Source organism: Eumetopias jubatus, unplaced genomic scaffold (genome assembly GCF_037043125.1).
Source record: "Eumetopias jubatus isolate StellerSeaLion01/CBP00866 unplaced genomic scaffold, mEumJub1_p1.0 scaffold_4, whole genome shotgun sequence".
Taxonomy (NCBI): domain Eukaryota; kingdom Metazoa; phylum Chordata; class Mammalia; order Carnivora; family Otariidae; genus Eumetopias; species Eumetopias jubatus.
In genome coordinates this window covers 175,620,205-176,196,920 of record NW_028274810.1, presented here as the reverse complement: position 1 = coordinate 176,196,920, position 576,716 = coordinate 175,620,205, and the positions used below count along the sequence as shown (strand labels likewise).

General features: G+C 38.9%; 3 protein-coding genes across 6 annotated transcripts; 1 reads left to right on the top strand and 2 right to left on the bottom strand.

Annotated features, from left to right (window-relative positions):
• Positions 1 to 208,400: 208,400 nt before the first annotated feature.
• NKAIN3 (sodium/potassium transporting ATPase interacting 3) lies at positions 208,401 to 475,512 on the top strand. The gene is made up of 6 exons (XM_088022887.1): positions 208,401 to 208,493; positions 208,546 to 208,683; positions 216,315 to 216,395; positions 343,214 to 343,411; positions 449,885 to 449,945; positions 475,439 to 475,512. The coding sequence occupies exons 1-6, from the start codon at positions 208,401 to 208,403 to the stop codon at positions 475,510 to 475,512; spliced, it is 645 nt and encodes a 214-aa protein (XP_087879013.1).
• Positions 475,513 to 521,312: 45,800 nt separating this feature from the next.
• Positions 521,313 to 542,314, bottom strand: GGH (gamma-glutamyl hydrolase). 2 transcript variants are annotated; one of them, XM_028108720.2, is made up of 9 exons: positions 542,109 to 542,314; positions 538,886 to 539,000; positions 534,704 to 534,754; positions 531,644 to 531,728; positions 528,965 to 529,106; positions 526,843 to 526,949; positions 526,672 to 526,762; positions 523,510 to 523,647; positions 521,313 to 521,728 (listed from the first exon to the last, which is right to left on the bottom strand). In XM_028108720.2, the coding sequence occupies exons 1-9, from the start codon at positions 542,215 to 542,217 to the stop codon at positions 521,607 to 521,609; spliced, it is 960 nt and encodes a 319-aa protein (XP_027964521.1). In that variant the 5' UTR covers positions 542,218 to 542,314; the 3' UTR covers positions 521,313 to 521,606. The 2 variants fall into 2 exon arrangements, with proteins under 2 accessions (XP_027964521.1, XP_087878951.1); XM_088022825.1 differs by lacking the exon at positions 542,109 to 542,314 and adding an exon at positions 539,148 to 539,270.
• Positions 542,315 to 560,024: 17,710 nt separating this feature from the next.
• On the bottom strand, positions 560,025 to 576,320 carry TTPA (alpha tocopherol transfer protein). Of its 3 annotated transcripts, XM_028111295.2 has the most exons (5): positions 576,117 to 576,320; positions 569,434 to 569,587; positions 564,122 to 564,315; positions 562,417 to 562,527; positions 560,025 to 560,198 (listed from the first exon to the last, which is right to left on the bottom strand). In XM_028111295.2, exons 1-5 carry the CDS (start codon positions 576,318 to 576,320, stop codon positions 560,025 to 560,027), a joined length of 837 nt encoding a protein of 278 aa, XP_027967096.1. The 3 variants fall into 3 exon arrangements, with proteins under 3 accessions (XP_027967096.1, XP_087879263.1, XP_087879264.1); XM_088023137.1 differs by lacking the exons at positions 564,122 to 564,315; positions 569,434 to 569,587; XM_088023138.1 differs by lacking the exons at positions 562,417 to 562,527; positions 564,122 to 564,315; positions 569,434 to 569,587.
• Positions 576,321 to 576,716: the final 396 nt, after the last annotated feature.

Sequence of the window (576,716 nt, the reverse complement as noted above, 5' to 3'; positions counted from 1 at the left end):
CCCCAAGCAGACTTCTCACTGAGCATAGAGCCTGACATGGGGCTCAATCCCAGGACCCCGAGATCATGACCTGAGCCAAAACCAAGAGTCAACACTTAACCAAATAAGCCACCCAGGCGTCCTGCAATGGGACTTTTAAAAAAATACTTTATTCCAGTATGGAGTGTTGGAGCAAGCTTCTCTCCTTTAGAGAGGCAAGGAGTTGAGATAGCTGAAATTAGAGTGGGAGATGGATTCAGCAAAGTTAAAGCCTAGGTTTGGGCAAAAACCTAACCAGACAGATAAAGATTAGAATTGCACATGGGTGGTAGAGAAGACAGACTGCAATTCGTTCAACTGGTAGATATCTGGATACATTTAGTGGATAAAGGTGGTTCTAAATATAAAATCTAGGTACAGTTGAGGAAAAGAGAAAATTCTAAGAAAGGTGTGATTAGGAAGCAGAGGTTGAAATTTGGTGTCTGCATGAACACTACAGCTAAATATGTGATTGGCATAGCCCTGGGTCCCACCAGGATCAAACACACACACAAAAACTAGTTGAGGTCTATCTAGGAAGAGGAAGCAGGTCAGGCTTAGTTACCAGGCTATTGAAGTCCCTGCAATTCATGGGAGCCTGAAAAGAATGTGGTCTCTAAGGCCATTTCCATCTAGAAGATGACTAACTGTTCAACCTGTCTCAGTATCAAAGAGTGAACCTAGGTGTATCAGGACCCTCTCCAGGTGAATCCCTGTCCCACGCCTACCTCCCATTTCTCCCAGCATCTAAAGACATACTTACTGTCAACCTCCTTACAGCTTTGAGAGTCGAAGTTGTGTTCTGGCAAGGCCTGCACTTCTTTTGACAAATTAATATTTACATTTCATTCAATGTGGTCCAAAACATGTTGGAACTCTTTTTGGAGTTTGGAACTCTTGTGGGCATGTAAAATGGGACAGCTGCTTTGGAAAACAATATGACAGTTCCTCAAAAAAAACATAAACTTGGAATTGGCATAGAGCAGTTGCACTTCTGGGAGTATACCAAAAAAAATGAAAAGTGAGATCTTAAGGTTCGTATGTTCATAGCAGCATTCTTCACAATAGCCCAAAGAGGGGAAAAACCCAAATGTCCACTGACAGATGAACAGATGAACAAAATTGTGGCATATCCGTACAGTGGAATACTGTGAAATAGTCCTTTAAAAAATGAAGTCCTGACACATGCTATAATAAGGATGAACCTTGAAAACGTTGTGTTAGATGAAACAACCCAGACACAAAAGGACAAATACTATATGACTTGACTGACATGAGGTACTTAGAGTAGTCACATTCATAGATATAAAAGTAGAATGGGGGTAACCACAGGCTGGGAGGAGAGAAGGGAATGTGAAATTATTATTTAATGGGTCCAGAGTTTCAGTTTGGGAAGATGAAAAAGTTCTGGAGATAGACAGTGATGATATTTGCACAGCAGTGTGAAATACTTAATGCCATTGAACTGTATGCTTAAAAATGGTTCAAGTGGTACATTTTATGTATTTGATTTTTTAAAATATTTTATTTATTTTTTAGTGTTTGGAGCAGTTTTTAGATTTACAACAAAATTGAGGGGGGAGTATAAAGATTTTCCATATACCCCCTACCCCCCACACGTTATCATATTATCATGGTGCATTTTTTTTTTTACTAAGGATAAATCTACATTGACACATCATCATCACCCAAGGTCAGTAGTTTACCTTAGGGTTCACTCTTGATGTAGTACATTCTATGGGTTTGGACAAATGTACAATGACATACATTCATTATTATAATGTCATATAGAGTATTTATACCCTAAAAGTCCACTGTGCTCTGCCTATTCATCTCTTCCTCCCTACCACAGGAACCACTGATCTTTTTGTTGTCTCCATAGTTTTGCCTTTTGCAGATAGTCATAGCGTTGGAATCATACAGCATGTAGCCTTATCAGATTGCATTCTTTCACTTAGTAATATGCACTTAAGGTTCCTTCATGTCTTTTCATGGTTTGATAACTCATTTCTTTTTAGCAATGAATATGGAATATGTCATGTATATTTTAATCATCATAAAAATATCAAAATATGTTGCCTTAGAGAATAATGAGCTCTTCATCACTGACAGTGATCAAGCAGAGGCAGGATATATAGAGATAGAGACAGATTTAGATACAGAGATAAAGTTTTGTGTTTTTTTTTTTTGAGAAATATCTTACAGCTACAGAGACCGGAGGTACAGTCCTGGCCCAGTTACTTACTAGCTGTATGGCTTTGAACAAGTTATAATTTCTTGCTCCTCAGGCATCTGATTTATAAAATATATAGTTCCTAAATTGAAGAGATAGATGTTAGATCAACCAAGTAATATGATAAATATGAAATTGCCCAGAACAATCCATTATGTGGTTTACCAAATGCCCATTAAATGTTAGTTTCTGTTGGGCTAATGTACTGAAAAGTTCCCTACAACTCTTCAGAATTTATGATTCTAGGAGGAAGTAGCTTTAACAAAAAGTGATGATATTTTTATTTTGAGATACTGTGTGGGTATCCTGGACAACCATGGAGGAAACAGCGTTGCAGAAGTCATGTTCCAAGATGGAGACAGAGATTTTCCTCCTGGGCTGGATCAGTAAGTTATGGTTGAAAAATAGGAATGAAGCTGGTGGGTTGCTCAAAGACCAGGGAGATGGATTGAGACCAAAGAGTCAGCTAAGAACTGGAGAGAGGACATATTAGAAGAGAGAATTATGCTACTGGAACAAGTCAGGCTTCTTATTAGAGCAGGGATGTTTAGGGAAGTCAGGTAAGGGTGGGGCTGGATGCTGAGATGCTTCTACGGTGAGCCTCCTTGCTGCTGAGCTTTGGCCTGTGTTTCATATCTCCTTTCCTGTGCAGTGAGCACCCACTCCTCTCAGTGCTCTGATCAAAATCTCTAAAGCCTTTCCAACAATTCCTGATAGAAATGGCAGTTCCCTTCTGCATCCTACACACATTTCTCTCATAATACATATATCATTTTATTCACTTATGCTTTGTAGGGAGAGGCAGTGTTTTCTCTGTCTCCCCAGAAGTTATGGAGTAAGCAAATTAAATAACAAAGATGTGCAGACAAGGAGGCTAAAAAATGGACGAGCCAGGCAGATGCTCTGGAGGATCCTTCAAGGGAAAAGAATTAAGCTGAACATCATCTTCTTAAATGGCTTTACCCCTCCCGGCATTGAAGATAACTGACATTCGATCTAGATCTTGAAGAATCAGATAGAAAGCAGTTGCTTTTCTCACTTGACATGACTTTATCTCACATAGTCTGAACATTATCTGGACTCCCAACCACCACGAGGACATTGCATGTTACCATTCCAGTTTCTGGTGGGCACACGTTCTCCCTTCTGCTCTGTAGACGCCGCAGGACCACCAAGACACCTTGGGGTATGAACCCCACTTTCCTTCCTAGCCAGTGGCTCCCATAGTACAGGCACCACATTAATGATTGTGGAGTGAATGAGTTAATGATAAGAATCTCAAGAATTAACCCCTTACGTGGGCTCACTGCATCATAATTATTCTAGCTTCAGGGACCCAGATTTCTCATTCTCGGTCCGGGCAGATAGATGGATGGCTTGGGAATCTGTACCAGTCGGAAGAACAACAGTCTATCTGCTTTCTTATTAACTGATCAACAATTAAATCAGATCATCAGCCCAATCCCTGAATGTAGTATAGTTTGTGACTTTAAGATCAAAACCTACAAAGCCTCAGGTTGCAGCCCAGGACCAGGTAGGCCTGTGGCATCAGTGTAAATAAGACATGTGACAGGGGTTAGTTGTGCCTTGGTATAGATCCTTAGGTGAACCTTGGCCTCCTTTACACAAGGAAAAAAGAGTAGTCAACCCTGGGACAGGGTTAGTTTAATAGTTTCTATGTGCATTCTTACTAAGAAGTATTAGCCCAGGGATTTTAATGCAATTAGAATTTAAATTCCAGTTTCTTGCAAGAAATGACTTTTCATTAAAACTGTGATCTGAAATGGTTTCAGAAATACCCTGGCCACCAAAGCATATATTTGATGCATAGCCTGGATTCCCCTCAGTTAACATACTTGTATTTATTCATTCAATATTCATGTATTCATTCATTCAGTGATTATTCAAAAAAAATTTAAATTATGAATGGTATATTGTGTTTTCTAAGGAAATTAAGGCTATAAGATGTATCACTAGATAACAGACTCCTCTATTTTATTGGACACTTTATGAAGGCAGTAATTTTGTTTTATTAATTTTTATATCATAATATCTTTTATAGTTCCTGGCACATAGTAGGAATTCAATAAATACGTTTTAATGACTGAATAAATTTCCTACTTTTATAGGGACATTTTATCAAGCATGAGTGAATACTTTTTCTTACCAAAAGTGAAGAGTGACAATTTTTCATGGTTAATATCATTGGAATTGAAATAGCCACAAAGACAAAATTTAAATATAAAATAGACCAACTGATTTAAGATTTCAAAGGTATGTTGTTAATAGACTATAATGTTAAAGCTATAATTCAATGGCTTCTTAAGGAAGTGAGTGTGTATGAGGGATTTGAGAGGAGATTGATTACAGCTCAGTCAGAGATGTTTAAGAGCTGAGGTTTTAACTGAATAGACCAGATTTTGTTTTGAAAAGTAAATGCAAAGCATTCAGGTCATTGTTTTTGTTTTTTAGGAAAGAGAAAACATGTATAACTGAAAGCATTAGACACATGGAATTCTTTTGGAAAGCACTTCTAAGAATTATTAAACAATAAAAACACAAAAACCTAAGAACCATTTTTGCCAAGAATATTTGTATTCCTAATATCAATTATATGTATTCATCGAGCTGCAAAAAGAACTAAAGATCATCTAGCCCAGGCTGGTTTCTTTTGAGACAAGTAATGGAGGGAATGTAGGGAATTTCATGAAATGCAAAGGATCTGAGATTTCAGAGTATTTGCAATTTAGCAAATTAGTTTGTCACAGTTCCATGGATGCCAGTGGAAGACCCAAGACTCCTGGGTCAGAGGTGAAAGGCAGTTTATGACACACAGGAATGACAGTAGCCAATCTGTCTTTATCTGTGTTCCCAATCCCTCAGCCCCAGGACCCACAGGGGAGCATAGAAAAGGCCATCTGACACATTCACATGTAGTGGGTTGTATTAAGAGCCCTGAGCTTAAGGGCTCTGAATCTTTTCAAGAGGGTAGAAAGCATGTCTTCCCTTCCCTCTGCAAGAAGATTTATCTTTGTTATCCTGGGGAGTAAATATGCCTGCCCTTTCTCTGGATGGAAACACTGTCTTTATCTTCCAAGACTATTTGCTATCCAAACATCTTTGAAAACACAGCCCACAGTAAAGGGCAGTCGATGCCTCACTGCCAAGATATGCACAAATGTGAGAGATCCATGAAGATTTGTCTCCCGACAGAGGTGAGCCCCTTGCAGAAGGCCACACAGCTGTCTTCAAGCCTCCTTTCACACCACCCTACTATTTCCCCATAAACACCCAAGTCACAACAGCATTTTTAGAACATATAGCTTTTTATTTTCTGGAAGCCTTGCTGTTCCCAATTTCAGAAGCAAACTTCGAAATCTTCATGACAAGATTTAGAGAGTCCATACTGGATATGTCAATTCCTGATTCCACATTGCTTTACTACGTCCTGCCCTTTAAGGTCAATATTAGCTTCCCAATTTCAGTTTTGATAGGATTTGATCAGGTATATCTTGAGTCAATGGAAACAGTGGTGGTAGTAAAGGATGGGACAGCACCCAAATGTCAAGTAAGCCTGAACAGAAGGCAGCTCATCATAAAAGATGATTCTCCCACTTTCTGAGTAAGAAGAACTAATATTTTTGTCCAGTCTAAATGTGTAACTCTTGGAGATGTAGGTGAAAGTCTATGGCTTATTTATAATACTTGAATTAAAATTTTAATTACTTGTATATACTTCAAATCACATATGCAATTATATGGTATATTAGTTAAAGGCTTTTTCTCACATATCCTGAAACAACATCATTTACATTCTTTGCATGCATCTTCAACATTTAGAGCCGTTTGGGATTACCTAATGTAAGTTTTTAGTACTGTCATTTCCACATTCATGTAAGTCCTTTAAAATTCAATAGTTTTTGTTTTTTTATGATGTCACTATAAGATTTATCTTAAATCATAAATATATTAGGTAAGATTTTTTTTCCATCTATGTTGTAGGTATGTCATGATCTCTAAAATGTAAGAAAGTAATCTACCCCTTTTCAAACCAATATTTTGAAACTTTTGAGTGCAGTCATTTCCAACATTGGCAGGTATGAGGACATAACCCTGAGCATTAATCCTACGTCCAGGTTATATTTCTTGCATCTCCCCACTTCTATCAATTCATTCACCTGAGCTCCAGAAACAACTCAAATAGAATGGTTGAGAGCATTTCAGACTAATGTAGTTTCTTCAAAAGACGGTTTGTTATGACGTGCCCTGAGCCATGAGAGATTTTCTAAGAACTTGAATGTAGGAAAAATTCCACTTTACTGAGAGTTGATTTGAGGGATGGGGGGGAAATCCTTACCTTATTATACATGTGGTATTAGTTTATTTTAGTTGAGTAATTTACAATTCTGATCCTATTTTTCTTACCATTAAAATAAGAAAAACTGTGTATACTGCTTATGTCTTAGCATTGTTAGGAGTGTTGGGTCAAGTAATGTGAAAGAACTTTACAAACCATAATTTCCATGTGTTTGTGTATTGGCTTATGATGTTGTTCTGTGTCATTCTTGTCTTGATTGTTGCCATCCATGTTCACCTAGTCACTTAACTTCAAATTTGGGAGTCACTTTGGATCTACTCCCTTATCAAACTAATCGCCAACTCCTGCTAAAATTTTTCTCTTGGATATATGCTAGTCTTTCTACTTCTCTTTGCATAACTACTACTGGCCTTGTTCTGACCTTGTTCATCTTGTCTTGACAGGCTTCATGATCACCTGGCATTCTTTTTCTCCCAGCGATCAGAGTCACCTGTCTTAAATGCAAATCAAACCATGTCAGTCTTAAGATTAAAATGTCTAAATGTCTCCCATTTGCCTAAACATACCTAATGTGCATTTTTTGATACCAAATTCTATAAAGAAATGTTCTCTTAAAAAAAAACATTTTAGGGGCACCTGGGTGGCTCAGTCGGTTAAGCGTCTGCCTTCGGCTCAGGTCATGATCCCAGGGTCCTGGGATCGAAGCCCTTGCTTCTCCCTCTGCCTGCCGTTCCTTCCTGCTTGTGCCCTCTCTCTCTCTCTCTCTCTCAAATAAATAAATAAAATCTTAAGAAAATTTTATAGTGAAAAAGAAAATTAGAAATTCTGTAGAGTATATTCAAAACTTATTGTTGACAAATGCTCATTTACATATTAAAGGCTCTTCAAAGTCCTGGAATAAAGAGATTTTTTTTTCTTTTCCCAAATAGTATTATATACCCAAATTATTGAATAATCAGATTCTTTTGTTTGGCAAAACATCTGTTATTGCTCTAAGGAAGGCGCATAGGACAATGCACGCCTATAAATAAAGCCCACACTCCTACTAAACTGGTCCAGGGCCTGCACTGCTCTCTCCAACCTCCCTTCTCAACTCATCTGTGTTGTTTCCCTTGACCCTCAAACTCTAGTCACTGTCAGCAGAGTTTACAAGAAAAAGAGGGTTTGATTTCCTTGGAAATTGAGGTATATTCTACTTTCTTAAAGTCAAACAAGTTGTATTATTTTAGTTCTACCGTATCTTTATAATTGTTCTTAGATGATAATATATCACCTAGTCTTTTTCTTTGAAATAGATGTCATCAGGCTATTCGTTTTTTTTAGATAGCACATATATTTCAAAGGACTCATTGAACACTAGGTTTCTTATTTGGGTTGATATTTTAAGAGCAAACCTATTGGAATACCTTACTGATTCACACTATGGAAATAATGGACAGGGGCACCTGGGTGGTTCAGTCGGTTAAGTGTCTGCCTTTGGCTCAGGTCGTGATCCCAGGGTCCTGGGATTGAGCCCCGCATCGGGCTCCCTGCTTAGCCGGGAGCCTGCTTCTCCCTCTCCCTCTCCCTGCCACTCTGCCTACTTGTGATTCCTCTCTGTCTCTCTATGTCAAATACAAAATTAAAATCTTAAAAAAAATAATGGACAAAAAACAAGCATACAGAGTATCAACTTCTCAAGCCTAAGTGTTGTTCATATCTCAGGTACACATAGGGAGAAAAGGCTGGGATTGTGTAACTGATGGTTTCACCAAGAAGTACATAAATTTTTAAGATTGAGAGTTGAAGCTAATTAATGGTCTTGGACTCTTTTTTTTTTAATACTCAAAGGACCTGAAGTTAGTAGTTTGATAATTATGCTGTTCTTCATTTTCCGACAGAAATTAGACATGATTAGGAAAGCTGAAGTACTGGGCAGGTCAATTGCGCATCATTATTAGAGCCATTTAATGCATTTTAATGGTGGTTGATAAGGTACAAAATGCTACGTAAGCCAAAAGAAGAAGTTTTATTCCATTATATGTTAAGTGTAGATATAAATGAGCTCATATTTGCATTTTTATGCATTAGTTCAAAAAATTAAACATTTCCTCTCAGATATGAGTCATAGAATATGTAATTTGTGAGAGATGAAGCCAGCACCTCTCCACACAGATGCACCTCAAATCTGCACATACAAATTGTCCTTCGCGGGAATTAAGGAAAAGATGTCTTCAGCACTTGGGTTGCTGAAGAGTCATGCTTTAAGTTATAAGGTCTATTGGTTGAGTAAATAGTTCATTCCATTTTTAGTCTCATATTATTAATAAACATAAAACAATAACTTACATGTTATTTTCTTATTTACATCAGGCTTACAGATTTCACTGATTTATATAGGTAAGAAAACAAACAAAAACAAGCAAAAACTATAGTGCAAATACATCTTGCACTAAGAAAGATTCCACTTTCGGGGCACCTGGGTGGCTCCGTTGGTTAAGCATCTGCCTTCGGCTCAGGTCATGATCCTGGGGTCCTGGGATTGAGCCCTGTGTCGGGCACATGGCTCAGCGAGGATTCTGTTTCTCCCTCTCTGCCCCTCCCCCTCCCGCTCATACTCTCGCTCTCTTGCTCTCTCTCAAACAAATAAATAAGAAAATCTTTAAAAAAAAGAAAGATTCCACTTTCTTAGCCATGCTTTTAAAGCTTTTTACTAATTCCCATGTACGTTAGGTAATAGTCTTACATTTAAAAATTAATTTTCTTAAAGAACTAAGTGTTGGAATCTGAAGTGATCAATAAATATCATCCTTTCTGTTGGTCTAGTTTGGAAATGAGACATAAGCACAAGCAGATGAAGATAAAAATATCACTTTTTGTTTTTAACTGATAAGGTGGAGCTTATAGATTTTATCTGTTGGTAAGTTCAGTGGACGTACTAACATTTCATGATCTCCAAGCTAGACCATGGACCACTGCATCAGAGGGGAGATTAGAGTCTACAGAGCAGAGACACTGATCCAGGATTTCTGCCTCTCTTTGGCCCAAGGGAGGAGGACAGAGACCAAATTCCCCATGCTTCACCAGCTGAGAGGACCAGTTGCCGTCATGTACCAACTGGCTGTTCCACAACTGCAGAACTGAGGGGAATAATAAAGATGAGACAAGAGCCAGAACAAGGCTTCTCTCAGAAACCAGAAGAGTGGCAGCCAGTATCTGCTTATAAACTCTCACTAATACTCCTGATATGGGTAACACGTGATTTTTGGTAGGTGCACACATACTTCATTCTTTTCTCTAAAGATGCCCTTTTGTCTTGCGGGAAGCCATGGGGAGCCCAAGTATGCCTCCATTCTGTCTCCTGTGTGAACGGTAAATGGAGCTTGTTTGAGAAGACCGAGCTTGAGTCCAGAGCTATTGCAATATAAACGGCAAAGGAGGAACAGTCCTGGTGTCAAGCTCTTTAATCAGGAGCATCGGCTGTGACATCTCTCTGACCCATGTCGCTACTCTGCCTGCCACATCAGAAGACTCACCTGAGCATAATGCAGCCTCACTGCGCTTGTCCTGGAGCTCTTTCCAGATTTCACACCCTGCAGTGACCCCGGGGGAGGGCTTCCAGGGAGAGGCAGTGGTGTCTGTCTGGATTATGGAAAATTGCAGAACAAGGTCTGGAGCTGGTCTCTGTAGCCAGAGCACATAACCCTCATAAGAATTCTCTTCTCAGTAGTGTAATGTAATTGTTTGTTATCCCTAATAAACTAAATGCAATTCTAGAAAGTGAAATCTGTAACTTGTGGTTATTTATTAAGTTGTAAAGGAAATTATAACTAATGCCATTTATTAGAAAGGATTTTTAGTATTTAGTTTGATTTCAATGGCATTTTTAGTAAATGAATTTCTTTTTTTTTTAAAGATTTTGTTTACTTATTTGAGACAGAGAGAATGAGAGAGAGAGAGAGAGAGAGCACATGAGAGGGAGGATGGTCAGAGGGAGAAGGAGACTCCCTGCCGAGCAGGGAGCCTGATGCGGGACTCGATCCAGGGATTCCAGGATCATGACCTGATCCGAAGACAGTTGCTTAACCAACTGAGCCACCCAGGTGCCCTAAATGAATTTCTTTTTATGTGACTTGGTCTTAAGTTTGTGGCCCATTTGCTCTTCTCTGCCTTTCGTGTTCATATCTGAATTACTACATGATTTATTTGGCTGTTTACTTTTTTACTATTGGTCTTTTCTTCCCTCCACTAGCATAGCAAGCATCGTGAAAGAAGTGCTTGGCAATAGTAGGAACTCCTTAAATATTTGTGCAATGACTAAATGAATGACTGAAGTTAAAAAGTTATTTATCTAACCTCCAGTGGCCCATTTTCTTTCTTGCTGTAGCTTTAAACAGAGAATAACTGTTAATAACTCAGTTTTTTTAGGGAGTTGAGACAAGTGAATTAGTGAAAATCCTTGCAGGTCCATGATTTTGTTAAATGTTGTACTTAATGACTCATATTCTTAATACAAGTACGTGCTTAATGATTCATATGCTTAATATAAGTATGTACTTATTTATTTTTAATTGATGTAAAGTGAAGTGAGCAGTGAAGAGTTAAGTGTTTAAAAATAAAATTTCCTCTGCCATTCACAGCAGTTACAAGAATGAACAATCTTGTGCCTGTTTCTGCATCTAGACTTTGTATGTGTGGTTTCTTCTTCCCATAGTGCTCACTTCCTCCCCTTTCCCCTTGTGAAATCCCATTCTTTCTTTAGGTCTCAGCTTCCATGTCTCTTCCTCTAAGAGGCATTTCTAGGCCCTCCAAGATGAACTGTACTACCTGCTCTGGTCACCTTCATAAGGCACTGTAACTTATTCTTCTGGTCTGTTTCCCCCAACTAGACTCTATACACTTGACCCTTGAGCAGCACAAGGGTTAGGGGTACCAACCCCTCCCCACCCCGCAGTCTAAAATCCACATGTAACTCTTGATTCCCCCAAAACTTAACTACTAAGAGACTACTGTTTACAGGAAGCCTTACCAAAACCAGAACCAGTTGACTAACACATATTTTGTGTTATATGTATTATATACTGTATTCTTACAATAAAGTAAGCTAGAGAAAAGAAAATGTTATTAAGAAAATCATAAGAGAAATACATTTACAGTATTGTATAGTAAAAAATCCACGTGTAAGTGGACCCATGTGGCTCAAACCTGTGTTATTCAAGGATCACCTGGAGTTCTTGATGGTTGAGATTCTCTCTAGCACCTGGGGTAGCATCTGATATAGCAACGAATTTCAATAAATATTGAGTGAGTGAGTGAGTGAATGAATGAATGAGCACCAACAGCTAAGTAAGTAGGTGTGCTATTAGAATTACTCTCAAATAGGGGTGCCTGGGTGGCTCCGTCGGTTAAGCGTCTGCCTTTGGCTCATGTCATGATCCCAGCCAGGGTCCTAGGATGGAGCCCCGAGTCAGGCTCCCTGTTCAGTGGTGGAGTCTACTTCTCCCTCACCCTCTCCCTCTGCCCCTCCTACTCATTCTCTCTCTCTCTCTCAAATAAATAAATAAAATCTTTTAAAAAAAGAATTACTCTCAAGTCATAGGAAATGAATTTGGAAAACAGAATAGAAGCGAGGGGCAGGAATCAGAGGGACGAGCTCAGGCCGTTCATCAGAACTCAAATGATCACAATGGTTTCTGGCTTTTAAAGAATTGGACCTGGATCTATCAGCTCATGCCAGCTAATTTCCAGTCTTCTATGTCAATTCCAGAAGCAAGGGAGAACGCACTATAGCACCAGGAAGAATGAGCCCAGATAACACTTGGTGAGGAAACCGCAGCTGCTGGCCCTGTGTGTCACAGGCAGGGATAGTTTCCCATTGGGTACAGCAACCCATAAAGCAGGAGAAACTGCAGAACAGAAATCATACAGTATAAAAAAAAAAAAAAACCTGAGGACATCATAAGGTCGAGTGAGATGAAGGAATAGTGTGGGAGGACAGGAAAGAAAGAGTGTGAATGAAAATATGTAGCGAGGGTAGTAAATCTCTGAAAGAAACAGTAATAACTGAGCTCTGTTCTACAGACAGAAGTGCCCTGTAGCTCATGCTTAGTGATACTGTTCCCATTCTTCTCTTGTGCTTCCCTCTGTGCACACTTAGGGCATCTTCCAGGACTTTTGATTCTCTTGGCAATGAATCAGCATGATGATGGCCAGGGTCTTATCATTGGAGATCCTTTTCTGGAATATCTTCTAGCTTTGTCGTCCACAGTTCAGATTTCATCTTGCCTGAGCCCTTCCACTGGGAACAGTGGGTGCCTACCTAACTGTCTGGAGCCGGGCACTTTCAGTCTTCCTGGACTTCGATGTTGTCCTTGTAGTTGTTCTTCTTGAGGAGTCGGGTGAAGCCATAGTACAGCCCCATTGAATGAACGTGGCATCAGCCAATGTGACAGTATCTTCTAAAACGATACTCAAATGTTAATGATTATTATTGGCGTAGATAAAAAAAATTATTCGAAAAATTACAATACGAAGCTGTATGTTTCAAGTGTCTTAAATTATCAGAGGAAAGAGATATCATTTCTACCTGGAATGATCACATCAAAATGCCAGGGATTAGAGGAAAATAATTTTGTGTCTGTCCCACAAGCTAACCCCTGAGCAAGCCAACATTTATCATAAATTCTGTTGGTGAATCTACTATCTCAATAACTAGTTCTTTTTGAAAGAGTTTCTTTTTCCAGTAGAAGAAATGAATTGCTAGTCTGAAATGAGAAAGGAGTTTAATCCGTTCTTAATGTCTTTATTTTTCAATACAGATTAGAAATAGTAAAAAAAAAAACCTATGTAGAATGATGCAGTGTAACATAATAATGGGGAATGGTTACCCAGAGGATATTTCTCATTTGATTTTCCTTCTCTGTCTAGAGGTTTATGTGACTTTAAAATTTTCCACGTAGCCTTTTCCTTAAAACCCACTGGAGTATAAGGAAAAGTGAATGTTTATTAGGCATGTTAATGAGTGAATGAATAGTTTTCTATATGTGCTCTGTTGTAGTTCCATTAAATGAAAACACTAAAACAAATTAGCCATTTCTTAATGTGTATATTAATAGATTCAAACTTATTAACATACCAAAAGTCAATTAGCAAATTGAGGCTTAGAAGCAATGCCTTAAAGGTGATTGTAAAACTTTTTAAAGTTTTTTCCCCCCAAATCATTCAACTTCTCTAACTTGGAAAGTTCATGAAACTATAGAATGTGATCATGAAGAATTTAGCACAGTGCTCTTTTTTACTAAAACTGTTGGCCTACATCCAGCTCCTTGTAATTTTAGACATTGAATTGAATCCGGAGTTTAGATTTTATTTATTTTTCAGGGTAGGAGATTAGTTGATAGACTTCAACATTTTCATACAGTCGTTTCTCTCCTCCATGAAATTTCAAAATCATTACAGGTTATTTTTCCCTTCTATTCTTCCCATTCTGATCAATTTTGTTACCTATGGGGTATTTCAATTCCATAGTTCACTTAAGCTTTTCTTGCTTCGATCAATTAAAATATACATGTGTTAAACATCTTTATTTGCAGAGGCGTTATCCAAGCTGTTCTTCAAGATGAATCAGTAGAGCTTAAAGGTGGCTTGTTAAAAGATCAACCCCAGCAGGGACTGATTTATATAACTCTTTAAAGATATCAGAAGATGAAGAATCGAAAGAGACAGCATCTAAAAATTGGAATCTAGATACCTTGGTTTTCAAACCACTTTGCTTCTTTTTATAATTGAGAAAGTTGTTTAAATTAAAAAGATTTGGTCTTTTATAGGGCATTATTATTTTGATATATTTCAAGCATGCAGAAAAATATAGAGAAAAAAAAACCCGAACACCTGCGTATCTCTTGCCAGTCCCGTTCTCTCCTGTCCTCCGCATTGCAACATTTAGTGTTTATTTTTCCCCATAATCTTTTTATACTTTATATTTATGGGCCTATAAACAGTATGGTATTGTTTTGCATATTTAAGCTTTATTTAAATATTAGTACATAAAATTTAAATATGAGCAGTATCACACTATTATTGCTTTTTCTGCTGAACCTAATGTTTTTGAGATTTATCCATATTGATACATGCAGCTCTAGTTCACTTATTTTAATTTCTTTACAGTGTATTATACAGAAGAGTGGACATTTATGTTGTTTCCAGTTTTATTATTATAAACTCTGGCACAATGAACATATATATACACATTTATATTTATATACATATACATATATATATATTGAATCTGTCTTTATATATATGTGTGTGTGCATATACGCACAATGAGCCTGTAAATGTGTATACATATACATCTGTGTATGTATCGCCTATCCACATGCTACAAGAGTTTCTCAAAGCTTATAGGAGTGAAATGGATAAAGCATAGCCTAAGCACAAATCTTCAGCTTTATCAAGTCCCAGTGTTGCAATCTGCATTCCTCCCTGCAGGATACCAGAGTGCATATTGCTCTGCTATCTCAATGCTTTCTGACCATAAGTTTTTGCTTATCTTTTGAGTATGAAGTGATATCTCATTGACCTGATTGGCATTTATCTCAGTAGTGTGAGCTTGAGCATTTGAAAATTTGCTTTATATGTTTTTCAAAAATATTCAGTGAAAGTGAACTCATTAAAAAATTGGAAAAAGAAAATTCAGGAAGAAAAAGATTGCCTATAGTTCCATTATTTATGGATAACTACTACTTACATTTTCTATTTTAATATATCTCCTCACTATCTCATTTCTTTTTGAATATTGTTATAGTTACAACTATACATCATATATTGATTTTAAACAGAATTAATTCATGTTCTAGATGGAAGATAAGTTAGAAAATATTTGTTTCTGGATGAATTATTAGTCTGCACCATAAAAAATGACATATGCCATTCAGTAGGTTTCAGATATGCCAAAAAAATGTTCCTCAAGTACTGTGACAATGTTGATTACTGTAACAACTTGGCTTTTATGAAAGGAAGAAAAGAATATTTTGATTAGTAATTCTAGCTCCATGTTCAGTATTGTTACTTAAGGAATATTACCAAGAATGGAATAATGAACACCATCTATTGTATGAAATAATCATTAAAATTGCAAAACATTCTGTTTGAACTATGGGCATGAATGCAGTTTAAGAAACTCATTTCCTGTGACTGGAAGTGCAACAGATCCAGAAGAAAAGCTGCAGGAACGTTGCAAAGTCCAATGGTCCCCTGCACAAAACACTATGGAATTTTTTCCTTTGAGATTTAAACCCGGTGAAGATGGGTTCGCCAGTCGTCTTATCTGAGCCCTGAGTTGTAAATGTGTTTCTGTTCAAGACTGTAGTAAGTCTTTTTTGTTTGTTTTGTTTTAAACTTTGTATTTAAGACAGTACAACTTTTCTATTTTATTTAGTTTTAGTTTTTTTTTTCAACAGCTTTGTTAAGATATAATTCACATATCAAAGATATGATTTGGTATATATAACTCAGTGGTTTTTAGTATATTCACGAAGCTGAGCTATCATCATCTCTATATAGTTTCAAAACGTTTTTATCACCCCAAAAGAAACCCTATACCCGTTAGCAGTCACTCTCTGTTGCTCCTTCCCCAGCACCTTGCAACCACTAATCCACTTTCTTCTTTTTTTTTTTTTTTTTAACATATAATGTATTATTTGTTTCAGAGGTACAGGTCTGTGATTCAACAGTCTTGCACAATTCACAGCACTCACCATAGCACATACCCTCCCCAGTGTCATCACCCAGCCACCCCATCTCTCCCACCCCCCACCACTCCAGCAACCCTCAGTTTGTTTCCTGAGATTAAGAGTCTCTTTCGGTTTGTCCCCCTCTCTGGTTTTGTCTTGTTTCATTTTTTCCTCTCTTCCCCTATGATTCTCTGCCTTGTTTCTCAATTTCCACATATGAGTGAGGTCATATGATAATTGTCTTTCTCTGCTTGACTTATTTTGCTTAGCATAATACCCTCTAGTAGAGATGTGGTGTATACACACACACACACACACACACACACACACATACACACAGGAATATTATGCAGCCATCAAAAAATGAAATCTTGCCATTTGCAACGACATGGATGGAACTAGAAGACTGTAGTAAATCTTAAAGAACATTTATAAACATGAATACATAAATGTGTTATGTCCTGAGCCTTAGCATAACTTGGTTTTAACCCTTCTGTTGCTTTCATACACCAGTAACAGGGGGGTTGACATCTCACTAAGCCATCTATTCACAAAGTTCTGTCAATATTATGCTTCCGTCCTTTTGAATTTTAATGTCCCAGGAAAGCCAAACCAAGGCAGCATATTTCATGTTGTTGTGATTTTGAGGATAGCCTGTTTCCTTATTTCTCTCTCTCTTTCCTTGTCTGTCTCTCTCCTGTTCTCCCATCCCTCCTCTTCCCTTTGTCTTTCTCCTTCTTCTTCTTCTTCTTCTTCTTATCTCAGTAGTGTGAGCTTGAGCATTTTCTTTGTCCTTTCAAGATACATGTATGTCACTACATATCTGTCACTTTCTGTTTTTTTTGGCTGGAATGAAATTTGTGATTATATGCAGAGTAAGAACTTTAAGGAAATTTCTTGAATCAAAGACTTGGTTCCATTTTCTTTTAGTATGACTTTTTTTTATTGGATTTGTCTTTTTATTATAAAAGTCCTTTATATATTCTGATTACAAGATCTTCGATGGACATTCTATTTCAGTTATTGCTTCTTCCTCAGGGAAAACTACAATCCGTAGGTTAGAGAACTGTTTTCTGCTCTCCATACTTCTGGTGGTTTTCTTGTTTTAATATGTGTACTTTTTCTTCCGAATTCTGGGAGAACTTTCCATGTGCTCCAGTTTTTTTAGTGTATTTTCTGAAATGTAAATTTCTGCCCTCCAATGTGGATTTTAATTCTGGTTTTGCATTTTGTAGTAATTTTAATACACTTGAATTCATTTCTTATTTCGTATGTCTCCATTTTATTGCATGCTGTTGTTTTTAACTTCAGCCTATTTTGCTTTCTGTGCACTAGTGAGAATGGTAAAGAAGTTTCTAAAATTTACTCCTGATAACTATGGTAAATTATTTTCGGTGATTTACCTCTCCTTCATTTCTTGTAGACTAGGCTGTCTTTCCCTTCTTTGACAAGGGCTTATCAAAATGTCATTGCTTTTCTGTTTTGCTTTTTTTCCCTATTTTCTAGTATTTAATGATAGAAACATGTGTCAGAATATAACTTAGTCCTGGTTTATTCAATCAACATAAAATGCCTTTTATTCTGATTAGATTTTCTGGGATTGAGAAAAACAATATTGATTAGCTGGAAATTATAACAAGGAACTTAAGAATGCTGTAGATATGCATGTGAGTCTTTGCCTCTATGTGTATGAGTGTTTGCTTAAAAAGGCAAAAAAAAAAGTGTATTTTAGGTTAGACGCAGATATATACTTTAAATAATATTTAGTCATATACAGAAGATGTTAATTTTTACTACTGTTTCTCTAAAAAGACACAAAATGCTATAAATAGATGCATCTTGATTTCTCTTAGTGATGTTCTTTTTTAAAGAGGGTTAGTTCATTATTTTCTCTGAACTTTGTACTAATAGATTTCCTGTTTATGTTGCAAACAAATACATGATTTTCTGCTTGAAGGAGAAAGCTGTCAGCTGAATGAATACCTTTATACATTTTTTGTGCTTGTGGATATTCACATCACACATTTTGTGTTAAAATTAAGTAGTTAGAGCAATAGATGTTATTTAATCAGGGGTATACTTTCTTATAGTTTTGATATAATTTGAGTTTTATATGCTTGTTTATATTCTGGCTTCATCCTGAAATATTGTTTTTGATTCTTTATTTTTAATGTTTCCAGGTTGTTTTGCAAAGATGGCAACCAATTACAATCTAATAAAATCACAACTATGAAGTATTTACAAAAAAAGCAGAACATACATAAAGGCAGAGATGGATCACCTTGGGTAACACTCTGTCAAGTAGGAGCTATAGTTAATATTTTATTAAACCCAATTTGCATGAAGACATTTATTTTTAAAACAATAGCTAGCATTTACTTTCATTATGGCACAATGGAAAATTTTCAATAGTAAGGGAAGACTGGGGGAATTCTTGTCCTATCTCCTTTCTGTGAAAGAAATAAATTGCAGGTGTTTGCCTACATATAAAGGTAAAATCAAACATCTTCCCATTTACCAATGCCTGATTTTTTAAGGATGCAGTAATAGGTTCAAACAGGTTCTGTTATCGGAAACTCAAACACACTCTGTTATGAGTATGCATTTATTTGAAGAAAAATAGGCTTTAAATGTGGAAGTGGGGTAAGCTTTGAAAGAAGTGATGCTACCTTCAGGTTCACAGTAAGAGAACGAAATCTGAGCTATATCAGAAGATTTAAAAAAATTCAGAGATAAGTATAATCTCAAGGCCAGAGCCTCTAAAAGGGAGCATAGTTTAAGAGGGATTCAAAAACCTAAAAATGGAAAACTTGACCATATAACCTTAAATCTTCTTAATGAAAAGAAAAGGAGACCTATAAAATTATAAAATACCCTTCAATTTTGGAATGGATAAATAAATGGTGGTATGTCCACAAAATGAAATACTGTTCAGCTTTATATATAAAGGAATGAACTACAGATATGCACGAAATGGGCAAATCTCAAATACACTATGCTAAATAAAAGAAACTGGACTACATATTATATCATTCTATTTATAAAATATTCTGGAAGAAGCAAGGCTACAGGAAAAGTCATTGCCAGGGACTAGAGAGATTTTATTACAAAGGAGCAAGAGGAATTTTGTGGGGGTAATGGAGATGTTCTATATCTAGATTATGGCAGAAATTAGATCATTTTCTGCATTTAACACTATTTGCAGAACTGTCCACCAAAATGGTTACATTTTACTATTATGGTAATTATGCCTTACATTTAAAAATGGGAAATATGTGGCTTCAAAGGGTATTCAAATTAACAAAATGGCCAATAAAAATGAATATATCAGTTTGTATTTGTAGTCTAGGTATAAAAATAAATATTGAGTTAAGAGCATGTGTATGTGTGTGTGTGTGTGTGTGTGTGTGTGTGTGTGTGTAATCATTTCCAAAAGTCATTCCTAATAACACTGAGTATGTTCTAAGCCTTAAATTTCCTTTTACTTTTAGTCTGTCTATAAACCCTGGAAGGACAGATCTACAGAATCTAATCAGTGATTGTAAGAAAGAGATGATCTAGTATTAGAAACTAAAGTAGACTTTACTGGCATGAGGCTTCTGAGAAGGACAATTGACCGGGCACTGATAGAATTTAGTTTTGACATGACCCAGTTGGGAAATTCTGGTGGAAGGTGGAATACATGAAAAGAAAGGCTCTAAATCTCAGAAAGCATGAATGCTGCATTCCCAGCTGTGCTGTGTTGCCTGTGATATGCCTCCAAATCCTCTTGCCTTTCCATGGTGGTTTAGTTGTAGCTTGATTTGAGTATAAATAAGAAATAAGGCTTTCTGGATGATCCAAACAATTTTTACCAATGTGGTTAAAATACAAAAAAGTCATGGTCCTATACTATATGATGGTGCTGTTTCTTTACTTCTGGTGGACTGTTGGTACCTATTAGACCTAAGAAATCATGGCTGCTATCCTAAGCATTTGAAAACACAGTTCTGCTTCTAAACACGCTGAAAGTAAGCAAAAATTTAATAAAATATATATTATATTTTCTCCTCCCCCCCACCATATTTGTGCACATAATATTTTTTCTCACAAATCTTTCAATAAGCAGGCTACTCATCTATTGCTTGAAAATGTGTCTTTCATGTAAATTTCAACTGATTTATGAGTTTCTGAGTAAGTACTGAATTATTTTTGTTTGTGATGTGTGACCTGAAAGTCCTGTTGGACTTTCCAATGAGACCATTGAGTAATGCTGAAGACTAACTAAAATGGGGTAGAGTGTTTCATTGCATTTTTATCTTTACTTTGATGACTTCCCTCCACTTTCTTCACAATTAAAAGTCAAAATAGCCAAAATTCTGATGCAGAAGGATAAAATGATAACTATGACCTCTTCTATCTCTGCCTTTCATTGTCCTTCACCTTTTGATCTTAAAGTATACCTTTTAGCAATTCTCTTTCCCACTTGTTGAAGGAATTTTAAAAAATTATACTTTCTATTATTGATTTTTTTTAGGAAAATAAACATACTTGCTGTTAGGGCAAGCAAATTCTGGAAAGTAATTTAGGAAAATATTTTTTAAAAATTGTAGAATTCGTACATTTCCTTTGACTCAAAAATTCTGCTTCTAGATAATTAGTTTAAGAAAATAACTCTGGGTTTTTCTAAAATATCACTAGAAAAAAAGTCAGTATGGAGCTATTTGTGATAATTACATGCCAATCGTGTGAGGTGGTGTGCTTTATTTCAAATATTATCCCTTTTTGGTCCAGATAAATAGAGGTTACTCTAAAAGGCTGTAGAATTGTAGATGAATTTTGAAAAATAAAAAAGTCTTATGTTGAATTTTCTATCATGAAGTAGATAAAATATGGATTAGAAAATTCTTCTGGCCAGATTTACTTTTAAGATTTCTATTTTGAAATTCTCCTATCTTTATTTTAAAAAGTCAATATGATTTCATAAGAGTTACTAGAGTAACTATCAGAAATCTCACCTACTTAGCAATGTTTTTGGACCCTTTATTTTCATTCAGAAGACAAAGATTATACTAATCTATTTCGCTTCCATGCCTTATTGCATTCTGCCAGTTTGAAAATTTGGAACCCTTCTAAACCAAGACTTTTGGATAAGTTACTTCAGACTTTCAGTTTAGTTCCCAGGAAGAACCTATACAGTGGGAATAATGGATCATTTGATGTAAAGTTGCAAGGCAAGCAAAGCAAATCAAGAACTTACTTAAATGAAGATGTAGGTTACATACACTTTATTGCCCTGAGGAAATGAGTTGTCATTAATTTCAGCAGTCCATCGACAAAGGCACTTTCTTATCACAAAGGTGTTCATTGTCACTTCAATAAGTTGTAGACTTGACTCCCAATGCCCTCTGTAGAAATTATACTTCTTGACCTCAGAAAGCCACCCAGCTTATAATACAATACCTACTCACAATGAGAATGGTATCAGTGGCTTCTTTGGAAGAAAACCATTTTGGCTAGTGCTATTCACTAAAAATTCCATAGAATTATTTCATGACTAGACCACAGATTTCTACAGAGTCTGAGTCTTAATTCATTAGTATCGACAATCACAGTCTAACTCTGGTAAGCCTAAATTGTTAAAATTATGCCTTGGTTTCCCCAGGAGCAATGCAGTCCCTCAGGTGCCTGAGAATTCAGGAGTCCAGACCAAGAAGGATTGTTTGGCAGCTTTAGCAAAATGAGTGTTTTCCCCCTAGGCGGGTTGCTGCTAGTTTTCAGGTATGAGTTTGAACCATGAAATGAGGGCTTCTTAGTGGCAAACTGCACATCGATGCAATGGTTTGACTTCAGAGCTTCACAGTTTCTGCTAGCAAAGGAAGTCCTGGCAAATGACCCAAACCTAGAGCTGGGGCTGGGGAGTGGGTTTGGAGGGTTGAAAGGCATCTGGCAAAGCCCCAGTCTGTGGAACCTCAAGCAAATGCGTTGTTAAAATTAGAAGTTTTAACCTAACTCTAGTCGGCAATGTTACAGCATATTACATATGAAGACAGTGTGTAATGGCGTGGATGACAATGCTATAGCATCTCCCTGTTCCATTTATTTGGTGAAGCAGACCATTTGAACATGAACTTCAGGAAAAACCAATCACAGCTAAAACCCATGTGTGCATAAAGAGAGCTACCCAGTCTTGCGACAACATTTACACAATGTTGTTGGTTTTTTGTTTTTTGTGTTTTTATTGAGATTTTATTTATTTATTTGTCAGAGAGAGAGAGAGAGAGAAAGCACAAGCAGGGGGGAGGAGCAGAGGAAGAAGCAGGCTCCCTGCTGAGCAAGGATTCCAGGATTCCAGGACCCTGGGATCATGACCTGAGCCAAAGGCAGATGCTTTTTTTTTTTTTTTAAAGATTTTATTTATTTATTTATTTGTCAGAGCGAGAGGGAGAGAGAGAGAGGGAGAGAGAGAGAGAATGTACAAGTAGGAAGAGTGGCAGGCAGAGGGAGAAGCAGCCTCCCTGCTGAGCAGGGAGCCCGATGCAGGACTCGATCCCAGGACCCTGGGATCATGACCTGAGCCGATGGCAGACACTTAACGACTGAGCCACCCAGGTGCCCCAAAGGCAGATGCTTAACCGACTGAGCCACCCAGGCGCCCCTACACAATGTTTGTTTCCTTCATTTGTGGGTTTGTTAATCCTTTGAGTATTCTATTTTCAGTATTTCCCATGTGTGAATGCTCTGTTCTCCCCTACCCCAAATTAAATAATCCCTGCTCCTTTAATTGAGATGCACTATTTGCAACAAATTGATGATTCTCAACGTTGAAAATCAAAGTCAATCTTGTACCTTTTGAATTAACCAGACAGGCTTTTTCACCCACCAGCTGCTTGATCTTCAGCCAGTGTATTTCAGCTCAGACATTTGAATTTGTCACCTATAAAATGGGAGCAATATGATCAGGCCTTTGTTCCTCATGCAATGTGAAGATCAGTTATGTCAGGTCTATGAACTCTGTGAAGTAGTGTGCAAAGGCTAAGTGTTAACGTTGACAAGCACGTCCTTTGAAAACACGTTTGAAACCCATAGCTGGCATACCCTGGAAGTGAGCGAATGTGAACCCCACCCCATGACAGTGGTTCCAGGTGGCGTGCCATGGCGAGAGCTCAGATTGGAGAGTCGGAGCCCGTTGTCCAGGCTCCTCAGTCGATGTGAGCCCACAAGTCATTTATTCCGGCAATGAGCTTCAGCCGGTTATTGATTCATAAGAGCACAATCTTGCTATATTTAGGACTGTCAAGTGTCAATCCTACCTCCCCAATTTACTGATTAGAGAGACTGGGATTTCATAAGCAAGGTGTATTCAGAACACATCCTACTGCCTGGAGAGGCTACTTGGGATAAAGGCCAAGCAGGTACAGAAAGAGTCTTAGTGTTCAAGTGGGTAACTCACATGCACTCTTAAAATTCCAATTGGGAAAAAAAAATCTATTTGACAACAATAATTTCTCAGGATTTTTTTGGACAAAACTTCAGTCCATTTTTGTGGTTGCTGCTTTTTGTGTCATTTTTGTCTGTAGCAGCTTTGGCCCATTCTTTCTGTGACCTCATGTTTGCTAAAGTCCATGCATGAAGTTCTTACTTGATATTGGGCACTACGTTAGGTGCTGGGAACACAGCAAAGGAGAGAAGAGACATGATCTCTGCCACTAATGAAAATCACTCAGATAAAATACAAAATGTAGAACTGCCACTGTTGAGAGCTATGAAGGCACAGTGTGTCGGGCCATGAGGACTTCCTATCAAAGAGAAAGTCACTACAAGAGCCCGCAACTTTTCTCACTTTTACTCGGGGATCTAAGTGTTCCATATTCATGGACGCTCTGCACGTGACATACTATGAGGCAATGACAACTAACAACTAACCTCTAACATGGAATTTAGAAAATGTTCATCTCTGCAGAAAAAAGGCCTTTCCTGATGTCCTAAACGCTTTAGCCTCTTTTTTTTTTTAAGATTTTATTTATTTATTTGACAGAGAGAGAGAGCACAGAAGCAGGGGGAGCAGTAGAGGGAGAGGGAGAAACAGGCTCTCCATTGAGCAGGGAGCCCAATGCGGGGCTCGATCCCAGGACCCTGGGATCATGACCCAAGCTGAAGGCAGACGCTTAACCAACTGAGCCACCCAGGTGCCCCTCTTTAGCTTCTTTTATTACCTTCGCCCTGAATGTATCCTCTTCATGGTGACCCCCGAAGGGTCTAAGCCCAAACTGCATCTCCACCTGCTCTGCCCCTGGCTTGTCACACCTTGTTTCCATCTCTAGTCCACTAGCATCCCCGGGGGAACTGAAATCCCCTCCCTTTGAAAATCAGTTTTCTAAATAGAGACTCCCGAGTGATACATTCCTCTCTTCAGGGGCCTACCATTGTCTGAGACACCCTGCATCTCGGCCCATCTGTGACACTCCCGTGACATTTTCCCTGTGGACGATCTAGATGCAGACTCATGTTTTCACATGTAAACCTGCGATAACTGCCTCTAAGTCTTGCTCCTGGACTCAGATGTCCCGCCTACGGAATTGTTGGAAGGGTCCTGACATCCCCTACACTGTCGTGTGGCCCTATGAATCCAGACCTGGTTGTGACAGTTACTTCCTGAAGGAGGGATGAGTGCAACCAGTTCATAGTCAGGAGTGGTTTGGATAGCCACCTTATAGGAGGGGTGTGACACTTGTGTTCATCCTTAACAACAGACTGAATTGAAATGGGCAGAGAAAAAAGAAAAAGGATGAAGGCCTTTTCTGGTTGAAAAAATCATGGGAGCATAAGTGTCAAGGGGAAAATGCCCAAGTTGTACTGGAAAACAGTGAATAAACTCGTGGGACCTGTTTGGTTCTCAACACATTTACTGCATGCCAACCCTGTGCTAAGAACTCCCGTGAGATGTTGGGAATTAGAAGGTGACTAAGAATCTCTGTTCTTGGGGCGCCTGGGTGGCTCAGTGGTTAAGCGTCTGCCTTGGGCTCAGGTCATGATCCCGGGGTCCTGGGGATCGAGCCCCGCATCGGGTTCCCTGCTCCGCGGGAAGCCTGCTTCTCCCTCTCCCACGCCCCCTGCTTGTGTTCCCTCTCTCGCTGTTTTCTCTCTCTGTCAAATAAGTAAATAAAATCTTTAAAAGAAAAAAAAAGATTCTCTGTTCTTCAGAAGCTGACAGGGAAGTCAGGCATTCTATCTGAAAGGAGAAACGGGATCCTACTAAGGTGTTTCAAAGGCTGAAATATGTTCAGACCCCATTCTTTCTGTAAAAATACATTTCAAAAGTGGCTCTGGATAATTTAAATAAATAATATAAAACATTTTTTCTCTAGATGTTGGTGAATTTATATCTAATTTTACTGTCTTATCTCGAATGGGGTCTGTGGAAGATACTTGCTTGAGTCACAATAGCTACTTTTATGCTTAATTACTTTATGTATATATATTTTTTCTCTATAGAGCGTGAAATAACCCAGTAGGAAGACCTATATTTTATGCAGATGAAGCATTCTAAACTTTTTTCATGAAGTTCTGTCATTAGAAAACTTTAATATATAAGCATAAGTTTTGATGAGGAGGTTAATGTAATGGAAAATTAACAATAGAATAAAAACACATTTTACTACCTAATTAGCATTTAATTAGGACTGAATTTTCATTTCTACTATTAAAAAATGTTAATTGCCAAGAACATGTATGCTCCTTCTTTTTAAAAAATCCTTTTCTTTGTCTCTCTCTCTCTCATATCCCCATATGCGAATACATAATTTCACACATGTAAACACATTTTTCTCTTTATTCTTCCTTCAAAATAAACCTCCCAAGTTCCCTTATTTAGGCATTTAACAATTATTACAGACTTATTTTTCTTTTAAATGCTTCGTTTCTCAGAACAATTTTCGGTAAAACCGCAATTTCTTTTAAAAATTTTGTTTGATTGTTAAACACATTGTAGTTCTAATTTTTAATGGACTCTGTACATTTACGAGATCAGAAAAGAGAAGGCTGAAAATGGCGCTTATTTTCAAGTCATGAAGGGTGTTAATATGCTACTCTTTATTACTGCCTTTATAGATTAGAAAATACCAAGAGGTAGACTCTGTAACATGGGTAGAGACTACCTGAATTTCTTTTGGCACAGATTCTCCCCTAGGAACTCTTAACATAGGTATCTCCTCAAGCTGGCATTTTCACTGTGTATATGAGGATAATGAGCCTCAGGCAGGCTCATCAGTGTAGAGCCGGGACTTGAATCTGCATAGACCTCCCTCCATTCTATCTTACCATCTGAGGGAATTAACTGTATTTAGGAAAAATTTTCCTGGCAGCTAAGGTATTAAGTAGTAAAATGGGTTGGTAAAGGAGTTTGGCAACTAGTATATCCATATGATTTAAAAACATGATAAAATGTTTTTGTTTGAAATGGCTTACATAGCTTCTGCCTGAAGAATGAGAAATAGACAACATAGCCTTTAATATGAGCGAGGATGTCATGAGAAGATTTTTAAATGAGTACATACTTTGCACTTTCAAAGGGTAAATGCACTCACTCTCATGCCTCAGGAGGATAACCAGGACTACACTTGTCTCTCGACTTTCTCTTTTGCAGTAAGTCTAGTTGTTTCTATTCCTCCTGGCTACCACTTTCATATAATGAGCTTTTCATCTTTTTCTCCTCTGAGATAACAATGGGAGTTATGGGCCAAAGCATTCCAGGTATATCAACATCTTCTGGCTTATCAAGACAATCCAGCAGGTGGATTGTTGCCAGCACGTGTCATCAGCACCCAAGGCCCTAACGCCCCCATTGCTGAGCATGTGCCTGTGTCAAGGCTTTGAGGGAGGGGACAGTGAGCAGGGCTGAGCAGCCCCGTGCTGGTCTCAGGGAAGCCTTGTCACAAGAAACAGGTAGGAAAGGCAGTCTAAAATCTGTGAGATAAGCAAGCTCCCATTTTCAACCCCTGAGTTTCCAAACTTGAGTAATTTCTGTTTAACATTCAAGTGAGATAAAGTGAGAGCAAAACAAAGGAAAAGCTCCCTCAATTATTTTAAAATATTATAAAAGCCTAGGATTTCACAATCTACAGCTGCTACTAAAAATGTGGGCACTTAAAGCAGATCACAATAGGTGAGCTCAATCAAACGTTCGTGTGTGAAATATAAGCTCGGTTGTAAGCCATTTTGAAGAACTATAATGCCAATAAAGAGCAAATGGTAATGGATTTTTTTTTTTTTTCCTGTGAGGCACAGATGGGGACTTTATAATTTACTTCTTGTGGGGCCTATTGAAAAAAATCCCATTGTGATCTACTTTTGCGTATCCCTGTTTTTAAAAATATCAATTACTTGGTTTTGCAATTAAAACATAAATTAACTATGCTTTATTCCATATTATTTTTTCTAGAATCGTAAAGGTGAAGTACTATTTCCATACTTATCGAAGACCCTTTATTACTTCTGAATGTTTGGAACTTTAATTAGTTTGTTTTTTCTTCCCCTTGGCGTTGATAATTTTTCCTGTAGTCAAAATTTTTTACCTACTTCTTTATATGAGGACCTTTAAGAATACCAAGAATCAGTTTTCCTCCCCATTCACCAAGAATTTTTTATGTTGCCAATCAAATTCAAGTTAAAATTTTACTCTTTGCCTAAAGCTTCAAGCATACATGAAACCACTTGATAGGAGGCTGCCCTTTAACTATTTCCTTTACTACCCACGGGAGTCAAACGTTTAATCCTTTGGGTTAAAAAGTGCTCTTTCATTAGGATGGTGCTTTCTTTAAATTAAAGGGGGGAAATTTCATAAATTATATAAACCATGGAAATGAGGTTATGTTTAGCAATGTGAAGGTATGTCATTTCCCTTGACTCGCCCCAAAGGAGGTAAAATGGCCAGTTATGTAAAACGATGGATAAAACGGATTCACTCTAGTCTAAGACTCTGATAGATGGGATAGGGAGACTTTGGTCTGCAGCCAGGACTAGTGCCCAGTTCTTCTGACTCCTAGCTTAGTGCTCTTTCCAGTGTATGATAGCTGGTTTAATATTAATATCAATATATACATATTCATGAGTTCTCATCTACACGTGAACATAGAATTTTTACCCATCTGCATATGCAGGTTGACCTTTCTCTCTTCTTCCTTCTGGTTTAACTCCATCCATCCTAAGCTAAGAAGTTGTTTGTTAGGGAGGACAAGGGAGCCTGTGACCACTCTTTGCCCCCAACAGTGAAGGATTGCTATCTATCTCTTGGGACTGCACTCCATTCAGATGTGAGCTAGCACCTTGTTTAGTATTTTGAGCATGAATCATCCAAAGATTAAGTGATTTTTGGTGATTTTTTTGATTCTAAGGATTTGATATAGACAAGGAAACCAAAATAATATAAATAGCTTTCACTAAAAAAAGTCACAGATACAGCGACTCCAGAATACCACGAGGCTTTAGGGCTTAGAGCCTACAGATTCCAAAGGATGACCGAGTCAGAGGTAACAAGCAGAGTTACAGTGGGACCTCCTAAATCGAGGATAAATGAAAGATCTATAACATATCTTTGTAGTTTGTTGTAAGAGATCGTTTAGATAGTATAATTGCAATTACTACATAGAACATCTGTTTAACAGTGTTTTGTATAAAGGAGGTACCTAATATATAGATGCTGAATTCATTCATCTTGGAAGCCTCCGTTTGTTGAAAGTCTCAGTAACCATGGGATGCAAGGATCTTTTAGGAGGCATATATGACACAACATAAATTAGGAATCAGAGCTTTGAGAACCTTATCAGTTTCCTAGAGTAGAGGCATAAATTTTCTCCAAATAGTGTCCCCCGCCAATGTAGATTGTCATTTTCATCATCATCATCATCATTATCATGAGCATCTATACCATCATCCTTTTCTTTTATTGAGCACTTTGTACCAAGCTTTCTACAGACATTATCTCATTTAAATCTCAACCATAATTCTGGAGCATATGACTTGCCTCATTTCACAGATGAGGATATCGAAGCATAAGATGGGTATTATTATTTCCGTTTTACATATTATATAAGCTGAGGCTCAGAGACATTATGGTATGTACTTAAGTCACTCAGATAGTAAAGAACAGAGCCAGAATCCAAATACCCAGGTCCTTCTTAAGTTCAACTCCCATCAATTCTGTACAATTTCACAGTTAACATGGAGAAAGAGAATTGTTAAATTTTTGTTTTAGTTTGCATGCATAAAATCCACTTGTTTTTGTTATAATTCTGTGAATTGTGACAAATGCATAGTGTCATACAACTACAACCACAATCAATATACAGAATAGTTCCATTATCCCTCCAGATTCCCTGTGCTATTCCTTTGTAGTCAAACCCTCTCCTCCTAACCTCTGGAAACTAATGATAGGTTCTCTGTCTTTATACCTTTACCTTATCCAGAATGATATATAAATGGAATCTCCAATATACAGCCTTTTTGGTCTGGCTTCTTTCACTTAGCATAATGCATTTGAGATTCACACAGTTTGCTGTGTGTCTCAACATGGATAAAATGGATTTGTACATCTACCATAGTTTATTTATCCATTCAGTAGTTCGGGATGGCCTCATCCTAGGACTAGTGGTCACCAGCCTATCGGCTACTGAGCCTCAGTTCTCATCAACATGATCTCTTTCTACATTAGCTTGGGTTCATTCACATGGAGGCCTCCGTGTTCCAAATCTGTGGCTGGAATAAGGCCCGTGCACTGGCCCTTCCTTTCTCTTGCCTGCATAAGCATTTTCCCATCTTCTGCTGACATCTAATTTGCTACTCTTCTGTGGACCAAAGAAAAGTCACTTGGCCAAGCCCCACGGTTGCGGTGTGGAGAAAGAGACCACTTTTTGAAGGAATATGTGACAGTCACATTTCAAGTTGCCTGAAATCAGGTAACTTGCTTATTACTCACTGCAAATTTCAGTTGACTCATCTTGAAAGTAGTTAGAATAATACCCACTTCATAGGATTGTTTGAAAAATTCAAGTTAATTTATTTTTTATTTTAAATGGAAAGCTCCTAATAAAGCCCCACCACTGATAATCAGTAGGTGTGATTATCCCTGGGTTATCTGGCAAGGTTATTGTTAGGCAAAAACCACTAGGATGTAAAGGACATGATCTTTCCCAACAAGGAATGCTAGTTTCTGATTGTTTCAGCACCTCAGGGTGTTATGTTACATTAGTTATTTGATTTATGTCTAATTTTTAAAAGAAGTAAATATGAATAATAAAAATAAATGAATGAATTTATAATATGATAACTCTTGCTTTCTGACTTAATGTGGCTATTGGGGAGCAAGTTAAAAGCAAAGCTTATTTTGTATATTAAGATACACAGTATAATTGCAATGGCTGATATGGTAAGGCCACACAATATAGCTGAAAGCCTGTGGGATGGTCTTAGAAGACCAGAGTTTAAACACCAGCTCTGCCATTTACTGAGTTGCCTCATGAGAGTTACTTAAACTTGGTGAGTCTCAGTTCTTTCATATGTAAAATGTGACTTTTAAAACTCATGTCATTCACTTCACATATTATTGTGAGGATCAAGTGAAATAGTCCACTTGGAAACTCCAAATCAATACATGAGAGAAACAGAGGTAGTAAACCACGCATCCCATGTATATGAGAACAGATTCACATCTCAAGATTTGGGATACACACGAAAGGTCATACTGCTTATAGTAACGTTTTCTATTAATTGATATGATCATCTTTACAGCTGGTCACAAGTCCCCACCTAGGCCAGGCCAGGCCAGGCTGGTAGCATAACTGAACTAAGTGGAAAACAACAGAAATGGTAGATTCTGTAGTAAACGGTGGAGCTCTTGTCCCATCGAACAGGCAATCATTGACCACTATTTATTTACTTCTAGATGAATGTTGCCACATAGTCCCCTGGGTGGCATAGTATAAGGGCCCATGTGATTTTTCAATAAAGTTGGTATACTACATTTATTCAATTTTTTACTGAGGTAAATATCCCGAACATGGAGCTGATCAAATAAAAGTATGCTTATGGTGGATTCACCATGCAGGCTGCCATTTACGACCTCTGATTGAGTACATCACTGTCAGCTTAGTTCTGCAGTCTTTTTTTTTTCTTAGATTTTTAAAAATAATTTTTTATTGTTATGTTAATCACCATACATTACATCATTAGTTTTTGATGTGTTCCATTATTCATTGTTTGTGCATAACACCCAGTGCTCCACGCAGAATGTGCCCTCTTTAATACCCATCACCAGGCTAACCCATCCCCCCACCCCCTCCCCTCTAGAACCCTCAGTTTGTTTTTCAGAGTCCATCGTCTCTAATGGTTCGTCTCCCCCTCCGACTTACTCCCCTTCATTCTTCCCCTCCTGTTATCTTCTTCTTTTTCTTTTTTCTTAACATATATTGCATTATTTGTTTCAGAAGTACAGATCTGTGATTCAACAGTCTTGCACAATTCACAGCGCTCACCATAGCACATACCCTCCCCAATGTCTATCACCCAGCCACCCCATCCCTCCCACACCCCCACCACTCCAGCAAACCTCAGTTTGTTTCCTGAGATTAAGAATTCCTCATATCAGTGAGGTCATGTGATACATGTCTTTCTCTCATTGACTTATTTCACTCAGCATAACACCCTCCAGTTCCATCCACGTCGTTGCAAATGGCAAGATCTCATTCCTTTTGATGGCTGCATAATATTCCATTGTGTATATATACATACCACATCTTCTTTATCCATTCATCTGTCGATGGACATCTTGGCTCTTTCCACAGTTTGGCTATTGTGGACATTGCTGCTATAAACAATGGGGTGCACGTACCCCTTTGGATCCCTACATTTGTATCTTTGTGGTAAATACCCAGTAGTGCAATTGCTGGATCGTATGGTAGCTCTATTTTCAACTGTTTGAGGAACCTCCATACTGTTTTCCAGAGTGGTTCTGCAGTCTTTATTAAAGCTACTGTGTGAAACGATTCATTCTTACCTTCAACAATTTGGTGCTTACATTCAGAAAGAGCCCTTTATTTTATGGAGGACACACATGAATAAATGGATCGTATTTGCTCATTCTCATCTTTGTTCCTCTTAAGGAGGATCTTACTCCGCTTAGGAGGAGGAAAGTGCAAAAGCCTGGCTGTTGTGATCATACTCCTCCCATTTGGCACATGTCTTGGTACTGTGATAGCACTTTGGGAAAGTCACTTAACTACCATCTTTATTTATATAATGAAGGCATTGAACTAGATTAGATCTGCAGTAATTCTCACCTCTAATATCCTATGTGTCTATAGTGAGACTGATAGTAATTATAATATTAAACATACTGTTCAATGTGCTTTTCTGTCTTATCTTGAGAAAAGAGAAATAGTAACTCTACTAATAGCATCTTGTTGCACACGAAAAGATTTCTCTTTTATATAAATAAAGCAAATATTTTCCAAAAGTCATCCCACAGGCCATGGTGTTTTTAGCCTGGGCAAATTTAACTCATATACCTTGTTAGTTAATGATACTGTGGGATATCAGAGTAAATTATTACCTAATGCCATAGAATACTGACTTTTAAAAATATTTAATGCTTTCTCCAAATGTTTGTTTGTCAATAGTTATATAGACTTTAATTTACTAATTTGGCACCATAACAATATATGATACTAGATTCCTGTGAATCAACATTTATATTACAAATGTTCTTGTGAAGGATGAAATGCCTCAGTTTTTATAAATGTCTATTTTAGGACCCCCAAAAAAGTCTTCTTTTTCAGGTTAATAATTTATATTGATTATCTCTTACATATAAAGCCTGTTAGATTGCCTTGTCTTTGTTAATTTATAAATATAGCCACTTTCAATTTAATAGTTGATCATTATATGTGGGGCATAAATTTATTTCATAATTTTGGGAAAAAAAATCCAAGAAAAACATTTGTTTTGTCTTAATTGGTCATTGCTTATTCAGGCCCAACAAAATAATATATGGCCACAAACAAACTTAGGTAGTTGGAGAAAATCTTCAAGCGTTAAGTGGACTAAATGCAGTTCATACCCAATTAGCTACTTTTATCAAAGCTTGGCCACTAGATTGCACACCAAGTTCTACCTCAGGCACTTTACATAATCATCAAGGTTGCATTATCTTAATTAAAAAAAAAAGACACCAGAGCTTAGTGAGATTGTCCAACTTTCCCAATTACCTTGTCTCCAAATTGGGGTTTATTATTTTTTTAATAATTTTTTTTACTATGTTATGTTAGTCATCATACAGTACATCATTAGTTCTTGATGTAGTGTTCCATGATTCATTATTTGCGTATAATACCCAGTGCTCCATGCAATACGTGCCCTCCTTAATACTCAACCAGGCTAACCCATCCCCCCACCCCCCTCCCCTCTGGAACCCTCAGTTTGATTCCCAGAGTCCATAGTCTCTCATGGTTTCTTTCCCCTCTGATTTTACCCCCTTCATTTTTCCTTTCCTTCTCCTAATGTCCTCCACGCTATTCCTTATGTTTCACAGATAAGTGAAACCATATGAGAATTGACTTTCTCTGCTTGACTTATTTCACTTAGCGTAATCTCCTCCAGTCTCATCCATGTTGATGTAAAAGTTGGGTATTCATCTTTTCTGATGGCTGAGTAATATTCCATTGTATATATGGACCACATCTTCTTTATCCATTCATCTGTTGAAGGGCATCTCAACTCTTTCCACAGTTTGGCTATTGCGGACATTGCCGCTATGAACATTGGGGTGCGTATGGCCCTTCTTTTCACTACATCTGTATCTTTGGGGTAAATACCCAGTAGTGCAATTGCTGGACCATAGGGTAGCTCTTTTAAGCCAGCTCTGACTGCTGGTAGGTCTCTAGGCTGGGTGCTGTTGGGCATAAGGTGTGCTGTCCCTTTCCAGACAGTAGTCCTTGCTGTTGTAACAAAATGTCTAGCTGACCAAACACTGTGGTCAAGCAGGAAACTGGGTTATCAGCTTTCTTAATGGGCCAGACTCATAACCCCCAAAATACAGACCTCTCTGGTGAAACTGCACAGAAAACTAGAGCAGGCCCTCCAGGTATCAGCTCGTCTTGGCCTCATCTGCTTACCCACAGGTAGAGAAACTGGGAAGGACTGACACCCTGCCTGAAAGTATTTCAGGAGAGGGAGAGGGATGGGGGTAACAGAGGGCAGGGAGAATTGTTCTATGGAAACTGGAAACAGCCCCTCTGCCCCCCACTGGCACATATTTCATCCACAGAAGAATGAGATCCAGAATATCACCACATACAAGAATCCTGCACTTTAACACCTTGATTCCACCGGATAGAGAAACATGGCCCAGAGATTACAGGCTCTCAACCCACATGGATTCCTTTTCCTGTGGACAAGAGAAAGGGAGAGAAGTAAAGGTAGAAATGGCCTCCCCCAGCACTTCCATATTAAGGCCAAGGTGGAAATTAGGAGGCCCGGCAATAATATTCCTCTTCAGCCATTCCAGGGCAGGTCTCAGGCATGTGTGCTTGGGAATTCTCTCGGCTGCCCTCTCTTTAGGGTACAGAAAGGGTTTGATGTCACTGAATAATTATCTCGTTCCTCTTCCCAATATCTTATATTACCCAAATTTGCAGGAAATGGAAACTCTGGGTATATTTGTATAGGATATCTGGATGTAGAAATAGGTACAGGTGGGTATCCAGGAGAGCTGATGCTAAGCAGAGTAACTCTTTATTAGGTGGCTTCCTAATGCAGTTTCATAGTTGAGGGTAATGCAATTAAGTTTCTGCACCATTTTAGTATCATTTATTGTGCAGTAATAGTAATGATTTATCTTAGATAATGTAATTTTTTTAAAGATTTTATTTACTTATTTGACGCAGAGAGAGCTAGCGAGAGAGAGAGAGAGAGAGAGAGCCCACGCTGGGGGAGCAGAAAACAGAGGCAGAGGGAGAAGCAGACTCCCCGCTGAGTAGGGAGCCTGACGCGGGGCTCGATCCCAGGACCCTGGGATCATGAGCTGAACCAAAGGCAGACGCTCAACCAACTGAGCCACCCAGGTGCCCCTAGATAATGTTATTTTGCCTAATTTTCTGTTACTCTTGTTGTTTGTTTGAGGATAGTGAAATTCAGTTCAGTCTAAAGAGAGCCTGATTTCCCTTTCCAGCCTCTGTGGGGGTCAACTTCCAGTCAGTACTGGCAGCAACAGTTGCCTGTGTGGATGTGTCTACCTTTTCCGCTTGGCACCCTGGGAACTTCCCTGGGCGGCTCTGCGGAGTCCACATCTCTGTCACAATCTTACTGGTCAAAGGGGTGACTTTATTTAACACAGCCCTTTAGAATGGTCTTAAATGAAATGGCAGTAATTTGGTTGATGGAAATAAAGGCCAAATTCAGGGTGTAAAATAAGGGATAACATTACATAAAAAGAAAACATTACATAAAAAGAGTATGTGTTAAGATTATCCCTGGTGTTAGGTAAGAGATGGGAGAAGGAAGACAAGGACCAACAGCCTTTAATATGCAGAAAAGTAATTTGGACACAGTTGAAATGGAATAAAACAAGAACGTTAGGAAATCCTGTGGGTAAGAAGTGAAATGCATATAAGTGTGACTTCAAAATAGATTTTAGTGAAAATACAGCAACAGGAAAAATTAGAGCAAGTGCCAATCTTTGAAATATACCTTGCAGATTACAATAGGAAATAGGAAATACGGGGTTAGATTTTTAAAATGTATTATTTAATGCGATATGAAGATGAGTGTGTGTGTTTCTTAGATTCATTAGGGAAGAATATATAGTATCAAAAACATCACAAACATTTTCTCATGTTTTATAGAGTGAAATTGTTATATGGCTCATTCTGTCCCAATTGAGGTCATTTTTGTTTGGCACATTAATCTCTGACCCTTTCCTAGTAACAACAACCACAACAAAACATCCACTAGACAACTTGATAAAGTTCTACTTAAAGCCCTACAAATGTAGTTAGTAGAAAAAAAATTAAGATTGATAAAATACCAGAGCTGCCAAGTATTTCAACATTCTAATAAAATAAGCTTGTGAGAAAATTCTCAGGACAGGTCCACACTTCTGAAAATTGTTATTACCGAATATTTCCACTCTGTGTAGTAGATAAGCTTGTTGACAATTACATGATTCCAGAGCAATTCAGAACTCAATAAACATGTAACATGGAGAAATAAGTTTATTGCAAATTTGTAAAGAGCATTTTGCTAAGTATAACTTTTTAAAAATATGTATAATTAGATGGATATTTTTGTAGTGGAGTGAAGCTCACTTTTAGAGCTAGTTTGCAAGTTTAAGGAATAGAATTTAGATAAGTTTTACTATTAATTATAATGGGAAGTTGAAACGTTTGAGTTGTTTGGGGAAACTCTAGCTACATAAACTTCAAAAGTTATCTTGCTTTCTTGGCCACTTCATTATGCAAAGAAAAGCACAAATGTATTATATTCATTGAACCATTAAATGGGAGTCCAGCAAGCCATTAAAATTAATAAGTCATCCAGGAACAGAATAGATATAGCAGCAGGGAAAAAAAAAGCAAAAACCAGGAACAACCACGTTGATTTGCTGTCAAAGTATTGCATCTATTTGGTAAGCTGAACAGAGAAGTGACTATTTTTGGTAATTGTCTTTCCATTTCCATCATCATATTTCATAGGTGGTGTCATCTTTAAAAGCAGCAGATTAGATTTAAATAAAAAATTCTAACTACTCTTTTCAGAAATACTAAAAATAAAATGTATGACCTGGAGATAAGAAAACTCAATTTCATATTCTGCACAGTCTCCTGAACTAAATAGCAGCACAAATCTTCACATTGACAATGTGCAGAAGTGTTGGTTTATTGGCATAAAAGGTTAAGTAAAAGGTTAAGAAAGGTAATTGCAGTGCAGGATCCTATATTCTGTTTCAGTAGAATCTATGTTCATAGTTCATAGAAAATGTAAATTAAGCATCATTAGCTAGGAAGTGACACCAGGGTAATACACACACGATTTTCTTGAAGGAACCAATGTGTTTTTATTTATAATATCATTTGATATTCCATCATTGGTGTTTGAGGAAATTCTTTGCTTCATTGGAAATTCTTTCTTTATGGCATCATTTGGTCCTATGAATACTTTTTGGATAAGAAAAGCATCTTTGTAAATTAGATGTTACTATTTTTGGTAATTATCTTTCCATTTTTAAAATAATGATTAGGAATTCAAGGAATCAAACTTTACTAGTATCATAGAGGCTTGTAAAAAATTTATAAAACTTACCAGTTACAGAAGGTCACAGAAACATTAACACTTATCTAAATAATGCATATATGCCACCATCACAAACTAGACAGGCAACATCAAAATAAGACCTTAGTGTTTGTGGGAAAGCATAAACATGCAAACACATACACATGCACACAGTAACACATCCTAACAACAGAATAGTCTTTAATTTCGTATATTTTTATAATATAGTGTAAAACCACTAAAGTATATAGAAGTTAAGGAATATTACTCCAGAAGGCTGAAAATTACCAATAAAATACATTGGTAATATTCTTTTTTTTTAAAGATTTTATTTATTTATCTGACAGAGAGAGACAGACGGAGAGAGCACAAGCAGAGGGAGAGGGAGAAGCAGGCTGCCTGCTGAGCAGGGAGCCTGGTGTGGGGCTCGATTCCAAGACCCTGGGATCATGACCTGAGCCGAAGGCAGACGCTTAACCCACTGAGCCACCCAGGTGCCCTATTGGTAATATTCTGCCAAAATTTACTCCTTATTTACTATGGATGAAAAGATCCATGTTTCAGATTTTATGAAAATTATAGACTAATCTGTAATCTAGGAGCGGTGATAAAGAATTCATAAACTAGTGATAAAGACAATATATATGTTAAAGTCACAGATTCAAGTGGCCAGGAATGCAACAGTACTTTCTGCAAATGTTAAACTTCAGAATCCAGGTCCCTCTTCCCTCTGATGTGGACAATTTGATCTAATTGGATAAAACTGGCAAATTCAGCATTTTTTGATTAATTCAAAGTTTAAATTCAACCAGTTCTGTGTTCTCAACCCACCCCCATTCCTCCATCTAATGGCATCTAGATTCCAGCATGGAGGCTTGGGACTGTGGCTCATGGCCTTCGGGCAGAAGGACATCTGGTCTGTGGTCATCCACCATCCTCTGTTGACATTCAGCATGGTATCTTGGAGCTGCTAGTCTTTGCTAACTGACCCTGTCTTCACTGGGTCATCCACTGCTGGAGACAGCTCACGTTTCTATTAGAATGATGCTTTACTACTCCGTTTCTGGAGTCTTTCCTAGGACGCTTACTGTTTTAGTCTTCACCCAGAAACCAAACAGAGGTCTCATCGCCAATCAGACACCTCTTCTCCAAAAGGAGAATCTACACAGGACTTCTTTAATTCTCCTTCCCATCCCACACTTGGACTTCTCCTAGAGGACTGGTAAGATACGAGATCCCTTCTCAGAAACCTCTGTCATTAACTAAACCTCTTGTCTGCCTATGCTCACTGCCTGCTTGTATCAGTTACCCACTGCTGTGTAACAAACCACTGCAAATTAGTGGCTTAAAACAACCCATTTATTCGTCCATGAATAAGCAAGCTAAGCCTGTTTTCTGCTGGTCTTACTGAGGTCATTGAAGTGACTGTGGTCATCTGGAGCCTCAAGTCAGGCTGGTGGAGCCAAGGTAAATTTACCCACACATCTGGTGCCTCAGTTAGGATGGCTGGAACAGCTGAGAGGCCCAGCTGGACCTCTCTTTATACAGATTCCCTAGCCAGTAGCTCAACTGCTTTCAACGGCCACTCAGGGTCCAAATGAGTAAAAGCTGAAGCTGCCAGGCTATCTACACGCAACTTGTAGCCATCTTGGTCAAAGCAAACATAAAACTAGCTCAGATTCAGAGGAAGGGAAACAGCATCCACTTCCTCATGTGAGGATAGAAAAAATTAATACAGACTATCCACGCCACTGCTGGCCGAATTTTACCTCTGAGCAGGGAAGGAGGTTCTTCGGTCAGCATGAATTCTCTCACCTACTCTTAAGTCCTTCATGTTCTTAATATTTTGGAGATTCAGAAAAGCCTGAACATTTATTTGCTATGGGCCTTGAGGCTTAGGACAAGAATTAATATATGGTTGCATTTGCATTCTCTCTTTCTCTGAGGAACTATGTCTCAGCTCCTGGGTCTCACTTGAATAGTGGTCAGGCCATGGGAATGGGATGGGACATTTTTTATAAACAAATGTAAATAACTTATCAGTTAATATTTTACATACCCCTACACATACATATTTTTGTTTCATTTCTTTAAGATGTGGCACATCTTTTGTTTTCCTGTTCTTAGTAAAATGCTTACTTTTAAAAAAGATACATTATTGAAACATTGCTAAAATTTCACTTGTCACTCTGAGATTCACATTTGAAACTTCAGATTATAAGAGAAGTTGAAATGTATCAAGATGTCCCCTTTGGAGAGGATTATTCTGTTATTCCAGGGGTAGATCTCTGGTTCCCAGAAGGCCCACTCAGATTTGCTCAGCCCCACCTTCATGGTGGTGCTCACTGGGAGCTTCATTTGGAGGGAATAGTCTGAAGAAGCCTGAGGCAGGAGGTACTGTATCTGAATAAAATCACAGGGACCCCTAATTTCATTCCTCTCCATATTTAGAGTACGAACATTTTGAATTGAGCAGCTAACACGGACACTTAAACACATAATCTGAAAGATCACCACAGATTAAGCTAATTTATCTGCTGCTGTCTCCTTTCTGTCCAATGGGAGAGAATGATTGGAGCTAACCGTGTATATAGTAGAGACCTAACAATGTGTGGTGTGATAAGGAGAGAAAATACACTTCTACTGAAAAAGATAAGACTCTATGGAGTAGAGTCTTACTCTATGGAGTAAGTCTGTACTGCCCAAAATAGCAGCCACTAGCCTTGTGTGGCTATTGAATAGTTGAAATTTGACTAGTGAGACTGAGGGACTGAATTTTTAATTTTAGTGGATCTTAATTATCTTAAATTTCAATTTAAAAACAATCAGATAAAATATTTTTCCATCAATCATAACTTTACTGTTTTTAATAGAGCTATATTCTCTAAAGAGTGAAAATTTACTATCCAAATTGAGATAAAACACATATCAGATTTCAGAGACTTAATATGAAAAAAGAATGGAAACAATCGCATTAACAATTTCTATATCGATTACATGTTGAAATGATAATATATTGAGTTAAGTAAAATATATTATTAAAATTAATTTTACCTATTTCTTTTTACTTTTTTAATGTCCTACGAGGAAATTTAAAATTACTATGTGGCTCACATTGTATTTCTGTTGAACTGCACTGGAGCAGACTCTTCAAGTTAAAACTCCAACATGATTTATGTGTCCTGGATATAAACTATTATTTAAAAATAGAGATCTCACTTTTTGTTTTATTGTCCTAAGTGCATAAATTTTATTTTGATTTATGGTATTAACAACAATTTATTGACAACCTACTTTGTATTAAGTCCTTTATGAAGTGTCTGGAATGTGTTGTCCTTATGAGGTAGATTTTATGATCCCAATTTTACATATGAGGAAACTGAAGGTCATAGACTTCAAGAGAGATTTCATTTCAGTCAGAGGTAGAATACAGATTCAAACTTGGGTCTGACTCCAGAATTTGCCAGATTTGCTTTTCTTGGTTACAATTCTTCGTTTGTGCATTTAATGCAGTATTCATTAGATACTCCAGAGGGGACAGATAATGCAGAGGTGCTGAGGCTACAATGGGTGTACTGAGTTGGAAAAAGAGAAAGAATGCCCGTGGCTGAAGAGTTTTGTGCAAAGAGAAATGAGGTTGGCAGGGACTCAACTGCATAAGGTCAAGGTTGCATTTGATTCTAAATGACCCCAGTCCTTGAGAGTCATTGACTAGAGGAGTGACATAATCTGATACTCATTTTAAAGGACTACTCTGGCCTGTTTGTAAAGAATCCATGTAAAGGGTCAATATAGGAGTCAGAAAGGCCGCTGTCATTGTCAGGAGTGAAATGAGGACTTGAAGACTACTAAAGAATAGTTGAGGAATATGTTCTCGAAGTAAAATTAATGGAATCTGCTAATGAGAGGTATTAAACGAATTTATATTGTTTTTTTCCCAAGTGTCTTGCTGGGAATTTAACTCCTGGATTTATTGCATTGAGCATTTCAACATCTATTTTTAAAGGCTAAATGGTATATAGCACACGGAATTAAGGAGAATACATGAGAAATACAGGAATGTGTCAGATGCTTTGTCATGAAATCTCAACAAAATGGAAAAAAAAAAAAAACTGCTAGGAATCTGGGCTGGATCTGGGATAAAGACATGGAGTCCAAAGATGTACCATCAGTCATTCGCTATTATTATTGTTGTTGTTGTTATTTAGCACTGTGCTAAGAATAGAAATGCAACAAACAAAAAAATGGAAAGAGTTCCTTACTCTTGTGGCACATCTAGTATGCATTTTGGAGTTAGTGAATTCCATATGTGGTGCACATAGTGCTGTGATGAGGCTCTGTTGGATTTTGTATTTTCTTATCTACCTGTTGAGATGAGGCCGTGGATGATGGTGGGTAAGAATCCTCTAGTGTCATCCTGCAGGCCAGTATTCTCTTCTGGTTTAAGAGTTCTTCAGTTAGTCCTCTGCCTGCTGAGAGCGATGAAAATGATTCTGGGCCAGTGTAACATCACCAGTTCACCCAGTAAATTCTTTCATTTACTCAGTCAATAAATGAATTAGTATTTTTTATTTAAGAGTGTTATTCCATTGTATAGATATAGCAGTTTGTTTCTCTGCTCACCACTTGATGGACATTTGGGTTGTTTCCTGTTTGAAGCTATTTGAGATATTCTTTGGCACGTTCTAGAAGAATCATCTTAAAACTCCCAGCTCATGAATAGCATTTCTATTATGAGTGGCATCCTTTACCATCTTCAAGATTTTAGAATTTCACAAGGATGCCACTGGCCTTGTTGCTCTGAAGATACTGATCCTTACTACCATCTTGACATGTAATTAGAGTAGAAAATAAATTTTATCATCCCATCTGTGCCTTTAAGTACCTATGTTCTTTAAAAAAAACAACCCAGAGCTTCTAAAATTCATACTTTGTTGTTTTGCAGAGCGAGGATATGATAGTATCAGAGTTATTTTGTTTAAATTAAACAAACATTTCTATCATGAAGTATGTAGTTCTTTTTCCTCAGGAGCACAAACTACTCTATGAGCAATAACTCATTTAGATCTTCAAATTCTGTGGAGGGTTGTAGGTGATAAGTAGTATATCCAATTTACAGGGAGGACAATTGATATAGAGTGATGTGGAAAATTGCTCTGAGTCACTGAGCACAGCTCTAATGGAACTCAGAATGGAATCAGGGTCTCTCGACTCCCAATTAGTTCTCTATACACTAGATCACACTACCTGCACCCTCAGTCCTTGGCAAATAGATGATAAATTTTATATAAAGGTAACTCTCAGTTACCTACAGTTATCTACAGATCCTGGTTTACAGTCATGTCGTTGATCTCTAGCCGGTTATGGGGTGTCTGCCAGCATCCTTCAGGTCGGCGGTCTCATTGCAACTGTGCAGAGGCAGGAAGAAAGGCAAATAGGAAGACAGTAATGGAAGCAGAAGGATCTTGCATGTGGGAAACACATAACCTAGAAAGTTTGGGGACGCAGAATAATGGTTGCCGAGTTGGATGGTGAGGATTATACTGCCCTTGATTTGTGCAGATGGATGCAAATTGAAATGACATTCCATCCTTATATATCACTTCCCGCATATCCATGGAAATTAAGTAAACATAAGGGCAAATCTAGACCACCGCATGAGCGAGGAGCCGTTGAAGCTAGAGATTTTAGGGTTCTTCACAGTTCCTGCCCTTTCGATGCACAGGTAGATTTCATGTGAACTGTCGAATCTCTGATACCACGGAAATGACAGACCTGTAGGTATATGATAGTCATGTAAAGATTTCCAGACAGGAATGGTGGACAATTAAAACAGATATGTCACAAAATTCAAAAGGAAGATTATTTCAAATTCTTAAATTGGACCTAAGTAGTAATTTGGTCATGGTGCCTTGGAGAAATAAACTGAAGTATGGTCACGATTAGCAGAACGAACTATTACTATGTTGTTTTATTTACTATTATGTTTATTTTGATTTCTCAGTGATTTCTAATGCATCTTCTTGAAGATCAGGGTTGGTTGTGCAGTTTAATATTAGAAATCATAGCCCTATTTTATATGGGATAAAGCTACTCTTCCTATTGCCTGGAGATATTTAAACTCCTTTTTTCAGAAGATGAACTTATGAAGCATATATTCATTTTTGAAATTTATTTAGACAAGTGATGATTGTATAAAAAGGGGGAATGGAAAATATGGTAAGTCTTTAAGAAGATATAAATGATGTATGTGATCTCTGAAAGGGGCTTCCTGTAAGATTCTGCTTGACTGGGAAGGTGTGTGTCTCGTGAATTGCTGTATTCCAGCACCTAGTACAGTGCTCTGTCCATAGACAGCTCTCAATCAGTATCTGCTGATGGTCTAAATCCAATTTCAGTGACTTGCCGAATGCAAAGGACGTGAAGAACTGGAGAAAGTAAACATAAGCGTATCATTTAAGGTGTTTCAAATACAGAGGAATAAGAACTGTCTTATAGATATGAGAGCTTTTTTAGCATTGTCAGAAGCTGAGAAAAAGGTTCTAATATAGCAGAGCCAGTGGATGGTGTAGGAGAGAGGGGAATAATATATAGGATAAGATTCCTGGACACATAGGAGGGGATGGGACCCCAAAGGTTAGTCTCAGATGAGACTACCTCACCTGAGGTTAGTCTCAAATGAGAGGAGCAAGATTCCTTCTGTTCATTCAGAAGTGAGGGGGAAAGGGTGCTCATAATTAAGGCTGGGCAGTTGAGAGAGGTCCTCTGTGGTGGATGCTATCTTTTCTACAGATTAGCTCTTCTGTGGAGAGTGACTGAAAGTATTACCCGTGGAGATGTGGAGAAAGCATGGATAAGAAGAGCCTGCGTTCCTGGTGGCACAGTCACCGAGCTCTGGGTGCTCTGGCGGCCATTGAAGCAGGAGGGCCCAGGGATGGAAAAGGAGATCATGGTTCACTTCATCAAGTGGGTCATTCCACAGTCCCTGAAATCACCTAGATGGTGGCAGGGCTTGGGTGGAGACAAAGTCTAAGGACTAGTAGTAGAGTCTTCAGTAAATGAGGGAAATGACAGGGAAGTAGACAACAAAGACAAGGAGAGTGGCATTAGCCATGTGGCCTAAACTGAATGCAGACTCAAACAAGTTAAATAGTCAGACAAGATCAGATCGTGAGCCAACAAAAACTCTAACAACTGTGACAAATCTGGCTTTATATTTTCTTGATTATAAATACTTATCTTTTTAGTCAGTTTCTCCTTGATTAAGGGCAAGTACATGAGAAAAAAATCCCACAGGAATGTTTCTAATTGAGCAATAGTTTGCTTTCAAATCAGAAAGGGAATCGAAGCTAGAGTTACTTGCACAAATCTAAAATAAGGATTTTTCAAAAGTGTAGATTGATTAATGTAAGCACCAACTGCATTCCTGTTTATGTGCCTTTTATAGTAAAATAAATTATTGTACACACACACCCTGAATGTTGTACCAGAATCTAAAGCTTTTGGGGAAATGCAATTGTAAATATTAATATTAAAAATTATTTTGGTTACTCTCTCTTTAATAACCCCATGATATTATCTTTATAAATATAGCTTTAGGTTGGCTGTTTCTTTTTCAATTATTAGGGAAGTAAACGAAGAAAAAAATTATAGATATTTTCCGTATTTTCAAATGTGATTTAATTAATCTTCACGGTTGCTAAACCAGAAATAGATTGATCACTTCAAAGTTTACAAATGTGCTAGGTCAGTATATTCAACTAAAGTTTTATAAGGAGTCCCAGAAATACCTGCATTCCAGTGAACTTAACTTCTTCAATCCTTGGAGAACCATATTTGCATTTTTGCATTGCTAATTTTGGTAATGTGAAAATATTTTGCATTGATAAGGACTTTTATTAATGCAAAACAGACTTCTGCCCTAGTTTTACAGGGCTTTAATATTAATAACAATATGCCTGAGATTATGCCACATTTCAATGTCAGTAAAATTGGTGGGTGGAACAAAATGTGAATAAATTATTCACAGACAAACGCGAGCAGTCTTGTTTTTCAAAAGCCGGTCACTGGGGAATCACAGTATAGGTGAGAGCAAACACACTGAATAGGATGCACCGCAAATGGAAAAGGGTATGCAAGTTCATTTTGCAAGTAGTGCACATTGCTAAATTATATGTGAGCATCATTAATATGGTGTCAGTTTCAATATTAAATCTCACAGACGTTTAAATAAATAAATTACAGGGGCGCCTGGCTGGCTCAGTCGGTTAAGCATCTGCTTTCGGCTCAGGTCATAATCCCGGGGTCCTGGGATCAAACCCCACATTGAGCCCCACATCGGGCTCTGTGCTCAGTGGGGAGCCTGCTTCTCCCACTCACTCTGCCTGCCACTCTGCCTACTTGTGCTCTCTCTGTCTCTCTATGTGAAATAAATAAATAAAGTCTTTAAAAAATAAGTAAATAAGTAAATTACAGAGAGTAAAGTCTAACAGCTAGACATCAATTTTATCCCACTCTGTTCTGTTCAGTAAATATTCAGTGCCTACCTGTGTGCCAGGCACTGTGCAAAGGGCTGATGGCACAATCAAGGGCCAGCCCCAGCTGCCAGCTACAGCTGGAAGAGCTTACAGGTGACTTCTACTCCCTAACATGGGGACACATTGTAGTTCAGTCAGTTGGGCTCACAAAACTGAATGTGAAAAAAAGAATCATGTTATTTAGTAAATATACTTGTAAAGATGAGCAACATGATTATAAACACTTTCCAAAAAATGTGAGTTATCTGGATCTATTTTACAGATTCTCAAATCTTAGTTTTGATTTTATTTTGAAATAACCATGATCTCCGTAACTGATATGCCTATGCCCACAGCACCTTGTACATAGCAGGACTTCCTTAAGTACTTTTAAAAGAAGCAGGGGAAAATTTGCCACTCGGGGCTGTGCTACAGAGAGTGCCTGCTACGCCAAGGCTGGGGCCCAGGTACCTTCAGCCTCCTATCTCTACTTCCTCCACCAAGCAGACTTCCTTCCAGCCCCGCAGCCCCCTGGCAGGGCAGAGTGAAGAACTGAGGAATATGTGGCTTGAGGTCTCCATTTGTCCTCAGCCTACACCTCCCCATGTGCGTATACATTAAACAGGTTAACAAAGAAAAAAAAAAAAAGCAGGGGGAAAAAAAGTGAAGAATGGACAAACGTTATATATTTATATTCTAAAATATTCATTTCAGAGAAATATGTGTTTAATGCAAAGAGAAGACAAAGTAAAAATATCTAAGAGTAAAAATTCCCAAGAATAAAGTATAACTCCTGAAAATTCTGAAGGAATGAATGGTCTGACAGAATCATGCCGATGTTCTTTCCTGAAATATGGGTTAGCATGTCTGAATTACATTCCCCCAGAACAAAAGAGGAAAAATAATACTGAGCCCTTTCTATAAAGGCAAAATATAAAAATTGGGACTAATTTATAACTGAAATCGTCCAACCAGCAAAAAAAAAAAAAAAAAAAATGTGCTTCTGGGCTTTGTGAAAAGACTTTAAAGAAAAAAAATATATGTAAGGAAAGATTTACATTTGACTCCCCACTTACCTCTCCAACTAGCATTGCATGACTATATCATTCATTCAGGGAGTGACATACTGTGAGTTTGACCATACAATTCTGCACGTTTCCCATTCAGCACTAAGCCTCCCTACCCTTAACCCACAGCATCACTCCATGAGGTTACATTTTTTATTTCTGTTAAAATGTAGTTAAAAATGTAGGTTAGGTGCAAATGGCTGAATTCAGGTTCCAAGTTTTTGTCTCTAATATGATATTATCACTTCTCAAATTAAAACACATCTAGAGCTCTCCATTTCCTCATGAGAAAGTCCACACTCTTCATGAGACTTATGCAGCCCTGGGGGAATCTACCCTCTAGCCTCAAATCTGGTTCCTCTGTCCCCAAGATGGCCATATTTCTGCTCCTCTTACAGTGTTCCAACAGACTCAGTTTCCTCTTAACTCTGGGCCTTGGTGTTTTATAGTCCATGTTCCTGGAAAACTTTTTCCTACACTCTCCACCTAGCTGACTCCTCCCTGCTCCTCACATTTCACTTTACACTTTACTTCTTTAGGGAGAAAAAAAGTAGATCCTGAGATTTGAGGCCAGATATTGTGTAATTATACTTACTTCTGAATTCCCATCTGCTAACACTATTACTGGCCTGAATTACTTATTCATTCATTCATTTACTTACCCATTCAATGGTTATATATTGAACATCTCCGAAAAGCTACTCATTGCTGTAGGCATGGGGAATACAATAATAAATTAAAGTCCCTTCCTCCGGGATGTAGTAAGGAACAGTCAAGACAAGATAATTTCTGAGAGTGGTAAATGCTATCAAGAAATAAATCAAGAAGGGGCTAAGATACTCACAGGCTTTAATTCGAGCTGCTACTTAAATAATGTAAAGGAGATAGCTATGTGATTGCTCTGAAGATAGGGCATTCTAGTAAGCGGTGATAGCATGTGCAAAGGCCCTGAGATACATGAGTTAAGCATAGTCAAGGGTAAAAGCCAGCCAGAGTCACTGGAGCAGAGTGACAAAACTGTGGAATGACAGGTCATGAGGTCAGAGAATGGGCAGGAGATAGTTCAAGTGGGATGTTACAGATCATGGCAGTATGTTGATTTCATGTGAATTGCTTTTGGAGACCCTGGGAGAATTTTGAGCATGATCTGATTTTTGCATTAATAAAATCACTCTTGTTGTTACTTAGAGAATGAAAAATAGGGATATGAAAGCAGAAACAGAGAAGCTGGGAAGAGGGCTATTATAGCAGTCCAGGCAAGACAGATGGTGTGGCTTTGACTAGGGTTTGCAATGAGAAATGACTGGATTCAGGATCTCTGGGGAGATAGAGTTGGCAAGACTTTCAAATAGATTGAACGTGAAAGTGATAGAAAAAGGGACTTTACAAACACTTTGATTGAATTTTGTTGTTTAAATTAAAGAATCATGCATAAGGAAAAGCTTGGTTTTTAGAAGCCTGAAAAGATGTTTCAATTGTAGGAATTATGTGCACAGTAATTATAAGGGAAATGTTAATACCTGAAACTTCCAAATACACATTACATAAGTTTCTCCTAAAACTTACTAGTGTAAGGCTCTGCCTGTGGGACTGTCTCCACAATTGTCATTGGCCAAACAGTGTTTATTAGTGTTTATTAAGGACCAAGACTCAAATTTCCTGCCTAAGTTTTAACCTGTCTGTTATTAGTTTTGTAAATTGATGCTTAGAACATCTCTTTGCCTCTTTCCTGATCTATAAAATGGAGGTAATAGTAGAAACTTTCTCCATATATTACTGTGGGAAACACAGGAGTTCATATATGTAAATCACTTAGAAACCTGGCATATAATTAGCACTCAATAGTGTTTATTATTTTATTATTATCTACCTTGGACAGAACTCTGGTGACCTGTAGGGATAACACTATTTTTTTTCTACTTGAAGATTAATATCTGTACTTCTTATAAAATGTTGGTACCATAAGAGCTAGTTGCATTACCATTCTTTTATACCAAGTCCTGTCTCCTATTTCATTGGGAACTTTCCTGCATAGCTTCATTCCCTCCCCTCCTTAACATGGAAATATGTTAAAGAATGGAGGATGGAGTGGGTTGAAAGGAGTCCTTGAATGGAGTGGGTTGAAAGAGCAGCTTCAGAGTGACTCACATACATGCCTTTGGGAAGACAGAAGCTCTGTGGAACCCCTCGAAGATTAGGGTCATGAAGGAGCCAAACAGCGACATGGACGAGCCTTCACTTTGCTTGCAGCAAATACCGCAGTGAAAAGTAGAGGATGGATTCTTTGACCCTGTTGGTATCACAAGCCATGCGGTCCAGTTTCAGAGAAGTGCCCATGGTGAAAATTACACAGCCCGCCGCGAAAAGAGAATGACAAATAACCAGTATTTCTTTTATGTTTTCCTTTTTTTTTTTCTCATCTGAGTTCCTCTTACCTGATACCTCACATCTCTCTTCTTAACCCCTTACTCCCCTAAAATACCCTCTTCCCTTATTCAGTTCTCCATTTTTTTCTTGTTCTTTATTCCCTCACTCTTTCTTCTTGCTTCTGAACACAACTTCAAAAGAATAATTCCAACAGTGGTTGGGACTTTTCTCAGACGTTGGAAAAGGAGAAGAAACTAAAGCCATGTTTGTCTTTAGTGGACAAGAAGAGGGACTGGCAAGGAAAAAAAGACATACATTTAGTCATTATTTACTGTTTCCATAACCTGTATCACTCCACAACTCAGTGGCTTAAAACCACACACACTTATTATCTCAGAACGTGGGTCAGGAATCTTTCCCAAGATGCCACCCTGGGCTAAGGTCCCATCTGAAGGCTTACAGAGGATCTGCTTCCATGCTCGTGAGGTTGTTGGCAGAGTATCAATTCCTCAGAGGCTGTTGGGAGCAGGGACTTGGTTCCTAGTTGGCTGTTGCCTTGAGGCCATCCTCAGATTCTCGTCACGTGAGCCTCCCAAACATGGCACTTGCTTCATCAAGGCAAGCAAGGAAAAGAGTCCGCTAAGAAGAGAGAAGTCAAAATCACCAAAGTGATTTCCCATCCCTTTTGCCCTAACCTGTTGGTTAGGAGCAAGTCACTAGGCTAGACTGTAGTCAAGGGTAGGGGGTTACACAAAGGTGTGACTGTAGGAGGCTGGAATTTGGGGAGCCATTTGAGAGTCTGCCTGCCACAATTAGTAAGTTTTATTTGGTCACAGAAGTATAAGAATTTTACAGCCTTTTTCCTTTCTCTTTCCTAAAGTTACTCTCTAACCTTAGTTTTGGCTCTTTTTGTTTAGTGTGTGTGGTATATGTGTCATTGTGGCCTCAGTTTCCTTTCTCTGGCCCGATTGTCTACTGATTTTTCCCACCCTCAGGTTAATTATAATTAGCTCCTGGCTGCTTCCGGCCTTCATTTGAATAGTCCCTACTGGTTGAAGTAGTCATATAGATCAGATTACATATGTGTGTGTGTATACATATATATTTAGACAGACATATATATATATATTTGTCAAAAACATGCTAATAAAATAATACATTTTCACTCTTATTACAACTCTTTTACTCTTTCATCTGTTCTTCTAAATTATGGAACACCCAACTTTACCTTCCATGTATTCTGGCCACCCCATTTCTGTGCCATTTCTCCTGTTTTTTTTCCCCAGCTATAACCTCTTGCCTTTTCTCTCTGCCTTAATCTTGCTCATGTTTTAAGTCTAAATTCACATGTTCTTGATGAGTCTTTGTCTCTTTATAAGCTCAGTAATTTCTCCCTTATCTTAACTAACAAAATATTATAATTTATAATTTATACAAAGTTATCACTTGACTGTAAATTATTTTGAACCAGTATCCAATTGTTTGAAATTTATGAGTCTCCTTTCTCTAATAAGTTCTTTGATCAATATTGCTCACTGCAGTATAACCAAGGATGATTTATATTAGTCACCACTAAAGTTTAATGCAATATTGTTCCAGAGTCTTTCTTAGGGAAGTCATGCCTTACACTTAGTCTCTATCCTCAATGCCTAAAATTTGGCCGAATACATACAAGGTATTCAGTAACTGCTTATTGACCTGATAGGGTCAACTGTTAAATATTTAAGGCATGTAAATATTTTCATTGAATATATTTTCAACATCTTAAAATGTAGAAGGCTATACCATACTAGAATTAGTAATGTATAAACCATATGCAAACCCGTAAGAGGGACCCTACATAAATTTTAGAAACACATAAAATTTATATGATGCCTGAGATTTTTTCCAAACACAGGAAAATAAAATTGTAAGTTGTTCATGATAAAAGCTAAATATTTCCTTAAAACAAAAGGGAAAATAGGATGCTTTGGTCACTCTCACTTTAAAATAATAGTAATTTATATTCTAAGACTGTTGTTCCCTAGTTTCTGTGCTCTAAACTTTGCTCAAACACTGGCCCTGTGTTAGAGCTTGTAATTATAATGTTGAAGTATTATATTTAAAAATATCATATTTGTACACATTTTTAAGATTTAAAAACATTTTTAATGAATTTCCACTGATTTAGACAAAGATCTTTGAGCACAATAAATATTTAAGAATTTTATTCTTCCTACTATGTGTTCTTTAACTCTACATCTGAAAAGGGGTATTGTATTTTTCCTAAATTTGCATGTAATCATGCAAACAAAATAGACCACTTTATTGTTCCATGTGTATTTTTCTGGGAAAAGGTCAATGAAAAATATTCATTTAGAGTAAGTCTCAAGTGGTGATGCAAATATTTTTAGTTGTCAGTAAGACACAGTTTCCTTTATCATAATTTAGTTAACCACATTGCTGATGTTGTCATCACTATCGTCGTACATTCAGGCTATTATAACAAAAATATCACAAACTAAGTAGCTTATAAAAAACAGAAATTTATTTCTTACAGTTCTGGAGATTGGAAGTCCAAGATCAAGGTGCTGAAAGATTTGGTGTCTGGTGAGAGCCCATTTCCTATTTCATAGACGGCACCTTTTCTTTGTGTCTTCAGATACTGGAAAGGGCTAGGGAGCTCTGTGGGGTCTCTTTTATAAGAGCACTAATCCCAATCGTGAGGACTCCACCCTTCAATACTTAAGCACCTCCCATAAGCCCCACCTTCTAACACTATCATTTTGGGGGTTGGATTTCAACATGTGAATTTTGGGAGACATAAATATTCAGACCATACCATTGACTAAGTTCAAATGTTTGTAATAAACTAGATATATGAAGATGAAACATTTACAATAGTTCTATGTAGGATTCCATTGGAAAGGTTTTTAAATATTGCTTTTTACTGATTTTCAAAATAGTACATGGTTGTAGAAAAAAGGAAATAATAGGAGATATTAATATAGAAGAAATAAAAGGCACAGGTAATATCACCACTCAGAGATAATTAATTAATATTTTCATATAGTCATCCCTTTTTCTATGCGTGTATATATATGTTTTATATATAAATATAAATTTTAGATATTTATGTGTGCCTTTTTCTTACTTCCAAAAAACATGGGATCATAGAGATGGGGTTGGTTTTTTTTATTAACTTAACACTGCATTGAATTTATTGTCTGACAACAGTTTTCAAAAATATAATGTGTAGTGGCTATATTATAGTCTATCATATATTTATCTACCATAAATTTTGATGTATCATAGTTCATGTACCATGTTTTATGGTTCATAATTTAGGTACCATATTTATCATACTATTTATGATGCCATATATATATCATATGTACCATAGTTTATTATCGTTTTTAGATATTTTGATTATTTCCCATTTTTTTTAAGATAATGAAACTTTGAACATAGCTCTGGGTATTCATTACATTATTCATCACAATAGATTTCCCCAGTGGAACCACAGTCTCCTAAGACTCTTGGTAAACACTTTCAAAAAACCTTTTTAAAGACTGTACAAGTGTATATGTGTGTCTGGGGCCAATAAGGATATTTGTGCATTTATGTTAATAGCAACTTCTGGAGTTGTAAAGTGCAGAACTCACACAATTAAACTTTGACTACTCCTGCCAGCAAAATATGAGTATATACATCTCACTTACTATCACTAATATAAATGTAATCACTTTTAAAAACAGTGACACTACAAAAGATGCAAAAACACTGAGCATAAGTTAAGGTTCAATTGCGTTTAGCAGAGACTTCCAAAAAAAAATGCAGTGTAAAGAAGGTAGAAGTTGGTTTTTAGTCTTACTCAAAGGTCTAGGGGTAGGCAGAGGGGGCCCATATCTGGTAGTTGGGTTCTTCATCACAATGTTTTCCAAAGACTTGCTGTTGTAATTATGTTTCCCCACCACAGCACTTTGCTGCCATCCATTTGGTCTAAGACAGTACATCACCACACCCACCGTGTTCCAAAAAGCATGATGGAGGAAAGTGAAAAAAAGAAAGAGGAGCGAGAACTTTCTCCTTCCCTTCAAGGATACAGTGCAGAGTTTGCTTATAAAACTTCTGTACATAGCCTATTTATCAGCACTGAGCCACCTGGCCAAACCTGCTAGAGAAATTGGAAAATACACTGTGTACTTTGGCCTGTTCTAGACCCAGCTGGAAACAAGGACTAATTGAGAAAAAAGAGAAGAACACTTTTGAAGGATGGTCTTACTGTGCCATACAAGGCATCTTAAATTTACAATGTGTTTGATTGCACTGGAGGTTGACATCTTTTTGTACATTTACACACTTTTGTGAATTACACATTAGTGCCCTCTGCTAATTTTTCCATTGGATTCGTTTTTTGGTAAGATTTTTGTTAAATTATTATTATTTATCACTTTCATTTCTTCAAGTATTTTTATAATGTTTTTGATTTATCGGAGTCTTACGGGTTATATGGTCAAAACCCACAATGACAATTTTATTGCTCTTGTAGTTAGGAAGTTTTCCCACGCCTCAGGATTATATTCATCGGTATTTTACTTTAGAATTTCAAAAGTTAACTTTCACTTGTAATTCTCTTTTTATCTGCAGAGGTTTTTTTTTTTTTGTTAAAGATTTTATTTATTTATTCATGAGAGACAGAGAGAGAGAGAGAGAGAGAGAGAGAGAGAGAGAAGCAGAGGGAGAAACAGGCCCCCAAGGCGCAGGGAGCCCGATGCGGGACTCGATCCCAGGACCCCGGGATCATGACCTGAGCCGAAGGCAGACGCTTAACCATCTGAGCCACCCAGGCGCCCTATCTGCAGAGGTTTTTGTTTGTTGACGTTTTGGTTTTGGTTTTTGAAAATTCTAAGAAGAGAACTATTCAACTTGAGGCTTGTTTTTTATGAATAATTAGTGGTTTTCCTTACTAATTTTAAAAATAATTTATTTGACATTATATTGATGATATTATAAAATGTGTTATGTTCTTCTGCAGTCTAGCATCTCTTTAAGGATTGTCAGTTCTATTTTGTTGTCCTCTCCTGGACTGATTTTCAGCCAGGATATGAGTCACTATCAAATATTTTGCCTATGACTCTTTTTCTTTAGTTTTTACTTGAGTCTCACACTCTGGTTTTTCTATCTTAATGGAATAATAAATATTTATTTGGTAATTGACACTTCAAACATTTTCTTAGCTTTTCTTACTTATTTGTTCTCTTAGATCTGTGTGCTCAAATTTTAAACAGCTAATTTGCTTTTGTTTGGGATTGTATTAAAATGTTAAGCAAACTGGAGAGGGGTTGGTTGATTTTGTAATATTCTACCCTTTTATTTATAAGCATGAGTCTATATTCTATTCAAATATTCTTTAGTGTCTTATTGAAATCTTGTAGTTTTTTAAATGTACATCAAGCAGATTTCTTTTACAGTAATTTTTAATATTTTACATTTTTTATTACGATGGGGAATCAAATATTTTTCTAATATAACTCTAGCAAGAAATGCTACTGGGTATTAGACATCCATCTTTTACATGACACTTTACTGAATCATCATCTTGATTGAAATAGTTTCTCAATCGTTTTGATTACACATTCTGTCTTTTCCCTTAATAAAACTTCATCTGTTGTTTGTTATATGCCTTCAAACATTGGCCAGAACTTCCAAAAAACAGGACTAATATCTATCTTCCAAATATCTATCTTCCAAATTTTGTTCCTAATTTGAATGGGAATCCCTCTAAAATTTCACAGATTTCTGGGTATGGAGGGGAATATATCCTCAAAGTTATGATTTGGTAGATCTGATATGTATACAAAGGTGGTGAAAAGGAACTAGATTATGTAGACATAAAAAAAATCCATTGGATGGATCACAACCAAAATTAATAAACCTTGACAGTTTTCAAGAGAATTACATTTTGACAATACAAAGGCAAGAAAAATGAGAAGTTCTGGTAAGCTGTATTATGGATTAATGATGTATTTAACATTTGGAATTAGAGTTTACTAGGTGCCTATGTTGCAGTGATATATATATATATCAGTTATATATATGTATATATATATACTTCAAAACTAGGAAAAATGGTATGGAAAAAATTTCTTATGTTTAAATTAGTATATGTTATAATAAAGTTGATTTGAATGATCATTTTGTTATTACTTCTAAAAATTATTCATACAAAGATTTAAAATACCAAATAAACGTAAAAATGCCTAGGACTATCTTTCCTGGTTATACTGAGACTTAAATAAGCTCTGAAATATTTCCATCATTTGCCATTTAAACTGAGGAATGGGGAGGGTGGGAGAAAATGCGGAGAAAAATTATTCAGTGATACTGTTCTTATGATACTTTATTCCAAGGTGTAATCATTTCTTAACAAAGTGTGTGGCACAGTTATTAGCAACGATTCCACTGCTCATGGCAGGAACTCTGAAGATTTGATAAGAGCAGTCAAGGAAACATGAACAATGATTCTACTCTTCTAGCGATTTTCAGCAAACTGGATTCAATTAAGCACAATCAATACCTCTTCCACTGGTCTTACAAAGCCTTCAGAGGATGTGAACATGCCTAAAAAGAACTGTATTTCATGAAAGCCTCTATTGTTCCTTTTGGCTGAGGACCTTAGCCAGCAGTCAGTATTTAGCTACAATGTATGAAATGTTACCTGCTTTCAGTTAAAGATAACATGAAATATTAGGGAATGTTAGGAAACAAGTTATGTGCAGGTATTACTTTAGCATTAAGGACTCGTGTTAAATACTATCAGAGTGGAAATTTGGACACTAAGAAGGACATTTACCCAGAAGACTTGCAGGTCAACGATGCAGAGTATAGTGTCTATATGTAGTGTCATTAGGACCAAGTGTTTGGAACCTCACAGATTTGGGGTTGAATCTTAGGCAAATATCTCACCTGTCTAAATCCCAGTTTACTCATCTGTGAATTAGGAATTATTTAGAAATATTATCTGTTTCTGCCTCTTTAGCTCGTGAAACTTGAGATGATAGGTTGTCCGCGTGTGCGCGCGCGCTCGCGCGCGCGCGTGTGTGTGTGTGTGTGTGTGTGTGACAGAGACAGATATCAGAAAAGTCTGGGTCATAGTAACACTAAATACGTGATGTTTCCTCATCATTATCACCAACATCATCATGATCAACTTTGTACAGAGTCATGAAGTTGCCAGGCAATTTTTATTTTGTAATGTAGTGATTAACGATACATAAAAAGCTAATACAATATTCTAATATTAACTCTACCTAGAGTCTACTCTTCCAAAACCTTTCAATTTTTATTATAGGCTATATCGCAGATGATTTCAAGCCTCAGTTTTGCTGTGAGGCATTTGTGGGTGTTTATGTATATTCCTCAAGGACATTTTGATTATAGTCTATAAATTATGGAAACTCCCTTCTTCCTTTTGCTGCTACAAATGGTTCAGTATAATATGTCATTAAGGATTCATACCCAAGAGGAGATGAGACTCCTTCCCTCCATCCCATTGCTACCACATCTCAGGCCTTGACCTTAGGACAGGGCTTTAGCTTTTCTAGGAGAATTCTGGGACCCACAAGGCCTCCCGCTTGCTCCTCACCCTCCAGAAAACTGCAGTTCTCGCCCACCAGGAATCCACTAGTAATAGTAAGCCACTGCTGTCTTCTCTCTCCTTCAAAAAAGTCAAGGATTGCTTCTCTCTGGTTTTATGAGTGTGAGGGGGTCCTTCAGTGCTTTCTCATGTGTCACCATCTGCTTCCACTGCCTTGTCTTTCCCTTTCTTTTCTCCTCAAAGGGTAGTTTACTCATTATCTCTAGATGGTCCTCCAGTAGGCCTCCCTTTGGACATATTCCTTTTATAAGAATTGTCAACTTTGTCTTTCCATAAAGCAGAGCCTGACAAAGAGGGCTGGTGGCTGGTATTGTATGAGGGAATACGATCCAGAAAGAATGAATGAAGAAGAGGGAGAATGAAGGAGGGAAGGAGGGAAAGGAGTAGGGGATCTGTCTTTATTTAAAATTCTTATATTTTGCTCATCGCCGAGTTTTTAATTAATTTTGAGTTTTTAAAAAATTTACTTAAAAATGTTCTCTATGTTCAGTACTGAGATTTTGAGGTCCTCTTAAATTTTTCATCCAAAGCAAGTGCTTCACCCAGCTTGCCCAGTTCTAGCTCTGTCTGTGACATGAGTTATCAAGCTGGCTGCCAACAAGTGAAACTGACTGATCCAGGAACTTTGTTCCTCAAGGTGTATTGACAGAATTTGGGGGCCTTCCGGCAGTGGGGAGGAAGTGGGAAGAATGTCAGTTATCTTCCATTTCTGTTGCTTTAGATTTTATTTCATGGGTGTTATCTCCTTTGCACTCCCAGGGTATGCATGTGTGAGCATGAGAGGTGAGAGGCACCTACATGGGCAGAAGAGGAGGCACTGCATGGTTAGGCCTGCATGAAGCTGGTCAGAGGTCGTACAAGTTGAAACGGGGAGCAGATGAGGTAGAGAAGATGTGAACATGTGACTAAGAGGAGGAGTCTGACATGAGCTACCCCTGGCACTCTTCAGCTACTTCAGTGCCCTCCACTGGATGTGGCTGCCGTAATAAAATGAGCAAAAGCAAATGGCCCTCGCTTCTTCCCAGAGAGAGAAAGAATCAGTTCGGTCAGGTCACAGGATGTGCTTTAAGATGGTAGCCAGCTGCACTCTCTGAAAACCTTAATGCAAGTGGGGTAGTGAAATCAGCCAGAGTCTCTGTTTCTGTAGCTCAGAAAGCTTGAAGTTGTGATTGGTATTTATTGCCTCCTTTCTCCACCACACATTCTAGATTTCCCTCATTTTTGCACTCTTTGGCTGGTCCAGGTGACTTGCCTGGTAGGGTGACCTAAATCTTTATTTCAGAGCTGTCTAAGTCTCCTTTCTTTCGCTCCTACTTTTCCTTCGGTATTTTGGGGTAATGGTCACCACATTTTCTAATTTACTCTCAACACTGGTCATAGAAGTACCAAGAGATGTCCTGTGGGATCCCTTGGGTATCAGACTTACTCCTCCCTCACCCCACTGTGTAGCCACAACCCTGACTTTTCATGGTAATCATGAATCTTAACCTTTACCAGTGCAGCAGCTCCTTTATTTGCTTGTGGATCCGCTGGGATGAGGAGCACCATGTGAATCAGGGAGGTTGTGACTCCAAGTTCAGTGGTACCTTAATATGTTCCTTAGCAGAAGCATTTCCCTACTGGGATTTAGGATCTCTAACCCTGCATAGCCTAAAGCTGCAGGGATGGGAAGCATATATTCTACAAGTGGGTCGTGGCGAGTGATAGTAAAAAAAAGGGCCAATTCTACTCTATCCCATGGCTTCAGGACCCAAGTAGTCGAGCTCATGGGGACACGGGAGTATGTATCAGCAATCAGTTCAGTGAATGGCCCATGTCCTGGAGGTCAGCACTTCGACCCCACAAGGTATTGGTTATAAGCTTGTACTTTGAGACTTCATCAGGCCATCTCAGTAGTCATGTTTATAAGCTGACTGCTTCTGGGTGACTCTGTACATGAATCCAATGTATGTGTCATGATTGGTACACTTCCTTTTTTCTTAAGATAGGTGCCTTTACGTGAGGCAATGCTATGTGCAGTACCACATCGACAGTTCACGTACCTATTTGGAAAGTCACGCTTCCAGAGGCTCTACGGCCAGGGAGGAAATATGGAAGAGTTATTACTTTGGGGAAGGACAAGTCTTCATTCTCAAGGGTGGAAGACGTCTGATGTAACTGACTTGCTGATAAAGGCCAGATGGTATTCCCAAGTAATGATGTCAGAGAGAGGACTCAGGGTAAGAGTTTGCTGCTATTAAGTTTGGGCATTCGGCACTGGTAGTCTAGATCAGTCTTCGAGAGAGAGAGAGAGTCTGTGCTATTACATTTATTCATGCCCTTTATCTCTGTCATCAGGGCCATTCTGCCCATGGTACCATTATACCTGGTATAATCCTGAGATAATCAAGAAGAAATTCTGGGTGGCATTTATAGGATGAATCCTCCTGCTTGTTTAGAGCTTCCACATTGGTAGACACTTTCCAAAGGGCATCGATATGTGATGCAAAATTTGAAGTGAGTTGTACTCATGCCCATGGATCCAACTGCAGATTACCTCCTCAGATATCCATCCCTGGTTTTCTAGTCTTGCTCCTTTGGGGCTCATGACCAACCAGCCAGGACATTTGCTACCTTCCCAAGGAGTACATGCATATCTATAATTAAAGACACTTCTAGTTGCATATGAAGTAGATGGCTAGTTCTGTAATCCACAAACATGTCACCTGAAAGCGTTTCCCTTCCTTAGTACATTTTTAGGGCAAAACTTGAGTGGAGCTGTAATGTATCAACAGTCAGCTTTGAGCTGGCACCAGTATATCAAATATGAGCCAGGCCAGAATTCTTTCCTCCTCCATCATTTGGTGGTAGGGAATCTTACATGAGACCAGAAGTGTGAGTGGAGGGAGAGATCTTGGTACTTAAAGTCGGTAACATGAAGTTCGGGTTACCTTATTCATATTTACTCATGCTCTCTGGACCTGCGGAGGTCCAGTCCCAGATATGTATGCCTTCCATCAAGTGATGGGCTACTGCGATGTCCACCTGAACTCATGCCTCAGCAGATACGATTACACCCAACTTCTCAGGGTAGTTCCATTTGCATAGGTGATTTGTGTTCTAAAGCCAGACATTCATTTAAAAAATATAATAGGTATTTCCATGTTACACATTTTAATGTTTAAGTATTAGAGTAATAAAGCCTAGGTTTGAAAAATATTTTTTTTTTTGTAAAAATTGCTCATTTCCTTTTGAAGCTATTGGCCTTAAGCATATCAATAATAAAGGAGATAGAGAAGTGGTATACAATTTGGAGTTTATTTAGCCTTTAAAAAATAAGTGTGTGGAGTTTTACAAGTTTAGGCTTCATGAAACTGTCAGAAACTACCCAAATCACCATTCAGCTGGGTATCTTTTGGATTAGTAAGTTTGAAGATTTACATCAATGAAGATTACCCCACTGTTTACATTAACAGTAAACCAAATTTTAAGAGGAAAAATATTGTCTGCACAGTTTATAAAAACAGGCTAAAATAGGAATTAGGTCACTTTCCGGATGTCTTTAAATACATAACCATAAATTAGTTTTTTAAAAATATTTCAGTGGATTTTATTACAGAATGATCCTTAAAATTTTACTAAGATAGGATTTTGTTAATGTCTGCTTTTTATTCCACCGAGTTCAGAGATTAGACAGCCATGCTACTTAGGAATAACATGAACATCAAAAGGCAGGCCTTCTTTATCACGTCATCAGACGACCGTGTCGGGTCTTAAACACAGCCAACAGTCCTTTCAACACGGTCAGGCATCCATCTTAGCCCCTGTGGCTGAAAAAGCCCAGCACCCAGGGTTAGGGGTTGCAAACCAGAACAGCCAGGTGCCTAGAAGGACAGTTCCCACCAGGAGATGGATCTTTTTCTCCGGTCCTCAGCCCCACTCCTCCAGCGGCCTGGTCCTAAGCAGAGAGTGTCAAATTTCTCGTGCCTTTTGGTACTAAACTCTGACTGCAGCCCTCCGCCAGGCAGGTGTTGCAAGTGGGAGAGAGAAACAACGATGCTGTGAGATCAACTCCCCACAATCCCTTCAGCTCCACTTCAGCTGGGTAGTTAGGGAGCAAAATGTCTTTTAGAGAGTTTATCCAAAGTTTACTCCTCTTGATAGTTCCTGAGAATGCCTGTTTCCCCATGCCCTCAGTGACTTAGCATTCCTGAATTGGGAGTCTAACTGTGTATGTCCTGGGTGGTGCAGGAAGAGACTCTAACCCCCATGGCTTTGCTCTTTGGGGAAGTAGCCTCTTTGAAGAACACCACACAGCATTTACCTGGGGTGGAGTTTATTTTTCTCTATCCAGTGAAAAGGCTGCAGGAGAATCTGGCTCTCAGCGGGAGTCCATCTCTCTCTCTGCACCTGCCTAGCAATGAGAAGCTGCTCTCCACAGCAAACCAGGCTGCAGTTCCTCACCATTTGGGAGCAAATGTGTTTTGAATGCTTACAGCATGCTTTATATTTATATAATGTAATCCTTATAAGAACTCCCAGACAGAGCTCCTATTGTACCACTTTTATATATGGAAAAACTGAGATACAGACTAATTGAATAAAGTGTGGCTATGAAGTCTTCTAGTTGGGATATGGGGAAGCTGGGAGACAAACAAACCTGTAGAACTCTAACTCGTCACTACTACACGGAGTAGTGCAAACAGGGCCTGAATTTAGGTCTGTTGTTACAGCCGAGGTTTTAGAGGTATTGCTATTTAGGTAGGCCAGAAGTATGATGAGCTCTTTATTCCAGTCTTACAGATAACACTCAGATAACAAACATAACAAAGAACTAGAGAAAACTAAGATACGTTGTGTTATTTTGTTTGGGGGTGAAATGTCATGCAGTAAATTACATATTTTGTTTACATTGATTGTTGAATGAAATGCATCATTAAAAATCTAAAGGAGCAAGATTTTTTAAATGTTCTGTTATTGTAAGAATTATTTCTCATCTGTGGTGTCTTTCCTCGCAAAACAGTGTGGTTTGAATGAGCAATACTTTAATTGATTTTTAAGATTATGAGTCTTTCCCTTTGTAAGGACCACTGCATACTGTGGCAAAATTGGAATGCGAAAAGCATTCTGAATGCCAGGTCAAGCAAATGAGGTCCCTAGTGACTGTGAGAAGAATTTAAGAACAAAATTTCAGCTTTCCAGGTTTGCTTGACACTTTGCTGAAGGCTTAAGTTTTTAACTTGGTTTTGAGGATCCTACTGGGGTGACTTAGAAAATCACAAATGGCAAACACATGCACATGCCCCATCACTCCCATCTTGCATTCACGTAAGGCATTACTAGTGAATCACATACTCTTTCTCATTGAAACTGAATGTTATCTCAGACATTTTTCAACATGGGGCTTGAGGCAGCACTGGACAGTCGACTGGAGTTAGTAGTGTTAACTTTTTAGTGTTAGTGGTGTTAACTTTATTTTCTATCTCTGACATAGACATCTCTACCACAGCTACACATAAGGCTACAAAGGAACTATTGATTTCTTACTTGTTATGTTTTTTATGTATTGTGTTAGACAATGGAAATAGAACAGTTAAAAAATTAAGATCATTTTTTTCTTCAGAGTAGACAAACTTGTCATAAGAGACCAATCACTATCCATTCATCTGTTGATGGATAAAGCAGATGTGGCACATATATATGTATAATACACACACACACACACACACACACACACACACACACACACTGGAATATTATGCAGCCATCAAAAAATGAAATCTTGCCATTTGCAATGATGTGGATGGAACTAGCGGGTATCATACTAAGTGAAATAAGTCAGAGAAAGACAATTATCGTATGATCTCACTCATGTGTGGAATTTAAGAAACAAAACAGAGGCTCATAGGGGAAGAGAGGAAAAAATAAAACAAGAAAACCAGAGAGGGAGGCAAACCATAAGAGACTCTTACTCATAGGAAACAAACTGAGGGTTGCTGGAGGTTGGGGGGAGGTGGGGTGGGGAGGGATGGGGTAACCGGGTGATGGACATTAAGAAGGGCACATGATGTAATGAGCACTGTGTATTATATAAGACTGATGAATCACAGGCTTGTACCTCTGAAACCAGTAATATATTATCTGTTAATTAACTGAATTTAAATAAAAAATATTAAAAAAAAAGGAAACCAATTACTAAATCTCAATGACTTCATCAAATAAAAATTTGTCACTTGTGCAAAGCCCGTTGCAGGTATTACTGATTGGGTGGCTCCATGGGGGGGCTGTCGCCCAAAGAATGTTGCAAGACACCCTGCTCCTTCTAACCTGCGTCTCTACCATCTCCAAGTGTGCTGAGATGAGAATATGAGAGCGTGTAAGCTATTTAACCACGGCGGCCTGGAAGTGACACCAATCATGTATATTCACATCCATTAGCCAGAAAAAGTCACATGGCCTCAACTAAATGCAGAAACTAGAAAATTTATTACTGACTGGACTTCTTCTTCCGAAGAGAAAGTGTGGAAGGACTGCCTGAATGTTTTAGTGGTCAGCTAGTTACCTTGGGGAAAAGTAAGCATGGTACTTTACTCATGGAATTTTCTGGTTAACGTAAGCTTTATTCCCCATCTGTGCTGTCTCAAGTTCTTCATTTCCACCAGCATATGTGTCCTTTTAGAACTCTAAGATCATTTATATATTTATATAACATAGCATTCATATTTAAATTAAATCATATTAAATATAGATATAGATGTAATACATGTATGTGTGTGTGTGTATATATATATATAGTGTGTCTAAATTCAAAGCTACCCATCTTTCTTACATTAACATGAACCTGTATTCCTCCCTATCATTGGTATTCTTATTCTTCACAGCTTTACCGTCACAGAGCTGTCTTTGGCACTTTAAGATTTTTTTTTTTTTTTTTATTTAACAGAGCTAGAGAGAGAGCACAAGTAGGCAGAGCGGCAGACAGAGGGAGAGGAAGAAGCAGGCTCTCCACCGAGCAGAGAGCCCAATGCGGGGCTCGATCCCAGGACCCTGGGATCACGACCTGAGCTGAAGGCAGCCGCTTAACCGACTGAGCCACCCAGGCGCCCCTGTCTTTGGCACTTTATACTCTCCGTTACTTAACCAGGTCTATCCAATTTAGAAATAATATTAAGATTATTTTTCGGCAGTGATTTTTTTTAATACTTTTTCTCAATTCCCCCAATACTGTATCAGTTTGAAATTAGCATTGCCTTTCTCAAGAGGTAGTTCTATTTCCATCCAAATCACATACTTTTTACTGCTGGCAAATTTAGCTCCCCATGACTTTTTCTTTTCTTTATTTTTTTTAAGATATTATTTATTTATTTATTTGACAGAGAGACAGAGAGCACAGGTAGGCAGAGGGGCAGGCAGAGGGAGAGGGAGAAGCAGATGCCCCGTTGAGCAGGGAGCCCGATGCGGGGCTCGATCCCAGGACCCTGGGATCATGACCTGAGCCGAAGGCAGTCACTTAACCGACTGAGCCACCCAGGCGCCCCTCCCCATGACTTTTTCTAACGTATGATTTTTATACTGAAATTTCCATATTTATACTAAAGTTTCCTTTTTCAGTAAATACTGACACCTTCTCATCTTGTCAGGACATGCAGGGGCATGAAGCATTCCCTATCACTCTATCTAGGTGAACACTGGCTTTGTGGGAGTAGTTCTCTAGCTGTTGTCTCTTATCTTCTCTGCTTTTGAATAGAAGCCACACCTTCTGCTTCCTCCATGTGAATTTTGAGGGCTAAAGCAGAGGGTTCCCTATATATTCTTTAACTCGTTCTCCCAGGAAGGGAAGAATTACTCTAGACTGCACTGTTAAATATGGTAAGTATGAGTCCCATGTGGCTATTGAACAGTTTAAATGTGGCTGGTCTGAATTAAGATGAGATCTGAGTTTCAAATTCAGATGAGATTTCAAAGACTGAGAACAAAAAGATAACAAAATATTTCTTTTAAAATTTGTGTTTATTTTTGGTGTTGAATTAATATTTTGGATATACTGGATTAAGTAAAGTATATGATTAAAATTAATTCCATGTATTTAAAAAAAATTTTTAGTGTATCTCAAGGGAAAATTTGAATTTTACATGCAACTTACACAATATGTCCTTTGGACAGCACTGCGCTAGACAGTCTCTTTTGAAAATATGAGTGAATGAATTTGGTTACGTAGACTTTGTGGTTAAATAATGGTCATGCTGGGGCACCTGGGTGGCTCAGTTGGTTGAATCACTGCCTTCTGCTCAGGTCATGATCCTGGAGTCTGCTTCTCCCTCTGAGCCTCCCCCCCACCTCATGCTCTCTCTCTCTCTGTCTCATTCTCTCTCTCTCTCTCTCAAATAAATAAATAAAATCTTAAAAAAGAAATAATGGTCATGCTATATGCAGTTTAAAAAGACTGATGCTGTAAGTCTGCTATTGATTTGGTTTGGAGTCAGTGGATAAGATACATTCTATGTTTTCCACTTTTTGTTGTTTTTCCTGATAAGTTGAATCATGAAAACAAACCTTTAAATATTCTGAGAATGTAATTTGGCTTGAAAAGTCATTTGAAAAGGAATGATGAATGAATGCACCAATTGGTCTTAAAAGGTATTCTGGCTTTCTTCAAAATTACAAGTCTTGGCATTCAGTGTGACCTTGAGTGTCAAAGACATGCTTCCTTGAGTAGGTTGTTGTGTTCTAGTGTTGCAACCTCAACAATACATATCGACAATATAGATCTGTTTTACCTACACCACATTATTTGAAAATCTACTGTTATACTATATGGTGACATAGACTTTAGGTACGCAGAGGTTTTACTTTTGTGAAAAATTAGGATATTTGTCAGAATAGAAAATAGCAATTAACATCTCATCTGCTTTGACTGATTGATTGATTGATTGATTCTAACAGTCACAAGTCTTTCACATTCTCCCCAAATTTACTTACATTATTATGAGAGGTCATCAAGACCATTTAATCACTAGGTTGAGAATGTCGGGTCAATATCAGCTCAAGTCTCTGAGGTCTAAAATGAAAGTCTGGTCCATGTTGAGAGGATAATGATGGAACAGTGAATCTGCAGTGACTTCATTACCCCAGTTTCCATTTTCATGAGGATAAAAGGCATTTATGAAAAATTTGATTTGATCATGGATATTTGTTAAGAAGTCCTTGTTAATTTCTTGAAGGGAATCTTCAAGAACTCCACCAATCAGTGAGCTGAGCTGTAATTTTTTAAAAAGCTAATTATTTCAGAATATGAATTTAGAGTAAGAATCCACTTCTTGGATGGTCAATGTAATCTTAAAGTGAAGGGGTGTGAAAAATCAGTAGTGGCAATAGTCATTGCCATGGTGACAGACACCTTTAACTGTAAGGTGACCTTTTGCATATGGCAATATTACCTTTTAAAAACACATTTCCTTTGCAATACAACACTTCTGATTCGCTAGTTCCTCTTAAGAGAGTTTGTGTACTCTGGTACTTTTCCCAAACTTGCTCTATCTTCTTGATTCTTTGTTTATGGTTAATTAATTAAGAGCTTTAGTAAAACAGCCTCGAGTGAATATTTCATAGAGACGTTCCATAAAAGAAATACTGAAGACGTTTCTGACTTCAGTTTTCCAGTTTGTTTGTTTGTTGTTTTGCTCTGTTCCTTATTAAATGTATCCTTGTTAAGATGTTATTTCAGAAGATGGTGACTTTGGTAAGAAAAAAAATGTAATCTGCCCATGTCAGTTAGCTTGACCACCATGTAGATAAGGTGGGAGCATGGGTAATAAAAATCATATGGGAACCTCAGAAAGCACCTGTAGGTGATAAAGATGCTCTCAAGCTTGAGACCTTTCATAAGGTAGTGTGTGTAGAGATGATTTGCACCCTTGTGCTTGATGGGAGCTACTGGTAGTGTTGCTATCAGTCAACAAAGGGAGGTCAAGATGGCCATTTAGCCTGGCTATTTATTAATCCTGGGAAGCTGTAAATATACACTTTTGATATTATCTGCAAGTGAGCTTATTTTTATGTCAAAATTATTAAAATAATGAATGTAAGTTCAAACATACTATATTTTTTGGAAATCTAGTGGGTTGGGTTTTTTTTTTTTTTGGCATTGAAACAAAATGTTCCAAAATGCTCAAACACTGGAAATATCCTAGATCTCTCCAGATTTCTACAAGGTTCTGCTATCATCTAGTGGAAGAGTAGCTGAAAGACACTGTGACTGGTGGGAAAAAGCCTCTGAGGCGATAATGTGGTCTCAGATCCCTGCTCTAGTAGTTGCTGGCTGGGACAGCTTCAGTGTCCTCACCTAAGGTATAGATAATACTTTAAAGAATTTTTTGAAGAAGAATTGAGGTAATGTGTATTGTGATACTGATAATTACCAGGTACAAAAAAATCATTAGCTAAGAATGTCATTAATAACAGAGATGACTTATCAGTATTTTTTTCTATGCACAGAGAGTGTCTCTGTGTGCAGAGCTTGATGCCTTTGGTTCTGACTCCTAGAATTATGTTTTCTGTGTCTTTTCTCAGAAGAAGCCATTTATTGCTAACATTGGGCCCATTGATAGGTACATTGAAAATGTATCTTTGATACATTTTCAATGGGTACGTCAGTGTACCCATTGACGTCTATCAATGGGCCCAATGCCATCTTTGTTTATGAATACACTGCTGGGGAGTGGAAGACATTGATGTTCCATGTGCGCATGACTATCACGTCCAGTACACTCCAGTCTGTATGCTACAGCTGCACTGGAAGCTGCATCTATTTTTTTTTTAAGATTTTAAAAAATATTTATTTGAGAAAGAGAAAGAGAGCAGGGGAAGGGGCAGAGGGGGAGGGAGAGGAACAAGCAGACTTTGCGCAGAGCACAGAGCCTGACATGGGGCTTGATCTCAAGACCCTGAGCTCGTGACCTGAGCCAAAACCCAGAATCAGAAGCTTCACCAAATGATCCACCCAAGGGCCGTGCATCTATTCTTAGTATGTCCTTAAAAGAAGCCAAAATAGAAACTTTGCATTTAAGAGTAGGTATTTTTCTGAAATAAGAGGGTAGATTAAAGAAACTGTCTTAAATTAGAAATATGATAGGGCTGTAAATGTATTATGAAAATCAACCCCTAGCGGTGAAACACATACAATAGAGTTATGAGTTAGTTCCTTCCTCTGTGGTACAACCAGCAAGAATGTATGGCGATGGAAGCCTCTGCATAGTGGGGAACTTCTATTAGGAAAGGAGCAGCCAGGAAAGAATCACGGAAGGAATGGAAGTCCACGTGGCGACTGAATAATTGGTAGGGTCTCTGTAGACCCTGAAGAGGGAAGCAAGCGCCACAGACATATGGTACAAAATGAGTACCAGTGGAAAGAATCTGGCTTCCTGAGGAATGGCATAGCAATATGATTTAGGATAAAATTTATATTAGAAAAATAGGGAGATAGTGCATTCTTAACGTTTTACAAATATGTCTGACTTTGAATTTTATATTAATGTTACTGGGAAATCATTTTTCCTTTCATTAGGTGAGTTTTCTTATGTCTCATCCAAAGACAGTCTGAATCAGAGATTCCTGGGGTTCCTGGTTGGGTTACTTTAATTCTACCCATTTATCAGGCTGTATTCTTTGAAAACTAATTCTCTAAATGTATTTAACAAAGATCATAAAGAACTAACATGCACCTGATGGGTTTTTCACTTGTATGTCCACTTTTTGAGTTAACTCTAGCTTGCATTCAAAATAAACATATTAATAGCATTTTCTTTGTCAGCTTTATTCTTTTATTTGCCCAGAGCTCTGGTTGAGCTGATTTATGTTAAATTGACTAAGATAAGTGACCCACAATAAGCCAATATTGTATTTGTAATTGTGAATTCAGAGAGGTGAATGTGGGAAACAATAATAATTTCAGGTATCTTTTAACAATTAGATTAAACTATCACAAAATGAAACAAATAGTATCTTTGTATTTGTTCTCACCCAAGGCTTGTATCTGAAAAGCGTTATTGCTGTAGTAATTGATTTTCTTGTATTCTAAAATAACAAAGGATTTTTTAAATGTTTTCAGGTAACCTTAAAAAAAAAGGTGATTTATTTTCTGCTAAGTCTTGTTAGGAATTGATGGTAACAAGGACTGTAAAAGTGCCGTGGAGAATGCTTAATTATCTGCTTGAGATGCTCTAAGAACAACCAAAAGAAAGGCATATAAAAAGTTAATTAACTTGCTCTAAGAACTATATCCACCCAATTAAACTGTAACTGACATATAGTTATCCCATGTCATAACCTTTTAGATATTTAAGTATGTGAGAGAAAATCTTTTTTAGCAAAAGAAATAAAATAAGTAATAGGAATCGAGAACCAAACAGTTGACTACAGGGGTTTAACCTCCAAGAGCTTCTAATTTGATCATTTCACTTTATAGCCTCCTCAATTTGCTCGTCCTTAAAAGATAGCCAAAACACTCAAAATAATCCACAGACATGCACAAAGAAGATCTCTGATGTTGTAAAAATACTAAGGGAAAATGGGCTCATTATGATGGCTCTTCACAAGCCTGAAATCATCAGAGATGAAAAATCCATGCAGAAGTGGTTTTATTTAATTTCCTAGCTGAGTATTGCCTTTCCAGTCAAGGAAAAACTTAGCCTAAGTGCTCTTTTATCACTTGGAGGAACTTCAAGAGATGGGGAAATTATTTCCTTACAAATAGACAATCATTTTAATGAACTACTTCTACGTTAGAAGAGAAGACTGTAGAATGGTCTAGATTTGTGACCCAGAAAAACCCTCTGTGATATTGATGTGACTTAAGGGCTCATGCATAAAATTAATCTGTGACAGAATTAGCACGATATTTGACATCTGTCATAATATTGCATATTATATTTTTCAATGCTGTCTCTGATCTTTCTTAAGGGCCCTGTCAAGGGAAATCACCTATCTGAAGCATAACACATTATCTAACAGAGAATGCATCCCGTTTTAAGCCCTTTAGCCTGTACCATGTGAACTGAATTTTGAATATAGATTTAATATTTGCTCCAAACATTTGCTTATCTCTCAACCTGAGCATGCAGTAGTGAGTCGAAGAACTAGAGGTTGTTTTGTCCCTTGGAATCTGACTTGTCATTTAGAAGATGGCCATGAATTTTACACTACCCCGTTCCTCTTGATCCCCAAACAATTCTTAATATTTGATCAGCACTCAGCCTTGTCCATTACACCTGAGCACTGGTGTCTCTTCCCGCGACTTGGTCCATTCAGAACCAGCGAAATGAATCTGTCTTATTCCAAGCAGATGACAGCTCACTAACCACTCAGAGTGGTTTGTTGCCCTCTCAATGCCAAATGGGGTCATCCTTCATTAATTACTTTGACAAAGCGTTTTATATTTGTGAAAGTTTAATAAATGTCGTGGCCCTTTAAAAGTAATTTAACTATCTTGGCATTTCTTTCTTTTTTTAATTCCCCCTGTCCCTCCCTCCCTCCCTTCCTCCTTTCCTCCCTTCCTCCCTTCCTTCCTTCCTAAAGTAAGCTGCCGTCCCAATGTGGGGCTTGAACTCACAACCCTAAGATCAAGAGTTGCATGCTCTACCAACTAGGCCAGCCAGGTGCCCCTGACATTACTTTATTCAAATAAAATTTTAATGGTTTCAGTTCAATACAACTGAAAATGTAGTGTCATTATAGGACATTTCCTGCTAAATTTCAAATCACAAATTTGTGGGCCATCTCTGAGCAGAAGCATCAGTTTCTTCTAAAATATTCAGTTTACCATTCAGGTTATTGACAGTCTCTTGGTAGGAGGTAAGGAACCAGAATGATCAACTCATAGAATTTGGTTAAGAAAGAGAAAAAAAAAACAAAAAACAAAAAACAGGGGGCCTGGGTGGCTCAGTCAGTTAAGCGGCTGCCTTTGGCCCAGGTCATGATCTCCAGGTCCTCCGATCAAGCCCCATAGCAGGCTTCCTGCTCAGCAGGGAGTCTGCTTCTCTCTCTCTCTCTCTCTCTCTCTCCCCCACTGTCCCTCCCCACTGCTCATTCTCTCTCTCTCACTCTCTCTCAAATAAATAAATGAAATATTTTTTTAAAAAAGACAGAGGAGAAAAACAATGGGTTTACCAGTCTGGTAGGGTATATTGCTAACGGGGGAGGCTATGCATGTGTGGGGACAAGGGGTAGAGGAGAGATCTCTGTACCTTCCTCTCAATTTTGCTGCCTTAAAAAATAAAGGCTTAAAATGCAAATGACAGTATTTACAGATATTGGTAAAATAAAAATACAGTCTTGCATATTCATCTCTTAAGAATTATAATTTGCAAAATTATAGCAAATACTGTCTTCACAGATTTGGTAACTTTATCTGCATTTTATAGTGATTTCTTAAGCCCTATGTCCAATGAATCCATTCTTAAAAGCTCTCAGAAATGGGAATGTAGATATCTATTATACTTTTCTTTATAAGATGATGGGGATTTTTTCTTTAACCAAGTCCCAAACTTGGGGATTATTTAGATTTCATTGACATTCAGTTTAATTAATTGAATTAAGTGGTCTAAAAGGAGTCGGAAATTTCCTTGGCTGAAATATCTACAGCTTCTCCCTTCTGTGGTTTTTGAAACTAAGTCTTTAATGAATATGAAAGTCAAGCAAAGGCACGGAATCTGACCTTTCAGATCTTGTCAGCCTTTTTTGCATTTGATTTCCAGCCTATAGTCCATTTGTCCAGCATATTTTTATGGAGCACCCACCAAGTGGGAGAGTCTTTGCTGAGTCCCGGTGGTACAGGTACAAGCAAGACAGGTGCACTCTCCATCCTCATGGAGCTTATAGTCTGTGTGGGCTTCCTGTTGAGCACACCAAGGCGGATAGGACAAGAGCTAGTGAAGGAAATAAACATAAAATCCACAATCACAGCCTGGGATAAGTGCTCCAATTGAGATTTGTATTGACATTATAGAAGAAGAGCTCTACCCTTGGGTGGGGGGCGGCGGGAGGGAGACAGAGAGAGAGAGAGAGAGAGAGAGCACAATGAAACAAGGAAGAGAGTGATGGGCAAAATGTGGGATGAGAGTTCAAAAGATGGGGGCTTTACTCCTATTGGGAGCAATCGGGGAACAATTCCTGTGTGCAGTGACACAGGAGGTAGCTAGGAATATGGCTACATGCTTTTCAGCCCTGCATAGGTCCTGCTGGGTAGCAGGGGTGTTCTGCTTTATCAGAACCAGGGCTATGTTAAGATAAAGACCCAGTGATGTCTAATTTGAGACTAAGGAAGGGCCACGTCTTTTCCCCCAACTCTCTGCTCCTATGCCTGATACAGGTAATGAAAGAAATTACATCATAATCAAGCCATTTCTTCCTATAAAGACTTCAAACTCTACCTAAAAGGAAATACCACTGGATTTGGGCAAAGATTTTTTTAAATGTCTTTTGAAAAGCATGAGTTCTGGATATGTTTTGTGATGAAAAGGGCTTCATGATGATTAAACTTGGAAAGCATTCAGTCTGCAGACCTCTTTTGAAAATCAACTATACCCATGTGTATTAAGGAGCTTAGAAATCCTGTGGTTAGAAAATAAACAAGCTGGCCTTGAACACCTCTCTCTTCCCTGAGTTTTCACAGAACCTCTGTTGACACTGAAGGAGCTTTGAGATACGTCAGTCATTCTTTCATATCATGATATGCTCCCTTTCCCAATAGCAGACATTAGCCAGGAGAGGGCTGGAAGACACTGAGCTCTGAGCAAGGGATGGAAAGATGAAGTATGGGGACAGGGAGGAGGAAGGGGGGAGAGGAAAAGAAGATGAAAATAAAGTGGGGATTTTTGATAAATTGACAAATTTCCAGTCATCACTAACACCTCTAGCTGCTGAGATAAGACAGTTCAGGCTCTGAAATTCTACCGTAGGGTTTGCTCGGGTTTTTTGTGCCCTACCTTTGGCTACGGGAAGTGTGAAGACTTTATTGGACCTCAGGGTTAGGATTTTAGGGGGTTAAAGGCAATTCCTCCTGGGGGCCTAATAATCAGTTCGTGATTCACAGCAACATCGGATTCTGACAACTGAAGGTTATAGACACAACGAAATCTCTCCCAACACAGCTTCCGCTATGTGTACCCTCACCAAATCCACCTGCTGACAGAGTTACAATGTGAGGGGCATGGGGATTGGATTGCTGGGCAAACGGATCACATATAAAATAAAAATAGCCAACTTCAGTAGATGTATAAAGTAAAAGAAATAGTTGTAATCCTTACAAACTCCCACTGAAAAGGAGTTGTTGCTAAGAATAATTATGCTAATTTTTAATTAGTTGTGTCCCTGTATTTAAGTATATATAAGTGGCCCAAAGATAAAGCTCACCTCTTTTCACCTCCTTAAACTTATTAGAAATTAATAGGTATTGTTATTAAAGATTACAAAATAATATATGTCCATTAGAAATGTAGAAAGTGTTAAAAAATATTTAAAATATAAAAACCGCCTCTCATGATAAATAATGATATTTTGATGTTCATCATTTTAGGAATTTTTTTCTAAGATGTACATCTAAGCAAGTATAAGGTTTTAAAACTTCATATCATACTACCAAAACTGTTTTGTAATCCTTTTCCATTGAAAATGTAATGACAGGGGGTGCCTGGGTGGCTCAGGCTCAGTTAAGTGTCCAACTCTTGATTTCCTGTCGGGTCATGATCTTCCTGTCAGGGTCAGGAGATCAAGTCCCCAGCCTGGCTCTGCGCTGAGTGGGAGCCTGCTTGAGATTCACTTTCTACCTTTCCCTCTACCCCTCCCCACTCGCACTCACTTTCTCTCTCAATAAATAAATAAATAAATAAATAAATACATAAAATGTTTTTTAAAAAGTGTAATGACAGTACTTTCCCTAGTCATTGAGTATTGTACACAGTATGCCTTTATATGAACATACTGTAATTCTTTAACATATATAATCCTCTCTTTTATTCCCAATGTTTTAATCTCATAAAGATACACTGAAATAAATCTTCTTAGATGTAAATCTTTTCACTGGCCTTCGATTTTTTTGTTTTGTTTTGTTTTCTGTCAAAATAAATTCCCAAAGGGGAATTGTTGGGTCAATGTATATGAACATGTAAAAACTATAATGTAACAGATTGTTAAATTGCCCTTCGGATATTATGTATCTCACCGTCCACCAGAGGGTTTATGAAAGGGTCAGTATCTCCCCATCCTCCCTCATAAATGAAGATTGTAAAGTGTCAAAAAGAGTTCTGTTAAAGTCTCTTTTCATTCATATTTTACCTCGGGTCTTACTAGCTGTATTCTAATTAAGGCAGTCAGGTGAAGTTTCTCCTGTTCCTGAGTGGAGTTGAATTCAGAGCTAAGAATTGTACAGTAAAGGTATTTCCTGAGAAGAGTCTAAACTGTGCAGACATCTTTTATTTATTTAAGTAGTATTTAATATGGATATTTTGAATGAGGCAGAATAAAGCCATTACATTCTTTCTTGTCAGATTAAGTGGTTATAAAACAGCTGTGAGCACCAGCTTAATGAATGTAGAAATTCTGCTTAACTATTGATAGATTCCAATCCTCATCGTTTTTGTTATTAGCTGTTAAATGCACAATCATGCAATTATATTAACACGTAGAAATTGGAGACACTCTTCTTTTTCAGATATCCTAGTTTTGTCCGCTTAATTAGAAGTTATCACATGTTGATCAATTTCCTAAAATAACAATGATACAAATGTCAAAAAGCTTTCCATAGAAATAATACAGAATCAGAAATCTACCTTGTAGACTGAATGGTGACGGCACAAGCTACTGAACAGATGCCATTTGCCTTGGCAGTTTGCATTTAATCATGCTTCTCAAATGTAGCAGGCTTTGCACAGACAGAATTAAGGAATTAAGATCCCTGCAAAGTGAAAAATAAAACAACAATGTAATTTTGATGTGTGAGATACACCAAAAGGGGGGGGGTGCGTATTAAAATGAATTAGTAATTACATTTCAATCTAAATAACATGTGCCAAAGTAAATGAAAGATTGTTTTAGATTCTTCAATATACTGTTTTCCTAATCATTTTAATTTTCATTTCATGAGGTTAAAATAGAGGTAAATGAGTTAGAAAGGAGAGATGTATGATTACAGATTGCTATTATGGGGTGTGAAATTTGCAAGATTATTAGTATGGGCAGGAGTAGAATAGCTTTCTTTCAGCATAGAGGGGCTGAAAGCATATGAAAAACCATGAGGCCATTAATGACCTATAGTATCACTCAGAATAACCACTGGAACAAGAAAATAAGTACAATTTTCCTTAAAGAATCATCATAAAACGTCTCCTGAGTAGAAACAGAACTCTAACCCTCTTAGTTAAAGGAAGAAAAATTAAATTTACTTTGCAAAATAAGCTCTCACAGGCTTAAAAAATATACACAGATAGCAGAATATTGAGATATTTTATTTATACACAGTCTCCACTTTACATGTGAATGTGGGCATCCTGAAGTGTTGACTGATGACTAGGCAGTGTTTTTCTGTCACTTCTAGCAATGACTTAAAATGACTTCTAGACGCTACAGGGTAAGAACTCCTTTTCTCCTGTGCAAGGAAGAGTCTATGAAACTCTTAAGTTATGGAAGCCACTGAGAGCAGTAAAGACAACATTTGGGAAGAAGTCCTCAGTCATGCTTAGAAACTGTGAACTCGGGGCACCTGGGTGGCTCAGTCGTTAAGCGTCTGCCTTCCGCTCAGGTCATGATCCCAGGGTCCTGGGATCGAGCCTCGCATCAGGCTTCCTGCTCCGCAGGAAGCCTGCTTCTCCCTCTCCCACTCCCTCTGCTTGTGTTCCCTCTCTCGCTGTGTCTCTCTCTGTCAAACAAATAAATAAAATTAAAAAAAAAAAAAGAAACTGTGAACTTAGAAATGTCTCATGGCAAAAGTAATTGCCACAGTGAATATTTATATACATGCAGATAAAAATATCATGGTCCATCTTCCTGATGGAATTAATATAGGCATTTCAATTTGAGATTAAGGAGAATTTATGATGGCTTGGGCAAGTGCTACGAAAGGGGTAAATTGTCAACTATGTAAAAGCCTAAACATAATTGTAAAAACTACATATGTCAAAAAAGGCTGGAAGAAAATACAGCAGAGGTTTAACATGACTTATTCTTCTGTGCACGGATCTTGGGTGATACTTTTTTATCTTCCCACGTTTCCAATTTTCCAAATTTTCTGTAATGAACATACTAATTATTTTTATAATTTTATAATGCACCCTCATTTGAAAAGGTCTCGTGGATCCCATGAGCAGGGGTGTGGTAGACAGAGTATAGTTATCACTGCCTCCTGCCTCCCACCCTTCCTTCGAGCCCCTTTTTATGTGCTTCTTTTGACAAGTTTCACGTTTCCCTTGTATTTCTTTCCACAGGTCACGGTCCCATCCTCATCTGGAGGAAAATAATACAATTAATTTTTGTTCCTTCTTTCTTTAGCTGTCCTTTGTGTGGGGAATCAGTGCACTCAAATGAGATGCAAGCTGTGTTCCCAAATAGAGTGACATTTACATTTACACCCAGTTGCAGTTGCTGTGCGCCCCCCTTCCCCCCTTTTGTGGCTTATGGGTGCACCGGTGAGTCTCTTAGCTCGCAGACCAGTCTGTGACCCAGAATCACCTTGGACCCCCTACCATATTGTCTCTCTCCTCAAGTCCCCCTTTTCAAAGATTCCCTTGAGGCCAGTGTCAGGAGCAGCCACCATGAAAATGCCACTCTCTGTGCTTAGCAGTGCCAGTATCCCCAGAGTTGCTGATCCCCGGGTGTCAGAGCGATGCTGGTGTTGGGGAGGGAAAAAGGCCAGTGTAGCCGAAGCATAGAAGCAGTCAGGGGTGTGGCACAAAGTAGGGTAAAGAGGGAGGCAAGCCAGTCATGCAGGACCTTCCAGGCCAAGTTAAGTAAGGATGTTGGGCTTTATTCAAGGGTCGCTAGGTAGTAGCTCTTGCAAGATTTTAAGCAGGGGAGAGTGATGTATCTGATGTGAAAAGTAAATGATGACTCTGGCTATAGTCCATACTTGCGCAGCAGGGGTGGGGCCGGGTTGCACCCGGGTTAGCACCTGCGTCCTATGCGTTATGACATGTGGACGCTTCCCACAACTTCCAAGAAGGCTCTATGAAGCACAGCTTGCAAATCACAATTTGAAAGGGAGGCATCCCATGTTAGGAGGCTGGTAGGACAATTAACAATGCAGCTCCAGCTTCTCCATTGGTATAATTTTGATCCTGGCTAGGCCATGCTTTCACTTCTTAAAAAGATCAAACTGAGCAGGTATTTGAGCCTGGAAGCAAGAAAGCAAATTAAAAATACCAGCATCATTTTGGCTAACGAATAGATTTCCTTCAAGTGTCTCCGCACTTCAGCACTCATCCTGAATAAAAAAAAAAAAAAAAAAAACAAAAAAAACGTATCCAGCACACAGATTGCTCCCCCTCGAGTTACTCTGGGTGTCAGACTTGGCAGTCTTTCTACTCCATGCAATCTGATGCAGACTCATTAACATTTGTACTTAGCCACATGGATTCAAATGCTGAGTGTTCAGAACATTTGCAGGCAGATGTTATCAAAGATGTTCTCTTTTCACAGTTTCCTCTGTTCATTTGCATTGAACAACCATTGCCACCAAACAGGAGGTGCAGTCTACAGAGAAGCGTTTTTTGTTTGTTTGTTTGCTGCTAAGTTATGAGCATGTGCTTGTGTTGGGGAAGCATTTTACTTTGCTGCTTTGGATGAACTATTGTTCCAATCCAGGTCTATTGTTGTTTTTGTTATTTTGCTTACTCTGTTGGGAAGCAGGTATTATTAATAGGGGGGAAAGGCTTTTTTGCTTACATTTGGATGATGATTTTAATAGAAAGATGTTCCGGACCCACTTTTTCAGCGAATTCTGCCTTTCTCTTTGTAGTCGGGATTGGGTGCTCTGCCTTTTCTAAAATATGCGTTTTGTTTACTCCTTTCGGCCGTTCCAAGGTCAGGGCAGTTCTTGAATTAGGAAAACATCTTTATCTGTAATATTGATTTGTCAGTCTTCTTAGTTACCTTCCATCCTGAACACTGAAAGGACCCAGAAGAGAAATACCAAGGACAGAATCCAACCCAAACTAAACGTGTCCTTCAGGTGTGAATTTTATGACTTCTTTGGTCTTGTTCAGAAATTAATGTCAATCAAAAGATCCTTGTTCAACCTCCACTGGGGATGAAAAGCTGGTCAAGATTCAGAGCAAATGTGCAGCTGACAAGGCATCATTTTTCAGTGGATGCGGGTAGGAATCCGTTTAGCCAATATATTGACAAGTGTGTCACTTTTGCGCAGTCTTAGAAAATAAGGGTCCCTCCTGTTGTCCTAAGCCACAGTCTAACTCTGCTTGTCATTCAGTCCTTTCCCATCTCCTTTCATTGCCCTTAGGTCTCCTTCATCTTCATACTGACTAGTTTCATTTTTCCACTGGCTGGTTACCTTGCCGCCTGTGTACACGTTCATGCTTGCTCCCTGGCTCTTCAGTAAATTTCTCATGGCTACACTGTCTCTCCTTTCTTTTTTTCATCAAGAGAGAGCTAAGGACTGTGCAATAAAGATGGCAATGACTTATCTTCACCCTCAGACATTTTTTACTCCCTTGACATGCAGTGTTCCAGAAAGATTAATCTGGCCGTGGGGTGCCACAGGCAGTTTTGTGGCTATTGCAAGAGTATGTTAAGTGTGAGGCAATAACTGTTTGCACAAAACTTCAGTCTTGAATATCCTGACTTATTTCAGAACTTCCATGACTTTCGCACATTTTGCTCTCTAAATCATCCTTAATGCTGAACTATGTCCTCTTGTGCTCGTCCATTCTGAAGGCTTCATCTGGATCTGGTGATAATTAGTCAACACACTAAGTTTGGTTTATCTGTTTTCTGTTCTGTTTCTATTTTGTTTTTACCTTTTGTTCTCATTAGATAAGTCACTTCCCCCAAGTCCTCATTATATATGTGTTTAATGAGAGTTAATATATTTACGGGGCACCTGGGTGGCTCAGTCCGTTAAGCCTCTGCCTTTAGCTCCGGTCATGGTCCTGGAGTCCCAGCATGAGCCCCACATCGGGCTCCCTGCTCAGCGGGGAGTCTGCTTCTCCCTCTCCCTCTACTCCTCCCCTGCTCATGCTCACTCTGTCTCTCAAATAAATAAAATATTTTTTTATAAAAAGAGTTAATATGTTTACAGTGTTGTCTATTAGTGAACAGAGTATAAGTCTCCATTTATTTGGATCTTTTATATCTGTCAGTAGGGTTAATAAGTAAAGTTTTAAAATAAAAAATTTTCTCTATAATGTGTTATGCATTCATTATACTACAATTGCAGTAATTCCTAGATATTTTGTCCTTTTGCTAGTTTGAATAATATCTTGCTTTCTATTTTATTTTCTATATGGTTATTCCTGGTGTAGAAGAATTTTTTAAAGTTGATCTCATATCCAACAACTTTCCAGAACTGTCTCATTATTTTTAAGAATTTATCTGTTAATTCTATTGGATTTTCCTTGTAAAAGAACATATATTGGTCAATAATGACTATTTTATCTCTTTTTTTTCCAGTCCTTATAACCTTTTTATTTTATCTTATTTCACTTTTTTGGACCTTCAGTACTATGTAGAAAAAAATAACATAAAGTAAAATAAAATAAAATAAAATAAAACTGATAAGGAACATCTTTGCCTCATTTCCTCTTTTAAAAAATATACACCACTGCTGTATATTTATGAAAATTGTTAGGGGAGTGAATCTTAAGAGTTTCCATCATAAGAAAACAATTTTCTTCCTCTCTTTCTTTTTTCTTTCTTTCTTTTTTTTTTTTTTTGTATATAAGATGATGGATGGTAACTAAACTCGTGGTAATTTTTTCCTGATATATAAGTCAAGTCATTATGCTGTACACTGTAAACTTATATAGTACTTTCTATCAATGTTATGTCAATAAAACTGGGGAAATAATGTACCAAAGGTAGTCCATTATGTTTGTGTTGGTTTTTGGTACACTGCCTTTTTCAAGTTAAGGAATTTCCCTTTAATTTTACTTTTCTCAGAATTTTATTTTGATACTGAATTTCATCAAATGCTTTTTATCTAAGAAAATCCTGTATTTTTTCCGATTAATTCATTAGTTTGATGAATTGATGGATATTCTGACAGTAAAACATGCTTGTGTCCCTAAATTAAATCCTACTCATACATAATGTGTTATTTTTGTTAAATTGATGTAGAGGAGCTAATTTATTTAATTTGGATTTTTTTTCACACTTGAGAAATGTCCATACAAATTCTTTTTTTCTTCATTATCCAGTTTGTATTATTTGTCCCTTGAAAGTTCAGTAGAATTCTTTGTAAAATTGTCTGAGCCTTGGATCTTTTTTGGTGGAAAGATAATGTTTAATTCATATTTCAATTTTTCAATAGTCATTTTCATATTCATTAGACACCAGTGTTACCAGTTTTGGCATTTGGTATTTTCCTAGAAATATATCTTTTTAAAAAAAGATTTTTATAGTTATTGGCATATGGAGGAAGGTCATATTATTTTAAGCTTTTATATCTGGAAGTATTTCTTTTCTTCATTTGTTTACTTAGATCTTTTCACCTCCTATCTACATTTGAAAAAAAGTAGTAACAAATTTGTCTAACTTAGTATTTTCAAAAAATCAGTTTTGTTTGTTCATCTCTTTGAATTGTTTGTGTTTCTTGGTTACTAATTGCTGACTTTAATTTTATTTTCTTTTTATTTCTTTGGCTTTATTGTCTTTTCCTCTTCTTGTTTCTTATTTCATGTGTTTTCATTTCCTTTTGTTTTCCGATAAATCCACTTAAAACTGCAATTTTTCTGTGCCCCTTGTTAGGGGCAAATGTGTCCCACATTTGTCGTTGTGTGGTTTTTTTGTCATTTAGCTTTAAACTATTTCTAATTTCCCATACTATTACCATTTTAGCTTGTTTACTTAGTCATAAGTCTTAGTTATGGATATACAGTTTTTGGTTTCTTTTTTATTGATTTCTAATTCCTATGACTAGTGAATATAATATGTATGATATCAATTCCTTGAAATTTACTGAGGTTTCCTTTGAGAGTTATTTCACCATTGACTTTTGTGTGTGTTCCATTCATACTTAAAATGTTTATTCTGGTTGGTATAAAATTATGTATGTGTCTGTTAATTTAAGCTTATGAGTCATCTTATTCAAGAGTTGTAGACGTTTTCTTATTCTTTTATCTTTATCTATCAGTTTCTGAAAGAGTTGTCCTCAGAATCTCAATCACAGTTGTTCATTAATTTATTTTTCTATAGATGTGATAATTGATGCAGTTTTATGTCAATATAGACAAATACATACATATTTATGATATTAGGACCTTTTCACCTGTGATTTTTTCTGGATATATATATTGTCCTTCATTGTTGCTTTTGATTTACTTTTTGTCTTAAATTCCATTTTGTTAGTTATTTTAATTACCGCTACAATTGTCAATTAGTTCATACTATTTTCTTACTTTATCATTTTCCATCTCTCCTCCCTTTATTTTTAAGTCTTTTTGCATCTTTTTGTCACTAATGTGTAACTCTTACAGGTAATATTGTTAAATCAATTTTTTTAAGCATCCTATCAAAGAGTCACTATTTTTTTAAAGATTTTATTTATTTATTTGACACAGAGAGAGAGAACAAGCAGGGGGAGGGGGAGAGGGAGAAGGAGAAGCAGGCTTCCCGCTGAGCAGGGAGCCCAATGCAGGCTCGATCCCAGGACGCTGGGATCATGACCTGAGGAAAAGGCAGACGCCCAACTGACTGAGCCACCCAGGGACCCCCAGAGAGTCACTATTAAACAGTTTTATCCATTTATATTTATTTTAATTTTAGTCATGTTATAATTTATTTCTATTATATCAGATTTTTCTATTACATACAAAATAATTTTCCTTTCTTTGAAGTGGTAGAATTTCTTAGTTGTAGAAATTATATATTTGCTTTTTACTTTTTGTTAATTAGACCTAATGTAATGTATTTATGGTTCTTTTACCGTACCAGTATCTTGCATATATCATTATGTACATCTTCCCTCTGGAAGAGATATGTATCCTGAGACACTGCCTTTCCTCTATTGACCCTCTTTTCCCAACTATCACCCTTTATCACCATGTTGCATATCATCTACAACAGCACTGTACAACAGAACTTTCTGTGATGATGGAAACATTCTATAACTGTGCTATCCCATACAGTAGCCACTAGCCACATGTCTGTTGAACACTCAAAGTATGGCTACTATGACTGGGGGAGGAACTGAATTTTTAATTTAATTTAATTTAAATATCCAAATGTGGCCAATGGCTCCTGTGTTGGATAATATAGTTTAAATAAATTGTTTTTGGATATTTATGGATATAATTTTCTTCCTTGGTAGGTGGAGCAAATCTTTATTTAGACCATGGTAAACTTTATTTATTCATTCATCCTTATTTTCCATATTTTTTAGTACCTTTATGAATTTTTTTCTCTTCTTGTTGGTTTACCTTCTTTAAGAATGCTTTAAAGAGTATTTTGCTGTGGAAGAAATTCTCAGGCGTAGTATACTTGAGAATGACTAATTTTAACCCTGTAAATTTTAGGCTGATGCTTTCTTCAATGCTTTAAATATAATTTGTATATTTCTTGTCTACATTATTGCTATTTTGTAGTACAATGTCAATTTGAGTTATTTTTTCTTTTTGTTGGAGTGTTCTCCCTGGAAGCTTTTAGAATTTTCTCTTTGTCTGTGGTATTCTTTAAATTTACTATAATATGACTTGTCTGGATTATTTTCTTACCTAATCTGTCTTCTGTGAGCCATTTTGAGGTTTTATATCTTTCTTTAATTTTGGAAAATTGCTGATTATTAATTAATATGTTTAAATATATTGTCTCCCCTCCATTATTTTTTTCTTATTTTCCGACTATTTTTTATAGTGTAGACATATGTATTTTCTCCTCCATAGCCCTTCTTTTCTTTCCATCTCTTTGACCTCCTGATGCTTTCTACTGTAATTCCATCACCTAACCATTTTCAGCTGTGTTCCTTTGCCATCCAGCTTATCAAGTTAGGTCTTTATTTTGATTATTATATTTTCACACCTGTTATCTTCAGTTAGTTCCTCCTTTAAACTATTTATTTTTACCTCTTGTTTTTATTATCCTCCCTTATATCTTTGAGGATACTTCTTATGCTTATTAAAAATTATTTTGTCTCTCCTCTACTATTTCTGTTTCCTCTTATGAAGGTTTTCTTACTTATTCATGTTTGCAGTTTACAGAGATATTTTTTTCATCAGGCACTATTTGATAGGTATTGGGATAAGGTTTTTAATACACACAACAAAACTACAAAATAAATATTAAAAGTATTCCTATTCTACCCATTAGGAAACTCTGCATCAAAAGATTGAGTAGCTTGTTCACATTCATGCAACTAAATGAGTAATGGAACAAGGATTAGAATACTCGCATTCAGGGGCACCTGGGTGGCTCAGTCGTTAAGCGTCTGCCTTCGGCTCAGGTCACGGTCCCAGGGTCCTGGGATCTAGTCCCACATCGGGCTCCCTGCTCCGCGGGAGGCCTGCTTCTCCCTCTCCCACTCCCCCTGCTTGTGTTCCCTCTCTTGCTGTGTCTCTCTCTGTCAGATAAATAAATAAAATCTTAAAAAAAAAGAACACTCGCATTCTGACTCTACTAACACCCTTATACTGTATTATTAACCACTATAATATATTCAGAGGGATAAAGTGGATATATTCTCTCAATAACCATAAATATATAATAAAAGGAATAAGAAAGAGGGTTACTCAGGGCTTATACCTAATGATTGAGTCATTTGGAATATTTGGAGCTTGAGTTGTTATTTTTCATGAAGACTGGGTATGGAATTATCAAGTGATAAAGGAAATAGAGTTAATAATATTTGATTTCTAGCACTATGCCAAGCATTACTTTAAGCATTTTACATATATCCTCAGAAGTAAATGATGTTATTATATCCACCTTTGTTATATACAAACAAACAAACAAACAAAATTGAGCCCCAGAGAGGTTAAAGAAGTTGTCCAAGGCCACAAAGTAAATGCTAGGGCTGAGATTTGAACTTGGAACGTCTGGTTCTTGAGTGCATTCTCCTATTGTTGCTTTACTTGTTCTATTATACAATTACACAGAGCTGAGAAGAGGCCGTAGCAGTTGGGGAGGTACCAAGGAATCAGGGAATGAAACAGAGGAGGCAAATTAAGAATAAAGGCTAGGGTTAGTGGCAGTCCCATTTTATACTGGCTTTCCCAGTCTTTGGCCTCTGCAGTCCTTTCTCTAGTCTTCCACATGGTTTCCCCTTACCCCAGTAAAAATCTACCCTCAAAATGGGAACTGAAACAACCATTCATACTGAAGCGTGGGGTCTGGCGAGTTAGCTATTTCTTCTGAGTCTAATGGTAAGAGACTACAATAGAGGAAAATTATAGACTCCAGAGTATTTCTGGCCTATAGATAGTTGTGCTTGATAAGCAAGAAACTGAAAACCATAGATTACAATGTACCTTTAAAGAGATGAGTACAGGAAATTTTGTGACAGCAATTCAGAGTGGCAAGAAGTTGATGAGGTGTTACAATAGCAATTGGTAACTTACAGGCAGTAGCAACTAAATATCCTGAAAAGGTTTTCTGTTCTGGTCTGAGTTAAAATGCTCATATGTGTTCGTTATGGCTGCTGATTTTCAGATTTGACCTTAAGTCAAAGAAGTTTAAGTGAAACTAACAAAATGCTTTTGATAGTCGCTGAGTCAGCTGACAAAAGTTTATCTAAAATGGTCGTAGAGTCTTTCTTAATAATAGCATAAAGAAGAGATCTTAGGCATATGATTATGGCACGTGAGATGCAGCTAGTATTGTCAAAATTCCTTGTGTGGCATCAAGATCTTGACACATGGCTAACTTTTACTGGTTTTCCATAAAAACAATAAATTATTAAAACATATGTCAAAATTAATTAATAAGACTTGTATTATTTTCTTTCTTTTTTCTTTTTTTAAATTGAAGTATAATTGACATACAATATTCTGTTGGTTTCAGGTGTACATGATAGTGATTCGATATTTTTAGACATTACAAAATGATCCCCATGATAAATCTAGTTACCATCTGTCACCATACAAAATTATCACTATATTACTGACTGCATTCCCCATGATGTACTTATTTATTTTATAACTGGAAGTTTGTACCTCTAATCCCCTTCACCCACATTTAATACATACCTTTTTTTTAATTGTGGTAAAATGTACCTAATATAAAATTTACCATTTTAGGCATTTTTAAATGTACACTTTGGTGGCATTAAATACACTCACATTATTGTTCAACCACTATCAACTTCCAGAAGTTTTTTGTCATCCCGAATTGAAGCTCTGTACCCTGTAAACAGTAACTCTCTATCCACCCCCCCAGCTCCTAGTAACCTCTACTCTACAATCAATACTTGTGAATTTGATTATTCTAGGTAATCTGGTTTATTCACTTAGCCTAATGTCTTTAAGGTCCATCCATGTTGTCGCATGTGTTGGAATTTTCTTCCTTTTTAAGGCCAAATAATATTCTATTGTATGAATATACATATATATATATATATATATATATATATATATATATATATACAGCCTTTTGTTTATCCATTCATCTGTTGACTTGGGTTGTTTCTACCTTTTGCCTATTGTTAGTAATGCTACTATAAACCTCAGTGTGAAAGGCTTTCTTTTTATGCATATGATTTGGATATCTAAAAAATATATCTTTTGGCGTTAGTGCAAATTGACAAGACATGAAAATAATGCTTTGTGTTACTAAGGTGCCATTCCTGGTAAGATTTTTGAAGTATTTTGTGAGTATCAATTATAGTTAAGATGACTATATAATTTATCATTCAAACCAGGATGACAACCGAAAATAGTATGATTAATATTACCCAGAGAAAATAGGCATTAATCAGGACTGCCTCAAGCAAACCAGGCCATGTAGTCCTCTCATCTTTTGAGAGGTAGTTGAATAGAATCTTTAGTTTCTATTACCAGTGGCTGGTAATATGAAATGGAATTATTTTGCTTAATCTCATTGGAAAGTGAGGTCTATTAGGAAGTATGGTTAGTAATGTTAAACCATTAAGATTCTATTTAGTGAAATAAAGTCTAATTCATCTATTTCCTTTGAGTTAACCACTTATAAATTCTTTGTTATTTGAGGAAGTGGTAATTATTAATAGAGTTGACATCAAACAGATATGTCTAGGTGTCTGTTGTTTTCCACTGCTAGCACTTTTGTCAATAGTCAACCCAAATACTCTCCATGAGAAAGGAATAACTGGACACAATATAAAATAATTTTGTGCTTTTGTTTTTTCTCATTCTCTGACATGGATACAGCCAACTGATGCACATAATAAAAGTCTAATAATTATTTCTAAAAGCAATGAATAATGTCTGTCTCTCATGATTTCTTCCTCCATTCATCAGAAGCAGAAATTCAGACATTCCAGTGATCCATTGATCCTTGTAGCCAATTTGGTTTCCCCCCTTTAAATGTCCAGGGTATAGGGAGGGAATCCTGATTATATCTATATGATGAGTCTTCCAAGTCAAATGGAAATAAGATAATCAAATCCAGCCATCTTTAATTCTTTGGTAGAATTACTGTGGGTTAATACTATTTGTTGGAGGGATGGAAAGTATTAGGTGTTATTTTTCCTAATGAAAGGAAATAATCTTGATAAGTTAACATAAGGGTAAAACCTAGATTTCTCAAAATTTTTAATTTCAGAATCTAATTAAGACATGAAGTTTTATAAATTTTATTTCGTATAGAAACCATTATTGGATAAAGATAGGAGAAAGTTGTGAATTGCTTTTTTTAATCTATTAATAAGTGGATAAACATAATTAATAAATTGCTTATTATATATGATAGTTATTATATATAAAACAATATAACTATCTTTTCTCTGTGACATGCCACATTTACATCTAGGGTGAGTTTTTTTAATAAAATTTTTTTCACAAAAACAAAGGACACCCTATAGTCAAGTTCTGCTAAGTCGCTCATATTTCAAGATGATCTCTAAATAACATTATTTTTAGAAAACCAGTTTAAGCAGCTTTCCAAGTATTACTCAAGTAAATATTTGCGTATCATGGTTATTTTATATTGGGACATACATAATATTATTAACTTTCTTAGAAGTTTTTATTTTATAAATACTTCAAGTTATTGTTTGACCTAATCTCCAAATTATTCCTTTTTTATGAAAATTAATTGAGATATTTAATGGTGCAAACCATAATTTCATCTGAATATAAATGAATGCACATGTTTCCAATGAGTTATCTGTTATCACAAATAGCAACAAGGACCTTAGAGTTATGTTAGAAAACTGTATAGCTGGAATTGAACTCTGCAGTCTCACTTGCTCTCAAGAGAACATCAACCTTCGCAAATCAGTGTCACAAACTCCAAAAGACCAGGGGGGGAGGAGCGAGGGGTGTGCAGAGTGGTAAACACAGGGGCCAGTACACAGGTGATGGACAGAAATACAGCTCTCAAGGAAAGCAAAATCAGATGCTTTATTACAGCTAAGGACAAGGAAGAGCATACGGCTTTCAAAAACTGACTTTTCTGCCAGTCCCATACAAGTCTTAGCAAAGAGATGTGCGGCAAGTCAACTGACTTAAAAGGACATTTTCAGGACATCTACATTTTCAGATCATTTCACCTACAAACGGTAGACATTTTCCTTTGAGGTTCAGCAGTGGAGTTAGCGTAGTCCAGAAGCTCAACGTTGGATTTGCAAATACAGTTTATTTTACAGAAATTCCGCATTATGAACAGCAAGCACCTCCCATCCTTCTCCTCCCCCCTCCCCACCGAGTCTGGCTGGGTGCAGACCATTCTCTGCAGAGAGGGAGCAGTGATGTGGCCCTGCTGCTTTGGAGGGAGAGTCAAGAGCCCACCAAGAAAGAGGACGTGGATGAGGATGGCACAAAGGAATGGTAGAACAGGGCTGGCTCCATTGAACTGGTCCCGTGCTGGCTGTGTATGTGCCGGGCAGGCAGGGCGTGGTGCAGGCAGGTGGGCTTTGATGGTAAGGTTATAGGGGGATCATTTGGTAGAGGCACTGTTTCGGGTCCACTAATTTGCAGCACATTCTTGTCTAGTTCCTTCCGTCCTAGTGCCAATTCTGCCAGGAAGTCATCTTCATCCAACTCTTCTCTAAATCCTCCAGGTTTTGAAATAGCTGTGAAATCTCCTCTGCAGGTTCCTGCTGGTCAGCAATGCCCTGCATTAACTCTTCAACTTTATCAATGTCTGTGTTGTCATAGGCAGCCTTCGTTGGCCTTAGCGGAATAGTCCATGTTCTTGAGCACCCCAGTGTCACTCCTGACGCTCTCCAGGGTCTCTCCCTGAAATTCAATGGGTGTAGTGTGCCCTTGATCTCCGCCAGCTGCTTTTCACACCTCTTCTCGTGCTCCAGCACCCAAAGGGCTGCATGCTTGTTTTTGGCACTGTGTTTCTTGGCAGCGATCGGCTCCCCCTGAGTCTTTATCTCTAGGAGTTCCTGCTTACTTAGCCCAAATTATCCCTTTTTAAATAAGTTGTCCTATGGATTCATGAGGCTTTATTGATAAAGGACAAATATGTATGTAAAAGCTTTCCTCACTTGTTCATACACTCAAAGCATTTTTGGAAATTATGTAGTGAACTCACTCTGTATGTCTCTGTCTCTCTGTCTCTGTCTCTCTCTGTCTCTTTCTCCATATATATTTTTTTTCATATTGCTTACTTATTTATATATATAATGTGTTATATATAATGTAATATGTACATTTTCTCAATTTCTAAAATTTCTCAATTTCTAAATCAAACTTAAGGCTACCAAAAGCCATTTATGTAACACAGATAGGATGACAATTTGACTATTGAGAAAGACAGTTGAAGAGAATAGAACAGTTTTTAAAACTCAACTTGTAAGTAAGTGACTGAGTTGTGAAATGATCCAGCCCTTCGTGCATATACTAAAATGAGATTATTTTTCTCAAAACTGGTGATGGTCTTTGAAGTCAATTTAATAAATATAAAATTATCAAAGATGAACTGGCCCTAAAATTTGATGTATAAAAACAAACAAACAAAACCAGATTGTCATCTAAAATAAAATATCATTTAACTTTCTTTGCCTGAGTTACCAGATACTATTTTGGAAAATCAAAGCTAGTGGGGATCATGTATTCACTGACAGCCTATATACTAGAATTTTGTAAAGTTTACCTATAATGATTTCCATTTTGCAGATGAGAAGCTGGTTCAGAGAGGTTCAATAACTTACTCAAGGTCAGGGTCTCTTAAGTGGGGGAGGCAGAACTTGATCGTTGTTGGTTTGACCTTCGCACTCATAGTGTTTGCTCTACCTCATAGTGTCTACTTAGAAGGATGGGAAAAGTTCTTTAAGAAGCCCAAACTTAAAAAAAAAAGTTTCTGTCCAAGATTTTGAGGCAGCATGGTATGCTGGGAAAGGAACAAAACAAAACACATGATCACAGGAATCAGAAGAGCTTGTCTAACTTGAGTTTTGCTGATTATTAGCAGGATCGATGACTTTCCCTCTCTGAACATGAGCACTTACGAATAGTACTGTTTGTCCAGCCTCCCTAGGTGAATCTCATATAAGAAAGCATCAGATAAGAAAATGTCCAATTATAGCATTTTCAAAATTATGAGGACTTTCAAAGGTAAGGAGCTAGTGGATCTTATTGTAAATAGAACTTACAGCAGCACTCTAAAAAATGAATGATTGTTGGTATCTTCCTTACCATGACCTATTTCATCATGGAACAAAATGTCTAGTAGGTCATATCTGAGCTCTCAATGGCGATGGATCATGACCATCTCAATATAGAGTATTTAGGCTTTGTGAAAGATCTTATCAATTTTTTTTTACTTTATTAAAAGTCCACAGTTCCTCATCTGAAATGCTTAGGGTGAGATGTGTTTCAGAATTCAGAACTTTTCAGGTTTTAGAAGTGTGACACATAGACTATAAATTTTGTAAAACCCTGAGACAGAACTCCATAATTAACACGTTAGTGTTTCCGCAGAGTAATATGCCAGAATTCTCGCAAGTTGGATAAAGGCTGTAAATAGTTTTCTTGCTAGGTCAGGTCGGGTTGTGCTGCCAAATGAAGGAGTGCTAAAATCATGAAAAACTTCATTTTCAGATTTCAGATATGTGGATGATGAATTAAAAGCCTATACTAATGTTTACTTTTAGAATTATAAAAACAATACCAATATATTTTAGAAGTTTTAGAAAATGAAAAAAGAAGGCAGAGGGGTGCCTGGCTGGCTCAATAGGTAGAGCATGTGGCTCTTGACCTCGGGGTTGTGAGTTTGAGCCCCACGTTGGGTGTAGAGATTACTTAAAAATGTTTTAAGAAATCTTAAAAAAAAAAGAAAATGCAGAAAATTAAAGAAAAAGCCACTCACAATTGAAAGTCCTCTATTTGCCCATCTCTATCCTTTTACACAACTAAAATTGTACAATACATGTCATGGTATAGTTCACTTTATTCTTTTAATATGGATATTTTTAAGGGTATTTTTATTTTTTTATTTTTTTAAAGATTTTATTTATTCATTTGAGAGAGAGAATGAGAGAGAGAGAGTACATGAGAGGGGGGAAGGTCAGAGGGAGAAGCAGACTCCCTGCTGAGCAGGGAGCCCGATGCAGGACTCGATCCCAGGACCCCAGGATCATGACCTGAGCCGAAGGCAGCTGCTCAACCAACTGAGCCACCCAGGCGCCCCCAGGGTATTTTTTAAAACAAACAGAAAAACGGAAGAGAAAGGACAGCAGAGCTAGAAGAAGCGGCTCTGCAAGTCAATGACAGAACATGTAGGAGGCGATTGTTGTACGAATCCCGGAGTTCTTTGTGAAGAAGAGCCATTGAACTAGAGTCTAGATCGATTTTTAATGTCATAAGGTATATGATACAGTATGGATTTTTTTAAATGCACGGAAAATCTTCAAACTCCATTTAAAGCATCTTTCCAGCTTGCTTTCTCTCTTTGGTTCTGTTGCCAAGGAGAACACAGTTCCTAGTTGGAGCATACAGTGTCTTATCAATGTCTGTTGAAGAAGCAAAGGTTATCTTAGGATTTTCAAACTATGTGATCTTTTTTCTTTTATAGGGTTTCTATTTGCTAACTCAAATGTTTACCATGAGAAAATGTCTACAGTGTGATCTTTGGAAGGAACTCTGAATATTTAAAGCACACCAGAAATCTCGAATGCTTTTCTTATCTGGGGTTGGACAGCTTCATTTAAGTGAAAAAACAACTGGCCTTTGGAAGGAGGACTTAAAAAGTTCCGGGATCCACTAGTCTGCATACTTTTCCAGGATTGCACAGTATTGTGTTTACAAATACTTTTTTTGTGATTCTAAGTGAATGAAACAAGCCTAAGTTGAGAAACCAGGCTTCCTCTATCTATAGTCTATTAAATGTGTCAGACTTCTAGAACATCAACCCACTGTATTTCTCTCTATATCTGTATTTGACTGGACGCATTAACAAATGGGGAAGGCATAAAATATTTAGAACCCATGAAGCACTCAGGACTGTCAAAGTGATCTATTTCACATACATGGCTGTATGCTGGGGCTTTTAGGTAAGATTTGTCCATTTATGTCAAATATAGCTACAGTTGGTGTTTTCTCCGATTTCATTGAGTTCTATCATAAAGCTAACAATAAACTTTGAAATGCCATTAAGTTCTGGGTTTTTTTCCCCCCCTTTCTTTTCCAGTCTTTGGGTCATGTGTACATGATCGAGAGAGGTAGAATTCTGTCTTCAGAATGAGTGAGTTTTAAGTATGGAAATACTGAGAGGTATGTTTATAGTTTAGAAAGAGAACAGTTCCCAAGCGTCCCCCATTTACTCCCTTTACTTCTTGATGAGTTTATGCCTTATTGAATTGTCAGAAAAAACTTGTCTTTATTGAAATTTAATAAGCCACATTAAAACAGTACATGACATAGACCACAAGGAAAGCTACCACATGTGGTCCTTCCCTACTGGGTTTGTGATCTGTCAGTAGTGGATATAAGTGAGTCTTAGCGAGAAGATAAATGTGTATCCACAATATCTCAAACCAGAGCCTCAGAGAAAAGCAAAATGATATATTTTTAATTTCAATAGTTCTTTGTACTGAGGTTACTAGTGAGTTTTAATGCCCATTTATTGTTGCCTGTACCTTGGAGGGGGGTGGTAATTATAATGTGCATTTGATGACTGATTTGCTATTCTCAATCTTTATTTCAATCATTTCTTGCCATCACCTTGCCGTCTTTTGTTAATTCATGCAGAATGTTGTAACCTTACAGATCAAAAACTGAGGATAAAAACTTACTCTCGTGTGTCAATTTGTACTTTAAGAATTCCAGTCATTCTGCAAAGTCACTGTCTTCATCAATCAGATAACCAGGTTTTAGTGTTATTAGAGATAGCATTACAATTTTTAGTTTGAACAGAGATCTTTTTGCTGCTCTAATGGTTGAGTGAGCTAATGAAAGTTCTAGCATGCCTTCACTGTTAGCTAGAACCTTATTTAAGGACTGGTAAGAACACAAGAAAAAAAAAACCATCTAGATGTGTTAACATCATCTGAATGATGTTTGAAGGGAATGATGTTTGAATTAACCTGAATCCTAATCTCCAACATTTAAAGCAAATAAATGGCTACTTATTTTTAATATGGTGTTAACATCTACATTGTTTTAGAAGTGTTCAGTAATGTGAACCAAGGATGATGCTTGGTGTCAGAGGATAGGTAAGGTAGGCAAGTAGGACACAGACAAAAAGTATGGCTTTCTCAGACCCAGAAGAATTTACGGGAACAAGTGCTGGCATCCTGCCCCAGTTACTTCTCAAACATCTTAAATATTCTACAACAGGCTAATAGTTGCCTTAGGACTGCTCCCCCAAAGCAAATGCCACTTAATCAATACAATGATAATAATTATAACACACACACACACACACACACACACACACACACATATGTGTGTGTGTGTTAGGGGCTTGCTATGCACAGGCATTGCATTACACACTTTTTTTTTATGTTCAAATAGCCAACATATAGTACATCATTAGTTTTTGATGTAGTGTTCAATGACTCATTGGTTGCATATAACACCCAGTGCTCATCACAACACGTGCCCTCCTTAATACCCATCATCCTGTTACCTCATTCCCCTAACCCCCTCCCCTCTGAAACCCTCAGTACACACTTTAAATAATGACTAATCCCACCTTTAAAACAACCCAACGAGGGGATGCTGTTATTATCCTCACTTTACCAGCGAAGAACTGAGGCTCAGAAAGGTTGAGTTAGCCTGTCTAGGTCACACAGCAAGTGAACTGCAGAGCCAGGAGATGGAACCCAGGCAGTGTGGCTCCAGAGTCTTGGCTACTCATCTCTGCCATGTTCTCTTTTCATATATCTACAACATAGCTCAGGATCAGAAACTAGAACCTTGAATCCCCGCAGAAGAAATTTTGATCCAATTCTTAAATAATTAAAGTTATTTGGAAGAAGGTCATATTATTTTGGTGTGATAATACTTTGAAAGCATGTCACTACAACCATGTATAAGAGTAAGGAGGAGATGATTAATTAATTTGTTAATTTAAGTTCTTTAAATTAGTTCGATTACATTTGTTTGAAGAAGAAGCAGCTGTCATTCATGGTTCTGGTTACAGTACTTTTAAAGCAGCATATATGTATCATAAAATACAATTAACTAAAAATCAAGTGCTCACCATTGGATGTGCTCATCCTCACCTCTCCTTTGAAAACAGTCCCAGATGCTGAAAAAAATCCAGTGGCCATTCCAACATGAATATCACAGAGAGCAATGTGATGAGCCTCAGAGGATTCCCCAAATCAATCTGTAACGATTTAGATAGTTATCCAAATCATGCATAATATATGATCATGGATTTATAGATTAGGTAGATAGATAGACAATTTATGTAGGAATAGGCTCCAGTTCTCCGAAGTACATGTTTTCTTATGAGATTTTTTAGAAGACAAGCAAACTGAAATTTGCCGTGTATTTTCTAAGTAACATGTACATTGCTACTCTCTGAAGGAAACAAATATTTCTAAACAGTATTTGAAAAAGACATTGAGTTCTCTGTATTTTCCTCACCAATCTCATCCTGAGCACATTATTTACACACACACACACACACACACACACACACACACACACTCACTCTCATATACATTTCAAGACCCAGAATAACATTAGCAATTCCCTTTTTCTCCAAAGTGGTAGGTATTAGATATTTCAACTGGCCTTTGACCCTAGGTCACCACTTGTATCTGATAATTTACAAAGAAAGGTAAAAACAATTAAAGTTCTCTCTTCAAAGGGCTTCATTTTAAGCTTCAGATGCCAAAATAATTGCCACGATTAGCAAAACCTTTGAATGTAAAGAATGCTCTTTTTTTCCTAACTTGTGATATAATTTAAAAGAAAAAAAGTATTTGATTCTTTACAGTAAAAACAAACAAACAAAAAACACTTAAGGGTAGGCAGGAAGTTAAGTAGAAGTTACTGAGTTCGCAAAACAAAAATTGGTTTCAAACAAATGTCAAAGTGATGCATGATAAAACCCCAAAATCCTTGTCATCCCTGTCATCCATTTTTCTGCACTGACTATTACTCTTAGTTCTAAGAGTAATAGAACTATTAAGCTATTCCATTAAGCTATCCAACTAATAAAGCTATTCCAAATAGCAGTTAACTTAGCTAGCTGGACAACTCATCCAGAATATGCAAAGGGGTAGTAAACACCAGGTGAGTAATCTGTTTCTAGATTCATGCTGTTTCGTAGATATTTGATTGGAAGATCTATGCTAAAATCTGCCATAAAAACATTTTATAGAATCATAAGAACTGATTGTTCCAAATAGTGGAAATAGATAACATCATTTGTAGTCAAGTTTCTTGAGACTTTTAAAAATCTGTTATTTTTTAATCTTTTGGTTAGTCTCCTAATTATCAAAGGGTTTCTTTTCTATACATTATGGAGTTGGTGATAGGAAATTAATCTAAGCTTAATTAAGCAGTATTCAGATTCATTGGACATTAAAGCTAGAAGCAACCTACAAAGCTTCAGAATTGACATCTCAATTGCTAGGCAAAATATCTGAGACCAGAAGAACTAAAGCAGCCTGAAGATTACACACTTAGTTTAGTAGAACACTACCTATTAATCAGCAAACTACTTTTTGCTTACCTATTTATTTTCTAGGATACCTTGATTAGCAGTTAAGAACTCTGAAGACCACAACATGATCCACTCATTACAGTAATGCAACTCATTCACCATACTCAGGAAAATACAGCACAAAAACACAAAAGGGGACATCCATGTCCCAGAAGGATGAAGTTGGAAGAAATTATGGGCGATGTCCACAGGGAATATGATTACACATTCAGTAATCTTTATATTGATTTAAAATTGCTAGCTTGTTAGCAGGAAATAGTTTAACTTGAGGATTTCCTTTTCACTGTTCTTCATTGTTTTTAACATATGGAGAATTATAAGAAATGGAAGGGATCAAACTTCTTTCTACCTATATGAGGACCCTGTTCCTGATATGCACATTGGTCATCTGAACAGGGCACTTAACTAATTGAACTAGGTGGATTCCTCTGGAAGTTTTCCTCAGGATAGTTTATACTTTTACCTGGAGAAGGATGGTATAATTCTAGAAGGCAGCAGTTACTGTGAACTGTATGCATAAATTTTGATTTATCTCAGCTTTAGTATGACTGTTTTCCATTCTGCTGTGTGATTTCTGAGTTATTTCAATCTTGGCCAAATTAAAAGAATCATAAGTTGGATCAAGATAATAAATCATCCTAATGTACATTGCCTTCACTGAAACAATTCTTGGAGTTTTACATAAAGATCAAGGCACTCCCTTTTTTTAAGATTTTATTTATTTATTTGAGAGAGAGAGAGAGAGAGAGAGAGAGAGCATGGGATGGGGGAGGGGCAGAGAAAGAGGGAGAGGGAGAAGCAGACTTCCCACTGAGCAGGGAACCGACTCCAGTGCTGGATCCCAGGACTCCAGAATCATGACCTGAACCGAAGACAGATGCTTATCTGATTGAGCCTCCCAGGCACCCCGCAAGGCACTACTTTTAAAGGATTGAATAGTATCCATGACCTTCTGCTTTGTAACACACATCACATTTTTAATTAACCGGTTTAAAACATTTGCCTTTCTTAGTAGACTTTAAGCTCCACAAGTGCAGGTACTATGTTGTTCTGTCCATTAGCATATCCTTAATACCTGGCATGTGGTATGTACTCAATTAATATATATTAAATGAATAAAGATGGCAACCAAAATCATGAAAGTTGAGGAAACCATGCACATGGGAAATGTTTGAATTGGGATTGTTTTTTTGTTTTGTTTTGTTTATTTAAATTCATTTAATTAACACATAGTGTGTTATTAGTTTCAGAGGTAGGGTTCAGTGATTCATCAGTTGCATATAACACCCAGTGCTCACCACATCATGTGCCCTCCTTAATACCCATCACCCAGCTATACCATCCCCCCACCTACCTCCCCTCCAGCAACCCTGTTTGTTTCCCATAGTTAAGACTCTTATGGTTTGTCCCTCTCTGATTTCCTCTTATTTTATTTTTCCCTTCCTTCCCCTATGATCCTCTGCCTTGTTTCTTAAATTTCACACATGAGTGAAATCATATGATATTTGTCTTTCTCAGATTAACTTATTTTGCTTAGTATAATACCCCCTAGTTCCATCCATGTCATTGCAAATGGTAAGATTTCATTTTTGATGGCTGAGTAATATTCCATCACACACACACACACACACACACACACACACACACACACACACACCCCACATCTTCTTTATCCATTTATCTGTCGACAGACATCTAGGCTCTTTCTATAGTTTGGCTATTGTGAACATTGCTACTATAAACATTGGGGTGCAGGTGCCCCCTCAGATCACTGTGTTTGTATCCTTTGGGTAAATACCTAGTAGTGCAATTGTTGGGTCATAGGGTAGTTCTATTTTTACCTTTTTGAGGAACCTCCATACTGTTTTCCAGAGTAGCTGCACCAGCTTGCATTCCCACCAGCAGTGTAGGAGGGTTCCCCTTTCTCTGCATCCCCACCAACATTTGTTTCCTGACTTGTTAATTTTAGCCATTCTGACCAGTGTGAGGTGGTATCTCATTGAGGTTTTGATTTGGATTTCCAAATCATTGACCATTTGTATGTCTTCTTTGGAGAAAGGTCTTTTCGTGTCTTCTGCCCATTTCTTGATGGATTTTTTGTTTTTTGGCTGTTGAGTTTGGTAAGTTCTTTATAGATCTTGAATACTAGCCCTTTATCTGATAAGACATTTGCAAATATCTTCTCCCACTCTGTCGGTTGTCTTTTGGTTTTGTCAACTGTTTCCTTTGCTGTGCAAAAGCTTTTTATCTTGATGAAATCCCAATAGTTCATTTTTGCTTTTGTTTCCCTTGCCTTTGGTCACGTGTCTAGCAAGAAGTTGCTGTGGCCAAGGTCGAAGAGGTTGCTGCCTGTGTTATCCTCTTGGATTTTGATGGATTCCTGTCTCACATTTGGGTCTTTCATCAATTTTGAGTTTATTTTTGTGTATGGTGTAAGAAAATGGTCCAGTTTCATTTTTCTACATGTGGCTGTCCAGTTTTCCCAACACCATTTGTTGAAGAAACTGTCTTTTTTCCATTGGATATTCTTTCCTACTTTGTTGAAGATTGGGATCGTTTATGGAGATAAGACTATGTTAGAGATAAGAAAGTCATCTTCAAATATTTGGAAGGTCCTTAAATAGAACAGATATTTTTTAAATTTTGTATTACTTAGGGGATAACATGGAGTTCTGGTGCTACTAATAAATGTTTTGGTTCAGGAGGACTTAAAATTAAAATAGAACATTCACACATGGACAGAGAGAGCTATCTTGCAAAGTATCAAGTTCTTTGCCACTAGTATTTTCCAAGATGAGATAATCCACTTGCAGTGATGGGTGATAGAACAGACTCTTTCAACCTGGTGTCAGGTAGACATGCTGACTTCTAAATAATCCTCTCCATCTATGATCGTGTGGACTTTTTGGGGGGATAGGGTGGTTCATGTGATTCTTTTTTGTTTGACTTCAGCTTTATTGAGATATATGATTGTATGGCATTAATGTGATTGAGCACACAATGATTTCCACTTGTGGTTTGTAACTCTTATTTTTCTTCTTTTCAAGACATTTCTTAATTTCATTTGAAAATCTATTTTCCCATTTTTCTAGCTGTGAGTTCTTTTTTCTAGGTTGATAATGACTGATAAAAAAAATTCAGTAAGTCATGATTTAAGCACAGTTTACCATTGATTCAAATTTACACCAATAGTTCTTACTGTATTAAATTAGGCATATGTGGATATAATTAGAAACCATTTGAGTCTGTCATATATCATAAATTACTTTTTCTTACCATAGCCATTAGCACCTGCTTATACTCATTTTTTTTTTCAAGGAGGATTTATTCAAGTCTTTTTCAAGTGGATAAAATAGGCATGTATCCAAATTAGCTAAGCCACTACACTGTAATAGGCTCACTATTGATCACCTACAGATTTCTTGTCTCTTTTGTTTGGATTGTGTCTACAGGTAGGTCCCAGAGGGGAATGGTTAGTGTATTAGTCTAGTTTTATCTGGTCTTCAAATGCTCTAGTTTTACATGAAACAAAAATAACAGCACTACAATAGACAACTCAAAGCATATCTTCATCTTCCTGTCTGAGTATTTGCAAGCCTGACTCTGTCAAGATTAATCTCTCCGTGTTATTCAGCTGCTTAGTTGAGGCCGCTGCTTCTGAAAGAGCCACGTCTTAAATTCAGCCATTTGACTGGATTATTTCCTCCTAATGCTATCTCTACAAAGACTTACCTGCTAAACCTACGGAGTAAGAAAAATTATAGAGAGGGTATGTGTGTAAGTGTACATGTTAAATGGATTATTGTTTATAAAAAAGGAATGAAGCATTTTAAAAATACAAACATGTCAAAACACCTGCCCACAGAAAGGAGACTGGAGAGTGATGTGTGGTTGGGCTTGGAAGTTATTGACCCAACTCTTTGATGGTGTGAATAATGGCTGTTGATAATTTAGCTCCAGATCCTGAATCAGCTAGCACTATGAAAGACAGGAAGGGAGCATGTCCTGCTGGTCATCTTGATTTGGAAAAGCAGCTGAGACAGATGGTTTTCCAAGTCTTTGCCTTTGTTGAACAATATGCATTTGTCAGATGGAAGTTATTCTATTTTTTTTAAAGATTTTATTTATTTATTTGAGAGAGAGAGAATGAGAGAGAGAGAACACGAGAGGGAAGAGGGTCAGAGGGAGAAGCAGACTCCCCGCCGAGCAGGGAGCCTGATGTGGGACTCGATCCCGGGACTCCAGGATCATGACCTGAGCCGAAGGCAGTCGCTTAACCAACTGAGCCACCCAGGCGCCCCTAGATGGGAGGTCTTCTAAAACATTGACCAGCCATTTGACAACTAGCTTCTTCCCAGAGCATATGTACTCCATATGCCCGCTTTGCAAACCTTGGTTCATAACATTTTCTTTTCACAGAATGACCTTTCTCATATCACAGGGTACTCAAAACATTCTAGTCATCCCCACTGTTTAAAGGCTGCTTCTTCCAGCTACAGATGTTCTCAAAGTTCCCACTGAATTTTGTAGGCTCAACTGGTATAGCATTTCTCATATTTGGTCTCTTATGAAATCTTGTTTGCTCTTCCTTTCTGTCTCCTTTTACATTTTGAGCTCCTTAAACAGAGGGCTGGCATTTCTATTCAGTTTGTTATTTCTACTCAGAGCTAATAAATGTTTCTGTGTAGGAAGAAACAACAAAATGTGCAATGAAAGTAAGTTTGGTCTATTAAAACTGAGTTTAATAGAATCCAGCAATTTTTTAATCTATTTTAGGCACAGTACAAGGCTTATTAGCAACTAGCATTGATGTTACCTTGGTAAATGTTTAAAAACAATGTAATTCATCTTGCAATGCATAGCTACTTAGCAGAAATACAAAAATCCCTAGTATGTTCTACATTAGATTATTGTATATCTTCTGTCATAGAAGTTAGCAGACATATCCTAAAATGCACCAAGGGTCTGCTGAATACAGATTTGGTATTAAAACTCAGCCCTTGAACTGAATTTTGTGGTATTTAAAAACTATGGAAAACTATATTAACTCTTGGCAATTTGCTCATTTTCCTTGCCCTGAAAGCTGAATCTTTGTCACTCACTGCTTTCCTTTTATATATAATCTTTCCCGTGCCTGTGTGTATTTGTAGACATATATCTCCATATTCCAGGACAAAAAGCAAGACACTAACAATGGGAAACTGAGTGAGGGATTTACAGGAACTCTCTATCCTATCTTTGCAACCCTCCTGTACACCTTCAGTTATTCCAAAATTAAGTTTGTTAAAAAATAAGTAAGTGAAAGGTGCAGAGTTTAGAAGGTATTCTCAAATTAAAACTCAGAAAACTGGGGCATCGATCAATTTCTTTTAGATCATGAAGTCAGCAGAATTACTCTTGATAATAGCATATTTTATCAAATAATTATTAATGTATCATCCCTCTAGGTGTAAGTATACATGTATGTGTGTGTGTTTGGATTCACATAGAAGCAAGTTAAAAAGAGCACAATTAATATTATTTGATTTATAAAAGAACATTTTAAAAAAATCAGTTAATATGTGGGCCTTTATTTTATCTTGCATTTTTTCAGCAACATTCTAAAGCTTGTTAGAAGTGTAATGCTGAAGAGCATGTCTTAAATTCTAGTTAGAATATTCCATGTGAAGATGTTCACAGATATATCCTAAAGGTGTTATTTTAAATCTTCTGATATAAGAAAAATACCCCAATGATGAGTCAGGAGGATCTTCACGTACAACTATTTTTGAAAGCAAAATTGTTATTATCAACTAAACTTTCCAGTTATTCCTTGCTGACACTGAAAAGCATCAGAGGTGGAATCTTTCTTGATATCAATGATATTTCACATGCCTAAATATATAATATAGTTATTTATACCTTAAAATAAGGATATACTGTGAATGATCTATCATTAAGCTATTTAATAGTGCAACTTACAATTTGTTTGCAAAAACACCTGGCACTATAATTCATATGTGAACATGGAATGGATATTTCAACATACTGGATTTAGCATGTAGGAGGAATTTCTGTTTTCTAATGCAGGTTCCTAAATGGCTTTCTGCCTATTTGGAAAACATTTTAAAGTACAATACAGTGTTTTTGACTATAAAATGGAAAGTATCAATTCACAGCTTTCTTTTTTTAGAATATTCAACTCAAACATTTTTATAGACTAAATGGATTGCTTAAGTCAATAGTATCCAGAATTCTAAGTTTACAACATCTTTCTTAAATTGCCATTATCATATGCATTGCAAGTAATATACCATCATCAGATTTATACTCTAATTATAAGTTGCAAATGTGTAATTACTAGAATTTAACCTATCCAAATTGATGTAATTCAACCTAATTATCCTGGCTACATAAATGCATGCTAATCAGCAAGAAAATACTTAAATAAAACAAGAATGCTAACACAACAACAACTACAGAATAAACAAACTTTTTAAGAAGGAGAAAAAAATCAGGAACTAATTACATCTCCAACAATAAATCATAAATGCATACTATCTTAAAGTCTTTTTCCTAAAATAAAATAAAATAAAATACAGTCTTTTTCCTGTTCATTTCGACTTAGATGTGGCCAGAATTGTTCCAGTGTGTGTTTTGAACTCTATCCACATTGACAGTTATTCCTGTATTCATGTGTCCATTCAATAAGCCATCTGATCTTATTTATTTAGTAAACATTTATGCTGAGCTTGTTATGAACTGGACAGTGTGGTGGTGTCAGAGAAACAGAAACAGTCCCTGTCCCGAATCTAGTTAAGTTGCTTGCTTAAATAACACTAACTCAAAGAAAAAAAGACACCATCATTTTAAAAGGTTAGTAAAATCCTGCATTTGTTTGCTTTACTCCCTCAATGACTCCCCGTGGGGCTTAAATACAAATCCAAATTTTAACCATAGCCTTTAAGACCCTATGTGACCTAGCTCTGACCTCTCCCTTCTGTTGTCTTCTTGCTCTCCAGTTCTACCATGCAGTAGCCACAGGGAATGCATTTTGATTCCTAAAAGGTGCCCAACACATTCCTGCCTCAGGGCCTTTGCACTTGCTCTTGCTACTTCTGTCTGGAAAGCTGGCTCTTGCTTCCTCACTTCCCTAGGCCCCATAAGACAGAAATTCTAGGCATTGCTTTATTCACATTACTTTCAGGATTTCTTAGAAACTGTATCAAAACAAAGAGATCATATATGTCCCTAGAAAAGAAAAGAAAATATTCCTGAGGATTTTATAACAAAGAAATCACAGGCATGATCAGCAACCTTATGAGAACAAAGATACACACACTCTAAACTCCTGTTACCAGTTTAATAATCTTGAAACACCTTGTAAATCAGTGCTTCTTTTTGTTCAGTGTATATAATAAGTGCTTGTAAATACCTGACACAAAAGTACAATTGTCTCTGTCATAAATTTACCTGAAGTTAATATGGAAGCACATAAAGCAGTAAAGCATGAGCCATTTCATTAAGTATTATTTTTATGTTGAGGATTTACAAGACTGAGGGAAGCTGATCTGGGTGGTCCAGATCTCTCTTAAAAAACTGCTAAAGTAGGTTGTGGTCATCTTCTTTGTCTCTCTGTGACTTTCTTTACATCAGGGAGAGTCACCGTGATGCTCAAATATTATGTCTCATCCACTGAAAAAATTTTCTTATTTTTGAGCTTACTCAACATTTTTCCCATTTTTTTTTTTAACATGGCCAGTGGATTCACCACAAGTACTTAGTGTATGCCCCGAGTCTTAACGTCTATGAACAATAGTCATGTGACTTCAAGAAAGATCATTTGAAAAATGAATATATTTAGTATTTGATATTTTGTCTAAATGTATTTTGTGTAACAATGTTAATTGAATAGAAATGAGGATCATGAAAAGAGTAGGGGAACACATTAACCAAGAGGGGTATGAGAGCTGGCTCAGAGATTTTAAGAGAAAGGTGGTTTGGCCTCATTAGGCCTCAGTTTTCTCATGTAAATACTAAAGGATTAATCTAGATCAGGGGAAAGCAAGTAGGTCCTCTCTTTGTGCCAAATGAAATCGGTTCGAAGAAGCTGCTGCACTGTATTAAGATGCGTCTTGAGGCCATATATGGGCTCACTGGGCAAGAATGCAGTTTACTCCTTGAGGTTGGCCAGGGACACAGAATTCAGAAATGGTGCAGCTGTGCCGTGTATTGGCAATTCCTGGACAGGGTGAGAGTTTTCAGTGTTTCTTTTTAAGTTTCTTCACTGTGTTTGCACAGTTTTTCACTATGTGGAAAACCATTTGCCAAAAGTAAAAAATAATCTAAATCCACTATTTATCCACACTGATTTCTATTTTGTTCTGCTTCAGTTTCCAGAAATTTATAATAAATATATGGCCACTACTCCCCTTTTCTTATGTCCTTAAAAGTTCTTAGTTCCTCTGAATGTCCTATCTATGCCTCTGGAGAAGCCTTCCTATAGCAATTTCCACCACCAAGAATGAATTGTCAACTCTTGACTTGTTTCCTCTGTCTTTGCCAGCTTCTCAAGATTGGATCAACTAATTCTATGTAAGGCAGCCCTAATCCCAACATCTAGTACAGGATCTGTTGGGTTTCTACCTTCCTCCTAATAATCAAACTTATTCTCATCCAACCCAGTGTTCTGTTACTTTTCCTCAAGCCCTGAAGGCCTAGAGCTTCATCCCTTCTCCAACCTCTTTGTTTTCTAAAATATGCTAGTGATTCCACCTTAGACTTCACATCCCTGAGCCTGGAATCCCATCCCAAACCAGTACCAATGGCTAGAGCCTGTATCATGCCCTCTTATTTTTTTTATCAACCTTATTTCGCAGGGATAGATTCTAATCTTCAATAATCATGGTCATAATAGAAATCATGTTATCAGCAAGTACTATAGAAGCAATGCCTGGATTATCTCATCCTTAAAAACAATGTATTTATTTTACAAATGGGAAATCAGAGGCTTAGGGAAGTTAGTAACTTGCTTAAAGTCACAAAGCAGATGAATCATGGAGGTGAATAGGAATCAAATGGCTTGGATTCAGAAACTGAACTCTGAGCTCCTGCTTTTTGTTCCTCTGGAATTACTAATCTACTGCTCCTGCTGGATTGGTCACAGGTAGGGTGGGTACATAGGGAAGACCTGCCTTCTCGGGACTGGTGCCCAATAAGACCTCTCCAGTGGGAGCCTTCCCCTCACATCCCTTTTAGCTATTTTTAGGACTCTGTTATGAAATAAATGTGAAATAAATGGAGTTTTGCTTGGTACTGGGGACATATAACAAACAAATCAAGCACAGTCCCTTCCATCCATCTAAGCATCTGGCAGAGGAAAGAACCGTTAATCCATAATTTTACAAAGAATTGCTTCCTTAGTGTTGTGGTAAGCTCGCTAAGGAAGATTGCCGTAAAAAACAAAAACAAACAAACAAACCAAAAACCTACAAAAGGACGCCCTGACCTATTCTGGGAGGTCAGAGAATTGCTGCTTGGCCTCACCAACTCAGGTGGATGGCTCAGTACTTACTGTCTGGCTCACACATGACTTTCCTTCCTGGCTCAACCACAGCAAAGTTCCTTTAGCAGAATTCCAGCTCTGAGCGGCCCAGCTCCCAGCATGCTTTGCAACTCTCTCAGTTCTCAGCAGCCTCATCTCCACTAACAGAGGTTTTACTAAATATATTAACATATTTCAAGCTACCTCTGCTCTGCTGAAATACTGAGCAATATTGTTTTATTGATTGGGTACCTACTGACGGTAGCAATATGCACACATGCATTATTCTCATACCACTATAGCTTCAATAGTCTGGAGGTAATACTGAAAGTAATTTACTGTCATCTATATACGGTGGTTTGAATGCTGTGGTAGTTAGAGCTGCCAATTTGGAAATTCTGGCCTGCATACAAATTAGTTATCTAAAGTCTTTTCAGAACTAACTTGATAAAATCAGATAGCAGGAAAGACCATGTCTCTGAAAAGCATCACTGATCTGATTGCCATACACAAATAGAGGGATGGGAACAATTTTTTTTAAGAATGAAACATAGACGTATCTGCCTTTATCCTGAGTTTTCAGTGGAGTCAATGACAGGGACTGAATGGGAGTTTGCTAACATGATGACTTAATTTAGTGCCAAAATTCTGCATCTTTCCGCTACCTGCATTGCAGGGTTCAGCACATGAACTGAAGACAGACCAGAGGTTTAGATGAAGAAAATACTGAAACATTTGTTGTGTTTTTTTGCACCAGTGTTAACACGAAGAATCTTTATGTACTCAGTCATTCAATATTTTATATTATCGAAGGATCAATAGTAAAAAGAAGCAAATGGAAACCTGCTATTGTAAAAACTCACTTCATATTCATTGCTTTCCTTGGCCTAAATGCATTTTTTTAAAAAGGACTTAAGTTCTATAAATATGTGTAGATCTTGTTGATCCATTTTAACTGCTGGATAACATTTTTTGGATTCCGTTACACAAATCACATTTCTGTAAACATTGCACAAGAGAGGAACAATTACGTTGTTTTCATTTTTTGTTTTACTAGCATCCAATGATTCAGTGAAAATTCTTAGACATAGCTCCTTGAGTGAGCTCATCTAATTTCTGTAGGATAGACACCCATAAAAAGTGGGAGAAAAACAAATTGCAAAAAGATATGTGCAGCTGGATTCCAATTATATAAATCTTTAGAACTCACAAACATACTGCTTATGGGTGAATTTATTCATATTACAGAAGTTCAGAAACATGTGTGGAAATGATCCATACCAACTTCAGGGGAGAAGGCTTCTAGGGAGGAAGGGGTAAGGGATACAAGTAACATTTTAGCAAGATCTGTAACATATTTCTTTAAAAAAATGATCTGGAAGAAATTGCAATATGTTAACATCTGTTCAATCTTGCTGAGATAATTATGTAGATATTGTATTTTTCTTATACTTTTAAATATGCTTGCAATGTTTTGTAAGTTCTATGAAACATTGCAGGCTATTATTTAGAAAAGGGAAAATGGGGGGCGTACCATAAAAGCATTAGAACTATTGGTAAAAAATCCTGTATGCCTATACTCAGCTGTGTCCTGTGGGAGGAGGTACATATGAGTTGGAAAACCAGATATGAAAGATGATCAAAGCCCCACATCGCAGAAGGATTCACATGGCTTTCAACCTAATAGCGCTTTGTACCTTAACTCACTTAGGGTGAGGGCTGGAACAAGGGGAAGCGCCCAGAAATCTTGAGTGTTCAGGGAGCTGACTCACACGTGACCCGATAAGGACCATTCAGCCTCCTTCCTGGGATGAGGTGGACTCAGTTATAGGCAGGACTCAGCCTCTGAGTGGGAAGGAAGTTACAGAGCCCTTTAATTCTACATGAAATCAGAACCGAGTCAGGGATTAGTTATAAAGAAAACTGGAGTTGAGTCCACAAGACAGGCACATCTGTGTGGTTGAGACTGTGTGGTAAGGTGGGAAGCCAGTGTGGTTGGAGTCAGCCCACCTGACTTTGAATCATAGACAAGATATGAAAGCTTTCTGAGACTCAGTTTCTTTACCTCGAAGGTAGGAGTTAACCCTACCCTGGATGATATTCTTATCAGAGTCAAATGAAATAACACGTGAAATTTCTTGGCACATTAAAAAATATCTTTTCCTCTCTGCCAATAAGGTGAGTGTAATTGAGGGTAAAATAGGAAGGAGATAAAGAAAAGCAGCCAGAAGACTTCCGCTGATCTCATCTGAAGTGCCCGTGTAGGAGGGATCTAAGAAAAAAATCCCGTCCCTGCTGCCCCTTTCTCAGACCAGAGAGTAGGGCTGGGGTGAAGTGCTAGACTGTACAGTGACTGAAAACAGTTGCAAATTAGTAACAAGAGTACTTATTAGATTACGTGTGCGTTCCTCACATCGGTTGGGACGCAGCAGTCCGTTGATTCAGTTCCATGTTAGGGGTAGCTTGGCTGTTCTGACCATGATGCTCAGCACTGAGCATCCTTGTTCATGTTCTGACCGCTGGTCAGAGGAGAGGAAAGGTACTCCAGGAGGACGTGTCCGTCTCTTCTGGGAGAGCTGCACCAACTCACAGTCACTGCTTCTGTCCCTGTGCTCTGTAAAGCAGTCTGACGCTTTAAAACATGCATCCCGATATAAGTTTCAAGTGGATGATTTTGAAATCCAGTAAGAATCTTTAATACAGGCATTCTCTGTCTGCTACCACTCCTGCTCTCTGCTGCTTTTTAATTCTCCTTTTATTCAAATTAAATACCTTACAGTCATTCAGAAACTGTGCCTTATGTTGCTGCATCTTCCCACTGTCAGAGCAGTTAATTAGCTCTTGGCAGGTCTGAGATTCTGAAGAGCTTGCAAGATGATTTGTAATTGTGCACTGAAGTACAGCAAGTCGCTTCAAATAAACATGGTTAAAAGTCTATTGTTAGGCATTTGTCAATTTCTACACCATCTAGATTTTCATTTCTTTTCGCAAAAATAGAAAGTCTTATTTGTTTCACATTCCTGGAGGTAGAGCGATCATCATTTCTTATACCCGAACAAAGGAAGAGTGTAAAACCTAAGGAAAAACATAAAAAGGAAAATGGGATCTTATTGAAGCAAAAAGCCCTATAAAATCTGAAAAGGGCTTTGCTATGGAAGACCTATACCATAAAATTGATTCTTATTGCTACTGTTACCTTTAAAGAGGTAAAAAATGAGAGACTTACAGAGAGTCTTTCTTATTCATCTTTGCCAGCAAAATAGAGTCCATTCTTCTTAGATTGGCATTCAGAATCCTTGGGGGTTTTGAACTTGACATATTTCTCTGGTCATTTCTCCTATGACTTACCTGCATACACGTTATGTGGTAATTTTTGAACATCTCAGTCCCGCCTTAAGAGCCTGACTGAATTTTTACTTGCTTCTAGAGACTTCTTTCCCTACTAGTGGCCCCTCCCTCTTAGGGACAAATTTAGGAAAAATACAGGATGAATTTCAGATAAATGAGGAGTATTTTTCAAAATAACTGTATCCCATGTAATATTTGGAATGTACTTTAACTAAAAATGTATTCCTTGCATATCTGAAATTGAAGTTTGACTGGATGTGCTATATTGTATCTGGCAACCCTAATTCCTACTCTGAACTCTTGGGAGATTAATCGTCTTTATCATTCACTTATCAGTGACATTTCCAGCTAGTTCTGTTGTATGTCTTCAGGCGGGTCTTTAGCCCCTAAGAAGCAGAGAGGAGTTCTACTTCCAGTTTGGATACAGAAGGATGTGCAAGGTCTTCCATTCATGTGGTAAAAATCCGAAATTCCCAGGCAATGTACAAACAAAAACAACCCTCGTTTTTCCTAAATATCTTGAGGAGTTGTGGGTTACAAATAAATGTTAAAGAAAACACTAGAGGGAGAAGTGGATGGAGGTGAGGCCAATTTCTAAGCTATGATCAGAGAGCTTGGAGGAGACCACCAGCTAAGGAAGGACTGTCTTCACTCCGACTAGCAGAAACCAGCACATGCGGGGCAAATCTGTATTTGAATCTCACGCCGCCCCAAACACAAAGCTAATGCTCTTTGTCTAGTAATTCCCTCTTTGGAATTGCACTGAGTAAGCAGAAGCTGGAAGCTGGGGTGGAAAATGGAAAATGACCTTACAGCCAGAAAACAAGACCAATACCTACAGAGGAATAATAATAAATATGACAGTATAAGAAATAATGGAGACAAAAAGAAAATAGAACAAAACCTTTGAAGTGTGAAAATGCAAAACTAAATACTCTCAACCTAGTGTTCTGCACACGGTAAAAATATATTTTAAAAATTCTGGCTAAATAAAAATATTGTCAGGTAAACAAAAGATGAGAGAAATGGTTGCTGACAGATTCACACTATCAGAAATGCTAAAGAGAGTTTTTCAGTCTGAAGGGAGATGGTGCCAGATGGAAATTCAGATCTACAATAAAAAAGAAACTTGATAAGGATTTTTTTTAAAAGGGGTGAATATAAAAGATTGTTTTCTATCTTAAATTTTTAAAAATTCAGTTAAAATGTCTAATTACATTGGATATACATTGTATGTGAATAATATTAATTCAGGGTTGATCATGGTAAATTAAGAGTGCCTATTAAAATTCCTAGAGCAACTGCTATAAAAATAATAAAAAGAGGAATAGCTAAAAAGCCAGTAGAGAAGATATGAAAACATACTTGTTTATATCACTCCCCTTCAGGAAAAAAAAAATACAAAATGGAAAGAAGGAACAAAGAATAGGAAGGACCAAAAAGAGAAGGGAGATCATGTGTCCCTCTGGAGTTCTCTTTGTCATAAAGTACTTTAATTATTCAGAGTGAGTGAAAAAACCATGACACTTCCAGCTCAGAGAAACGATCCATTCCAACCCTGTTCTTTGTGAGCCCTGTGTGTCTGTGGTCATTTTTGCTCATGACTTTTTCAACACTGTTATTGAGATCCAACTTATATGCCCTATAGCTCACCCATTTAAAGAATACAATTTAATATTTTTGGTATATTTATAGAGTTTTGCAACCATTACCATAACCTAATTTAAAAATATTTCATCATGCCCAGAGTAAGCTTGTCTGCATCAGCCCTTTTCTTCTATTTTCTCTGTTTGTTTAAATTTGGAGTTGTGGGATCCTCTGAGTTCACTGAAACCAAATGCCTGCTGGTAGCCTCGAATGTCTGTGTGTGTAACAACGCCCACAGGTGATTTTAGACAACACCCGAGTTTGACAACCGTTAACAGTAATCCTGCTCTTTTCTCACCAAATCCATTTCATTTTGCCTCTTTGTGAAATCTAAGAAGTTCACAAAGATCTTGTTCTTCAATAGTGAGCATAGTCTCATTGAAATGAACAGTACATCTGAGGTTCTGACACAGCTCAGCTCCCAAGGCACACCTTACACTGCTTTGTTTGCGATGGGCTCCCCAGGGTGGTGCAGTCTATGGCCTTGAAAACTCACATTGATTTAAAATGTAACATTTTCGCTAAAGGATATGAACAAACATTTTAACTAGTTAATATAAAGCGTAGGTGGTTAAGAACAAGGGCTGTGGGGTGTGACTTGGTCAAACGTGGCTTACTATATTTGTGAACTTGAGCAAGTTTCTCAAACTCATGAACCACATGTCCCCTCTCCGAAACAACACGTTTTTCATTAACACGTTTTTCATGAGGTTGTGATGAGAATAAAATGAAACAAAAGAAGTCGATTACTTGGAAAAATACCTGGCATGTGGTAAATACCCACTAGATGTTAATTATTGCCATCATTATAGTTTATGACTAATAGTTCACTTTAGGATTATACTGGGACCAGTTTGAAGCATTTCAGTGCTCTCTTCCGTGGTCAAGTAAGAGGCTTAGAATTTTATAACCGTGGCACTTATTTTATAGGATTGTTGTCACCGGGGAATACATATCTGAGACAGAGAGCCAAATGGCATGGTAATAAAGTGTTCATCTTATTCAGATAGAATTTAGAAAAGTGGAGAGTACAGATTTTTAAAACTACTACTGTGGAAGCATAGACTACAACCATGTTTTGTTTGCTATTTAAAGGATTGTTAGAAGCCTGTGATGTTGTACAGTTAGTATCTGTTTGTTTCTATGGTAATTCAAAAGCCTTTGTACCCTCCTCCACATACACCTTTTTGGGGTTATTTATTGACTTCTATCTGTTTGTCCCTGTCTCTTGTTTCATAAATAAGTTCCTGATTTTCTCTGACATTCTAAAGTGGTCACAGGAATTTTAAAATTAATTGCTACATCAAGACAAGGGGAAACAGGAGGAGAGGGAGTATGCTGTGACTTTAGGATGGAAAGAAATGCGGTTTGACTGCAAACACAGAGGCAGCCTTGATTGGGGAAAACAAAGAAAAACTACAAGGGGCGCCTGGGTGGCTCAGATGGTTGGGCGTCTGCCTCCGGCTCGGGTCGTGGTCTTGGGGTCCTGGGATCGAGTCCCGCATCGGGCTCCCTGCTAGGCGGGGAGCCTGCTTCTCTCTCTGCCTCTGCCTCTCTCTCTCTCTCTCTGACTCTCATGAATAAATAAAACATTAAAAAAAATTAAGAAAAAAGAAAAACTACAAGAGCAATCAGGAAACTCAAAAATCCCCCAGGCAGAGGGGAGAGTCAGTGCAGGAAATGTTCATGCCAGGAGGAAACAGCTGGTTAAAACTGTACAGAGTATCAATCATGTGGGGAAATATACAAGGAACTGAGCCCCATGAGAGTACAGCCTCCTTGCCAGGACTGGAATGAGGGCAAGGATGGGCTTAGACAAACACACACACACAAACGGAGGCATCTTTTGGAGTTCTTTGCCAAGGACAGCAACAACAGCACATTCTGTTTCCAGGGGCAGTGAGCAATGTTCCCCTGGTGCTGCGATGAATGGAGAACTGTGGGCTATCTCTGTGCAGGCCACTGCAGAGGCACCTGGGGGAAAGAGTTGTGCAGGCTGTGATTTTCATTGATTTCATGGCTCTCAAAGGGCACTGCTGCTCTCTCATCCTGGCCACAGAGCCCAGGAAACAATGCCCCCAACAGGATGGTTTCTTATGGCTTTCTCTTTTATACTTGCATATATGAGCTTCCTTGGTTGAGACAAATAGTTTTTCTATGAGACAAGGGTGCATGCTTTATTGGGAGAAGGGGGTTTTTAGGAGATGTATATCTTAGGAGGCAGAAAGTCCCACAGAGAAAGAAAATGGAAAAGAGGGATTCAGCAGTAAAACAAAAACAATTGTTCTGACCCTCATTGAAATATAATGAAGACAAGAACTCATGCAAATGCAGGCCAGAAGTAGAGAAAAAGAGGAATGACATTCTGAGAACTAGGACATTCTGAGAACAGGCCCACCCAAAAAATATAGGAGATTGAAGAAATATTAGAAAAAATATATTAAGTAGTTTTCAGAACCTACTTTGTACCTAGGAAACTAACTTCTATGAGCTCAAAGTATAGAAATGATTATTTCTAAATATAGAAATGATTATTTTTATAATAGAGGCCTCTAAAATGGAAAGCTCTTAAAAAAAACCCTCAATATCATACTCTTTATTGGACTGACATAACCTGAAAACTGATAAGAAGAAAAGGTAAGTGGAGGAATGTTCTGTTTTATTGTACTTTGTGGGTAATAAAGTCAGGAAAAGGTTTGGAAATAACCAGGTTTTTGTGATCATTCTATCTTATACCTAAGATGCTTCTGAGACCTGAAACAAAAATTGTTCTATAGGAAAAAGATTAGCAAAAAAAAAAGATAGTTTGTAAAATGAATCCAAATACTGTGTGCTTTGGGGAAAGCAAAAAATGCCCACATTAAAAGTCAAGCACAAGAGGGACAGTAGGTGAAAATGTGGTAAACATTAGAATAGTAAGTTACTTCCACGGGAAGAAAATGCCACTTCAAGTAAAAGATAGAAAAATCCTGAGATATTTGAAAAGAGAGTTCTAGGTTTCATTCCAAAAGTAATTTAATTTAAAGGTACAAACATGTCAAAACCTGATAACATTTTGCAGAGTATCACATACAGGAAAATATAACCACTGAAGGAAACAATGCAAACGAAAGACATCAAAATTATAGAAATGTTGGGGTTTTATGTGTACTTTTATATTATCTTTAGCTCTGTATAATACCAAGGTAAAAAGGATAAAATCTATGCAGAGTGTTTTATATTGGCCCTGAGGGAGGGAGATATTTTCTCATGATAAACAGTCAGTTTATAGCCTGTAAATAATAGTTTAGAAATGAAAGCAGGCTATAACTAGAAAAATGTTTAAATTGCACAAGATTCACAGTCAGGATGGACCATCTCTTAATCAAATAATGCCTTCTCTAAGGAAAAGTCAAATTTGAAATTGAAAAGTAATGTACTCACAGATGTATCCACCAACCCTAAATTAACTGTCATTACTATGTAAATTATGAAATCAAGATGGGTCACCTAATTATCTAAAGAATCATAAACTCTAAAAGCTCTCATATATGCAAAGATAAAGGAAAGTGCATTCAATTAATTAAAAAGACAAGTCAAAAATACAAAATTTTTACCTAAAACTTCAAAAACCATTTTTTTTTAAAAAAGAAAGAATGTTGTCTTCATTCTTGGGTTCCTCACCTGTCTAAGAATGTCTATTTTTAACACTAGTTTCAGCCTCACCACTGTGGTTAAAAAGTTATTATATGCTTATCAATTTTTCATTTTATGGATGTTCCACAATGTTTTTACTCTTAAAAGAAAGAAAAATCATACATAGTCCTATTACTCTAACACTTGCTTGTTAGAGTAACACTTATTTTTACTTTTTCCTGTCTACTCTTTGTTCATAAGCTTACACATTCTGACACAGTAATTATAGCATAGCTTTTTAAAGAATGTATCCTACCTACAGCCTGGGCCCCTTAATTTCCAGACTAACCATTGTTGTGTTTTAGTCTTTATTATACTCTTGCCCTGGAGCACCCCCACCTGCCTAGCAAAATGGATTTCCATGGGCTGCCACTGTTACTCTCCAAATATTCTACTTTTCATTTCCTTTTCAAAGTTAAAGGAATCTCTTTGACTTTCTGATTAAAGTCTTGCATATGCACATCACTCTGGACTATACATTGCCTCCTAAATGTTCATCAAGGGGATGTTACTGCATTTTGAGGTGGAGTAGTTCTTCCTTGGGGGGAACATGAACAACCTTTGTTTTCACCCACTATGTATGAGTAGGGCTCCACCTTCCTTTGTGACAAATAAAAATGCTTCCCCACGTGGGGCACCTGGGTGGTGCAGTCAGTTGAGCATTCAACTCTTGGTTTTGGCTCAGGTCATGGTCTCCGGTTGGTGAGATCAGGCCCTGCCTGTGGGCTCTGTGCTCAGCGTAGACTCTGCTTGAGTTTCTCTCTCCTTCTCCCTCTGCCTCTCCCCGCCATGCTCTCTTTCACTCTCAAATAAATAAATAAACCTTAAAAAATAAAAAAGATGGTCCCACACATTCCGAAATTCTCTTTAGAAGGTGGTGCCACTCCCACTGAGAATCACTAACACGTGTATTTCACTGTGTGTGCTAAAGATTCAGAGCTGAATTGCCACAAATGTAGCATGATCCTAGAAATATGGCAAAGAGTTAAACATTCCAAAGTGTTTCCTTAGATAGGCTACCTGAAACTCCTGAAATTCTCACCACTGGTCATTGCCTTAGTTAGGTATACAATGATAAAAACAAAACCAAAAAACGTATATAACTTTTACCATATGCCAGACTCTATTATAAGCATTATATATGTATAGTAATTTGATCCTCTACAATGAACTCTGTAAGGTCCCATTATTATTATTATTATTATTCCCATTTCACTGATGAGAAAACTGAGAAACAGAGAGGTTAAGCAAATGTAACCATGTGCTCAGCTGGCTAGTGGTAGGGCCAGTATTTGAACCAATGCTATCCAGGCCCAGAGTCTATGCATGCTTTTAATTACCACCTTTTGATGCCTTTATAAAAAGTCAAGACAGGCTCCAGTTGCTACTGCTAACATAGATTGTACATTACCTTGGAAGAAAATAAAGTCATACACTATGCTAATATTCAGCTATACTATATAGATGGCCCATCAAATATAAGATTAATATAAGACACATATATGGTACCAGTTAAAATACAGTCATTCAGACCCAGCTTCCTATTGTGAATCTACCACCAAGATGTATAACCATGCACTTAGCATAGTAAGTATCATGAGTAAACATTCAATACATATCAATATTAGTCTTCTCATCACTATTATTAATGATCTTTATTATGAATAATAAAGTAATATAAAGTAATAATATAGTATATAATATAATGTAAAATAATAATAATATAGCATAATATAAAGTAGTAATAAGTAAAGTAATGCTTTTCCACAGTGCTTCTCAACCTGGTAGTTCTTTGAAATCAACTGGAAAGGTTTTAAAAAATACTTATTTCCCAGACCATATATCATACCAGATAAGCCAGAATATTAAGGGTGGAGGGGTGAAGATGGGGCCTGCTTATTATTATTTTTGTAAAGCTCCTCAAATAATTCTGAAGTGCAGCCAGGATTAAGAATAACATTGGTCAATTAATATTCATATGACCTGCAAGACAGCAGGTTGGATGTAGCAGTGTTCTGGGCACCATGATAGGCACTGAGGAGGTTCTCACGGAGCTCAGCACCCTGATATGTCGAGCACACAGTGTGGAGATTTATTACACAGACCCCGGGATCAGGCAAATCTGGCCTCATACAGGGTCTCCACCACTTCATCTGTTAATCTGCTGGGTCTGTTTCCTTACTGTATGTCCAGTGTGATCCGCAGGGGCTAGCCTCTGGGGTCATGTTACTTAAGCTGATTGTTCACTGAATATAAGGAGTCTCATAATTCCAGGATATTAGTGTTTTAGCGGGAAGTGACTTAAATCTTGATGGATTAATTCTGTTATTATTATCACTATTTTTAGAACTACAGTTTATTAAGCATCTGTTCCATCCCAAGTTCTACATATATTGCCTCATTTAATCCTCAGAACAACCCTGTGAGATAGATGCTATTCTCCAAATTCTTCAGCTGAAGCAAGTGATGCAGAGAGAAATCATGTTGCCCAGACTCACATAGCTTCTAAGTGGTAGAATATGAACCCACATCCTAGCTCCAAATCCCCCACTCTCTCCACAGTGTTCATATTGTCTTGGATAAGACTGCCCGTGTCACCATTGGACTGCCGGCAGCATTTTGTCAGGTCTAGACTCACCCCAAATTGTCCTTAATCTTGAGAATAAGAGATCAGTTTTGGTTCCTGAGGAGAGGGGTGTGCCCATAGAGACTAAGATGGTTCTGGAAATAGTGGATGCTGTCAACAAGAATCATATTCAAAGGTGAGGGAGGAGACAAAATATGTGTCTTATTTCTCTGATCCAGACGGTTATTGCTCTTAGAAGAAGAGATAAGAGATAAACTTAAAGGCCCAGAATTCACTTTCAGAAGTAAATCAACCTTAGAAATGTTACTTTAACAAACTTCCTTCGGTGCAAATTCAGTCAGCATATTTGTGTCTCCCTTACTGGCAGTGGTATTCTAAACAACAAGGAAGCAAGGGAGCAAGGTAAAGGAATGGGAATGAAGAGAAACAATGAGAACAATCCTGGCTACTTCCCAGAATATTCTAGAATTTAATTTTATTTATTTTGAACGAAAGATTTTTTTTAAAGCAACATTTGGTTTTTACATAACGTCTCTCTTCACAGGAACTTAAATGGAAATACAATCACTGATAGTTTGCCATGTTACAGTGTTTTCAGGATACAGTCGGAGAAGAAGTAATTAAATTATCATTCCTGTTTAGATATAAACAATAGAGGACAGAGAATTGGGATTTCCCAAAGTCCCCCAAAGAGAGAAAAAGTCAGCTCAAGACACTTTCAAAATGTTCCTAGAAGAGGAATGCCTCGGGGCTTGTTGAGAAAAACCCTGTGTTTCTATTTAAATAAAGGACAGTTCTGAACTGTACTCAGAAAAAAAACAAAAAAAAAATTTCTTGAATAACTTTTGAAGAAGTTTTCTTTGAAGCTAGACCCCAAAGTCATGGACTTATGGAGCCCACTGAGGAGTGATGAGCAGTAGGCTCTGAGACGGTGAGGGGAGAAATCAGAGCAGGGGTGTTTTTTCTCAGTGTCTATAGAGTGCAGAATTTCTGGAGACAAAATTGAGAAGTGATCAGAATAGAATCATTCCCCAGGGATCTGCCAAGAGGCAGGAGAAAGGACACTGACAGAGAAGTCACTCATCCCAGAAAACTTCAACAGCCCCCCCTTCCTGGACTGACAGTGACTGTAAATTCTGAATGGCTGGCCAGAGACATTTAAAAACCCAGTATCTCTCATGCTTTTCATATTTACAATCATGGAATCTTTGTCATTTCATATTTTTGATTGATTTTGTGACAGGTAATGCTAAATTGCCTCTTGATTTAGATATTCACAATGATGTTAATAATTGTTCAAATTATCCTTTACTGCCATTCTTCCTCTCATACTTGCAGTTCCAGCAACACTTAATTGCCTTAATTCCTTGCATACAGCACACCGTTCTGACATTCATGCCCTCTCCTTTTTATTCCTCCTACTGTTTAGCCAACTCTTACTCATCCATTAAGACACCTCCCAGGTGACACTTTCTCTAAGAAGACTCTAGGTTGGGTGATGTATCCATCCCATATAGACATAAAAAATCCTGTGAGTGACTCTGTCATTGGACTTAACCCATTATATATTAACTATTTATTTCTTTTAGCTCGACTAGAACCGTGAGCTGCTTGAGAGCCATGACTAAGTCTTGGTCATCTTTAAATCCCCATCAACTAGCACAGAGCAGTTCCATGGTAGCATTTGGTAAATGTCAGTTTATTAATAACTGATGAAATAAAAACAAGTGAAAATTTATAGGTCATCTAGAAATCTGCAGAAATATCTAAAGCTGAAAACTTACTGTATTTTTTCCTTATGCTTTGTCAGAATACAAAACAATAGGTCCACTAACCAAAGAAATCATCCTGTGCTTTGATACAATTAAATACTGAATACGATAAAATCTTATATTATGCAGAGCATTCCTCACTTGAGAATAGGTTAGATTCCACTCAACTGAACATCTCATTGATCCAAACCTCAGAATGTATTACTGAATGAGTCTATGCTGTGAAAGATGGTAGGGTTCTCACACCAGCTCACTAGCCCATAAAATCCTAGGTGATCCACAGTGTGGCTGACTTTTCTCCCCTGAGAATACTTATGTTGTTTCTTTTCACTCAAGGGTGTTATGGACCCCGGAGGCCTTCAGGATTCTCCTATCTCCCCGTTGTCACTTTCAGAATGGTAATCTCCATTCCTACACAAAATTCTTCTTCCTCCCTTGCTGTTTTCTGTCTTCTTCTTTTGCACTCCCTTTCCCACTTTTTTATCTTAGTGTCTTAGACAACCCAGGCTGCTATACCAAAATACCAGAGACTGAGTGGCTTAAATCACAGGCATGTATTTCTCACAGTTCTGGAGGCTGGGAAGTCCAAGTTCAAGGTTCTGGCAGGTTCTATGTCTGGCGAGGACCCTCTTCCGATTTGCACGCTGCTGTCTTCTCATTATGGTTTTTCCTTGCTATGTGCATGTGGAGAGACCTCAAGTCTCTTCCTCTTTTTATAGAGGTGTTAGTACCATCAGGAGAGCCCCACTCTCATGATCTGGTCTAATCTTAATTACCTCCCAAAGGCCCCACCTCTAAATACCACCACACTGGGGATTTAGGGTTTCAACAAATGAATTTGGAGGGGACACAAAAATTCAGTCCATAGCATCTAGATTCTAACTTCCCAACACTTAAAAGTGGCCCCTCTTCTCCATCCCTATATCTACTACCTAAGTAAGGAGAATGCATTCTCATGGCAGTGTACTAACTGGTCCCTCTGTTTCAATTCAACCCCTCCCCAAATCTATTCTTCACCTTGCAGACACGTGTTACAGTTACTAGCAAACAAACCTGTTAATAGACACATGAAGTGAAGGGATGATACAAAAAGTTATTGACATATCCCGGGAAGACAGTCAAGTCTGCAAGTCCTGCCCTCCTATATAAGACCATTTGCTGGCTTCCCGTGCGCTGGGGTAAAGTCTACCTTTCTTTCTGGCACTCTCTGATGGACTCTTGTTTTCCTTGCTGAACTGATCTCTTATCACATCTCATCTCCCACAACATGCTCTTGTCAGACTCTCAGCTTTTCCATGTCTCCATGAGTCTCCCTCTTCCCAGGATACCTCATGCCCAGCCTTCTTCCTACTCTAGCTCCCACGCCCCCCCACCCCACTCATCCACTTAAAGAACGTCTACTCATTTTTCACAATTATTCAGCTTGAAGTTCTTCTCAATGAAAGTCTTCCTGACCCATTCCTCATTCCCCACTAGTTGAACTAATCCTGCATTTTGCTGTGTGGGGTCTTTGCTCTATGCAGATCTCCATCAGAGCTAGCTCTTTGTTATGACTTTTAGTAGGGAGGTGGCATAGCCTTTACTCTGAGCTGGATCTAATTTCAAATCTCAAATTTCTACCCACAGGCTTGGCAATGCAGGATAATTTGCTTAACCAAAAACTAAGTGCTTTTTATGGCAGAGAGAGAGAGAAACAGGGGTGGGGTGGGGAGAATGGAAAAATGACTTCTAGTTTATCCTTCAGGATAAATAAGAATCTCTTTCCTTCCTTCTCACTTTGTAAGTTGCCTGTCCTCTCAGATGTAGATAAGGGACCCAGAGTGGGGAAACTTTAGTCTTCAGCCTCACTTCCTCATGCAGCTGTGAGTACAGCACAGAGGAGCCCAGTATGAGACCTGCAAGTCATCGCCAGGCAGGCACAGCCCTTGCTTGGGCTGCATCAGCAATGATGCTGGCAGGGACTCCATTCAGGGGTGGACAGGTATTCACTGGGCTGTGGCCTTAGTGACAACAGCACTTCATCCAGCCATAACAAACAAATCCTGTGCACAAGCCTATCACTGAACTCATAACCTTATATATTAATTACTTATTTTTGTTGACACAACAGGAACTGAATAGTCCTGGCCGGGCAGTGCCCCTGAGCCAGAAGGAGACATGACCATGATTGTCCCAGGGTCGAGTCCTTTTTCATAGCTTATGCACAGCTGGGGCAACTCATACTTGGCTTGTTCTGTCCTCACAGCATCGGAATGGGGACAAAAATCTTAGAGCATTGGTAATAGTGGTCGCGAGAATCCATGCATCAACTCAGGTGTATTTTCTTCATAGCCATTCCTAAGGGGTTTGGAAAGCTACATGGGGTCTGTATGTATAATTTCAGGTCAGATGTGTTAGATGATTTTTATTTGTTTCCACTACATTGAGAAGAAAATAACATTTTTATAGCACAAATAGGCTATATCCTGTTTAAACAAATCATTCATTCATGTAGTCATTCAGTAGGTGTTCATTGTGTGCTATGTTCATTGTCTAAGTTGTATGTATTGGGATCAGTTTTTTTGAGGACCTTTTTGTTCCGTGCCTAAGGAGTCTGGGCCTTATTCTCTAAGTGTGTAGGGCCAAGAGGACAGTGGACTGATGGGAACATAACCCTGTGTCATGCAGAGCAGCAGTTTTGAGGATAAGGTGCAGCAATCAGAGTGGAGAGCTGGGGAGATCCATTAAGAAGCGACCACATTTATTCAGGGAGAAGAGAATAAAATCCAAATAGGACTATGACCCTGGTAAAAGAGAAGAGAAAATGGGTTTGAGAATGATTCTGGGGGTCCGCTTGTGAGATTTAATGACTGATCAGATCGGAAGCCTGAAGGGAAGTGTTTTAGCCCAAGGGAGCAAGGGATTGATAATGCATTCGCTGATTTAGGAACTATGGGTATGGGGCAGGGCTGAGTGATGATAATAAGTCCATGTTAATTAGAAAATAGTTGCAAATGAGAGTGTTAGCTTAAAAGTAAGATCAGGCCTGGAGATGAAAGAAAATTTGGGAAATAAAGCTATGAGAGAGGATTAAATCACACAAGACATGCAAAGCAAAAGCGAAACTGCCGAAGACAGAGTCCTGGGGTGGGGTGGGGGGTGGGAGGAAGGGGCACTATCATTGGAGAGGCAAATTAAATGAACCAGCAAGGAGACTGAGAAAGAATAAAAGGAGAATCAGATGAAATGGATGGAATGATGATGTGAGATAAGAGAGTTTCAAGAGGGAGAGGTAGACATTGAAGTCAAGAAAAAGAGGGTTCCAATAACTTGGTATTTATTTATCTCAAAGATGGAAAGTCATATAAGGAGTTAGTTCACTGTCTGCTTCACTTAGGGTCATAGGGTTTCTTTCTTTGTCTTCTTCCCCTCCTCCTTTTCCCCTCCCCCTGCCCTGCTTCCTCCTTCTTCTTCTTTTAAATATTCTTTTTTTAAATTTTATTTGATTATGTTATGTTAATCACCATACATTACATCATTAGTTTTTGATATAGTGTTCCATGACTCATTGTTTGCGTATTACACCCGGTGCTCCATGCAGAACGTGCCCTCTTTAATACCCATCACCGGGCTAACCCATCCCCCCACTCCCTCCCCTCTAGAACCCTCAGTTTGTTTCTCAGGGTCCATAGTCTCTCATGGTTCATCTCTCCCTCTGATTTGCCCCCCTTCCTACTATCTTCTTTTTTTTTTTTTTAACATATAATGTATTATTTGTTTCAGAGGTACAGGTCTGTGATTCAACAGCCTTACACAATTCACAGCGCTCACCATAGCACATACCCTCCCCAATGTCTATCACCCAGCCACCCCATCCCTCCCACCCCCCACCACTCCAGCAACCCTCAGTTTGTTTCCTGAGATTAAGAATTCCTCATATCAGTGAGATCATATGATACATGTCTTTCTCTGATTGACTTATTTCGATCAGCATAATACCCTCTAGTTCCATTCACATCATTGCAAATGGCAAGATTTTGGTTTTTTTGATGGCTGCATAATATTCCATTGTGTGTGTGTGTGTGTGTGTGTGTGTATGTGTGTGTGTGTGTGTGTGTGTGTATACACATCACATCTTCTCTATCCATTCACCTGTTGATGGACATCTTGGCTCTTTCCATAGTTTGGCTATTGTGGACATTGCTGCTATAAACATTGCCCCTTCAGATCACTACATTTGTATCTTTGGGGTAAATACCCAGTAGTGCAATTGCTGGGTCATAGGGTAGCTCTATTTTCAACTTTTTAAGGAACCTCCATACTGTTTTCCAGAGTGGCTGCACCAGCTTACATTTCCACCATATTCTTTGTGTAAATTCTTTCATCTGAATATTTGGTGCTCCAGGAACTAATTTTTTAGATGTTTGGAACATTTCCTCGTGGTAATTTGAAATATTGCTCAAATTAAGCTTGAAAGCAAGTTTCATCTCTGGGACAGCTAACCACGAGCTGAGTAGGATGTCTTGCTCACTTGCATTTGATTTTTGATGTGGTATCTTTGACCTAAGGCAATGTGAGAAAGTAATATCCTTTATTACAGTTTCAAAAACACACATAGAAAAAACTTTTGACACACACCATGGAGTGAAAAAGTGAGAAAGACATTATTAATCTTCCCAGGGCAGTTCTCCTGTTACTTTTTTTTTTTTTTAAGATTTTATGTATTTATTTGACAGCGAGAGACACAGTGAGAGAGGAAACACAAGCAGGAAGAGTGGGAGAGAGAGAAACAGGCCTCCCACCGAGCAGGGAGCCCGATGTGGGGCTCAATCCCAGGACCCTGGGATCATGACCTGAGCCTAAGGCAGACACTTAACTGACTGAGCCACCCAGGTGCCCCTTTCCTGTTATTCTTATTATTGCTTGTGATTTTCTTAAGGCTGTATAAATGGTGAATGGCAACAACTTCATCCCACATCCTTTTTCTGAGGAAAGGCTGCAAAGGGGAAGAATGAAAGGAATGGGGAGGAGGGTCATTTAAAATAGGCGAAATGACAGTTTGAGGAGCTCCCTTGCTACTGTTTGGATATCTGATGGTGCAACAGAATGGGGGCAAGCAGGCTAATGGAATCAGTCATCTCATGCCGACCCAGCCTGAATCCACAAGCACTAACACCCTTCCCACCGTGCTGTCTCTTTCTTTCCATTAAGACTCTCAACCAGAATTCCTGAGTTCCAGGCCATGGCAGATCAGAGAGTTCACATAATCAAGGTAAAGGCCTAAACATTGAAAATATCATAAAATGAATTAATTAGCCACCCTGCACTTGCCACACAGCTCAGGCAGTCATTGGCCATGGTGCATTGATGACCTTGCAAAGGCAGAGCTCGTGCTCTGGTTTGGTTTCCAAAACAGCACAGGTAGTGCTAAGCAACTGAAAGAATCTGTACTTCCTTTGTCATCATAAAAAACTCAGAATTATCGAGTTTGCTCAGTGGGAAAAGGATAGCAATGCATTTGCTCATGGATGACAGAGTTTGGAAAAACCTTGAGGAAATATTATGCATGGAGGCAAAGAGGTAAGTGGGCTTCGGACATGGACAAATTGAGGGGCCTGCTGTGTAAAATGAAAATTCATTCCTCTTTTTTTAAATAGGAATCTCAAAGAAATGGTATTTTTTGGAGGTGAAGACACATACCATGTTTTAATTCAAATAGTAATGTTATGTTATAGAGAGACAATTCAATTTCCATGTTGGCTCAGTTGGTGACTTTACTGCCTTATTGTTTCAGTGATACTCTCATTTGAAATTTTATATTCAAGAGTTTTGAATATCTGCATTGTCAAATATGATCACAAATACATGTGACAATTCAACAAATAATGACTTGGTGGAAGAGGATTATTCTTAAGCTATTGATAATAGTGTAATGCAATTCCATTATGACCACACATCCTATAAACCTATCGCATTCTCTTGAACTGTGCCCATTGTCATTCTTTATAACAGCTGCATTTAGGCCAGTTCCATTGCCTGCTACAAATTACATGTGGGAATAGAGTTTGGGGGAATATACCAGAAAAATAACAAATATCTGTCCATCCTCGAGGAGTCCTGATGTGATCAATAAATGTGAGAACTTCACTTTGTAACTTGTTAGATTTCTAGGAAGGAAACTGGACCACTGGGGAGATTTATTGGTCCATTTCATTGTTGGCATTGTTTTATTTTAAAATCTAATTTGTATTTTTGTAAGCTCAAGAATTGCATTTTTAAACTGAAATTTATAAGGTTAGATGACTTTGGCTGAATGGAATCCAGTGCTGCAATAAATTTAGCAATAACCCAACCAAGTTTTAGCCCAGCCTCTTCAGAGCCCAAAGACACTACCTCATTACCTGCTTTTGCTTGCTTACCCACAGACAACATCTCAGTGTTCTTGGAGCATTTCAGACTCTACCTTATCTTGGTGCCACTATACATACTGTTCTATGTGTTTTAAAGCCTTTCCTTCTTTCATCTTCCTAATTCTGACCTATCTTTCAGGGATGAGCTAAGTGTCAACTTCCCTGGGACTTCATAGCACCCGTATGCCTTTTTATCATAACACTTCTCGCTTTATATAATTGTTCCATTGCCCCATCCCAATAGACAAGTTCTTTGAAAGCAGAAATTTTTTCTTTTTTGTCTATACTATCACCCACCTGAATGGGTAGCACATCATCTTGGTAAATACTTATTATGAATGAGTGAATGAGTGAGGTAGTGCTGGGAGTCCTGTTCTCCTTTTATTTCATGCAAGGCTTAAGGTAAACATGAATGTGTAGGCTCCTTATTATCCTGGGATAATGGGATCAGTAGAAGCAGCTGAAGATACCTGGCAGGGCTGTTGCTAATAGAAGATAAAGAAAAATCACCTACTATGAGCAGTACAAAGTCTTTATAACACTTGAGATGTTGAGGAATATCTATGTGTAGGGCTGCACTAATCTGAGAGGTAGTTAGCTAGTGGGGCTAGGAACAGAGGGCCTGGGGTTAGTTAGACTGTGATTCAAACTGTGGCTCTGCCACTTAGCATCTGGGTATCCTTGACATCCTCCGTAACTGCAGCTGCCGCCTAAGTTTGCTGAGTAGATTAAATGACATTTCATGCTGAAGTCTCCTGGCAAAATGGCAGACGTGCTACGAGTTCAGTAAATGCTAGTCGTTATTATTACTATTAAATAGATGACTTAGTCATCAATTTATTTATTTGAAATTTTATAAGTTATGGGGTGCCTGGATGGCTCAGTTGGTTGAGCATCTGCCTTTGGCTCAGGTCATGATCTGAGGGTCCTGGGATCTAGCCCCACATCGCGCTCCCTGCTCAGCGGGGAGCCTGCTTCTTCCTCTGCCCCTCCCGCCCTCAAGCTCACGCACTTTCTCTCTTTCTCCCTCTCTCAAATAAAGAAAGAAAATCTTTGAAGTGTTAAAAGTTAAACACACATTTGTTTAGGTCTTGAATTATACATTAATAGCATTAAATTAAAAACTATATACTGAAATATTTAAAATTGTGTAAACCTTTAAATTCTAGAAACATGTTAACCTTATCAATGATCTATAACGTGTTCTATAGGGAGGTGTCTGAGAATCTATGAAAACTTGAAGGTTTCTGAAGATCTTTGTAGGCTCCCTTACGCCTTGCTTTTAATATCTGAATAATGGAGTACTTTTAAAACCAAACTCTACTGTAGGTAGGTTCTAAGAAAGAGCAAGTTTGAAAAATGAAGACAAAACATTTAGCGTATTGAAAATCGCTGTGAGTTTGCATTTTGTTTTATTTATATTCTTTGCTCATAAGAAATATCAATAAGGCAGTCAATAAACCAAGTACCTGACACACTGAATTTAAAATAACTTGTGCTATCTGAGACAGAATTTCCTACCTTGCAAAATGAAATTCCAACATCCTCCCTTCCTTAATGTTGCCTGGTGCCTTCCACGAATAGTTAGAGCATGACCTATATCAGGGTATACTGCCAAGAGTAGCCCATGGTACTAGAGATTTGGCTTCAGGTCCAGCCCCCTTGTTTTTTGATTTGTGATCCTAGATAAATTTGTCATCTGAACCTTGGTTTTCTGTTTTGATAAATTGGGCACAATAAGCCCTAATCCAATTTTCTCAGAGCTGTTTTGAGAATTAGATGTTAAATAATTTGGAAACATGTAAAGTAATATAATCAAAGTAGTAATAGTAGCTATGGTCGTCTTTTTGACATGTCAGTTTGGCTAGGTACAGTCCCTAATTATTCAAACACTACTCTTGGTCTTACTGTGATGGAGTTTTATGGATGTGTTTAAAGTCCATAATCCGTTGACTTTAAGTAGAGGTTATTCTAGATAATCTGGGTGGCCTGATTCAGTCAGTTGAAAGGCCTTAAAAACAGAGTAAGGCTTCCCTGAGAGAAGAAATTCCACTTGTGTCCTTGCCTGTGGGTTCTAACCTGCCCTTTGGAATGGCCTATGATGGATTGCAGATTTGCTCATCTAGGCCTCACAACTGTAGAAGCCACGTTTAGGAACGTGGGAATGTATTAACTCACTTAAAACAGAAATCCATGAATGTTTACCTATGCTTCATAAAGTATAAAGTTAAGGGCGCCTGGGTGGCTCAGTCAGTTAAGTGGTTACCTGCGGCTCAGGTCATGATCCCAGGGTCCTGGGATGGAGCCCTGCGTCAGGCTCCCTGCTCAGAGGGGAATCTGCCTCTCCCTCTCACTCTCCCTCTGCCCCTCCCCAAACGTGTGCACGTGCTCTCTCTCTCAAATAGATAAATAAAATCTTTAAATAAATAAAGTGTAAAGCTGACCCATGGGTGCAAAAGAAAGGCCCAGACCATTAATCAAATCATAATGCTGATATCATGTGGGAGAATTAGTGTATCAAGTCATAGTGGAAAGAGCAAGGACTTTGGAGTCAAACAGACCTGCACTGGAATCATGTCTTGGTGAATCATATCTAGTTGCCTGACCTTGGAGAAGTTATTTTTAACCTCTCTAAAGTTCACTTATATTACTTTTTAATGTAAATGTGGAATAATAATACCTTTCTCTCAAAGGATGTAAGAATCAAGAGATAATACATGTGTAGGCCCAGCATAAAATAAACAATAAATAGTAACTAATAGTGTTCCTTTGGAACTGTGGATTCTCAACACGCTATACTCTTCCGCATTCTCTGAACTTCTTACTAAGAACCAGCAAGCGTCTTTAGTGGGTAATTGTTTATCATTTAAGAGCACTTACATATCCCCTACTTACTGGGCCACAAGGAAGAAGAAATAGTAAATGTCCAAAGAAAGTGATCAGATCATGCTTCTCCAATTGCGTAGAAAGATTTATTAGTAATCTCACCATACTTTCTCCAAGAGAGGGACCCCTTACCATGTCCATTGACAATGTATCGTTTCCTCTACATCATACCAGACAATTGAAATTGCAGGCACACCACAGACTGATCCCACAGGTCAACAGTTAGCTGGTTTTCTAGCTTCTGTCTATGTGGTCTGCTTTGTTATTATGCCTAGATCACTTTAATATTCCTACCTATTTATACATTAAGTGTTTCAGAAGTAACTGAGTATAGAGGCTTCCTTTGCTCTCTCAAACTAACTACTACAGCTGAATTATCTTTTGAAAGACTTACTCTAGACTTTTCTCCTTTTTCTTGATAGAGGCAAACACAAATAATGGCCTCTAGGAATTTAATGACACGGACAGATACTAGCAGTTTACTGCAGCCTCTATAAAATTTTAAAAGCATTGCAAATCATATAAATAGAGGAGAAAGAGCAGGTGTCATGTGTGGGAGGGCAAGGGCGATGGAAGTAATTTCATCGTGGACGTTGAGTCCTATTTGAGTGACTGTAGGAAATAACAAGGCTAATGAGAATTATCTGAGCATTATCACTATATTCTTGATTAGTTGGGAAAAGCATCTAGAGCGGGAAGAGAGGGGGACTGAGAATAGAACACTGGAGAATACCAAATGTTAAGCTGCAGGAAGAGAAAGAGAAGCCCATGGAGGAGGCCAAAAGAAGAGATAAAAGAATATGACTGTTTTAAAAAGGGTGTAGTCAATAATGTCAGTTACTTCTGAGGGAAGAAGCCAAGAAAGTTGGGACTAAAAGCACTCATTAGATTTTTTTCATTTAGGAGCTCACTAATGACCCTAGTGAGAACAGTTTAATTGGAGCTATGAATATAGCCAATGAATTGCAGTAGTTTGAATCAAGAAGGGTAAGTGAAGGGAGCCATAGAGAATTGTAGAAAACTTTCCCAAATGTTCAACTAAGAAGGAAAGAATGAAGAGAGGGCCATGCCAGGTATTTTAGTAGATCTTATGGTCCATGATGGTGTTCAACAAAAAATGTGATGCAGTTGCTTCTCTATAGAGGCGAAGAGTATAGTATTTGTCTAGTGAGTATAACGATGGGATTTGATACCATTTGGTCTTGATGTTCTACCTGGATTACCTGTGAAACTTTGTAAATAATAGATGCCCAAGGCCTACCTCAAATCTAAGAACCAGTATCTCAGGAGTGGAGGGAGTCTTCTTTGCTCCTGGTTCTCTTCTTATCTTAATATAATATATATATTATACTTTATTATATATATATATAATATAATATATTATACTTTACCTCAGTCCTTTCTGAATGGTGTTGAAAGCACTGGGTATACATCTGTATGTATGGCACACGACCCTGGTTTTCTTCCTATCTTTATATGTATCTATTTATAGATAGAGAGATATCTATATATCTCTCTCTATCTCTATCTTATCTCTCTCTATATGTATGGCCCATGACCCACCATATTGGATTGTTTTCTTTTTTGGATCTGAGCTAACATACTAATTTCATGATGTTACCCGACTCTATTTGCAATCGCTCAAATTTTCCTCCGAACACGTACCTTCCAACCGTTGTTCTGTTGTTGTAGCTAGTTCAAATGTTCTGACTTGTTACTTCACAAATCTGCAAAAATGCTGGAAGTACAAATTACTACCAATTTTGCAATTATGCTTTTTGCAGCTGCATGTGAATAACAGAAAAGGCTATCAGTAATTTAATTAGTAGCAATTTTGGAGGGCAAGAGCAACGTCTGGTCTAAGGGCTCCTTGGAAATCTGTCCCTCCATTATCAGAAACTCTTTATTTTATGGTTGCCTCTTATCTCTCACTACGCATTATCATATTTTGCTACAGCAGCTGTAGTTAAAATTGTTTGCTGGCTGCACTGCAGTTTTGCTCTAACTGTTTCATGCCCAATTACAGGTAGGTTATGTAAATTCTTATTAAATATTTTGGGATCAAAAAGTAAGAATAGGTTTTGGGGTGCCTGGGTGGCTTGGTTAGTTAAGCCTCTGCCTGCCTTTGGCTCAGGTCATGGTCCTGGGGTCCTAGGATCCAGCCCCTCATTGAGCTCCCTGCTCAGCAGGGAGTCTCCTTCTCCCTCTTCCTCTGCCCCTCCTCCACACTCATGCACACACGCGCTCTCAGATAAATAAATAAAATCTTTAAAAAAAAAGTAAGAATAGGTTTAAATCAGAGATTGAAGTAAATAGAATAAGAGCATGATTATATAGTCAAAAAATTCACAATCCCAGCAAAAGGAAAACAAATCTATGGCTGAAAATTAGAAATAAATAAATGTGTGCAGAATATAATGAAATGTTAAAATCAGCACTATGTCTGAGAATTACCCAGGCTCCTATTTTTTGTGCTCATTTTTTTTTCAGCAGATTCATTTGATCAATGGTGCCCGTGTTAAGGGGGACACAAAAGTAGACCTGCTCTCTGTTCTTGAGAATAATTAAGCAAGGGATGTGCAAAAATATATTAAAAATATGCTTTTATGGGATAAGAAGTGTCTTAGTTTTTTTTAATAGATGAAAAAAGAAAACCAAGGAAGAAAACTGAACTACAGAGAGTTAACTGAAGCACCCAAAGTATAGATGTCTTTATCATTTACTGACTTGTACTGTGCTAAGCCATTTATCCACATTACCTAATTTAACATCTCAGTAGTTCAATGAGTGAAGAATCCTACCTTATGGATAAGAGAACTGAGATTCATAAGGGCGAGATAACTTGCCCAAGGTCACACAGCTAATAAGTTAGCCAAGGGCTGACTTCTAAGCCTGCTCCTTCCCACTAGAAAGCTCTTTGCCAAGGAGCCCCAGCTATGCTGACACCAGCCCAGAGTTCAGAGTACAATAGAGTCAAAGTTTGTTTCATTAAATTGGTCTAAGCAGGGAGTTTTGAGTCTAGTAACCAGACACTGAGTGTGAACACCTTTTATCTGTAAGGATAATCTGTGGTATATGCTTTTATTAAAATCATCCTACCTTATTAACTTCCCAGCTTTTAATGATGTGCTTACTGCTTATAATGTGTAAACATAAAAGGAAAGGCAGAAAACTCTAAATACATACAAGAAGAAATAAGCCATTTTAAACTAGACTACTAATGATATCTTCTTTTATTGCCTTCCACTGGGCATAAACAGCTGACATAGCCGGTATTCTCATTAGAGATTTACCATACGGGGAAAAGTCACATGTTTCACTAATTCCAGTGAGTTTCTGGTCTTTACCTCAGTCCTATCTGAATGGTGTTGAAAGCACTGGGTATCAAGGCTTGTACAGGTTGTCCTTGCTGGCTGATCAGGGATGGACAGAACCCCTGTCAAAGGAGCAGCACTATAGAGAAAGGAATTCCACAGACCACCATCTTGCCACCCGATCCTGCTTGACACATAAAACTGCTGAAAGAAGTTTAGTAGGAAGTCATGCTAGTAATGCTTGTTCAAAGCTTGTACTCGTCCATTCATTCATTTTGATTCACACATGCATTTATTTATTCAGCAGACCTCACAACACAAATAATATGAAGGGTAGATTTCAGTGATATTGGGGGGGTATGGGGAGAGTTCTGAAAGGCTACTACAGACCCTCTTTCAAAGAAACAGAGCTAAAATGGGTTGTGTGACGTGATTAGAGTAGATTGGACTGACTTTAACTCCTGTTTTTGGGAGCAGAAGTTTCCTTTGCTCTGTATTGCTTATGCAATTAGTTTCTTGGTGGGAATGTTTTAATTATGGTCTGTGGCCTTCTATTTTCTTGCCTCCTTTCCAATGCAGTGGTTCCCTAGTATCTTAATAACTACAATGGGTGTGCTGTGCTTAATGGGTATGAGCTTTAGAGAATAATGCCATTTCTGAACATTTAATGAGTTTCACAATTAAGAAGGCATTGGAGTTCAAGGTCTTAAAAAGAAAAGAAGACATTTCCCTAATGATACAGCTGCTAACTAAAGAGTTGATAATCTGGAAAAGAAATTTAAGGCTAAAATAAATTCTTTATTTCTTACCTTGACCAAATTTAAAGTATTTGAAATGCTTTCTGCCTGCTATTTCAAAAAGGAAAAAAAAAAAAAAAACCTACCAAAATATATAACTCAGTACTTTCTGGTTATAAAAATACAGAATTTGAAGGAAAAAGAATGACAAATTATAGAAAAATGAACGACTAAACATAGACTGTTTGTCTCAGTTATAGACTTGAAACTAAATAGTAGTGGAAGAGAGGCTATGTATTCTGTTTCAGCAATAAAAACAAATAATGATAATTGAAGCAATGTTCTCTGAAATGCAAGATATGTGGGCAATGACTTTGAGATATGCCTTGAATTTTCTTATCAAGTTCCTGGCTGTAGTTGTAAAGGTGTCTGCTGCCTTTCAGGCAGTTTAATTTAGAATAAACTCTTGCTATGGGAGTAGAAAATCCTCTGCTAATCCTACAGTTCACTTCCCTCCTATAAATCTCTGCTTGGTTCCAGACTTATTTTCAATGGAGACATACCAGAGACTTTCATTCTGTTTTAAAGAAGCCAATTCCAATTGGGGCGGTCAGGAGGCCAATTCTAAGTATCTAGCAGAGGCCCACGATATCCCTGATAATATACACTGGCAGCCAAATTTGAACTTGATCTTGAAGTCCAGGAGTCCTGTGCTATGCTATTGGGGTTTTGATTCCAATTCCCTTGGACACTGATGGCTCTGTGGGTTCCCAGTCTTAGAGAAGTTAGTTTACTAATTTCTGCAGGCTGAGTTTCTGGTGTTGTCAGCTTGGGCTTATTAGCTATAAAATACAAAAATCTTAGGATTAACATCAGTAAGCCTCCTGGTGCCTACCATTGAAGTGGCTGAGTAGTTAAGGAGAAAGTGACTAAGTTACTTGGCATTCATGAATTCAAATCCTCTTTTGTTGCTTAATTTCTTTTTCGGGGCTTTTAGAATGTTGCCAGTATGTGTGTGTAACAGGTGTACGTGGATTATGAGTGTAGTCTACCATCATAAGTAAGGAAGGTTCGTAACCCAATCAAACCTTTGGGTTGGACTGAGGATGATATTTAGCCAGGCCTGTTCTATAACGCACTGTAAAACAAGATCCATGGTTGCTTTGTCAAAAAAAAGTGACATAAAGATAACAGATTGCAGCCCTTATCATTGAGCGGTGCAGACAGAATTCGTCTGAGGAAAGCTTTATTTTCATAGTTATCTGGTTTCTGCTTTATCTCACCCAGTGCCATTGTAAACATTCTATAATGGAATTGCTTTTCTCCTCAGACTCCCTAATGAAATGTAAAATCTTAAATTTGATGCTGAAGACTATTCCTCAACTGCTTTCCCCTCACCTCGTTCCTCTCTACAACTACTGTCTAACACATGGAGTGTCACACTGCTTCAACTTTGTTACATTAACCCAACTGCCTCCTCCGCTCTCAGCGCCCTACCATCGTATGCTCTCTGCGGCATGTTCCTTTCGGTGTTGGCAGAAGCACAAGGGACAGGGTAAGTGATTTTCAAGTCTCTGCTTGGATCACAGAAGATAATCTTGTTGGCCATAGCAAATCACATGGCCAAGTCCAAAGTCAATGAGTGTGTCATGGTCAGTTTGGACGGCCATAACAAAATACCATAGACTGGGTGGCTTCAATAACAGACATTCATTTCTTAGTTCTGGAGGCTGGGAAGTCCAAGATCAAGACATAAGCAGATTTGGTTCCTGGTCAGAGCCCTCTTTCTGGCTTGTAGATAGCTGCCTTCCTACTGTATGTTCACATGGCCTTTTCTCCAGGCCTGTGCTTGGAAGAGAACTATCTCACTTCTTATAATGTCACTAATCTCACGCATGAGGGTCCCACCCTCATTATCTAATCTAAATCTAATTATCTCCCAAACACCCCACCACTAGATATCATCACATTGGGGGTTAAGATGTTAACATATGAGTTTTGAGTGGATATAAACATTCAGAGTGGTAAAGAGTAACATAACAGAGTGGTAAAGTTCACTCTACTGTTTCGGGGGGGATCTATAAAGTTACACTCACACACCTAGACACATGATGAATAGAGAATTCAATTAAGTCTACTAAGCAGGACATGTATTTTCCTTCATTCAACTCATATTGCTATATCCTAGAACTTGGGACTGTAGCTATAAGCAAGCCAAGAGTCTCAGAGTTGATGGATCTTACAATGCAATGGCAATGACTGACACTGAACAAAGGACAGGTGTGATAATCATGATAAGACTTGCCTCGCCATATACTCTTTTTTTCTGCAGCATCCTTTCCCCTTAGTACCATTTATTTGTACCTACTAACAGTTTCAAGAGTGACTCAAATGTCACCTCTGGAGGAAGTTGATTCCCAGCTATAATCCTTTTTATTCTATGTTCTCCCACTTTTATCAGTTCAGATTTTCTAGAGCCACGAAAGGATTCCTTTTTGATACATAGCTCTGTAGTACTTGTCAGACTGTGCTTTGTGATTGTCCTAAACGTAACTAAGGTACAGGTAATAGCAGCGCCCACACAGAGGACTGCTCTAAGTATGTAAAGATATTCTCTGTCCCATGGCAAGACCTCTGTAAAAGTCATCGAGTCTCACACTTTCGAAGATAGAAACTATTTTCTGATCTTTTTGCCACCTGTCTAGGACGGAATGCCATTGAATGATTCCCAAATCCAACCTTGCAATCCTCATGGTCTCTCAAATTTATCCAAGAGGTGTTTCATTTGATTAAGGTCTCCAGAAAAACTTAAATTTTACTTATGGTAATTTAGGGAACAAATGTTTCATGTACCATTGTGGAGGGGAAATCAAGCAGCAAAGGATTCAGCATCGTATCTCCCAAGTGAATGAAAGTCACTGTAAAAAGGTACTTTAATCAAGGTTCGTTAATAACAAGATTTGGACTATTTCCCTTTATTAATAATTTAGGCAGTATACTTTTAAGGATGTAAGCGGTCATCCTACAAATAAAACCCTGAAACGTAAAATAAACAAGGATTGCAAAAAAAAAAAAAAATGCTGCAGCTAGGTCCCCCCAACCCCCCACCCTTTCTTTTCTTTTTGTGTCCTTGTCACTGCAAGGATTTTTCAGTTCACCAATTAATCTTCCCTTTTATTATGTCTTGTCATGGTTGAGGCATCTTCTAAGAACTGATGACAGGAGGGGAGAATTGATGATTTATTTCAAGAGGAAGAGCAGACCTAACATTTTCAGGTTGACACCAACTTCAGTGAACACTAGATGTAGGTGTGTTTGGATAGGTCTGAGCATGTGGACTGTCTGTCTCTGGCTGAGCAAGGTCGTGGGGCCTTGGTATTGCAGAGTGACAGAGAACTCTATAATCCTCAACCCTGGTATTTTGCATATGAGCGATCTGAGGCCCAGTGAAGTTAATGTCCTGTTTTAGAGTATACAGTGAGTTGGTGTCAGAGTCTGGATTTGAACCCAAATATTCTATCTCTGATCTTTTGCTCTTTGAATCTTGTCAGCTCTCTTGGAGATTTATGTCAGCAGTTGAAAGCTTTAGATAATGACATTTATCATGTCTTTCTTGACCAGGGTCAAATGCTACAAGGGTTTAAATCCCAGGAGAAAAATGTCAGGCTTTATCCTAAAAGATAAGAAACGATCAGAAAACAATTAGTTGTTACCTCTGTGGCATCGCGTACCAGTAGAAAGGACTAAAACCGAGGGGAGCGGCAACTGAGGAGGATTTGGTCAAGGAAATGACACTGGAGTTGGACCTTGAAGAATCGGCTGTATTTAATGTCACTGTGGAGGGAGATGGGTTTTGACAGGGAAGGAGGAGGATATTGCTGGGAGGGAGACAGAGGTCATCAGCGAGAACTGGAGAAGGCAGAAGACCGAAAGGCAGCGGGAAGGGAATGTGGGCAGGTCCTTGTTCATCCTGGGGGCCGGGAGCAATGGCTCACAGGCGGTCATGTGGGATGAACTGGAGTTTGCTATGCTGAATGTGATCGCTACACAAAAGCAAAGAACAATTGTATTCTGTCTAAATCCCCTGGTATTGTTTTATGCATTCAGTATGAAAAATATCAGCTGTAGGAAAGATTAGGGTGAGTGCCTTCGGAGGTCCCACCCCCATAACGCTACCAAATCCTCCTCAATCTGCCTCTTCTTTCTCTTTTTAAAATCCCTCTTCTAGGGACAGAGTAACCTAGGATACCACATTGATTTTGTTCTTTTTGGGCTTTCTCCACAGGGCTGACATGCGTATTTTGCTATATTTCATTTGCTTTCTCAATTCCCTCCGAGTGACTCATGTCCTTTCTGTCTCTTCATTTCTCACGTTTGTTGTCGGGTCCAAAGCTTTTGTTGCTCTTGGAGCTCCCCATGTGGAGTAGAGCTCTATTCTACTCTCCCCATCCTTTATGTCTAGTCATTATGCAAAATGTGCATTATTACTCTCGTGTACTCTGTACAGCATGGGCCTAGACCTTCGCAGAGATTCTTCGTGTGGTACTCTATTTGTCTTGTGGTTGCCCACTTAAAAGCTGAACTCGATTTCTGTAGCAGACATAAGGCACTGGACTTCCATGTACTGTGTGTGAGTATTCAGATCACTGCTACTATATGTATGCAGAAAAAAAAAATCATAAACTTGAGTGACTATCCTTGGTATTTACTAACAATATAACTATGATAAGTAATGAGTCATGTCTGGAATGCAGCAGTTTTCCTTAGTGGATGCATTCTAAATACCAATATGACCTCGATGGATATTATGCTTAAGTTAAAGAGGGTTTAAAGTGGTCCCAGTTTTCTCGATGTGCCATAGAGCTGCCCAGAGCTCTGTCTGCAGTCCATCCTGCAGCAGCCCATGTGGTCATGGCAGATGGCCATCAACAGGATATGGCCCAGCACTAATGTCTCCCTCACACAGTCTCCAGATGATCTACCAAGGCAGTGAGGAGAATCGCTCTTTCTCATTTATTTATATTCTTCCGTCTCCACTGCATTGTTCTACCCGATAAGCCTTCCTACAGACATTTAAATATACAGAAAAAAATACTTTCTTTTCTTCTCCTCATTTCTTCATTCTCTGTCCCATCTCTGGTCTTCCTGTCATTGATAAATACCATAAACAACAGGCTCCATTTCTTCACTAATCCTTACCACTCAGTCCGCCTACAGTCGTGCTTCTGGGGTCAGTCAAAACCTGATGATTGACATCATGCTGCCCTTTCAGAGTCTCCAGGGAATTTCCTTTTGCAAAATTTCGCAGCCCCTTCCCGTTTCTCAGCCTCCTGTGATTTTTCTAGTTTGTTCCAGCCGACCACCCTTTCCTTCTTGACATCGCCCCCCCAACACTGTACCTTTCTCTTTCCTGTCTCCCTTCTCATTCTACTTCTTCTCAGTTTCCTCTTCTGACTTCTCTTTCTCCACGTGCCTATTAAATGTAAAATTCTTGGTCTTCTCTGCCTTCCTGTGTCCTCCCCAAATTACCTCAGATACTTCTCAGCCATCATCAACCCTCAGATGACTTGAAATTTGTGTCCATCGATTATTCTTCTAGCCACTACATGCACATTTGCATCAGCTTGCTGGGCATGGGTGTTCTTCTGGCTTTCCAAATTCAACATGCCCAAAACAGGAAATTGGACTGTGAAGAACAGCATAGAGAGCATGACCTGTGTACTCATCTCATGGCCATTTTCTCTTTCCCTCTATTCCAGTCCTCGCATTCAATCACTGCTCATGTCATGCTGTTCCCACTTCTTTAGGTTCCCTTGACTCCATCCCCAACTACCTATGTCTTGGTTCTTATTATTTGTTACCTGGATTATTGTATGAACATTCAAATCGATTTCTCTGCTTTCGGTTTCTCATTTCTCCAAAGCATCCATCATCTTGCCATCAGGGTTTTGTTTTGTTTTGTGTTGTTTTTTTTTCCTGAAACATAGCAATGAACAGGTTAGTCTTCTCAAAATCCTTCAGTAGCTCCTGTTGCCTTAGCTTACCTGCCATTGTCCTTTACAGTGTTACTCCTACTGTCTTTTCCAGATTCTTCTCCCACTAGTTTATGATCCAGTAATACTGGATGATTCAGTATCCCACAAAGAATTATCTAGGTTAATGGCAGGACTTCACTTTGGAATGCCCTTCTTCCTCAAAAAAAAAAAAAAAATGCCAGTTACTTTTAGCCACTTCTTCCTTTTGGTTCCCGTAATACTTGAATATCTATTTAGTGCTTTTTCATTCTATTGTAATTAGTGTGCAAGTGTTCTTTTTCCCCACCAGCTAAGTCCTTTGAGAACAAACAAGACAAATGCAATAAAGCTAGAAAAAAGAAATAACAATGGTAAAAGAAGAACCAAGAAAAGCAATTGTGCCAATAATAATGTCAGTACAGCAATAGAGGCAATTACTATAACAGTGCACAAAACCTAGCTCTGAACCACTTATTAGCCAAGGTTTAGTCATTAATTCATTCACTTCACAAATAAATTTGGGGTGAATCACTTATGCATAGCACTAGGTATTGGAAGACAACTGAGAGCAAGCTCTGGCTCCTACTCCCCAAAATTTACAGGAATAAGTCATATACTTGAAATAGTCACAGGGAAATATATACGGCAGTTCATCATGAAGAGCAAAATTTCTCCTGGTTCTAAATTTTGAGAGAAATTTCCCATTTGGGACATTACATAGGCCTTACTGAGTGGGACAAGAGATAAGGACCTCAACAACGCTTTCATCATAAAAATAGGAGCATAGCTTTATATGTCTGTTAATTAAGGCATAATATTGAAAAGCAATTACTATCCCCCACTGTATTGTAGAGACCTGTTAAATGGTTGTTGAAATCGAGCACTGTTGTCTGATTTTGTCAGTCTTTTTACCAAATATAGCCAAACCCATATCCAATAGTATCAGTGACATCACAGTCAAAATGGTTTTGTGCATTCGTTTGAGATATTGGCACTAAGAAACCTGTATCTGCCAGTCCCTGATACTAGTTTCCTATTGCTACTATCACAAATTACCACAAAACAGTGGCTTAAAACAACCACATTTATTTTCTTATAGTTCTGTAGGTTAGAAGTCCCATAGAGTTCGTACTGGGCTAATAGTCGGGGTGGCAGGACTGGGTTCCTTTATGGAACAGAATCTGTTTTGTTGCCCTTTCCAACTTAAGAGGTCACCCACATTCCTTGGCTTGTGCTCCCCATCTGTAAAGCCAGTGATATTGCAACTCTCTGGGCATTAATGCAAAGTCACATCTCCCTCTGACTACAGCCAGAAAAGACCCTCTGCTTTTAAGGACCCATGTGCCTAGATTGGGCACAACTAAGATAATCTAGGATAATCTTCTCGCTTCAACCTCCTTAGTTTAATCACATCTGCAGAGTCCCTTTTGTCATACAAGATAATATATCCAATAATTTGAGGATTAGTGTGAGGACATTTTGGGAACCGTTATTCTTGGGGCCACACCATTTTACTGGCACATTCTAATTTACACTGGAGATCGTGACTTCCCAACTATCTGCTCAGGGGAGCAAAGCACATGGTGTAAGTCTGGACCCTTTCCCTAAAACAAGAACAAAAGTTATATTTCCTTAGTATCCGTGGCTAATTATGTAGGGATGTGTGTGCGTGTGTGACCAGGTCATTTTTCTCCTGTTTTGCAAGGTTAGAAATCAGAAGAGAATGTCTGGGTTGACCATGTCTAAATCTGCTTCCTTACAGGGAGCATTGGAGGTCCCTCCCCTCCTCACCCACCTCTTTCTAATGCTTTGCACTTCCTTACTCTACACCTGATATAGGATGGATAATGGGTTAAAAGCATATACTACACTTCTTTGATAGAAGCAAAATGAAGCAATATAAATACCTACCAATGCTGGGAAGCTCTTGCAGAAATGACTGGTTTTTATTGCTAATGTAAAATGGTTTTGGTTGTGAACACACTGCTTACATGATCTTCTGAATAAAGATAATTTTGCCACGTATGAATAACGTCCCATTGTTTTTCAAAGTGTATGAGTGGTTAAAAAAACATTTCTATTATGTGTTTGTCAGTTTCACTTTACAAAATTGAAACTCTCTTGGATACTGTGGATACAACCGGATGGATGAAGATTTCCGATTTGAGTCTGGAATGTGAACAAAGCATACAATGCTCCTTGTGCATTATGAGTTCCTCACTGGGATTTATCTAAAACCAGTATAATTAGTACCTCAGCATCCATCTAGTTCTGCACACAGTAGAGATTCAATACATACTTATTATTTGAATAAGAAAATAATGTTTCAGTTTTTCTCCCTCGTCCACAGCTGCTTGATGGTATTCTTCCCAGTCAACCCAATTTGAATCAGGTAGAAATGATTGACATGCCTGTCAGATCAGTGTCTCGTACTACAGTTGTCCATGACATATCTCAGGTTGATGCCCACTCCTAGTTCCTTACAAGGCTTTCGCTGAATACTATCATCTTCTTCCACATTTAAAAATTATACACCACTGGTTGGAGCCACAAAGCTGTCATCTGTTTCTTCCTCTCTCTTTTTTTTTTTTTTTTTAGTGTCCCAGGATGGATAGAGGAGACATCATTAATATGACCATCTCTTCCTTTCTTTTTTTTTAAAATTTTTTATTGTTATGTTAATCACCATATATTACATAATTTGTTTTGGTGTACTCTTCCATGATTCATTGTTTGTTCATAACACCCAGTGCTCCATGCAGAACGTGCCCTCCTCAATACCCATCACCAGGCTAACCCATCCCCCTATCCCCCTCCCCTCTAGAACCCTCAGTTTGTTTTTCAGAGTCCATCATCTCTCATGGTTCGTCTCCCCCTCTGACATACTCCCCTTTTCTTCCTCTCCTGTTATCTTCTTCTTTTTCTTAAAATATGTTGTGTTATTTGTTTCAGAAGTACAGATCTGTGATTCAACAGTCTTGCACAATTCACAGCTGAGCATGGCTTTTTAAATAAGTGTTTTTTTTAAGTTGAAATTTTGTGGAAGTATAATGTACATACAGAAATATACACTGATTGAAAGTGTATAATAAGAGGGCACATTCTGCATGGAGCACTGGGTGTTATGAACAAACAATGAATCATGGAACACTACACCAAAACAAATTATGTAATATATGGTGATTAACATAACAATAAAAAAGTTAAAAAAATTAAAAAAAAAAGAATTCAACAACAACAACAACAAAAAAAAGAAAGTGTATAAGAGGATGACTTTCCACAAAGTAATACACCGATATAAAAAACACCTAGAAAAAGAGAAAAGACTGCCATTACCAGTACCCCAGTGCCCCTTCTTGCCCCTTGGCAATTCAATAGACTTTTAAGAAGGGATCTTTTTGGAACCCCTGCACTTCTCCTCTCCACACTCCTGTATGCACAGTTAGGTACTATCTTTAGTGAGGAGGTGGCTTCCTCTATGGGGGTGTAGCTTGCAGCCTTGTTAGGAGAGCAAAACACCCAGCATGAGGGAAGGACGGCTAAAGGACTCTGCGGAAACGTGTGCAAGATCGGTGTGAACTGTATCTGTGACGCTAAGACACTGATCAGAGGCAGTAGAAGGGAGTCCAGTGGGTTTTTGTCAAGGAAAGCTTTGTCAAAGGCTGAGAACGGCATTTATAGACACATTTCTTTGTATCCCTCACCTCACTTCATAGTTTGTACTACAGACCCTGCTTTACTGTCTCAGAATCAGGTTGACCACCCACCGTGCCAGCTGTCCAGGTGAAGGGTCCCACCCAGTGAGATTTGTGGCCCTTGTTCTTCACATCCTTAATCGGTCACTTTCACTTATGTCTGTGCTCCATAGGCTAAACCTTCCTTTAGTGCCAATGTTGCATGTCCCTGGCTTAACAAAAACAGCCGTGGGTGTGGGATGCCTGATCTATGGGCTATTAATGAAATCAGCAGTGGTTGCATTCTTATCTCCAAGCACCATAAGCATCCAAGTGCCAGAAGTGTACTATGATCACTAAATTGCCCTGAGATATGGGCCCACAGTTCCAGTAATATGCCATTTGCCATGAAACTGTGTCTGAAATTGCTATTAACTCTTTCCTCTGACTTTGATTATTCTACCAGGAGCTTTTTTCCTTATCATAACTCTCCTAAATATTACATTTTCCATACATCTCTATTACTAGCTTCATGTATATCAAAACTTTTAGACATTTTATTAAGTAGCTCAATTTATTAAGGGCCTACTATGAACAAAACATTGTATTAAGCACTGGGAAATTAAAATAATTTGAACACGGATCTTGCCCTTGAGCAAATTAAGATCCAGCAAGGGATATAGGACATGTATATAGATACTTACGTTTTAAATAGTCAGAGATTTAGAGAAAGGGAAATAGACGGTTGAGGGATGAGAAGTGGGAATAATGCCTTAGGACTGGGAAGAAGGGAGAAAAGCACATAAGGAAAGTGATACTTGAAAGTTGGGTTGACTTGGGACATATGAATGTTTGGTAAAGGAACTCCTGGCAGAGGAATCAGAATGAATAAAGGGAAAAGTGAACACACAGTGGAGTTTGTATAGGGACAAGTGAATAGTTAGGTAATATATCTGTTAGCAGTGTTTTCAGATGGAACAATAACAAACAGGGTTAAACTAGTTGAACCTGGGAGGACCTTCAGGGTTTATTCTCCAAGGAGCCTGCCGGTAGTCGGTCCTGGGATCTGCTGTGTCATCAGGGACCCAGCCTTCTCCTGTCCCACTCCATCATCCTGAGCACGTCGGCTCTTTGGCAGTTTGCCCTGTTGGGACTGAGTCTCAGGTCCATCTCCAGGCTAATCATGGGGAAGGCAATGGATTTGCTATGACTGTGTTAGACCAGTTGTGACTGAGTCCCTTACAAAAACAAGGTTTGTTAGCAAGAAGGAGGAAGAAGAGGAGGAAGATGAAGAAAGGGGGAGAAGGACATGAAGAAGAATAAGAAGAAAAAGTAACAAAGAATGAGGAAGCGGAGGAGAGAAGAAAAGGGCTTAAAAGTTGAACTTTTGGAGCATAGTGAGTGATTCCTATGGGTAGTATTTGGGGGCCATATTATGGATAAACCCCATGTTGCTGAAATCCAGTTTTTTGTCTTTTTATTTGACCTCTTCTTGGAGTTTGACTCTTGACGCACCTTCCTTCTCTGTGTCAGCCCTTCGCCTGTGTTCTCCTCCTACAAAACCAGCTACTCCTTCTCAGTGCAGTTTCCTGGTGCCCACTCTGATTCCCACATAAATGGTGGTGCCCTAAGATTTCTGGCCAGTTTCTGTCATTGACTCACCCCTTCTAAAAGAACCCACATCAACTTATCAGGTCTACACTTACATCCGCAAGCTTCTAGCACAAACTCTTGACTGTGCTTTCCTCCTTGGTCTAGCTCTACATCTCCCCCCATACTTCACACAGGTGGTAGAATACCACATCCTTTCCTTGGTTTCATTCAACATATAATTCCTTATTCAAGACTTCAATTAAGAGGTATTTATTTCTGGAGGCTTTCCTGCAGTTTGATTTCTGTGACTCCCCTCTGGGTCCCTCTTCCTTCAATCCACTTTATGAGGTATTTATCTCACCATATTGAGTCATTGACTTAGTCACCCTTGACTCTCTAAGTCTCTCCAAGGCCATCATAACCTGCCCACTCCAGGCCACTATGAGCTTCCACCCACATCACTGGAGAAATCTTTTTATTAATCTCCCTGCATCCTTTTGGCTGTTCTCCAAACTGTGCTTTAGGCTGCAGCAAAAAAGATCTTTTCCAAACAAAAATAGTATGATGACTATTCTCTGCTTAAAACCTTCCAAAAGGTTCTTGTTATTTTCAGGAGACAAAGATCCATGCATTTCACACAAAGCCTGACAAAGAGGCTCTCTCTTCCACTTTAACTTACATTTATCTCTTTCTTCCTCTCTACCAAAATCCCACTGGGCTTCTGTCATTTACTCAAAAATGCCATGCCATCTCCTTCCTTCACAGAATCTTTACAAATTTGCTTTCCTTCGCTTGGAATATTATCTTCCCCACCTTCACCAGACTAACTCCTACTCCTCTATCAGATCGTGGCTCAAGAAGTACTTCTCTGAGGAAACCTTTCTTAGCGTTCTGGTCCACATCTTCAGGGAGCCGTGTCTCCCTCATTCGCTGTGTTTATCTTTATTCATAACCATGGAATTGTTTTTAGGATTATTTAAATAATATCTCTTTCTCAATCTAAATAGTAATCTCTGTGAAAGTATCAGTTGGGTCTATTTTACTCATGCTTATACTCCCAGTGTCTTGCATGGTGCCTAGCATGTAGTAGATGTTCAATAAATATAGTTTCTCTTAGCAAAAATGAATGCGTGCATTGACTTTCTATTTTATACCATGAAATTCTAGAGAACTGAGATAATCTTTATTTAACATGACATCCCCAGGACCGTGGAGAGTTCTTTTCCATGAAAATTACTAAAATTATCAATGGATGATTGATTTAGTAAATGAATGATTGGGAATATCAAGCTAATGAATTTATGATTATCAGTGGGAGATTGTGGGTTTGTAAGGAGTTTATTGCCCTGGTCAGCTCATCCCTGATACTGTCCCCTAGTACTTCTCTCATCCTCCTAACCCATTTCTTTTACCCTAGTCTTCTCTTTTCAATAATTACTGAAGGCCTAGAAATACGTTCTCATTTTTGCCTCCTGTGATGAGACCAAGGAAATAAGACCCCTCCAATATGTGACCACGATTTCCCTGGTTTTAAAGGATTTGGTGTTTTAGATCCCTCTTACTTCTTTTTCAACTTTATAGTCAGCTCTGTTTGAGGTTGATACTTATTTTGGGTTTTAGTCCTCTGAAACACCTCCCTTGATCTCAAATTCCACTTTTATGCTTGCTCATCCTTTCATCTAGAAGCTGCACTGCAGAGACAGGCACTTCACAGGATGCCCACAAACCCAAGTCCTAAAGAGCAGTATCCACACCACAGTTACTGATCCTGAGAAATCTTCATTTGTAATGAGCAAACTGCATGTTGGACTGTTGGTATCTGAGCTGCTGCTACAAATAAAACCATGCCTTTCGCATGGAGAGTCTGTGTATGTAACCACAGGTGTAAGCTCAGGTAAATCCTCAGTTTCAGCCTCACCTTGGCTTTCCTTTCTGATCAGGAAAACTTTTATTTATCATGTTTTCATTTCCCCTGAACAGATAGTACATTACCAGCAAGTGACCATCTTCCTAAGAAGTATTTAGAAGCAAATAAAAGTAACCACAAAAAAAATATGGCAGCAGGGTGTATGGGAAACTCACTAAGTAAATGAGTTTATCACAGTATTTGCTTTCCTACTGGCATCATAAGAGCCATTTCTGAAGAAAAAAAAAAAAAATATATATATATAATGTCAAAAGAAACTGAATTGGACAGCTCAGTAAGCATCATGTGCATTTCCTTTAGTACACAATTATTGGGGAAAAATCAATCTCTTGTCAGGGTGCCTGGGTGGTGCAGTCGGTTGAGCGTCCAACCCTTGGTTTCCGCTCAGGTCGTGATCTCATGGTCATGAGATCAAGGCTTAGCGGCTTAGAATGGAGTCTGATTGGAATTCTCTCTCTCCCTCTGCCCCACCCACTCACGCTTTCTCTCTCTAAAATAAATAAATAAATCTTTAATAAATAAATAAATAATAAACCTCTTGTCAAAGAATTTGCATTCCTAGCAGACAGACACCCTGTTTAGCCTCATGTATGTAAATAGTGACGATGCATTATAATAAATAGATGTCTCACACCTTGCTAGGAAAAGAATATACAAAGGCCATTTACGCAATGAAATATAGGGCAGGATTCAGGCAACACAACTGCAAAGGTGCATTCGGTCACTTCAGCTCACACTTAACAACAGACTCTTTTTTTTTTAAGATATTATTTATTCATTCAAGACAGAGATACAGAGAGAGAGAGAGCACGAGCAGGGGGAGAGGCAGAGGGAGAGATCTCATGGTCTGGCCCCCGCCGAGCCAGGAGCCAGATGTGGGGCTTGATCCCAGGACCCTGGGATCATGACCTGAGCCGAAGGCAGATGCCCAACCATCTGAGCCACCTAGGCGCCCCTTAGCAACACTCTTTACTCAGATTTTCTAGAAGTAAGGCATGAGAACAGTTACTGCCAGGATATGTCCATTTGTATTTCTGTATTCTAAACTTTTAAATATTGCTTTTCCAGAGCAAATTTCCCTATTGGAATGTAGTTAACATTACACATAAGTTTCTCTACATGTCATCAGAAATTGTGTTTGTGTAGTGAAGTTATATAGAGTCAGGTCTTCTCTACTAGGTTAAGTATAGACTTAAATTATAAGCCAAATTATAGATTTACTGATAACAGCAGCTCAGTTTCTTTTTAAATGCAATATCCTTGAATTGTACCATCAAATAAGGACATATCACTGCAATATTGTTTTGTCTGTGCATATTTTCAAGAAAGCAAAATTATGCTAAATCTAAAGAAAACAAAATTGTGCCAAAGGGTCATTTTGATTTTAACATTTGTTTTATATTCATCACTATTTTAAAAATCTATATAAGTTGTCATATGTACCTCTAACATATTTCTGAGTTCCATAGAATGAACCCTCCACATTTTACTTCCCCTCTCCTAAACCATCCCTACCTCTTCCGTGCCATGAACAACACTATAGTATTTTTATGCATATTCTCTTTTGTCATGAAGGCAATGTGTGTGTGTGTGTTCATATCCATCGGGGCAGTTCTAAGTTACACAAAGAATCAATTTCACTAAGTCCTGCCAGATTGTTTTCCAGAAAGGTTTTATTAATTTATACTTTCACCATAACTCTGCATGGGTTTTTGTTTCCACACATCTTCATCAGCACTTGGTATTATTTGGGTTTTCTCATTTTTGTCCCTCTGATGGAAGTGAAGACCTATCTTGTTTTAATTTGCGTTTATTAAATTACTAGTGAGGCTGAACAGTTCTTCATATATGTGTTAGCCATTTGGATTTCAGTATGAATTGCCTGCTTATACTTTTTGCTTGCTTTTCTGTTGGGTTTCCTATCTTCTTCTTGATTTGTAGTTTTCTTACATTTTGAAGTTATCACCCCTTGCTTATTTTAGACATTGTAATTCTTTTCCAGTCTTTGATCTGTCAACTTTGCCGAGGGGACCTCCTGCTGAACAAAAAGTCAAAATTTAGGGGTGCCTGGGTGGCTCAGTTGGTTAAGTGTCTGCCTTTGGCTCAGGTTTTGATCTCAGGGTTCTGGGATTGAGCCCCATGTCAGGTTTCTTGCTCAGCAGGGAGACTGCTTCTCCCTCTCCCTTTAACCCCTCCCCCCCCCACTGGTTTTCTCTCTCTCTCTCTCTCTCTCAAATACATAAATAAAATATTTTTTTAAAAAAAGTCAAAGTTTAGGGGTGCCTTGATGGCTCAGTCATTAAGTGTCTGCCTTCAGCTCAGGTCGTGATCCCAGGGTCCTGGGACTGAGCCCCGCATCAGGCTCCCTGCTCAGCAGGAAGCCTTCTCCTCCCTCTCCCACTCCCCCTGCTTGTGTTCCCTCTCTTGCTATGTCTCTCTCTGTCAAATAAATAAATAAAATCTTAAAAAAAAAAAAGGCAAAGTTTAGATGTACTCAAGTCCTTCAATTTTGGGGGGACATATAGTTTGTATATTTAAGATTCTCAAAATTTTCTTCTATTTATTCTTATATTAGCCTTATAGTCCCACCTCTCACAATCCATTTCTAATCATGATTACCTTTCTTATCCATCTTGACCTGCCCCCTGCCCCTGTGTGGTGTAAAGTTAGGATTCAGGGGCGTTTTTTTCTTTAATTGGTAAGCAAGTTTTCTCCCAATACCTTACACTAAACAATCTATCATTTTCTCATTGATTAATGGTGCCAGCATGATCATATATCAAGTTAATATAGTTATGCAATATTTTTTACGTATATGGACATATAGTTATCTTACACCAGCACCGCACTCTGTTTATTATTACAACTTTGAAATATGTCCTTATATATGATAAAGGAAGATCCTTGTTTTTGCTCTTCTTTGCCAGAGTAACCTAGGATTCACATTACTTTGAAGTTAATTGTCCAATATCTTCAAAAAACTTTCTCTGCAAATTTAATTTGGCAATGCTCAAATTTACAGATAAACTGGAAAAAGATGAAGATCTTTAAAGTATGAAACCATCCATCCATTAACAAAGTATATTTCTCCTTTTTATGTAAATATGGTTGACATTCTCTAAGAGAGTGTTAAAAATATACTCTATACAAATCTTATAGGTTCTTGGTTCCATTAATTCCTAGATACTTACTAATTTTACTGTTATTATAAATCTGTATCATTAGTTCCAATATTTCTTTTGAGAATCAGCCCTGTAGATGTTCCCAGCTGCCACATTGACACTTCCATTCTGGAAATCTCTTTTTGAACTTCTCGTGTACCCAACTAAGAATTTGATCTTTACCTCACACTCAAAATGCCTCCCCCTTCGGTCTTCTACATTTTAATAGTTGGGATCACTTTCAGCTCCTTCCAGATATCTGGCCATATCGATCTGGGGCTCGATCCCAGGACCCTGGGATCATGACCTATTTACTATTTGCTGATCTTCAACCTATTCTCTCCTCTTCTTTACCATCCCATTTAATCCATCATTAAGTTCTATTTTAATGCCAAAATTAATATATAACAGTGTTTTTTAAAACAAAATCGGTACATAAATACTGATTGAACAAATGAGTGATTTGTTGTAGTCATTTCTTTCCTCTGATTACACAGGTTGTTTATGACTTTTAGATTGTGGCAGTAAAACTGCTCTTGCTTAAGCATAAAATAAATTAATGCTTTGTCACAAGGACAGTGGTTTTTCTACTAAGCATACTCTCAAAACTGCAGCGGGTATTAAGAATAGTCTAAATTTGTCGCTGTAGTAATAAATATCCCTAACTCCTGAAGTCTGCTACAGGTTTAGGTAATTCTCCAAGACAGTCGCCCTCCACACAGTTTTGTGGTGATCCAGGCGAATGAAGTCTTCACCATCCTGGAGCTACATAATCTGGAAACTCACAGCATTTCATTGACACTGAAGAGAAAAAGAATATTATATGGCCTTTCATCAGTAATTAGAGGCTTTGGATAGAAGTGACACATTTAATTTCTACTCATTGACCATTGTCCAGAACTGGCACCTAACTACAAAGAAGCAAGGAAGTTTAATCTCCCATGAAGAATGAGATGTGGGTGAACACTAGTAGTTTCTACCACACAGTGTGCATGACCAAGAAAGTAAAAGCAAGTAAATATTCTCATCCATAAGCAGATGCCCTTCATGTTTCCTTCCAGCACTGGCATCTTACGATGCATACACTGTGTTCTCTTAGGATCATGGATTTTAAGTTCTCCTGAGATACCGTGGTCAATAGTTTGTTTACAATGGATCTATTATTTTTTGAAGTATAATTACCATACGGAGCTATCTTAGTTTCAGGTGTACAATATAATGATTCAACAATTCTATACATTTCTCAGTGCTCATCAAGATAAGTGCACTCTTAATCCCCTTTGTCTATTTCACCCATCCCCCCCCACTTCCCTCTGGCATTTTCTTCTTTGTATTTAAGAATCCATTTTTCTTTTTCCTTTTTTTAAAGATTTATTTATTTATTTATTTGTCAGAGAGAAAGGGAGAGAGAGAGACAGAGAGCAAGCACAAGCAGGGGGAGTGGCAGACAGAGGGAGAAGCAGGCTCCTTGCGTAGAAAAGAGCCAGATGCAGGACTCGATCCCAAGACCCTGGGATCATAACCTGAGCCGAAGGCAACCACTTAACCAACAGCCACTCAGGCATCCCAAGAATCTGTTGGTCTGTTTGTATTTTTTCCTTTGTTTATTTGTTTTTGCTTCTTAACCTCCACATATGAGTAAAATCGTATGGTATTTGTCTTTCTCTGTCTAATTTCATTTAGCATTATACCCTCTAGATCCACCCATGTTATTGCAAATGGCAAGATTTCATTTCTTATGGCTGAGTAATATTCCATATTATATGTACATACTACATCTTCTTTATCCATTCATCTATGGATGGACACTTTGGCTGCTTCCGTATCTTAGCTATTGTAAACAATGCTGAATAAACAAAGAGGTGCATATATCTTTTCAAATTAGTGTCTTCATTTTCTTTAGATAGTCACCCAGCAGTAAAATTACCGAATCATATAGTAATTCTATTTTTAATTTTTTGAGGCACCTCCATACTGTTTTCCACAGTGGCAGCACCAGTTTGCATTCCCACCGACAGTGCACGAGGGTTCCTTTTTCTCTGCATCCTTGCCAACATTTGTTATATCTTTTCTTTTTGTTTCCAGCCATTCTGACATGTGTGAGGTGATATCTCATTGTCATTTTGATTTGCATTTCCCTGATGATGAGTGATGTTGAGCATCTTTTTGTGTGTCTATTGGTAATTCGTATGTCTTCTTTGGAAAAACATCTATTCAGTTCCTCTGCCCATTTTTAATCAGATTATTATTATTATTATTATTTTGGTGTTGAGCTGTAGAAGTTCTTTATATATTTTAGATATTAATCCCTTATCAGATATATCATTTGCAAATATCTTCTCTCATTTAGTAGTTTGTCTTGTCATTTTGTGAATGGTTTCCTTTGCTGTGCAAAGACTTTTATTTTGTTGTGGTCTCAATAGTTTAGTTTTGCTTTTGTTTTCCTTGCCTAAGGAGACATATGTAGAAAAATGTTTCTATGGCTGATGTCTAAGAAATCACTGCCTATCTTTTCTTCTAGGATTTTTATGGTTTCAGGTCTCAAATTTAAGTCTTTAATCCTTTTTGAGTTTATCTTTGTGTATGGTTGTCAGAAAGTAGTCCAGTTTCATTCTTTTGCATGTAGCTGTCCAGTTTTCCCAGCACCCATTTGTTGAAGAGACTGTCTTTTCCCCATTGTATATTCTTGCCTCCTTTGTTGTAGATTAATTGACCATACAGATTTGGGTTTTATTTCTGGGTTCTCTATTCTGTTCCATTGATCTATATATCTGTTTTTGTGCCAGTACCATACTGTTTTGCTAACTACAGCTTTACAGTATCCCTTGAAATCTGGGAGTGTGATACCTCTAGCTTTGCTTTTCTTTTCCAAGATTGCTTTGGCTATTTGGGATCTTTTGTGGTTCCATACAAGTTTTAGGATTCTTTGTTCTAGTTCTCTAAAAAACGTTGTTGGTATTTTGATAAGGATTGCATTAAATCTGTAATTGCTTTGGGTAGTATGAACATTTTAACAATACTGGTTCTTCCAATCCGTGAGCATGGAATATCTTTCCATTTGTGTTGTCTTCAGTTTCTTTCATCAGTGTTTTATAGTTTTTGGAATACAGGTCTTTCACCTTCTTGGTTAAGTTTGTTCCTCAGTATTTTATTCTTTTTGATGCAATTGTAAATAAGACTGTTTTCTTAATTTCTCTTTCCACTACTTCATTATTAGTGTACAGAAAGATTTCTGTATATTAATTTTGTATCCTGTGACATTACTGAATTCATTTATTAGTTCTAGTAGTTTTTGGTGGAGTCTTTAGGGTTTTCTATGTATTTATCATGTCATCTGCAAATACTAAGTTTTACTTCTTCCTTACCAATTTGGATGTCTTTAGTTCTTTTGCTTGTCTGCTGTGGCTAGGACTTCTGGTACTATGTTGAAAAAAAGTGGTGAGAACGGACATCCCTGTCTTGTTCCTGATCTTAGAGAAAAGGCTCTGTTTTTCACCATTACGTATGATGTTGGCTGTGTGTTTTTCATATATGGTTCCAATTAAGTTGCAGTATGTTCCCTTGAAACCTACTTTGTTGATGATTTTTTATCCTGAATTAGTGTTGTGCTTTGCCAAATGCTTTTTCTGCATCTATTGAGATGACCATATTGTTTTTATCCTTTCTCTTGTTAATGTGATGTATCACATTGATTGATTTGTGAATACCCAACCACCCTTGTATCCCTGGAATAAATCCTACTTGATTGTGGTGAATAAAGATGAAGGAAAGCTTCCAAGTTCATTCTACAAGCCAGAATTACCTTGAAAACAAAATCGGAGAAAGACACTACAAAAAAGAAAACTACAGGCCAATATCTCTGGTAAACATAGATGCAAAAATCCTCAACAAAATATTAGCAAGCCAAATCCAACAATACATTAAAACAAAGGGTCTGTCTTTAATGCTTTTTTTTTTATTAAAGACTTTATTTATTTGAGAGAGAGAACATGAGCCGGGGGGAGGGTGGTGTGCAGAAGCAAATTCCCTGCTGAACAGAGAGCCCACCGTGGGGCTGGATCCCAGGACCCTGAGATCTTGACCTGCACTGAAAGCAAATGCTTAACCAACTGAGCCACCCAGATGCCCCGGGTCTGTCTTTAATGTTTGCTTTTCAGAATTTCATTAGAAATGAAAACTATCCAGGAGAATATATCTACATCTCTGTGTGTATATGTATATATAACTATATCCATATTCATATCCATCTATGCCTATATCTCCCACTTCAAATGGCATGGGAATCCCAGCATGAGCTCACCTGACTGGTCATTATCAGCCAAATGAGTTGACTGTAAGAGCAGATATTGAAGGGTCAAGTGTATTTCAGCACCTGCAAATGCCCGATTGATTCCATCATTGAAATAGATTAATGTTTGACTTTGGGCTATTAGGTAACCACCCTGCATTTCAGTTCCTTCATTGCAAAGTACTAATAGTACTAGAGCCTACCTCCTTGGGATGTTGGAAGATCAAATGAGATAAGCATGTGAGGACCTTGGCACCGTTCCTGGCACACAGTAAATGCTAAGTGATGCTGGATATTAAGGATATATGATTTCATCATGTTATAAACATTTGGTTTTAACTTTTGGCATCAAGAACATTAGGCATCAAAAGATTAAAAATTGTTTTTCTAAAAACACAGTAAGCATTACTTTCTTATACCATGACTCTTTTTTTTTTTAAGATTTGATTTATTTGACAGAGAGAGAGAGCACAAATAGGCAGAGTGGCAGATAGAGAAAGAAGGAGAAGCAGGCTTCCCACTGAGCAGAGAACCTGATGCGGGACTCTTGATCCCAGGGCCCTGGGATCACAACCCGAGCCAAAAGCAGATGCTTAACCAACTGTTAAAGTTAAAGGGAGAGACCAAAAAGTGGACTCTGAAATATTTTGTCTGTGAATTTGAGTTGTTCATAAATGTCCACCTAAATAATCTCAGCTATTGCTAAGACAGCATAAAGAGGCAAATCTTTCCATGATCTGGATTCTAGCTGCAGTTTTCTGCTAACTAGCTTCGGATTCAGAGGTGACCTTAGTGCTTGGGTCCCAGCTTTGTGAGTTCTCCCATGAAAGGATTTACTAGGCAATCTCTCAGAGTCATTTTAGCATTCAAATTCTAATATTTAATAGCTTCAGCAATGTGCAAGGTAGATATACTTTTCGTACGCATAAGGACTAAAAAATACATCCCGCAATATTTCATGTAGACTTGTGTACCAGGTCATGTACACAGCAGGACTTAGGACACCCAGAAGTTGTAGACACAATCCATGACCTCAGGGAGCTTTGGATAGCAGTGTGGTTACATTCCTGTCGGTGTTTGCATATTTAAAAGAAATGAAATAACAAGAGGCTGGTATTTCAAAATGTCGAAGAAAATTTGGAGAGGAAAGTTAACTTGCTAAAATTCTCACGATGATTCATTAAAAGATCTGGAAACAAGCATCTCATGTCTTCTGTGTTCATCCTCCTGGGTGCTCCTCTGTCAGAACAGGCCAGATTCACTTTCCTGACCCTTACAATGGTACTGTCACGAATACACCTCACATCAAAGAAAAGCTGCCGGTCATTACATGTTACTTTCTTAGAAGATCAGAATCCATGAGAACATATAAAATATTAATGCTTATGATTACAAGGGGGTACACACATAGAATGTTCTTTTAGTATGATTAAAAGACACCTGAAGGGGGTTCCAAAGGGAAATTAAAACCAGATTTTAATTTAAGGTGATAGAAGTGAACACCGACCCCCACCCCCCCCAAAAAAATCAACTTTCTGTGGGCATCTCTGCATGATCATCTCTCCTCCTGGACAGAGTTGGGTCTGGCAATGGGCCCTGTCTTAGCTCTAATCTATGAGGTAACATTTTAATAAATCATTTCCAAGTTATAAAGCTGCTAATATTTTTATACCCAGGTGCAATCAAAATAGCTTCCTAAATTTTCAAATTGTCAAGACCTCTTATCTCTTTGAATTTGGCCTTGGAATACAAGTCTCAAGCCACAGACTTGTGCACACACATCACATCATACGTAGCCTAGCATAACCCTGTGCAGATGGGCCTCTCTGAGGCCTTCCCAGACCAGCCAGACATCCTGAGGACTTGTAAAATTCCTTTTGCAGCATTTTCCCTTTTTTTGCAGACTCCAACTTCCCACCAGTCATATGCATAATCATATGCAAGATCTGAAACAAACAAACAATACAAAACAAAAGAAAAAAAAGCCCTTAAAGTTGACATGCTTGTATACATTAGACACTTAATTTTGTAACTAGCTGGAGTGCTGAGACCATATAGAAGACCTTAAATTCTTTTCCTGGGACTGCTTCTAATCATGACCTTGTGGTACACAACATTTAAAATCTTGCTGTTCCAGCTTCCTTCCTTTCCTCTCTCAACCTTTTAGTCCGGTGTCAGATTTATGATGCTTATGAGGGGTGATATAATAAGGGATAGAACGCCCATTAAGGGATTCTTTTCAGGATTGTGAGTAGTTATATGAAGAATAGTTTTTTTTAAAAAGGTAAAATTAGCTTTAATAACATATTTTATTTAACCCAGTGTCTTAGTTCATGCTGCCATAACAAAATACCATAGATTGGGTGGCTTCAACAATGAACATCACTCATGTTTTTTGGAGGCTGGGAAGTCCAAGGTCACGGTATCAGCATGACTGGATCCTGGTGAGGGCTCCACCCTCGTGATCTAATTACCTCTTAAAGGTCCTACTTCCAAATACCATCACATGGGGGATTAGGGTTTCAACATAAGAATTTTTCTGGGGAAAGTACAGAAACTGTAGCACCCAGTATATACAAAATATTATAATTTCAACGTGTAATCAATATGAAAATATTAATGAGATACTTAAAGTTTTCTTTTTGTATTAAGTCTTCAAAATCCTCTTTGCATTATACACTAAAAGACGTCTCAAAGTAGGTGCTAAATTTTCATCAGCAATACTTGAACATGATTCATGTCATAAAATTTACACTTGAAAAAGTAGATGCCCAAACCCAAGATGTCCCAAACATACTTAACATCTTCCAAACACTGTAGCAAATACCAGTCTTTAGAGCTAAACTTAAATTTCATACAATCAAATAACATTTAAAATTCAGTTTCTCAGTCATACTAGCCATATTTCAAGCGCACATATGACTGGTGGCTACCACAGTGGACAGCATAGAGACTCTATTTTATTCAGATCTGGTTAGACTTTGCTGGAAAATAATATTTACCTCTAGAGTTAAGAGCTAAGGAGAAATAGAGAGAACTCTGAGAAACAAATGAAAGTCACTAAAAAAAAATTAATATTTTAAAAGTTTTGTGAGAGTATGATCCACCAGGTAGGAAGCGGCTTCCTTTCCTGTGGAGAATGTGTGATAACAGGGATTGTTAGAGACGCCCTTCTCCATGGAACACCACAGCCAGACATAATGAATAGACTTCAGCTCTAAAGGGAGAGATTGTTTGGCTGTGAGAAAAGATTTCTTTCCTACTCTGAGTAGGAAGTCATGAGAGCGCTGTCCCCAGAGCTCATTAAAATTCTGGCAAATGTACCTCTGTCTGGGATGATTTCGTTGCAGGCTTCCAGAAGGACCAAGGGATTGCGTCGGTGTTCTCTCAGGTCTCTCTTCCTGCTCTGATTCTCTGATTCTGGGATAACCCGGGGGTAGTGGGGCCACATGCCAGCTGTTTTTAAAGTGTTGCTATTGGAAGAACAATTAATCTGTGTGATTACATGACTGGCTCCACAGAGTTTTCTAACTTTTCTTTTTCTTGCTTGGGAATGTGTTAATAATGGAGCAAGTGCTCAGCTATGAAATTAGGAAAGTTCTGGAGTGGTGGAGGAGTCCTTTCCATGGCCAAAAGTGTGCTCATGGTCCATTGACAGTAAATCCTATGTGTGTCTCTGAGGGGCAAACACACACATCTCATTTAAATGGTCTGCAGAAGACTGCTGAGGCCAAGGACACATCCATGTTGAATTAAATGCAGAGTTGGCCCATTGATCCTGCTTGGAAATGATCTTGGATAGCTTTAATTGTTGGCAGTGTAGCTGAATCATGGGCAAAAAGAGCATCTTGGATCTGGACCTAGACTGAAGCATCCATTTCTCCACGACATCAGTTCTAGTTTATCTCAGAAGATTCATTAATCCAGAGTACTTAGGACTTGCCAGTTCAAGAAAGAATGATTCTAGAAACTGGAAAACATCTCTGGCTGATGTCATCAAAATCTTTATTCCTGGATAAGATTTAGTTAAGGTTTTCCCTAACTTGTTTTACTCCTTACTGCAGGGAAGTCTGAATTCTTAAATGTTATAATTGCTTTTAAAACATTTTGAATATGAAACTGAAAGTTCTCAATGTTTTGGCTGAGATTAGGCATGAGTTCTCTAGATAAGAGAGTTGTTAGGAAGCAGTGGTGGCAAGGCCATTCAAGTTGCATGGCGACTCTAGTCCTCTTCTGGAGCTGAGAGTAAATAAAAAGTAAGGAGTCCAAAAGGGCAGCAGTCTAGGATTTGCTCTGAGGTTAGATCCCACATATTCATACATGAAACATGTACTCATTTAACTACTGTGTTTGATGAGAGAGGTCTGGGGAATGCTGGCCCTCGGACCATAACACAGTGACCAAGTTTCCCAGTATTGAACACGTTCCTCAATATTTGATTTACCTAAGCAGATGCAAAATGTTAAGGCAGTTTGGTGAGAAGAGAACAGCTAGGCAAACTTGTGTGAGAGAGTAATTAAATAGCCCACTGGCTATTTGCTGCTGCATACCAGAAATCAAAACGTTTAGAACTGGAGGTATTTCCCTGGGGCAGGAAAAGTAAAAGGGGAAGGTCCATACTGTCGGCATGCACAGCATTCCCATGAGCTATCACAGTGAAGGATCTCTGGGTTTTATCATGACCTGGGTTTTACCAGGGCTCTGAATGTTAGAAGAGGGTAGGGAGGTAATGCATCAATAGCAAGTATGTTTCACACTTAAATGTATGTTCAGCTGTACTTAGGGGCATGTAGTGGAGCAAGGATAAGGGAAAGCAATGAGTTCTGGCTATGATACCAACAACACTACACTGGAGCCAAGACTTTCCCAAGCCTCACAGAGAGAAGGATGAATCAGAAAATCCAGTTGGTTTATGCAGCCTTATTGTTTTATAGCCCATTGTTTTATAGAGTTTTAGCAGAGCCACAAGGGATTTCTCCTGTGTGACTTTTTGGTCCTTGAGGATGATGATCTGGCCTTAAAGTAACAATAATTACTTTCATGTCATATTCCTTGTAACATTGAGCTGATGACAAGACCTTTTATGTCAGTGGCATTGACAAATCTAATACTCTAGAATAGTTGCTGTGTATGTATATGAAAAACAAAGAAAAATGAACAAAAGAAGTATTAAGTTCATCACACTAAACCCGACAACAAAAAAATTCTAGCTAATATATCTTGACCAAGATTTTCAGTCAAGACTTCACTGGTTTTAAAGAGTAACAAACATGCTGTATCTCTGAATTGTCTAAAGATTCACGTTGCCATCTCCAAAGTTTTCCACTGCAGAGATTTATGTTGTCATTAGATCTAATTATGAATTAGTGATTGATTCATTTAGGGAATAACTCAACCAAATGGCAGTGAATTGAAAAATGAGCAGGCCCTGAAGGGACACATTGGCAGTGATAACTAATCCTACCTGCTGATGGGAATCAGCATAGGTCATTCAGAAAATAGCCCTGGATGGAACAAATTATTCACCTTCAGTCCACAGTGAGTGGTTTCCTCAGCCTTGCACTACTGACATCAATTAACCCTCATGGCATTTTTCAATTATTTGAAATCTCCAGGCATACCGCATCCTTCTAAGGTAGCTATCCAGAATTTTCAAATTTGTTGTGCTTTCTTTGCAAAGGTTTTAAACTGAACAGTTGTACTATTTTCACCCTTTAGTCTTTTTTTATTTTTAAAGATTTACTTATATATTTGAGAGGGGAGGGTGAGAGACAGAGGGGGAGGTAGAGGAAGAGGGAAAGAATCCCAAGCAGACTCCCCATTTAGCCTGGAGTCCAACATGGGACTTGATCCCATGACCCATGAGATCATGACCTGAGTCGAAATCAAGTTTCAGATGCTTAACCGACTGTGCCACCCAGGCGCCCCTCACTCTTTATTCTTAAGAGAGCACTCTGTCCATCCCATGTTGGTGACTTGTTTGCTCTCACTACTGAGTATATCTTGAGATCTTATAAAATGGATGCAGGCCTTCAAAGAATTCTTGAAGTACTCTGGCTTAAAAGCTGCATTAGTTTGGTGATATACACGGTTGTATTGAAGATGTATTAATTGCACTTAAGGATTGATTTTGCTGAAGGGTCCATAACAAAGAGCCCATGCAGAACCATCTATTGCTCTGTCGCCTCATCCTTTACATAGGCTATTGTGGTGGGGGGTACTTAAAAGGTAAATGATTCCATGTAAATTTCTTCAATTACCAACAGCTTTATAATCCCTGCTGTGAGCCACCAACTACACTCAGATTAGCTTTAATAGGGAGCTGTGTACCAAGAATTCTGCCATAGAACCCCCTAAGGAGAGCTGATTACATTTTTTCAAATGCTTACTAAGGGATGCATACTTAAGAGTGAATTGTAACCTTTTGAAAATTGCCATTTCAAAAGAAAAATCCAATACTGAGTAGTGGGAGGAGGAGGAGGCAATTGCATAACTAGAGGAAAGGATCACATCAGAAGGACCCCTTGTTCCTGGTAAACCTGACAGATCATTCCACTGAATAAGTAATTACCTTTTTCTCTTCTTTTTTCCACACCAGATTCTTGCTCTTCTTTGGAATGGAATAGGATTTGGTGCTGATTAGAGGGGTTTGTATCAAAACTTTCATTGGAAGAGTTCCTGCTGTCTTTCACCATATAAATAATTGAAAAGTATATTTAATTTATTTTTCCAGCCCATATTTTCTCCATTAAAAATTTAATTACATAATTTTACTATTAGACTTGACCCAAGTGAGTGGTTTCAAGACTCATTAAGTAAATCTCTGTATTTAAGTTAGGTCAGTTCTTAATGTTTTCTCCATAAACTACGCATGGAAGATGGTTTTCTGTGGTAAACATGTTCCTTCCGTGGGTGTAACCACACCATAATTACCAATCTTCTCCATTTCTTTCTCAAATAGGAATCTAGCACTGTTGTTTCTTCTATTTGTCAGGACTGCAAACATAGACTTTGCCAAAACACATATTATCTATATTGACTTAAGAGTCAACAGGAATAAATAAGCACAATTTCCTCGGAGTTGAGAGGAAGGAAATGAAGGCTAGGTAAATGAAAGAAGTGGATGTGTTGCACATGGTGTAGTGTGGGGGTTGGGGGGAATAACAGGAACCTGAAACTTCTCCATTCTCGCTGAAGCAGGAGAGGTGTCCTCTCTTGGAATGGGAGCAATGGGGCACAGGAGAATTACTGTAGAAACAGGAGAGATAGAAGTTGAACTGGTGTTTGCGGAAAGTTGCCAGACAGACCTAAGGATAAGATGGGAAAGTAGAGCTACCTGAAGCAGGAAAGAGATGGCCAAGAGATATTTGGAGAATATTAATCTGACAGCAGTAGACAGCAAGAAAGATGGCAGGATTGGGGGCCTAGGATTGGATAAATTAATGAAGAAGAGAACACAGTGGTCTAAGAATGAGATGAAAGAACCACAAGCAATAGGGGTTGTACACAAATAGAACAGAGATCCCACAAAATAAGACAAAAGAAGAATCAGTTACGTTTGGTGACTAAATATGTCAGGTGAAGAAGAGTCAGGGTAGAAGAGTCAGAGCTGATGCTGAGATTTCCTTCTTTGAGGACAGGGATTGTGTCCACCTCACTTTGTATTCCTGGTGTTGAGCACAGGGTACATATCACACCTAACACTTAGAACACATGCTAACCAATCTATTATTCACGCTTGAACTGAGACCAAGAAAACTCCAAATTTCTATATTAAGTAATAATATTTTATAAATGAGGTTGTGGAGGAACTAACAAATTATGGAGGTGGAATCCTCCTTCTCTGCTATCCTACCATTAATAATAATATGCGTAATTACTTTTATTATGAAAAGTAATCAGTAGAACATCTTTGATGGGGTATCAGAAAGAGGAGGCTATTCTGTGAGGAAGAGGGTGGGTTTTATTTTAGAGTTTGAGTCAGCTGTAGATCATTTAACTGGAAATGTCCAGAAGGCAGTTTAAAAAGCAAGGCTGGAGCTTCAGATTGAGATGGTAGTCAAAACTGATGACAGAGATTTATTTTTCTCACTCACTTTTTCTTTGTCTTATTTACTAATTTATTCTTATACACCTCACTTCACTCCAAAAGAGATTTGAGGCAGCCTATAAAAACACTAATATTATCACTACATGAAATAAATACATTGGAAGATTTGGTTGGAGAGAGGGTATGAGTAGGAAAAGAAAGCCGTGCCAAGCGCAAGTTTATTCTGTCGCTCTGTTTCACACTCTTGCCAATGGTGGTCACACACTTGGTTGTGTGGCCAAAGCTTCCAGTGGTCAAAGCAAAGAGGAAAATAAGAACACTTATAAAATTTACAGGGTGTAGAGGATCAAATAAAACCAGATGTCAAGAAGTAGTTTTTTTAAGGTCCCCACAAAGACATCTTCCTTTTTTTTAAAAAAGGTTTTATTTATTTATTTGAGAGAGAGACAGAGAGAACACAAATAGGGGGAATGGCAGAGGCAGAGGACAAGCAGACTCTCCACGGAGCAGAGAGCCCGATGAGGGGCTCGATCCCAGGACCCTGGGATCATGATCTGAGCCGAAGGCAGACGCTTAACTGACTGAGTCACCCAGGTGCCCAAAAGACATCTTTCCCATTGCACCTACAAAGGAGCCATTATATAATACAATGGGCAATAGTTAGAAGAGCATTTCTCCCTGTAGTAATTATACTGGAGAATTTCATAAAACCTTTTCTTGTGATGTTCCTTGGTGCATACACTTGACCAAATAGTGCTGATGAGGGAGAAGAAGGCAAGCTGAGGACAAAGCACAAGCTGACACCCTACCACCCTCCCCACCCCACTGCCCAGTGGGATGTATGTGACATTCCTCAGGCACTCTTGGCTGCCCTAAAGATAAGGGAAGGAAAAACAAATGGTTAACTTATAGAGATTATAGTCCTGCAAGGCATGAGTCTCCCTCAGTTTACAAATGTCTTAGTGGTTTACAAGAAGAAGCATCCTTATTAATAACCTAACTTCCAGAAGGAAATGTAGATAAAAATAAATGCCCTTATAATCTGTAGCCCATTGACAAATACGTGAGGCACATGGAGTATAAAGTTCCTCCAGGAAGCTCCCAACTGTCTTAATGTTAATTCCTTACTAGAGAGAAAAACAACCTTAACTTGACAATGGCAAGGCCTCCAGTATCTTCTAGGTAGGTCCTCTTTAGCATATGAAAGTTATTTTGAAAACCTCCCTTTTTCTTACCTCCCCCAACTCCCAAGTATTTAATCAGGCACCCCTCACAACCCAGGTGCAGCAGCTCTTTCTGCCCATGGGTCCTGTCCCAAAGATATCTCAAGAATTCTTTCTTGGTCATCGGCTCTGGACCTCACCCCGCCAAACCTCACCTACATTCCAAAAACTATAGCAGTGTCATAGGGTTTGAACTTACTCTTAAAATTATTTTTTATTGTTGTCTCCTTCAACTAGTCTTGTAGGGGTTGAGGAGGAAAAATTTTCCTCTTACCCCTCAGAATTCTTCTGGCTGGTTTAAAAAATTAAGTTGACAGGAGATAAATTAACAGAAGAAAGTCAAAGTCTAATTACTTACATAAGGGGAATCCATATAAGCATAAGAGAGTCTCAATAAGGTCAGGCAAAATGAGGCTTAATGACATCCTGAGCTAAGGAGAGGGATAGGAGTCTGCGGGTACAAATGGGGGGAAGGCATTTAGCAGGATAGTGAGAGGGAATGGTTAGAAGACAATGGCTGCCCTATTCTGAAGATAAGTTTCTTAGATAAAAAGAAATCTTTGTTAATAGCTCCCTTCCCTCCCAGTACAAGCCCCCCTTTCCAATGTAAATTTAGGCAATTAAGGGGAAGTGTAGAGCTTGCCATGAACCTCAAATAATCCTCATGCCAAAATGGCATATCTCCAGGATATTTGTCCAGAACCCCTTCACAAACATTTTATTTTTTGTTCAACAAAAGGATGATTTTGTCTTATCTTCATATAGAACAATATCTTTTCTTTTTGAACATGACTATAACCATTTGAAGAGCAATTTGGAAATACCTAAAGAGTTGAATACATGTACATGGTCTGACCACAATTCCAACTTTGAAGGATAGACCCTATGAAAATTCTCATACATATACCAAAGAGTATATTGGCTGTAACGGGGAGAAATTGTATGCAATCAGTTGACCTTTCCATGAGAGGTTTGCTAATTAAACTGGCTAATTATTTAGAGATTTACCATAGATATGTCAAAACGAATGATCTAGAAATACATATATCAACATGAGTAAAACTGGAAACATAATACTGAAAAAAGAAGGAAAGTTGCAAAAAGATACATACAGCATGATACCACACATATAACTGTTTAAAACAAAAAAATATTATATATGGTTTACGTATATACATGAATATATAGTAAAAATATAAAAACTTGCATAGGAATGAATGATGGACACCAACTTCATGTAGTGTTTACCTCTAGAAAGGACAAACAGGGAAGGGGTTGTGAATGGGATATTAGCTGCAATGCTTTCTGCTTCAAAAAAAGAGAAAGAATTCAGGTATGAATATAGTGATGAGTACATTGTATGTATTTGAAATAATTCATAGGTAAAATAAAAATAGAGAAAATGAGATGAGCTCATTTAGATATTAATAACTTTCTCCAAATATTCATATTAAGATTTTATCAGATGGTCTCATGAAGGTTGCATCAACTATATAAAGCTTCTAAAGCAAGTCTATGTTAAAACTTTTTTAGATGTTTATAAGATTATTGCTATTGGTCTTATCTAAATTTCAAAAATCTGAGTTAATTATTGATAGAACCACAATTATATTTTCTTATCTATGAATTCAAAGATATGCAGGGAATGTAACTCTGCTCTGACACAGGGTGAATGCATGACAGTCATGTGTAATTAGTCAAATGAATGTGTCTCATATTAAACTTTTGGATGGGAAGCAAACAGCAATTCACATTAAATAACTGGCAGTTTTAACAGACCACAAGTTACAGTATGGCTTTTAAAACACCCTCCTTTTGTGCTCAATTTGTGGGTCATACCCAGGTTTATGGGGCCATACCCCATCTGAAGATTGTGTCTGGCACATCGTATGAGAGGCATTGGTCCTAAGAGTGGATCAGAGGGGGCAACCTGCAGGATAAAAGCCCTGGGACCTATGGAATGAGAGAAGGGCTGAGAGAATGAGAATTTGAGTGAATCAGCACAGGAGCGGGGAGAGGGGCATAAATAGTAATAATATTCAGGATGCAAGACAAATACAAATATAAGGATGACTACAGAGGACAGAATGAGGGGGGAAAAAAAATCTTTGGATTCTACAGAGAACCAGAGTTCAGCTCAGATATGTAAGTACTTTCTAACTTAAGGCATTCCAGAAGTGGAATGGGCCCTTCCAACAAATTTTCCATCATACCAAGAAGCTGGCTATTGCTTAATCAGGAGCATTTTGAAGTAGAATTCTGCCTTGAAGTAGAGGTTGAACTGGATCCCCTCTGATTATTATATATTTGCTCACATACAGGGCAACATTTTAAGTAATGGATTGTTTGATTTCTTTGTTATACTTGACACAAGCATCCCAGAAACCAGATCAGTTTCTAAGATATTCTCAAAGGAGTATTTAGTGTTATTTAGCATTATTGATCTCCAGACTCTACTTGATGAGGAAAACAAAAATGCCATGATCTTATGTAAATAGAGAACCATGGAACATTAAGTCTAAAATGGACTTCATGTTAGAAATGAGAAGTAAAAGCCCAGAGTCTTCACCCCTTCCCAGGGCTTTATTGTTAGTAATGGGCAGAGCACTGTCCCTTGATAAAAGCTCCACAATTCTTTCTACCTACTTGGTTAAGGCTTGGCCCATAATCATCTGTAGTTCAACAACAACAGCAATGAAAATCCCTGAAGACACCATCCTTCATCCCCCAGCCACATGCTTCTTGACATGTACTCCCCCAGATGAACCAGTGTTGGGGATCTTGCCTCTGTATCAGGCATTAATCTCATTGCCCCTCCACCCATATTGCGGCACCTGGCATTTCCATGTATGTTCACACCAGGGTCTCTAAGAGGTAAACCTCAGTCTTTCTGATCCCCAGACTGGAATCCCTTTATAGAATCCCTAAACCAGAGATAGAGGAGCTCATGAGTGGATACATGACAATCCCATCCAATCAACTTCCCCACCTGGGCTGAGGTGAAGACCAGAATCTCCCATCTCAGCTTCAGCCAAATGACTCCTCAATCAAAGGACTGGTCCTTTGGTTAAAGCTAAGCAAGTGGAATGGTCAGATCCACTCTGTTGAACATCACCATGAGGTTTACTGTTTCTTCATTTTCTTGTTTTTTTGAGGGTTTTTTTCTTTGCATTCTTGTCTTATGGTCTTACTTTAAAAAACAAAATACAACACCATATGGCATTATGTGTGACTGTATCTTTATCCCTCTCTCATTATTTCAACATACGAAGTTTGCTATTTTCATAAATCCCTAGCACTTTCAATTATTGTGAGATCAAACACAAAACTTCATGAAAAATTTTATACATCTTGGTCCATCGGGCTGTATGTGTGAATCACTAGAAGAAATACATTCATCTTTTAACTCCTTTGCCACTCCCCAGTACCAAGGAAACGGGGGGCAGGAAAAAGCTTAGTGTATCAAATAGAAAAATGTATCAAGGGGAGCCTGGGTGGCTCAGTCAGTTAAGCGTCTGCCTTCAGCTCAGGTCATGATACCAGGGTCCTGGGATCAAGCCCTGCATGGAGCTCTCTGCTTGGCGGGGAACCTACTTCTCCCTCTCTCTCTGCTACTCCCCCTGCTTGTGCTCTCTCTCTTTCTCTCAAATAAATAAATAAAATCTTAAAAAAATAAAACTGCATTAAGTATTTAAAGTGCTCTACTTGAAATATTGCCCTTTATCAAATGGAATATCTACACAGTACGAATAGAGTAGGATGTATTTTGAAAGTTTATCAAATCTAATAAGTAATCTTCATTTTCTAATGCTGATATTTCTGCTCTTGCATTCAGATCCTTGAGATTTTTTAATAAGATGTTGGCGTTGAGATCAACATACTGTGGGCTTTTAATATTTTCAAAAGCAAGAAACAATGGTAGACACTCCTGATTAACCTGAAATTTGAATATATTTACATAGCAATTGGAGATAAAAAAAGTAACTTTTACAACTGGAGTTAGCACATTTTGTTAGGGAGGTAACTGTTACTGAGAATGATGTAAAAGGAGAAAATCTCCGTATTACACTTCCTTTTTCTGCAGGTAGTTATACCTCACATTTCAGGTCTATCTTTTATCCTTGAAGATTAGAACTTAAAACTTTTAAAATTGAAAAAAGTCACCATGCACAAAATAAAAATGAATGAGTCTTATGTCATATAAACAGAAAATGTGTATTGAGAGATTAGACCCTTATATTCACATCGCTTAAATATTGGGGATTTTCTATTAAATTTAAATCATTTTATAATTGGATAATTTTTTTTCTTAATTTGGGAAATATATCTCCCACGTCTTGATAAGCATGTTCCTCAGAATGCTAGACCCCAGAGATGCTGCTGCTTTTTTTAGTATGTTGTTAGAATTCCAAGTGCCTTGCAAAATCAGATACAAAATAGTCAGAAGAATGAAAACAAAGGGAAAAGGAAAATTATCTTATTTTGTTTTGTTTAGTGTATCTCCACCCCAGTGAACCTTTCTAGATGAACTTAGTTTTAAGACATTACCTTTAAACCGTATGTAGACAGCTTTGTAATTTTTGCATATTATTATATTTACTTTTTAAAATGTTGTATTGATTAGGAAACTGCCCTCTCTATTTTATTCTTAGAGGCTTTTGAACTTTTATTTTTTCTATCACAGTGAAGCACTCGTAAAATCTAATAGCCATGATGATAGGGACTGGTTCTGTAGTGTCTTCCACAAGGCCTGGCATATAAATAAAGACTTGTAACCTAAAGCATTACTAAATAATATAACCCCTCTCTGCTCCACAAAGGCAACTACCTTCAACTTTTTAAGCTGATTTTTTTTAAAAAAATGTACTAGATAACTCTAAATAATATATTTATACTGCTATTTGAATTCTCAATAGAGTTTAACCAGTCCTTATTTTATTCTCTTCTTTTATTTTAATTTTTTAAAAAATTTTTACCCCTTTCATCCATTTCTTCCATTCTCCCATTCCCTACCTTTGGTAACCACCATCTGTTCTCCATATTTATGAGATTTATTTTGGATTCCACATAGTAAGAGAGATGATATGGCATTTGTCTTTCTCTGTCTGGTTTCTTTCACTTAGCATAATGCCCTTGAGATCCATCCATGTTATCACAAATAGAAAGATTTCATTATTGTTTATGCCTGAATATTATTCCATCATATGTATATTCCATGATTTCCTTATTCATTCATCCATTGATAAATACTTAGGTTGTTTCCATAGCTTGGCTGTCATAAATAGTGTCACAATGAAGAAGGGAGTACAGATATCTCTTTGGGACGGTGATTTTGTTTCCTTTGGTTAAATACCCAAAAGTGGAATTGTTTGGATCATATGGTAGTTTTAGTTGTAATTTTTTGAGGAAACGCCATGCTGTTTTCCATAGTGGCTGCACTACCGGCAACGGTGGACAAGGGTCCTCTTTTCTCCACATCCTTGCCAACACTGGTTATTTCTAGTCTTTTTGATAATAGGCATTCTAACAGGTGTGAGGTGATATGCCATTATGGTTTTGATTTGCATTTCCCTGATGATTAATGATGTTGAGCATCTTTCCATGAAGTTGTTTGCCATCTGAATGCTTTCTTTGGAAAAATGCCTGTTCAGATATTCTGCCCATTTTTTAATCAGATTGTTTTGTTTTGTTTTTTGCTGTTGAGTTATTTATATATTTTCAATATTAGACCTTAGCGGATATATTATTTGTAAATATTTTCGACTATTCAGTAAGTTGCCTTTTCATTTTGTTGATGATTTTCTTCACTATGTAGAAGCTTTTTAGTATGATGTAGTCCATTTATTCTTTTTTCTTTTTATTGCTTTTGCTTTTGGTGGCAGATTTTTAAACAATCATCACCAAGATCTATTTCAAGGAGCTACTGCTTCTAAGAGTTCTCTTCTAAGAGTTTTATGATTTCAAGTCTACATTCAAGTCTTTAATCCATTTTGAGTTAATTTTTGTGTATGATGTAAGATAGTGGTCAAGTTTCATTATTTTGCATGTAACTGTCCAGTTTTCCCAACACCATTTATTGAAGAGACTGTCCTTTCTCCATTGTATATTCTTGGCACCTGTATTGTAATTAATTGATCAGATGTGTATGGGTTTATTTCTGGGCTCTCTATTCTGTTCCACTGATCAATGCCACTACCACACTGTTTTGATTACTATATCTTTGTAATATAGTTTGAAATCAGGGAGGGTGATGCCTCCAGCTTTATTCTTCTTTCTCTAGGTTACTTTGGCTATTTAGAGGGTTTTTGTTTGTTTGTTTGTGTTTGTTTTTGTTTTTTGTCATTCCATACAAATTTTAGAATTATTTGTTCTATTTCTTTGAGAAAAAGCCATTGGAATTTTGATAGGAATTGCTTGAATCTGTAGATTGCTTTGGATAGTAAGGACATTTTAACAATGTTGATTCTTCCAACCCATGAACATGGAATATCTTTCCATTCATTTGTGCCTTCTTCAATTTCTTTCATTAATTGTAGTTTTCAGTCTTTAGTTTTCAATATAGAGGTCTTTCATCTCCTTGGTTAAATTTATTTCTAGGGGGCGCCTGGGTGGCTCAGATGGTTAAGCGTCTGCCTTCGGCTCAGGTCATGATCCCGGAGTCCTGGGATCGAGTCCCGCATCGGGCTCCCTGCTCTGCGGGGAGCCTGCTTCTCCCTCTGCCTCTCTCTCTCTCTCTCTCTCTGACTCTCATGAATAAATAAATAAAACATTTAAAAAAATTTATTTCTAGGTATTTTATTTTTGATGTAATTATAAGTGTGATTATTATTTCTTTTTTCTAATAGTTTATTGTTAGCGTATAGAAACACGACAGATTTTTGTGTATTGCTATGTATCCTATAACTATACTGAATTTATCTATTAGTTCTAACAGTTTTTTGATAGAGTCTTAGAGTTTTCTGTTTATAGTATCATGTCATCTGCAATTAGTAACAGTTCTACTTCTTCTTTTCCAATTTGGATGCCTTGCATTTCTTTTCTTGCCTAGTCACTCTGGCTAGGGCTTCCAATACTATGTTGAATAGAAGTGGGCAAGAGCATTATCCTTGCCTTGTTCCCGATCTGAGAGGAAAGGCTTTAAAGCTTTTCACCATTGGGTATGATGTTAGCACTGGGCATGTCATATGGCTTTTATTATGCTGAGGTACATTCCTTCTGTCCCCACTCTGTTGAGAGTTTTTATCATAAATGGATATTGAATTTTGTCAAATTTTTTTGAATCTCATTTTACTTGTGTATCCTTTAATTATTATAATCACAGTTATTTTTACTACATTTGTTTTTGAACTTTCATACTAGCTTTATAAGGGATTAATCCATACCTTTATTATATATTTACCTTTCCAGTGAGATTTATTATTTCATGTTTTCTTGTTACAAATCATCTTTCTTTCCAGCTTAAAGAAGTCCCTGTAACATTTCACGTATGGGCAGCTTAGTGGTGATGAACTCCTTTTGCTTCTGCTTGTTCAGAAAACTCTTCAATTCCAAATGATAACTTTGCTGAGTAGAGTATTTTTGGTTGGGAGTTTTGTCTTTCAGCACTTTGAGTATATCACAAGTCCCTTACATCATCTTCACTTTTTTTTTTTTTTTTTTTGCTGCTCTGATTGCATGAGTTCCACTGCCTTGTCTTCAATCCTTTCTTCTGCTTCATCCAGTCTGCTGTTGAACCGTACTAGTTTGTTTTTCAGTTTAGTTATTGTATTCTTCAGCTCTGTGACTTCTGTTTCATACTTTCTTGTATTTCCCATTTCTTTATTGAAGTTCTCACTGTGTGCATCCATTCTTCTCTCCAGTTTGATCAGCATCTTTATAACCATTACTTTGAACTCTTTATCAGATAAATTACTTACCTCCATTACATTAAGGTTTTTTCCCTGAGGTTTTATCTTGTTCTTTCATTTGAACATATTCATCTGTTTCCTCATTTTGTTCATACTCCTATTTCCTCTGTGTTGGTTCTATATAGTAGATGGAACGCCATCTCTCCCAGTCTTTTAAGAGTGGTCTTATGTAGGAGACTAGCCTTGTCATTCAACCTTGCCCTAGCTCTTTGCTGTCTTTCAAACTTTTGTGCTTACCCAAGCAGCCTGTTGTATTTTTATAGCTCCCAGAAGTTGAGGGTGTGCCAAGACTCGTCAGTGTCCCTAAAGGAAGGATCTCAGTCAGCACCTAGATTCAGGCTGTTTGGAAACCAGACCCTTAGGCAGCAGCTTTTAAAAGCATACAAATATATACAGTTCTGGGACATCACAAGTGTAAGCCCTGCTGGCCAGGTCATCTGATGGTGTTCCCTGGGTGGCAGTCACAAAACTTGGGGCTCCAGATAGTGTATAAGCTCTTTCCTGGGAGATACTGGTGAGCTGGAGCAAGTAGAAGAAGAACACCAAGATGGTGTTCACAATCTACACTGCTCGAGAGCACTTCCATAGTTCACTACATGTGTCCCAAACCTGAAAGCGCCAGGACAGGCAAAGAGGACCCTTCACAGAAAGACTGAGGGGTGTGCCTCAGTCTGCTGTCTGCACAGTGCCCTGCTGGTGGCAGCCTACCAAGAACCATCTCTCCAATGGCCACAGTCCCGTGGGACCCTGCCACCAGAGCTAGGTGATCAAGGGGTGTCCCCTGGGTAGAGCTGCAAAAACTGGAGTGCCAGACATAAAGACTAGGGTACCAGCCATGTGTAACTCTGCCTTCCAGGAGACGCTGGTGTTCTGGAATGTGGCAGAGGGAGAGTATGAGGGCAGAGCCCACCCTCCAAATTCTCTGGAAAGGATTACATTCAACTCCTAGGTATGTGTTTAATTAGAGTCCTGCAGCCATGATACTTAACTAAAAGTCCTCCTTCATAGAAAGCCCAGAGCTCCCGGGTCTTTACTTGCCCTGGGTGTAGTAGCTATTCTAAGAACTCTTTCTCTGTTGCCTACAATCAGACAATGTAGAGGCATCCTCCGGCTACAGCTGCAACTATCAGGGAACCATACAGGGGTCTGATCTCCTTTCTAGGTGACACCAATTACTACAGCCCTAGGAGTACACGCCTGGTGTACACAGGCTTTTCTGGCCTCCAGAGTCAGGCAGTCAAGAGGTATCTGTATCCCTTGGGTGGCAACCCCCCAAATCAGGGCACCAGATGGGTAAAAGCTTCCCTCTGGGAGATACTGGTGCTCTGGACCACAACAAAGGGAGAGCACAAAAATGACATGACCATTCTCTGTCCCCAGAGAATGTTCCAACAGGCTCCTAGACGTGTGTGTTAAATTAGATGCTGCACTTAGGGAGTCCCAGTCTGCACTCTATCCCTAAGTTCTGTCTCTCTGCCACATCAACCTTCCTCACTGATGATGTAGTTGTGAGGATTAGAGTCAGGGGCCAGAGACCAAAAGTTCTGGAGCCCATACACGTGTGTATCTCTCTGGGACACGGTAGCAAAATCCCCCGGCCACATCCACAGCTGACCAGCATCCTGAGGGTACCTTACATCTTTTCAGTAAGTCATAAAGGTTAAATGATCATGAACAATAGGTGCCTTTGGTTCTCTCTGTCCCCTTCTACCTGTGTTCAGCACACCACACTCTGCTACATCTACCTAACATGTCTCATGGGCTGGTACTAACTTACTGATATCTTTAAAGCAACGTAGGAATTCTGCCTGTCCTTCCTAAGTTATTTCCTTCTATGCTTAGATAGGATTAGTTGCTCCCTCCACGTACTCCCAGCCCACTGGGACTTTTTGTTTTTTAATCACAACGGCACTACACTCACTGTGTAGGTTTTCCCAAGACTGCGTACTTTAAGAACAGGGATCATGATCTCTTTTCTTTTGTATCCCCAGCCCACTGTCTGGTGCAGAGTAGGTGGCTGATATATATATAGATATTTATCTATATATATCTATATATATATTTTTTTTCTGAAAAAGAATGAAGGAATAAATCAACCCACAAAATTGTTGAAGATGCATTGACATAGAGATGATCTGAAGTAAAAAACCAGCCGGTGGGTTTTTTCTCCCCACACCTTGTTCAGGTGGTACCCGGTTTGACTGGAGATGAGCACGCAGATTGAAGGGAAATAACCCGACTCTGTACGCAGACTAGCAGCACTACTGTCTACCTTCCTGGTGAGAATGTAGCTCTCAGCCATACAAAAGCATGCTCCCTGCTGGGGAAGAGGAAGTCTGGATCATCCCCATGTGTCAGCTGCCTGCCAAGTGTTATCATGACTCCCCAGTTCCCTCAGATGAGAGTAACGAACTAGGGACTCAATACACCTCACCTCTGTGTGTCTGGGAAAGCACGCTGTTATTTAGAATCTCCTTGTGAGCCCCAATGGACCCGTTCTTTTGACTAACTTTGGCATCTGTTCTTGGGTTAAAGCTCCCAGTCTGACGCTTTCTTTCTTGAGCACAGCTCACCTTGGCCGGGGCCTCTATTAAACTATTGTTTGTCAGTGACATCCGTGAGAAATGAGATGATCGTCTAGAATGTACCATGTCATCACATTGATTGTGACTGTTAACTGAAGGTTAAGGTTGCCTCATGGTGCCAGGAGACACCATCGAGCCCTTGGCAGAGAGACAAAGACTTACCCATGCCAAGGCTGTGATCTGGTTCCACCACGCATACCCTACTCACTCCCCCATACTGAGGCTTCATGCCTTCATGAGCCAATCCAAAATATATAACATCTATATTTGTACTGTATCCCCAACGGGGAGAGGAAAACTGCATTATAATGGACGTGTGCATTGCTAGCGACAGCATAATAAACATGATGCTATAATTATCCATGTTTCATAGAGCTGGGAAGCTAATCTCTTTAAGAATTAGTGTCCCTGGAAGACAGGTTCAGCATTTTGCATTTGTTTTGTAATGATACATAGCTTTGTCCTATGTTTGTGTGTGTCAGCATTTCAGCAGTCTCTGGAAGAATACCATATTGGAAGTATTTTTGTAGGTAAGTCTGATTAGAAGTCAGTATGATTTCAGTCACTTTGTGATTTGGCTTTGCCTTTCAATTCCACTCCATGAGAAAGTTTATTAATGTAGCCTAACACTACATTAGTGGTAGCTCTCCCTAGAACCTTCTGGAGACTTCTCCTCATTCTACATAGAGTTTATAAATTGATTGAGGTAGTGAGTTTGAGGGTATGTGTGAAAAATTCTGCTCCACATCCCGTAACAGTGTTGGCTTTGATGCTTACATTCCAGCATTGGTGCCTCAACATTTTGGATCTAGAAGATGTTAGGTCCTGGAATATTCATGTATTCATTCATTCAACAGATCCTTCATTGTTTTCCTTGTGTCGCTCACTTCTCTAGACACTGTGGATACACAGTTGGCCAAGCAAAAATCCCTGACATTCTAGTGGGGACAAACAGAAAAAAAATTAAATAAACACACAAAAATATATAACTTTGGAATGATGACATGTGCCCTAGAGGAAAAGAAAACAAGAAAACAGAGAAATAGGAAGGTAGTTGTAATTTATAGTTTGATTAGGAGAAGCCTCACTGAAAATATGACTTAAGGAAGTACTCTGTTAAAGTGTTATTGTCTCAAGGGAAAAAATGTAAAAGGATGGAATTTTAGCTAGTAGGGACAAAAGCTATTAACATTTGATACCTTCCAAGAGATTATCTTGCAGTATAACCCAACTGCAATGGAAAAATGTGGAGCAATTAGATTCGGAGTCTACCTGGTGACACCAAAAAGAATTCTATTCTAAATGTGGCTTGGAATCACCTAGTCCCGTGGCTGCAGGGCCCTTATGTGGTCATCATTCAATCCTACCTCAGAAATCAGCATTTCAGGATGCTTGGACTGGGAGAAACAGTTCCTTCTTTGCGGAAGGAACATGAATTACATTTGGGAGACAGTTCACTTTGAAACCCCAGTAAAGGTCTCCCCCTTACTTCTGCTGCTTCTTTCCTTTGTAGATGGTTTTTAGAAGCTTCTTAAACTTTTAAAATTGTTCTCCCTCTTCCTTGAGAGCTTGATCATTAGTTATATAGAGAGGAAAAGTCAATATGTATAAATTGGTAGTTCATATATTCACAGGAATGGTAATTGTGCCTGGATTTTTAAAGTTTTTCTCTCCAGGCTCTGAGTAAATAGAAGTTCTCCACCATGCATTTATGGAAAACAAAGTTGCAATAATAGTTATTCTGTAGTATCATCCAAACTTGCAAACTGTCAGACATGAAAGAAAGGCAGAAGACTGAAATTGAAAACTGAAGCCCACTGGAGAATGTGGGGTCCACAGAGGGCCCCGAGAGTCCCAGGTAGTGATTGCCCCAGCCTTCAGGTGCATCATCATCATCACCATGGCAACTTCATGAAAACGGGAAGGATGAGCTGAGCTTTTGCCTAGCTACTGAGTTTTCTGAGGCTCTCTGTACTCCCTGATGATTTTCTTGCCTTAGATCTGCCGTTCTTTATTAAGCATTTTGGTCATGAAATGAAAGCTCTTTGCCTCAGTAGGCTGGTTCCAATGCATGTGTCCTAATCAGTGTGCACAGGAAGGCTAGCTCTGAGCTGGAGAGCAGCCACGTTTTTGGGAAGAGTTGAGCTGCTTCCTTTGAAGATTTGTGAGAACCAGGTGAGGTGACATAGAACATCTAAACTGGTCTGAAGGAAATACGTAATAGCCAAAAGGGATGCTAATAGATAGAACAGCTCCCCCTCTGGGCTGACTCTGTAGTATAATTGCTTTTTTGCAGTGAGGATATTGCTGAGTTATGAAATCCCACCCACCCACACTTCTTTGTAGTGGGAAATTATGTAACTTTGATCATAATTATATACATATATCTTTCCCCCCACAAAAACAACATGGGATAAGTCTCATATGTGAACTTTAAAAGTCATTGGCTGTTTCTTATCATTGATAACCTAACAGTGGTTTTTATACTGTAGCATGTGTTGGAATTACCTGGAGGGCTTGCAAAAACAGAGTGCAGGGCCCCACCCCAGGATTCTCTTCTGTAGATCGGGGTTGGGCCCAGGCATTTCCATTTCTAACAATTTAGAAGAATTTATATTTGTTGATGCTGCTGCTTCTGGACCACACTTTGAGAACCACTGGTCTAACAAATACCTCTACCTTTCCACATGACTGCCACTTCCTGCCAGAAAAAAACAAAAACAAAAACAAAAACAAAAACTTCTTTCTGCAAGGCAAAAATGGGATCACGTTCCATTTACTGTTTTTCTTCTTTGTGTATTTTCTGATTTTCCGTGGTTGGTCCCAAAGGAAGTGTTCCTAAGCAGCTTCTTGTGAAACAGAGCTAGACAAATAACACTCTACCCACTGCAGATGGATATTGGAATTCAAACCGATTTGTGTGCATGCTTTGTTTATGAGAGTAGCATTATTTATAAAACTTGGAATTGGACTGTCTTTATGGACTCATTACCACCATTCGGTTCAACACTAAGTGATTCCTTTTTGCATCCAAAATTGATAGAGCTAACAGATGAGCGCTGAGTTGAATCCATATATTGTTCAACTTATACTGTTCATCTTACTAGCAGCATATGCCATGGTACATGCCCTGTGTCAGTCATATACAAATACATGTCATATGATCTATGTCATATAAAATGTGTGTACATATATAAATAGACACACACACATATATGATCTATGTCATATGTGTATACATATATAAATAGACACACACATACATATAAATAGACACACACATACATATTATGTATATATAAAATCTTTAATTTCCCTTGGAGATGCATTAAATTTTTTTTTAAATTTCAAAGAAATGGCCCTAAGTATTTTTTGAACATTTGAACATTATTATAAGTGGAGCCTTTTGGAACATGGATGAAGAATGATTATAACATTTTTAAGAGTGAAATTCATTTAAAAATAAATTTATCCTGCTAATGCCTTCAGAAAGCAAGGCTACAAACTCCCATGATGCCAGGCTTCTAGCTGAAGAAGAGAAGGGTGGCATGACCCACTTGCTTTCTCTATTACATCTGGAAAAAAATATGCTTAAGGCATAAGCATATAGAACAGTTATTAAACACCTATTATGTGCATGTCAGGCATTAATTTAACAATGATACTTATGTATGTCCTTTCTCTCCACGGGAGATAGAACTTAATCCATTGGACTTGTTGAATTGCATTTGCTTTTAGTATATTCTCTATAGAAATTGGATAAAGGGACCAGTAAAACAGCAGTGCACGTTTCCCGGATTTTCCACATGGTGGATCCGTGGACACATTTAAGAAGGCCTGAAGATACATGACAGGAACAGGTTCTATGGCCTTGAATCTGTCTCTGGAAGAACCTGTAAAACCTTCTTGAAACAGTAGCTATTTCTTTCTTGTTGTCTGAATTAAATTCTTTCAACAACTGAAACAGAATTTAGAGAGGCTGCGTGCTTCGATTCTCTTAAATTATATTGGAACACTGGCAGTAAACCTTCATTCATTTTTCCCAAACTTAAAGGCATTTTATATACAGTACAAGCCCTCCTCAACCTACATTCCCACAACGTTCCTGACACTCGTGGAGGGAGAACTGTGATTTGTTAGCTCAGTATTGCTGAGCTCTGCCTCACTGTCGGGAGAGAGCAAAGATTCTGAAGACAGCAGTAATCATCGTAACTGAGGCCCATCTCGTTAGGGAGCAAGGACATGCAAACATGGCAACATATACTCTAAGGGTGGTTTCTGGGAGAAGTACTGCGGAATACTGCAGAAAAGAGACAGAAAAGAGCAAGAGTCACCTTGTGCCTTTACTTTGGGATAAGCTCTGGGTAGGGCACATTTAAAATGAGGACAAATGTTAACATGTCCTGACAATCAGACTTAGAAAGAACTCATTATGGAATTCGTTGTTTTAACCAAGCAGAGCCTTCTCCAGAATCTATTTATAGGTGGAACTCTGGGACGACAGGCTGGTTGGAAGAAATAAGGAATTTGTTCTGAAGCCGTGTTTGTCAAGTAAATACAGCCATGTCACCCAGGGTGTACGGGCAAAGTTTTTAAGAAGATGCCTTTATATTTTATATATATTCTTCTACTCTTGTTTATGGGGATGGAAGAGAAGCCAGTCACAGTTCTTGGGATTCTAAAACATCTCCGCCTTGGTGCTGCCGCTGCTGTAAGTCGCCCAGCATCACTTAAGGTGCCACAAGTGATAAAATGGCTTTAATTAGAAAGAAATTCTTCTCCAGCCTCACCTCCCAGGAAGATTCTCCTTTTCTTCATTTGACTTCATTACCCCTAATTGCATCTTGTTGTATCTAGCAATATCCTCTTCTGTCTTCGTGTTTTTCATCCATCAGTTCTCAATTAGTAGTTCCTTTGAGCATTAATGTGTAGTTTTATAGAGACCAGTTGTGACTTATTTTTAGGAATTTCAGAAAATAAACCTTGTTTGAAAACGTGCAAAGTCATGTACAAAGTAGAGCTGATGACTTGAAAAGTTGATTTCTGCCTTCTGGGCCAATTTGATCAGGTTGCTTTTGAAAGGTACTCCTGCTCAACACTGCATTTGCAGAAACTTGGGCAGGACAATTTTTACTTTTTGACACAACCTCGGAGAAGCTAAGTTCAAGGACAGAGCTGTGTCATCTTTGTGCTGTGCCTCCATAGTGATGGCAACTGTGATTACAGCCCAGTCTCCCCAAGTCCTGCGTCTCTACCAGGAGCTGCTTCCCCTGACAGAAAGCATCTGAGCACAGGGAGAAAGGGAAAGAAAACTGGGCCCTGAGGAACTGTGGAAAATTATAGGTCTGGCTTATTCTCTAAACATGTCATTTGGAAAGGTAGTGCTTATTATGAAGTAGCTTTAGAGTTGTCCTCTTTTTTTTTCATCACAAAATGCATCATAGAACACAGTTCCAAAAGAAAATGGTTTCAGAGTGTCGACCACCATAAAATTTACAATAGTTAATTTCAGCCACAAAACTGATTCTCTTTGGAATTATAAAGATTTTTCTACTTGTGACACATTTCAGTATCCCATAACGCTAAATCTGATTTCAGCCTTAGCAGTCTAAGTTGAATGTACCATAGACTTTTGTATTCTTGTGCCATCAATATGTTCCTCTACGTTACGTAGTACTTTTTCTAGTTTTTCCTATTACCTTGAACCCTAGTGGCTCTCTCTATCTATAGTAATTTTGAGAAATTAAATGGATGCAAGTTCATTCAAGCAGGTGATGCAATGAACACTAGCATCTCCCTTAGCTCCTTACCCCTTACCCTCTTTCATTCTGTACATATTAAATGTTTGTTTGTTTACCTACTCTCACTCTCTTCTATCCTCCAGGTACACAGAACAGTGAGGGGCTCACGAGAGGCATTCAGTGGATGTTTGGCAAATGAATAAATGCTATTAGTAGGGCCCCAACTCCTCCTAGTTTCAAGCTTGATAATCTCTACCCATGATTCCTGGGTCTGTGCCCTGAAATGTGTGTGTTATTCTTACATTGCTTCTGGAACTATCTGAATCAATCATGTATTCCTTTTGAAGTTGAGCATAAAACAAGCAACATCACTATACAGATGTGGCACCATGAAGAATTAATTCCTGGAATGATAACTCAGTGGAGTAGTAGAGTTCCAAAACACTGAAGGGAAGCGAAAGGCTTTGCCTGGAACATCTGAAAAGTCAGTTGTAAAACTAGCAGAAGACAAGTGTAGGAACTTATTTCAGCTTTAGGGCAGTAGGAAATTGGCCAATTGCCGTAGACTCTTCCTACAAATCACCAAAATTAGAGATGTACTGTGTCCAGACCTTAAAAAGATTCAAAGAGCTTCTTTCGATCAGTCATACAAAGACATCGAACAACTTGGGTACATTTTTTCCACTTCTCTCTAAGGTAAACATTCTAGTGTGTGTTGTATATTTCTGCCAATATCATATTCACAACAAATGGTCTGTGCATTGCTTCATTTTGTGTCACTAAATGTGTCAGCTTTCAGTCAAGAACATAACATTCTTTCCCGATATTATGGTATTTTATTATTTTAAATCTTTATTGAATTTATATTCTATAATTTAACAATCAACTACTTCAACCATTATGAAAAGTATCCACCTCTTGCCTGCCCCCCCTTCCTAATTCCTGCTCTCAAAAGGAAACGGTTTAAAACTTTTCTAGTTATTTCTTTGGTCTTTACCTCCAAATCACTCAATAATGTGTATAAGCTGCTTCTTCCTGACTTTTTAGCTTTATGCAATTAGCGATTAAGTGTTCATGATGAAAGAAGGGGATTTTGCACTTTTCCTTTATTCCCCACAACTCTCAACCCTTCCCATCCCCATAATTTTCTCCTACCACTTAGCCAGTATAAATAAATCATAATTTTTGGATAGATCAATATTCAGTATTAACATGATTATATAAGCACTATTCATAACTGAGCCATGTAGTTTCTACAGTTAGATTTTCATTCTTATAATCTTATTTTTTGGTTACAAATTTTTCATATATCTCTCTCTTATTAACTCCCAACTCTCCTCCATAATGTAAGTGTGTCAGTATGTTCAAGCACATTGGTTATTCTATCAGTTTTATCTTCTCAAAGACATCTCCCTCATAACCCTCCAGCTTGGGTCTTTTCTGGGCTTGCTCTTCAGCTGTCATCTGAAGAACCCCCTCAACCATCATTTTGGATGTTTGTGATTTTTTTTTTTTTGGTCTGTTTTCTGTATAGAATCTCCTATTGTCTAAATATGTGTTACGTTTTTATTTACTCTTTATTATGTTACAGTACTCTTTCCAGTAGATTCCTGAGAAACACAGTGAAAGAAGTAAATTTTTAAAGACTTTATAAAGATATTTTATTCCATGCTAACATTCAATTAAGAGTTTGAATAGGAGGGGCACCTGGCTGGCTCAGTCAGTAGAACATGCAACTCTTTATCTCCAGGTCATGAGTTCAAGCCCCATGTTGGGTGTGGAGCCTGCTTAAAAAATTAAAAAGCCAAAGAACTCCTGCCTAAGGAAGATTTTCAATAGGTATAGAATTCTGGGTTCCAAATTATTTTCCCTACAAATTTTGAAGGCATTAGTCCATTGTTCTCCAGCTTCCTGTGTTTAATCAAGAAGTGCAATGCTGTTTTTTTTCTTTAACTTTATCGAAGTATAATTGACATAAAAATTGTATATATTTAAGGCACACAACTTGATGTTTTAATATATTGTATACATTGTGAAATAATCACAATTAAGCTAATCAACACATTCATCACCTCACATAGTTACCTTGTGTGTGTGTGTGTGTGTGTGTGTGGTAAGAACACTTAAGATCTACCGTCTTAGCAAATTTCAAGTGTACAGTACAGAAATTGGTACAGCCATTATGGAAAAACAGTATAGAGTTTCTTCAAAAAAATTAAATACAGAACTACCTTATGATCGAACAATCCCACTTCTATGTATATATCCATCAAAAATGAAAGTCAGAATCTCAAAGCAAAATTCAGGAAACCAGTTTGAGGTTTCCAGTTTCCTATGTACCAGAGACGTTCCATATTGGCAAAGATTTAGCCAAACTATCCAACTGATAGGCTTAAATAAAGCAGATAAGGATTAGCATTTTCTCTGGGTGCTAAACGTATGGTGCTCATGAACTACCACATTCTAGACCAATGTGATAGACATTTGGGGGCATTTTTATTTTAAATTTTATTTAACTTATTTAAATTTTATTTTAAATTATTTAAATTATTAAAATAATTTAATTTTGAGGTACTCCCATGTATATAACAACATTATTCACAATATCCAAGGTAAATGGAAACTACCTAAATGTCTGTCAATGGATGAATGAAGAAAGAGAAAGTGATATATGTATGATGTAGTACTATCCAGCCTTTAAAAAGAAGGAATTCTTGCCATCTGCAACAACAGGAATGAAGCTGAAGGCCAATGCCATTGTGATTCTAAATCCTTTGCATGTGTTTATAATCCACACACCCCCCCCAAAAAAAGGACAAAAAAGAAAATGAAGAATAAAACCTTTTTCTGTAGCCAATGGTGTGAAATGTCACCATGATATAGCTTGTTAGGGTAATTTCCATCCATTTTGCAGGGCCCTTGGTTGGGGAGGAAGATTGTTTATCTAGAAATTTTTATTTTTGAGCCCTGAGAAATTTTATTAAATTACTTCGTTTTCTCTGTTGTTTCTTTGGGAACTCTTATTTTTTAGATATTGTATCTCTCATTCTTTTTCTTCTATTTTCCTATATTTAATTCTATTTTCTCAGATATTTTTCAAATTTATCTTCCTTAACAAGTTTTCTATTACTGCTATATTTTTAAATTTCCAAAATTTCTTTTTTATGTTAAGAGTGTTTCTTCCTTATAGCATCCTATTCTTGCTTTATAAATGTGATCTTCTGTATGTCTAAGAATATAAATGATAGGTTTGGGGTTATTCCAAATTGTTGTTGTAGAAATTTCTCCCCTCTGCATAGTCTTTTCTCAGTTGTTTTTTAAAAATTTTTTGATGTCTTTTGTGTTAAAGATATGTCATGTTGTGTGTTATGTGTTATGTTGTGCATACCCCTATACCCACTACCACACTTTGGAAGGAACCCTTAATGCACAGTTCAATATTCCTTATGTGCCCTTCTCTCTCCTTGGCTTTTCTGTTTATTTTCACTACATGTTATACACCTCAGCTATTTTATATACTATTCCGTGTGTTGTTAAACATGCAAATTATTTTTCTCAACATTCACAGTCTGTCTGGAAGTTGACTTCTACTTGAAGGGGTGATCTTTTCAGCAAAGACACCCATTAGAGAATAAGCTGTTTATGCGTGGCTATGGCTATCAACTTCCTTCCTTCTGTAGGCAAACCACCCTGTTGCTTGCGACTGCTGGTGACACACCCAGTTCCACTCATCTCATTTTTCTGGACCAGTTTGTCACCTGGTGGTTTTTCCCAGCATTCCAGGCTCCAAGCCTTCCTTTGGGTCACCCTACTCTTAGATGCCCCATTTAGAGTCTGGAGAGAATTTAGAGATCACTCATTTTCCTTCTATGCTCCTTCCAGAAGGCACATGTAAAGAACTTCATAAAAACTTCACTCTACAGGCTCATGCCTTCAGTTTCTATATAAATATTGGTTCAGTGATGGCGCTGACTATGTGTCTCAGTAGCTTTGATGTGGCCCCTGTGAGGGCCCCATAGGAGACTGTCAACCACATTGTAGAACCCAATTGGAATTAGTGGAATCACAGAAGGGATGTGAGTATGGGTGCCTACAAATGCCCCCAAATGTCTATCACATTGGTCTAGAATGTGGTAGTTCATGAGCACCATACTTTTAGCACCCAGAGAAAATGCTAATCCTTATCTGCTTTATTTAAGCCTATCAGTTGGATAGTTTGGCTAAATCTTTGCCAATATGGAATGTCTTTGGTACCTAGGAAACTGGAAACCTCAAACTGGTTTCCTGAATTTAATTCCTTTCCCGTTTTGACATACCTTCTATTTTAGGTGTTTCGCAGTATGTAACTGTTTTGGCCTGTATCCCCCAGGATTTGGAAGGTTCTCATTTATCTTTTTGTTTTTATTTTTCTATTGGTGCAAAGGTCTTGCATTTAGACAATTTTTAAAGTGCAGTGAAATTTAAAAAAATATCTGGAATGTCACTAACCAAAGGAAATTACTGTTAATATTTTTGTGCTTTTTTTTCAAGTTATTTTTTTCTTCTTTACTACGGTGATAGAAACAACATTGACATACTAAATTTAAAAGATAATAATCTGGGACTCCTGGGTGGCTCAGTCGGGTAAGCATCTACCTCTGGCTCAGGTCATGATCCCAGGGCCTGGGATAGAGTCCCGCGGGCTCCTTGCTGAGTGGGGAGCCTGCTTCTCCCTCTGCCTGCCCCTCCCCCTGCTTGTGCACTCTCTCTTGGACAAATAAATAAATAAAATCTTTAAAAAATAAATAAAAATAAATAAAAGATAATAATCTTTGTGATTTAAGTAATAGTATGTATTCACTGTAAAATATTTAGAAAATACAGAAACACATAAGAAATTTAAATCCAGAATCTGACTAGTCAGATAAAACCACATTAAAACTTTATACTTATATAGCTCTCCAAGGCCTCATTAAAAAAATAAATGTAATCACAAAAGTAAAAAATGCTCATTTAAAAATATAAATGACAGAGGGACAACTGAGTGGCTCAGTCTGTTAAGCGGCCAACTCTTCATCCACACTGGGTATGGAGCCTGCTTAGATTCTCCTTCTCTCTCTGCCCCTCCCCCCTCAAAAAAAAAGAAACTATAAACAACATTAAGTATTTGTCAATTGGGGTTTTTTTTACATAAATTATTGTATATCATGCCCATGAGGTTATTAAAAAGATAAATTTATATTCACCAAAATAGAAGATGTGCTTATTGTAAATGACCAAATTTAAAAAAAAGCAAGCTGTGGAATAGTATGTGTGTTGTAATTTTATTTAATTAAGAAATTTTTTTTAAGATTTTATTTATTTATTTGACAGAGAGAGACACAGCAAGAGAGGGAACACAAGCAGGGGGAGTGGGAGAGGGAGAAGCAGGCTTCCCACGGAGCAGGGAGCCCGATGCGGGACTTGATCCCAGGACTCTGGGATCATGACCTGAGCCGAAGGCAGACACTTAACGGCTGAGCCACCCAGGCGCCCCTTTAATTAAGAAATATTAAAGGCTGATATATATACCTATTTATGTTGGTATCTTTGGATCTTAGGAAATGTGCTTTATATAAATGTTGTAAATACCTTAATGCATAGAAAGATCTGGGAAAATACACAACAAACTTTAAAGAAGATTAAACTTGAAGAATTTTAGAGAAAAATAGGGCTAAAAAGGAATTCTAATTATTTGTTCCATAACACTCTATTATCTATATTTTTTAAAGATTTATTTATTTATTTATTTTAGAGAGAGAGAAAAAGAGAAGGAGTGAGCGCAAACAAGAGGGGGAAGGGCAGAGGAAGAGAGAGAATCCTGAAGCTGACTCTGGTGTAAAGCCTGCCTTGGGGCTCCATCCTAGGACTCCTGAGGTCATGACCTGAGCTGAAATCAAGAGTTGGATGCTTTGGAGCACTGGGTGTTATGCACAAGCAATGAATCATGGAACACTACATCAAAAACTAATGATGTAATGTATGGTGATTAACATAACAATAAAAATTTTAAAAAATAGAAACTATACTTTAAAAAAAAAAAGAGTTGGAAGCTTAAGTGACTGAGTCACCCAGGCACCCCAATAGTTTCTTACTATTATATACAACACTGTTGTATGTAATCTGCACACAAACCACTTTTCATATGTGAACAAAATAGTCTTTTAGTCAGATAGAGTTCTAAAAGTAGGATTATTCTACCAAAGGACATATAAATATTTAATATTATTGGAAGGCCCACTTGCTTTCCAAAAAGGCAGTATGAGTTACTCCAAAAATATGTAAATATGCATAACTATTCACACCACCACCAATACTGAATATTCTCAATCTTTAAATGTTTTGACAATTTGAGCAGTACAAAATACTAATTTTTATTTGAATACATGTTTCTTGGAGTTGAGGCATCCCTTCAGACTGAATTTTTTGCAGGCAGACGGGCTGTTGGCTGCCAGTTGTCTGGCAATCCATGTAGGAAAGCTGCGTTCCCCAGCATGCACTGCTTCAACGGCTTGTCCTTCTGTCTACAGTGTTCTCCTTCTGTCTATAGCAGATTAATGCATTATGTGTGTGCCCATATCCATCTCAGAATCAGAGCAAAAGATTCAAGAGACCTTCATCAGACCACTCATACTACAATCCCGGTCATTTTCTGGACATGACAGTTGGAAAGGAGGTAGGAAAACTTCCTTATGGAAGCAAAGCTGATGTGGTACGTTGGCTGCCTGAAAGAGCGGAGTTGCTCTGAATCTTGCATTCCTGGTCACAACAGCACATAATGAGATACTGAAATGATGGGCAGAGGGGGCATCTAGGTACCTAGATACAGAATTGCAGTTTTGCTTGGTTTCCAAATGACAAAGCACAAGTGGGTACTTATCGCACCTTTTGTTACATCAGTGATGATTTCTTCCAGATCCTGCAATTAGCCGTTTGCTTGTGTTGCGCTTCTCTGAATTTTCACTGTCTTAGTGTCTTCATCATTATCATTGTGTGAATTTGGAAAGGTCATGTCATAAGTATGAACCAGACACAATTTTAAATCAGAAGTCTCTGGATTGCTTCTGTGTGAAATATTTTATATAATTTCACTTCTATTGAAACATAAGCCTTAAAAAATATTGGAAAGAGTAGTAAAAGAAATAGTAGATGTTCAAGTCCTGTCATTATACTTCGCATGCCATCCCCAGGATTCTGAGAGAAGGTGTCAGGGGACCCACTGCAGCTTTAAATATTGAATGATGGGATTTGTGACAATGTAGCATATGGTTTTGTTTGAACAATGAATATTCTATTGTATGATGTGTGCTGCCAGGGAGGAAGTGGGTTTTTGAAGACCCGGTGCATCTGAGCCTCCATCAGAGACAATGCTTTTCATGACTGGTGAGCCCCCTAAATTTTCTTACATTTGAAGCATGGGGATTTCATCCCAGCCCGTAGAGGCGATCTCCCCTGGTGCATCTTCCTCTTGCAGCTCCTGACCAGTTAACACCATCCCATATACCATATCTCCTTCTCTCCAGCCCCCCAGATTCAATTTTCTCCTGTATGAGTTTGTCAAAAGTGAAGGTAACTAAAAGATCATTGTGTAGTGAAGAATATCACTAATAATTAGCCACAATAAGGTCCTGACTTTTGGCAGCTTCAGTTGACTATCAGGGGCTTTTCCCTGCTTCTTCATTTCTCATCAAAAGGGAAAACTCAGAGGCTAATAGGCTGATGGTGAAGAGAAATAGTTTTCTCTATTCCATGATGTTAGTAATTACATTTCCATTATTTGAATCTGTCTTAAAATGCTGGTAAAATGGCCATTACTTGAAATGGCCCCTGGCCACAAGTTCAGTGATGGTCCACAGGACACGAAATTGCTCTTCCAATGGATAGCAAGCAAATACAGTGTGAAAGATGGGCTATTACTGAGCTTCAGGCTTCGAGGAGAATCCTAGGTTATTGTTTCCATTGTCACACGGATTGGCAGGCACCATGGCCTGCAATCGACGCAAAGTTGGCACTGCTTCTCAATTTTGAATGTGCACACAAGGCCCCTGGGGATCATGTACAAATGCGGGTTCAGGGGTTCAGATTCTGCTGGGCTTGGTGAAGCCCAGGATTCTACAGTACTCACAGCTCCCAGGGGCTGCTGATGCTGCTGGTCCACACCCCCCACTTTGAGTATAGGAAACCTTATGTTTTGAATCTTTTCATTGTAGCTGAAGATATAAACACAACCTCTGTCCGTTTGTGATCCCTTCGGTTGTTCGTCTGGAGGGAACTTCCACTTCTGTGCCCTTCTCGGGACATAAGTAAACAGAAATTCAATTGTTACAATGACAAAAATGTGATTAACGTAGTTTTTTCTGATAACCCCTTCATTCCTTATGATGTCACCAAGAAAACTAGCTAGAGTTAGCTTTGAGTTTTAATAAATGAACTAAATATAGTCAATATTTTACTGCTTGAAACATTTCACAATTTGCTGAGCTATAAATACCGTAGTTAGGAATGTTAAGAATGGTGATGCTGGGGCACCTGGGTAGCTCCGTCGGTTGAGCGTCTGCCTTTGGCTCAGGTCATGATCCCGGGGTCCTGAGATCGAGCCCTGTATCCCGCTCCCTGCGCATCCCCTTCTTCCTCCTTGTTCTCTCTCTCTCTCTCTCTCTGTCTCGCTCACTCTATCTCTCTCTCAAATAAATAAAAAATTTTAAAAGGAAAAGAATGGTAATGTTGAAGAAATAGTGTTTTACAGCTTTAAATCTGACTCACCTGTCAGGACTCAGGGAAGCCCGGGGTTACTGCCTTGGTACCACTATGGCTCCTCTTCTGTGTGGGGTTCTCACATTGCTCCAAGGCCAAGGACTAGCTGTGCACCCCTTCATCCCTTTGTCCTCCTGCCACACACGGGACCAGGCACCTGCAAGTGCTCAATGAATGGTAGTGAAAAAAATCCTTCTTGGAATAAATACATAAAGTAGATATTGGCATGTCAATCCAGGGGAATAAAATGTACCTCAGGAAATAATAATTGCAACAACCCTAACAACATGAAATTTCTCTATTATGTTAAGTGAGAAAAAAAAACTGGACGCAACAATGCATCTTTTGTGTGTTTACAATTTTTAATGTATAAATAATGAATAAATAACAAAAGGGAATGTAGGAAAATGGAAACAGTAGGCTAATTATGGATGAGTTAATTTCCTCTTAAAAATATTACTTTTTCATATTACAGTTTTCAGTAAATTATATATAATAAACCACAATGAGTTATATTTTACTATCATTAGACATCATTCTTGCTTCCCTTCACGTACTTAATTGTAAAATCCCACTCTACATAAGACTCCCTTTAGAGAAATGAAAACATTTAACTGTAAGAGTGAATAAATTTTTATAGATTATGTTAATGCTTTCATTTTGCTTGTAAACTCTATAGTATTCCCTAAAATTCGATGAAACTCACAGGGCCCTTAAGGAAGAGCCCTTGTTTGTTCATTTTATTCTTTCCTCATCCGGACACTCCACAAAACGAGATAGGCTGTCGGGAATTCACCTTATCAAATGGAGTGTAGCCAAACTCTTGCATGCTTAAATCAATTGGATAGTGTTTTCCCCACTGCACTTCTTTAGGTCTCTGTACTACATATGTTATTTTTTCCAATGTAAAATCATGCCTTTAGGATGCCTGGGTGGCTCAGTCGGTTAAGCATCTGCCTTCGGCTCAGGTCATGATCCCAGGGTCCTGGGATCGAGTCCTGAGTTGGGCTCCCTGCTCAGCGGGGAGCGTGCTTCTCCCTCTGCCTCTGCCCCTCCACCTGCTTGTGCTCTCTCTCTCTCTCTGACAAATAAATAAATAATCTTTTTTAAAAAGATAAAATCATGCCTTTGTTTTCATCTTACGTAAAATCCAGCCTCAGTAACAGGTATGTTCCTTCATCTTTCTGCTGACAACTGTTAAATTTTGAAAGCGATGTGATCAGGTCAAACCAGCTAGCAGCTGAGAAGGTCACGTTAACTTTTTGCATTTTTACCGAGAAGTAAAATTTCTGCCTAGAAATTGACAGCATGAGTCCTTACTGAAATAGTTTTACTAACGGCAGAGGACAAATTCTTTTTCTTAGTGTAGCCTATGGATTCCTTTCTCTTCTGCAGGTGGACACACTTCTTGTCTCTCTCCCAGCCTTCTCCCTCTACCAGTTTCTCTCCCTTTCTTCATCCCTCTTTTTCTTCCCTTAAATAATCTGCACTTCTAGATAAATGTCTTCAAATTAACTTTTATTCAGATATTTGGGTTTATATTTACACATACGAATGCACACATACACTCAACACCTGAACACGTATGTTATGGCATCCTCGTGTTTTGAGAGGCACAAACAACTCTCCTTTTGCTCACCTTTGTACCTCTAGAGCCTAGCAGACCCGTCCATATATTTTCATTGAAAGAACGAATATGTGAATTGAAGAATGAACAAATGCTCTTCCTAGTGAGGAAAGAAAGTGTTGAAGACCAACAAATGATTAAAAACTCATAGTTTGCCTGTCCACATTGACTACCCCTTTTCTAGAATCTTCAATCGTGTCACTTTTGTTGCTAAATATTTCTTTTTCTCCTTTGCTTCACCATTTGCCGCCAAACCATGGCCTTTAAAACTTGTTTACCTTTTTTTTTTTATTAACATACAATGTATTATTTGTTTCAGGGGTACAGGTCTGTGATTCATCAGTCTTCCACAATTCACAGCGCTCACCATAGCACATACCCTCCCCAATGTCTATCACCCAGCCACCCCATCCCTCCCACCCTCCTCCACTCCAGCAACCCTCAGTAAAACTTGTTTACCTTTTGGGGCGCCTGGGTGGCTCAGTCATTAAGCGTCTGCCTTCAGCTCAGGTCATGGTCCCGGGGTCCTGGGATCGAGCCCCGCATCGGGCTCCCTGCTCAATGGGGAACCTGCTTCTCCCTCTCCCACTCACCCCTGCTTGTGTTCCCTCTCTTGCTGTCTCTCTCTCTGTCAAATAAATAAATAAAATTAAAAAAAAAACTTGTTTACCTTTTTATTTTCATACCATCTCCTCCTTTCCTTTTGAAAAATATGGACAACACTCAAGAATCTGTCATTCCATCTTCCCCTTTGAACGAGGACAGCATTTGGTTTACACCTCTCTTTCGTCATTTACCTCATCCTGCTTTGTCATTTGGGAACTTGACTTTTCATCCCTACTGAGTTTTCAACCCTTTGAGGAAAATAATGGTTTTTTTTTTTAATCTCTGGTATTGCCTAGATTGGTTCCTAGAACAGCATTGACAATGGCTGAATTGAAGTTAGAATGTGAAACATTCTCTACAATGAAACACAGTTAAAAATGTTCCAACAATATTTACGCAAAGATAGAGAGCAGAAATGATTTCAATAGAGTAAGATGCTCAAGGGGCGCCTGGGTGGCTCAGTAGGTTAAACATCTGCCTTCGGCTCAGGTCATGATCCTGGCGTCCTGGGATCGAGCCCCGCATCGGGCTCCCTGCTCGGCGGGGAGTCTGCTTCTCCCTCTCCCTCTGCCTGCCACTCCCCCTGCTTGTGCTCTCTCTCTCTGTCAAATAAATAAATAAAACCTTTTAAGAAAAAAAAAGTAAGATGCTCAAGGAAAAGCCATATTTATTAAACTTCTCTGAGGCCAAATGAGCATTGCATTTTATACAGATAAGAAGACTTTGGTGTTCCGAGAAAATTAGGTGTGCTATACATTGTAAAAGATTGTACCTGTTCTTAGAACACGATTGCCTTTGTATCGGAAGTGGGGAGGGGAGAGAATGTACAAGACCAAATCAAACGTGTCTTTGGTCGGTGCAAGCAGAACAATGTAAATCCCTTATTGTGTTTATAAATCCTGACCTTGGAGTCCTAGAAGCACTTTGGAGATCTGTTGAGGTCCCGATGTCATCTTGCTGCTCTCTTTTTCCTCCCCCGCACTGTTCCACGGCATTTGTATGACTGATTAATTTGCCCATTTCCTCAATTTAACTGTGAGCTTTGGATGGACTTTGCCCCACACTTGGTCCTGTACAGAGAGTAGAGAAGAAAACTTTTTTATATTGTATTGTTGATGCAAAGTCCTAGAGTGAATAATGATTTGAAGAAGAGAAAACTTCTACTGGCTACTCTGGAACGTATGAATAAAATTTCATCATCTACTTTAGTATTTTTCAAATGTGGCTCCTCCCTAGTGGATAGGGGGTAATGGGACGAATGGGCAAGGGCAAAAGTTGAGTCTCTAGGCTCCGCAACTCCACTTGAGTTCAGTATCTTTTTTGTTAGGACTTCTGTAATTTAAACAAAAAGTTTTACGACCAGAGGGTTTTTGGAATTTGTTGTTCTTGTTGCTTAACCACAAACTAACTTCATTTGAAATATCAGTGCAACTGAATCATGCTGAAGAGGGAAAACAAAGGAGCTGTGGAAATAAGGCTTATCTGTGCCTTAGCAATTATTGTAAAAGAGGAAAATAACGAAGACTCTTCAAAACCGAGAGAAATTAAGACTGTATTGTTTGAGTGTGTGGTGATGGAAAAGGACTTTTAACTCAGCCTACAAAGGTCAGAGAGGACAAAAAGCTATTATGTTTGAACAGGTGTTTTGAGACCTTTGGAAATGAGTTTGTAATTTGAGTTGCATTCAGAGACAACAGGGGTATATCACTGTAAAAACTAACCAGTCACTGCGCCAGGGCTTTCTGCAAGAAGACTTTTGCATGCAGAAGTCAGATGGGAAATGTGTCAAACATGCTTACTCTTGAAATATTATTGGTAGATAAACCTCACGTCAGAGATCCTGCTGGCCATGTACATTTTATTTGATCCTGCATCTTTGGCTTGAGTCACCTCTCTCTTGGAAACATTCGCTCTACCTTTACTCCATTTGAGTGGAAAAATGAACTTTTGATCACATTTCTTTGCCAATGTGTTTAATCAAGCCTTACCACGTGCAAAATACTAAAGAGGTTGAGGATGTGGGTCTTTCCACTGAGTTTTTAATGCCTTGAGCCAGGACATAATTCATTTACTCAACATGGAACTACTGAATTCAACATGTTCTAAATATCGTGGTGCAACAGCTAGATAAATGTTGAGGAAATAAAGAGTAAAGACTTTGTTGAACACTGTTTGAGCTACATTCACATATAGTAATCAGTTCTAATATGTCCTATGTTTTACTTTCTAAGGAGGCCTTCCTTTTCTCATTTATTTAAAGAAGACTTATTTTTTATTAACTTAAAATAAAAATAGTATGCTGACTCTGGGGAGTTTAATGATTTCTTTGCATTGGCGATCTGTCATAATGTAACACCTGCGTGCTCTTCTTAGTTGAACCATAAAGATGAACAAGAGTCCAGTCTTGATAAGTGGTCCATTCACAGTTCCCGTTATTTTGGATGTTAATATTCAGTGACTAAAGAAGCATCCAGTTCTCCTTAAGCTGTATCCTGAATGGCAGTATGCAGAACAAAGGAAAAAGAAACATGCTATTTCTGAACTTGATGGCAGCCGCCCTGCTTCTCTTTTGTCTGGCTTGGTATGTTAAAATCTCAGTTAATGCTGTTGACAAGTATGTACACTTGCAGTTGCCAGTCAGGCCTTAACTTCCACAAAAGAACTGCTGGAGAAGTTCTGGCCCTGAGATGGCTGCTGGGATAAAAGTCACCTTTGACTAAAAAACACCACCTCTCCCCTCTGTGTGGTGTGCCCTAAAATGCAGCAACACAGCCACCAGAAGGTGACTCTGAATGCAAAAGTAGAAAGAGAAAATTGCGGGGTTCGTGGTTGCCAGGACAGGGTTACATAAAGTTGGCCATATAATTGCAATCACGCTGGTAAATCAATACGTGTTGCCATGGAGAGATGGCTATAAGAGGAAAACAGATGGTGGTGGTTGTGGTGGAGACAAAGAAATAAGATCCCCAAATCTCCTTCCATGTAAAGGTTATATAGAACTCGACAATTCGGGGAAGAATGTCATATGTATATCTTGAAGACTTACGTTACCATTTTAGCACGTCAATGCAAAAATATACCATTAAAATCATCGCGTTATTCATCTCCTTATTTCCCTTATGTCCCAAGTCAAAAGAATAAACTCCCCCGCTTTACCTGTCAAACCATTGCCCTTATTTCATTCAACTCGTGTAAATACCCTTTTTTCTTACTACATCTATCATGATTTAAAGCAAGATTGCCCACTGAATATTTTCACTGCAAAAAAAAAAAAAAATAGTATCCTTTCTTTCTCTGAGGAGAATATTATTTGACAACTGTTTATCATACAGCCACCAGGTGCAAAACACTGCTATATTCCTTATATGTGTGCTACCTGATAAAAACATGAGCTGACCCAGGCCCTGGATTACTAAAACCTTATATCTCACACTATAGTTTTGCCCTCAAATGTTTACATAATGAGAATGAACATGCAGTATTTTTTCTACTCACCACAGTCTGATCCATGATCTTCTAAAAACACATAACTTAAAATGAAAAATCAGATTTTAATCACTATTATAAAAGAAGACTTCTACTTTTATTTGTTCTAATGTGTAGTATGAAACAGTAACATCACTTACTGGAGAACTAGATGAGTGCAGTTTTCCACTTTGTCTCAAAACATATAGATGACCTATGTCAGTAATGTCCTAATAAAACGTATCAGTGGAATTTTGTTTCCTTGAAATAAGATATTTTTCTTTGTAATTCTATAAGAGGAACATGTAATAGAGGCAATATAATACTTGAGATCAGAAACATCTTTGAAGACCTATTTCTGGCAATAGGGTAGAACTGTAAATGTCAGATTTAAAAAATGTTTTAGCTGCATCAATGAACTAATAAGAAATTAAGTTTTTCTAAACCTGAGCTTTTCCCAGAAAAACCTTTTCATAGAGCTGGAACCCCAAACAGCTGTAGCCTCAAAGTGAAGGTGAGAACTAGACCCAAGCCTCCCAACCCACCCGCCCAAAGGCAAGTAAAATTGTCTTCCTCCAATCCTGGTACTACATGGAGAAAAATAAAAATTTCTCCTGAATGTTCATAAAATAGATTAGTCCTCACATGGATTGGTAAGCTAAATTCACACCACTTGGGTGATCCAGAAAATCTATAAGCAAAGAATTTAAATTCAAGTAGTAGCAGGCTATTAGTGTCTCAAATCACCTGGCAAATACAAATGAAAATCCAAAAGCAAATAAAAATCCTTTTGGAGGTTATCTGCTTTCAAAACAAATAACAAAATTTCCCACAGGTAAAGTTCCAAGGAACTAGACTCAAAATCAACAATTCAGAATATACAGAGAACAAAGGCACCAGACCTGTCAAGCAATAGAAAAAGCAAACTGAATTAAACAAGCTGAATTAAACCCATAAAGATATCAGAGATAGAACATGAAATAAGTATAAATTAATATAAAGAAGTAAAAGAGAGGTTTAATGTAAGGAAAGAGCAAAATGACTGAGCATAATTGAAAAAAGAACCAATACGATTAACAGAAATAGAAATAAATAATATTAATTTTTTAAAACTCCATGGATGAGTTTAGAAAATTCAAAAGAATGGGGGGGGGGGGGAATGATGAATGGGAAAATATTTTTGAGGATATTATACAGAATGCAGTAGGAAAAAACAAAAGTTAAGACATGTAGATGAAAAAAGAGGAAGATGTAATGAGTTCTATGTGCCTGTATGGAGTTCTGGTAGGAAAAAAAGAGAAACAGAATAGGTCAAGTGTAAGTATTTGAAGAGATTTTCACCGAGGAGTTTTCAGAACTACTGAAAAACACCAATCATCAGATACTGGAAAACCAAAAATTACCAAGAAAGATAAATTAAAAGACATCCAAACAAAGATACATATAATCATTCATCAAACTTCAAGAACATAGATTTTGAAATCTGTTGGTGGAGCAGGAAGGAGACATCGTGTTCAGAGGAAAAATAATTAGCTCACTTGTTACTAGCACAACTATGATCCAGCACATTTTTTTAATATGCAGGAAGCAAAATATACTTAATTGACATTGTTTTTAAGTATTTGAATGAAATAAACATACTTTCAAGTGAAGAAGAATGGAAAGAGTTCGCCACCAAGATACCCTCCTTTAACAAATTTGAAAATATATTTTTCAGAAAAAAAAAAGTTTTCCCAGAGAAAAAGTCTTAGAGACAAGAATAAATGATGAAGAAGATGATATATAGTGGAAAAATTAGATACAAACATTGAATAAAACAAACAATAATAATAATGTCAATATAGAAAACTATACATAAAAAAATTGTTATTTGGGGAATGATAGGGTTCTAAGGTCATTGTATTGTTTGGGAAGAAGAGAAAGATAATGATTAAGTGTAGACATTGATAACTTATGTATGAATATGCTAAGAAGTCTAGTGTAATTGTTTAAATAAAGAAGTAAAATCCATATACTTGAAATAATAAGAGGAGAAAATAGAAAGGGAAAAAGATGACCATTCCAAAAGAAGAAAATTAGAAAAAAGAAGCCTAGAAATGGCAAGAAAAATAAACACAAAACCAGGATAATAAAAGCAATACAAACATATCATTAATCACACTAAATATAATTGGACAAAATGCTTGACTTAAAAGACAAAGATTCTCAGGTTGAATTGAAAAAAGTAAGTCCAGTTATATACTTATGTCATTTATTTGAAGTAAGCTTTTTATTGATAACATACAGATGGGTCATGTTTCTTAATCCACTTTGTCAATTTCTATCTTTTAACTGATATATTTACATTTAATGTGATTCTTGATATATTAAGGATTGAAATTCTAACATTTTATTTTGTATTTTGTTTCTCACTTTTTTTCATTTCTCTGTTTCCTTTTCCTGACTTCCTGTGGGTTAGTTGAACATTTTTCAGAATTCAATTTTGATTTATCTATAGTGTCATTTAGTATATCCCTATGTAGAGCTTTTTTAGTGGATTCTCTTGGGGTGACATAATTTACCTCAGTGTATTGGTGTCATCATTTTACCAGTTCAGGTAAAATATAAAAACCTGATCTCATTTTTTTCCCTTTACCCTACCCCTTTAGTAATATTGTTATTTTAAATATTTCTTCTACATATACTTGGAACCACAACCATGTTATAAATTTTGCTTCAATCATTAAATATACTTTAGAAAGTTCAAGAGGAGAAGGGAAGCCTTCTGTATTTACTGGATCTCTGCTTGTTGTGTTCTTTCTTCTTTCCTGGTGTTTCAAGATTCCTTCTTTGATCATTTTCTTTCTGTTTAGAGAGATTCTTTAGCCAATTTTTTAGGGTAAGTTTGCAGATGACAAATTTTCTTGATTATTCTTTATCTGAGAATATCTTGATTTCCACAAATTCCTGAAGGATATTGTTGCTGGGTACGAGATTTTTCAGTTAGCAATTCTTTTTCTTTCAGTATTTGAAAAGTATTGTGCTACTTTTTTCTGGCTTCCATAGTTTCTCATGTTAAGTGAGTTGTTAAAATTATTTTGCCCTATAATTTAAGTGCTGCTGTCAAGATAATTTACCTGTCTTTACTTTTCAGAAGTTTAATTATGATGCATCTTGTCATGTTATTTCTTTGGATTTATTCTGGTTGAGGTTCACTTAACCTGTTCAATCTCTAGGTTTATTTCTCTTGCTAGATTTGGGAAGTTTTCAGCCATTACTTCACCAAATGTTTTTTCGGTCTCACCCTCTTTGTTCTCTCCATCTGGGAGTCCAGTAACAGAAATGTTGAATATTTTGTTATAGTTTCACAGGCCCTTGAATCTCTGGTCATTTTTTTTTTTTCAATTTGTTTTCTCTATGGTTTTCAAACTGAGTAATTTTTATTGTTCTACCTTCCATTCTATTGCTTCTTTCCTCTGTCCCCTCCTTTCTGTTGTTGAGCCCATCCACTGAGCTTTTTGGTTTTAGTTATTATATTTTGAGTCCTGAAATTTCCATTTTGTTCTTCTTTATATCTCCTATTTTTTTTGCTGGGAATTTCTATTTTTTGCTAAGGCTTTCTAATTTTTCATTTGTTTCAAGTATGCTTATAATTATTTTTTTTAAGATTTTATTTATTTATTTAACAGAGAGAGACACAGTGAGAGAGGGAACACAAGCAGGGGGAGTGAGAGAGGGAGAAAGAAGCAGGCTCTCTGCTGAGCAGGGAGCCCAATGCGGGGCTCGATCCCAGGGCCCCAGGATCATGACCCGAGCCGAAGGCAGACGCTTAATGACTGAGCCACCCAGGCGCCCCTGCTTATAATTACTTATTGAATCATTTTTATCATGGCTGCTTTAAAATCTTTGTCAGATAATTTTAACATCTCTCTGTTCTTCATGTTGGCATCTATTATCTTTTTCATGGTTCTTCCCGGTTCTTGGTATGACAAGTGACTTTAAAACCTGGACAACTTTCTCTCTTACTGAGCTAGCAATGCCCTTTTCCTGGTCCTTAGACTAGAGAGAACAAGTTTTGAAGGACTTCTTTGTCTGCACCCACTGGCATTTCTGAGTTACCAGCTTTATAATTCCAAGTCTGGAGCATAGGAGCAAAAAGAAAACCCAGGGAAATCACCATCTATCTCATTATTCCTCAGGTTGCTCTTCTCTCCACCTTTCAGAGTCTTATGTTTATTTAACATGTAATGTCTCAGGTTTGTAGATGTACTTAGCAGAATAATACAGAAAAGTATGCCTCCTCCATCTTTCTGCAGGAGAAAATCTTACCTGTTTTGTTGAATTACTTCCTAGAAATTATTGAATTTATTCTTACAATCTTGCTACCACAGATCAGAAAACAAATTCATGAAGCAGGCACGAATGAGAAGATGTCTGTAAACTTTATAAACTGTATATATATATTTTTGATAAAAATTTAAGCCATATAGGAATTAATGTACACCTTCAGGGCAAGGCCATACTATGGTGTAAAGAATCTGGACTCTGGAGCCTGACTGAGCTAGGTTCTCATGTTGATTCTCGAGTATATTAGTTGCCCTTTAAATCTGTGTAAAATGAAAGCAAAAATACCCTCTTTGTAGGGTATTTTTTGTATATGATAAAAAATGTAATACCTACCACACAGTAGGTGATTAGCAAATATTAGCTCCCTCTTCTTCCCCTAACTTTATCAGAAAGGGAAATAGATTTGTAAAAACAATAGTCCTTCGTTTGTTTTAATATATAAACTCTTTGAGGGGCACCTGGGTGGCTCAGTCGTTAAGTGTCTGTCTTCGGCTCGGGTCATGATCCCAAGGTCCTGGGATGGAGCCCCACATTGGGCTCCCCGCTCAGCAGGAGGCCAGCTTCTCCCTCTACCATTCCTCCTGCTTGTGTTCCCTCTCTCGTTGTGTCTCTCTCTGTTAAATAAATAAATAAAATCTTTAAAAATATATATAAAGCTCTTTGAGACATAGGTCAAAGTATCACAAATATGTTCTGTAATATCAGCATGTTAAGGCTCAGTATGGAACAGTAATTATAGTAATTGTACATAAATTGTGGGGAAAAGTATTATCCCTACACAGAACTTTACAATTATGGATCCTCAGTAGAAGCAAGGGAATGAGTGGGACTGTGATAAAAGCTCAAGATGTTGAAAGTGTATCTCTGTATGATCGGCATACCTGCACCAGAACTCATAAAATTAACACTTACTCAACCCCTGTCACTAAGAGGGGGCCCAGAAGACAGATCATAGGATAAGTTCTGTTTTATTTAGTCTGTTTGTACACTTACAATCTAAAACACTGGGCCCTAAGAGGTTGATCAATCTTCACTGATCCTTTGAGAAACATCTTAATGTCCAAAAAGTATGAGCATGGTTAAAAAGTGGTTAAATCAGTTTGTCCCCTGAAACTTTGAAGATGAAAGACACCCATATTAAGTTAATGAAGACCACCTCACCAAATTAGCTCATAGCTATTGGGCAGTGATAGCTCTGAAGAAGAAAATGCAATGCAAGTTTACATCAGAAACACCTCAAACATTGTCTGAGGTTTTCACTAGTTCTACCACCAAGCATATGTTCCACTGTCAGCCATTTGCAGCACCTACAAGCACCCTTCCCAGAATATGGACAGCAACAGAATATTCAAGCAGCTGCTACATAGTGCATTCATACAGCGAGAGAAAGGCAAAAAGAACCATAGTAAGAAAAAGAAACAGGGGCACCTGGGTGGCTCAGTCGTTTAGTGTCTGCCTTCAGCTCAGGTCATGATCCCAGAGTCCTGGGTTCAAGCCCCGTATCGGCTCCCTGCTCGGCGGGAAACCTGCTTCTCCCTCTCCCACTCCCCCTGCTTGTGTTCCCTTTCTCGCTGTGTCTCTCTGTATCAAATAAATAAATAAAATCCTAAAAAAAAAAAAAAGAAAAAGAAACAGTTCATGGTGTTAACCTACTTTAACACCATCAACTGTTTCTTGCTTAAATGTTAACTGTACACTCTACTTTTCAAATGAGAAGAGCTTCTCTATAGCATGGATGCTTTGACATGTTCAAGTTTTGTTTTTGTTTTTTTTTTCTGTATCATTTTCTAAAGAAGAAACATTTAATTTCATTCCTAAATGAAAAATCTACTTCTTGCTGAAATGATACTTTAAAGGAATTCTTGAAAGAAGGCATTCTTGCAGGTGGTCTTTACTACAAATAAAAATGTGAAAAGGCCCTTGAAGAAACTTTTGGCCCATAACCCTCTCTTCTGTCTTCTCATGCTGGGTTGCCATTTAAGTAAAACCTCCATGGGAGTCTTAAATGCCATGGCAGGCATGTTCTCACCAGCTGTTTGTGGGATTGTATAGGTCACCCAGCCTAGGGGGTTCAACTTTAGTGTTCTTGGATCCATAATGGCTCCACTGGAGGACTGAAATTCAATCTTCAATCACTGTTCTGTAACAAATTGACACTTTGGGCTTTTGCTAAAATAGTTGCCTTATTCCTGGCTTGAGCTATTCATGGACTGGGACTGCATTTTTTAAGGTCGGCTTCTGCTTGGCAAAATTGGAGGAGTTAGGCTGTGGGATAATTTCTGGCAGGGGAAGGATACTTAGAAGCTGAATCAAATGATGAAATCACACTGTTTAGAGGTCAAGGGACATCCTTGAACAAATACTAACAGATTATTCCCTTATGCCTAATTTTTGCGGAATTCTTACTCAGAGTATTATTCAACGAGAGTATCCTCCCCCTAGTTCCTTCATGGCATGGGTTTGTCCCGCATCTGTATAAGTGTCCGCAGCACTAGAAAACAAGTATGAAAACCACTCTCTGGATAAGAACCTATCGGTAAAGGGGCGCCTGGGTGGCCGGTTAAGTGTCTGCCTTCAGCTCAGGTCATGATCTGACCAGGTCCACATCCACCTCCTTGCTCAGTGGTGAGTCTGCTTCTCCCTCTCCCTCTGTGATCTCTCTTGCCCTCACTCTCCCTCAAATAAATAAATAAAAATCTTCTTTTAAAAAAAAAGAACCTATTGGTAAATGTAAGAATCCTTTTAAAATGTTTGCTGCCAAAGCATTTTAAAAGTTTACTTAATTATAAGAAGCTCGTTTCTTATCATTAAACCCCGGAGCTTGAAATTTTGTATATTTAGCTAAGCTAACTGGGTTGATATAAGAAGACTAGCGTTTAAAATAATCCCTCACAGTAGGTAACCGAGAAGTTATTTTTAGTAGGCTTTAGGTTTCCTTAGAGCATGTTTTTTACCCAGTTCTTACTATTATTTCAGTTATTCAAATTATATTTGGCTTAACCTAAGTTGACTTTTTATGCACATATTGACAGAAAGGAGGAGGTTTCCGTACCTGTATTGAGTTCAGTGGCAAAGTTCACAGTTCCTTGCTTTGAGTTATTATCAAGGTCACAGTCTACCGGTGGACCATCCACACTAGGTTGTAATCCATCTTTGAAGAAAAAAAAAAGGATAGGGAAAGCCCACAGTTGGAATATGTAATTTGATGCTGCGTAAGATTTGTAAGGAGTTCAAACACATCAGCTTCAAAACTGTAATCTTTCACCTCACTTTTAATGACTGTAACAGTATTCACCCCCCAAGTTTTCTTTGGTCAGAGCAAAGATGTAAGCCAAGTTGACCTGGGCTCTCCTTCACCTCTCACATATAAGTGGCCATTAAATTTCATTCTTGAATATTTCTACACTGTCTCTGTTCTGATTTCCCTTGTCTTACTTCTTAGTTCAGGGCTCCATCGTCTCTCATGTGAAAATTGCAATACCTTCCGCCGTGTGCCCTACCTTCAATCCAAGTCTTACTTTACCCCCATTACCGCTCTATTCCCAGTACAAAACAGGATAAAAACACTCCCAAACCTCTGATGGGGGGGTTTTCTAAAGCATAATGCTGTTTATGAAACTCTTTTAGAGTGTCATAGACTCATAGTTTATGAAACTCTTTTAGAGCATAAATAGAGATAAAACCTTTAATGGCTTCTTAACAAGGTAAATCACAAACTCTTTAGCCAGGCACTTTGCTCTTCATCTTCCCCTGATGAAGTATCTTCCACAGCATGTGTGCTATACCAGTGCTTAGCAAACAACAATTCTTGACCAACTGGTAGGTTGGAAATCAATTTAGTTGGTCCAGACTTGCACTGCTAATGAGATAAAATAAAATAGACCAGACTATGGCACGCATGAGATTAAACGTGCTTCTTGACGTTTTGTTTCAGTATGGATGCTGTCCATGTAAAATAGTGTGGATTAAGGTAGAAAGCACATGCACACACACAGAATGAGAGGGGGAGAGAGAGAGAGTGGGAGAGAGAGAGACATGATGGGAGAAAGCACAAATCTTTTTCTTAAGTAATCCATGTTCATTGAGTAAAATTTTTAGAAAAACTTGAATAGCAATAACATTTAAATGACTAAGATTCCAGTATTCGGTTACAATTTAGACAAGTGGATTTAATGTTGTATGTTTCTACACACAGATTTACATGGATAGCTAGACAAACATTTCATAAACTTAGTAAGGTCTCAAAATATGTTGATTGAATGACTAGATACGTTTCTTGTTATCAAGTAGAATGTTATTATATGTACACATGATTTTGTCCTACGTAATATATTATGATCAGTTTTTTTTAAATCAATACATATCGATCTACATTATTTTATATGGATATGTAGCGGTTCATCTTACCAACATATACTTTTAATATGTCATAATATTGGACACTTAGTTTTCTATCCCCCTTCATTATGAACATCACTTTTGTGAACATCCTTATATGAGCAAACATGTATATATATAGATAGATAGATAGATGGAGATACATAGATATAGTGTATATATGCACACGTATACACACATATACATATATGTCACACAGACATATGTTTGTGTATGATATGTGTGCATATATATGGGCATCAGGCACAGATTTAAGTGTCTTATATATATCAACTCATTCAGTCTACAAAACAACATGATGAAATAGATTCTATCATTTTACAGATGAGGAGCCACGACACAGAGAATTTAAGTATATTGCCCAGGATCACATGTTAATAAGAGACAGTCGGGATTTGAAACCAGCCAGGCTGTTTCAAGGGTCTATGTACCTAACACTGTGCAATGTTGCCTCGACTTGTCCAATTAAGATAAATTCCTGAAAGTGGACTTAAATTTAGTGGAACTAAAATTGGCATTTTATGGCACTCTGAAATGTTCTGCTGTGCCTTTTGCTTTAATTGTTCTTTAATTAATTTAACAAATTGTTTAATTATTTAATTGATTGTTTAAGTAATTGCTCTTTAATTGTATTTCATTGTTAATCTAATTGCCCCCACTCTTCTTTGCATGAAAAATTTTGACCATTCTTTGGGAACCATGCTCAATAGGCACCTTTTTTGTAAAGGTGTCTTAAACATGCTGGTCATGCCAGGCAGAGGTTAAATCACTTTTCTCTGTGTTCCTCTAGCTCTTTGAACACTGCTGTACCACAGTATATATATTTTATTATAATTATTTGGTCTATGTCTTTCTTCCCCACTAAAGTATGAACTAACTTCTCCAGTCCAAAAATTCTGCCATTCATCCTTATACCCTCAGAGCCTACATCCTAGCAACTGTGAAGTGGTACATGCTGAGCAAATGAATTTACACAAAAGAAAAGATAATTGGTTTTAGGTTCAAAAAACTAAATCTAAAAAGAAATCACCGATGACATTCTAGTGATTGGATTAAAAGTATTTTTGAAACTATTTTATGCTTGTCTCTCCAGTCTTTCTGCATTACATTCATTAATCATTTCATATATGATCTGGTATCATGTGGTTTTTGTAATGCCTGCCGTTCAAAGCATACTTTGGACTCTAGAAAGACCAACCACTACAAATTCTCTTTCAATTAATTCTTCTTGAAGAAGTCAGAGTATCTTGAATTTGGTTAATAGAGCGACTTGAAAATAAAAACTGGTACTTAAGTGCTGAGTATTGCTATTGATCATTAAGTATCACATAGCCCAAGTAATTTTCCTCATTATTGACATGAAAGTGATTATTTTCTAGGCAAAAAATAAGGGCTTATTCATAATATTTTCATTTCAAATACATTTCAAATAGGATATTACTGAGATGTATGTATCCTAGTATATGTACTGGAAATATCAAATAGGATATTACTGAGATGTATGTATCCTAGTATATGTACTGGAAATATTTGTCCTTTCCTTTCCATTATTCCCTGTTGGTAGAGCTTTAGAGCTACTTCTGTGGACTTACATCAGAATCCTAATACCTACATCATAAGTTTTGAATTTTAATACTACTTCAATGAGATTTTCTGGAAAGAAACCTTCCTATAGGTGCGAGAAGATTTGTGAGAACTCCTAGTAACGTTTCGACGAACAACTTAGTCATACCTGGCATTAAGGAAAAATACTCCCCCTAGCATTCACGGTTCCACCACATCTAGCTACATAAACACTAATAGCCATTCAGCCACTGGAGAAGGTACTAAAAATCAAGCAACAGAAAAAGGAGATGATATATTAAACTTGATTTGGCTTTCTTCATTTCACTAAATGATTGGTTTCTAGATTCAACGGAATAACCTTTGCCATCTACCCCTACCAAAGATAATGCAAAACCAGGCAGAAATTGTGAAGCCCTTAACATTATTCCTGTCTTTATTGGATGAACCAAATCACGAACAGGCCATATCTAGAATTCTTGGATACACTAGAAGAGAAACACATACCTCCTAAGGCTTGGTTACCTATCTACAAACACACAGAAACTTCTCTGGAATAGCGCCTACTTTAGCATAGTGGTAAATCTCCAGGTTGTTAGAACTCTTTGTGACATGGCTCTATGAAACAGAATCATTATATAAATGCTATTGATCCTTTTTTTAGAGCCATGAAGAAATATTCACAAAGTATAGCTTGAAATATAAGACCATAATTTGGCCTAGGACAGGTCTGTGAGCATACAAGTTGGGTATTATCACCTCCAAGCATGAAAAATCCTCTGGGAGTTGAGTAGCCATGAGATTTTAGAGCAGGGGAAGCAAGGATGATGGTGGTGGAGAGGAGGGCTACATGGACTTCCTAGACACAAAGAAACCTACTCTAGTAACTCAAAACTTAATTGAAAGGGCCTGAGGTATATCAATTTAGCTAACAGGAATGTTAGAGCTTTTAAATTCCCACTTAAGGAAAGATTTGATCCTTCATGGTTATAAAATACTGACTGCAGGAATCCCTAGGCTAGAGGTTATACAGATGAGAATATCAGTCATACAATATGCTTCAATTTCTCAGTCTTTTATAGAACTATGCTTTGATTAAATGCTTTCTTATGATTCTGCCAACATGAAAAACCTTGTTTTGATCTTTTTTATTGTGTCTGCCTCCGGTGAGTAGGGGAAAAGTCCAAGGGGAATGAGAGCAAAAGCCAGCTCACTTTTCTTACTGGGAAGTTGAATCTCCAAGGTACTCACTCCTTAAGAATGAATATTCTAACCCAGCTTTTGTTTGAGCAGAAGCTTATTGTGTAGACCCAGCCTAGGGAAATGTTTGGTCACCTGGAGTTTTTATAGCTCTTTAAGTATAAATTAATTTTCACAATTAGTAATAATTACAAGCAGTTAAGCAAAATACCATGTGAATCATTAAACATAATATATGGATCAATAAAAAAGTTACTGTGTTTTAAAGGTGCTCCTATTTGTGTGGACATAAAATAAGGAAGCAAATATTTCTTGAATTATTGGTATGTGTGGTTAAAGTGGGTTGCAGTTAATGATTCATAGATTTATAGGGAATATTCCCACCTTGGAGCCTGGTAAAAGGAAGTGCCTGACCCTGCAGAAAGAAGTTTAAAGCACACTCCATTCCCATTGCCATACATACAGAACATTAAACATAAACCATTTCCCAACTCTTGTTAAATATGCTTTATATGATCAAATCGCACTTACGTTTTGTTCCATAAGCATAATGAAGACCTTCAAACTTTCTACAATTTTATTCTGAAAGCTATAATCCAGTAAGCAACATTTACATTATAATGAGTATGGACTATTTTTCATGCAGCCCCAAGTATGAGCTAGGGTTACATTTCTCTCCAATAGTTCCAATGGTTCCCATCCCTCTGCCACTCAAGGAAAATGTTTGAATGGCTTCTTCATATTTACATTCAAAATAACTCCCCATTCTAATTTGCTTGGTATCTTTGAACCATGCTTTCCTTGCATCACTGATTTGGTCCTCTTTCCTCCCTCCCTCCCTTTCTTCCTCCCTTCCCTCCTTCCTTCCTTCTTTCTATCTCTCATCTTTCCTTCCATTATTATTAAGATTCTGATTGAATTTATTTTTTATCTTATTAGGAAAAGAAACATATCCTTTTTCCTCATATTCTTACAGCTTCCAGAGTCTTACCTACTTTACGGTTCACTTAGAAATTATTTCATTGTTCTTTAGACCACTGCTTCCTGTTTTACACAGGTGACCAGTTGGTTTTTTGCTTTCTCTGGAGTCTTATTGCCTATGTTTTCTTGAATTCTCTACATTTATACCTCAAATTCTTCAGATGTCTCGGTCATTCTCTTCTTAGTTATGGCATCTCTGCTGGTACCATCTTTGAGCCCTCCATTCTTCTGTGCTCATCAGGTCTGGGTGCTTTGTGTTCATGCTACAGTGCACATTTGATCACTTCCTTTCATTACCATTCTGAATCAGAACCACTGTTTTCTAGGTGCTGTATTCAGTGGTGCACAGGTAACATTTAACAATAGATTCTCATAACAAACAAAACTCCGATTTTTAGCATTTCCCAATGTCCATGTTGTACATATTCCCGTAATGGTTGATGTCAAGTTTCCGACTTGAAGTCACTGACCATGAATTTGGGAAGAGATGCACCCAGTCTGTACTCCCAGGCCTGCTCCACTGATGAGAACCATTTTGACAGAGATATTTCTAAAATAAATCCATCCTCTATGAGTTAACAAAGCAAACTGGATCTCATTTAACTTCATTTAGTGGCTCTGGGTCATTATTATTAATGTCAAGCTCTAAGGAGTAAGTAGTGTCTCTAGAGATTATGACATTTAGAGAGAAGATATCTGCCTATAAACTAAATGACAAAATAGCTTAACTTAGAAATTAGATCAAACAATACAGTAAAAAATGCAATGGTGTTCTGTTTATTTTGGAAGGGCTTTTGTTGTTAGTTGACTTTTTAAAATACAACATAGTTGACCCTTGAACAACAGGAAGGTTAGGAACACCAACCCTTCCCCACCCACAGTTGAAAATTCAAATATAACTCTTGACTCTCCCAAAATTTAACTACCAATTGCCTACCGTTGACTGGAAGGCTTATAATAACAGAAACTGTCAAATAACACATATTTTGTATGTTTTATGTATTATATATTGTATTCTTACAATAATGTAAGCTAGAGAAAAGAAAATATTATTAAGAAAATCATAAGAGGGCGCCTGGGTGGCTCAGTTGGTTCAGCGACTGCCTTCGGCTCAGGTCATGATCCTGGAGTCCTGGGATGGAGTCCCGCATCGGGCTCCCTGCTCGGCGGGGAGTCTGCTTCTCCCTCGGACCCTCCCCCCTCTCGTGTGCTCTCTCTCTCTCTCATTCTCTCTCTCAAATAAATAAATAAAAAATCTTAAAAAAAAAAAGAAAATCATAAGAGAACATACATTTACAGTGCCATCCTGTATTTACCGAAAAAAATCCTTATATAAGAACCTGTGCAGTTCAAACCCCTTGTTGTTCTGGGTCAACTACTGAAACTTACTTTTCATGGTTTGAAGAGTTATTAAAGCTGCCTCTCTTTTAATCCTCGATATGATCCCCTCCCTGTTTAGATTTTTTTCTGGCCTTTCATTTGTGCTCTTATCTTAAGTCATCATGAATCATTTTTAAGTAAGTTATCAGAGAATAAATTTAATAGATACAGTGTCTCCAAGAAAGCAAGCAGATTTTCTAATAAGTGGTGTTAATTCTGCTTCTCTTTCATTATGTGTGTTTTCTTTAATATCATAAAAGAGAATGCTATCCATGCATCTTCTGACAGAAAAGAAAATGGATTTTCCTCTGTTTGAAAAGTTCACTTTAAAGGTTTTTGTGATGCGCGACAGCTTTAAAATAGGGTTGCTTTTCAGAATAAATTGCCTGCAGCTGCTCTTCAAGCTTTCTTTTTTATCTGAGCACATCCATCCTGTTTGGACATAAAAAAAAAAAAACTGCATATTTACATCGCTGATGGGCCAATAAATAAAATGCTGCATTTTTAGGGGAACGTTCCAGGGAACTAATTAGAGTCATGAACAGACAAACGGGATTAAAAACTGAAAATATGGTGCTGCTTCTTACCTTGCTCTGATTATTTTGCATTTTAGCCATGTCTGTGCATCCTCTCATTTGTGTGAGCAGGGGATGGTGACAGATCATTTGATGATCAGGAAATGCCCATGAAATGAATGTGGTTCTGGTGTGGTTCTCTTTAGGCGTTTGATCGTTTCTCTTCTCCTCCACAGCTTGCTGAAGGTGAATTTTAACCAAGGTAAATTCAGCTTTCTGGATGGAGGACATTTCTTTATGTCCAAGGAAATTAAAGCTATTCAGGCATACACCTGCCACATAACTAGAAAAATACCTAGGGTACCATTTTCATTTAAAATCTGCAGTTTCTAGTGCCGTCAACATAGCTAATCGTTGGATCATTTTATTAGAATTACTGTTTTATCAAAGCAAATCTAGAAAAATGCCTGAAGTGTGTAAAATTAGTGTCCAAAACAGCAGGTGGAACTATAAAATGTTTAGGTATAGAATACAATAAATATCATTTAAATATGATAATGACATTATTGGCATTCACTGGACTATATGAAATTTATCTGTTTCATCAATCATACACAATTATTTAAGTGTATATTTTAGTACACTGTATAATTGATTAAAATATAATTGTATATAATGCAAATATAATAAACTGTGGCAAGTCTACAATTGTAATGATCCCATAATTTTTAATTCTCTATTCAAAATGGATTTTGCCTAATCTGGATGAATTTTCATGTAGGTATATGATCTCAATAAAATATGATCCAAAGGAATTACTTGACTTAGTTTTACATGGGATCATTGAGCCCTGAGCTAAATAAATCAGTAAGCTTCATTTTGAAAAAGTGGTTAGTCATTATCATCAATGATGGACTAGTGAAAGCAGAGAAACCAAACATATTTGGTAATTTATGTTTCTTACAAGAAGGCAGGGGTGAGTAGGAGATTTGGGTTTTTGTTTTTGTTTTTTTTTTCCAAAATCATATACCAGTTCTAGCATTCAAGCCTGTAGTTAATTTTTTCTAGTGTGTTATACTAAACCAATCATTTTACTTAAAAAAATGATGAACTCAGGGGGCGCCTGGGTGGCTCAGTCAGTTCAGCAACTGCCTTCAGGCTCAGATCATGATCCCAGGGTCCTGGGATCCAGTCACATCAGGCTCCCCGCTCAGTGAGAAGTCTGCTTGTCCCTCCCTCACCGCCCCATCCCCCTTCTTCTGTACGCTCTCTCTCAAATAAATAAATAAAATCTTTGTTTTTTTTTTATTTTTTTAAAAGATTTTATTTATTTTTTTGACAGAGACACAGCGAGAGAGGGAATGCATGCATGGGGAGTGGGAGAGGGAGAGGCAGGCTTCCCGCAGAGCACGGAGCCCCGATGCTCGGCTCGATCCCAGGACCCTGGGACCATAACCTGAGCCAAAGGCAAACGCTTAACTACTAAACCACCCAGGTGCCTCAATAAATAAAATCTTTAAAAAAATTAAGAATTCAGGGTGTCTGGATGTCTCAGTCAGTTCAGTGGCTGTCTTTGGCTCAGGTCCTGATCTCAGAGTCCTAGGATCAAGCCCCATGTCAGGCTACCCCGTCAGCGGGGAGTCTGCTTCTCCCTCTGCCCCCCTCCCCCTTGTGCTCACTCTCTCTCAAATAAATAAATAAAATCTTTTTAAAAAAATGATGAACTCATATCATAGAATATGATACTCTAAAATATCTGCCAGGATTTTCTACTGAGAAAATGATTTAAGGAGTATATGTCAAGCTCTCCAGATGGGTTTAAAATCTCATTATACTTTATAACCTCAAAGTTGTCTTAGCATATTTTCAGAGAGAAGTTGCATAAAACAGTACATGAAATGGGTGTCACAACTTTAGTGATGATGATGTCCATAAGTGTGATTGAAATTGAATCTGGAGACTTCTCTAGGCATGAAATAAATATTAAAATGGTGTGATGATGCTAGGATTAGATGCTAATGGACTCTCTTTGCTTTATTTTAGCTCTCAGCATTGGAGAGGCAAATCTTTGACTTCCTTGGCTTCCAGTGGGCACCAATTCTTGGAAATTTTCTACATATAATAGTCGTCATATTGGGTTTGTTTGGAACCATTCAGTACAGACCTCGATATATTGTGGTGGTAAGTTTTATTTTTATCCTGTCTCTCGCTACAAAATTACTAAAAGAAGATTAATGAAATATCATTAAGTTGTTCCCTTGGATATGATGTGGTATTGCTGTTCGAACCTTTAGGTATTGAATTCTGTTTGGAGATGCTAATCTGTGGGAAAAATGACTCAGTGAATGTTTACAGTGAGATCAAAGCAACATGAGTGTAAGTGTGAGACACATAGTCCAACACACTGTGTAAATGAATTCAAGTTTCACAAGGAAATCTAAAACAGGGTTTGGATAGAGTAGGAGATCTGGCTGTGGTCTGGATGTCCACATATGAGTGATTGTAACTAGGAATAACATACCTAAAATACTCATTGAGCCTAAATAAATATACAGTGTTCAGTAGGATTAGTGAGTATTTTCTTGCAATGCAGGGACATTGGCTCACTAGAAGAAAACCATAGACTTAAACATATGCCCTCTTTCAAATTTGATTTAATCCAGGCACAACTATGGAACAAATAAAGCTACACATTTTCCTGTGAATGCATTAATTCTCTATTTTGAATCTCAAATTGGTTTTTTATTGTATCTTTCCCCATATCACAGAGGTGAACATAATTGGCCCACAGCCGACTCTGAACTCAAAATGGCTGCCCGGGGCATTAGGGAAGTTTGATATCACTCAGCCAGCTGCAGGGACTAAACAATTTCTGCTTTACTTTTATTCTCTGAAAGCCAGCCTCTGCTAAGGCACTGTATAATCTGCTAGAAGGATGTCTCATGGAGTAGGACTTGTAGCATAAAACACTTCAATATGCATAATATCAGACTATTATATTGGATTCTGTTTTCTAGTTTGTTGCTGTAAACACAGCACTTTGACTCACTGCAGACTTTTTATTTTATGATGTTGGTGTTCTGCGGAAGCCCCAAATGCCAGGTGGCTGTGAAACCAGTCGCCTTTCTGGAATGAAGCTATTGGTACACATTAGTGACATTACCTAGTCCTGTTAATCATGCCCTCTACATACTAGCTTTACACACTCTCACAGCTACTGCCTTGGTTGAAGCTTCTGCTTTTTCTTCCCAGGATATGGACTTCCTGCCTGCTTTCAGCCTTCCTACCTTTCAGTGTGTCCTTTGCATTTTCCTAAATCACTGGCTTAAAACTCTTGGCTAGCTCTTAGCCGGATAAAATCTAAGACTATCCTTGGCTGACCACCTGACCAAGCATGGATCTCACAATCAGTCTGTCCTCTCTCCTTCCCTTCTTTCCTTCTCCCCTTTTCTGCTCCCTTCCTACCCTCCCTTCTTTTTTTTTTTAAATTTTATTTATTTAAGTAATCTCTACACCCTATGTGGGGCTCAAACTCACGACCCTGAGATCAAGTCACACACTCTTCTGACTGAGCCAGCCAGGTGCCCCTACTTTCTTAACTTTCTTCCTCCTTTTCTTCATTAACTTATTCATTCAAATCCTATTTATTAGATTTCTACCATTAGGTTTCTACCTTGTTTTAAGTGTGGGCATGTTGGTGATCAAATACAGACCAGGGGTCTGTGGAAGTGATGAAAGGTGATGAAAGGAGTGTTTTCCGCATGTAGTTCCTTGTCTGTTCAGAGTCCATTCATGATAGAACTGGTGTCATTTCTTTCTCTGGTGTCTTTTCTTTGCTTCCCTCTCCCCCTTTTCCCTTTTGTGCATAGGAGAAGGAGGATTTAGATCTTTAAGAATCTTCAAGAAAAATCTATTAGAAAAACAATCCATGTTTTTGCTCATGTGGATTTTCTCTTTTAATGCGGGTGGCAATCAAATTTCTACCTTTTTTGTTTGTTGGTTTGCCATCTTATTTAAGACCATATCCCAGGACGGGAAGAGAAAGAAAGCAATGAATTGATGGGAAAGGCCTCCATACTAAAGATGCTGTTGGGTTTAATTTTCACAAATACCTATGGGTATGTGTTAGCATCCCTAATTTTACAGACAAGGAGAGGTTAAGTGACCTACCCCAGGAACCCAGATGGTTAAGTGGCAGAACTGGATGTGTTATTGTTAGGTTCTTGAAGTTGATTTATCATTATTATCCTTTGTTTCACCACCAGATTCCAGATTATATGGTGGCATTGCTGGTGTAAATTTTGATATTGAAAATAATCCTGCCCTGCCACCTCAGCTGATCACAGAATATTGTTACCTGTGTGGGATTCCAGATTACCTCTTTTTCTAACATGGGTATAAATTGTCCACCGGGGAGAAATGTTTGAAGAGTCCTTAATCCACAAGCATGCGAAATCTGTTCACAAAGACTGCCTTTGATGGGAAGATCACGTTGTTATTGGAAGGATGGCTAGGTCATGTTATCTTCTTCACACCACGGGCAGTTCATCCCTGAGTTGTTTCCATGAATCCTTTGGTTTGGATCTACCACTGGTGGCCTGGGATTAATTCTAGTATGAAAAAGTCAGAAAACAAATATGGCGTATGTCAGGTTAGTCAAGGTGTGCCTCAGGAGGCACCAACTTTTCAGTGGCAATGAAAGGAGTCCTGGATCAGAAATTCATACTGACTTTTCACTGAGCAGGGAAAGAGATTTTGATTGCAGGAGATTTTTTCTCCAACTCACCTGCAGTATTCTTAGTATTAGCCTCCTTTGTTGGCTGAAACAATCACCCATAATGCCGGTTAAATTTAATCCATTTCAAAGTAACAGACATTTTGGAGCACTGAAACACAGAGTGTAAGTTACTGCCATTTCTGACAACAAACAGGGTTTATCACAGCTGAATTTAAAGAATTAAATTCATAAACCCTTATGAAAATGGTTATGGTAAAGGACCACGCAGAACAAGCTCTACAGTGTCTTATCGGCAAACTTCTGGCTTCCTGGCATGGAAAATCAAAGCTCATAAAATTGCTCCTTTGCTTACCTCTTCTGCCCACCGCGCTCCCCTATCTCGTACCAGCCATGCTCAACTATTGTGTTTTCTAATGACCACATGCTGTTTCTTGCCTCCTCTGTTTGCACACACTGTACTTTCTGCCTGGAATGCCCTATTCTCCTTGCCCTCTTGGAAAACTCTTAATAATGCTTCCACTGAATGGTCATGTCTTAAGAGCTTTGCCTGAGCATCCTCCTCCTTTCTGCTCCCATGGATCTTGGTGACACCTTCCACCCTAGCGCTCTGCACAGCGACAGCCCTTGCTTCTAGCCTGTCTCGTTCCATTCACCCGTGTCCTGCTGGCAGGCTCATTGCCCCTACCCATCGTTGTATTCTAGGTCTCTCCCGGTATGCATGGGGCTTTAAAGATACTTACACTCGAATGAGCAAAGAATAAATGAATTAAAGGATACTGGATGAAATTATTTTATAGGATGGACTGGACAGTGGATACCAAGGTCAGTTGTAGGTTTGAATGCACCTTTTTGTGTTTCTTTGACTATAGACAAAATGAAGCAGAAAGCATAAAGTACTGTTCTAGAATCTGCTGTTTCCTCCTGTTTATTCCTATATCAAATATTTTAAATCTTACATAGAAATTCCAAAATGAGATTCTGCCCTAGAATTGTTTAAATCTTTATTATTTCATGGGCAGTAATTTAATTAGGCAGTTTTAAGTTAATTTAAATGCAAAAGCATTAGCTAGTTTAAATTTTTTGAATAAATACCAACTTTGGAAATTAACTCAAAACTGCTTTTAAAAATGAAAAAGAAAGCCAAGTTAATTTGCTAGGTCCACAGTTTAGTTATTGGGACTTTTATGGCGAAGCTCATGTGCAAACAAATAAGAACTTGTGTAATTTGAATTGTTAACAGGAAAATTTCCCTGCTATGTCACTATAAACCTCCTTCCTGAGCTTTTACTCAGCATGACAGTTAAGAGTGTCCATTTTCCATTTAATTGGTCCTATATTAAATCCTCTCCACCAATTATTGGGTATGAAGACTTGGGACATTAATTTGTCCCATAGTTAACTTCATATGTAAAAACCTGACTCAGATTGTCTTTAAGAATTATATTATATAATATATGTGACTTGCTTAACATAATCTAACACAGAGTAAGTGCTTGGTAAATGATTGAACTGTTCAATATATCTTTTTTTGCTTTCACTCTGCTTTTTTAGCCATTAAAATGAAGGGGATGCCACATTACTCTCTTAAAGTTCTTCTGGAAATGAATACTAAACTCCAGAAACTGTTGGAACAAAGAGTGACCAGGAAATCTACTTTTTTAAAATTATAAGTCTAACATATTGTACATAATACTATATCTGATTGATGCACATGTGAATAAATGAATAAATGGCCTTTCTGGTAATTGGAAAACAAGGTCAGGAAGTAAAAATAATTCATGTTATAGACTAATTGCTCAATGAGAAAGAAATAGACTGCAAGACTTCCAGAATTCATTTCAATTAAAAAACACTGAAATATCTTTGTAAAACCATGAAATATTCAGGAAGCTACTTAGAACACACGGACTTTTTTTTTCATCTTATAGGCTTTATCTATGTAAATTGGGATTTAAAATATGTGTACTGAACATAAGCAAAGTACAACAAATAAAAAGGTAGCTAGATAATTACAAAGAGTAATTTTTGCGTATATTGGGAAGTTGTCTTCCATACTGCAAGTATATGTATTTGGATATATGAGCATATAGGCATGCTCCATGATAACCAAAAGGTATGTCTTAAAGATGGAGTCATCTCTTTTTTAATTCTTGTTTCGGTTGAATTATAAATAAAATAACCCATGTCAAAAAGAATACATATATTGGGGCACCTGGGTGGCTCAGTATGTTGAATGTCCGACTCTTGGTTTCAGCTCAGGTCATGATCTCATGGGTCATGGGGTAGAGCCACATGTCTAGCTCTGCCCTCAGCAGGGTGTCTACTTGAAGATTCTCTCCCTCTGCCCCTTCCCCCACTTGTGCATGCGCACATGCATGCTCTCGCTCAAATAAAACGTAAATTTTAAGAAAAAGAATACATATGTTGTCCTAACACTTCCTGTGTAGGTAAATGCCAATGGATGTGTTTGTATATCTAGAGATTTCTTTCCCTATATCTCTATGTACAGCCTTGTGTCCCCATTGCAGGGTGAGGTATATAGTTTTCATCTCATAACAGTCCAAAATTCAGTCATACAAATAATCTTTGTTCTCAACAAACCAATGTATCAGAAGAAAGAAGTTTACAGTATTGTTTTTAAAAAACCATAACATTCATATCATGCATAATACATTAGTTGCCAAGTACAAAAGAAATTGTTATTCAAATACATTGCCAGTTGTGGAATTATATAAATGAGACTAGTTTTTGGAAAACTGGTAATTTGGTGAATTGGTCATTTGATAAGTTGCAAAATTTGGTGAAGTATTAACTTTTAAATTATTCCATGGTCCTTTGCCTAAGATCTTTTAAAATGAAGCCTATCATGTAATACTTAAGCATCACCTCTGGAGTCAGACTGTTAGAGTTCCTCTCCCAGCTATGACACTAAGTAGGTGGTCAAATGATTACTCTCTTGCTCGGTTTAGTGTGAAGGCTGAATAACTTGATACATATCAAGTACTTAGCACAGTACCAGGAACATAGAAAGTGCTTAACACAGTACCAGGAAGAGAGAAAGCAGCAGAGTAATAACTCATGTTATTGTTAGGAATTTAGGAACCTACTCAGCCTGATAATTTTATCTTTGAAAGTTTACAAGTGGCATGAATCACTTCAATCATTGAGTCTGTGCTGTGATTTTTAAATAGAGTTGTTTTATTATGCATTTGTTGTAACTATGAGTTGATTGTCTTTTCTAAAAGAGTACTTAAGTATTTAAGTTCGCTGTCCTAATAATTAAGAATCAAATAGTTTTACAATGACTTTTGTTTATTTCCTTATGTTAGTCTTACTTTCTTTTATGCCCTTTCCTTAACCTTTGTCATTGGTTTTTTTTCTCATGAATTAGTGGTCTGCACTATTCTCTCATTCTAATAGACTCATAATTAGATTAATTTAGAATGAAAAATGTCAGACACCAATTAGCAACAGCTTTAAAATTTGTTGTGGTGGTTGTGGCTTGATCAGTTTGCAAAAAGTATACATTGAAGATAAAAGTTAGCTATTTTCTTTGTTCATGGGAATATTTTGTGGTTTAAAAAAGTGTATTTCAAGGCAGTTGGCACATTTTTAAAACTAACTCCATTCATACCAGAAGGCTTTACTAACAGAAAATATTGGCAGCATCAACAATATCTACAAATACCAAAACCTCACTGTATATTTTAATTTGTGTTAATGTTTGAACGTATTTGCCAGCTTCTCTAAATTTCCAGTGATTTTGGAGCCTTAACTCATAATTATAATTGCATTATTCTTAATAACAAAGCAAAAGCAAAACCCCCTCTCCAGAAAGAAAACAAGATGTATAATGTGACATCAGTGTAACCAGTTATAGAACTTGGCACCTACATGAGATTATTTTGAAAGCCTTTTAAAAATCATAACTGAGAGAAAGACACAAAATGTAAATTAAATTTTATGAATAGTTAAAAGCTCCTGATAAGGTTTCCAACAGGAACATGGCTATTTTACAGTGTTTAAATTCCTAATTTTATTATTTGAGACAGCTAATGAAATGATTTCAATAATTATTTTAATTTGACAATAGCATGTGATGATTAAAATCACTGATAAAAGCAGTGATTTAATTAGTATGTCTATTTAAGAAATTAAGAATTTATAGATTTTTGTGGTAAAGTAAAATGAATGAGAAAACCATTGTGTTACATTCCCAGAGTAAATTCCATCCTCAGTCATCCAAGCTATTACATATGTCAGTTCTATATCTCAGTTTCTTCATCAGTGACTAGGTGAATTGTGCCCTAAGACCCTCTCCACCGATGAGTTTTGATCTAAGGCTACCTTAATTCAGACTGACCAATACTCTCAAGGAAGGCATTTCCTAATACATATTACATTAATAAAACCAATTAATCAGTAAGGCGAGCATGTTTAGAGTCTGTTGGACGTGATTGGAAGGTATTTTCCCATTGTGGAAATCTGTCGTTTATTTGCTCATTCTTAATCCCATTTCTTAATTGTTGTGCTTTTTAAAAATATATTTTATATGATTGCATTGAAGGCATACACACTCCACTCATACTAAAATAGTTCAATAGGAAAGCTTGTTAATTTTACTACAAACATCCATTTTCAAACAGGATCTTCACTCAGGGATATGGAAGCGCTGAGTTTTGACTAACATTCCTAAAAATTTGACAGCTTATAACATTAACTAAAAGATAGATAACCCACAGAAAATTTGCATAATTGTATTCCCTGGAAAAACTAATACTCAGAAAACAGAAATCAAGTCAGCACTTGGATTTAACTTTATCTGCAAGCCAGCAAAACACTTTAAAAATAAATCTAGCTTTATTGGCATCTACTGAAAGCCGAAGAAACTATTGGATTTTTAATTTCTAGATCTTAGGGGACCTCATAAGGAGCACTCTTTTCTGAGCGCACCCTACTTCTTCCCAAAAGACTTAGACTTATTGACATTTTTATTATTGATTTATTTAGTATACATGCCTTTCATCTCTACATTTTTTCTTCTCTTTCTCCCCCTTGATCCCTTTCTCTCTAGTACACAGTATGGACTGCCCTCTGGGTCACCTGGAATGTGTTCATTATCTGCTTTTATTTGGAAGTAGGTGGACTCTCTAAGGTAAGTTTATAATGCGTTTAAATAAGTACGCTTTAAAAAGAGTACACTAATAAATAATTATTATGACTGTATGTGTGTGTATATATAGAGAGAGTGTGTGTGTATTATATATATATATATATATATAAAGAGAGAGAGTGTGTGTATGTATATATAGAGAGAGGGGGGTAATCTAAATAACATTATAAATGTAATACTAATCAAAAATAAGTTTGGATACTGAACAGGAAAGAATGATCTTGGGAGCTTTATGGTTTAACTATGGCTTTATGGTTTGGTTTGTTAAGCTGTACTGAAACTCAGATGCCAGTGTATCCTCATGTCCAGTTTAAAAAGGCCTAATGTCACAGTGACAACAGCCTCAAATGTTAAGTGAAAAATGGTTTTGAGCGTTCTCGTAATTTAAAGTGGGAATGGGGATTGACGGAAATATTAATGTAATAAATATGAATAGCAAGTTGCTGTCTTTGCTTCAGTATTAATTCTGAAAAAATAAAAGTTTGACAAAGGATGAAAGCCTTATATGTGTAAGTGGAGGATATATTCACTAACGAAATGCATCTTGAAATTCTGCTCAGACAGAAGAGAGTTGTCTTGATGCAACATGTTACCAGCCTCATTTCTGTCTGTCTACAACTAGTGTCAGCAAAGCACACAATTTTCACTGTGACTCCTGCAGAACCAGCTTTTGACTGCCATCCCAATGTAAGAGCATCTTGGGTAAAGTTTCTAGCTGTGTTTCTCATACATTTTTCTCATAAGCCAGCACAATTTTTACTTGTAGAAATCATAGAGAAGAAATGTAACAGTGTAAGTACTAAGAAAGCTGTAGTGTTGTTGTTGTATTTTGTTTTTTCTTTTTTCAGATTTCTCATTATTCACTCTATGTGTGCTAACTTATTCTATTGTATGATCGTCTGAAAACTTCTAAGTAACATAATGGCCTTCTACTAGCATTTGCGGGTTTAGATCTTAGAAAATTTGCACTGACTAGCACAGACTCAGAATTGTTAGGCTCCATTGAAATGCATAGGGTAACAAAGAATTTTTGATTCAGCTAAGCAGCAAAAATCCCTGAAGGATTTTCTCCGGAACCTCCGGAGGTGGTTACTCTTTATTCTACACTATAATAACCTTATAATTAGAACTTGTATTCATTTTCTCACATTGGCAAATGTGTTCAGGAGCCAAAAATGACATTTTTAATTCTGACTTTTATACAAATGCACAAGCACCTACCCTTAATATTTGTGCCATTAATCACATTTAACCTCTAATTTTTAAGACAGAAAAGAGTGCTTAAATCAGTGCCTAGTTATCTTCTGTAACATGCAGATTATAAAGTAATTTTAAAATGCAAATTTTATGAATATAATAATTGTGAATAATAAGCATAGCATTTTTCAAACCATGGCATTTTGTATCTTGTAATTTGAATGGTCATTTGTTTTAAAGATTTTATTTATTTTATTTGAGAGAGAGAATGAGAGAGAGAGAGCACATGAGAGGGGGGAGGGTCAGAGGGAGAAGCAGACTCCCTGCTGAGCAGGGAGCCCGATGCGGGACTCGATCCTGGAACTCCAGGATCATGACCTGAGCCGAAGGCAGTCGCTTAACCAACAGAGCCACCCAGGCACCCTTGAATGGTCATTTTAAATCATCACTGTACTGGGTAGTAATTCTCTTCTATTTTCTTCCATATAAACCAATTTTTTGGGAAAAAAATGAGACCAGAAGAAATTTGTCCTATGGAATTGGTATTATGATATGCTAAAAGAAAACTGAATTTCAAATCCCAAGTCTTTCACTCAAATCTTGTCTTTAGCACTTATTAACTATGGGCCCTTAGGCAAATCACTTAACCATGCTAAGTCTCTGTGAAATATAAAAATGGGACCAGTTTGCCAACAAATGGTAGTAGTAATCAACACTTGTTGGGTATGAAGCATTGTTTTAAACACATCATTTATGGTAACTCAGGTAAGCTTCAAAACAATGTTATGAAGTGATAAGAAGATAATAATAGTAATCTTTTTTTCCGTATCAGTCTGTTTTCCCTCTGCCGCTCAAGGTAACTTTTGTGCACTGCTTTTTGTAACTGCTTTTCTAATATCAATATGCCTGTTAAGGGTTTTTTCTTTCTCATTTCTTTGGGTGCAAGGTTAAAAATGATGGCTATACTAGTCCAAGTCACTCATTTTATTACGCATTCAAATGCCATTAGGCAATCAACCAAGTATTCTAGGTCGTTAAAAGGATAGATGACGCCAAAGTGAGCATCTTAAAGATTTTCTGTTGTTCTCCTTCTATTAACTGCCTCAAAGGCTGGTAACATTTCCCTGGTTAGCCACAGTGTAGCCTCAGTTGCAATCTGTAGGAAATCTATTCTGAAAACTCGAGCCGAGTTAAGGACGCTTGACAAACCCAAGCACCTCTGCGACACTTCGAGGGTGGACTCTAGTTTTTATAAGAAATTCCTTGTCAATATATGCTGGTATATACTTCCTAGAGCTTTCTATTTCTTGCTAGTTCGTGAAGGCATTCCTTGGCATTACCCACTTGGATAAATTAATAGAAGTCTCCTTTGGCCTGGATGTTTGCCTAAAATATCCATTCTAAAATAACAGATCTTTCCCCCCAAACTGGATTCAGATTAATTTCCACAATATCTCTATTCGGTGTTGTTCCAGTGACAGTAACCACATAATCATTCTTATTAACTATTAGTGCACATTATTGTGGGCATGAACAATTCTACATTTGGCCTCTTATGGGGATTCTTGATCCCAACACCCAGATATTCCTTTCCTTTTTACCTCATCTGCCAATCAGCTCTGCATCATGTGTTTGTCACTGGTCTTGAGGGTCCTGATTCTCCTCAGATCTTCCAGAACTTAAAGGGAATGGCTGTATTGTTTTTAAGGAAGGTGTACATGTATGGTGGGGTCAGGGGTGATTACGGGTCTGCATTTACATAATCTCCTGGAGCCTCAGCTTCCTTTTGAGGAAAACTGCAGCACTAATTTTACTGGATTGTTGAAAGAATTAAATAAGATAATGCATATAAAGGACTTAGAAAGGATCTTGGTAGAGTGAGGTTTCAGTAAATAGTGGTTCTCATAATTGCCATCAACATCATCATCTTTATTATTATTGAAGAAATTAACAGACATCATGATTCTCATCCTGAAGTCTTCGGGACATATATTTATTACTATGCAAGAGCTGTAAGGGGAAAAAATATAAGACTGAGGGACTTGTTTAAAAAATATGTAACAGTCTCTTGTAATAGGACCTCAGAACTGCATATTAACTTCACAGCTGTAACACTATTAATTAAATCCTTTCCTTCAACATGTAAGTGGCTTTTTTTGAAATACTTCTGCAGCTGGATTCTCCTGGTGTCCCTACTGTTCCCCCTAGGAGAACTTTATGCATCTTTGGAAGTCTCTGAGGCTGCTTTTCTGCCACAGTTTAAGATCACCCAGGGCACAATTAGTAAGTTATTGCTGCTTCTTTGCAGGTTGCAAGACTTGAAATCATTTTTTTCCTCCCTAGGAATACATTCAGAATGTAAATATGAAAATTCAACTCATTTACCACATTTAAAGAGAGTGTAAAATAAGTTATGTTGAGAACTTAAGTTGTACTTTCTTTTTAATTCCAAAGGAATTTAAGCTAATATCTTATGCCATGCTCCTGCTTACTCTAGTGTGCAAACTTTCAGCTAATATTTCTTCTAATCACCTTTTCTCGAAAGGTGTGTGGAGCTTACACATTGTGATCTTAGAGAATTTTGAGTGTGGCCCATTTGCATAGAATATAGAATGTGCATGACTGTGCATGAGCATAATTTAGACAGAAAAATAAATATAAACAAGTTCTATGAAGATTTTATTAATCGTCTGCTTTGATCAGGGAGCTTTCAAAAACTTATAAACAAGGGGTGGGGGAGAGAGAGACTAACCCTCACTGATTTCTACTCTGTATAGGTGATTTACATTGCCTTCACACAAAAGGAAACCTACCTTCATTTTTTTCCCTCTATATCATGTTTTAACAACTGGACTTTTTCCATTGTGACCTAATTTATAGATATTTTGATTCTTTTTTTTTAAAGATTTATTTATTTATTTTGAGAGAGTGAGAATGAGAGAGAGAGAGAGAGAGAATACATGGGAGCGGGGAGGGTCAGAGGGAGAAGCAGGCCCCTCGCCGAGCAGGGAACCCGATGCGGGACTCGATCGCGGGACTCCAGGATCATGACCTGAGCCGAAGGCAGTCGCTTAACCAACTGAGCCACCCAGGTGCCCCTAGATATTTTGATTCTTAAGGAAATTTAAGCCATTTCCCCCAATGACAATAATAGCACTCTCTCTGGTTTTTGTTTTTACTTAAATTCTCACCTTTTCATACATAGGGTCTTTTTCTCTTGTGAGATTCTTCAGTTGAGTATTTCACCTGAGCAAGTCAGGCAAGATCAATGAGATAATTCTTCTTTTCAAGGCTCATTCTTATTACCTAGCCTGAATTGTTCTTTTGTACTTACTGAAAAAATTATCTTTCTTACTCAAGATTCATTTTCCTTCAAGGTTGGATTCTTCCACTAACTGTGGCTTTGGACAGGCACTTTCAAGTAGAAAACTTTTAGAGTCACTTCAGAGTTATGTACAGGAGCAATTGCTTAGGAAACAGAACTTCAGTTTCCTTCGGCTGTTTACAATCCACCCATTATTTCTTATAAACAGTCTAAATATTTTTGTCCCAAAAAATTCTTTTTCGGATGACCGTTTCAAACTAAATCAATGATGTATAGTGTATTTCTTTTTTATTGAAATAAATGCAACTTACTGAATCTAGCAATGAATATTAAACCTATGTTTATCTTTTCCTTTTCATGATCTCTTCCTACCTGGACATTTTTCAAAAGGAATCTTGAAATACGATGTTTACAGAGGGGTGAAGCTAGGGCACAAAATATCTTTATTTGAGAATCATGTAGCAGCAAATGATACAGGAGCATCCCAGAAATCCAGCAAAACTATGCCTACATTTAGAACTATAAGAATGGTATCCTATTTACTTTATCATGAAGTAAATGTCATATCTATATCAATGAGACACTTTGGGAAAATGCATAAACTCTTTCAGCTCACTAGAATAGCAAAATATTTCAGGATCAGAATTAATACATTGTTATGTACTTATCCTGCTATCCAGAAAGAATGTTTTTGTCTATGATATTGACTGGTATAGGGGAAGATGGAAGTGGAAGCGGATATCTACCCAGTTGTTAAGGATTAATAAAGGAAGAACCATCACAATCTGCTTCCAGGCATTAAATTGATATAAGACCCAGAGACTTGCAAATGTTTATTTCTATGTTTGGTTCGTTGTGTTTCATTCATCTTTTATGTCTAAACCCTTTTTCTCCAAAATAATACAATTATGTTTTTTTTAATAGCAAAGCAGCATAAATATAGTTATGCATTTCTTATTCCAAAAGACTTAAACTATACTTTTTCTTTTGGCATGGATCTAAGTGAACACAACTTCTTAAAATAGCATCTTCAGGGTCCTTCTTTGTATGGGAAAATCATTGTTTTCCCCTGTAGCTTCTTTTCCATATAAAGAAAATTATAACCCAGTTTAAACTTAGTACTTTATTTTTCATAAATTTCATCAAATGCAAATGTCTTGAAAACCTTTGCTCTAAAAATGTAATTTGCCCCTATGTTATAGTCCAATGACATACAGAAAGTATAGCATACTGCTAAATAAATGCTGCAGGGTGGGTGGTGTTAGGAGTTTTTAATCAGAAATTTGTGTGATAATCTTATGCCCCTCTGTAGAAGTTCAACCTATTTCCATTCCTTATTACATTGTGTATAGATTCTGTAACAGATTTGGTCATTAAAGATTAGTCTCATGTCTGATTCAGATCTGTTGTGCCCTCACCAGAGCTGACCGTGCTTAAGGCCTTCGCATACCCCTCTCTCCTCCCTTCTTGTGACTCTACTCCTCTGGGAGAGCAGACAGGAAGTAGTCAACTGCTTACATTGCCATCCTATAGCTGATGGTGGAGGTTGCAGATTCTGACCTCATGCTGGCCTTAGTCTTTTCAGCTTCTACTAGTGCCCTCTGCCGATGTGACAGTCTTCAAATATGCCTAATTCTCCCTAAATTCGATGAAATGATATTCATTTTTAAATGATTTTATTTATTCATTTGAAAGAGAAAGAGAGAGAGAGCATGAGCTTGGGGGGGGGGCGGTGCGGGTGGTGCAGAGGGAGAAGCAGACTCCACACTGAGCAGGGAGCCTGAAGCAGACTCTAACCCAGGACCCCAGAATCATGACCTGAGCCACCCAGGTGCCCCTAGATGATATTTATTTTTTAACAAATCTATAATGATTCTAATAGATGTAATTTGTTAAGTCATGGGTTACATAAGTTAAGCCATTCTGAGTTGACCATGCCTGCTGAATTTCCATGTAAGCATTATCTTCAAGAAAACTTTGGTGCTGCCAAGAAACCACACTTTTATAGCTTATATTCAAATGCTCTGCTATGTTTTTAAAGACAATTTAAAGTAGCTACTGCAGAATTTTTGATGCAGTTGGTTGAACATAAGACCGTTTTAGAACAATGTGTAGAATGAATAGAACATGAGTAAATGCCATTAAGATTTTGGGATTTCTTGCTGTGATGTTAATTAGTTTGTTTTGAAGACACAATCTCTTTGTTATGAAATGTCAATTAGGAGTACAATCCTGGTGATGAAGAATTTCAGGTGACATTTCCAGTGTTCACAAGTTTCAAAAGAGAGACTGATTAGTTGCATTTACTTACTTTTAAAAACAAGAATAGCAGCTTATACCATGGTGTAGTTTTATACAATAAAAGAGCCCCACACAGTCAAATTATAACTAATGAACGTTAAGCTCAAGGGCCCTGTACAACAGAGGAGCCTATGATAATAATTATTCAACACTACTCTCAGATGAAGGCAATCACAAATCAGTTACATGCTTTGTACCAAATTCTCCTATGTAACCTGTAGAGGGGCCATCACAGATAACACTGATAATATCTCAAAGGTTCTCTTTGCACAGAGAAAGTTTCTCTTGTGCTGTGATGGTATGAGGAAGTATGGGCCTGAAGCCTCTGACTGATTGGGGTCTTGAACACAAATGGCCCTAGAAGTATCTGTGCATCGATTTGTCATGGCAGCCACTGGAAGCTCAGTGTTGTCCCACCAGCTGCCATGGCACACGAGTTCGGGATCCCTGGCTCAGAAAGGATAAGCTTGAGAATGCAGGATAAACAGAATGATAAGGAAATCAAACCAGATATATAGGAGAATATGTGAAAAAAGTGGCCAGGAGATTAGTGTCAAAGATGAGAGATAAGAAGGGAGGTATGTTTTGCTTTCTCTTGATGCAGGGAGCGCTAACAGAAGGACAATTCAGAAATCCTGGTAATGACATGCTCTTTAGTATGAAGGTCCTTGCAAGTCACGTCTGCCCACCAGCAGAGCTGACTGGGATCCTGGCTGAGCACACGCCTGCCCAGGGAAGAGCGTCAGGAGGCAGGAGCAGTTTCAGCCCTCCATGTACTATCTGAGGACAACCGAGAAACCGAGCCTGGAGCGAAGATTGCCGGGAAGATGAGGCGGAACTGGCTGTCTGCTCAGACCGCAGAACAGAGGCACGGGAAGATAGGATGAAAGGGGAAACGGAAACAAGCCTCCAGGTGTCTGGTAATCAGGGACAAGGCTGTATCTCTTCCATCATCTGGAAGTTCTCGGCATTAATTGCCTGCTGCCTGTTTCCTGACTCAAGAATAACAGTACAATAGCAATACAACGTCCAGTTGTGTTGATGGGAATCGTTGGTGTGCTTGTGTGTTACAAGAGGCACATGGAAGCATCTAGCTTCATCTGGACTCCCTGAAAGGTTGGCTCTTTGGGGGACTCTTTCAGTTTACTATAAAAACCAGGCAGACTATTTCACATTCAGATAAAAGATGAAGCTGAAGAAAAAAATAAGGCTATTAAACAAGTAATTCTACTTTATTCTTATGGAAGCTGGTTTGACTCAAGGTCTTGTATTCATGGATCTGAGTATCAGTAGTTCTTAATTTGCTAAAAGTATAGGAATTTTAAAAGCACACATCTCTAAGACTAAAATTAGATGGAAGAGACAAAAATTGAATGAAATTTAGAGAACTGAAAATTTAAGGGAAAGATATCCATTTGTTAAATTAATTTCCAAATAGGAAATCAACTTCTATGAAGATTATGTCACTTTCCTAGTTTTCTAGGTTTTCAACTATATTCATCTAATTACGCTTTTGTTAAACAAATAGTGGCTGAGGTTTCTGGTTCCCTTCTATTATCTATTCCCCCCTTCTCCTGAATAAGAGTCAGGGAAAACCCTGTTTCGTGTGAGACAGAAGTGCTAAAAAACATGTATCTCTTTGCTCCTGTAAGAGTCTGTGTGGTCATCTAAGTCCTGGCCACCGAGATAGAAGCAGAAGAATTACGAAGGACTTCTGGAAAGGCCGCTAAGGAACTAATTTAGTGTCAAAACAGGCCCAAACTTAGTGACTTAAAGCATACAAATCTTACACTTAATACAAATCTTACACTTCTGTGGGTCAGAAATCCTACAAGTCTCAATGGGCTAAAATCAAGATGTCAAACATACTATGCAAAACAGTATGGGAGTTCCTCAAAAAATTCGAAATAGATCTACCATAGGATCTGGCAACTCCACTTCTGGGAATATATCTGAATGAAATGAAATCATTGTCCCACAGACATATCTGCACCCCCCATGTTCATTGCAGCATTATTTATATTAGTCAAGACATGGAAACAACCTACATATCTATGTGTCCATTGACAGATGAATGGATCAAGAAAACGTGATCAATGTCTGTATGTATTTGATATGTATACACACACACACACACAGGAATATTATTCAGTCATAAAAAAAAAGGAAATCTTGCCATTTGTGACAACATGGATGGACCTTAAGGACATGAATGATGCTGAGGGAAGTAAGTCAGGCAGAGAAAGACAAATACCATATGATCTCACTTGTATGTGGGGGTCTAAGGAAACCAAGTTCACAGATACAGAGATCAGATTGGTGGTTGCCAGAAGTGGGGCTTGGGGAGCTGGGGAAATGGGTGAAGGTGGTCAATAGTTACAAGTTACAAGTTATAAAGTAAATAAGTTCTGGGATGCTATGTACAATATGATGACTATAATTGACAGTACTGTATATTGCATAGTTGAAGTTGCTAAGAGAATGGCTCTTAAACATTCTCGTCTCAAGAAAAAAATTTTTGTAGCTATGTGAAGGGATGAATATTAACTAAATTTATTGTGGCAATTATTTTGCAATATATTTATCTGTCAAATCATCATGTTGTACACTTTAAATGTATACGGTGTTATATGTCAATTATATCTCACTAAAATTAAGAAAAATAAAATCAAATCAAGGTGTCAGCAGGGTTGTATTTCTTTCTGGAAGATCTAGGGAAGAATCTTTTCCTCCTCTTTTCCAGCCTTTAGAGGCTGCCAATGTCCCATCCTCCATCGTCAAAGCTAGAAATGGCAGTTTGAATCCTTCTCATTCTGGCACCTCTCCGATTTTTGGCTGCCAGGAAAACTTCTCGACTTTTAAGCACTGACATGATTAGATTGGGCCCACCTGGATAACACAGGTTAATCTCAGCACATCGAGGTTCTTCACTTCAATCGCATCTGCAAAGCCCTTTTGTCATGGAAGCTCCCATATTCATATGTAGTGAGGATTAGGACATGGACATATTTGGGGGCCATTATTCTGCAACCACAGTGGTGATAGCCATCTTGGACTGTGAGGTGACCCTGAGGATGTTAGTCATGAATGAGAAAAATAGAATAAAAAGTAAAAAGGAGCCTTGGGAACCTAATAACTCTGTGAAGTTTTCATACTACCCTGAGCTGCCTATGACCAGAATTCTCTGATAGTAGAAGATGTGTTTGGGGGCTTGATATATACAGCCAAAAATAATGTCTAACTAATCACATAGAATTCTACAGATAATTTTACTTAGTATTTACTTAATTCGAAGCACCGTGCTACGCACTAGGGCTATATTCAGTTCTTGCCCTCATAAAATGTTCTGTATCATAGGAAAGACAGACATTAAATGAGTAATAACAAGAAAATAACAATAACAGTGTTATGATAATGAAGGAAAAAGAGCAGGGAATCACAGAGCAGGGAATATAGTCTTCACCAGGATCGGAGGAGGTTTCCTAAGGAAGATGGGATGAGGATTGGACACATTCAGTGAAGAAGAACATTACAAGCACTACTAAGCTGACCTTCACAAACACAGATGCTGTTACTGACATACCATCGGTAAGAAACATGCTTTGAGTTTTAAAATCTGAAATGAATTTGCGTCTATCCACCCACCTCCATCCCACGCCCTTTTCTCAGACTCTTTTCTGGCCAGTACACGTTGGTGAGACAATTCCATGGAATTACATGCATCAGAGCCAAGGTCACTACCTTTGGGACGTGGTCTTATAGGGACATACTCTAAACAAGGGAGCTATCAAGTTACAGACCTTTACTGCCAGTGTCCGGGAAATATCTGTCCAGGCAGGAACAGTGAGGAGAAAATGCCAGGCTGTTGGGAATCCTTTCGAGATGATCTGAAGTTAATTTCCCTGTGCATAAGTACACAAACATTTTCCTCAAATACAAGGCTGTTGCACTGCACTACTTAGCTTAGAGCCAGTCCTAAAAAGTATTTCAAGGAAGGGTAAATATGCTTCCTGAAAAATCCCATGTCTGCTGATGAAAGAAAAATGGTGTTAAGACGCCCTTTCAAACCAAGTGCTCTATCCCCACATTTATTTTAGCAACAAAAATTCAATTCGGTTGAGCTGTCTGGGGAGTTGATTTTTTTTTTTAAAGATTTTTATTTATTTATTTGTCAGAGATAGAGAGAGGACAAGGAGGGGGAGCAGCAGAGGGAGAGGGAGAAGCAGGCTCCTCACTGAGCAGGGAGCCCGATGAGGGGCTCGACCCCAGAATGCTGGGATCATGACCTGAGCTTAAGGCAGACGCTTAACGACTGAGCCACCCAGGCGTCCCTGGGGAGTTGATTTGACCCTGTTTCCAGAACAATAAACAATGGTTTGATGGCCTCATTCCTAAATGGTCCGTCTGATGTTTTAGTTTGTACATACAACTCATCATTTTTTTTCCTGCCCTGTAATGATAGAATTAATAGAGAAAACACCTCCTCAGTATATTAGAAGTATAAGGGTATTAAGTATTAAGGCTGTTAAGGGTATTAAGTATTAAGTATTGAGGCTGTTTTAAGTATTAGTGTGAGAGAATAGTCTGTCCTGCTTCAGGACAGCATAGGAAACAGAAATGCTGGTTGTGCAGTGAGTTGTGCTCACCATTGACTGAGATACTGAGACAAAGAGTATTATTATTTCCTGCATGCAATTAATCTTATATGTCGGGAGCATGAATTTCTCTTCAGTATAAAAGGCAGGCAGGCTACTGGTCCCCAATCAATGACAGTCAGAAGAGCCTAGACATTGGGTGATCTGATGAATAATTTAAGCCTGATTTGTTAACTGTGCAGAAGTGAAGTTAGCCATGCAGGGGAGACACATTGTCAATTGCCAGCAATTTACTATGTTTTTGAAAACCACAGGCAGCAATTTACAGAAAAGATTAGGCCAGTTACTGTACACGTGTGACATTTTCTTGATTTAAGATGTCATCCTGAAAGCTGTTAACTGACAACTGGAGTTTAGAATGAGGTTATAAAGTTTAGTAAGGAACTGCTTTTATCTAAGAACCTCTAGGTTTCTGCTCTGGGAGACCCCTGAATGCACACCTCCTGCTGGGATTAACCGGGTGTATGCAAATGAGCCCTGTCAGAGAGGGTGACACACCTTCTCTCGGAACCGTTAAGCACCTTTGCTCAGTGCTCAGTGCTCTAATGCTCTGACTCATCCAGGAGTAAGCAAGGTGATGGGCCTTTATTTCTTGGAGAAGAAATCGTTGTCCACATATTTCTTTAGTCCTGTGCCATCTGCGAGGTAAAATCACCCTCATCCTGTACCAGGAGTTTGCTTTACAGTTCTTCATAAGAAGCCTATTAAAGGAAAATCTCCTTTTTATTACTGTAATTTCTTTCCCCTTCTCTTCCCTTTGGGAATTAAGTCAGTAACAATAATTTCTTGATATTTAAACTTGTAAAAAAGTGAAATGAAGGTAGTCTTCACTTCCAGAGGAATCTGAAACTCTCAAGTATCCTGAAGGATGACTTCTATAGGAAGAATATCCATGAAATGGTGTCTCATAGTTTAAACGTGAAAAAGTATAACCCATGACTGGTCATTTTTGGAGCTATGCCAAAAAATGGACTTTTGATATATTTTGAAATTTATTCTGAGTGTTTACATTAATTTGTTAAATTCTCCAAGGGTTCCTAGCAAGCTTAAACCTTGCAAATCAGAGTTGTAATTCGAATTCCTATTCTGGAATCACATATGTCAACAGTAACTTCTTTTTTTTTTTTTTTTAAGAGTTTAACTTTCCATATGAGAAACAAGTCAAGACTTCCTATGTGTGTCATTATTAGCAATAAAATCAATCTGAAAACTGAGACAAATACCTTTTTTCCTCTTTCTATGTTCTCTATTTGCCCATCTTGCTGGGTCTATAAACTCCTTTACAACCTGATGGCAGCTCCTGTGTGTTGCTTTAATCATTTTTTTCCCACCTTATCTTTTTCCCAAAAGGAGTGAAAAAGATGACCATGTGATAAGTTTATTTCTCTTTTCTATGTCAAATAGGAGAGGCAAAATACAAAATGCCAGAACATTACCATAACAGCCAAACATTGAACTGTTTAATAGAATTTCATATTAGACTATAACTCTGACTTTTCCCAGAAGTTTTTTTAATATTAAAAAAAATCAATAAAATGAAAGTCCACATGAATGAATTACTTTTAAAACATTATATTAAAGACTGACAGCTCTAAAGTGGCTCAGCAAATTTATTGTTTTGCTATCAAAACAGTAGGAAAGCACTTTAGGCAAACACGTGTTCCTTTCCATGATAGTTTTAGAAGCTTAGATTTGGAACAGCAAAAGATAGTCACATTCAACTTTTCCAAAATATTCTCCTTTATGTATTACGAGCATCTATAATTAAGCCACGTAAACTTGGAATCTAATTTCCATAAACTTTTCATAAAAGTAAAAAATGTATTCATAAATATTATGGAAAGAAAGTTTTAAATGACTTCTATGATCTTGACTTTGGGTAGGTCTAACCAATTAAATCATATGGTTTTATTATTCCTTCTTTGTCTATAGTATTTTCAATACAAGAAAATACATGCTCCAGAAGGGAGAAAATATTGACTTATTTAGAGGTAGCTGTGTTGTAGACAACAAAATCAGAATTTTGTCTGTTTGACTAAAAGATTAAGTTAGAGTAGAATAAAGGTGGCAGTCTAACAGAATGCCTTGAAGGTAGGAGGCTTTCACCTTTGTTCAAATCATCAAGAAGCGAATTTCTTTTTTTTTTTAAGATTTTATTTATTTATTTATTTATTTATTTATTTATTTGACAGAGAGAGACACAGCGAGAGAGGGAACACAAGCAGGGGGAGTGGGGGAGGGAGAAGCCGGCTTCCCGTGGAGCAGGGGAGCCCAATGCGGGGCTCGATCCCAGGACCCTGGGATCACGACCTGAGCCGAAGGCAGACACCTAATGACTGAGCCACCCAGGCGCCCCAAGAAGTGAATTTCTGAGTCCTAACTTGTGATGGGTTTACATGCTAAGGCCCCTTGCTGCTTGGATCGGACTATAATGATTTTGACTTGACCTATTTCTTTACCTTTAGAAACTCTCCACTTTATTTTTCAGTAAATCATCAAAAGCCTTATGTACTTTATTATGAGTACCAAACAGAGAAGTGGTTTATTATTAGCTTGCATTTATATTATATTTGCTTTCAAGTAGCTCAAGGGGCTTTACAAAACACAACAGTCATCAAAACACTGTCACGTATGGAAAGCAAGAAATAATGCTAGGATAAATGTGCCAAAGGCAGAGAGCTCACTGGAAACTGTTCATTTTCTACATATTTTTCAGAGATATTGTTTTAGGGATTTTCTTTAAAATAAGGTCCAACTTCCTTAAACATTTTCTTTTCTCAGCTTTGGAACCTGACACTTCTGTTCAACAAATTCACTGAGCATCTGCTCTGTGCCAGATATTATTGTAGTTGCTGAGGATATATCTAGAAGATGAGAAGAACTTGCTCTCACTGAGTTAATGTTCTAGTTTAAGAGCCAAGATACATAAGCAAACAAATACACAATATAATAGCTTGTTGTGCTAAGTGCTATCAAGGGCGGGTGGGCGGAGGGCAGGATAAGAGCATAGAGAGTAACTTCATGGGAATGGATGGTGGGAGAAACCACAGAAACATAGTGGGGAATGCCAGGTCCCCAAGGTAGAAGCACGCTCGGCAGGATGCTGTGTGTGTCACCAGCGTGCCATGAACAAGGTGAGGAGGTCAGGCCATATGTCTGGAGAGCTGGGCCGGGGCAAGATCCTGTGGGAATCTCATCCGCCGTGAAAAGGACTTGGATTTGGTCCAAATGTAACGGGAACCCTGTGGAAGGTTGAGCACCGTAGAATCACAGAGTCAAAAATCAGTGCGACTGCTGTGCGGGGGACAAGAATGGAAGCAAGAGGACCCACAGAGACATGATTGTGGTGGTCCAGGTCAGACAGGAGAGTGGCTTGAGCTAGGGTGCTGGTAACTTAAGTGGTCAAGAGGAGAGTGATCAGATTTGAAGTGCGATGGGAAAGCAGAGCTCACAGAATTTGCTAATGAGTCAGAGGTGGTATATGAGAGATCTTTAAATTCTGTCTCTGCTCCATGTGATGTAGTTTCTCACTGGTAAGATAGCGACAGTGAGTCCATCAGAGTGTAACTGAGGACGCCTATAACACAGAGCTCACCTTCCAAGCGAAGATGCCATCTCTCAGTGCAAAGGCCTTGAAGCCGGTCAGAAGAAACAAGGAGGCTAGGGTGAGAAGGTCCACTGCATACCAGGCAAGTTCATAGAGGTGGCTCTTTTCACCTTGACATCAATCTCCCAAAGAAAGTGGCCTTTCCCCCGACATAGATAAGAAAGTGGAAGGATTACAGGCAGTAAATAATTTACCCCTGGGCAGACAACTGAAATCTGGAAAATGTACTTCTTGATGCTAGGAGGCTGTCTCTGAGCCTAAGATCATATCCATTATTGACAGTTATCCTCTGTTAGGTAAGAGAAACACAACATGAAGGGAAAGGGGAAAAAAAAAAAGGCAGAACAAACATATTACTGTTCTCATACTTCCTTTTCCTCCCCCACCACTAACGAGTGGTCTGTCTTCTCAAAGCAGCCTGAACACTGGAGACAAGTGGCATTGTGGTGGCTTTTCTTTTTTCTTTTTCCCATTTATTTATTTAATTTGCATTGCCTTTCCCTTCATAAAAAAAAAAAGAAAAAGGTAAGAAATAAATATCCTTACACCCTTTTCTACAGTATTGCTGTTGAGTTAATAAGCATTCTGATATAGTGCTAATGTTGTTTGTTAGACCTCAGGTTCCAAAGTGGAGAAATCTTATACTAATTTAAGCCATAAAACGTAACCAGTGATTTCATGTGAAGATGATGCTGTGGTGGACAGATTTTCAGACTCACCCTTACCTCTTCATTGTAGTGTAGTCATGTGATGCAAGTATTTATTTACCTTAGCTGAATTCAACTTGGCAATTCCCATACTGGGTCACTTAGATTATCAAGGGAATGGAAGCATTCAAGCCCGAAAGAGCCAATGGGTATTATAGGACATACAGAAAGAATATGCCAGTGGTTTTAAGGGTCTCCCTAACTATTGGCAAGCTAGCAAAATGCTCGTTAAGATGTGCAAAAGAACACAGTGAACAACATTCTTGAGAAAGAAGAGTGAATTAATTGAAGGCTAGCTCCAAAAAGAATTACAGGGCTGTGTTATACGTAAGTATGGATTAGAAAGGTCCTTTCTGGACAATTTAAGGGATGCCAGGAATAATTTGCAATACATTAAACTTGATTTTCACCTTATATGCTGACTCGAGACCCAGATCTCCCTAAAAGAGGCAACTACATTTGCTTATAAGTGTCAATTTTAGAAACTGCTAGCCACTCTTTATGCGAGAAAAAGTGAGGAAAGAACTCCTCTTTTCTCCTAGAAATAAAAAAAAAAGTTTTATTCATCCCCTTCCACCTACAACCTCCTACCATTTTCTTTATTTATCAAGTCCTTTTCTCAGCAAAAGGAGATGTTAATGATCTTATTAACATATTAAACAATGGCATAGAAAAGGCTGACATTTCCCAAAGCTTTTGGTCCATGATTAAAGTAATGAAAGTTGCCAGTTATTCAGGCCCAGCCTATAAAGGCCTTAAATTCACTCACTGCCTGAAAGGTCAGGTAAATTAAAGGGAAATGTAGGGTTGGCCTTGAACAGTCTGCATGTGGTGACTCTGAGTGCTCTTAAAAGTGGCTGAAACGAAGAAGCCACGCATTAATTCCAGCCAGCTTCCTGGTATTGATTAAGAAGTAATGGCAAGTGCTCATTTGTGGGCAAATTAAGAGATAAGTCCTTTTCAGAAGGTCATTTACATGTCTTCTTTTTAATTAATATTACTGACTTGAAGCTTTGCAGTTAAATTAGCCCATTAATTATAAAAGTCATCAGTTTGGAGAGTGGGAAAGGATAATTTATTTAATATCAGATCCGGATTTTCAGTAGTTGGCCGTTTCTTCTGGCACCCCTACTAGTAAAGGTCTGAAGTTGTGAAGTATGTGTTGGATGGGTGACCGTGGCCGAAACTGTTTTGTTGTGTTGTTGCTGATTATAAAGGTAACATATAAACATTTTTTAAAAACTGAAAAGAATCTTGAAGAAAAAAACCTATCTTCTATTCTTCCCCCATCACTCATAGTATTTTAATATTCCCATTTGTTGAGCTCAGCAATATATATAGATTTTGTGTGTGTGTATGCATGTATATATATAGCATATACATGGGTCAGCATATAGGTAAACATATAACTCTCTAAATTTGTCATTACTTAAAATATTGTTTCATATTTTGCTTTTTCACAGGTTATACTAAGAGCCCTTCACTACATAATGAGTATCCTTTGAAAACCAAGTTTTAATTAAACTTTTTATTTTGAGACTGTTGTGGATTCACATGGGGTTGTAAGAAACAATGCAGAGAGTCAGGACACCCTTAGCCCAATTGCCACAATGGTAGCATCATGCAAAACTATATAGTACAATATCACAACCAGAGAATCTATATGGATATACTCAAGATGTAGAATATTTCCATCACCGCAGGATCCCTTGTGTTACCTTTCTATAGACCTATACTTGCCTCTAGTCCTTAACCTCTGGAAACCACTAATCTGTTCTCTATTTCTATAATTTTGTCATTTCCAGAATGTTATATAAATGGAATCATACCATCCATAACCTTTAGGGATTAGCTCTTTTCATTCAGCATAACTCTCTAGAGATTCATCAGAGTTATTCATGTATCAATAATTCATTCCTTTTTATTGCTGAGTATTTATTCCGTGGTATGGATATACCACAGTTTGCTTAACCAGCCACCCATCGAAGAACATCTGGGTTTTTTCCAACTCTTGGCTGTTATGAATGAAGCTGCTGTGAACATTTGGATACAGATTTTGTGTAAATATAAGTTTTCATTTCTCTGAGATAAAATGCTCAAGTATATAATTGCTGGATCATTTGGTAGTTGTATGCTCAGTTTTGTGGAAAACTGCCAAACTGCTTTCTACAGAGACTGTAACACCACCAATGTATGAATGATCTAGTTTCTCTGAATTCTTGCCAGCATTTGGTGTTGTCACTGTGACTTACTTTAGTATATGTGCTGCCGAAGCGAGCACTCACTGTGACTTACTTTAGTCATTGTGATTTTAATTTGTATTTCCTTAATGGCTGATGATGTTGAATATCTTTTCATGTGATTATTTGCCATTGGTGAAATATCTCTTCACATCTTTTGCCCATTTTCTAATTAGATTTATTGATTTTTTTTAATGGTAAGTTTTGATACTTCTTTATGTATTCTTGATACGAGTCCTTTGTCAGATGTGGTTTGCAGGCATTTTCTCCCCATCTGTAGCTTGTCTTTTCTTCCCCCTTAGCAGACTCTGTAGCAGAGCAAACATTTGTAATTTTGATGAGATCCAATTTATCAGTTTTTCTTTTTATAAATAATACTTTTGGAGTCAAGTCTAAGAACTCTTTGCCTAGCCCTAGATTCTGAAATTTTTCTTACTTTTTAAATCAGTTTTAAGTTTTATATTTAAGTCTGTGATCCATTTTGAGTTGATTAATTTAGCTGTAATTTTATTCCTTATGTAGGATTGAATTAATGTGTTCACAGTAGGAGAAATTTTTTTCTTTTTCTTTTCCTTTTTCTTTCTTCCTTTCTTCCTTTCTTCCTTCCTTTCTTTCTTTCTTTCTTTCTTTCTTTCTTTCTTTCTTTCTTCTTTCTTTCTTTCTTTCTTTCTTTCTTTTTTTTTACTGTTAAACCAAGAACTTCATGGGTGAAGTGAGGGTAGGAGAAAAGAGGCATAGATATTAACTGAGGATAAACTATAGTCCATTGGAACCAGCTTGAGACAAGGGAACTCAAACTGACCTCTCCCTTCCTGGCAGTCTGCTTTTTCCCATTCTCCGAAGGTCTAGTCCAGAATGACATTCATCCCTTCCCTCCTTCACCCCTCATTCCTGTTGCTGAGCTATTTTAAAGTCTTTGATCCACTAAACTCTCTCATCATCCTCTTCTTTCTTTACACTTTTTATTCTCTTTCTTGTTGCAAAGGGTATCAACCTAGTGCTAATGTTGGTTAGTGCATTCAACTATTATCAAACAACCTACAATCAGGAAACTCTTCCCTAGAAATGAAATTTGTGTTTATAACCACTATGGCATTTTCCTCCTTAATTAAATATCTAATAGCCTTGAATAAAACAGTATACATGTATTTGTTTATAATCCAGATACATATAATGTAGATGTCTAGATTAGGAGGCAGATAATAATCTCTAAAAATGCCATTTAGATTAATAAGCTATGAGGCAGAATCAAACGACTCAAGAGAGGACAGAGGATATCAGACAAAGCACATCCTGGATAAGAGAAATGGAGAAAATTCATGGATCCGGGTTCATGGGAATTTATAAATACACTTTTTTTTTACCTGTCTCCCCTTATTGACCTCATAATTGGAATGATTAACATGTTTGGGGGCCAATGGAAATGTCTCAGAGTCAATTTTTCTTTTTTAAATAGAACACATAAATCAGAATGATGACGTCGAGGAAATATGTTACGGCTACAAGCTCTTCAAGGGGCCTGAAGGCTCCAGTGGAGAGGGGGAATACCCAAAAACCATGCCTCTCTGGAGACACAGAGATAGAATAGAAGAGAAAGTCTATTACCCAAGGCCATTAGCTTTAGGGAAAGAAAAATCGCCATATTTCTGTTTGGGTAATAGCAATGGAATGTTTCTCAAAACCACTAGCAATGAGGGAAACTTTTGGACAGGAACCAGGTCATAAAGTGCCCCTTTTGTCATAGGCCTGGCAGATGATTTAGGATGTTCTTGTTCTCCTCTGAGATGAGTGATACCAGAAAAAAATTCTCAGCACTTTAAATTTATATGAACGATCAGCCTATGCCAGATGACAGGGTACTTATTTGAGAAACAATAGTCATAATAAAAATGTTATGGAGTATCAATGGTTGATGGTGAGATTTTTCAGCAACATAATGAATAGGTGTTTCTAGGCAATGTAATGTGAGTGCAAATGGAATATTATGATTAGAAAAAAAAATCATGCATTTGCACATTGCTTGAGTATCTAGAAATGTTCATCGATATAGCCACGTATAAAAATTAGATACGTCTAACTTTTATATTTGTATGACTTCTCCTACTTTCATTACTTTATGCACAAAATGTCCAGTAAGGAATATATTTGCATTAAATAACATTATTTATATTAAAATAACTAATCTATAGTATTGCTTTGATGTGGTATTTCAAAGCATAATTTTCTCAGTCCAACTTAATCCTTCATGTCTCATCATCCATCCATCCATCCATCCATCCATCCATCCATGCATCCATGCATACCTGTGACATGCTGGACACTATGTTGGGGATATAAAGCTGGGATCAAGGTCTAGTAGTGATAAATAATTCTAGTAAAGCCTTCAATTAATTAAGTCCCTTCTGGTTCTCCAAAAGTGCCATCTCACTTAATCCCCACTTGTCCCAAGAGGTAAACACCATTATTCACATTGAACAGGTCAAGAAACTGGAGTTTGCCCAAGGTCGTGTGGATAATAAATGCTGAAACCTGGACTCCCCCTCAGACTTTTCTGATTCAAAAGCCAATTAAATCCAATGTAAATCCAATGATTATATTATAAATCCAATGTAAATGCAATGATTGTATTTTGGCTCCATTTGAGTCTTGTCTCCACTGCTTAGCAACTCTGTGACAGAAGCAGATTGCTGAACATCAGACCTCAGGTCCCTCACCTGAAAATGGGGACAGTAGTAATTCTTGCCTCATCAGAGTGTGATGAATGTGAGAATTAATCTGACAGAGAAATAAAGAAGGCCTGTGACCTGCAGGAGGAGGACCAGTTTGCCTGAGGAATTGAGAAGGGCTCCGAAGAAGAGGTAGCATGCGACAAAGGAGTTGAAGAGCGAGAAGGAACTGGAAATTGTCATATCCTCCCTCATTCTCCTTTTATGGGTCTCTTTTGAGGTAAAATCCATGTTGTCCCACTCTCTCTATTATCTACTCAGGGAGTCAGCAGCAAAGAGAAGTCACAGTTACTGAACACTCACTACATGAATGTCTAACACCATTAAAAACATTTTACGTAGGTTAACACAACATAACCCAAACAGCAACCCTATGATAAAGATTTAGAGGTGCTGAGAGTTTAAATAATTTGCAGAAGGACCACATTTCATGAGTCCTATACTTGTGTGTTCCTTAATTTTTCAGAAGGCTAACTTTCCAGCTCATGAAGCCCTTGAGATATTTCTGTGTCTATTAGCTCCCAGCCCCACCGTGCCTACTGGGATGTAGGCACCACCTGAAGCCTCTTCCCTTCCACAATAAATAGGAGGGGGCACACAGTGATTCTACTATTAGCACATCTCAGGCTCTTCAGAACCACTCAATTTCCATTGATTTCCTTGGAGAAAAGCCTCATTCTGATGGGAATGCAGAGATGGATCTATTTGTTCCTGACATGAACTTGTGTTTTATGCTGGGTTCAATAATTCCCAACAGTGAGGAGGTTGAATTTGGATCAGTGAAGATTCCAGAGATTATTCTTACTGAGCAAACACAGCAAGTCACCTCTTGGGCACAGATGCTGGGAAAGCATCAGAAATACGAGATCATGGCTGTCTTCAGGCTCTCTGGACATAGCTGCCAGTGCCCTCATCAACACCAAGCTCTGCAGCATTCTGCTGGGGGAAAGAGGAAGATCCATGGGAGGCAGTGGGGCATCAGGTCTAAGGCAGGGACTCTGGGAACACACTCTTGGTTTTTGCATCCCAGCTTCATCTGCTAGCTCTCAGGCAGGTTACCTAGCTATGTGTGCCTCAGTCTTCCCATCTATAACATGCCCATAGTAATAGCGCTCTTCATCCTAGGGTGGCCATACATATTAAATGAGACAATGTATGCAAAGTGCCAAAAATAGTACCCACCAAACATTAAATGAAACAATGAAAAAATAATGCACTTTTGTTGAAAGCACCTTTCTATAGGGCTTACATACTAATTTCAGATAGTAGACCATCTGCTCTTTCCTCTATGTTGCCAAATTTGGCAATGTACTCTATTCAACAGGTCAATAAAATACAAGAGAATATTTAGCAAATTTTTGAATGCGTTTGCCAAATCACTAACTGCATGACTTGAACATGCCATGGCTCAAAGGAAGGGTGTGCTGGTGGCCAGAACTAGGAAAGGGGCCAGGGAAAAGTTAATCCTCTTCCTCCTCTTTCTCAAAAAAAAAAAAAAAAAAAAAAAAGCCAATGCCCGTGAACAGCTGTGAGAGATGACAGACAGAATATGCAATCATGAGTGAGAAGTTCTGCATTTGAACTATGGCTCTGCCACTTAATAGCAGAATGACTCTTGTGTTAATCATTCTCTCTCAAACTTGGTTCCCTATTTGAAAAATATGGATAACAACCCCTCACAGAATTAAATATGCTTTCAGTAGCTTTGTGAGCAATAGTGCTCTGTGTAATGTTAGCTATTATTCCTCCATTGTATATGTCCTAGGAAGGGTTGGGTTGCTCTAGCAGTCATTTGTAGGCTACTGTGAATTCCTTCAAGAGGCAGTGAGGCTGCTTTCTTCTTGGTCGTGGCTGGGACCAGGGAGGCTAGATGGCGGGAGCACATCTTTGCTGTGGATAGGATGATGGGGCAAGAAGTATTTCTTAGAGCATAGAATACTCAGGAGCTGGATGGGAAGGGGTCCAGGGAGAAAGATGGTAGGATCCGCTTGTATCACATGCTCATCAAGAGCAAGACATGGTGGTGATTGCAGCAATTCTAGGAACTTCCTTTTTCATAACCCTTTTGAAATTTAAAAAACCCCTTTGCACGTGAAATATGAAATATTTCTGAGGTAAAATAGAGCACTGGAGAGGGTGCATCTTTTGTTGTCTTTAGGTTGCTGGTTTCATAGGGGTTTTGAAAGAAAGACCCATCTTGGAGGCGGTAACTGGGCTCAGGGGACAGAAGGTGGTTGCTGGAGTCAGAAAGGTCATTCCCGGTTCTGCCCCTGACTAACGATGCACACATAGACGAGCTTCTGGATCCCACAACGACGGGGTCCATTATTGTCATAGAAGCTCGCATCTGTAAGAGCACCATGCCCTCAAACACTGCGGGATCTCTATAAATGCTAGGTATCGTTTTCTTCACCGTGAGTTAAATCATTACCCTGCTTCACAGCTGGGGTCGCTGAAGTCCACAAAGGTCAAAGGGCATGATCAAGACTATCAAGCTATCTCACGCATCAGCTTTGGGAAACATCTCACGAGTCAGGGGGCGTAGAGACGAGACTGGGCCTCTATCCAAGCTTATGTCAGTGAGATGCTGAAGTGTCATTATCTCAATACAGAATTAAGTGCTTGTATATGTTGCTGCACAACAAAATACATTATTGATGTACTAATGTTCTCCCTGCTGGGTTTATACGTGGTTTGCATAGCAAATTTTACACATTTTGTCATCACCTGTATTTGAAAGTAGAATGTTTCTTGACAAATTATCCCATTATCTAACCAATTTTATTATTACCAGGTTTTTTTTCATTTCCAATCTAAATGTTTCATTTTTAGATTGTATAATATTGTTTCTTATTATGCAACGCTCAATCACTTTAATTCTCCTAGCCAGTTCTGTTATTCTGTTCCAGATATTACTAAATGGTTACCCTTTCCTCTCAGTATTATTTATCGCCATTCTATACATTTGCTCTGTTTTTAATGTTTTTGCATAGATCATGCCTTTAATCACTGTTACCACTTTAGTTTATGTTCCAGTTTATCACGACGTTTTTATAGATTTCACATGCATAAGTCATAGCTTGGATCATTCCCTATTCAAGACTATAAAAAAGAAAACATATATTGATGTTTCTCCCCGTCCCAAGATTGCAACTTCTGTGAGGGCAGGGACTGTCTTTTCTGTTTTTCTTCAACACTTTATTCCTTTTTTTGTTTGTTTGTTTTAAGATTTTATTCATTCATTTGAGAGAGAGAGCGCGCGCGCAAGAGATCACAAGCAGGGGGGTCGGGCGGAGGGAGAGGGAGGAGATGACTTCCCACTAGACAGGGAGCCCGATGCAGGGCTCAATCCCAGGCCCTCGGGATCATGACCTGAGCCGAACGCAGACGCTTAACCAACTGAGCCAGCCAGGCGCCCCCAACATTTTATTCCTAACACCCAGCAGAACACCTGGCATATGGTAGTTCTTCATATATATTTGTTGAATGAATATTGAATAGATGACTTAAATTCATTTTGCTTTTATTAAAACAACTCATTAAGCTCTCAGAAATATCTATTTGAAAACGTGTTTTCACATATTTGTGAAATACCTAATGTATGTAATACCTGACCCCAGGGTAGAGAAATAAATAAGGCCTTTCCTGATCGTGAGAGAAAGACACAAAAGCAAATAGATACTTCTAGTGATGCTAGCAAATTCCCCGGACAGTGTTTAGTATGCTCCAGGCCCTATTCTATTAACTCACAAATAGGAACGTATTTCATCCTCACCACTACTCTATTGGAAGTACCTTTCTTATAGTTGCTCATGAATTTATCTTTACTTTTTTATTTTTTTAGATTTTATTTATTTATTTGACAGAAAGAGAGACAGCGAGAGAGGGAACACAAGCAGGGAGAGTGGGAGAGGGAGAAGCAGGCTTCCCGCCGAGCAGGGAGCCCGATGCGGGGCTCGATCCCAGGACCCCGGGATCATGAGCTGAGCCTAATGCAGACGCTTAACGACTGAGCCACCCAGGCGCCCCATAGTAGCCCATTTAATTTGCACTCTAAAACCTTCGGGAGTAAGACCAGTTATTTAGTATCTCTGTGGCTCAGTTTCCTCATCTGTCAATGGAGTTTTATTTATTGCATAAATATGTTTTACAGGCCTACTCTTCACCATAGACTGTTGTAGGCAGCAAACACAATGGAAAAATATCCTCGTCCTCATGATCTTAAATTAATAATAATACCTACTTCATAAAATTGCCAGGAATATTCAATGAGATAATAGTAAAGTCCCTTAAAACAATGCTGGCACATAGTAGGTACTCAAAAAATGTTAGGCATTATTATTATGCAACAACATACTTAGATTCAATAGACTAATAGATGATTCTCATTGATTAAGAAGGAATTGACAGAGTAAATAGTTCAATATAAATTCATCACCACTCAGTAAAAAAAATTCTAAGTGTTAGACTGTGATGGATCCAGAAATTTGGGAGCAACAGATGCTACTTTCGACTGGAAAAAACTAATCAAAGTGTTTCAAATTCACTTCTATTCATTAGACATATGAGTTTGAGTTTATGAAATTTATGTACGTATCTATATCCAAGAGTTTGATTCATTTTGGAGTCTTTTTTTTTAAAGATTATTTATTTATTTGAGAGAGAGAAAGAGCCTGAGCAGGGCGAGGGGCAGAGGGAGAAGCAGACTCCCTACTGAGCAGGGAGCCAGATGCCCCTCATTTTGGAATCTTAAGAAGGGACATACTAGGGATGCCTGGGTGGTTCCATTGATTAAGCGTTTGCCCTGGGCTCAGGACCCTGGGAGCATGGGGCTCCTTGCTTGGCAGGGAGCCTGCTTATCCCTCTGCCTGCCGCTCCCCCTGCTCGTGCTATCTCTGTCTCTCTCTGACAAATAAGTAAATAAAATCTTTATTAAAAAAAAGTACATACTGGTAATTCTAATGTAATTACATTAGGTAATTGTTTAAGCAAGAGGTAGAGTCTGACTGTAAAAACATACTATCAGATGGAGCCTTTCTTCCAGTTGAATATAAATGATGTTCTGCAGTGAAATGAGTTGTAAACCATACAGCAGACAGTTATAATGGGATTTAACCTAATTAGTGTTGGAGAGCTGAAACTCTTCATTAAAAGTAGTACTTCATAATCATGTAATAATGAACATTTGGTTCTTAAAGGCTGATGGAAGATCTGACCCCCCCCCCAAAAAAAGGATTTCTCGATCTTCCAAGTATATTCAGCAAGTCACCAAAACTGTGACAAGGTGTATCTAGAACACCGTACATGCTCCCCCCGACGGCTCCATCTCCCTTACTTGGTCCCAGTCACTGACCTGACCCTCCTGGTCCCTCAGCCTTACACATGACACTGCTTGTTATTTCAGAGTGGAAATACAGGCGAGCCATTGCGACTTGCCTCAGCTTGCCTTCTCTCTGATTCAGAGGAAGAGATGCATCACAGCCCAACACCTTCTTTTGCCTCTAGAGATTGCCTCTTTCTTTCCTGTGTTTTTCTTCTTTTCCACTCCCCCCACCCCACCACACACTGCTGGGTGTTTCTTTTTATCACATAACAAGCCTCAAACCTCCTCTCCAATAATAAGAGCAAAGCAACTTGCCTCTAGGGCCTACCCTGTATCTCTCTTTTGACAGCCAAGTTTCTAGAAGGACAAATCTATTGTTAGTCTCCACTTCCAAACCCCCGATCACTCCACAGAAGGAGGGGTCCTTACCATTCCAAAGGAGCTACTCTCTCAGGGGTCGCCAGTGACCTCTGTCTGCCAGTTCAAGCTGGCACCTGTCAGTCCCTCTCTACTAGAATTTTCTGTAACATTAGAAACTATTGACCACACTCTTTCCGACTTTCTTGAGAACCCATGACCATCTTTCCTGACCTCTGCACAGATTATTTCTTGCTGTGCCTGCACATTTCCTCCTCCGTGGCTGCTCCACAGTGCCTCCCATGTCAGGGGAACCTTGCGTTCCCCTCCCCACATCCTGCTCCTTCTCTGATATTCTGTACCTTAGTGGGGGACACCACCCTTCACCCAAAGCTTCACTCAGAAATATGGAAAATTGCTTGATACCTTCCCCTCTCTTCCATGCCTACCATATCCTGATGCTAGAATAATTTTCCAAAAATAAAAATCCAATTATGTCACTCCTGTATTTGTAACTTTTCAGTGGCTTTTCAGAGCTTTTAGAAGAAAGCCAGAACAATAAACAAGATACTCCAAATCCCTCACAAACTGATCTTGGCCATATTTTCCACTTTCTTCTCTTGACCTTCCGTCGCAGGTATTTTTCACTCCATCTGTTCCAAACCAATTTTAGCTTCCAGAGACTTCTCTTACTCTCACCTATCTGGAACGCTCTTCCTCCCTCTGATGCTTAGCTAACCCCTTATATTCACAATCTGGGTCCAGCACGAGCTCCCCCACCATCCTTTTTGCTGAAGATTTGTCTCTTGTGAACTCCCAGGGCCCCTCTCCTTTCTGCTATCTTCACATCTGTGCATTAAGCAGACATGCACAGTTAGTTTTGGAGTCTGTCTGCCTGGGTTTTAAGCCGCATAAAGGTAGGTACAATGTCTTATTGACATCTTAGTCATGGCACCTATCTCAATGTCTGGCGCAGATTCAGCATCAGAAATTATCGGATGTTGTTACATTGTGTTGACAAAACACAATGTCAGTGGCCGAGTGAACACTGAAAAGATAAGCCCAAGGCCACTTGTAGATGCTGAAATGTTGCTGATGTGTCACCCCCAGGGGGACCCTCGTGCTTGCCTTCATGGGACGGTCTCTCGGTGGCTACCTTCTTTTCTCAGCTATGACATTACTTTTCTTTCTTTTTTTTTTAAGATTTTTTTTTATTTATTTTGAGAGAGAGAGAATGAGCGAGCACAAGCGGGAGGGGCAGAGAGAGGAGAGAGAATCTCATACCAACTCTGCACTGAGCGCAGAGCCTGATGTGGGGCTCGATCTCAAAACTCTGAGAGCAGAACCTGAGCCGAAACCAAGAATTGGACACTTAACCAACTGGGCCACCCAGGCACCCCTGACAATCCTTTACTTACATGTACATAAATTTATTATTTATTTATTTGAGAGAGAGGGAAAGAGTGCACAGAAGAAGAGAGGGAGAGGGAGAAGCAGACTCCCCACTGAGCAGGGAGCCCAACGTGGCGCTCGATCCCAGGACCCCAATGTCATGACCTGAGCCGAAAACACTTAACCAACTGAGCCACCCAGGCACCCCATAACATTTCTATATTTCTAATATAATTTGCTAACGTGTTATTTTTTTAAACTTTGAGGCATCCATTAACCTTTCAGGGAACATAACTGAAAAATGCTGGACCAGGGTATAAAATGAAAATACCAAAGAAACTTTCACAAATGTTAACATAAACTTTACATTGTTTTCTCCTCTCCGTTCTGGGCAGGAAACTGAAATTTTCTGTGGTGTTGAAGTAGAAAATGAGTAAGTCTTTTAGACAGTTTATTTATAAATATGTTTAATTAGGAGTTAGGTTTTAATGGTCCTGAAGGATTGTGCATTTCACAGAATGAGAGAATAAATTCACACCCAAATTTCAAGGAAAATTAATAAAAATATGCCAGATTTTTCCTACCACGGGGCAATGCTCCATCCACGCATTATTCTGTAGCGTGTGCCCTAGGAACGGAGACAGAATGATCCTTGGCTGCAGGAGCAGAGCAGGGCAACTCTGTGGTTCTTGTTTGGGATGTGTGGATGCTTCGAAGGGTAGGATAAGAGCAAAGGCACGCAAGCTTTCTACTCCCGACTCCAAATCGTCATTCAGCCTCCGAATAGCTGTGTGACTGAGCAAGTTCCTTAACCTCTCCTGAGTTTCTGCCTCAGTTTCTGCATCTTATAAAATGGGAAAAAGTTCAAACCTCACAGGCTCTTAAGGGCATTATAATTTCAGAATATTTTGAAAGCATGAAAATAAAAGTACTTCTCTTCCCCTGGTTTTCCATATGACTGTTTCATCTGTGTGCCTATTAACCACTCCATCTCCTCCCACCGTGGGGGCCTGAATTTCCAAGTCCTTGCAACACCTACTGTGTCCAGAGTCCTGTGAGCACAGATGAGGGGTTCACGTGTGCATCTGCAGCCTGCCTCGTGTCTCACATCCCATGTTTCTTGCGGTGGGAAAGACCCACTGGGCAACAAGATGATGATGATGATAATAATAATAATAATAATAATAATAATGGTCACTAACCAAATGTCAGGTTTTTGCATATATTTTCTCTAATCTGTACACTAGCCCTAAGGAACGGTGTCAGTGGCCCACAGTAGAGAGAGGCATGTGACTGAAGTCAGATGTGTCTGGCCCAGAATGGCAGGGGTGCCCAGCAGGAACGCCACCTGGTCGAACCCAATCAGACCTGTGCTTAGCCAGTCTGAATATGAGAGGATACACAGAGGGTGTGAGTCTCATTACAGGGGGTGCTGGTCATTCATGGTTACTTTTCCACTTCTCTCCTTCAACATATTCAGGAGTGCAACTAATGCAGGCCGTAAGGGGCAAGAGCACTAAGAATTTACTTACAGAGATGAGACTATCTCACCTCTCTACAAAAAAAGGGAGGGGTGCTGAGGGTGGATTTAGGAATGTATGTTCAACTTAACTGAAATGAAGGAATTAGAAACACAATCACATAGAGAAATGCTCTTCTTCTCTACAAATAATGTCCAAAGAAAGTAGGGGCTGAACCTCTGAGAAATGAAGAGATGGGAAGAGGTAGTCCCTGGTGGGGATATGCCAGTGACAGTTGGGAGGGAAGGGACAGAGCTGTGAAGGAGCAAGGATGTGTCAGCATATACTCATGGTAAAAAGTCTCTATAAGTGCCTTTAAAGAAAGAGCTTCCAGAAATTATAGAGATGGTTTAGCCTGTGAAGACACATACACACACGCGCGCGTGCACACACACACACACACACACACACACACACGCGCGTCAAATATAGCAGTAGCTCCTGTTAGAATTTTCCTAGGACACTTTATTAACAATTGTTTGAAATGGACACTAAAGTAAGTCTCTCTTTATACCCTTATGCTCTCGTAAAGTAAAATTTATCATAGTAAATAGCACATTTTAAAATACAAATCTCCAGGGCACCTAGGTGGTTCAGTTGGTTAATCATCTGACTCTTGATTTTGGCTCAGGTCATGACCTCAGGGTTGTGGGATCGAGCCCTTTGTCAGGCTCCTTGCTGGGCATGGAGCCTGCTTAACGATTCTCTCTCTCCCTCTCCCTGTGCCCAACCCCCTGAAAAAACTTCTAAAAAAGTATTTTTAAATACAAATTTCCAAACAACATGGAACTTGAAAATTCATGCCCATGGCAAGTCCCAACAACAACAACAACAACAAAAAGGTCTCAATCTGAACTTGAAGTTCTCTACTTTGAGACTAATCATTAGTTTGTAAAATGCAGTGGGCATACTTTCACTGATGAAACTTTTATCTCTATTTAGGACTTTCCTCATAATTAGAGAACTGAACTAATTATACTGATCCCTAAACAAAAGGAAATCATGTCACTGGTATAAATTTTGCTACAAAGGACCTCATTAGAGAACTCAGAAATCCCCATTAATCTTATGTTCATACTCTGTAATGATAGTAATTAGTGATGATAAATTGATAGTTGAAAATACACAATAGTTAGCAATTCTCATTTCATCATGATAAACTCTATTCTCTCCTGCTTATACTTGTTTAAAAATTGAATTTTTTGCTTCTTTATACTGAATGAAGTTCCTCATTTTACCTAAAAATATAGATCTTTAAATTTTGTATGCATATCAACAGCTATCAGTTTTCTCTAAGAAATATGTATTTAATATGTTTGGGGAAAATATGGTTTCAAGCTTATGACTACAGTAGAAAAATATTTTAAGTAACAAAAGTTATTACCAGACATAACCAGGCATGAAACAAATGTTTTCCTCTAATTAATGAAGTTCAGTATTTAACCAAAAGACCTTTTCTTCCTTCTCATTGCATGGAGTCTTTGAAGAGCACCCCCGAGGCTGCTCAGAACTCATAGCATATTCCTTTGTTATACGGACCAAGCAATCTGTGGAAGAAACACAGCACCTGTGTGCATGCAGATGCGCTTCCCATCTTGGCAAATCCTGCTGGACCAGGTGATTTCTGCTCTTTTCCTGCCCCACAGGAAAACTTCAGGAGGAAGACACTAATCACATTACTGCTGAGAAACGAGATGCTGTCTCAGCTTGGAGTTTCCTGGGCAGAAACAAAATAATGAAACCAAGCAATTAGCGGGCTTCTTCAGGGAATGTTCTTATCTGCATTTAGTGTTTCATCACAAGGAATTCTCATTTAGAGCCAGTATTAGAAGACCCTAAATGAACTTCTAGGCCAACTTTGTCCTGCAAGGGGGAAATACTATAATTCTTGGGCATTTATCATTAATTCATTCTAGAGAATCAAGATGCATAATGATGGTGCAAATAGTACAGCAGAAAGAGGGCTCCTGGCAGTTGGCTGAACCCCTCCAGTGTCAGGGATCTGAGGACAGGGTCCTTTGTCTTGCATAAGAGAGTGAGGGCCAACAAGGGAAGATGAGGAACAAGGGCACACAAGAAAATGTAAGGGTCCGTTTTCCATGAAATATGCCATCCATTTTATGTTGATCCCTTCTGTCTATCATAACGTTATAAACACCATCCTGGAAAGGCATAGAAAAATAATGATGGCAGTTCTTTATTCAGTCCAAAAAGAATAGCTAGTAGATTCACTAATTTGGAGGGCTTCAGTTAGTATCCTCAATCCAGGGGTATACTAATAACATGTTCTACTTTATGGAAATATGTTAAAATCTTGGCAATAGGGCTTTGTCAAAATATGAATGTTTTTAGAATGTTTGATTCCTAGTCAAAAACCTTACCAAAAAAAATTACTGACCCATCCTAATCAGGCCATAGCCTCCTAATAAAATTTTTGTAAAACCATAATGGTAGAAGGAAGATTGATTTTGAATAAAAACCCATCTCCAGTATTTTTCTCACCATGATTATTAAAGAAAATAAAAACAAAACAAACCCGGCTTTTCCCCATTCTTCCTACTAATCCTTGGCCATAGACCAGGTTTTCTAAATACGAAAGTGATACACTACAAATCAGGGGCTGGTGGTAGGAAGCAGTAATGGGAAATGAGAGACACAGAGAGTTAAACAAAGCTAGAAATAAAATGGGATGTATGTCATCAACTTATATCCACTTCTTAAAATCTTCTGTAGCCATATTGACCATCCTCCAAGTTGCGAAGATGGCTTTATCACCTGAAGGTCTATATGCCCCTTGGAGTAGATTTAATGAGCAGACTATTTATTACATGAGTGCGGAACTATAGAGTGTATATGGGTTCCCCCACCCAAATACACCCAAATGCTAGAAATGGCAACACCTGTTAACATTGCTGATCTTGTTTCTTTTTCTCAAGACTTAATTTGACAGTCTTGCCCCAGTTTAGTGCTCAGGACAAAAAAGCCCATCCATTCCTAATGCTATTGATTCAACCCTGACCTCACAGCCATATGCCATCTTTTCTTTCCCTGAACCTTGATGCAGCTTCCCTGAACAACTACCAGCATTCAGTAACTGCCGGGATGGATAGTTCATGGAGTTCCAAAAGTGCATGAAGGAGATTGCATGGTCCACAAATTCTGAGCTGCTCCCAAAGGGAACTTCGGCCTCATTCTTTGCTCTTACCAGTTAACTCTTAATGCTAGAGGCTATGAAACCTGCTGAGACGGCCTTGCCTAGGGGCTTCCCTGGAAGATGGCCCTGGAGAAGTCTGCCAATTTGTTCTCTACAGTGTCCTATTTCAGCTCTCTTGTCACATCTCAGAATTATAGAAAAACATCTCAAAGCCTGACATTATGCCCTTTTGGTTGACTTAAAATCATAGAACTGAGTGAGACTTAGTGCAGATAGAGAAAAGGAAACAAGGCTTGAGCCCAGGGGAATCTCCAAAATTTGAAGTTTGCATCAGGAAGAAGCTTCCAGTGAGACATAGGGGAAACCAAGAAAATGTTGATATGGAGGCCAAGAGAAGAAGATGCTTCTAGAAAAAGAGAGGTGATCAACCATGTCAGATGCTACCAGGAATTCCAATGAGATAAGGACAGAAAATCTGCTACCAGATTTGGCAAAAAAAAAAAACAAAAAACAAAAAAACAAAAAAAACCATGTGGATGGGCATAGAAGAAATGGAGCTCGCTTCCAGGGTTTGAAAGAAGGAATCCCACTTACAGCGTATAGATGAAGAGAAAGTGATAAAGGAAAAACTCTCTTTGACAAACTGTACTGAAAATGTCTGGCTTAGCCCACATATCACTAAGGGATTCCAGTGGCACTCCTGTGAGCACCCCAGAGTGAATCTAAGTTTCACAGCCCTTTAAATATGCCCTCTGTTCTTCTGTTGGTTCTGGAGCCAGAATGAGCCCCAGCGTGAGACGTCTGTTTCTAGTTTCTTTCTTTGCAGCTGGAAACTAGGGCCAGTCCTTCTCAATCACATTTTGGTGCTCAAATTCTTGAATCTCAGTAATTTCTGACGCTCAGCATTATGGTAGCAAAAGTCACAGACTGTGCCCTAGAAATAGAAAAGAAATACTTCATTCATTTTATTTTATTTTTTTCTTAGATCTTTGCTTTTCAGTGAGTGGTCCTTGTGCCTGCAGTCACCATTACCAGAGAGCCTATTAGAAATGCAGATCTTGCGCCCACCTATTGAAGACCTATTGAAACAGAATCTGCACTTTAACAAGGTGCTCAGATGATTTCTAAGCCACCAAAGTTTGCCAAGTACTCTTCTATATGATATGAAATGCTTCCAAATAACGTTATGTAGTGCTGATGGAAAACTTTGCAAAAAATAAAAACTTCAATAATTCCTTTGATTTTACTCATAAATAAAAGTACGCTCTACTACTATATTTCTGGGAGGTAAATACAGACCTAAGTAGCAGAAAGGTTTTGTGATAATTGTCCGCAAAGCTGAGCTCTGTTTTATACAGGCTGACGCTTCCCCGTAGATTGCATTTAAGAAATTAAACAGGAAATCCCTACTCACAATAACAAAAATGCTCTCAGTAATGCATTAATACTTTGTAGCACATTCATTCTTTGTAGATTTTTGATAAGTGGTGTGCAGGACACCTGGTTTTCAGGAAAACTGCAACAGTGTTATTCAAAAGCCTTGCAATTTTATTTCAAGTTGGATCAATGTGGGTGGTGAACTCAGACTTCCAGGTTCTCAAAGGACAATCTCATCTTCATGATTTGATTTCCTCTTTTCTTGGTCTATTGCTACAATGCTAAACAATATAATGCACGATGTAAACAAAGTAAATAGTGAATTTACACGCCTTCTCTGTTTTTCTGGTGAAGCAAATATATCTTGCTGAATTCACACCTAATAATTATCTAAAAAAATTGTTAATCTCTTTCCTTTAGTGGCTTTCCCCTTAGTCCCTTTTCCTGCAGAGAAAGTAGGCAGTTTACTTTATTGAAAGTCATGTTAAATGTAAATCAAATAGTGATGAGCTTCCTGTAAGCACATCCCTCCCTCCTTTTTTATACTATCCCTACCTGAAGCTGACTTAGAAATCTCCATCACCCGTTTTCCTCAATTAATGCCTAGGCTGACATACTGTAAACATAAAGATCTGTTAGTGAATACAAAAAGAGGCTGATGGTCTATAATAACAAGGTAGAATAAAATAAAAAAATATATCCTGGCAGTATCTGAAATGTATACATTAGTAAGCACAGAATGGTCACCTTCAGAGGTTTTAAGAGTATTCCTCTGTGTTCCAGAGATAAATGGAAATGACAGAAGAATGCTAGTCATAAAAGAATTCTTTGAGATCATCTTATTCAGCCCCTCTTCTTTATTAAAGTAACTTAACACCAGGAAAATGAAATAACCAAGTTCATCCAATTAAAGTCAATACTGTGATTTAAATGCACATTAAGATTTTTAAATCCCGGTATATCCAATATGATTCTACAAAGCTTTAAAGCTTTGATATGGTAGGAATAAAAATAATAGATGATCAGCTAGGAAGTTAACACACAAAAACATTACCTACAGAGGTTAAGTGTTAACTTGTCCAAGACTGATTCCCTGTAGACTGGTCTCCCAGAGGATTTACACTCCCGCAAAGCACCAAGAAGACTGGCTAGAGTATCCAAGGCAATCAATCCTGGTGGGATGGTGACTTGGGGAATTGGGCCAATGACCCCCTTATCACGTGAGCTGCAAGAGTCCTGCTTGACCAGGCTAGGAAAGTAGCAGTTGACTTCTGTAGTGTAAAGCCCAAAGAGTTGGGTTTTCTTTTCCTTTTTTGTAATGCAAGTGCCTGCCTTAAGCTTTGGTTGCTGAGGCATCCCTTTCAAAGAGGCATCCACTTCCAAGACACACTCGTTGCCAGCTACAAACTAGGTAAAGAGCCAGGCCACCTCCTTCACTGGGGTACCACTGTTTTGGAGATCTCTGTGATTTCCAGACCCTTTGGACAATGAGTCATTTCTCCTCCTGTACTCTCAATTCTCTCTCCTGTGTTTTAAATTCACCAATAAAGAGTGGCCCATGAAACCCTATCTCCCCAGTCTGGGCCCCCATAAAAGGGGAAGCCCCCACCCAGGCACGCATGCTTGCTGTCTACCAGAGACCCCAGACATGCATGCTGTGTAATTTCCAGGTCTTGTAAGTAGTAAACCTTTATTTTTTTTCAAAGTGTCCGATGGTTGTTGCTGCAGAGCATCTTGCAACCACAATAAGAACCACAAGGGTCTGTCCAGTAGTAATACTGGTTTGGAAAGGGGAGATATTTGTGGGAAGCTCATGGGGTGCAGGTGAGTGCCCCCAGGCATTTCTAGTCAACAACATTACTATGGATAGGCTGAGACTGGCACAAAACACTTCCCGATTGTGCTTTTTCATAACCAAACCCAAACCCAAGCCTAGGGTCTCTGCCCCAAATCTGATGGCACTGCAGAATCTCTATATGCAGTGGACAAAAAGGTATCTGCACAACTTTCCCCCAAATAAACACTGCTTCTGAAAGCCCATTGTATGTGCTGTCGGGTTATTTGCCTTGTTACTCAATATCCACCCATGGAATTTTTTCATCAGCATCCAAATATTGCTAAGCATGCCTTTCCATCTGTTGAGAAAGAACTCTTCCTGTCTTTATACATAAATTGTTAGATCTCTTATTTCGTTAATGGATAAGTTGTGGAGATACAAAGTTCCTCCAGTGTAATGCCAGATAGCTTCCATTTGACTTCCCAGTTCCACTTTTTATGCTTCTCCTTCGTGTAAATGCTGAGACTACATTTATATGGACTCGGTGTGGGTTCTGATTGGTTTTGGCACATGAGGTCCTGTAGACAATGGGAGGGAGGAGAGTCAAGTCAGGGATTTTCATCTCCTGGGCTCCTCACTTTGAAGCCATCTCAGGCTTGGGGCGTCCCTTCACTTCACGCAGGTATTCCACATGGCCCTTTCCCCCTGGCTAACATCTGGCTCCCCTGGTCTCTTCTGGGGTCAGGGGGCAACACCTGCAGGGGCCCTGGCTCGTGCCAGGTCCATACACCACCTTTTGTAGTTCTTCTAGACCTCATCACTGTCTTTGCAATTATTCCCTTCACAAATAGAGACCTTCTCAAAATACCCTGTGCCAACTCTTTCCTTTTAGGACCCTCAATGATACAAATGTCAAACGTTTCTATGCTTCTCTCTATTAAGGTATCTTAATGCACATGAGGCACAATATTTTGCTTAAGGAGCATAACTACCTTTTTTTAGTATAGCCACATTACATTTTTCCTTTTCTAGGAAACAGAAAAATCAAAATGACATTTTTAGAACACCAGAAGAATAAATCTCTAGTGACTATGTCTGTTTATCCTTATATCTTTATATACCTATATCCCAAATTTCCTAGAAATTCGGACTTGGGACTTTTAGGAAGCTTTTTAAATGCAGTGAATCAGATGTTCCTATCATGAAGTCTATGGAAAGGGCAACTCTACATCAGTTATTTTTGGTTATGACTGAAAGCTAAGTAATGGTTGCATATCGATTATAAGTATTGATTTTGGCATTTTCTTTCTGAACACTTTTGGCTTTTTAAATGGTTCCTCAGAAATTAATGTGCATTTGGAAGGTCTTCCTTCTTTGTTGTTCCACAGTGCCAAGCACAAAACAGATGAATAATAACTGATTGCTGATTAATTTGTTTGCATAACTAATCGTTCATGCAGTCGTCCACAGTCAGCCCCGGAGTTTTGTATACAGGAATACGATCATGGCCAAATGATTTATTAAAAATGTGAATTTTGTTGCATTTTCTCCTTAGGTAGGTTAAAGGAACACCCAAAAGGGAATGATTAGCAAATGTAACTTGTAGGAAAGGTCTTTAACTTTGGTTGATTAGTTTATCATCCCCTTAAGCCGAATCACAGCTGACTCTTGATGGCTGATTTCAATGCTAATTAGGAGCAGTAGGTAAGAGAAGCCAAGGGGTGTGAGAATAAAGGTTGGGTGACCGCTAAAGGCGAGAGAGTCCTCAGTGGTTTCAGGTCACAGAGTTTGTTCGGAGCACGAAAAGAGGGACAATTCTGGGGTGAAGCTGAATCTGCGATTTTTTGAAGATATTGCATGTTCCAACTTTTGACAGATTTAACCCCAAATTTTCTACTTATCTCAAATTTTTGCTCTAATTTTTTTTTAGTTTTAGTTTATATATTTTCAAATATATGAATGAGTGACAGTGTTTATTCATCCTCTTGTGATAAATATAATGAAGTCATGCTGCTGTGGGAAAGGGGTAACAGTAGGGAGATACTTAGTTTTTCTGAGATTTTATTTAAATGTGAATGAGGATAAATATCCTTAAAATCATCATGAAGTAAAGCGATTGTCTGCACAACCACAGACACGGGGTACTTTTAAAATCCACCCCCACTTTTAAATGAAAGATTACACTGAAGTGAAGGTAAAAGAATTAGCTAAATTTATACGAAGAGATGGTTTTCTGACAGCCCAAAGGCTGGCGTTTCTAAAGTAGAATTTCTCTGGGGTATTAGATGCAAAGGGCATCATTACTGCTGAGTGCTAGCTTTGCTTTAGACAATTGACAGTTTTCTGGGGTTGACATTCTCAATCAGGGCTGCGGTCATTAGGGCCGTTTTTTGATGCAAATCACCCGAGGCTCGAGTTCTCAATTGTTCAGCCCCCAGAACAACTTTCAGAAGTATTTCCTAGTTAATCTGAGGACTCATTTACATGAAATTAACGTTCGACTTTCCAAAAATAGTTCTATCCTTAATAGCTGTTTTCCGTCTTATAATTAAATCTTGAAACTTATCACTCTGAAATACATACCAAAAACATCTGGGATGGAGGATCTGAGACGATACAGACAAACAGCAGTTGAAATGGCCAGAGAATCAAAGGTGTGTCTCTCAGCCTGTTAAGAAAAAAAAAAAAAAAGTGGATTGTCTGACTAAATCTTGTTAGTCACCTATCTACCAGACAGCTTTATCCTCACAACCCCTGTACTGCACTCAATTCATGGTTTAAATAAAATAAGGCTTAGAAGGTGATTTTTTTAGAGACCTAATCCACTCCTAGTAATAATGTGCGATTGTTGTATACACTTTTATATACAACACCCACAAAGCGGGGCACAGGGTTAGATTTTGAATCTGTGCTTGTGGAGCCTTTTATTCATTCACCCAACTCACAACAAGTCATTTAAGACACTAAAAAAGAACTAGTGCAGAAGATAGTATGCTTAGACGTAAATGTCCTTATTGAGCCGGTAATAGCTTGTTCTGAACATAAAACCGAAATGTGGAGGTTAATTTATATGTTCCTAATGTTTATAATAAGCCATTGTATTTATCCATTTTCAACAGGCATAGCTTTACATAAAGTTGATTTCTTTGGAAATCGTTTCCATTTTAAAAGTCCCATTTATGATATGAGCCCATATTACATTTTATAACCCTAAAAATTGCCATCAGCAACTTCTATTCAACAGATGATAAACCGTAAAGAGAGCAAAAATATATAATGGAAATAGTGCACATGATCACATAAAGTAGCAGAGAAGAAAATAAAAATACACACAAGCAAAAATTATGATAATCAAAAACATATTTCTAAGGGTACAATACGTTAAGACAATCACCAAAGAAAAACTCCCACATGGCCACTGGGGAAAAACAGCAAAGAAGAAGCACAAATGAATAAAAAGAGGCTGAGGTCAAAGAGACAGAAATGAAGAAAAAGGTGACTTGGAGCCCCTGCTCCCTGGCAAGCGATGTTGGCGTGTTGCTTAATATACTCACCTGCCAGGAAATCAGTTCTTAACGACTGGTTTTTGTGTTTTGTTTTGTTTTTAACTCTGTAAGCCAGAAAGGAGACAAACTTTGAAACACATAACGATTTCATTCACATCTCTGTGGTGTTTTTTTCTTAGAACTAATCAGTGATAAACTCTACCTTAGAGTGTATGTGCTAGAAGTCATTCTAATCCCATCACTTGTGATTTTGCAAGGAAAGCTGTTCAAAGAATCTGCAAAGGCAGGACTGCACGCAACAGTGGCCTAAAACTCTGAGGAGAAAACTCTGGATGTTCTGGGACTTGACACGAAAAAAAAATCTACGTGGCAAAACTACTTGTAAAGGTGTTTAGACATTCGGAGTATTTTTAAACCAGTCACTGGGCCAGCTTCTGAGGCGAGCAATTATGAGCGGAGTAGACAGCAGACCTGACGCTGTAGAGCAAGCCGAATTAAATGGCATGTCTGATTCAGCACTCTAAGTACCGTGAAAGCGAAGGAGCAGGTGCAGCGGGAGCTTTGGCAGTGAGCGTTGACCTGGACTGGGGCAAAGGGTGGAGACAGAGAAGGGCTTCCTGGAAGAAGTGCTATGTAGGCTGAGATCTGAAGGATGGGGAGAGGTTAGCTAGATGAAGAGGAGAGGGAAGGCAGTTTGAAGCAGTCTTTCAGTGAAGACTCAGAGGTGAGATAGAACCTGGAGCCTTGAGAAAATCAAAATTCAAGAGGGCTAAAGCCTATGTCCCCTAGATTGCTGAGAGGCAAGAAGTGGACCTGCAGGAAAAGCTAGAGCATCAGGCATAAAGGTCGCAGGAAACCTCATTAAGGAAGTTTTACCTGAAATAAGAGAAAGCCTTTGAGATCAATGTTTTAAAGGATCTCAAAGACTGCTCTGACTCAGAACTGGATGTCTCTACTCTTTGATAACATCTCCCCATTCCCCCACCCCAACCCCCAACTCCTGGTAACCAGTTTGCAATATGTAAGTATATCAGATCAACAGATTGTACACCTTAAACTCACACAACGTTACATGCTAATTATATCTCATTAAAGCTGGAAAAGATAAAAATAAATAAAGGGACTGCTTTATAGAAAATGGACTGGAGGAGTGTGGGCAAGTAGGAAGATGACTTAGAGAAGTCGTGGAGGGAAGACGGAGTGAAGTTGATGTGGCTGAAATTATTTAGAAGATAGAATTGTCAGGGTGCCTGGGTGGCTTGGTTGGTGAAATGGTCCGCCTCTTGATCTCAGCTCAGGTCTTGATCTCAGGGTGGTGAGTTTGGACCTCACCTTGGGCTCCACACTGGGCCTGGAGCCTACAAAAACAAAGTATTAGGAAAAAAAGAAGAAGATAGAATGGTCAAAGCCTGGTGAGAGACCGGATGTGAATAGTGAAACATAAAGAAGATTTCAAGATCAAGGATACCAGCTGTCTGATTTAGACAACTAGGTGCGTGGTGGTACCATTCACTAAAAGAGGAAGCCTCAAGGGAAGAGTAGGTTGGGTTTGGCATGTACTTAAGTTTGGGGCATGTTGAGTTGGGATTCCTGTGAGCCTCCCAAGGACAGATGTCCAGAAAGAGCTGGGTCCACAGACCTGGAGCTCAGAAGAGAAGCCCAGGATATAGATGGAGGTCTGGGAGTCAGATTGCAGTTGGCGATTAAAGTCATGGGAGTGGGTGATGTCTCCCCAGAAAAATGTGCGCTATGAGAAGTGACCTAGGAAGTAACCTAAGGAGCACCATAAATGTGTATTGATCAAAGAAAGACGGCCCTGTGTCTTAGCCCAGGTTTTTTTCCCTGGGAACCAAAGCCCAAAATAAAGCCACATGCTACCATTCATTGGGTGAGTGTGCCATAGCGGAGCAGTAAGAATAAGAGAAAAATAGTAGCGAGGTAGGAAAGGCAAGAAAGCAAACAGGTGGTGGTACATGACCTACTTAGCTTCACATGAAAACAGCCTGAGGCTTAGTCAGGGGAGACATCCCCAGAGAGACCCTATGGACTAGTCCCCTTACTACCAGCCTGTGAGGCTGCGAAACAACATGCAATTTATCTTCCAGTTCCTTCCATTTCTTGCCTCTCATTGATAAAAATGTGCCTTTTAGGATGTTATCTCCCTCAGCCCTTCTAGGCAGCCCCTGCGGAAGTTAGAGCGTCCATAGGTTCGGTCCAGTCAAGCCTCAGTGCTGGAGCTTCTGTGCCCTTAGTAATGGACATGATGGAGGTTTGGCCACAACTGAGTCAGTACCTCCGGGCAACACTGAGACACGAAGTGGTGCCAAGAGAAGCCATGTCATTAGTAGCTGGAATTTTGTAAATGACAGAATGATGTGAGTCTCAGTGGATTTTCTTCAGCGAGGAGTCAGAGCAAGCAACTGATGGCCTGAAACAGTTTGGGATAGCACATAAACTGGGTCAGGTGTATCCGTCCTATGGAGAAACCTGAGAAGGAGTAATAGGAGAAGTGACAGAAAAACAAATGCCAAAGATGGCAAGAAAATGCCACATTTCAGGAATGAGTCATCAGCGTCAAAAGTTTCTGTCAAGTCAAATAAAATAAATGCTGAAGTGGAAATGCATGGATTCCCCATGCTTCTGCTAATGTACTTCAGTGTTCCTGTGGGAACCATGCCTTCTCTACTCCTGAGTTACTTGGTGTGGGTTGAGTGAACGCCACCCAATGGTTCTCAGATGTAAATGACCTCCCTGAGCACAAGGATGGCCTGTGAGGAAAATAGGCCAATCCTTCCATGCTAGAAATTTCACTTGAATTACTGGAAAAGAGCTGGAAGCCTGGACTTTTAAATGTTATGAGAAAGAAAATCCTTTTTGTTCCCCTTAATTCAGTCTGAGTTGCTTTTCTGCCATTTGTAACCAAAATATACCCTATTACTACAGAAACAGAAAACTATTCATTAGATTTAATGACAAAGGTTGTTGATACCTTCAGTGAGCATGGTTTCAGTGTAGCAGCCCTGGAAGAATTCAGGGACATTCTTACTGCCTCTTCATTCATCCACTTTATGTTTAAAACACAGTTTCAGGGGCGACTGGGTGGCAGTCAGTGAAGTGTCCGACTCTTGATTTCGGCTCAGGTCATGATCTCAGGGTCATGAGATCGAGCCCCACCTTGGGCTCTGCACTCAGCACAGAGTCTGCTTGAGATTCTCTCTCCCTCTCCCTCTGCCCCCCACCTGTGCTCACTCACTTTCTCTCTAAAATAAATAAATAAAATCTTAAAAAAACAAAAAACACAGTGTCACTTACTTGTGAAAGGATGGAGAATGTCAAATTCAATGTTTTTAGAACCCATGGCAGAAAGCAGAAATGACATCTGCAAGCAATCTTGGCATCCTGGCGCCATGTTGTTCTGGACTTCATCTAGGAAAGAAGTGTGCTATATCACCCAGGGTCGGGGGCTCTTCAGTGTTGCCAGAGCCCAGATAGAGCCCCAACTGTTTTAAACAATTATAAAGTCTCCATGATAATACATAGATTTGATTTTAATTTTCTATTTTCCCCAAGTACTTAACACTGTGCCAAGTATGTAGTGGGTTTTTATTAAACACAGGTCTGATGTCCGATCTACCTGAGCAAGGAGCAGCCCACAGGAATCACTCAATCTAGAATTTGACAGAAAACAGTGTCCTTCTGTCCTTCTGATGGCCCAGTAAAATTACATTTTGATTCCAACATCTGGTCATTCTGGTGACTGCAGAAGTAGAAATATTTATATAAATTCTGTGTAGTTCTTCACTATATCACAACTCTTGTATTTCTATGGACTCATAACAGATCTGTCTTTGCAGCCTTAATTTTCGTTCACAGCATTTCTCCCATCCACTCTTTTTTCCTGTTCAAAATATATTACAAAATTTAGACACTCATTACCTCTGGCTTAGAATAGAATACTACACTATAACTGATCTTTGGGCCTCCAGACATGGTTTGCTCCGGCTATCATCATATATCCTACTACCAGGTGAATAATCCCCAAATAAATATTCCAGCATCAGTTAAATCATGCAGTGTAAGGCCACATTCCTAAATATCTATTGGGGAATTTCATTTATATGTTTGTTTGCTTTTTTTTTTTCAGAGCACAAAGTCTGCCTTTATTACCATTAGTTGAATATGTTTCTGTCTTTTTATCTCTTATTCTTTGTGACTTGATTATCATTTCTTTGAGGTTGGGATATGTTTCAGTGGGTCTCATCTCACGGGTAAGGCAAATTAAATGAAGAGATATTTTCCATGACTAATTTCATATCAACGTACTGCATGTTGTATTGAATTCTGCACTTCCAATTATTACCAATAATTGGACCAGAGTGTGGTGTGGGCACATTGACCACAGGCTACACTCAGATGCCCGCCATTGCTTTGCTTATTCTTCTCATTATTTCATGGAAGCCAGTGTCAGTCCCATTGCAACATGTTTTTAACATATTTTTAGACATATAGAAAATATAAGATTTGTATAAGCACCATTGAAGATGTTATAGAAACATAATACATGGTGATTTCATACTGGCTGAAGCAATATTTTCTTTATATGAAGAATCTTCATTGCCTTTCAATTGCAACAAGATTTTCAAGAGTAATGCTTTTTTTGTTCCTTTTTAACATCTTTGATACAGGTTCTCTTTTTTTAATTGAGGTTTAATTGGCATATAACATTATATTAGTTTCAGGCATACAGCATAATGATTTGATATTTGTATACACTGCAAAATGATCCACTACAATATAAGTCTAGTTACCAACCATCACCATACATAGTTACAATTTTTTCTTAGAATAAGAACTTTTACTCTCAACAACCTTCCAATATGCAATACAGTATTCTTAACTGTAGTCACCATGCTGTACATGACATGCTCATGGCTTATTTATTTGATAACTGGAAGTTTGTACTTTCTGATCACCTTCACTCATTTTATCCAGCCCATCACGCCTTTCCTCTGGCAACCACTAATCTGTTCTCTGTATTTATGAGCTTAGCTTTTTTGTTTATTTTGATTTGATTTTGGTTTTGGGGGGGGTTGTTTCTCGTTTTGTTTTTTTTTTTAAGATTCCACATACAATTGAAATCATACGGTATTTATCTTTCTCTGTCTGACTTATTTCATTTAGCATCATGCTCTCAAGGTCCATCCATGGCACCACAAGAGGCAAGATTCCACTTTTTTTTTTTACAGTTGCATAATTATTCCATTATACATCTGCTTTATCCATTTACATCAGTGGGCACTTCGGTTGTTTCCATATCTTGGCCATTGTAAATAATGCTGCAGTGAACATGGAGGTTCATATATCTATTTGAATTACTGTTTTCATTTTCTTCAGATAAGTACCCTAAAGTGGAATTGCTGGATCATATAGTCATTCTGTTTTTAATTTTTTTGAGAATCTCCATACTGTTTTCCATAGAGCTACGCCAATTCGTGTTCCCACCAACAATACACAAAGTTTCCCTTTTTTCCACATTCTCACCAACCCTTGTCATTTCTTGTCATTTTGATGATACCCATTCTAATAGGTGTGAGGTGATATCTCACTGGGGTTTTGATTTGCATTTCCTTGATAACTATCAGTGATGTTGAGCATCTTTTCATGTATCTGTTGGCCATCTGTATGTCTCCTTTGGAAAAATGTTTATTTAGGTCCTCTGCTCATTTTTTAATTGGTTTGGGGTTTTTTGTTGTTTTTTGGGGTTTCATTTTGTTATTTGGTTTTGTTTGTTTTGCTCTTGAATTGTATGAATTCTTTATATATTTTGGATATTCACCCCTTATTGGATATATTATTTACAAATATTTTCTCCCAGGACGCCTGGGTGGGTCAGTCGTTTAAGCGTCTGCCTTCAGCTCAGGTCATGATCCCGGGGTCCTGGGATGGAGTCCCACATCGGGCTCCTTGCTCAGCAGGGAGCCTGCTTCTCCCTCTGCTTGTGCTCTCTCTCTCTCTGACAAATGAATAAATAAAACATCTTTAAAAAAAAATATTTTCTCCCATTGAGTAGGTTGCTGGGTTTTTTTTTTTTTTTTATTGGTGGTGGTGGTTTCCTTTGCTGTGTGTTTGATGTAATTCCACTTGTTGATTTTTGCCTTTATTGCCTTTGCTGTAGGAGTCAAATCTAAAAAAAAAAAATATTAATGATGTCAAGGAGTTAACAACTTATGATTTCTTCTAGGAGTTTTATGGTTTCATGTCTTATATTCAAAGCTTTAATATATTTTGAGTTAATTTTTGTATGTGGTATAAAAATAGTGACCTAGATACATTCTTTTGCATGTGGCTGTCTACTTTTACCAATACCATTTATTAATGAGCCTGGTCTTTCCCCACTATAAATTCTTACCTCTTTTATCATAGATTAATTGCCCATATATGCATGGGTTTATTTCTGGGCTGTCTGTTCTGTTCCATTGATCTGAGGGTCTGTTTTTATGCCAATACCATATTGTTTTGATTACTGTAGCTTTCTGTCATAATTTGAAATCAGGGAGCATGATGCCTCCAGCTTTCTTCTTCTTTCTCAAGATTGCTTTGGCTATTTGGGGTCTTTTGTGGTTCCATACAAGTTTTAGGATAGTTTGTTATATTTCTGTGAAAAATGCCATTGGAATTTTGGTAAAGATCACATTGAATCTGTAGATTGCTTTGAGTAGTATACACATTTTAACAATATTAATTATTTCAATCCATAAGCATGGAATATCTTCATTTATTTCTGTCTTCTTCAATTTCTTTCATCAGTATCTTTTTTTTAAAAGATTTTATTTATTTATTTGAGAGAGAGAGAATGAGAGATAGAGAGCATGAGAGGGAAGAGGTTCAGAGGGAGAAGCAGACTCCCTGATCAGCAGGAAGCCCGTTGTGGGACTCGATCCCGGGATTCCAGGATCATGACCTGAGTCGAAGGCAGTCGCGTAACCAGCTGAGCCACCCAGGCGCCCTCTTTCATCAGTATCTTATAGTTTTCAGTGTACAGGTTTTTTACCTCCTCTGTTAAATGTATTCCTGAGTATTTTATACTTTTTGATGCAATTGTAAATGGGATTGTTTTCTTAATTTCTCTTTCTGATAGCTTGTTGTATGTAGAAACCCAGTAGGTTTTCGTATTGATTTTCTATCCTGCAACTTTACTGAATTCATTTATTATGCCTAACAGTTTTTTGGTGGAGTCTTTAGGGTTTTCTATATATAAAATCATGTTGCCCTCAAAGTAGTGACAGTTTCTTTTCTTCCTTTTCAATTTGAATGACTTATTCCTTTTCTTGCTTTAATGCTCTGGCTAGGACTTCCAATACTATGTTAAAGAAAAGTAGTGAAAATAGGTATCCTTGTCCCGTTCCTGACCTTAAAGGAAAAGATTCTATCTTTTCATCATTGAGTATGGTAATAGCTGTGAGCTCATCATATATGGCCTTTATCACATTGAGTTACAATTCAACTTTGTCATAAATGGATGTTAAATTTTATCAAATGCTTTCTGCTTCTATTGAGATGACTGTATGGTTTTGACCTTTCATTTTGTTAATGTGATGTATCACATTAATTGATTTTCAGATGTTGAACCATCCTTGCACCCCTGGGCTAAATACCACTTGATCCCAGCGTATGATCCTTTTAATGTGTCGTTGAATTTGGTTTGCTAAGATTTTTGAAGGATTTTTGCATCCATATTTAACAGGGATATTGACCTGTAATTTTCTTTTCTTGCGATGTCTCTGTCTGGTTTTGGTATTGGGTAATGCTGGCTTTGTAAAATGAGTTTGGAAGCATTCCTTTCTCTTCAATTTTTTGAAGAGTTTCAGAAGGATTGGTATTAATTCTTTTTGGAATGTTTGTAGAATTTACCAGTGAAACCATCTGGTCCTAATAAGAATGTTTGTTTTAATCTTTCACAGGCTCTTAAACCTTTCAAACGGTTTTAAAGATTCAGGGAATGCCTAAAAGAAGTGTATTTTTAAATGAACCTTCATTTGAATATAATTCTGATTTCCCACCAGTACCTGCAAAAAGCAAAACGTCTTTCTTGAAAGGGAAAGAGAATGCATTGCAAGATTATTCCCTATTGGGAAAGGGGAATTTTTTTTTTTTAGAACAACCTGATCATCTTTTTGTCTTCAACCTATAATTTATAATTTAATTTTTACACATTTTGTATTCATATTTACATGATTAAAAAAAGGTGTCAGACCTTTTTAAAAATCACCTCTTTATGGTTGAATTGCTAAAAAGAGATACCCAAGGAATCAAAAAGGAAAAGCAATTTTCAAGTCTCATATTGGAGCAATTTGCATAACTCTCTAATATTCACCTCATTAAGACTCATGAGCAAATGATTGTTTCCCTTGTGGAAGCTTTAGGAGAAATCTTACTTGACAATTTTCATGGAAGCTCAATAATGTCATTCAATACTTTCTATGAAATTATCTCCATCTAGAACTTTTGGCCTTCAATATGAAAGAAATGATCCAAACTATCTTTTAAGAGAACTTAGAATTTAGACCAGCTAAGAGAATTTAGAATTTAGACCCATTAATCTAGTACCTAAAGGCTGTCCTTACACTAGTGAGCCATCCTGCAGTTACTGGAGGCACTGCCAGACAGGTGGAACCAATCATTTGTTTTCAGAAAAGACATACCATTTTCTAGAAGGGCAAGAAAAGCTTCTCATTCTCAAAACGTTAGAACAAAGACAAAGCATGAGAAATATCTACTCTCCTTTTCACAGAGACACTTAGCAAAAATGTTTCTGAGGAGGTTTTAAAGAGGCAGATTATTTGGAGTAAATATGAGATAGACCAATTCACTGATTTCACTGGTTAGAATCCACGTAGCCTAATGGCATCGGTGGTTGAGTATCACAACTACCATTTTTTTGAGAAAATAATTCCTGCCAGAGCTCTTCTAAGCACTCTATGTTTAATTATCGAAACAACTCTTTTAGGTAGACAAGCTTATTTTTTTCCCTTTCACAGAGAAGGAAGCAGCCATAGATAACTAATGATTATGCTCATGGTCCTACACTAGTCAGTGTCAGAGTCAGGTTAAAACTTGGATCTGATGCTGAAACCATGCTCTGAACTCCTGTGCATTTATGAAGAGATGCTAAAAGGAACAGAACCCAGAAAACCAGGAAATGTGATATTCTTTCTGGCACATTAAACTACATTCCCTGTTGCCATTATGAATTTGTGTCCAGGGCAATAGTCACATTTTGGCTTATTCAGGATTGTTATGGGATTCTTTTATGTGTTAGGTGCTGTATTAGTTCGCTCAGGCTGCCATAACTAAATCCCATATACTGGGTATGTTAAAGAACAGAAATTTATTTTCTCACAGTTCTGGAGACTGGAAGTCTGAGATCAGGGTGCCAGCATGGTTGGGTTCTGAAGAGAGCCCTCTTTCTGGCTTATGGACAGCCTCCGTGCTGTGTCCTCACGTGACAGAGAGACAGCAAGCTATCAGGTGTCTACTCTTGTAAGAACACTAATCCCATCATGAGACCTCACTCTCATGACCTCCTCTAAACCTAATTGTCTCCCAAAGGCCCCATCTCAAAATACCCTCACATTGAGGGTTAGGGCTTTAGCAGATGAATTTGGGGAAGGGAGACAGTTCACTTCATAGTAAGTACTAATCCAGGTTTGGGAGATTAAAAGTTGAAAAAGACCTAGCTATTTACTTCAAGTAAGTAAAAGTTAAGGGGATACCTAGCAAATTATGGTAACCTGATAGGTTCTAAAAATAAAGAAATATGCAAGGTATCTTGAAAGCACCAAGGAGGATGCAATTAATTTTGTTTGGGACTTAAGGGCAGGATGGCTTGAAGCAGGTTTTACCAAAGAAGAAGCTGAATTAAATCTGGAAGTGTGTATGGTTGGCTAGTGCTACAGAGGACTCCACCACCCCTACTCTTCCAATGGAGTAGGACAAAATTTGATCTGTTGCCTATATGATCAAGATACACAGTTCAGTGTTCTTTTATGGGGATTGTTACAATGTCCAGGTTGGGAACACATACAAACCAAATCACCTGTCAGAGAAGCTCCAAATTGACAAGGCCTCCCTATGACCTCAATGGTTTTAATCATGGTTTTGATCTCTCACTCTTAATCACGATCAGACATCCAAGTGATTACAGATACCTAAAGAAAGTCTTTAAAATGAAGGAGAGTGACCAAAACAAAGCAGAAATAAAACAAACTTAGAAAGCCATAGACTGTGCCCCCCTCAAAAACAAAAGCAAAAAAGTAAATGAAAGGGAGGAAAACCCGATTGTTAACATTCTAAGAGAAATAAGAAAAGATTTTGCAAGACCAGGAAAAGAAAAAAACAAACCAGAATGCTTAAAACATTGCAGAAAGCAAACCGGAGTTCTTGGAAATTAAAAACTTCATAGCAGAAATAAGGAACCCAATAAGAACGGACAAAATTTCTTTCCTAGAAAGAATAATGGAGGGCAAAGAAAAGGGACATAGAAAAGATACAGTTAGAAGGATGGTTGAAGTCCAACTCCAACATCCAAATAATGGGGGCTTGAGAAAAGAGGAGGAGGGAAATTAATGAAACAATTCAAGAAAAGTGCTAGGGCAGTAGCACGTTAGTCATCAGACTGAAAATCTGCAGGGCCAAAATGAATCCACAGGAAGGCACATCACTGAAATTTCAGAGCAGTTGGGTACAATTAGGAGATGCCATAAGCTTCTAGAGAGAGAGAAAAAAAAGCACTCACCAAATACAAAAGATCAAAAATTGGATGACTTTATATTTTTGTAGACACAGTGAAAGCTAGAGGACAGGGGCGAAAAAAGCTCCTTGGAACGATAGATTAGAGGGAAAATTCTTTCCTATTTAAAATACAGACCAAGCCAAACTACCAATCAAGCAAGAGTATAATAAAGACATTTTCAGACAAACAATTATCTGCAAAAATTGATCACACACACACTCATTTTTCCTCATAAAATACTGGAGGCTGTGTCCCACCCCACAAGAAAACACAGGACAACCAAAAACAAAAATGCGAAAGAGGAACTCGTAAGAAATAAGAAATAGGATCTTTCAAACTAGAGAGAGGTAATGGGGATGCCCTGAGTTAGGAAGAGAGATCTCAGGATGACTGCTGCTCTCAGGCTTAGCCCGCATGAAAGATGTGGGCTAAGAGATGAAAGCACATGGCCACGGACAGCTATATTCTATCCTATATCCACAGTCACTCTTTTCTTCAAAGTTCAGATGTGCTGCAAATAAACTTGGAGATGCAGGTGCTGGTGGTAGGGAGAGATGGTAAGGATCAGTATGAGGAGGTAAAAAGAGGGACGGAAAGCTATGATGAGAGGGGAGGGGGTGAGACGGAGCCATAAAGCATCCGGGGACTCACCTCCTCCGCTTCAACCGGAATAAGTCCACTTCTACCTCTTGAATTTGCTTTAAAAATAGAAGAAGGAACTTTTTTCCTGTCAAAAATATTGATCATCATTACTCTACGTCATAGGTTGTCCTTGAAGTATTTTAGGCAGGAGGGGGAATTTGAATTTTAGAAATAAAGCTTTTAGAAATTTTAGAAATAAATCTTTGGCTTCAGGGTACAGAATAGATTAGAGGGAAGAAACCCCAGAAGGAGACCATTTAGGAGGTTGCAGTGGTACAAGCAAGATATTTAAGAGTTACAATAGGCGCGCCTGGGTGGCTCAGGCAGTTAAGCATCTACCTTCAGTTCAGGTCATGATCCCAGGGTCCTGGGATGGAGCCGCGCATCAGTCTCCCTCCCCTACTTCCCCTGCATGTGCACTCTCTCTCTCTGTCAAATAAATAAATAAAATCTTTTAAAAAAAAGAGTTACAATAAGGATGGACAAAGAGGAAAGGACAGAATATATCCATAGTTTTTTAAAAAAGCAGGCAGAATCAATATAGAACTTGGTGAAGACAAGGTGTGAGAGAATGGCACTCGGATTTCTAGCTTAGACTAGTCTGTTGATGGTAATCTGTGGGCCAGAATACAAAAAAAAAAAAAAGACGTACGGGAGAAAGAGCAGCTCGTAGAGGAAGAGGAAGATGTCCGTCTCGGACGTGAAGCATCCAGACAGAGATGTCTAGTAGGCAGCAGGATATAGGGGTTTAGAACAAAGATAGGCATGTATATCTTGGCATCCTAAACAACGGGATAGGTATGAAGGAGAGCCCCCGTGAAGAGTGTATAAAGTGAGAAGAACGGAGAGACATGAACTTGTGGCGGATCATGAGCAAATATTGGGCACGGGAAGTTAGGAACACTGAAACAATTGCTCTCTTGGAAAAATTGTGTCGGAAGTAAAAGAAGCCCCATTTCCTTCGAACCTGTAAATGAAATGAAACAAAAATCATCTGCTCTGGGCAACTCTCATGGCCTCATCTCCCAGAGAACCCAGAGGGACGGCTCCAGGAGGCAGCCCTCAGAGAGCAGGCGGCGGCTGAGACAAGAGGTGACAGGCTGCCTTCCCTGAGCAGTGGCTTTGCTGTCAGGAAAAGCAGCAGCCCCTGTCTGGAGCTGGGTTTGCTACCATTCTGAGCCACGGTTACCATTGATTCCCCATTACGCTCCCCATTTTCCAATTTAGAAAATCCTATTCAGCAACTCGTTTAGATCGCAGCCTTTCAAATTGGCATACATTTTTAAGCTTGAGAATATTTTTGTGGCTTGCAGATTTTCAGCAGTTATTATTTTATACATCAGGAAACATTTAGCAAACTCATGAAACGAAGTGAGGTGAATAGAATTATAGAATCCTATATTGGGTGTTCTTGTGTGGCTTAGGGCAACCAGCCTCATAAATTAGAGCTCATAAATTAGAATACAAAACACTTTGTAATCTGTATTTGTATTTAAAAATCGTGCCTCCTCAAGGCATAAGTTATTTTAGGCTTTGAATTTGTGAATTGGGATAACTGGTTTTCATTTTTCGTGGTTACTCTAAAATGTCTAATTCCAGCCACTCCCCTTAACCCCCCAGCTAAATATAGTTCTCATTATTCCTATCAGCGCTTTTGTAACTATGGCCCCTACCAATGTTTTCCTTATTTTAAGAAGGCTGTAACAGTGTCTGTATTTCTGAGGTTGCCTCCAGCTAAGACTCTTCAGAGCAGATAAAAAAACCCACAGATAAGGAAAGACGAGGGAAGTGACTAGTAAATGAACATATTACCAACTGTTACCAATAACTGAAGATTTTGCAAAAAAAAACCCATGTGTGTAAATGAATCCTTTTTAAATAAGAGTGTATTTGTGTTTTCCATACTCAAGCATTAGAAAAGTCCATTTTCAGTATATGAAGCTATCCCTTTCATTGTTTTGGCTATTTTGTTCAAGTTAGAAATTGTATCTATGACATTTCAGCTTTCATACTGTTTAAAAGTGCTGCTTATATATGGAATGCTATCTTTTGAAACAGCCATCTAAGTGTGTCTGAAGTTACTGTTATTTATCAGCTGCTCAGAACAGCTTTGTAAATATTTCATAGGTGTACAATGAAACCTCTTAAGATGTCAGAATCCATTTTAGAAAACTGAAATAATATAGTATTACATGTACTGAATGACATTCACTTTAACAGACTAGTTGGTCACTATCCTACATTTAATTATATTCATTTGGGTCCATTTTACATATGCATTATATAAGAAGCAAAGCATATCCCGCTGTGAGCCCACAGCCAAATCTCAGTAACAGGAAACCAGGACTCTCCGGCATAAGCAAGTAAGCCTGTCTTTCTCATCTTTTGTGTTCAAAGCCCATCCCCTAGTTGTTCATCACTCCTATTAGAAAGCTGAAAGAAGAAAAAGACTAAACCCTCATGGTTTCCATGTTGCAAGATCTTTATGTTGTTCATTATTCTATCTGCAGTGCCTAAAATAGTCCCTCCCCATACAATGAGCTGTCAGTATGTACTTGCTGAATGAATGAATGGTGCCAACTGTGTGTGCCTTCTATACAATATTCCATGGTGATGCTACAGTAAGAAGAGAGGTCTGTATGAAGATACAGGAGCACTGAAATCGATTCTGTTTTCTGCCCATTCTAGGGTGACCTTGGCCAAGTCTGCATCTCAGAATTTGGGATTCTTCATTTTAGGAATGGGGATAAAGCAATCTTACCCTCTCCCTCAGCAGGCATTCAGTAGAACAGGAAGCTCTGTAAACATCCAAATAACCGAAAGGACAAAAGAGATCAGAATGACTGAAGCTAATGCAGATCTCTTGGTTTATCTCAGCAGCCCATGTGCCTCTCTGTTTACAGTCCTTTTTTAATTATTTGCATTAACAAACGGCAGCCAAGGCATGAATAATCCCAAGCACTTCTCTTTGGCTTTGGAATTAAATTTGAATGTGTTCTGGGTACCTTTCAAGAGTGTCTTCTTACAAAAGCATGAAATCACACTGTAAAGATCCTGTTCAATGGCATTGACTTGGGGGTCAACTTGTGACAATCTCTCAATCTCCTGTGTTTGTGAAAAGATGCTTCTCAGATCCCCAGCCCCGTGACAATCATGAGATGAGGGTCATAAACATAACGCACAATCCTTTGGGAAAATTGAATTTGGTCATGAGGAGGTAGTGCAAGCTTCTTCAGTAAACTTTGGGAACTGTTGTTTTGTTTATTTGTTTGCCTTACCTGGGAAGAAATTAGTTGATTTATCATTGGGGAACTGAGGCAGTGGATGTTCAGAGTTCTAATTCATCACTGCTTGGCATATTATATGTAAATGAGGCTTACCCATTCAGATAATTTGATGGTGTACTTTTGAATAAATGAATATATCACACCATGAAGATATTGAGTCTTTAAAATAAGTACAGTATTCATAACTTCCCTTCCGCTTGGTGATTTATCATGGATAAAACATGGGTTTTTGAAAGAGTATTGAAATAATTTATTTGTTTTCTAGTCTATGCATTTGTTGATCTGGATGGTAATTTTATCCTCCCTGTGCAGCAATTGGCTGGTAAACTATTCCTTGCAACTTCAGGAAGTGAAGTATTACCTACTCATTTCTCTCCCTTATGCCTACAGGCTACACTGTAATTCTAACCTGTCCTACTTTGCTAGGGACATATTTTTAAGTGTCAGAATGTTCTGCATATTTATACTGGAGTGTATATCTGGAATGCAGGGGTTATTCAAGGCTCTTAAAATGGAGCAGTGATTAGAAGAAAAAAGTGATTAAAAGGTGAGGGGCCCAACCCACTTGGAAGCCCCTCCTCCACATGGAATTCTTCATTTTCCACCCTTCAAGTGTCCATCCAGACAGAAATCATGTGTGTATCTCCATGGAATTGCTTTGACATTAGGCTTGACTATGCCAAGGTCACGGTTAGCACCACAGCCAAGAGGTAACACAGGGACACACGTTCCACTCCATCTCCTGGTCCCTAGTGAGCCGGCTTCTGAGAGACCTACTCTGGTCTGTCTCTCTGTCCCCATGAGCAGCACCGACCTGCTCCATAAGGACCCACCTTCCTGCTGCGTCTGCTCTAACAGTGGAGGACGCCAGTGAGACTTGAGTTCAGATCTTGGCTCCGGCACTTACCAGCTGTGTGTCAGGATAATTATATGTACCTCCTGAAGCTTTGTAAAGATTAAACGGGATGAGACATGAGACATACCTTAGGGCCCTGCATGTATTAAACTCTCGATTTTTTAATAGATGAATGTGTCTGTCTGGAACATTGCACCTCCGTTTTTGCTGTCACTGTGACGTTGAAGGGTTTATGAGACTGAGGTGCCCCAGCATGGTCTGTCACACTGGATGGAGATGGCAGACTGCCTCTTTGTCATTCCAAAACCCATCTAGTCTGTGCTGTTTTCTGGTGTAAGGGTCCGAAAAGATTTGGCCATGCAGTGGGCTGCACCCTCTCTGGCTAGCCAGACACCCCGGGGGGAGTCTTAGCTGAACTGCAACCAGGCCTGAGTTAGTGTCATGGTTTGCGGGCAACAAGGTTTCCTGGATGGAACACAAGAGCAGGAATCATGGGACCTGAGCTTTATGCCAGGTCCCAGCACCGACTTGGCAAGTGACCTTGGGCAAACCACTTCCTTTCTCTTCTTTCTATTAAAGGGAGATCATTGATCTTATGGCCACACCTCACAAAGATGTAGTAAAGATTAATGTAGGTATTGACATCTGATTCAGAAGAAAACACCACAGAACACATAATTAGTTTTATAATCTATAATTAAGTATATGGATAGTGAGGAAGTAGCCACATGTGAATTATACATTTAAAAATTAGACCTTGCTTTTTTTTTTCCTTTCTAAGAAAACTGAAGACCCCAATTATGATTGATCTGACATTCGTAGAGATAATGAACTGGAAGACTCCACTGGATGACATTATGGCAGTTTTAATATATCAGGCAAATATGATACCAAAGCTGCTAGTGAAATGATTAAAGGTAGATCAGATAGCCCAGGACAAAAGGCAAAATGTGATCAGTTGTCTTTGATTCACAAAGAAAAAAAAATCTGTCACAGATAGTTAGAGACTAAAGGGTCAGTGTCTTAACCCAATTCTGGGTATGGGCATACCGAGGACAATGGTAAATAGTCATTCCAACACTGTGCAGACCCGTCTCCTGAAGTCCTCCTCCACATCCTCTGTGTCCATGTCGCTTGCCAAAGGAGGAAGAAGGATGACTGACAGAGTGAGATCAGGTGCCTGCTCAGTCAGCTTGGGTGGAGGGTTGTCCACTGCACCCCTCTGGGCATCAGGACACTGTCCTCTCCCTGATTATGCAGCCTCTCCCCACCCCTGTCTGCCAAGGGAACATCCTCACTGAAGACTTGAAAATAACCTGGGTTGCCGTGAATGAAGTATTTCCAACACCCTCTTAGCGCATCTCCAGTTACTCAGCCCAGGCAGTTTAGGAGAGTTGGTGTTCCAAAATGTAGAATCCTAACACAAACACACTTACATTATTCAATGAGTTGAAAGTAGATTCAAAACAGAGATACCCTCTTCTAGGCCCGTTAGCTGGTCTCCTTGGGTAAGGGAGTAAGCTCATGCTACGGTCTGGACCTTTGGCTGTTTTTGGTCTCCCCAGCCCTTCGCAGTCAGGCTCTACTCTCCTTGGGCCACCAGGAATGCTAAGGACTGCAATGCCCTTTTCTGTCTGAGCCCCAGACCACCTCTTGGTTTCTGGATGAAGCTGCCGTTCTCACAGCCCCTGGGCCTTCAAGCTGACAGGTCACAATTTAACATACTGGATTCATAAAAACAAACAAAATAGCACCTTTTTATTTTCTTTGGCTGACCTATGCCTGCTTACCAACCTCTGCTTCCCCGGGGCTGGGCCAAGAAGGTGGAGGAGGTGTAGATGAGCAGTCTCCAGTTAGTTTCGGTCTAGATCATGTCTGTTGGGTAAACAGTCCATGGATGTGGTTCACTCCTCACAGATCTGCTCCTCCCCACTCTCCCCTGCACCTTCCCCACATGGTGGCTGGCTTCCCAGGAGTGACGGCTTCCTGTCCTCCTGATGTTGGGATGGGGAAAGGGGTCCTGGCCCCAATCAGGTCTTGGGCTGGTCCCCCTGCACCGGCTCTTTGGTTCTGGCTGTCCTCTGGCTGATATCTACTGAGACGAGGTGGATCCAGTCTTAACTGTAGAGTCTGCCTGTGTTTCCTCAAGCCTTGGTTGGCATATCTCGCACTGTGTTCACTCAGTCAGGCCATGATCCTGGGGAACCCAGCACCCTGCTTCTGAGCAGGCCTCTCTAGCCAAGGTCATTTGTGCATCCTGAGAGGCCCGTCCCTCAGCACTCGGATTCAGGGTCACTTAGCCCGTGCCAAAATGAATCCCTCTATGGCTCCCAGATCTCATGGCCATCCCTTCCCCCCAGGAAATAGTAATTTCTGGTCTCTTCTGTTCTACACAAGAACTCGGGCTGGCTGAGGAGCACTAACCCAGCCCCCTTCCTGCCCAGGTGCACTGAGCTACAACACTTACTTCCTGTGGTTACTACAAATCATAGCCTTGCCCAGCAGTCTCTCCAGACAGTCTGAAACTATGAACAAAAGCATCTCAACTCAGATTTGTTATCAACATTCTCATCATGCCTGTAACCCCCTCCTGGCCAGGGATGATGTCCACAGCATCTTTCTCAGCTTTTTTTGAAAGCGTGTTTCTCTTGAACATACCGATCATTGCTGATCCAGCTGTGACTGACTCTACAGTTCTATTGTTTTTCCCCTTTTGTTTAGAAGTTATTCTTGTTTTATTACTTCTCTCACTGGAGTCATCCTTTACCCTTAACTATCAGAAGGGCCTGCTACACAGTGATCCTTAGAACCTTTTGAATTATTCATACAACAAATTTTCATTGAGTTTTGTTCTTTGTGCTGGAAATAAAAACGTTAATAAAAGGTTCTGCCGTTGTAGCACTGACAATCTAAAAAATGGCCCAAAGTTTGCTTTTTTATTTCACTTTTTATGAAATACTTAATAGATTAGTTGGTTGATACATTCATGCTCAATTCTTTGAACACCTACTATGTACATAGATAGCATTTTGAGAGATGTGTGAATGTGGTTGGGAGACAGTTCAGTGATGTGTAAATACTGTCCTTGTCTGCAAGGAATTGATCGAGTATGGGAAATAAACATAAAAAAGCATGTCTCTCCCACACAGGACATGAGTAAGTACTGCAGTGGCTGTATAAGCCAGCTTACGTGGAGATGTAGAACAAACAGCAATGCATTGTGACTTGAAATATTTCAGAAGGCTTTGCCGTGAATGTAGAATTTGTGATGAGTCCTTGCAATAATTTGAAGGCCAAGGTAAGTGTTCTATTTCAGACTCAAAAACCAGAATAAAAGATGTAAACAGGGCATGAGAAAGGGCATGAAGGACAAGTAGCCCTGTGTGGTTCAAGCAGAGGGTGATTTGATGGATGGGAGAAGGAATGAAGTTGAAATGGCAGATTCGGAAGTTCCAAATGTCCCAATCCATTCAGGCTTTCTTTTAAATGGCAGTTTCTGAGAATGGTGGAATGGTGGGTCTGGCCTGTGATTTAGGAGACAGAGTAAGGAGTTGTTTGAAGCAGTAGAGAGACCAATTAGCTGGTTATCACAGAAGTTCGGGCAGTAAATTCAGAGGGGGTTAGATGGAGAGGTTGGTGTAAAAATGAAAATGAGGGGTCCAGTATGAAAGACATTGGTAAACTTCAGCTGACGGTATGGGATGGGAGGAGATAATTCAGTAAGCAGCTGAAGGAAGAGTCAAGGGTGTCCATGACTCTCCTTTTTTTTTTTTTAAACATTCTATTTATTTATGAGAGAGAGAAAGCAGGGGGAGGGGCAGAAGGAGAGGAAGAAGCAGGCTCCCCGCTGAGTAGGGAGCTAGATGTGGGGCTCAATCCCAAGATCCTGGGATCATGACCTGAGCCAAAGGCAGATGCTCAACCGACTGAGCCACCCCCAGGTGCCCCATCCAAGACTTTCCTAACCAGAGTGTCCAGGAGTTAAAAGGTTCTGGGCAGGGGTAGATTATGACATATACAACTACTTCTAGATATCCCAATTACAAAGTGTCATACACTCCTGACTATTCTAGGCTTATCCACATATGCAGGGAAGGGTTTACTACAATGATACCAGAACCTGGGCTCCTGCATCATAAGCATCTTATGTTTTCTATGTAAAATTATCTACCTACTCTTTTCCAATAAACTCACAAAATAGACTCAGTGAGTGCGGTGAGACATTAATAGAGGAAAGGGGAAAAAAAGGCTCTGCAGAAAAATCCAGGCAACCATAGGAAACAACAGTGTTTGACACCCACATAGTCAGTCCTCCATGAGTATTTGCCAAATGAGTGAATTGGAACAGTACAATCTTCATAGTGGTATGGAGCTTCATGCATGGCCCTAACGAGTATTGCAGAGTGGCACATTTAGGTCTTGGAGAAGGTATCTGTCCTCTGCTGATATTTTCCCTACATCTCTTCATATATCTGGGCCCTAAACTTGAGCCCATACATTCTGCCTCCCCTCCTGTTACATGTTCCATGCTCTTCTGTAAGGTCAATTCCTCCTTCTCCTGGTAGATCCTACCTCCTTTATCCTAGTAGAAGCTTTTACTACTACTAAGATTGCCACTTCTCACTTCAGAATTGTCATTTTTTCCTCTCTACTAGATCATTTTGATTTGCATACCAAAAACGGCTATAATAGCTCCCATCTCTTAACAAAACAAAACAAAAAAATCTACCCAACTCCTTCCAGTTTGAAGTCCAGCTACAGCCCCTTTCTCCACTCTACAAAGAACAGTGCTTGTATTCACCTTTTAACGTTCCTTCCATTCTGTTCTCTCCTGAACACACTCAAATCAAACCTATCTCCCTCTCTGTGAAACTGTTCTTGCCAAAGTCAACACAACTTGTCTTGTGGGAGGAGAGAATGATAATCAATAATCTATCCTCATTTTATTTGACCTTTTAATAGCTCTCCATAGAGTGGATCACTCCCTCATTTTCCATACAGTTTTCTTGCTAAATGTGATGAAGCCCTAAGCTCCTGATATTACTCAAACTTCCTTGCCAATCTCAGTCTACTATGATGAATCATTTCTTCTTTTCTTTTACTTTAATTCAACCTTTCTCAGCCAGAGTGCCCAGAGACATCCCTGATGTCTGATGGCCAACAGCATCCACTGACCTTACCTCTCCCTTATACATCTAGAATGGGTTAGTTAGGTGCCACCCTTAGGATGGAGAAAACAGCACTGAAATCACTTTCTGTGTTCTGTGGTTGAAATAAGGAACTCCAGTTGAGAAAGGCTGATCTAAACATTACTGTGCCCAAAAATTTGGTCCCAGGCTTTTTTCTTGTCTCTGACTACCCTTATTACTTGAGTGATCTCGTGCTGATGACACCCAAAATCTCCTTCTAAACCCCAAGCCTCCGTTTTGATCTTGCAGTCCTGAAATCACCACTTAAACTACTGCTAAGATCTTGTGACTCAAATGTGATCCTAAAACCAGCACTACGAACACCTAGGAACTTGCTAGAGATGCAGAATCTCAGACACTGACCCAGGATGGTTCAGTCAAGGGCTGCATTCTAACAAGATCCTCAGAATTCACATGCACATGTGAGTTTAAGAGGCACTAGAATAAAACATTTAAATCAAACATGCCATAAGAACAGATCCTTTATTTCCCCCTTGCTCCTTTTCGATGTGCTCAAGAGATTCTTTTTTTTTTTAAGATTTTATTTATTTATTTGAGAGAGAGACAGAGCACAAGGGGGGCGGGGGGAGGAGCAGAGGCAAGGGAGAAGCAGTCATTGGAGTGGGCACGGGTATTTTGGTCATTTGGTTACAGAGAAATTAAGTGGAGATGATATTCAGTTTTGGTCTAGTGGAGTATATTTATGAGTTTCATAGATAATTCTTAGTGTAGCCTTCCCAGTGTGGGAATGGCTTCCAAGAAAACTGACAGCCCACTGTGCCTTCTTCCCCAGAAGCCTAATACAAAGGGGCAGGACCCCCAGGGCTATGCCATAGCACCAAATGTCCTGAGTAGAGGAGAAGAATCTTGTCTAAAGTATAGAGTCCAAAGCTGGTCTTTCAGACTGGTTTCAATCATTAACACATAGGATTTTTTTTAAATAAAAATGATAAGAAATAGATTTAATCAGAATTCTGTCTTTGTAGGAGGTACTTCTCCAGTGAACACATCTGTGTGAGAAGACATATTTTTTACGGTGTCCCAACTATAAATTTTTTTTTGAAAGTTCCATCAATCATGCCAGAGTGAAACAGAATTATCTTTACCCTCTCTTTAAAAATGATATAATTTTGTTTTGTGTTAATGCAGTCAAAGTATATGCAACCAAAAGTAGAAAAATTATCACAGAGTGGTGTCAGGCAATAATTTATTAAAAATGTTATGTCATTTGTGTATGTTATGTGATATCTATAATTCTATCAGCTTTAAATAGTTATATTTTTCTGGTTCTTTTCTCATATAAATAATTTCTCATTCTGACTTTCGTATCTATAATTACTTGTTTCTTACCTTGAAGAAGATCTTCTAAGTTCTTCGAGCTTCAGGCCAGGAAAAAAACCTCATTGTCTCCCTGTCTAGGTTATGGTTCTGAAGGAAGTCCTTCTATTTCTGTGTGTCTTTACATTATGTCAAATAGAACATAATAACGCTGCCAAATTCCTATGAGAAAACCCTTATCTAAAAATTGAGCCAGCTTTTGCTTTCTTATTATACCAAAAAGCAGGAAAGAATTTGCTCATTAAAGCCACACGATAAGGTGTTGGATTTGATTGGGTATCATCACTGCCCATCATTTCTATCCTAAGCAGGGTTTCAGGGAGGATTAGAAAGTCCCTCCTCTGATGCAGATGCCCAATTGTGGTCTAAATTCCACCCCCTCCCACCTCCCCAAAAGAGAACCAATCAAGATATACAAAAGTTTTAATTCATATGAGTCAACTCCTGTGTTGATAGTGAGTGGAGAATAAAGTAATGAGTGAAAAATGAAGGACAGCATACCCTTTTCCACGACCTAAAAATCCCCACTCACTGCTCATGTTAACGGAACCAAAAATTAGGCTGAGCCCACAGAAGGCAGTCACTCCTGATTTTTGCCAAATGCCTGATAGCAAATTTGAGCTCCTATTTAGGCAGTGGCTCAGATTAGAAGTCATTCTTGATCCCTCTCTTACCCTCACACCCTACATCCAATCCATCAGCCATTCCTGACAATGCTACCTTCAAAATGTATTGTGAAGCAGACCAATGACCACCTTTACTATCTAAATCACCATCATTACTCACCTAGACTAATTAATGCCTGGCTTCTGGCTCCCCTTCCTGCCACCCTGCCGGTCCTTTCCCCACACCAGCCAGAGTCATCTTCCTAAAAGATACCTCCTATCAGGTCATTCTGCCTAAAAACATCAGGGACTCCCCTTCAGGCTTCTAATGAACCTCAAACTCTTTTCCTGGACTTTACTTCCTGCACGATCTGCCCTTCCTTACCCACCTCATTTCCGCAAACAGCCTCTTTCACAATAATCCATCCACACATACCTTTATAGGGTTCCTTCAAGAAGCTCAACTCGTTCCTGCCCTAGAGTTTTACCCTTGCTGCTCTGTCTGGCTTTCTTTTACAGGTAATCTAGATTGCTGCCCCAATGTCTTCTCTGTAGAGGATGACCTAGACAACTGCAATCTAAGCCTCCGTCCTGACACACACATACACAATCATACTGGCATTCTCTTTCTAGTGGCCTGCCTCGTCTTTCTTCACAGCACTTACGTCTATCACAAATTGTAGTTACATTTTCTCAGCGTTTTGTCTCCCCGACTGGAGCACAAATTCTAAGAGAACATGGACTTCGCTTTGTATCTCAGTTTCCTGGGACTGTGCCTTGCCTGGGTTCTGCACTCAGTAAATACTTGTTGAGGGAATGGAAGGATATCTCTAAAGACTTTTGAAAGCTTTTGGTGTTGTCTACTATAATACTGATAAGATAAAATCCACAATGAAATCATCAATAGGCAGTAAATGATATCTTTGAAACAGAGAGCCTAGATATTTACTGTCAGAGGAGAATTCAAGACCAGAGCTCAAGTCTTCTCACTTCCTCCCAGTGTTACTTCCATTGCACTATGCATGGTGTCTTTCTAGATGATATATTAGGTAACAATATGTTTATCCAAGATTCCCCACGTTGGTCGACTAACTTTTAATAACACGTCTGGAACAGAAACGACTAAGTCCATACCAGACAATGCTGCCTATTGATATACTTGTAAGCAATTTACTTAAAAATAGACCAGTGGAAGGAAGGGTGAGGAAAGGAGAGATTGTTAATTTACAGATTTAAATTTTTCTGTTTATCTGTAATTTCTTGATTTTCAAAATAGTTTTCCCATGGGCTGAATGTGTTGTCCCCACAATTCATATGTTGAAGTCTAAATCTCCAGTGTGATGGTATTTGGAGATGGGGCCTTTGGGAGGTGATTAAGTCATGATGAGTGGAGCCCTCACGATAGGATAGTGCCCTTATAAGAAGAGACTGGAGAGAGATGATCCCTCTCTGCCCTTGCCCATGGGAGGATACAACAGGAAGATGGCCAACTACAAACAAGGGAGAGTGTCCTCACCACACATAGGATCTCCTGGCATCTTAATCTTGTATTTCCCAGCCTCTAGAATCCTGAGAAATAAATGTTTGTTGTTTAAGGCTCCCAGTCTATAATATTCTATAACATTATAGCAGCTTAGACTAAGACAATGTTTTTGTAATTTTTAATTGGTTTACAGTAAATCATAAATGCTTTCCTTTAATAGAATGGTTGTTATAATTAATGGCTTACATTTTCACTTCTTCTGCCTACAAAGTTAGGATTGTACTTCTCTATAGCAGTCATAAAAATGACAAAGTCAGTATGTGATGCTCATTCTGGGACTAAACCAGTATCTAATTCTAGAGGAACCATTTCCTGTTCTGTGACAAGTAGGAAGGCCTACCATTCCAAATTCCCTTGAAGAAAGCACTTGCTAGTAGGGCACCTGGGTAGCTCAGTCGGTTAAGCATTTGCTTTCGGCTCAGGTCATGATCCCATGGTCCGGTGATGGAGTTCCACGTCGGGCTCCCTGCTCAGTGGGGAGTCTGCTTCTCCCTCTCCTACTGCCCCTCCCACCCTGCTCATGCACTCTCTCGCTCTTTTTCTGAAATAAATAAATAAAATCTTAAAAAAAAAAAAAAGGAAGCACTTGCTGTTTATGTGCATTGAGTACTCTAAGCTGACAGTGTTCTGTAAGGTTTGCTTCATCTTTATAGTGAGGGTCTCACTCATCCAGGCAGCCCCTTGTAATGACTGAGATTGATTGGGATACTAGCTTTGGTCATTTCTGTCCAATGCAGAACTCCAGTGGGTAATTCTTGCTTTAGATCTCCCTTGTTCAATTGGCTCAAATTTTATGAGATCCACACTTCAGTCTGAAGGCTTTCCCTGCTCAGTTCTGCTGCCTCCCTCTGTTATATTTAGACATTAGCCTTAACAAACCTCTTCCACTCAACTTTGTCTCAGAATCTGCTTCCAAGAGGACTGAAATGATGCATTTTCTAAATTCCTTTTTTCTTCCATTTGAGGGAAAAGCATTTCATCAGATGAAGTCACACATAGTATATAATCATGTTAGTATGTACAATCATGACTACACAACAAAAGAAAATGGAGAGCAAAAGGCATACATTGCAAAGTTATTGATCAACAACATAAGTGGCTTAACGATCTATTCACCTTTCCTTCCCTTTGGCTCATTAGAATGACAGTGCTTTGGTGACATGGTGAGAGTTGTATTGTGATGGATGGGACTGTCAGAAACTCGTTTGAGTATTTAGATATTGCATTAGTGCATTACAGTTACAAGTAAGACACTGTTAGCTGTTAACTCCTTTGGCATTCTATGTCTATCTGAGGAGGCAAGAATTTGCCTCAGGATTCCTGACTCTATAGATACTATTATGAAAATATGTGCTGCTTTGTTTGATAATGACTTAGTCTTTGATTTTTTTGGAAATGGACCTTCTGCCATTATATATGGTCCTGTTAGGAAGGCAATTCACTACCCACTTGACAAGCTAAAGAAACCAGATCCTCTTTTTCCTGGGCAAGCATGTGACTAAAGGAATTCTCTTCTGGAACTTTAAAACAAACAAGTGAAACCTTGACAGAAGGAATGATTGCAGATTTTTTCATTCCAGTGGTGGGGGCCTGGACAGGCTAAAATAGGAGAACTATGGTTCCTATTCCCTGGGTTTTGTCCCTCCACAGCTTCCTTAATTTCCACTTGTTTCTAAGACTAGTCTCTGTTCTTCCACCATTTCTGTGAAGCCCCATATCCGCTTATGCACACATACTAATATTCTTCCAAATAAATCTGTTTTACTCAAGAAGATAGAATTGTTTTCTCTTGCTTATAACCAGGAAGCTTAATGACATTGATGCCATGATTCTGAATATTACATTTTTAAAAAGCAGACAAACAAACCTCTAGTAGGGTATGTATTTGTCGCAGTCCTCGAATATTGAGCATTAACAATTATTCGTGTGAAGAAAGAGAGGCGTGATAGATGTTGTCATGTACAAAGGGAGCTGTATCTAGTGACTTTCAATCAATTCATGCTGTTTTCTTCTACATCCTCATCTCTTTTAGAATGTTTTAGTATGCTGCCTTCATTCTCATACACTTGAAACTTTTCAGTTTATGTGGGAGAAGGGTCACCCAGGATGAGAACAGATGTGAACACATCCTACATCTCTTGACGAGCTGAGCTTTTTGAGAATCTGCTTGACAAAAAGACTTTTAAAAAATCTACTCATGCCCAAGAACACTCTGTTATATCCTTCACTTAAGTTGACAACAACTTAATATTTAGCTGCTTAAAACTGAAAATTTAGTGGCCAGATTTTATTGACTTGAGAATACAAGTAAGTAAGCACCATAACCATCTTTTCCTCATGATAATCAGGAAGGTAGTTAATACAATAAAAGTATGAATTGTTCTGTAAAATAGTCCCAGCTTCCCAGGAAGCTATTTGCTTTAGAGTTTTATGTATTCTTTTCAGGATTATTATTTTTAAAATTGAGAAAATAAAAATTATTTATGATGATGTACTAGTGTACTTTTCTATGTCAGGGCCCTTTGTTTTACAAGGAACATACGACTCAACTCAACTGACCTAAAGAAGAAGAAAGACTTCGTTGGCTTATGTAACTGAGATGTCAAACATGGGTCAGGCTTTAGGCACAGTTTGATTTGGGGGATTATGATATTATTGCTGGAGTTCTGACTCCTCTTCTTCCAATTTTTCTTAGTTTTTCCCTCCTTCTATGGTGTTTTCTTCTGGACAGCTTCCCTCCTTATAGAAAAAGAATGACTGTCATTGTCCCTGACCTGACAACCATACCCTGCATACCTTCCAGATGAAAAAAAAGGTCACATACCTTTGTCTCACAATTCCAAGAAGACCTGAGATTCAGTCTGACTAAACTGGATTAGCTCACATGTCCACTGCAAACCAATCACCGTAGCCAGAGTCATAGAATGTTCTGATTGACCTATCTGGGTCACGCGCTCCATCCCAGAGCAATGGTGGGCTCAGCTTCTCCAAACCACATGAATAAGCTATTGTAAAGGGGAAGGGAGGAAAAAGACATAGTGTAGGCAATCAACAAGTGTCCAGGCATCCTCCCTTATATTTCCATTATAAATTGGGAACAGGAACTACATGTAGATACGTGGTGCAAGGCTCATCCACACCACTTATCACTGTGTACCAAGGCTCTGAGACGTGAAGTGACACAAAGGTGCTTCATAATAGGGTGGTCTCCACAATGTGGCATGGACTTGAATGTCTTAGAATGTTGACCTTGTGAGTGTCTTAGAGATATTGGACTAAGAAACATTGATCCACATCTCCTGAAAAAACTCAGGAGATTCCAAACTCGAAAAGCCAACTAATCCAATAAGATGAAAAAAATCATTTTTTCAAAGTGACCAGGTACTTGTCTAAAGTAAGCTGTAGGAAAAGCTAAATTATTATCAGGAGGATGTCTGATAGAGACAGAAGAGGCATGGTTAGTTTTATAATTCAGGTATTTAGTGGCATGTAGCTATGTCTGCACCTACTGTTCAGATGCCTACATCTCCTGGACCACGTTGGAGTAGGCAAATCCCTGACCATGTACTAGGGCTTAGACAGACACTAACCAGGTTTGTCTCATGGTCTTCCCCTTTTCTATGCTTTTTGTCTATCAATACCTTCTCTGAATGAGTCATTATTTCTTTAGGTAAACATGAGCTTTAATTAAGTCTTTTTTAAATCCAGGAACCACTCTGTTTCTTTAAAATATATTCGTGTATCTTGGATCATTATGTATCAGTTTTAAAGTTTAATTCTATAAGGCATATCCTTTTAGTAAAAATCTGATTTTTGCTCCTATATACCAAGTAAATGACTCTTTACTAGTCTTTGATAGAATTTATTAATTTAATAGATATAGATGGAGAGACTACTTGAGTATCTACTATGCACTGGTTATCACACATGCCCTATGTTATACTATTTATACATTGTATACCCATGTGATCCAGGTGCCACAAGTCTAATTTTATAGAAAAAGACACTAAATTTCAGAGATCTAGCAACGTTCTCAAGGTCAAACAACTAGTAAATAATGAGGTGGAATTCAACTTCATATTTGCCTGATTCTAATATCTGTGGTCTTTCCACGTGTAACTAGTACGGGAGAATATTAAGATGAGTCTTATGTGTTCCCCAGTTAATTTTTAACTTTATTGTTAGAACTGTTAAAAAGCAAAATTCTTATACCTAGAAACAATGAAAATTCTTAATTCATTATTTCAAGTTTTATTGCAAATTATTTATAAATTATTTATAAGTTGTTAATTTATTTTATTTATTCTATGCCTCAAGTGGGCATATCCCTATAGAGAAGAAGATATAGTAATGTACCTTGATGACCAGGACATCATCTTTATTTGCAATGAAGTAAATTATGCACCAGCATTAATAAACATGTTAGATGTTAGATGATAGTTACAGCGAAGATGTTAGAAAGTTATATACTTTTGTTGAAAGGATACTATGAAATCTGCAAGGAAGTTGGGCAGTCAAGAGAGGCTTCAAAGAAGAGGTATCATATGAGCCAAACTTGGAAGATATATGAGAGAAATTTTTGTAAACAGAGATTAGGGAAATGCCTTCTACTAGGGAAAAAAAAACAGTATGAGCAAAGCAAAAATGTAAAAAGAGTCTATTGGAGGAATAGAGAACAGTACCATTGAGCTGAGGTGAAGATTTCCACTGTCAGACTGAGAAGTTCACAAAATTCAGTAAGCAATAGGGATCCATTGAAGGTTTCTGAAGAGAGAAACGATATGTTCAAGTTTTCAAGTTTAAGAAGATTAATGTCAGTGTCTAGAATAGATTCGACTTGAGTAAAGAGAAAGTATAGGGACTCACCTGCTAAGTATATTGAAATATATCAAGTAAAAAATAATCAAGTGCTGAACCAGGACACAATGAAAACAGAAAATAAATAGAGATTTGGTTCAAGAAAGCCAGTGGCTCAATCTTAATGACTTGCCAAGTATAAAAAAGGAGGGACCACAAAATTGGAAGAGCCACAGTAAATCTCAGAATGTTTACCTAGGGTCTTGCCCTCTTCAAGTAATCTCCACAGCTACAGGGGGGCAGATTATCTCAGTGTGTCATTCACTTGCTTAAAACCTAGAAATCACCTGGAATCCCCTCCCCCACCTAGTGAACACAGAGGCAAGAACCCTCTGAGGGGTCCCTCCTTTGGAAAGCCATTGCTTATTTCATCAGAAGCAGACATAATGGCTACCTTGTTTATAGTTTCACTCCTTTCTTATAGACATCTACCTTGTTCTTTTTTTTTTTTAAAGATTTTATTTATCTATTTGACAGAGGGAGAGGGAGATAGCGAGAGCAAGAACACAAGCAGGGGGAGCGGGAGAGGGAGAAGCAGGCTTTCTGCTGAGCAGGGAGCCGGATGCGGGGCTCCATCCCAGGACCCTGGGATCACGACCCAAGCCGAAGGCAGACGCCCAAGAACTGAGCCACCCAGGTGCCCCGACATCTACCTTGTTCTTAATTTTTGTCCATGTGTCAGTCTCCCTCTATTAGGGAAACTCCTTGTGCCTAGCACTGCCTCAATTTAGATTCATTATATGAAAGTCTCCTAGTATTGTGCTTGGGTTGGGGGAAATACAGTGGTGTCACTGCCATCAGAAACACAAAAGGTAAGGGTGCCTGGGTGGCTCAGTCTATTGGCTCTGACTCTTGGTCTCGGCTCAGGTCATGATCTCATGGTCATGGGATCGAGCCCCACTTTGGGCTCTGCACTCCATGTGGAGTCTGCTTCAGATTCCTTCTCCCTCTCCCTCTGCCCCTCCCCACTCGTACCTGCTCTCTCTCTGTCACTCCAAATAAATTTTAAAAAAGGAAACACAAAGGTAACATGACAAAGAAGCAGAGAATTAACTATTTTAACTGCAATTAGTCTTGTGCCATGAATTTGTTTAACATGTAGAAGGGTAGATTTTGATGGGGATATTAACTAATTCCATTTGGACATGATCATCTTTAAGCACCAGCCAGACATCCAGGTAGAGGTGCCCAGAAGGCAGCTGTAAATGGGAAATGAGTTCAGCTGTGGAAGATAACCCAATGAAAGACTATGTGAGGGGAGGAGGCAGTGGGATTGTTAGCATCCTTTAGCGTTGTTACTTCAGAGAGTAGAACAAAGGTTCTTGCTGTACCTTTCATGAGAGTGTGGCCAATTACAAAAATGGGGGTGTGGGGGAAGGAGGGCTAGCGTCCAGTTCTCTGCTCTGTACCCTCCTCCCCAAATCTTACTTTAGAACATGCAGGCTTGCGCACACAGCTTCTATACAAGCTTCCTGGAAGTGCCAAGGAGTAGTGTGGTCTTTGCTCAGCTTTTGTCTGGGAGTGAGGAAGTTAATCTTTTCTTTCACGTTAATGTTTCTGAGTTTCAATTTGTCATCTGAGCAATGAGGTTAAGAATACATAGCTTACCTATCTTAAACAATTATCATGAACATTAATATATGCAAAAAAAGCTTTGTAACCTGTGTGGCACTGTAAAAATGGGAAGTGATTCTTTTTCTATCTATACCAAGATCTTTTTCTTGTGTCAATTCTATTAAATTTTCAGATGCCCTGGGCACTGCCAAATACCACTAAATTTGGCTCTCTTTTTCATGATCAATATACCTATATTTCCAAATCACCTTGATACCTATTTACAAAATAATTGAATTTGTTATTACAAATCAGATTTAATATTTTTTTCTTACCACCTTTCTATTCAGAGTGTATGCATTTTTCTTTTGACTAAGCCCTGAGAAATCCATCCATAATTCATAACTGCCCGGTTTATGCAGGCAATAAGAAAGATCAAGAGTAGGGTAGACTTTCCTTCCTGGAAGAGCAGCCAGGTCTAAACCACCCTCTCCAGTGGTGTGCTAGGCACCTGTGGAAGGTCTATGTGGACCCGAAGTTCAGGGATTCTAAAATTTCTACATGGGCTAGAAAGGAAGTGAACTGGGGCCATTGGCTATTGTCCCCTCCCTCACTCATCAAAAGCTGCTGGGTGTACCTTAGGACCACCAGGGAAAGGCATGCCAGGAAAGAAGGAAGGAAGGAAGGAAGGCAAGAAGGGAGGAAGGAAGGAAAGCCTGGTGGGGAGTTCCATGGAAGCAGAGGGATATGTCATCTCAGCCTCATCAGATCCCCCTGACATCATATATAGACCACAGTGGGCCAACCATGCCTTCTAGTAATAGCATATGGACTCTGTGATTTTTGAGTTTGAGTTTGTTTTTAAATTAGGAAAGAGAGGATTCATTTGGCATTGTTTTTCCTATTACTCTGTATATTAGCTTTATTTATGTAAAGTATATAATGTATCCACAAAAGATACATTTCCTGCTATTCTATTGCAATTATTCTCTAGAGAAGACAACAAGCATGAGAGGTTTTCAAATACCCTCATGGGAACTGAAGAGGAAGTTACATTCATAAATTGCCTCTTCCATGGCAGGCAGAGCGCTGGGGTTGTGGAGGGAAGCTATATAACTTAGGGTTCACAACAGTGTTTTGAAGTAGCAAGGTAACATTGGTCCCCACTTTACAGAAGCTCAGAGCAACTAAGTCACTTGTGCAAGGATGTATAGTTGGTAAGTAGAAGGATGGGAATTTGTAGCCATATCTACAAATGAACATGTTTGGTAGATGAGAACAGAACAAGTACTTAAAAGCACACACTCTTTGTGTAAGACTGTTGAATCACAGACCTGTACCTCTGAAACAAATAGTACATTATATGTCAAAGAAAAAAAAAGAAGATAGGAGGAGGGAAAAATGAAGGGGGGACATCAGAGGGGGAGACGAACCATGAGAGACTGTGGACTCTGAGAAACAAACTGAGGGTTTTAGAGGGGAGGGGCATGGGGGAATGGGTGAGCCTGGTGATGGGTATTAAGGAGGGCACGTACTGAATGGAGCACTGGGTGTTATACGCAAACAATGAATCATGGAACACTACATCAAAAACTAATGATGTGGGCGCCTGGGTGGCTCAGTTGGTTAAGCAACTGCCTTCGGCTCAGGTCATGATCCTGGAGTCCCGGGATCGAGTCCCACATCGGGCTCCCTGCTCAGTGGGGAGTCTGCTTCTCCCTCTGACCCTCTTCCCTCTCGTGCTCTCTGTCTCTCACTCTCTCTCTCAAATAAATAAATAAATAAAATCTTAAAAAAAAACTAATGATGTAATGTATGGTGATTAACATAACATAATAAAATAAAATTAAAAATAAATAAATAAATAAAATCTTAAAAAAAAAGTACACACTCTTGTGGATCCAGTTAAATTACCAAAAGGTGTTTTTTTTTAAAGATTTTATTTATTTATTTGGCAGAGAGAGACACAGCGAGAGAGGGAACACAAGCAGGGGGAGTGGGGGAGGGAGAAGCAGACTTCCCGCGGAGCAGGGAGTCCAATGCGGGGCTCGATTCCAGGACCCTGGGATCATGACCTGAGCTGAAGGCAGACGCTTAACGACTGAGGCACCCAGGTGTCCCTACCAAAGGTTTTAAAAACTAGAAATATTCTAACTTTACAGCTGAGTTGGACATGGCTTATATATCTGTAACCCAATTTTGGGGTAGTTCACAGTAAAATAGCCTTTAAATAGGGGGCACAGCTGGACAAATCCTGGGACTTTTGTATTTTTGCTTGGTGGTTTGTTGGTTTGTTTGTTTTTGTATTTTTCAAGTATCCAGTAAGTAGGATTCTGCAGGAAACAGACCCTGAGATGGACATTACCTGCTGCAGGACTACTGAGATGTGCTCTTGAGACCTGTAAGAAAGGGAGGGAAACAGGGTTAGCAGAGAGACACTGAGAGGGATACACTTCCGGTAGAGGCCTCGCACCATTCCAAGGTGAGCTCTGAAGCTGGGATAAACCCTCCGAGTAGTCCATCCAGGCAAGAAGGCTTCTCCTTCGTACTCCCGCACGGAGCACTGGATAAGAAAAGGGGGCATAACCCTGGGCTATGCTACTTCTTTCCAGAGAAAGTAATTCCTGGGAAAGGCCTGAACTGAGAGTCATCTAGCCGAGGGGAGACAACAAGAGTGCACTAGTCATTAGCGGCTGAACTGTCACATGCACTACAGCCCCCTGTAAGATTTATTTATTTATTTTAGAGAGAGAGAGAGAGAGAGAGAGAGAGAGCAGATGTGAGTGGGAGGAGCGCAGAGGGAAAGGAGGAAGAGAGAATCCTCAAGCAGACTACCTGCTGAGATCCAGAGCCCGACTCAGGGCTTAACGTGGGGCTCAATCCCAGGACCCTGAGATCATGACCTGAGCTGAAATCAAGAGCCAGATGCTCAACTGAGCCACCCAGGCACCCCTCCCCTCCTGTGTCTTTAGGGCCCATTGATTCTTATAAGTTTACCTTATATAAGTCCAGCTGCTCCAGGATTCTGGATGTTCTCATTTCCTGGGATAAATTATAAAAGAAAGGTTAGTGATGTAAGCTAGAGCCCCCAAGGTTGTGCTGATCTTGAAGCCACAGAGATACTAATCACTTTCCATTACAAATCACTCACGCTTCTCTAGGGCTTACCCGTTAGAGTGCCCAGAGGTGACCAAGCTTGAGGCAGGCAAGATGCCCCTCTCTTTCCGTGTGGTGGATTTCTTTTTCTGAATTGTTTCTACAGGGTAGAATCCTTTGCCAGCATAGGATGAGAAGGGGAAAGGGTCTTACTTCTGTGTACAGCAGAGACATTAAACTTGCTGTATCCAGGCTGCATCATTTTCCAGTCAGTCCCCTACTTCTATTTACAGCTTTTCCTTTACCTTGTCCAAAATTTAACTTTGAAGCAGTTTTCCTCTGTGGCTTTGCCATTCTCATTGTCTCCGAGGCTTCATGTCTTAAATGAAATCCCAGCATAGAAGAGCCAAGGGGAAGGGTGGGGGGATGACACTTGGGGTGGGGTGGTTTTGGGGGGGTTTGTTGTTGTTTTAACATTAGCCATTCTCTGCTGCTGTTTCTTTGTATAATGTTAAGTTTTTAACTGCAATTTTGAGATAATTGAGATTTACTTGAGGCTTTTTTTTTTTTTTTGAGAAAAGGCTTTGTGAATCTTATTTTAGAATGGGCCTCTCCTAGACTTGCCCTAGACATTACATATTCCTCCAGGCATATTGGAAAGAGGGGCAGGTTTGAGGTCATAGCCACTTGTTCAGCATGGACCCAGTGGGCCTTGAGGATTACAGCATTCTGCGGAGACTGATTTACAGAACGCCAAGAAAGTGCAACTTAAAGCTCTACTAGCCAAGCTGCTGATGAGACTTTCAGGTAGCCGATTCTCTGTATGGGAGATTGGAGTCCAGATTCTGCCATTTTTCCACCAACAACAGCAAAGGAAAAAGTGGTGCAATTATGCAATCCATTTAACTCATAAACATAGAACCCTGTTGGCCAGCCATTCATCAGATCCTTGATTGGGTAGTCCTGAATGATATTAAAGTGAAATAACCAAAACACAAATAGAAGGCCCCATTTTAACAACTGATGTGAGAAGAAATTTTAATAAGAGAATCTATAACTTCTTTCTGGAAAGGTTTTCCCACCAAATAAGGGCTTTTCCCCCTATCATTTAAGGAGCCAGATGAATTAGAAGCTGTAGAAAGAGGCAGCTATGGAATTTGATCTTCCAAGTACCCCATGTACCTTTATTGAACTTAATCATAATACTGTCAAATTGCCACGATCTCACTAAAGGATTTCTATCGCTGTCAGTTACAACCCCAAATGCATTTTTATTCTTTCAACTGGGTTCACTGTTTTCTTTATAAATGCAGTACAATAAACAAATTATTTAGTAAAAAAAAAAGTCTTTGCCAGTGTGATTAAGTTAAGGGTCTGGAGATGGGGTATTATCCTGGATTATCCAGGCCTTAAATGCCACCACATGTGTCTTTAAGAGAGATGGACAGAGGGAGATTAGACACGCACAGTGGAGAAGGCAATGTGAAGACAGAGCAGAAAGAAATTTGGAGACATTTGTCCGACAGGCTGTAGTGAAGCAGCCACAAGCCATGGAACATCAAGAGCCACCAGAAACCACAAATTGGCAAAGAATGGATTGTGATCCAGGCCTCTGGAGTGAGCACAAACCTGCCAACACCTTGATTTCAGACATCTGCTCCTAAAACTGTGAAAGAATAAGTTCCAATTGTTTCAAGCCACCTGATCCGTGGTGATTTGTTATACCAGCCATAGGAAACTAATGTACCAACAGTACTACTCTCAAGACCTGCTCTCCATTGACTCCATTCCTTTCATGTTTTTATATGAAACTTCTAGAAATGTGAGGAGCTAGGCTGGAGGCCATGTCATCATGGCAGGATTCTCACACCAACTCTGGAATCAGACAGCCTGGGTTTAAATATTGACTCTACCGATTTCTAGCTTTGTGACCTCAGACATATGGCTTAACCTTTTTAAACCTCAGTTTCTTTACCTGCAAAATGGGGAGGAATATTGCATCACATTAGCAGACTGTGAGGATTAAATTAGATGGCCACATAAAGTATTAACAAAGCATTGGGTACAATGTAATGCTCATTAAGCATTCGTTATTACGAGCCACATATATTTTAATCAAATGATATATACAAAAATAGATCATTTGATTAAAAGAGTTTGATTTAAAAATGCTTATAATATATATCAATCTATGCAAACAAACATGTTAGGTATATATTTATGAAAGACTTACTATGTTACTCTTTACTATTTACTACTCTTTGTGCCTCAGTTTATCGATCTGAAAAATAAGGATAATAGTAGTACTGACTCTAAAGGGCTAATGTGAGGATTGAGTGGGGGCAATTCGCACTGAGCACTTAGCACACTTCAGGGCATATAAGAAATGCACATTTCCAATAGTACCTCTATGTAGCATCTCACTTAATCCCCACCACAGCCCTCTAAAATCGGTATCATTGTTACCCTATTGTACAGACAAGAGTTGGAATAAATTGTTCAAGCTCACACGGTTGGTATTGTCTGAACCAGCGCTCAAGCCCAAGTCTGTCTGAGATTAGAGTCTAAGAACTCCATCACTTACATCTACTAATGGAAAGTAACTTTTACCATTTTTTAGACTTTATCATTTCAGTAAGGATTCTAAGTGTACTCTATAGCATGTAGGAGGGCTCTAAGTAATCTACCACAGAGGAATGTTTTATTGTTGAGAATAATAAAGGAACATGTTAGAAATTAACCTGTTAGAATTTTTCAGGCAGTAGGAAACATTAGCAGATAATTACTGAGCTCTCCTATCTTCCAAATTTCAGCATCACTGAGAAACCTTTAAAATGTCCACGTTCCATATAACTGTAAAGAATTCTATACTTCCTACATGTGAATGGTAAGTGTGACAAGATTCCTGGAAATATAAGTATAATAGGCCCACAAATACTGTGAAAGTGTCTTTCTGATATATCAAAGTGATTATGAGGCACTAAATGTTTTGTGTATGAAGACGCCAACACTATTTCTTAAATTTTTAGTTGTATTCATTCATTTATTTATTCAACACTTATTGGGTGAATGCCTAAGACATGCTGGTCATCATCCTAGGCAATAAGGTTTTAGTGATGAAAAAGATTTAAAGTCTCTCAAATAAAACCTACTTTCTGATGTTTGGAAATTCATCTAATCAACCATCCCACTAGAAAATATCAAATAGCAAGTAAATGTTCTGCAGAGAAATAAAACAAAGGGATCACGTGACAACAATCCATTCATTAGACCATTACTGATCATTTGCTAAGGAACCATTGTGAGGATATAAAATGAAAAAAAATTACATATTCTTCCCCCAAGGAGTTGGGAGGCTAGTTTTAACTCTACTGTGAGACAGTATGAACTGGGATATAAGAAAATTACAGAAGAAGTTAGGATGTATCCAAACAAGTGGACAAAAGTTACTTCCAGAGAGAATAAGGTAAGGAGCTTTATAGTAGCTAAAAGGGTGAATTTTTAAGGATGTGTGAGGTTCCATGTATAGGAAGCGATAGGCATGTGAGCAGAACAGGAAAGCAATGAATAACAAGTAGTCTAACTAGGCTGGAAGAGAAGGATTGTGTAGACAACTGGGGTAAAAGACAAGAGGACCATGGATTTAATCAGATCACAGGGACTTTGACAGCCAAAGTAAGGATCAGACTATATTCAGGAAATCTCTCTACCTTAGAGGAATGTCTTATTGTTGAGAATGATAAAGGAGCATGTTTTGATGCAGCGAATGACATGTTCAGAGCTGTACCATGAGGAATTTAAATGGCAGTGAGGAGTTTGGGAGGGACCAAACACTAAAGACATGTACACCATTTGGGAGGTTACTGCAATAGACCAGGTGTAAGGGATGGGTACTTCTCTGGGATGATGATGATGATGGGAATGGAAAGAAGAGAAGGGCCAACAATTTATTTTCTGCTGTGGAATAGATAAGATTTTACGTGTCCATGTGTGCTGGTCAGGGAGGATGAGAAGGCGGGTGAAACTGGGTAATAGAAACCAGGATGAGAAGAATATGGATGAGAATGACCTAATGACTGAGATCTAAATGACAGAGGTAAAAGCAGTAACATGAGAATTTCCACTCTTTCTGTGCCTTGGTTTTCATTTCCTCATTTGATAGGCTGCTGGTTTCACCTCTTTCTGAGTCTAAATATATCAAGATTCAAATCAAATGAGAGGCTCGATTCATTCAATATTTATTAAATGTCTATCCTAGAGTAGGTACTAGATATGTTTCCTGATAGCAGAGTCATTTTTTCCTCTCTTCTCAGTTTTTTTTTTTTTATGTTTAGTTAACCGCTGTATAGAACATCATTAGTTTTTGATATAGTGTTCAGTGATTCATTAGTTACGTATAACACCCAGTGCTCATCACAACACATGCCCTCCTTAATACCCATCACCCAGCTACCCCACCACCTCCCTCCCCTCTGAAACCCTCAGTTTTTTTTCCCGGGGTCCATAGTCTCTCATGGTTCGTCTCCCTCTCTGATTTCTCCCCCTTCAGTTTTCCCTCCCTTCCCCTATAGGCCTCCGTGCTATTGCTTATGTTCTCAGTTTCTGTAATGCTTCATCTGTGCCTTTGGTAGGACATTCATTACTTTTTACCTTGAATTCCAGGTATTGAGGTACCTGCTAACGTCCTCTAATGGGCTGTGAGTGTCTTAGTGGAAGGATCCATGTCTGTCTCATTTGTATTGCAGTGCATTGCATGCAATAGACAGAAAATAAATATTTGTAATTTGAGCTTATGCAGTCACATAATATTTGAAATAGCCCAGTAAGAGTTTTGATAGTAACTACTCAATTCCACTCAATACCCACAGTTAGCTTCTCGTTGCCTAATAACCAATTACCAAGTAGCTTATTAGTTTACTACAATATTAATACAGTTCATTTATTAAAATGACTCAAATTCCCAAGATGAATATTTTACAGCCCATTCATTTCAGGCGTTAGCAATAGCATCCATGTAATTATATCATAATTCAATAGCTTATCAAAAATGTCTAGTAAATAGTTGATTCGGGCTGTATAAACTTTTTTTTTCTATTAACCTAGTCATATAGGTTTCTGAAAAATAATTTTGTGTTTTTGAAAGGTAATTTTGATTTATCATATAACACATAGGTACTAGCTTAAGCCATAGCTAATAAACATGTCATATTTCTAGTGAATAAATGCTGGAACACAGAGAGGACATTTTAGTAACATTCCAGACCTAGTGATAGCTTTTAATAAATATTAAAAATAAGAACCACAATGCCTCATGGTACTGAAGGGCCAGAACCAGAGAAACCATGGAAAGACTCGAGATCCTCCAAAAAGACATGGAGATCCAGGTTGGCATTGACAAGTTTAGAAACCATATTGATCAACCAGGAGAAGACAGAAGACAGAGAAAATCGAATATTCCAACATCCAGGCAAGTAGCAGGGAAAAGATCATCTGTCAGAATTGAAGGGACAGCATAAAGCTGACAGAAGGGTCAACTTGAGAATTCACTAAGAATAGGGATCTCAGAAACAGGCTATTTCTGTAAAAAGTCATTGTCGGCTTCCCATACAGAAATAGGCAAAAACTAGAGGACACACCCAGAGTCTGCAGGTGCAGGTTAGAGGATGCATCTGGTAGAGGTAAGACCTAATAGGACAAAGATATGACCAACTCTTACCAGCATAGGAAGCAGAATAGTCCCAAAGGTGGACATGGCCTAATCCCTGGAACCTGTGAATATGCTCCCTTACTGGCAAAAGAGACTTTGCTGATGTGATGAAGGTTGGAGACCCTGAAATAAGCAGATTATGTTGGTGGGCCCTAGTTAATGACATGAACCTTTAAAAACAGGGAACTGGGGCACCTGGGTGGCTCAGTTGGTTAAGTGTCTGCCTTCGGCTCAGGTTGTGATTCCAGGGTCCTGGGATGGAGCCCTGCATTGGGCTCCAACAGTCAACAAGGGAATCTGGACCCCAGTCCTACAACTGTGTGGAACTGAATTCTGCCACCAACCTGAATGAGTTTGGAAGTGGATTTTTTTTTTCAGAGCCTCCAGTAAGGAGTACAACCCTGCTGATACCTTGATTTTCAGCCTTGTGAGTCTCTCAGCAGTTTGCAGTTCAGCCCTTCTGGTCTTTTGGACTACAGAACTGTATGATGATAAATTTGTATTGTTTTAAGGCACTCAAATTGTGGTCATATGTTATGGCAGGCATAGCAAACTGATACAGTTATCAAAAGACACCCTGTAATTGTCAAGAGGCATGAATGGCTTAGGAAGGATTTTGGCTATTGCCCTTTTTTTTTACTTTTCTTCCCTTTCCTACTTAGGCAAAAAAAAAAAAAAAAAAAAAGCTGGGGGAATTCAGCATACCAATACCAGAGGTGGGACAAAAGTGACTTCATCATTTCATTGGGCATATTCTGTAGAACTCTTATGTTTTGTGGTAGGATATTTCAATCTCTTAAACCCTGAAATTCAGTAAAGTAACATATAATGTGTGGTTTGAGCTAAATCTTTTGATGGCTGAGTTTTTTATATGTGTTACTGTCTCTTTATAAAAATGCCTCACCATATATTTATATTCAGTTATTCTAGGTAAATAATTATCCATTTAATTATATAGTTTTTCCTTACTGATTTTGTTCAATTATAACCAATTTTGTCTCAGATTATAGTAACTGGGACTTTAAAGGAAAGTTAGAAATACAAGTAAATATTTTTAATAAGTTAGCATCTATATATTGTAGTGATCTCTCAAACTGTTTTGAAACAGTAGCAACTGAATACAAAATTATCAAATATGAAGTTAGAATTAAAATGATTTTAGCAAAAGAGAAAAGCTTATTTGTGACTATTTAGCCCCTTGATCTTGAAACATGGCATTACCATACGTGAATCATCATACTTGGTAAGAACAACCAGTTAAGATACTCAAAGCGGACCCTTTCCCAATGAGCCATACTTGCTCTGAATGCCCATATTAAAAGTGATAAAATGCTGCTCCTTTCAAAATTGCATATGTAATTGCAGGATTACTAAATGATACCTCAATTAAATCAACTTTGTTTTAGAAAGAACTTTGAGACTATTTGAGTGAGCGATTCCAGCACATAAAACTTCCACATTCCCCTCCCTTCCTAAGGAAAAGGTCTCAATGTCATGTAGTTGATCTTCCTTCAGAGTTTACAGTCTCCTCTAGAGTATTTTAGGCATAGGGTTGATACTCAGTTAATTTATCTTTTATTGTCACAACCATAGACTTTCTATTTTAATTTCTTTTACCTTTCCAATTGTAGCTTGTCAAAACTATTTTGGAATACAGTAAGAAAAACACATCATATGGACATTTTTTTCTTTTGCACTAGAAGTGATAAGGGGACTTGAAGTTGGTGGGATGGACTCTCAAAGAAATAAAATGAGAACTTGTATCTTCACCTATTTGTTCTATAAATAAGTTTACTCATATAAGCTACTGAAGGGAAAGTTAAAGATTCCTCTGTATCATTGGAATATGACTTCAAATCTTCTCCCAGATGACATGCTTAAATTATAAATTAAGCTATATGGCTTAATAATTGCATGATCTTGAGAAGTTACTTAAACCTGTCTTAGTCTTCATATGGGGATTATCAAACCACCACAATTTTGTTGTGAGGATTAAGTGAAATGAAATAATGTTGGTAAAGTGCTTAAGAAGAGTATCTGGAATGTAGTCAGCTGCCAAAGAATATTAGCAATTTTTATTAAAAATGGCAATTAACATGGAGGGAAAAAAAGAAAATAAAGATTAGGAATCCACATAGAAAATGCTGATGTGTCGAGAAGAGGTTGGGGAGAAGAAGGGAGAACTTCTGCCCCATTGGGAACGGTGGTGGACCAATTAGCAGCCGTTTGAGTCCTCAAGGATACTCTAAAGACATAGATAGTGGTACTTACAGATATTCTCCCAGTCATTTTTGTTGTGGTTGCAATTTTTTTTTCAAGTACTTTTATACGTAAGCGACATCCACGGAGAGTCTTCTTAGGCTCAACTAAACATTGAGACTCCAGACCATCATAGACCACATTCGGCACCCTGTGGATGCAGGTAGGCACCACAGCTTGCCAGCAGGGCAATGTCAGATAACCGCTTCCTTGAGTCTTCTTGAAACATCAGACGGGTCCAGGGGCCACCCTAGCTTGAAAGCCTCATACATCAGGAGAGCCCACGTCTTTTGTAGCACCCCCATACTTACAGCTTCTAGAGTCTCCATTAGGGACATGGCGCTTACTTGGGAAAGCCAAAAATTATGGCTTTTCACCAGCATTTATAATAGATAATCCCAGTCCAGATGTAATTTGTCAGTCGTGGGTTACTTTTTACCACACTAAATGTGGTTTCATAATGTAGTTGGCACGTATCGTCTTTACCAAGTTACCAGCAGAACAGAAGTAGAGACTTGCCAAAGGTCAAATTCTCACGCAGCGGGAGAATAGATATTATTAACTCCATAAAGGGTAGATAACCATCGTGAGGAACTGGCTTATTGAGAAATGATATGTTGGGGTATAAAAATAAGACTCTGCTCTCTGTCGATAATTCACTCCACCAGGGTGCTGCTGGCCAGCCTCTGTCAGAGCCGCACGGCATGCAGTCCAAAGACCTCCCCCTCCAGCTGTCCTCCTTTCCTGTCTCCCTTCCAAGGTGTCACCCTGGCATTGTGGACTGAAATTCCCCTGCTGATTTCTCTCTACTCCTTATCCTTCACAGGCATTTCCCCTCATTAAATCTCTCAGAACTTCTGGTGTCTGTTTCACAAAGGAGCCTGACTGACGTGACAAACTCTGTACAACATAGAGAAAAAGCATGTTATTAGAGAAAGGAAGAGAAAGATGGTATCGACCACTTCTCCCACTTCACCAAACCATTTCCTCTGGGGGAAACAGAAGCGTTCAATGTTATATAAGGCTCCAAACTTAGGGAAGTTTTTTTCTTTCTATCTTTCTTTTTTAAGACTAGGAAAATTAATGCAAAATGGATAAAGACAGTTTCTCAAAATATACAAGTCAACCCCGTTAAAGTGTGAATTCCATCCCAAGATCACATTTGGATTATTCAGAACACACACATTAAACTATTCTCATTGGAGGAGTGTGTGTGTTTTGAACGATATAAAAGCAGCAGAAAAACAAAGGAATGACAAGTAAGGGATTAAAGAGACATCTTCAATCTTTGATTTGATTAGTCTTCAGAACAAATCCTCAAGGCCCCTATTCCACTGCCCTTGCTCCTTACCTTCCCCAGATTTGTGTTTGAGCTTGGAGAGGCTCCTGAAAGTCAAGGCTCTGGGTGGGGATGTGTCTCTTTAATCCTGGTGTCACCTGGTACTCTCTCCGGCTCTGTATGCTTAGATACTCCCTCCAGACAGCATTTTGCCGGGTCCACAGGGTTTTACCTGAAAATAGGCATGGTCCTTTGTATTCTCAAGCCCCTCCAACCCTTTCTGGAATAATTCTATAACCACAGGGCTCTACCCAGGAAGGATGCTAAAGAGCATCTCTTTCCACAAAGCACCTTGCTTGCCATTAACTCCTCTGTCCTTCGTTCATCCGATTCTCATTCATCAGTCCAGATTATCTTTTTCAAACTGGTGGGGAAGCCCTACTTTCTGTATTGATCTTTCTCTTAAAAATTTTGTCTGTGCCCCTGACCCTTCAGCTTCCCCTGAAGGCATAGACTTCTGTAACAGAAAAGCCAAAAGACATCAGCGGACCTTTCTGACTGTTGTTCTGTATATGCTCCTCTTGGGGCAACAAGCACAATAGCAACCATCTGCTTTAAAAGAAAGAGCAAAAGGGGGAAATACCAAGAGAGGGGAAGAACCATATTATTCTGCCACTTCAGCATATGGCCACACAGTAAATTAAAGTTTTAGCATTGAGAGGAACACTACAGGTTTCTAATTCTATCTCCTTTTGCATCTTCTCTATTATATGCTCCTGACAGATGGTCAAACAGACTCCATAATTCCACTGATGGATAATTCAGCTCCTCATAAGAGAGTGCATTCCAGAATTGTCAGACTTCTTAGTGAGTCCATCCTTATACTGAGTTGGCATCTGTTTCCATTATGGGCCACAGAGGATGTCCATCATGGTCCAAGGAACATTGGTCTTAGACCTAACCAGATAGAGATAGTTCAGATAGTCTCTGTAGGCTTCCATTTCTTCATCTGCAAAATAGAGTTGATGATACCCATCTTTTAGAATCCTAGGGAAGATTAAATGATATAAATATGTATAAATACCTGGTATAGTGTTTGTTTTGTCATTGTAGGTGTTCGCTAAATATTATTCCTGTCCAGTAATGGTCCAGAATCACTCATTAATTCACTCATAAAATACTGATTTAGCATTTTCCTTGTTGCAAGCCCTAGAATAAACCCCGATAATAGAGCAGAGAATAAAACAAATATATACTTTGTCTAAAGGAGGTATAGTGTATCCAAAGTAATTACAAATTACAAATTACAAATGTTAGAAGTGCTATGAAAGAGGGGCACCTGGGTGGCTCAGTCCATTGAGTGTCTGCCTTCAGCTCAGGTCATGATCCCAGGGTCTTGGTATCGAGCCCTGAGTTGGCTCCCTGCTCAGTGGGAAGTCTGCTTCTCCCTCTCCCTCTGCCACTCCCCCTGCTTGTGCTCTCTCAAATAAATAAATAAAATCTTAAAAAAAAAAGAAGTGCTATGAAAGAAAACAGCAGGGTACTAAGAGAGCACATACAAAGGAAACATAAAAAACAAGTTCACCTTCTGTTACACACCTGTGCGTATACACGTTCATGCACGCACACACGCACACACACAAATAAGGAAAATGTATCATCTCCCCCTACAAAGTCTTTTTATATCAAGAATAAGCATTCCAATGTTTTCACCCATTCTTCAGATTGCATGGTGGCAATGGGCAAGATGGCTTATATTTTCTATCAAAATATGGAACATTGAAAGGTCCTTTCTTAAATTAACCTGGGGGCTAATAATAAAGTTTTTCAGTCTCTGACGTAAAATAGCAATGGCAAACATCTGCATTCCTTTTATAGCTTGCATATTCTAATTCCAATTTTTATTTGCTATTATATTTGCTTCTATAATGTTGAGGAGAGAGACAAGTTTTTTTTTTAAAGATTGTATTTATTTATTTGACAGAGACAGACACAGCAAGAGAGGGAACACAAGCAGGGGGAGTGGGAGAGGAAGAAGCAGGCTTCCCGCAGAGCACGGAGGGGGGCTCGATCTCAGGACCCCAGGACCATGACCCGAGCCGAAGGCAGACACCCAACGACTGAGCCACCCAGGTGCCCTAAGGAGAGAGACAAGTTTTAAGATAAACTATGCTCCATGTCCTTTGGGGAACTTATTTTAAAGTTATAAGATATCTAGGTGGAGTTTCTAAATTTCTCCTCATCACTAGACCCACTGCTGTTGTAACGTGACTAAACGTGCTTGTGTATCATCCCTTCTAAGTAGAGGCCTGAAACACATGTCTCTAATCTCATGCTTTTATTTATTTATTTATTTTTTGTCTACCTGGATACGTGCTTTCATAGAACACAGCAGCACCCACAGACCACGCCCCTTCCCTGCCTCCTCTTGCGCATTCTGGCATTGAAGTCATCAATTTGACTTCATCTCACGTTGTTCATTTCCTTCTGGTTTTAAGAACTTATGCTTGCACTTTGCCTGTACATTTTACCTTTCAGGTAAGCATGGATTTGACCCCATCAGAAGTTCCCAAACAATTAATCTAGAACTCCTGTCCCATTAATGTACATTCCACAATCACTGTCATCCTGATAAACCTGCTTTTAAAACCTCAGTGGATTATGTGTTATTCTTAAAAGATTCTCTTTCTTTATAAAATGGATCTTATTGGAACTCACTGTACCTTTTCGCCAGAACACATTTTAAAGAGTGTTCAGATATTCTTACTAATCCCACCTGGGTGCCCAGAATTCCTATGCCCACATCAGAATTTCCTCTTCTGTATCTTTGTCTCTTGGGCCCTGAAATTATGTAAATTTGAATATAAATATGAGATTTCATCATGGAGTAGGATGACTATCCCAGTGAAGAGATTTACAAAGTACCAGTTTGGGCTTGTGTGCTCTCTAAGGAAAATTATGAAACATTGAACCTCTGTCTCCTCAGGTGTTACCAAAAGAGGCTCATTGGCATCTGGCTACTTGACTAGCACGTGCAAAACAAACAAACAAACAAACAAACAAAAACAAAAAAGATAAACCAGATAGTACAAGTTGATGAGAAGGATAAGAGCTCCAAAGGATCTCTGGCCTTGCTGTGTGCATACTTGAGCGTCCTTCTTAGCGCACCCCACCTGCCCCAAGTAGCTTCCTTTGGATGCGCCAATCACAGGGTTCACCCCCGCGGGGCTTGTGTGCCAAGTGGGCACTTCCTGACTCTACACACATTCACCAGCGGCTACAACAACGGGGGCAGAGCGTAACAAGGCAGGCACTTGTCCCTGAAAGAAGGAAGGTATGTCTCCCTCCCCCTGTGAATAGATGTGGTTGTTCTCACTGTCTCCCTTGAAAGCCTCGTTCTCTGAAGTACAAGATATTATGCCAAGGCAGATGTACAGTCTGGGAAGTTTTCCACATTAATCACTGAAAACCACAAGGTATTCAGCATCAGCACTCCATGGAAATTTCTGTCTCCGTCTCAGTGTGCCTGGCTGGCAGGGCCAACAAGTAGACAGTTGTCCAGAAGCTGGGCAGGTAGGAACCCAAGCATTGTGACAGAGATACTGGCAGCCAGTGTCTCTGTTGGCAGAGCCTGTAAGGTTTTCTCTGACAGCTGCACACGTTTCACACAAGCAAAATGTTCCACTGATGAGGCAGCAGCTTGGGTTTGTCTGAATAAGCTACACTGTGGGAAAGTGCAAAGTCATGAGCTTCAGTGCACAGGGTCTACGAGGGAGGGTGGAGGGCATGACACTATGGTTGTTAACTGCTTTCCCAATTCCCACTGTGTTCCCTGATCCTTGGAATCCTAACTAGAAGGCGTGGACTAAATCATGAAGGTAACGACTTGTTCCCCTGCTATAATGCACGAGGGTATCAGGCTCACAATCCTTGCCACCTAGAATACAGGATCAAGTTGTCCAACTTTTGGAGGCCTTTAAACACATTCACAGATCTTAGAGATCCACAGTTTCAAGTACGTAGTTCAATGTTTTTATAAATGCTTGAAGCTAAGTAGCAACCTGTTCTTCCTTATCATGCATTACCCATTATCTCCTCCGTGGAAGTGCTTTCAGCACCAAAGCAGGTGTTACGGGAGAGGGGCTGACTCAAATGAACCTTAGAGGATCTTAAGTGCCTCCGCTCTGGAATATAACCTGAGACAGGGGGTGAGATGTGCTCATTCCATTGTCTCTGATTCTAAGTGCTGTTGCAGATGTATGGCTTAGGCAGCAAGCAGGGGGCAGGGGAAGGAGGAGGGATCGAGGCGGGGGCTCTCACAGCCTGCTGGCCCACGTTAAAGGAAACAGAGGGCTCTAGCATATTTTCACATAGATTTCCAATCGTCCCAAGATCTCTAAACTTTTTAACTTTAGACATAATTTTAAGATTTTGTGATTGGTGGTGGTTTTTCAGTTTTTAATCCAGGGGAGAAGGACAACATTTATTTTTTGTATTTTTGATAGAGTTAAATTCTGAAATTCTTAATAGGGACCATCCGGCCTTGTATGTTCTGGGTTCTGTCTTTCTCTGTTGCCTCATCCCAGGTCGCCTGCATCTGTGAAAAGAAAGAGGCTGCTCTGCTTTTTTTTTTATATTGTTTTACTGGCAAGCTTCTTCAGGCGTGTTCCTAACCACTCTGTCAGTTAGCTATTGCTGCATAACAAGCCATATAAAAATACGGTGGCTTACAGTAATAAAAATTTGTTATTTCTCATGAGTTTTAAGGTCTCTCAATAGGTCTTCAAGTGGCACAGTTAGAAATATGCATGCACCTGGGCACCTGGATGGCCCAGTCAGTTAAGCGTCTGACACTTGATTTCAGCTCAGGTCATGATCTCAGGGTCATGGGATCGAGCCCTGCATCAGGCTCCGTACTCAGCAGAGTCTGCTTGTCCCTCTCCCTCTGCTCCTCCCCGCACTTGTGCGTGCACTCTCTTTCTCTCTCTCAAATAAATAAATAAGATTAAAAAAAAAAAAGAAAAGAAAAAAAGAAATGCCCATGCATCTGTGATCAGCTCTGAGTCAGGCAGGCAGCTCCACTCATCTTAGCTGAGTCCCTTTCTATGTTCCAGCACTGCACTGCTGGTGGCTGGCCTGTCATAGATTTGACTTTTCTCCACATGATCTGACATTGTCTGGAAGACCATCCCCAGCTTCTTCTTAATCCATAGTAGGGTTCCGAGAGAGAGAGAATGAAAGTTCTCAAGGCCACTTAAAACCTAGGTTCAGAACCGATATGCTTTACATTACTCATTCTATTGGCCAGAGCAAGTCTAGAAGCCAGCCCAGATTCAAGAGCTGGAGAAATAAACTTCAACTCTTTTTTTTTTTTAAAGATGTATTTATTTATTTTTGAGAGAGGGGGTGGGGACAGGGGAAGAGGGAGAGAGAGAATCTCAGGTAGACTCTGTGCTGAGTGTGGACCCGGACGTGGGGCTCGATCTCACGACCCTAGATCTTTTTTTTTTTTTTAAGATTTTAGTTATTTGACAGAGCACAAGTAGGCAGAGTGGCAGGCAGAGGGAGAGGGAGAAGCAGACTCCCCGCTGAGTGGGGAGCCCGACGTGGGGCTCAATCCCAGGACCCTGGGATCATGACCTGAGCCAAAGGCAGATGCTTAACGACTGAGCCACCCAGGCGCGCACACAACCCTATATCTTAACCTGAGCGGAAACCAAGAGTTGGGCCCTTGACCGGCTGAGCCACCCAGGCACCCCAACACCACCTCTTGATAGGAGGATCTGCAAAGTCATGTTACAAGGGGCATAGAGACAGGGGCCATTTTTGCAATCAAGCCACCACAAACTTCAAGGAAAAGCAGGAGCCCAAGTGGCACAGGTAACAAATAAGAATGCTTCAAGTATAAGGAACAATAGGAGAAAAGCGCAAAGCATATTACAGAAAGTGCAAAGAGAACTGCCATTAGAACAAAGATCTTGTGCTTGCAAGCACAGGAGAACCCTGGGGGTTTGTGGGAAAGACTAGAAATGAGGCTTGGGAGGGATTTCCATTCCACACCAAGAAGTAGAGCTTTGTTCCATGATCAGTTGAAGGCACAAAGAATTATGGCAGAGGATTGCTTGTTTGTAGTTTAAAACTGATCACCATTCCCCTATTCTTAAAACTCTCTCCTCCTGTGAGTTTAATGAGAGCTACTCTTTTTTTGGTTTACTGATTCACCTAATGTTCATTCCTCCATTTTATTTATTAGCTCTCTTTCCCTGTCGTCCCCTAATTTGGGGCCACCTAACATTCCATCCTCAGCCTTGTCTTCTCATTCAAAAATTGACCCTCAACAAGTTCATCCCTTCGTTAATTTTTACTAATGCCATATTGATGGTTCACAGATCTATACCCCTCCCAGACTCTCTCCTGAGCTCTGGACTCATTTATCTAACTACATCCTGGGTACTCCTCATGCATTTCCAACTCAACTTGTTTCAAAGTGAATTGTACTGTCTTCCCTTTTAATGCTTCTCATTATCTTGTGTACTCTTTTATTAAGGACCACTATTATCCATTCAGATGCATGAGCCAGAAGCTCAGGAAAGACCTGAACCTCCTCTCTCTCTCTCTCTCTCTCTTCTCACATTTAGTTTTAGGTCCTGTCAGTTACATTTCCTACTATGTTGGTTAGTACTGAAAGACTCCTCTTATTCGTGGTGGCTGTGGTTCCTTGGGTTCTCCAAGTTAGCTAAAAAAGGACATAGATAATTCAGCTCACCTCGTTTTAGTGGGAAGATTATTTCATTGATGTCATCATGTATCTTGACCAAGTGATATTTAAGTTAAACATCTTATCTCCTTGAAGCATTCCATAATTGGCTCTCTACAGTGTTAAGAATTTGCCCCATTACAAGAAGCAAGTGTGTTATCTAGAAATATTGGAAAGAACAAGCTTTCCAATGTGACTTTTGACCTTCATATACACTTGGCCCCAGAAATGTCATCTTCGTGTGACTTACAGTCTTAGAGTATATAGCACTTCTCCATAGTTTCCGCAAAAGCTCAGGCCAAGCTTTCTCTATATTGTGGCACAAAATGGATTGGGCTATTCCTCCAAGTCTTGTGTCATTACTAAGTGAATACTAAAATCACTACTTTGAGCTAAAGTTGTTTAAACAGCTTTCTTCAAACAAAATCTTATGGGGAAACCCACACGTAAAATAAATAAAAGCTGATCTGATCTTGTTGAAGTGAGGGGTAGAGGTATGAGAACTGTGGTCCTTGGTCTCCTACCCAGTCCTTCTAAGCACCTCATGCAAGACCCCTAAAGCAACTCTAACTCATCTTAGGGCCCTGAAGAACCCAATTTAAAAATCATGTGTCTACGGGAAACAGGAGATCAATATATTCTAGGAAAAGAGCAAATGTCATTTATAGGGAAAAGCACAATGACCTGGGCAATAACTGACCAGCTCTAGGAAATAAAAAGAAAAAAAGTTGCATTCACTGGAAGAGATTGGATTCAGAATCTTGACCAAATTAAGAGACAGAGTAGCTCCAGTAAAAACCCTCCCTTTTACAGACTCTAGACTGGGGCCTTTTCTTTTCAACCCCCTACCATTGCTTCCTTGACCTGAACCCTAATCATCTTTTCCCTGGACTCCTGCAAAAAACTAACTGATCTCCTTGCTGCCAGTTCCTGATCCTCCCAGTAAATGAGTAGAATACTTTCCAGAGCCATCTTCCTAAAACCAAATATTACCTCCTTACTTCCATTATCTGTAAACTATGAAATAAAGTCTAAATCGCATACCTACCACATAAAACCCACTCCAGAAAGGTTTCCATCCAAACTCTGCTGTCAATTATCCTGCCTTTCTTAACACACATACTATGCTCTCACAGGACTGAAAGACAGAGATTTTCAAACTTGCTATATTTCATATCATCCCCGTCCCTGCAAATATTGTTCTCTCTGCCTCTAATTAGCTTTTCCCTCGTGTCTGCCTCATGTACGCCCACCTATCCCTCAATACATAGATTTCATATCACCTTCTCCTGTCTGAGGACCTTCCTAATCCCTCTCCCCTTAGGCAGCCTTGATCTCTTCTTATTTCCACAGCAATTTGTACATGCTCATAATGTTCATTAACCATACTGAATTCAAATTATTTAATTACATGTCTCTCTGCCAAACTTAATTGCAATTTCCACAAGTGAAAAGACCGGGTCTTATTTACCTTCACATCACCAGCACTTAATACAGTAAATGGCATCTGGCAATTGTTCAGTGATACTTGATGAACAAATAATAAGAGGAAAGCTTGAGAAAAGTAAGTACAGATGGGAACAGCATGGAGAATGAGTTAGAGAGGGAGCCATGTGCAAGGGACCAGTTAGGAGGGTATTGAGATTAATCCAGGCTGATGGTAACAATAATGAGGTGAAACAGGAAATTGCCAGTGGACTTAGAGCAAAGAATATTGGGCATCTCTGAAAATGGAATCTACAGTGATCAGTGAGGCTTGAAAGGGCAGAAAGAATAATTGACAATAAATCAAAAATTGAGCCTGGAGCTAAGAAGGAATGATTTTAATAAGAAGCCTTGGGAAAGAAAGAGGGAAGCTGAAGAACTCCATTCCAGATATGGTCAGCCTGGATTCCATGCTGTGCACAATGTTGGCTCTTGCTGTCATGTGGTTTCTTTGTTCTTGCCTTAGATTTGAAAGCAGAACTCAGAGGACAGTGGGGGCTCAGAATTGCTGACTGCATGACCCTGTCCAAAAAACACAGAGTAATCATGGTCAATGCTGCAGTTTCTGCCATTGCTCTTCTCTGACATTGGAGTCCATGTGATACTCAAATTTTTAAAAATCAAGTGTTTTGTTTCCTAGCCCTTTAAAAGAATGGTTCCAAATGAAAGGAATACTAAATATTATGTATGTAAATATATAGATATACATTTTTGATGTATATATTTGTATAAAATATACACAAACACACACACATATAAAGGGTTTAAATTGAAACCCTGAGCTATTGATTTTTAATTTTTATCTGATTTTATTTTTTATTTTTTTTATTTTGACAGTTATTTTTGATTACTTTGAGTATAGTTGACGTACAATATTACAGTAGTTTCAGTTGTACAACATGATTTTTAATTTTTAATAGTCTTTTAGTGAATTTTCACACAGTCAAATATCTAATCCTGTGCTTTAACACCTAAAGTATGTTTTTCAAGGGAATCTATGTTAGCTATTTTGAAATGTTCTGTTAAACTTCTTTTAAATTACTGTCAGAATTTTTTCCTTAAAGGTCACTCATTGTAATAGAGTAAGAATGGATCTAAATCTGGATTAAAAGCTTTTGGTGAATTCAGTGTCCGCGCCCCACCCCCCCGCCCCAACTCGGAATTAATGACTTAATGCTCCCTGAAGATTTCATATCTATAGGCAACATACACCATCTTGCTGAGTTAAAATCCTAGTAAGGGACTGGATTAATTCTCCATTTCTGATGAGAAGAGAATAATACCAACAATGATTCTAATTATATCTTGGATTTATAGAGCTCATTTCTTCCTAGGAACTAAAGGAAGGTCTACATCTGTTAATTTATACATAGAGATAAAATGATCTGACAAAGGTTATATTATACTCTATGCCAGTGTGATTAGAATCCTATGTGATTAGAAATCTGGATTTTTGATTTGACATTTAGTACTCTTTGTTCTAAGTTACATTTAGGAAGAAAGAAAGAATAAAAGGAAGGAAGGAAGGAAGGGAATTGTAATTTATAAAACAAAGAATTCTAATTTGACATGGGGAAGAAATTTTTGAAAGAGACATCTGTGAAGCTTTGGAGTGTGGATTATATGGAGCTGTGAAATTTCTTTTACTAGAAGTGTTTTAACATAAAGCAGTCATATATGTCTGCAGTCATTTATAGGAATACTATCTGATTGAGGCAAGGTGGAATAGATTATTTCTCAAGGTTTCTTCCAGTCATATAATTCAATGATTTTTCTGTGATATGCTCTATTACATTTTTTCCTAGTAAAACTCAAAAAAAGTATATAATAAATGCAAAACGGCATTTCTAAATTGCTTCCCTTTTTACTCTACTAAGAAATAAATGGAAGAGACTTGGCCTGAATTTCTTCATGCTGGCCCCTCTACCGTCTATTTTCAAAACTGTAGCCAGAGGGATCTTTTTAAAACATAGGTCGCATCATGGCAGCACACTGCTCAGTACTCTGCATGGCTCCTTGTTCTACTTAGAATAAGAGCCAAGTCCTTACAGAAGCCTACAGGTCCTGCATGATCTATAGAAACACCCCCCACCCTCAACCTCCCCAATGCCTCTCTATCCCATCCTCTGGCCTACTTCTTGCCCACTCTCCTCCAGCCACACTCACCTCCTTGTGGTCCTGCTGGAAAGATGCCTGCCTCAGGGTTTCTGCCCCTGCTGTTTCTTCTGCCTGGTGTTCTCTTCCATGAGTTGTTCTCATGGCTCTCTGCCTCCCCTTGAATTCCTTCCCCGGTGTCACTTTCTCAGTGAGATACCCTCATGACTCCTTATTTGAAATTGCAAACTTCCTCCACCCCCAGTGACCTCCATCTTTTGTCTGTTCATCACTTTCCAACTTACTTAGTAATTTTCTTACATATTTTATTTTTTGTTGTTTGTCTTTCTCTTCCTCCCAAGCTTTAGCATCTACACCACGCTAGAATATATGGTCCTTAGGGGCAGGGGTCTTTTTTATTTTGTTCACTGATTTATCTCAAACACCCAAAATAATGTAATAAAATAATTAGTTAGATCTAAAATTACACATTAAATCAATATAAACTGGGAAATGGAAAGAAAGTAGAAAGGATGAATTAAAACTGTGAAAAAAAAGGTTTCCATTTCTCACAAATGGAGTCAACAGAATAGGTATTGTTTTAGTGTGATCATGTCCATTAAAGGGAAAAAAGTTTAAGTATTTTTCTTAAACTTTGCTTCTAAATAACAGACCTTCAAATATTTGAAGAGAGTTTTCATGCTCCACTCAAGTGCTTAGTTTATTTTGAAGCAGGGTAATTATTGAACTGTTCCACAACTGACTTAAGTTCAAGTTTGTCCATCATCTGAGTCCCTTCTTCCATTTCCCCTTGAAGAGAGACACCCAGAGTTAAGTGCTCCCAGCACACAGGGCAGAACACAACCCTCCTCTTGCTCTTAGATGTTTCCACTGCTATTAATTCAGCCTCAGATCATGTTTGCTTTTTTTGAGGCTATGTTAATGACTCCTATGGAGTTCCTATTAAGTTTAATCCCTAAGACTCTTAGGCTACATATTTCCCACTGTGTACAGCCGAGTGTAGAAACTCGTATTTTTCCAATTAAATCCCAGTTTGGTAGATTTCAGCCTATGGCTATATCATGTCAAGACAATTTTAACTCAGTATATTTACTAACCATAAAGTTAACTTCAACTACTAGTTGGGGATAGTATGCCCTCTATTTCTTTACTTAAGAAATGTAAGTAATTGGAAAAATACTGAAGAGAACAGAGGGAAAGGTGGAACCCTGCAGCAGACCCCTGGAAACCTCCCTTTGATTGACATCAATTTATTAATAAGCACCAGTGGGGTACTATGGTCTAAATAGTTTCTAAGCCACTTAACTGTTGTTCAAATTTCTCTCTACCTTAAGAAATAGAATATGGGTGCTTAAGATTTTGCCAGCTTAAGAACAAGTCCTAAACAACTATTTCTTTGCATGTGCCCTCTACTACCTCTATCAAAGAAAGAAATCCTGATATGTTATTTTCATTACACACACGCTGGATTCCTGTGGCCTGCCTCATGATATTTACACATCACTTCTTAATAATGTATCCTAAAATCTTTTTCAATTTGCATAATTTAACTTCCTGCTTTTTGAAAATTAGAAAATTAATTTGATATAGCCCCACAAAAGCTGTTCAAAAAAGGTCAAACAAGTTCAGGAAAATTAATATGATATGCTGCATTATTATAAAGCACTTTGCCAGATTTCTCTATAATTATACTTTTCATCCTAAATCAATTACATTGAGAATCTATATTAAACCATAAATGATGATCAATTAAAAACATCTTCAATTGGCAGTGCCCTTCAAAATGGAATTAATGTTAATGAAATAAACTGCTTTTGATACTATAGAAACTCTGATTAAATGATCGCTGCTGTAATTGGGAAACCCTGCATATCAAATGCTTTTAAATATCTGCTTTTCTTCCACTTACTTGCCTACCTTTGTTGCGGGGGGGGGGGGTCTCTTTTTTGAACCTAAGATCTTCAAAAGCCTCGGGGCACCTGGGTGGCTCAGTCGGTTAAGCCTTGGGGCTCAGGTCATGATCCCAGGGTCCTGGGATTGAGTCCCGCATTGGATTTCTTGCTCAGCGAGGAGCCTGCTTCTCCCTTTTCCACTCCCCCTGCTGGTGTTCCATCTCTTGCTATCTCTCTCTCTCTCTCTCCCTGTCAAATAAATAAATAAAATCTTAAAAAAAAAAATCTTCAAAAACCTTAACCTCCTTCTTTCATTGCTTATTCATCTTGTCCCATAATTTGGTATTATTAAAGGAAGATCTTTACATTTGTTTGGCTGTTTATTAATATTCCTGAAATTGTGATTACCTAGTGAGGAACTGTGGTTTTTGTGGTAGAATAACTTGAAAAGGTAAATTCACAGTATTTTATGCTACTCGAAGCTATCCACGATGCAGAATGGAAAAATAGGTAGCCTATGAATTATGACTTAGAATCTTGATATTTTTAGAGCGATATATTTTTTAACTTGGTTATTTAATTGCTTGGTGGTGACTTCCAAATTCAGAATGCTAAGTAGTTTAGGCTGCTTCTCTGCTGGCTAACACAGTCAACTGGAGGGAGTCCTTATTGGGAGAAAGGGGAGAAGAAATCTCCGGGGCAGTTTTTTTGGTTTGAATTTGCTTGATAATTCAGAGAAACTGCACAGAGTAAAAGAAGGAGCACTAGACAAGGAATCCCGAGACCAAGCTGATCGCAGGTCTGCGGTACTTTGGGGCAGGTTGTTACAACTCTGCTTTGCAACTTCCTTAGCTAAAAATGGGAGAAACGGTATTTTCCAGAACTGCCTCAGGATAATTTCACTCAAATGTGGAAGTGTTTTATGAACTATGAAATACTGTGTGGACTCCCAGAAATATAATATCTTTTGCCGTTTGTCCCCTAATTCAATCAGAATGGTTAATTTGGTAGACATGTATTATTTAAACCTTGAATCACCTATTAATCATCACTTTTGGCAAAGAAAATGGAGATGCAAAAATAACAGGTCTATATGAGAAAAGTTCCAATCCAGGGGCACCTGGGTGGCTCAGTTGGTTAGCGTCTGACTCTTGATTTTGGCTTGGGTCATGATCTCAGCATCGTGGGATTGAACCCCGCTTTGGACTCCATGCTGGGTGTGGAGCCTGCTTGGGATTCTCTCTCTCTCCTTCTGAGAAAGAAAGAAAGAAAAGAAAAGAAAGAAAGAAAGAAAGAAAGAAAGAGAGAGAGAGAGAGAGAGAGAGAGAGAAAGAAAGAAAGAAAGAAAGAAAGAAAGAAAGAAAGAAAGAAAGAAAGAAGAAAAGAAAAACAAAAGAAAAGAAAAGGAAAGGAAAAGAAAGGAAAAGCTACAATACATGATCTGAAGTACATGTTGTGTTTACCCAGTTTTTTTAAAGAAAGAATGTTATCTTAGCACCTTTTTTTTAACAACAGTTAACTGTTTTGTTGTTTTCTGTGGTGTTGATCGAGTCTGCAACAGGCATAGTTTGAAGATGCTAGACTTTCTCCGTTACAGGCAAAATAAAATAAATCATTATCAGAGCGTATTTCCCAAACTGAAAAATATTATATTTTTACACAATTGTCCTCCATCTGTTTACTTTACGGACCCTAACTGCTCCACGGTGCTCTTGGCCAGAAACAAATTATTTCTAAATATTATGTTTGCATTTTGATCCTTTATCTGAGCTATAAAATTATACATAGCTAGTCTTTTCTCCTATAAACCCATCTGTGGTTGCTAAAAAGTAAATTATTTTGTTGAAGGTCAGCATTAAATCCAGCCAGATTTACCTTTTATTAATCCCTGTGTGTTGCTTAGGTTGTAAGCTTTTTATCACTGTACTATAACCACTTTTTGGCCCCAGAATCTTTTCTCTCATTTTGATTCATAATCCTGCTCTAATGCAATAGATGTTAGAATTTGGCCATCTGGGCATTTCAAAACATGGCATCAGACCAATGGCGTCTCAGTTTGGTGCAGTGTCTGATGTTCACTTCTTTACTACACATAACTAACTATTTGCCAAAACGCACAGCCTGTATCCAACAGTTTACTGCGGCCACATATCCTTTTGTCATGCTTTCTAACTCTCAATTAGAAAAATCTCAAATTTAGTCATTACATGTTTTACGGGTTGTGGAAACACAGGGGGTCCCTCAAATGGACCGACAGCTGAAAAATTTGGCGGCCAGTTAAATCCACATCAAGTGAGACTCCCCCCAGATCAGATCGGTGATTTATTATCACTCTTAATCCTCAGTCTATGTTGAAATAAAAGTCCAATCCTATTTTCAGCATTGAGTAAATGAGGGACGCTACGCTTGCGGAGGCATATGCAGCAGGGTCCTAAGTGGAAAACGCATGTGAAGGGTATAATCATCTCAGCTATTCAAATTAACTTTCTTCAAAATGAGTCTCTGGTACCTTGTTTCCATCATTTGGAGATGGGCCAGAGTGAGAGACTGTACGTCCTAGGCTTCTCTGCTAATTGAGATGCTGCACATCTTTCCAAATCCAAATGCCACCTCTTCCTGGAAGCCACCCCATATATATCCATTTGGAACTGATGTTTCTATTGCAGTTCCAAAGCACTAGCTGACAGAGCTGAATGCAGTGGTCTCCACTTGGCCCCACGTGCATCCTGCACAGAGCTGCATCCATCCACAGGTGCATCTTTTTCTTCAAATTCCACTACTGCACCCAGTGGGCTCACAGCCACCACGTATGCTTACTTGACTTGCGGGAATTTTTCTGTTCTTCTTTGAGGATCTAATTCCTTACATGCTTGTCTTTTTGTCTAGATTATCAACATCTTTAGTAGGTCAGTGGCCATACCTTGTTCCTCTGAATAATCCACACAAGCCTTTGCACTTGAAGGCCTGTAACCAAAGAAGGGTGGAACTTGAGCGAATGTAGAATATCAAATAAAAGTATGCAATTTTCAGTTTTGCCATGGATGTGTATCCTCATTTTTGAATTTGAATGTATTAGCTGTCTATTTTATTTGCCGTAAAAATACAATTTCTAAACCAATATTATCGGCATCATTCCACTCAGAAATCGTTCAGTTTAAGACAGAAGAGCATACAATTACAATGTTTAAAAAAAGGTGGGTGTCAAATGCATTGGGAAAATATTTTAAATTGGAAATTGTAGACATTTTAGAAGCAGATGTTTGGTGATTATGACCTTGAAAGTTGGATTCTTGGGCAGACAGTGTGTATAGAAAGACAAAATCCCTGTAGAAAATTCATTTCCTAATCAACCTAATAATTATTATATTTGTAATACCAAAGATGAACACCGATGACTGAGCTAAACATGGTTTTTGCAGTTTTCTAGATGGTTTACATTTTGCAGTTTAGAGGTCAGGGACCAGCACTTTATTTTAATGACTCTTGTAAATTGTCACCCCTGTTCTGTCATTATTCACAGATCCATTTTTGAAAATTCTAGTTGGTTTGATTTTCTATTTGTCTTGTAAATAGTTCTGTCTTTGTTGAACCCACTTACCAATAATTAAAGTTTTGTGTCTGGAATTTTGTTCTGGGAGATTTGGGCTGATTGTTTCATTTTTTATTTCTGAGTCAAATTAACAGCTATTAAGACACTACAACATAGCAATGTAAACTTCAGAGAAGCCACATAATAACAGAAGAATTAAAAATGAAACCACAGGGAATTATGCTGCACTGAATCAAATTGTCATCATTGATTGCCTCCATTTGCACCAATATTTCATTCCTTTCATTCTGTAACATCATGAGAATGAGTACCATTAAGATAATATATTCCAAAGGAGCTCATTATTTTGGGAGCTTGGGGGACAGGGGTATTGTTCCATGACAGAGCTACTAAATTTAATTGCTTCTACCTTGCAAGCAGTACATACATTCATTACTTTAATTTATTAAAAATATATTACCTAAAACCGCAGTTAACTAAGTCTTACAGATGCTTAATTTCCTAATATCCACCATTTTTGGTCATCTTGTGCACAAGGTATGCTCTGAAGCAAATTCTCACTTTCCTTTTAACAATATCATTCTCTAATTTGGACCGTTTCAGCAAGATAATCACTAACTATAGGTTTTCACATCTACTCTTATAAATTCACAAAGTGAATTTTGTTGCATCTTGTTTTATCTTACTTTATTGTTTTTATTATTCAATGTTTATTTATTATGACTATAAAAATGGTCTTCAGAGAAGAGACATGTGGTAAAGCACAGATACTTTTAATTTCCTGAACTTTTTAAACTTTCCAGTTTCTGAAGAACTTCTTTGATTTTATTTTCGAGCATTTCTAAATGAGCTTTTTGTTTACAAAAAGTACCAAAAGATCGTTTCCCCTCTCAATTATTTTTCCTTTTCTACAAAATCTTCAGTTTTACTTTGTAGTTTCAATATTTCCTCTCTGCTTTCTGTGGAGATAAATGATAGTCTTTTCTGGAGCAAGAGAGCTGTCTTAGCCATTAGGGTGTTTGTTTCTTCCAACTACTTGCTTTTTTCTCTTGTTTGCCATGGTTTCTGTCCCCCATCTCAGGGGCTTTATTCAAATGTCTAATGATCCTTATTTTTAAAAGTTGGGAGAGGGATTTCTTCAAAACTTTCAACACACGCTGCGAGTGAGTCTTCTTGGCTGTCTCCTTCATATTAGCATGATAGATTTCATTTGACTCTCCAGCTGATCAGATATCCCAGAGAAGAGTCTTCTAGGCCACCTGGAAGGTACAGCTTAACTTCATCCTTGTACGGGTATCCACTTTTCTTAAAATTCTTCCTGATATTTTAATGAGGTCTGAAGAGGGAACTAAAGTATATGTATTTGTTCAAACCACCATCTTGACCAAGGGTTCTCATTGATTTCTGTATAGTGTTAGCAGTTAGAGCATAACTCGCAAAAGTAGGGATGAATTAAGTAATTGTTGAGTGAATAGATGATGAATGGAAGGAATCTAAGAAGTTAAACAGTGATTATCCTTGCTACTCTTGTTTTAATGCTTTGTTTAGGAAAAGTTTTATTTTGAATTCAAAGTGAATGGGTCTGAAAGTTCTAAAGAACATATTGTATGGCTCATTTGTTGCTCAGAACAATGATTTGGTCAAATGGAATGAAAGACTCTAAGAATCATCCATTTTTCATTGAAAACAACTGGCACAATTCAGAGCCATGAAATACCTTTTTTATAGAAGTTAATAGCCCAGAAGATACATCACAGTTTTACATGGATAATGGATGTTCAAAAAGTTGTAATATGTAAATATGTCATTATGGAAAAATTCCTCCCTCCATTTATTTTTAACATGCTTATTAAACATATGATACTGTCCAGGGATTTTTCTTACAGTGCTTTATTATTGTTTAATTAAATTATCATTCAGAGTTCCAGCATTTAGTCTTCGTATTTCAAGGCACTGAGATAGTTAAATGATGGTCTGGCTTGTGGGATTCTGAAAGCCCTTTAGGGCATCGCCAGACCTAGTAATGGTTGAGTTCTGGGAAAGGAGAAGCTCTTCACAAACAAGACATCTCATGCAGAACACTTAGCAGACCCTCTCTTTCTGGAAACGTATGACCTATATTTTACGGAAATATTCTCAAATCATTTGTTGATAATTTTCTCCCCTCCATGTTCTGCATCCTGAATTTCTCCTGGGAGTTTGTATAACTCAGGCATTGGCTATCTTCTGGGATAGTCTGCCGACTTTCTTGATTTTCTCTATTTTCCATCTCTTTGTCCTTTCACTCTACTTTCAGGGAGATTTCTTAAAAGGTTGTCTTCCAGTCCTTCCATTGAATTTTCATGGTGCTATTATGTTTCTTGTGTCAAATACTCTTTTTTTAAAATTGAATGTTCTGCATTAACAGCATCCTAATTTTGGTTTGTACATGTTCCTAATCGTTTGTTGTTTTGTTTTGTTTTGTTTTTTAAGTATTTTTTCTCCCACATAATATGTTTCCTCAAAGTTGTTTTACTTTTTGGGATTGGTTACTCCCTGCCTGTTTGTTAGTTTGAGTCTTTATCTTTGAAAGTCTTTCCTCGGGTTTTTCTCATCCATGGCTTTCTGTGCATGATTGAAGGAGGGCTTTAATGCCTAACTGGCCACACTGAGCCCATCATGGGGCTTCTTAATTCTGAGCAACACTGTAAATTGACCTGTGTGGACCATTTGTTGGGGAATTCCAGGTATCAGTGTCTTTGTCTTTTCTGCTTTGGAATAGATAAATTCTTCAGGGAAGAACCTTCCAATTTGTATCTAGAGGGGAGGGATCTGGGAGCCAGAATCTTGAGAGCCAATAAGGGGCAGGGGCCAGGGGTCTTTGCATTCATTTGGTATGCCTCTGGTCCTTAATCCCATGTTGTTGGGATGTCATGGCATGGCATGGGGCATATGCCCTCAACTGTGTATAGCATTTGTTTGCTCATGAGCCTCTGTGTTCCCTTTCTAGGGAATCCATTTCCAGACTTTGGGGGAGGGAGGGGCACATAACAGTGAGGAGCAGAAGACGTCAGAGGTCTAACTAATTCTCAAACAGATTGGTCCCAGGCTGCCTGACTTCAGAACCACCCCCTTTGCCTCCTTTCTTGAAATAATGGATGCTTTTTATGGTTCTGCGAGTCTAACTTGAGTCTGTCTCTATCTTTCCTACTGCTATCGGTTCCTGCTCATCCATTGACTTCCACCTTTCAAAATTTTGTGCCCTTGCCTCATCTCATCTTTTCCCCATCCTTGTGGATTGTGTCTTTAAAATGTATCTCTTTACTATTGTTTTTTTCAAGATCTTATTTTATTTATTTGAGGTGGTGGGGAGAGGGAGAGAGAGAGAATCCTCAAGCAGACTCCCTGCTGATGCGGAGCCCAACTCGGGGTTCCATCCCAGGACCCTAAGATCATGACCTGAACTGAAGTTAGCCCCTTAACCAACTGAGCCATCCAGGCACTCCTTTACTATTGTTTTTGTAAGTGTGTTTTTAGTCCCCTATCTTAAAAAGAGACCAAGATAATATCATTTTTATTGTTGACTTTCTCATAGCATATACCAATGTCTTGCACATAGTAGACACTAAACTGGCATTTGTATACTTCAGACATTATCCAAAACATAATACTACAGCACTTTCACATACTAGAGATTGATATATTTGGCAAATTAATAAAACTAAATATCTCTGTTCCCCTATAATAATGCAATATATAAATAGCTCATAAGTTTAAAAAAAAAAAACCTGTGTTGGAAAAAGTTAAAAACATTGTGAATGGGCACTTTATTTACTCCTGTGTTCTTATCTGTTCAACAAATATTTATTAGAAAGCACAATGTCACTAATAATCACTGAGATTAATATTTGCATTTTGTTACATGTCTATTTTAAATTGGATATCATTCAATTACTAGGAATGTCCCCCAAATGAATTTTATGGGTTAAGATTTGTTAACTCCCAAACCAAGAACAGATTGAAGTGAACAGTTTTATGATTTGTATGTGTCACTAAGTATGACTTTGATATATAGAATCCCTCATTCTATTACTACATTTAATAATGCAAATGGAGTTTTAGTTTATTGCCTCTGTATAAAGCTTCATCAGTTTCTGAGAGGGCTAGAAAGTTAATTGTAATGTATTTGGAATCTTTTTAGAATCAGGTTTCTATTACTAATATGTCTTGCAATCAGAATTAAACCACTAGATTTTGATAGATCAAGGTTTCAGTTTATCCAGATAGTATAATATTTCCTTAGGGGTATAGTATTAGATATTTAATTTTTGTACTTGGATATTTGATCTATACAACTTTATGGATCAGCAAGCAATATAATTTTCCAGACACGTCTCCATTTTTCATTTTAGAAAGAGACCAATTGCTTATATAATAGCATGGCATTTCTTATGTAACAGCTTGTACAGGCTGTAATTGGTTTTCATTTATAAAATAAAGAGTATGAAGTTTGTATATTCAGACTGGTTTATTGAAGGAGTACATCTTTACACAAAAGATGACAGTATTATTTTTTAATGTACACGATTTTGTTAGGAAAAATAACGTGTTTTGATAGATTTAACACATAAAATACAAAGGACAACTTTTCTCCATTATAAGATGTTAGCATTGTTTTATCTTTTACATCATATGTACACTATTTTGATTAAAATAAAAAATTAATTGGAGAGAAAAATACCAAAAATCTGTTGGGCATCTTGCATATGTCAGATACTCTGCTAAACACCTTATACGAGCTTTTCATTGTATCTCATAACAGCCTTATAATTTATTGTTATTCATGTTTTACGGATTAGAAAAATGTCAAGGCTTAATAATAAAATGTAATAAAGTAATAATACTATTTAAAATCACTAATATTCACTACATGTTAGTGAATACAAACTCCACTTGGGGTACTGTTTAAAGTGCTTTATTATATCGTGTGATCCTCACTACACAGATGAAGTAGTCTTGTTATCATTCCTTTTTTTTTTTTTTTTTAGATTTTATGTATTTATTTGAGAGAGAGCACCAGAGTGTGGTGAGGGCCAGAGGGAGAAGCAGACTCCCCGCTGAGCAGGGAGCCCTATACCGAACTGGATCACAGGATCCTAGGATCATGGCCTGAGCCAAAGTCAGACACTTAATCGACTGAGCCACCCAGGGGCCCCTATCATTCCCTTTTTACAAACAAAAAAGGGAAAGGATGCTTTCCCTCAGAGGAAAAATATATCCGACCCAAAATCCCAAAGTCAAAACTCAGACACAAGTAGCTGCATCTGTAATTGGTGCTAAGGTAGGACTCTTGGATCATTTGGGAAAGTTTATGCCGGAAGTAACAGAAACTTGGACTCAAGTGCTGTAGACACGAAGGGCATTCAGCATCTTGCACGCCAAAGCCCACAAGTAGACCAAGCTTCAAGGCTGGTTGACGCAGTAATGTCATCTAGGACCCAGGTTATTACCATGTCTCTGTTTTGCCACGTCAGGCCACCTTCCAAAATCAGGTCTGCCCCTTAATGGCTATCAATTAAAGCAAGTTATTTAAACGATCTGAAAATAAACCCAAGTATATTCAAATGTATCTGAGAATGACAAGGTTGCAGTGTTAGTTGAGGACGGGAAGCAGTCCAGGCTTCCTAACCCGGCGTCTGTTTGCTCGTCTACAAGGTCCGCTGTGTGACAGCACCTACTCCCGCGGTTGTTGCAAGGATTAAGTCGGTTACAATACGTAAAGTGCTGAGAACTTTGGCTGGCACATTGTTAAGTGCTACCTATATGTTAGCTGTTACTGTCGTTGCTGGTTTTTCCTGTTATGCTTTATGACAATGTCCAGAAAAAGAAATGATGGTGCTCTCTTGGATATGCAGAAAATTCTTAGTCCTTGTAACTGATTTTCTCCCACATCGCCCCCGGGAGGGGGATTTCAAGCCCTTTCCTGAAAGAGTCACCTGACAGGATAACGGGTTCACCCTTAGCCCAACAGCCAGGACACTGCACTGTGGAGGGTAGAGTCAACTCCCCTGAGGCACGGGGCCGTGCAGTAACAGGTAGGAGGGAAGGGGTCTCAGCAACCTCTCACATCTCCTGTGAATACCATATGGAAGCTGTTAGCCTTGGTGCACCAAACAACTTGACATAAGGCGCAAGGGAATAAGCAAGTAGCAGGTCAGCACCTGAGGGTGCCTCCCTCCTCTGTCGTGTAACTGCTGTTTGGTTGAAACACTGATTCCTAATTCAACAATCAGGACTAGGTCACCGAGGGTTGACTGACCTTGGACATCCTCTTCCTCCCTTCCTGAGACCCTCCGGAAGCTGCAGTCAGCCAGCCAATGACCTTCCCAGTAAGAGATCCCTCCCACAGTCCTCTTCTGGTCAAAGATACACAGGAGCCTGCCCTTCCCTGCCAGGCTCTTCAAGCAAATGAGAATAATAATACACTAGCCTCCTGACTTCAGAGAATGGTTTTAAGAAGCAAATGCGATAGGACGTGAAGATGCTCTGTAAATCTGTAAGATGCAGCGGTAAAGGATGGGGGTTAATTTACCCCTACAGGACTTCTGATCCATCTGCTAGGGCAATAGATTAGTCCTTTTCTGATAATGGATTAATGTACAACATTAGAAGCTATGTGGCTCATTAACCCATGACACTAGAATCTTAGTTATAAAAGTGAGCAACTTTATAGAACACATATTAGTGAGAACATTAACAAAATGATCAGGATTTAATGTTTCCTAATGGGCCATTATATCCTTTTCATTCTTGAAGAGGGTTAAAAAATACATGAATCTGTGGCATAGAGATTAATATCATTCTAAAGAGCTAGCATCAGAACACTAATAGACACATGGGGAGCTGCTCCCTTTGGCCTGGAGACTGGAATTCCCTGGGAGAAAAAAAAAAACTAGAGAATAGGAACTATTAGGAATCATCTCTAGAAGCCTGACCAAACTTACCTAGAAATTAACCTGCTGCTGATGGTGTATCTGATACCCAAAATTAGTAAGAAGGCTATATCCACATTTAAATTATCAGAGCTTCACTCTACTTTAAAAAGTTGCTAATAGCAAAAGTACATTTCAGGAGGTAGTACTGAATTTTACTACAAATGGAGGTTTGACTTTGGCTAAAAATAATTCCACACCCAGAATATGAAATGTGAAGAGACCACAATTCAGTAGGTCATAGCATTATGACCATTGTCAAGTAGTCATACTTATCTATAGAAAGAATACTCATTTTCTAGCTAAAGTATTTTATTATATTTTCAACCTACTTCACTGAGTAATTTTCCTGGAAGCATTAGACTATTCACTATAACACACTAACTTCTCAAATTTGAAAAGTGATTTTTTGGCATGCCTTCACTTTACTCTTTGCTTCATCAATTAGTGATTTCTGCCTATCTGATTGACATCATAATACAAGTCTTTAAAAAAAAGTTGTGTGTTTTATTATATGTTATATGCTTTATTGTAATTAAAGTTGTATCTTTATGATACCAAATAATGACAACCATTATCCAGCTAATTTGATCAAGTGCTAATTTTGAATTCTAAATTAGTCAAGTTAATTTTTAAAGTGTCCAATATTTATATACGCAGATTAAAAGTCTTATTATTTCATTTTGTTACTTTCTTACAAATATGTGTTTTTTTATGAATACTGAAAATAGGCTTTGTAAATAAAATTTCAGAACTTTTGATTTTACTAGACAAACAATAATCTACCCTCCAAAATCTTTGTGATTTTGAATCAGATGGCAAAAAAATTAAAGGTATAACAATGAAGTTTGTAACTTTTTCAAAGCATGACTTTTTCTCAATGATTGCTTAGGATCCTTAACATATAATTATGGGTTTTCTTGGTTAGTATGACATACCACTTATAAGACAATCTGAGCAAAAAAGGCAGTGGTAAATGGATCATTTCTTGTTATAAACTTGTGGAGCTGTAAAACTGTACACATTTTATAACTAAGTAATTCCCTAGTACTTTAATCCTGGGGCCACACGTAAGCGACCCCAGGTTAATGGACTAAACTGAGAAAATACACTCAAACCAATTATTTGTTGCTAAGTTTTTTAAAAGACATTTTAATGCATCTTGTTTAATTCATGGAGCATTTTTCCTTAATGCATTAAACCAATTTACCTGTGTAAACATAGTGTTGTTTACAGGAATATTGTTCCTTTTAACAATGCGGTTGAAAAGACTCTATTGTGGCAAAACCCTTTTTCAAAGAAGCTTAGCAAAACACAGGCGGGAGTGGTCAGCTCTCAATTCCAGGACTGATTCTTCTCATTAGTCATTGAAGGCAAATTTTTCATATCTACTCTTCATCATTTTCTTTCTTCGCTATTTTTGTTTGTATAGTCCTTCCTCACCCTAAGATAAATATTTGTGTTTGTTTTCTCTAAGGCTTTTATAGTTTATATTTTATGTTTAACTCTTTAATGCATAGGAAATTGGCCACTTGATTTTAAGGTGTGCATCTTATTTATTTTATTTAAGAACCAATAATTCATCAATGAACATTTATTATATACCCAATGTATGTTTAGCCCTGTGTTAGGTACTGTGTGTATAAAAATAAATCCATGTCAGCTCTTGAGAAACATAAAATCAGCAGGCAAAACAACCAAAAAAAGATAAACATATTACAGTGGGAAAGGACCAAAGAGCAAGATGGAGACACATAGCTATGGCAATTGTGGCAGTTTTTCCATTGACTAGGGATCTGCTTCTTGGTGCAGCTAGGATGCTGAGTTCATGGGGTACTCTCATTACAAAGCCGGACTCCCTTTAGCGGAAAAGAATAAGTGTACTCTTGGCTATGGACTGGCAATGTCCAAAGCTGGACAAAAACAGTAGAGAAATGTCATTGGGAAGGCCCTGGGGCTGCCATTCCCATCTCAGAAGACCAGAAAGACCACAACATTACGATTGCTTTTCAGGTAAATATTAGGCATAGGATGGTTGGTCCTCAGAATTTCTACAATGCTGTGTTTAACCCATGTGTAATATGGAAACAGATTACAGAAGCTATCTGAATTTGAGTGTAGTAGTCATGGTTTTGAGTAAAACAAATAACCAAAGACTACTACGAATCATTAAATAGATACACAAATTCTCAATGGGATTATTTATTATCTTGTAATTTAAATTCTGTCTTTTGTTAATTTTATCTAATGCATGGCTCTGACCTGTTGATTCCAAGTTTATTGAAGATCCCCATAAAATTCTCTTTTCTCCTGGGCCCAACCAGTTGATCTTTCTCCGACAATGGCAGCCATTTCTTGCCTCTCCTCTTTTCATTCTAGTCCGTTTTCCACGCACTATTCCCCAGAGCCAAAATGGCCCACTCCATCAACTTACCTGGCTTCCTACTGCAAATCAGTCCCCTCTGGTGAATGGCTGGAAGAGAAGCTACTGTTTAGATTCTGCATAAAGTGGAGAAGAGGAAAGAAGTTGTTCTTCCCCATGTTACCATGCCCACTACGAAAGGTAGCTGCTGGGACGCCTGGGTGGCTCAGTTGATTAAGCATCCGGCTCTTGATTTCGGCTCAGATCATGATCTCAGGGTCGTGAGACTGAGCCCCACATCAGGCTTCATGCTCAGGGGTCTTCTTCAGGATTCTCTCTCTCCCTCTGCCCCTCCCAACCCTCTCTCTCAAATAAATAAATAAATCTTTAAAAAAAAAAAAAAGGAAAGAAAAGGTGGCTGCTCTCTTTTCAGCAACCTTTTATTTAACTGCACTTCCTCTGAGTTATGTGATACTGGCCCATCCTTACCTAAAATGCCTCTGGTATGTATTATGCATCTGCCTTCCCTTCTTCGTGGCTCTTTACCGAGGGCCACATAATAGCTCCTACTGGTCTCTGACATAACGTGACATCATGGAGAGAGGGTTGTTGGGATGACGGTTTCTGTCCTTTCAGCATTTATTTTGCACATGCTCACTAATTCCAATGCCCTTCTTCATGGGCTGGTCTGCCGGGGGTAATAGATACCTTATCAGAGTCACATCTAGAAGGTGCAAATTTTAATGTGTAACGTTCCCCAAACAGAGGCAAATGTACCAGCTAACATAATTCTTTGCTGAAGAGTGCCTCAATTTTAGATATAAGGGAACTACCTGGGCTTTTAAGTTGAAATTGAAATTTTACGTAACTTGCCTAAAGTTTTACAGGCTACCCGGCACATGGCCTGAAATTAGACAATGTTAAACACATCAGTGAAAATTAAACACCTGAAGGATAGAGAGAGAATGCAAGTGTCCTTTCTATTTCAGTTCTCTGATTAAAGGTTTAAAAAAAAAAAAAAAAGTCAGCCAATAGCCTGCTACCCAAATGGAGATTTTGTTTTCTTTTTCTTACCGGTGAGGCAGATTAGAATGCAGGCAAACTGCCTTTCCAGACTCACTGACGAGGTCCGTGGTGCAAATGCTGCTTTCAATACTACAGCTTCTTTCTCCACCAAACACGGCCCTTAGAAACAGTGCCCTTCACTGAGGAAACAGACTTTTAAAGGAATGACAGTTGTGACAGTAGAAAGCTCTGTTTGATCTGTTTCTGGAAAGCCTCCAAACTAACTCTTAAAGAGCTAGACTTCCTCAAAAACCATACATCTAAATCCCAGACTCTGAGGAAAAGAGTTGGACCCTTGGTGGATGATTGGTTTCAGTGATGGTGTGGGCATATTCAGATTACTGATTGAACCAGCCTCAGTGATGGTGTGGGCATATTCAGATTACTGATTGAACCAGCCTCCACTTCTCCAAACCTTGGCCTTTCCGTGTGCACAGAGTTCCTGATGCACAATCCTGATCCTCAAATAACAAAGAAGATGCCATCAGGCCTTACCATTGGTCGACAAGATACTCGAGGCATCGTTCTTACAGGAAAAATATAGCAGACTGTGTGAGCCACATAATGGCTGCATAAATGTCTATGAATTAAAATAGTTCTAAATAACTTTGTTGTGCAATATAATACAATTAATATAGACGAGACGTTTTAGATTAGAAAGTGTTAATTAAGAAAGTATGATTTTTTTTTGCCATATGATGGGTAGGGAACAATGATTGTAAAGTCTTTCTGTTAAAGAGCTGAGCAAGGGAAAATTTATGCATTCATTCTCAGAGAAAATCTTGTGACCTAATAAGATTTTTAAATTTATACTGATCCCTAAGTATAGTGAAATTACTGTGTTTGTGGGAGAAAACCTACACTGTTTGACAGCTCTTTGTGTTTAGACAGAAGGGAAATAGGGCAAGCATAGACAGACACTTATGGCCTCATACTCTTACTCCTTCAGTCATTGCAAAAGGTCAAGCCACAGCAACGACCCAGCATTCCTGAAGATTCTACCTGGCAAGATCCCCCCTCCCCCGGTGGAAATAACCCCAACTGATGGTAGGAGGATTGTTTGGTGGGTGCAGGCAGAATTGTGAAGGAGAGGAGTTTTCCAACTTGGGACAATAGTGTGTGTAGCCATCTAAGTAGGTAGAGAAAATGTAGCTAAGTATACTTTCAGACAAGTTGGATGTTTTGATATAAAAGTAGCTGCTGTCTGTAAAGAAAAACAAAAATGTGTACTTCTCCCCATGATTAGCAAATTGAAAAGAATGAAATATTCTGTGGAAAACTTCAAATTCACCTTTAACGAAGGAGAGCTAAAAGTGATTTTTACTTCATTTAGGGTAATTAAAATTATTGGGCTTAATCATTGCTAGTAAGAATTCACTTTCTAATATGAATTAATTAATGTTTTAGAAGCACCCTGAACTCCTTAGAACTTAGCACAGAGACGTCCATGACTCAGCCATGGGGTAAAAAAAAAAAAAAAAAAGGAAATGATCTTAAATAGCATTATTCCCAAAAGAACTAAATAGTAATAAAACTCAATAATGTCCATTATTTAGGTAGCCACTGGACTTTATACACTTGTGGAATATCTAGCTGGTAATAACCTAATCCTGTTTAGATGAAGGGCATAGAATTGTTGTTGGCATGAGGCATGTCCAAACTTGGTGTGATGACATGTAGTCATATCAGAGGATCTAGGGAGACATGAAGGGAAACAACGTTTTCAAACAAAAATAGCTACAAATGGGCAGAGGTGGGCTTTTAGTCTCAGTTCAGCCCCTCCCCACAGTACAGTACATAACACTCCCACACACATATACACACCAGTATTTGTATGGAACTCTAAATGAGGAGTCAAGCAATAAGAATGGGTTAACAAACATCCCTCTGCTACAGTGAATATCCACCCAGAGCTGTATTTAAGTCACTGTCTCCGAAACTTCCTTCTCCCAAGAGGCTGCCTCTTGCAAGCATCCAACACGGTTACTGTGCAACTTGAGATTGATGGTGATAGATAAGAACCTGCCACAGAGGTTTTTACCACATCCAAGTTTGCAATTAGAATCAGACCTCTTTCCAGCCTTCACAATTATTTCAGCCACGGAAGCAATTAAGAAAAATAGTCTTCTTTTGTAGAGGGTTTTAAACCACACCAGCCGCCACATTCATGGTCAGAAATACCAATATTGTTCTATTTATCCAGATACCTTTCAAAAAGGGAACAACTAGAAGGACTACAAGACTTTTCCTTCTATTTATCAAAAAGAATTCTATCGCATTAAAACAAATACCTATTCTTTTTTCCTCAGATGAGGAATTTTTCCTACCACAATTGAAAAATAAGTAAGGGTATTCTTTTCAGGTGGTAAACTTTGCAAGAAAAGAGAAAGAAAAAGAAAGAAAGAGAAAGAAAGAAAAAACAGATTGAAAAGAAAATTTTCTATTGTACAAATGAAGTAAAATGGGTGCATACATGTGTATGCATGCATGAATTATGAATACACCACACTATAAATATAACACATTAGTGACAGCATGAAGCACAAAGGTAGCACATTTTTATGGTCTCAAAATCCTGATTAGCATAAAAGGCATAACATTGTAATCAAATAATTATTGATTAACACAAAGACAGAGAAGCCAGATGTGTTGAATGAGCTTAGTAATTAACTAAGTAAACTACAGGTGTTTAAAATTCATAGATTACAAATGCAAGGTATACTTATTTTTAAAAAATCATCTGTTAGCAAATTTTAGTGTAGTCAGGTGCAGCAATTACATACCACAAATGTCAATATCTGTAAATGTATATTATAATTAATATTTGAAATGTTTTCAGTGCTTAAGTCCTTTGAAGCTTTTGGAGGGCTGTTTTTACAGGGACATCCCTTGTTCTTCCCAATGGACCTGATGCACATCGAAAGTAGACAAACCAATATACAAAAATATACAGCTAATAAACAGACAATTAAAAATTAAATACAACTAAGTTTAGGGGAGCTTGACATTTAAAAGGAAAACGAAAGTTCTTTTGCAAATTGCAGATTCCTTGATAACTTCTCACTGTATTTCCCCCACTCCCATTCAAGGTGGCCCTGTAGTAAAAAGTGGTTTCATTTACATAATTTCTTCTAATGGGACTAATGTTTTCTTCAGTCATTATTAGGAAACTGCAAGTTTTTGTCTGATTCCTTCTAATAGCATCAAATGGCACACACAAACTAATTTAAGGAAGTAAGTTAAATCTTTGGCCATGGTTCTTTTTTTTTTTTAAAGATTTTATTTATTCATTTGAGAGAGACAGAGAGAGGGAGAGAGTGTACAAGCAGGGGGAGGGGCAGAGAGAGAGGGAAAAGCAGACTCCCTGCTGAGCAGGGAGCCCGACGTGGGGCTTGATTCCAGGAGCCCAAGATCACGACTTGAGCTGAAGGCAGACATTTAACTGACTGAGCCACCCAGGTGCCCGCGCCAGGTTCTTTTCCTCCTACCTTTTGCACAGTGTCTCAATTATTTTAATTACACATGGGAAAGATTGCTGATCCTCAGCACACTTACCTTTCTTAAGAAATGCATTTGAGAGGTGCCTGGGCATCCGACTCTTGATTTCGGCTCAGGTCACGATCATAGGGTCTTGAGATCAAGCCCTGTATTGCGCTCCATGCTCAGCAGGGAGTCTGCTTGAGATTCTTTCCTCTGCCTCTCCCCCGACTTGCGCACACGCACTCTAGCACTCTCTCTCTCCCTCTCAAATAAACAAATAAATCTTTAAAAAAGAAAGAAACGCATTTGATAAGACTCATGTCAATTCCAAAATGAACGAAACAGGGGAGTATAAATTTGAAAAACCCTGCAACTCCAACTTTCTTGTATAGAAAAAAAGGTTGTGAAGCTTTAGAAAAAATTGTGTGGTTTTTCCAACACCATGTAATTTCCAGCTTTAGAGACAACCCCCCCTCCCCTGCCTTCCTATCCATGCTCCCTATTCCAATCTCCATCACCACGGCTCAGACCTGTCTTTCTTAGGACCTCAGAGAAATGGAATCATATGGTATATGCTCTATTGAGCCTGATGTCCTTCACTCAATATCATGTCTGTGAGATTTGACTATGTCCTTGTGTGTGTCATTCTTTTTTGTTGTTGTGCAGCTTCCCGCATATGAACATACCACATTTATTTATCTCTTTACTGTTGATGGACATTTGGGGCGCCTGCAGACTTTGGCTATGAAAAGATGCTAAGATTCTTGTACAGGTCTTTGGTGGGTGTATGCATTCATCTCTCCTGGCTACAGACTCAGGAGTGGGAACACTAGGTCATAAGACATAACATATCTAGCTTCAGTGGGAATATGGAACTATCCAAAGTGGCCGCACAAATTTACACTCCACTAGCAACATAAGAGGCACTTTGATGGATGTGCAGTTGCTTTCTGTTTTGTTTTGTTTTGTTTTTTAAGTTTTCTCAATTCTCAACTAAAATTGTGACTCAAAAACTTAGTAACTAGGTTTGTTCATTCTTTCGATTAAAAATATATATATTGAGCTATTAGTGTAAGGTTGGCATGGGAAAACAGTGCTGATTACAGTTGGTTTATAACCTTGTATGTGAGTCAGAAAATTGATTATAAAAAAAGAATGAGTCTTCGCTCCCCAAAGAAAGACATAAAAGTAGGTGGCAGAACTGGGCACTTGGGAGCACATAGAAGAGTTAAATTGCCCAGACTCTCCAGGGGCCAGGATGACTTTCCAGAAGACATGAGATCTCTGCTGAAACCTAAAAATACATGGGAGCTGTCCAGGTACCCAGGTTGGAGAAGGGCTGAGTGCAGGGACAGGAAAGCAGATGGAAGGTGAGAGTGAAAGACGATATTCCATGAAAAGCAAACAGGGTGCGTGAAGACCAACAGTTGAGACAGAACGGTTCAACTGGGGATTGGGAAGCAGGTCAGGATGGTGAGAGCCCGATTGTGAAGGGAAGGACAAGGAGTCTGTGGAAGTGATTAGAGGAGGGGAAGGTAAAGACCTCTCAAAATGTCCCAAGGAGTTAACCTTTTATCTTTGGGCAGTGGGAACCCCTTGAGGTGTTTTAAGCAACTATGACGTCAACATGATTGGGTTTAAAAAATATTATTCTGGCTGTAATAAAGAAAATAAATTAGAGGAAAATGAGAGATGCCAGGAGTTGTATTTAGAGGTCATTGCAGTTGGCCCAGAGAAACAATGGTTGGCCAGTCTATGATAGTGGCAACTGGAATGGAGAGAAATGGAAGGATATTTTTAAAATTTTATCCTCAAGCAGTATGTAATACCTAATAAAGAGTAATGAAATAGTCAACAAATACTGATGTTATCACCAATGAAATAAAGACAAAACTTTTCCAACACAGTTAAACCCTTCTTGTTTACTGTTCCCTGATCCCTTTTTTCACACTATATTCTGCATTTATTTGTTATTTGTTATATTTGTATATTTATTTCAAGTGTTACTACTATATATATGTGCATTCCTTATAAATACATAGTATTACTATGCAACTTTTTAAATTTACATAACTGAGGTCATACAGTATTTTTTATTATGTTATGTTAATCACCATACATCACATCATTAGTTTTTGATGTAGTGTTCCATGATTCATTGTTTGTGCATAACACCCAGTGCTCCACGCAGAACGTGCCCTCCTTAACACCCATCACCAGGCTAACCCATCCGCCTACCCTCCTCCCCTCTAGAACCCTCAGTTTGTTTTTCAGAGTCCATCGTCTCTCATGGTTCATCCCTCCCTCCGCTTTCCCCCCCTTCATTCTTCCCCTCCTGCTATCTTCTTCTTCTTCTTTTTTAAACATATAATGTATTATTTTTTTCAGAGGTACAGATCTGTGATTCAACAATCTTGCACAATTCACAGCGCTCACCGTAGCACATACCCTCCCCAATGTCTATCACCCAGCCACCCCATCCCTCCCACCCCCACCACTCCAGCAACCCTCAGTTTGTTTCCTGAGATTAAGATTTCCTCATATCAGTGAGGTCGGTATGATACATGTCTTTCTCTGATTGACTTATTTTGCTCAGCATAACACTGTCTGGTTCTATCCACATTGTTGCAAATGGCAAAATTTCATTCCTTTTGACGTCTGTATAATATTCCATTGTATGTATATACCACATCTTCTTTATCCATTCATCTGTCGATGGACATCTTGGCTTTTTCCACAGTTTGGCTATTGTGGACATTGCTGCTATACACATTGGGGTGCACATACCCCTTCGGATCCCTACATTTGTATCTTTGGGGTAAATACCCAGTAGTGCAATTGCTGGATCGTATGGTAGCTCTATTTTCAACTTTTTGAAGAACCTCCATACTGTTTTCCAGACTGGTTGCACCAGCTTGAATTCCCACCAACAATGTAGGAGGGTACCCCTTTCTCCACATCCCTGTCAACATCTGTCATTTCCTGACTTGTTAATTTTAGCCATTCTGACTGGTGTGAGGTGATATCTCATTGAGGTTTTGATTTGGATTTCCCTGATGCCGAGCGATGTTGAACACTTTTTCATGTGCCTGTTGGCCATTTGGATGTCTTCTTTGGAAAAATGTCTGTTCATGTCTTCTGCCCATTTCTTGATTGGATCATTTGTTCTTTGGGTGTTGAGTTTCATAAGTTCTTTATAGATTTTGGATACTAGCCCTTTATCTGATATGTCATTTGCAAATATCTTCTCCCATTCTGTCGGTTGTCTTTTGGTTTTGTTGACTGTTTCTTTTGCTGGGCAAAAGCTTTTTATCTTGATGAAGTCCCAATAGTTCATTTTTGCCCTTGCTTCCCTTGCCTTTGGCGATGTTTCTAGGAAGAAGTTGCTGCGGCTGAGGTGGAAAGGGTTGCTGCCTGTGTTCTCCTCTAGGATTTTGATGGACTCCTGTCTCACATTGAGGTCTTTCAACCATTTTGAGTCTATTTTTGTGTGTGGTGTAAGGAAATGGTCCAGTTTCATTCTTCTGCATGTGGCTGTCCAATTTTCCCAACACCATTTCTTGAAGAGACTGTCTTTTTTCCATTGGACATTCCTTCCTACATTGTCGGAGATTAGTTGACCATAGAGTTGAGGGTCCATTTCTGGGCTCTCCCCATTCTCTTCCATTGATCTATGTGTCTGTTTTTGTGCCAATACCATACTGTCTTGATGATGACAGCTTTGTAATAGAGCTGGAAGTCCGGAATTGTGATGCCACCAGCTTTGCTTTTTGTTTTCAACATTCCTCTGGCTCTTCGGGATCTCTTCTGGTTCCATACAAATTTTAGGATTATTTGTTCCATTTCTTTGAAAAAAGAGGATGGTATTTTGATGGGGATTGCATTGAATGTGTAGATTGCTCTAGGTAGCATTGACATCTTCACAATATTTGTTCTTCCAATCCATGAGCATGGAACATTTTTCCATTTCTTTGTGTCTTCCTCAATTTCTTTCACGAGTGTTTTATAGTTTTCTGAGTACAGATTCCTTGCTTCCTTGGTTAGATTTATTCCTAGGTATCTTATGGTTTTGGATGTAATTGTAAATGGGATCGACTCCTTCATTTCTCTTTCTTCTGTCTTGTTGTTGGTGTATAGGAATGCCACTGATTTCTGTGCATTGATTTTATAGCCTGCCACTTTACTGAATTCCTGCATGAGTTCTAGCTATTTTGGGGTGGAGTCTTTTGGGTTTTCCACATACAGTATCATATCATCTGCAAAGAGTGAGAGTTTGACTTCCTCTTTGCCAATTTGGATGCCTTTGATTTCTTTTTGTTGTCTGATTGCTGTGGCTAGGACTTCTAATACTATGTTGAATAGCAGTGGTGATAGTGGACATCCCTGCCGTGTTCTTGACCTTAGGGGGAAGGCTCTCAGTTTTTCCCCATTGAGAATGGTATTCGCTGTGGGTATTTCATAGATGGCTTTTATGATATTGAAGTATGTACCCTCTATCCCTGTACTCTGAAGAGTTTTGATCGAAAAAGGATGTTGTACTTTGTCGAATGCTTTTTCTGCAACTATTGAGAAGATCATATGGTTTTTGTTCTTTCTTTTATTAATGTATTGTATCACATTGATTGATTTGTGGATGTTGAACCAACCTTGCAGCCCAGGGATAAATCCCACTTGGTCATGGTGAATAATCCTTTTAATGTACTGTTGGATCCTATCGGCTAGTATTTTGGTGAGAATTTTTGCATCCATGTTCATCAGGGATATTGGTCTGTTATTCTCCTTTTTGATAGGGTCTTTGTCTGGTTTGGGGATCAAGGTAATGGTGGCCTCATAAAACGAGTTTGGAAGTTTTCCTTCCATTTCTATTTTTTGGAACAGTTTCAGAAGAATAGGTATTAATTCTTCTTTAAATGTTTGGTAGAATTCCCCTGGGAAGCCATCTGGCCCTGGGCTCTTGTTTGTTGGGAGATTTTTGATGACTGTTTCAATTTCCTTAGTGGTTATAGGTCTGTTCAGGTTTTCTATTTCTTCCTGGTTCAGTTTTGGTAGTTGATACATCTCTAGGAATGCATCCATTTCTTCCAGATTACCTAATTTGCTGGCATATAGTTGCTCATAATATGTTCTTAGAATTGTTTGTATTTCTTTGGTGTTGGTTGTGATCTCACCTCTTTCATTCATGATTTTGTTTTTTTGGGTCGTTTCTCTTTTCTTTTTGATAAGTCTGGCCAGGGGATTATAAATCTTGTTAATTCTTTCAACAACCAGCTACTAGTTTCGTTGATCTGTTCTACTGTTCTTTTGGTTTCTATTTTATTGATTTCTGCTCTGACCTTTATTATTTCTCCCCTCCTGTTCGGTTTATGCTTTATTTGCTGTTCTTTCTCCATCTCCTTTAGGTGTAGAGTTAGGTTGTGTATTTAAGACCTTTCTTGTTTCTTGAGAAAAGCTTGTATTGCTATATAGTTTCCTCTTAGGATTGCTTTTGCGGTATCCCAAAGATTTTGAACAGTTGTGTTTTCATTTTCATTTGTTTCCATGAATTTTTAAAATTCTTCTTTGATTTCCTACTTGACCCATTCATTCTTTAGTAGGATGCTCTTTAGCCTCCATGTATTTGAGTTCTTTCCAACTTTCCTCTTGTGATTGAGTTCTAATTTCAAAGCATTGTGGTCCAAAAATATGCAAGGAATGATCCCAATCTTTTGGTACCGTTTGAGCCCTGATTTGTGACCCAGGATGTGATCTATTCTGGAGAATGTTCCATGGGCACTAGAGAAGAATGTGTAGTCTGTTGCTTTGGGATGGAATGTTCTGAATATATCTGTGAAGTCCATTTGGTCCAGTGTGTCATTTAAAGTCTTTGTTTCCCTGTTGATCTTTTGCTTAGATGATCTGTCCATTTCAGTCAGGGGGTGTTAAAGTCCCCCACTATTATTGTATTGTTGTCAATGTGTTTCTTTCCTTTTGCTATTAATTGCCTTATATAATTGACTGCTTCCATGTTAGGGCCATAGATATTTACAATTGTTAGATCTTCTCGTTGGATAGACCCTTTAAGTGGGATGTAGTGTCCTTCCTCATCTCTTATTACAGTCTTTGGTTTAATACCTAATTTGTCTGATATAAGGATTGCCACCCAGCTTTCTTTTGGTGTCCATTAACATGGTAAATTTTTTTCCACCCCTTCACTTTCAATCTGGGGGTGTCTTTGGGTCTAAAATGAGTCTCTTGCAGACAGCATATCAATCGGTCTTGATTTTTAACCAATTTGATACCCTGTGTCTTTTGACTGGGGCATTTAGCTCATTACATTCAGGATAACTACTGAAAGATATGAATTTAGTGCCATTGTATTGCCTGTAAGGTGACTGTTACTGTATATTGTCTGTGTTCCTTTCTGGTCTATGTTGTTTTTAGGCTCTGTTTTGCTTAGAGGACCCCTTTCAATATTTCTTGTAGGGCTGGTTTCGTGTTTGCAAATTCCTTTAGTTTTTGTTTGTCCTGGAAGCTTTTTATCTCCCCTTCTATTTTCAATGACAGCCTAGCTGGATATAGTATTCTTGGCTTCATATTTTTCTCATTTAGTGCTCTGAATATATCATGGCAGTCTTTTCTGGCCTGCCAGGTCTCTGTGATTAGGTCTGTTGCCAATCTAATGTTTCTACCATTGTAGGTTACAGACCTCTTGTCCCGAGCTGCTTTCAGGATTTTCTCTTTGTCTCTGAGACTCATATGTTTTATTAGATGTTGGGGTGTTGACCTATTTTTATTGATTTTTGAGAGGGATTCTCTGTGCCTCCTGGATTTTGATGCCTGTTTCCTTCCCCACATTAGGGAAGTTCTCTGCTATAATTTGTTCCAATATACCTTCTGCCTCTCTCTCTCTTTCTTCTTCTTCTGGGACCCCAATTATTCTAATGTTGTTTTGTCTTATGGTATCGCTTATCTCTCGAATTCTGCCCTCATGATCCAGTAGTTGTTTATCTCTCTTTTTCTCAGCTTCCTTATTTTCCATCATTTGGTCTTCTATATCACTAATTCTCTCTTCTGCCTCATTTATCCTAGCAGTTAGAGTCTCCATTTTTTATTGGACCTCATTAATAGCCTTTTTGATTTCGACTTGGTTAGATCTTAGTTCTTTTATTTCTCCAGAAAGGGTTTCTCTAATAACTTCCATGCTTTTTTCAAGTCCAGCTAGTATCCTTAAAATCATCATTCTGAACTCTAGTTCTGACATCTTACTAATGTCCATATTGATTAGGTCCCTGGCAGTCGGTACTGCCTCTTGTTCTTTTTTTTGAGGTGATCTTTTCCATCTTGTCATTTTTTCCAGAGGAAAATAGATGAATGAGAGAACAAAATGCTTACAAGGTAACAACGTCCCCAGAAAATATACACCAAACAAATCAGAAAAGACCTGAAACTGGGGCAAAGAAAAATAAAGAAAAACAAAAAGATAAAAGCAAACAAAACAAAACATAAAACAGAATATGAGCAAAAATGATCAGGCTGGTGCATAGATCAGTGCCACACACTAGATTTTGGGCATATTTTGGTCTGTTAGAAGAAAGTGACTCCTAAAATTTTAAAGAAAAAAGAACTTATATATGTACAAAAATAAGGGTTAATACAATGAAGGGATAGAATGTGAATGTAAAGACGAAAATTATAAAAGATTTTATAAAAGGAATTGATAAGATAAAAAGTTGGTTGAAAAAAGAAAGCAGAGGATTAAAAAAAAAACGGAGAGAATGTGATCCTTCAGGAGACTAGAACAAAGCTATACACTAGAGATTTAGGGTATATTTTGATCTGTTAGAAGAAACTGTATCTCAAAATTTTAAAGAGAGAACAACATATATATATATATATATATATATATATATATATACCAAAAATAAGGGTAACTAGTATGAAGTGATAGAATATGACTCTAAAAATAAAAAATAAAAAATATTTTTTAAAAAGGGATTGATAAGATGTTGGTTGAAAAAGGGAAAAAGAAAAATTAAAAAAAAAGACAATTAAAAAAATTAACTTTGAAAGAGTAAAGGATCATGGGAAAAGAGCCATGAATTCTATATGCAGTATTCCCCTAGCTCTGGAGTTCTGCCATTCTCATTGATCGGTAACCTTGGTCTTGGCTGGCTGTTCTTGCTGATCTTCTGGGGGAGGGGCCTGTTGCTGTGCTTCCCAAATGTCTTTGCCTGAGGTGGAATTGCCCCACCCTTGCCAGTCTGGGCTAAGTAATCTGCTCGGATTTGCTTTCAGGAGCTTTTGTTCCCTGCAAGCTTTCTGTACAGCTTTGGAGGAGGAGAGTGAAAATGGTAGCCTCCCAATCTCTGCCCCGGAGGAGCCGAGAACTCGGCCCCACTCCTCAGTGCGCCCCCAGAGAAAAGCAGTCAGTCACTCCCATCTCCCCGGTCTCCGGCCGCACTCTGTACTCACCTGGCCTGTGACCGAGCATTTCTATCTCTGACACCCGACCCCGTGTGGAGTCTCCAAACCCAGCAGATCCCTGTGGTGTGCTCCCGCACTGCTTCTCCCTGGGGAAGAAGGGGAGTCTCCCCAGATCTGCCACTCATTGGGTCCCCGCTGGAGGAGCAGTGGCCCGACTGTGCCGCAGATCACAGTTTATGGCAACCCCGAGCTGAGAGCCCACTCCTCGGCTCCGTCTTTGCAGCCGGCTTCCCCGCACCAATACCTGGGAGCTCTGCCACACTCAGGCACCCCCGGTCTTCCTGTGACCCCGAGGGTCCTGAGACCACACTGTCCCGTGAGGATTCACCCCCGCTTAGCCACTGGAACGATGTCCCTTAGCAGAGAAGACTTCCAAATGATCTGATTTTGTGCTCCGCTGCTCTATCACTTGCTGGTAGCTGCTGACGGAGGTCCCCTCCCCCACCATCTATCCTCCCGAATATCACCTCGGATTCACTTCTCCACATGTCCTACCTTCCAGAAAGTGGTTGCTTTTCTGTTCAGAGAGTTGCTGCTATTCTTTCCTTCGATCTCTTGTTGAGTTCGTAGGTGTTCAGAATGGTTTGATCCCTATCCAGCTGAATTCCTGGGACCAGACAAAATCCAGGTCTCCTACTCCTCCGCCATCTTGCTCCACCCCCCCCACCCCCTGACTGCTCTTTTCTTTTAGTTTTTTTAATTTGAGTATAGTTGATACACAATGCTACATTAGTTTCAGGTGCACAACATAGTGGCAGGACAAATTTATACATTACCCTGTGCTCACCGCAAGTGTAGCTACCAGTTGTCACCATACAACACTATTACAATATCATTGACTGTGTTCCTTATGTTGTGTCTTTTATTCCTGTGACTTAATTCATTTCATAACTGGAAGCCTGTACCTCCCACCCCCCTTCACCCATTTTGCCCACCCACCGCCCCACTGTCTGAGAACCATCACTTTGTTCTCTGTATTTATAGGTGCAGACTGCTCTTTATATTCAGAACCAGTGGCATACACCTAAGTGATTATGACTTGTTCATGGATTGTACAAGGATTCTCTAAGAAATCAGCAGCAAATGACAAACGTTTCCTAATGGAAGCTTGAAAATCTCTGAACCTTTCTCGAAGGAAACTAACATATAATTGTTGATATTTTTGAACTGGTTCCAAATCTTTGTATGATGTGCTCTAAACACTTACACCTCACTACCAAGCACTGTGTTTATTCTCTGGATCCCCAGTACCCTCTGAAATGTTTAGTGCTTTGGTGAAAAAAAAATTAGAATATGAGAAAGTTGTTTTAACTTTACTAATTCATATTCTGAGATGAACAGGTATTTCAAAAGAAGTTTCAACCCACATGAATTCTGTTATATAAATATAAACCCAATGCTAACTCTTTAAAATTGAGCAAAATCTACTTTGTTAAACTTCCAGATGGGCTGGCTTATGATAAGAAGGAGTAAAAAGACAAAGAAAATAGATAACCATATAAAAGTGGATTCAATGACTCTTTGAGCCACAACTAAGGAAACAGAAAAAAAATTATTAGCAGTTGAGAATCCATTTCTAGAAGTAGAGAGCATTAGCTAAAGTTGAATTAGACACATACCAAAAAAAAAAAAAAGCAGATGATTAAAAGTACATAGAAGAATAAGACAGAGACTAGCTAGAAATTATATAGCAGTATACTATAAAAGAAGTGACTACTGAGCTGATTCCAGTACGGTGGGTACACTTAACTGTGAATGGGATGTAGGCAGGCATGTCCGCCTACACAGTTAATGAACAACATTTCAAAGAACTCTGGAAATTCCTTTTTTGTTTAATTCAAGTATTTGAAGAAAATGGGAACAAGTTTGGAATTCACACTAGACAGATGAAAGAACTTTTAAACATTTAATATTTGCTTAAGTAGATATTAGGGGAAAGCAGGTATTCTGCAATAATTTTCTTCTAAGTCATAACTCTGTGAATGTGAGCAGAGAGAGCTAACATGAGGTTCTCCATGCACTGACTCATGTTTTCCTTGCTCACCCTTGAAGCCAACACCTGTGCTCTCACTACCTTGACTCGCACACTTCATAAAAAAAAATACATCAAATTCTCTCTTCTCAGTCCCCTCCATTCCTTGGAGGGATTTTTCACTCCCAAAACTCTCCTGGTATTGCATTTTATTAAAAGCTCTCCCTGCCCAACCAGTCATCGAATTCAATGGTCCTTTATTTTTTTTACCAGGCTTTGAGTCTAGTCTAGTCTAGAAAGTCTCACCACTTTCCCTGATTCTCTCTTCGGTTGGCCTGGACATGCTCTCTCTCTCTCCAGGCTGTCCTCATGCCTCCCAAGCCCTCCTGCTTTGGTTTCATGTTTTTCTTCTCCATCCTTGCTTCTTCTTTGGTACTTTGGTAATCACTTACACTTGCATAAATACAAATATCATTGATTATATCTTTTAAATTCTAAAGAAAATGACAAAGATACCAGTTGCCAATTTTCTTAACCATGGTGTGCTTAAATCATCATGTAATATTCTAACTCCAAGAAGTGAAAGAGAAATGACATTTGAGTTATTGAAGTTATTTTAAAGATCCCTCTGTTGATCTACGGTTTAGCATTAACCCATGTATTTCAAAACTACAGGCTTTGATGTGGTAATAAAAAGCTTCAACAAACTAAGTATCTTCTGTATTTATTTATTTATTTATTTTTCTTTATAAAGAATGTTGTTATAGTTTTCTGTGCTGCATTTCCTCCGATGTGCCTCATCTAGGAAATTGAGTTATTGTGTGTGAAGGGTTTTTTTTGAAATGTTTGAAGTCTAGCTACTGAAGGGGATTGAAATCAGACACAAACTTGCAATACAATTTTATACCAAATCTAAGTTAGAAGTTTGAACTTTAAGTATAATTTGGTACTACCGACATTCTCTTTCAAATTTTAATACAGCCATTGCAAAAAAAGAGTACAGTTTATAAATATTTATAGTGCCAACAAATTAAGTGAGAACTACACAGAAGGATTTTATGAGTGTAACAAATATGTATCATGAGTTCATAAATTTACTTTTGTTTTATTTGTGTAATATAAATTTTAGTCCAAGGAATTTAAGAGTCCAGCAATAGAAAAGGCCACTGGGTAAGAATGCTTAAAGAGTAGAAATTGCTATGAGTTTTGAGATCATGCCAGTTCATCCTGAACCTAATGAATTCTATTAAAACGGGAAATAATAGTTTTTCGGTTGTGATTAGGACTAACTGTAAGAGATTAAATCTGATGGTCAGGAAAGGGAGCAGTCAGCGTGCAGTTTGCCTGCAGGTAAATTGCCTTGTGTTAAACTGAATTCACTAGCTAAAGCAATTATTTTTCTGTAATACTCTCCCTTCGGAGGGCACTGCAAATGATACATGTAACAAACCAAGAACCGAAAAAGAGAGAGAGAGAGAGAGAGAAAAGATGTAAAATATTTTATTATCAATAAAGTGCTGTAACTGTGAAGGTAACTGAATGATACGTGTAACAAATCAACAACCCCAAAAGGAAAAAAAGGATGTAAAATGTTTTAATAGCGATATAATCGGAGGCATACTTACAGTAGTAGTAGTTTTGTTACCAACCAGGGTCCTTGGGCTCTCCAAGCAAAAGAGGTTGACTAGAGACCACGCAGGAGTTCCAGGCAAGGCTTTTTTTTTTTTTTTTTTAAGATTTTATTTATTTATTTGACAGAGAGAGACACAGCAAGAGAAGGAACACAAGCAGGGGGAGTGGGAGAGGGAGAAGCAGGCTTCCCGCTTAGCAGGGAGCTGATGCGGGGTTCGATCCCAGGACCCTGGGATCATGACCTGAGCTGAAGGCAGACGCTTAATGACTGAACCACCCAGGCATCCCTGGGCAAGGCTTTTTATTGGGTCTTATGCCCCAGCACAAGGGAGACAGCAGAAAGGAAAGGGTCCTTCAGACTGGCTTTCAGAACAAGTGCCCGCAAACTTTTTAAAGGAACTGAGACAGGAAAGGACTGACATTCAAGCATGTAGAGATGGGAATTTCTTGGCACCTGAGCACTTGCAGGTCATGCTTCTTCACGTGTCATGTGTCTAATTAGCATGTTAAATCTCCAGCCCTGGGCTTGATTTTTAGCATTATAAGAGGGAGGGGAAAGTAAGTGAAAGGTCAATGCTGGGGTCCACCTTGGCACAGACTGGTGTGGTTCGGTCTTCACTAGTCTTTACAGTGGAGTCCCTCCTTCGGTGAGCATCCTGCTTCCTCATTCCTGCAAGATATGGTCCTCAAGAGGTATAGAGTTTACGCTATGAAGGAATGCCGGATTTTGCGGTCAGGGTTGAGTGTACCTGAGTTCAGTCCCTGCTCTGTCTCAATTTGAGTTCCTTGAGTTGAGGAAAACCTAAAACTGCAGAGTAACTTTGCCTACTCACATGAATTGGACATATTTCTTGCCTCGTGATTCATGTTCAAATACAGCAGAGAATAACAGGGAGTCCTTGCTCAGTGAGGTCTCATACTGGTTGTTTTAAGCCCCCAACACATGTAAGTTCAAGGGCTTCCCATTTCACACCAGCTGCCCCTGTGTTTTCAGAGTTCCAGAATCAATTTCTGGCCCTTACAATTGCCCTATGCCATTGAGGTGGGGACTGTCTTCATCCCACTGAGGTAGGGATGAGTATCATTTGTGTTGTGCAATTATTGGGCAGTCCCTGGGCTTCTGAGCAAAGACCATCATGTCCCCTTGAACTAGGGGCTCTGGAGCTTGCTCATGGTGATGGCTGGGAAATCAACAAAAGCTGACCCCCTCCTGTTCCTGTGGCTTCCCTGCAGGTGCAGGGTCCTGGTCCTCTCCATCATCATACTTCCTCCTTCTGGCTCCACCAAGCAGCTGCAATTTTTAGGTTATTTGGGAGTCAAGAGCCTGGCTCTTTATCTATTCTTTTCAATCTATCGTTATGGCAAAAACAGTATGATCTTAGTTGTTCAAGGCTGACATTCCCCCAAAATACTAAAAGGCATCTTTTGAGGATTAAGCAGCTGGGCTGTTGTCTCTGCTAAGAGCTCAGAAAGCTTATTTTGATATGTAAATGTCAAAGATTGGCTTCTTTGTTCTTTCACTGGAGCTGTCAGTGGTATTTTCCGGAAACAATTGAGGAAGAAGGATCCAGCTCCCTTTAGGGTAGGAGGGATTGTAAGGGTTTGGGAGGGAGAACAGAGTAGGTAAAAGGATGGTACAACTCCATAGCTGGAAGTACAGACTGCATAGGATCAAGTTTTGGGTCTCTTATTAAATTAACAATTTATTTAATTTATTCATTGAATTGGGCAATCTATTTTACCTCTCTGTGACTCACTTTCCTTACCTGTGTTAGTTTCCATATGGGGGCTCTGTAACAAGATACTACAAACCTGAGGTCGTAAACAACGGGACCTTCATCGCACAGTTCTGGAAGCCAGAAGTCTGAAATCAGTTTCACTGGTCTGAAACCAAGGTGTTGACAGGGCCATGCTCCCTCTGGAGCTCTAGACGAGAATCCTTCCTTGTCTCTTCCACCTTTCCTGGGCTTATGGCCACATCACTCCACTCTCTGCCTGCATGGTCGCATTGCCTTCTCTTCTTCTTCCTTGTGTCTGTTATCCCTTGGAGTCCCTCTCATAAGGACACATGTGATTGCATCCAGGGCCCACTCAGATAATCCAAAGAAGGTAAAATTCACAGGTTCCATGAATGTTTTTTGGGAGGACTATTATTCAGGCTACTGTAAATTGGGTTAGTAATAGTACCTACATGAATATTAAAGGACATATTAATATAATAAATGCTTAGAGCAATGCCTAACATGCAAAAAAGCACTCATTAAATGTTAGCCCATGATGGTGACGCTGATGATGATGAACAAGAAAATGCAGACAAAAAGTTTCAAACTGAACAAAATAATTTTTAAAACGAACATATGTATTGGGTCTTGTCTCTGGATTTTTGATGTGCGCTAACCTTAAAATGTTACTTTTCAAAGGATTGTATCTCTATATTAAACAATTATAATCCAATAGTTTGGACATATGGTATACACAGCCATTTGTAGTTCTGTTATTTTTCACTTAAGATTTAAATCATTTCAACAATTTTGTTCATTCTGAATTCTTTTTTTTACTTTTTTCTTTTTTTATTTAAATTCTGACATATAGTACCTCATTAGTACATAGTACTAAATGTTTTATTATCAATAAAGTGCTGTAACTGTGAAGGTAACTGAATGATACGTGTAACAAACCGTATATATACGTATATATACTGACATCTAGTACATCATTAGTTTCAGATGTAGTGTTCAATAATTCATCAGGTGCATATAACACCCAGTATTCACGTGCCCTCCTTCATGCCCATCACCCAGTTATCCTGATTTCTTCCTAAGGTTGGAAATCAAAGTTGTGATATGATAAGATTTCTCCTTTTGCTCTCTTGTCTCCTGCCCACCTAGGATACAGATCTGATGACGTTCAACATTTCTGTACACCGGTCATGGTGGCGGGAACATGGGCCTGGTTGTGTCCGAAGAGTGCTGCCTCCGTCAGCCCATGGCATGATGGACGACTACACTTATGTCTCTGTCACAGGCTGCATTGTTGACTTCCAGTATCTAGAGGTCATCCACAGTGCTGTCCAGATACTCCTCTCTGTAAGTAGCACATTTGTATTGTTGTCTGATCTAGACTCTCCTTTATTGCCATTTTGTAAGTAAACCTCTGTCTGCACCCATCTGGTAGATAAAGCCTTAAGTAAGCACATGGAGAACATTCTTTAAACAATGGAAATAGCAGCAAGTATGCTAACAGCAGCTATACTAAATGAGGCTACATCTTTTCCTCTTTGTATCCAGACACTTCGTTTTAGAACTAGTTAGTTGCTATAGTTCTAACAATACACACCATTGGATGAAATAGCATCACTGTCCCCCAAAAGTAGTCTTGTACATTCTCTACTTACACTTCTGCTACCACTTCTACTTTGAAAGCATTCTTTAACTAATGTGCATTAGTTCCAGAGAAAGAAGGATGCAAACACACTCAATGGCTTGCTCAATCTAATAAGCCTCATATTTCAAATAATAAATCCTTGAGAAAACAAATCCCTCCAAAGAGTTTTCCACATTGTAGTGCCTAAAATTTGGTGTCAAGATACAATTCCATATAAAGGAGCAGAGAGAAGGAATGGCTTGAATGGACCACACAAGGTTTATCTGCTGGGAATCTGTTAATTTTTTCTACCAGATTGTCCCACCTACAATTTGATTACATTGTGGAGTGGCATTAACTTAAGATATATACCATTATCAAGAATGGTGTTCCTTTGAGATCCAGCAAGGACGTGGCATGTTGAGTCAATATATAATAAAGCCATTTTCAATCACAGTTTTTATATGAACAAACCATCCATCTCAGTCCTTCTGTCCAACTGGTTAGAGATAGAGTCAGAAAAAAAGACATAGGCTCAATAGTGAATAAATAAACAACAGAAATATAAGAGGTGTATGTCAATGAAGAATGCACCTTGGAATTATTTCCAGAAAGAAGGTTGAAAAATTCTTACTATCACTTACTATATCTGTTTTCTACTGCTGCACAACAGACCACTCAAAAATGGAATTACTTTGAGGAAATAAATGTATTCCTTAGAGTTCTGTGGGTCAGGAGTTTGGGCAGGGTTCAGCTGAGTAGTTCTTTTGTTCCACATGATACCATGCAGGTTCACTCATATGAACCTTTCATCGAGGAGCTCTGCTGGAGCTAGAATATCCAAGAAGGCCTCACTCATATGTCTGGTGCTGGCTGTTGGACCACAGTCTCCTCCAGCCTCCTCCTCCATCTTGTCTTTTTGCAGAAACTTGACAGGCTTTCTTATAGCAAGGCAGCTAGGTTCCAAGAGAAGCCCAACATTTATCTGGCGTCTACTTGAGTAATGCTGACTATAGTAAGTCATATGACCAAGCCTGAGCCGAATGTAGAGGTGTGGCCATAAAAAAGTGACAATACCAGGAGCCGTGGCTCACTTGGGCCCACCAAGGTAGCGGTCTTACCTCACCTGTATAATGTATGAATTATTGTTCTTTAACCTGCATGTGCAAGTTCTAAAAAAGTGTTTTAGAGCACATTTAAAAATATAATTTTCTAGAAAGACAAAAGATTAGAATAAAAAATCAAAGTTTGTTTAGGGTTCTAGTTCAATGAAAGGCAAACTCTGCACAGGGTAAAAAATAGGAAAAGGTTGGGCTTCAGTACTTAGGAATTTTCTTTCTGGGATGTAACAGGGAATCTGATTATTCTTGGTTTCTATATATTGCCAATTGTCAATAGATGCTTATCAGTCTTTTCCTATTTTCTGGTTATTCTTTAATCTCCTAGTGGTTACATATGAAACTGTGGCAAATATATATGTTTAAATCATTGTTTTAAAAATATATGGAGGCAAATATGCTCTTAAAATTTTTCAGTCTATTTTAAGGTACATTTGTACTCTATTATTGTATACTAGATTCTAAAGGTTCTTATTCTTTTTTTTAATTTTTAAAGCATTTTTCTAAAATCTTTCATATCTGGACAGGTCTCCCTCCTTTTAAAAAATTATTCATAGTAAATTGCTAAACCATTTTGTGGAATGATAGCATAATGTTCAAATTTTTTATAATGCAGCAGAAGGAATCAAAAGGTCATTTCTCCATATCAAATGAATGGCAAGGTTACAGTATTTATTTGATTATTCAGGGGCTGAATTGGCACATAAAAACATACACTAAGGAGAAATACTAAATAAAATATATGTTGCCACCTAAAAGTACTTGTCAGTTATAAATTAATTCCTTGACATATTTGTTTAGTGAACATTCAAAACTGTCCACCTGCATCTATAGTCCTGACTATACTATTCAGCCTTCCAGCCATAAAAGGATTAGTTGCTCATCTTTGACTTTTCTTGGGTAATACACCTGTAAGACAAGATTTCCAATATTTTATCTTTTTATATTAAAATAGAATATACCCTGAAATTGTTTCACAGGTGTGAAATTATTTATTATTGTGTGGTTATATGGGCTTTCTATATTTTCCACTTATTTCATATAAATGTGTTTATAATTATTAGAATTGCAGTTTTTAATGTGATGACATGGGAGCACTTGATATAGTCGTTGCCTAGCATGTGCTGAGATGTCTGTCTTATTCCTGAAAAAGGGGGTGATGGTTGCAATATTTAACAGCCTGTGTTATATGGGCAACAACTTGGCAAAGGGATAAAGGGCTTTGAAATGGGGCAATGCCCTGGAGGCCTGCTGCACTGGAGAGGGGGAGAGGGGGGACCCCTGTCATCGCTAGAGGCACAGAGAGATCTAGAAGAACACAGGAAGAAGCCGAGGGAGGTGGGCAGGATTATGGAAGGAGGTCCTGGGGTTCGAAGGCAGCAGCTCTCTGGCAAAGTGAGAGAGAAGTATTTGAATGATTTACCCATGGATACAGCTGTGCTCTGCTGATGAATCCTGCCTGTATTGTCCCACCTGAGAGTAGAGCTTGGAACTGGAAAGCATGAAATCCCAGTCATAAATATCTACAGGGACTAGGTACAAGCTTGACAGAAAAAACCAACAACAACAACAACAAAAATAGCAGAATTCAGCAAGAAGGCAATGGCCTGGGATCCCCTGTGGGACCATGTTCCCGGCTCACCTGGCCCAGCACCTGCACTCCAGCTTCCGCCTTGGGTCAGTGCTATTGTCTCTGCACAGCAGCTTCCTGTCTTGGGCTTCCCTCACCGGCACCCAGGGTGAGCGGGAGAGGGAGAGTGCAAGGCAGAGAGGGGCTTCCTGTGGCCCTGATCTCACTGAAGCCTGTAGCAGGGCTCCTGCAAATTGTCAGAACACCAACTTAAACTCCAGAGTAGAATCCAAAGAAAGACTGTGGACAGTATGAGGAAGTGAACAAAATCAAATCCGTGGAGGAGATGACAAGGCAAGGGCGGTAGCCAGGATCAAGCTGTGGGATGATGTAAGTCCCTCCTCTCTGTGAGCACTGTCCTTGCCCTCAGTTCATATGTTCATCATTTCTACCGGAAGGGTGCTCAGTAACTTCCTAGAGAGTTGATGGTCTTTCTGGCCCTGGTTCTGCTTCATCCACCATCACACGTGTACTTGCTCCCCCCGGGAATGATTACAAAGTGCCAGTCTGATCACTCACTTTCCTTCTGATCAACAGCCAAAGAGTCCCATTACCTTCAGGATGATATCTGATTTCGTGTCTTGTCACATGAGGACCTCAGGACCTGCCCCCTGTCTGATTCCCACCTTCATCTCCCAACACTCCCCAGAAGGAGCCCACTTGCCATCTTCACAGAACATGACAGGTTTTACAAGCACGGCAGTGTTGCAAACCTGCAACGCTGCTTGGAATGGCTCTCCACCTCACCCTCCTCCCTCTCGCCCAACCCTCAGTCCACTAGTAGGTACCTTTCCCGCAAAGGTTTCAGGACATGTTAAGCTAATTTTTAAATAGATAATGCATTCACTTTGTCCAAAAACATAAAAATACTTACAGTGAAAATACTCCCTCTTACCCTTGTGCACCCCTTTGCCTGGGTTCCCCATTTCTGCACCCCAATGGGCAACCACTTTGTTTTGTTTGTTTTTAATGCTATGCACATGAGTCTGAAGAGTCTATATGAAATTCAAGAAAATATTTATCTTCTTTGTCCCCCATAAAAGACAGCATATGACATGCACTCTTCTGAGTCCTTCCTTTTTTCTACTTACTATATATTTTGGAGCTTTTTCCATTATCAGCACATCAGTGGTTCATTGTTTATTTAATGCCCCCCTCTTGATGGACATTTGAACTATTAACCTCATTCATATATAATGATGTTGGATGTCTAGAACATGGATATAATATAGCTAACATATTATATAATACGTAGTATACTATAATATCAATTATGTATCATAGTTATATGTTATATAACTATCATGCACAGTCTTAACACTAAATAACTGTGTGCACGTGTCACTGAGAACATTTCCTAGACCTGCCCCGCTCGCTCACCCCCAAGCTGTACTAGGCAGCCAGCCGTGAGAGCAGTTTCATAATCACTGAGTCTCTGGTCTGTCTCCCTACCAGTATGAAAGCCCCTTGAAGGCTAGAGTTGTGCCCTTTACTTACTTGTTCATTTCTGTAAGTCGCAGTGACTAGCTGAGTGATGGCACGTGAATATTTGGTGAGGGAATAAATGGCCAACAAACAAGAGATTCCAAAGTCTGAAGTGGGTAAACACAAAAGGAAGAATCCACTGACCAAAAATGGCAAGAACGAATGCACCGACAAAAAACAGGAGCCAGAGTGAACTTCATCCGGGAAATGACGGGAACGTACACAGAATGTTCTGCACAGAGCATGACACAGAGGCACTCAATAAGTGTTAGCTTTGTATTGCTATTACTGATGTTCCTAAGTACAATTGCTCCGTGCCTGTCCCTCTCCTATCCGAGTTGGTCCTTCTTCAAAGACCAAGGTCTCCATCCTGGTGGGCTGTGTCTATTGAACTCTTAGGTGCTCAATCCCACACCTGACATCCATTTCCTGCATGAACAATGTCATTTCTATGATCTTCATAGGACACTCAATCATGAATTTTTATTCTGAGGACTGAACGTTTATTTAGTATGTATTTATTTTCCTCATTCTGGTTTCCTAGAGTTCTTTCCTACCCATGCCTCTTGAGAGCATTTGGCTGACTGACTTAAGTTTCATACTTTCATGAAAAATTCCAGAATTATCATCATGAAACAATGATTGAAGTAGCAAGTGAAAGGCCCGTAGCAAGTTCCTGAACACTGTGGCTTTGACTCCTTATTTACCCCCATATCCCTAATGCCTATGGCTATACCTAAATCAGAGTGGCTCCTCATTCAGAATGTTGAGTAAACTGTATAAATTTTCTGGATTTTAGTTTTATAAAACACAAAGTGCATAATTTTTAAACATTGAATATAATTTACTGAGGTTATGTCCTAATTTTGTTTCATACCATTTGGTAAAGAAAACCTATCCAAACAACATGTTTCCAAGTTATTTCTGATGCAGATGTTACTTGTTTGGATTGGGATGAGTACCCAGGTGCAGGGAAAAGGAAAGTCAGTCCGCTCCAAGACCATAACTCTGCCTGTGATTTTGTTCCTCCATATCTACGTGTTATTGAGAGGGCCCTCACTAGCTTAGTTACCTTACTCCCATTAAGGGGAACATCAAAACAGTTTCTGGTGAAATGTAAAATTATGTTCAGTTAAATTTGAAGCACTATCCTGTACATATTTTCAAATCAGATTTCCATTCTGGAAATTTAACACCACAGATTTAAAGGAGAAACATATATATGAAATCAAATACTACCACCTAAAATACAGCATTTCCTTTTTCCACTAGAGAATATAGATAAAATGTTTCTGATTGATAGAATCTCTCTAACTAGTTAATCTCATTCTACAGTGTTACATTTTACTCATTTAATTACCAAACATCTGAACATGAAATCTTCCAAAACTAAAATGAAACAAGTAACTAAAAGTCTTATTTGTACACATAAGATAAGCAAAAGATCATTATCAGTAACATATGATGAAGTCATTTAAATGAATAATAAAAACAACGAAAATTTAATCATAAATCAATGAAGAATATGAACAAATGTAATCACATAAGAGAAATCCAAATTCTAAACAAAGGTGTAAAATATGATCATTTTCAATAGTATCTTGATATGTGCAAATTAAATTTACACTAGTTTAACAACTTTAAAAACAATAACACATAACATTGAAGTAAATTTCTGCTAACTTATTGGTAAAGACATTCTTTATTGCAAGGCCCATTAAAATGTCTGTACCTTTTGGCCCCCTAAGCTCACTCAGTGGAATTTTTCCTAAGAAAATAATTCAACAGAAACAAAGAGCTGCCTGCATGATGTTCTTTTCACTGTTACTTATGATAGCAAACCTAGGTATGTCTAAATATATCCTGTTCAAGACAGTATAACAATTTACAGTACATCAACATGATCATTAGATAGCAATAACTATAATAATTTTATATAAAATTTTATATTAAAACATGGAAAAGAATTTCTGATTTAAATAAGCAGTCAAGGAAAAGAGGTAAGATGCAAAAACAGCTGTGGAATCATGTGTTTTCTCCCAAAATGTTTTTAGATATTTTGTCACGTTTTTAACATACTATTTAATCGTCACGTGATTTATATAGAAGACTGAAAGAAGTGTTATGGTTGTTTTTCTTAGATCATTAAACGTTCCTAAATCTCATAATATTTATGTGATCATTTGGAGGCACTCTTAAATCTAAAGTGATTATAAGTTATTCTGTTTTAGTGGACTGCTCAGTTCTGAGGTCAGTAATAATGAATATGCAACTTAAGGCTCTTTTTCAATTTTTGGCATTAGTGATTTGCTGGAAAATAGATTCATATACTCATGTTAACTATTAAACAATAGATAGATAGCTACATAGATATATAGAGATAGGGATAGATTTTTTAAGGAGCTTTTTTTTTTCCATTTTTAAAAAATTTTTTATTGTTATATTACTCACCATACATTACATCATTAGTTTTTGATGTAGTGTTCCATGATTCATTGTTTGTGCATAACACCCAGTGCTCCACGCAGAACGTGCCCTCTTTAATACCCATCACCAGGCTAACCCATCCCCCACTCCCCTCCCCAAGGAGCTTATTTTTTAAAACTAGTAGACAAATTCTAATCTCTAAACCTGGAAGAGATTTTTAAAATTCACCTTACCTATCTCTCCTTGGAGATAATTTTACACACATATTGTCTTTTTTTTTTTTTTAAGATTTTATTTATTTATTTGACAGAGAGAGAGCAAGCAGGGGGAATGGCAGACAGAGGGAGAGGAAGAAGCAGGCTTCCCGCTGAGCAGGGAGCTGGATGCAGGGCTGGATCCCAGGACCCTGGGATCTTGACCTGGGCTGAAGGCAGCTGCTTAACCAACTGAGCCACCCAGGCGCCCCACACATATTGTCTTGAATCCTCACTGTCAACATATTCTCCTTCATATCTGATAGGTGACGAGTCTCATTCTTTAACGTCTTTGGAGGCTGTCCCCATGGTCGGAGCTGGGGCCCAGAACACTCTGAGAATGGCTTTTCCATCATTCCTATTCTGTTTGCATTTCCATCTATCCAGTCACATAAACGTTCATCACTGTTTTCTGCCCTTAACATCAGACGCATTTGGCTTAAAGATAAATTAAAACTAAATAGGATGAAAAGTAACATGAGACCACAAGGTGTCCTGCAGAATCTTAATCCTCAAAAGGCTGTATGGATATCTGTTCCATCTGCTTAGAGTGAATGGCCCAGTGACAGGAGCAGATAATACTATTGCTAATTCAGTAACATATGCTCCCACAGTGTAAGAATGCAAGTCAAAAGATAAGCTTTGAAATAAATTCCACTTGCTATCAATTATATGCCTCCAAAAATGTAAATAGAGTGAAAGAAGGTGGTTTTTTTGGTTGTTTAATTTCTGTGTTAACATTTACATTTATTGAACAAGCTCCCAATATGTTTGGAGCTCCTCTGAGTGCTTTGCAAATATGAACTCATTTAATCTTTAAAAGGACCCAAGGAGAAAGTATTATTTTATTCATTTTTCCAAGTGTGAAAGCCCAGACGTACAGAGAAATTAAGTAATTTTCCCAAGGTCACACAACTTGTAATAAGCAAAGCTGACCTCAAACCCAGGCAGATGGAATCCAGAGTCCATGGTCTTAACTACTTTGTCATGCTTCCTTATGACATTGGAAAGAGAGCCTCCAATTTCCTTACAGCCCTTTGCGGAGGTCAGTGGTAAACTCTCTCTCAGAGCTGTAAGGCCGCAAATCTCCTCTTGTGTTGATGGGTTTACAGACAGCTCCAGTATTTTAAAGTAAAAGAGACCAATTAATAATTATCCGATAGTTATAAGATTTATGAAGTGAGTAGTTCAAAATGTTTCCTTCACCCTTGAAAATGTCTTTTTTAAGATTTTATTTATTTATTTTAGAGACGTGTGCCCTGAAAAACGTCTCTTAACCACCTTTTTTTTTTTTTTTAAGGTTTTATTTATTTATTTGACAGAGAGAGACACAGCGAGAGAGGGAACACAAGCAGGGGGAGTGGGAAAGGAAGAAGAAGGCTTCCCGCCGAGCAGGGACCCCGATGCGGGGCTTGATCCCAGGACCCTGGGATCATGACCTTAGCCGAAGGCAGACGCTTAAAGAACTGAGCCACCCAGGTGCCCCAACCACCTTTTTGTTGTTTAAAAAAAAGGGGGGAAGATTTCAACACTTGTAAAATGCTAAGTATATCAGACTCCTTTCTTTGTTGCTTGCTTCCTGGGGCTCTCCAGGTGCTACTAAGAGGAAAGAAATCATAGTCAATCTCTCCTGCCCTGAACTCTTCCCAGAATCACTCTTTCCCGGCAAATCCATTTTTATATGAAATAGATGGTTTCTGTCTGTGACAAAATGTGAGCAATTTCTAAGTGCTGCCTAGAAGTGTTAGTATTTATTTATTTATTTATTTTAAGATTTTATTTATTTATTCATGAGAGAGAGAGAGAGAGAAGCAGAGGGAGAAGCAGGCTCCCAGGGAGCAGGGAGCCTGATGCAGGACTCGATCCCAAGACCCTGGGATCATGACCTGAGCTGAAGGCAGACGCTTAAACATCTGAGCCACCCAGGCACCTGAAGTGTTAGTATTTATATTAGTTACTCCCTGTACAGCATCTTTGGGCTCTATATTCGGTTCCATCCTCAGAAAAACTGAGTCAACAGTTCATTCGGTGTTCCATAAAGGAATCATTTATTGGACCATCGAAATATTGGGAAGTGTTTATGGTTGTGGGGGAAGAATTGCCATGTTGACAATACTAAAAAGGTTTTGTCAGAGACTTTTGTGTTCAGGAACCAGGAGTATGCCTGGTCAGTAAAATTGCTTGAATTTGAAAGTGCTTGTCTGGTGAACTATAATTTTATGTAATGTCTGTCTTGTTATTCATGTCTTTGTACATGTCATGTACTCTCTCTGTCTTTGAAATGTGCATACATTTTTACATTTTTTTAGTTTCTTTAAAGATTTTATTTATTTACTTGTCAGAGAGAGAGCACAAGCAGGGGGAGAAGCAGGCTCCCCATTGAGCAAGGAGCCCAATGGCGGGACTCAATCCAAGGACCCTGGATCATGACCTGAGCCAAAGCCATATGCTTAACCAACTGAGCCACCCAGGCATCCTGTGAAATGTGCTTACATTTTTTTAAAGGCTTTACTGAAATATAATTTACATGTCATAGAATCCACCCATTTAAAGCATACAGTTCAGTCATTTTCAGTATATTCAGAGATATGGCAACCAACACCATAGCCAATTTCAGAACATATTCATCACCTTCAAAAGAAACCTTGACCCTTTAGCTATTACCACCTATCCTTTCTCCCCCCACCCAATCCTAAGCAACAACTACTCTACTTTCTGTCTTTATGCATTTGCCTATTCTGATCATTCCATATAAATGAAATCATGTAATATGTGGTTTTTTGTGTCTGGCTTCTTTCATTCCGAATGTTTTCAACGTTCTCTCATGTAGCATGTAGAAGAACTGTATTCCTTTTTATGGTTGAATAATACTCTATCATATATTTACTTTTAATATTTTTGTCTAACACATGCACAATATTTAGCAAAATTTTCAGAAATACAACTTAAATGTATAAACCCCTCACCTGCTCACTGATGGAATTTGGTGCAATCTACCATATATTTTGTCTACATATATATATCCATGTTTTGGAAACATCCAGATTACAGATAGCAATTCTCAGCTCTGATGATGTTTGGTCTTACATAGATCTAATACTAGCATCTGTCACTTGTACATAGCATCTGCGGATTTAACAACCTAAAACATGTACACATTTAAAGTTCATATTCTTAGCATTCTCCTTAATAGCATGTGTATGATTGGATTTTATTCTGTATGTTAATCAGTTATCACAGACACTTACGTCTCAAACTACAAATTCCATACCATTTCCAAACAGAATTAAGTCTCACAAGGCCTAATAGTCATGATTATCCAAGACATGTTTGCAGGTTTTCATAAATTATTACTGCCTTACTGGTTTCAAATTATCTGCTAAACATTGATTATTAAATGCAAAAGTGAGTTATGACATTGGGTAGACTTAAATACAATTTCATCAGAGAAATGCAAAGCTTAATTAGAAATCATATCTAGCACAAAAACCATTATATAGAAAATCTGAGATATGTTTAATAATTAAAGCAAACATCGTGACTTGGGCTTAAGGAGATATTAGAAGAAAGAAAGCTAATTTTATTGATGCTTTACTTAGGGTAGTTTAATGTCATTCAGCTCTTGGCAGACATTTCGTCTTTAGTCCTAGGTAGGATTAAATATTAGGTAAAAAGAAAAAATAGCATTCATAATAAAAGAATTAATTCAAAAACCTTTACACTCTCCTTTTAGGAGACCAAATTTTGTACAAATTCCATAAAGAATATCTTTTGTCATTTTTCATGTTCTTTCTAAATGAAAACAAGCAGTATATCATTCATTCAGAAAAACATACTCATTAAGCCCCCCTCTTCTATACAAAGCACTGTGCTAGGAGCTTTGGGGAGGAAAGGATTAGAGATAAACCGAACGAAGTGGAATTTGACATGGTCTTCCCTGTGGTATCATTCAGTCTACTAGGGAAGATTGGCAGGTAAGCAAAGTATCATCTTTCAGATGCCCAAAGGGTTAGAGAGCTGGGACTTCATTGAACATGCAGGACAGGTTTTGTGACTGGTTTTGGGTTATTTGCTAATAAATATTGTCATGTGTATGGCAAAGTTTATATTGAGACTTGCTTGCTTTCTGGTAGCAATGTTGTTGGAGAGAAAAACTCAGGCCCTTGACTTCCTCTAAATATCTACCCAAAAAGGACTTAATGATTATAAATGATCAAGTTGGTTTAATCAATACTTTTCAGAGTAGCCAAACAAGATGTCTCTTAGGAAGCTGTATTTGAGCTGAGCTACAAATGAAGTCAATTAGAGTGGGGCTAGGAATATTCCAGAGGAAACAGGAAGGTACACATGGCCAGAGCCTAAAGAGCAAGTGAGTGAGTAGGGAGAGATGAAATGAGAGAAGTGGGTAGGAGTTAGAGAGGACATGGTACAGAATTCGAGTTGGATTATAAGTCACTTGCAAGATACTATTGTGTTTCAACCGGGAGAGTGATATGATCTATGTTTAGGAAAGCAACTCTGGAGCTGTTTGAAGAATGGATTGGAGAATAAGAATGGAAGAAAATAAGCCAATTTGTCGGCTATTCCAATAGACCACCCGAGGGAGGATGACTTGAACTTGAGTTGTGGCCATGGAAGTACGAATGCCTCGACAGGAGCTCTTGCAGGATGAGTGCAAATGGCATGTGAGGAAAAGGAAGAAATAAGGATGGAGCTTCGTGTTTGAATTTGAACAATAGAGTAGATACTGCTGCTAGTTCCTGAGCCAAGTCTGGGACTCTTGCTCCACTGGTAGCTTTTAGCTCTGCGCAACATATAAAACAATAGCACTCAAACACAGATTATTTTTTTAAATAGTTTTCATAATTAAAGGAATATTTCCAGATATATCTTGAAACTTAAACACAGTCAGCCTAAAAGTAGCACCATCTAGAAGTAGAAGGTATGCCTTCTCAGATCGAAAAATCCTGCCATTCTAATGGTTCAAAGTTATCATTTCATAATGGTTTTAAGCAATAGTGCAGTACTGGCCATTCACATTTGACTAAAAGTAAAACTGATAGCAAAAAAAAGCTATGGGGAAGGTGGTGCTCTTCATTTAAATTGATCAATGTAAATAGCTCTTTCATTTAAAATTGATTTATACAAAATTTGAGCAAATATTTGCAATGCATAATTATTACTTAGTAGCAAAGATAATCAGGAAACCCTGTTGACAATGAAACATGAACACTTAAAATTTTTAGGATACACAAAGCTTTCAATAACAAGCTAAACTAATCCAAATAAATAGAAAACTGTGTTATAATGCTTGGCTATAAAGGATTTTAAAGCCAATGTTAATAATAAAAAAATTGCCGGTATCACGACTGGGTGTACATTACGTGCCTTGGCATCTTCTTTTGAAGTATTATCTTGCATAATCTTCTCAAGAATAATGAAAGGTGGGCTTTATTATCTCTAGTTATATATGAAGAAACTGTGACATAGAATAAATATCTTGTCCAAGGTCTTGTGGTCAGTAACTGGGGAAGGGACATCAAACTTTGTTCTTATGTATCCCAAAACTACTATGCTTATTGAGGATACTTCTTTAATACATAAAACAAGAGGTAATATAGATCTTAATACATCTTTTCGTGTACGCTTTGGAAAGATATTAAGGTTCTAAAGTATCAACTTGCAAATCTTGTTCATTTATTTCACAATTTTGTGTAAGTCCAAATCTTCAAATTGTGATATTTTTGTATCTTACATGTACTGGACAGAGGAAACAAATTCTATTCCAATTATTATTAATATCTAATTATTCTTGTTAATGAAGTAAATCATCAGGACAAAACCAAAACTACCAGGTAATTCTTTCAGGCGGGGCTTTGGAAGACTTTTCTATACCTACATGTGAATATGAAACCATGCTGGGTTCTGGGACTACATGAAAAGCAAAGAGGAAAATCAGTGGAGAGTCAATTTATAAAGAGATTTCAGTTTCTTAGCCTAGAACGCCTTCTCAATCTGTCAATACTGCCTTCAGCCTCTATAACTTTCAGATTGATGGAAAGACCGTGCTTGAGCAAAATTCCCCTGCTTCTAATCCAGAAGTGTGTTCTTATATGACTCTTTCCTGGAGTAGACATGGTATATTCAATTTTGATTTTCTTTTCTGACCATTGAGTCAATTATATTTGTATAGGAGCTATATTGTAAGAAAGAAGTTAATAAAAATTCAATGAATTATATATGATAAGAAGTTAAATTGTCAATAATAACTATATATATTTAATTTCCATTTTTCATCTCTTATATTAAAGTCAGTATTTTATATTTCATTTCAGCACAGGATTTATTTCTATAAGATTAGTTCTTACATTCAACTAATAATATGTCTTAATTTTAGAATACACTTGGAAATGCAATTAAAATTTCACTAATGCTATGGTCTGAATGTTTGTGTCCCGCCTTCCCTAAAATTTATGTTAAAATTCTAATCTGCAAAGATGATGGCGTCAGGAGGTGGGGCCTTTGGGAGGTGCTTAAACTATGTGAATGGAGCCCTCATAAATGGGATTAGTGTGTTATAAAAGAGGCTCCAGAAAGATCCTTAGCCTGTTTCACTGTGTGAAGACATAGTGAGGTATTGGCAATGAACCAGCAAGAGGGCCCTCACCCAACCACTCTGGCACCTTGATCTTGGACTTTCTAGCCTCTAGAACTGTAAGAAAGCAAAGTTTTGTTATCGGCTACCCCATTTGTGGTATTTTATTATAGCAGCTTGAATGGATTAAGACAACTGAGTCAGGCCAAAATATTTATTTCTAAACTGTTCAGTACTACTTTGCAAGGGACTTGAATCTTCATTTTTGTTTTATTGCCATAGTAATTATCAGCAACAAATATTAATTGATGGTTTACTTTTGGCCTAGCACTAAAGTAGGTAGGTTCTCTATCTCAGTATAACGGGTATAAGACATGTTGACACAGTTTTACACTGATGATTGTTGGTGATTAGAAAGAATAACATCGAGGAAAAAAGTGAACAAATAATTATGTGATAACTATTATGTATAGGCTTTGTCCTACACACTTTATCAATATTAAGTCATTTAATCTTCTTAGCAATTCTATTATTATCCCCATTTTTCAAATAAGGAAAGTAAGAGAAGAAAATGCTATACACCTTGTTCAAGTTCACCCAGATAACACATGGTAGAACTGAGATATGAAACCAGGTACTCTGGGTCCAAAAGATACATGGTTGAAAGCCTCTGGTTTTTGATCTTCTAATAGAGATTGCTTCCAGGAATGTTTTCCAATTAGATATAACAGACATTTCAAATCCTCTTTGAAATTCAGGTGTGGGAGATGATCTAGTTTTCCCGAACCATTTGCTGAGACAAGGCCTTCAGTGCAGATAGTTGATTTAGGAGGTGACCCCAAGGAAGCACAGGGAGAAAGGAAATGCAAAAAGCTAGTGAAAAGTGGGTTGTTGGGACGCCTGGGTGGCTCAGTCGTTAAGCGTCTGCCTTCGGCTCAGGTCGTGATCCCAGGGTCCTGGGATCAAGCCCCACATCGGGCTCCCTGCTCCACGGGGAAGCCTGCTTCTCCCTCTCCTACTCCCCCTGCTTGTGTTCCCTCTCTCGCTATGTCTCTCTCTGTCAAATAAATAAATAAAATCTTAAAAAACAAAAACAAAAACAAAAATGAGTGGGTTGTTGAACAAGTTATTACTATGAGCTCAGAGCTCAAGGTCCAGGGGATCCTCCTCCTCAGTTCTTTGTGTGTGCCCCCATCCTCCCAAATTGAGTGCTCCCCTAGGAATGTTAGATTCCTCGCATTCTGGGATGCCCAGCCCAGGGTGTGAGCAGGCTGTCTTGGGGCCAAAGAAACCTCTCAAGCCAAGAATCATGGAAGTCAGTGTGCAGGAGAACTGCCCACTGAAGTTTCACGGTAGCTCACAGGTAGGCCAAGGAAGCAGGGAGTAGAGGATAACAGCACACGCTATAGTAAGGAAGAGCAGACATCTATTGTCTTTGTCTGCCAGCTTCCAGATCCCTAACTTTTGATGACAGTACCTCAGTTCCCTTGTAGTTAGACAGCCGCACGTCCACTCTTTCCCTCTGCATGGTGAAGGTGGGCTCTAGTGAGGGCAAGGCTGACTCCACTGCCCTCCAGCTCCAGGGTAAAACATGAATCCCAAGAATTTTCAATCAGCATATTCCTTTCCCTGGACCCAGTGACTGGTTCACAGATAGTCATGTAAGCTTATTTCTGAGATTCAGCTGTACAATTCTCAACTTTTAGGAAATATAAATTTTTTCCTTCTGAGGCTGCTGAATTGGGAGGGCTGGGATTTGCAGATGCAAGTAGCCATTGTGTGCACAGGGCCTATCTGAGAGGAAAACAGATCTGTAAAAAAGGAAAGACATACAGACACAGAGGACCACAGGCAGATTAGTAGTTCTGAATTGAGTTCTAACCCTAACCAGCCCTACCCATGGACTTTTCAATTACATGAGTCAATAAATTCTCTTTTTTGCTTAAGTTATTTTCTGAAGAGTTTCCCCTGCCTATTCCACTTTTCCATAACATTTTTGAATGCTTGAACAGTATCTTAACTTCTGAGTGTTTACTGCCTCTTTGCTTAAAACTTCAGAATTTTTCCTTGAAAGGGATCTTTGAAGCCATATAGGCCAGTCTTCCTCACGGCCAGAGCTATGCTATGCAGTGTGGTAGGCAATTGTCACGAGGCAGATGAAATATGGCTGGTCCAAAATGAAATGCGTTCTAAGTGTAATTAATACACACCTGGATTTTGAAAACTTTGTACATAAAAAATGTAAAATATCCCATTGATAATTTTTCTTATTGATTATGCATTGAAATAAAAGTATTCTGGGTATATTGGGTTAAACAGAATATATAATTAAAATTAATTTAACTTGCTTCTTATTTTTTTTTTTGATGTGGCCACTAGATAATTTAAAATCATATGTGCATCTCACATTATATTTCTATTGGACAGTGCTGGTCTGTGGCTTCCCTGACAAATGGTGATGCAGCCTTTTCTTGAACATGCAGCTCATTACCCCTCTAGGATTCCCCATCCATTATTGGGCTGTTCTAAGTGTTAAAAATGATTGCCTATAGATCCAAGATCCATCACCTTGAAACTTCCATCTATTGGCACTAGTTCTGCCTCCTGAGTATGACAGAGTATCTACTCCTCATTTACATCCAGCTCTTCTGGTATGTTACTGGAAGATTACTATCCAGTGTATCTTTCACCATCTTATCTCACAGGACATCACAGACATTTTGACTGGTGCTTTGCTGACAGGATCCTATATTTGCAGTAGCAACTGTTGCAGATTTATTAGCTATGATCTTTTTATATTTAATGCAAAACCTGGCTCTGTGCCCTTCTTGTGAGACTACAGGCAAGGGATAGATTTCTGTTTGGGACCTAGAAAGCTCTCTCCACCCCCATACGGTGTGACCTGGAGTGAAGAAGTTAAGGTCATCCAGCAGGGATATTTTCTCCTGCCCTGAGTTCAGTCTTGGGAAATGGACATGGACTTCAGGCTAAGAAGAGGACAGTTGTCAAAAGAGAACAGCAGTTCCGAGTCCATTTTTGGCAAACAACAGAGTCTATTCCAATATCACTTGTTCCAACCCAGGGTTCGTGAAGGCAGACTGTTGTAATAGTAGGTGAAATAGCTTCTTTGTCATTAGTATTCTTAAAGAAGTACCAAGAAATTTAATGTCCCTTTTAAATTCAAAAATAAAATAAGTAAAATGCTGCAAATTGCTACTTATGTCATGAAGATGTCAAGTTTCAAGTTCTTGATGCTCGCTTTTATGATCAAATAGAATTCACATCTTACAAGATAGAGTCATAGTTTAAAACACTATTATCGTCTGTGCTTCTAACATATTCATTGCAAAGTTGTGAGCATCCATGATAAGCTAAGTCTTTTTAATTGGAATTCCTTACATTTCAGGATACTGACAATCTGAAAACAAAAACACATGTGTCTGCCCCAAACTGACTCTTTTTTCATTTCATATTATTTTAATGTAGACTTCATCACTGACCCCTAAAATCTACATTTTAGTCTAGCGATCAGATGGAATTTTTTCTTGTCTAGGGAAAACTTTTTATTGCAAATAAGTTTCCTAAAGGAGAAGTTAAATGAGACAAGTTCATGCCAGGCACTAATTAAAGCATACAGGTTTTGTGGACACAATAATATGCCCTGATTATCCAGACAAGTAACTTAAGAAGTAACAAATTGTGGGGTAATGAATCTAATTCAAAATATCTAATTCAAAAGTGGTGCTAAAGCATTTCAGTGCCTTTTCAACATCTGTATTTGTCCTGCTTCAGTTCATATCAACATCCAGATAAAAATTCTGCCTACATAATGTCCAAAACATTCAGTTAATTCAGTTCATTCAATTCAGTTAATTCAATATGAAAAAAGCATATTCACCAACGAACTGACAAGCTAATTTTTCTAAAAGAGTTGATCAAAACAGTTTCAGCCTAAGAAGGTTTTAGAGAGAGACTCTCAAAAAGCCAGAGCTTTGATCTTATCTCATTTTTCCTTCAATAAGTCACTGTACTGCTTCCTTCCACTTAAAAGACAATCACCTTTAACATTCTATAGTTTCTCTTTTCCCCCAAGGCAATGAGCCTTCTCTATATGCCATCAAATCCAAATTTTCTAAAATCTCAATAGCCCAGTGTATTGAAAGAGTTAAGGTGGTTCTTCTAAACAGTTTAGAGATTCAGACATCCTCTGAAAATCCTCTTAATCCTCCTTTCCAGCCTCCCACCACAGAATAGGTAATTCTCTGAGGGCCCCAATGACTTTTTTCTATGTGATAGATAGATCCTAAGGTGACCCTCAATAACTTTTTCCTTTTAGTATTTATGCCCTTGCATGATTGTCTCTCCTTGTGTGTGGGACTTATTTCTAACCAAAGGAATATGGCAAGATGATGAGATGTCCATCCCAAGATACATTACATTATTTGGCAAAAGTGATGAGATGTCACCACCTTGATTATTTTGTTATATAAAACTGGGAGGCCATACATGTGCAGGATGGAATCAAGCAGGCACAAAACTCTCCAAGCATGATTGGCTGACTGGATGATTGCACACATATGAAAGAAAGACCTAAAGAGTATGGAAATAAATAAAAGCCAAGGGAAGATTTGAAAATTGCCTAAATTTTGAGTGTACTCCATAACCCACATATAGATGTATCAGCAGAGGGTAGATTTACTAGTATTAAGTGTTGAAGCAAACCTCTCATCAATCATCAATAAACTACTAGGCTATTGCAGACATAGTAGTGACTTCTAGGATCCCAGGATAAGAAAATGTAATAGGATTTTTTTTTTTTTAACTAAGAAGAGAAAAACTTAGCAGTTACATACCAAGTCATATACGAACAAGATTAAACCCAGACAAGTTATTTTAAAATAAGACAAAATAAACTAACAACCTACAGGGGATAAAAAGCAGAATCCAGAGTTGCTATAATGTATTATCTAAAACGTCCAGTTTTCAACAACAACAAAAAAATGAGACATGCAAAGAAACAGGAAAGTGTGACTGATACTTCATGGGGAAAAAATAGTCAATAGATATTGTCTGTAAGTGGGCTCAGATATTATAATTAGCAGATAAATATTTCAAAGCACTTATTATAAAAATGTTCAAAATTAAAGGAAATCATGTTTAAATTACTGAATTAAAATATGATGGCAATGAATCAACAATAGGAAGTCTCAATAAGGAAATAGAAATTATGAAAATAAACAAAGGGATATTCAATAATTGAAAGTTACAGTAGCTGTAATGAAAAATGCACTAAATGGGTTTGATCACAAATTTGCAAGTAGAAGAAAGAATCATTAAACTTGAAAAAAGGAAAATAGAAATTGTCCAATCTGATGAACAGAGAGGGAAAATTGAAGAAAAGAGTGGACCTCCAAGATTTGGAGACAACAGAACAACATAAATGTAATTGGGATCCTAGAAGGATGTGACAGAAATAGTGGCAAAAATTTTTTTGAAGAAATAATAACACACAGCTTTTCAAATTTAGTGAAAAAATAAATCTACAAATCCAAAAAGCTGAATGAATTCCGAATTAGGACAAATAATAAACGTAAGGAGATCTATACCTAGACGCATCATAGCCAAACTATTGAAAAATCAAAGACAAAGTCTTGAAAGCAGTAAAAGAAAAATAACTCACTACATACAGAGAAATCATGATAAAAATCAACAGCTGACTCCTCATCAGAAGCAGTGAAGGCCAGAAGACAATGAAATGATGCATTTAAAGTACTAAAAGTAAAAAAGGGTCAGCCAAAAATTCTATTTTCAATGAAATGAAAATGAAAAGTGAAAATAAAATACACTCCTAAATAAACAAAGACTGACAAAATTTGTTGCTAATAGACTCGTCTTACAAGAAATACAAAAGAAAAATTTTCAGGCTGAAAGAAAAAAACACCAGAGTGTAAACTGAATTAAAAGGAAGAAATGAAGAGCACCAGAAATGGTAAATATGTGGATAAGTATAAAAAATGGCCAGAATATATTTCTTCTCTTTTCTTCCCACAATATATTTAAAAGATAAAAGTTTCTGTAAAACAATAATAGCACTGTATTGTTAGGTTTCTAATATACATACATGTAATATATAACAATAGCAGAAAACAAGAAAAGGAAATAAAACTATATTGGAGCAAAGTTTCCATAGTTTACCAGAATTAAGCCAATATTATCCTGAAGATTAATTAGATTATGATAAAGATGCATATTGTAATACTTTACGAAAAACAAAATTACTTTTAAAACGTAGTAAAGATTCAATAGAGAAATTTAGATGATACAATAAGAACAATAAATAAAATATTTCTTTAATACAAAAGAAGGTCCTAAGGAGGAAAAAAGAAACAAAAACAACCACAAAAATGAAACATATGGAAAAGCAATGGAAAAATTGCAGATGTAAATCCAAGCATGTAGATAATTATAAAAATGTGACTGTCAGAAAAAAGGCAGAGATTGTCAAAATAGATTTTTTTTTTTTTTAAAGAACAACATCCAACTGTATGCTGTCTACAGAGGACACACTTTAGATTAAAAAACACAAATTAGTTAAAAGTAATAAGATAGAAAAAGATATTCCATCCAAATAAGAATAGTAATAGAACTATAGTTAATATCAGAAAAAATAGGCTTTGTGAAAAGAGATATAATTACAGATGAGCAGATTTAGAATGATAGAAGAATCATACGTCAAGACAGTATGTACACACCTAACAACAGACATATGTAAAAACCAGAAGAATTGAAAGGATACCTAAGAAATTTACAAATATAGTTGGATATTTCAATACCTTACTCAGAAATAATTATTAAATAAGTGGATAATCAGCAAGGATCTGGAAGACCTGCACAACACTGGCAACCAGTTTGACCTAACTGACATTTATAGAACACTTGGCCCAACAACAAATACACATTCTTTTTAAGAGCACATGGAACATTCTTCAAGGGAGACCATATGCGAGGCCATAAAACAAGCCTCAGTAAATTTAAAAGAATTGAAGTTATTCAAAGTATGTTCTCTAACCATAAGAAAATTGAACTGAATGGAAACAAAAGCAACATAATAAAATTCATGGAACACAGCCAACAGTTATTAGAGGGAAATTTATACCTGTAACTGAGCACTTCAGAAATGATGAGTATTTTCAAATAAATAATCTTAGTGATCAACTTAGGCTAGAAAAGGAAGAACAAACTACCCTAAAGCAAACAAAAATAAGGCAATAACAAAGATCAAAGCATTAATAATAAAATAAAAATAGATAGAGCAAATCAAAATAAAAAAAGTTTGGCACTTTCAAAAGATCTATAAAACTGATGAATCTTTAGCTAGATTGACCAGGAAAAAAATGAAAGAAGGCATCAATGACCAAAATGAGAAATGAAAGAAAGGACTTCCCTATTGTCCCTATAGAAAGTGAAAGGATTATAAGAGCATGCCATGAACAACTTTATGGAAACAATTTAGATAACTTACACAAATAGATAAATTACCAAAACTGACTCAAGAAGAGTTTATAAAACCTGAATAGACCAACCACGAGGAAATAAAGAAAATGAATTAGTAATTAAAAATTGCCCAGGGGCATCTAGGTGGCTCAGTCAGTTAAGCATCCAACTCTTGATTTCAGCTCAGGTCATGATCTCAGAGTTGTGAGACTGGGCCCCGCATCAGGTTCCACAATGGACATGGAGCCTGCTTAAGATTCTCTCTCTCCCCCTCTCCCTCTGCCCTTCCACCCCTCTCTCCTTCCCTCTTAAAAAAAAAAAAAAAAAAAAGGAAAGGAAAGGAAAAAGAAAAAAAGAAAAAATTTCCCAAAAAAGAAAGGTTGAAATCCAGATAACTTCATTGGTAAATTCTGTCAAATATTTTAAAAACATATAATAGTAATCTTTCACAAACTTTTTCAGAAAATAGAACAGGAAAGAACACTTCTCAACTCCTTCTATTAGTCTACACTAAAGACACCAAAACCACACAAAAACATCACCAGAAAACTACAAACCAATATCTTACATAGACACATAAATTTTTCATCAGAGACTGGCATGCTGAATCTAGCAAAATATAAAAAGTATTATTTTTAAATAAAAACCACAATAAGGTAATCACTTTGCACCTACTGATATGGTTATAATAAAAAAAGATGGGCAATAAACATTGGTGAAGATGTAGAGAAATTGGAACCCTTATACACTGCTGGTAGGGGTGCAAAATGTGCAGCTGCTTTGGAAAATGGTCAAATAGTTCCTCATAAAATTAAATATAGAGTTTCCATATAAACCAACAATTTCCCCTCCTAGGTATATACCTAAGAAAAATGAAAACATTCATCCACACAAAAACTTGTACACAAATGTTCATGGCAGTCTTATTTATATTAATCAAAAAAATAGAAGCAACCATAATATCCATACAAGATTTGGAGTACTAATACATGCTACAACATGGATTAACCTCAAAAACATTATGCTAAGTGAAAGAAGCCAGTCACAAAAGACCACCATATTATGATTCCATTTACAAGAAATGTCCATAATAGGCAAATCTATAGAGACATAAAGTTGATTAGTGTTCACCTGAGACTGGCAGAGGGAGAGGGAGGGAGGAATGGGAGGTGACTTACTAATGGGTATGAGTTTCTTTTTGGAATGATGTGAATGTTCTAAAATTAGATCATGATAACAGTTGCACAGCTTTGTGAATATAATAAAATTCACTGAATTGTACACTTTAAATGGGTGAATTGTATGCTATGTGAATTCTATCTCAATAAAGCCATTTTTTTTTTCTTTTTTACAAAAGTATCATACACTCTAACCGGTGGGGGGGGGGGCGTATCCCAGAAATGCAAACTTAGTTAACATCTAAAATTCCAGTCTTTTCTTGCTTTTTTTTCTGCTATAATTAATAATGCAGTGAATAGGGGCACCTGGGTGGCTCAGTCGGTTAAGCGTCTGCCTTTGGCTCAGGTTATGATCTCAGGGTCCTTGGATCGAGAGCCCCCGCGTTGGGCTTCTTGCTCAGTGGGGAGTCTGCTTCTCCCTTTCCCTCTGCCCTTCCACTCACTTGTGCTCTCGCTCTCTCTCTCTCTCTTTCATTTCTCCCAAATAAATAAATAAAATCTTTCTTAAAAAAATAATGGAGTGAATAGAGATATTATCATCTTTTTAGAAAACTTTTAAGAGACAATACATCACTCCTCTCTTTTTGAATTTATAATCAAGCGGGAAAAAACAAAAAACAAAAATAAAAATAAAAATAAGCAGGAAAAAGGTTTAAGAAACAGACAAATGGAAATCAGGATATGAGCTTTATTCCTCAGAAATCCAACTGAAGAGCATGGCTTTTTTAGATAGGCAACCAAATGGGCTGTCTAATCCCTGCTTCCCAAGTTAGGCACTCGCATGGCTAGACAACCAGGGGTCAGTACTGACATAAGTGGCAGAGAGGAGACAATGTATTCTTCCTGCAGGCAGGCGGTCTCTCTCAACCCCACCTCCAAACTGCCTGCCCCCATAAATACAACATGGCTGAATTCAAATGTTCCCAAACTCATTAGAGAAACTTTAGTCTCCAAATGTATACACAGGGAATAGAGATCGATGATATAAAGCCAAGTACTTTTGCAGAGTTGCTTACACTAGACATGAAAATCATAATTAAAACTTCCTGTTATTATAAATAAATGTTTTTGGGATGAATAAATGAAGAACAATCACATTTAACAGTATAGTACTGAATTGTTTTTATCCCACCCAGAATAATTATTTTAAGTACCCTCCAGTTTTGTATCTTGGGGGAGCGGCAGCTAGGATGTGATTAGAATTTTGCAGTAAAACCCTGGCTCATCACGATACTCCCAGGAGATTGCCATCTGCTTCCCAGGACAGGTGGTGTCAAATACAATCACAGAGGGTGGCTGAGTCCTGCTTTACTACTCACGTACTCATATAGAAGAATATGCATTCTTGAATTACTTATTTAAAGATACATAGTCTTGGCTTCTGGATCCTATGAGAATCAATTCAATCTCATCACATCAGTTTTTCATCTGTGGTAGAGAGATACCTACTTGGATTGAAATTCTAGTACTACCATATTCTGGGTAAACATAGAAGTTTTACTCCTCCCTCTATAAAGTAAAGATAGTAATGGTGTCTTTTTTTATTGGGCTATTGCAAGACTTGGAGATTATACATGTGAGGAGCTAAGCACAGTGTTTGGCACATAATATGCATTCAATAAATTTTAGCTGGTAATGATGTCACAGCACAGCATGCTCATAAAAATAAATTAGCCCAAGATTCACTAGATGTATGGAATTCCTAAAAGTGTCATCAATGGTAAGCATTACATATAACATCATTGTACATAGATTATCGAAGGCACGGCCTCGTACTGGAAACAAAGACATAATTAGCTGTAAATGATTTTAAGTGAGATTTTTCTGTTAGTAAAAAAAATCATTTTTACATCAGGACATTAGCAGAATAGTGTTTATCCTAGTATTTACGGGGATAGCTGACATATCTAAACTTGTTAGCAGAGAATGCTTGGAAAAGTTACAAAAAACACCTACAGAGGGTCTATCATTGGTGATCCAGGGAGCAGTAACAGAAGGGCACAAAAAAGGGAATTGGTTGTGTAATTGCATTCTGTCAAACAGCTAGATAAGCAGCCAGCAGTTTTGCATTAGAATGCATTTGGCTATCCCATTGACAATGGGCTGGTAATCCTATAAATATTTATTGCTGAACTAAAGAAAGCAGCATAAGCTTTTACCCTTTGCAAAAGGTCTGTAACCTGCACAGTGCCAGTGAAGTATGAAACCCTGATGATTTGGTTACTCCTTAGTATGTTAGAGGTTAGACTGAGCTTGGCACATGGGAACACTGTGGATGCGGTTGTTGGAGGCATGCTCCTGGGGGGCAATTGTGAGCATATGCTTCAGTGGGGGAGTGATCAAACCCACAGCTGCTCTCTACTCTGACCTGAAGCAGGACAATACGGAACTCATGGATTAACAGATTTAACCTTGAATGGTTGGGAATAAGGATCAATTCTTTCTGAATAGACTAAACCGAAGAACAAAAGAAGAAAGAACAGGGTGGGAGAAAACACAGCTTTCCTTGAGATGATTCTGTATCTGTGTGTGTTACGTCATGTTATTCTTCCACTGTGGCTTGGAAGAAATAAACTGATTCTTTCTTCAGAAGGTATGGCATCACTTAAGTAATAAATCTATTCCATTTCCAATTCTGTATGCTGTATGTGTCAAATAACCAAAAATAAAAACATATCACTTATCGTTTTGTGGATCTTTTCATATCCTGTCTACTCCCTGATTTAGGCAGCGCATAATAAAAGCCCCCAAATAAAAAGACCAAAACAGCTATTGATATAACAAAGAAAATAATCAAAAATAAGAGAAGAAAGTAGAGAAAGAGATCAAAATCTGCTGGCTGAGAAAATCTACAATAAGTTAAGTGGGATGCTTAATTGTGAACTTTCTTTGTAACTAGAACAAAAAGGAAACCTCAATGAATAAATACTACCATCTTCTTATTTAAAAAAAAAGTTATAAATCTATAATAACTAAGCATGATACTTAATTATGAACTTTGCTGCCAGAACAAAGAAGAAAACAATGAATAAATATTACCATCTTCTTTTTTGAAAAAGTTGTGATACCTCCTCAAAACTGCACATCAGTACACCACTTGTTTCTCTTGCTTGTGTTGGTGTAATAATGAGCACCAGAACGGGTGCCTGGGTGGCTCAGTCGGTTAAACTTAAGCATCTGACTTTGGTTCAGATCATGATCTCAGGGTCCTGGGATTGAGCCCCACCTCGAGCCCCACCTCAAGCCCTGCATTGGGCTCCATGCTCAGCAGGGAGTCTGCTTCTCCCTCTGGTCCTCCCTGCTCATGCTCTCTCTCTCAAATAAATAAATAAATAAAATCTTAAAAAAAAATAATGACTACCAGTAGGCAGTGAGTAAAGGGTTCATTGTCTCCCGTGTGTGTGTGTGTGTGTGTGGTACATGCACATTTCTATTGACAGTCGAAGGGGAAACTCAAGGGCTACTTATGAATTTGAAGATTCAGATTTTTAATGAAGGAATACTAGAAGGGAAATAATATTTTTCCCTCTTAAACATCTGCTATGTGTCTGATACCTTTCTGGACATACACAGAGAACAAGACAGACATGGTCCTGCTCTCATTATGCTTACAAGCTATTAAGAAAAAAATACTTTTGAGCAAGTAATTGCACGTCTGATAATGTTACCCAAGATGATAGGTGCATACTCCTCTTGTCATCAATAGCAAGGAGATTCTACCTGTCCCTGGTTAACTAAAGCAATTATCTCTGCCTAAGTGTGTGGTGGCTAAGTCAAGGTTCTGGAATCAGAGGGCCTGGGTTTGAATCTTATGCAATAATTAGCTCTACAATCTCAGCCAAATTACTTAGCCTCTGCATGCTCCTGGTTCCTCATCTTTACAGTGGGGATAATAGTAGTAACTTCTATGTAATTATAGTCACATAATTATGTTATTGTGAGGATTAAATGGGACTTCTTTTCTTGGAATCCCATGGTTCCAAGCCCGTGCTAGCAAAAGCTGAAAGGTCTCTTGAGCCCCAGCCTTGGAGTTCCTCAAACCTCACTTCTGCAGCATTCTATTGGTCAAAGTGAGTCACAAAACCCATTTAGATTCAAGGGATGGGGAATTGGACTCCACCTCTTAATGAGAGGAGCTGCAAAGTATGGTAGCTATTTTTACATTCTTCCACATGGCATTGGGGATGGAAACACCACATAGCATATAGGATGAGTAGATCTTAATGTTTGTTTGGATGTAGGGAAGAAAAAAGAAAGGAAGGAATCGTGATAGCAAATTTTCTGTCCTGAGCAAGTAGGTAGGTAATTTTGCAAATCACCTGGTACTGAATTGAGAATCAGTCCACAATTTAAACTAAAATTTAGAATTGTGTCATTATGAGGGTTTTTCAAACATACTAATCAACAACTTAGGTTGTTTTGAGAATCGTAATCCTCCATGTTACTTAAATATTGTTGAATTTACTTTGGCTCTATACCTCAAGGGCTAGGAAAAAAATTCTTTAGTGCGTGGACTGACATACTACGTGTACTGGGTCCCTTAGAATGAACTCTACATATACCCTGATTTATTCCGGTTATGTTGTTTATGAGCAAAACATGAATGTCTAACTTTCTAGGATATAGAGAAAGCTTTATCCGAAGGAATAATTTTTCGTATTCTCCATATATCCCCAGTTCCCTAGCAATTGCAGTGAAAATTATGACACCTTCCCTTAATGGAGTACTCCCAACAGTGTAAATGGCCATTCCTCATGTGTGAGAATTAGCACATTCTAAGTAAGTGTTTTGCCTTTCACTCATACAATGATAGTCATGAAAAAAAACGTTGTCCATATTCGGAATGCAGATTCCAGAAAAATTAACAGCATTATCTTGCCAAAAGACTTTGAAGGTAAATATCATTGAGTATATTGATCTATGTATATGAAAATTTGGTGGCTTTACTATGAATACTCATAAATATCTCTCCCTCCTTTCCCTTCTCCATCTCGACAGCCATGGCCAACTTTGACTCTGAATGATTCCTTAACTGGTCTTCCTGCATATAATTTCTCCCTTTTCGGGCTATTCTCCATATGTTTCCAAATGTAATTATGATTATTAACTTCTCTATTTAATTAAAAAAATGTTCATGTCTCTACTTTACCCACAGAGTTCATTCCAAACCAATATTTTCAGTGGATTTCAGAATAAATTAACAGATTAAATTATTTTCAAACTCCTGATGGAAGAAGGATACACTTGCAAGGAAAGTGAGTTGTTATTCCAAAAGCCAGACTATTTATTTTCTTGCTTATAATTGAAGTAGCATGTTTATTTGAGTGGGAATATTGGATGTAAGTGTATCTGGTGCCTAAAATATTGGCATTTAGTTCTTTTTTTCCAAGCTTATTTCACTCTACATGTAAGTGGTAGAGTATGATACATGTGAAGTTAGACGTGATGAGTGCCTTTTGGTTTTTGGATTTTTGAGTTGTTTGGAATCATCTTCCAAAATTCCAGTTATCTTAGATTAAAAAATTAAAGTCACACATTTACCAAGTATTGGATTGTGTCAGAGATGGAAAGAAAAAAAGTTGGTCCTTGCTCTAAAGGACCTCATGGCCTTTGAGGTAGTCTTTTAGACAGACTTTCAGCAGGTAAGAGGAGTATAGTGTGGTACTTGCTAATGTAAAGCTAAAGTACCAGGTATGAAGGAAGAGTGGAATGAAGAAGGGATCTATTGAATCTGGTGAAATCAAGGATATTTTCATAGATGAGCTAGCATTTAAAATGTCTAAATGATGAATAGATGTCTGCACCCCTATGTTAATTGCAGCATTACTTATAATAGCCAAGATAGGAAAGCAACCGAACTGTCCATTAAAAGATGAACAGATAAAGAAGATGTAGTGTATAGACACACACACAATGGAATATTACTCAGCCATAAAAAAGAATGCAATCTTGCCATTTGCAACAACATGAGTGAAGCTAGAGGGTATAATGCTAAGTGAAATAAGTTAGAGAAAGAAAAATACCCTATGATTTATTTCATATGTGGAACTTAAGGAACAAAACAAACAAAGAAAAAAGAGACAAACAAAAACACCAGACTCTTAAATAAAGAGAACAAACTGGTGGTTGCCACCGGAAGGGAGGTGGGTCGGGGATGGATGAAATCGGCGATGAGGATTAAGAGTACACTTATCTTGATGAGCTCTGAGTAATGCATAGAGTTGGTGAGTCACTATACTGGACACCTGAAACTAGTATAACACTGGATGTTAATTATACTGGAACTTAAAAGATAAAAAGATGAGTAGGGATTTACAGGAAGAAAAGCTAGGGAATAGCATAAACAGTTTTATGCAGGCAGGAAAAGCATGGTCAGAGAAGTGTAATGTCTTAGCTAAGCCTAAGACCCAATAGGGAAACAAGTGGAAGGTGAAGGAATAAAAATGCTGGGCCCCCTTCTCCACACAGGTCCAGGGTGGTCTGCCCAAGATACCATGTCAAGTTGAACCACATGAAATTGACATTTTATAGATCAAAAGAGTCAAATATTGGAATTTCGGAGATTCAAACTTCTAAAGTTCAACCGTGGAGACTTGAGCTTGGCATTTTGAAGTCAGTTCATCTAACCTGACACGTTTGCTCATAAGTAAAGGAGGCCCACTTATATTTTTCGGTAAAGGATGGTTGACTGAGGGGAAGCAAGAACAGCTCTCCCAGGAGTCCAAGAACAAGACATAGACTCAGCGGAGCATCATGGAAGAGAAACAGAAATAACCTCCACTCTGCCCTCATCATAGCACCGCTGTTCTTTCTGTTGATCTATTCCCCTTTTCTTTCTCTATGGATTGATTTCCTTGGTGTACTTGTAGTTTCTGCTCCTTCATGCCTTCAACTTCCTATGGACAGGGCACCCCAGCCCTCCTTCAAATCATAACCCTTTGGTTTCAGCTTTCGCCATCAACTGATTATGCGTGCATATTTTGAAATTCTGAGAGGATGAATCTAACTGGCCTAGCTCATCTTCTGGTGCTAGGCTGTAGGTCACAGGCCTTATTAGCCAGCTGTCACTTTGTGAATCCAGGTCAATTATCTGTGACCATAGGAAGTACATGGCTGCTCAGTGGAAGGAAGTGTGGGTGGGGATACTTCCCCAGAGGAGGATGTGGCAGGCAGGCCTCACGAGCCAGAGCAGTACTGATCACGTCCCCAAGTGAGGTCAGGGTGAGAACCCCTGACTCAGTTCCTGAGGTCCAAGAGCACCTACTCTCTCACATTTTGCTTTCAGCTTCAAGAATATCTAAGAATGCATCCTCAGTATACTTACCCAGACTATCCATAATCCTCATTATTCTTGAGATTTGGGGGTTAAAATAATTCCTGTCATTGCTGGAGCTTGGGCCCAAGGGAGGGGGAAAAATTCACTAATTAAGAAGCAAGAGCATGATGCCCTGTCATATTAACTAAATCCCTTTGAGTGTATAAGTGATCGCTGACGGCCATCCCTTTTCTTACCTCCCCATATTAGACATACTTGAATATCTGCTTTCTGGTTTTTAGAATAAAAAGTTTTTCTGACAATGCCAGTAGCTACTAGGAAAACAAGTGTGCTGCAGGGCTGGCAACCACTTTACTCCTTTCTCATCATCCCTTATGTCTTTTTTTGCCACCATTAGTAGCCTTCACACATGTAGCACGTTATTTTTCCACAGGAAGTAAAGTGGCTTGACTAGCAATAAATGGCCTCATAATGAGGTGATTATTTTTAACACGTGTAGATTCTAGTCTGGCTCCAATAAATATCAAATAAAGCATGAGACAAATGTCATAGAAAATTCTTGTTTCACTTCCTATGTGGTATATAAGTACAAGAAAAATCTGTTCAAGTGTCACTAATATATGCTCTTAATAAATAAAATGCCATCAGGCAAAAACGGAGCTCAGGAACAGTACTTAAAACATAGTCCTCAACACTGAAGCTGCTCTCGGAAAAATCCATAGCCCTTGTCCCCCACCAAATCTACTTAAAATACTATTTTTACATCTGTTAAGCTGTGTGTTGAGGTGAGGTGTTGGGAAAGGAAATTGAAAGGTGGTGAGCAGGGGAACTGGAGGGGCTTTTCTTTTTATATTAGCCTTGGCTTCTTTCCCCTTCATGTCCTACATTTTTTTTTTTTTTTTGGAGGAGGGTGACCAGTGATGGGAGACTTCCTGATAGTTGCCTACATCTCTAAGGCACTGTATATAACTTGTCTCCCAGCATTAAAAAGGAGTCCAGCGGGGTGGAACACAGGACAGGCCCCCAACACAGGAACTGCAAGGGGAGAGATGGAGAAAGCCAGTGTGACCTTGAGGACGTGTAGCTTGGGCCAGTAGTCTCACTGTCTCTTGGTCCTGCTGCTTCTTTCACTGTTTTTCCTTCTTGTGCATTATTTAATTATGCACCCCATCCATCCATCCACCAAGGCATGATTGTGTACTTTCTGTGGGTATATCACAGTGCAGATGACCAGAACTTACCTCAAGACCAAAGATCTCAAATTACTTAGAGAGCAAGGTCCAGGAATTTGTATATTTAGAAACATTATTTATTTATTTTCTTTACTTTTTTTCTTAAGAGAGAGAGCATGCCCAGAAGTAGGGGGTGGAGAGTCAGAGGGAAAGGGAGAGAGAGAATCTTAAGCAGGCTCCATGCCCAGTGTGGAGCCCCACATAGGGCTCAATCCCACAGCCCTGAGATCCTGACCTGAGCTGAAATCAAGGGTCAGAACCTTAACTAACTGAGCCACCCAGATGCTCCCAGGAATTTATACATTTAATAGACTCTAAAGTTAATTCTGATTCTCAGAACTGGGTGAGCCCCACTTATGTATACATATATGTATAACCTGCATTCTTATGACCAAGGAGGTCACCCCCTTGCTGTTCCCTGTCTGATATTCAAATCTCATTCCTATTCTTTCCCTACCTCATATGAATATAACCAAACAAAAACAAGACTTCTAAAGTTTGTTGCTGGGTGCCTGGGTGGCTCAGTTGGTTGGGCGACTGCCTTCAGCTCAGGTCATAATCTTGCAGTCCCAGGATCGACTCCCGCATCAAGCTCCCTGCTCGGTGGGGAGCCTGCTTCTCCCTCTGACCTTCCCCCCCACACACATCCTCTCTCTCTCTCTCACTCTCTCTCTCTCTCAAATAAAAAAATAATCTTTTAAAAAAATAAAAATAAAGTTTGTTGCTGACATTAAGAATTGAAATAAATGCTAAAATTCAGTTCCAGTTTGGTGAAAAGGAAGATGTAATGTTTTCCCTCCCAGTTCATGGCCCCTGAACTCCATCCACACACCTCTTGGGTATTTGTGGACCTTGTGCTGAAAAGTCTTATAAACAGAGATTTTATTTTTTTTAAGATTTTATTTATTTTTTGAGAGAGAGAGAGCACAAGCAGAAGGAGAGGGAGAAGCAGGCTCCCGATGAGCAGGGAGCCCAACGTGGAGCTTGACTTGGGGCTCGATCCCAGGAACCCAGGACCATGACCCCAGCCGAAGCAGATGGTCAACTGACTGAGCCACCCAAGCGCCCCTAAACAGAGATTTTAAAGCAGTGTTAGGTAGTGGAAAAGACACCTACCCATTTTAGAATTAGGTGGACTTAAGTTTGGATCTCTGTGCCAGAATTTATTAGCTATAGAACCTTCAGCTAAAAGTCCTTAACTTCTCTAAGTTTTAGGTTTTTTTCAACTCTAAAGTACAATTAAAAGGAAACTAAAAACTTACTAATGCTTCATTTTCAAAAATTTAATTAGATAATGTACATAGTAGCTTGGAACATTGTAAATGTTCAGAGAGGTAGGTTCAGCGTATAGTTGTCACTCCACCCCATGTTAATATTAGTCACCTAAAATATCCTTAGGCACAGAAAATTGACATTGTATGAATTCACTCTAACTACATCAGCAAATGCTGCTTTTGGTTGAAATATATTTTATTAATTGCATTTTTAAATTTATATATGTATAAATTTATAATTATGTAAACATATATAATATATGCCTGTGTGTGTGCATGTGTGTGTATGTTTACAAATGACCTAACCCTGACACTTGTGATTCCTTATAAATGCACCCAATACCCAGACCAAAGATCATTTCCAAATGGGTATTGGTTTGGGCAATAGCATGACCGTCTTTAATTCTCCACCTTTAGTTTGAGGCTCAGCAAGTTAGATGTGACTGGTTATTTTCAAAGTCATGGTAGATGACAGATACTGCCTTTCATCTCTGCAAAGTGGACAAAGCTGCTCGGTTTGACTAGACGATTATGCTGTGCAAATACACACATGATGCTCAGCACTTACCTAAGTGCAGGTAGCTAGCCTGAATTCCATACACGTAGGCCAATGATGTCTAAATGTGTCCAGAGATCTGGACTGACAGAGTACTTTCTCTTACTATTTAAATCTCAAGGGATCAGCCGAGCCAGGGACCCCAGGCCCAGCCTATCTTGTACTGGGCAGAGAACAAGTATAACCGAGTTATGGAGCACTGTGTCATTGAATTTAGCATAATTTTCATGATGAGAGAAAACTGGTTTTTATTTCACACATACACACACACACACACACACACACACACACACACACATACACGCACTGAACCCAACAAGAACTGAAAGCCACTGTGCTGGAGAGGTTGTCATTCTGGAAGCAAGCCATTAGCACTTTCTGGTCCTCCCAGCAAAGGAAGAGTTTCTAAAGTCACTTGGGGTTGTTTAAGGAGAGAATGGAGTGCTCTCCAGGGCAATTTGTTTAGACTGAAAGTGCCGCTGTGATGTAGCAGGACGTGGTTGAAAATATCTTCTGCCTGTTGTTTCTTGTGTATTTTCACTGGACTCAATCTTAATTTGATTCTTTGGAAAAGGCAGAACGTTTTGTTTCAGAGAAGGATCCCTTTTCAGGAAGCTAAATGCTCTTTTCTCACATTTGTTTATCAGAAACCACCTTCATAGCTAAGTAATAGCACAGTAACAGGATTTTCCAGACTCTGAAACTTAAATACACGAATCTTCTGGTCTACCCAAAGTTCAGGAACATGCAGTTTATAAATAACAAATAGTGAAAATCAATGTAATAGACATCTTGGTCATAGGTAAATTAGTAACAGGCACTTCAAAGAAATTTGGGACATGTTAACTAGACCAATGGTTCTATCAAAATCTGGCAGATCATGACCAGTTTAAAAAAAAAACAAAACAGTCTTGGAAAAATGGGTCATCCTTTTTAGACTTGTAGTGAAGGATCTCTTCCATTGTACACCTGTGTCTCCTGACAGTGAGTTACTTTGCTCTCATTCCTTGTTTATTCTAATTCCTGACAGAATGTCTGTCTGATATATGTTGAGCTTTCAACAAATATCAGTTAAATGAAAAAGTAAACAAAGGAATGAATGAACAAATTTCAAGATGAGTAACAGTGTCTCAATAAGTTCTAGAAACCATAGTGTTATGGGTTGAATTGTGTCCTCCAAAACTTCATGCATTGAAGTCTTAACCAGCAGTACCTCATAATATGGCCTTATTTGGAAATAGGGTCGTGCAGATGTAATTGGTTAAGATGAGATCAAACTAGAATGGCATGGCCTCCTAATCCCATATCACTAGTGCTATTATGAAAACGGGAAACCTGGAGACAGAGCTGTACACAGGGAAACATCATGTCAAAAATGGAGTTAAGTTGCCTCAAGGCAAGAAGCCACCAGAAGGTAGGAGAAAGGCCTGGAACAGAACCTTCCCTAGTGACTTCAAAGGGAGTACGGCCCTACAGATGCCTGGATCTCAGACTCATAGCCTCTAGAACTATGAGACCATGAATGTCTGTTGTTTAAGCTGTTCCATGTGGTCCGCTGTTTTAGCATCCCCAGAAAGCTAATACACTTAGCAATTGAGAATTTAGAAGCAGGAAGAGTCCCAAAACTGTTGAAAGGAGACATTAAGAAAATGTATCTACCAGACGGAGTAGCCCAGCTGCTAATTGGGACGCAAGAACTGGACTCCAGTGCATTGGAAGAGGTGACAGGACCCCTGGCCTAGGGTACGAGGCAGGTGACCAGATGGGGACTCAGGAAGACCAAGGCAGCTGCCAGAGGAGGCTGGAGATCCAGTCACACACAAGAGCTTGGTTAGCAGAATTGCTTCAAGGTTGGAAGTAGGGCTGCTTAAATGTTCCTTTCCTCAAGTTTAAATTGATGTGGGGACCAGGAAAGGAACAGAACTACATGTGGGGATCTAAGGAAGATGATGTGGCAAGAAGGAAGACTGCAAAACCTGGGAAATAGTGGATCCAAAAGAACGTCCATCTGTCTGGGGCATACTTCCGACTTAAAGTTAAATTGGCTCCACTGTACACATAACTCGATTATTATTATTTGGTATATGCCAGTAATTGATTTTGGCAATTACACATCTGTAATGTGTAATTGTAAAATCTGCATGTGTGATGGAGTTTGTGTGGGGACCTGTGCTAGGCTCTGTTTATGGTTGAAATCTCTAGGACTATGGGATAAGACCAAACTTCACTCAGCAAACACCAAGCTCCACCACTTACCTACTGTGATGGATTTTATTTTAGTATCGGCTTTTGTTATAAAATCTCAGGTCTATTCCTAAAAGGATTCCCAGTATACTTACCTGGAAATCATGCAAAAGACATGCATTGCAAGGCCTTCTGGGGATTTTCTCTGCCATCAGTTCACTATGGAGAATTTCAGGAAAGCTGTCCCTACCTTTCAAGAATCACCAGCCACCTATCTTGCTTATTTCCAGTTGTCTGCATCAGACCAAGTAGAAGTTGCACTGAGGAGCTAATGCCTGGCCTCTGAAGGATGGAGGGAATTGTGCAGAATGGAGGATAGTTGACAAGCGAATGGTACACTGATTACCCTATCCAAAACCATCACTAGAACTTTCCCCAAATCATATATTATGCTTTCACTGTTTTATAAACTAGTATTTTGTTTATTAAACTTTTTTTTATAACAAAGGGTAGATTTTTCTTTTGGTTAAGCTGTACACATATGCCCTTGTGAACAGATATAATTTGTGAATTTTTTATTGCCCTATATTTCAGATTAATAGAAAATATTATAACAGGCACTCTTGTAACCAAATTGAACAAGTATTAACATTTTGCCATTTTTGTTTCACATTTTTTATTGGAGAATAATGGACATACAATATTGTATTAGTTTAAGGTACACAACGTAGTGATTCAGTATTTGTGTACATTACAAAGTCATCACCACAGGAAGTCTAGATAACACTTTACTGAAATCACTAAAGCATCAGCTTTCTCCATCCTTCCTCAGAGGTAGCCGTTACCCTAAAGTTGCTGAATATCCTACCCCTCATGTTCTTATCTAACAATGGGATACGAAATTACTTAACATATAGATTGTAGATATTTTTTTAATTTCTCATTTTGTTTCTTCTGTTTACCACGCTTTTTCCTTGCTTCTTATCTTCTTTCCTGTTTTCCATGATATTCATCAATATCCTTTGTTCTCTTCATTTCTCTTCTGCTAGTTAAAGTTGTATATCGATTTTGGGTCTTTCTGTGGTTACCCTTAAAGTATTACACACCTACTTGATATATCAAGTCTAAACAACTTATATTTTCATCTTCTTTTTGAACACACTAAGGACATAAAGTCCTGTACATTTTGATTCTCATCATCCCTCTCTCATTTGGTCTCATATTTTAGGTCCGCCTTATTTATAAGGACCACAACTTAGTATCTTATATTTTTATAGCAACTGTTTATTTTGATGTTTCCACATACTTATCCATTTCTTTGGTCACTGTTGCCCCTCACATACCACTCCCGTTGCTGGCTTCATTCACCCTGTCCCGGAAGTGTCGTGAACAGTAAAGTCTGTCTTTGTTGGTCTGAATGTCTTTATCACAGTTTCCGTCTATTTAGTGGTTTGGCTGGACGCTTATTCTGGGTCAACAGCTATTACCCTCAGCACTTTGTCTTCTGGCCTCTACTGTAACTGTCTGATGTTATTAATCACACTAGTTGGGGAAGCATTCCCAGAAACATGGATGTGTGAAGAAAATACTTGACTTGAGATTTTCATGGGAAAACAATTTTAGAGTAATTAAATAGTTCCACTCCTGCAACATTTAAGTCTTCTCAAAATAATTCAAATTCTTTTTAATTCAAATTTAAATCCCCTTTGAAGGCTAGAGTCTTCCTCATCTCACTGAGGCTCATAATCAGGAAATTTTAATAACTATACATTTTATAGATGAAGAAACCAAAATCTATGTGGCCAAATAATTTACTCTTGATTTACACAGCTAAGAAATGGCATTGATGAATGCAAACATCTTCTCATTCAAAAGTAGTATAGTTGCCTCTAGAATTAATAATATTACTTTGTATCCCTGCACTTATTTTTATGAAGGGGAAAGGAAACAGAATATGAATTAAGATACAGAGTCCTTGGTCACTCTCATTTAATGATCACATAATTTATGATTTTGTCTTCCTCATGGGGCCCAAGGTGAAAGTCATCCCCCTAAGCTCAAGGATCAAAACCCCCCAACCTGGCCCTAACGGCTGGGGAAGCAAATCTGTTTTAAGAGAGCTAAAAGGTAGGAACTCAGCTGCTTGCTTGAGTAATCATGCTCACGAGTTTTAGATTCAGGGTAGGTTCCCTGAGCCACATGTTGAGAAATTGAAAAATGGCAAAATTGAAAAGTAAATGACCTTTGAAATACAGAAGAGTCTTCACTCTGGAGAAAAATGTAATTCAGTTTTCAGGCACATTCCACTTCTTTTATGATTTGAGGATATCGCAAGGCATGGCAACAAGTCTAACGGGATATATCTGGTGGAGTAGGTCATTTCTGGGGTAAAATTTGTTTTTTATTTATAGCATGCAAGCATGGGAATTAGAGGGACCGGGTTTCACTCTGGCCCTTGTATCCAATTTGCTCTGAGAACACCCACAAGTCATTTAGGCTCCATGGGCTTCAGTTTTCTCATTTATAAAATGTAAAACCTGAAGGCTATGTCTGTCTTTTAATATGTGAGCTCAATACATTTCTTATTTATTGGACAAACTTTGATCTTTCTATTTTATGTTTTTATTCACCATAGTATGTGTATATGCATAGAGGTATGTATGTATATAAGTAGGTAGGTTGATACTATTTTTGCTTTCTTTTTTCTCCTTTCCGGACTTCTGCACAATTGATATTTTCAAATACTCTTGGTCTTATGTATGTGTGCACATATGTAGGTATGTATGCAGGTATGTATTTGCTGCTCTCTTGGAAACTGCACAAATATTTTCTTCCATTAAAGATTACTCTTAGGGTTTTTTTTTTTTTACCTTTTTTAAATAAGACTTTTTATTTTAAGTATAGATTTATAGATTAAGTATAGATTTATGTATAATTAAGAAATTATAAAGAGAGTGGCCCCTGGGTGGCTCAGCTGGTTAGCCTTTGGCTCAGGTCATGATCCCAGGGTCCTGGGATCGAGCCGCGCATCGGGCTCCCTGCTCAACAGAGAGCCTGCTGCTCCCTCTCCCTCTGCTGCTCTCCCTGCTTGTGCTCTCTCTCTGTCAGATAAATAAATGAAATCTTTAAAAAAAAAAAAAGATTCTTCTATTAAAAAAAAAAAGAGATTATAAAGATCGAGCCTGTATACCTTTACCTAGTTTCCCCCAACGGTAGCTACATCTTGCAAAACTGTAATACAATTATTACAACCAGGGTATTGACATTGTTAAAGTCAAGATATAGAACAATTCCAGCACAAGGATTCTTTCTATTACAACCCACACCCCTTTCCTCTTCCCCCACTGGTCTCCTCCACCTCATCCCTGATCCCTGGTAATCACTAATCTATTCTCCATTGTGATTCCAAAAATGTTATGTCAATGGACTGATCCAGTATGTAAAGGTTTGGGATTGGCTCTTTTTCACACGGCATAATTCCCTCTAGATACATCCAAGTGGTTGCATATAACAATTATTCTTTTCTACTGCTGTACTGATAGTATTCTTTGAGAAGGGTATACCACAGTTTGTTTAACAACTTGCCTGTGGAAAGACATCTGAATTGTTTGCAGTTTTGGGCTATTACAAATAAAGCAGTTATGAACATTTGTATACAGGTTTTTGTATAAACACAAGTTTTCATTTCTCTGGGATAAATGGTCAAGAGTATAATTACTAGGTTGTATGGTAGTTCCATACATGTTTTTTTATTCTGTTATGTTAATCACCATACATTACATCATTAGTTTTTGATGGAGTGTTCCATGATTCATTTTTTGCGTATAACACCCAGGGCTCCATTTAGTACGTGCCCTCTTTAATACCCATCACCAGGCTAACCCATCCCCCCACCCCCTCCCCTCTAGAACCCTCAGTTTGTTTCTCAGAGTCCATAGTCTCTCATGGTTCATCTCCCCCTCCGATTTCCCTCCCTTCATTTTTCCCTTCCTACTAGCTTCTGTTTTTTGTTGTTTTTTTTTTTTTAACATATAATGTATTATTTGTTTCAGAGGTACAGGTCTGTGATTCAACAGTCTTACACAATTCACAGCGCTCACCATAGCACATACACTCCCCAATGTCTATCACCCAGCCACCCCATCTCTCCCATCCCCCACCACTCCAGCAACCCTCAGTTTGTTTCCTAAGATTAAGAATTCCTCTTATCAGTGAGATCATATGATACATGTCTTTCTCTGCTTGACTTATTTGGCTTAGTATAATACCCTGTAGTTCTATCCATGTCGTTGAAAATGGCAAGATTTCATTCTTTTGATGGCTGCATAATATTCCATTGTATATATAAACCACATATTCTTTATCCATTCATCTGTTGATGGACATCTTGGCTCTTTCCATAGTTTGGCTATTGTGGACATTGCTGCTATAAACATTGGGGTGCACGTACCCCTTCGGATCACTACATTTGTATCTTTGGGGTTAATACCCAGTAGTGCAATCGCTGGGTCATGTGGTAGCTCTATTTTCAACTTTTTGAGGAACCTCCATACTGTTTTCCAGACGGGTTGCACCAGCTTGCATTCCCACCAACAGTGTAGGAGGGTTCCCCTTCCTCCGCATCCCCACCAACATCTGTCATTTCCTGACTTGTTAATTTTAGCCATTCTGACTGGTGTGAGGTAGTATCTCATTGAGGTTTTGATTTGGATTTCCCTGATGCTGAGCAAGGTTGAGCACTTTTTCATGTGCCTGTTGGCCATTTGGATGTCTTCTTTGGAAAAATGTCTGTTCATGTCTTCTGCCCATTTCTTGATTGGATCATTGGTTCTTTGGGTGTTGAGTTTGATAAGTTCTTTACAGATTTTGGATACTAGCCCTTTATCTGATATGTCATTTGCAAATATCTTCTCCCATTCTGTCGGTTGTCTTTTGGTTTTGTTGACTGTTTCTTTTGCTGGGCAAAAGCTTTTTATCTTGATGAAGTCCCAATAGTTCATTTTTGCCCTTGCTTCCCTTGCCTTTGGCGATGTTTCTAGGAAGAAGTTGCTGCGGCTGAGGTGGAAGGGGTTGCTGCCTGTGTTCTCCTCTAGGATTTTGATGGACTCCTGTCTCACACTGAGGTCTTTCAACTATTTTGAGTCTATTTTTGTGTGTGGTGTAAGGCAATGGTCCAATTTCATTGTTCTGCATGTGGCTGTCCAATTTTCCCAACACCATTTGTTGAAGAGATTGTCTTTTTTCCATTGGACAGTCTTTCCTGCTTTGTCAAAGATTAGTTGACCATAGAGTTGAGGGTCCATTTCGGGGCTCTCTATTCTGTTCCATTGATCTATGTGTCTATTTTTGTGCCAGTACCATACTGTCTTGATGATGAGAGCTTTGTAATAGAGCTTGAAGTCTGGAATTGTGATGCTGTCAGCTTTGCTTTTCTTTTTCAACATTCCTCTGGCTATTCGGGGTCTTTTCTGGTTCCATACAAATTTTAGGATTATTTGTTTCATTTATTTGAAAAAAGTTGATGGTATTTTGATAGAGATTGCATTAAATGTGTGGATTGCTCTAGGTCACATTGACATCTTCACAATATTTGTTCTTCCAATCCATGAGCATGGAACGTTTTTCCATTTCTTTGTGTCTTCCTCAATTTCTTTCACGAGTGTTTTATAGTTTTCTGAGTACAGATTCTTTGCCTCTTTGGTTAGATTTATTCCTAGGTATCTTATGGTTTTGGGTGCAATTGTAAATGGGATCGACTCCTTCATTTCTCTTTCTTCTGTCTTGTTCTTGGTGTATAGGAATGCCACTGATTTCTGTGCATTGAATTTATATCCTGCCACTTTACTGAATTCCTGCATGAGTTCTAGCTATTTTGGGATGGAGTCTTTTGGGTTTTCCACATGAAGTATCATATCATCTGCAAAGAGTGAGAGTTTGACTTCTTCTTTGCTGATTCGGATGCCTTTGATTTCTTTTTGTTGTCTGATTGCTGTGGCTAGGACTTCTAGTACTATGTTGAATAACAGTGGTGATGGTGGACATCCCTGCCATGTTCCTGACCTTAGGGGGAAGGCTCTCAGTTTTTCCCCATTGAGAATGATATTCGCTGTGGGTTTTTCATAGATAGCTTTTATGTTATTGAGGTATGTACCCTCTATCCCTATACTCTGAAGAGTTTTGATCAAGAAAGAATGCTGTACTTTGTCAAATGCTTTTTCTGCATCTATTGAGAGGATCATATGATTCTTGTTCTTTCTTTTATTAATGTATTGTATCACACTGATTGATTTGTGGATGTTGAACCAAACTTGCAGCCCAAGAATAAATCCCACTTGGTCGTGGTGAATAATCCTTTTAATGTACTGTTGGATCCTACTGGCTAGTATTATGGTGAGAATTTTTGCATCCATGTTCATCAGGGATATTGGTCTGTAATTCTCCTTTTGATGGAGACTTTGTCTGCTTTTGGGATCAAGGAAATGCTGGCCTCATAAAATGAGTTTGAAAGTTTTCCTTCCATTTCTATTTTTTGGAACAGTTTCAGAAGAATGGGTATTAATTCTTCTTTAAATGTTTGGTAGAATTCCCCTGGGAAGCCATCTGGCCCTGGGCTCTTGTTTGTTGGGAGATTTTTGATGACTGCTTCAATTTCCTTAGTGGTTATAGGTCTGTTCAGGTTTTCTATTTCTTCCTGGTTCAGTTTTGGTAGTTGATACATCCCTAGGAATGCATCCATTTCTTCCAGATTATCTGATTTGCTGGCATGTAGTTGCTCATAATACGTTCTTATAATTGTTTGTATTTCTTTGGTGTTGGTTGTGATCTCTCCTCTTTCATTCATGATTTTATTTATTTGGGTCATTTCTCTTTTCTTTTTGATAAGTCTGGCCAGGGGTTTATCAATCTTGTGAATTCTTTCAAAGAACCAGCTCCTAGTTTTGTTGATCTGTTCTACTGTTCTTTTGGTTTCTATTTCATTGATTTCTGCTCTGACCTTTATTACTTCTCTTCTCCTGCTGGGTTGAGGCTTTATTTTCTGTTCTTTTTCCAGCTCCTTTAGGTGTAGGGTGAGGTTGTGTATTTGAGACCTTGCTTGTTTCTTGAGAAAGGGCTGGTATTGCTATATACTTTCCTCTCAGGACTGCCTTTGCTGCATCCCAAGGATTTTGAACAGTTGTGTTTTCATTTTCATTTGTTTCCATGAATTTTTTTAATTCTTAATTTCCCAGTTGACCCATTCATTCTTTATTAGGATGCTCTTTAGCCTCCATGTATTTGAGTTCTTTCCGACTTTCCTCTTGTGATTGAGTTCTAGTTGCAAAGCACTGTGGTCTGAAAATATGCCGGGAATGATCCCAATCTTTTGGTACCAGTTGAGATCTGATTTGTGACCTAGGATGTGATCTATTCTGGAGAATGTTCCATGGGCTCTAGAGAAGAATGTGTAGTCTGTTGCTTTGGGATGGAATGTTCTGAATATATCTGTGAAGTCCATTTGGGCCAGTGTGTCATTTAAAGTCTTTGTTTCCCTGTTGATCTTTTGCTTAGATGATCTGTCCATTTCCGTGGGGGCGGTGTTAAAGTCCCCCACTATTATTGTATTGTTGTTGATGTGTTTCTTTCCTTTTGTTATTAATTGCCCTATATAATTGGCTGCTCCCATGTTAGGGGCATAAATATTTACAATTGTTAGATCTTCTTGTTGGATAGACCCTTTAAGTAGGATATAGTGTCCTGCCTCATCTCTTATTATAGTCTTTGGTTTAAAATCTAATTGTCTGATATAAGGATTGCCACCCCAGCTTTCTTTTGGTGTCCATTGGCATGGTAAATGGTTTTCTACCCCCTCACTTTCAATCTGGAGGTGCCTTTAGGTTTAAAAATGAGTCTCTTGCAGACAGCATATCGATGGGTCTTGATTTTTATCCAATTTGACAGCCTGTGTCTTTTGATTGGGGCATTTAGCCTATTTACATTCAGGGTAACTAGTGAAAGATATGAATTTAGTGCCATTGTATTGCCTGTAAGGTGACTGTTACTGTATATTGTCTGTGTTCCTTTCTGGTCTATGTTACTTTTAGGCTCTCTCTTTGCTTGGAGGACCCCTTTCAATATTTCTTGTCAGGCTGGTTTCGTGTTTGCAAATTCCTTTAGTTTTTGTTTGTCCTGGAAGCTTTTTATCTCTCCTTCTATTTTCAATGGCAACCTAGCTGGATATAGTGTTCTTGGCTGCATATTTTTCTCATTTAGTGCTCCGAATATATCATGCCAGTCCTTTCTGGCCTGCCAGGTCTCCGTCGATAGGTCTGTTGCCAATCTAATATTTCTACCATTGTAGGTTATAGACCTCTTGTCCCGAGCTGCTTTCAGGATTTTCTCTTTGTCTCTGAGACTTGTAAGTTTTACTATTAGATGTTGGGGAGTTGACCTATTTTTATTGATTTTGAAGGGGGTTCTCTGTGCCTCCTGGATTTTGATGCTTGTTTCCTTCTCCAAATTAGAGAAGTTCTCTGCTATAATTTGCTCCAATATGCCTTCTGCCCCTCTCTCTCTTTCTTCTTCTTCTGAGATCCCAATTATTCTAATATGGTTTCTTCTTATGATATCACTTATCTCTCGAATTCTGCCCTCATGATCCAGTAGTTGTTTATTTCTCTTTTTCTCAGCTTCTTTATTTTCCATCATTTCATCTTCTATATCACTAATTCTCTCTTCTGCCTCATTTATCCTAGCAGCTAGAGTCTCCATTTTTTATTGCACCTCATTAATAGCCTTTTTTATTTTGACTTGGTTAGATTTTAGTTCTTTTATTTCTCCAGAAAGGGTTTCTCTAGTATATTCCATGCTTTTTTCAAGCCCAGCTGGTATCTTTATAATCGTCATTCTGAACTCTAGTTCTGACATCTTACTAATGTCCGTATCGATTATGTCCCTGGCAGTCGGTACCGCCTCTTGTTCTTTTTTTTTGAGGTGATTTTTTCCATCTTGTCATTTTGTCCAGAGGAGAATAGATGAATGAGAGAACAAAATGCTAACAGGGTAACAATGATCCCAGAAAAATATACACTAAACAAATCAGAAGAGAACCTCCAGAATGTGGTCGCTTTTCTGTTCAGAGAGTTGCTGCTATTCTTTTCTTCGATCTCCTGTTGAGTTCATATGTGTTCAGAATGGTTTGGTAACTATCTAGTTGAATTCCTGGGACCAGACAAAATTTAGGTCTCCTACTCCTCTGCCATCTTGCTCCTCCTCTGAGTTGTCACTATTTTTAACCTAGCCATTCTATAGATATGTAATGAGATCTCATTGCAATTTTATTTTGCATTTCTTTTATAATAACTAATGATGTTGAATAATTTTGCATGTGCATATTTGCCATCCATATATCTTCTTGAGTAAAAAGTCTGTTTGTGTCTTTTGCTCCTTTTTAATCAGATTGTTTGCTTTTTTACTGTTGAAGTTTGACAGTTCTTTATATATTCTAGATACTGCTTCTTTGTTGAATATGTGGCTTGCAAATATTTTCTCCCACTCCGGAATATTATTGTTTCATCCTCTTAAAAGGGTCTTTCACAGAGCAGAGCTTTTAATGTTCATGAGGTCCAATTTATGAATCTTTCCTTTCATGGATCATACATTTATTGTCAAGTCTAAGAAGTTTTTGCCGAGCCATAGGCTCCAAAAGTCTTTTTCCTGTGCTTTTATTCTAAAAACCTTATAGTTGTGTATTTTACATTAGAGTCCATAATCCATGTTGAGTTAATTTTTGGATAAGGTAGATTGATTTTTTGCCTATGTCCAGTAGCTCCAGCACCATCCGAACAAAGGCTTTCTCCTTCTATGAAATTGCTTTAGCATTTTTGTGAAAAATCATTTGAGCATATTAGTGTGGCTCTTTTTCTGGATTTTCTACCCTGTTCCACTAGCCTCTGTATCAGTGTCTCCATCGATACCACACTGTCTTGATTATTATGGCTACATAGAAGTACTTAATATAAGGTAGAGTGATTCCCTTCCTTATTCTTTTTCAGGATTATTTTACTTATTCTGGGGCCTGTGCATTTACCAACTGAGCCACCCAGGCGCCCTCTGTATAATTTTTAGAATAGGTTTGTCTATGTCTGCAGAATCATTGGTAGGATCTTTGTAGGAATAGCATTAAATCTATAGATCAATTTGGGCAGAAATTATATCTTTCTTTGTTGAGTTTTCCAATGGCATGTCTGTATGAACATAATTTGTCTCGTCACTTATTTGGAGCTGCTTTGATTTCTTTCCTCAGCATTTTATAATTTGCAGCATACAGATCTTGTGCATGTTTTGTTAAGTTTATATCTAGGTATTTAATATTCTTTGGAGTAAATGTATTATGTTTCCAAATTTTGATTTCCACATGTTCATTATTAGTACATACAATTATGTAATATGCAAAAGGGAACACTTATTTTTTCTTTCCAATTTCCATGCTTTTTGTTGCCCTCAATTTTTAACATATATATCGAATGTATATTTTTAACAGTCTAATTCTATTCATTATGTCCATTCTCCTCCTTGAATAAGACCATGCCACAACCTTAACCACACAATGACTATCCTCCATCTTGTTATTCCCTAGAGTTTTTGTTTTACCTGTTTCCATTATACACACAAGTTTTGGTTGGCTCTTTTCTTGAGAGAGAGAGATAGCAAATGACCAAGTGAGCGAGCGCTTGCGTATGGACACTTGGTGCAGGAGGGGAAGGACAGAGAGAGAGGGAGAGAAAGAATCTTAAGCAGGCTCCATGCCCAGTATGAAGTGAGACACAGGGCTCGATCTCACAACCCTGAGATCCTGACCTGAGCTGAAATCAAGAGTGTGATGCTTAATTGACTGAGCCACCCAGGTGCCCCTCAATGGTTGTTTTTTAATTAACTTTTGAGTGTCTTAAATGTACATGGTTGAAAGCTTTTGTTAGGCTCATAGTTTTTTAAGAATCTGAAATAAATTCATGTTCCTATTGTTGTTTTGTTGTCCATCTTTCTTAAAGATATCCATATATTCTAGAATTTTCATTGGTGAATTCATTTTGAGTGGGAAGCTTTTGTTTTTCTCTCTTTCTTCTCCTTGATTCACCCTCTCCAGGTCCAGCCTTTGGTCAGCAACTCTTTGTCCCTATCCGCATCACTGACCCTAGGCTTTCAGTTGAAGATCAGGTCTTAGAGTAAATTTTAGCACTCTCCCTTTCTGAGGCTGAGTATATCACAGATCAAGACACAAAGCCACAAGCATCTTGGTTAGTTCTTATTATGAAGATGAGTGTTTTTTTCTCTCATCTCCCCAGAGCATCTGGGAGCTTCCTGTGAAGCTACATCTTCAGGCAGCAAGCCCTCAGCCACACCTCAGTTTCACATGTAAAAGGGGGAAACTTCAGTGAGCCTGTCCTTGGTAGTTTGTGGAAAGTCCATATCCACATTTATCTCTGGAGAGCAAAATCCTCACAGCCATTGCTTGCTCCCACACCGGAGACTAGCAGCCCTGAGGTTTCATCTTCATTCATCATTGTTGTTTCTTTCCTATTGCTGATTTTACATATACTTAACTCATCTTTGGAACCCATAACTATCTTTTTTTAATTCTCTCTTTTTTATATCTTATTGTTAAATATTTGAAACAGAGCAGGTGTACCAGAAGTTGAACTGCACCAATTGCACCAAAATCTGAACTAGAACTAATACTATCTTTTCTGTGTGACTTTATGATTCAAATAATTTTAAACTTGGAGGTAAATCTTTCATCAAAACTTGGGTTCTACCAAATTACATAGATTAACACACACACGCATATACCAACATGATAAGTTCATGTAAAAACTGGAGAAAATGAAATATGGTCTATAATAATAACAGTGTTTTTTTTCTTTTCTCTCTTTTTTTAAGATTTTATTTGTTTATTTGACAGAGACACAGCGAGAGAGGGAACACAAGCAGGGGGAGTGAGAGAGGGAGAAGCACACCTCCCGCCGAGCAGGGAGTCCGATGCGGGGCTCTATCCCAGGATCCTGGGATCATGACCTGAGCCAAAGGCAGATGCTTAATGACTGAGCCACCCAGGCACCCCAACAGTGTTTCTTGTTTTGATATTTACAGCAGCTACATATGATGTCACAGTGGGGGAACTAGATGTAGATTTCCTCAGACTCAATGTACTATTTCTGCATTTGCTATATGAATATAATTATTTCAAAATAAGAAGTAAAAAAACCTCCCAGGATTATAAAGTCTTACAAATGGTAGTTTTTTTTTTTTATCATTTTCATGCAAGAATTAGGCACTCTGGCATAGAAATAAATGATATGCCCTACAAAAAATGGACAGAATTAACTAAATTTTACTTTTATCTCCTTTTCTAATGATCATATTCCTATGCCAACTTCTTTCTCCAAGTACGACCTGTCTTCTGTCTTATTTATTCATTTCCTCATTCACTTAGCAAAAAGTTATGAAGCACCATTTTTGCGTCATGTTTGACTTTAAGCCCTGGAAATACAAAGATGAATAAAGCTCCTGTGTTTCAAGGGCCTTCTAATCTATTGGGAAAGAAAGACGTGTAAACACCTGTACAACAGTGTGATGATTCCATGTATTTAGTGCTGCAGGAGCTCAGAGGTTGGAAAATCTGTCTTTGGGAGTCAGTGACAGCATCCCAGAGTGAACATATGAGTTCAATCATAAAGAATAACTAGAGATTTTTTAGAATATGACAAATTTTATGGGATAAATGGCCTAACACTTCAACAAATAGGTGATATAAACAAAAAAGGAATTGTTATAGATTAAAAGATGCTGAAGAAATATACCAACGGGGGGCACCTGGGTGACTCAGTCAGTTAAGCAGCTGAGGACTCTTGATGTCAGCTCAGGTCTTGATCTCAGGATTGTGAGTTCAAGCTTCACATTGGACGCCAAATTGGGCATGGAGCCTACTTAAAAAAAAAAAAGAAGAGACATACCAACCAAATATAATATGAAATATGAAAACAAAGAAATATGAAAAGAAATTAGATGAGATAGTAACTGTTAATAATGTTTAATAATAAATTGATATGGATAAAAGTATAATGTTAATAATAAGGGTGGTTAAGGAATTATTACTCATTTTGTTAGGTAATATAATGATTTGTTATTAAGTTTATAATAATCCTTTATTTCAGAGTTACAAACTGAAGCATTCCCAAATAAAAGGTAATAATGACTGCAATTTACTAAAATACTCCAGAAAGTATAATTGTGGATGATAAATGACACAAAATTGACAAAGTTGCCAACTGTTGAAGTTGGTTGATCATGAATGGAAATTCATTTATACTATTCTCCTTATGCTAATTCTATGTTTGGGAATTTCCATAATAAAAAGTAAAATATATTCCTTCATCATCAACATTTTATATAACAGCTTCAGAACATTTAACACCTAATCTTCATTTTAATTTATTCTGAATCATAGACAGCATTTATTAATTTTTCAGTCACAGTAGTATTTTTTCTCAGTCATGGTCTTTTGTATTCCAAATAGGTATCAGCCATGGCATCAGGGAGAATAAGAATTTATTGGAGCTATTTGTGCTTCCTCTGAGGATTGGATCAAGATGACATTTTTTTTTTTCCAGAGAAAAATACTAGGGGAAAGATCTCTTTGTCTTTGTTGCTACTGGACTTATGAATGATTATTTTTATCAGCTCTGAAATTATAAGCCCATACTTTTGACTCTGAGAATAAGCTGATAGGATTTTAAAACTTTCTACCCAAAGATTTGCAAAAAAATGAAAAATAATTTTAAAAATTAACTTCAAATTGTCTCAATAAACAAATTCTAATTTTAAAAGCTGCTAGATGATGGGCCACCTGTGTAGTTCAGTTGTCTAAGTGTCTAACTCTTGATTTTGGCTCAGGTCATGATCTCAGGGTCGTGGGATCAAGCCCTACGTTGGGCTCCACAGTGGGCGTGGAGACTGCTTTAAATTCTCTCTCTCCCTCTCCCTGTCCCCCTTCTTGCCACCCCCCTCAAAAAAAAAAAACCTACTAGATGAAGGAAGAAAGAAGAAAGAAAGGGAAAGTCATTCCAGGCAAGGAAAACATTTGCTATTGGACATTTGCTAACTAACAAAATTTTTCCTAACCTACAAATTATACAAATTTGTATAATCGTATAAGCAAAAGAGAACGAATGCAGGTTTGAAATAGGGGAATACCAGAGTTGTATTTGTTTTGTAAGTATCTCAGATGGTAATGCAGAGTGTGCAATAATGGGGGAATGATCTGGCAACAGAAACATCAAAAAGGGGAAGCTTCTGAAATGGTCCACACAAGAGATGATGAGAGCCACAACTACACCATGGCATTAAGAATGGAAGAAAATGCTTTGTCTGAGACAGATTTAATTAAGTTTTGGAAGCTCAGTGGAAGAAGAGAGAGGAGGAAGAACGGCTCAGTAATGACATCACTAGCGGAGCGAGGTTGGAATACAAAACTTAGAGCAGGTTTGGGGAGGGAAGACATAAATACAGTGTTAGACATATTCACTTGGAAGGTCTACAGGACATCCAGGCAAAGCTGAAGATGACAATTTAGGACTAGATGTTAGTTCGCCTTTGTTGCGGTAAAAGGTATGCCCAGGGAAAACAGGTAGAACAAGACAAGATCAAAGGCAGAACCCTGGTGAACCCACAAGGAAAATGTGGGAATGAGGGAGCTGCAGGTTAAAAAGCCATGCGCAGAGGTGAAGAGAACAGTAGGAAAATGTTAGCAATTTCAGAAAAGCTTCATGGGATCGGTGAGATTTGAGGAAAGGCTTGATTATGGAACAATACCATGTTAGGGAGCTGTAACAATCCATGAAGAAGAAATGCTGAGTAAACAAACATAAACACGAACGTGCATATTTAGCTAAACGATTTGAAGCAATCTAAGTCTACAGAGCCTTTATTTTTACTTATTTTTGTAGTATTTGTTTTATGGTAGTTTTTGTTCTCCTGAACCTAGCAGAGGCATAATTATAAGCAGGAGTGTTTTAATTAATGCTGATTGCATTTTATCCTGAGACACCTGCAAAATTCAGTGCCTGAATTATCTTTTGTAATAATGAGCTACAGAGTTTGAGCTTTTGGCTTCTATAAAATGACAGTTGAGCTAAGAATTTTACCAATTATTGCCCAGTAGAATGTCTTTCCTCTCTTTATTGATAGTAAATGTTTCCTTTTATTTTTTACCTCCAGAGACAACTCTCAAATATCTAACTGCCAAACAGGTGATAATCTGTGGCAAATTTTTACACTTCACATGAGAGAGACAGGGCAGTAATGGATTTCATTTTCTCTTTTATTTTTTTTTATTTCCTCTTTCACTAGATTGAAGTCTCGTCCCCCTACCCCAGTTCAGCTTTACTACTCACTTAACGTCTTTCTCATCACTAGAAAAAAATTCTGTCCAAAAGGATTGCAATCTTAGAAGGAGGAAGAGCAGTTGATGACTGGCTGGTGTTTTCCATCATTGTAAGAATAAAGAGGACTTTTTGAGCAAGAAACAGAATTGGAGTCCAGAGTCTGTCTCATGGTTTGTCTTCCTCTCTGATTTCTTCCCATTTAGTTTTCCTTCCCTTCCCCTCTGGACTCCAGGAACCGAACTGAGGGTTACAGAAGGGAGGGGGGTGGAGGGGTGGGGTAACAGGGTGATGGGTATTAAGGAGGGCACGTATGGTGATAAGCCCTGGGTGTTATGCACAACTAATGAATCGTTGAACACTACATCAAAAACTAATGATGCACTATATGCTGGCTAATGGAACATAATATAAATTAAAAAATAAGAAGCATTTTTAACATGAAAAAAAGAAACAGAATTTGAGGCGATAAGACTGCTTCCTATCACATTTTGAAATATGTCATTATTTTTGAATTGGTCATGAATTTCTAAATCATATACTAAAGTGAAGGACACATACCTATATGTTCTAATCCACATCTTCAGCACATAAATTTAGATATTAGTTGAGATTATAAGTAATATATACGTTTACTAAAAATATCCTTCTTGAGGTTCCACGTTCATCTCATTTGGAGGACACAGTGGGTGGAATCCTGAGTAATTCACTATGCCAGGTCTTTGCATTCATGTCCTTCAAAAGGGAAAGTTAGGGTAATAATAAATTTATTTACTGCACATTAGAAAAGGAACCCCACAAAGGCTGTACCTTTTGATGCAGTGCATCTATACCTGGCTTTCGAAAAGCCAGTATACAGAGGCTGATGACCAAAGCTTCAGATTAGGGCTGGAAAAAAATTCCCTCCAGGATGCAACTGTGAAAATCCAGTTTCTCATTACTAGTGTACGACCCTGTGTGAAGTTTAAATTGTGTTGAGCAAGGTGGCCAAATCCTTCTGTTATCAAAATGAAGCATATTGTCAAAAGAAAAAGGTACCAGCTGATCTATAGTGGTTGTTCTATTACTGATTTTATCTTCTTGATGGTAGGGTGTAATTTATTTCCTTTCAGTGGAATGGGATGGAATATTTGAAGGATTCTGAGTAAAAGGCATTAAAAGGAAAATTCTATTGATAAAAATACAAAAATAGAAAGCAGTTGGAAGATTTTTTAGTATGACAAGAGCGTTTCAATGAAATGCTTTCAATGAAAGCCTTAATATGAGGTAAATTCTATGCTAATGAATCTTTAAAGCATCTGACTTTAACAATTTGATTTGTCCATAACATACATGCTAGCTCTGTGCAGCTTAACACTATAAGGAAAGTATTGTAGAATACCTGTATGCCTAAATTAATGGATGCAGGTGAATTTAAGAAAGACTTACATTGGAACCAAATTTAGGAAATTGTTCTCAGCTCTCATTTTCTGCATGGACATGGTGGGGAGGGTGGGTGTGGTGCTGGGATTATATTATACTTGCCATCTTTAGGCCAAGTATTCAACTTACTATGTCATGTTTAGCCTGAGAAGCCTCAGGGACCATATTTAGGAGACTTTCCCTTCTGTTGAAGATGTTTCCCAGTGAACAAATACACGAGTACACGAAAAACCATAGATCATTTCCCCCTTGACACTGTAACCCTAAATACAGGTCAATTGCATATTATACTGAACAGAGAAACCCACCGGGATCTATTTCAAGGATGTTATGGAGTTGGAGGCTGATAGCAAATTCACACATAGCATCTATGAAAAGAATTATTACTTAAATTTGGTTTAAAAGCTAGTAAGGCCCTGGAATGTCAGCAAAATGAGAGGGCAACATTGAGAAGATAAAATCCACAGATCGATTAGGAAAGACCTTCATAATCTGGTGCAAACTTATCTTTCCATTTCAAGGCTGCCAATTTCCATTGTGTCGCTCAATTGTAAAGAACTGATTAACTGTGGGGTTGCCTTCTACCTTTACAATCACTGTAGTTTTGTATATTTAGGACAACAATTCTCTGACAGATGAGTAAGGGCAACTCCTAATTCTCATAAAGCTGTCATTTGGGCTCAAAGCAGGGTTGTTCCAACCTTATCTTCTATAGTATCCAAAATTAAACTCCCACACCAGCTGTTTAGATTGAATTCTGTGAGAAACAGACTTTGAGGTGGAAATTTGCATACCAGAAATTTAATGGAGTGTGCCCTTAGGAGGAACACCAGGAGGAGGTGAGGGAAGCGGGGCTGAACAGATGGGAGAATTGAACTGCAGTGCAGACTCAACAAAGACATCAAGTAAATGCACAGGGAGCTCCTGCGCTGTGACAGCCCTTCAAAATTGTTCACTTTGAGGGAAAGAGACTTGGGTTTTGTGGTCCTGCATTGACCAGCCATTGGATATGGACCCTTTGTGGGGAGGGAACCTGACCTAGGGTGAGACGGACATAGGACCTGACCTTCAGCCGAGAGGAACTTCCAGAAAGTGATTGAGTGGACGAGCATCAACACTCCCAACAGTTGGGGGATGAGTACGTGGACCCTCATGGGGAACCTGAGTGATGTGCCAGGACATTCACCACCCCAGCCTTACCTCCCAGTATTCTTATTGTTTCCCCTATCCATTAATGTAACAGATCTATATCAGGTACTCAATCAACTCAATCAACTCAATCAACTCAAGATGTCTGCTGAGTCTTGGCAATATAAAGGTGAATGGAAAATGATCCTGTAGTCTAAGGGGGAAAAACACAGGAAAAAACATAGTTATAAAAAGCTATAAATAGTCCATAAGTAGACTATAACAATGGTCATTGCAATGAGCTTTGGGAAAGCAGAAGTTTTACTTCATGGGGAGATTCAGTCTGTCTGAATGGGAGATGGAAAGCTTGAGTTCAGTGCATGTATATTCCAGCTTCCATGCTTCCCATTTGACCGGGAATGCCCTCTCCACTCCTTTTTGCCTACTTAAATCCTCTTCTTTCTGGCCCTGACCCAGTTCTAACTACCTACCAGAAGCCTTTTCTCATCAACCCACCATATGCCCTTGAAGAATGCTGCTCTACAAAATCCCAGTTACTTCTCATGCCATGTGTCACTTATCATTTCATAAAGGTGTCATGTCACCCTGCCTAAATGGTAAGCACCGGGAGGATAGTGGCTAAAACCACACCAGCAATTGCTTAATAAATGGTTTATCATCACAGATCATAGAGCCCAAAGAGACTTTAGAGATGATCCCAAATAGTGGGGGGGGGGGGGGGCGGAAATCAAGAAAGGAGGCCATGACTTTCTAAGGTCTTCCAGCTGGGAAAACAAAGATTTAAGCTTAGAACCAAATCCAGAGATACACATCCCCAGCCTTACACTCTGTCCTCCAGTGAATGAAACAATTCATGAGTCTCAGTGTTAGCAAATTTAAGGAAACATTGAAGAACACATTAGGAATTAGATTTTTCCCCCAAAATAATAAACTTTATCAACCCATCAAGTAACTTTACTTATAACTACCGTGCATTGTTCAGTGTTACTAGATATATGTTTAGGTTTAGACATATGTTTAGGTAAAGATCATAAGCGTCTCTTATTACAGATTCAACAGGGGTTGGGGGAAATCCATAATACAATGTGTATATCCAATTGAGCTATTATGGAGAAACTGGGAATATTTTTGTTATCTCTGTCATCTCTACAGTCTGCCTCCAAAAGTGCCCAGGTACTATCATGAGATAAAACCCACGAGATTAAATGAACCAGTGATTTAATTAGTCATGACAATGTATGTGTGTCTGTGTGCACGCACACACAAGGGAACACATGTGTTCCCTTGATACACACCTCTCTTTGAACCAGTTGAACAAACTGAGTGAAACAATGGTCCCTCCACAGGCTGACAATCAGATTTACCCGGGGATGTTATGAAAGATGCCTGAGTCCCACTCCCTGGAGATCTTCATTGACTGAGTATGAAACAAGGTCCAGAAACCTCCATATGATGAGCTCCCCAGGTAAAGCTCACAAGTAGCCAGGCTGGGAAGTCATAGTGCTGTAAAGGGTGATGTGGCAGAGCGTGGTTGCTTCTTGGTACTACCCCAGAGGGTGAAGTGGCCGTAGAGCCATCAGTCACAGAGAGGTGTGGAGTGAGAGATGAAGGACACAGCTGCAGCCATGCCTCGAAAAACAATGAGAACTGTATACCTTATCTGCCATATCGAGAACATCCTTGAAGGTGACTTGTAAAAAAATGCTTCACTCAGTATCAAAATGCATGCTCCTGGTTCAGGCCTCTCCCTCACCGGTCCTCACTGTGCCACCAATTCTAACACCCTGTGTGTTCATGGTCATGCTGGAATTGCCTAAATGGATACTGCTCTTCAAGGATCTGTGGTACTTGAGTCTCATTTCCTAACTTGAGAGAACAATAGGTCATTGAAAAGAACTTGAGAGCTATTTGCGGCCTTAAGGGCATACATAAAATAGATATTTGCAATAAGAATTTATTTATCTCTAACAAGTGGGTGCATGTGGGTGTGTGAACTTAAAAATGTAGTCTAAAAAATAAAGTGAAGAAACTTAGATTCATTTAAATTTGCTTAATAACACTAAGTATTTATTACAAGAGCAGAGAGAATCATACTCAAAAATATGATCAGAAGGCTTTACTGTCTTCTCTGTTCTCTTTAATTCAGAAGCATTATTTTTAAGTTCTGTAAGCCATTAGTCCACTCATTTGACTGAATTCTTAAAATTTTTTTTTGGTTAAGGTATGACTGATATACATTATAATAATCTCAGGAGTATAATATGATTCAACATTTGTATACACTGCAAAATGATCACCATTGTAAATCTAGATACCATCCGTTACCATACAGAGTTACAAAAAAACTCTCTTGTGATGGGAACTTTTAAGATATGCTTTCTTAGCATCTTTTTAAATTTGTAATAGAATATCATTGACAATAGTCACCATGCTGTACATTACACCCTCATGAATTACTTTATAACTTGAAGATTGTACCTCTCGACCTCCCCTTCGCCCATTTGCCTACCTCCCAACCCCCCCTCCTTTCTAGCAACCACTAATCTGTTCCCTGTGTTTATGAGTTTCATTTTGCTTTGTTTGTTTTGTCTTTGGATTTCACATATAAGTGAAATCATACAGTATTTGTCTTTCTCTGTCTGACTTACTTCACTTACCCTCAAGGTCCATCCATGTTGTCACAAATGGCAAGATTTTGTTCTTTTTTTGGGCCGAGTACTATTCCATGGTATACATACCAAAACTTCTATATCCATTCACCCAAGAAGTGACCACACTCTGTCACCTCACCCTTTACAGCAATATGATTTTCCCACCTGGCTACCTGTGAGGATTACCCGGGGAGCTCTTCATATGTCGCTTCTGGACTCAATTTCTCTGGGTTCATCCATTGAAAGTCAACCTTGTTACAATGGGAAGGAGAGAATTCTTCTAGATGGGAAATCTTATTTAACAAAGGTAGAGAAAAAGGACACTTGCCCTAAAGGGATTTTCATAGGGCCCACCTTAGAGAACTTAATAATTCTGAATTCTCTTGACCCCTGTCCATGAAGAGAGTCCTAATAGGCTCCTGCCCTCTTGTAGATGCTTTAAGATTAGCAAATGAGTCTTCACATATGGTCTAGGTGCTTTTCATATTGTTGCTTTCATGCTGGGTCCCAGGCAAGTGAGTCTGGAGGGGAGCACTTTAGGAGTAGCATTTCCATTCCCTAGCCCTGTGGTTCTCCGAGGCCTAAGTCCCATTGGTTTTCAAAGCCAGATATTTTGGGGGCTCATCACTATGGTTCAGTTCCCAAGGGTTGAGGTGCCTGATTGTGGGGCACAAACCCCTCACTTCTCAGGGAGAAACTCTGGATTTGCGAAATTCTGCCCAATTGTAGGTCACTGTGCTGGGAGTTGGGGGTTTGGTAAGACTCCGTCTCTGCCTCTTCCACCTTGGTGTAGCTCTTTTCTCCTTTATTGTGAAGAGCTGTTCAGATATTTTTCAGGTCCTTTTCAGAGGGAACTATTTCATATGTAGCTGTGGATTTTTGTGTTACGGGAGGAAGCGAGTTCAGGATCTTCCTATGCCATCATCTTGAACAGCCTCTTTAATTCAGAATTAGTAAGTTCTCTAAGATGGTACATATTAAAATTCCCTTAGAGCAAGTATCCTTTTTTCTCTAACTTTGTTAAATAAGATTTCCCATCTAGAAGAATTCTATCCTTTCCATTGTAACAAGGTTGATTTTAAGTTGATGAACCCAGAGAAATTAGTTCCATTCCCTAAGCACTCCATAATTGCCGAATAACAGGAACTGATTGCTACAAGACAAAAACCTGATCTCATTAGTACCTGCTGTTTTGGTAGAGGGAAGACAATTATATGTGAAGGGTACTATGCTTTGAGAAATGCTAATTAATTATACATTATTTATTGGAAATGCAATGCTCTCCTTATACTATGGCTAGGAGAACAAAGCAAGTGAGGACTTAAATAGCTGAGACATGCTGAATTGTAACAAACTGTAGTTACTTGTTTTAAATCTGGGTTTCTAGGCTTGCTTGAATACAACTTTATATCCCTCGTGTCAGTCTGGGTGGCTATTCCCCTTTACCTCTGATGGGCCATCAAGGCCAAGGAGTATGGGATGGAAAGAACTCTATCGTCTGTCAGGTTTTAGCCAAGCTAAGCCAGTCTGGGCAATTTAATTTTCTTTTTACAAAGGGAAATAATTGATAAATGCATGAGGGTCCTAGAGGGGAGGGGGGTGGGAGGATGGGTTAGCCTGGTGATGGGTATTAAAAAGGGCACGTTCTGCATGGAGCACTGGGTGTTATATGCAAACAATGAATCATGGAACACTAAAAAATTTTTTTAATTAAAAAAAATAACAATAATAGTAAATTAAAATTTCCCAACCCCAACCCAAGGGCCAATGACAATTAAGAGGTAGCAGCTTCACCCATGCTGGTTTCTGACAAATTAAGTTTCTTTGCATCAGTGTTGCAAAATTGTAACCATACTAAAGTTTTTATACATTGGTTTTCTACTGTGTGCTGACATTAGTAACAAATGTCTAAGAAGAAATGGGATCTCTTTACACACCAGCAGAGAGTGAGGACTTTCAGTTCTCACAGCATGGTAATTTGCTTTCTCTGCAATAGACATGTCTAGTGTTCCCCTGGGGAAAATAAAAGAACAAAGATCAAACAAGAACAGCATTGCTGACCTTGATTTGTTCTCATAATGTGTGTTTTTTTTTAAGTATCCATTAATTCTTCCAAATATGTGGTTACCAAATGCTGTAATATGAGAATATGCATAGGTCACTTAAAATCTTTATGTAATTTGCCATTTCACCTAAATCAACTTCATGACACATTGGAAAGAGGCAGAAGAGCTGGGTATGTCTCTGTCATTTGGTCCTGTGTCCAGTAATACCCTCAAGACTCAGCTCTACACCTGTTACATTAGTGGGGGAGGGGGTCAGATAGAGGTCTACAAACCTTTTGAAAATTTATATTATGCAAATTTTAGAACAGATAAAAAAAGTAGAAGGCACAGTATAATAAAGCCTATGTATTTATCACACAGCTTCAATCATCAGCAACAGTTTCCAAACTTTTTGATCACATACACTTATCACTGAATCAATGAGAAATCATACACAACTTATGTATAAATTATAAACATGCATTACTGTATCAATGTATTATGCACAATTGAAAACACATTTTACAAGTATCTATTTTTAAAGTACCAGTTTAAACCTAATGAGGTTTTATACGTGAATGTTCACAGCAGCTTTATTTATGAGAGCTAAAAGCTGGAACCAATCCAAATGTCCTTCAGCAGGTGACTAGGTTAAGCCAACTGTATACACATACAATGCAATGCTACTCAGTAATAAAAAAGAACAAAGTAGTGATAAATGCAACAACATAAATGAATCTCAAAAACATTGTGAGAAGCAAGTCTCAAAAGGTAACATACTCTGTTATTTCATTTATTTGACATTCTTGAAAGGACAAAACTGTTGCCATGGAAAATTAATCAGTGTTTGCCAGCAGTTATAGGTAGAGTAAGTAAGTGATTATAAAGAGATAGCATAACAGGGTTTTTGAGGTGATAAAACTGTTCTATATCCTGGTTACAGAGGTGGCTGTTTAAATCTATATAGGTATTAAGATTCATAAAACTATACACCAAAAGCAAAAAAAAATGTCCATTTTCTTATATGATTAATACCAAAATAAGTAATGAGAAAAACATAATAAAGTTCTAATATTTTCTCTTTGTACTCCAATGCCTTATCTTCCATCTTTAACTTGAAAGCCAGTAAACTGAATTACCTCTAAAGTCCCTTTTAGTGATCACAATCTGAACTTACTATAATCTGAGGTTACTATAACACGTTTAAAACAGTCAAAAATCCTTTCATATTTATCCCATTGAGAGGTGGGGTCTATGTCCCCTCTCTTTGAATCTGAGAGAGCTCTCTCACTGCTTTGACAGATGCAATACAGAGGCAATTATTCTGTGTGCTTCTGGGGCCAGGGTGGAAGAGATTGAAAGCTTCTATTCACTTCCTCTTGGAACACTCAATCTCAGAACCCAGTCACCATGCTGTGAGGAAGCGCAAGCAGCATCATGGACAATCCCAAGTAGAAAGAAACCAAGGCTCTTAACTAACAGCCTTCTGGCTGATCTCCCAGCCAACAACCAGCAACAACTTGCCAACTGTACAAGTGAGCCATGTTGGAAGTGGATATCCAGCTCCAAGCAAACCATGTCAGCTGACATCATGTGGACAAATTAAGGCATTACCACCGAACTCTGCCTAACTTGCAGATTCATGAGCAAAATTAATTACTATGGTTGTTTTAAGCTACTAAGTGTTGGGTGGTCTGTTACATACTAATAGATAACTGAAAGATTTCCTCAGAAAAAGTAGTCCTCAGAGTCAGGAGTCATTACCTCATTGCAGAGTATTAGTGTGTCAGCCTCGACAACCTGCATCAAAACTGTCTGAAGTTTTGTGAAAAAAGCACCCCCCTCCATCTCTCACCAAACCTACTGAATAAGAATTTCTTGAAGTGAGAATTCAGAAACCCACATTTTTAACAAGCTGCCTGTGTGATTCTTGTGCATCCTAATGTTTGACCCCCAGCGTTTTAGACACCCTGAAAAGATTAATTGGAAATAGCTGAACCAGGGAGGTGATGTCACATGTCATCACCAGAAAAGATAAAGAAATTCAATAAAGAAAGAAAAATTACTATGAGCAAACCAGGTAGAGAGGTCCTTGAAGTAAGCTCATTCTATCAGACAAAATAGAGCTCAGCAGAGCATAGATTCTATGCGGGTATGAAAATAAGAAAGAGTAAGACCAGGTGTATTGCAAAGAAGGGGTAGGAACAATGACTTTTATTAGCAGCTGCATTATATTAATAGGATGTGTAAATCCTGTGATTTTTATGATTTTTGACAAATTAAATAAGAATGACTTAATATGGAGGCAAGGTAACAAGGCTAATTTTTTAAATCTTTCTTCTATAGCTTAATTTAGTGCTTTCATAAATAAATATATATATGAAAAACCATTTAAAAGACCATAATCACCTATTTTTTTAGCTACGGATTTTTTGTTCATTGAAGCTATTTGTGCCTAAAGTAGATTCCTGGAAGATATGCTTTCTACCTCCCATCACAAAATGAAAGAGATTTTTTTTTTAATTGCCACATCTGCTTCCAGTTGACTTTGAGATGAAGTAGAAAATGAATAAGTTGAAGAAATCATCATTGTGTTATAATCACTAAAAACAAAGGCTATCAAAAGAAGAGCTAGGATAAATATTTGAACTTCAAGGTGTTCAAAGTAGGCTCCAAAAGACAGAAATGGAAAGGATCTAAGATTCACAACAGAACATAGAAGATTCCTAGATATACCTTCACAAACCAGTATTTTCTTGTTGTTTTTTTTCTTTTTCTTTTTGCTTTTGTTGTTGTTTTTTTTTGCCCTGGCTATAAGTCATCTAGAACAACGTAGTCAAATGTTCTTTGACCTTCTGGTGATTACTTATCAAGTAGTGTCTAAGATTTATATTTAATTATTACTGATTTCTCCCACTAGGAAATAATCAAATCCAAAAATTTTCCCTCTATACTCAAGAAAGTAAAGCGAATGTCCTAGAATTAAATCTGAGTTTTAATACTAAAACTCAAGGGTTGTTTTAAACAGTAAATAGCATTAACCAAGGGATTAAATAATCAAATAACAAATGTGAACACACTACATATAGATCCCCGCAGTTAACAAGGACTTGATTAAAGTAATTTACTTTAAATCCTTCTAAAGTTAAATTAATTCCTTTGCTTCTTAGGGTCTCTGTTACCACTTTTTTTCCTGATTTTTTTGAATGTATGCTCGCTTTCATAGCTTGATACAACTGTAAAATTAGCTGTACATGCAAGTATAAAAGTAGCTGTATTACTAAAAACATTATGCTAGGAAATAAGGTATAAAATCCCCATTCAATCCCCATGTCTGGAATAAATGTTTTAATGTAAAATAACTTTTTGTTTTAGATTTCTATGATAATACATAATGCCTTCTAACAGTAAACTATAAGAAAATTCGGTAAATGTATTAAATATAATCTTATCTTTTATCCACAAGTTCTAAGACTTTGAATTGCACAATGTTAGGCTGGCCTTCTCTGACTATCTTCAAGATTCCCATTTAGATGGCGGGAGGAGGAATTGGAGGAAGGTGATCAAAAGGTACCAACTTCTAGTGATAAGATAAAGAAGTAGTAGGGATGTAATGTACAACATGAAGACCAGAGTTAACACTGCTGTGTAATATGTATATGAAAGTTGTTAAGAGAGTAAAACCTAAGAGTTACCACAGGAGAAATTTGTTTTCTTTTTATTTTATTATGGATGTCAACTGAACATATTTTGGTGATCATTGCACAATATATGTAAATCACACCATCATGCTGTCCACCGTCAACTTATATGGTGAAATATATCAATTATTTCTTAATAAAACTAGAAAAAGAATTTTTTAAAGATTTTATTTATTTATTTATTTGAAAGAGAGAGAGTGAGAAACAGCAGGAGAGGGGAGAGGGTCGGAGGGAGAAGCAGGCCTCCCGCTGAGCCGGGACCCCAATGTGGGACTCGATCCCAGGACTCCAGGATCATGACCTGAGCCGAAGGCAGTTGTTTAACCGACTGAGCCACCCAGGGGCCCTAGAAAAATAATTTCTTTAAAAAAAGATTCAGGGGGCCTGGGTGGCTCAGTTGAGCCTTCAACTCTTGGTTTGGGCTTAGATCACAATCTCACAGTCGTGGGATGGAGCCCACATCAGGCTCTGCACTCAGTGCAGAGTCTGCTTCAGATTCTCTCTCTCCCACTCACTCTCTCTCTCTCTCCCTCAAGTAAATAAATAAATAAAATTTTTAAAAATAACTTCAAAAATTAAAAAAATAAAAATAAAAAAATTCTCCTTTGGTAAAACCACAAGACAAAGCAGCAGCTGCTCTATCTAAAATTGCAAGGAATTGGGGTGCCTGGGTGGCTCAGTCAGTTAAGTGTCTGCCTTCACTCAGGTGAAGGGGTGATGATCTCGGGGTCCTGGGATCGAACCCCACATGGGCCTCCCTGCTCAATTGGGAGCCTGCTTCTCCCTCTCCCTTTGCTTCTCTCCCCTGCTCATGCCCTCCCTCTCTCTCTCCCAAATAAATAAATAAATCTTTTTTTAAAAAATTGCAAGGAATTTTCTGACAGCAATGAGATTAGAAAAAAAAAAAAGTCACCAGGATGGAGCAGGGGCTGGGAAAAGGGCAGATCCAGCTCACCAGTGGAGCTTGGGCAGAGGCCCCTCTCTGGGTCGGCCTCATATGCTTTGGCTCCAATGGCTTCTACACCTCTGTTATAAGGTCTGTGGTGAGAAGATGACTCTGGCATGAGTCAGTGTCCAGAGATAAGTAAAAAACAAGACTCAGGAGCCAGCATGGGAACTTAAGCAGCATTTAGTCAATTCAGGGAGGTAGAGACACAAATATCTGAAGAGTCAAGCAGAGAGTGAAATCTAAACCTTTTAATAAACAAAAAACAGGCTTGCCTGGAAAGTTGAAGTGTGATAGGTACATTTATCACTAAGGGGAGTAAATGCAATTTCTCTTAAATTCACTCACAGAAAACACTGGACTCATAGTCCTGCCTCTGTTTGACAGTCCTGTGAGGTTCCATTATTTGTTTTCTCAGAAAGTATTAGCAAGGAGTAGCCAGCTTCCCCAGTGTTAGGACCTTGTAAATGACATTGTGTATAATGAACTGGCATTTATTTTTAATGAACGTTATCTTCTTTTTGTCTTCACAAACTTGCAATTTATTTAAGATGTGTGAAGTTGACTGATTCTGTGCATCTTCATGACATAGGGAGGGTGACACCATCTCCATTTCAGGTTAAGACATTACTTCATGGTTTTTTAAAATCAGTGACTAATGACTTAATAATGATCACAACTGCTGAACTGAGCTGTGTGTATTTGGTAATACAGATACATAGGAGAGACTCCCACAAGCAGTATCAGGCAATTGAAAGACTTCCCTCCCCATGTCTGAAAACCAGAGTAAGATTTTAGTTATCTTGAAGTGATTTTCTAATTATTCAGTGGAAATATTTTTATTCTGAATGTGAAAACAATGTGTATAGCATCACATAATGGTACTCAAACATAGTGGCATTTTTGGTGACCAGAGAATGGTCTTTCTATTTGAACTCTGAAGCTCAGGAGTTTGTCTTTTCCATCTTTCTACTGCTTTAGAATAACTTTCAGAGTAGCTACATTTGACAAAAGTAGCTACATTTGACAAAATATGATGTACTATCAAATAATATTCATATTATTTTTTAAAGATTTCATTTAGAGTGAGCAACAGAGAGAGCATGACCGGGGTGGGGGTGGGGGGTAGAGCAAAGGGAGAAGGAGAAGCAGACTCCCCACAGAGCAGGGAACCCGATGCGGGCTCGATTGCAGGGCTCCACAATCATGACCTGAGCTGAAGACAGACACAACTGACTGAGCCACCCAGGCGCCCCTCACATTATTTTTCTAAATTCAACATGCTTTGGAGTTAATGAGAAACAAAAGACTCTGAGCTAATTAACTTTGTCTCTTGTGCCAAAAACAATTTGAATTACAAAAGCAATTTACTGTGAACATAACCCAGTATGTCCCCGCCCCACCCCGCCCCATCCAAAGGGAATCCTTGAACTCAATCTTTAAATTTCTTTGGCTGTGCAGTTTGTGTTTATTAAATGTCTACTATGTGCAGAGTACATCCTAAGAGCTAACAAGAGCAGTAAGGGTAAAGGTAAACCCTCTTGACTCTTGAAAACTTGTTAGGAAAATAAAATACGGAGGGAGGAAGCAGTTAAATCCCGGGACTTAGGAGTGTGTGATGGTATCAAAATGTGTGAGGAAGGCGCTGTTCAGAGTGCTTCTCTGAACACCAGTGGAGACAGCTGGGGCATTTAGAAAGAGATTTGTGGATTTGGAGGAAACTTAAGAAATGGAAGCTGCAAACAAGTAAAATCATACAGCGGGGAGAATTCAAATGATTTCCTCATTGCCATCGTCTCAGATGTGTAAATGTTGTTCTGCTCTCAAGTATGGTTTCCCTAAGTTTTTTAAACAGAAACAGTCCCTTTTTTAAAACTAGCAGAAGGGGACGGTGATTGTTGAGGGGAGCTATTGACTAAACATATGGAAGATTTTGCATTTATAGGACACAATTCTTAGGTGTAAGAGCTAGAAAAACCATCACTCATTTGTTTCAATTTACACAAAATAATAAAAAAATTACACAGTAAATATATCCAAGGAAACAAACTCCTTAACATTTGAGACACGAATTTCCAGTCATTCCAGTAAAATATAAATATGTGTTGAAGTCCTTCAGCTTGAACTAGACAATGATATTTGTATTCCCGGGGTCACCAGGATAACTTGGGCTCTTCTAATGGAAAGAAAATAAGTGACTTTTTATTAACATTCTTAGCTTTGGATAACTAAGGGAGACATTTCAGTGTGCATCAGGGGCTTCTCCTTGCTCCTGAGTGCAAAGGTTGTAAGGATTTGGCTCCACACCTGAACACCACAGAATGTACCTGTTTCTGATATAGTCTCATGCCCCTTCTGAAACATATCTGCTCCCATCCCTATCAGGCAGAAATACGAGAGAGAAGCAGTCTCTATGTCCTACTGTTTTTGTCTCTACTTCTTTCTTTCTTCCAAAGGCTTAATAACAAGAATTATTTGTCTTTCATTAACTTTAGCTCCCTTATTCATGCACACTTTCAATTTCTCAATTTCCTTTTTTTTTTAAACCAACCTAAAATATGCTAAGCCTGACAGACTATCTTATGTAAAGATTTTAGGTTTTTTTGCCTATATTTAGAAAATGGCCTTGACACCATCACAGAGCGTTATATATGATCTTGTGGCTCTATCATATGGATTTGAGTTTCTTAAAAAGTCTCTTGCAAATGAGTTGAAAAAACAAAAAGTATTCATATCTGAGGTGGTAATGTTTTAGGCTTTTAAAATTATAAATAAAAGGAAATAAATCTTTTTTAGAGACCTCCTTTGGATGACTTGGTAAGGATCAGATAAATGAAATCAGAAGTGGGTTTCAAATTGTAGAAAATCAGAAACATTTATAAAATGTCCTCACTGCATCCAGGAATCCCACACAAGTTACAGTATTTTCTCTTTAGATTATAAACTATACAGAGACTAGGGCTGGATTTTATTTTCATGCTTATATATTCACTTCCACATACATCCCTCCCACCATCTCTTAGCAGGCATTGAATAAGTATTTTTGAATGAATGGATGAATGAATGAATGAATGAATGAATGGCTTTTGTAAATATAAGCCAACGCTTAATGTTAATCACTAAGGGGAAAAATGTTGCTGCCATACATCTTCCCCAACTCACATTATCCTTCAATTGCTAATTTCACATGAAAAAGAAAAATCTCAAAGGGATGTTGACTTATTTAGTGACCTGGTTATATACCTAGAGTCAATAATACATATACCATTGTTTAACATAATTTGCTCAGTTCCACCATAGACAGATCCACCAGGCTTTCTAACAAATTAATTTTTCATTGTAAAACATGGGTTTTTACCTTTTCTCTAGGGTGTGCTTTATTTAAATCTGGAGGGTCAAAAAACTCAGTGAAAGGGAAAGTAAGACTTTTTTTCTTCTGGTTCCTGTCCTTTTACCCTGCTTTCTCCATTTTTTAGTGTTAAGAAATGTTTCTATGAGGAAACCTCCAGAGGGCCAGATTGCCTAAGAGAGTCAGATTTTTTTTTTAATAATTTTTTTTAAAGATTTTATTTATTTATTCATGAGAGAGAGGAGAGAGAGAAGCAGAGGGAGAAGCAGGCTCCCAAGGAGCAGGGAGCCCGATGCGGGACTCGATCCCAGGACCCTGGGATCATGACCTGAGCCGAAGGCAGACGCTTAACCATCTGAGCCACCCAGGCGCCCGAGAGTCAGATTGATAGTAGCTGTGCTGTCCCAATGTTGATTGACCTTCCAGGATGAAAGAAGTTCTGCAAATAAATTTTGTAATTCCAAGCCAGGCAAATACTACCAGGGTGACTTCTCCAACCATTTTAAGCAGTAGTACACACCTTTTCAGTCCCCAGTTCCTATGTTAAAAAGTTGGCAACTCAACCCACATAAAAGAAAAAATACAACGATGACAAAGAAAGGAAAGCTTGTGTTGAATATATGACTTAGGGAAAGCAATCACCTGAGCAGGTATGAACAGCATCTCATCATTATAGGACCTCAGGGACCGTTGTACATATTCTTCCTTGTGTTACTCTCTCACATGTCCCCCAGCGACTTTCAAACCGAAGAGGTAACTAGGAAGTTCACACGTCTACTTGCAGCCAGGCATTCAAGGTCGGTAGCCTAATAGCCCCCCAAAGACGTGCACAGCCTAATCCCCAGAACGTGTTAGAATGTTACCCCTTATGTGCCTCGAGGGACTTCGCAGATGTGAATAAGATTAAGGACCTTGAGATGAGGACATTGTCCTAGATTCTGCAAATGAGCCCAATATAATCACGGAGGTATTTAAAAATGGAAGAGGAGAGCCTAAAAGTGAGTCGGAGACAGGAGACAGAAGAATTCAGCCTGCCCTTGCTAGCCTTGAAGATGGAAGGGGGCCTGAGGCAAGGAACATGGCTGTATCTAGAAGCTGGAAAAATCAAGGAAAGGGATTCTCCTGTTGCATCCCCAGAAAGGAACGCGGGGACTTTTGACTTCCAGAACTGTAAGATAACACATTTGTGTGGCTTTAGGTGCCTGCATTTCTGATACTTTCCTACGGCAGTGAAAGGACATGAATAGAGTGTTTTTTCAGGATTCGTTTCTGACCTGTGTCTCCTTCTGCAATGAGCTTCCCTGTAGGAGGGGGCACTCAGTGCTCACCCTCTCCCTCTCCCCTCTGCACCCGTTACACTAATGCCTGACCTCTCCTCTCCAAGGCAACAAGAGGCCACTGGAGAAGTGAGAGAGCTCCAGGACGATCTCATTGGTCGTCAGGGGTCCAAAACTTTATGGGGAAGGTCCTAAAACCTATAACTAAGAAGCGATCCGAGGCACTTTGCAACTTCACAATAAAAAGCTATTTGTATGCCAAAGTCATAGCGTAGTAACAGTAACTGCCAGGCAGGAGCTGAAATATGATCTTTAAGTGCCCCAAACATGCAGATCATTGGCCCGCTGATAGGCCAGGGCATTTTGGGCCTGGAAGATTTCTTTGCAGTTCAACTTATTTGCATCTCTGCCTTGAGCTTTTAAAAGAAAGGATTCCATTATTTATAGAAGGCGTAATGGGGTTGCTCTCCAGGGTTATTGAATGTAAACTTACGTAGAAAGGGAATGCATCCCTAGAATAAACTAACTCCGTAGGAACTGTCTGTTCTCATGTACAAGGATGATTTATGCCTGGGGACAGTAGGGATTCCAGATTCCTTTCAGAAAACTTCAGATTAACTGCGTGCAATCGGGAGAATTACTTAAGCTTTAGGTCAGCACTTAAAACAAAATGTGACATCAGGCTAAAAGAAAATGCTTATTTTTAATCCAAGAACAGGGTGGAGGACGTTTTTGTTTCATAAGAAGATCCTCACTTCATTGCCCTTGCTAGATCCTATTTTATTTAATTCCCTCCGACTTCAATATTATCAGGTGTAGGTAGCCAGGCCTGAATGGAAACACGTGGTTCTCTTGTTCTGCATTCGTTTCATCAGTTCATCATTAGAATTGATTGTGATCTTCTTGAAGTCTGGGGAGGAAAAGGGAGATTGGGGCAAAAGATAAGAATGATAAAGAATTACCGGTGAAAGGAGCATATTCCTCATTGGTGACTGTCCCCACTTGGCCTTTCCGTGGACATGGGTCACTGCCTGCCTGTGTGTCAGGAGACAGAAGTATTGGGCCGGGGCAATTGAGGAATCACAGTGGCCCCAAAAGCCCGTGAATTCACTGTCATTACCCAGCAAGAAAACACTATCTATGCCACTCTTATGGTGCTTTAAGCCCTCCAGTGCCACTTAACCTTCATGTCCCACATCTGAAAGGAAATTTAGTTGAAATAAGGCCTGTTTTACCCACCAAGTACAGTGTACACAATCATAAATCATTGAGGAATAGCTGCCGAGACCTGAACATATTTGGATATGATTCGAAATGTAAAGGGGGTGTTTTATCATGTGCTCGGTTTGGGGTTTTTTTTGTTTTGTTTTGTTTTGTTTTGTTTTTATTTAGTAGGAAGGCAGATAGATGTCCAGCATTAGGATGCCTTCATGAAGTGCTGACATATTTTCAATTCTCTTTCCCGCACTGGTTACATGTTTTATAAATCTTCTTCACAATATAGATTTGTTACAGACCTGCTGCTTAAGTAATAAAAGCAATCCTATACCCAACAGAGCGGACTCCTTGCCCTGTATCTCTTCCCCCCTGCCCTAGCTCCCAGCACACCTTCCCCAAACAAGACATTCCACAAAAGAGATTCAGGGCTTTTGCAGGCAACATTCTCTGGGCCCTGAGTCTGAGTCCTGTACAGGAGGTACTGGATAGGGACGGAGTGAATGATGAAAGAGCATCGGGTCACGATTGAATACTTCCTAAGTAAATGATGCAGCATTTGTGTTTATTACCTTTGCTTATCACCGTTACCCCAGAAGATGCAAAATAAAATCAGAGAAAGGAAAGTTTTAAGCAGACATTCGCATAATAGGCTACATAGACACTGAGATGTGTGTGCTAATCAGGCACAGTATTCTAGCAGGCTGCCCTGGGAGTAAGAGGAAATAGGCATTATTTAAGCAAGGATTGGACAGTATTAAAAAAAAAAAAAAAGGGTCCATCCAGGGAAAAGACAGGTTCTATTCACTACATACCCCAATATGCTTCCATATTTGATTTAGTTTTCTAACTATAACATTCACTCTATTTTCTGTACTCTGTTATTTTATTTAATTAAAATACATCTGCTTTATGATTCTTATCAACACACAACGAACCAGTCTCCAATCATTTTAGCAGATATAGAGTGAATTCAGGATGTCAGATTTCCAAGACCTGATTGTAACCCAGAAGACGGAAAAATCTCACTCAGTACTTGAGTTTTTAAACATCCGTACATGATCACACAGCTATCAAAGGAGAAGAAAGATCAAAAACACTAAAGTGATGTGTAAAGGGCAAGGAGAGAAAGCCTGTGTGCTTTCAGTCCAGGAAATGATGAATGTGTAACAAGGAGGCATGAACTAAAAGAGCTTTGACAAATGAATTTTCTTAGAAATCAATGACTAGGCAACCAGGGTAAGATTTATCCAGAGCATAAGAAATGTGACAAGTGGTTCAGCTTTTCCATTTTTAAAGATGAAGAGTTGATTTGACTCACATATTTAAATTCAAAATTTAAAAAATTGTATCAGTCTTTTTCTGTGTTTTGTGCATAGATTAAATAATTAATCATTGGCATGATTTAATTAGGCTTTCGTATGCATCGTTTATGAAATGAGGATGCCAATGATGACATGTCACATTTATATAAGAAAGCATAATTTTCTTGCTGTATTTTTTCCAAGTTAAAAGGAAGTTACTTCCTTTTCAATAGCAAGACTTTCTTACTCCAGTTAACGCTTTCTATATCCTTCCTTTCAGTACAATAATACTTACTGGGAGGACTCTTTATATGTAAAGGAAATCTAATAAATATACATATAAGTTTAAATTCCTTTAAAGATAATGAGCTCCTTTTTTTTTCTATTCCTGCCCCTTTATTTTTTAAATTAATTTATTTTTTATTATGTTATGTTAGTCACCATACATTAGTGCCTGCCCCCTTTCTTTATAAGTAATAATGCAGGATTTACTAGATCTTTCTTACCAATTACCAATCCTAAACAAGCTATTTGTGGGTCTTACTCCACTTAGATTCACATTTGCAGAAACAGTGCCGTGTCCCAGGCAGTGGTGCTAAGATATTACTTCCAAGGGTGCTGACTTTAGTAACATAGAGGATGCAGCCCAGTAAATGGAAGGGCAGAGAGAATGAAATTTTTAATAGCTTTGCTCTCTTGGTGCTTTGTCTGAAAGAATCACTGTTACACTTGACATTTGTTGCCATTTTGCTTTTTCATTTTGAATCGTGGAGCCAGACCCGTCTGTGTGTTGAGGGGAGAAAGAGAGATGACCTCAGAAATGTCAGGAGTATTACAAACGGCAGACTGCAAGTTTGGTTAGGTGGACAGTAGTGTTTCATCAATCTGTTTAAATGCTGGCTGTGGAGTAGGCACCTGAAACAATAATAAGAAGCTCTTTAAATTTTGCAAGGAGCACAATAATGTGATATGAGAGATGTGGCTTCTTTCCTGGCATAGGCCAGTGGTGTGGTTGCAGCAGGTGCCACAAGGAACGAAGAGGAGCTCTGGGCAGATCTGAAGGTGATCTCACTTCTGCTGTTTCCTACTTGTGACCTCAGTAGGGTACACAGCCCCTCCAAGCTTCACTTTCCTTATCTGGAAAATGAAATAAAACTACCTACCTCATGAGGCTATTGAGAAGATTAATAAGATGGTGCCTGCAAAGTGCCAGACTCCATAAGTGCCATTTTGCCTTTCTTCCCTTGTTTCTACTTTATCATTGCAGATAACTTATCCTCACAGGTGATCAAGAACTTGCCCTACATCCCTTGTGAGAACCTGGCCCAGCCCACAGGGCTAAAAGAGCTAACAGAGGGAGTCCCTAACTCACTGTGGTGGGTTCACTCCTGCTTCTTCCTGCTAACCAAGTTCCAGGTCAGACTCTAAGGGTGTTTGAGCAAGCACTGGGGACAGTCAGTGGTGCTTGCCCACATTTACTAGCCTGTGGATTTCAGGTCAAGAGTCTACTAGTCGACAGCTCAGTACTGTCAGGTGAATTTCTCTGTCTGATACAGAGCAGTCTGAGGCCAAATGCTGGATTTTAGGTTGCAGGTGGTAACTAGGAGTGGTTGGCTGTCCAAGCTGACTTGCATTCTTGCATATGGCTCACAGCCAATAGGTAGACACCCTCAATCCATACACTCAAGACATGAATCTAGATATTTCCACCCAGTTAATTTTTCCTCTATGGGGATGTTGGAGCTGTCCTGGAACTGGGCCACCAGTCTGGCCTCATTTTAGGACAGACAATAAGCATTATACCAAATGCCTACTCAAGACCTAATATAGGCAAGGCAAGTAGGTTTCATCTTGCATGGCAACTCATCTCATGGTAGTGAATGCCTAGATAGCTGTGTGTAGAATTCTAAGACCTCTTCTGGGCTCAGCATAGATATGCGCCCTAGCTAGTGATGATGTCTGCTGTGGGCAGTGGAGAGGGTAATTGGGGCATACATGACAGAGTAGGAAACCTCATTCCCTGGGTAGCCTCAAAGTGCTGCTTTACTTCAATATGGACATAGATCATTATTCAATAGATGTCCATATTCACAGACACAGAACACTCTGTAATCATTGAGTAATTCCTTTGGCCGAGTGACGACACCACAAACCCAACATCCAAAGACAATCTCAGTCCTCTGGTCAGTGCTGCAAGAGGTTCTGGGACCACTAATAATTTTGAATGTCATCAAAGATATTCATTCCTGGATACTACCTGGTTTTTCATGACCTCATAATTCCAGGGGGGCAGGGGCTTGTCCAGAATCACTTGAAATCATTGAAAGCCAAGGCCAAGGTTAGTTTCTGCTGCTTTCATTATTGCTTCCAGCAGTGAGCATACATACTAGAGTATAAAATACCACAAAATGCACCACTCCTAACACACAAATCCTAGAAATCTGAAATATTTAGACTCTTTAAACCAAAACCCTGTCTGCTTTCTAACCCTCTGCCTGAGCTATTGATCTTCTGCCAGGAACATGTATTCATGATCAGTCAATGATCATGGAGAATTTAATGAAAGAAAGCTACAGTGGGGCCCCATCTGCCCATCAACTGTCTCTCCTCTTTGTCAAGAAGAGAAGCAAGGATGCACACCTGTGCAATGAGTACCAGGAGTTAAATAAAATCATTATCCAAAATCAATACCTTCCCACTGACTCCTGGCTTGCTGTATTAGCACAGGTGAACCACAGTTTATACCAAACAGGGATTCCTGAGACATGTAATTAGTCAGAGTCACGAAAAAAAGACAAAAGAACCTATTTTGAACTTATTATGACCATTGTGACTATACATGAAGGCCGTTCAGCCTCTTCTGATCATGATTACATTAGGCTATTGCGTAACCTGTTTGGGACATTTTTATTTTTCTTCTCATGACTTTTCCAAACTATATAACACAAGCCCCACTATGAAAATACCAATTAGATACCCATGTCAGGAAGTATGCATTTGCCTTTCTTTGGTAGAATCTTGTCACTCAGATCTCCTGTCCTTTAAATGGTATGACTCTGTATTGGAAGTGTCCACAGTTCTCCACTTGGCCCATCTCTGTCTAACTCGGTAATTTTCAAATAAGTTTAACTTGAGAATTCTTTGTGCTTTTTTTTTTTTTTTTACAAATGAAATTTCACCAAGAATCCTGTATTAGTTTCCCAAGGCTGCTGTAACATAGTACCATAAGGTGGGTAGCTTATACAACCGAAATTTATTATCTCTCAGTTCTGGAGGCTAAAAGTTCAAAATCAAGATATCAGCAGGGTTGTTTCCTGCTGGAGGCTGTGAGGGAGAATCTATTATGTGCCTCTTTCCTGGCCCCTCGTATTAGCTGACTGTCTTTGGCATACCTTGGCTGTAGAAGTACCCATATCTACCTTCATCTTCAGATGGCATCCTCCCTTTGTGCATCTCTCTTGTACCCAAATTTCCCCTTTTTATGAAAGCACCAGTCAGGGGCGCCTAGGTGGCTCAGTTGGTTGAGCATCATCTGCCTTCAGCTCAGGTCATGATCTCAGGGTCTTGGGATCAAGCCCCGGGTCAGGCTCCCTGCTCGGGGGGAGGGGGGGCTGTTTCTCCCTCTCACTCTCCTTCTGTGCTCTCTCTCTTTGGGGAAAAAAAAAGCACCAGTCATATTGGATTAGGGATCATTCTAAGGATTAACTTTAATCATCTGCAAAGACCCTATTTCCAAATAAGATCACATTTACAGGCATTAAGGGTTAGGACTGTCACATCTTTTGGGGGAACACAATTCAACCAATAACAAATCTCAATTATAAAACAGGAAGGGTGAATCTGCTTACGTTGAATGGGGAGAGGGACCTTTATGCCTGACACCTTCCTCTCCCTTCCATTCCTCCCTCTTCTCTCTTGACATGCCTTCAAAACACCCTGAGCTGCCCAAAACACAGTTTGAGAAATCACTGTTCCAACACAATGGGTATGCAACAACCAGATATTTCAGTATCTGTCGGAGGTCTAGCAAGAGTTAAGCTATGCAATCATCACATTGTACACCTTAAACTTACACAATATTACATGTTGATTATATTTCAATAAAGCTAGAAAAAATCAAAGATAAAAGATAAAAGAGTTAAGTTTTGCATATGTCAATTTAACATTAAGTCCGTCTTAACCCAGACATGTGACTTATTTTTGCTATAGAGAATAACTGCTGGGAGGGAGCACGGGAAGGCTATGAAGCCCGCAGGGAAGATTGTAATGGGAACTGTCTCCTGTCCGAATATCATTTCTGTGGAGTCTCCCTGCATCACTTTGGAGAGCGAGGTATTTTCCATCAAGCCCTCACTACCAATTCACAAAATGTTCGTGGCACTTTCTTATGGGAGCCAAACCTCCCATTAGCCATTAGCACAAACCAACGGAACCTCAGTGACATGCACAAGTCAGCCAAGAACAGATTTATTTACTGGCCCTCTTCTTTCCTCTCACTGCCAGATCCAGGACCTTCCCGAATCACAGAGCCAGAAAGCCAATTCTAAACCCTTTGCATTTTAATTTCCAAAGGCCCCCAGCTATCCAATTTTCTGCTATACATGCAGAATTTGCCCATCTTGCAGCCCTGGCCCGACCATCTCTCGCTCACCTTGGAGCAGCAAAAAGTAGATAGGAGCATCTGCTAGCCCCTCAGTGAGGGCCCCCACACCCCAAATCATTACCCTCCATCTTGTGCCTGCATTGCTCGTCAGGCACATTGGTTTCTATCAAGTAAGGAAGATACCCTCATTCTGTGGCTACTGAGAAATCTATATTTATGCCATCAAGAAGAATGATGGCCTGGAAGGAATCTTCTACCAGAATCCCAGGATGCAATCACAAATATCTTTTCCAAACCTTCGTAATCCATCTCAATCGTATTAGTGATAAACCCAGTGTCCCATCAGTTCTGCTCTAAACAGACATATGTGTCCCTTAAAAGTCATGCAAGAAAAACCACAAGGCTTATGGAGAAAATAGGGTCAGGGAACAATTCAAAAAACTTGATCAGCGTCATAAAAATAGGAAGCTATTAAAAGGGGTAGCACAGTTTTGCACATATGAAATGGTTAAGAAATGCACACATACTCTAGTAAGTATGCTATTTTCCCTTGAAAAGGATGTGCAGTGTACCTGCTGAGGTGAAGGAGAAGGGCTGCAGCTTCTGAGTTCTGTGAAGAGATGAAAGAAAAATTGTCTGAAATTCGGTGGGAAATTGTAACTCTACAAGGGGATGAGCTTGATTCATAATGCATGTGAGAAACCAAGGTAGCTGGTAGATTTTGAGGCGTGTTCATGTGTGCCTTTTGTGTATTCCTGCACAACTCAGTTCCATGGGGTGCAGTGGTCTGCATTCACCTGTTATTTCTCACAGACAAAGTCATGCACAGACAAAAGCAAGATCTGCATCATGGTCAAATTTTTCCCTAATGTTATCAATCACATTGGGACTAATCCACATTTTCAAGGCAAGCATTATAGATTGCAGAATGCACTATGCTTAAAGGGGCCACACCTTCAATTTTTACCATCCGTTCAGAGGAAATCAGGCCAGCTTCTTCAAACACACCCATCTTCTGCCTCAGAATATCCCTTGATGTATTAATCACCAATTTTATCTTCATTACTTTTCAGCACCAACTGCCCTCTGCCCCTAGGCCATTCTAAGGCAAGGGAGCAGACATGTCTGGATGATGCAATCCGACTAACAGTAAAATCCAGGAAAGTCCTTGAGATAGGAAACCAGATCCAGCTATCCATTGCATGCTTACATTGGACTACCTGGCTACAAAGCTGGTAGGAAGCCAACTTCACCAAACGTTTGTTGGGCGGGGGGGAGGGGAGGGTTCCAAAAATTGTCCCAAGAATACAAAATTCAGCTCCCAGTAACATCATGATTCATCTCAGTTTTCCCATTTCTTCTTGTATGGCCCTGAATTGCATATATATAGAGCTTCCCACTCGATATTTTAATCCACATAAACAGCCCAGAGAAAGCAGGTTATTTGGGGTTCCTGAGGAATAGCAGAGATTGTAACACCCCACCCCCACTGTGGGAGGCCCAAATCTGGTCAGACACAACCTGGCCACACATATAGACACAGAGGTCTCCTGAGCGGATGATAGCATATTCCTGATATTGGGAAACAAGGGCAACTTTGATGGTAGGTTTGGTTGGGTCAATCTTTGGCTGCTTGCACAGAGGAGAAACTTGCTTCAGATCTTGTTCTGAGCTTCTTTCTCCCTGAAAGCTATCTGGAATGCTTACCTTGGGCTTCAGCCTTCTTACAACTTGACCACCGCCCCTCCTTCCTTGGACCAAAGGTAATGTCTCAGCTTCTTCTTTGCTGGACCTTTGTACTCTGCCATGACCCCTGACAGTGTAGATGGTCCCCTTCCCTCTTGCCTTGTCAGGAACCATGATATGCACTCCCCACTCTTCTATTTCCCGTTGGCTGTCAGAGCTCCATTTTCATAATTAATCTGATGGAACTGCACTTCCCCTCACCTCCCTATGAACTCAAATCCTTTGCGCTTCTTTTTTTTTTTTTTTGGTAAGATTTATGTATTTATTTTAGAGAGAGAGTGCAAGTTGGAGGAGGGGCAGGGGAGAGGGAGAGAGAAAGTCTTCAAGCAGACTCCCTGCTGAATGCAGAGCCTGAGGCAGGCCTTTACCCCAGGACCCTGAGATCATAACCTGAGCTGAAATCAAGGGTTGGCCCCCCAACCCACTGAACTACCCAGGTGCCACAGAATCCTTTGTCCTTCTAACTCTGTCTCAAACTGCATCTGCCTAAGGAGCCAACAGTAAGGGATATTTCCCTTACTCCACAAAGAGTTCATGGGTGTCTATTAGACCAATATGAGAACATTCTCATACATGTTTTCAGTTTGCATCATTTTCAAAATATTGTGAGAACTCATTGTATTATTTAAGGGAGTCTATTTAGTGACTGCCTTGCAAAAGAAATGCCACATTCATTCTTTCCAAATAGTATAACTTTAATGCTATTTCGTAATTTGTGATTATACTAGGATATTAGCATGTTTGTTACTAATAAACTATATTGCTATTTTGATTAGCAGTTTGGCAATTAATCAATGTTTGATACTGTGAATAATTTTAGGATGAATCCATGGACAGGTTTGAATCAGCAGCCTTATCTCCATATTCTAAAATAACTTTAAATGAATGAAAGAATTAGGAGGTATATTCATCTCAATGTGAAATGAAGATGCTGACATGGAAGCTTCCTTCACTTATTCTCTGATGTCACATGTGAAGCAAATGAATTCTCTTGATGCCCACACAATGTATTTAGGACCCTCATTGTTTCCTTGCGTTATAAAGTTGTGCTTGTCCTAACTAAATTTCTACAGACCATATTGTATTTACTACAATCTGTTTGATCAGCTGTTCAGTTTGGTTATCAACACTGATAGCCAAAAAATGAATTTACTATCAGGAATCCAATTATAAAAACAATAATAATAAAACTAGACAGCTGCCCTTCTGTATTTTAAGGCAATTTAAAAAAATGATTTGGCTTCTTGTTTATATGACAAATCCAGTACATGAGGTAAAACATACTCAAAGGGAAGAAAAAACTTTTCATGAAAGTAAGAGAGTGTAGAGGCCCCTGGGTGGTTTCATCAGTTGAGGGTCCAGCTCTTGATTTTGGCTCAGATCATAATCTCAGTGTTCTGGGATTAGGCCCCGCAATGGGTTCTGTGCTCAGTGTGGAGTCTGCTTGAGATTCTCTCTCTCCCTTTGCCCCTCCCCCTACTCACTCATGCGTACTTTCTCTAAATAAATAAATAAATAAATAAATAAAATCTTAAAAGAAAAAGAAAGTACCAGAGTGTAAAGCAGTCTAGTTTTAAAAAGAAGATGGTAAATAATTTAAATATATATACATACACACACACTATGAAACCAATGAATGAGATCATAACAAAGTCACATAAGAAAAAACAATCTTTTGTAGGTAAGACAAAGTAAAAATTAAAATATTTTAAAACTGAAAATTAAAGAGATTAAAGAAAGCCAACTTATTGAAAAGATGATCAAATATTTAAAACCTGACATATAGGGTGCAATTAAGAAATAATTTAAGGTGTTTTCAGAGAAAAAAGAAAAGAAATATTTAGCATTTATTATAATATCCGAGTTTCCCTTTCTTCATGCAAAAGGGTGCCAAAAATTATGAAAAATTCTTAATTGTAAATACAATACACCCAAGAGTTTTTAAAGGTCATTGAAAATCATTTTGGAATTGGAAAATATATTGAGTGACATGGTTTTTAGGAGAGATAGGATACAAGTCAATGACTTGAAGAAATGGAAAGAATAAAGACATAAGAAATAACACAGACACTGAAAAGAATAAGAATATTCCACAGAGAAGGTAGATAATACAAGCAGAATGTTGGGGTCTCAGATTAGGAAGAACAGCAGTAGGACTTACTCTTTTCATAAACTAAAAAGAGCTTAAAAGTGGTTTACTTTTTCGTCCCACAATGCAGGCATAGTTAAGTCCTAGATTTAAGTGTCTATGCTTGCGTGTATGTATGTGTGTGCATGTGTTTTGTGTCTGTACGTGCTTCTATGTGTATCCACATGTGTGCATGCCAGTATAACCATGTGTATGTGTGTGAAGACACTGGAGAATCTAGACACTTCAGTCCTCCATCCCACACATCCCTAGCAAACTATATTGCTATTTTGATTAGTAATTAGGCATTTAATCAATGTTTGATATTGTGAATCATTTTAGGATGAATCCATGGACAGGTTTGAATCAGCAGCCTTATCTCCATATTCTAAAATCACTTTAAATGAATGAAAGGATAAGAAGGTGGACCCATCTCAATGCGAAATGAAGGAAGGCATAAAGCAAAGGGAGAGTAATTACAGGGCTTTTTTTTTTTAATTGGAGAAGGATGCAGAATAGTCTCATGTTTAAAACCATGGTTTTTAGTTATACATCTCTGAGTTCAAATTCCGATATGCCACCTCTACACCATGTCCCATCAACCAATTTTATTAGTCCCCCCCGGTTCAGTTTCTTAGTTACAAAGTGAGTATGGCAGTAACGTCTCTTTATAAGATGCTTTTAAGAACTGAGTGAGATAATGTATAAAGACCTCGGCATAGTGCCTGGCACGAAGTGTATAATCAATACATGATAGTTGTTGTATTCATTATTTACTGATAAACACACCAACTCCTTAACCAAAATAAGACACACACACCAGAAAGTCCAGCAAGAAAGCAGGAGATAGGAGAGAAGTGAGAACGGGCTCACTGGAGCCCATCATAGCCCAAAGCCTTGCTCACAGGGGAACCTGCAGCCTCAGCCCAGATAGACCCCACATGCCTGATTGCTCTCCTCTGGATAGCCTGGGACCACACAGTCAACCTAGGAAGGAAACCCTTACAGACCAGGAATGAATTTCCGCAATAAATTTCATACTAAAGTACTCTGCCTCATAGTAAGAAATATTAGTTAGTGATGACAAATCCAATAGCCTGTTGTTTAATTTAGATATTTAATTTTAATTTTTAATAACTATCCTTCACTAGCAGTCTAAGAATGTAGAATGAAAAGCTTTTCTGTGAGCCATTTCTCAGAATGCAATAGATTACCTGGTTGTATATGTATAAGTATATTTACACTGAAAATATGTACATACATTCACAAACACATGCACAAAGAAACGTAGTACATCCACTGTGTAAGTAGGAAATGGCTCTAAGACATATCAGCAAATCAGCAACTGAATCATTAAACTGACAGGAAACCTTGTACGCTATTCTCATATCATTCTGCAAAGAATATACTGGATCTGACTAGAATGCATTAAAAGACCAGTTTGAAAAACTGGAGTTTGATAAACATCTTTAAAGGAAAAAATAGGAAAGTGTGGCTGGTAGAAAAGGAAACAGATGCTCTCGCTAGAATAAAAAGCCAAATTACAAATACTTGAGCTTTACACCACTTTTAAATAACCCTGTACAGTGCAGCGTAAGAACTTTTAGCTTTAATGAACGCCAAGTCATTTTATCAACCCAGTGTTAGAGCATTTTTTTTCTTTTCATGTTTCCTTTTCATTCATTCTTGGTTCATTTCATTTTTTTCCTCATGACCTGGCACTTGCTTCCGTTACAAGCTAGGACTATACTAGCAAAGGGAAATGGACCAAAGAGACATTTATCTCAATAATTCAGGCAGAAATAACTTAGACCTGAAGCAGCAAGATGTTTAGACAAAAGAGAATTTTTGCTTGGATTAACCCCAGACCTGGTTTGGTTTCAGACATAAACTAATGTATTTATACATTATAAATACATTTATAAAAAGAGCTGTGGGGCCCTTTTGTGATAATGGCACTGTTATTATGTATGTGAATATTTACTTCTGAACACCACTACTCAACTCTCATATTCTGAAAAAACATAGTAAGGGAAAGCCAACATTTATAAAGCCCAATAGGCTCAGCTTCTAAATACTTGAGTGAGTGTCGAGTAGGAGGGCTGTCATCGGGTGCCTTGCCTTATGATGGCATCACACGTAGCATTTCCAGAACCTGCCAATAGACGTCAAGGGATGGAACTATGGCTGGATGAAGACATCTCCTGAATCAGTATTCAGACTGTTCCCACCACTGCTCACAGTGGAGGTTGTGGAGAACAGTACAAAGATTGAAGCACAAAGTAAAAAGATCTAAAAGGTTAACTCTTTTCTCCTTGCTTCTGAAGCTTTCTGACCACAGGCTCGGTTGATGGGGATGGAGGACAAGGGAAATATAAGCCCCATCATGGAAATGATAGGCTGGGAAAGTGGTCCGCATGTCCTTTGAAGTGGCCTTGGCTAAGAATGTTTGGAAAAGAGACTCCTGTTCTAAAGAGAAGATATTTTTAAGAAAAGAAAAGAAAGTTACTGTGTGTTGGTGGTGTTTTTCCAATGGGCAAATTAATTTAGGAGAAAAATGAATGATATCTAACCGGAGGAATAAACTAAATTATAAGTGATCAATACATCCAGGAAACTGAAATCAAGCAGAGTTTGTCAAATTTAAAAAGGATAAAAGGAAGAATAGAGACTTATTTTAAGAAAACAAGTTTAAAAAATGATCAGAATTTAAATAAGATTTTTAAAAGGAACAGACATTCATTTGAGATTAGGAAGAATGGAGGGGCGCCTGGGTGGCTCAGCTGGTTAGGCCACTGCCTTCGGCTCGGGTCATGATCCCGGAGTCCTGGGATCAAGTCCCACAGCGGGCTCCTGGCTCAGCAGGGAGCCTGCTTCTCCCTCTGACCCTCTCCCCTCTCATGCTGTTTCTCTCTCTCTCTCTCAAATAAATAAATAAATAAAATCTTAAAAAAAAAGAAAGAATTTCATCTGCTGATCCATACTCAGAAATGAAACAAAAAAAATTTAAAAAAAAAGAAAGAAAGAATGGAAATCACTAAACAAAGCCATCTACTATTCCTGTTTAGCTTTGGAAAAGTGATTGCGGGGAGAGGTTTCTTTTTCAATTGGTCTTCTTTAGCCCAACAAAAATTCATATTGGGAAAACTGGAATCAAAGACCGGCTTTTATATTTAACATATTTCCTCGGAGAGCATTTTTCTGGTATAGCTCTGCTATGGAATGATTCTAGATGTTAAAGGGAACAGAAGACTTGCTTTATCCTAATGGCTTAATATTTACTTTTTTTTTTTGTCTTTCAAGCAGTGGCCAGATAGAGCTCAGCAAATAAGCATAAGAGTTGAAGAAAATGTTATTCCCCAGACTCCACGGTGGAAGGAAATCCTGGCTCTGGGGTGGGTTGCTCCACATCAGCAGTTGGAGGCAGGGTCTGGGCCGTCCTTTCCAGGGGCAAGCCCCAGGGAGGACAAGAGCGGGGTTGGGGGTGCTTTGGAAGGGGGTGGGGCATGGAAGCAGCGGGAGATGGTCGAAGGCTCAGGTTGGGATTCCTCCCCGGAACCCTTCATGTCCTTCGTAAAATTACCATTTTCACCAGTTTTCTGGTGGAAAGTCATGAGGAATCAAGAATCTGGACCCCACCTAGAGTACCTCAGCTGTGCTTTCTCCAGGAGGCAAATTGATTGAGAAGGGAAATTAATAATATCCAAGCTTAGAAACATAAAACCAGGTCCACTTAGGAGCTGGACAAAGAGCAAAATCGGTGCCTGCAAACTCACAACAGAGAATTCTGGTAGTGATATGGAACAAAAGGCATTGGCTGAGGTCGCGGGAGGACTTAGGGGTCGCCTCAGCTTGGAGCCGGGCATCCTCCACGTCTGAGAGGCCAGGAGACCCCAGTGTCATCTATGGTATAGGAGGTTCGTGCACAGCACATGGGTCTCCTCTTCTGCATGGGCAGCAAGGCTGCAAATGCAAACACAGGAACATCCATGTTGACACTCATGTCCAGGTCCCCTTCCCGCCCAAGCATGAAGGAGCAGAACTGACCCCTATGTTCGGACATTGTGGTACCACTGCATGCATTTGTTTTTTACATGAGTAAGAAAGGGATATCCCTGCTAAATGGCATGGTGGACAGAAGGAGTATTTCTCAGAGGGGAAGGAGTGAAAACCACGAGGCCACACGTACTTCCAGTCAAGAGAGTTGAACTGGGCTGAGACCCTGTTAAGTGGTCACTTAGCTAGCAACAGTCAAGCCTTCATTCACTTACTATGATAGTCTAAGCTAGAGGCCAGAAAGCGGGAACTGCCCCAGGGTTCCATTTTTCCCCACGGAATGGGACCAGTGTGAAGGTCAGTTGTATTTGGTGTAGATGGGATGGGAGGAATTATCTCACTGCCAAGTGAACCCCAAAGTAAAGACCCTTGCCATTTTATAGACCTGGGGTCCGGGGTGGGGGGAAACAGGAGGGAGTAGGAGTGAAAAGTACTGAATATTGAATCAGAGGAGAGAAAAATATCTTCAAGCCCCCTCCCCCTCATAACGTGGTCTCAACAAAAGCAGTTGAGAAAAGCCTCCACTTGGGAGCTGCCTAATCATAAGGCCTCCAAAGGAGAAGGCACCTAGGGTAGGAGCACAGATATGCAAGAGACCGTGGCCTCCGGGTGTGTGTGTGTGTGTGTGTGTGTGTGTGTGTGTGTGTGTGTGTGTGATCTCAAGCCTGAGTCCTTGATTGCAACTCCCTTCAGAGACAGGCATGCGCCCGCGTGCATAAAGTCTAGTGTGGGAGGATGGCTTTCCCGCGAGACCTGCCAAGTAGGACTCTACCATTGCCTGTGGTCAGGCCTGAAGTGGCACACATTGGATTTGAACCTAGAACCAGAATCCTCACTCTAGTTAAAATTTCTAATACTAAAATGATAAGTTATTTGGTCCTACCAAAATCTGATACTTTTATATGCACAACACAATATTCTTCATTTTCTCAATGAATAATTGGAAGGATGCTTCTTTTTCTGTTAAATGGCAGTATCAACATATGGAGAGATACAAAGAAATCTAATAGAACACTCTGCATTTCAGCCAAAGATCAGATATGTGCAACAGCTTGCTTTATATCAAGCTTCCCATTTTTTTCCTGATTTTTCCCGTGTTCCAGAACTTCGGGAGGATTTTTTTAGTAAGGCAATAAACAGATCAGACGTTTGAAGAGAAGAATACGTTGCTTTGTTAGTTTTACATTTCCTCCTCCGAAAGAATTCATCCTACAAAATTCCAACTGAGTTAACTCCTTGATTAATCAAATAACCCTTTTCTTATCAGTTAATATATCCTCTCAGAAAAAGCAAAACCCCAATGTGTAATTTGGCCGCTCTGGCGCAAGAGTCTTGCCGGTGGTCGCGGGCAGATGCATTAACCACTAAAGCAACTCAAGTTCCCAGATCCTCAGTTAATACTTCTCTGTAAGAGAACTTTCTCTCTGCCGTTGTGGTTGTCCTTGAACAGGAGGCATCAAGGAAAGGAGCCATCTACAGAGGACGCAGATAAGGGAGTTCGGTACTTGGCATGCCCCTGTGAACAGTCCCACCCTGCTTGCTTAGGCTGTGGTCTCACCTAAGAGAGAGCAGTTTCCTGTGGAGATCAGTGGCCTTTTGTAGGGGTGCACTTTGGCTTCAGGTCGAATCCATCCCCCAGAGACTTTTATCCACAAGTAGAGGTCACAAAAGTTCCTTCAACTCTAGAGACTTCTCACAGGCCTGGACCCACGGTCCCTACCTTAGCACACATATGTAATGCTTCCCTCCTGCCCAACACTAATCACTTTGCTAATAAAAAATCCATTTAATCCAAACAGAAATTCCATTCATGGGCTAGATATTATTACTCTCATTTTGTAGAGGAGGATCCAGATACAGAGAGAGGGAGACACTGGCCAAAGATCACACATCTGGTAAGTGCTAAAGTTGGGATAGGACCCCCAGTGGTCTGGACATTTTGCCACTGTGCTAATCCTCTCTATGTGAAACAAAGGGACCAAATTCACATGGTTCCTTGAGATCTTGCAGTGCCTCCAACCAGACTGTATATGACATCAGTAGGTGGAGATCCTTTCTCAAAAGCCCCACAATCAACTCCACAACAAAAAGAGTATTCACTTAAAATCCAGAGTCCCATCCTCCTGCCAGATCTGAGCCCAGAATTTAGCATGGAGTGAAGGTACTAGTTATTTTATAACAGAGTTTTGGGGTGAAAGGAGGTAAGAGAACACAGTTAAAGATGAGGAGAGTCCTTCAGTAAGCACACTGAGATTTAAATACACTGATCTAGTTTCCTTCAACTCAGGAATTTTCAAAGATTTACTTATGGTTTTATGTACCCACTCCCGATTCCAGAGATTCCTCTGTTTTATGATGAAGACAAAGCAGGAGGTAGCTGGTACAGGGATCCTCCCCATAGGGCCTTCTGATTGGAGACCCCTGTTCCCAGCTGCCTTGTCTTACCTGTCACCTGACAGAGCCCTAAGTCTACTGAATACGGGAAGGAACGGGGCATGGCTTAAGGGTACAGGTGCTGGGGCTAGACTGTTAATTTCAAATTCAATAGAAGCTTCACATTGAAAATCATTGCTATATTTGGTTTAATCTGTATGTTTGATTTATGTAACATATTGACCTTTTTAAAATTAGACTTTATTTTTTTCTTTCGGTTTTATTGAGTTATAATTGACATACAGCACTGTATAGTGTTAACATCTATGATATAATAACTTGGTTTATAAATATTGTGAAATGATTGCCACAATACGTCATCTCATAGAAATAAAAACAATTGTTTCTTTCCTTGTGATGAGAACTTTCAGGATCTACTGTCTTAGCAACTTTCAAATATACAATACAGTGTTAACTCCAGTCACCATGCCGCACATCCCCAGTAGGTACTTACCTTATAAAGGAAATTTTGTACCTTTTGACCGCCTTCCTCCAATATCCACCCCCCCACCCCTGTGGCCTCTGGTAACCACAAATCTGATCTCTTTTTCTATGAGGTTGCTGTTGTTGTTGTTTTAATAGACCTTAATTTTTTAGAGCTTAAGTTCACAGTAAAATTGAATGGAAGGTACAGCTATTTCCCATATACTCCCCGACCCCTCATATGCAGAACCTCCCTGACTATCAAAATCCCCCACTGGCGGTATATGAGAACTCCCTATCCTGTCATCTCAATGTTGCTGTGAACCTAAAAATGCTCTAAAAATTAATTTATTAATTAAAAAAAGAAAACTCACACCAAAGTGGTACATTTGTATCAGTCGGTGAGCTTACATCTGCACATCATGATCATACAAAGATCATAGTGTACATTTAAGTTCACTCTCCGTGGTGTACATTCTGTGAATTCTAACAAATGTATAAATGACATGTATGCATCATTAGAGTATCATGCAGAATAGTTTCACTGTTCACAAAACCCCTCTGTGTTCCATCTATTCGTCCTTCCCTCCCCCACTAATCCCCAGCAACTACTCATCCTTTTATGTTTCAAAATGTTTTGCATTTTCCAGAATGTCATATTGTTGGAATTAATGGTACATAGCCTTTTAGATTGGTTTCTTTCATCCAATAATATGCATTTAAGCTTCCTTCATATCCTTTTGTAGCTTTCATAACTTATGTACTTTTAGCACTGGATAATATTCCATTGTCTGGATTTACCCCAGTTTATTTATCCTTTCACTTACTGAAGGATATCTTGGTTCCTTCCGGGTTTTGACAATTATTGATAAAGCTGCTGTAAACATCCATGGACAGGTTTTTATGTGGACATATGTATCGGCTCCTTTGAGTAAATATCAATGAGTATGACTGCTGAATCAAATAGTGAGAGTAATTTTAGGTTTGTAAAAGGTTGCCAAACTGTTTCCCAAGTGTATCATTCTGTATTCTCCTTGTCAGTGAATGAGAATTCCTGTTGTTCCATATCCTTGCCAGGATTTGGTGTTGTCAGTGTTCTGGACTTTGGCCATTCTAGTAGGTGTGTAGTACTATCTCATTGTTACCATAACTTGAAATTCCCTTATGACATATGCTGTTGACCTTCTTTGCAAATGCTTATTTGCCATCTGAATATCTTCTCTTGTGAGATGTCTCTTCAGGTCTTTGGCCCAGTTGTTCATTTTCTTGCTGCTAAGTTTTAAGAAGTTTTTGGTATACTTTGGATAACAGTCTTTTATCAGACATGTCTTTTGCAAATATTTTCTTCACTAGTCTGAGGATATCTGAAGAAATATTTTCTTCACAAGTCAGTGGCTTGTTTACTCATTCTCTTTACAGTGTCTTGCAGAGCAGAAGTTTTTAATTTTAATGAATCCCCTCTTATCAATTATTTCTCTAATGGACTGCGCCTTTGGTGTTGTATCTAAAAAGACATCACCATATCCAAGGTCACCTAGATTTTCTCCTCTGTTATCTTCTGGGAATTTTATAGCTTTATGTTTTACACTTAGGTCTCTGATCTATTTTGAGTTAATTTTGGGGAATGGTTTTTCAATGTTTTTGCATGTGCATGTCCAGTTGTTCCAGCACCATTTGTTAAAAACGCTATCTTTATTCCATTGTATTATCCAAGGTCAGTTAACCCTACTTATGTGGGTCCATTTCTGGGCTCTCTATTCTGCTCCACTGATGTGTTTGTCTATTCCTTCCCCAACAAGCACGTTTTGAATGAGCCCTTTTTACTTTTATTGCCCTTATTTGAGAGGTTCCAAAAACTATATTCAATATTTTAGCATGAGTTTATTAGATAAACACTGTGTGCCAGCAATGGACTAGGTTCAAAGAACAGTAAGATAAAGTGACTGCATGATAAAAATTTTAAATTCTGTTGAATACCAGAAAAGCCTTCAAAACACCACCAATAATGCACTATATGACGGTGACAACTAGAGATGCCAATAGTAAGTCCTGTGGTTCTATCTAGGAGAGAGCCATCACTTCCTACTGGTAAAATCTAACCATTGTGGGGTTCTGATACTCACTTTTGTATAAATATCATTTTTATTAAACTATAATTGACAATGTTATGTTAGTTTCACATGTACAGCATATTGATTCAATAATTCTATATATTACTCAGTGCTCACCACAATAAGTTAGTCGCCATGTCACTATACGACATTATTACAATATTATTGACTATATTCCCTATGCTGTACTTTTCATCTCTGTGACTTATTTATTTTATTACTGGAAGTTGGTACCTCTTAACCGCATTTATCTATTTCACCCATCTTGTCACCCACCGCCCCTCTGACAACCATCACTTTGTTCTCTGTATAAATATCTTTTTTAACGATTAAAAATACCCAAGGAGAAGGCGAATTTGTTCTGGTTCTTGAAAAGCAAGAAAAATAAGTACAGTAAATAGATCATTTAGAGAGTGTGATACTGTGATTTATAATAAGAAAAATAGATTAAGTATATTTAGTCTTTATCCTGTTTCTGGCATGGAGCTTCTAAAAACCTTTGGAATTTCCTAGGCGAGAAGAGAAATAAGTGTGTTTTATTGTATTAATAAGGCGACTTTAGGACCACACTAATGGTAGGGGCTGGTTGCCAGGACAACCAACCATGTAATTAGAGGGTGGGAACTTTCAGTCCCATCTCCCTGGCCTCTGGGGTGGGGGAAGGGGCTGGAGGTTGAAGCAATGTCAATGATCAACGATTTTGCCAATCATGCCTATGTAGTAAAGCCTCCACAAAACCCCAAAAGGACAAAGTTCACAAAACTTCTAGGTTTTTGAACCCATGGAGCTGTGGCCCTCACTCCGAGAGGGCCTGGAAGCTCCACAGCCCCTCCCCACCTACCTTGTCCTAGCATCTCTTCCATCTGGCTGTTCCTGAGTTATACCTTTTATAATAAATCAATAATCGAGTACGTAAAAGGTTTCTCTGAGTTCTGTGAACCACTCTAGCAAATTAATCAAACCTTCCCAATTAAAGCATGGTGTATTGCAATGGCTGAAAGCACAATTTATTTTATTCATGCTCTTCAGTCAAATAGGTCTTCAGCTTCGCTGACAGTTCTGGCTGTTGGAATCCACAGTACCCTTCTTGAATCAGATGATCTGAAGCAGCATTAAAATGTTTTAATAGGCCCCTTGAAAAGATAGCAGGCCAACGTTTACTCAGCTTTGAAAAGCACTGCCCTTCCAAGGGGATTATTGAAACATTTTTATGCTCTGAGAGCAAATAAGGATACCGACCACCAAATAGATCTTTGGCAAATGAGCACTGATAGTTCTGTCTTTGTTTCTGTTTTCCTTTTGTTAGGTCTTTTGAACAATGATGAAAGGATATGTCATGTAGGTAATTTCCTCCTTCAAGCCCACCTCCTACACGCAGGATGCAGGTGAACCCTTGAGCTATTCAGGCCAGTTTTTCCTTTTAACTGATTTATGTTCCATGAGCTGTTTTCTAATTTACTGGAAGGTAATTTGTCTGCCCCCAATTAAAGAGCTTAATTTCCCCCGTGTCCTTTAGGCTGTAGGGTAGCAGAAACAACCGAGTATGACATGTATTCAAACATAAAGAATCATCATTCCAAACTCGTGAGTCGAGTTTCCCTCTGCTGCTGTCACCGGGGCACCCCCCGGGTGTCTGCGCCCTCAGCACGTGAAAGCTTGCACGCTCACCTGCAGCCCCTCAGCAGCAAGTGAGACCGGATCTCAGGGCCCCTCCCAGCAGGGCTGGCCTGCTCACCCAGAAGGGAAGTGGGTGCCACCTTCTCTGGGTGTGATGCCTGCCACTCTGCCACGCCACCTCTCTCATCCCTGGAGAAAGCCCTTCCCCACCCACTGGCTAATGTGCCATTTCACAACTCTTGTCCCTTTAAGATGGTTCGATGGAGTCATCCCTTTAATATTTTATCCTTGGAAGACGACAAGATGGCTGTGATTTTACTCTGTCAGGTCAATGAGGCATCTGAGAATGTGTGAAAGGGAGCAAGCTGGAAGACGGGTGACACAGGACTCCTCTGGGGGCCAGAGAGCCGGGGAAAGGGGGGGATTCGGAGGCAAATAGAGCCAGCTGGACTCTGCTATTAATTATTGAAATACTATTCTTATTTAGCCTTTTGAGCAGAGGCAACATGCTTCCCGTAATTTAGCGATTTACATGGAGACTTCACTATTTCCAAAATGTAACTAAATTCTTTGTAAGAATGAGGACTGGGACTTCCTCCCTTCCCCCTCCCCTCCCTCTTTGTCTGCACCCCACTCTTGCTTCACATTCCTCCTTCTCCTTCTTCTTCCTCTTCCCGCTCTCTCCATTCCCCCTTCTCCCTTCACACAATACATATTCTGAGTCGGATGAAATGAGCAGAGCAGGGATGGCCGAGAAACCCCTGCAGAAAATCATTTGGGAATCCCTCAGCAAGTGGAATAAGGCTTAAATTCCTTCTACTCACAGGATCAAAACTGCTAGTAAAAGCAAAAAGAACAAGAGTGGCACTGATGAATACGGGTGAGGTAGAGGGTACAATAGATTCCGTGGGTTGCTTTTGTCCTTTTTAGCAAGGATTAAATATAATTACTTTTCTGAGCAGAGACATCTCTAGGTATCGTGTAAAGCGAAATCTTTCAGAATTTAAAAACAAAACAAAACAAAAACAAAGGAAAGCATGCAGCACAGTATTCAAAATAACACTATTTTCTAGTCAGAGCCTAACGTAGAAAGGTTAGCATTTCACAGGACATCTGCAAAAATCTCCTTCTAAATCTGCTCTCATGCTAGTCTTAGATTAACTTCACTTCACATTAGTACCATGGGGGTAAGGAGGCAGACATTTTAAAAACCATCGTCACACTAACTGATGTGAGATGATGTTCCCTGATCTAATGAAGTGTGAATAAGATTTATCTTTACACTTTCCAGATTGTGGTTATTAACCCCTTAGTGAAATGCTCAAATCATATACTTGAAAATATAGATACAAATACTGCCAAAGGAAAGAAAGAAACAAAGCTAAGTTTGTCACTCTATTTCAAGAGAAATAAAACGTAAAGAAAAGAAAATCTCAAATATGAAGATTAAGAAGAAGAGGTGCTCTTATGTCAAAACTGCCATGGTTTGATTTGGTAAAATACTATTTGTGTGTGTGTGTGTGTGTGTGTGTGTGTATTCTTCTGTTTACTTCCAGAAATAAATAAGATGATACTCTTTCCTCCAGGAGCCTGTCATTAATTTAGAAAAATCAGACATACAGGCAAAAAATACTAAAAAAGTGGTAATGAGATGTGTCAGGTGGTGACAACTAGCTCTTTGGGCCAGTTTCCTGACCTACAAAATAAAGTTGGGGAGAACCCTAATACTCAGTAGACTCCATTCCATCTTAAAAGTGTACATTAGTGGGGTTCCTGGGTGGCTCAGTCGGTTAAACTTCTGACTCTTGATTTTGGCTCAAGTCATGCTCTCAGGGTCCTGGGATCGAGTGCTGCGTCGGGCTCCAGGCTTAGCGGGGAGTCTGCTTGAGATTCTCTCCCTCTCCCTCTGCTCCTCCCCTCACTCACACACTCTCTCTTACTGTCTCTCAAATAAATAAATAAATCTTTTTTTTTAAAGTGTACATTAGTGTAAATTGCTGGCTTAAGGACAATAAATTGTGTGATCATTTCACACAATTGTAAACAATCAGTGCAGGACTCTGCATACAAGCAGTTCAGAGTTCTCAACCTGCTTGAGGAAATGGACTTTTTCTCCAGACAAGTGCAAATACTCGCAAATGTTTGCATAGAATTTTGTGTTCATGTCAATTTCCTCACTTCACCTCCGTTATGTATCCCCGTGCCCACACAATAAGAGGAAAGGCTCAGATGGCCCAGAGGCCAGGCAATAGAGTATGAAGACCCCAGAAACTTTGAGACTTCTCTGTTTTAAAGAGCAGCAGCTGTTCAGTTCGAGCAGACTATTGATATGCAGGACTTCACATTCAGGGTTTTTTTTTTTTTTCCAGCTTTTTAAGGGAAAGTAGATATTTGACATTTTTGGTGACATCCTCTAAGGTGATCTTCCAAAATCATGTTTTATTTTTAGCAACCATCTTAAAATTTTAAGGAAATGATATATGAACCAAATGGGAGTATGTCTGTGGGCTGGGTGTTGACAAAGGACACCAGTTTGTGATGTTTATTCTAGTGACTTAGTGTCGATTGGAGAAGCCTGTGGCATTTAGTGGCATGGTCTGAATTACCCCCTTAATGTGGGTGTTTGCATTCATGTGTACACACGAAGATACATACAACCAGGAGGGAAAGGTAAATAGGGAGGGGGCCATCCAGACACTGGAAAGATCCGTGATCAAAGGGTAGGAATGATGAGAAATTACGGAATGTTTGGGTGAAAGAAGAAAAATTTTTCCTAGCTAAAAGAGAAAGAAGATTAACTACATAGTAAAACAAAGTCTTGGAAAGCAAATGGAGATGTTTGTGTGAGCAGAAGATTCTTGAATGATCTTGATTAAATGGATTCTGATCACAAAGAAGGATTTGTGTCTCCTGCGATATTTGCCATAAAATGACACTACCAATTAAATAGATCAACCCAATTATATATAGACCCAGCAAAGATACAAACTTCTTAAAACACATTTCTTCCTCAGCCATTGATTCGCTTATTATCGATCATAAATATGAATTTGAAATCTTGGAGATCTCATTTCAGCAGTAAAAATGCTGGAGCTTTAATGATTTGCCTAGTGACCCTGATGTAAAATTCTGCAGAAAGCAAAAAAAAAAAAAAAAAAAAATATATATAAGCTGAGTTGAATGTCAACTTTGCATGCTAATTTCCATTCATGTACAAATATCTGATTAAATTCATATAATACAGCTGGGTCCACTTTCATCTTTAATGAAAAGAAAATTTCACTCAAAGGATGTGAAAACAGGCATTGGAAATTCAAAGTGTGTTTTTCTTGAACACTCACAAGAGCTCAAGCTTCTCATATTACTCATGTTTCACTTGTTTGCTTTTTTGTTTGTGTTTTGTTGTTGTTATTTATTGTTTGCGTATTGTTACTTGTGACTGTTATGGCTATGTTCTTGGAATGAAAACTCCAAAAAAGGGACAGAAGGGGATGCTATAAAATTTATATTTCCCTCCCAGCCCCTCACCCAGCATATTATCAGTTTCACAACAGCTGGTATCAGTCCTCAGATAACCTTCTGAGAAACACTATGTGCACACAGTACCAGTTAGTAATTGAATTTAGCTACATATTTTTAAAAAGCCCAAATAACAGTTATTTAGAAGTAGAAATTTGTTTTTCTCTCATCCAAAAGGAATCTGGAGGCAGGCGCAGCAGGCCTATAATGGTGGCTCCAAGGTCATCAGAGACTCAGGCTCTTTATCTTTCTTCCTCATTATTCTTGGGACACAGTTTTCATCCAAAAAGGCAGTTCATGATCACAATATGGTGGCTAGAGTGAAATCAATCACATCAACATTCCAGCCAAAAAGAAAGAAGAACAAAAGGGCATGCTTCCCAGCAGTCAGCTCCTTTTAAAGAGATTTAAAAGTCCCATAGCACATCTAATTGACTAGCCCTCTGAGGGCATAGATTTTAAGCTGGGCACTTTGCCACTCCCAAACATTGGGGTTCTGTTGGTAAAGAATAAAGAAAGAATAAACATGGAATAGGCAACTAGCAATCTACTACAACATATAAGCCGATAGGCATATGTATTCTCTTCTTCCCACATTTTTTAAACAAATGGTGGCGTATTATAAATATCCACATTGCTTTTGATTCTATCCATTGCATTTACTAGATTTTAGTAGGACCAAAGCCAAAGGACCGAACCTGGAGCTGATTCCTCTGACAGACAGGTTCTTCCTGACCCCAGCTGCTCATAATAACAGTTGCTTCTTTCATTTCTTGCTGCTCAAGAGCAGTCTGCAAACCACCAGGATGCAGAATCTGAGGCTCCACCTTAAATCTACTAGATTCAGAATTTGCAGTTTAACAAGATCCCAGAAAATATGTATGTGCATTTGAGTTTGAGAAGCAGTGCGTATCTTCCACCTTTCTAAAATCCCAGCTTAGAGACAGCCAAGCTTGGCAGTATGTTAGGAGCCCTCTCCCAACTAGTTGTTAGGGTCTGGAAGCAATTCCATGTCCTAAGATGGATATCTGATAAGAACCTTGTTTAAATGACGGCCAATGTGAGTGTCCACTGTATACTAATCTATTCCTAATTATGCCATCAGTCACCAGTTCTCGTTCCTTCCTCCAATCCCTACCCCTTCTCTCCTAAACTGGAAGGAAGATGGCTTTCAATTCCAGTTGCCTCTCTCCCTAGTTTCTAGACCCCCTTTTCTCATGGAGCTGTTCTTGCTTCCAGTTTCCTTAACTCTTCTTAAATGGGTCTCATTGGTTTTTAATCCTTTAAGCCAAGAACTCTGAGATGGTATCACCACCCTGAAGCCTGGATCCTGGCCTTCTTTGCTTTCTTGAGTCAGGACAACCTTGGCTAGTGACAATAGTCAGGATCAGAGATGACTTTGGTCCTCTCCTGAAGTTTGTTTTGGTCCTTCCTCCCCCGATCCCAGGCAGATTTTTCTCATCCTAAGTTTGTGCCAAGCCTGGACTGTCCCTGTTTGTTCTCTTTTACCCAAGGAGATATCAGCATAACACCAACAAGGACCATGCTGCTAGTGTCAAAGAGTGACTTGTCGCTGAGTCCCACCATTGACCTAGAGTCCTTTGGTCCTCTACTGCCACAGTAAGAATTGCTTGTGGATGCCACGGAGGTTGAAAAACAGTGGTGGATTAAGTGGGGCCAGCAGGGATGGAGATGTGGGAGCCTGGCAGGACCTAACACTTAACAGTCAAGTTGGAGCATAGTGCCAATACTATGTGAATTTGAATGGATAAAAAGGCCATTAGATTTGACAAAATGTAAGCTGTTAACCTTTAAAAGAGCAATCTCAGCAGAAAAGTAGGGCCAGAAGCCAAATTGCAGTGAATTAAGGAAGGAATGCAAAGCAAAGGAAAGGAAAGGAGGCAGCTGATAAAAACATTCATTTCAGAAATTTGTGGGTGGAAGGAAGAAGTTGTAAGACATAATGGAATCAAGTGACATTTTTGTAAGATAAGGGGGAACTAAATGTTTTTGAAGGCACAAGGGAGAGTCTGTGAAAAGAAGATATCGCAGACCAACTCCAAAGAGCAAAAGAAAGATCTTTGAAAATCAAGATAAGAAAACAACATTAGTGAAGGGGAGGGGTTATCATAAAGAGGAAAGATTCCTTATCCTCAGACACATCAAGACGTCATGATGGAAAAATGTAGAAAGAAAATACAATGAGTTATGTCTGTGGATATATTAATTGGTTTACTCTAACGGTCTTACATTCAACAAATAGGCAATATTAAGGAATATGTTGAGTTAAATGTGGGACTTTCATAAAATCAAAGATTTTTATTGTAGGAAAAGCTTTTGGAACAATCTATTAATGTACTCTCTTCATCTGAAGAGATGGGAACCTGTGAATGAATAAGATAAACCTATTTGCCAAGATGGGTTTAAAGGAGTGTAGTGACTATCAGAATTTGATGCCATCCAGAAGAATCCCTGAAAATCGTGAGCTAGAGATGAAGACAGAATTTGCCAAGTAAATGAAGCCAAAGCTAAGGCTGAGGCCAAGAGTAAACTCAAGAATGGAGATGAAAGCCAAAGTTACAGCTGACACAGTTCAATGTAATTTATTTGTGGGGCCTGAGCATTATAGTTCTACTTTACTTTGTGACCCGAGAGCAGGGGCAAAAAAGTGAGAAGCAAAAGTGATACTGGGTTGGGGCTTAGTGCAGTCTGTTACTGAACAAGAAGGAAGTGGGGCCTATGGCTGTAGAAGCACAGTATGAATGACTTGCCTCAGTCAGTGGGGAACCTCTAATATAACCAGCATCTTCCTCTTCTCAGATCTTGCCCAGTGAGTGCAGATCTGGCTCAGTTTGAACTGTGCCCAAAGCACAGGCCTTTGTAGACTAAAGATTTGTGGTTGCTTCCTGATTCTGCTACTAACTAGCTATGTAATCAGAAGCAAGTTATGCAGACCCTTGGGTTCCTCATGCACAAAGGACAGGTAATAATACTCACCTCACAAATATGTTGTGAAAATTAAGCTGCCAAGAATGTAGCACTAAGTACCTAGCCCCCAGTAAATACTCAAAATGTGGCTGCAAATTATTCCATAGGTCTCGTCTTCTAATGAGATGTAAACAGGATATGTAAGGAGATACAATCTGTCTTGAAGGATCAGATTATTACTATAAAAACGATGGTATAATATATGCCCATCCAGATATTCTCTAGAATTCTCTGTAATGAATCAGATCATTATCTCAGCTTACCTCCCACTATGTAGAAAAGTTAAAAAGCCATCAAACTTGGTAGGGAACGTATATACGTTCTGTAATAATCCTGAAGGAGATAGCCTGGGGGGGACCTTGAATGCCATCTTAAGACGCCATATTTTTAAAGCTCATTGAACACCATTCTTTCCCATTGAGTTTACACGGCACCAGAGCTTCTTCCCACACAGTTGCTACCTTTCAGGGCAGAGTACGGAGGGCAGCTCTAACTACCACTGAACCAATGCCTTCCTCCTGGGTTGTCCATACAGCAGAACAGTTTCAGTCTGATTACTGATAAAGCAGAACTAAAACAGGAAATCAATAGTCAGACATAATGTCAACTATTCTCATCCTTAAACACCTGAAAAGGAAGCAGAAGTGCCATTTTGTTTCACTCACAACTACATAGATAGTATAATCTATTTTTTAAGATTGTTGTAAGTATAGTAGGTCTACAGAGATTTTTTAAAAAAGATTTTATTTATTTATTTGACAGAGAGAGACAGTTAGAGCAGGAACACAAGCAGGGGGAGTGGGAGAGGGAGAGCAGGCTTCCTGCCAAAGAGGGAGCCCGATGTGGGACTCGATCCCAGGACCCTGGGATCATGACCTGAGCCGAAGGCAGAGGCTTAATGACTGAGCCACCCAGGCGCCCTACAGAGATGTTTTAATTAAAGTGTAAATCAGATCATTAAAGCATCTAGAAACTTCACTGGGTCCTAAAGTAAAATATTTTAAAACAAAAAAGAGTTGAAAAAATAGTTTTTTTAAACTACTTTCTTTCAGTCTGACCCTCCTTACCCAGCCCAAATATCTTTTCTGAGTAACACTATAACCCCCAAATTCCTTCTGGAATCCCCTTCTGGAATTTGGCTAGGTGGGAACATTCTTTATTAAAGGTTGTCTATTATGCCTGAGATGTCTACGCTGAAAGGACCAACTTGGAACACTGAAGGTTGCTGAGAGCCCGCTCTGGCACTAGGGAAACACAGCTGCTCCCATGAGAACCCACAACCAGTTTGCAGTGCCCCACACTGGCAGTTCGTGGCTCTATTTGAGATATTTAGGTTGTAACACCTTGGGTGTGGCTTGTATAACCCAGAGCTATTCCCATCGTCCAGAAATCACACAACTGGTTTTCATCAGTGGTAGAGAACCAAGATTGTTACTAGGTGTTGCTTTATGTTTTTCTTCTTTGACTCAGGCAACTGTCCCATTTTAGCAAAATATGAATGCCACAAATTATGGAGGAGAAAACTTAATACCATTCCTCCACCACTACAAAATGGAATAGATTATTAAAAACGTAATAAAGATGTTAGAACTCTTGGAGGCCAATATAGACTCTCTAAGAATAAGTCAGAATGAATTAACCTTCCTTCCTTTTTGGTCATGATTTCTAGGCTGTGCCTGGCCTCAAATACATGATGCATCTGAATTTCAACAAAGCATTTAGTAATCAACTAAAATACAGTAATAATGAATTTGCCTGGACCCATACAGGCACTAGTATTTGAAAGAAAATATCACTGCCACATAGTTCTAGGATCATTCCAAAGCCATATTAGAAAAGGAACTCTCAGTTTGAGCAATAAGAAAATGGGTGTCATTAGTGAAAAATTCCTCTTTTCTATTGAGTTTTGGAATATACTTTTGAAAGTTGAAACCATCATTTAGAAAGTACACAGTGGGTGGAGAGTAATGTGTTAAGTAGATAGGTGGAGAGCGCTTAATTCTTTGTAAGAATTACTATGAAAAATGATACTTTCTTCTTGGGAATCATGCTTACAAAAGAGTTTGTAACTGTTTTGCTAAATAAATGCAGCTTTGAGCTGTAGAAGAACTACATACAGAACAGTGGTAAGGAGAGGGATTAACATCATCGGCTAAAGAGCCAGAGTGTCACTTCCTACCTAAGTGATTTGGGGACAAGTTAATTTACCTCGATGCCTCAATCTTCTCATCTATAGAATGGAGTTAATGAAGAACTTAGCTCCTAGACATGTAAGGATTTAATGAATTAATGAACATAGAGTGCCAGAAGAGTGTCCAGCTAAGCCCTGTATGAAGCAGTGGATATCCATCATCTTAGTAATCTCCATATGTGATAACCAATGAAGTAATATGGTCATTAGCCCCATTTTACACACGAGAAAACTGAGGCTCAGAGAGGTTAAATACCGTGCCCAAGGTCACTCAGGTAGCAATGCCTAAGCCAAAATTTGAACTGAGATCTCTCCAACCAGAAGCTAGACTCTTGACACCATAACCATCCACTGTAAAGTAACCATTGGCTCCCGGGAACAAGGCTGCAACCCATCCTAAGACCTGGATGCATCAGAGCGGGGCTACCAGCAAGAGTGGCCTCATTGATTCCCCAAGTGTTAGATGGAACTCCTTGAATCCCTGCTGCTAAGACCATCATTAGTCCCAGGACCAAGACGAAGTTGTTCCAGCAGTCAGGAGAGAAGAGATATAGAAGCTCAGAACCAAGGAGTGTGCAGGAACACCACACAGGCAAAGTAGTCCTCAGCATTCATTTAACAGGGATGATCAGTGGAGGTCACAGGGTCCATGACATGGGATACTCTCCCACCCTTGACCCCAAGTGGAGGGTCAGTGAGCTGTCACTGTAGCAGTGATAAAGCATGGGCAGGTCCTAGGCTATGCATCTGCCTTTACTCAAATGTCCGTTAGTTACAAAGACTGATATTCCTTGGTGCTGTGGCCAGTTTCTCAAACAGAACTCCCTGGAACCGTCTCAGATCTGGGCCACAGCATCCTCCGTCTCATTCTGATAATGTTCAAGGAGGTAGAATTAATTCAGCCAAGTAGATCTGCAACATTTCACTAGGTGGGGCTGTCAGCTATGTCCCTCAAACAAAAACCCTGTTCAATTACAGAGAAGCAAGTTTCCATATTGCAGAATTTCTCCCCTCAAATTCCACAGTCACATATGAGCAGAAAAATGACTGTCCTAAGATCTATAAACTCTGTATACCCACATATAACTCCATTTGCAACAGTGGGTTAAGCAGTCTGTTGAGGTTACGTAAGTGCTACTGGATAGCAGGAGCAGTGTCCACAATAGACAGGCATCCAGACATTGCCATCTGTAAATGTCCCCTCAATAGCTTCATTGCTGACTGGGCCAAACCCTCAATGAGAAGCAGGCAGGCAGTGGCTAGGCATACAGACCTGTATGCCTATTGGGCAGTGCCTGACTGAGCACCGTTACTCTACCATCCACTGCCTTCCAATGAGTGCTCTGGAGCGGGGGGCAGGGGGTCTCAATTCTCAACGCATGTCTATTTGGAGGCAGACATCCCACTGTTGGGCTATGTGGTCCAGTGGCAAGCTGGATCTGAGGGTGCATTTATAGAAATGTCTCTCCTGAGACACTCAGGATACCCCAACATGAAAGGGCTACAAAAAGACTCAATATGCTCTAGTAAGCCAGACAGAAGATTCAAAACCAGTCCTAAGAACAAGAGGTTTGAGTTGTCAGAGAGTGAAGTCAGCAGCTCAAGATGAGAAAAGGGGACAGAAGGTCAAACAAACAAGTCTGAGGCCAGTCTGAGTGGGCACAGGAGGAGGGGAGGGCTCCTGCCCAAGCCCAACTTTTACTCCAATGTCCTGAGCCTGACTCCATTTAAAAAAAGTCAGGTGTGGAGGAGGCAGAGCTCCGTATACCCTGGCTTCTTTATAAGTCCTCATAGCCACGAAAACAGGTATGCTCACCCAAGACTTCACCCATCACATTCTGACCCTGTCACAACAACAACTCTTTATCACCAAACTCCATTTTGGAGAACCTTTACATATTTAAAAATTCTGAGTTAGTGTACTTTTAGGATTGTAAAACCACTAAAAGCCAGATGAAATTTTCCCTAATAGAAACATTTTTTTTCAAATTACCTCGTAACACTCAGGTACTATAACCGTACCCAACTATTCACATGATACCATTGAAGAATGAATTTGGCAGTGGACACTTGGGAAAGTCCTAGATAAAATGATCTCCTTGAATAGGGACAGTTGTTTGTTTGTTTGTTTGTTTGTTTCTTTAAACAACGCTTTTATTCCAACAACTCGCCACCAGAAATGCACTATCTGACAACAAGGCTTTTTGCGAATCAGAGTAACATTTGTGTCCCCTACGATATTGCTGAGCTGGCTTGTGCAGAGTGTCTGCATCACAAAAGCATCTCATTAAAAGGCTTATCTTCCTTGGTAGAAGCCAGCAACCCATTTGTTTTCCATTTTGACTGTCTACACAAGTGCTTCTCATACACGTAAGGGCAATAAATCCCCAAAGCCTGAAAAAAATGCAATGCTCTTGCTGCTGTGCATTTTTATGGCCATCGTGGAGAAAACAACTTATTTCCATATTCATTGATTCATTTGGAGCCCAGCGTGCCAGTGGGACTCTTAGGAGATTGAACCAAATGTCTTCAAGTAATTTCAGGCTTCAATTGGCATAGGACACTTCCATAAACAGACATAACTCTAATTCTGGATTCCTGAAGGAAAAGTAGGAGCAGCGTGACCAAAAACAAATAGGTTAGGACTCACTAGGATTCACAGTCTTCCCAGAGTGATCCACATAAATAAAAAGCCGGTCCCTCCTATGACTCGTCCCCTGAGGATCCCAAGATCCTAGACTTCTGTTCTGCTGGGCACGCAAGAGAAAACAGATGGGCGTGGGTGACCATTGCACAAAAAGGCCCTTCTGGGAGTCATAGAGAAAGAAATGTGTCCGTACAGCACTGTGAGATGAGACTGTCCACCAGCTGTCTGTTCTTCAGTCTCGGGGTTTTTTGATCACTCCCGAGGAAGGAAGGATATGTCTGCTGTCCAGTCCAAAATTGAGGGTGAGCCATGGTGTGAAGTGGAAGAGAGAGTCAGAAGATTCTCAGACTAGTAACCACCCATGTGTTATGTGTCTGGACATTCTGTTGTCTGTCACTCTGACACGACACCAGGGCATGCTGAAGTCAGGCTTGCTGTGAGAGTTGAAGCATTACCATCCTTCATGAAACCACTGTATCACTTCATTCAAGTGGCTGAAAAATTCTTACTTGGTCATATTATTTCTCCTTTCCCCAGTGAAGGAAGCAGCATGTATTCAGGAACACATTAGCTACTTTCAATATACTCGAACTCTTTGGTGTCATGTAAATCCAACCAAGAGTTAACTCATCAGCGAAAAGAGTTTAATATCCCTTTTCTTTCTACACATTTATGTTCCATCCATCTGCCCAAGACGGTACAATCACTGGCTTGTTCTCGTGTTTATTACATGACCCAGATATTATCACAGCAAAGCAGAAAAATCTATGGAACCTATCAAATCAAGATAACAGGTGCTGATGCACACAAGCAGAGCTGGTTTTACTTTGGCTTAGTGACAGGGGGACCCGTGTGGGAATTCCGGGATTGCTAATGTGCTGGAATTCTGCAATTCATCTACTTCATTCCAGCCATACTGGTTTCCCTCCCACACTTTGCTTTGACATACATGCTCTTCATCATTGACTTGTTCAAAAACATTTACTAAGTACCTTCTTTGTACAAGGCAAAATACTAAGTTTCAGAAACGCAAAGCAAGTTGAGAAGAAGTTCTCACCTTGAATGAGCCATGGCTGTTTGCAGACATGCAAATCGATAAAAATGGGCCTTCATCAAAGAACCCGAGGCTGTGCCAAAGGAGTGGAAGGAGTAAATATTCTCCCTGAAAGAACCAGGGCAGGACTCTGAGGATGTGGACTTGGCACCAGCTCTCTCTGAGATGCCCTGCCTTCAAGGACCTACTGGGAAGAGAACAGATGGATACATACCTCTGACACAAAGCAGTACTGGGAACTGCCATTAGAGATATAAGAACAAAGTACTGAGACGGTTCAAACTCGAGGTGTATCCACTGGGGAGATCAAAGAAAGTGACATTTGCAACAAGGCTTAAAAGATGAGAGGGTCTGTGCGAGCAGAGATGTGAGATCAGGTTAGAGGGATGTGAGCAAGCAAAGAACGGGATGTGCGCAGGGAGTTGGAGCACAGCTCATGGCAGAGAATAGTGGGAGATAAGCCTTGGAAGCCAAGTTGAGGCAGGATTATAGAGAGCTTGGAAGCAGATAAAAGTGATGTGTGCTTGGACAGGCAGATAATCTCTGTTCTCCATGATCCCAAATTGTGAATCGTGATTTAAGGAAAAGCTTATTCCCCTTGGAATACAAATGTGCTGTATTAATGTCCACCTTAAAACAAAAAAAAACTGAACTAAAACTAAAACAAACAAAAAAACTGCATTGACCTCACATCTTTTTTCAGCTACTGTTCCTTTCTCTATTCTCCTTTCCCAAAACTCCTTGAAAGAATTGTTGATATCCTATTTTCTCTTGAACCCACTCTGGTCACAGTTTTGCCCCATCTTCCACCAGAACAACTCCCATCAAGGTCACTCATGCGCTCCACACTACCCAATCCGGTGGTCAAGGCTCAGTGTTCATTGTCCTTGACCTACCAGAGACCTTTGGCACGGTTGATTGCCCTTGGTTTCTTTGGGGGGTAAGGCGGGGAGAGGGAGAGGGAAAGAGAGAGAATCTTAAGCAGGCTCCACGCCCAGTGTAGAGCCCGATGCAGGGCTCAATCTCCTGACCTGAGCCGAAATCAAGAGTCAGACACTTAACTGAGTCACCCAGGTGCCCCAGCCTTACTTTCTTATGTCACTGTACTGACTGAATTCTTAAGTCACTGAAAAGGCTTGGCTTCTTTATGGCTTCTTGACTTCTCCCCAAACTCTAAATGTCAAAATGTTCCAGGACTTCATCCTTTAACCCCCTTCTCTAACTTCACTCGTTTCCTTAGTGTCCTAATCCAGTCATAAAGCTCTAAATACCATCTATAGATATGCTGATAACCCCCAAGTTAATAATCACTCTTTATTTACCTGATCAATTTCTCAGGATTGTGTTTTCAGCAAACAACCTTTAGGAATGAGGTAACTGCTCCCCCATCCCACCCCAACAAAGAGTAGGCTTGCTTCCCCTTGCTGTAAAAGTAGCTCAATGCTCCTCACCTGTAATGGAACCCATTACATATGCAGGGGTCCATCATGGCCCAAGGGGAATGCAGCAGAGATATGAAGCTCATGCTGGCTGCTGAGCACTTTGTCTCTGACCCAGCATCCATGAAACAGTAACAGGCTAACTTGTTAGCTTATAGAAGAAAATCCCAAACCCTGCACAATTCTTGATATTAGGTAGCTATGCTTTCTTTGATAAGCAACTTAACACCTTAACCCAAATAAATTATATATAGAAGGTCTCTACTTGCAAACACTTGACTTAATGACTTTCATAAGGATAACGCTCTACACAGAATGAAGTGTGTCAGGTTCTCCCTGCCTCCTATTGATGGCTTTGGCCAAGACCTTTATAGAATCATTTTGGATTTGAGGAAAAATCGACTAACAAAGAACATTTTAGAGCCTGGCACTATGCAGAGAAACTTCCGGCATTCCTTAAGGAATCTCTTAAACTTTAATGTTTAAATCTTGATGTGAATGCTGGGAAATTTAGGAAGGTAGTTGGGGAGTTATTTTTGATCAAGGATCCTTTTAGCTTCCCTCAAGGCCACTGATTCTTTCACCCTAAGCCAGGGTCTGCACAAGCTCTTCTGAGTTCCTTAGATGATCTTTTCCATCCATCTGTGGCACCTGAAAGTGATCCCTTAAGACGTTCATGCTTTTAGAGATGACTCATATCTCTGATTCATTCTTACTAAGATCCACAACTAGCAGGACACACAGTCAGTGGCTATCGTCCTAATTTCTACGTGTGTGAAACCAAATCCTGCCAATCCTTATACAGGGCCTGCAGGCCAAAACCAGTCAATCGCCTAGACAAATCCTACTTGGAAAAACTACTCAATCTCTTACACAAGAAGTGGTGTTGGCATCTAGTCTTATGCCATTTGCATTCATTTACCATATCAAAAAAGATGGAATTTATGTGGTCAGAATTTACAGTACATAGGAAAAAATCATTTAAACGTTCTATATAGAGATGGATGGATTTAATGGAAGAGAAGTGTCTTTAAAATTACTGACTCCTTCAAAACTTTATTAAAAGCAGACACAATTGGGACTATCCTGGTATTATTTACTTTGCATGTTATTCCATCTCTTGGAGATAAGCAGAAAGCCACAGTGTGGGGACTATTTCAACTCATATTCTGGGAAACCAAGAACTACACAACACTCAGCCATCAACAAATTGGTGATTAACATGATGTCTAGACAGGTTCCCATGAGAATAACATTATTAATTAAGCAGCAGTTTGGTTAATCACGATAGCAAAAGTAATTTTTCGAATAAATATTTTATTAGTGTGCCCATCAATAAAGCAAAAGTAAAAGGATATATGTTAATTCATTTGTTATAATATTGAGATTAAGGCTGGCAATTTCTGTTTGAGGGCCTAGAGAAAGAGCTAATGTTTCTAGTATGGCATGCCTTTATCTTACTGTTTCCAGCAAATGGTACCATATATTTCAATTACCTAGCCAAAATTCCTTTCTTGTCATCTATCAAGGTATTATTAAGCTCCATTAGTGAATAATTGAATTTGACAAATTTTCTGTTGCTATACATTCATCTGTTCTTTTAAAACTGGGTATCTCCCATTTCATCAGTAACAAAAATTTCACTGAATGAGGAAAGATAGTGAGCTGTAACTATAATTAAGACCCCGATCTTACTTTCCATCAGTCAAAAGACTCATTGGGAAAAGAAGTAAATATATTGGCCAGTTCTCTTCAGTACATAGATAGTAAATCTCTCCAGAAAACACAGTTAACCCAATATTTCTAGCATAATCCATAGCCCTAAAACTACAAGGAAGAAATATAAGATGATAAAACTTAAGTAAAAAAAATATATTTCTGAAAAAATTATTCAGGTGAGCTTGCTCTCTTTTATCTCTATAAAAGAACATCTGTGGAACCTTCCAGGTTGGCGAACACTTAGGGATTTGGGAAAAGTGGTGCACTCGAGAGGCCATGGAAGCTCTGCACTTTTTCCCCACAACTTGCCCTATGCGTTGCTTCCACCTGGCTATTCCTGAATTATATATATCCTTTTATAATAAACCAGTAATCTAGCAGAAGGCCACAAGTTATATAAGTACACGAAGAACACCTTTAGTGCAGTGAAAGTGATGCATGAAAGCTCAAAGCAAATGTCAGAAAGCCTACAGGAGATCTACAGCAGTGAGTGGGACCGTCAAGAGAATCCCATGACCACTGTAGGGCATAATGACCTCCTTCAGGAAGACTACAAAGAGAAATGAGCTGACCAGGTTTTGAGGACCATGGAAAACTATGTAGCCCCATTCAGCGATATGAAGGAAAGAATCACTAAATGGGTTGGAAACTCACAAACAGTGACAGTGCCCAGCACCACCTGGAGGTGATGCCGTATGCCGAGAAGAAAGATGGGGGCAGTATGGCCAAGGCTGAGGAAGAGTTCATCAAAGCCCAGACTGTGTTTAAAGATCTGAACCAGGAACCGCTAAAGGAACTGCTTATTCTTTATAATAGTCTTATTGGCTGTGACCATCTTCCAAAACATCTCCAAGTTGAGGGACATCTTCTACAAGGAAATGAGCAAACTTAACCACAATTCCTACGAGGTGATGAGCAAACTGGAAAAACAACATTCCAATGGTCTTGGTGCAGGGACCATCAAGCAGCAACAGATACTCTTTGGTCATCTCTTCCTTGGTTTGAACATCTATGGTTTCTAGCCCTCTGAGCTCACCAGTCCCTCCGCATTTTCCTGAAAGAGTGAGAGGAAATCAGTCTCAGCAAGTGAAGAAGAGCTAGCACCTGAACCCGCCCAGTTTAAAGAGTCTGGAAGTGAATTCCAAATTCAGGTTCTTAATCTGCGGGCTAGTCACAAACCCTATGTAGATTGTTCTCTGCACTGGGAACTTCAGTCTTTGACACTGGGACTATCGAAAAAGTTTCCTTTCCAAATGTTATTTTATAAGGGTGAGGAGGGGAGAGACTTTAACAACAGAGAGGAAAGTAAGAACATAGACTGTATAATCACTATTTAGCTATCTATTTTTATCAAAGTACTCAGAGTAATTTTTTTAAAGATTTTATTTATTTATGTGACAGAGAGTGACACAGAGAGAAAGGGAACACAAGCAGGGGGAGTGGGAGAGGGAGAAGCATGCCTCCCGCAGAGCAGGGAGCCCGATGCGGGGCTCGATCCCAGGACCCTGAGATCATGACCTGAGCCGAAGGCATATGCTTAACGACTGAGCCACCCAGGCGCCCCCTCAGAGTAATTTTAGACTAGATGAGATGCGTTGACAATTTCGTCCTCCCGGAATTGCGGTGTCTCCGGCTCCGTAAAATAAGAATTGCCTTCTCAGTATGATAAGTACAGAAAACAATATGAAATGCTGGAAAGACTACACTCTGGCACCTGCATTTATTCAACCACTAGTATCCAAAGTATAAATGATCTCTTCAATGTCATGATATGATTAATGACCTCAAAGTTAATGTGTTTTCTTAGGATATAATTAACAAAACAATTTCGTATTTAAATAGAATTTATATTCTCAGAACATTTCAAATAATTAAGTAGATGATTGGTATTTAGTTTACAATTAACATATTTTGATGCATTTTATGGCTATTAAATCTTAAAATAGTTGTAGTAATAATGAGTGTTGCTATAAATTTCTCTCTAAATAGTCCAAACTTAAAAATATCTGAATATTTTCTCTGATATAATCTGAGTCACCTCTGAATAATCGGAGGTGACTTTAAAGCATGAGAACTGTAAATCCCAAGTCAAAATCTAAGTCAAATATCTAGAAAATGTTTCCCATTCCTGTGTACTCTTTTAGAAAGCTATTGCACTAAGTAGTAATAGAAAGGTTTACTTTAAAATCACAGCTATTATTTAAAAAAAAAAGATTTTTTTTCCTATTAAGATTCATAGGCTTCATTACTATGTATTCTTTATCTTTATTTATTGGATTATATAGGCTTTTCAATTCTGGACATTTGACATCAATTCTTAAAGTACTTTTTTTCTCCTTTGCAGTTGGTTGGTTTTGTGTATGCCTGTTATGTGATCAGTATTTTCATGGAAGAAGAAGACACCTGTAAGTACTGTTATAGCTACCTGTGGGTTTATTTCAGATGACATATAGCTTCCAAAGCTAATCATTACAGGGCTGTGAAAGCTTTCATAGTTGGAATTTAAAATGACTGAATGCAACATGGTAAAGTTACAATCAAACGTTTGCAAACAGAACTGCATCCAAAGAAGATGGCACTAAGGATGGAAACTCTCAGTCCCGGCTGTGTGTGTGGATGCCCAGAGATGTGGAGGTCTACAGAGTGCTGTCATACCATGTCTTAGCAACTTTTCTTCAGAGATCTAAACATAATGTTGAATAGAATATCAGGGATTGTTTTAGCCATGATCAATCCCACGTATGCTACTGCAGAATTTCGAAATCTGACTAACAACAATGACATCAATACAGTACATCATAGCAAGAATTATATGAATGTAAATTACGTAAAATGCTCCACAAAACTAAAAATGACAACCTTCCGGGTGAGATGTAAAAAAAATTTTAAAAAAGAAATGCTGAAAATAACTAATGAGATGCTAAAAAGCTAAGTAGTCGTGTTGGAGCCGAATACTACCAAAGAAATAAAAGACAGATAGGACCTGAAGTTATGTGGGCAGAGATTTAGCAACATATGCCAAAGCCTGGCATTTATTGAGTGCCTGCTGATGTATAAGGCACATCTTGGTGCAACTGTTATGAGCTCATGTGATACCAAAGAAAATTTTAATTTATTTTTAAAAAAATAAATCATTATTAGATAAACAAATCACACCCAGCCATCTCATGCAGGTATATCATTGCCAATTACTGTCTGGGTTATAAAGTTGACCCTTTAAAAAAATGAGGGTGAGTGTCCAGCTAGCCATGATAACTTCTTTCTAGAACACAACTCCAAAGGGGTCTGATGAATGCTTCCCACCAAATAGATGCAGTCACAGTACATGAGCTGGAGTCCAGTTGACAATGAGACAATGACAATTTATTGAACCAGCTGGAAGAAATACGGGAACCTGAGATTAAACTCTTAGGTAGTGAAAATGTGTGAACATACTGCATTCTACCTTTTACGCTGGCTTAGGGGTATTTTTTTTAAAAAATACTAGATGAACCAGAAAGTTTCTGACATTTCAAAAGTGCCGTGGTAATGACAGCATTTCCCAGTATGAGGTTAACGTCAGAACGTATATTTTCAGGCATTCCATTAGTAGCTCCCCAATCTGACAAAGTTAATGCACAGAAAATCAGCAGCATGCTTCCAACTCACAGCTGAGATAGGCTGCACCTCCAAAAACATGAGACCTAAAGGAAATTATTAGAATGAATACCTCCAACAACAACAAAAAAATACACTGCCTGATAAATCCCAGCTGAATCCCTTATAAAGTAAGTTTGAGGAGGTACCAAATGTGCCTGTTTCTTGTCCTCCTTACTAAACTTGGAGGCTCTCAGATGATGCTCATGCTCCATCCTCCCTTACTGTGTGAGAAAAGGCAGATTAATCAATAGTGTTTTCTCTATTAGAATAAATAAAGGACTTTTCCTTGAGGCTTGTAATTTTAGGCAAAACTTGGAAATGCAAAAGAAAATGCTCATCTTCACTGGGTAAATGATTTTGACCTTTATCAGCCTTCTTTTAAAGTAATAATGTTGGTGGATATGGATTATATTGCTACTGGCAGATATTGTAGTTCCACCGACTTTGGTGTCTTTAATTAGCTTAAGTTTCTCTATAGAAATCTCTGAATCAGCTATTTGAAGGCTCATCAAACTGGCATTCAAGCAGCTGCTAGAAGCCTATGCTATTAATGGTTTAATTCCAGTGTTTGTCATGAGGGCCATACATTAAGTTACCAAGAGACATCTGGATATAGTAGTTGTGTTACCATCAATTCAAACAAAACTAAGAGCCAGAAAAAGTTTTGGGTGGGGGCCCAAAACAAAATAAATATGCCCTAGACTGACTTGACACAATGATCTACTGGAAGAAAGACGACAGGGAAAAGCAATCATAAACCTTTTAGTCTGATTGTTCTCAAGTGCGTGTAATTTTACATTTTTTATTGAAAGAAGTAGAAATCAAAAGTGCAGTTATAATTAAATTGTCCCAGAGTCTTCAGAAGGCAGATGTGAGCAAAGAGAAATGTCTGGAAACCAATTGCGGTGATCTCATAGACTAGTACGATCTGTGCCAACACTGAGGTTTCAGGTGCAAAAATGAACTGCCCTTTGGATATGACATTACCCACCCGCAGTCGAAAAAGAGGTGTCTTTTGATGGGTTTTTCCAAAATGTAAACCCCCAGTAAGAAAGCATTACTGGTAGCTTTTCCGTTTGTCTAAGTATACTTCTGGAAAGCTGATTCTGAAAGGTAACTGCAAATATATAATTTAATGTCACAGTATTTTGGCAGATAATGTATCATTTATTATTTCAATTCCTATTCTAACTAATGAAAATCTCTGCATTATTCAGAATGCAAAGTTAAGCCTTGTTCTTGGACTGAAAGCTGTCTGCCAGCCTTAAAAATTAATAACAGCTACCGGCTGTCTCCTCTGCACTGCCTAAGTGGTTCTTTGGGACTAACATTTCAGTTGATGGACATCTCTGAAGGGTAAAAAATGCTTGGGGAAACATTTATTTCCAGGCACCATCTTCTTAGTTAGCTCTTGGCCTCTTCTGCTAACTATATTTCTTATAAAGCCTCTGATTGCAGGTCAAAGACAATGAAATAAAAAGCTCAAACAGGGAAGAATGCTGTTTGATGGGGTCAGAACTTCCCATCACTCATTCCAATGAAGAAGCCTATTTATATATCTCGTTTCATTTTTATTTCTTTTTTAAATAGCTATCAATCTCTACGAACACTTTTGTGAGACCAGGATATTTGGAATCTGTAATCGTAAAAACCTGTCGACATCTTGTTTGTGAATTATCTGCTGCTGAAAATGAACTTGTAGGCTTCTTACTACCTTGTCACACTTACGAAAAAGAATGTTTTTAATTCAGGGAAGTATGTAGGCAAGGCAAAAGATGCTGAAAAATAGTATTAACTTGTATAAATATTACCAGGCTTCCTGCGAGGATCTGTTGCTAACATGACGGCTTCTGATATTAGTTTGCAAATTACACCTGGGACATCTGTTTGGTCTCACAAAGGCCAGTCTTGGTTGCACACATTGAATAGTCGGAGAAAAGTGTATTGACAACCCTTAGAGTTAGTTTTTGAAAAAGAAATGAACCTTCCCCGGATGCAGAGTCAATAAATTACATTGAAAAGCTCGAAATGACTCTTTATGCAACCATTTGACCCTTGCTAGTATACTTTTGGGGAACTTCTCATTGGAAGGAAGCATGACTCTTGGAAAAACATTCCATACTCCACCGTCCTCGAGGCTTCCTGCAGGCTGGTGTGCAGGTCTTTGCCTGCCTGCCCATAAATTTCTTTTAATAGTATAAAGTGATATTACCATAGCAATGATGTGAATTGGAAATAAATAACCCTGTCTACCTTAAAAATAAAATAGTTATCAGCAAAATTTGTTTCTTCGGGAATAGCAGAGGAATTTCAATTTGGTTCAAGTAAATGATGGGGAACCACAGGCAAATCCAAAGAGACAAAGGGAAAGTCAGCTGGCAATAGGTTGCAGGAGGAAATTAGGGAGTGTTGTTTTAAACAAAAGTTCACTGGAGGACAAGAAAGCATACAAAGTTGCGGCGTTTCTCATTAGCCATTAAGTGTGGTTAGTGCATTGCTGGAGCAAGGAGGGATCTTCCTTCTTTTTCTTAAAAGTGGAAGATGAAATTCCTATGTGAAAAATGTCTTTCCTTGTCAAGATAATTCTTATCTTCCTTCTTCCTGCTGATTACACAACCTGGTACATGCATGAGAGCTCCCCTTCAGTGCTTTCCTGTTCCATTTTAAAGATTTATTGATTTTTGAGAGGGGGTGGGTGGGGTGGTGTCAGAGGGAGAGAGAGAGTCTCAAGGAGAGTCCCCGCTGAGCACGGAGCCCTCGGGCTTCATCTCACGACCCTGAGATCAGGACCTGAGCCCAAACCAAGAGTCAGAGGCTTAACCAGCTGTACCACCCGGGCACCCCTCTTTTTTTTTAAGATTTGTTTATTTGTTTAGTTTAGAAAGTGGGGGAGGGGCAGAGGGAGAGAGAGAGAGAGAGTCTCAAGCAGACTGCCTGCTGAGCACGGAGCCTGGTTCCATTTTAACTGAGGTTTCCTTTATTTATTTTCACAACCCCTATCTCCTCCTAAGAATTTACTAAAGAAGCTAATGGGAGGGCAATTGGGTAGTTTGGATGTTAACTTCCCAGCATCCCTTCCTGGCTCTGTAATGTGTTCAGAAACCTAGAGGAGAGTGACCCAAAGGTCAGGCACCAGGGGAAGGAGAGGAAGCAGGAGAGGATGGATGATCCTCAGAATAGAAAACTGTCCATTGGCTTGTGAGCCTTGCAACACACAGACATTTGAAATAGAGGGACAGGAGAATTTGCTGAGTCAGAAACAGAAACGCAGGTATGGTGCTTTAGTCATAGCTAACATTTCAAAGGAGTCAGAGCATCTGTCCAAGAAGCCATTAAGAATCTACTGATTCTCAAGATAAATTTCTTTGGGTCACTATATGGTGGGTTGCATCTAACTAACCTCACCACAGTTTAGATTTAGAGGCTGAAGCGTCTCCCCTAATTTGATGGGAAGACTTTATCAAGTAGCTACAGAAGTACTAGCTAATATTCTTATTAGAATAGATGATCTGTGAGGCCAGGATCTTTATTTTGTTCCCTGATTTAATCCTAAAGCCTAGAAAATGCCTTGCACAAGTATCCCATAAAGAAACGATTGCTGAATTTATATTGCTAGATTCTCTTCGCCTAGCAACTCATTTTTAAAAATGGATTTCAGGGGCGCCTGGGTGTCTCAGTTGGTTAAGCGACTGCCTTCGGCTCAGGTCATGATCCTGGAGTCCCAGGATTGAGTCCCGCATTGGGCTCCCTGCTCGGCGGGGAGTCTGCCTCTCCCTCTGACCCTATCCCCTCTGATGTGCTCTCTCTCTCTCATTCTCTCTCTCTCAAATAAATAAATAAAATCTTTAAAAAAAATAAAATAAAAATGGATTTCAGAACCCCAAGATTCTCAAATTTGATGAAATGATACTGCCTTACATTTAGAATTGAGTGAGATACCTGCTGCATTTACAAATATTTATGTTTGGTAAATGGCAATCCTGCATCTCTTTAACAAAACTGGATGGTTTTTAGTAATTTTGAAGGTCAAAATACAGGGAAATGGATTAAGCCTCCACCAAGCCACATCAGAGCAAGAGCTTGAGTTTGTCAATTCCTAGGCAAGGTATCACAGAGGGAAGAGGGACTTGGAACGTAGATGTACTCACAGAATGAATTCAACTACAAAACCTGGCCAAGGGAACAGACTCACTATCAAAAAGTTTGAACCAACAGGGTGGTGACCTCAGCCAGCGCTGCACATGGACAGGTCAGGCAGCACAGAAGAGGATCCTAGCTACAGTGCTATGGATCAGAGACAGAATTCCAGTCCTCGGGCGGGTTATTAAGACAGTCTCCTTAATGGATTCATTAATTAACTCAACAGTGAGAATCCTTTCCCAATGTATGCATATATCAAATCACCATGTATTAAACTTTAAATATATCACAATTTTATTAATCGATTATACCTCAATAAAGCTAAAAAAAAAAAAAGACAGTATCCTCTCAAGAAGAATATCATAAACGCCCAAATACCCAAACCAATAAATCAAGAAGGAACTCTCCACAGGGGCAAGATAGAGAAGCCCTTTTACTAGAAACAGCTCCAAAGTCAGCACTAAACTCACCATGAAGTAGAGCCTAGACTGTTGCCTATTTCACTAAATCAGGACTCTTATAATTCAGCCTAACTGGGGACTATCCACAGCCATCTTTTCTAATCTCCTCATCTCCAGCCACATCTGTTTTCCTAAATCCACCAAACTCTCAGAGAGGTCTCCTCCCTCTGTTGACTCACTAACCTACATACATCCTGCAGATCTTAGCTTAACTATCTCTTCCAAAATTTGGCCATTTTTCTCTCACTCTCTCCAGGCTAGATGAGGGCACCTGTGATATATTGTTAGATGCTTGCATTGCACACTGTACCTCTTCCTTGGAAACATTAAAAACATAACTGGAATTCTTCGATCATGATATCCCCAGGACCTAGCCCATTTCCTGACATAATGGACACTTTATACATTAGATAATGAGTGAGTGTTGAATGAGTAAGTATGAATAAATGGACTCAGAGAATATTTGGGATTTCCATCGGCAGAGATGAGGGAGAAAGGGTTTCCTTCTCTAATCTGTCTCCATGTATGTGAATGACCACTCCTGACACAGGCTAGAAACTTGGGCGGACTCCTTCATGCTTCCCTCACTTCCCACATGCAATCAATCACCAAATGAGACATTGTCACCTCCCTTCAAGTAACCAACAGCCCCCACATGTTTGTTTGTTTGTTTGTTTTTAAAGATTTATTTGAGAGAGAGAGTAAGGGGGGCGGGGCAGAGGGAGAAAGAAACTCAAGCAGACTGCGCACTCAGCTCGGAGCCCAACGTGGGGCTCAATCTCACAACCTGAGCAGAGATCACGACCTGAGCCGAAACCAAGAGTCAGATGCTCAGCTGACTGCACCGCCCAGGTGGTGCAGTCACCAACACACACACACGTTTTTTAACATTCTTCCCAGGGACACCTTCTTCCCCATACCTCAGTGGACCCTAAGCACATCTCTGAATCTGTGCTCAAGTTATGGTTTAATTAACTGCATTCCCCACTTATAGCTGGGGATCATGGCTTACTTACCCTAAGATCCCAAGACCTGGTTCAATATCTGGAACATCATAGGAAACCAATGTGTATTTGTCATGCATACATTTGTTATACACACCCCGACATTTTTACGTTATCTTTCATATCTCTTTCCTCAGACCTTACAAGCATTTAAATTACCCATTCCCCGCACGAGAGAAAAAAATCTCATTAATTCACAATAAAGTATAAATGGTTTGTGCACTTATATTCCCTAGAAATTTTCATTCGCTACTTGTCAGGAAGTTGATACCAGCAAGCAAAGAACACCTACTACCCCAGAGCAGGTTTTAATGTGCCATGTTTCCATTTGAAACGGGATGTTAGAAATTAAATGAAGGCGGTCCTAACTCTGCCAATATCTAGCTCCGTTCACATCAACAACTCGAATCACCTCTGAAGGGATCCCAAAGGCACTCTGGGCTCTAGTACTGCAGCTCTGTGGAAGATGTCCGTCCTGGGTGATTATCTCAAGGTGCAATCAAATGCATCACATTTTTTACATTCATTTACAAATGGTAAATACCAGCAGCTGTTGAAACCATCCTGATCTCTCTGCATCAGATTAATCGTCGATGGAGGGTGAAGCATAAGCTTCACCCCTTAAAGCAAGCCCTCTACGCAAATGCCTGTCGAGCTCTGGAAGGCACAGTCACATCTCTCTACAGGCCTGTTTCAGGCTGGAGCTGAGGTTGGAGCTTCCAGGTTCTCACTGTTACCCAGCAGCCTACTGTGCGTGGCATGCCCTTAAGTCGAGAAGGAAGAATGCGGGATCTGCCATCCAGATGATAGAGAATGGAAGATGAGGGATTTGGGAGCCAGATATGATTATGGAGGAGCAGAGTCAGAAGTAAAAAAAATCCACACCCTCCTGGCACCCTAAGTGCACAGTGAGAAAAAAAAAAATGGGCTGTAAGAATTGTATGTGGATCCTGTGCAATGGTTTTGTTCTGGATTATTAGTAGGAAAATTTAGGAGCCCAGGGGAAAGAGCAACTGACAGCGTTCTGATGGGGCTTCCCGTCTCCATTTTAATTCTAAATTCAGTATCCTTACCCCAATGCTTCTCAGTGAGTACCTTGATCCCTCCTTTCTCTCCATCTGTTCCTAAACTGTCCCTACGCTTAGAGAACTACAGGGCCGCATCCACTGGCCCCGATGCATCTTCACAATGTCACCTGTGAGCACGCTTCTCACCCATTCCAAGTCGGCACCTTCTCCAGGTCCCTTAAAAATGCAGTCTTCAAGCTCCCTACCCTCACTTTCAGGGATGAGGAAATGAAGTCCGGAGAGGTGATGTGATTCCCAGCACCTTTGTCCTCCTCTGCCCAACACTCTCAGCACGAAGACTCTGCCACTAAGACTCTGTCACAAAGAAAACGAAAGCCAAATAGGCAGGAGTCCCTAGAAATTCCTGGAGTCTCTCTCCCATTAGGACTGTCTATATTTACCCATGATTATTTTCTTCCTGATAGAAAAAGAGGGCTTCATTCCCTCCCACATAGTCAGGCACTCTTTCCATTAATTATTCCTTCTCTCTCTCTCTCTTACTCTCTCATTCTCCCCAGCCCCCTCATCTATAACTCTCTCTTTTTCTCCCCTCTCCCTGCCCAGTTTCTTCTTCTTGCTGGATCTTTTTCCTTAGCTTATGAATAAAGTCACAAAATTAAAAAAAAAAAAAACAACAGAAATTACCCTGACCTTACCCCCACACCTGGACAGCTAGCTTTCCCATCTCTCGTGCTTCTTTCCTCCATGTTCAGACTTTTCTACAAAGTAGTCCAGACTTACAGTGTTCCCTTTTTCACCTCCTATTCACGGTCAGGCCTGCTGTCCTACATTATTACCAAAAACGCTCACTCAGAGGCTGGCAATGATCTCTTAATTGTCAAATTCACTTAGATCTCATCAAGATTCATTATAATTGATGGCTTTGGTCACTGTTGACTACTCCCTCCTTGAAAATTTTCTCTTCTGGCTCTCCCATCTCTTGAGTTTTGCCAGACAGTTCCATCTCTTGAACAGCACTTATTTTACCAATTAAAAGTGACTTCTAATGTCCTTATGCAAATTAAGCAGATTTCTGATGCAGACACAGGTAACAAAGTTTGAGTTAGTACTTACCCTGGCTAGTTTTGGAGAGATGACTTATCATTTAGTCCTTAAATGTTAACCTGCCATCCCTAGTAAATAGCTTATACTCCCACAGTTACACCAAAGCATTTTAAGTAAGAGCAGACAATAAAACAGAGGCATTTTAAAGACCAACCAATAAAACAGATGTTTATCCCTTTTAGATAACAAAATGGCACATAATATTCTCAAGAGCTACATTCTTGGACCAAATATTTAAAGGAAATCTGATTTTATAATTCCTTTAAAGAAACGCCATAAAAGTAACCAACAATAAAGGGTGCATAAGGAATACTTATCTTCATGTGTTTTTACTAAGTACTTTAGTGAGTAAGAAAAAATTTAGTGTTCCTCCTGGGAGCAACATTTGGGACTGGAAACTAAGTGAGGTATTTGGGAGTGTTCCTATAACTTGGATGCCAGCATGAAAATAAAGTAGGAGAGCAGTAAGAGAATGTGTTTCTTCTTCTGAGTTGTATGAGGTGCAAAGTAAATTAATTCTAAATTATACCTAACCAGCCTTTTAGTTCTGTCCACATTTTTTTCTCATAGAAGGAAACAAGAGCGTGTTCTCTCTCTCTCTCTCTCTCTCTCTCTCTCTCTCTCTCAATCTATCTCTCTCCCTCTCTGTCTCTCTCTCATGTGCTCTTGCTCTTGCTCTCTCTCTTTAATTTTAAGAAGAGTAAAAAGTGTATCCAGAGAACCCCTTTCTTTGCCACATACAGTTCAATCAACTGCAAAGCTTGTAACATTTCCCAGCCCTTTTTTGTTACAGCTAGGTATAAGCTTGTGCCAGAGACTAGCCAGCTACTCACTAGGCCCGTTTGTTTGCTCTTCTCTTGGCACATAACTGGACTGCATCCTCCACCTTCCTGCAGTCAGGTGTCCCTTGACATTGAATTCGAGATCGTGGAAGGTGAACAAAAGGGATATGACCACTTCTAGACCTGGCCCCTAAACAATGTGGTTCTTCATGCTCTTCCTTTTTCTACCTGTAAGATACAAACATAGACGCTTTGGAAACCACGTGTTTAAAATGGTGCAGCTACATTGTTGAAGGGACTGGGGTCACTGAGTCATTTCTTGGAGGAGGAGAGTTGACCACCCAAATTGAGAAGAGGGTGATGAGTGCCTTTGAGGCACGAGGCGCTGAGGAGCAGCCCAGACGGTATGGTCAGGAAAAGGGTTCCCGGGGGTGGAGACCCTGAAGTAGAAACGGGCAGGAATTCCACCACCAAAGGGGGAGCGGAACATTGCAGGTATTCCACAAAATGCCAGTGCCTCCATTGTGCCCACAAGGGTCTCGTGGAGGAGACAGCCCTGAAGCTGAGACCTAAAGGATAAAAAGGAAGCTGTACATTCCTGGCAGAAGGGGTAGCAAGCGCTGAGAGAGTCACTTCCGGGAAGACGCTTCCAACCAAAGCAAAGGCTTTGACTTCAGGACTGGTTTCATACTGGACGCTCTCAAAGGTCAAAAGGCAATCTGGACTCCCCTGGTCGGCTGACTCTGAAAAGACTAGTGAATTAAAAGGTAGCTTGTATAAGGGACTTAGTTTTAAACCCTGTGTTGAGTGGGAAGGCTATGGGGAAAATGATGAAGAGCACACCATTTTTTTACAGTGGGAGAAAAAACAACACACAGCTTGGACTTCAGTTTTGTTTTCTTTTCCTTTGTTCTGTATTTGCCCCATTTTCTATTTATTCACCTACATGTTTATTTGGAAAAGTAAATTAAATCTGTTTTTTTTTTCTTACTTAAGGAAAACAAAGACTTTTAGTTGCTAGTCCTAAAGTTAAAGCCAATGTGTCATACTGACTGTACTTTCCTTCTGAGACAACAAAGATGCAAGAAAACAGGTGAAGGCCAAAGTTTCTTTAGGACTTCGTCACTGCATTTTCTGATGTCCATGAGGGAAGTTTTCTGTACAGGAGATTCTCTCTATATCGATTCAGGGTTTAAAATCACTGTGCAATTTATTAAAATGACAACACTTGTGGGACACCTGGGTGGTTCAGTCAGTTAAGTGTCTGCCTTTGGCTCAGGTCATGATCCCAGGGTCCTGGGATCGAGTCCCGCATCGGGCTCCTTGCTCAATAGGGGGCCTGCTTCTCCCTCTCCCTCTGCCTGCCGATCCCCCTGCTTGTTCTCTCTCTCTCTCTCTCTCTCTCTCTCTCTGACAAATAAATAAATAAAATATTTAAAGTGGCATTTTTAAAACCTGGTTTTTCCTAACCTCTAAATGCTACATAGAACTTTCACTATTCCATTTATAAATCTAGTACATTTAATAATACTTTTGGGGGAATTATTTCTATTTCTTTCTATAGTGGTAGAATATACATAATATAAAATTAACCATTTGAACATATTTACGTGTACAATTAAGTGGCAATATAATACATTCACAATGTTGTGCAACCATCCCCAATATCCATGTCCAGAACTTTTTCATCATATCAAGAGGAGCTCTAGGGGCGCCTGGGTGGCTCAGTTGGTTAAGTGACTGCCTTCAGCTCAGGTCATGATCCTGGAGTCCCGGGATTGAGTCCCGCATCAGGCTCCCTGCTCAGCGGGGAGTCTGCTTCTCCCTCTGACCTTCCCCCTCTCATGCTCTCTCTATCTCAGTCTCTCTCTCAAATAAATAAATAAAATCTTTAAAAAAAAAAAGAGGAGCTCTGTCCCCATAAATAATGACTCCTCACATCTCCCTCTCCCTGCAGCCTCTGGTAACCTCTATTCTGTCTCTCTGTGTTTACCTATTTACTTTCTGTCTCTGTGTATTTACCTATTCTAGGTACCTCATTTGGATGGAATCTTACAGTATTTGTCTTTTTGTGTCTGACTTATTTCATTTACCATCATGTTTTCAAGGTTTATTGTAGCATGTATCAGAATTTCATTCGTGTGTAAGGTTAAATAATCTTCCATTGGACTTTCAATTACTATTTGATCTACTTAAATTCAGTAGTCTAAATTCCTTTAAATAATCTGCTCCATTTACAGTTTAAACTAAAGCCCTTTAAACATTTAACCTACATTCATGAATTCATTATAATTACCATTCCTTTGAAGCCCTTCAAATATTCACCCTGATAAACAAAACACTCACTAGTTTTTGAACTGTTCCAACAAATCTAATAAATCTAATAAAATAAGCCTATACATCTACTGAATCTCAAATTTTCTTAACTATTACACAAATATAATAAGGTTTCCCCATGTCTTTCAACCTAAAATCACAAGTGTAAAATTAATTATCCAATTCAAAATTTGAATTGGTTTTACAGGGTGAATCTGCCAGACCTAATAGAATCTGTCTGATTATGTTAAGAATCACAAAGATTGTACATACCAAGTAAACACAGATGATCCCCATGATTACAAAATCCTAATCTGTACTTCATAAAAGAGTTTTAAAACTGTGGAATTGACTTCCTTTGCTATCTCTATAGTCAATTCCTAGTGTTAGCAATGCATTTCTCCAATAAATAAGCATCTCAAACAATTTAAGTTTGCTAACTGCTGAGGGATTTTCAGCTGGCAAGCAGGACCTAAATTCCACTAATGGATTTATGGGGCTTTTTTCTAATAGTTGGTAGAACAAGAAGAGATCTCATTCCATACCTTTCAAATGTGATTAGTTTAGCAGCCCACAATACCAGGACTCAGATGACATTAGATTTCAGGATACAGAAGATTTTGCTCCTATTAAGAGTCTCTTTTTGGTTGGTTTTATACACGCTAATTCTTTAAAATTTTTTAATGTCTTTCCGTGTGACTCAACAGACATCCACGTACTTCTTCCAAACATATCACCTGATGGAATTCTGTGTTCATTCTATATTCTAGGTGGGTTACCAGTTCTTGTAGACATTTAAATAACTTTAATTGGATTCTTCCATTCTCTCATATCTCCTCTTGTTCCAAGGTCACTGACCTGTCAAGATCCAAAAGTATTTATAGTCCAGACTCAGCACATTATTGTTTAATTTTAAAGCTTAATGAAGGTTAAATAGCTAATTCTTTATTGATTCATCCATTCAAGAAACAGTTATTGAAAGATTTCCGTGTGTTAGGCCACAGGGATACATAGATGAGTAAGGCTTGGTCCCTTTCCTAAGAGATTTTATGTTCTAATAAGTGAGCCAAACGTGTAAATAATTACAGAACAGTCAAGTGCAGATAATGATCTCTTTAAAGTAAATCACATGCACAGAAAAAATAAGCAGAGCTAATTGTGTCTCAGAGCACCAAACATGGCTACTCAGAGCATGTGAACGTGGTCTTAAATGAAGAATATTACATCACCAGGAAGGAAACAAAGAAAATACATCTTAAATATTGGGGAAAATATGTCAAAAAAGCTTGGGAAAACCACAGAATATTCAAGAAGGCCTAAGGAAAACCTGAATTACACAAGAAGTGGTGATTAATTGGGTATGTTCAGTTCACCAAGTGAATGGCGGGGTCAGCTTTAAGGGACCTTGAATTCTGTCTTACACCAGTGATTCAGAACCTATTTCATATTTCAGCACTCATAGAGAAAGCTAACATTTATAGGGCACCCTGTGGTAAATAAATTGCTTTTCTCCCAGCAAGAAATGACTGGCCCAGAATGCTAGCTACCCCAAGCTACACACACACACACACACACACACACACACACACACACGCATGCACGCGAGGAAATGAGGGAATTGATATCTCGTCACATCTGTACCTACTCAGGTCACACCAGTTGGGATGCTCTGCTAGATGATGTGGAGTCAATAAATGGGTTTAATCTTGGGAAGAATATGATCAGATTCAATTTTTTTGAACAGTAATTGAAAGAAAGAGGAAAGGATTTATAAAAAAGATCTCCAAAAAATGGCATTTTTTTGGATAGAGATTGTCCTGGACAAGGAGAAACAAAAGTAATAATAGAAGCCATCAAAAATAATAATATTCAAGGGGAAATGTCCAGAATTGTAGGAACAAACGATAAAAAGGAATTACAGAGAGTCTTCAAAGTTAACAGATATTTTTGACTTGATTGGCTAGATTTAAACGAAAATGATAAAAATTTATCGGGGGAAAAAACTGGATAACTAAGAAAAAATTAATTAGGTAGGGAAAAAATGATAACTCTTTAGGCAAATTCTGAGAACTGCTTTTAGCCGTTACCTTTTTGAGCATTAGTTTTCCTCTCAGCCATTCCAGGCTACTTTATTGGCCCCAGAGAGATTTTAGAAATGCATTATTCCATTATTTAAAAATTATCTTAAAGTAGGAAGCACCTGTCAGCACTGATTATGGGAACATCTGATTCCTGAGATCTAGACCCAGGAGAGCAACAGAATCTAGAAAGGCAGCCAAATACAAATGAAAAGGGAGATGTTTTCAGGATTTTCTTTTTTATCTTTCTTTCTCTAGAGTAAAACGGTCCTCCAGATGAGCCCAGCAGTAATGACATGGAGGCCTTCAGCCATCAGTGACTCTGAACAGTGATTGAAAAATTACAAAACTTTGAAAAGGCCTTCAGTAAAGCCAAACAGTAGTTAAGAACAGTGAGCAGTCATTCCATACCACTAAGATTAACTAAAGGGTTAAGAGTGGATCTACTCAGGACGCCTGGGTGGCTCAGTGGGTTAAGCGTCTGCCTTCCGCTCAGGTCATGGTCCCAGCGTCCTGGGATCAAGCCCCACATGGGATTCCCAGCTCTGCAGAAAGCCTGCTTTTCCCATTCCCCTGCTTGTGTTCCCTCTCTCTGTCAAATAAATAAATTAAATCTTAAAAAAAGAAGAAGAAGAACAGCTCTACTCTAGCAAAACAGAGCGCAAAGGAAGAAAGGAAAAAAGTTATCTACTGTCTTTCAAAATAGGAGAAAAACAAAACTAAAACGTGTGTGCGTGTGTTGAAGGGGTAGGCTAGCGGAAGCAGATGCACCACAGGCATCTTTACAAAGATGGCACAACTCTTGCAGCTAAGAGCGAGGCGAGAAACCGCAGTAATAGATGATTATTATCAGAGTACCCTGTAGGGACACTGCAGCTAAGTTCCCCTGCAGAAGAATCAAAAACAAAATACTAAAGACGGGCCATGGGATCCTTACAGAATGACTAGAATAAGCATATCACTGCATCCAAAGGAGTAAAGCCGAACACATTACGAAGAAGTCGCTTTGAGCACTTTGCACCAAGGGGATATATTATCTACAAAGAATCCCACGGAGTGACATGAAATACCGAGAAAAATAGAGATCTCCCCTCAGGGTTTGTGCTACTGCAGGGGGTGGGGTAGAGAGTAGAGAATAAAAGCAGTGCCAGTCAAAGCTAAACAAATGGTGATGGAGATGGTCACGTGTGCACTGGGCAGGGCCTGTGCTCTAGATCCACCCTCCGGGACTACTTAGCACCAGCCTTGGCGAGAGGGAGAGCAATGCTCCCAAATGACACTCAACTCCACAAACTCTATTTCCACTGAGCTTTATTTCCTTCCTTGCACCAGGTTTTTTTACAGGGAAGCGTACCTTTCCAGAATTAAAAAAAAAAAAAAAAAAGTTCAGAGAAGATGAAACGTCAGGCTACAAAGTGTGGCAGGCTAACCGCGTTGCCCTTCTCCAAACTAGCCGCTCTTTCCAAATAGGAGAAAATCAAACTAGACACAAATTCAGTGGTAAGTTCCTCAAGGACAGACACTCTTCGGGAGAACGGGGGAAGAGAATGTTGGAATTCTCACGAATCATGGTTATCCTAAGCTAACCGAAACTTCTGGAATTTCAGAAATCAATACTTGATGGGAATGTGTCATCAGAATAAGATAAATGTGCAAATAAGATCAATAACAGCCTGTCATTTGCTGTATGCTTTCTGAGTGCAATCCTCCATGGCCACTGTCTCATCTAGGACAACCACACCGTGAGGCGGTCACTGTTCTTATTTTATAGATGAGTACACTGAGGTTTCCCCCAACTCACATGACCTGTAAGATGTGGAACTAATACCTGACCTAGATATTTCAAGTACCAAAGTCCATATGCTTTCCAACATGCAATTATGCTTTTCTTTCCAACAAAGATAACAATCAAATTCTTCATAAATAGGTAAAGAAAGAGATATTGGTCACTCACTAGATTAAAACCAGAGCATTCATGTTTAAATACTGAGTGAGAACAGAAATTTCTTGCACACTGTGGAGAAAAATAATGGGCTAGCCTATTAAAATTTAAGTGGAGACAGGGAGTCATATATAATGTAATAACATCGAATGATCTTGCTCCAAATCAATTGTCTTGTTTTATTTAGCACAGAACACTAAATATGCAAAACTTATCATTAGCATAACAGAATCTGAAGATCCAATTCAAATAGTACAAAACTGTTAAAACAAACTTCTTCCCTATGCTCTCCCCCCACAAACGAAGTGACAAAAATGTGACTTTCCTTATTTTCACAAAACCATACTTCACATTTCTTCCCCATGGTAGTCACATCCAAGAAGACTCAGCCATTTCAGTAATTTCTCAGCCACCTCGGCGAGGAGCTCAGGGAGGGCTGTCCTCCCAGCCCTGATTCATGAGGTGAAGGTTGATGTGGTGGCGTCAACTGTGAGGGGCAGGGCTGAGCATCCACTGAACTGAGCAGTGATCCCACTGTGGCCTCAACTGTCAACCAGGTCTCACTCTTGGCTGTCAGCGCTTCGTGTATAACCCATAGTGGAGCCTGGAACCCTAGATCAACTTCCTGAGCACAACTGCTGCTTCCCTTATGTCTTCCATTATCTCACACGAAGGTCTCTTGTAGCCAACCCTAACTCAGTAACATAGAGAGAGGGGAATTCAGGAAATTCCATCTTAGATAAATTGACACGTTACAAATCACAATATTTAATGATAAAACTGAGATATTACTCTTTTGAGTGTAATCCTATGGAATCTAAATGACATAGCAATTTAAAATCATAAGCATCCATTTAAAAAGTACCTGGGGCACCTGGGTGGCACAGTCAGTTAAGCATCTGACTCTGAATTTTTGCCCAGGTCATGATCTCAGGGTGGTGAGATCGAGCCCCACATTGGGCTCCACACTGGGCGTGGAGCCTGCTTAAGATTCTCTCTCTCCTTCTCCCTCTCCCCTCCCTCTCTAAAAATAATTTTAAAAATTAAAAAAATTAAATTAAATTAAAAGTACCTCAATAAGCTTTAATTAAGTTCAAATTTTAAATTGTTCCAGTTCCTTTTGGAACTTGTACCTCCATTCCACCTGACCCATAGAATTATGTCTTAATGTAATATGTTTATCCTTAAAATTTTTTCTTATCCTATCATACATGTGAAAAATTGTTTATAGATTGAAATTTTATTTTCAATAAATGTTATTTTTTGATGAATAAGAGTTCTTAATTTGTATAGCCCCGTTATCAGTCTTAAGTCTTAAATTAGGAAATTTCATGGTTTGTTCTTATTTCAGATTATCTTAACTAATCTTGAGTTGAGTCTTTGCTTCTTCGTATACATTTTAGGATCAGCATTTTGGTTAAACTGCTGAAAGTTTTACTGGTATTGCTTTGAATCCACCGATTAACTGAGCCACAGATCAAATTATATCTCTATAGCATTGAATTTCACAGTCCGTGAATGTTTTCTATTCTTCCATTTCTTTAAGACACCTTTAATTTCTTTCAATATGTTTTGTTGTATTCAGTGTAAAGGAATTTTTGCAGATTTTTTAGATTTATTCCTATAAATAAAAATTTAATTTTTTTCCTGTGACCAGATTTTAAGTGTTAAAGTTTGTTTTGGATGGGGTCATACTTACAGTTATTGCCTACCAACATGATTGAGCAAACATAAAAGTATTCATCAATATGTGTAATACGTTTCCATTTGCTCAGTCATGTTGATAGCCAATAATTGCAATTATAACCTATCCAAAGAAAAACTTAAACAAAAAACGAAACATTTAGTGGAAGATGCTTCTTAATGAAATGGAGTGTTTTTTTTTGTTTTCAACTGGTCCATGTATTCATGGGTGAATATTAGTTATTGCTAGGATGACATAGTCTACCTCACATACTTTCAATATGTGGTGCTAGTGTTGGTTGTATTTATAGAAACCTTGTACACAGAAAAAATATGAGAATGGAAGGACTCTGGTTACAGCAAAAGTCATTCAATTATTTTAATTCTTTGCTTCCGCAGATAGTTTTGAGGACCTACCTTTTACCAGGCACTGTTTTAGATATTGAGGATATAGTGATGAACAAACTCAGACAAGATCAGACAAAAATTCTTATCCCATAAAGCTTAAATTGTGGTAAGGGAGTCAGACAACAAATAAGACTTTTTTAAGTAAAATATATAATATAGCCTGGCAAATAGTGATAAGCACAAAAGAGAAAATAAAGCAGGGGAGAAGGAAAGACAAGTGGGAAGGAGTGAAATTATAGGTAGAATGGCCGAAGATATATGTGAAAAAGTAAACAGGGATCTAGTATCAAAGCATATTTTTAAAGTACTAAAATGTATTGCAAAATTTATTTTGAAAGCAAAAAAAATGGAGCCATCTATCTTGTCATTTGTAGCTATAATTTTATCATCATGTGAAATTAAAACAGCTCTTTTGTTTAGTGACCTGGAGGATGATACATACCCTCCAGATTCCAGATGGCTGAGACAAATACCTTTCATTGTAAAGTGGAAAGAAGACAATTGTGGAGGAGGATGAGGGAACCAAGAACCAGAACAGCCTCAGGTACTTTCTCAGGACACATACATTTTGGGATTAAGGCTCTTAGAATGAGCACCTGAAACTGCACACCATTTGCAAAGTCTGTACATCTGGGTTTGCATTTCCCAGCTGAACGCTCCTGGTCTTTTAATGCTTCCCCTCCCCCTCCGGAGGACAAGGGGAGGCTGGATGCCCTGGACAGACCTGGGGTTGCTTCCAGACTCTCCAGAATCTCCCAGTGACAGCTCCCAGTGTTTTCCAGACCAAACTGCCAGCAATGACAATGACAGTGATATCGGTTCTCCGTGTCAGTACCTGAGACTGAGGGGGACAAGACAGAAATGAGAAGAGCCCATTTCGCATGGCTGTTACCAGGCAGGAAGAGTTAAAAATGTTGAAACACTCTGATCTAGACAGCACAACCTCTAGGACTGAGGACTCTGCTCTCCCGGCCTGGAGCTGACTTATCCTTGAGCATCTCAATGGGCCCAGGTGCTTCCCTTTTTGAGTTACATGCACTTTCTGAAAGGTGAGAGACACTTTAAACTTCCTGCACCATGAAGAGAACAAGGAATAGCCATCAAGCTCGCATTTGGGTGTCATGTGTCTGCTTGAAGGGCTATTCAGGTTCATAAAGCCATTTGGGGCAAGCAGGAGCAGAGCCCCGGCCACCCCTCTGGACATCCACAGTGTTTCAGGGCAGTGTCCACTCACTGTGCCCAGCACACACCCATCATGGCGCGGTGCACAGCCCGACCATGAGCTGCAATTTGGCACAGCACAGCATGCCCTCTGAAAGCTCAGGTTCTGCAGACAGGAAATGACAGCAGATCAGTGATGCTGCAAAGTAGCTCCTTCCCTAGCAGCATAGGCAGAGTTTAGTTGCCAGCTACCTCTGAAATCACTGGTCTTTCCTCAAAGCCCTCATTATCTGCGGGGTGCTGCAAAACCCTATCTGCGTGAACTCCGTTGGTGTCAAGCCTCTACCCTGGCTTTTCTCTTATGAATTCATATCACTAATCCTTAAGACATTATTCCCAGCAACTTGTGCAATCAATGTTTATTAGAACAGTCTCATACCTAAATAGCAGGAACAATGGTAGACCAGGAAGCAAGTTGAGAATAAATACAGTAATTGGTTCTCATCTTCCTGGGTCTTTTCATTGCTCTGAAGCTAAAGGCACTGTTCCAGGGCCTCAGTGTTTCTTAATTCAGTGACAAGTAGTTCGTGCTTAGCTGGATCAGAAACAAAACACCTATATTCAGGTAATTATTTGGTGAATATAGTTAAACCTGGGGCAAAGATGATAGCTTGCGCTCTCACTGGAAATGGCATTGCTTTAGGTCTGTATTTATACAAATGTGCTTGCTGCTTTACGTGTATAAAGTCAATCGGGTTTGCAATGTCTGAGTGAGAAACCAAGTCAGTAGCACTGAGTTACCAGTTGGAAACTTCATTTATGACAAAAAGTTTCCTGTAGTCAAATCGAAAAGTTGCAATTGGTTGTGTATCTTTTACAAGTGGAAAACAACGCCGATCTGTACAGTGAGATGTTGCTTTAAATCTAGAGTAGATTTGTAATTCGTTCAGGTCAGGGAAAATCCCCATCAGGCATATGGAATGGCTAAAGTAACCGCAAAGATATTTGGTTACAAGTAACATGATTTCTTCCAAGAAGTCGCTTAGTTGTGCTGTTGGAGGTTGGCACAGGAAATACATTTGAAAGGACTGCAAACAGCGGGGTTTCCTGGCTGCAAGCTTTCCCTGTGGGATCTTTTATAGTAACACCTCAGTTTCCGAGAATGGGTGAAGAGAGCAAGGCTCTGCCTAACTGGCTTTTCCAGACAGCTGATGCCAACTCTTCGTTGTGCTGATTTTTGTTCTCCATTTCAAGACTTTAATACAGGGGCGCCTGTATTAAAGGGTGGTTCAGTCATTAAGCATCTGCCTTCAGCTCAGGTCATGATTCCAGGGTCCTGGGATCGAGCCCTGCATCGGGCTCCCTGCTCCACGGGAAGCCTGCTTCTCCCTCTCCCACTCCCCTTGCTTGTGTTCCCTCTCTCGCTGCATCTCTCTCTGTCAAATAAAATCTTAAAAAAAAAAAAAAAAGACTTTAATACAGAGTATACAGAGTATACAGAATTCAACTTCATTGTCCTTCAGGTCACCCAGCAAACTGTTCCCCCCCACACCCCCCCTCTTGCCTTCCTGTGCTTCCTTCTGTCTGTTCCACCCCTTCCGTGGTCCGTCACCCTTCTGCCAAAGATTCCCGGATGGCGTACTCGCTGTAACAACTACAATTACGGATTTCGTGGACGTTTCCTTTATAATCCTCTTGTTCCAATACCTCTGAAAACCTGTCTACGCCTTTATTGTTCCTTCTCCTGTTTGTTGAAATTCAGTTTTTTTCTACTGGAAAAATTCCTTAATTCAGCATCTTCTTACATCTTTCTCATGAAAATGAATTTTAGAATGCACAGTTGCTTTACTTTCTTAATCATATAATATGACTCCCTTATGGAAAACTTAAAAGCCGAAGGTCTTTCCTACTGAGTTGTTTTCAAGTTTTTTTATTAAGTCATCTTTAAAAAAAAATTCTTCATGTTTTAAAAGCACTTGGCATCATTAGAAAAAAAAGAGAGATTTCAGAATCTGTACACGCACCCTCCATTTATGCTCCAATTTACTCCTTACTTGAACTATTTTTCCACTCTGGCAAATGGCAAATATTGGCATATATATAAAAAAACTAATTTTTATATAGGAACATCATTATCTCATGGACTTGTAGGTTTCTGTTGTCAGAAAGCCACATTGCATTCCATCCATAAAGGATTCTTGATGTTTTCAGTTTCTTAAGTACATACTTGTTTTTTTTTAATTACCTACTTTTCAATGATTCCTCCTTAATAGTTACGTCTTTTGGAGGTCTTGTCTAGTTCTGGAAGCTTGATAATTTAAGTTTTACTAATATATAATATTTAATATTAGAGATTTGAAAATTTTACCTCACACTAGAATTCTGATATGCAGAGAAAGTGTAGCTCATTTATTGTGCCATCCACTGGGATGACCATGTGTCTTTGTCGGGTTGAAAAGGTCTCTGTTTACACAGGTTGTCCTGGCATCCTGTCTAGTTTAGGCTTTGTCCTAGATTTTTTGGTTTTCAAATGAAATATTATCATTAATAATTGTTCTAGTTTGGGTAAACTTATAGTACACCACGCTTCTGCCATAGTCTCCTCAAGATGTGTGAGAAGCAAGTGCAATGAGTAGAATTCTCCTTTTAACACATGGTTAAATGTGTAAGAAAACCACCCCCCCAGTCTTCTCCCCACATCTTTAAGGATACAGTGCAACTAGGACCTTTCTTTCAAGGACAGTGTGTAGATCGATCAGTGATTAAAAAGGTAGGTGCTTGGACAGGAGTAGCAGAGATAGCTAGCTCCTTTCAGTGCCAAGTGGAGGTGCACCAGCCCACAGGAGCTAGGTGGGGTTAGTAGAGGGCACCCAGAAGTGTAATGAGTTCCCAACGAAGCTGCAGTGTTTTACCAACAAAAATAGAAACTCTCGTTGTCAAAATGTATATGTATATATAAATGTATATATAATACATATAACATATATAGTATATTATAACATATATTACATATATTATAAATATTTACATACACAGAGTAGGATAAATAAACTAGAATATTTTTTTCACAGTTCGGATTTTATGAATAATGCTGTTATAAACATCTATGTACAAATTTTGTGAGGACATATGTCTCCATTTCTCTTGGATCTGTTCCTAGGAGTGGAACTACCGGGTCATATGGTAACTCTTTTGAACCATTTTAGGAACTGACTAACTGTTTTCCAAAGTGGCTGCACCATTTTACATTCCCTCCAGTCGTGTATGAGGGTGCTAATTTCTCTACATCCTCACCAACATTTGTTATTATCTGATATGTTTATTCTAGCTATCTTAGTGGGTATAACGTAGTATCTCATTGTGGTTTTGATTTGCATTTACCTGAAAACATTTTGGTAATGAGCTTGATGTTGAAAACAGAAAGAAGTTCAGGATGGCAGAATACATTTTCTGTCTTTGCTTCTCTTCATCCATCACAGTTAAGAACATTTCAGCCTTTAAAGAAATACTTTGTAAATCAATCTAATTTTCCTACAATATTTGTGAGCGTTTTTATAAATGAGTCTTCTACATTTTAGTTGCATTGCATTCAAGGTCAGTTGAAAATTTTAAATTGAATCATTCAACAAATGAAGCACCCCCAAAATCATCCTTTGAAGCTTTTAGTAAATGGCAATAATTGAGAGCTTATGAAAAGGAGAACATTGAAATTTATGCTCACCAAAGGAAGAGAACCAGGCAAATTAAATAATGAGAAGTCAAATGTTATGCAAGATTTAATTTTTCAATTTTATAATTTCCTCTTGAAATATCTCGACTTGAGAAAAGACTCTTTAGACAGAGCTCCTGTTTTTAATTGGATGAATTTATATTCTGCACCAAAATGAAAAGAAGCTGATTTGTGAGAAGGCCTAAAAATGTTACAGCATTTATATTTGATTTTAAAAAATCATAAATAGATACAATGTATATTTTGTTACCTTATAAAAATTTTGGCAAAGATACACTAAATGAAGGTAAAATAACAGTAACTGGGAAAATATTTGGGCTAAATAACATTACACATATCCACTCTTTAGCAAACTTGCTTAGAGATTACCAGTGCCTTATATAGAGTATATTTCCACAGTTAAAAATATTATGATTTACAGAATTGATTAAGGTATCAACAATTTCAATTTTACTAACCATAAACAAATTTTTGAATAAGATTATAAATAAATCTATGAAAATAATAAAACCATGTTGAAAAAAAATATATATATATATTCTGGTGATAGAGACAGACATGGCTAAGGAGCAGATTCACAGTGGTCCATGAATTTATACCAAAAATAATGATTCTGTTAATGTTACATTTTAATGTTCAAGTGATCCCTATAAAAAAGTTTTCTTTTTGTTTTGATTTAAAGCATACAGATATCAGGGGCGCCTGGGTGGCTCAGTCAGTTAAGCATCCGACTCTTGGTTTCTACTCAGGTCATGATCTCAGGGTCCTGGGATCAAGCCCTGCATTGGGCTCTGTGCTCAGCAGGGAGTCTGCTTGAGATTCTTTCCTTCTTCTTCTGCCCCGCTCCCCCTGTCCTGCTCACTCTCTCTCTCAAAAATAAATAAATAAATCTTTGAAAAAATTGTAAAGCATACAGATACAGGCTATCTTTATTTTTATAAAAAATTTTATTTTTAATATGATTTTTCAGTTGAATTATTTTATTCACAAATGTATATATTTATAATTTTGTTTATTTTTAACACCCACTTTAACTTTGAAAAGTGCCTTGTAATCACATACTCATTCAACTTTTAATCAGTGTTATTTTCCTTCTAATTTCCCACCTGTTGGTCAACAAGGTGAAGGAGTAGATGTTTGATTAGGTATCTAATCTGATAAAAATTTTGCCCAATCTGACCATTTAAATGGTCCCTAGGCACTGTTTATTCTCTCCGGGAAAATTTTTTCAGTGTCTCAGATTGACTCCTCTTTCACTGTTTCTTTCCCTAACATAGTGTCCGGGTAACTTATGTGACCTGGTAGGAAAAGGATGGGCTTCAGGTTCCTCTAATCTCCAAGGGGATTGCTTGGAAATGGCCACCTGGTTGTTGTGTACCTCACGGGACTCCAAAGCTCATGTCTACACAGTGATCTGGTGAAGCTTTGATTGACCCAGCCTTACCTCAGCTTCTTCAATCGAGGTAAAAGGACACAGCAGGTCAGGGATTGGCAGAGTGGCTAGATCTAGAATAGGTCAAGTCTTCAATAGAACTTCTATGCTAAGTCATCCCTCTCTAAACCACAGGTCACTGACATGCCTGTCTTGAGCTGAGGATATGATATAATATTCGAGTATTAGGTATCTAAACATACACTCCCTCACCGAGAGTTCAGTGTCCCGCTATACCTATGTACCTGTTAATGTTATAGTGCTATAATATAACCAAGGTTTGAGGTAAAGTAATTAATACTTTTAATGGATTTCGAAAAAAAAGAACAAGAGACGTGAACTAAGATTAGCTTTGAACATTATGATTGGAAAAGAAAGATGGAAGCTGTGATCGGAAACAGAAAGAAATTAGAATGAATGTCACCAGCATAGTGATTCTATACAGATTGTGAGACCAGTACCATGCGACCAGAGAAGAGATGAAAACTTCTTTGCAAAAAAACAGATGCCTATTTATCAAGGATGGCTTGAAGACAAAAGGCATGGACATAGATAATGTGACTTCTCAAAGGTCTTTCTAATGATGCAATAAATATTCTTAAGGAAAAAAATTGGATTCTGGCAACAAGACGAGAAGGTATACCTTCTGATATATAGGGGGAAAGGGCATATCCATATGCCTAAGGACAAACACATTATTTAAAATCTAACGTTATTTAATGTTACTTCATTTTTCACTAAAGTCAATAACAGCTTTGATTTTGTAGTCTGTAAGATCCCAACTTCTTTATTTGTTTCTTAAAAGCTCCCTGTTTTTTGATCATTGATAATATTTTTAGCAAACTTTTATATAAGTACACATTTTTCCATTTGTGGTAGACAGATTTTTTTTTTGTTGATATTCTTTTTATGTGTTCTATTTTAAACATCTAGTATTATGTGTGTTTTTATTTACACATTTATTCACATCGGGCTATGTTATATTTTCAGTTGATTTCATAGGCGGACTTGATGCACACTCCTACTACCAGGATCATGTTGAGTTAAAGCCTGTTAACCTGTAAGTAAAGGTGTGATGAGATGGAAAATATTAATCCTTCTAACTTGGTCAAAACTAACCAAACCTGAGATAATTTGGACCTGCTACTACTAATCATTGGTTTAATTTTCCACTCATATTTAAACCACACCTTTTACATGTAACCCAACATCATCATTAACATTCATTCCAAAAATAATTTGAAATAGGTAACATGGTTTATGTTTCTAAAATGGAATTTTTATTGAATTTTTCTTATCAGAAGTTGATTGCCAAATTGGAAAAAAAAAAAGGATAATGTAGTCTGTAGAAGGGAAACTAGATATGTGACTTGGGAGCTATATTACAGAGGGAAAAGGGGAGAAAGAATAGGTTAGAACCCAGGCTCTATGTGTGTGGTCTCAGGGCCCTTCCTTAATGCCCCTGAGACTTGGTTCTCCCACCTGTAATACGGTTTCACAGGCAGAGGAGGGAGGGTGCATTTCAATGGGATAACCTTTGACTGTGCCTAGTTCTCAAATATTTGACTAACTGTTCCTAGAGGACATGCAAGCAAGTCAACAACTACAACACAAAAACACCTTAACCTGAACAGATTTCAGTTGAGTATAAGGAAGGAATCGTGGTCACCTGATTGATAAAATACTAGAAAGCAAGAAAATAGATGCAGAGACTCCATTCCTAGAAAACTCTAAGTAACAAATAAACAACTGTAGAAAATAATAGCTATCATGTGCTATGCACTTGACATGGATTGTCTCTCTTAACCCTCATGGAAATACCATAATGTACTAATTAATAGTCCCACTTCATAAAAAAGGAAACAGAGGTCCATAGAGATTAGACAAATTTCCCAAAATCCCATCAGTAGTAAGGGGTGGAGCTGGGATCTATTCTGATTGATAAGCTATCACCATGCCTGATGGTGTGGACGTGTTCAGATGACCTTCCTATTCTTTCAGCCCAATGTTCTACAATTCCGTGATGATAAAGGACATTATGTAGAACAGCCACTGGTTTAAGAAACACACATGAAAGCCTTCATCTGCTGCCTCTTCGCCATAGTGGTTCCTGCCCGCATCTGCAGCCCCCTCACCCCCAGCCTTAAGAAACCTGCACTGGGCTCCTCCAACCTCTCCAGGTTGGATTAATTTTATTCTGGCAGAATGATCTAAAGGAAACATAGCTCACAAGCTATACAAATCAGCGCTGTGCCTGTCACATGACAGATGTTTAAATAAATGTTGATTTCTTAAAGCAAATCCAATTTAGAAAATCATTCACCTTATATAACACTCTGGGACTAAGCAGTCACCACCTCATTACTCATGCTACTGAGTGCTCGTAAATGATGTGCTCCAAAAGTTGATATTTGTGGATCTGGGGAACTTGGCAGAGATTGTGACAATAATAAAGATGATGAGTGCATTGGAAGTGAGAAAAGAATGGAAACAATGCCTAGTAGCGTCTAGGAGAGTCTAACATACATTCATTATGTAATAAAGAAGGTGATGAATGATTTCTTTCATCTCCACCATGAAAAAAATAACTCAGCAGAGGAAATTGCAATATGAAAAATGTTGGTCAGATGTAAGAAAGATCTTTCTATTAAGGAAGGTTATTAAAATTGCAATTGATTAATGTTGATAATGGAATCTCCTTTTTCGAATGGCATGTGTATCCATGTACCTCACAGCGTTCTCTGGCATGGCCCAGAGGCAAGTGACTGCCATCTGTGTTCCCTAATGTCTCTCCCATCCCTGTGAATCAAGAGTACATGAAACGTACCTGTGAGATTACCTGAAAGGCTTTGATCAACTCTACTGCTTCCTCAAAGAGTTTTCTCAACTGCCCTGTTCACACCTTTGTAGCTGAATGTAGCATAAACTACAGGCCACAGAAAGCAATAGAACAAGTTCCTGCTTTGACAGATTATGCATATTACTGTCCGATGAATATGGAAAGCCTTTCAACCATGAAGGGAGCAGGAATCTGAAAGATCGAACTACACCTGAATTAAAATCATTGTGCATGAAACAATTGAAGAGGTCAGTATGTGTGCTCCCCACTGGTATGCAAATATTACAGTTTATTCACTTGGCATAAGTCAGCCTGCTTGATTTCTTTTAATAAAGCCATTAGATTGGATTCTGTTGTGCCCAGCTCAGTGATGCCATATCACCACCCAGCAACAGATTGGCAAAAAAAACCCAATCTTCTGTATAACTTGTCAGACAGGGAAAGGAATGCTGGTTTTTTAACTTTCATTAAGTCCCTTTAGGCTCCATGGAGTACAGAACCAGGTTTTATGAGGAAGCCACTTTATTAAGGGAATCAGGAGAATCCTGATACACGTATGTGGAAGGGTAGCTTTTGAATCTCAAGGGGTAGTTACAAGCAGCCATTCCACTGACAAGGACACACTGCCGATTTGTACAGGAAGCCCTCATTCTCGTGTTTGATTGTGTCATTGCTCCTAATCATAAACCATACCTTTCATGTGCCCACAGTCAAGTTGTGTGTGAATGTGTGTGTTGGGGGTGATGTGATAGGAAAAAGCATTTTACATATGGAGTTGGTCTTCCATGTTTTGTCTCTTTTTAAATTAATGATACCAAGCTATCAAGAAGGCCTGATTAAGGAGATTAGTTTAGTTTTAGTTACACCTCTTTCTCTGTTACTTATAATGTGTGTCCTAGACCCTGTGCTGGGTGCCAGAGAGAGAAAGATGAGCAATACTTGAGCTTTGACCGCCAGCAGCCAATGATCTAGGTGAGGAGACCTACACAGAAATAAGTAGATGCAAAACAGTGTCCCCAAGGCAATTTTTTGCAGAGGGGAGAATGGTTACTTCTCACTTGTAGGGGCAGGGGATAGACTAAGGGATGATGCCTAAGCTGACTTAGGAAAGATGATAAGGAGTTAATCGAAAGCAGAAGAGAATGGGTGTCCCCTGCATGGAGGTGAATTTGCTTGGCCATTCTACAGAGGGTGAAGTTGAAATGCATGACTATCCAATCTAGTGTTTGCCATAGTTGTCACATAACCTGAGCAAGCCTATGAGGAAGCAGATGTTTAAGTAGAGCAGGAATCTTGGTAGCTCTTGGTGGAGTTGCCCCCAGATCCTCAGCAGCCATGGTTCCACCATCTAAACAATGTGACTCTTCAGACCTAAAGCTGTGGAGATGCCAGCCACAAAAAAAGAATGAGATCCTGCTATTTGCAACAACATGGATGGACCTAGAGGGCATAATGCTAAGTGAAATAAGTCAGACAGAGAAAGACAAATACCATATGATCTCATTTGTATGTGGAATTTAAGGAACAAACACATGAACAAAGAAAAAAGAGATTTAAAAAAAAAAAGAAAGAGATACAAATGCAGAGAACAGACTGATGGTTACCAGCGGGGAGGTGGGTGGAAGGATGTGTGAAACAGATGAAGGGAGTACACTTATGATGAGCACCGAGAAATGTATGGAATCGTTGAATCACTATCTTGTACACCTGAAACTAATATAACACTGGATGTTAATTATACTTGAATTAAAAAAAAAAAAAGCTATAGAGGTGAACAAGATTCCCACTATCCCTACCTACTATACAGCGAAACCACAGCCAAGGGACCAGGCTTGGCAGAATCAGTGAGGAAAAAAGATCCTGTCGAGTTTGACTCTAGTCTGGCATGGGGAAGAGACATGAGAGGTGTAGAATAAGTGGGAGGCCTTGGGTATCCCCCACACCACCCCCACACACACTGTGAGGGTGCGGGGCAGGGTCTGTCAGCTTTGCATTGGTGAAATACCATTAAAAATAAATAAATAAAGGGGTGCCTGGGTGGCTCAGTCGGTTAAGTGTCTGCTTTCCATTCAGGTCATGATCCTGGGGTTCTGGGATCAAGCCCTGAGTCGGGCTTCCTGCTCAGTGGGAAGTCTGCTTGTTCCTCTCCTTCTGCCCCTCCCCCACCACCACTCATGCTCTCTCATGCCCAAATAAATAAGTAAAATCTAAAAAAAAATAAAAATTTAAAGATGCTGTAGAGATGCTTTCAGTGGTTATTGTCTGGGTCTGGCTTTGGGATATGTGACACACAAGTCAGGGGTAGCCTGTGTTGGGGTCCATCATCTTGGCACAGCCATCAGTAAGGGAGCTATAACTCTCAAATAAGTATAGCCTGGGTCTCCCAGGACCTCTTTCATCACTCCCACCAAACGCTGATACCACCTTTCATGAGGAGAAAGAGCAAGTGTGGCTCTTGTCATTGGAGCAGAGAGCCACACGTGGTCAGTGGTGGCTTTGGTCAGTGGTGGCTTTGAACAGGACACCTACCGAGCGGCTGGTCATGGAGGCTGCAGTAACACCAAGGGGAGAGGGCTAATAAAAGCAGATTTGCTTCTCAGGAAGAAAAATCATTTGGCAAAAAAACCTATGCAGCTATGAAAGAGACACAGAATTTCAGGGAACATCCTAGTGAGCAACTAAATTAAAGTTTGTCAAAATCAAAATGGTTAGCACCCGGGCAGTGGGAAAATTACGCTCTATGTGGCAGTAATTCTTCAGATAGAAATAATTAGACCAAGGTACTTTGTCAAAAAAAGACTGCAGTGGAATTTCAGAACTGTGTTCTACAATAGAGCTAGAGAGATTTGATGACCTTAGAAATTCCCGTGAGGAAGATGCCCCACGACTGCCGTTTAGAAAGACTTGAAAAAGCTTCATCCCCCACGTTCAGCCAATTTTTTTCTAAGATTTCCAAATGAGAACTTGACTCTTCTCTGGTATCTTGACTTGTCTGATTGCCTTGGCTGGAGGCTAATTTTTCTTCAGAAAAATTGTCACCTGCTAGGCGGCCACTGCTGATTGAGTGTCGGCTCTTGCAACGCAGTACGAGAAGACAGACGAGGCTAATTCCCATTTCAGGCAGGCTCTACAGTCAGCGCCCACCTGTACCTTCACTGCCTCTCATGTCCAAGCCCAGAGGAAATTGGCCTCTGATGACTGCCTGCTGGACAGAGCGGAGGTGGTCGCACCCACCTGCTCTTCCCTGAGAAAAGCTGCTTTGGATCCATATCCCTGTAAGTTGGTGCCAGACCATTTTGCATTTACAGCACCTAGATTAAGAACCAGCCAGAACAAAACAGAGCTGTGTGTGGGGGTGGGTGTGTGGGAGGTGGGCAGGTCAGAATGATGTGCTTTCAAACCTTGATTTAAAAACTAGTAACCACCAAGGAAACATGGGTGGCTCAGTTGGGATTAAGCCTCCAACTCTTGATTTCATCTCAGGTCATGATCTCAGGGTCCTGAAATCTAGCCCCAAGTGGAGCCCCATGGAGCCTTCTTAAGATTCTCTCTCTCTCCCTCTGCTCTTCCCCCACCGCCCAACCCCTCCCTGCATGCGAGCAAGCTCTCTCTTTCTAAAACAAACAAACAAACAAGCCAGTAACCACCAGCAATGTATTAGTAAACTGAAGCTGGAGGAACCTGGAGTCTACAACATGCATTTACTCCATCACTCCTCTCTTTCTTGACCAAGCACTTAAAGACTAATAAAATGATAACTCTCTGTCTTTCTCCTGTTTTCACTTGTCCTTGATTGTTTTTCACACTTTTATATTTCTCTATCCATGCTGTCTGTCCCCTGTGGCACACAGTGCAAAGTGTCCGTAATCTGCTCAAACTGAGGGCTGTTCACCCTTCCCATCACTGAGTGTGGAGTTCTGTTGCCTAAGGGCTTCCACCAGTCCCTGGAAATGGTGGGCTCTTACAACACGCATTAACTTTCCCAGGCACAGCCTCAAGAATGCAGATTGCAACAACTTGTAATGCACTCAGCCTTACAGAGGAGAGCCGGGCTTCCCTGCATGCCTGCCTTACTTAGCACAAAGGGGCAGTGCTTTGGGCTTCTTGCTCTTCCTCTCTTCTGAGCACTTACCTTCTGTCACTGATATTAATAACTTTGTGATCCATCATGGGAAATGACTAATTCCTTTTAGGAACTATGTAAGAACATACCCTAATGTGTGGCCATCTGACCATGGAGCAGTGAAATGGCTGTGTTTATATGGTTCAGACCTGTCACTGGGCTAGTCAGTTCATGCACCACTATTCTTGCTGAGAAGAAATGATGCCACCAATAAGGTGGGCAGCAACACACAAAGAGGGTCTGCCATGACCATGACCGATGGTCAGTCATCTGCCCTGTGCCTCACTAGGATCACTGAGACCTTCTCATTTAACACGTGACCTCACTCACTGCCCCCAGAACCTATGGAACCTGGTTCTCACACTGCCTTTTCCAAAAAGAGAAAACTCGCATCTGAATGGTACCCTCCAGGGAAACTGTCAATTCCTGTCTTTCTGAGAACTCTCAGGAATCTTCTTAGTACTAGTCATAGATATTAACAGCAAGAAAATAAATTTACCCAGTGAAAGGGAGACATGGAGCACCCTCCTCCCCCAAACTAATCAACATGAGAGAAATAACTTCATTTTGCCTGTTTCCAAAAGAGAATATCCTCTGACTTTAAAATTATATGCAATGAACAGAAACCAAATTTTATGTTAAAAACATATTTTGTTTATTTTATATTCACATCAAGAAATACTTATAATCCCACATTATGACAGGTTCTGGGAAGAAACAAGACATGCGAAAGAGAATAGAATACACAGATATCTTACACACACACACACACACACACACACACACACACGCAGAAATAATAACAGGGAGACTTAGAAAAGCAATAGAAAAAGATACAATGACAGGCCTTTCAGAAGACACACTTTGAAATAACATCACTATGCTATTACTTGATTTTACTCTGCCTTAAGAGTAGATACCTTCAGGTAACTACTAACATATCTATGAACATCTGAAGAAACAAATAAAGATATGATCTTAAGGTTCGCAAAACTCAAACTGTTCTACCCAGACTCATTGGTCAATCATAGCACCATTAAAAGAGGGACAAGTAGACATTATGCGTCTCCAGATGAGACACAATGAAAAGCACAACACCACATATGAAGTATCTTGCCACAAGGTCAAGCTTGATCTTGGACTGAAAGTGTAGACGATATAAGAATAACAGAATTAGTTCAATCTCACCACAGAAGATAAACGTGGTGGGTATACCTAGAAGTTTCCCCAAACTCCCATCAGTACTAGCACTAACAAACAAAAGTACCTTTCCCTACTGCCTTATCCTCATTCTAGCAGAGATTCACCCATTGGGTGGATGAATAAACTTTAAGACCTTGAATCTCCTTCCTGAGACACTGTATAAAACGATAAAAATGCCACCATTATATTCTCATCTCTTTATCTTTCAGTTTCAATCCCTGTTAAATTGCAATGGGGTAGGGGTGCCTGAGTGGCTCAGTTGTTAAGCGTCTGCCTTCGACTCAGGTCATGGTCTCAGGGTCCTGGGATCGAGCCCCAAATCGGGCCATAGAAAGAGTCATTGAACTGAGTTAATGGAAGAGAATTGCTAGATAGGGCTATAAAATAAATGGGAAACACAGCCTCTACTGGCAGGATCCTTATAACTTAGTTGTAGGGAGGAAACTTACACACCTGAGTGAAACAATCGGAGCCAAATTAATTGTGAAGTTGAATGCCATTAGCTCCACAGGGGGTATAGCAGACAGTGGAAGAGTTGTTATCAGTGGGGTAAGAAAGCAGTATAGCTGACATGGGAGTACAAATCTTCGCAAGGGAGAAGAAATGTCAACTGAACCCTGAGGATGAATGAGATTTGGATCAGCTAAGACTTTTTTCATGAGAGCAAAAGTATTCAACAAATATTTATTAAGTGCCAACTGTGTGGCAGACGGTGTATTGGGGCTGATATTGTGGGAAGATGCGTAAGCCCAAACTACCACTTTCCAAAGGCTCACTGCCTAGTATAGACTCAGAATCAGGAGACAAGAGTAACTAGAGATGGAAGAGTGTATTCCAGAGAAACAGAACCAATAGGGTACGTGGGTGTACTCGTGCGTGCATGTGTGTGCAGAGAGAGAGATTTGAAGAAATTGGCTCATGGGATAATGGGGCCAAGCAAATCCAGCAAGTGCAGGCAGAGTTTGCAGACCAGAGAGCCAGGGAACAGTAGCTGTTACAGTCTTGAGTCCAAAGGCAGTCCAGAGGCAGAATTCCTTCTTCTTAAAGGCCTTTTCAGGGACTGAATAAGACCTCCCCACAACAGGGAGGATAATCTGCTTTACTTAAAGTCTATTGATTTAATTGTGTATCTCATCTTAAAAAAATACCCTCACAGCCACACTTAGGTTGGTGTTTGACCAAATAGCTGGGTGCCATGGCCTACCCAAGTTGACACATAAAATTAGCCATCACAGGATGGGATGTATGCAGGGATGTAGATCAGCGGTATGAAAGCCAGATGAGGTTAATTCTTGAGCTGTCAACCAACAGGATGCTGCAGGCTAGGGATGTACCTAGCAGTTTGGAGACATACTACTACCCTGTCTTCTTTACCCCAAGACAACCGAAGACCCGACCTTAACATCAGTCCTCCATTGCTATGGGGTTGGCACTTCTCTCCCAGGAAGGCAATACTGTATTACAGTTTTTATACCTGATTGCACACCCTAATCTGAAGATCGGGGTTTCCGGCTTTCTTATTGCTTTGGTCATATACACAGACCGCATGAGGAATACCCAGAAACTATTTTGCATTTTGAAAAGCCTGGGTGAATAGAAAGGAAATTCAGTTTTCAGTTTTGAAGTTCTTTAAAGCAATTCATATTTTCCGTTTTAGGTCGAAATAAGTAATGACGCTGACTCTGAAACACGGCTGCTGAACTTGACTTAGGAAGCCAAGCACCACTGAGAGCACCTCTCCGCATTGACACGTCTCACCTCCTCCCAGAGGATGGACTACGCCTCCCTACTTCCCCACGAGTCACTGAGTTCTTTTGTCACAGTCTGTAATATTAGCATTGTGCGCTAGATGAGTTGTAGGTGAATGGGTGGGTATTTTTTAAGTCATCTTCTTCTTATATGAATACTTGTAAGTTATTTAAAAAACTGTTTTTTCATCTTTTTAACAATATTTGATGTGGGGCATGCAAAAAGAAAAAATTTCATGAAAACCTTCTACAGTCTATTCTAAAAGAAATACTGGTTTTTGTATCGAGGTGTTCAGTCAATGTTGCTGATGACTGCAGTTATCTTATGCCCAATGGAGTTTGCATTAACAGACATTACGGGGGCTACACAACATGAAGTTAGATGCTGTGAGAGCTGATAAATGGGTACGAACAGTGGATCTGGCTTTCAGACTGACCATGGGTCATTTTTTCAACACCACAAGACAAAACATGATGTCCTTCTTTGTTCTCAACTTTCCAGAATGCAGAATAACATTATGTCAGTCTAAAATTTTCAGATTCATGCATGTTATCTTGTTCTTCCTGTGTTCTGGAAATTACATGGGGGTATGGAAGGGTAACATGATTAGTAGAATACCTTCCCTCCTTTGGAGGGTATATGGGTATCTCTGATGTTCATATTTTCTATTCTTTATCCCAGTTCTGACATTGGTGTCAGACCAAAACATAGAGCTTGTAGGCTTGGGAGACAGAAATCACAACCATAAATCTGCAATCAGGAATGTTGCTCTCAAGATATTCAAAAGGAGCTTTAAAAATGGTATGGAATTCTCTATAAAGGCTTCTTCAAAAGATATTTATATTTGTTCTACATCAATTTTTCTTTCTCCTACCCCATCCCAATAACTAAAAAAGCAATATGGGAAACATAATTTTCTATAGAAAAAAAGGACTGTTTTGAAGGCACATCACAGTTTTTTCCTTTTGTATCTTTCAGTTACTATCTCCCATATCAAAGTAAGTTTTGCTCACTTTGTATAACAACCAACATGAGGCCACCCATAAGCCACAAAATTGTGTACATGTGTACTATTCAATCTAAAAGTTGTTAACTTAGCCCATACATCTCTAAGAAGTCAATCTATAAACCATCTAAAATCACATGCAAATTTTTGTATGTGAAGAGAGGTTCTTTTTTATCTGTCTTGTTGGAGTCCATATATTTTATGAGACTCTGTTAAGAATCAGAACTAATACAAAAAAATCTACCCTGGTTCCTCCCAGTTCATGACAACCACTGTGGCATTTTAGAGGCCCATTTTAGTCACTAGCCTTTGGATTGTGCCCCTTCAGTCAGGCAAGGCACACTGAGTCCCATCATTTTTCATTCTACTGAATAAACCCAAATTCAAAGTGAAGAGGAGTTCACAGGGACCTTGGAGATGATCAAATCCAAGCTGCCATTGCACAGTGGAGTGATCTGAAGCCTAGGGGATTTGGTGGCCTTGTCCAGAGTCCTGCGTGTATACAGAAGGGCAAGAGCTATGGCCAAAGGAAGGGGAATTGGAGGGCAAAAGGTAGCATTTGGGTTCCAGGCCCACCACTATGGCCTTGGACAGTAATGGACATCTTGGCCTTGGAAGTTTCCTCATCTGCATGGTAGAACTATAATCCCTACCTCTTAAGGGTGAGGTGAGAATCAGATAGAGTGTAAAAAGTATCCTGTAAACTGTGAAGCACTCCACATTTGAAAGAGGCAGTTATTATTGTAATAGCCAGAAAAAGTTGGACCCTGTCTGGAGCTCTTGCTATATAGCCACGTGCTATGAAAACACCAAACTCTTCGAAGTTTTCTAAAAAGTAGCTTGAAAATATTGCCATGTTTAAACAGTTAGAAATCCTGAAGATGAAAAATTGCATTTCCTAATTAAAAAATAACTTTTGTATTTCAAGATTAATACATATGATTATTATGGATAAAGCTAAGAGATTATTGGAGACATAGAAAGTCAGTAAGACAGGAGAATAAAATTAACACATGAGTATTTTAAACTGTCATTTCATTGCCCATCCCTCCCCCCCCCACAAACAAAACACAGTTAACATTTCACAAAAAAGCACCATACTTTTATTGCTGTTCTAGCTTCATGTGTGTACATACTGGTAAGATGCCCTGGAGAGTCCTACACCTTGTGTCACGGCAGGTGACAGATTTGAGGAGGAAATCCTTACACTAGTGATTTTTCTATGGATTTTCAATATAGGTAACCACTTAATATGGTATCCCAGCAATCTGTAATGACAATGCTAAAGTTCCAGAGAATTTACCTCTCATCAGAGACAGGTTAGATCGATCTCCTCTCCTCCCCACTTTGCTTCTCCCTACCTCTCCTCTCCTGCCTGCTCCATAGAGGTTCTGCTTCCCTACAACAAAGGGATGAAAAGAAGTGCTGAGCTTTGCAGTAACCCTCAGCAGTCATTCTTGATCTGGGTCTTTCTATTCAGAGCTGTCACGGTCGCTGCTCCTTGGGAGTGAGTGCCTCCAGTTCTTAGAATTCTTGCCTCCTGTTTTAGGAAATCCATCCAGCACTGCACATTATGCAGTGGGGCTTTCAACAAACGTGTTTGCTATGTCTCCATTTGGGCCAAATTTTGGCTTCTCCATATGCAATGTGTGTCTGAGCGGAGTAAGGGAAAAATGAATATTCTCTGAGCCTGCACTCATTTGCCAGAATCTCGGCATCCTGAGACAGGGTGCAGCCCCAGGTTCAAGAGTCCTCCTCAGAAGTGGTCCTGGTAAAACTGAAAATAGGACGCCCACTGCCCAAGAGCCCCTGGCGCTGACTGGAATGCAGAAGGGGAAAGTTAAAAACCAACGTTTTTTTCCCTCTTTGAACCACTTTGGCATTGTGTCTTATAAAACCTCGATGAACCCTTCCCCATCTTCTATCTTGTGTGGACAACGACTTATCCTTTCTTAAGTGTCTTCTGCTGACTTTGTGTGGAGTCACAGACAGCTGGGATGATTTCCAGTCTACCTTCTTTCTTTCTTTCCTCTTCCAGTCATATTTCATGACTGCAAAAGTTGAGCAAGGGAGTTACATGGCGTGGGAGGCTGTTACAGAATTCCCAGGAGACAGAATATATCTTTGAGTATAGAACAGTCTACATCAGAGAAATCTCAAACATCTCTTAGGAAGAGCTCTAAGCTAATACATCTCCAGGTATCTTAAGACTTTCATCTGCTATATAACATGAGGGTATGTATCCCTGAAGCAAAAACATGTTCATACCACTCAAAAACTGAGAGGCTTTTGACTTACTTGTTTTGAAGATAACTTGACATCTTGCCCTAGCAAAATATTGACTTCTTTCTTTTTTTCCTTCAGAAAAATAAGCCCTGCTATTTCCTATAGACCTAACTGAGGAAGGTAGCCACCTTCGAGAGGCTGGGATCTAACAAAATATAGCAAGGCTGCCATTTGTCTCACTTAATGAATGGGACACTCATGATTGAGAGAAATTTGTGTTCACTAGAACCAACTAAAATGTGTGTTGCAAAGCTGAGGAAAACCATCATGACACTGCTAAATTGAGAAGCAAATAAAAAACAAAATTGTTTTTTTCAATCCTTGTAAATTAGAAAGGAATCTTGCCAAAAATAAGCATCTTCATTTTAGACATAATTTAAAAATTTATACTATCTCAAAAATACTATCCCCAAAAACAAACATCTTCATTTTAGACCTAATTTAAAAATTTATACTATCCCAAAATTTATACTGTCCCATAGTGGACTCACTATGGAGTGAATATTCTGGCTTATTATTTCTGAGTTACTTGAGTATGTAACTAGGAGAATTTCTGCAGTTGATTAGAATTCAAATGTTCTAACTTGACATTTTAGCTCAAGGTAGTAGCTGCTTTCAGAATATAACTGAATTAAGGAGGAAAAAATAAAAACAATTGATCTTTTTAAACTTAGAAACCTTGAATGTCCATTTTTCTTGTTTCCTTCCCATTTAAGAGTCATCTGTAACCTTTGCTGGATAGGTTTGTGAAAGTGTCTGTGAATCCTGTTCAAATATTCATGATAAACAGGCCCACAACCTAAGGACGTTATGTCCAAAAGTAGAACTGAAAAAAGAAATCATTGCTCATATAACTGCATAGTGTGCAATGCAGAAAGGGAGCAGGCATATTTTAATTATTAGAAGATATATTCATTAAGAAAGAATTCTCCAAAAAACAAAATTCTCAAGAATTTCAAAATTTGTGGGTAGTTTCTCTCTTTTTATCCTAAAGAAACAATTTCTTTACTGAGGGAAAAGGGGGAAAAAGCCATTTCTAGAAGGTGGATAAACTTTCTTAACTATAATATTTCTAGAAAAATTTGGTGTCAGATGAAAAAAAATGAATCATCTTCCTTGGACCTGCAAGCATATTAAAAGGCAAGAATCATGTTAAATGCTAAACATTTCAAAAATATGAAATATTCAAAGAATCTAAAATAGGCTCTGGTTTAAACTTGAGAGCTAAATTAAGAAGAAAAAGAAATGAGGTAGGAAAGAGAAGAGGGAGGGAGTAAAGGGGGAAAGAAAGAGAAAGAAAGGGAGGGAGAAAGGAAAGAAGGAAGAATCCAAAATTGAAAGTCTACCTAATTTGGATTGGGACATGTCAGTCTTTCACTCAGAGTTGTGTTTGTTTCTTTGAGTGACTAAAACAGTGAACTATTTTCCATCGAGGGCATGCTTTTTCTTTCCTCTCCAGAGTTAGGTTTAAAAAAAAAAAACAAACCAGTTTGAAGAAACTAATGATCTATCTAGTTATTCTCATAGAACTTGCTTTGGCAGAAGACCTTGTCAGTCTATAATAGTTCAGATTATATTTACCTACATGTGAGAAAGAGAAAGAAAGAAAGAAAGAAAGAAAGAAAGAAAGAAAGAAAGAAAGAAAGAAAGAAAGAAAGAAAGAAAGAAAGGAAGGAAGGAAGGAAGGAAGGAAGGAAGGAAGGAAGGAAGGAAGGAAGGAAGGAAGGAAGGAAGGAAGGAAGGAAGGAAGGAAGAAAGAAAGAAAGAAAGAAAGAAAGAAAGAAAGAAAGAAAGAAAAGAAAGAAAAAGAAAAGAAAAAAGAAAAATGAAGAAAAAGAAAGAAAGGAAAGAAGAAAGAAAAAGAAAAAGAAAGAAGGAAAGAAAGAAAGAAAGGAGGGATGGAGGGAGGGAGAGAGGAAGGAAGGAAGGAAGGAAGGAAGGGAGAAAAAAGTGGCTTAAACAAGATAAAGGTCTATACCTTTTCATATTTCAAAATTCTGGAAATAGTCAACAAAGAGCTGGACTTGGATTCCCTAGAGACAAGGACCCAGGTTCATTTTCGTTGGCTCTTTTTGTGTCCTGCCATTCTCAAGTTCTAACATGACTCAAAATAGCTGCTAAAGTGCCAGCCATTGCATTTGTATCCGAGCCAAAAAGGAGGAAAAAGGGACAGAGAAAGGTGCTTCTTTCATTTAAAGGCATGCCTCAGAAGTTGCACATACTACTTCTGCTTACATCCCATTAACCAAAATTTAGTCCCCCCTAAATTTAGCTGCAAGGAAAGCTAGGAATTGTACTCTTTATTCTTGGTAGCCTTGTGCCCATCTGAAAATTAAGGGCTTCTTTCTTAGTAAGAAGGGAAATATATATTGGAGAATGCTTAGCAGTCTCCGCCACACAATTCAAGCTAGTTCTCATGATTTTTTGGAATAATGTTTTCATTTACTTTAATAACTGAAAAAAAAATACATGCATATTTCAATACTGTGAGAAAGTAATCACTGACTCTGTGAAATGAGAATTTCTACCTCATCTTTCTGACTTTCTTCCTAGAAAGAAAAAATAAATCTATAACTCAAGATCCTTCGATGCTTTCCATAATTCTGCAGAGTGTATTTTAGCTTTCTGTTTCCGGAAATTAAATTTAAAAATCAAGAGCCAATCCAATGTTTTACTTGGTCCTCTCTATTGTGCTGCGAAAATAATTTTTTTCTTCTATGGTCATAACTCTTCAACTATTTTATTTTAGCAACATCTTTTCTTCTGAATTGATTAGTAGTGTCATTATTTTCTTTTTATTCAGTTCAACAACTGTGTATGGACATTGATGCTTAGGAAGATGGGGCAGGATATATGGGTGAAAAATATATAATCCTTCCTTTTTTGTTATTTTCTCTCCGTAAAAGTTGGACCTGTGTTTCCCTTCATCCGTTTTTCAAGAACATATTGCCTAGAGTGGAATGAGTATTTTAAACTACTTGATAGTCTTTTTCTCTAAGAAAAAATACAATTGAGGGAAATTATAAAAACTATGTAACTACATTTTATCATACATCCCTCCTAAGCTGGGGTGGGGGTGGAGGCAGAAAGAGACAGAAAAACAGAGACAGAGAAATCCTGCAGATACTACTTATTCAGCGATGTCCTATGAAGTGATTTCAGTCACTGAAAAGTGTTATATTCTCCTAATACCCAATGCCTGCAAATTTGGCAGCTGTCACCAGCAACTGAGAGATTAGTTGACTTACTTGTGTTGTACACACGCATCTACACACAAACTTCAACACTTGAGTATACCCTTTTCTAAATAATCACTTTGCTAAAGTGTGTCGTATGACCCAATTCCCTTAACAATGAACAGCATAAGATTATTTTAAGGAATGAAAGTTAAAAGAAATAAGATGCCTAGAGCAAGAAACAAGATGCCTGGTACAGGATCAAGTTGTAGAGTAGAAAGGACCTCAGTGATTCAGTTTACAGATGAGGAGACAGGCTGATAGCTGCAATAACTTGCCCCATGTCCCATTGGGTCTGTTCTGCAAGATCTCAGTCCAGCCTTCTTTACTCTATCATTGGTGGTCACCCACTGTCACCTGACGAACTAGGCTGATTTTTTTCACCCTGTCTTCGAGGCTTGGGACAGCTGAAGAAGACACCTGCTGTTGACTCCTCCCACATCACCTTCCCTCTGCTTGGACCCGAGCATCAGAAAGTCCCCTGCCCATGGGCTTTAATCTTACCATTTTGTCTTCTCAGGACAAACAAAAAAATCCCAGACCTCAGATCCCTGCTCATTGCTTCCCCAAAGACAGAATAGCTCAGTCCTGCCTGCCTTCTTCTTTCTTTACTTATGGTTTAAACATAATTCCATCTGACCTTATCAAGGCTTCTCATGATTTTTTGTCAACCAGCAAAACTACTGGCATCAGTGTCTTCCAAAGAGGAAGTGATTTTGCAAATAATTGGTTGATGTTGCTTTTTAACTGCTTTGCATAGTTTCACTTCTGTTAAGCTTCTTTCTTAAAAGGGAATTGCTCTCTTCCCCTTCTGGCTTCTTAAATCTATTATTGTATTTGTCACTGAATGCAATATTACAAAATAGTTGACTTGGGTCACCTATGTAATATGAAACCAACAACCTAATCATTGTGTTGATTCCTATTGCATTCCGATAATAATAATACAAATAGAGTATTATAAGTGTGAATGTTAATCAGCTTTCCCATTCTTCATCAGAACTTGCCTTGTGCTGTGCAGCCTTCTCTTTGAGCTGTCTGTGTTTTTATTATTATAAACTGTCACATTTAACCCATTTACTCAACCAAAACCTATAAATATTTATTTAGGTTCTTCTATGGCTCTTCACTTTTGCCATCACTCTAAGTAAGAAAAAGAGTTTTCTCTGCAAGACATTTTTGGACAAAATATAATGTATGGAGCACCAAGTTCAATAACTTTAGAGAATGACATTTGGGACAATTCATGTGGCATACTTACTCTGTTTTTACAGGCCAGGCAAAGCTCATTAATTCCATCCTATTTATTATTTTTAAACCACTTGTTTAGGGTGGTGGATATTTTTAAAAAATCGATTGATCTTTGGATTTTTTTAAGATCACAGAGGAAGGCTATTGATTATAGAACGCAAATATCTAAAGTTCACCCAGAAATCGAACTCTCTTGGCCCTTTGTGAAGTTTTTTTGTGCTCCTAGGCTTGCAAAGTCTTTGCTCTAAAGTCTCGGAGCTTGAATCACATTGATCCCATTAATCTTTGTCAAGAAGGAAGTTCGGGGGCGGGAAGGGAGGGTCGAAAAGGCCAAGTCCAGATCTCATTTTATTCTTTCCTCATTTGTTTCATGGCCCAGGGCCATCAAACCTCCTTGATTTTATTCTGCCTGAGCTTCACATTTCCATAGGGATAAATATGGGGCCACATGATAATTACTACCCCTTAAAAAAATGGAGAGTCTTCATTAAAGTTTCCCTGTACATCTAAGATGCCACGTAATAAATGCTAGGAGCACAGAGTATTATTAATACCAGTGATAACTGTAGGAAGACTATGTCACATTTTCCTTTAAAGACATAGATATTTCAATTTCATCCTGTCTGACTCAAAGGGAATTTGGGTGTTAACACTTCAAAATACTTTTAAATCCTCAGGGAGAAAATCCAAAGTGTAAAGTATTAATTTCCAATTCAGTTCCTAAAGCAAAATGCCTGCCGCAGAATAACAAAGTTATTTCCTATCCTGTGGCAGAAACATATAGGTGAGAACTCCCACTGAGACCTTCCCATCTGAACACACTAAGGAATTTCTGCCATTGTAGGTAAAAGACAGAAGAAAAAAAAACTGTCTTCTCACTTGTGCTTACCTTTCAAATTTTTCTGAGACTCCCATTATGTGACAAGAACTCTGCTACTTGGCAACCTCATCTAGCCACAACAGAACAGAGAACCAAGAAACAAATGAAAAACTCTCTGACAACCCCGGGAAATTTTATAAAATCCACAGTCTGAAACCCCTACCTTTTCTCCATAGAAAAGCTCTTCAACCCTTTGTTTAAATCCTAGTTACTCTTAATTTATACACAATTCTAATTACCATTAAGGTCATTTTACCATTTAAGGTAGTTTTCAATCACATAACCGATCACAAGCCAAAAATTAGGAAGGGAGCTATGTATAAAATAAACAGAAATATTGATAGTCATATAATATCCTCTCTCTGAAAGAACAGACACAGAACACTCATATAAAAATCTATATAGCACAGTTGTCTGGGGACATCTAAGGTGAGAATGAATATACTTAGCAGAGCCTGTGGGCAACATTGCATTGCTTTAGGGAGCAGCTTTTTATTCACATGATGATCCACGTGATATTTTTATTCTATCAATAAAAATATTTATTGGGGATTTGGAACAAGAACCCCTTACTCAAGATACTTTCCTTTCATCTGTCCTCAAATTATATTATTCACTTTTTTAAAATTTTTTATTGTTATGTTAATCACCATATATTACATCATTAGTTTTTGGTGCAGTATTCCATGATTCATTGTTTGTTCATTATATTATTCACTTTTATTCAAGTATGACATTTTACTGTCATCTCCCGAAAAATTTTTCAGATAATCATGTGGATCTTCAGTGTCTACAGTTTGAGTGGGAGCCCTTTAAATGTGGCACTGCTGTGCCCTTCCTGTCCTCACGTTACATGTTGGCCTTGTGGTCAAGTCGGTCTTTTCTAAGAATTAGGTATGTCAATTTCACTCTGGGAAACTCACAACTCAAATGGTTAAAAGGAAGATGCTTGGGTACCTAAAAGGCTAAAGTATCTGTAATACCAAAGACATTCCCTGAATGTCCTACGTAGGAGCCACGTGCCAGTGAGGAGACATCTCTGGAAACAAATGAATAAATTTTCAAGACGGTGGGCCTTGGTATTAGTTCTCAGGAGTTTTCCCCTTTGATCAATTTTTCTCCACTTCACCGTTGCCAAATTATCTCTTCTGGTAGAATGCCTTGATTTTTTTCAGTGGCAAAGATATCAAAGGCCTGGGATATTTCACAGAAAAAGGAAGCCTTTGAGGAGAGCATGAACGTGGCACAAATTTTTCCTTTCTCCTGCCCACATTCACCAAAACAAACATGATTCCTGGTGCATTCTTGGCCTATCAGCATTCCAAAATAGGAAATCTCCCTCTTGATAGTGGCAGCACATATCAAACTGGGATGTGTAGTTTCTTCTTCACTCATGGATAATTCTGATTTGCTCTTTGGTGTGTAAAACTGACTGTACTCAGAGGATATTATTGGTCTTGAAGTTTCTCTGCAGGTGGTTGCCATACTAGCATTTGGTATAGCAGCCACATGGATGAGACAGGGTTAGATGATACCCCCCTTCAGGCTACATCATGTGCCAAGTATCCACTGATGGTAACCTAAGGCTGTTGGTTCTTTCTTTCAAGTCACCCCTGATGAACGCCTTCTAGGCCTGAGGTGTGTGGGCACTAGAAAATCATAACAGAGAGTTGTCCAGCAAGAAACTTACAATCCGGTTGTTGAGAGGCGTATTAACCTCACACTCCTTTTTAGATTTTTTTGTTGTTGTTTATTTGTTTTTGTGAGAGACAGAGAGAGCGCTCACATGAGCAGGGGGAGGGGCAGAGGGAGACATAGACTCCCCGCCGAGCAGGGAGCCCCATGCAGGACTCAATCCCAGGACCCTGAGCCACCCAGGCGCCCTAACCTCACACTCCTAAAGCAGTGCTTCTTAGAGCGCTGCACAGCCACAGCCAGGCCTCAGCCAGGAGATGCTGGGGCTTTCCTTCTTCAGAATCAAGAGTCCCCAGCAATCGCGGGAGGAAGGAGAGCCCGTTTGCAACCTTCCTCTCTCTCCCTGTGAGTCAACACTCAGCTAGCATCTACTTTGCACAAGAAGCTGGGAGTGACCAAAACAAATCAGATACACAACTTTGTCTTGAGAAGTTTACAGAAGAAATACCAATCGCTTTCAGGCGGTCAGTAAATTGCCTTCCTTGGGTTCAGATTCTGGAAAGGACACCTGTTCACTCTATGATCTTGAGGTCTCAGGAGGCCACAGACGGCCCCATTCATTTGGGTTAGGCATATGCCACATTTTTTTTTGTAGTGATTTTATGAAAGAGCACGTTGACAAGATGAGCCCCTGATTGCTCAGGACATCATGAAGAGCCAATGCCAGAACCGCGGTCACTCATTTCCGACAAACCAAAGCTAGTGTGAGGGACCTCTGAGTTTGTATGAAAGGTAGCAAGTCGACAGCTCCTAGCAATCGAAAGCAATCACGGCCACTACCTGAGTGATATCAACAGACATTTTCTTGTTATATATAGGGTGATCTGAGAGTGGTGCCCTGGGGCCTTTTTCAATGGGTCAGTGCTTAAATAAAAACCAGACCAGACAGGTACAAGAACTCACTAAAGGAGCAAAAGCAATGCTAAATGCAGTCCCCATGCAACTATGGCATAATTACAGCGATTACACCACCCATGATTGTTTCTTTAATAGTGTTTCTAACAAACTGGATGTTATTATTTTACTACTACTACTTACTATTGAAAGCACGATGGCAGTATTTAATTGGTGAGAATGACTCTGAGTCTCTTGGTTGCTGTGACCAATGGTAAGAAAGATTGCTCTCATATCTGGAATACCAACTCTACCATCTCGTGGAAAATATTGGAAGTACCTAAAGCATTTCCTTATATTTCAAAGGCAAGGATCTGCTGGTTAAGGAAACAGGAAGACAAAGACATTGCACCTCCTATTTCTACATATTTTTAACCTTTAACATTTTTACCAGCAGAAGTCATTTTGAAAAAAAAATTTCAGTCTCGAACAATTCTTAGATCGCTTGCCAACCAGGATGTGTCACAGTCTTGACACTGCAACTTAATGTAAAAATCTTGAATGATATTTTGTACCAATATGAATTTCTACTGCCCCAAACACTGTGTAGTGACTTCACTGTAAATTAACTTCTTTTCTACAGATTTTTGAGCTACCGGGTAAATTAACTAAACAAGTCAAATCCTGTTAGGAACCATCCTAGATGATGTTGGTAGCCTGTAAAGAATGAATGTCTTTTTTTCTTATGTAAACTGGTAACAAGCCTTGTTTTCACAATTCCTTTTTACATTTTTGTGCATATAATACCTGTATATTATACTCACATTCTAAAGTGACCAGAAAGTGTTATTTAATAGAAACTACATACATTTTTTAAGTCTCTATAGACCCTTTGATTCTGGGAACATTTCCAATAAGTTAGCAGTAAAATAGACTATTCTTTTCAAGTATGAATAAAAATGTACATTGAAGTAAAAGATGACTACTGTTTTTAATAACTTTTTCCCCATTACAGTGTGTATTTATTCCTGTAAAATTGGGAAAGGAATGCATCTTGAACGTCCCTTCATTCTGATTTCAAGGAAAAGTTGGTGCAGGCCATGTGACTATAGGAAACCCAGTCTTTTCCTTAGGAATTTCCAAGCATCCCTGTGAGGGTTCGGATGCTCTGCAAATCCACCAAGGTGTAGGCTCACCGCAGACAGCTGCTCTGGGCTCCTCTGTCAGTGACTCGAACTTTCTCACAACTGCCTCTTATCCTGCAGCTCACTCCTGGCAACCTCTTCCCACACAGGAACTTGGGCTCTCTTTTTATGTCCCAAGGAAAACTGAAACAAACCTTTACATTTCATTAAACTGAATATATTTTATGAAGGTTTGATGATCAATAAAAGGGTTACATCCCAGAAAAGAAAAAGCTGAAAAGTGCATCTCAGACACCGGTGAGCCTCGAGTCATTCTGAATTCACTTTCACAGGGCAGGCTCTGTGCGCCCCTCTCTTCTTAAACTCCTGCCTTCTAGCTCCTCGTTCCCATAGACACCTGCGCACTATTGATTTCTGCACTGCCTCCCGGACAGTTTGCCTGAAATACCCTCCACCACACGCCAACCAGGGAGCAGAATCTCCTTAACGTCAGAGTCATCGCCACGGAGATTAAGAGAATTCTGCTATTTCTTAAAAAAAAAAAAAGATTTTATTTATTTATTTGACAGAGAGAGACAAAGTGAGAGAGGGAACACAAGCAGGGGGAGTGCGGGAGGGAGAAGCAGGCTTCCTGCCGAGCAGGGAGCCCGATGCAGGGCTTGATCCCAGGACCCTGGAATCATGACCTGAGCCAAAGGTAGACGCTTAATGACTGAGCCACCCAGGCACCCCATACTGCTATTTCTATTAGTTAGCAGAATACTTAACATCTGGCCTGACAAGTGCACACTGGAATTCTGTCCCCAGATCACAAAAGTGAAAGAATTTGTCTTGAACCAACTGACTAGCACCCCACAGTGGGTTCATCCCAGAAAAAATGGGAGAGGGATGATGGGGTTATGTAGCAACTCTACTATTGCAATTAATTTTTTTTTTTTTGTAATTCTAAAACAGAGTTTATTTTTTAAAATGGCAATGGCGGGGTGGGGGGGGGAAATGCTGGTTTCAGTGGTATAGTCCAGATTCTACCCTTAGTGATGCAAGCACGACAACATAAAAATTTATAAATGTATCAAAAAGATTGAAATATAGTCTCAGAGCACCCATGTACTTACGAGCAAAATAAAGAAAAACAGAAATTGTGAATCTTACTGCCTTTTCCTTCAAATGGGCCGTTAGATATTCCTAATAGGTTCCATAATCTAATCGTGGCTATGAATTTAAACAAGAGACTAGCATATATTCTTTCCCTACTCTAAGTGTATATCAAATTTTATTTTTTCTTCCATTTTTTTACCTGTGTCAGAATAACCGTAACACCATCTCTTAGCCCCTCCTCTCCAATCCCAAAGCCACTGCCTTAGTCCTGGCCCTCATCATTTCTTAATTAAATAGGCTTCTACTGGGGTTTAGACCCTCCACTTTTCCCTAAAAACTCTGCCTTCAATAGATTTCTGAAACGACAACTCTGAGTTTTGTTTTATCACCCTGCTTAAAATCTTGAAACAGGATAAAGAATCAGATCCAAAATCCTTAGCTTGGTATATAAGATCTTCCATTATCTGACCCAACCTACATTGTCAGCCTCTCTTCTTTACTACCACTCTCTTTTTCACACCCTGTATGTAAGTCTCTTTCATGCTTTTGTCCAAACATTCCACCTGCTTTTCCATGCCTTATTATTTGGGAGCCCTTTTTTCTGCATGTAGAATGCTCATATCGTCTTGAATGCTAGATACATTTTACTCAGTCTTCAAGACTTAAGTCCAAATGTTGTCCCATTAAAAACCCAATCAACATATTAATTATGGAGTCCTTACTAGGTGGAAGATTCTGAATCTATCAAGCAGGACTTGTCTCTCTATATGCTAAGAACTTTGGTCCCGCTTCCATAATTATACGTCAAACCCTAACTACACCTACCACATTGTGAGTTTTCTAAGTGCTTTATACATATGAATCACATTAGTTTTTTTGGCAGTCATATTGCCCTGCTCATTTCCATTAATTCTTCCATCACCTAGAGCCGTAAGGTTGGGGTTTCCCCACTTATGCTACTACTGTTAAGTGAAAACTCCCTACCCAGCATCTGTGCAATGGGTTTATTAGACTCAATTTTAGGTACTTACAGTGAATTCTTTTAAAGTTAATTTTGTTAGATTCAGCCAATCATCTCAGTATAATGATATGATTTTGAATTCTGATTTTTTTAACCAAACTATTGTTTATTCTTCTCAGATTCATGTGACCTACATATATTTAAACATCTTTTTATTTGGAAACTACAAATTGTTTAGTAAGATGAGTTAGAATGTGATTATACCCCAATTATCACATTATTCTCATCAGCCAGGCCTCAGGTGCCTCCTTAGAATCTGGGATGATGCACTACTTTAGGTAGAGTACCATTCTGAAATCCAGAGTCATCATTTCCTTAATCTCTCTAGTGTAGTCTAATATATTAATTTTATGAAAAATAAATTGTATATCTGACCTGAGGTGTTCTTTGAGAATTAGTTCTTAAACACCACAGTCCGTTTTTGTCAGATATTATAAGTCATGTCTTATTTAAATTCATCACTTTATGACTTTGAAATCTACCTTCTCCCACTTTTTGAGAATTCTCACATTGATTGCCCATGTTCAGCATTCTGGCACTTCTCTCATCCTCTAAGATCCTCCAAGTTCACCAAGAAGAATGATCTTACCTGTGGTTTCATTTATTCAGTTTTTCAACAACTAGTTATTAAATGTCTATCATGTGCCAGACACTGCTGGACACTGGGGTTCACCTTGAGCTAAACAGATGCAACTCCTCCATTCAAAGCTTTCACATTTTGATTCTTTGGGTCTTGAAACTTTACAGTTTGGAGAACCGGTCAGATCAGTTCTTCAATTATATGGGACTTCAGTTAACAATTACCAGCGTTTTGTCTGGTAAGTTATACTTCTTAGCAGAGAAGGTAAAGAAATGTTAACCCTTAGTCATTTGCAATTATAAAATTTCCTAAAGGCTGAAGAAAACCCCCAGGAACATGGCCTCTAGCAGCTGTTATGCAGCGCACCTCATCTTAGTGAGCAAAGATAAATGCAATAATCACATATGTATACCCATGATATGTATATATGTATATGATATGATTGGAGTAAACCAATAAATTAAAAATAAATTCAGATTGTGCTTACATGCCACAAAAACATAAACAGAACGATGTGAAGGGAAGTAAATGGATGTGGAATGAGGTCCTCCATTCGATAGAGTGACCAGGTAGCACCTCTCATTTGAATGCAAGTGCAAAGGTCATGAGATGGGAAAGAGATAGACACAGTGAAGAAACCTCCATGGTTGGAGTACAGCGAGTGTGGGTGGGAGGTATGAGAAACGGTTGAGGGGCGCCTGGGTGGCTCAGTCGTTAAGTGTCTGCCTTCGGCTCAGGTCATGATCCCAGGGTGCTGGGATCGAGCCCCGCATCCGGCTCCCTGCTCGGCGGGAAGCCTGCTTCTCCCTCTCCCACTCCCCCCTGCTTGTGTTCCCTCTCCCGCTGTGTCTCTCTCTGTCAAATAAATAAATAAAATCTTAAAAAAAAAAAAAAAGAAACGGTTGGGAAGTGGTAGGTAAGAAGTAATAACCAGATTGAGAGCCTTGTAAGTCAATGAATGTTGAGATTTTATTCAATGGGAAACCACTAGGGGGCCTTAGGCCCCGATTGACAGTGGTTAAATCAAATTACCTCCAATGGTACCTCTCTGGGTAACAAATACCGGCAAATACTAGGAACAGCATGCATCTTTGGAAACTAAAATTTTTGGCAAAGAACATGGCTATTACACTATTCCTCTTACTTAAGCAGAAACTTAATTTAATTTCACCCCTCCCTGTCTTTGCCATTTAATCCTTTGAGAATACACCTATGCCAACTCAGGGCGAAGTATGTGCCTGTTCAGCTCACTGTGACACATAATAATCCCAACATTAGTCAATATGTTGGAAATAAAATTCAATCATAAAAGACATTTCTGCTTCCAGCTCATGTAGAAATGACTTCATTAAGTTTGCTTTCAAAAAGTATTTTTCCCCAAAGCTGATGTCTTCTTAAATGGTGATGTTTAAGGGCTCTAATGAAGACCTGTGTGGACTGAAACATCAGAATTAATGGTGTCTGATTCTGTCGTTGTCATTTTGGTGATGAGAAGTAAGAGAGACTGGGTATCTTCAGTGGATCCAGTCTTTTCAAAGCTCTTTGATTGAACAAATTCCTTAAGGGCCAAAACGTCCTGGGGAATAAAAATGACTAAAGCAATTTCCTTGACTTGCAGGCATTGTTACAGAGCGAACGGGGTGGGTCGCTGGAGGGGAGGGGCTCCTTCTCTGATTTTGCTTCCTCCCACCTCTAACCTTTCTGCATTTCTGATACTTGGGACCCCCCCCACACACACACATGTTCTTTTAGTCTCCACTTCCACCACTCATTAATTCCGTGTCATCAAGTCGGTGAAGTTTCTCTGAGTCTGAGCTTCCTTGACTAGAAAAGGAGGCTGACACGTATCCCATTTGGTTGTAAAGTGAGAAAATACATTTAAGGCAGATAACACAGGTGCAGACGTATTAGCAAGTGCCCTGCGAATGCTGGTCTTCCCCACCCATTCTGCCCCGGGCAACCCTCCCTTTTCTCCTCCTCTCCTGTCCATGCCAAAGGCCAACAAGTTGTTCTTATAGCCAGGACTCACTTCGGCTGTAACCCTCGGGGTCAAAGTGCTGAAGGTCAACTGGCCTAGAGTTTAATCCACCCAGAAGTACATTCCAGCATGCAGAGTAAATTTCTATTTTGTTTTCTTTATTTCAAGAGGTTTACAAAGAATTATCTGAAATCTTCTGCTAATTAAGGGCAAGATTTTTATTTAAAATTGGGGAAAGCTATATAATGAAGTCAGATCCTACACCTACTTCTGTGCCTTCTTACTCAGAAGCATATGAGGCCCTGGAGGTACCTGGATGGGACAGCAACCCGCCAGCAGAGACCAATCCAAAGAGGGAACTAATATCTAGTTAATGAGGGTCTTCTGACTTGCTCTCATCAAGCAGAATTCGGGGCCCCAAGCTCACCCTGTGTTCTGGCTTTCCTAAAGCCAGAAGTGGCCTAAGGCTTTGGAGTCTTTCTTTCCAGCTGCACAAAAAGAGGGGAAAAGGGGGCGCTTGGATGGTGCAGTTGGTTAAATGTCCAGCTCTTGGTTTGGGCTGGGTCCTGATCTCAGGGTCATGAGCTAAGGGTTATGAGATCGAGTCCCACGTTGGGCTCTGTACTGAGTGAGGAGTCTGCTTGAGATTTCCTCACCCTCTCCCTCTGCCCCTCCTCCCCGCATTCCCTTTCTCTTTCTCTCTCTCTGAAATAAATAAATTAATATTTTCTTTAGAAAGAAAATAATGTAGAAGTGCTTTCATGGGGCTAGAGCAGAAGGGTGTTAGGTGCCACACCTGGAAATGGTGCATATCATTTCTGCCCCTGTTCCTCAGGCCAGAGCATAGTCATAGGACCCCACTAAGTAGCAAGGAAAGCAGAAAAACAGAATCTAGCTCTGGCCAAGAAAGAAAAAGAAATAGAATATGGTGAGCATCTAGCAAACTCTGTCACAACAATCTTTTATTACCAAGAGTTTTGTTTAGTATTTTTTTCACTGTAATGGAAATTTGTGTTAGAACTTTAGCAATATTTATGGACATTAGAAGATTGAGAATGAAACAAATTGTCCTCGAACTTTAAGCTCCCATAGAATGATATCACCTGTCCTAATCGGAATCTTTCCACACATCCTACAGAAACCATTGAGTCAAGGAGAGCAAGTACTGCCACCCATAACATTCTCCAGGGGTACCAGATAGCCTCCCACTCCTGGGAGAACTCTCTCTTCCTTGTGCTTTCTCCCTTTCCTACACTCTTGACCCTTTGGTCTCCTCAGTCTTTCTGCTACCTGCCCACTCCTCATGCTCGGTTTCTGGCTCAGTTCTAGTTGAGTTCTGGCTGAGCCAGATGTTGGTACTGGGGGGATGGAGCTTGCTGGTTTCCAACCCCCTCTGGAGCTTCCCAGGTGCAATTTGAAACCAGCACCCATACCAGAGGGCAGGGAGAGACTGAAGAAGGAGGCAGACCACTCCAGGACGGTAGGTGGCAAGTTTAATAAGCAAAGGAAACTTACGTACGAGGCTTGTCTGAGGTGCCAACAAGACGAATGGACCCCTGCACCTGCCTGCCAAATCTAAAGTTTCTAAGGAGACCCTAAGTGGGCTGTCATGTACACCATGAAGGTGTTCTCAACACCACATCACCATCTCAAGGCCATGTCCTTGGAGCAGCCTCTGGGAATGTCCTTGGAGCAGCCTCTGGGAATGGGAAAGGCAAGTTGAACCCACATTCCATGGACAGGGAAGGGGGTGAGGGAGTCTCCGAGTGCCTGGGTGCAGCTCATGAGTCAATTGGCAGTCACGTCTTTTCAGTGACCTTGCTCAGTAGAGATGGGAAAAATACTATGTGTTCTATTACCCAAGTTGCAATACTTAAAGTTTCTGTGTTCCTTTCTGGTTCAGTGAGGTGGGAGGATGTGAGGCCGGTGACGGAGGAGGAGACACCCCCCCCCCACCTCACTGAGCATTTCTGCTCTGCCCAGCAGGTTGAGAGCTAGAAAGCAAAGCATTCCTCCAATGGATCACAAACTAAAGATATTCGTCTTAGCCATATCTCATAAACTGTACTATCTAATTTCAGGCCACTAGGTTTATCGCCTTTACATTATTCCCAAGCCTTTTTTAAACTCTTGTCAACTGCATACATTACTTGTGTGTATGTATGTGGGGGGGTATAAATTGGAATACTGTTAGTGTAAATTTGACATTATATATTAACGTCAAAGATGCACCTGCTCCTTGACCCAACAGTTCCTAAAAAGTTGTCCTACAGATTTCACATATGTGCAAAAAAGTTATTCATTGTTTTTTATGGAAGGATTTCAGGAGTAAAAAAAGATCAGAAACAACCCAAATGGCTATCAGTAGGGAAGTGGCTAAATAAATTATGGCATAACCATACAATGAGTCATTATGGAGCCATCAGAAAAGAATGGGGAATTCTGTGCTGGAGGATTCACAACGCAGAGCAAGGGAAAGGGCCCCTTGTAAAAGTGTGCGCAGTGTGCTACAATGTCTGGAAAGGGAAAAGGGGGCATCATGTCAGTATTTTTCTAAGTATAGAATAACCTCTCTGAGAGGTTATGAAGAAATCAGCTACCCTGATCATCTCAGGTTAACTGAGATGGGCTGGTGTGTCCCTGGGGACATAGACCAAGGAAAAGACTTTTTAGACTCTCCTTTATAATCTGTTCAGGAAAATTCAAGTTGGAAAATAAGTAAAGGGGAGCCTTGGTGGCTCAGTCAGTTAAGCGTCTGCCTTCGGCTCAGGTCATGATCTCAGGGTCCTGGGAACGAGCCCCGCATCGGGCTCCCTGCTCAGTGGGGAGTCTGCTTCTCCCTCTGCCCCTCCCTCCCCACTGCCCACTCATGCACATGTGCTCTCTCGCGCTTGCAAAAATAAATAAAATCTTAAAAAAAAAAAAAAAGTAAAGAAACAATATGTTTTGATCGTACACCAGAAGTGTCACAGCTCCTCATCTGGGCTAGAACAGCCAAGGGCAGAAGCATGTCCTTGGAGCCAGTGGACAAAGGCATCAGCTGGGAGAAGCAGAGGAGCTGTGTGGTCGACATTTCTCCCATCCCCACGAGCAGAGTCCCTTTCAGGTGCCAGCGTAGGTGAATCCAGGTTTTCTTTCTACTAAAGAAGGTGGCATTTTCTTTCGTGGACAATGAGATTCTGTTTTCACACAGTTTCTTCAGCTGGGCTGAAGCTCAAGAAAGTAAACAGCAAAAACAGGTGAACCATAAAATTAAGCCTACATCATTGGGGTGTTAACGAAGGCCATTAAGTCTGTCATTTGGGATCTAAATATTGGAGTAGGACTTTGACGATACTGTAAAAAGGTACCTAAAGTAGACTGATCCAGAATAATAATACAGCAAACGGCATGGCTGAAAAGTTTGAAAAATGACTCAAGCTTTCCAATTGGTATTTAGATGAGCACATTCCCATCTGTAATGACATAAAGAGAAATAGCATTACAGATGCTTAATGCATCAGGGCTCAGTGGATCTGGAGGAAAAGCAGATGGTCTATGTAGATCCGAGTGCATTTTAATATTAAACAAATACACCACAATTAGGTGGGCATGGCAGAGGCATATCCTGTGGCATGCTTATCATGGGAAGTAGGGATTTCAGATGTTTGTCCTCTACACTCCTCTGGAGTTCATTCAAGTGGAGCAGGCCGCAGGGCAGGGGCCAGGAGAACGACGCAGCTAAGAAGCCAGACGTCACAGGGGTGGGAGCTCACAAGGTGGTGCAATGTCAGCACGGATGGGGCTGCCCAGCCCGTGCCTGAGCAGGTAGGGAAGACCCTCGCTCACACTTCCCACCACTCGTCGTGCAGGGTGTACAAGGAGGCCGGTGGCTGGGAAAAACAAAAACAAAAACTATCCTGATCTACATTAGAAATGTCACGAGACACGTGGAAAAAAAGGAGAGTGGGGCCAAGGCCAAGAGAAGGCGGGAGAAGGCAAGGTCGGTGAGGGCCTGGCGAGGCAGGAGGGCAAAGAGATGAGGGTGACTCCACTCCTTTCAGAATGAGCGATGTCGACAGAGGGCGGCCAGAAATCTTAGTGAATTTGTGGCAAGGCACTTGCCACCCTCCTCTGCAGCCTCATAAAAAAATAAAATGAAAACGTCAACTGAAGACCTGTATGACTCTGCAGAGCTTTGTAGAGTCAGCTTTACAGTTTTTTCTCTGTGTGGTGCAGCGCGGACAAGCATTTTGAGTTGGAAGCAAGAAAGCTTGGTGTTGGGCCGGGGCGGGGGGGGGGAGGGGGGGCGGCGGGGAGTGGATTAATGAAATCGGGGCTATGAGCCCAGCACATCTCTTCGGTATATTTGATGCTTGAAGCCAGAGACACCAGCACGTGCTTACTAATTGTGGTCAGAGGCTTTAAAGACCTTCGGGTTGCTGGGTTTTGGTTATTTATTTTATGAAGGAGGCCACATGGACACCACCTTCCATAGTGGAGTCAAATCCTACTCAGGGGCTGACGTTGTAAAGTGAGGGCAGAAAGCAAAAGTTTAGTCAAAATTTCCATAAAAATACTGTTTAAAAAAATACTGTGATTCGCCCCTCAGGTACAGTCCTCCTCGGCTGCCCACTCAGGATCAGCTGGGTTAGGGGTTTTTCAGTCCCCAGGGCACAGCTCCTCATCAGCCATTGAAGGGGTGCCAACCACACCTAGGCAGTGGTGGAGGACAAAATACCATCGCTGCCTTCAGGTGAATTATGTTCTAGCTGTGGAGGCAGAAAACACTTCCATGAGCAAGCAAATAAAATTACATCCGGTAGTTTTATATGCTGTAGAGACAAAGCAGACAAAGGGTAGGGGCAGCACCAAGACAAGAGTTACAATTTATGTAGAGTGATCAGGGAAGGCCTGCCTGAGGACATTGAAGGAAAGACTGGGTAGAAGGCAGGGCGGGAGCCGGGAGCTGGCAGCTCTCTGGGGAAGGGTATTTCAGCCAAAGGAGCTGTAGGTGCAAAGGCCAGGTGGGAGAGCATGCTTAGCAGGTTCCAGACACAGGGAGGAGGCCAGTGGGGCTGGTGGCTGGCAGGGAGCAAGGAAGGGCAGGGCTGGTGGATATGAGGTGGGGCCGAGATCCCTGAGACCCAGTGCAAACGATTGACTCTTACTCTGAGTGAGTTAGGAAGAAGCTGGAGAGTTCTGAACAGAAGAGTAACATGAGGGGACCCAGATTTCTAAAGAATCAGTCCAGCTCCTTCATGGAGAAGAGACTACTGGGGAGCAAGAAGCAGGGGCAGGTGAGGAAAGTGTTGCAATACTCCAGGTGAGAGATGGGGGGTGGATTGGACCCCAACAGTGTTGGCCACATTGGTGACAAGTGGCTGGACTCCGTGGTCACTGGTCAGATGAGTTAGTTGATAGAGGACTTCACAGTGGGAGGATCAAGTTGTCACCTCTGGACCTACTGATCAATCTTCTACCATGCAAAGCCGGAAAACCATTATGGGACATTGTATCCTTCCTGGAGTAACACAGGATGTAGTACTCTTCAAGTGCTAAAATACAGTATTTCTGTCAAAAAATTGATTTTGCTTCCAATCAAACGTGTACAGCTAACATCTGGTTTACAGGAAATGTAGGTGGCAAAAAGACAAAATCAGAAAGGGGGACAATCTGTAGGACAATTGGCCCAATTTCTCCAACAAAGTGGTGGAATTTTTAAATTAAAAATAAAAGGATGGAGGATTGGTTCAGGAAGGTTTTCTGCCTCCAGCCCTATGTTTGCCTCAGCATTGACAGCACCTTCTGGAATCCACTTCCCCTGAGTTCCCCTCCCCCCCCAATACCTCCCCTCTCTTAACTTTCTTTACTTCTTGCCCCAGGTTCCTATTCTGTTCAATGCATTTTCTATTTTTAGTTATTTTCCTTCGGTGTCATACTATGAATTTATAGAAAAGATTATTCGCTAGACATTTTTAAGAATCTCAGCTATACAACTGCCTATTGCTGGTAAGGCTTTAGACAATAGGTCTGAATTCTGAATTCTGAATATGTCTGAATATGTCTAAATGCTATTTGAACATGTCTGTCCTCTGAGGGAAGATTTATGAGGATTTTCTGTCATCTAGTTTTTCTCAAAGGTGGTTTCCATAGGTATTTTTTTTTTCATTCACTATGCAGATTGGTCTGTGATTAGTTGGCTTGATCTGCCATAACAAAATACCAGAGACTGGGTTGTTTAAACAGCAGAACAAAAACCTATTTTCTCACGGTTCTGGAGGACGGAAGTCTGAGATTAGGGTGTCAGCATGGTCAGATGCTAGTGAGATCTCTCTTCCTGACTCGAAGACACTGCTTCTCGCTATGTGCTCACAGGGCAGAGAGAAAGAGAGCAAGCTTTCTGATATCTCTTCTATAAAGGTATCAATTCCATCACGAAGGCCTTACCCTCATGACCTCATCTAAACCTAATTACTTCCCAATGCTCCATCTTCCAAATGCCACTACACTGGGGGCTAGGGCTTCAGTGAATGAATTTTGAGTGGACACAATTCAGGACTGGCAGTCTATTTGATTTTCAGTAAAAACACAAAGGTGCTTAAGAAACTACCACTGTATCATGATCCCAGCACCTGAGATCTGATAGAATTTTCTGCCGGGTTGTGTGTGGGCTTACGAGAAAAAGAAAATCAAGGATGAATCTACAGTGTTCAGTCTGAGCAACAAGAAAGATGGAGTTTCCATTTACTGAGGTGGAAAGAAAACCGGGACTTCGATTTTACGTGTTGAGTTTGAGATACTTATGAGGCAGCCATGTACAGATGTAGAATAAGCAGGTAGACAATGAGTCTGAAGTTCAGGAAAGATCCAGGCCAGGATACAAATTTTAAAGTAGTCATGCTGGGTTTAGAGCCCTGAGACTAGAGAGTACCAAGTAGGGTAATGTGGAGAGAGGAGAGAAGAGTTCCAAGGATTGGACTCTGGCCAATCCAATGCTTAACAGTCAGAGAGGTGACTAAGATTAAGAAGCCACAGCGAGTGAGGTCCAGAGGGAATCAAAAGGGCATGTCTTCCTGGTGCCAAGGGCAGCCAGTGTTTCCCTAAGGAGAGAAGGACAATCCAGCTCCAGGGCTCAGGCAGTGGTCACAGTCCTGAATATGGAAAGATGCATTTCTTATTCCTCTTAATGCTTTATACCCTCAAATGTCTTCATTCATGAACTGTTGACATTCTAGGCTTTGAGTTAGGCACAGGACTACAAAGTAAATAACTATGGTTTCTCCTCCTCAGGAGCTGGCTCACTGTCCAGTGGAGGAAAAAGGTAATACATTAATAACCTACATGGAAGCCTAGAAGACCCTGCAGAAGTCAAGGTCTATATAGAAACCAAATATCGATGAAGGTCAAGGTAGATTAAGTGCCCTCTCAGAAGGAGTATGATGAAATTGAGGATTTGGGCTGCAAAACGTCCTAGCTCCAACTGTGTGGCTTTGGGCAGGTTACAATCTCTGAGCATCTGCTTCCTCATTTGCAAAATGTGCATAATAGCAATAATAATAATTTATGCTACAGGATGGATGTGTTAATGAAATGAGATGTTTATCAACTGCCCAGTACAGGGACTTTGCAGGTACTCAGCAAATGTCAATTCCCTCCCCATGTTTTTGCCCTGGTAACTTTGAGCTCTTTAGTCACAAATAGGGAGTAAATGTCTTCAGGTTAGATAGGAAAATGAAAATAACAGAGGCTCAATTGCAAGTTAAAGTTCATACCTTTGGAAATTGTTGAAGATTTAGGATTAGGAGAAGGCTTCCACAAAATAACTCACCCATAGTCTTCACAAATTCAAGGTCATGAAAGACAGAGACTGAGGAATAGGTTAAAGGACCCTAAGAAGACATGACAACTAAATACCGTAGTATGCAATTCTGGATTGGATTCTGGGCAAGACAAATGGAAACATTTTAATATGTTCTGTTGATGTTATTAATTATACAGTACTATGTAAGAGAACATCCTTGTTACTAGGAAATATACACTGAAGAATTTAGGGGTAAAAGACAGCACATGCAATTTAATCTCATGTAGTTCAAAAAAAGAATGTGTGCACGTGTGGGTGCGCATGTATACATTCATGTGTGCACACACATGTACAAAGCAGAAAAAGAATGATAATGCAAACGTGGAAAATGTTAGCAATTGGGTCATCTCGGTGAAGGATGTATGGGAATTCCTGTATAATAACCAACTTTTCTGTAAGACTGAAATAATTTCAAAATAAAAGTGTTTTAAAAAGAAAGCTTCTATTATGAAAGGCAAAGTCAATGACTTTTATGTCATAATGATTCAGGAAATCCTACAGAGGAAAAAAAAAAAATCAAAATTAGTAGCCAGACTTTGGAGTGGAAACATTAAAATGGTCCCAGCCAGAGACCTGGCAAGGTTCAGAGAATTCTGGAAGCCCTAATTAGAAGTGATGGGAACTGAACTGGTAGTATCTTGACACAGGTTCATTAGTGCAGCGATGGTCCTTTCTTTAACATACAGTTCAACACAAGGGCACCATTGTGTGGTTTCCAAGAGGCCCTGAAGGCACCACGGCCTTTGTCAGAACTTTCTGTTTGAAAGCAAAGAAAAGGTAAAAGCTTAATTGTAGTACCAGAGCAGCATCAATCCACACACATCTGATTCTACCTGTAAATGGCTAGTTTGGGATAATACCTTTCAGAAAATTATATACTGTGATTACTCTGCCACTTCTTGGAATGCTTTTATTCACATAAAGGAGAAGTCTGTAAACCCTACCCATGCTATTGTAATTGCAACATTTCAAAATCTAAATGATTCAGTCCTCCTTAATTTAACATGTACATTCAATTCTTTATTTCTGGGAAAGAATCATCACATAGAACATGGAAAATGTATATATGTACAAAAAGAAAAAAAGGGGAATTAATAATCCTAATATAGTATATTATGTATAAAATATAATTATGTATATTTATGTATAAATATATAAAATGAATAAAATATAATAAGCTGTTGGGAATCAATTAAATAGTTATCAGAATTAATAAGAGCAGGTGCAAATTCACCCACAAAAACCAGTGGAATGTTAGTACTCCAGGCCCCACAACCCCACCAAGAAAAAAGAAAACCTGGTAAAAAATTTAAAAGACATCCTATTCTGATGAGTTCAAGGCATGTATGTTTAAAACTTTCCATTTAAGAAAGTAAATGAATAAATCCCATTGAGAAATAGTAATAGACAACAAAATAACTAAGAAAAATCCTAATGAGAAATGTATATGAAACTACTTAACTGAATTGAGATATAAAAGATACACTGTATATTGCTATATGGAAAAAGCTAAACATGAAGATGCCAGTTTTTCTCAAATTAATTTACAGGCTTACTGTATTCCAAGTAAAATCCATGTTGGGTGTGGGAGGGTTTTGAGGACCCAACAAAACAATCCTCAATTTAATCTTAACATATAAATAGGAAAAGATATCATGCACACCTGAAACTAACATTATACTGTATGTTAACTGGAATTTAAATTAAAACTTTAAAAATAAAGGTGTAAAAACAAATTCTTTAAAAGCCAGTAAGAGAGAATTGGCCTTACGTTGAAATATATTACAAAGACCTTATAATTAAACTAGTATGACTGGCATTAGTGGGAATTAAGGAAACAAAATAATACAAAATGGATAACAGTGTTTATAAAAATGTAGTATATTTTATAGACAGCACTGTAAACAAGGGGGAAGAAATGCTTATTTGATAATGATTCTAGAAAAACCATTTGTAAATATGGAACAAAAAATTAGCTGGTAAATTCATACCATACACCAAAAGGAACTTCAGTTGGGTTACAGAGTCAAAAGATCATACCACAGAAAATCAGAAAAAAAAATAGAAAATAGAAATAAGAAGATGGAAGAACTTTCTAGGCTTAAAGAAAAAGGTTGATGAACATCTACAGAAAAAAAAAAATCTAGGTCTGGACCAAGATGGTAATGTACGAGTCTCTTGAATTTCCCTCCTCCCATGGACACATTGAATATTACAACTCTACACAGAGCAGTTCTCTCTGAGAGAAATCCAGAGACTCTCGGAGGGACTTCTATACATCAGGAAACTGAGAAAATATCTTCATCAAAGTGAGTAGGAAAGCTCGGGCCACACTCTTGCCACAGACCCTACCCCTGACAGAGTGCTGTGCAGTTGGGAGGGAATAACCCCTCTCCCAGCATCTCCCTGAGGAGCCAGAGGTTAGATAACACATCCAGTACCCCACCTCCTAAGGCTGGCTCCCAAGGATGGGGCCCCAAATCACCTAGCTCCGAAAACCAGTGGGGCTTACACTGGCAAGTCCGACAAGACTACAGCAAACAAAGAAGCAGTTGTTAACCAGCAGATGTGCATGCACTCCCTCACCTCAGCTAATCCACAGGGCTCTCAATGCAGAGGGAGCCGGCGAAAATGCAAATTGTCCAGTCTTAACCTGGAAGGAATTTAACTGAATACTTTATACAAAGTGCTGCCTGAGTCTCCTACTTCTAATTAACAGCCATCTAGGTGCTGAATGCAGTCTGTCCCAGACCCAAAAGAGCCAGTAGGCATGTCCCCCACCTCCCTCTTGCTCACTCCAACAGTAAAACTGGGTTGACAGTATCTCTCTAGAAGGAGTTTGTCCACACATCTAGTGCCCCATGGCTATACATTGGGGCTCAGCACAGAGGGAGCAAGGAAAAATCCCCATCTCCCAGGTTCTCCCTGGAAAAGACTTAGCGACATATGGTCCCGCCTCTGTCTGAGGGGCCGGTTGCTAATCAACCTGCATCTAGCTGCTACCTGCCGTCCTCCCCTTTGGCACACTGACAGTCTTGGCACACCCTCCACTTCTGGGAGCCACTAAGAAAAAGGGACAGAAGCTGGCATGATCACAAAGGCTTGAGAGTAGACCAGGAGCTCAGACCAGGCTGATTGACTTCCAGAAGCCATTTCAGTAACCAGTGAGGGGTGTGACTTAACACTGGTAACACTGTATGTCAGGTGCCTTGGGAAGATGTGGATTTAAAAAGTCAGGGCCACAATTGCTCTACTGGGTATTTGCCCCAAAGATATAAATGTAGGGATCCGAAGGGGTACGTGCACCCTGATATTTATAGCAGCAATGTCCACAATAGCCAAACTATGGAAAGAGCCCAGATGTCCATTGACAGATGAATGGATAAAGAAGATGTGGTATATACATACAATGGAATATTATGCAGCCATCAAAAAAACCCCAAAATCTTGCCATTTGCAACAACGTGGATGGAACTGGAGGGTATTATGCTGAGTGAAATAAGTCAATCAGAGAAAAACATGTATCATATGACCTCACTGATTTGAGGAATTCTTAATCTCAGGAAACAAACTGAGGGTTGCTGGAGTGGTGGGGGGTGGGAGGGATGGGGTGGCTGGGTGATAGACATTGGGGAGGGTATGTGCTATGGTGAGCGCTGTGAATTGTGTAAGACTGTTGATTCACAGATCTGTACCTCTGAAACAAATAATGCAACATATGTTAAGAAAAAAAAGAAGATAGCAGGAGGGGAAGAAGGAAGGGGAGTAAATTGGAGGGGGAGATGAGCCATGAGAGATGATGGACTCTGAAAAACAAACTGAAGGTTCTAGAGGGGAGGGCTGTGGGGGGGATGGGTTAGCCTGGTGATGGGTATTAAAGAGGGCACGTATTGAATGGAGCACTGGGTGTTATGCACAAACAATGAATCATGGAACACTACATCAAAAACTAATGATGTAATGTATGGTGATTAACATAACATAATTAAAAAAGAAGGGGAAAAAAAGGCCAAAAAAAAAAGTAGGGCAAATGTCCATTCCCTGATGTGTCAGAGGCATCCAGGAGATCCCTCTGGGTGACCTTGGCTGTGCCAGGCACTGACCAGCAGCCAGAATTTCTGTTTTATCAGAGGAAGTGAGGAAGTTGTCAGCATAAAAACCATAGTCCTTGTGAAAGGGGCATGCCTGGGGTGCCTGGGGCTCAGTTAGTTGAGCATCTGCGGGCTGAGATCAGATGTTGGGTGACTTGGTGGTCCGTGGATGCTTTCGCTTTCGCTGATAAGCAAGGGGCAAGGAGTGGGGGATTGTGCACTCCGGAGGTTAACAGCTACCATTTCTATGAAGATGCCACCTGAGTCTCACAACCATAAGGGAAGGGAAAGGAAAAGAAATCTAAGTAAGAACTTCTTAGGGGCATTTGGAGATTGAGTGAGGCACGGAATCGCCTGGCAGAGGCACAGAAGGCACAGGTGGTATCGTAACCACATTTTCTAACTTCTGTATTGATGCTTTGACACTGGGGCTTTCCTGACTGGGGGAGGACTGCCCCTATCAGGGCTAGCTAATTCCTAGAGGTAACAGCCCCTCCTCACCACCCACCTTGTTTTATCAGTCTCTTATACTCAGGACACTGCTCCCCACCCTAAATATCCCAGGGCCAACCATTACATAACTAGTGTTAACCCCTACACCCTGAGTCTGCTGAAATTATGCAAACTAGCCGGTGCTAAACTGGCTCAGCCTTCTTACCCTGCCTCGCACTTTGCTCCTTCCCACAAAAGCTGCAATAAAGTTCCTTGCCCCTAGTTCCCTTGCTCTCTCTGCCTGTGACCAACGTGGGTCCTTCCCTGTGTGACCCTGCATGGCATGACATCCCCCTTTCTCTTAGAAACTCCAAGTAATAAAACTATCTTTTCAATGGCAATTGTCTTCTGATCTGTTGACCTCACCATACCGGAACAAAAAATGAAATCTACATTTTAAAACTGTAGCTGGTGGGCCGATTGCCAGCCTTGAAGCTAACAAATTTTAATAGTTATATTTCAATGTTTTGAAAAGTGTCTAATTGGCCCGACACTTGGACAAAGACAAGTTCACAAATGTACTAGGATGAATGCCCTCCTAGTACACCCAGGGCCTCGTGGGCTGGCTCTGGAAGGATCTGTGTCTTGGACAGGGCACATAGGTATTAACCCATTACCTGGCCAGACCAAAGGACTGCCAGCCACACATGGAATCATAAGTTAAATATAATGGTTATTTTAAGTCACTACAATGGGGAAGGGGGAGTCATTATACAATAAATGTTAACTGAGGCACTCCCTGGCATCCCTGAGGTTAGCACTCCTGCAACCCGGAGGTAGTGACTTCCACCCAGACCTGCACCCCTTTCCTGCCCCAGAGAACTGGGTGAGCATCATGGAGACCACAGATGTGTGCAAACAGGGCCGCTGTCAGCTGGGGGTGCATCTGAAGGTGTACTTGGGCAGCCTCAGGGAAGCAGGGGTGTCCAGCCCTAGGAAGCCGCTACATCATCAGGCCACTGCAGAGCACCTTGGACTAGGAAGCCTAGTCCTTCGACTTTCCTTCTCTAGGCACACAGGGAAGGACTAAATTACAGTCATCGTGGCATTGCTGCTTAAAGCTTCTTTGGGGGCGCCTGGATGGCTCAGTCGGTTAGGTATCTGACTCTTGATTTCTGCCCAGATCCCGATCCCCGTTGGGCTCCGTGCTCAGCTCAGCAGGGAGTCTGTTTGAGATTCTCTCCCTGTCCCTCTGCCCCTCCCCTGGCTTGTGCATGTGCTCTCTCTCTCTCTCTCCCAAGTAAATAAATAAATCTAAAAAGAAAAAAATAAATAAAGCTTCATTGGAGATCATAGCCTATACACAGGACCAAAATGAGGCCTCTTACCACTTCCCCCTGAATTTAACTGACCCAGTGGATGCTGGCAAGGGCAGTCTTCACTGTGCATGGGGACATTCTGCTTGGGTTCGTTGACCACGGGCAGATGACACGCACACAGCTGAGGCCAAGGCTTGGGCTGGAGCCTGAGCTTATACATGACTCAGTGAACCACAAAACCAGGCAGCCCACCACAACGACCCACAAACATAAGGGCACTGGGCAAGGAAAGAAAAACACCCCGAATATCAAACCCTCTCTCTGGGGGAGAGACCAGAGCGAAGGCAGAAGAGACGAAGTAGGAAATGCAGAGTGGCTGGTGTCCCAGAGTAATTCCTACACAGGAGGCCACTAGGGTAGTCTGCAACCTGGGCATTGGGAACAAAGTGGTTACAGTATCAGCCAGTGCTGGCTTCACAGTAAATATCTTCCACGCTCAACTTGGGCAAATACTGTCAGCTTTCACAGATGGGGTATCTCATAGTCGGTAAAATAAGTTTTGGCACCCGATCTTGCCATTGAGGCATGCCCCAACCGCAACACTGTCCAGTAAATGATAATCTCCCCCTGAAGTTGGGACACTTCTCCAGGACTCTCCTGGCTGGAGGAGCCAGCTCACACTTCAGGCTCTCTTCACTACAGTCCCTGACTCCACGTTCCATTTTCCAGTTGCATTGCTCTTAGCCTTTTTGCTTGGTGCTCTCTGATTCCCCTTGTGTACACTGGCTTGCATCTGCCTCCCTGCCCCACTTTGGACCACGTTAAACAGGATTCCTGCCCTGTCTGAACCCTTGACCCACTCACGCTAGCCAATCCTAGCCGCCAAGGCCAGGTCCCTGCTGGGTCATCCAGTCCTCCCAAAGGGCAATGACCCAGCCAACTAGGATGGCCACATACATAGCAATACAGAAACATGTTTTTGATCCAGTTAACAAAAGCAGGACACAAATTGTATTTGCAAATACATGACAAATACACTAAGGGGAAATAACAGGATTTGTAATTCAATTTTTTTCTATTATCATTGTTACATTATTACTGTTCTAAACTCTATTCTTAGTTCAGACTTTGTTTTATGTGGCTTTTATCTCAACATTGGGGCCGATCATTACTGTTAATTATACGAAAAGATTTGCATATATTATTTATTAGCTCCTTTGTCTCTGGATCAAGACTAGTAAAGAGGAACCAAGTCATTTAGATCCTTCCAACTAGAGAATATTCATTTTCACTTCAATTTATTTTATAAAATTGAAAGAGAAAGGACAGTGTTAACTACTGGCAAGGTAAAATTGCCATTCTAACTGCGCAAGTTGAAAACTTTTATTGTCTTATTTAACTTTATAAAAAATGGATGAAATTGAGTTTTTTTTGGTTATCAAAGAAAAAGGAAAGCATCCACTCTGGGCTGAAAAACCTGAAGGACGATTTTACGGGATATGAAGTGCTCAGAATATGAGCAGAAATTTTCATGACTAAGGGAGTGTATGATTTGCCCCAGATTACAGGAATGACAGATGGGACTGGGCCATTGGCCTCTGACGCCGGTACTCTAGCCACTCTCATCCCGCTGGGAAACTGGCTGGAAGACATGACAGATAAGCCAGAGAAGAAGAAATTGTGACTTTTAATTTGTCGACAGTTCAACGTAGTCCAGGGATAATGTCGCTGACCTAAAACAAATACTGTTTAAGTCTCATTAATGGAAATACGGTGTCTGCCCGTTGCCCACCATGATAATCAAAGTACTCTCCCATTCTGAGAATCTCTTATTCTCTCAAACTTTTGAGCTTCTCCCTGAAAAGTTTCCAGAATGAATTAACTTGAATGCTGAACTACAGCAAAAGATGTTAAAGTGGTATTGTAAGTTTCTAAAGACAATCTATGTGATGAAACAGACTGCCTCTGAGTTAGGTTTATGAGAAATTATAATAAATGTCAGAGGATTGGAAGGCTAAAAATATGCTAAATTTATGCAAAAAGGAACAAGTTCAATAGAAAAACTAATGATCACGGACTTTTCCTTAAATCCAAAAGGGAAATTAAGACAAGATTTAGAGTACATTATGTTGAGAAACTTTCATCTATAGGGAAAAAATCCAACATCAATGTTTGTTTAAAGTGCTTCTCCTACATGGACCTTGCTTATAGTAAATGTTCAAGGAATCCTTCGGTGTAGGTCTCCCGAGAACCATCTCTATTATACAAAGCTCTGGTTCTTTACCCACCAGGGGGAAAAAAACGAAAACAACAAAAAACAAAAAACTCCTCTGGTCTAGAAGTTGCTCAGTTAAGGTAGAAGGGGAATAGGGCTTGGGAATTTTGTATACAGACCACAAATTTATGTAAACTACCTGGCCCTTAAAAGACACTCAAAATTGTTTCCTTTTTATCATGTATTTCAGGGCCTTCTTATAGATCAGAAAATAAACTATTAGTATTAAGCATAAATCTATGTTTACACAACCATTAGTATTTTTAGCTGAGATGTAATTGACATATACAACATGATGATTCAATAAGCCATTAGTATTTAAATAAATATAAAAACTGTGCTATGAAACGTTCTTTAGGTTTCTGGCAACTTCCTAAAATCTATTCTAAACGGCTGAATGTAAACACTAGTGGTTAAACCTTAGCTTAGCTGGTTCTCTTCTGACATCTAGTGTTTCTGCTTCATTACGGCAAAATACCTCTGTTCATTTTTAAACTATTAGAATGAAAATGCTACACGGAATAAAAGCTTTATTCATTTTAGAAGAAAATTTGTTAAGTGGGATAAAATTACAAGATACATAATAACAAAGCTCCTGTTTCTAAGGAGCAAAGACTCTTTTCTCTTAACTCTTCCCATAGGAGGAAATTGCTATCTTTTCTTGCTAGCCTGACAGGTAGGACAGAGACTCAGCCTGGTCTGAGGGCTCTTCATTCCTGCAGAGAAGGCAGGGGAAATGAGAGAGGGGCACCATGTGCCACATACTGGGCTCAAATACTTTAGTGGGAGTTATCACTATGCTCTGAGAAGCTACAGGACCAACCTAACCTCAGAAACTCAGCCTGACAAGGTACAAGGATTTGCGTTCTCTGCAGTGTGGAAACAAAGACAGCCAACATCCCTTCAGAGAACGTCTTGTGTCAGGCCACAAGCTACAGAAACTTCTGAGCGCTCAAAAATACCTACCTGAATAGAAATGAGTGCTGGCCTGTTCTTTTGAGTCCAACATTCACATTCCAGTTGAGATGTCTCACACGCGTAAGAGGATGGAAAATGCTGGAGGTAATGACTTTGGTAGTTGTTCCTCCAAAACCCTTAGACGCTGACGTCCACTGTAGGCTGGAGAAGGATCCTCATTAGCTCTCTCTTAGGCACAGAAAGCAAGCCACATGTACCCACTCCTTCCTCCTTTTGTTCTTTCTTCCTCTTTTCTTCTCCGCATCCGCGTGTTCCCTTGCTCACACTTTCTTTCAGCCTCTGCCCCTCTCCTGCCAACACAAAAGTCTTTCTTTTTTTTTTTAAGATTTATTTATTTGACAGAGAGAGACACAGCAAGAGAAGGAACACAAGCAGGGGGAGTGGGAGAGGGAGAAGCAGGCTTCCCACGGAGCAGGGAGCCTGATGCAGGGCTCGATCCCAGGACCCTGGGATCATGACCTGAGCTGAAGGCAGATGCTTAACGACTGAGCCACCCAGGCACCCCCAGAAGTCTTGATACTCAGTGTGGCCCTCGGACCAGTGGCATCAGCATCACCTGGGAGCTGGTCAGAGGTGCAGATCCTCAGCCCCAACCCCAGACCTGCTGAATCAGAATCTGCATTTTAACAAGATTTCCCGGTGATCCCCGTGCCCATAGACTTGAAAAGCACTGCTCTAAACCAGAAGCAGCAACAAAGAAGGTCCAGCTGACGCACCAGCTCTCACAACAGGGCTAGATGACTAGAGCCACGATCTGGCTCAATGAGAGGGTCCTGGGACCATGAGAGGGGTCTTCTATGAGCATGGTGTGGAGTATAGCATCTGTACTTCAGATCCTAACGCTTCTTTAGTGTGTGTTTCTTTGTGCAGCAGTTTGTCACTAGACCCCTTGGGAGCTAAGCAGTGTCACCCTTAGACACAGGCAAGTGGAGCCCCCTACTCCAGACCTTGCCTGGCAGGACTCCCACTTTGAAGTACCTTCCTCAAAGCTGTCCAAGCCCCTTTCTAGTGCCTGGGATTGACTGGTCAGGGTGAAGTGCTGTCTGGGCTAGGTCCCCCACACCTGGACCTGGTCTTGTGTGGGTCCTGGTCACAGGAAGCATATACCCCAACTTTTCTTAAGTGCCTCCACAGTGGTGATGAGCCAGGCATGGCAGAGTCATGGGGTTAGGGCCCTTCCTCCCATTTTTCCCCTTCAAGGTCCTGACACTACTCCATTCATGGGTCAACAAGATGCCCTGAGCAACTTTTGGAATCATGCCTATGCGATTGTCCCAGGTCCTGTGGCCAGACTCCAGTTCCAGGAGGGTCACCTCGCAAGCACAGTATTTTTTTCACAGGATTGCATGAAATTGGGTGGCCAGGATGGCGTTGACATACTGCTTTTAAGTGACTCTCATGATGGGCACAGGACAAGTTCAGGGATGTGGGTTCCAGGAGATCCACTGCTGACCCTTGGGCTGCATGTGTGGGCCTGTGTATTAGCCCTTATGCATCCAACTTCCAACTACAGCATCACCTCCGGTTTATAGAATGCAAAAGTGGTGGGGTGGCAACACCCATCTTTTAGCCTTCATGCCACTAGCCACTGGCACCCAAGGTGGTCACTCCACTCTTTCCAGGGCTGCACGTGATGGCCAGGCAGCCCTGCAGGGGCAGCTGCCATCTCCTCCTAAGGCTTCCCCATTGCTCAGTGACATCAACAGCCACCTCTAATCTGTCCTCTCTGGCCTCAATTGATGTAGCAAGAGCAAGCTGCCCTGGGTCAGCCTGAAGTCAAGCTAGACAAGAAAGGGACATTTGTCGCCTGGATGGGACTGCTCTTCTCACTTGCCCTCGGGCCTCTTGGCTGAGGCTTCTGGCAGGTGGTGCCGTAGGAAAAGTATTGTCAACTCTATCACTGCAAAGTGATTCCATTCTTGGAATAAAGTGAGCCTAGCATAAAGACTTCAAAAAAATACATGGTTGGAAAAATGGAAAACTTAAGTAAAAAATGATGGCTTACACTTTCTCCTATTTGTGGTCATCATCAGTGAAGCACAGTGAGAACCTTTGGGAGCAATTAGAAGCTGGCCTTCACGGCAGAAGAATGGATGCTATGGCTTCGTGAGAGTCATGATAAAGTCAGGATTAAGTGTTATTAGGAAACTTCCCAGACAAGGAGATTTATATTTCAATACAAATGGGTTGTGAAGAGCCCTGGCAGTGTTATCACATTGCTACCTTTTTCTAGAGGTGAGAGACACGAACTTAGCTAGTAATGGCACATTGGACAAGACTTCATAGAATCTTTTTGCTCGTGGATAGAAACTAAATCTGCCACACTTCTCTTAAAGTCCTATGAGCTGACCAAACGTGTTAATACCTTTTAATTTCTATGTTCTGTTTGGACATATTGCTCAAAGCTTATGGTTTACTTCAGTATCTTCAGGTTATTGTTCTCATCTTTCTGTACATAAAATCATTCCTCATCTCCTACAACACCTTGCCCAATCACTCTGTTTCCCGTGTTTCTACTTCTCCAGCAGCAGCTCTGAGGGACTCAGGAGAACAGAGGCATAAACACTGTTAACAATAGCTCAAAGCATCCTCTCTTCTGCTTCGTTTCCTCAAAGAATTCCTAAATTTCAGAGTTGGTGAAGAGTACATGGGATGGTGAGGGAAGCACAGACTGAGAAATGTATTAAAATGTATGCAAATAAATGTATGGCAGCTTTCAAATTATTTTCCAAGGAAAGAAAGTTTACTCCCCAATGGTCACAAGAACTTACTGAGGGCTTACTGTGTTAGACATTGTGAGATAGAAAGTTCAAGACCCAGGCTCTGCATGCAGCAGGTGTGCAGTTTAACTGTGGAGCTGAAAAGGCAGAAAAGGAAATATGTGTGTATACACACACTCTCATTCACACATACACACACACACACACCAATACTCCCAAGATTCAAAGGACTCACAGTGAACTAGAGGTAGGATTTAAAAAGGGTCTTCAGCAAGGATGGGGTTGATGGCTAGTGGGAGGTATTTATTTCCACAATCAATGAGAAAAAAATATTTGTATTTTCAATCCATTCTTCAGGTAAAAGCTTTTCCATGAAATACACTGCAATTATTTACTTGTCTCTGATTAATTATCAAATGTGATATAAATAATCAAATACACTGAATGAAGAATCAGAGCTAGTAACACCATAGAAAAGGAATCTCCATGGCTCTCCATTATTACCATGAGTAGCAAGTTATTGCAACAGTTTAATCATGGAATGATTCAAAATTTCTGTTAACACATTGCAGGCTCTCAATCAAATATATAACTTTGCTGAAATGAAGAAATATTTCCAGTATAAACTGGATGGAACTGATAAATCAGTGCTTCATTCTCTTCAACATCAGATTCAAAATGATGACTGTTTTTCTGAGCTGCAAGAAAAAGACAGTGTTCATTTTTAAAAAGTTAGGATAAAATTTCCAAAGGGCTACTTTATAACATTTCTTCCTATTGTCAGCAGTATTAAGCGGGGAAAATACCACCAGAAAAGGAGAGATGCCTTGTAAGATTTCCCCAAATAAAATAGCACTTGATTTATCGCCTACCAAAAAAGCGTCTACATCTGCCCTGCACCAGATCCGGTGGGGGGGGGCTCACTCAACCGCTGATCTTAACACTAAGGGCCTACTGTGTGCAAGACTTGCCACAGGGCCCGGGGATGGAAATATAACCAGGGCAAGGACCTAGCACTCAAGAAGCCTCGTCTAGTAACCACGCAGAATTGGACATTGCGTGGTTTTCACAGTCTGTCTTCACCGAGATGCTCCCAGAGTAGAGAGAACGGAGAGACTGGCAAAGCTGAGGCCAATGGAAAAGTGAGAGGTAAGGCAGAAATGTGACACACAAAGAGGCACAAAGAAGTTGGCTGAAGTGGGAGTGGGAAGCAGGGAAGGTTCAGACTTTATCCTCGAGTCGAAATAAATACAGGCTTTGTGGCATTTTTTAGAAAGCAGGATATTGGGAAATAAAGATAAAAGAAATAGCTCTGCCATGTGCTAATACCGCAACAAACTCAACCTATTGCTGTTCTCATTTATTCCCATATACACACGACATGGAAAGGTTCCTTGGGATTAATACGGCACATGGGAGAATCTTGTTTTCAGTCTGGGGTTTTTGTCATGAAATGACCCATTCAACTGAACATAACCAGAGTGAACTCAGGAGGAAGTACTTTCCTAAGGAGTGTGAGCAGGAGGGTTGAAACAAATTTCAGACAAGCTGGGAGAGAGGGGCAAACACAACATGTGAAGTTCACGCCTAGCCAGAGTGATGCCCTGCCCCTTGCAGTGGGTTTGCAGCTCTGTCTCATACCTGTATCACTCAACTAAAACTTAAGCATCTAGGGGCGCTGGGTGGCTCAGTCGGTTGAGCAGCCGACTCTTGATTTTGGCTCGGATCATGGCCTCGGGGTCCTGGGATCAAGCCCCACGTTGGGCTCCATGCTCAGTGGGGAGTCTGCTTGAGGATTCTCTCTCTCTCTCCCTCCCTCTGCCTCTGCTCCTCCCCCCCTCTTTCTCTCACACATGAATAAATAAATCTTAAAAAAAAAAAAAAAAAACCTAAGCATCTACAACCAAATTCTCAGTTTTACCCACAAACGTTAACAGCATGAAAATGTCTCTGCATTTATATGAAAAAGCAGGAAAAGCTTATTAACTGTCTCCAATGTGCTAACCCTGCAGACAGGCAGCCTTAAAATCACAGTCTGATGAGTATATATTCAATTTATATCATTTTCTTAGAAAGATAACATCTAATTCTCAGAGAATGTTAAAATTAAAGCATTATTCCTAAAAAGAAGTGTAATGAAGCAAATTTTTTTAAAAAGTATTCAAGAAAGAAAGAAAAAAAAGACTTCACAGTCTTTTTTTTACTTTACACTGTTTTTACACTGTTTTCTTTACACTGTTGTTCAAGAATTCAGCGCACTTTAGAGTGTCCAATACTGTTTAGAGTGTCCAATAACTGAAATAACTGTCCTGGTTTTACTTGAATGCCTAGTATCTCAATTTTAGGGCTTTCGTGTGATTTTTTTGTTAAAGTTAAATTTACAGAACATCTATAGAACAAATGAGTAAACAAATTTCAGATGAGGGCAATTTCCTCCAAAACTACACTAGACAATAAAATTATATACCCACAATATTACCTTCAGCAACAAAGAACTGGGCTAAATAAAATGCAGCCTTCACAGCACTGGGTGCATGGGAAATGCCTTCTAAATTCCCCCACTCATAAGGTGCTTTCTCTGGATGCCACTGGACACCATATACTGGATACTTATACCCTGCATGAAGAACACAAACGAGTAAGTATTAAGAATGGTCTGAGGGGCACTTGGGTGGCTCAGTCGGTTGAGCGTCCGACTCTTGATTTTGGCTCAGGTAGTGACTTTGGGGTCATGGAATCGAGCCCCGTGTCAGGTCTGCTTTTCCCTCTCCCTCTGCTCCTCTCCCCATTGCACGCATGCTCCCTCTCTCTAATAAAATCTTAAAAAAAAAAAAAAAAGAAAGAGCAGTCTAAGATGTTACTTACAATGGAGTTATGTTTTATACCCTACGTAAAACATTATTTTATAATTCACAATGTCAGAGTCAAATTGTGCTCATTCTCCCAGAGACAAAATAAAGAATTTCAGCCCACAGTGTGAATATTCACAATCCATTTCACTGACTTTCAACTTTTTACAGTCCGTAATATGATTTGCTTTAGTAGGTAATCAGAGGAGAGTAAAATAGTTGAGCCTCTAAATAGGCTCAATTTATAGTAGGTAATCAGAGGAGAGTAAAATAGTTGAGCCTCTAAATAGGCTCAAATAGGCTCCTGATTATTTGATTAGGAGCCTATTTGAGCCCGTGTGATTAGTGACACAAGTTTCTTCCATGATGGGTCTGTTTCCCCCGACCTCATCCTGCATCTTCATCCCCTCCCATAATGAGGTATGCATAGGAGAATGAACTATGCCACACATTTTTGGTGTCCTCTTATGTAAGCCAGTTTGTCTCGGCCTAAACTATGTCCCTCTGTTTGTGGAATGGCTCCTAACCTCCTGACTGGTGTTTCAGAAGGGGCATCAGAGGCTACCCGGAAAGTGGCTCTGTGGACAGTTAGGAGGCTACTGAGGAGTCCAGGTGGAAGGTAGTTAATGTAGAAGTAGAACAGGGCTAAGCTGGAGGGAGGGGATGTGACATTTGCAAGGATCTGAGGAGCAGAAAGTGGCACACAGTTTTTAGATGTGGAGAAGGAGGGCAAGAAGTCAAGGACAACATCTAAGTTTCTAACTTAGGATGCTTTGGTGAATGTCAATGCTCTCCTTGGAAGCAAAACAAAGAGGAGGGAAACAAGAGTTAAAAAGAAGATAATCGGCTCACTTCCGACTGGGCTGACCAACCTTTCCCAGAATTCCCCAGATATTGTTTATAAACCCCTCGACCTTTGACCTCCCCCAAGAGCAAGCCAATCTTTGAATAACATAAACAACATCCACCTTATTCCAGTTTACTCCGCTCCAGCACCGCGGCCTCTCACTGACTAAAAGACTGTCTATTGTTTCTGTAAGTTCTCATTCGTAGTACTTTGCTTCCTTGCACAGTAGTGATTTTTCGGCCAGGAATTGCTCATTTTCCTTAAAGCCTCAAAATGTGAGGGTTCTTAAGGGATTAAGAAATCCCTTAAAGTCTGGGATAAATGTAGTTTTCTCCAGAGAGAATTACTGATGTTTGCTTCTGCCATAAACGTTGGGACACTCTCAGTCTGAGATGACTTTAAACAAAATTTTTGACCAGTTAGTTTAATGCAGGCCACAATTGACCAGCATGTCATTATGAATGAGCAAGGCTTATTTACCACCACCCCCACTCCCTTAGGGTCAAGGTTCAAGATTGCAACTCTCACAGTTCTGCGGGCAGGCTTTGTTGAGGGTCCTGCTGCATGGGGTACCTTCATTGTAGGGGGTTCCTGAGCTTCCTCTCAAGTTCTCCTGATTCAATAATAGTGCTGGTTTAAATACTCCACTTAATAATATAATACCATAGAATCCAGTACTTCCACTGCTGGGTGTTTACACAAAGAAAACGGGAACACTAATTTAAAAAGAGAGATGCACCCCTAAGCTTATTGCATCATTTACGATAGCCAAGATATGGAAGCAACCTAAGTGTCCAGCGATACATGGATGGATAAAGAAGATGTGGCATAAACACATAATGGAATATTACACAGCCATAAAAAAGAATGAAATCTTGCCATTTGAGGCAGCATGGATGGAGCAAGAGGGTATTATGCTAAGTGAAATAAGCCAGAGACAAATACCATGTGATGTCACTTATATGTAGAATCTCAAAAACAATACAAACAAAAAGCAGAAACAGACTCATAAATACAGAGAACAAACTGGTGGTTGCCAGAGGGAAAGGGGGTGGGGGATGGGCAAAATAAGTGAAAGGGATTAAAAGTTACAACTTCCAGTTATAAAATAAGTAACTCACAGGGATGAAAAGTACAGCACAGGGAATACAGTCAATAAAATTGTAAGAACTTTGTACGGTGATAGGTTAAGTACACTTATTGTGGCAAGCACTGCATAATATAGAGAATTGTCAAATCCCTATGTTGTTCACCTACAACAAAAAGGACACCACCTAACTCCCAGAGGTTTTGGCCTGAGTATCCTGTCACTTCATCAATGTACAGGTATCCCTCTGCTTTCCAAATGTCCACCTTATGCCACTTCACTGTTATGAAAGACTTACATTAGTACAGTAGGCTTTTCTTCATAAAAGCGAAAATCCTCTTCAGCTTTCTTTCAGTGAGCGGAAACAGGGACTCATGCAGGTCTTTCATAAAACCAAAGTGGCTTAACGAGAACTTTTGGAAAGTGGAAGGATACTCTTTGCTTTGTGCCACTGTGGCTTAGGAGTTTCACAGGAAGGCTCTACTTTTGGATAGTGGGATAAACTTATGTTTAGGAAAATGTTTTACTGAACATGAGTCATGTTTTTTGTTGTTGTTTGGAGGACGATCTGTCATGGTACACTGCTAGAGAGAGAAGTCATTTTTTCCATTTACTTCTTCCTCTACTCTCCCCTTATTCTTTACTTTCCTTCTCCATCATTCCATCCACCAGATGACCCAGGTAAATCACAGCTGATTTGGAACACGGACAAAAGCACATCTCCTACCCACAAAAATGCCCTAGCTTCTATCTTCACACCCAAGAGTAACAGGATTTTATTCATAAGAGAAGTATAAAATCAAAATTAATATATATAAACATAAGTGAAATAAAGTGTACGTGTGCCATGATATATACCTTCCATGGTTGAAATAAACTCAATCTTGCCATCTGTATTTGTAGTTAATACATTGAAAAACTTCTTTAACTTTTCATTCATCGTAAAATTCTAGAGTGTAAAAATAAAACAAATAATTACTTCTGTAGTTAATCTAAATGCATTAATTTCATTGTTAATTAATGCAATACCATCATGGAGAGGCTCCACTTGTGGAAATTTGCAGTCAGAGGTTCCGTTGACAAAGACTTCAACAAGTCAACAGGAAAATTCTGGAACATTCTGCTCTGCGATGCATCTGAAATAATTTAGGCACAAGAGAAATAATTTAAACACAGAAAAAATAAAATTCACTGAAGTCACTGATCTATGGCCAAAAAGGGCCATTATTAAGACACAATCAAGATGACTAAATGATAAGCAAAACATATCATTTCCACATATGTATTCTAATCAAACACAAAATGAATTTAACACACAAATTCAAATATGTTCCATATTTAAGTACTTTTCTTCTAGAATTTTAACATGAATCACTAAAATCTTTCTGATATGATAATTATCAGGCTAGCCACAGAGTAAGCAGAAAATCTTAACTTGAGTTCTCTTGAAAACAGGTACATTTACATGAATATATTTTTGTTTTCTCAGGAAATGATCCAGAACATTCAACATATTTTCAAAGGTATCTGGAATTTAAAATATTTAAAAATACCAACAATGTAGGAAAGAACATTAAACAGGCCAAGAAATCTCTACTCAGTAAATAGATCAAAAAGAGCAATTTACTTTGACACCAGCTCTCCCTAAATGAAGCCTCTCATTCAGCATGCTAATGGCTTCCACGAGAATCCCTGCACCTCAGATAATAAAAATCCACTCAAGTACCTTACTTCAATGGATTCTATTCCTTTTTCATATAAGCTTGGTTTTTCACCACATACATCCAAAATAGTTGAACCTAATACATGTACTTCCCACACAGTTCTTGCAATGATTAAGTAAGACAATGCAAGAGAGAGCTTTGAAAAATATAGAACATTCTATAAGTTCTACGTATAACAACTACTGCTTTCCATGAGAACAGGAATAGCTGACAGCACTCAACTCAGGATTCAGAGATCAGGTAACCTACAAGAATCATTACCTATTTACACAGAGTGCCATAACAAAGACTCGTCCTGGTCTTTGCCCTGAGTTCCTGATACGGAGCTTCTAAAACTCAGAAATTCCTAAGAAATGGGAATGTCTTCGTAATGCTAATGAGGTGACTCACAGTAGGCCCCTAGGTAGCTTCAGGATATGGCTGATCATCAGAAACATCAACCACATGATTAGAGTACATTAGGACTTTGAGCCAGCCTGATTTCCAGGGATGAAAAGGGGACTGGAGATTGAGTTCAGGCACACAGCCAATGATTTAATCAACCTTGCTTTTGCAATGAAACCCCAATAAAAAATTCTAGACAACAAAGCTCATGGGAGTTTTCCAGTTGGTGAACGTATTGACATGCCAGGAGGGTGATATGTTCTGACTCAACAGGGAGAAGACACGGAAGCTCTGCATTCCCTCTGGGACCTCAACCTATGTGTAGCCTTTACAATAAAACTGTTAGTGCAAACACAGCACTCTCCTGAGTTCTGTGATTCATCCTGGTGAATTACTGAACCTCAGGAAGGGTCATGGGCATCCTCAAGATTGTGGACAGTTGGTCAGAAGTGTGGGTGGCCTGGGAATGTGACTTGTAGCTGTTACCTGAAATAAGGGCAGACTAATTGGGGAGATAACTTATAACTATGGAGTCTGCGCTAACTCCAAGTGGTTAGTACCAGAATCGAATTGCGTACACCACAGCTAGGGTTAAAACAGAGTACACAGCCAAGGGAAAAGTGATGTACTATCATAATTCATAGCTACCATTTATGAGAGTTGTATTTCAAGCACTTGGCACGGTAGCTGGAAAGCAGTATCTTATTTAATCCTCACAAACAACCTTAAGAGGAAAACCCTTTAAAATCAGGAAATTAAAGTCAAGGGAGGTTAAACCATTCCCCAAGGCAACAGGGATGACTCAAACCCAGGTTCGATTTTAGAGGTGTTAATCATGCATGGTCCTGTATTACTATAGGTAATGAATTATCAAAACTCAAAGCTCCTAAGCCATCTTCACAGCTCAGTACATCATTCACATTGTCAGCTTGTGTGAATAATCTGAAAATTAGTAAACATTATGAGCGCTTCTGACATGGATATTTGCCATACTCATCCTGCCCAGGTAATATTTTTAAAAAGGTCCAAAAGGGAATTCTCACCTTTAGTGAAGTTCAGCAGCATTGCAATTCCATCAGTATGAGTAAGAGTTAATAAGGACTTTCCACCACTAATCAGATATGAAAGCTCTTCGAATCCAAGGCAAGTGCCCCACACAGGAAAATAGTCTCCATCATCAAAACTCTTTGCAGAGTGAAAGAGAAAACTAAGCTCATTCAAACTTTTCAAAACAAAAATTATACATTTGATTTGTCATTACAAGACAGGCATCTGAGTCATGCATGCATTTCTAAAGAATTTTCCAGGATCCGTAAGGAGGCTATCACTTAATCTTTCCTCAGATCAAGCTCCCACATAATCATTCAGTTTTAGTCAATCAAATTATTCAATCTCATCTGTGCTGGGAAAGAGACGGACATCTGCCAGGCAACTACCAAGCGATACCAGTAACAATTAGGTACTGCCAATATCAAAGATAATGCTAGATAGATGTCTATTGATACATCTTCTACAGATCTTGTTGCTTTGGATGACTGCCTGCTTTGAACACACTCTGAAGTCTGTCCTTCATTATCTCGGAATTTATAGTAATAGCTGCATTATAGCACCTTCAGCTAACTAAATTTAAATCAGGGGAAACCCTTGATCTGGAAGAAAAGGAACAGTCAGTAAGGAAAAGGCTAAGCAAAAGTAAAATAAATTTGTATAGAGTAAAAGCTGTCAACGGAAAAAGTACAAATGTACTGAGCTTCTTCAAAGTCACAACAACTACCATGAATGGGGAAAAAGTCTTCTAGTGAATGAATTTTCTGGTTAAGTAAAGATTAAATCCCTATGTACTGGTAGTTACAAAACTGAGTTTTGCAACTTTCCTAAAAGCAGTGATTTCCCTGTATAGATTGTAAAATATAACATGCCACTCATTTTAAATGAGGAAATTATTAGGACTTTCTTTTTCTTTCTGTTCCTTACTGAGAAAAATACAGAATTACATTAATTCCTATACTTTCTATCCTAAGGGAGGATTTTTAACACTTTCTATGCCGGTCTGGGAAATTTTATTTTTAGAAGTTAGAACTGCATACATTAAGTTGGAGGGCCATACTGCATTTACTTATAATAAACACAAAGGAGAGTTTAATTGTTCAGTTTCCGTATGTACCAAATTTAATTTCTCACTTGCTGGGACCACATCTTTTACTTTCTGTGGATCCTCCACAAAGCCTCGCAGAGCAAAGGACAGAGTAGGACTGGAAAGATCTAACAGACTTCACTTCTCAAGGCTTCTTCAGTGAGAGCTTTGTGGTCCCCAGTGGTTGTAGCTAAATAAGTTCAAGGATGCTGAGCTTTTTTCCTTTGTTTTGAAATCTTTAAGTAGCTAATTACATCTCAAAAAGTAGACTTTTGGGTCTCAGGGGTTGGGTGGTTCCTTCTTTTTTTTTTTTTTAATTGAGCAAGCTGGTTACATGAGTCCCTGTATGCAAAAGGAAAAAGGACTACTTTATAATGTTCATATATATTTCCCAAATGCATTTTAAATCACTCACATTATAAAATTTCCACTTGTTCACTTTTTCAAGAAAAAAAAATCCATTGAGCATGTACTCAGTACATGGTACCATATTACATGAAATGAGGAACACCTCAAAGGGTGTTAGAACCATGAAATCTGCTGAGACATGAATAACTAACCTCAAGATATTCTGTCTTCTGAAATAGAAGCTCCTGAAGGTCATGGACCCTGTCATCTTACCGAGTAGGAGCTAAATAAATGTTTGAACTCTTCTACAACAAAATATTCTAAAAGTTAAGAGGGAGCGGGATGCCATTCCTGTTGAAGTTGGGAAAGAAACCTCTATAGAAGGAGAATAGCACCTTAGCCTGAAAAGATGGGCCAAGTTATGAATTAGGGATGGAATGGAAAGAAACAGACTAAGCCAATTTAAAAGTAGGAGGACACAGAATATATGCTAGAAATACCACACTGGCTTCAATTATATGCAGAAGGAAAAGCTAGAAAATGGGGCTGTGGATACACAGTCTGTGTCTTGATCCAAAGACTATGAAAGGCTACAGATGATTTAAAAGCCTACCCATTAAAAGTTTTTAAACAAGTATCTCATATGCTAAAAGCAGTTCTTTAGGGAAATATTTAAGGGCAGGGGGAGATACAAGGGCCAGCAAGATTATAGTTCAGGAGTGAAATAAGTAAGGATCTGAGGTGGGGTGCAAAGTCAGGCTCAGTGTGAGACATTACAAAGGACTCAAGAGGCTCTGCCTGGTAACTTAATGTGGAGTCTAGGGTAACTGTGAAGAAAGGTCAAAGTCCATCCTATTTGACCTTTCCATCCTATTTGACCTTGACCTTTGCCCAAAAGTCAGGACAAAGAGCAGCTTTCAAGAGGAGATGAGAATTAATAACATATGAACAATGCCTGGTACATAAAAAAAAACAGCTTACCAAGCCAGCATGAGGACCTGGTTCGTATCAATAAACACTAAGGGAGAGGGCCAGGCTGCGGGGCTCTGGTTCCCTTGGAAGCCCACAGGGAACAAGTGAGCGCCGCCACGCGCTGCTAAAGAGCAGGAAGCTCAAAAGTTAAAGTGGGATGAGGCTAGGGTAATTGTGTGGGAAGTATTACCATATGCTTAGGAAAGAATTATCCTCATGGAAAATTACAAAAACCCACCTGGAATAACAGGCCGTAACTGACACCTACCTGTTTGGCCAAATCGTAAAATTTTTTGGCTGTCAGAGCATAACCTGACTCCTTGAGATCAGCGCTTCCTCCAGGGAAAAGGATCCTGAAACAACATCAAATAGGGTGCCTTTCAACCCCGTGGCCCACAGAAAATAAACACTCTTTTTATTTTAAAACAACTTTTTCCTTATCATGCAAACAACAAGATCATTAAAGAAAGTTAGAAAACTGTGGCAAAAATATATAAAATATTTACACTCCTACACATTCGTAAACTACCACAGTTAACAATACTTCTAGAAGCACATATTCTTCTAAAACTTCTTCAATAAACAAGTTTATTTTTGAGATAGAGTATGAATAAATTAAGGATAAATAAGTGGGGGAAGGAAGGAGAGTACACAAAGTTAGATATCAAGTCAAGATAAAATTCCAGGTACAGCTAGGTTTAAATCAAGGGATCAGTGATGCCAAAAATCAACTGGAGGCCCATAATCATGAGTCAATTGTGGCTCACAGAGAATTATTTTTAATCATAAAGAACAAATTGCTCATAAAAATATATGTAGGCTAGAATTAAATATCCATGAGAATTTAATTTTTTATTATCACCCTGAAATTTCTTCCAAAATATGCACACTATTAAAAAATTTTGAAAGAACAAAATTACAATTCTGGAAAAAGTCTGGGGAAAAAAGAGGGGAAATCATGTTTGATTTTATTTTACTCTACCCATAAAGGAGAGATACAGAAAAATATTTACTATGTTTTTATATCAACTTTTAAATTAGCTTTAATTTTAAAATTTATAACAAGTCTTGAAATAACCAAAGATATTCAAAAACGATTACAAAAGCTGGATTAAATGTGTTAAAATTTTGAAAATACTTAAATATGAATTCGAGATATATGAAAGCTCACTTCTTTTTAAGAGAGAGAGAGAGCAAGAGAGCACACATGTGATGTGGGGGTGGGAGGGGGGGAGCAGTGGGAGAGGGAGATAGAGAATCCCAGGCAGGCTCCACGCTCAGCAGAGCCTGATGCAGGGCTCAATCTCACGACCCTGAGATCATGAACTGAGCCAAAACCAAGAGTTGGATGCTTAACCGACTGAGCCACCCAGGGTCCGCAAAAGTTCACTTTTGAGACTATTTGTTCATTCAACAAATATATTCTGCTTCTTGGTATTAGCTTGGAGAGACAAGGATGAGGAATTTTTCCTAGTCTTGTAGAAAACTTACAAACTATAAGGTAGAACCACACAGAAAACCCTACAATTAAAAGTGGCTTAATGAAGACTCATTAGCAGGTCTCCCCTTTCATTCACTCAGTGTCTAAAAAGCTGCCTCTGATCAAATCTGGTGTGTTTAATGCCAGAATCCTTTCATAAAGTAAAATTTGTCTCTCCCAGATTGGGAAAGTACTTTAAAACAAGACTTTGCCTTTTCATCTCTGTGTTCCCCCACAAAGCAGTATGGGGTCTACTGTGTAATAGGGGCTCAATAAAGGTGATTCTGAAGTTGCATGAGAGTTAGCTCATTTTCTGGTATATATTTTTTTGTGTATTTTTGAGGTTCTACCATATATTCTGACCTGGACTTACTTATCTTTTCTATGCCAAAGTACACTGCACATAATGGGCACTATAAAATGTTTTACTCATAGCTTTTTCTTTTTTTTAAGTAGTAATAAACAGTTTTATAAGGGGAAAAAAAGAAACTCTTTTTATAAAAGCTTTATCATAAAATAGACTCCCTCCACCCAACTCCCAATCAAAAACAGCTACCCTTAGGGGCGCCTGGGTGGCTCAGTCGGTTGAGCATTGGACTCTTGATTTTGGCTCAGGTCATGATCTCAAGGTTGTGGGATTGAGCCCCATGTAGGGCTCCGTGCTCAGCATGGAGTCTGTTTCTCCCTCTCCCTCCCACTCTGTCCTTTCCCTGCTGGCAAGTATTATAATAAATAAATAAAAAATCCTTAAAAACCACCATCTTTAAAATCTGTGTGTTCACCTGATAGATTATACTGTGCTAATCTCCTCACCCCTACCTTAAAAAAAAAACAAAAAAAAAAAGCAAATGGGAGTATACTATAAATACCATTATGTGCCTTGCTTTTTTTTACATAACAATATCACATTGTTCACATAACAACAGCAATCCAAACCAGCATCTAATAATATCCTCATATTTTAAATCTGTGCATAATACTCTATTATATGCATGTAGTCTATTTTTTTTACCCAATTCCCAACTGATAGACTACTGGGCGGCTTCTAAACTGGGGGTATTTCAGACAATTCTACAATGTGTAAGTTTGGGCCTAAGTTTTCACATACAGGGGGAATATATTTATAAAATAAAATTCCTTCTGACAGATTACCTGGGTCAGAAGGTACATGCATTTTTTATTTCATTTCAATTTCAACAGATATTGCAAAACTACCCTGCAAAAAACTGGGTAACACACACCCATAAAGTATGAGAATGCTTGTTACCTCACACTCTCACCATATAATAACAAATTTTCTGATCTTTGCCAACTTGATAGTTAAAAAAGTTTATAATTGCTATAATTACCTAACCTTTAATTATGAGTAATGTCGAACATTTTTCATGTGATTAAAAGTTTTATTCTGTTGACCTAGCCAATCATCTTTTGTGGTGAAGCCAGAGGACAGAAAATTTTTTTCCAAGTTCTATGCAAATTATCTTCTGAAAGATAACCAATTGTTAAGACTTAGGACTTCTAAATCCCCTAAGCAAGTAGTATGCCATGTCATTCAAAGTGGCTTCAGAACATTTAAGACAATCATTAAAAGAACAAAGATTATGTCACATGTTAAAAAAAAAAAAAACCTAAATGTATCTACTATGCAACATTTATTTCTTAAGCTGCCTTCCCTCTCCAGGACTTTTTCATCTCTCAACAAAACAATTCCTATAAAAGAACTCAGAAAATTAACATTATACCACTATAAGATAGTTACACAGAAACATGTATGTTTATAAGTATGTTTTTGCGAAAGCAGACTATATCCACCTCATTCCCCATATCAAATCAATGCTGCCAACTTACCCATTAATAGATTGGAAAAGCTTTTCATACTCTTCATCTGTAAGATCAGGCCTGAAAACAATAAGAAGTTACAACACATCTATTTCCAAAACCTAAGGAAAAAAAGTAAGGCTGTAAATGAAGTCCCCACATTAATTTAAAAAAAAAAAACAAAAAAAAAACAAATGAAAAGTAATTCTTAAATACCAGACAATATCTCTCTCCCTTCCTAGAGGTGTTTTTTCAAACTACATGAAAATCACATACTGTAATTATATCCTTGTTTTGCTAATCAGACAAGTAAACATGTTTTCCTGTGTTCTCATATAATTTAATATTGTGAAGTATGTGTTAATATGGTAAACATTAAAGACCATGAGATTTGGGCACCAGTAATTTCTCTGCTAGCTGAGAACTATCAAAAACAGGTAAAGATATTCAGTAACTTCATATAAGATGAAATAAAGAGATTTATTAATATGCCTCCCTTAACTACAGGCAGTTTGGGCAGATAAAAAGAATACATATAAATGCCAAGTCTCCGCTTCATCCCACCCCTGCCACTAACTGCAAAGATCGGGAGACCACTGTGTATTCAAAAGTCAGAAGAGTTCAGATCTAGGGATAGGCTACATGCACATCACTGTATACCAGGCAATTATTCTGAAGCTAAGTTGCCCAGGTAATCCGAAGCGCCTTTCATCGAACACCACTTAAGGGCTCCTAACATCACCATGCTACTGATGATTTTATCCCCTTTTCCAGAAAAAAGTAATGGGACTAATCTGTGAAAATGTAGTTAAGTCACAGTAAAATGGGTTTGCTCTTCCAAAAGTTGAAGAAAATGCAAGAATGAGAGAAGACAGCATCATGGTTATGAAATTCCTGCAAGAACTTTCCTACATTAAGCAGTCTTCTGGTTCTATAAGAAAATAACAAGGCATGATGCCCTCTCAATCAGCCATTGAAGAAATAGTTTTATGATCAAATGTCAACCACAGTCCATTTCTGCCCCAGGAAATGTTTTAGGGGGAGTCGGAACACCTCTCCTATAATTAAATACACTTACGATGCCCAGAACTTGGCTGTGCTTTGTTGTGCTAGGTTCTTCTCTAGGTCCAAATGACCTCTGCAAGTCCAGGTCTATTTAGAAGTTCATACGGGGTGCCTGGGTGGCTCAGTCAGTTAAGCACCTGACTCTTGATTCCAGCTCAGGTCATGATCTCAAGGTTGTGAGATTAAGCCCTCCTATTGGACTTCACACTCAGCAGAGAATCTGCTGGAGATTCTCTCCCTCTTCCTCTCCCCCTCCCCATGCTTGCTTGCTCTCTCTCTCTCTCTCAAATAAATAAATCTTAAAAAAAAAAAAAAAAAAGAGGGGCGCCTGGGTGGCTCAGTTGGTTAAGCATCTGCCTTCGTCTCAGGTCATGATCCCCGGGTCCTAGGATGGAGCCCCGCATCGGGCTCCCTGCTCAGCAGGAAGTCTGCTTCTCCCTCTGCCTGCCGTTCCCCCCACTTGTGCTCTTTCTCACTCACTCTCTCTCTGATAAATAAATACAATCTTTTAAAAAATAAATAAATAAAATTTAAAAAAAAGAAGAAATTCATAATACTTCTCCTCCCAGCAGAGAGCTATAAAGCAGTGGGTGATATTGCAGTGGTGCTTACCATTATCTTAGATGGAGGATAAATGCACAAGTGGCCCTGACTTGAGAAGTGACAAGGAGATTCAAATGTGAGTCCACATTCCCAGTATTCTACCAGTCTCATCTCCCCAGACTGGGTCAATAAAAAGGGAACCAGTCAGGACCCAGAATCTTCCCCATGCATATTTAAACCAGGACAATCATCACCAGAATGGATTTAGACCACTCAGCTACATTCCAGGGACTTCTCTACCAGCTAGCCATGCAGGCTGGTTTCAGTCATTTCATTAAGTCTAAATAAACGGCTCCCATGTTGTCCATGGCTGAACTTTTAGACCCTGCTAATCATTCTTAAGGGGCTTAATTGTTGGGGTGGGGGGGATAAAGTGTCATGAACTCCAATGCCCCAGAGACCAGACAGGGAAGACAGGCCAGATCATATTCTCTGAATACAGATATTATCTGCATGTTGTCAGACTTTCTAGAACCAAAGACCTTCTCAATAGGGTATGAAATAGTTTACTCTCTCTTTAACTAAAAGAAAACAGCTTAGGGCTGGTGATGATGGCAGATGACACAGTTTCAGCAGCATGAAAAGGAGTAACAGGCATTGTTGCCAATGGTGGGCACTTGCTTCATTTAAAGTCAGCCCCAGATGATTGTCTTGAACAACAACAACAAAAAAAAAACGCCAGAAATTCAGACTTTTATGAAGTCTTCTTATTTGTAAGTGTTTAAAACTGTTTTAAAACGCTGTGTGAGCAAAACACATTTTTAAACCAAAAACAGCCCGTGTCACATGCCCCCTCTCAGGAGGAGGATGCCCCATGGGTTCCACTAGCCCACAGTGGGGATTTCTGATAACCTCAGGGCGCCAGGCAGGAGAAGGCAGGAGAACAAAAACAAACTTCTTTACCTATTCCAGAATTTTGCCTAGGTCTCCCATCCGCCTCCTTTTCCCTTCCAAACCATGGAAGTTGGCTCCCAGCATCCAAAATTCAGAAATGAATTCAACATTATCAGTGTGGTCACTTTACTCTCATTGTTTTAGGTCATCCTTTAGAGGTTACTCTGGGAATTTAGCTGCCATGTATTACATTGTTTTTGTAGGATTATATGATTCTAATGACAAGCAATATACCTTAAAATGAACTTTGGGAACCCAAGCTAGAAATTAACCTCCATGCTGACAGTCACATTTTCAGTGACTCCGTCATAAATAACAGCATTCTGCTGCTAGTCATTAGGTTTCAAAACTTTCTCAGTTTCAAAACTTCCCCAGTTTCAAAACTTCCCAAGTTTCAAAACTTGCCGTTTCAAAACTTGTCATTCTTGACTATTCCTCCCTATGTCCTTTCATTTTATTAGTCATCAAATCTTGCTGATACTTTTAGAGAACATTTACCCATCGATCCTACAAGTAAGCCAAGCTCTCTTCACTTCACACCTAGCCTACCTCAAGTCTCTTGAACTGGTCTACCTGCCTGTGTCTCTCCCACGTCCCATCCAGATTATCAGCACTAATGTCCTAAAAGAACACTTGCAGAAAAAGCTCCCGTGATCAAAACTTTGAAACGCTGTTCTGAAGACTTGAAAGCCTCCTCAGCTCTAAAACTCTGGTGTTATCTGAGTTCCAAATAAGGTTTCATTCGAAAAATTAGATTTGCTACGAAAAAAATGAATGATGAACGTCAAAAGCGAATGGGGTAGAGACAACTAAATGTAAAAGATTAAGCAAGAAGGTGATCCTTACGAAGCTAAACAAAAAACCATTTTGTGCTATAATTCTCTCAGTTGTAATGTTTGCATTTTGATTATCACTGTTTTATTTGAACAGTACCTTTCTTCGTTATAGCTTTTTAAGGTGGAATTAATTACATAAAGCACACAACTGTGTTTTGTGTGTGAAATCACTTACAATGGAATAGATAGGAGAGCTGGGAGATTCTAAAATATGCTAATTTGGGGTGAAAAAATATTATAAATACTTATAAGGTTTTGTTTGTTAAAAAATTCAATTCTTTCCCAATCAAAATATGACATGTCATTTTAGTCTTAATAGGCCATTATATAACAAAAAGTAGCTCCTTTAAGACTGCAATTCTTGTAATTTATATTGAAGCAACACTGCTGTGTTAGTCATTTACAAATTTTTAAAGTAGAATGTGAAGGTATTTTAAAAGTCATCTAAAAATCTCTTTCATTCCATAAGTGTTCCCTTATCCTAATATTATGGAATAAAGCTGGTTAATTTATCGATTCTTTTACTCCATTATTTTCCAAATGTCTGATGCATACCACCTTTTCTGGGGTATAGGAAACTATCATTTCATTCTTTACCTAATATGTTTGACAGACCTCTAATAGCATTGTAAATATAGACAGTTTCATCCTTTAAACAATTTAATGACTATAAGCATTAGATTTGGCAAAAAAAATCAGGAGCAATGTTACCACATTTAAATGATGCAATCAGAGCAAATTTTTGAGATAAAAAAATTATTTGAGAAAAAACAGGAGTTTTTATTTATACAGTGTAAAAAATATTGGATCATACCTTACTGGTACAACTCTTGCACCTGCAGACTCCAGATATTTTACATAGGATGCAGCAATATAGTATTTTCCCAGGCTTCTCATGTCCTTATTACGGCACTTTTGCATTAATACTCCTAAATTACAAAGAAAGGAAGGAAGGAAGGAAGGAAGGAAAAGAAAAGAAAAGAACAAAAAAGAAAGAAAGAAAAATAGTTTTAATTTCAAGCAATTTCCTTTTTTTCTTACTCAGAAACTGAAACACATCACAGTAAAAATACCACTACTTTGGGGCGCCTGGGTGGCTCAGTCGGTTAAGCGTCTGCATTCAGCTCAGGTCATGATCCCAGGGTCCTGGGTTCGAGTCCTGCATTGGGCTCCTTGCTCAGTGGTGAGCCTGCTTCTCCTTCTGCCTGCAGCGCCCCCTGCTTGTGCTCTCTCTCTGACAAATAAATAAAATCTTTAAAAAAAAAATACCAGTACTTTACTTGTTTAACTCACAGAATTAAATACAAAGCTTCTTCTGTAAGTAATTCCACAGACTTTGGGAAAAGACAGTGGAGGTTGCTCTGAGTTTTAAGTAGCCTCCTCTCTCTCACCTCATCAAGGAGACCAAATAAGCCCCAAAGCAGGTTTATAATAGCACCAGCCTCCTTCACACAACCTAGAATCAATCTCACATCCTTAAGCTAGAAGGAGGTCTCTCCTCTCCCATACACTAATAAAGCAAAAGAGCGGAAATATCTTCTATCTCTCTCTCTCTGACATCAGCAACATAATCTAAGCAACCAACATCCTTCCTCCTCCCTTTCAGACTATAACAATAGCGTCTTAAAAGGTCTCTCTATATCCTTTCTTAAACAATCCTCAACAACTTCAACCAGTTCTCCACATGGAAAGAAATCTGATCATATCACCATGCATTCATTCATTCACTTTTTCATTCAGTATGTTCCTGAATCATAATATATACAAGGCACTGAACTAGACGCTGGAGACACATGAGCGAACAAAACAAAAATCCCTCCTTTATGGGCTTTAATCCTAGTATGTGGGAGGGAGAGAAGAGAGGACAAATAATTAACAAGATAAAAAGTTAAAATATAAAGTCTGATGGTTGGTGGTAAATGCTAAAGAAAAAAAGTAAAGCAGAGTAAGAAGGTGTGTTTTGGAGAGGGGGAGGAGTTGGTCCCATCTATCCAGGGGAAGAAAGTCTCTTAAATATGATGACCAGGCAAGTCCTCCTCCCTGAGAAGGTAGAACATGACATTGGAGAGCCGGGACTTCAGAGAGATGAGGAAGTAAACCATACGCAAGTACCTGGAAGAAGAGGGATCCAGGGTGGAGGAACAGCAAGTGCAAAGGCCCTAAGTCAGGTGTGTGCCTATCACATCTCAAGGAGTCCATATGACTAGAGCTTGTGTGAGCAATGGGAGAAAACGATAGGAAATGAGATCAGAGATAACAAATCAACAGGGGACATCTCCTTGTTTAAGTACCTCAATGGGTTCCTAAACTTTTGTAAACTCTACAAGACCCTGTGTGCTCTGCCCCACCTACCTCTCAGTCTGCCTCTTATCACTGAAACCTCAGCCCCAGCACAGTACTGGCACCCAATATACATCAAAACATGTCTGTCTGGAGAATACACCTGTGCCAGTATCATTCGCTGCTTCACCATTTGGAACACTTCATTGTCTCTGTAGGCCACCTGACAGGAAAAGCTGTCTATACTTCTCTATTTCCAGCTTGTCACAAAAATTGGCATTGTCAGGCACTCAGTTAACACATGCCAAGTGCCAAAATTTGTTAAGTAAGTAAGTCTTCACCGAGGAAAATGAAATGTGGTAGGGAAAGAATGAGGGAGTGTCACAGGAAACAGGGAATGGAATGGTACAAGGCAGGCAAGGTGAGGTGCCACAAAAAAGGGTTTGGGACATGTGAATATAAGTACCAGAAAGGAGAAAAAGTATATTAGAATAGGTAAGTTCCACCAACTTCTCCCCCACCCTGCCCCTTTACCCACCTACTCACTTTTTCCATCTGTGGGCGGGAAAAGCTCAACCTGTAAGTCCCTCAAAATGTGACCAAAATTCCACCCATACTTTAAGGCCACCTCACAACTTTTGTGGTTTCCTTGTCTTTGAATCCTTTGCACATCCTAATTCAATGCCTTGAACATAGTAGGTGCTTAGTTAACTATTTTTGTCTTAAGTGATGTGACTGAAAGCACACTCCTTTTTCTGTAATTGACCCTGGACTACCACTGTTTCCAGGAAAGGGAAAAGAATCCCCCCAACCCCTTTTCCCTCCTCTCTACACTCACAATTCCCAACACACTACCTAGAATTTTATTTTGAGTTAATTCTCCTTGGAGAATCTAACCACCATTTTAAATAGCTATGAAATAAGGCATTCCAAGTTCCAAATATTGATACAAAACCCATTTGAAAACCAGGCACTAGCAATATATATGAAAAAAAAAATACTCATTTACTTACTATTTAGTTACAGAATATGATGTTCCCCTTCCCAGAAGGTAAAAGAGTTTGAATGGGATAATACTACCGCTAAAATAAAGCCAATCTTATTCATCTGACATAAATTGCTTCTGGCAAATTTTAATTCTAGGCTGATTGATTTCTCCTGGGTAGCCTTCCCCTTCCCTGTCTCGAATGTCTGTTCTGGCAACGCAAACTGTGATTAAAACATAAATTTGCTGGAAACGAAAAATTACATGCCTCGCTTTAACACCAGTAGAACTGACACTAGGATTATATTAGCCACTGCTGCCCTCCGGTACAGCATCCAAAGTATACCATAATTTCTTGATTATCTGGTCAATTCGATTTTTATATGGATAATGCATTGTATCTTAAAATATGCCCTCACTCCCCGAAATTTTAATAAACATAACGTATGTACAGAGTTTGGTGAGTTAGCAGAAATTCTTAGCTACGTACAAAGAAAAAAACAATCCGCAGGATTCTTCCCCGCGCACCCTCCTCCCTTTCAACTTCAAGAGCCAAATGAATTTGAGGAAACCACCAGGCATTAGCTCTATTTCGGCACGATCGAAATGGTGTCTTGGCTCGGCTCTTACTCGTGCTACAAATGAAGGCACACATCGTAACCCTGGACTCGGGTACTTCCAAGGCGGGACGCATCAGCTGGAGCCCAGCAGCGGGAAGCGCCCAGGACCGACACCCGGCCGCAGGCCCGCGGCTCCCACCCAGCCTTCTTACCGATGATGGGCTTCTTGGAAGTGGAGGCGCGAGGAGCGCACAGCCCGGGGCTCGCCGCCCCGCACAGGACCAGGCCCAGCACACACAGCACGCGCTCCATTCTCGCCATCGTGCTCGCCGCCTCCCGTCGCCTTTCAAAGGCACAGCTGGCAGGGGACCCAGGCTGGCTGCAGCGGCGGCGGAGGCGGCGGCGGCCGCAGAGGCGTGGGCGGTCTCCCGGCCGCGCGGGGGTGGCAGGCGAGGGCGGCGCTCCACCGCGGGGGCCTGTGGGAAATGCAGTTCTGGCGCGCGCGGCGGTCGCAGGGCGGGAGCGGCCGGCTCTGGGGACGCTGACGGTTCTGGGGACGCTGTCGCCCCTCTCACCTCATCACTCGGGTCTCACTCTGCCACCCGCGACCCCGCGACCGCTGCTTCTGCCCGGCGGCCCGTGCGGAGAACACCGGAAACTTCTGAGTGGGCCTGGGGTGGGCGGAATCTTCCCTTTCCACTGTTCCACGGAGGTGACCTTCAGTCACCCGTAACGGAGCCCAGGCTCTCGAAGGGGAACCCCTGGGTCCCGGCCTGCGCGAATCTTGTAACCAGGCAGCACGCGGGGCCCGTGAGAGATTCGAGAAGTCGCCTGAGAACTTTGCGCCGGCTGTAGCTCCCACCTGAAAGGGCGGACCGTGTCATTAAGAAGGCTGACAGCCAAGTTGGGCCCTCCAGCGTTCCGTCGAAGGATGGACAGTGACTTCAGAGGTAATTTCTACATCCTGCTCTTTGTTTTCAGGGTCGAGGCAGCTGGAGGAAACGAAGGGAAGAGGGAAGGACGATGGATGGGAACACGTCCCCGGGTACGCGGCCTCACCTCCGAAGTGGGTCAAGGAGGGGCCAACTCCTGGCATCCTCTGCAGAGGGGGCACGCCCCCTTTACTGTTAGCCTCCACCACAGACTTGCCTGTCCTACACACAGGGGCAGAAATGATAACTTTGGTTCCTGGGCGTTAGAACTATTTTGGGGGTTCTGTTTAAAAAATTTAGAAAAGCTTTAGAATCCCGAGGCATATTTTGGTGGGAAGGTAGGTAAAAGACAGAAACCTTTTTCCTTCTGTGTGAAAACCTAGCGATATAGATAGGTCTTGTACTAGGTGGAAGTGCCCACCTACAAGGGCCAAATTAAATTAAGAATAAAATTCTTTGACAAATATCAGAAGTCTGTTCAATCAGTGCTAATTATTGGGGATGCAAAGGTGAATTGGACAATGTCTTTTTTAGAAGAAGTTTATAATGTAGGAAGGAGAAAAGACAGGAAGAGAACATGACTTATGGAGAGCGCAAGAATGGAGTTTTGGTATTCAAGAAGAGTGACTGCAATAAGTAATCTGGTTTGACAAGAAAATAATGCTACTGTGGAAGGGCGTGGTGAGAGATAAGCCCAAAGAATGTGACTAAAGATACTAGGAAAGGCCTTAAGTACTCAGCTGGTTCTGAGCATAATTGAACAGAGGAAGAGCCTTGGTAAATATGAATTTGTGGCATTGGAACAGGTATCTATCTGCAGACGAAAAATCATTACCTGGCATTTTACACAAAAATAAACTCCATTTAAATAAAGATGTAAATGTGAAAAACAAAATATACTCCAATAAGAAGATATAGTAGTACATGTTCATGACATTGGGGGTCAGAAGGATTTTATAAAACATTGTATAAAAAGATACAGATGTTAATGGAGAAAAATAATAGATTTGACAGTGCTGTAGCTTTGAAATAGCTATATAACGTTTAAGAAAGTTAAAGATAAGGCACAAACTTGGAAAATATGTTTACAAAATATAGAATTTTGAAAGTTTATTTCTAAAATATACAAAGGACTTAATAAAGGACAACATCCGAAAAGAAAACTAGGGAAAGAATATGAAAAGACAAACCAAACCTTCAATAGCCATCAGGGAAATGTAAATTAAGATAATATGTCACATCCATCAGATTGACAAAAATGTAAACCTTCAAAATAATAAAGTGTGTAGAAAATGAGAATTCTTTAACACTGCTAGTAGAATTGTAAATTATTACAACCATTATTGAAAGCAGTTAGAGAATATCTGGTAAAGGTGAAGATGCACATATTCTGGGGGCACCTGGGTGGCTCAGTCGGTTAAGCGGCTGCCTTCAACTCAGGTCATGATCTTGGGGTCCTGGAATTGAGCCCCGAGCCCTGTGTCTGGCTCCCTGCTCAACTGAGGGCCTGCTTCTCCCTCTCCCTCTGCCACATCCTCCCCCCTCCCCCGCCGCCCCGCTCCTGCTCTCTCTCTCAAATAAATAAATAAAATCTTTTAAAAAATGCACATATTCTATAAACCAGTACTTTTCAGACATACTCCATATATACCCTAGAGAAATGCTTGGATGTGTGAATAAAGAAATAGACATAAGTATGTTCTTTGTTAACATTTTTTTGATAATAGTGAAATATTAAATGCAATGTAAATGACCTATAAGAGAATGGGTAATAAATTGAAGAATTAGTAGACCATTAGAAAGCATGAAAATGAATGAATTGGAGCTGCTTATGAACAAAGATAAATCTGTGTTAATAGATAACAGGGTCTACAGGATAATGTCAACCACTTGAACCAAAAACTTTCCACACATTTTCAAAAAACATTATGTACAAGCAGTGCAAATATAATTACGTGTGATTCAAGCCCTTAGCAATATCAGGAGACAGAGGATACCACAAACATCCAGTTATCAGAAAATTGATTAGTACCAAATTTTAAAAAGCATCATCCACTGCTGCAAGACATCTAGATGCTGAGAGTGGGAGAGGCAGGGCTTCAGAGAATCTTTGAAAAAGAAAAAAGGGAGTGGATGATTAAACAAAGCATTGGCAAAATCAAACCTTGAAAGAAAATGTCAAACATTAAGTGCCAACATACTGAACATAGCCTGGGTCTTGGTAAGTTATAGCACTGGCTGTCAAGAAGGAACTTGAAAATAAGAGACCAGAAGTGGAAGCTTCAGAAAGCATTACTTTTGAGGAAGAATCAGCTACACTGACAAGGGGGTAGTGTCCCTTAAAGACATGGCAATGGAGGGAAAGAAAGAAGGGGAAAAATTAAGGATTCCACAGAGACAGAAGAAATAAGTCATGCCAGCCACCCTACCTCACCCCTACATACATAAAACTGCCACCACAAAAACATTATCTCTTAAAGGAATTACACTTCACTATACTGACACAATAAAATACTTTTCAAGTAGGAAATTGTCCACAAAAGGCTTATTAAAAAAAAAAAAATCAGACCAACACAATGCAAAACTATTCTGAGATGAAACAAAAAAGGTAAGTTGTAACATTTCACCTAATGAAAATTTTCCCTCAAAACAACAAAGCTGTAAGACCAAGCTCCAAACTAAAATATTCTCAAACAAGCATTAGATAAATGTGTATATGTGTATGTAGCAAGTCTAGTTCACAACCTGAGAACAGAAGTGGACAAAAACAGGAAGGAATGCCTCAAGAGTTGATCTAATCAGGAAAAATTTGAAGGAAAAGACAAAACCATCTCACAAGTGAAGAATAAATTACCACTGTCTGTCTAAGGAAGAAAAGATTCAAGTAGAATTTTAATAAACATCAGTGAAGAAAAGGAGGAAACAACCAACGGAATGAAAAAGTAAAACAGGTCTGAGAAAAAGTGCTTAAAATGGAAGGTAGAGAAGATTCAACATATGTATTATTGGAGTCCTGGAAGAAGAAGAAAACAAAGCAATGGAACAAAAGCAGTATTTATCACTATAATCCAAGAGACTTTCTGTAAGTAAGAGAAAAATGGTAAAATCAACCTGAAATGACCAACTCTGAGACTTGTCCTAGTAAAACTATTGGACATTAAGGAAAAAGGAGAAATTATGAAGGCCACTAAGCAAAATAACCAGTTTACTTACGTGGGTAAGAATATTAGGATGACCTCACACTTTTCAAGAGCAGAGCAACATAAAAGTCAAGGCAATAATGGAGCATGATTTTAAGAAAACTTCACATAAATTCTTAGTCAGATTTCTGTATGCAGCTGAAGTATGAGGGCTATAGAAACACATAACTGTTCTCACACACCTTTCCTGGAAAACAATCTAGAAGATGAATTTGATCTAAAGAAAAGATGACTTGGAAAATATATCAAAATAACTGATGGTGAGCATTTAATAGATTTCATTATAGTACTAATACTAAAATAAGAGTAGAGACATGGGTCAAAGAGTAGAATATAAACATCTATTCTGCCCAACAGGAAGAATGCAAGTTAAAAAATGAGAGGAAAGGAGAGAGAGGAAGGGAAAACTAAAATAAAATCACCTTGTGTAGGTATTTGTGGGAGTCAAAACGTGCCATTTAAAACTTCCCAACCGGATAGAAAAAGTTAAGAGTAAGAACAAGGGGCATGATAAAAGTTGTATAATTAATTATACCTATGCAGGTAGATATAAGGCAATGGATCCTAGCTGGAAAAGAGAAAGCGGTGGAGTTTTTTATAGTTATATAGGCTGGCAAAAAAAAAAAAAAATGGAAAATATAAAGTATATGGTTAGATTTTTCCCTTGGGACGTGGACTGAATTCTGGGATGGTACCAGAAACTGAGGAAGGCTGAATAGGAAAGGCAAAGTGAAACATTCACTTGCCTTGCAGAGCTTTGGAAACAAAGTTCCATTAGAGGGAGGGAGCCTTCAGCAAACCCACAATAGATGCTTCAGGGCATTTACCACATTTTTAACCTGCGAAAGATGGGTACTAAGTTTAAAATCTGCCAAAGGTAGAATTTTCAGCTGAGAAAAGAAGAGTATGCAGGGTATCAATCAAAAGCCCAAGAGGACCAGGGCACCTGGGTGGCTCAGTCGGTTGAGGATTGACTTTTGATTTTTGCCTCAGATCCTGATCTCAAGGTCCTGAGATAGAGCCCCGCATTGGGCTCCATGCTGAATGTGGAGCCTGCTTAGGATTCTCTCTCTCCCTTTCCCTCTACCCCTCCCTCCGCTCTCATGCGCTCACTCTCCTTCTCTCAAAAATTAATTAATAAGCCCAAAAGGAACAATCATGAAGAATGGGGATGAACCAGAGATGGACTGAATCTTACTAAATTAGCAACCCAGTATAAGACCTGATTGGATTGACTAGCCTTTCACTCTATCTGACAAAAAGAAAGGAAGAATCATTGCTAATGGAAGATACTATCTGGAGCCTCTACAGTTAAATGCAATGTCCAACATACAATAAGATATTTTTTAAAATGTGAAGAAGCAGAAATAAATAATAGTAATATAAAAAGAAAAGTAAAATCAAAGACCCATAGATGATCCTGATATTGCAATTAGAAGACAAGGCTTTTATTTTAAATAAAATATGATTAATTTTAAATAAAATGGAGAAAAATACGGGCAAAATGGATGAGCAGAGAATTAGAGAATTAGAATCTATAAAAAAAATTTTTTAATTCTCTTTATTTTGCCTAAAGAATAATGTCTCCTTGTTTTATTTTGTTTTAAGGATTCTATTTATTTATTTGACAAAAAAGAGCGCACAAGCAGGGGGAGTGGGAGAGGGAGAAGCAGGCTTCCCGCGGAGCAGGGAGCCCGATGCGGGGCTCGATCCGAGGACCCCAGGATCATGACCTGAGCCGAAGGCAGACACCTAACCAACTGAGCCACCCAGGTGCCCCTCCTTGTTTTGTATAACAATTTTAACTGCAAGACATAACATCATCAGAGGATCCTGTTTTATTAGTATGCGTGTTCCTAAGACTGTAAGCACTGTAAGTTATCAAGCAAAAACAGCTAAACAAAAGCCTTAGTAACTTTAATACAGTATAATGCAAAGCAAAAATCAAAAGTGGACACCTAGAATAAAACACATTGAATTTTTCTTCAAAATCAGGGAGATAGCAAAACAGAAATCACCACTGGAATGTCAAAGTATAAAACAGACCACTAGAGCTAACATACAAATAAACAAAACACAAGCAAAACTGATACTTGTCCTTCCCACTGTAATGGTATGTATGTATTTATATTTTCCCCCCCACTGTATTTGTATTTAGATGTGGTAAGTAAAATCTCCAAAATGACCTTTTTCCTTAAGGACCATTTGAAACAATAACATTTATTATTAGTAACATGTTTTTCTTAAATATTTATAATAGCATTATCCCATCTAACTGGGCCTAGGATATATTTTTTTCCACCTTCGAAAGAGACAAACCTTCGCTCACTTCTAAGTATAGACGTATTAGGTAACTGGATATTCTACCCTAATTTTACATCAATTATTTACAAAATATAATTCATGTCTGAGTTTCTCAAGCCAGTTTTTACTTAATAGCAAGAGCAGGTTCTTGCCACTGGCCACTTTTACATTCTTTATTGCCTCTAGAGAAAATCACCAGCAAGAATATTTGACTACACATATTTGTGGGCCACTTGTTAGAAATACCACTGACTGTCAGTAAAGCAGAGTCCTAGGTGCTGCTCATCTAAATGCTATAACATATAGGTCTCTAGTCATCAACTTCCCGCAGATCACTCATGACTTATCTATCAGCAGAAGGGTGTCTGGCTGCTCCCTAGAATTTGCCTAGCCTCTTCTAAACTACCCTGTTTTAACACTTCCCCTCCTCTGCTCTGGTCTTCATACACCTTGACATCCCAAAGTGTAGTAGTGGTATAGAAAGAAATACTCCAGCATTCATCCTTGGATAGGACTGGGAAGTAGCAAAAAGCAGTCTCATTACAACTGCACTGGTCTCACTCTTTAGTCCAAAGAGTGTTTGAGGAGATCTCAGACGGCTCATCTTTTCAAAGGGGAGAGCAATCCCCTTAGTGAGGCCCCACTAAGGAACTCAACAGGCCACCAGAGGAAGAAGAGGAGGAGAAGAAAGAGGAGGAGGCGATACCTGGTTAAAGTTAGGAGTATTATCAGTGTGATATACATCCAGAAGTTGAATCAAGTCACTCCTTAGGCATATATCTACTTTTAGTGAAACCAGGAAGTTCAGTAGAACAGGATATACATCTCTGGGGGCAGGCAATGGCTTATTAATCACAAAAGGAAGGGCTTTTCTCTAGTGTCTTCCTAGGTAGGGCTCTACTTACTGAAAACAGGACCCAAAGACTTGGAACCACCAACCAGAGGAACAACTATAGCCTTCTTTAGCTAAATCCTGTTCTAGCTAGGTCTTGGTTTACAGGAGGGTAGAGGGAAGCTCATAGAAGCAAACCTCAAGAGTTTTCTTTTATGATCCTACTGGGAAGGAGAAATAAACCATCCTAGAGCTTAGTAAGATGAGAGCGTCAGAGTGGCCAGGATTTGGCTACAGAGTCTCTACTCTATCTCTGTTATGGATGTGTATAGGAATGTTTGAAACCAAGTGTTTGTTAACTAAGGTAAAGAAGAGGCATTTCTTTGCAAGTCCTTCAACTCATTATGACATCGTCTAGATGGCAGGAAATTAACGTAGCTTGCCCAGAACCCAGTGGGAATACATGTATGAGAACAAACGGTTTAAAAGTGGTCGAAAAAGGAAAAACTGAATTAATGTTAACTTGAAAATTTATGTTTAATACAAAAATTTTTCAAAGGTTTAAAATGAGCTAAACCCCCCCACACACATTTTTTTTAAAAGATTTTATTTATTTGATAGAGGATAAGAGAGAGAGCATGAGAGGGGGGAGGGCCAGAGGGAGAAGCAGAGTCCCCACTGAGCAGGGAGCCCAACGCGGGACTCAATCCTGAATTCCAGGATCATGACCTGATCCGAAGGCAGTCGCTCAACCAACTGAGCCACACAGGTGCCCCACATATTTTTTTTTAAAGCATGAGATGAGGGGTGCATGGCTGGCTCAGTTGGTAGAACATGTGACTCTAGATTTTGGGGTGTGACTTTGAGCCCCATATTTGCTGTAGAGATTACGTAAAAACAAAGTCTTTTTTAAAAAGCAAAAAAAGCAAAAAAAGTGTAAGACTACAATTAAAACTTCAAAAATAAGGTAAAGAGTTGTCACCAATCCATCCCACCCTATTTCTGTACTTTCTAAGATAGGTGGATTCTGGAAGAGAACTTTTGTTTTGCTAAGGGAGAGGGATGGTTATGGATTTAGAGAAACCCCAAAGGAGCCCCAAAATGGGACATAATGAGGGATGAGGGAGAAAAAGAGGAGATAAGGAGGAAGGAGGAGAGGGGAGGGGAGGGGAGAGAGGAGAAAGGCAACAAACAAAAGAGAAAGACTGTTCAAAGGTACATTGTGGTTTTGCTGTGTGATCTGTAATTTTGCCCTTTTTACCATTTCTATGTGGAATCTTTACTGAAGTCTACATTATTTATTAACGTTTTATCATCTGTATTGTGTGTCTGTGCCAGATGTGAAATTTATCTCAACACAGCAACTGGATGAGGGCTGAGTCAGCTAAAGGAGGCCCAGTTACATTTCTGTATCTATATAAAGCATTCATGTACCAAAGGGCTTAGTAAAGCTGAGGTAAAATGGTAGCTCACAACCTTCCCCGGAAATCCACCATTAATTCCAAACAGACCACTTCCTAACTATCAGAGAATATTTGGGTGGCTTCCATCAGAGACAAAAACTGGACAAGAAAAGAGGTTTATTTCATTCTGACTATTGCAATTTGGAGTGTACCTCAGATCTGAAGATTAGAGTGTCTCTGTGGTGGCTTTACCTTAGATTTTTGTGGAAAGGAGTGAACACATGGCATTTTGGAGGCTTACAGCAGGGGTTGTTTTACAAGAAGAAATCTCAGATACCTGAACAGGAATTATTTTCCTCTGTAGTTAACAAGTTTCAGGAGGACCAAGAGGTCTGATCTTAGCTAATTAATCATGACAAATAGTTCTAATCTTAGCTAATCAATAATGAGACAAAGAGTGGGAAACTGGAGGGTCTGTGTCTGGCTTTGTCAGCAGGTTTGGGCAAAAGAGAAAGGTCTGTGTTTGTTGGCTTTGTCAAATATAGTTTGTCTCAAAACAATCTTAGGGATTAGAGTAATTTGTGTGGGATTTTGGTCAAAGTTCGGTAAAATAGTCCACAAAGTCAGTATTTCTTGTTGGCACTGTTCTTGGAGAAACAGCCAAACCACCTGTTGTGCTCTGACAGTGGTCTAGAACTGAGAAGGGTTCTGGAGAAAAGCATTTAATTGGGGGGATACATACAAGAATAAGCAGAAAAAATATTACAGATTTTGTTAAGGAATAAAGACAAGACTTGAGACCAGTCTAGTGGATTCCAGAAAATTAGTGTGGTAAAGTCCTTTGACAGTGGGGTCAGGACTGTGGTGGCAATGGGGTATATTTCTCCATTAGCAACTTGGATTTTTTCTTTTAAAGATTTTATTTATTTATTTGACAGAGAGAAACACAGCAAGAGAGGGAACACAAGCAGGGGAGTGGGAGAGGGAGAAGCAGGCTTCCCGCCAAGCAGGGAGCCCGATGCGGGGCTCGATCCCAGGACCCTGGGATCATGACCTGAGCCGAAGGCAGATGCTTAATGACTGAGCCACCCATGTGCCCCTAGCAACTTGAATGTTCTTATTTATGATGTAGAGGTCAAAGAAATTTTGGGGAATACATATGCAGCAGTCACTTCCAAACATGTCTCCCCTCTGGGTGCCAAGATCAGACTGAGTGCCAGTCAGTTGTGGAGCACTGTGTGTTGAGTCTTTTGAAATTCTTGGCCAAGAAGTTCAATGTTCTTTATCACAGTGTTTGCAGTGATGGTTATCTCCCGTAGTAGGGCATGCAAGATATGAGAGTTTTTCTTTTTAAGATTTTATTTATTTATTTGAGAAAGAGAGAGAGAGTGAATGAACAGGGGATGGGCAGAGGGAGAGGGAGAAGCAGACTCCCCGCTGAGCAGGGAGCCCAATGCGGGGCTCAATCCCAGGACCCTGGGATCATGACCTGAGCCAGAGGCAGATGTTTAACCAACGGAGCCACACAGGCACCCAAGATGTGAGAGTTTAGACTCAATTCTTGAGTAGCCCATAGTGGAGATGCTCCAGGCAAAAAGGTGGCTCAGATGTGGTCAGATGCAGCATCCTAGTGCTCAAGATCTCCTACCAAGCTCTTGGCTTCCCTTTCAAAGGTGTCGTCAGGTCCAGCAGAGAAAGGAAGAATATGATAACATTTTGATGTCAGCCTTCACATTTTAAGGAATCACAGTTACTGGTATATTGTCCAGATCAATGATAGTCATTGAAGATCAAGACAAAGAGGAATTTAAATACTTTACGAAAGTAGTTGGGCTACATATCTGGTAAGGACTCACAAGACTGGCTAGGTAATATGAGTCTGCCCAATGCTAGGAGATATCAATAGGTCTGCTCCCAAAGATGAAATAGGTGTCTTTTGGAATAACCAAAGAAAATGGGCAATTTTTTTTGTCATAGTGTCATCTTTTCTACCATATAGAAGCTGAAAAAAGGGTATGGTTATAAGGAGACTATCCTGATTAGGACTGTTCCATACATAAAACTTTAGTGCCTCCAGATGGCAGCACCCATGCTGGAATTGTTTGATATAAGGTTGCATTTTCTTTGGGAAAATGATGAATAGTTACAAGTACTGTCATTAGAGTTGGCAGAGTAACAGATATATAGTTGACCCTTGAGCAACACAGGGGTATGGGGCATCAACCCTCCATATAGTTGAAAATCCCCACGTAATTCTGACTCCCCAAAAACTTAGTTATTAATAGCCCACTGTTGACCAGAAGCTTTCCCAATAACATAAACAGTTGATTAATACATATTTTGTGTGTTATATGTATTATAGACTGTGTACTTATCACAAATGAAGCTAGAGAAAAGGAAATGTTATTATCATATGGTAGAGAAAATACATTTATAGTATTATACTATAAAAAATCTGCATAGAAGTGGACCCATGCAGTTCAAGCCCATGTTGTTCAAGGTCAACTATGTAGACAGAAACTGGAACCTAGAAAATTCTTGTCTGTGAAATTGCCAGAGAAATAAACATGACTTTTCTAAAAGTGGTCCAGATTGGATTTGGTTATTTGTTTAACTGATTTAAATATAGGAAGAATGCCCTAGCATTGTGTGGGGAAAACAGCTAAGCCATAGTTTTAAGGATGGGAAGAAGAATTTGAGGAAGAATGAAGGAAAGGGTGAACAAAGGCAACAATTTTAAGAAAGATGTTAAGGTTGAGTAATCTCAGTTTAGCAAAAGCCATCCAAAGGTTTGGGTGTCCTGAATATAGGTAAAATAAGGAATCTTATTCAGTAGGAAGGGCAAAAAAGAAAGACATAGTTCAAGGAAGTTTTGATACTAGTCAGTAATAGAAAAATAGAAGGAGGATAACAAGAAGAATACAAAGGAAAAATATGGAGGGGATTGAATTTAACACCTGTGGATGATCTTGTTCTGGTGTGTTGGTTGGAAGCTGACCACTTTATGGTATCATACAGTTGTTCTTGAGAAAGCAGTCTACTTCATGTCATTAGAGGGGAGGAAAATTTCTTTTTTTTCCTTCTCTTCCAGGTTCCCTGACAAAAGATAGATTAACAAGAGAAAATTCATGCAGTGTACATTGTGTGAGAGAAACCTCAATGAAGAGTAACTCAAAGGATTGGTTAGAACTTGGGCTTATATAGCATCTTAGCAAAGGAAGAGGACTTCAAGTTTCTGGGGGTGGTAAATTGTGGGAAGGCAAATAAAATATATGGAAAATTAGTGGAAGATAAGGGCTAATAAAGTTTACTATGTAGATTCCTCAGGACTGGTAAGGATCTATAGTTGTCTCCAGTGATTAACTTTTGTCTTTCTTGGTGGAAGAAGGGAAGATTTATGTCCTGTTTTTAGGTAAATAGGGGGAAGGTGGAGAACTTCTCTTGTATCTGCTTCTCAGTTGCCTTAAGCTCAAAATAATCCTTATGTCCAAGTGGCATATTTTGGGTGTGACATATTCTGTCACCTACATCATCATCTGCTCCTTCAGGCCTCTCCAAAGACCTTCAATTTAAGGTTTCCTGTTGAGGTGGATTTCTATTTGAAGTAAGGCTTTTATTTATTTATTTTTTAGTTGTGAAATGTGAATCAAAGGTTGTACTCTTTGTTTTGGAGCAGTTTTGGTGGTAAGGAAGACAGTGTGTTTTGGTTGAGGACCCCCTCCCCAAAGTGTATCTACTCCTTTCATGTATAAAAAGGGGAAAGGGTATGAGTAATTAGGGACTCTAACAGTGGGAGAAGAAGATGGAGAGGATTTGAGGTTTGGAGTTGCAGGCATGGAACCCAATTAAGGAGGTCAGGGACATCTCTTTAGTCATGACGTATAAGGGAAAGGCAATGGCAGAAAAGTTAGGGAGTCAATTCTGGTGATAGCCAACTAATTGTAGAAATCCTTGGAGTTGTCTTTTGGTGTTTGGGAGAGGGAAATTGATAATGGTGTTAATTTTTTTTTAGGAATAAAGTCTTTACTTCAGGGAGGATATCATGTGCTAGCACTTGAGGGCTGTTAATTGTTTTATGTTTAGAGATGTTATGTCCCTTTTGGGCAAGAGCTTGCAGTAAATACTGGGCATTGACAACCATCATTAAGCAGAGGTCATCTGCATACTGAATTTGGGTAATGAGACTCAGATACCCTCAGAGGATGGACTGAAGTTCCTCAAAAGAGGTTCGCCTGAGTCATGAGTGGATGAGACTGGGCAGTGGGGGAAAGAAGATGGAGTACAGCGTGGGGCTGTGCCTGACCATTCCTCATCCCAGATCTTCATATCACCCCAAGGGTACGGTACTCTAAGAAAGAGGAGTATAGTGCACAGTAAAACTCTGCTGTGGGTAACCTGTCAGAAGAGTTCTTGTGGACTGGAGAGGGAGCTCCTGATGAGAGCCAAATTGCCACAGGGGTTTATTTATTCAACTGTGCTTAATGAGTCTCTGCAGCAGCTCCATAGGGGCCAGCCTAGTACTATGTATGTGTGTAGGTGTAGAATTAAAAGAAGTGAAGTTTAAAATCAACTAAAAAATTAAAGCCAATTACTTAAAATACTTAAAACAGAGAAATGGATTGAAATCTGAGACAGAAATAAAGCCCAACAGGGTAGGACCTTATCACTGTAACACAGCTAACAGGATGAGAGAGAAAAAAAGTAGAGAGAGGAGGTTAAGTCTTAGGGTTTGTAAGGAGGCTGCTGAGGACAGCTCAACTTCCCAGTAGACAATATTCCATTTAGCACAAGGCAGACCTTCATCCCACTTGTGACTATTCCCCTGGTGGCTGTCACCCAGGCTTGCAATGAGAACTAGGCCTCAGTAAAGTCTGCATCCTGTGAGTATTGACCCTGTGCTAGACGCTGGTTAGATACTGATTATACAAAGGTGAAAAAGACTGTCTGCATTTAAGAGCACTTTTCAGCAGGGAGACAGGCAGGTAAACAGCTATAAATTCAGTGTCATAAGGATTGTTTGAGACCTCCACACAGAGGATCCACAAGTAGGAGCAAAGAATTCTCTGGAGGTTTAGAGTTTTCCCAGATGTGACAAGTGAGCAGCACTCTGCAGATGAGCACACAGAGAAAGCAGGAAAGGGCGTGGAGCTGAGAAAACAGTAAGAGCAAAGGTTCAGAGGACGCAATACACACATTTTCCCTTCCTCCCTCCCCGCACCCCCTCCCTTGCTACTGATTCTGAGATGTCTTATGTGGAGGGGGTGATGGTTTTCAAAGTGGTGAAAAGGTTGAGTGCCTAGACTATAGGTGGGGTTCAGAGTCCTGCAATGTTAGGATGGAAGAACAGGTTGGGCCTGGTTGTAAAGGGCCTTGGATGCCAATTAGCAGTTTACCACACATGCAGTGCTGCTCTCTCAAAGTTCAGGGGATAAAATCTTGCAGAAAGGGAACTCTGGCAGCCGTGGAAAGGGTATGTAAGGGCAAGAATAATGAGACACTGGTAGTCTAATGTGGAGGTTATTATAGCAGGTCTGATGAGAGATGATTAATCTTTGAAATGGGTTGGGGTCAGACATTTCCAAGTAGGATTGGTAGAATCTGGTGGCCTGTGGAACTGGGTCTGAAAGGAGCATGGTGGTGTTGTGGAGGGTGTGGACTTTATAGCCAGGCCAGCCAAGTTCAGTGTGATGCTGGCATTCACTAGCTCTGTGACTCTGAGCCAGGAACAGACATGTTCAAAGTTCAGTTCTCTTCTGTAAAAATGGGCACAATGCCAACTTACCTTTTTTTCAGCAGAGATTGAATGACACAACGTATGTGAATCTAAAGTTTTGTCTGGCACAAAATAAGTAATCCATACATTTGAGTGCACTTCAGCAGGTGTTCAAAGCCTCCCACGTGTGTTTCATGTGCATCTTTCTAGGGGGAGTCTTACTCTCCTGTACCCATTCCCTCCCTCCAAAAATAACAGGGCTCTTCACTATTTCTCAGACATGGCCTATTCATTCTCATCTCTGTCTTTGCTCATGCTATTTCTTTTTTGGAATATCCTTCTTCTCCTCAGTTCTCATTTTTCTCCAGGGCAGTCAATTCACCTTAAAGGCTCTGCTTCAAATTGTACCTCGTCTAAGAACACATCTTCAGTTACCCCACGTGGAAATTATCTTTCCTTCCAAAGCATTCTATTGGAACCATTCTAATGACCCTTACACTATACTGCACTTTACCCGGCTATTTTAGGTACATATTTTCTCTCTTCTAGGTAGCATCTAGTTAATTTTTCTATTCACCGTAGTATTTAATTCAGTGTATGGTGTTATCAAAAGTAGACATTTGGGGCGCCTGGGTGGCTCAGTCGGTTAAGCATCTACCTTCGGCTCAGGTCATGATCCCAGGGTCCTGGGATTGAGTCCATATCAGGCTTCTTGGTCAGCGGGGAGCCAGCTTCACCCTCTGCCTGCCGCTCCCCTTGCTTGTGCGCTCTCTCTCTCTCTCTCTGACAAATAAACAAATAAAATCTTAAAAAAAAAGTAGACATTTTATGGATTAATATGATTGACTTGGGTAGAAAAGAGAGCAATCAAGCAAGTACTAGCTGTGGGGGCAGGAGGAGGACGACACATGTCCTTGCTAGCAAGAAAATCAGAGGAGATGTACTGCTGCCAATCCTAATTTCATTACCCCCATTTCTAGTTCCACCTGTGTAAATCACAGTTCCTCCACAGCATCTGAGTGTGGCAAAGTTCAACATTTAAGGCCAGTAAAGAGTGTTTTAGACAACACCATCCTACTAGTTTACTGAGTTTTTGGTTGTTTTGTAGGTTTCACCTGTTTTGTGAGCTACAGGCTTAATTTAGATGAGTAGCAAAGACAGTACATGCTCTAGTTCTTCAGTGTTATTTCTGTAAGAAATAAATATTATAAATAAATATAGTATATATATTATAGTATATATAAATATAGTATATATTTATTATATACTAATATAATAGTATATAATATATATATTATAGTATATAGTATAGTATATATAAATATAGTATAAATATTATATATATTTAAGTATACAAGTATATGTTATATAAAAATATATAATATTTATACTATATAAAAATATATTAAAAATATATAATATAAATATAAAATCACAATCTAGCCTAACAGCAGATTGTTTCAAAATTAAATGATCTGATTAAGTAGCACACTCTTTTTTTCGTTTAGAAGTTTTAGCTTATTAAATCTGCATGGCTTAATTTCATGATATTAGTTTGTGGTCCTTTTAAGCACAGCAAAAGACACTAGAGGAAGATAGTGTTGAACTCAGTGGCCTGGAAAAGCAGCCTGTAATGAAAACTTACAGCGGAAAAACTAGCATTTGTGTAATGGACAACCAGATGTGGTTAGTTTTTCTTAAACTTACCTGTAAAGAAAAGCAATTTTTGAGAACAATTGCCTAATATTTGTATTGTATTTAAAAATGAAAAAGAAACAGCTATTGTTTATGTGAAAGATCTTTATTTTCTTTTGAACAATATTAAAACAAATAAATTATTGTGCAGTTCACTAACATACTGAGCACATGTTAGCGTTAACCTTATAAATAAAAAGCACTTCTGGTGCAATTACAGTAAAGTAATAGAGACAATTTGATAGTTATTTATCTTACCACCTTATAAAATTGCCTGCTCATTTCACATTGTTCTTTTAATGTTCCTCAGTGATATTTTAAAAAAAGTCAAAGTCCCATCATGAAATGTACTTCTGTTGATTGACATATTTTAATTCTATTTACTGCTAATGACATCAACAGTAAATCACATTTAAAAGACATCTTTAAATATTACCCTTTATTCGTGTGCTTCACAGTGTCATAAGAAAGTGGTTTAAGTACCCAAATGTAAATGAAGTAGAACTCTGATATAAACCTCCTTTACAGAGGAATAAAAGTGGGTAAACCAGAGCTTTTTGTTGTTGTTATTGTTTATTCTTTTTCAATGAGTTTATTCTGTTATTTCTGATTATACAATTTTGTGAATTAAATGATTTTGTAAGGAAGACTTTATAATTTTTTTTAGAAAAAGACATGATCTAATTTTTTAATAAAAATTATAATGTAAAGTTAGCTTCCCAATGCCAAGTCACAATTAAGTATGTTCTCTAAAGAACATTCACAAGTGCTCTCAATTTTTTCATAGACATATGTACAGAGAATCACAAGTATCAGCTCACCTGATTAGAATAATTTTCTTATGAAGAAAAACACCCTTCATATATTCTTTCACAAAGATACTATTGTATGATTAATGTTGAAACCCAACTAAGCTGAACAAATGTTTAACAAATTTTTCACCCTGTGGTTTTTTATTTTCAAGCTTAAAATAAAATTTAAAAAATCATGAAACACTATAAAATTGTCATAAATTGAAAGCTATACTGACGTTGTATCAATAAATGAAATATTCTTTGACATAAACTATAATACAAACAGCACAATTTAACTACTGGTTTTTTAAAGTAAATGCGAATTATAGAATTTGGCTAGAATATTCTGATATATAGTAAAAGTAGAATTATTTCATACATAATCTGAAAAGTTCCGGGTGTAACTGACAGTGATTTTTAAAATGTAAACATTTCCTTTCCTTTGTGTAGTTGTGTAGTTGTGTTATTGTTCAATTAAAAATAGAGTCCATGTATGACAATTAAATATTATTCCATTTCTAATTCTCTATGTAGTCATGATAAGAATAACCAGAAACTGAAATCAAAATTACATTCTAGATTTATTTGAAAATGCAGAAATAATATTAAGAAACCATCAGCTATGCCTGAAATATTTCCTAAATTATTTTTGATTATAAATTGTATCAACATGAGTAATTTCATAAAGAGGTCTAGATGCTACATATAATAGTTTATGGTGTACAGACTCCTCAGTCAAGTTTCTATTGTGTAAATATGCTGAAATAGAACTTCTCTGAGATGAACTATCTTGCTGGTCCACAGAATAACTGTAAAACTGTATTCAGATTTTAATCTGAATTATAATCTAATCTGACATCCACCCAAAATGGGTGTTAATAGATTTTCATCATCAGTTGATTTGTGCTAATTCTTCTTTTCAGTGGACTATGTATACATTTATTACTAAACCAATGTAGTCAGATAACTTGTTGCAAATGAAACTTTTCAGAAACAGCTACTTTAGGAGATGCTTTCAAGTATAAAAATCAGGAATCCTTTAACTACTTGAAAGATACAGAAAATGCATTTAAAAAGTCAAGAAGTTTCCCAAATATCCATGTTGCTCATGTCAGAAGAGTTTTACATTTTAAAAGATCAATCAGAAAAATGTTAATTAGCTTAAAGGATTTTTTTTTCTTTCATTCATATAACCAGGTAGGATCTCACTCATGTATTTACAATTAGGAAGTCATTGACATTAAGTAACTTCTTCTCATTGACCGATCTGTGAAATGCTGCTGAGGTAATTTTCAGACTTCATTATAAAATTTGTCCACTCCTGACAAATGCCCTCCATGGAGAATTCTGTACCACCATATTCCAGAGGAAGAATGTCTGGGAAATGCTGAAGTAAGCTTTGTTTGTAATTGTTCCCGTGCATGTGAATCTGAAATAGCCAAAATGTTTTAGAAGATATGCCCTCAGTCTCTCAGTAGATTAGATATATTTTTAACGTAAAATCAATACCACAGAACAAGGCATTCTAATGACTTTCAAGATAGGAGAGCATGTATAGATACTATGCCCTTTATTTCTCTGCTTTTGTAAGAATTATACTTAAATTTCTATTGTGCTGCTTATCAGTCTAACCACCTTATTGTTTTTTATATGTATTTGTATTTGTATAACTATATAAGATTTATAGAAAGATATTCTGTCCTCTTTCAAAAATAGATTTTTAAAACTCTAAATAAAATTATTTTATACAGTCTATTCCCTAATGTACAGGTGATTCTTAGCAAAATATCTAACATCCTGAGACTGTTCTAGAGATGATAAAAATATACTTCCTGGTATTAGTTCATATGAATTAGAAGCATATATCTGCGCACACCGCTATGTATATGGGGAGTAATTTATGTGGTACAGTTGATGGATACTCTTGGCTAGAACAGAATTGAGACAATTATGATGGTTGAGAACCTTAAATTTTCAAATATTTTAAAGTATAAAAAGTGATCATATAATGCCATGAAGTTAAAATAAAGACTTAGAGCCTTCAATTAAAAGCACATCTTGCTAAAAATAAATAAGTGCCCTTTTTCCATCTGCTAGGGTAAAATGTTCATCTATACATTCAATGATCATTTAAAAACAGCTACTGTATGCTAGGATAGGAGAATTGAAAAATGAATGAAACAAGTTTCCTGGAGTTGGGAACCTCAGAGTCCCAATTCTTGATTTCTTCTGAAATGTTTAAAATATCATCAGCTAATTGAAAAAAATTCTACCATTTCCTCAGAAGGGGGCAAATAAAAACACTCACAAGGTATTGCCAAAATGTTGAGAGGAGAATGGCTTGATTGGGTCCCCATCTCCCTTACTTTGGCAAGTCTGTTTCATGTCAATTACCTTTCACTGAAATGCTCCACCTACCTTCTCAATTTTTAAATTTTTCTTTCTTTTTTGCTCATATTCTCCTATTCATTAGGTTCGGTTCATTGTTTTTGTTTTTATTTGTCCAGAATATAACCCAAAATAGAAATACTTAGTTTTAGATCTTTCAGAGTTAAACAAAACGTGTCAGATATTATCAAGCTACACTGAAGAGAGACAAAAGTGAGCCCCCCAAAATTGACTTTTCTAAAAATGCTAGAATGAAAAGTGGCCATCTTCATAGGTGTAGTTCTTCTTGAAGACAGATAGAAATTCCTACTGGATAACCTCTACAAATTATCCTTTATAGACTAATGTAGAAGGGTGGTTGCCATTCTTGGGAATTCAAATTTTATTTTTAATACTTGAAAAATCCCAAGAGATATTAGATATTCACCTGAGATGAGGCTCCACAAGATAGGTAAAAACAAAAACAAAGAAACTCATCAAATCTCTTTGCTTTAACTAACATGACATTAAGTCACATACCTTGGGTATTGGGGTTTTCAGTTATGCATGTCTAATTTAAATACATTTATTTTTTATTTGCACAGATAATACATTCATATGGCTAGAAATCAAAACAAGATAAAAGATATACAATGAGATGCCTTGGTCCCTACTCAAACCTCATCCACCCCGTCCACACCTCTACTCTACTACATATAGTTAGGTTGCTTTCTTGTAGCCTTTTAATGTAAATGCAACTAGAGATTCTGATTTCTCCCCTTTTTATACAAAAGGTAGCATACTATAAAAATTATTCATTTTTTTATTTCACTTTACATCATGAAAGTCTTATTGTATTCCATTGTGTTGATACAGCTGTTTATTTAACCAGTTCCCTAATGATGAACACTTGGCAGTTTCCAGTCTTTTGCTGCAATGAATCCTTTTGTATCTGTAATTTTGTTTATGTGCTGGTGTATCTGTGGGATAAAATCCCAGAAGTGCAAAGGCTGTGATTTTGATAACTATTACCACACTGCCCTCTACAGGGAATATACCATTTTGCACTCCCACTTCAATGAATGAGAGGCTGTTCGCCCCACAGCCTAACTTGATTTTCCAAATTAAAAAGGAATTTTAATTTATAAAAATGCTTTGTTAGACAAATACTTAAAACATTGAGTTAATTGTGGGGAGGGGAGGTAATAATTCAATCCTTAAATAAAAAGGTTTGGAACATTTGGTACGGAAGAATAGTGACTTGAATATGTTTTACTTACCCGTTCCTTAATTTTTTCAGTCAGGAATGGTTTAATCAGGGAAAAGACAGCATGGAAAATTATTGGCTGATTTATCAAATGGATACCACGAACTTTTAATGGAAAGGAATCCTTTTGAAAATAAAGAAAAAAATTATTAATAACAAAGCATAAATCAATATATATTCCTATTGACCAGTCCCTTCTCTGAACACTTGCTTTACTTAGTGCAGTACCTAAAGTGGGATTTTATTTTCAGAATTATTTATTCCATCAACACAATATCCTGCTCTGCAGTTCACAGTCACTAGATTAAGGAAAGATCCTGAAAAAGCTTTCACCTTATAGCTTAGGCAAAGTATTTTAAGAAAGACCTGCATCTTTTGTAAGTAAGACACAGAAAATATCCTTTCCAATCACATATAAATGTTCTTTCAATGAACCAGTGAGTCATTTGGATGTTTATATTTAACCATGTTCCCCCAATTTTTATTTTGAGAAAAAAATTAAAATCTCATAAGAAGCTGAAGGAATAGTAAACACACACTTTTAAACTTGGCACAGGTATAGGTCTTTCACATCAAAGTAATATAGGTTTATTTAGAAAGCTTAAAACATTAAGAATTAAAACAAAAAACCCCTCATCAATAGTCTTCCTATACAAAATATGTTAACATACAGACTTCTCCTGCCAAATTTCTTTCATGCAAAATTCTTTTTTTTTTTACCTATGCATAGCTTTTACAGATGTGTTATCAATTTGGAGCTTTTCCTTCCAGGTTCTTTCTATGAATAATTTTATTTTAAACATAATTGCCAATATGCTGTCTAAATAATTTGCACCCTGTTTTGTTTCATTGACATAATACAATTTTTACACATATCATGAGTTTCAATATTGCGATAATCTATCAAATGGACATACCATAATTTTCCTATTTCTAGAAAAATAAACTGTTTCTAATTTTCATCTATAAAAATTGATTCTATAGTAACTATCTTTATTTATTGGAGGCAATGGTGGTTATAAACACAACTCCTACAGTCAGATGACCTGAACTGGAATTCTTGCTTCACTGCTGACAAAATGTGTGTACTTGGGCATTGCTACGTCACCCCTCTGACATAGCTAATTAATCTGTAAAATGGGAAAAATAATAGCTATAGGCTTGTTTGGTCATTAAAGGGTAATGCACTTGAGACATTTAGCAAAGTACTTGGCACATAATAAGCTACTATTGTTATTATATATGAAGTCTTTACTGTATTTCAGATTATTCGTTGGCTAGGTCCCCGAAAGTAGAATTACTGGATCAAAGATGATGGCCATCTTAAAAACCTTTTAATTTCTGAAAGAACTGTATCAATTTATACCTACCAAGAATGTAACATTTTATTGTACCATTGCTATAAATATTGTTTTGAGTCAATTTTTTAATTTAGGAAGAAAATTTTAATAACAGAAACAGAAAGTTACCATGTTATTATTTAAATGTATAAATTCTGTAGTTACTAATTTTGAACCTGCTTTCAGTTTCTTGCAACATTCTTTCTTTTATGAATTAATAGCACTTTATTTCCTCTTAGCATTATTGAATTCTATGTGTCATTTTAAAATTATTTATTTTCTAATAAATGTACTATCCTCTTGCTTTGTTGAACATATAACTAAATTGAAATCTATTATTTGGAATTAGTATCCCAAAGAGTTAAAATATACACTTACTGTAAGAACAGCAGCAATCTTCTTGGCTACAGATGGGGTGATTTGAAAAGCATGAGAAAACTGCCAGCCTTCTAGATCAAAGATAGCCTTGATACCATTCCGTTGTGTTTCTACCTCCTGTACAATAAGCTCGGATGTGATTAGACTTACGCGAAAAACATCATAAGCTGTGAAAACTTTTGGGTCCCATTGTGCTAAAAAAAATTTTAAAAATAGCATATCTCAGCATAGTGTAAAGATTCAGGAAGATTTACAAAGGGAAACTAATTCTTTTGAGACTTAAGACATCAGTAGAAATAAAAACATGTACAAAGAGCATGGACTGAATAATGGATCAATTTGGTAGTCCAAAAACACGTTCCTGCTATTTCCTCCATCCTCAAATCCTTAGGGAAGAACAGATTTTTAAGGGCATGGGGGAGAAGAGAATGAATGCAGGCTGGATTTGATGGCCAGATGAAACTATAGCCCAAAACATTCAGGAGGGGGTTGTGGCTAAAGAGGAAGATGTCCCCAGGTATGCTCCCAGCTCGGAGGTGTTGGAAATGGGAAAAGCAAAGGCTTTGGGGTGATAAAGGATTATAAAGAGTAACTAAGGTCCCTATAGTAACCAAGGAGGGTGCTAAGAGAAATGGATGAAGAGCAGACTGGCAGGCTGATGTATCAGACACCACTTGGTGGCAACAGCACATAGCTGTCATGTCTGCACAGGCCAGAACAGTTTAAGTGTAGGCTTTGGAAAAGAGCCAGGGAAGCACTCCAGTAGCTGCCTACACCCAGGGGAAACAACAAAGCATTACTGACATTCCTGTCCTCTCCCCTCCCCCACCATCCCTGGGCAGGCCAGGGCAAGCAGAAATGACAGTAATGGACAGGCAAACAGGTGATCTTAAAAGAAGATAACACATTCACTAAGTATTATAACATTTTTAAAAATACACACAAAGAAGAGGGGAACCACACTCAATAGACAAAGGCATTAAAACCTAAAGAAACAGTTAATAAAGCAAGAGACATTAAAAAGAAGCAAAATAGTTTCAGTGAGGGAATAAAAGGGTAATGTAGGCTATTATTATAAGAACAGGTTATTATTTAAAAGAATGAGTTGAGATCTGGAAATAAAAAGATGATAATTCAAGCAAATCTCAGTTGATGGGACAAATAGCAGAAAAGACACAGCCAATGAGTGCATAATGGTTTGGAATACCAAGCTGAGGAATTCTCTGAAAAGAGCCAACAGTTGATATGTATGCATCAAAAGACTCATGCAGCTAGAGACATGTAGCTAGATCCAGAGTTCTGACATCCAACTAATTAGAGTTCTGGAAGGAAATAATGCAGAGAATAGGGAAGAGGGGAAAGAGGAATAACAGTAGACAAAAATGTTCCAAAGCTGAAAAAAAATGCAAGTCTTCATACTGAAGGTTCCAAGGAGTGCCTAAGGAGACAAATGAGAAAGGGGGGAAAAAAAGATTCATGATTAAGTAATGGTAAAGTTTCAAAATACCAAAGTTTCTGGCTTGGACAACTGGGTAGAATGGTGGTACCATTTATTGAGATAGGAAACAGGGGAAGAGAAATGTTTTGGGAGGAAAAAATCACAAGTAGTTTTGGACACGTAAATATGGTGAATGAGAGACATCCGATTGGAGAAAGTTGGAATAGGGAGCTGCTCATACAGATCCCTGGGGACAGGAGATGGTGGGGTGAAGACAGAAATCTGAGAGTTGTTTGTACTTGCATGACAGCCTGCAACAGGGATTATTTTAGGTCTATACAGAAAGTAGCATAAGAAGAGGAAGCTAAGGCCAATGCACTAAAGAATTTCAGAATTGAAAAGGTGGTAGAACAGGTGGTGCCAGCAAAGGAGACTCAGAAGGGGCAGCCAGTTTAAGTCAGGAAAATATCAGGAGAATGTGGCATTAGAAAAGCCAAGAGAAGAGGATATCTCAAGAAAGAGCAAGTGGTTTGCTGTGTTGAGAGATCAAGTAAAACAGAACTAAACATGTCCATTAGATTTGGTGAAAAGAAGGTCACTGATGATTTGTTAAGGTCATTTCAGCACAGAGGTGGAAGTGAAACCAGGCCAGGGTGGATTGAGAGGAATTGTGAAAAACTGTGTGAAAATATGGATGGCGAACATCACTAATTTGAGATGTTTGGCTGAGAATGAGGAGTAGGGAGATGGCTGGGGTGGAGGCTGGAGGATCTTGTGGGATTGAGAAGGAGTTTTTGTTTTGTTTTGGATGGCTGACCCTTAATAGAGTTAAAGGTTGATAGGAAGTGTCTACTAGCAAGGAAAAAATCGAAGATAGAAAAGAGACAATCAGAAGTATTCCCAGAAAGGCATAATGGGATTGCCCTTTGCTTTTTAAGAGCCTCAGCTGCCTGCTAAGAATTTGAGTAATCAATTCATGGATAACCCAGCTCAAATATACTATACTACTTCAGACATTGGCAGAAAGCTACAATGGTGAAAAATACAAGCAGAATGATTGAAAGTCTGCAGTCAAGAAAATAGTTACTGGCCTAAATTCCCGAGCTCACCAACATAGTTGTCTAGACCTGTGCTGTCTAATGGGGTAGCCATTAGCCATGTGTGGCTATTAAATTTAAACTGATTAACATTAAATAAAATTAAAAATTCAATTTCTTAGTAGCAAAAGCCACATTTCAAGTGCTCAATAGCCACATGTGACTAGTGGCTACTGTAGAACAATTTCATCATCATAGAAAATTCTATTGGATAGCGCTGGTCTAGACTCTAAGCTCCTTTAAGGCAAAAGGAAAATATGCCTTAACTTCTTCATTCCTTTTCCAGCATCTCTTTAATATTTATTGAGTGCTCATTATATGTCAGGTAATGTTCTAATTATATTTCATGTGTATGACAGGATTTAATGCTCATAGGAACCCCGTGAGATAGGTTTTTACTATGCCTGTTTGACAGAGGACAAAATGGGGTTGCAGGTACATAGCTGCCCATGTAGCTAGAACATAGCAGAGCTGCAGTTTCAACCTGGGCAATGTGCTGTAGAACTTTAACCCTAAGAACTAAGCCACAGTCAAAATGTAATACTCACTGTTAAATTTTATTTTTGCTGCAACAGTATAATAGTTTCAAAAGGCATAAAATTATATCTGGCTGGTAGTCTAATAGTGGCAAAAACTGAGTTTCACCTTGTGTTGCCCTGATGGACTGGAGAAAAAAGGTTCTGTGCATTTTCACTGCAGAGATGGTACCTAGGGAAAGGTGGTTATGCTAATGTTCTACCCAAAACCTCTACCACAGATTTCCTTTTTTAGTTTCTCCCATTAATTCAATTACATTTAGGAAATTTATAAATCTTTATCCTATCCTTTCCTTTTACTCCTGAACCTCTTCTGAGTTTTTCCCTTTGCACCCTAGAAAAAGATCTTACTCTACATAACACACAAGAAATTTGCTGCATGCCCTTCTGTTCTGACCATCACTAACTTACATGTTTTCTGTTTTTCTTTTTAAGATTTTATTTATTTGGCAGAGAGAGAGCGCACAAGCAGGGGGAGCGGCAGGCAGAGGGAGAGGGAGAAGCAGGCTCCCCGCCGAGCAATTAACTGGATATGGGGCTCGATCCCAGGACCCTGGGATCATGACCTGAGCTGAAGGCAAATGCTTAACCGACTGAGCCACCCAGGGACCGCCCCAACCCACATGTTTTCTTGATTTTAAAAACAGTGTACTTAAATGTTAATGTACCATAAGAAACCCTCTCGCTAAGCAATAGAAGACAACTGATGCAGTGTTAAGGTATGTATGTATGTATGTATATATTTATTTATTCATAAAGCTTTTATTTTTAAATTATCTCTATACCCAACGTGGGGCTCAAACTCACAACCCCGAGATCAAGAGTCGCACGTTCCACTGACTGGGCTAGCCAGATGCCCCCAGTATTAAGGTATTTATGATCAAAGTAGCACATTTGTTTTTTCACTATCAAGATGTCATTTTTACTTCTTAACTTGCCCCAGGTAATTTATGAACAAATTTGAAAAAACTCCAGCCAGGCAGTACAGAGCCAGGATACTTGCAGAAAGAGCCCCCTGAAGGTTTCAGTTTTATGCTCCTGGGACCTTTGAGTAGCATTGCCAGATAAAATATAAGACACCCTGTTAAAGCTGAATTTCAGATAAAAAACAAATAATTTTTTAGTATGTATGGAGCATACTGATACTAAAAAATTATATCCTGTTTATCTGAAATTCAAATTCAGACTGGACATCCCATATTTTCATACACTCTATGTTTACTTGCTACATAAAACATAGATAATATCATCATTCTCGCAACTCTACCTCTAAAGAACTTGGGGAACTAGATTCATCATCCTATAACACTGGTGGAGCAACAAAAGGACAGGGCAGACATTGTGACGTCTGTTTTATGGACAGTGGCTTCATGACTGTCCCAATTGTATCTGACACATAAGCAGGAGCAAACACCTGGAATCATTCTCCTCGGTCTTCTGATACCCTAAAGAATTACATGCAGCGCCTTCTTTACAAGATCATAAACAGCTGAGTTACAAGCAGGTATCTTATCTATAATCAGGTAGAAAAAGCAAATCTATAAAGAGGCCACAAGAGGATGCTGGGAGCAGTGTGAGTCCTTCTTCATTACATGCCATTTTTAATCACACACAGGTCTAAGGGAGGGGCAGTCACACTAAAGGAAATACTAGGAAGGCCTAATGGTGAAAAGGGGAAGCTATGACAAGAGGGGTATGTGGAATACAGTGTCTTCAACGCAACTCAGGGATGCCGCTTTCCCACTGGACCTTCCCCCATCCCAGAGAATAAGCCCCTGGCTCCTCAGCCTTGGGTGTTATCCAACGAGCCATTCATTCATTCCAGAAATATTTAATACATCCCTACCATATACGAGGTCCTGGTTTCAGTGTTAGGATACAGACAAAATCCATGCTCTCATGGAGCTTGTGTTAATACCGTTCAGAATTCTTATTTGGATTTCCTACCTAAGCATTTTCTAAACTCTTTACACCTTGATCTTTTTCACCTTTCCCCCCATATTTCTCTACTCTGCTTTCTTTCTCTCTTATTTTATACCGCTGACTCTGTGGAAGAATGGAAGCAAGCTTTTCGTTGGTTTCTAATTTTCTCACAGTTGCCAGTTTTATTATATTTGAGGGACATTACAATCTAAATTAAACCTAAGTTAAAACCTGAAAAGTGAAATTCTTAAATATGGACTCATAAAGCTTTCAATATGGCAGCCAAGAAAAAGAAAAGCAGTGCTGTATATGACTTACCGATTCTGTAAATAAGAACTTTGCTGCCAGTGGGATCTCTGGCTCTCAGGACTCCGAGGTAACCAGCCTTCAGAAGTCCCAGAATACGTCTAGGGCACAGATCTGCACTTATTTCTGGACATTCTGCTCTCCACTTATAATAATTTTTCAGTAACTGAAAAATAAAATAAAAATTGACTACAGATGTCATACATGGTAAGCACCTTGTAAAAATGGAAGCAAAGCCTTGGCATTATGTACAGCTCTTACCATCCATTATGTCAGGATTTGAATCTGGAGTGGTTTTTTTTTTTTTCATTGTAAAAATTTAAGTTCCCTTCTTCAAGCATCGCAGGTGATAAGACTTCATCACAAATTCAAGTTGAGTAATTTTCATTTGTCTCCTATGGTTGGTAGTCTCCAAAGATAGCTACCAATAATACCTCCCCTCCTGGCAGACACATGCCATTTGTCCCGTTACAGGTGGAATCCAGTTGATTCCTCCCCCCAGAATCTGGGCCAGCCATACATTTTACTTTGGCAGAAGTGACACTGTGCTAGTTTAGGAAGGCTGGGACTTTCTGCATTGGCTTTTGGGGACCCAGAAACCACATCAGAATAAGATTACTAAATAGTAAGTCTATGTGGAAAGAGGCACTAGACAACCAGAGCCCATCTTGGTCTGGTCTCAGCCAAGTTCCCATCTGATGCAATGTGGATCACAGATGAGTCATCCCCACTCAGCCCTCCCCAACTGAGAGAATCACAAATAAGTAGTTGTGGTTTAAGCCACTAAATTTGGGGGTGACTTGTTACTCAGCAATAGATAACTGAAATATCCACTGTTAGTCCATTCTGAAATAAGGAAAAATAGAAATCAAATGAATTAGGTCTACAAATATTTTTGGAGCATCTACAATGTTCTACACACTGGATAGGCACTTGAGTTATAGCCATGAACAGAATAAAATGCCTGTGGGGCATTTTATTGAGGCTTATTGGGGCTGACCCGCTGGTGACAACTGGATCATACATGCCATGCTACATAGTGAAAAGTTAAATTCCCAGGCTGCTTCGTCAGAAAAACCTTGACTCTACCATATATCACCTGTGTGATCTTGGGTAGTTATTTAACTCCTTTGTGTCTTGTTTCCTCCATATCTGCTTGCAGGATTAAGCGTAAAGCATACATGGACATAATGAGTGGTAGTTACCCCTGCTATTGTTGTAATAGGAAAGTTATTTGGATTTATTGCTCATCTGAGTATCTTAGTGCAAGTTTATGTTAAAGATAACTAGAATTTTTTGGTTTCATTTTCTTTACTAAAAAAAAAGAGCTAAATCAAAGATATAAAGGAACATCTCTATACCATTGCTATACTTTCTACTAATAGAAAAACAACAAAAATCAACTTTGTTAATAGTGGTATGTATTCCGAGCGGAACAGTAAGCCCAGATAGTAGGTCTTGGTAAAGTATGGTCTGAAGGAATCCCGTTTTCTTTTCATTTTATTTTATTTTTTTTTAAGATTTTATTTATTTATTCATGAAAGACAGAGAGAGAGAGAGGCAGAGGGAGAAGCAGGCTCCCAAGGAGCAGGGAGCCCGACACGGGACTCGATCCCAGGACCCTGGGATCACGACCTGAGCCGAAGGCAGACGCTTAACCATCTGAGCCACCCAGGCGCCCCCGTTTTCTTTTCATTTTAAAAGAACTGCCAATGATGTTTACTCTGCATTTACAAGAAATACGGATATTGCCAGTATGTTGTGGAGAATACTAACATCAATGCATTTAAAGTTTATTATAGTTTAATTTTCCTCTTCACGATGTTTAGCATTCTCAATTTTTGTAAAATGACAATATGTTTGGGTTTTTTTTTTGTTTTGTTTTAAAGATTTATTTTGAGAGAGAGAGAGCACAAGAGGGAGGGGCAGAGGGAGAAGGAAGGAGAATCTCAAGCAAACTCCATGCTGAGCGCGGAGCCTGAGGGAAGGCTCGATCTCATGACCATGAGATCAAGACCTGAGCTGAAACCAAGTGTCAGAGGCTTAACCATCTGCACCACCCGGGCACCCCAACAATAAGTCTGTTTTGAGTTTAAAGAGGTGAGGAATGGAAGTTTAGATGAAAGGAAGGGACGAATTTCATATTTGAGAGTCATTGGAATACACATGACAGGTGTGATCACAAAGTAGTAATGACCTGGAGGAGAAAGAACAAATAGAAATTTAAAAGCCAAGTAGAGGGTGAAATTCCGAACCTGGGGCAACGTTAATGGCTGGCAAAGGCTGGAGAAAGAGAAAAGCTGGCTGGACTGGAGGAGCCTCGACACCATGGTGCACAGAAGGGAGGAAAAAGTTATGTATGTCTCCTGCCCCCCTCTCCTCTCGCTCTCTTCTCTCCCTGATGTTGTCTTTCTAACTTTATCTCTGTCTTTCTCCGTCTCATTTCTTCATTTAATAAACTTTTCTGAACTCTTCTAAAAAAGAGAATGTTGCCACGGGCTGAATAAAACTGCAAGGTAGAAAAGAAAAAAGTCCCTAAATTAGCCAACAAAGAAATAATTGGTGACCTAAATAGCAATTTCCAAAAGCAGAAAGAACAGAAGGTACATTGTAGATTCTGATATATTCATTCTACTCTTTGAGTTTCTCTTCCTCCTCCTGTCTTAGAGGGCATCAGAATAAGTGTTAAAAGAATGTTACAGTGCTCATTACTTTGATAGCTCCCTCAGATACAAAAATAGTCCTTTGAATTCTGATTCAAGCAAAACACTAGAAGGAGCATATTTGCTCCTATATAAAAATAACGATTTTAATTTCCCATGGAATCATAGAAGTTGTAGCTTCATTAAAAGGGATCTTTTAGGTAACAGGCAGGGTCCTCAGCTTATTCATCTCTGCAGAATGCTGGGCACCCAGGAGATAGGTACAAGTGTTGAATGAAAGAATAAATTAATGCATGAATAAACCAGCCGAATTCACATACTTGAAAAGCTGACTTTTTCGTAAAGGTGCGCAAATCACTCTCCTGCCTTTGACATTTAACTTTTGCAAATTGAAATATCTAAACCTGGATCTTTGAGCATTACTTTTCCTCTGACAAGTAAATTCAATACTCGGCTGACATAAATAAGTTATGTAAATAACACAACCGCTACTGAGCAATTCTCAAACAAATCATCAGAAGTTCACAACAACAACAAAACTGGCAGCAGGTGAACATTCATTACTGGAAGGCACCTGTTTTTGCCCCAGTTAGGAATAAATAAATGTAAAAAGTTAGGGTTTATTTTAACTATGCTTTGTAATAGAGTCAGTTTCGTCTTATATTTTTCATGTGCTTTCAAACAAAATAAGAGCTGTAGTGTTGGTGCGTTTACAGGGTTTAATGGCATCATTTCAATTCCTTCTCACAACCATCCTGAGAGGTAACTACTATTTTCCCACGTTAAGGATAAGAATACCAAAGCTCAGAGAAGTTACACATTTGTTTAAGGGCAGTAACTATCAGGAGCAGAGTCGCTGAAACTGACATGTGATATGACAAATTCTACAAAAGAAGCTACAGGAAGAGTCAATGGATTTTTGAAAGCTTCAAAGACTTTGGGGAAACCGTAAACATACTTAAAGGAAAAAAAAACTTACCACATAGAACAAAAACATAGGGAACTGAACTAGTCACTTATAAAAGACAGGAACTCACAAGAATATGTAGGACAGACAGAGGTTAACAGTTGGCCGTTTTATGTTCATTGTTTTGAACAGAAGGGGCAAGTGCAGTATACTTGTGAGCATAGGCTCTGCAGAGTTCAACCCAAGTTCAAATCCCTCCTCTACCACTTAATACCTGATTTTGGACTAGAAACTGCATCTCAGTTTCTTCTAAAATGAGAAAATAATGAGATGATCCACACAAACACTATTTACCCAAATACTTGGTACTCTATAAACTTTTAGAATCATAAAAACCTCATTAATTCATTGTATCTTCAAATACAAAAACTAGAATAATGAGAAATTTCATTGTAACTGAGGGGCTTATCAAGCTTTCTTCATATACTAAAACTATAGGGCTTTTATATTATAAATAAGGGAGTTTGAGTTAAATTAACTGCCTTTATGGAGGAAATTGAAAAAAAAAATAGTTTCACACTCTAAGCCTTTCCCTTTCCTTTCCAGTTGGCAGAAAAGTAAGGCAAAGAGTTCACAGACAGAAACTTGATCCCTATCCAGTGGATTTAGACAGTCTTGCTAACCAATTCCTCAAGGACATGGTGAAATGAAAACAATTCAGGAAAATAAAGAATACAGAAAACAATATATATAACAGCTGCTGGGGGTAACTTTTATTCCTTCTTGTGTTTAACATTACTTTTGAAAAGCAGCTAAAATGAAATCAGTAAATCACACACTTTTTTATTATTAGTGATCTCTACACATTTATATGTTTAATGTTTCATTTAAACTGCACTCCTCATAGGACCTAAGATTGTCTTTATATTTAGTAGTTGCTGAGTAAATATTAGTTTATTACCTGAGTAATAAACTAATATTTACTCAGCATTGGGATACCTGAGTAGCCATCTGACAAAACAAAAATAAAGTCAGATTCTTATTTCATTCCTAACATCAAAATAAATCCTAGTAGGTTAGCAACTCCAACATTAAAAGGAGACATCATAAATTACCAGAGAAAATTTTGGAGAGGAGAAGAGCTTATAAAACCCAGAAACAATCAAAGAACAATCTAATCGATACATGTGATTACATAAAAATGTTTAAACTCTGCACAGAAAAGAAAATAGTACAAGCAATGTCAAAAGACAACAGACTAGGGCAAAGGCTTATTTTCTTTAATACATAAAGATATTTTATGAATAAAAAATGTATATGTATATTTTATGTGAACAAAATGGAAGAAAATTAACAAACTAAAAACAGCTAACTGGAAAATAATCTAAAAATTTTAAATATATGAAAGATGATTAACCTCACTTATAATTAAACAAATGCATATTATAATGAGAACCAATTTCTCACCAAGCAGGTTGACACAGATCATAATGTTTGATAGAACAGTGTAGGTGATAATATGGGGAAAAAGGCGCCATTTTGTAATATAAAAGTGATAAAATTAGTGCAAACGCTTTGAAGGACACTTACATTCATCAACCCTGAAAATGCATACTTCACTTCATCCAGGAACTTTACAGGTTGAACTTATAAGGATATATTCCTATTTTTGCACAAAGACCTGTGTATAAAGAGATACTACAATATCCAGTTGGTGATAGAAGAAACCCCATTTGTCTTGTTTACTGCATTTTGTGTACAGCCAGGCAAATTGTAAGAGTTCAAAAAATAATCATTGAATGAAGGAAAGAACAGCATGTGTTGGCATTGCCATTGGCTGAGGATAACTCCCCTATCTAATAACTGGGATATAATAAATCCATACAATGGAATAGTACACAGCCCCCCAAAAGAATAAGATTTATGCACACATACTGAACTAGGCTGATCTCTATGGTAAATTAGGTAAAAACAAAAAACAAAACAAAACAAAAACCAAACAAACAAGGCCAAATGTAAAACACATACATATGCTTGTGTGAGCACAGACTATGTCTAGAAAGATAAACAGGTAACAGTAACTGATTCTGGGTAGAGGACCAGCAAAATGAAGGTTTGGGGTGGGGAACTTTTTTCCTTTATAAAGTTACTTTTAGAAACTTACTTTGCACTCTTTACTGTTCATAAACAAAAAAATCACCCATGCTCTTTACTTTTTCAATTAAAAATCAGTTAACAACAACAACAAAACTCATACTGGGTCATGTTATGATTCTGCACTAGTATACTTCCCCTGTCTCCCACCTCCCAATATGACACCGAGTAAGCCACTTGGCAGAAGGGCTAGATCAGATTCAATTGCTGAGTGCTTACTATATTGTCAAGCTCTGTGCTGGGTACGTGTTGTTCTGCTAAATTGGTTAATGTTCAATCCTCGAAATCAGTGAGGTAGGCTTTCTCACCATTATTTAATAGAAGAGGATGCTGAGCCCAAAGTGACAGAACTCAAGGTTACATCCCTCTTTTTTGGTTCCTGTCTTCCTATCACCCTTTCTTCAACCATCTGTAACATACCTGGAAACACAAAAGAACCACCTCATCCCACACCTTTCCACTCAAAATATACTGGACCGCTTTACTGTCCTGACACTTAAGTATTATTATTAATAATGGCGCTATTTTGCTAGAATTTGGCTTCAGACCTTCAATTTTACTGGCAACTTCATTTTCCCCACCACAGGTGGAGTGATCTGCTAAAATGTGATAAATCTAGGTTTCCTACTTCAAAACTGTTACTGTTTTATATCGCTGGCTTCGGCCAGGGACAGGAAAGACATCCCTATCTCATCTAGAGCACAGTTCCAGTGTTTGGGGTCAAACGCGCCATCACCCCAGAGCGCTCCAGCTTTTTCTAGGTTTCCTGTTTCCGTGACTCAGAGAAACTGGAAGGACCCGCGCGGGAGTTCTCAGAACACCTGCGGCCACCGCGCCCGCCGCCCGGTGCGTTAGAAGGGCGCGTAGCCACCAACGCTCAGCAGGCAACTAGGGATTTCACAGAGGCCTGGCCATGCCGCTGGTCCCCGGCCCTGCCCGCGCGGGGGAACGCAGCAGGGAAGCGTGCTTACCCGCCAGGCCAGGTCGAGGTCGAAGTCCCGGGCGCGCAGGAACCGCAGCAGGAAGGAGTCGGTGAGTGGCTGAGGCGTCGGCGGAGCGCCCGACGCCCGGGCCCGGCGCCGCAGCTCGGCCAGGCTGGGCTGCAGCAGCGGGGAGTGGTCGGGCAGCGCGCTGAGCTGCAGCCCAGCCGCCGGCCCCGGCCGCATCTCTGCCATGCCCGACCCGCGCTTTTCCCCGCCGCCTTCATAGGGGCGGCGGGGAAAAGCGCGGACTCCGCGCCACCCTCCGGCCCCTCCTCCGGTGGCGGCTGCCCAGCGCACACCCACCCTCCCGCCCGGCCGGGCCGCGACGGGCCTCTTGTCCCCGCGAGTGGGTGGGCCAGCGCTTGGAACCACGTGATGTGTCCACGGTGCAACTCCTCCTGGAACCCCGGGGTGGTAACCCGAGCCTCTTTCTTCAGTGAGGGAAGTCGTGGTGTTCATCGCCGAAGGGAAGAAATCAGAAAGTTTGCCTACCCTGGTAACGATTAGTTGGGGCGTTTTTCACACACACACACACACACACACACACACACACACACTGCTAGAACAAATTTTTCCGTCTTTTTCTCC

Bases quoted from the DNA above. Each gene is read 5' to 3' on its own strand.
- NKAIN3 (XM_088022887.1), top strand. From the start codon at position 208,401: ATGGGTGTCACAACTTTAGTGATGATGATGTCCATAAGTGTGATTGAA. The intron at 208,494-208,545 runs GTGTGATGATGC...GCTTTATTTTAG, and splicing joins ATGAAATAAATATTAAAATG to CTCTCAGCATTGGAGAGGCA. The intron at 449,946-475,438 runs GTAAGTACTGTT...TTATATTTTCAG, and splicing joins CATGGAAGAAGAAGACACCT to TTGATTTCATAGGCGGACTT.
- GGH (XM_028108720.2), bottom strand. From the start codon at position 542,217: ATGGCGAGAATGGAGCGCGTGCTGTGTGTGCTGGGCCTGGTCCTGTGC. The intron at 526,950-528,964 runs GTGAGAATTCCC...AAATTATTTCAG, and splicing joins GCTGCTGAACTTCACTAAAG to ATGCATCGCAGAGCAGAATG. The intron at 523,648-526,671 runs GTATATATCATG...TTCTTCATGCAG, and splicing joins GTTTATTTCAACCATGGAAG to GGTATAAGTATCCAGTATAT.
- TTPA (XM_028111295.2), bottom strand. From the start codon at position 576,320: ATGGCAGAGATGCGGCCGGGGCCGGCGGCTGGGCTGCAGCTCAGCGCG. The intron at 564,316-569,433 runs GTAAGTCATATA...AATTTTTTTTAG, and splicing joins AGTTCTTATTTACAGAATCG to CACAATGGGACCCAAAAGTT. The intron at 560,199-562,416 runs GTAAGTAAAACA...TGGCTATTTCAG, and splicing joins CTGAAAAAATTAAGGAACGG to ATTCACATGCACGGGAACAA.